Below are 570021 nucleotides of genomic sequence, written 5' to 3' on the forward strand. Positions count from 1 at the left end.
GAATACAAAATAAGAACCACATTTCAATTTTCTAATCTTTTGCTGTTTAACCATTTGTTCTTTTTTTTTTCCCAAAAATTTTTTTTAATTAGTCTCTCCTTATGAAACATGCCATGTTTCATGTCTATTACAAAAAAAAAAGTGGATGCCCTAAATTATACATACAAGCAAAAACAATGGAAATACTTCTATGGGATATAGAAAAATCAGTCATGTAAGGGCCCACACTTATATAAAGCCAATACATCATCATTACATAAAAATGAAAGTATAATTGGTTTTCACATAAGATACTTTTTTTTAACTATTGTGTATAGCAAACAAATACGGAAAAATGTATACTGACAGAATTGTTGCTCTTCAAAGCTACATCAGACTGGGTACACGACAACAGGGCGACGGAATAAAAGATCAAATATGTAATTCTATTCTGTTGATCTATTACCAGGTAAATTTAAATATTTTTTTGGAAATGAGTTAAAAGAACGGTATAAACATAAAATTCGAAAAATCTCGCTTATAATTAAGTTAATTTTTATTGTGTAGAATTACGAATTGTATAGAAGTTATATTGAAACTTCCCATACAAAAAATGAATCAGCTAGTTAATAAATATTTATATTATATATTTCCGATTATCATATATCAAAATTTGTAGGATCATTTAAGAAAGAGATGATCAAAAAGAGTGGTCCAAAAATGATTTAAAAATGAAAAGGTATAATTGCACAATATTAAAATAAAGAAAAAATAATTTTTTTATTAATATTATTTTGTAATTAACAAATATATTTGCACATGTTACATATATGCATAAAACAAAAAAGTATATGAAATTCAAAACAATTTTCTTAAATTCATTAATTCATACTATAGTTATATGCAATACCATGCAAATATTCTATTATATTTTCCCAATCTTAATAACTTTTTTCAAAATTCTTTGGTCAGCTTCATCGTAAAGTCTAGGTTTGTGCTGATGTTGAAAACCAGCTACTGCTCTTTCATAATGAACATCATGTTTTTTTGAATTTTTTGTAGTCCATTTATAAAAATCCATAAATTTGGATGACTTGAGCCGCTGCCAAAGCTCAATTGCAGTTTTCGATGACAGGCTACTGCAAAATTATTTGTCCTATCCATTTATTGAAAGTTTATTTTTCGCTTGATTAGACTATAAAAAATTTAGAGTAATCCTTTATCCAGGCATGAGCAACCAAAGTTTGCGCCTGAAAGTATCTTCAGGACTGGAGTCAGGTAGTACAACACCGGGCAACTCGTAGCAAAGGTGGACCAAGCTAACATCACTCCTATCTCAGTATCTCCCATAATGCAAAACACATCTCCTTGCAGATATGTATAATGTTATGCATTAAGGGAAGGGCCACTAAGCAGACTAGTTTCGACCTTTATTGAGGTCTCTTCAGTGGGAGCCAGGCCCAGACATGGAGATACCAGGCAAAAGCAATAGCGAGGTCATCTTTACCTATAGGAATTGGCAAAAGGTGTATTAAATTAGTTGCCTGGTGTTGTACTACCTGATCCCAGTCCTGAAGATACTTTCAGGCGCAAACTTTGTTTGCTCACACTTGGATAAAGGATTAAACTAAATTTATTATAGTCTAACCAAGTGAAAAATAAACTTTCAACATCTTTCTCTAAATCCAGAGTAATTTAATAAAAAGGTGACACACCTTTTGCAACTCCTATAGGTAAAGATGACCTTGCGATTGCTTCTGCCTGGTATCTCCACGTCTGGGCCTGGCTCCCACTGAAGAGATCTCAACAAAGGTCGAAACTAGTCTGGGTAGTACCTCCCTTAATGCCTAACATTATACATATCCGCAAGGAGATGTGTGTTGCATTCCACCTTTGCTACAAGTTTCCCAGTGTTGTACTACCTGATCCCAGTCCTGAAGATACTTTCAGGTGCAAACTTTGTTTGCTCACACTTGGAGAAAGAATTTAACTAAATTTATTACTATCATTTATTATTCTTTGGTACACAGACCAAATGTTTGCGGGAAAAATCGGTGGAGCACTGGTTCTATTATTCCTTAGACGACCTAACGTATGTGTTTGTAAACCGTTGGTTCAAATTCATTGGATAAATGATTCTCAAGTTCAGAAATAGCGTAAATAATATCTTGTTCTGGAACGAAAGCAAGTGAAGTGATCATTTTTGAATTTAAAGCGAATTGCACATCATAATTATATCTGGTTAAAAGACTGCATGAAGCTAAATGCTTACGAAGATTTTGTACGAGATGAAAAAAGCAACAATTTATGTTAGCTTGTGGAAATACTATATACGCTTGTTGAATGGCAATTTTAAAATCAACATTTATATTTTCGGGATCTAGTAATGGCCCCATTTAATGTAACATATAAAATAATTTTGTGTATGTTTCAAGAGTCTTATTAAGTAGTAAACAATATAAAACAGGGAAAACAGAACCTCCATCCTTTCTAGCCAAAATAACAAAAATTTGAGCAAAAATGTGCCATCCATAAATAATTCATTCATGCCTTGGTTCCACAGTGCATGGCTTTCACAACCAAAAATTAATATTCTCAATGGGTCGACCTGTTCTAATCCAGAATCAGCTAATAAAAAAACATTCAAATTGTGATGGACTGAATTCATAATTTAAGTATTATTCAGGAATGATTATTGTTTCCTTAGAATCAGAATTAATTGGGGCTTTTAACTTTTTTAATCTTCTTTCGAAAAGAAGGAGTAGCCATAGTATTCAACACAAAATACGAGGCTAATCTTCTTGAATGGCAGGTAGTCAAAGGTCACTCTACATCACTCTACTTGAGTGATGTAGAGTGATCAGAATGGGGAATTGGACAATGAGACTTATTTGTGCCTATGGTCCCACAAAAAGTTATACTAAGGTAGAAGTGGAGGAATTTTTTGATGCTTTAGAGAAAAACACACACAATGAAAACAGAAAAGTTGGTCCTTGTTGGAGATCTAAATAGCAGAGTAGGAAACGATTGTAAGACATACAAAAATATTTTGGGAAAATTTGGAGAAAAGAGCAAAGCTAATAATAATGGCAAATACCTGTTGGATTTCTACTCAGGACATGGACTGGTTATTACTAACACCATGTTCCAACATAAAAATGAGCACAAATTCACATGGAGAGAAGAGGCAAGGAATAAGAAAAGTCTCATTGACTATGTTATTGTTGATAGTGATGTTTTCTCCCTGGTGTAGGACACCAGAGTGTACAGAGGATTTGAAATTGGAAGTGATCACTATTTAGTCTTGAGCAGGATAAAATTGAATTTCATATTGAAAAGAATAACATGTAAGAAAGTTTTAAAGCAAATAAAAGTTGAGCAGCTCTCAGATGTGAACTGCAGACAAAAATACACAAAGGTTATTGAAGAAAAAATGAAAGAGTTTCAGAACAGGAACCAAACCTTGAAGATTCAGTGGCAAGCCTTGAAGAAAACCATGATTGATTCAGCCAGAGAGACATGTGGTGAGATTGTGTGCAATCTCACCACATGAAAAATCAGAACTCCATGGTGGACTGGTTATTAGGAATATTAGGACACAGGAAGTTAAAGAGGCAATGAAAGAAAAGAAGAAAGCATATCAAAAGCTCCTGGCAAATAAGTCAGCTTGTGCTCTTAAAGAATACAGAGACAAATGTAAGAAAGCTAAACACGGTGTAAAACTAGCTAAACAAAAGTCATGGGAGGACTTTGGTAAGAATATAGAAAATAAATATCAGGAAGGTGGTAAGATATTCTGGAGATTGTTAAAGAAGCTTAAAAATGGAGGAAAGAGTGTAAAAGGAGTTAGAAATGATAAAGGTGACATGAAAATGGGAGAAAAAGATATCCTTGAAGTGTGGAGCAATTACTTTGAAAAATTGCTAAATGAAACAAGCAGTGATAGCACAGTGGTAAAAAACACTCAACAGGCATACAATCAGGAATACATATCCATACTACTTGAAGTAGCAAAAGCCATCCAAGGCTTGAAATGTGGAAAGGCAGCAGGAGTAGATGATATTCGACCAGAAATGCTGAAGTATGGTGGTATCAAAATCTTACAGTGGCTGCACTGCATAGTTCAGAAGGCCTGGACAGAGGAACGAATTCCTGATGATTGGAGTAGAGCTCTAATAGTACCCATATATAAAAAGGGAAATAAAACTGAATGTGAGAATTACAGAGGTATTTCCCTACTGAGTGTTCCTGGCAAGATCTATACAAGTATACTTGAGAAACAGTAGAGAAGAATTGTGGAAGAAAAGCTCGGTGAAGAACAAGCTGGATTCAGGCCAAATAGAGGCTGTCAGGGTCAGATCTTCACTTTACAACAAACAGTTAAGAAAGCATGGAGATATAACAAAGATCTGTATTTAAGTTTTGTCGATCTGGAAAAGGAATATGACAAGGCGCCAAGAGAGAAGATATTCAATAAGCTACAATTATATGGTGTCAATGGGGCATTATATCAAGCAATACTTTAGTCTTTATTTGAGTTGTACGTCAGCAGTTAGAATTGAAGGAAGTACAGGAAGATGGTTTAATGTTAAATCTGGCATGAGAGAAGGATGTACATTATCCCCTCTGTTATTCATTATCTATATGGATCACATTATGAAGGAAAGTGGTATTAAACATGATATCAGAATTGGAGATGTTAATGTCAGCTCTTTGCTTTATGTGGACGATGTTATACTTCTAAATAAATCTGTTACAAGTTTGCAAGATTTCCTGACTAAATTGAATAACTGTTGTAATAGATATGGCATGAAGGTCAGCAATAAAAGACAATGAAAATAAGTAGAATCGTTGAAAATGTCAACTGTGTTGTGAACGGACAACCTGTGGAACAAGTAAAACATTTCAGCTACATAGGCACGATTTTTAGTGAAGATGGCAAATTAAATATGGAAATCCACAAAAAAATCAACCAAGCTGGTATGATAGGAAGTCAATTGAATAAATTCATATGAAATTAGAGAGAGAATACAGAGAAGACACAGGAAGATAAAGAGACAGTGAAGGAAAAGAAGAAAGCATATCAAAAGTTCCTGGCAAATAAGTCAGTTTTTGCCCTTAAAGAATACAGAGACAAATGTAAGATAGATAAACACTGTGTAAAACTAGCTAAACAAAAGTCATGGGAGGACTTTGGTAAGAATATAGAAAATAAATATCAAGAAGGTGGTAAGATATTCTGGAGGTTGTTGAAGAAGCTTAGAAATGGAGGAAAGAGTGCTGTAAAAGGAGTTAGAGATGATAAAGGTGACATGAAAACAGGAGAAAAAGATATCCTTGAAGTATGGAGTAATTACTTTGATAAACTGCTAAATGAAACAAGCAGTGAGAGCACAGTGGTAAAAAACACTCAACAGGCATACAGTCAGGAATACATATCCATACTTGAAGTAGAAAAAGCCATCAAAGGCTTGAAATGTGGAAAGGCAGCAGGAGTAGATGATATTCGACCAGAAATGCTGAAGTATGGTGGTATAGAAGTCTTACAGTGGCTGCACTGCAGAGTTCAGAAAGCCTGGACAGAGGTACGAATTCCCGATGATTGGAGTGGAGCTCTAATAGTACCCACATATAACAAGGGAAATAAAATTGAATGTGAGAATTACAGAGCTATTTCCCTACTGAGTGTTCCTGCCAAGATCTATACAAGTATACTTGAGAAACAGTTGAGAAGAATTGTGGAAGAAAAGCTCTGTGAAGAACAAGCTGGATTCAGGACAAATAGACGCTGTCAGGATCAGATCTTCCGTTTACAACAAACAGTTAAGAAAGCATGGGGATATAACAAAGATCTGTATTAAAGTTTTGTCGATCTGGAAAAGGAATATGACAAGGTGCCAAGAGAGAAGCTATTCAATAAGCTACAATTATATGGTGTCAATGGGGCATTATATCAAGCAATACTTTAGTCTTTATTTGAGTTGTAAGTCAGCGGTTAGAATTGAAGGAAGCACAGGAAGATGGTTTAATGTTAAATCTGGTGTGAGACAAGGATGTACATTATCCTCTCTGTTATTCATTATCTATATGGATCACATTATGAAGAAAAGCGGTAATAAACATGATATCAGAATTGGAGATGTTAATGTCAGCTCTTTGCTTTATGCTGACGATGTTATACTTCTAAGTAAATCTGCTACAAGTTTGCAAGATTCCCTGACTAAATTGAATAACTGTTGTAATAGTTATGGTATGAGGGTCAACATATAAGAGAGAAATTAGTCAGAACACTAAATTAGCTGTATACAAGACAGTGTTCAAACCAGTTTTAACTTATGGATCTGGGAGCTGGGTCAAAAGAAAAACACTTGACCAAAGATTAGAAACCGCAGATATGAGAGGCCTGAGAAAGATTATAGGTGTGAACAGATGGCATTAGTGGCAACATCATATTAAAAATGAGGATATTAGGAAAGAACTTGACATTGCCAGCATCCAGGAATGCATTAGCAGAGCTAATCTCAGGAGGTATGGTCACTTAAACAGAATGGGCAAGGAAAGATTAGCAAAACAAGTGTTCTCTGCCAGGTTTGCAGGAAAACGACACAAAGGAAGACCAAGATATAGGTTGACTGATATGGTACAAAGTGCCTTAGACGATAGAAATATAAGATCTGATAATGTTGGAGTCTTGACAAGTAATAGACTGATTTGGAGGAAAATTGTAGATAGGAAGTTAGTAATGATGTAAATTTTTCATGTAGTACTATCATATCCTGTACATCCCTTGAGGGTACATGTCAGGAATTTGATGATGATGGAATAAGAGAGAAATTAGTCAGAACACTAAATTAGCTGTATACAAGACAGTGTTCAAACCAGATTTAATTTATGGATCTGAGAGCTGGTCCAGAAGTAAAACACTTGACCAAAGACTAGTGACCGCAGATATGAGAGTCCTGAGAAAGATTAGAGGCGTGAACAGATGGCATCAGTAGCAATATCATATTAAAATAATAATAAATTTAGTTTAAATCCTTTATCCAAGTGAGAACAAACAAAGTGTGCGTCTGAAAGTATCTTCATGACTGGGGTAAGGTAGTACAACATCAGGCAACTTGTTGCCTGGTATCTCCACTTGGGCCTGGCTCTCACTGAAGAGACCTCAATAAAGGTCATAACTAGTCTGGGTAGTGGCCCCTCCCTTAATGCATAACGTTATACATATCCGCAAGGAGATGTGTGTTGCATTATGGGAGATACTGAGATAGGAGTGATGTTAGCTTGCTCCACCTTTGCAACGAGTTGCCCGGTGTTGTACTACCTTACCCCAGTCCTGAAGATACTTTCAGGCACAAACTTTGTTTGCTCACACTTGGATAAAGGATTAAACTAAATTTATTATAGTCTAACCAAGTGAAAAATAAACTTTCTTCATCATATTAAAAACGAGGATATTAGGAAAGAACTAGACATTGTCAGCAATCAGGAATGCGTTAGCAGAGCTAATCTCAGGTGGTATGGTCACTTAAACAGAATGGGCAAGGAAAGATTAGCAAAACAAGTGTTCTCTGCCAGGTTGGCAGGAAAACAACCCAGAGGAAGACCAAGATATAGGTGGATTGATACGGTACAAAGTGCCTTAGACTATAGAAATATAAGATCTGATAATGTTGGAGTCTTGACAAGTAACAGACTGATCTGGAGGAAAATTATAGATAGGAAGTTAGTAATGATGTAAATTTTTCATGTAGTACTATCATATCCTGTACACCCCTTGAGGGTACATGTCAGAAATTTGATGATGACCTTCTTTGAATATTTCTGCGCAGACTGCTATGATTTGGAAGCATTCCTTCTACCGCAGAAGAAACATTTTGTAGAACTTGAGTTTTTTTTTTTGTGATGGGTTGCTCATTGTCGTATCCGCTAATTTTTTGGCTGTTGTACTAACTTCTTGTCAGAAGTTACTCTGGCCAAATTTCCCGAACTGCTACATGTGGGTTCCTGTTTTTCAGAAATTAGTGATCCATCACTGACACTTACACTTGTCCAGATTCTACCTTTGTTTTATTTTCACATCGCCAAAATTGAATTGAACCTTCCTTATCAATCTTGTCTTTAACATAAAGATACCTATTCCAAGCATATTTTTCCTTGTCTCTTTGACTTAATATTCTTGAATTATCCATGTCTGAAGAATAGAAACAAGAAATAAAAATAAAATTAAAAAAAAGTTTCACTATTGATATAATTAAGAATTTTTTCAGTACTATTTTTCACTTGTTGGGACACAAATAAAAGATTCATCATAATAATTATACTTAGCAATTTGTTTCATTTGAGAGATAATCAAGAGTTTGAAATTTATTTAAATTAATTTAGATGTCACATATACAATTTAGCATACGATTAAGATTATAAATTTTTAATACATATCTTTTATTTAGTTAAAGTTGTTCTTTGCACATTGTAACTGTAACGTTGACACAAATATTGGAAACAATATAATAAATAAACAACTACTCTTACTATGTTAACGATGCCAAGCAATTTTATAAGCTAGGTTTTAATCCTTTTTCCCAAGTAAGCAAACAAGTAAGTCAAGTTTGCACCTGAACATAGTTCAAGTCTGAGGCAACTATGTGAACTATATTGAACTATGTTCAGGTGCAAACTAGACTTACTTGTCTGTTTGCTTACTTGGGAAAAAGGATTAAAACCTAGCTTATAAAATTGCTTGGTATCGTAAACATAGTATATACCAAAGCTAAAACAATTTCTACAACTACTCTTACTGCTTAATAGAATTCAAAATATCTTGCGAATGCATATTGAAATAAATAACCGCACACAAAACACACAAATGATAAACTGCCAAAGAAGAGACCTTATGCAGTGAAGCTCAGAAATACTTCCTTACAAAATAATATTAATAAATGAATTAAAAAACTATTTTTTCTTTATCTTAATATTGTGCAATTATACCATTTCATTTTCGGACCACTCCTTTTAACGATCTCTTAAATGATCCTACAAATTTTGATATATGATATAAACAAAAATATATAATATAAATATTTATTAACTAGCTGATTCATTTTTTGTATGGGAAATTTCAATATAATTTTTGTACAATTCATAAATTCTACACAATAAAAATAAACTTAATTATAAGCGAGATTTTTCAAATTTTATGTTTATACCGGTCTTTAAACTCATTGTTACCTGGTAATAGATCAAGAGAATAGAATTGCATATTTGATCTTTTATTCCGTCGCCCAGTTGTCCATGCCCCCATCAGACCATGGAAACAGGTATAAGATAGTTTGTTCTTTAGATGATGAGTTATGCAATTGCTAATGAATATTACAAGCTTGATTGTGGCCTTGAATTTTGTATAGTACGAAGGATGATATCAACAAATTTTACTATTTGCAACAGATGCCTTTTGATGAATGGAGTTGAGTTAGACAGGACATTAGTACTTTCAAGTGTGAGTTACCATCTATGTACTCCCTACATGTTCAAGACAATAGTGGTATTTCATAAATATCTTCTTTTTGTTTCTAGACAAGATGCAAGCACAAAAGATTTTACTTACTAAAAGTTCTTCTAAACACTGAAATCAGCTATTGACTTCTTTTCTTCTTCCTATCATGGATTTTAAGCCAAGTGGTGTTCTGGTCTCATGCCATCATTTTCTTGGTCTTCGAATTCTTTTTCCATTTATTTTATGCATATGGTATTTTGGCAGTTTGCTATTGTCCATTAGATTTAATGTTCTAATAAGTTTTGTCTATATATATATATAGTGGTTAATTGACTTTATATTCAGGGCATGTAAAATTTCTTCATCTGTTTTATGGTCCTACTTGCTATATCCAACAGCTTTCTGAGAAATTTCATTTCTGCTGTTTGAATCCATTTTCATTCTTATTTATTATGGTCCATGTTTCACTTTCAAATAAAGTTGGTATAGACAGAAAATTATCAAGTCTGATTTTGGTGTTTATGTACCAATGGATGGCTGAAATATGTTATGTATTATTCCATTTACTTGAACAAAATTTAATATGTGAATGCCTACTTCTTTTTCATCTTTATAAGATAAGTCACATCCAAAGTATTTACTTGTTCCAACATTTTATTATCTATCACTATTTTGCTTCTTGGTGAATTTCTCCTTTGAAAGCCATTATTTTTTGTCTTTACTTTAGATATTCTGCTCATATTATATTGTTCTGAAATTTCATTTAATGATATTGATCTTTGCAAATAATCTTCTGATGTAGCTAATACAATTGAATTATGCTGTTTCCAGATTATTATAATTGTGTGTGTGTGTGTGTGTATGTATATATATATATATATATATATATATATATATATATATATATATATATATATATATATATATATATATATATATGTAGAAAGTATTTTACCTTGGGTATAATAAATGTTAAGAATACCAAGCAATTTTTAAACCTGGTTTTACTCCATTTCCCAAGTAAGCAAACAGACAAATAAGTCAAGTTTGTGCCTGCAAGTGATGCAAGTCTAGCTGATCCTACAGGTAGTGCAAGACCAAGGCAACTCGTGGTAAAGGTGGCATGAGCTCTGATCACTAATCTTTATATTTACCCTTAATGCCAAAACACATCTCCAAGAAGGAGATGCATGATGTTTTGTATTAAAGGCAAGAGGCCACTACCCAGACCGGTTTCGACCTTTATTGAGGTCTCATCAGTGGGAGCTAGGCTAGAAATACCAAGATTTAGTAATACAGAGCTCATAAGTATTTTACCAGAACAAGTTGCCATAAGGTGTGTTAACCTTATTAAATAAAAATCTCTGGAGGAGATATAAATGTAGAAAGTATTTTACCTTGGGTATAATAAATGTTAAGAATACCAAGCAATTTTTAAACCTGGTTTTACTCCATTTCCCAAGTAAGCAAACAGACAAATAAGTCAAGTTTGCACCTGCAAGTGATGCAAGTCTAGCTGATCCTACAGGTAGTGCAAGACCAAGGCAACTCGTGGTAAAGGTGGCATGAGCTCTGATCACTATCCTCTGATCACCGGTCTGGGTAGTGGCCTCTTGCCTTTAATACAAAACATCATGCATCTCCTTCTTGGAGATGTGTTTTGGCATTAAGGGTAAATATAAAGATTAGTGATCAGAGCTCATGCCACCTTTACCACGAGTTGCCTTGGTCTTGCACTACCTGTAGGATCAGCTAGACTTGCATCACTTGCAGGTGCAAACTTGACTTATTTGTCTGTTTGCTTACTTGGGAAATGGAGTAAAACCAGGTTTAAAAATTGCTTGGTATTCTTAACATATATATGTATGTATATATAGTAAAAAAGTAGAGGTGATAAGGTAAATCCTTGCCATACCCCTCTTGATATGTCTTTCCATTATGATTTGTTCTAATTTGACTATTTTATTTCCTGTGTCTATTTCTTGAGTGGACTGTAAGAGCTGGTTTGGTATGTTTAGATCAGCTAATAATTTAAATAACTTGCCTATTAATTTTATGAAAGGGTTTTCATAAAACCCTTTCTTTCTTCAAAATGAGTTACCCATTTTTTCTAAATCTATTGTTTGTATTTTTATCTTTTATTTTTCTGTTCATGTATTTTATGGGCTTTTGGTTGTGGCCTAGTTATATCCTTTTCTAGTTCAGTTACAAACTTCTTCCATCTCTCTCTATTTTTCCTTATTTTGCAATTGCATTGTTGCTTTTGCACTCTATTTCTACTGCATGCTGTTAACTAAAATCAGTTAAATGTGTATTAAGGCTTGGATCTTGTTTTAGCTCAATCAGGTTTAATGGAATGAAAACAGCATAAAGAAAAACTGTTAAACTTGTGTATAATTACTTCTTTGTGGTGTTTTCATTTCATTAAACCTAACTGTTGTCCATCCATTACTTCTCAAACAGGTTCTGTAATGCAATGTTGCTTTCACAAAATGCTGACAAATAGCAACAGACCTAAAGGGATGGTTATCATCAGCATGAATTCAGACTCAGAGACATGTCATCTTATGGCTGGTTCTGGAATGTTGTGCAAAGACTGAAAACAGGAGGCTATGCACAATCAAAGAGTTTTACAGTTCCTTCAGAAGTTCTGACAAAAGTCCCAGCATTAGGACCTTGATAAATGCTCTTACAAAAAAGTTATAAGACAAAATTAGCTCAATGTAGGTGTCTCTAAAGATGATGTAACTGTAGAGACACTTACCAAGAAAAAGTACAGAAACAGGTAAGTATAAGACGGTTGCTAAAAGCTTATAATATGGCTTGTTAATATATCATCTAACATCAGTATATGCTATCCATTATTTTCCTACTTGATTTTTAAATAAATGACTTTATAATAATTCACTGTAAATTTACATTTTATAATTTAAAATGATAATTACATCACTAGCTTAATGTCCAAATTAATCTGTAATTTGTCAGATCATCAATACTATCTTCTAAGGTATTACCAACTACATTAATTTTGGTCTTCCTCTGGGATGTTTTGCCTTTGCCTATAAGTGCAGCTAGGATTTGTAGACATAATAACGATGCAAATGTTAATGAGTACCATTATGAATCTGCTGAATGGATGAACTACACTGTTGGGAATTTTGAGTGTGTGTGTGGAGGGAAAAGAGAAAGTAGCAGAACTGGGGCAAGTAGAGTGTAGATTTAAGTATAAGAAAAAAATGAGGAGGTAACTTGTTATATCTATACACAAAGGCTAGGATCATTAAAAACAAAGTGGTAGTTTGTTGCTTTGGTGAATACATTGTGGCCTAAAATTGTTAGCATTAGTGAAACCTGACTCTCAGTCAGATATAACTGGAATCAAGTGCAAAGGATATAGCATTTTATAAGAATGAGAAGAGAGGAGGAGTACTACTGATATCAGATGACTGAAGTCCAGTTTAGATAGAAACACATGAAAGTAATAATGTTCTGTGTAGCAGTAAGTTTAAGTCCATATGGTGTGAAGCAGAAGCTAATAGGACGAAATACATAGTATGGTGGGATGTTGCTACAGACCTGTAGGTTTAGGTGCTGTGAATGAAGAAATGCACTGCCAAATTCCCTAATGAGTACTAAATGAGTAATTATTATGGGTGACAAATTATCTGAATATTCATTGGGTAGCAGAAAAAACTCATAAGAATGAAAAGTTTCTGATACTACAATATAAGTTAACTCCATTCAGGACAGAGATATCTCACTGTTTGCAGATATCATAAATAAAATTACAAAATATATAATAATAATAATAATTCAAACATCACAGCAGAATAATGCATTGAAAATAGTCTAACAATAACAGTAAAATAAAACCATGGAAGTGAATAAATGTTATGAGAAAGTAAAAAGGACACTAAAGTAAACTTAAATTTTCATAAGTTGCAGATTTAATACACAGAACTCTTATTCCCACATCAGCACAAAAAAGCCTACTAAAAAAAAAAATTATCTTAATAATGATAATCATATCTTTCTTAGTGCTATCTAATGTGAGTATTCACATTACATAAAAAATAAAAACAAGTAATGAGTTTAAAAAGTATACAATATTCAACCATAAAAGAAATTAAGATATACTAAATGCAAAATAAAGAAGAAGAAAAAAAGACCGGATAGAACACAAACTGAATAACAAATGCTCAATAGCATAAATAAATAATAAATTATAAATCAAATGGAAAAGAGAAGACTAACAAGACCTCAGAGTAAAGTTCATTAAAGAATAAAACCAAGAACAGATCTAAAAAGTCTCTATAATGAGTATTATAATAATATAGTATATGCAATTTAATTGAAGACAAATTAAGCAGTAGTTTAATACTTTGAATATTTCATTTGTCACAGGGCCATCAGTGGAGATACAATAAAAGACTATAGTATGCAAATGATCAACACAAAGAGAAGGGAAATTATTAGGCTATGACCCTAAAATTTTAAGTAAAATGCTTTTCATGAGCACTATTTAGCAAACGCAGCAATAAGTTAAAATTCTTTATGCACAATTTAAGTTAGTTATTATGAGCATCTGCAAATTCCAGAAAATGTTTCTTGTTTATCCTGTGATGTACAATACTTTTTATAGCAGTTGACTTTATGACTGTGGGTAGCTTCCAAGAAATGGATAGTCAGGCCCCACTGTCCTTAGTTATGAGGTTTGCTTTATATATATATATATATATACACATATACACACACACTGGTGCCTACGGCACCCAACCCCCCAAGTTCCAGGCTGGTAAGCAGGTCTCCTTCAATTCTGATGACTCGAGACAACAATGTGTTTGTCTCATGAAGGCAAACACATTGTTGGACATTTCAAAACAATGAGGAGACAAAAAAGGTGACATAAAAACGTTTCAAATTTTGGCTTATCTTTTTATATATACAGAATAGATTATAATGTTCAAGGTAAATACTGATTTTCCTTTTAATCTGTCCATAATAAAACAGCACAGCTTGCAGCTGCAGGAGAAACTCTGTAGAACAGATACGAGTAACTAACATTATGTGAAGTTTGAAAGATATGCAGAGTACGAAAGTGGAAAAGCTAACTTACTAACCAGAGAAATGGAAAGATACAAAATAAAAATACTAGGTCTAAACAAGACAAGATGGAATGGTAGCAGAGAAATCCAACTAACAACAAAGGAATACATTTTATATTCTGGAAACTAGAACGAAGATGACACACATAGCAAAGGTGTAGCTTTCATGCTACAACAGATACTAGAAGAGCACTAACTGAATGGAAATCAGTTTCTGAAAGAATCATCAAAGCTAGATTTAAAACTAAATACAGAAATGTGACTATAATAAACATATATGGACCAACAAACAATGCAAAAACAGAAGAGAAAGAAGACTTCTATGACATGCTGCAAAAAGAAGTAGATGAATCAAAAGTAAAGATATGCTTTTAATTATAAGTGACATGAATGCAAAAGTAGGAAATAGTAACGTGGGATATGAACGAATAATGGGAAAAGAAGGTTTAGGAAACTATAACGAAAATGGGGAAATTCTAAAAGACTTTTGCACTTTCAATGATATGCTCATAGGAGGAACTTTATTTAAACATAAAGACATCCATAAACAGACTTGGATATCACCTGATAAGAAATCTAAAAACCAAATAGACCATATTTTAATAAACAGACCTTGGAGAACCTCTTTGATGAATGCAAGAGTTTGGAGAGATGCAAGATGCCTTTATAGACCACTTATTATTGATTGCAAAAATAAAAATGAAACTAAGAAAAATATTTAAAGGCAAGAACCAAAGAATTAAATACAATATATCTAAACTGAAAAACAAGGATACAAAAGACAAATATAAAGTAACATTAAAGAATAAATATGGAAGTCTTGTAAAACAACATAAGGAAATAGACATTGAAGAGAACTGGGAAAAAATAAAGAATATATTTAATAGTACCGCCGAAGAAGTTCTGGGAAGGCAGAGTAGGAATCACAAACAATGAATCTCTGAAGAAACCATCAAATTATGTGAAGAAAGGAAAACTTTATGGAATACACTAATGCAAAGTACAGAAGAAAACAAAAGAAATAGGATAAATGAAAGATACAGGCTTAAAAACAGACAGGTAAAAAAAAAGTGCAAGGAAAGATAAAAGCGTTTTCCTGGAGGAAATGTATAAAGAGGCTGAAGAAGCAGCAAGTAAATTTGACCGAAAGAAGTTGTTTGAGATAACAAGAAAGCTAGCTGGCAAGAGTTTTAAAAGAGAAGGGTCTGTAAAAAATAAACAAGGAAAGTTACTCACAAATGAAGCAGACATAGAAAAAAGATGAGTAGAACATTTCTAAGAAATTTTAAATGGAGAAATAGAAAACCTAGAAACACCAGAAGAAAAAATACTTAAACTACTTAAAGCAGATATATAAACCCTACTGTTGAAATGCTACACCTGCTATTTAATCAAACTGTGTGAAAAGTAGGAATGCCCAGAAGACTGGAATACAGGATTCCTGGTTAAACTGCCAAAAAAGGGAGATATAACACTTTGGAAAAATTGGAGAGGGATTTCACTTCTAAATGTTGTAAGTATTTACTTACAACATTTAGAATTTTGTTAGAAAGAATGAAACAAGAAATTGAAACTAAACTGAGGAAAGAACAGGCTGGGTTCAGGCCAAACAGATTTTGTATTGATCAGATAATAACATTTAGAATAACTGTTGAACAGTCAATAGTGGCAGAGTAGCCTATATTTGGGATTCATAGAATTCGAACGTGCATTTGATAGCATAGATAGAAAGACTATATGGAAGTTAATGAAGCACTACGGGATTCCTCAGAAAATCATAAATATAACAAAGAAAACTCATGAAAAATACAAAATCCAAATAAATAAATAATGGCAAACTATCAGAACCATTTGCAACACACACAGGAGTAAGACAAGGATGTATATTCTCTCTGACCATCTTTCTGATTGTCATTGACTTGGTGACGAGGAAAACATCTGAAGAAAGAATTGGTATTCAATGGGGATTGTCAAATAAAATCAGTGACCAGGATTTTGCAGACGATATATGCCTTTTGGCAAAGAAACATCAACACCTCCAAAAGAAAATGTTTCTTTTGATAGATAATTTAAACCAGGAAGCAAATAAATGTGAATTGAAAATAAATCATGTAATGAAGATAACCCCAAACAAGAATTAGTCTTTGAAATACTAGGAAAAACACTAGAACAAGTAGATCACTTTATCTACCTGGGATCAGTGATCAGCAGATAAGGAACCAAACAGGACATACAAAATAGAATCCAGAAAGCACAGGTTGTATTCAATATGATGAAGAAAATTTGGGAGTCCAAAGAAATAAAATTAAAAACCAAAATTAGGCTCTTCAACACTAATGTCAAACCAGTTTTACTATACAGAGCTGAGATATGGTCACTAACAAAGGAAAACATAAATAAAATACAGGTCTGCATAAACAAATGCTTGAGGAAGATACTAGGAATATACTGGCCAAATAAAATAACAAACATAGAACTTTGGGAGAGAACAGGTCAAACCAGCATCAGAAATGAAATCACTAAAAGAAAATGAAACTGGATAGCTCACACAATCAGGAACCCAGATAAAGAAATAGCAAAAATTGCACTAGAATGGAATCCCCCAAGGCAAGAGGATAAGAGGCAGACCCAGGATAATATGGAGAAGAGAAATAGAGGCAAGGCAGCTGGGATGTTCCTGGAAAGAGATAAAAAAAAGAAGCACTGAATAGAGTTAGATGGAAGTCAATGGTTGATGCCCCATGCTCTTCAGGGAGCAGAGGATAGGTAAGGGTAAGGAAACATTGTAGCATTCCAGTAATCTATATAGGAGGGAATTCAGTATTTTATTAATTACGTTACTTTTGTAGCCACTGTCTATAAAGATGTGGCCGAATATAGTTGAGTTCAGCTAAAAGAGATGTCTGGTTAGAAAAGACTGCTGGCTTTATCAGGTAACAATCTTCATAATACTGTATTATTTGAAATTTAGTGGGGATAGTGGGGCTGTGAATGTTGTGCCTTGTGAAAGAAAGGCCCACATGTTATTCAAGGAAGGACGTGTTTTCCCCTCCCATAGTAAACTGAATTCTGGGAAGTGTGGCATTGGTCACCTATGCAGTAGTGCCTAAACAAGTATTATATATATATATATATATATATATATATATATATATATATATATGTTATGATTGATATGTAGTATGGCATTTAACTTAAGACGATTAGATATTGCCAACACTAGGCTCAATAGTCAACATCCCTGTGTAAGTCTTGTTTTAAAAGAAAGCTTCATAAGCCAATTCTTCATAAGCCAATCCATAGCAAGATAAAACAGTCATTACTATAGTGCATAAGCAATAACTATTGGCCTTAATTAAATCCAATGAATACAACAGAAAAATGAACATAATTGAGGCTATCAGATTATGACTCTTCCAGCATACAGGAAAATAATGATTAGCTCAAAAAAAAGTAACTTCACAGCTTCCTCTGTTCTGCTGCAATATACATATTACTTAAAATCCATAGCCCAAATAACCCTCTCAGTGAATAGGAAATGATACTAATCCCCCCCCACACACACTTATTTACATTAACCAAACAGCCTGATTGCTTATCCTCCTTCACAGCTAATATCTTCTTATGTCAAAAAGTTTGATTTTGATATGACTTCTTTTTAGATACCCTGTTAGGTATCTACCTGGATGCTGAATGAAAAAGGATGGGCTGGCAATTAGGGATTTAGCCAACCAAGTTGTAATCTTATTGGCTTAAACCAAAACATAAAATGATGGTACAACATGAGAGAATTTCATGCCGGCTGGGATGTTGCCCAGTTAAACAAGGCCCCAGTTGTTTTCGCCGGTGAACCAGGGCAAACAGCAAAAAGTCAGCTACTGGAACAAATCCTACCCCCCCCCCCCCCACCACCACCACCAAGTCAGCATCACCAGAGTTCAAGATTGGTACTATCAACATAAGAAGCCTGAATGGCAAAGAAATGGAGCTTGCTGAGGAAGTGCATAAATACTAGATCGACATAATAGGGGGTGACTGAAACAAAAAAGGCAAAAACTGGTGAGATCTTTCTGAGCAATAAATACAAAATATTATATTCAGGCAATGATAATCAAGGAAAAGGAGTAGCCATAGTATTCAACACAAAATACGAGGCTAACCTTCTTGAACGGAAGGCAGTCTCAAGTAGAGTGATGTGGGCAAATAGAATGGGGAACGGGACAATGAGACTTATTTGTGCCTATGGTCCCACAGAAGGTTCTACTAAGATAGAAGTGGAGGAATTTTTTGATGCTTTAGGAAAAACTGACACAATGAAAAAGGAAAAGTTGGTCCTTGTTGGGGATCTAAATAGCAGAGTAGGAAACGATTGTCAGACATACAAAAATATTTTTGGAAAATTTGGAGAAAGGAGCAAAGCTAATAATAATGGCAAATACCTGTTGGATTTCTGCTCAGGACATGAACTGGTTATTACTAACACAATGTTCCAACATAAAAATGTACACAAATTCACATGGAGAGAAGAGGTAAGGAATAAGAAAAATCTCATTGACTATGTTATTGTTGAAATTAAGAGGATAAAAATCCCTTGTTTTTCAGCCAGTAAGCGAAACTCTAAGACTGAGAACTACGACCTATGAGTTTCATGCAGAAGAACTCCAGTTCTTCGGCATGAAACTCATCAACAAAACCTTGTTTTTCAGCTTTTTATCCCCTTAATTTTAATTAAGGTTGCCAGAAAAATAGCCGTTTGGCTTTTCATCTTAGTTATAATATATAGGCACACCTTTATGGCATTCATATAGTGAAGGTATGCAAGTTCTTTTCACTTAAACCTTGATATCATCCAGGTCTACCTACTCACTGATGAGATCTCAAAAAAGGTTGAAACCGGTCTTGGTTAGTGACCTCTCCTCATAATGTAATGACAGTATTACATCTCTTAGGAGCTGTGTTTTTACATTATGAAAAAATATCAAGGATAGTGAGGAAGCTTGCTCTACCTTTGCTTCGAGTTGCCTTGGGGTTGTACTACCAAGTGGTCACTTACGCTTGGATTCGCTGATAGTTCTTCGGCATGAAACTCATAGATCGTAGTTCTCAATCTTAGAGTTTCGCTTACTGGCTGAAAAACAACAAGGGGTTTTTATATCCTTAATTTTAATTAAGGTCGCCAGAAAAATGGCCGTTTGGCTTTTCATCTTATGTTATTGTTGATCGCTATGTTTTCTCCCTGGTGAAGGACACCAGAGTGCATAGAGGATTTGAAATTGGAAGTGATCACCATTTAGTCTTGAGAAGGATAAAATTGAATTGCATATTGAAAAGATGAACATGTAAGAAAGTTTTAAAGCAAATAAAAGTTGAGCAGCTCTCAGATGTGAACTGTAGACTAAAATAAACAAACATTATTCAAGAAAAAATTAAAGAATTTGAAACATCAACCAAACCTTGGAGATTCAGTGGCAAACACCGATTGATTCAGCCAAGTTTTAAAGTTTTAAAGCGAATAAAAGTTGAGCAGCTCTCAGATGTGAACTGTAGACTAAAATAAACAAACATTATTCAAGAAAAAATTAAAGAATTTGAAACATCAACCAAACCTTGGAGATTCAGTGGCAAACACCGATTGATTCAGCTAGAGAGGCATGTGTTGAGGGTTGTCTGCAAGTATAGAAAAATCCATGGTGGACACAGAAAGTTAAAGTGGCAGTCAAAGAAAAGAAGAAAGCATATCAAAAGTTCTTGGCAAATAAGTCAGCTTGTGCTGTTAGAGAATACAGAGACAAATGTAAGAAAGCTAAACACTGTGCAAAACTAGCTAAACAAAAGTCATGGGAAGACTTTGGTAAGAACATAGAAAATAAATATCAAGAAGGTGGTAAGATATTCTGGAGGTTGTTGAAGAAGCTTAGAAATGGAGGAAAGAATGCTGTAAAAGGAGTTAGAGATGATAAAGGTGACATGAAAACAGGAGAAAAAGATATCCTTGAAGTATGGAGTAATTACAAAAATTGCTAAATGAAACAAGCAGTGAGAGCACAGTGGTAAAAAACACTCAACAGGCATACAGTCAGGAATACATATCCATACTTGAAGTAGAAAAAGTCATCAAAGGCTTGAAATGTGGAAAGGCAGCAGGAGTAGATGATATTCAACCAGAAATGGACAAGTATGGAGGTATAAAGGTTCTCAAGTGGCTGCACTGCATAGTTCAGACGGCCTGAACAGAGGGACGAATTCCAGATGATTGGAGTGAACTCTCATAGTACCCATATATAAAAAAGGAAATAAAACTGAATGTGAGAATTACAGAAGTATTTCTCTACTATGTGTTTCTGGTAAGATATATATGCAAGTATACTTGAGAAGGATTGTGGAAGAGAAGCTTGATGAAGAACAAGCTGGATTCAGGCCAAATAGAGGCTGTCAGGATTGGATTTTTGCTTTACGACAAATAGTTGAGAAATCATGTGAACATAGGAAAGATGTGCATTTAAGTTTTGTAGATCTGGAAAAGGCATATGACAAGGTGCCAAGAGAGAAGCTATTCAAAACGCTACAGTTATACGGTGTCAATGGGACATTATATCAAGTACTCAGTCTTTATTTGAGTTGTAAGTCAGCAGTTAGAATTGAAAGAATGGAAGATGGTTTAATGTTAAATCTCGTGTCAGACAAGGATGCACATTATCCCCTCTGTTATTCATTATTTATATGGATCACATTATGAAGGAAAGTGGCATTCAACCCAATATCAAAATCAGAGATGTTAATCTCAGCTCTTTGCTTTATGCAGATGATGTTATACTTCTAAATAAATCTGCTACAGGTCTGCAAGATTCCCTGACTAAAGTGAATAACTGTTGTAACAGATATGGTATGAAGATCGGCATTAAAAAGACAAAGACAATGAAAATAGGCAGAAACATTGAAAATATCAACTGCATTGTGAACGGAAAACCTATAGAATGAAAAACAGATGGCAGCAATGGCAATATCATATTAAAAACGAGTATATTAGGAAAGAACTTGACATTATCAGCATCCAGGAATGCGTTAGCAGAACTAATCTCAGGTGGTATGGTCACTTAAGCCGAATGGGAGAGGAAAGATTAGCAAAAGAAGTGTTCTATGCCAGGTTGGCAAGAAAAAGACCCAGAGGAAAACCAAGATATAAATGGATTGATACTTTAAAAAGTGACTTAGAAGATAGAAGCTCCGATAACGTTGGAGACTTGACAGGTAACAGACAGATTTGGAGGAAAATTGTATATAGGAAGTTAGTAACGATTTAAATTTTTCATGTAGTACTATCATATTCCTATATACCCCTTGAGGAATTTGATGATGATGACTTTAACACTAATAATAATACGAGTTTACTAGAATTCTGCCATCAATACTGGCTGACATTGATAAGCAAATTATATAAACAAATTGAAGGCACTGCTATAGGATCCACATCTCTATGCCAACATGGAGCATTCTCATTAACTATATAGCTAAGCAAAGAATTCTGTCCTCACTATTTGGCTGTACTTGCCCAAAGAGATCAGACATGTTCCACCACCTTCACAAGCAATATCTAATTTACTGTCTTCATTTTCTGAGTGCTTTAATAACACATTTTCCCAATGACACCATTTCTTTCACAGAGGCAAAGATTTATAAATACCATCACCTTTTCTAACAACCACCTTTCATAGCTAAGCCAACAATAATTGCCAGACTTAATTGGACAATGGCTATAATTCTAACATTATTAACAAAATCTGATTATATTAAGACTATTACCTATATTCACTATTACTATAGTAAGACTATATCTAGGCAAAGAAAAATTAGCCAGGATTTCAAGACCTACAGTCTCTATATAGTTTTCAAATGAAACTAGTTACAATTTTGCCACCCTTAAAAATGAACCACTTCCTGCTCTCAGTTTCAGATATCTACAACATTCCTTGCACCTGCAAGCTGATCTCTTATGGTGAAGAACTGCTATTTAGCAATATCAAAATTTTTTTTAATCTAGCAAAGGCAGATTGTTTACAAAAAAAAAAAAAAAGTAAATATAGGTAATACTTTATTCCTTTTAATTAGTATGTCTTTAGTAATCTTTTGTACAAAAGAAATGTCCTAGTACAAACCGATTCCTAAATTTCTTGGCATCAAGCAAGTAAAAAAGAACTCGCCTCAAATTTTGTTTTATTTCAGGAACTTGACATGGGAAGAAAATATTGAACTTTCTATGCTGCTGAAGAATAAAAACAAAGAACATCTATGTATGAGTACAGAATAGGTTCTGGAATATGAGAAATATAATCTATATATCAATTAAAGTCAGTAGTTAGAATGAAGGAGGCACAGGAAAATGGTTTGATGATAAATCAGGTGTGAGACAAGAGTGTATATTAACTCCTGTTATTCATTATTCATATTATTATTATAATACAGGTATCTCCATAGAGTCAAGACTCATCATGGGAGATCCATTACTCATACAATACCTATCATACCACTCCTGAAACTCATTCACTAAGGAAGCACTCATAACACCTGTGGAAATCCATTCACCACTCTCCAAGCAAAAAAATCTAGTCTTAACACCATTGCTAACTGCATTCTTACACTATTTCCATGAATGATCACTCATTCTATCCCTTCCTGCCATGTACTGAAAAAAAGTCTTCAGTGCCAATCCTATAATACCCCTTTAATCATTTAAATACTTTATCATGTCTCCTCTTTTTTGAAGCCTACAGCTGTTGAGAATAAAGAGCATTCCACAGACCTGCCACAAACTTTTTCACTTGTTTCTGGATTCTCTCTACCACTTCATCATCATCACAAAATCCAGATAAGATATCAGTGCAGTAGCCCAGACATGGACTAATTAACTTCCCTATTCTTGCTTGTCAGTGTGTTCTTCAACAATGATGTAATCTGAGGTGCTGTTCTGGCTACTTTTGCAATATGTCCTATAAACATCAACTCCTTGTCCACAATCACTCCTGGGCACCATCAATTTCCTATTGTTCAGTTCCATCACTATAGTACACAGCATGCAATAAGGTCTTCTTACCAAAGTGCATCACATTATACTTGGCCATGCAAACTGGCAGCCATTTACCTTTTCCCCTACTGCCAGTCTATTTAAGTCACCCTGTAGGGTCTCTATATCACCATTTTATTTTCTTCACAAGACCTCACTTAAAAACAAAAATACACTAGACTACAATAAAACTGTAACCATTCCATACATTAAAGGGATATCAAATCAAATAAACAGAATGCTACAGAAATACAACCTTAAAGCCACCTTTAAACCTCCTGCAACATTAAAGAACTTACTCAAATCATCCAAGGATCCACTTCCTCCTGGCCCACCCTGGAGTATACAGTATTGTTATACCCTGATAACCAAGAAAAAAATTTTCAGTTATCATGGTGTAACAAGAAATAAAAATATAAAGTCCTATGTAAGTTGCTAATACAAAATATTTAAAGACAGAAATTATGCTTGCATCTAAGTAAAATAATTATAGCAGAAATTGTTCATTTAACTAAATAATAAAAAAAGGAATCTTATTACAAAAAAAAAAAAGAATATGAAAAAAAATAGGTTAAGTAAGACAAAGAAGATTAGTGATAAGAATTTGTACGTGAGAGGCTAGTTTAACACTTGAAAAAAGGAGATTAAAATATTCGAGTAAATTCTAAAAAGGGGATTAATTTAGTATAGAGGCTAGCTTAAAACAAATGATGATCGCCCAAGGTCAATTCCTGAAGTGAGACGTCATCACATGAGAGTCGAAGTCGCGTGCAAAGGAACCGTAGCATGTTTTGGGCAGAAAAATGAGACTTTAATTGTTGAGTAGGATCAACTCCAGGGGGGGGGGGGAAGAAATTGAAGGTGTTGCCGATAGGGGCCATAGAGATAAAAGGGTTAGGACCCCCCCACGAGGCTGTTTTTCCCTCAGAGTTTCTTCACGAAATTTTCGGATAGGTAACACGCGGTTTTCCTGAGTGACGGCGTAGGAGTTATCTCCATCCAACACAACAAGGAAACAAAGTGTGTGGGAATTCGATGCTGTATTCCTATTGCAAGAGACGAGGAACGCTGTATAGTTACAAAAAGGAAGAAATTGTCTATGTATTTCATCATCCAGTACTCACAAAAAAAGGGAAAGAAAATCCATACAGAAGTCCGTACCCACGTGATGAGTTCCATAGTGATAATATAGAAGATCCTATGTGTGTCCTTAATTCAAGCACGAAAGGTATAGGTCGTGTAAACAAGGGTTCATCCTAGAAAGGTACTATAAAATCTTGTATCAATTGAAATCGCATATAGTTGTAATCAATGTTAATTACTGGACAGTTGAAGATAAACTAGGACTTTAGTACAAGTCAGAGTAGAATGAGAGTAATCTAGTTTGTATTATTTGATAAGCATTCATGTGCTAGAGATTTATGTATGTGCATGGTATTTCATATGAGAGTGTCTTAAAGGTCAAATGTATGTATGGGCATAGCGAAAGGATAGTTTAACCTATACTGATTTGTTTTGTAAGTTAGATAAGGTAAACTGAATATAAATATAAATGTCCATGGTATTATGGCAATATAGAGCATTCTGAGTAGTATAAGGTTAGCTAAAGTGTAAATTTGTTCCAGGATTATATGTATATATTTATATGTATAAAATCTGTTATGATGGCATGATCGCAAATTCCCATATAGGATTTTGCCTCCAAACTATCCAAATCATCCTGTAAAATTTTGACATCCTGTGCACTCATAATTGCTCTACCCAACTTTGCATCATCAGCAAACAAGTGAACACTTCCTCTCAAATCCTTTCCTATATCATTGATGAACAAATTGAAAAGCAGTGGTCCAAGAACAGAGCCCTGTGGCACTCCACTAGTCACAAGCCATCTTTTAGACTCCACTCCTGAATAAACCACTCCCTGGTATCGCTCCTTCAACCACTCTCCTATCCATCCCACCAACCCTATATCTATCCCCATCTGCTCCAGTTTACTGATTAGGGTTCTATGTTGTTACACCCTGATACCTTAAGAATGTAGAATTCTCAGCTATCATGGTGTAACATGAAGAATAAATAAAATAAATTAAAAACCCTGCATAAAAGATAATAGTTGAATTAATTAAAAGAAAAAGAAAGATTCTTGCATCCAATAAAATATATAAAAAATAAAGGTGTTTGTTAAACTAACTAACAAAAGAAAGAATATATTAATATTGTAATATGATTTAAAAGAGAAAATTTAACTAAATAAGACAGAAAAGGATTAGTCATAAGAGATGGTATGTGAGAGGCTAGAGATTAAAATATTAAGTGAATTCGTAGAAAAAATTTGGAAAGGGGATTAAGTTAGAGGCTAGCGGAAGAAAAACAACAGACTATCGTTCAGGGCCGATTCCCGGATTGAGACATCGTTTGGCTCGCCGACCAAAGGACGTTTGGCAGAAAAACGCCACCCTAAATGGTCGGTGAAGTAAAATCAAGAAGGGGGCGGAGAAAAGAAGTTAAAAAAGGTGCTGTTAGGAGAGCAGGTCTAAAAGGGTTGGAACCCCCCCCCCCACGGGGCTTTTTGGTTTTTGTTTTGGTTCTGTTCCTGAGGAGTTCTCTACGAGCTCCGTGGCAGAGGTTTCACGCGGTTTTCCTGAGTGGAGATTGGGGTTATATCTTCGTCGTCACAACATGGAAACAAAAGTGAGCGAGATTTCGATTCCGGATTTCCTATGTAAGAAGCGAAGAATGCCATAGAGTCAAAGAAAAGGAAACATATTCTTTGTATTTCAACTTCAGTGACAACCACGAGAAAGGGAAAGCTGTAAAGATATCGATATCCACGTCGCGAGTTGTACAGCCGTTATATAGATGATTCAAAGTGTGTCCTAAGTTACGAGAGGTTAAGACCGCGTAAGCAAAGTTCAATTCCAAAAGGAACGTAGGAGAAACAGATTATCGGAGAGGTTATACCAAGCTAGTTCAATCAGAAAAAGGTAAAGGCCCATATGAATAACTCAAGAAAGAAAGGTACTGTAAAATATATCTAATGTTATCTAAAATTTGTCTGTAATAGGTATCATTATTCTAATACGGAACTGCTGAAGTGACCAAGGAAAATTTATACTAGGACTTTAGTATCTGACAGAATATAACGAAAGTAAGCTTGCTAATGAATATTATTAAGTAATTACGTGTCCTGAGAATTTTGTATGTCTATTGCAATGTATAGGAAAGTTGAAATGCCATAGTTGTGTGTTAGTGCAGAAAAAGGTTTAGTTAATCTACTTAAGTTTGAATAATTAAATAGTGTGAATTAATCTTATTTGTCCATGTCAAATGAATTTATGTGTTGAATTGTTATGGCGGCATGATCTTAATACCCATTATAGGATCATAGCCTAATTACTTGTAATAAGCTAATGTTAGTTTGTAAGTACTTAGTTTAGCATTAAATTGAATAATCACAAAAATTGAATTGTACCATGTTAAGGAATTTAATAAACCTTTGTTCAATGATAAAAGAGTTGTCTGAAATTGCTGTCCAATGCACCACTTGAAAAATATGAACCTAATCACGCGGGAAATTAATGTGTTAAGAAACGAGATAAAGTGTCACGACTGGAACACTGTTTCACTTTCAGACATGTTTTAGTTCTTTCTCCTTGTTTTTGTATATAATATCTCAAACTAAAAATCCCAAAAGGCGCAGTATAAATACAAATATTAGGGGTACTAAGGGGAGAAATAACTTAAGTATTAGTAAATTTTTTGGTGATATCTCGTGCGTAGATAATAGTTGAACATAGATAAAGGGGAAATAACTAGATAGAATAAAAATCATAAATTGGGACACAACAATGTGGTATCCTATCAAAAGCCTTGGCAAGGTCCAGTAGTATTACTGTAAACCCATTACCCCTATCCAGTTCAGCCGTCACTCTGTTATAAAACGTGAGCAAGTTACTGAGGCATGATCTACCCTTCACAAAACCATGTTGTCTCCCATACAATATCCCATTTTCATCTATCCAATCCTGTATTCTTTTCTTGACTAATTTCTCTAAGACCTTGACAATGATTCCTGATATGCTAATCGGTCGGTAATTTACAACAGCAGTCTTGGAACCACCTTTATGCAGTGGAACTATTTTCCCCTCTTTCCATCCCCTCGGGACTAACTCAGACCCGAGACTCAAGTTAAACAAAATGGTCAAAGGTACTGACAATTCTTTAGATGCTTCTCGTACAACACGAGCTGGTATACACCATCCAATCCCACAGATGTATTGACATTGAGGTTATGCAATAGACTACTCACCTCCACTTCATTCACCACAATTCCCATATTCTACTGGTATATTCGTTTCTGCAATGTCACCACGTGGATGATATATTCTTGCAAAGTGCTCACTCAGTAACTCAACAATATCAATTGATTCAGTTACCTCCCTACCATCGGCATTCTTTAAAATCATTCTGCCATGTACATTTTTCCTTTTACTTGCTACATATCTAAAAAACTGTTTAGGATTCTCTTTAGCCTGTATGGCCAATGTTCTTTCGTAATCCTTTTTTGCTTTTCTTACCACACTCGTTACCCTTCTGGCCTGCGCTTTATACCGTTCGTGTGCCTGCCGGTCATCTTTCTCCTTAAATTCCCTCCATAGTTGTTTCTTTTTTTGCAGCTGAAGCTTAATGGTGTTATTCATCCATTTAACCCCTAGTTGATTTATTATTTGGACTCTAGGTATAGAGTCAGCCATTGCTTCATGCAAACACTTCTTAACTATCTCCCATGCACTATCGACTTCTAGTCTTTGCAGTTGTACATGCCATGGCACTGAACCAATCAAACTCCTAAGCTTGTCATACTTTCCAGCCCGATAATTCCACATGTACCCTGTCTTAATTGAAAATTGTACACCTTTAGTCAAGACTAAAGTCAAGACCCTATGATCACTCTCACCGATTGGTGGCAATGTGGTCATATTTGTTACAGCCAAATCCTCAGATGCAGTTACTAGGTCAAGCACTCTCTGACCCCTAGTATTTTCCATTACATGCTGTCGCAGATAGTTATCCCTTAATAACCACATAAAATCCAATTCCTTCCTCCCGTGTGTCCTCTCCTCACTCCAATCAATGCGACCATAGTTGAAATCTCCCATAATAATCACCCTCCTTCCACTCATTTCTTCTATTTGCTTGTGCATACTGTCACCACAATCTTTTCCATCACCTTGTCTATAGCACCACCCAATTGTATATTTAGTTCTGCTAGCCACAATCTCACATCAAATGGCCTCAAATGTGCTCTTTTCTCTATCCTGCAATTCAACTTCTATTCTCCTTGGCTGCAGCTCATCAGCTATCATCAACAATACTCCTCCCCCCATTTTATTCTCCCTGTCATTCCTGAACACACTATACCCATCACATCCAATCCCACTAGCTATATCATCTACAGTCAGCCATGTTTCACTAATACCAATAACCTGTGGTCTGGAAGTGCCAACTATAGCCAAAAACTCTTCCTTCTTGTTCCTAATAATCCTAGCATTAGTGTACATGAATTTAAGACCCCCATTAGCCCCAACCCTACCTTGATGCCTTATATTAACTATCCCACTCTGATTTGTTGTCCTTATTTGCTCGGGCATATTATATTCATTCTTACATTCAACTGCCTCCCTAAGGACTGTATATCTACTCCCCCCCCCTAATAAATCTAATTTCCCTGAATTTGCACATCCACTACATTCAGCAACAAATTCCACACCACTCGTCATACATAATCCACGTATAAAGTCATTCACAATTATGGCCCTCCTTTTAAACATTTCACTGTCATACCGTGGCAAAAGACTAATCATTCTAACTCTCTCACTCTTTTCTTTTGCTACCTCAAACAATTCGTTCAGGTCTTCTATATCATTTCCATTTTGTCTCCTTTCAAATCATTCGTACCTGCCACAACAATCATTTCTTTCACCCTTTCCTTTTGCTCTCTAATAGACTCAGTTACATCCTTTATGGTCGCACCAGGTTGGTACGATTTTGTCAAATCCTCTACTATCACACCTCGTACTAATGAGTCTCCATACAGCACTCTATCCTTCATTTTGTTCATGTTCACACTCATACGTCTAATTTTCCTGTCATACTTTTTATTATTGGCTGGTTCATTCAGTCGACTTTTGCTCATACGCTCTAGCTGCTTTGTATCGCTCTAGCCCTTTGTATCGCACCATTTAACAACGCAATCTCACTCATTGCGTCTATCTCATCTTTTTTATTCTCAGTAAAACCATTAATATAATCATTCACACTTTCTACATTCACACTCTCACAATTCTCTGGTACAACCTCGCCGTTTCTTGTCATATCCCTATTTATCATCAAATCATTCCCCATATCACTGATGTACAAATTAAACAGAAGAGGACCAAGTACTGAGCCCTGATCACTTACCTATCCATCAGCCACTCATGAATCTAAATCACCAATTCATATAAATCCCCATTGGCTCCAATTATGCAATAGTTTTATGTAGAATCCTGTCAAATTCCTTTGCAAAGTCCAATAGTATCAGTGAGTAGCCATTTCATTTATCCAACTCCATTGTCATTTTATTATAAAAAATCTAAGCAAATTACTAATGCAAGACCCACCTTTCACAAAACTAGGTTGCTCTTTATAAAGTATCATATGCCTATTCACAGTCTTACCAATTTCTTCAATACCTTAACCACCACCACTCATGATACTGACTGGCCTATAATTTGTTACTTGTCTTGGAACCTCCTTTATGCAGTGAGACTAATTTTGACCTCTTTTCATAACACTGGCACCCTCCCAATACTGAGAATTAAATTAAACAGCTTAGTCAGAAAAGCTGATAATTTGCTTACACATTCTCTTAATACATGGGCCAACATGCCATCTAATCCCTTCCTTACAAGATCACTCTTCTTGTCTGTGCCTTGTACTGCTCATGGGCATGCTGATCACTTCTTTATCCTGTATCCACAACTCCTGCTTAATGATGCTATTCATCTATCCTATCCAATTCCTACCTGAATTTCTCTTGTGACTCAGGGTATAGTCTGATACTGCTTCTAAGTACAATTCTGAGTGAAGATGGTCAATTAAATATGGAAAGAGACAACAGAATTAGTAAAGATGGTATGATAGTAAGTGAAATGAATAAAAGAAACTTTCAATTTATAAATAAAAGAAAAAGACAATAATATCATCAAATTCGTGATAGATAGTACTACATGAAAAACTTACTTCATTACTAAATTTCTATCAACTCGAAATAAATTTTCCTCGAAATAAATTCTGTTACCTGTCAAGCCTCCAATATTATCAGATCTTATATTTCTGTCTTTTAAGACACTTTTTACTGTATCAATTCACCTATATTTTAGTCTTCTTCTGAGTCTTTTGCCTGCCAACCTGGCAGAGAACACTTGTTTTGCAAATCTTTCCTTTCCCATTCTGTTTAAGTGATCATACCATGGTCACTTAAACAGAATGAGAAAATAGCTCTGCTAATCTCAGGTGGTATGTCACTTTGGTCATCAGACAGAAAAATGATTAAAAAATGTGTAATAATAATACTTCACATAATCATGTGACCACATGAAAATAAACACACATATCATCAAAATTCCTGATATATACCCTCAAGGGGTGTACAAGATATGATAGTACTACATGTAAAAAATTGCATCATTACTAACATCTTATCTACAATTTTCTTCCAAATCAGTCTGTTACCTGTCAAGACTCCAACATTATCAGATCTTATATTTCTATCTTCTAAGGCACTTTTTAATATATCAATTCACCTATATCTTGGTCTTCCTTCGGGTCCTTTTCCTGCCAACCTGGCAGAAATAACTTGTTTTGCTAATCTTTCCTCGTCCATTCTGTTTAAGTGACCATACCACCTCAGATTAGCTCTGCTAACGCATTCTGGATGCTGACAATGTCAAGTTCATTCCTAATATCCTTGTTTTTAACATATTGCCATTGATGCCATCTGTTCATGCTCCTAATCTTTCTCAGGAGTCTCATATCTGTGGTCTCTAGTCTTTGGTCAAGTGTTTTATTTCTGACCCAGCTCTCAGATCCATAAATTAAAATTGGCTTCAATACTGTCTTGTATACAGCTAATTTAGTGTTTTGGCTAATTTCTCTCTTATTCCATATAAATTTATTCAGCTGACTTCCTACCATACCAGCTTTGTTGATTCTGTTGTCTATTTCCATATTTAATTTACCATCTTCCCAAAAAATCGTGCCTAAGTAGCTGAAATGTTTTACTTGTTCTATAGGTTCTCTATTCACAATGCAGTTGATATTTTCAATGTTTCTGTCTATTTTCATTGTCTTTGTCTTTTAAATGCTGACCTTCGTACCATATCAATTACAGCAGTTATTCACTTTAGTCAGGGAATCTTGCAGACTTGTAGTAGATTTATTTAGACATATAACATCATCTGCATAAAGAAGAGCCAAGATTAACATCTTCAATTTTGATATCAGGTTTAATACCACTTTCCTTCATAATATGATCCATATAGACAATTAAACAGAGGAGATAACGTACATCCTTGTCTAGCGTTTTGAATAGCTTCTCTCTTGTAGCCTTGTCATATGCCTTTTCCAGATATTTACAAAACTTAAATATAGATCTTTGTTATATTCACATGATTTCTCAACTATCTGTTGTAAAGTGGTTAAAGCAGTTATTCACTTTAGTCAGGGAATCCTGAAGACTTGTAGTAGATTTATTTAGACATATAACATCATCTGCATAAAGAAGAGCCGAGATTAACATCTCCAATTTTGATATCAGGTTTAATACCACTTTCCTTCATAACATGATCCATATAGACAATTAAACAGAGGAGATAACGTACATCCTTGTCTAGCGATTTGAATAGCTTCTCTCTCTCGGCGCCTTGTCATATGCCTTTTCCAGATACTTACAAAACTTAAATATAGATCTTTGTTATATTCACATGATTTCTCAACTATCTATCGTAAAGTGAAAATCTGATCCGATAGCCTTTATTTGGCCTGAATCCAGCTTGTTCTTCACCAAGCTTTTCTTCCACAATTCTTCTCAACTGTTTCTCAAGTATACTTGCATAGATCTTTCCAGGAACACTCAGTAGAGAAATGTCTCTGCAATTCTCACATTCAGTTTTATTTCCCTTTTTATATATGGGTACTATGAGAGTTCACTCCAATCATCTGGAATTCATCCCTCTGTCCAGGCCTTCTGAACTATGCAGTGCAGCTACTGTAGGATTTTTATACCTCCATACTTGAGCATTTCTGGTCAAATGTCATCCACTCCTGCTGCCTTTCCACATTTCATGCTTTTGATGGCTTTTTTTCCACCCCAAGTAGAAAAGTATGTATTCCTGATGAAATGCCTGGTCAGTATTTTTTACCACTGTGCTGTCAAAAACAAGCTGTCATCACTGCTTGTTTCATTTAGCAATTTTTCGAAGTAATTACTCCATACTTCAAGGATCTTTTTTCTCCTGTTTTCATGTCACCTTTTTCATCTCTAATTCCTTTTACAGCATCTTTCCTCCATTTCTGAGCTTCTTCAACAACTTGCAGAATATCTTGCCACCTTCTTGATATTTATTTTCTATATTCTTACCAAAGTCCTCCCATGACGTTTGTTTAGCTAGTTTTACACAGTTTAGCTTTCTTACATTTGTCTCTGTATTCTCTAAGAGCACAAGGTGACTTATTTGCCAGGAATGTTTGATATGCTTTCTTCTTTTCTTTCCATGCCTCTTTTTCACAGACAACCTCACCACATGCCTCTCCTCGCTGAATCAATCAGTGTTTTCTTCAGGGCTAGCCACTGAATCTCCAAGGTTTAGTTCCTGTTCTCCAACTCTCATTTTTTCTTCAATCATGTTTATGTATTTTAGTCTACAGTTCAAATCTGAGAGCTGTTCAACTTTTATTTGCTTTAAAACTTTCTTACATGTTCTTTTCATATGAAATTCAATTTTATCCTGCTCAAGACTAAATGGTGATCACTTCCAATTTCAAATCCTCTGTACACTCTAGTGTCCTGCATCAGAGAGAAAACATCACTATCAACAATAACACAGTCAATGAGACTTCTTAAACCCTGCATCTTCTCTACATGTGAATTTGTGCACAAAAATTTGAAAGTTTCAAAAACTGCCTAGACAGCTTTCGAGAATAGAATCTTTGGCATCGAAATTTGCTCAGCTTGCACTACTTACAGCATAAGGACTGCTGAGGCATCCGTATATTTATCCCTTATTAGTTCTTTTGATGAAGGTTTCACTGGCATGATAGCTGTTTAGAACTGCTAGTTCTCAACGAAGATCAGCCAGAAACATTAGTGAACTCAATGCTTAATAGTAATTAAAAAAGAGAGCCTAAATGTATTCATTTTGCCATTGTAAACAGATCAATCCATACTTTATGCACTACTTAAGAAACTTGGAAAGTTTTTTAAATTAGTGCAAGCTAAGGGAACTCCAATGCTGAGGATTGTATTCTTATAAGCTCTTCTTTATTTGAAACACTCCAAGTTTTTATATGTATATTTCTATGAAATAAATATGTATTTTTAATATCTCCTATTTCTGTTTATTTTACATAGCCTAAAAATGAATATTTTTAGGATTTTCTTTGATAAAAAAGGAAAATAAAACTTTGTTTTATTTAGTCTTTGAGTTGTAAGTCAGCAATTAGAATTCAAGGAAGCACAGGAAGATGGTTTAATGTTAAATCTAGTGTCAGACAAAGATGTTTGTTATTCCCTCAGTTATTCATTATCTATATGGATCACATTATGAAGGAAAGTGGCATTCAACCTGATATCAAAATCAGAGATGTTAATCTTAGCTCTTTGCTTTATGCAGATGTTATACTTCTGAATAAATCCAGTGCAGGTCTGCAAGATTCCCTGATTAAATTGAATAATTGGTGTAATAAAATCGGTATGAAAATCGGCAATAAAAAGACAATGAAAATAGGCAGAAACATTGAAAATGGAAACTGCATCCTGAATGGTGAACCTACAAATGTTTTACTTGTTCTATAGAACAAGTAAAACATTTTAGCTATTTAAGCACAAATGTTGGTGAAGATGGTAAATTAAATATAGAAACAGACAAAAGAATTAGTAAAGCTAGTATGGTAGGAAGTCAACTAAATAAATGTATATGGAATTTTAACTTACAGATCTAAAAGGTGGGTTAGAAATAAAACACTTAATCAAAGACTGGAGACCTCTGATATGAGAGTTCTGAGAAAGATTAGTATAGTCAACAGATGGCATAATAGCAGCATCAAATTAAAAATGAGGATATTTGGAAAGAACTTGCCATTGTTAGCATATGTATTAGTAGAAATAATCTCAGGTGGTATGGTCACTTAAATGAAATGGGAGAGGAAAGATTAGGTGTTCTTTGCCAGGTCAGCAGGTAAAAGACCCAGAGGAAGGTCAAAATGTAGATGGATTGGCACAGTAAAAAGCACCTTAAAAGACAGAAATATAAGCTCTGATAATATTGGAATCTTGACAGATAATAGATTAATTTGGAGGGAAATTGTTGTTGTTGCCTTGTAATATATATTTTTGTATTTCTCTTTTCATGTTATTCACCTGATTAAGTTGTCTAAGAAAACAAAACTAGTTGTGAGTTCAAATAATAAATACATATATTTATTCTATTTCGATATCTATCGCCTTCTAGTCATTAAATTTATTTAATTATGTCATATAGCCATGTAAATCCATTGCATTAAATATATAAAATGGAGAATTAAAAAAAAAAAAAAAAAAATACAGCCTGCTATGGATGATGAGAAAAAGGAGCAAATGTGTGGAATATGAAAATAAAATTAATAACAATTCCTCTGTTTAAACGAATTGTTATTTTAAAAGAACAAATACACGAAATAAAAATTCTTAATTCTGAAAAGAAAAATTTTTTTAATAACTTTTTATCAATTTTGAATCTGTTTCATATTTTCCAAGGCTAAATAAATAATTTAGGAATTCAGAATAACAATTTTAACATCAAGGGAAAAAAAAGCATTACATATTCAAATCTGTATTTACCATTATGTACACAATTTTATCTAACCTTATAAAAAATAATTATCAATTATTCTCCTTGAGCTATTTTTCTGGCTCCATCATTTAAAGTTTCTTGTACAGCTTTAGCAAAGTTCACATGAGCTTTCACTGTACTTAAATACTGACTGTAAGTAAGATTAGTGTCTTGAGCAGGGACTGATGTACCTTCCTTTGGAGATATATGAAGAGGAAGATATTGAATACTGTCCTTTTGTTGAAGTGCACACTCCTGGATTGCTTTCTGAAAACAAATACAAAAACACAATAAATCTTTACATTTAATATTATACTGGGAGAGGTGGGGGGGGGGAAGAAGTAAGTCATGTAACAAATAACAATGTAACAGATTTTTGCTTTATTTATTTTTAGAAAAATGATAATAGTTCCTCAGCAGTGAAATGGTATTTTTGAATAGCTTTCTTGCTAACCACACAAATAATGATCCATATGTAATTGAATACAATCAGATAACTCCACAGTTAATATAGTAAACAATAAAAGCTGGTGACTTTTTTTTCCTCCTTCATTTTTTATGATTTCACACAAAATTATGTGAATCTAAAGACACTATCACAATGAATACGTGCAAGAAGGAAAAAACAATCAGCATCAGATTTGAATATCTATAGTGCAAATTTGATTATTTAAAGTTAACGCCATCAAGGGGAAGGTTGTGCCACGAAATGTATACTTGTGAATGTTAAATGCATCTCTTGAGTTTAGATTGGCTTAGGCACCAGAAATGACAGAGGAGATCGCCTAGTCCAGTTCTGTCAGGAAGAAGATCTAACAATAGCAAATACCTGGTTTAAACTTCCACCCCAGAAGACTGTACACTTGGAAATCGCCTCAAGATAACCAACATAACATTGTCCGAAATCAAATTGATTATATACTGATAAATAAAAGATTCCACAGTAGTATAAAGAGTGCAAAGACTTATCCTGGAGCAGATATCTCATCAGACCACAATCCCATAGTTGCAGAAGTACGTCTTAGATTAAAATCAGCTAAAAAATCACAAAAGAAGAAAAAGAAAATTGATGTAGAAAAACTGAAAGACCCGAACATAAATAAAAGTGCCAAGACACAGCTTAACCTGCGATTACAACAGATTAACATAGAAGAAAATAAAAGTGTGGAATCTCTTTGGAATAGCTTAAAGAATGCCATCGTAACAACAAGCATTGAAGAAGTAGGTTATGTGAATAATATAAAACGGAATGGATGACAGATGAGATTCTTTCTCTTATTGATACAAGAAGAATGTACAAAAACAAAGACCTAGCCAGGTATACAGAAATACATAACATCATCAAGAAAAAAATAAAAGAAGCCAAGGGAAAGAAATTGGATGAAAAATTTATGTACTGAAATTGAACTGCTTCAGAAGAAACATGATAATTTCAATCTGTATAAGAAAATCAACGAAATTTCCGGAAAACTGAGGAAAAAGCAAATAGTGTCTCTAAGAGACGAAAACGGAAAAATAGTTCTAGAAGAAGAGAATAAGGCACAGATTTGGATAAAATATGTAACAGAACTTTTCAATGATACTAGACAGAAGCCTATAAATATAAAAGATAACATTCAAGGACCAGCAATCATGAAATGCGAAATAGAGAATGCTATACGAACAAGTAAAACGGGAAAAGCCAGTGGACCAGATGGTGTGCAAACAGAATTTTTAAAATTAATAGAACCAGATAACATCAAACTTCTTGAAAAACTATTTAATGAAATATATGAAAGTGATGAATTTCCATCAGATTGGCTCAAATCTACATTTATAACTATCCCAAAGAAACCCAAAGCGAATTCCTGTGGTGACTTCCGACTTATTAGTCTAATGAGCCAAACATTAAAAATATTTTTGAAAGTAATTCAGAATCGCATTTATAGAAAAAGTGAAGAAACTCTAAGTGAAACACAATTCGGCTTTCGGAATGGTTTTGGTACTAGAGAGGCACTTTTCTGTACCCAAATATTGATACAAAAATGCATAGAAAAACAGAAATCTGTCTTTATGTGTTTTATAGATTTTGAAAAAGCATTCGACAAAGTCAGACACACTAACTTAACAGAAGTCCTTCAACAAACAAGGCTAGACGAACAAGACATAAGACTAATAACAAATCTGTATTGGAATCAGTCAGCTACCGTTCAATTAGACAACATTACCACCAGTGATATTAACATCAAAAGAGGAGTGAGACAAGGATGTGTGCTCTCACCACTCCTGTTTCAACATATACGCAGAGGTAATCTTTAAAAAAGCATTGGAAGAATGTCCAGAGGGAATCACAATAAATGGAAAGATTGTTAACAACCTACGATATGCAGATGACACCGTGCTAATTGCAGATAACATTATGGATCTCCAAAAACTCATTGACAGAGTATACATAGAAAGCCAAAGAATGAGAATAAATATAAACATCAACAAGACAAAATACATGATCATCAGCAAACATCCAGCCTCATCAATGAAACTGACACTCAATGGGAAAAATATTGATCAAGTGTCAAGATATAAATATCTTGGTTGTTGGCTTAATGAACGGTGGGATCCAGAAATAGATATAAAGACAAGGATTGAAGTTGCACGGCAGTCCTTCATGAAAATGAGAACACTATTCTGCAATAAATACCTAAACATGGAAGTCAGATGCCGAATGCTGAAATGTTACGTGTGGTCTATTCTGCTCATGGAGTTGAAACATGGACATTGAAGGCGACAACCATCAAGAAAATCGAAGCCTTTGAGATGTGGCTATACAGAAGAATGCTAAAGATATCATGGTCAGAAAAAATTACCAATGAAGAGGTCTTAAAATCCATTGGCAAAGCTAAACATCTTGTACAAATAATCAAGAAACGAAAAACATATCTTGGCCACATCATGAGAAACAGCAAATACCAACTTCTACAAACTATTTTGGTAGGAAGAATTGATGGCAAAGGAACTAGAGGAAGAAAAAGAATATCATGGTTTGACAACATCAAGACGTGGACATGAAAGAGCAGTGCACAACTGCTCAGATTAGCACAAGACCGCAGTTTGTTAGCCAAGATGGTCGCTGACCTTCGATAGACGATAGCACAATAAGAAGAAGAGTTTAGATTTCAAAAAGAAAAATCCTGCAACCTATATATGATACAGCTAACTCACCAGTGAATGTGTCCTTATATATCCTGAAAATAACAAAACTGTTCCAAAGAATAAAAACAGGATAAAAAATAGTGTAAATGAATGATCCCTGCTTGTTACTATTTTTTCAGGTTCAGCTAAAGAGTAACTAAAATTATAGTTTTCCATTTAATGAACAATGGATGTGTGATGAAGTAAAATTATGAAGGGTTCATATTATTAACTACATTTTCTGAAAAGAGTCGAGGAATGAGTGACCTGGTTTCTAAGTTCATTGAGATGTGTATAAAGCAATTTGCATTTGTGCTAAAGTAAAGTAATGTCACAAAAAATACTTTTATTTCAAGATTCTGAAATGGCTATTACTTGTTTAATGCTTCTTTTAATAAATTATATTTGATAACTGATCTTTACTGTAGCTAGTGAAGGACAAAATAAAATCTTCATGAGACAACAACAAAGGGGGGGGGGTTAAGAACAGAATACATATAGGAGAGAATTAACTACATTTGTAACCATAACATATAGCTTGTCTAAATTCATTCTCTTTCAGTATAGAAAATAATATGCAAATTATAAATTTATGTTAAGAGAAGAATCTATATATAAAATATGAGGTCTCCTGGTTCTTGACTTTTTAACTGGTTGGGTGAAATTCAACAAAATTATTATAAAAACATCAATTTATGAGTTCTGAATCTCACTAAAATACTGATTATTAGAGTTTCAGTAGATGATAGCAATAATGACTTTTTTTTTAATATGAATTCCACATATGGAAAGATATAAACCTATCTTGTACTAGTATAGTTGGTGGACTAAAGGTTACATAATCAGGAAATCCTGTTCTAGAGACCAAACATGAATTATTAAACCATTTCAGGTCTCAATTAAGTAGTGGTCTCACAGTGGGTGATGAAATTCATTATGACCTAAGCACACTAATGATCTAATGCCACAACGTATTGGTTAAATGGTGGATAACTATTCATTTGGATACCAATCGAGATGATTGGAAAGAGAGATTTCAATCACTTCTAAGATGCAAGAAACAATGATATAGACAGTTAGCAGTAAACGCAGTTTTTCATTGCCCTTAACTTAAATATTTTACCATCCACTGCATGATAAAGTGAATAAATCAGATATATTTGAGTGTGTATGAAGGGGGAAGTCTGATTTGGTTCTAAGGTTTCTTTTAAGGGAGCCATCTCTGTTGAATGAATACAGATATGCCAAAACTGATCATGATATCCTAAAGGATAATGTCTGAGAAACAAGACTTGAAGTGCACAGTTTTTAATGTGTGGAGGTGAGTATGCCCAATAATGAGAAAGAGCACAGGCTAACAGTAGAATAAATTAAATCAAAACATCTCATTGAGTCAACTGATACTCTTGAATTAATTTGTTTTATTTGTGCATTTCTGGAATTAGTTCCCAAATTGCTCGCTTTTAATTTCAGCTGTGACATCCTAAACATAATGCTGACCACCTAGCGCCGTTACATTATGAAGCCTATACTACATTATCATAAAGAAATTCTACAATTTTTCAGGCATACAACTACTTAAAAAAATACTTACAAGATTTAGCTCTATCTGATTGCAAATAGAAAAGAAGTCCTCTAATGTTTTGTCTATTCGAGGGGGTGATTCATCACTAGTTTTTCTAAACATACAAAAAAAGATAACCATTAATTTAATATAAAATATCAATATAGAGTTCATGGTACAGAAGCAAAGAAAGCAATAATTTATTTTGTTAATTCCAATTATGAAAACTTACAAACTTACGATATTTTGATGAAGTGGAAAGACTGTTCTAGAGGTTTTTTTTCAAGCTGCCTGAGGTTTCCAATAAGCAAAGTGTCCCCCCATTCAGCACAGTCATTTTTATCTAAAGACTTTCACAAATATCAATGCTACAAGAGGATTTGAATGTTGAAAGTTTTTCCACTTGGTTATACTTGCCAAGATGCCAATATAATTTCTTGACATCCTTAATTTATAGGATTTGAATGCACAACCATTTATTAAAGAATAGAGATGACATTCACTTGACCAATTTAAACAGAAAATGATCATAATAAGGTCAAATTTTGAGATTTTATAAGATAAACTAAAGTTTTCATTAGTTTTCATTTCGGAGTCCATGGGGGGTACTCATGGACTCCAAAGACTCATTGCAGGAGACCCAATCTATCCACACAATTTCTTACTTCTCCTTGAACCCATTAACAGACAAAGCACTCAACTGACTCTGGCAACCCACTGCACTCATTCACCACTCTCCAAGCAATAAATCTAGTACGCACACCCTACTGGCCACATCTTTATTCAACTTCCAGGGATTACCGCTTATTCTGTTACCTTTAGTGAAGGTGCTGAAACATTTCCCCTGCATCTATCCTATAAAACCATTTAAGCCAGTGGTCTCAAACTGGTGGCCTGTGGGCCGCATCCAGCCCGTGAGGCAATTTTACACGGCCCGCGAATACATATCAATTATGTATTTGTTAAATACATAATATGGTGAATATATAAATATGGTTAAATATATATATAAATATATGGTTAAATGGTTAAATATATAAATATGGTGCTTATAGTTTTAGAGACATAGAGATATGGACTGAGCTTATGTGCGCATAAGCTCAGTCCATATCTACAATTTACAATCAGTAAATTTAGTTTGCCAGCCGACATTTGGTGGCGCTTCAGTATTTTGGTGTTTCCGATGCACAGCTGAGCAGTTCATATTACAATATAGATGGAGACAAACTAACATACAGCTTATAAAACCTGTTTATTTGTGCTTGTTGTTAGATCTACATTATATCAATACCTATCACTTAGAATTGTGCATAACTTTTGAGTGTTACTTTCATACGAAAATTCATCTTTTGAATTAAAATTGTAAATAAAATTATAATAGTGATTTTAATTAAGAGATTAAACTGCAAGCCATGTCTTTAACAAAGAGTAAAAGTAAAGTGGACGAAGAATGATATATTTTTCAAGATAAATGAGAAATTATGTACTTTTGTGGTGTTGTGCACAATAAAATTGTACGTTTTATTTGTAATAAGGGAATATCAGTTCCAAAAGAATACAATTTACGTTGCTGTTACGAAACGAATCATGAAGAAAAATTTGAAATGTTGGAAGGCAAACTGAGGGAAGAAAACTTAGTTTCTGAAATCTGGCTTACAATGACAACAAAATTTTTTTACTGAAGCAAACAAATCCAGTGAAGCAACAGTTCATGCAAGTTTTGCTCTCGCGCACATCATTGCAAAACGATCAAAACCATTTACTGATGGCGAATTCCTTAAAGATTGTTTGATTAAGTCCGCTGAACTTCTTTGTCCTGACAAACAATTATTTAAAAATATTAGTTTGTCAGCCAACACGGTAGTGGAATGTATTAATGAAATCGCTAGTGATTTATGATGTCAGTTAAAAGAAAAAAGTATAGATTTTGCAGCATTCTCAATAGCAGTTGATGAGAGTACTGACATCACAGATACAGCACAACTTGTCATTTTCGTACAAGGTGTTACTGATGAATTTGAAGTAATTGAGGAATTATTGGAAATAATTCCCTATGAAAGGAAAAACTGGAGCACAGGATTTTTTTTTCTGAAATAAAAACTGTAATAGATAAATATAAATTAAGTTGGGTTAAAATGGTTGGATTTGTAAGTGATGGTGCAGCTGCTATGGTTGGTAAAAAAAATGGAGTAGCAGTAAAATTAAGAAATATAGTGAAAGAAGAAAAATTTCAGAATAAATTTTGCACAATACATTGCATTATTCATCAAGAAGCACTTTATGGCAAAAGTTTGCAGATGGATAATGTTATGGAAACAGTAACTAAAACAGTAAACTTTATCCGTGGACGAGCTCCAAATCATCGAGAATTTATTGCATTGCTTGAAGAAATTGAAAGTGAGCAGTACGGAGAAATGATTTATTATAACAAGGTGAGGTGATTAAGTCGAGGAGCTGTATTAAAACGGTTTTTTGATTTAATAAATGAAATCAAAATTTTCATGACACAAAAAAATAAAACCATCGACGAGCTACGTAATGACACATGGATAACAGATTTAGCATTTCTTGTTGACTTAACCGGCCATTTAAATATTCTCAATAAAGAGCTGCAAGGAAAGAATAAACTTATCACTAACATGTATGCTTGTATTAAAGCTTTTAAAGTTAAAATGCAATTATGGGAAACACAACTGGAATCAAAAAATTTCGTACATTTCCTACATCTTAAATCCTGCCCTATTCTTTCAAATGAAAAATCTCAAGAATATGCAAGAAAAATAGCATTATTACGACAAGAATTTGAAGAAAGATTTTAATGATTTGGAGTGCAATTTTACATTATTTTCATTACCATTAAAAACGAATGTGAATAACGCACCAGAAAATCTACAAATGGAGCTAATTAATTTACAGTGTGATATAAATATTATTCAAAGATTTGAAGATACAGATTTGATTAACTTTTATTCGTACTTGTCAAAAGATAAATACCCTCAGTTACGAATTTTTGCAATCAGAATAATAGCTTTGTTTGGGAGTACATTTATATGTGAAGTTTTTTTCGCAGTTGAAAATTAATAAGTCTAAGAAAAGAACCTGATTGACCGATGAGCATCTACAATCCGTAATGAAGATAGTTTCTAGTAATTTTTCTCCAAGACTACAAACTTTATCAGAATCAAAACACCATTAAGTGTCAAGTTGCAGTAAGAAATAAAGAAGTTTATAATTATTTACATATAAATATATGTATTTTTTCTGTGTGTGTCAAAGAAAAATTTAATAAATAAAAGAAAGAGAATAGGTTGTCATTATTTATTCTCAAGTTATAAAGGTTATAAAGGGGTGGTGTTGTGTTGCTTTCTACTGTTACAACTATTCTTTTGTCTTTGTGTTATATCTCCGTTATACTCTCAATCGGGTATCACGTGGTACCTCTGAGGGACAATGGAATTTCCTTGAGATCGAGGCAACACCAGAGTATCAGAGTGTCTGAGATTTACCTCTCGTAAAATGCCAAGAAAATGTATTTGTTTCGCTGCGTCACTTAACGCTATTAGATTAGTAATATTAACAATCAAGAGTTAATCTCAGGACAGTACTTAAATGATGCCTAGCAACTCTGCAGACATGGCCAATCTTTACCTTTTCTAATGTCTCGCATAGGTTCATAATATTTTATAAGAGGTGAATCGGATTCCAGAAATCACAGAAAGTCTTTGTTAGAATCAAAAGCAAGGTTTATTATATATATCAAAAGTTGGTACACTCAATATCATTAGTTTAAATCCCATCTTAAGGGAGTTCCAGACAGAATTTAAAATATTCAAATACTACTGCTATACTTATAACAGATTATGTAGTAGCTTTCTAAAGTAAGAATTATATTAACACTCTCAATTACTTCAGTCATGTATGATTATCACAGTCTTTCTAAAACTCAGTAGTTCTGTCAGACTACCCAAGATAACATTCATATCTTTCACAATCTCTTTATAATTTATCAATTCCTTACTCTAAACATATTCGTAGCTTCTTTCAATATATTAACGAACTTTAACACAGCGATAGACAGTAAGATTAAATTCAACTCACTCTAATCAACACAATCTTATTCTATATCATTAATGTTCCTTTTCCTTAACTTATTAACGTGGCACAAATCTCTCATTTACATTCAGTGAAACACAAATAAAGTCTACTTATCTTCCCCTTTGGTTCTATATTGCATCCTTGGTCTACAGAAAACTGGCCTTCTGTGGACCGCTGGGCTTGTTTCTTCCACGGAGAATACGGCTGCCGAGTCCCGCAACTGCCTTAATCGGGATCCTCCGGTATGGAGGCACTGCCACCCTTCACCACCGCGAGAGACGAACACCAGGAAATCCAGGAACAAAAAGTCCTCTTTCAGGGTTGCATGACCCTTATATTTCCCTCTTTTCTTCTCGGTGTTTCTCTCACTTTTCGATGTCCAGCCAACACTCACGTGCTCTTACATCACGGTGTCCAGCCTTCGTTCGTTATCATACATGCGCTGATGTCATGCTGTTTGCTTGGGGCGAGCTGCTCCCTCGCGTCACGGCTCCGTGACCTTTGGATTTCACTCCCCCCAACTGTTGAATTTGTGCTTACATTCTATAATTCTTTTATACATGTTATTTTATAATGCTCTACTAATGTTTTACACTTTCAATATTAATTTAACCTCATTCGTGAATGGCACAAAATACATACTTATTTAACCTCTCATAACAGAACATGTTTGATATATATATATATATATATACACATAACAATTATTTTACACTCAGAGGCAATTTACTGTATTTATCTCCCTTTTTTGTTTGGAAATGCATGTTAGATTGTGATAAGATAGGAGTTCATAAAATTCCACTCTATCACAATCCAACAGTGGTATCCATACATTAATGGTTAGTACGGTTCAATATATATATATATATATATATATATATTCACTCTCATTTTGTTAAAAAAAAAATTCTGGCCCATCAGCTGCTTTTACATTGTGCATTTGAAGAAAGAGAGGGGATATGTTTCTATCATATCCCCCTTTCTTCTATCAACCAACTTCTGTAATCCACACACCTTCAATCTATCCTCACAGGGAACGTTCCACAGGCCGCTCACCGTCTTGGTCACTTGCCTCTGAATCCTTTCCACCACTTCCTCATCCCCAAGAAACCCAGGAGATGAGGCTTGAGCACAGTAATCCAGATGTGGGCATATCAAGGCCTTATAAAGAGGAATGACTTCCTTATCTCTACTTGTTAATGTGTTCTTTAATAGCCAAGTAACCTTATGAGCTACCTTAGCAACATGTAAATGCCTCAAAACTTTAACTCTGCTCACCACCACTGCCCCTAAATCTCTAGCTTCATCTATTTCCTGGAGTACAGTGCCATCAATGTAATACATGGCTTGTAATCTATTTATCCTAAAATTCATAACTTTACATTTCTCAACATTAAACTGATACCTATTAACTTTTGCCCATACTGACAGCTTATTTAAATCATCCTACAAGCTTCCACATTGCCTTGATTAACTATTACTCTACCTAATTTCATATCATCAGCAAATGGCTGAATATTTCCTTTCAGGTTATTTCCTATATCATTTATGTGCAGCAAATTAAAACAGACAAATTAAACTATATGAGAGAGGTTGCCTTGATTAACTATTACTCTACTTAATTTCATATCATCAGCAAACGGGTGAATATTTCCTTTCAGGTTATTTCCTATATCATTTATGTGCAGCAAATTAAAACAGACAAATTAAACTATATGAGAGAGGAATGAAAATAATTTATTAGCTAAATTAAACATTTACATGCTAATGTTTCACTAGCTGGCATTAGACAAACTAGTATTACCTATGCATTTGAAATGCACACTCAAAGACAAAATGAAATTTTAACATCATCATCATCAAATTCCTGCCATGTACCCTCAAGGGGTGTACAGAATATGATAGCACTATATGAAAAAAATTACATCATTACTAACTTCCTATCTACAAGTTTCCTCCAAATCATGAAAAAAATTAAGGGTCAAAGCTGTATAACTGAGAGGATACCTTCACATAGCCTTTAAAGGAATGCGGAGAACTGACCAGGGCTTCTGACCTAATGTCCAATCCTCACCTTCTCGTGGTGCACCCTGTTGGGAATCTACTTGGATACTGAACGAACGAGGATGGGCTGGCAATTTGGGATTTAGCCGAACAAATTGTATTCTTATTGGTTAAACCAAAATAAAAAATGATGGTACAACATGACAATGAAATTTTAAAAGAACAATTTTATCTTTCAATGATTACAGGTCATCATAAGCAAAGAGAATTCAGTTTTTGGAAGATAAAATTGGTATACCAAAATTTGTTTAGAATCATACCATCAGTTTGTTGCATTGTATTATCAGAGTTATAATGCAACAAACTCTGTTTCGAGTACTATAACTTGAGCTACTTTCAAGAATGGTCTTTATGATCTGAACTGAGATTCAGTAGTTCAAGTTATAGAGAACTGATTGTGTGATTATAAATAAATTTTGACACCACTTTCCTTATCCTCCCATTAGCATTAATTAAAGATTACAATGAAGAATGCAACTCTCAATTGATGCCTCAAGCAAGCACCTGTCTTTGAGGTCATGTGATGGTGAAATGTTGAGCAGGTGAAATGTTGGCATGCAAAGATATCATTTAGTTAATAAATCAGTTTATTTTCATTTTTGTACCACAGTTAATTTTACAAAACACTTCAACATTAGCAAAATGAAAATTTTATAAGTTAATGCTATCCATTCCCATTAGTAGTAATTACAGATCACTGTGACGAATGCAACAGCTCACTTCCTGCACATTACTTATTAAATAGACATCCAGGTAGTCAGGGACTGATCGAGGAAAGCCACATACTACCCACACCAATTCTTGAATTCATTCACACTACATCCATGGCAATCCATTCCAATCATGCATCACTCTATAAGAGAAAAATCTAGCTCTCGCCTCCTTCAGTTCTTGATAGCATTCATTTCCAACTTCCAAGGATGCCCTCTTATCCTTTTCTCACCCTCCATAAAATGAAAAATTCAATCTATTGAAATCCTGTATGAACCTTTCAAAAGTTTGTAAGTCTCAATCGTATCACCCTTCATCCTCCTGTCTGCAGTCTACAAATTCTTAAACTGTCTTCATAATTCCACAGTCCTGATATAATTTTAAACATTTTCCCTTGCACTTTTTCTGCTACATTAGAATCACAACAGAAACCAGGAGACGAGACCTGTGCACAATAGTCCAAGTGAGGTCACATCAAGGCCTTGTAAAAAGGCAAAATGACATCCCTATCTTAACATGACAAGGTTTGTTTCAGCATGCAATTATCCTTTGAGTTGTATTTGCAATCTTTGCTATATGGCCCCTGAACTTCAATTTCCTATCCACTAAAACTCCAAGACCCTCTAGCATGATCAGTTTCTTCCAGCAAATTCTCACCAATATAAGCATTGGATATCACATCACAAAGTGCATGACTTTACATTTACTAACACTATTATCAGAGTAATTTCATTTTTTCTTTGTTAAGTGTCTTTCAAGTGTAAAGATAAGCTTGGCAAAACAGTGTGTACACATTTAATGTAATTAATAAATTTTCATTCACTTCCCATATAGTTATTTTTCCACCCAGAAAACTATGGCATGAGTAAATGCTGCAACTACAGAAACATAAATAAAAAAACAGAAATTTTCACCCTATCCCATCTTTTTTGTTAGGCTCACCTGTCCATCATGGTCATGTAACTTGGCTTCTTAGATACCTGATTACTGCTTATGACAGAGGTTAACCATATCAGCAATTTAGCAAAACTTAACAAAATTGTTTGAAAGGACATTAATTATCAATAGCTGGCTGGAATTGAATAAAATTTGTATTTAAGATCGCATTAAAATTTATAGACATCAATTTTGGTTTATATCTGGCAAAAAGTGGAGCCAAATTATATGGAAATGCTAAAATGGCTCTTAAGTTTATTATGATAATGAATGGCACTATAAAGAATGTTATTATAACAAAACTGCAATTGCGTTTTATGAGGAAGTGAGTCTGCACTTCTTTGTTTTTAACTTACATGTACAGGAGGTCCTTGAGTTACGTCAGAGATCCATTCCTACGGACCAACGTAAGGCGATTTTCGATGCAAGTCGGAATTACCATAGCCTAAGTTACTTACCTAACCTAAAACACCCTGAAGTCATACGTATATATCAAGAAACTGAACTAGACCATAGGAAAATGGAAGGGTGAACATAATTTCTGTATAGTACAGAAAAATGAAAAAAATGAAACTGTAATAAAATTGCCCTGAGCCTTAAACCACATAAACCAACCTTTACTAGCATTAAAGTCTTCACTTGCACTCGTTTCCCCCATTTCACTTTTCAATGTCTCAAACAATCTTTTCGCCTTTTCTTGAATTAACATGAGGCTAATTGGGATATGGCGTTGATGCTGGGTCTTCCAGCCAAAGAACAAGAAGCCTTTCCATCTCAATCATGAGCCTACTACGTTTTTTCGTAATCACAGTCGATTTCATGGGCACCAATCCTTTCACATGTTCAAGGATGCGAACTTCATCCTTGAATAGCCCCGACTGTGGTACAACTTAAGTTCAATGTGTGGCCGATGTTTGTTGCCGTTTCCCCTTTTTTGCCCTTTTAATAATGTCTAATTTCACTTCTAATGGCTTTCCTTTTCTTCAACACATTGCCATCGGAAGAGTCTGCCTTACATTTGGGAGCCATATTGAAGGGTAAAAAGTCACAAAAAAAAAAAAAAAAAAACACAAACACAAAAGTGAGAGAGCTGATGTAAACAAAGCATGTGGTATCCAAGTGACGCCACCTCTCCCAAACAAGTTTGCCGGTGACGTTTGAATTTTATGTCACACTGCTTCAAGTCGATATTTATTTTTAAAATTATTTATGGGATTACCGCTGTAATGTCGAAACGACGCATGTCGAGGACCCCCTGTATATAATTTAAAGGCTAGCAATTTAGTAAGATTTGTTTCGAAGTTTATTTAAAGTATAATCTTTTAAATATTTCTTTCACTCTTTTAGTTATCTAACTGCAAATGATAGTTCTAGAGAATGTGCATTTCAGATGCATGTGTACAACTACTACTAAGTAATCCCAGCAGGTTTTTTGCAATAACCAAAGACTACTGTTTAAATTGCATGAAATATAAAATGTATATGTTTGAAGTATAAAATGTGAAAGTGTGAAGTGATTTCTAATGAAATCACTTCACACTTTCAACTTTCCTTTGCTTTAACAAATGTTAAGTCAAGATCAAGAGATATTTAAGTCCTCAAGTTGCCAGATTATTGAAACTCTTAGAAACAGTAAACAATGATTATAATAACAATTTGTGCTAATCACTCAAAACCTAGTTAATGTCACCTAGTTCCATGGTCACTAGAAAAATAAGATAATCACAACTGCTTTATGTGTATCAAATCTAACGAATTTCATTTTTTTTTTTTTTTGAAAGGGTAACTTTTATTAATAAAAGGACTAAATTGACAAGTGAAGTATAACCCAATTCAAATGGTACTTTTTTTTTTTTTTTAAATTTTTACTTTTGAATAAAACTTTGCAATTCATTTAGGCTTCATATTAAATGCTAGAATTCACTGACAACAGTAATGATTCTTACATATGAGTATCATTATTAGGTTAATATATTTTAAAATGTAGATGTTAGTATAACTGCATATATTATAACATACTTTGAAAAACAAGACTAAAATATAATAAGACTAAATAAAAACAAGACATAAAAGACTGCAATTTATAATTAGCACAACTAATGAGAAATATATGAGAAAATATGTACCAAAAAAAAAAAAAGAAAGAAAGAAAGAAAAAGATTTTATCATTTCTACATATTACCACATTCATTTGATAGCATTTTTACTCCCACTGCCTTTTAGTTCATTGTTATCTTTAAATCTGTTTAGCATCTGTAAACAACTATTAGTTATATTACATAGTAATAGTTTACAACAAAATTCAAATAAGCTACACTTACATTAAAAAAATTAAGTGAGTATTAAGCTACACTCATCTAGAAATGCTTATGCCCAAGTGATTATTTGCATCTCACTGTCCCTTGCACTGCAGATCAAAGCAAAGTTCATACACGATTTCTAAATAAACCACATCTAGTAGATCATAGGGGAGAGCTGGCAAAGCCAGAAATAGTGTTTAAAGTTGCCAATGCAGGCACATCCAACAAAGAAGAAACAAACAAAAAAGTCAGCATTTTTGTGTATGTTTTTTGTACAACTATGTACAATGATTACCTTTTGGATTTCAAGAAAAATTCACACTTTACTAATGAATTCAATCCCTGATCAATCCACAGAACTTTAAAACATATCAAAGTTTGAGTTCTATTTACAGGCAGCCCTTGGTTTACGCCTCAGTTCCGTTCCTGAAAAAACAGGCGTAAACTGATTCTGCGTAAAATGAACCTAATTTTAATGGGAGGTATGGAGTTATGTTCCGCGCAGTCAAAAAATATGCACATGAAGTATGTGTAATATTATTATATTTAAAGCTTTGATAATACATACATATACATTTGTTAAAATAAAATTATTAATAATGAAAACAAAACAAAATTATATACAAAAAATATGAAACTTTGAAAAGATATTACATATTTCTATGTTGAAGTTCCTGGTTTCGGATCACCTGCATTTTTTTAAAAAAAAGTATCCAGTGTTAATTGCCTAGATTTTCTTTTTCTTTCTTTAAGGTAGATGTGATTACACTCCTTTTCACGTTCGCACTCCATTCCCAATCGTGTTCCATTTTGCAGAGTTCATCAGTCAATGTCTCTATGCTTGCAAGGATACGCTGTAAATCGGCCATTTTCATATAGAGGACCTTATTCGTTTTCTTTCTCCTTCTTTGGATGTTGGCTTAATTGTTTGGCTAATTCTTTTAAGTCCTCATTGGAAAGCGGTTTATCATGGCTCTCTAAGACTTCTGTCACATCTTCAGCTGTAATATCGTACAATCCCAACTCTTACGCAGGCTTGGTAACATCTTCAAAAACATTCTCCTCTTGCTCTAATTCCTTGAAGTTGTGCATAAATGCTGGAAGAAGTTTTTTCACCATGCTCCTTTTAAACACTTTGCTTACACGTCGTTCCAAGCTGCCTCGATGTTGTCAATGCCTTTCAAAATATCGAATGACCGCCAATAGTCTTTAATAGTTTTTCCTGAAGTGTCCAAGACTCTTACCATTTCCATAAATGTTATACGGAGGTTAATAGGCTTTGAAGATTGATATAATCCCCTGATCCATCGGTTGCTAAAGCAATGTTGGGTTTGGGGGCATGTAAAAAACCTTGACATCCAATGGTGTTCTTACTTCAGCAAGGTTTTGAGGATGTCCACTGGCATTATCCAAGAGAAGCAATGCCTTGGCTGGCAAATCATTTTCTTTACAGAAGTGAAGCATGGTAGGACAAAAATAATTTGTGTACCGATCTATAAAAACGTCTTGTGTAACCCAAGCCTTCTTGTTCCATTTCCAATAGACTGGCAGCATGGCTTTTAGACCCTTGAAGGCACTTGGTGTCTGTGAATGGTACACCAACATTGGTTTAAGCTTCAAAGTTCTGTAGACATTTGCACCCAACAAAAGCGTAAGTATCTTTTGCAGCTTTAAAACCTGGAGCAGAACGTTCTTCACGGGAAATGAAGGTGTGTGATGGCAATTTTTTCCAGTAGAGCCCAGTCTCATCAACATTAAAAATGAGATCAGGAGGATAACTTCCTTGTTCTGCACAGTCTTGAAATTCTTAGGAAAAGCAGCCACTGCTGCAACATCTGCACTTGCCGCCTCACTACATAATTTGACACTGTGGCAACACTGTGGTTAGTTCATGAGATTTAAGTCTTGAAGTAAACACTTACTTCGAGACTTAAATCTCATGAACTAACCTTTGCTTCCTAAAAATGTTTCTTCGCCTCCATCTGTCTTTTTAAGATCCTGAAAAATTGTTTTTGCTTTCTCAGTTATAGCAGCCTGAATCAGAGGAATGTTTTTCTGATTCAAGTCATCCACCCATAATGATAATAATTTTTCCATTTTTTCATGAAGTTTACCCCTGCTATTAGCGTACATGTTTTGCATTTAGTGCTGCCGTAGATTGTTGAGCAGACTGTTATTCTATCTGCATTTTTCATAATTGTAGTAACAGTCGATGGAGGTAAGTTCATACTTTTCCATAGACATTAGCACGTGTCTGCCCATCTTCCATTCACCTCCATCTTATTTTCAAGTGTGATTGATTTCTGCGCCTTCTTAACACCAAGTTCTGCTAATTTTTGTGCACTTCTATTATCAGACATGGTATGTATTTAAGTACTTTATCAATTTAAATACGTGTATGTACGTAAAAAAAATTAAATAGAACAATTAGGTAGATTCAACATTAAAACTAGGTTTGATACATATACATCATAGCGGCTCGGTAAACACTCAAACACTAGAGTGCCTGCTAGCGTAGTTTCTCAGTCAACCACACTACAGTAAGAAAGCACGCACAGGCAACTGGTGTTATTGTGAATCACCGTAAATTGAACCGGCATAAACCGAGGGCTGCCTGTATTCTGTTTATTGAATTAATGGATCTGCAAAAGCAAATAGATTCCTTTTATTCTTTTAAGGTTAAAGTCTTTTATTCTCAAAGGCCCTTCCATTAAAATGGAACTTAAGATATAGGAAATATGTCCTTTCGATGTGTTTCAATTAGTGTAACACTTCAGTGTTTATCTTCATGTTTATATAGTCAGTAATTTCTTCTGCCCAATGTTTTTGTACGAATAGAATTTGTATAATAAGAATATTTCATGTTAGAGAATGGTTTAAAGACATTTGCTGACCCTTCAGTCAGTAGATACTTGTGACATTTCAATTCAAAAGACTTTTGAAAATTTGAACTTTCACTGAATTAGTGTTATGTATTGGGGATTTCTCAGGATATATGGGATCTGTCCTGTTGCAGGTACCCCATGTAATTATGCGCCTTCTCCTTTCTTCCCCTTCTAAAAAGGTTTGAATTAGGGTTTCTAGAAGAAGAATTCTTTAGTCAACCCTAGCTTATCAAAGAACTCAAATTTCAAATATAGAATGAGTTTGCGCATTACAATCTCGTGCTATGAACTAGGAATTTCTTCTGATCATTATTTAGTTGCATTGTGGATGTTAAATGTAACTGTTGTCTAACTATAGTACATAATGACTGTAAACGAAAGCAGTTGCAAAAAGACAAAAAAGAAACTGAGATTTCCACTCAGCATTTAAGTTTGGTGGCATGGGTTCAGTGCCTGCAATCATTTAACTAATTTGTGAAGCACCTACCATTAGTTTATTTACAGCAGAGAACTGCAGTAAGCTGAAAACAGCTCAAGTTAGTCGCTATGGCATCCATACGAGGTAGCTCTGTACTCAAATAGTATCTTAAATCATATATGATTTCTTTATACTTTGCTATGAAGATTATAGTCCAACCACAGAAGTGAGAGCTCTCGTTGGCAGACTGTCAAGTCAAAGATGAGTGAATTCATGTTGAAGGGGAGAAAGAAATATGGCGATGTACGAATTTATCACCAAGACGCGAATTCACGTGCTTTATACGTAAAATTTTCCAACTGTTATACAAGTAAAATAGTTACCACTTTAAAAACTACAATGATCATAAAAAAGAAGTTAATTTTCCGACATGTAATAATAAACACTCATCCCACAATACAGACTGATTACCCTATAATCGGAATGGATTCTCCTTCTTTTGACATGTGCATAAGTATCGAAGGGTCTCATATCTGTGGGCGTACTATAGAAGAGATAGAAGAGTTTATTTTATAGTTTATATTTGCAGTTTAAATGTTATATTAAGAAAACTTCAAATACAAAACTAAAATAAACTTTCTAATCTTCACAGCAAAGGAATATTCATACATAAAGATGAACCTATATTTGCATGGAGAGAACACATAAGAAATAAGTCTTAATGACTTCCTGATTCAGATCCCCTGTATATGAGTATATAATAGAGGATTTGAAGTAGGAGATAATTGCAATTTAGTTTTCAGCAACATAAAAATAAGTATTATATTAAAAAAAATGTATAAGTTTTAAAAAGAATTCAAATCGAATAGACCTCAAAAGTGAAATGCAGACTTAATTTGGAACAAAAAATTAATTTGAAAACAAAAACCAAACCAACTTATAGGCAAAATCTGAAGAAAACATCCCTATTTTGCCAAGATTATAAAAGATAAATAATAGAAAGATGGCAAAATGTTCTGGAGGTGATTGAAAGTTTAGAAATGGATAAAAGAGCAGTGTAAAAGAAAAGCTAATCAAGATGACTTAAAACTGAAGTATAGGCATATTCTGAATGTCTGCAGCAATTACTTAGAAAGATCATTAATTACAGCAATCCCTTGATTAATGCACCTAAGGCATTCTTTAAAACAGGAGCATTAATCGAAAACACACTAATCGAATATAATACCCTATGGGAAAAAGTATAATTCATTCCTCAAATTTCTTTTTTGACCCTTAATTTTTTTAATAAAAGAATTAGGGTATATCTCAGGGACTAGTTAAAGTAAAACCATGAAGCTAAAAAGACAATAAAATATATTCAGAATATAAATTTATTATTGTACTTTTTAACAAAAATTGAACTAACATAGTTTGGTGGGCTTTCTGTTTCCTTTTTTCACACAACTGACAGTATGGCCCTATTGCCTCTTCTACTACTTCTGCAAATTTCACTGCTTCTCTCTCCATCAGGGTCAGCCTCTGAGCATTGCTGCTCAAAACCTTTGATTGTACGAAAAATATTTTCAAATTGTTTCTGTGAAATCTCTTTGGGCTTATCAGTAATTAATTTTTTTTCACATTCTTCAGGATCTTCCCACCGTGCATTTAAATTTAGCAGGTCAGAATCATTCGATTTCTCAGAATGAGATTTAATTAAATTAGATTCATTTGAAAAGTCTCTAAAATCATTTGCAGAATGTGGAAGAATGCGTTTCCAAATGGCTCGCATACTGGTAGCAGTAATTTCATTCGACTTTGCAAGACTTTATAACCAGGCTGAGATTTCTCTATTTAGCCAGAAAATTTTTGGAAGGCATTCACTTCCAAAAAAAGGCCAGTTTCATCGATCATAGATATTTGTTAGTCACTCAATATCTCTGGATAATTTGCGACCACCTCCTTATCTGCACTTGCAGCTTTGCCTGTAATTAGAACATTATGTAGGTGATTTCTCTTTTCGAAACGCTCAAACCACCTAGCACAGACATGGAATTCTTCTTTTCCATCAATGATAACCCTTTCTTTCAAGGTTGCAAACAGACTTAATGCTTTTGATTTAATAAGATCAGTGCTTAGTGCGATCTGTTTTTGGTTACAATCTATGTAGAAAGAAGTCTGTCTAATTCAATCGTTATGATACTTTGATTTCGAGTGCATGCATGATGAACTTGAAGCAGCCTTACCTTTCTCTTTGTATTCAGCAGCTTTGTTTAAAACTGATCTTATAGTTGATTCACCCCATTTTGTGTTCTTGTCCTATCTTTTCTTCGGACTCGCCTTTTTCATTTTTCTTTATTATTTCAAGTATTTCTTCCAATGAGATTACTTCTCTAATCATTTTCACACCTCCACTTTTTTGTTCAATAATGCTTTTATTCATGATGCAAGGTTGGGAAAATACTTAAAAAAAAAAAAAAAAGAAAAAGAAAAAAAAAAGTAAGGAAAACAATTGCAAAGGAGGCACGAGATATGAACTTCAAATTGTTATGCAATTAGCAGACGACATAAATTTTGGCGGTAAATTTGGAACATAGCATACATGGAAATAGTGTAGTATGCCATTAAAAAATAACTTTGTAAAATGTTTTAAATCAATAATTAAATTATTTCATCCTTGTGAGTGATTTTTTAAAATAGTTAGCTATAAAAATGTATAGATAGAAAATTTTTAAAATCTGTGATATTTATTTTTAAGATGTATATAAGCACACTTGACCAAAGACTAGAGACCACAGATATGAGAGTCCTGAGAAAGATTAGAGGTGTGAACAGATGGCATCAATGGCAATATCAGATTAAAAATGAGGATATTAGGAAAGAACTTGACATTGTCAGCATCCAGGAATGCATTAGCAGAGCTAATCTCAGGTGGCATGGTCACTTAAACAGAATAGGCGAAGAAAGATTAGCAAAACAAGTGTTCTCTGCCAGGTTGGCAGCAAAACGACCCAGAGGAAGACCAACATATAGGTGGATTGATAGGGTACAAAGTGCCTTAGACGATAGAAATATAAGATCTGATAATGTTGGAGTCTTGACAAGTAACAGACTGATTTGGAAGAAAAGTGTAGATAGGAAGTTAGTAATGATGTAATTTTTTTCATGTAGTACTATCATATCCTGTACACCCCTTGAGGATACATGGCAGGAATTTGATATGATATAAGCACACTAATCAAATTTTAGAGGCGCATTAATCGAGGGATTGTTGTAATATGACAAATGGTAACAGATTAGTGATAAATATTCATGATGAATGCAATCCACAATACATTAATATTTGAGGTGGAAAGGGCCATTCAATCAAAAATACTCAAATATGAGGTATAAACGTTTTATGGTAGCTACACTGCACAGTTCAGGGGTCTAGTCAGGAGTAAATTCTAGATGATCCAGAATTGAGAGCAGAGCATGCATAGTGCCAATCTATAAAAATTGAAGCAACTGATTGTAGGAATTAGCAGAATAACAGGGATTGTCAGAATTAGAATTTTTAATTTAAGACAGCTTTTGTAAAAAACTTAAGATGACCAAAGCTGTTCAACACACTACAGTTATATTAGATAAATGGTAAGTTACTGGCAACACACAGCCAATATTTAAGCTCTATTTAAGTTTAATACACCAGAAGTTAGAAGTGAAGGGAGATACAGATAGGCAGTTCCCAGCTTACAGATGTGATGTGGTCTGGAGGGCCTTCCAAAAGTGGAATTGGCCTCTGAAAGTATCTGACAGAAGTTTATCATATAAGCTAGAAATGTTTATGATGTAATGTTAAGCACTAAATATAAAAAAGGGAAATTTAAAATAAATTGTTCATGGTAAATAACAAATCAAGTAAATCATCACTTGAAAACATTATTATTATTATTATTATTATTATTTTCGGGCTACTCCAGGGAGTCCTTAGACTCATTGAGGGAGGCCCTAAACATCATGTCCACACAACCATACGACATTCTCACAGTATCTATCATACATTGCCTTGAACTCGCTCACTGTCATAGACTCCGGCAGCTTATTCCACTCATTTACCACTCTAAAAGTAAAGAACCCAGCTCTAACACCACTGCTAACCACACTCTTGCCCAGCTTCCATAGGTGTCCCCTAGTTCTCCCACCACCAGTCATGATCTCAAAAATATCCTCAATTAATCTTATAGAATCCTTTTAGCAATTTGAATGTCTCAATCATATCTCCCCTTTTCGCCTATCAACCAGTTTCTGCAACCCACAAATCTTCAACCTGTTCTCATATGGTTCATTCCATAGACCTGCTATCGTCTTAGTCATTCACCTCTGGATCCTCTCCACCTCCTCCCCATCAAGAAGGAACCGAGGTGATCAAATCTGGGCACAGTAGTCAAGATGAGGTCTTATCAAGGCTTGGTACAGAGGTACAATAACTTGCTTGTCTCTGCTCGTTAAGGTATTTTTCAACAACCAAGTGAGTTGATGAGCTGATTTAGCTACTTTCGCAATGTGTCCCCTAAACTTCATCTCCCTATCCACCAACACTCCCATGTCCCTGGCCTCATCAATCTCTTGGAGTACAGTTCCACCCATGTGGTATACTGCTGCTAATCTTTTCATCCCAAAATGCATAACCTTACATTTTGTCACATTAAATTGACATCCATTCTCCTTAGCCCAGAACTCCAATCTCTCCAAGTCATCCTGCAAGACTTTGACATCTTCTGCATTCACTATCGCCCTCCCCAACTTTGCATCATCAGCGAACAAATGAACTGTTCCACTTAGACCCTTCCCTATATCGTTAATGAACAGATTAAACAGCAGTGGTCCAAGAACAGAACCCTGCGGCACCCCACTAGTCACAGGCCGTCTTTTGGACTCCACTCCTGAATAAACCACTCTTTGATATCTCTCCATGAACCACCCACCTATCCATCTCACCAACCCTATATCCATTCCCATATGTTGTAGTTTACGGATTAGAATTCCATGTGGTATCCTGTCAAATGCCTTTGCCAGGTCCAGCAGTATCACTGTAAACCCATTTCCCTTATCCAGTTCAGCCGTCACCTTGTTATAAAACTTGAGCAAGTTACTCAGGCATGATCTACACTTTACAAAGCCATGCTGTCCTCTGTACAGTATCTCATTTTCATCAATCCATTCCTGTATTTTCTCCTGACTACTTTCTCCAAGACTTTGACAACAACTCCTGATATGCTGATCGGTCGGTAATTTGCAACCATAGTCTTGGATCCTCCTTTATGCAGTGAAACTATTTTCCCCTCTTTCCACGCCTTCGGGACTAAACCAGACCCGAGACTCAGATTAAACAACATGGTCAAGGGCATTGATAATTCCTTAGCCGCTTCACACAAGATCCGTGCCGGTATACCATCCAATCCCACAGATGTATTCACATTAAGGTTCTGTAATAGACTATTCACCTCCACTTCATTCATCACAATTCCCGTATAAACTAATGGCTCCTTCATTTTTTCAATGTCACCACCTGGATGATATACTTTTGCAAAGTGCGCGCTCAGTAACTCCACTATATCGACTGGCTCAGTGACCTCCTTACCATCGTCATTCCTTAAAATGATTTTGCCATGTACAGTTTTTTTTGCTTGCAGCATATTGAAAGAACTGTTTGGGATTCTCTTTTGCTTGCATAGCTAGTTTCCTTTCATAGTCGGCTTTTGCTGTTTTTACCACACTCGTTACCCTTCTGGCCTGCACTTTATACCGTTTGTGTGCCTGCAGGTCACCCCTTTCTTTAAATTCCCTCCACAGTTGTTTCTTTTTTTGCAGCTCAAACTTAATGGTGTTATTCATCCATTTAACCCCTACTTGTTTTACTATTCGGACCCTAGGTATACAATCAGCCATAACCTCCTGTAAATGCTCCTTGACCACTTCCCATGCTCTATCGACGTCCAGCCCTTGCAGTTGTACATGCCATGGCACTGATCCAAGCAATCTCCTAAGCTTGTCATACTTGCCAGCACGGTAATTCCACATATACTCTGTCTTAATCAAAAATTCCACACCTTTAGCCACCTCCCAGGTCAAGACCTTATGATCACTCTCACCAATAGGTGGCAACATGGTCATATTCATTACAGTCAAATTGTGAGATGCTATTACAGGTCAAGCACTTCTCACCCCTAGTATTTTCAATTACATGCTGTCTCAGATAGTTATCCCTTAATAATTGAATAAAATTAATTTCCTTCTTCACGTGTCCTCTCCTCCTTCCAATCAATGTTACCATAATTAAAATCCCCCATAATAATTACCCTCCTTCCACTCATTTCATCAATTAAAAACATTCATAATAGCAGATTTCAATGACATTTTCAGTTCATTTAAAATGTTCTTTAATGTGAGATCATCATTAACAATTGAATTCACAGCTGATGTCACATGGTGACATCATTCTTAACATTTAATTCCATCTCAAGATCAATCACATTATGTTTATGAGTGGGTGTGCTGCTCATGCATTTGATCTTTTGTTTCCATTATTTAATCCCTGTAAATCATAGTACAATAAAAAAAAATAAAATACCATAGCCATCTACTAAGTGAAAACTACAGCAAACGAACAAGTGTCTTTGGTTGGATGATACAGTGCCAACAAGCTGTCTCTGAAGCATGCAAATATCATTGGAAGTTTCACTTAAATTGTCTGTACATGTAAACTACTGGATGGTGGTAAAGTTTCATCCATCATTAACTCTGTATGAGAGTAATTTGGATCTATGTAAGTTGGGACCTGTATGTGTAAAACAGATGCAAGATGCACTATAACACAAAAAAAATGGAGTTATTCAATTTCAGAAATAAAAAACCAGAGATAATAGTTATGAGAGGTATGGGAAAAAAAAAAGGGGGGGGGGTAGATAGTATTAATGGCAGTTATAAGAAAAATGATGATATTAATAAGCAACTTGAGATGTTAGCAGTCAAGAATGTGTGAGTAAAGGTAATCTTAAGAGGTTTAGTGATTTTAACAGAATGTTTAAATCACAATAGCATACTATCAGAAGGTGTTTGAAGACAGGATGACAGAAATGAGATCTAGAGAAGACTAAAATGCAAGATGCAACAATATTGGAAACTTGATAAACAACAGATTAATTTTAAGAAAATTGTTGACAGGAAGCAGAAGCTAATAATAATAATAATAATGTTAGGTAAATTATGTAGTACTTATGTCTTCTGTACTCCTTGAGAAATGTTAGGAACTGATGAGATATTTTTATTTTTTATTTTCATTAACCTTATTGGTTCTGGAAGAATACGTTTGGAATTAATATTTCTTTGCTTACTAATAAATTATGGTACAATGTTAGTAAATTTTTTTTTTATTTGTTTGAGATGTTTTTTTGTTACACACAACCTTGGGATACTGTAATGGATATTTCTCAGATAGGTCAAAACATGGTAATGTAGCACTCAGGATACAGGATTAAAAAATAAACTTCAAAGTTTATTCGACCAGCAAATGCAAATTATAATTATTATAATTACAGCACTTGCAGAGGATGATGCGACATTTTATTTCAACAAATCAACAAAGAAATAGTTTGTTGGATGTCACTGACTTGATATTATGTAAAGGATCTTGGAAATTTTAACAGACAGTAACATTACTTTATCTGCTGTTCATTCATTCATCAGAAAATGTTCAAATACTCCAAGCTGTAATGCACCAAAGTCAAAGAAAGTTAATGAAAGCAGTTCATGAGTCTGGAAAACCTATGTTCAGCTCCAGGAAAGATTACATGTCTCTTGAAAATATTTTCCTCTATTGCAAAAGTTTTCTGAACTTGATAAATAAGACTTCGGTTTGTCACAAGGGGCAAAGCAGAGAAATACAGTGTTACACAACACTTGGTTTTTTTAAGGAATCTCATTTTCAATTTGGAGGAGACAATGTATGGTTTTGGGCAAGAGAATATTGTACTGACTTCATGGAAGAAAATCATATGGGTGTCAACATCAACTTAATTTTAGGAGAAAGGTTCATGAAAGATAGTGTACAAAAGAAATCTACTAATCTCATAGCAAAAAGAGCCATGACTCTTTAGGTGACAGATTGATAAGGATATGTATCACAAGGTTGTTAAAAACATGAATATGTCACCATAAGATATTTTTTAAAGACCTGGGCACTGGATTCATAAAATTTGCAACATTTGTCAAAAATAAATAATCTATGTTAACATTATATATGCCACTCTGTAGAATGTTCAACACCTTTCCAAATTTTAGCCAAACATTTACCACATGATGCTAGTAGTATTGACTGCATATGCACATCAGTACATGGTGGTATTTATGTTACATACCTCCCCAATCAGTGCAATGATATCAATTTGGAAGATGGTTCATTGCATGGTTGATATATCAAGTCAGTCACAGTGCTTTATTTAATTTAGTGAAACAGGAAGTGCCTTAAAGAAGACATTGCTAGAAAAAATTACAAAAATCTGAAAACTGTGGAATACAGCAGAAAATTATAATAATTATATTATAATTTTTTGTTTAATCTTTAATCCTAGCGTAAGCAAACAAAGTCTTTCCATTAAGTATCTTCATGACTAGGCTACTTGTACATAGTATATGAAGTCAAAAGCCTCTATGTACAAGTAGTCTAGTCATAGAGATACTTTATGGACAGACTTTGTTTATGCTTAGATAGAGGCTTAAACAAAATTATAATTTTTTGTCAAGTATAGTTCATTATGTGTGTATAAAAATTCAACTAAAGACACGAAAGACTTCCAGAACAAGATAAATTTGCAAATTTCATGTTGAGTGAAACTAACAAAGGTTACTTAAAATACTAACATTCATGGGGAAGCATATCTTTTATGCTATCTTTGGTATCTTTCACCTTGGTTAAAATGATTCTACATCCCTTGGAGGTAGACATCCATGGAATGGAGGATGATTTGTTCTAAAGGGACAAAACATATCAAAATTATATCTTCTCTCTCTCTTAGTCCTAAATGGACAGTTGGGTCACTCATGGCTGGTAGATGATGTTCTTTGTTAGCCTCCTCCAATCATCTTAGTCTCTTGTTCTTGATGTCAGTTTAGAAAGGGAGGAATTTGTCCATTTTTTGATGTTATCAGTCCATTTTAATTGAGGTCGGCTAACCCTTGATCCCAGCACTATTCCTTCTAGTACTTGTTTTGGAATGCCATTAGCTCTCTCCACATGTTCAAACCATTTCATCTGTCTTCTTCTGATGACTGTCAGAATATTTTCCCTTTTTTTCCAGTCTATCGAATCAATCAGTTTTAGGACATTTTCGTGAGCAGTATAAGAAATCCTCAAAGTGTTCTGTAAGTTTTCATTTCAAAAAGACAGGAGTCTCCTCTCATCTTCCCTCAATAAAGTCAATCAAAATTACATACATATATTTAAGTAATTCTGTTTTGGCTGGCTGGAATTACCATATCCACATGTTCAATATTAATTATGAACAAAATGATTCAAACTGCTTAATCATTCTGCAAGTGAAATTTAATTTTTTTTTTTTTTTGAGAATCATGCCATAATAACAATCATGCAGTACTTCATACAATATCCTGTAAACCCCTGAAGGGTACATATAAGGAATCTGATGATAAATATTCCACACACAGCTTTAACTATTATGCATTAGTATTCCAAAAACCTGTTCTGAAGATCAAACACAGAACTATTTTCTTTTGTCAAAGATTTAATTTTCCCCTTCAGGCATTCAATTAGCATTCATCTACCATCTAAACACATTCACAAACATCCATGCAAAGTGGGATTCAAGCCCATGATCCCCCCTGATTGAAGAGTGAAATCACTATCCACTCACCCAAACAGGCAAGCATTTAGAATTCAGATGACTTGTCATGGCAAAATTAGACAAAAATTATTATGGTTAGAGTTCATATGCCCAAAATGGGTAGATGTGTTATACACATGCTATAACGTTTTACATATTGGGATTTTCTCTTTCAAATGAAAATCAAATGATTTACTATTTATGTTATCTCAAGTTATTTCAGTTTTACAGGCTTTGGTGTGGTTTAATTTAAGATCAAAGAAATTTGGGCTACAAGGATAGCTTATCACATCTTAACTGCAAGTGTTCTTAAGCTAATCTCCTGAGGAATGAACAATTCTGCCAACCCTGTATGAGGAGACTAACCATCAGTTGAAAAGTCATGATAAAAAATACCTCAAACCACAAGGAAATTTTGAACCCAGATCTTTCCAACTGAAGGGCAAATTATTACACTATTCTTATGACTATGCTCTTGGGGTACTCATTTCATAAGGTCAACTTTGATTTTCCTGGCTAGTAAAGATTTTATTCTTCGTTAAACAAAACTACCAAAAGGACTCTTCAAAATTTCATTCACCATTGCTCATTATGAATAGAATCAGCTACTTAATACTTTACCATGTTAACCTCTTAATCAGTAAGCTAATCAAATTATTGCAATCTAAAACAATTACAAATATCATTGAAGTATATTAGTACAATGTATTATTAGGGTATGCCATACTACTTCACTCACATTCCTGTATCCACTGCAGTATTATGATAGATATTTGCTCCTGCTACTTTCATTACATTCTGAAAGTTTAAGAGGGAAAAAAAATTTACACATTTCAGTAAGATTTAATTAGAAGAAATTTAATAACATCCATTCCTATAACATTAATCATATAATAATTAAATACAGTGGTATCTCACTAATCCAAACAAATAAAAACCGTGCTTGTTCGGATTAGTAAATTTTCCCTCAAGAGACAACAATAACTAGCGTTTAAGACAAAAATAACCAGATTCTAATGGTACAATTTAATTCTGTAAATTAAATTGTACCATTAGAACAGTACAGTAGCTTTTTTAGCTGTACTGTACTGTAAAACTTAAAAATAATACAGTGCACAAGTTTATTTTAGTAAAAAATTTAGTTTGTATGTACCTGTATTGTTGAGGATTCTAATTTAATAAAATTACATAGTTCAGTACATAACTTAATTTGCATAAAAAAATATCACTTTCTTGTACACAATACAAAAAAAAAGTTTTTTATTTCTTTGTAAAAAAGTCATTGATTTTATTTTCCTTCTTGGAAGCTAAATTTTTTTTCGAATGCTTCTTCTCAAAGCTGCATTAGCAATAAAATTTTGTGGAATGGCATATCATTCTACTTAGCCCATTCTATACACACATTAAAACTGTCAACTGCCTCTTCATGTTTTACTTTTTTTTCCTTCATGTTCTTTATCATCATCGTCTTTAATTCCTTCTGTAGCGTCATATTTATAATTTCAGCATCTGATTTGATTTTGAATTCACTTTTGGTTCCCGAGTTAGTGGATCTCTGGCACGGGCAAACGGGTTTTTTCCTCTTGGAAACTCGGGTATTTCATCCCGTAAACTCAAGAAAATCGACCATAGAACCCACATCATTTCATACATTAAATACGAGTGTTAGGGAACACGAGATGGCGGCACTTGTTGAGCCTTAAAAGAGGTAAACCGTGAGTAGACATATTGGTACACAATAAATAACGGAAAAAACTCACGTAGAAAGATTATTTATTAGTATAATTTTTGCCTGTGTGTCACAGGCATCCTCAGTACATTAAGCTCAAAATTAAACACTAACTGACAATTCCAAAAAGCGCCACCTAAGTAGCTGGTGTAAGATAACTAAAAAAGGTCAATAACTTTCCTTAAAAAAAAAAAGTTAGGAAAGATTAGCTGATTTGTAAAGTACTATCCCCCATAAAGGGGACAGACGTAAGCCGTCGGATCTGTTTAAGTTAGGAGAATGAAGTAGAGTTTCACATGTTTCTTTATAAAGGCATTCCATGAGAAACTGACTTTTGTGAAGAACTCTTGTCTTTCTCCAATGAACTCTGTGTCTAGTGAAGATGGCATGTTCAGAAAGTCCAGACTTTTCAGGTTTAAAGTATTCAATATAAGATTGGTGTTCTTCTAGCCGAATAGAGGCAGATCTTCCCGTTTGTCCAAAATAAGATAATCCACAAGAGCATGGAATCTGGTAGACACCTGGATGATTAAGATGTGGAAGCTTGTCCTTAGGAGAAGTGAGAAAGGTGGAGATTTTTCTAAACGGTTGAAAGGTAACAAAAATATTCAGTGGTTCTACAGACGATCTTTTACAGAAAGAACTACAATACATAACTTCTTCCTTTCTATCTAATGGTTATAAGAATTGCTTCATTGAAAGAACTTTGAGTAGTTTTAATATGTCTTCCTCTTCAAACACAGAGGAAATAACGCACATTACTATCCCTTATGTACAAGGCATCAGTGAACGTATAGCAAAAGTTTTAAAACCACTGAATATTTTTGTTGCCTCTCGACCGTTTAGAAAAATCTCCACCTTTCTCACTTCTCCTAAGGACAAGCTTCCACATCTTAATCATCCAGGTGTCTACCAGATTCCGTGCTCTTGTGGATTATCTTATTTCGGACAAACGGGAAGATCTGCCTCTATTCGGCTAGAAGAACACCAATCTTATATTGAATACTTTAAACCTGAAAAGTCTGGACTTTCTGAACATACCTTCTTCACTATACACAGAGTTCATTGGAGAAAGACAAGAGTTCTTCACAAAAGTCAGGTTCTCATGGAACGCCTTTATAAAGAAACATGTGAAACTCTACTTCATTCTCCTAACTTAAACAGATCCGACGGCTTACGTCTGTCCCCTTTATGGGAGATAGTACTTTACAAATCAGCTAATCTTTCCTAACTTTTTATTGTATTATTATTATTATTATTTTTTATTTTTTTAAGGAAAGTTATTGACCTTTTTAGTTATCGTACACCAGCTACTTTGGTGGCGCTTTTTGGAATTGTCAGTGTTTAATTTTGAGCTTAATGTACTGAGGATGCCTGTGACACACAGGTGAAAATTATACTAATAAATAATCTTTCTACGTGAGTTTTTTCCGTTATTTATTGTGTACCGACTTGTTGAGCCGTCTCTCTTCACTGCGTGAATGTTAATTAGTCACAATCAGAGATATTAATTACCCAATCAGAGATAGCTGGCCTTAGGCCAGCTATCTCTGATTGGGTACCAGTGGAGATTGAACTGACCACTCAGTCTCCAAAAATTAGATAGGGTAAAATGGCCTCGCCTACTCCCTGCATACTGGAATAAAAAGACGTTAGCTGATTTTTTTTTTTTTTTTTTTTTTTTCCAGATTACCACTGAAGGTTCTTCCTTTTGAAGGCTTGTCCTTGGATAACCAGATGGCAATCTTCGGATTTCTATATACAAAAAGAAAACCAATGCAGGACAATATCGATGCAAATTCTCATTATTATCGAATCAAAAGTAAGCTATACTATCGAAACAATCCATGTCCACACATTATGTTCACATAAATGTCCTATTACAAAAAATTCATCAAATTCACATTTCTTTACAATATTTATAATATCATTTCATCATTCTCTTTTCTCCAAAAGAAAGCAGGATTTTTATTTCTAGTTGCCTGTCACCTTATATGCAAGAGGGCTTTCTTGCATTTGAAGAAATGCTTGATATATTATCACATGCAGGAGTTTATCAAGAGTGCATTGCTCATGTAAGTTATAACCTGGTTAGACAGGAAGGTCAACATGTCCAGTTAGAAGAATATCAAAACTATTTTAGAATTTTGGGTACCTGAAAGTAGCCTTGCTCAGCCTCTACATTTTGCCACTTAATGGTAAAGAAAACCAAAATGTTTTCCACAAGCCATTTCTTGTTAGGATGACTAAATTATTCCTCAGACAAAATTTAAACAGATTTCTTACAAACCTTTCCAATTTGGGAAGGACATTCAGATCAAACTCCTCACCTGCTACAACTCATGTATCACATTATTGCTGCACACAATTACATTTCCTGATATGCATGCCACTTTAGATATACAGGATACTATTACAGTTCAACACAATCAAGTTTTTGTTATTACTAGCTTCATATAAACAGTTGACCTGACAAATAACATATTAATGTAGAAGGCATCTCCAATATAGTGAAAGTTTGCATATGTTTTCTAAGTAACTTAACTGATGGTGAGTGAGGAGGTGTATAAGGAAGTGAGTCAACTTCTTGTTAACAGGGCTGTAATATTTGATATATCATTGCATGTTTTGAAGAATTGTCCTAGAGAGTTAACAATCTTGGTATACCTTTTTTCAACATGAGGCTTACAATGGGAGGTGATAAAAGATTAATTTTTATGTCTGGAGTTGTTGTTAGTGTTAGAGATTAGTGAGGACAAAAACTTAGAATTGGGTTGACATTCAAAGCAGCATTTTATTTGATGGACAGCATGGACTTGCCAAAGGAAGGTCATGCTTTCACAGTCTACTTATTATAACAAGGTGACAAACACTGGACAAGGGAGATACATATACAGTGGTATATTGAGATTTTGCAAAGGCCTTTGATAAGACTGCCACACAACAAGCTGGTAATTAAACTGGAATGGTGGGGTTGAATAACAGATTAGTGCATTGGACTTAAGGTTGTCTGTGTGGCAGTTTTCAGCAAATTGCATATGATAAAGCAATATCACAGCTGAGGAGTCAGTAGTAGTATGCCCCTAATGATTTAAAATACATTGGGTTAGCTCTCAAACAGGTCAAGTTTAACTCAAAGTTAATACAGAATACAGTAAATAGTTACAAACATGGCTCTAGGAATCACACAGCATGGAGGTTGAAATCAGAAGTATTGAAAATGTGAAGAGGTAAATGCAATAAGCAACATGCAATTAGTTCTGTATTATTTTTATTTATTATTTTTTTTTTTTTCACAAGGGTAGGTACGCATTTAGTTAAATAAAAGTAGAAAGTGCACAATTATTTCCATATTTTTTTTTACAAGGGCATAAAGAAAGATATATGGGCAGAAATTTAGAAGTAATGTAAATTAGAAATTATGTGCTCTGAAAAATATGGAACTAACTACATGTGCCAAGTTATTCATGACACCAAACAGCAAATTTATACCTCTGCATTCCTTCCATAGGATTTCATAGTCAGCGAACATCTAAGAGACTGTGGTTTTTACATTAGATAATCAGGGAATTTACACTCTAGATACTAAACAGAAGTGCAAAACAACTGCTGTCATTTACAAATATCCAAGCCATATGGTACTGGAATTTATTTTGAACTTATTGAATGGAAAGCTGAATGCTTTCCACTCAGCTTATTAGGCTAGCGAGTTGAAAAATGAAAGTCCTAGATGGGATTTAAACTATAGTCTTTCCAAATAAGTGCCTCCATAGCGCAACTGGAAGACCGACAGTACATTGCATCCTTTGATTGGAAAAGGCCCAAGTTCAATTCTCGTCGTGATGGGAGGAATCTTTATATGGACTTTTTCAATTGAAGGTGAGTTAGTCAATCTCATACAGAGGTAGCAGGGTTTTTTCTCCCAGAAACTCAGGTTTTTAATCCCGCATACAGACAAATCGGCCTTTCAGAATACACACAATTTACAGACAAAAATACCAGTTGCTGTGGTGGTGGATGATTGGTAGTAGTGGTTCGGTGTAGTGGTGGAGACTGGGAGTTGTAGAGTAGGTGTCCTCCCGCGATGAGTCTTCGGACTCCTTGGAGGTGTCACGAATAATAATAAATAATGGACAAATGTCATCTTTGCAACTGTGCAAAGGGTTGGTGAGAGAAGTTTCTTGGAGAGACAGACTGCTATCAAATTTGTTAAAGGAATGCCCTCTTAATAAGTTCTGAGTCTTAAGAAATGAAGACCTTAAATAAAAATGTCTTAAATGTTTTATAATAATGTGACAACTATGCTAGACAGGAGGGGAGAAGATTGTACTATATATATTAAATTTCTGAATTTCTCAGAGGTCTGACAAAGTTCACACAATGAGTTAATATCAAAACTGTAGAGAATGAAGTGGGAAAAACATCAGTCAGTTATTTCAAATGGCATTTATTAAGTTGATTATGGTGGGGGAGGTTTGAACCACATCTACAAACTTATAAGTGGAGATGGGGAGATAAGGTTCTGTCCATAGGCCAGTGGTGTTTATAATGTGGTTCGAAAGGGAAAATTCAACTGTTTGCTATTGATACAAATCGAGGAGAGACAGAGAAAAAATAACAATAATAATAACCCTGATTTTGTATTCCTTCATGAAGATTTAGAGAGTTACATCGTTATGGACAAATGAGTGGAAAATTTGCATTCATTATCACCATGTGACAATGAATGCAAATGAAGTGTCAATTTATTGACATCAAATATCAGCTTATTTCCAGTTAATGTTCATTATCCTTGTTATGTGCACATAAGTATGTGCCTGTCATACTTGAACTCATTCACTGTTATTACATTTGATGCTTCCCCAATCTGGCCTCATATTCCGCCTATCATGAGAAAAATCTCAGATTTTCATTCACCTGCCAATTGCCCTATTCAGTTTCTTCACCCTCCTACCCTGTATTTGAAAATCCCTCCCCCCCACCATGTGGTGTAAAATTCCTTTACCAGTTTCCATGCCTGTATGGCATACACTGTAATCCACAATCCTTAAACAATTAATGTTCCACATCATGATAAAATGAAATGAAGATAGTTGTTTTTCCTTTTTCTTTTTTTGTTGCTTTTTCATCTTATTTTTATTTCACATGATGAGTCCTTGGAGGTGTCCCGTAATAGTAATAATCTTCCCAAAGGGAGTAAGTGGAAAAATTTGGCAACCAAATCTACCCACCATAATCTAGATTTGATCAAACATTTTCGTATATAATGGCATTACTACTTTGTCATAACTTTTTAGTGTCTATTTCATAGTTTCTGCAGTCCACTGTTTTATCTTAACCCCCTCCCCTGATCCCTTGCTTTTTTTCTCCTATCACAGTGTATTAACACTTATGATACACTGTATCAATATGATTGTACAGCATACAGCACATCATAAGTTCAAGTATGACGGGCATTGCTTCAGAAATCATCCCTGAAATTTATCATTACTTATGTGCACATAACAAGGATCGTAAATAAGTTAATATTTGGTGTCAATAAATCGACGTTGCATGGACAGAATGAGCTTCAGAAATGAGTCCTGGACTTCCTACAAATACCTAGTACTTGTAATGTAATAAATTTTCAAGTATGCATAAATGAAAGGCGAAAACTGCCAGATGAGTCTTTGACTCCATGGGGGTCTTGGTGATATTAATAAATAGTTGAATGCTAGGCCTACTCACCGAAAGCGCTTCTTTCAATGACCACACAAGAGATTTTGCTTTTGCGACGTAATCATATTTATATTCCGTAGCTGATTGAGCCTGTGTTGGTGCCTGAGGATTTACGTTTACAGGCTGATTAGTTGAGATCTGCTGACCTCCAGGAGCAGCCAACATCTTAATACCACATAAAATAAATCGACAAATTATGTTCTGATATACAACAAAACTAATTACACACGTATTCGAATTAAGAATAGTACTTAGGCGCCCTCTGCATTTATTGACTATGCTCCAGAAATCAAAAACTGCTATTATAGGTAAGTTAAGTGGTTCATAGAATTGAAAAGGTGCGTCTCGCAACTCAACTAATGCATCAAAATGCATAAAACGTGCTGCGAAATGTTTCCAAGTCCGATTTAAACAAATTATTCTCATTTAGTTAATCTATAAATGTCAGTAACTAATTCTTATGCATTTTCGAACTGAACAATCATTAGACGTCCAGCGTTTCGCATTTCTAGCTAACTTGCCGCACCGAGATCATAAAATGTGCAGCCTGGTGAAGAAATTTCCAATAAACTTTACATGCAAATACTACTATTCTCTCCGAAGGTCTCCTTATTGTGGACTATTCAGGTCCTTCAGCTATATCACTATGACAAACGATACTAGTCATTAATGCATATGGATGATAGGATCACATCTTATGCCATATTCCAGAAATTACTACCAAGATATTTCATGTGTTTTCACTCACCCATTTCGAAAATGCAACACCATAAAGTAATGTGGACACGCTGTCATCCACTAATTTTCTTTTAAAACCTTTACGGGTTCTCTTTTTTTTATCTTCTGTTTAGAGTAAACCTTCTATGTTATGTGGAAGCCTGTGTAGTCAGTGGAAGTGGCCTTTAAAACCATAGCGCTAGGCTGCCTAATTTCAATTCCAGCCATCGACTATAACTTTTTCTGAGACTTTCTTCAACCGGATCGAGAGATAGTCGATCTCTGGCAGGATAAGCGAGCATTTAAAGGTTGGTCGATTGGTAGAGCCTCTGCTACTAATGGCTTAGTTAAGTAAGTTTGAGCGCGGTTAGTAGTTGGAAGGGGAAAATCGTTCGATGCTGCTGGCACACTCTCCCTCGATGAGTCTTTGGACTCCCTGGAGGTGTCGAATAATAATAATAATAATAATAATAATAATAATAATAATAATAATTTGGTAGAGTCTCTGCTACTACTGGCTCATGCAAAAAGTTAAGCAAGTTTGAGCGCGGTTAGTAGTTGGAAGGGTTTTAATTGTTCGATGCTGTTGGCACACTCTCCCTCAATGAGTCTTTAGACTCCCTGGACGTGTCATATAATAATAATAATAATAAATTTCCACATAATAAAAAACAGAACGTTTTTTAATAAATTTCCACCCGGAAACTCGGATGTTAGGTCCCATGAATTCAAGTAAATCAACCGCAGAGGCCACACTATTTCAGCCAATAAAGATATAGTGTTCGGAAAACCATACTTATACACAAGTGGCAGCGAAAAACAGAGCCAATTTAAAGGCCCAAACAAAGATGGGACTCAGGATCACTCTAGCGCCACAGGCTCTGCCCGTCTCGGGAAAAGTGTAAGTACGGCCCTGGTTAGGTTTATGGATCATGAGATGACACTTATCAGCCATCTCTCAATCGGATGCAGTGACAATCTTGGACCAGCTATCTCTCATTAGTGGAGACTGAACTTCCCATCAATCTCAAGAAGTTAAATCATTCTAAAATGGTCTCGCCTATGCCCTATAGGAGAATGAACGTATTTAACAGAACGTTTTTTAAAATTCCTGTATTCTCTACAGATTCTCTATTACAGCAAACCTGAAGCCTGAGCAAACTGCCGTGGAAATAGTACGAGTCTGTCTCCATAGCACTAGACAGTCAGAAGAAAGACTATTATAGGCTTAAATCCAGTCTTCAACAAGACGAACGTTTTCTGAACCTTTAAGTAGTTCCATAGTTGAATGTCCAATGTCCGTTCAACAAAAATTATACTGGATTTCATCAAATATCAATTAATTTATACATTTTTTATAATTTGAGTTCGAGGTTTAACTAGTCGAGAAATAATATGCTTTCACCAAAAGAAAACGAAGTGAAGCCAAACTATCCTATAATTGCTAACCAACTAACTGCCTACCTATTCCATTTGGGCACTTCAGCTATGCCACTATGACAAACACTACTCATTAATACATTAGAACGATACAGGATCATACATCCTATTACATCATCTAACAACAACGAACGCCTTTTATTTCCTTATTGGATGTAGGTGAGATCGTTTTAGCCCTATCTAACTTTTGAAGAATGACTGGGTAATTGTTCAATCTTCACTGGTAGATTCTTAGAGATAACTAGCCCAAGTCTATCACTAATTATAAGCCACAACGGATATAGAAACTGACAAACAAATGCTGTCATATTGGGATCTCTAACCATAACAGTGTATGCTATTGTCTGAAATAGTGTGGGTACTACAGTCGATTTTCGTGAGTTTATGGGATCAAAAACCCGAGTTTCCTGAGAAAAATCCCGCTTGCCTGTGATATAGATCGACTAAAGCGGGAACCCGTTGAAGAAAGAAAGGCTTAGAAAAAAGTTCCTCTAGCCGGTGACTAAACTTGAACTTTAGTTTGCAGAGGATGCGAACACCACTTCTAATAAGCTACTCAGGCCACTAATAATAAAAAAAAAAATATTTCATGGCTTATTTATATTATGTAGATATGAACATATGTACATACACATTCCTCACTTGTATCCCATTTTATTTTATTTTATTTTATTTGTTTACAAATTTTGCACTAAAGCATTGTTTATTTTTTATGCATTTACGATACTGTAGTTGCAATAAATTATTTATTATTTAAAATGATTCCGTTTGAGGTGTAATGTATCAACCTGAATCCTCAAAGCTTATGTTATGCTTATCTGAAAATGACACTGGTTAGTTATTGATTATTGGTTTATTGCTGTGTTATAAGTAGACTGACACTTAATAGATTGGTATTTACCACACCACTGCTGTAGGATGACACACAAACGCGGTCGCACGATTCCTAGATATGCCATGATGCAATACTGGACTGAGAGATACTGAAAATCATGGATCCTATTCTAATATTGGTCAAGCGTTACCGTTTCTTGGTGTGTAACAAAATGAAGTTTCTTTTGAGTTAATTGCAGGATTTAATTTCCTCCAGTTGACGACAGGAATGATTATATTAGCATTTTCAATTGAAGATGAGTAGCTGATCTCATATGGGTGTTGCAGGTTTTTTTCTACCAAAAACAGGTTTTTTTTTTTTTTATCGTGAGTACAGGCAAATCGGAGATGAGAGCACATGCAATTTACAGACGGGCAATAGATGGTAGTAGCATTTTGTGCGTTGTATATGGAGAATTAAGTAATAGGAGAAATGGAAAGATGTTTGTAGCAAAGTAGAGAAGAGTTCCCTCCCGTAATGAGTCTTTGAAGGTGTCACACTTTTTTCTTTTTTTTTTCTTTAATTTAAACACTTTATTATGTCTTGCATACATATATAATAATTACATTATAAAATTATAGAAATTACAAAATTTACATACATTACATACATATAATAATAATAATAACATTTTTTTTAATTCGATTTTTTATTATTCGAAATTTCGAATAATAAAAAATTTATTTTATTATTCGAAATTTTTTATTATTCGAAATTTTTATTATTAAAATTATGATTGCATATTATGCATTTACAAAACATGTTCTAGGTTTTTTTTAACAATGAATTTCATACAACTTTTCGTTTTTTATATATAATGTGTTAATAATAGTTACTAAGATGGTAATTTATAGTTTGCAATTGAATAAGATTACATTTTTAACAGCATTTATAGTATAACAATATGTTTTATTTTACAATTTTCGCTTTGTATTTTTATAATAATAGTTTTTTTAATTTTTTTTACTCTTTAATTCCTATATTTTATTATTATATTATTATTATTATAAGAAACCTTTACATCAAAGGTTTAATTAATTAAATATTTTTAACAGCATTCATAGGATAACAATAAGTTATATATACTGTATTTTACAATTTTTGCTTTTAATGTATTTAAGCGCTTTAACTACACCACTTCAATGTAATAAATCTTATTTTTTTCTGTTGATCTCGGTTGAGATGTAATGTTTCTGCTTGCATCCTCGAAGCTTTTTTAATAAGCTTATCTGAGGATGACACTGGTTATATATATATATTATTCATTGATTGATTTGATTGTTTCGGAGGTCAAATGAATGATCTGAAAGGTCTGATCAAAGTGGAATTCCCAATATATTCTGGTGTTATTGCATCTGTCTTGATGGTTCACATTCATTTTTATAGTGGTCTTCTTTTTCAACTAATTAGGAGACTTTTTTTTCACTGTGGCAGCCTTTCTATGTCTTCTGAGCTTTTAATTTGTATCGGATTTGAAGTTTGTGGCTTCCTCAAGAATATCTTGGCATCTCTGATCCACAAAAATTGATAATTTTTTTCTGATTCTGCTTTTCTTGCTTGGTACAACAGATTCTGGTTGAATGGTGTTAAATATTCGTATAGGAAGATTGGTGCATTGTCTTGCAATGCGTTCAAGTCCTTGGCAATTGATTTTTTCTGCCTGCTGGCTTTTATGAGATTGTCTCTTGTGGGCTTGCTTGTAAGACGAACTATGACCGGGGCAGGTCGTGGCAAGCCTTGTTTTTTGCTCTTCCTAGGAATCTGTTTTACGGTCTGAATGTCGTTAAGCTGTAGGGGGATATCAATTGCATGACCTAATTTTAAAACTACGTCTCTGAGGTTTTCTGTTGATGCAGGTTCAGGAAGACCGTTTATGACAAGATCTTTATGTTGTAGCTGATTTAAACGTTCGTATTGTAGTTTTAGAGAATGAACTTCTTGACAGAGTTCGGATGTCTCTCTCATCAAATTGTTTTGCCTGTCATTTAGTGCGTTAATGATGATTTAAATGTCTTTTACCGTTTTCAACACTTCTATCACAGCTAAATTATTATGTTTGACCAAATCTTCGTATTCGTTAATTTTTTTGTTATTTGTTCGTTCTGTATGTCAAAGAGTTCTTGCACAAGATCTACTAAGCTGGCTTTTATAGTCTCTAGACAGCTTTCTATAAGTATATTTATAGAGTTGAAATTATAGGACTCACCTGCGTTTTCTTGTCTGTTCAGTTCGTCATCTGTTTTTGCCTCCGGTATAATAGGCTGCGTCGTAGGTGGCTGCCTTAGGTGCGTTTCTTTGGTCTTCCTGCAGAGTAGGCATTTCCATTCCTGGCGTGTTGCATTGCCAGGTTGTTTGTGAAAAGCAGCACATTTTAACACGTTCATTGCCAATCACGCGATATCGCGCGATGAGAGCTATCACCAAACGGCCGATCACGCGTTATCGCGTGAACGTCGCTAACTAAATTAAAAGATAGAAAAAATTTGGCCGCCACACGAAATTCCAATTTTCAGCTTGGCAATGAAAGCGTTAAGCGTAGAATTCTACTGCATTTCGTACAGGTTATATTATTTCCGTCGGACGATAAATCCTCCAGGCAATTGATACACTTCATGACTCACCTTTCTTTCCTTGAGCAACTGTGGCGTGATCGTAAAGATACCAATGTCCTTTATTCTTCGCTCGTTGTTGACCGCGGTCCTCTCTGTTCACTTTTCAACATTTTAAAATTTGGTTTCTTCTTAGCCGGTTTCGGTGAATTTTATATCACTGTCTTCGGCGTGACAGGTAGAGTTACTTGGAACCACTTTAAAACTATAAAAAACGAGAGCAGCGATATCAAGTTGCACCCGCTCGTATGCCTGCACAGCGTCCTCTGTCAATTAATAATTATAATAATAATAATTTAATATCAGTATCTTCATTATTGTTATATACTTTACTCACTGGTTTGTTACATAATCTGCATTCTTTGATTATAAGGATTACGTGTAGATGACTGAGACAAATTAATCCCACCTACTTCGAAGCTTTGGTTAGCTTTTATGAAGAGAGTGGGATTTAGCCTTCACTATTTATGTTATTGTTACTGTTTATGTATGGGATGTAGGCATTGGATGCTGGTGATTTGTGATGTGTATATTAGTGTTAATGATATATTAACTTTGTTGGTATATTTTCCAGGGTTCGAGTTTTAATGTTCTGTAGTTATCTATGTGTTTTAAATTTCTTGGTAGGTTGTTGAATTGCTTAGGTGTCTGATGTGACCTTACAAAAGAACTATGTGAGTTGTTGAAGGGTGTAGGGATCTAGAGAGTTGTTGTAGGTCGTGTTATACGATATGTGTCTCTTGTTTCGATAGGTGATGTTGAAGTAATTCCTTGTTAATGTTATGCAGTGTTTCAGGTTTTAATGCTCAGGATTCTGTGTGTCGACATGTGCTGGTCAAATATTAGTTGTTGCGTGTAAGGTGTCCAAATGTAATGTTTCTAATTTTGTTAGGCGACTGTTTGATGTGTTTGCATACTGTTATACCGTATCTGAGTAGAGATTCGCAGATACTGTGATATAGGAGTTTTTTTATGTTGGATGGAATGTCATTTACTTGGAAGAGTTTTGCTGCGATGATCCCGAGTTTGGTATGTAGGTATTCTATATGTTTTGTACATTTAAGGTGGCAATCTATGTAGAGACCAAGGTATTTTGCGTGTGCTACAGGTTTGATTTCGGGACATATAATGATAATAATAATAATAGTAATAGTAATAATAATAATAATAATGTAGGGTGCGTATTTCTCGTTTACAGTATTCCCTTAAGGCTCTTTCTGGAATACTAGGGTTTGTAAGGTTTCTGTTTTCAAACGGTAATTTGTTTAACATATTTGTGACATAAAAACTCTAGATTTCTGGAGAAAATCATTCTTTTTAGTGATTGTTGTATTTATATATGCATAGTTATCTGAGGTCATATTATACAGTATGTCGGTATTTATTACCGATTAATAAATGATACAAAGCCATTCAGATTCTACCCCAAAATTTAAGAATAGTCTGTCAGGAAGCGTCGTAAAATATGGACTATTCCAAGTAATGCTGTTTTTGTAGATCATATACAACCAATCGACAAACATTTGCCAGCAAAGGTTGGTCGATTGGTGGAGCCTCTGCTACTAATGGCTCAGCAAAAAGGAAAGCAAGTTTGAACGCGGTTGGAAGCTGTTAATCGTTCGATGCTGTTGGCACACTCTCCCTCGAATGAGTCTTTGAACTCCCTGGAGATGTCACATAATTTTGTATTTATTTATTTTTTTTTTTATTGTTCTCTCAAATATTTACATATGTACAATGATCATCTCTTCAGTATATTATTTTACAAGGTTCAGCACTTTGTGCTACGTATAATGAGATTTGAATAGTAATAGTGATCACATTGTTATCATCATTACCATAAATTATTATGATCATCATAAATAATGAGTTTACAGTGTAAACTCATTATTTACATTTTTAAAAATTTTTTTAATTTATTTTTTATTACGTTACATACATTTGTTACAGTTATTACATACAGTACATTACATACATTTGATTACATATGATGGATGAGAACTAATTTCTCAGCTTTCATCCTCGAAGCTTATATGTAAGCTTATTTAAGGATGACACCAGTTGGTTATTATTTATTGGTTTGTTTGCTGTGTTGGGAAGCTACGAGATCTATGATTAAGAATTTCGCGCGCGCGCGCGCACGCACGCACGCACACACACACACACACACACACACACACACACACACACACACACACACACACACACACACACACACACACACACACACACACACACACACACACACACACACACACACACACGCACGCACGCACGCACGCACGCACGCACGCACGCACGCACGCACGCACGCACGCACGCACGCACGCACGCACGCACGCACGCACACACACACACACACACACACACACACACACACACACACACACACACACACACACACACACACACACACACACACACACAAATAACTTGGACTGTCTTGATGCATCGCTGAACTGGAAGCCTGAACGAATATATTGTGTTTTATTAAGTTTGTATGGTATTTTGGTTGCGCGTGTTTCTTGTTCATTAATCTATGTAGTTTGTAGGGTGCACAGAAAGCATACGTTGTTATAGCGTATCTTAGTATATTTTGGAATAGTGCTTTGTATATTTTAGGTATATTATGTGTTTTTAGGCCTGTGGGAACTATGTCTTTTAACCTGTAGAGCTTGCCAGTTATTGTTCGGAGTTTGTTGTGTAGATGATTTCTGTGGCTATTCCAGTTCATATCTGCATCGAGGTAAATTCCAAGGTATTGTATTGTTTCAATCTGAGTGATTGTGGTGGTTTTCTGTGTGTTTTTTTATGTGGGAGAGTCAACTGGTCGAGTCAGTGGATTTCTGAATTTCATTCATTTTGTCTTATCTGAGTTTAGGTGTATGGAGTTTTTCGTGAGCCACTCTATTATCAAATTTATGTCATGTTGCATATTTGTTTGGACTATGCTTGCGTTATTATGGGTGGATATTATAGCTGTATCGTCTTGGAATTGGAGTATCTTACCTTTGATGGGTAGCTGATTGATATCGTGCGTGTAAATGTTGTATAGAGCTGGGGAGAGTACAACTTCCTGTAGCACTCCACAGGTTACTGGTAGCTCTTTACTTCGGTTTGACCCGATACGTGTGATATGCTTTCTATTTTGGAGGTAGTTTGTAAACCACCTGTGCAGAGGCCCGTCTATTCCAACATGCCTCAACTTTTCTAACAAGGTTTGATGTGTGAGTGTATCGAATGCTTTCGTTAGATCAATAAAGACTACCATGGCAATTTTGTTTTTGTCTAAGGTGGTATTAATTACGTCTGTAAAGTCTTCCAAGAGAGATGTTGTTCCCTTATTTTTCTGAAAACCATATTATATTTTAGGAATAACATGAAAGGTCTCTGTGTATGCTGTGAGTTTCTTCAGTACGATCCGCTCCATAATTTGATTGATAATTGGTGATGTTGCTATGGGTCTGTATTTGCTGATTAAATTTCTTTTTCCATGTTTGTATATGGGTGATTATGGCGGTCTTTAGCATACTTACTATCTGTCCTGTTTTAAATATTTTATTTATTAATTTTAGTAGGATAGGACCTAAGCTAGTTGCATGTTGCTTGATATCCTTAGGTCTTATACCATCAATTCCTGGGCCTTTGTTTGGTTTGATTTGATATATTACAGAGAGAAGTTCTGCTTCTTTTATGGTTCGGAACCATAATGTATGTTTTGATTGTGGTCGAAGGGGAGGGTCACGTTTTGTGCTGTGTAGTTCTTGTATGGAGTCTGCAAAGTATTGGTTAAAGTCATTTGCTAGTTGTTGGATAGGTTTTTGCGTCTTTTATGAAGCTGTGTTTTATGGTTTCGGAGGCGGTGGTGTTGGGAGCACAATCTAGCAGCTCGTTGATCAGATGCCAGGTTTGTTTCAGAGCAGAGGTTTTGTGCAGAGGTTAATTTGTCTCTGTAGTAATTTCTTTTTGCATTTCTTATTTGTGTTGTAAGACAATTCCTTGTTATCTTATATTCAGTTTTTAAAGCTGTGTTATTTGGATATCGCTTTAATTCTTTCAATAGAGCGTCCTTTCTGTGTATTTCTGATTACGTTTTGTGTTATCCAAGGATTTTGGGTTGTTTTTGAGCGAATTCTGATTTTCGTTGCAGCTTTCTTATATATTTCCTCCAGTGTGAGTTTAATGTTGTATAAGATATCTGCTGAATCTGATGCCATATGTTCCCAGTTGGTTTTTCTTCTTTCGTGGTTGACTACTTCTTCGTCTATTATTGTTTTGCGTTACTTTTCTTCTGTGGGGCACTGCATGGATATTGTCTTAGTGTGCAGATTTAGAGCCGTGAAGTAATGATCTGCTACTTTGCATTTCATGACTGATGCGGTGTAACTGTTTGGTGGTGCTCGGAAGTTTATATGATCTAGGTAGGAAATAGTGATAGTATTTCCGAATATTTCTTCTCTAGTACATGATGTTATTGTTGGTATTAGATTATACGTGGATAGCATATCTAGGTATTGAACAGTGTTGTTCTGGTTTTCGTTTGCAATATTTATGTTTATGTCGCCGATTATCATTAAGTATTCGGTTGAGCATATTTCTTGGCGTGAAAGCCAGCAATTGAGTTTAGTTATATCCCATAATACTAAATTGCATTTAGTATTATGGGATACTGTCTATTTGTAGTATTAGTGATTTCGAGACAAAGGGTTCAGCATGCTCAAATTGATAGGCAGTTTCTTTTACTATTAATTTATGTTCGATAAATATTAATATTTCACCCCCTCTTTTTGCTTGGCGGCATGATCTATGTTGTTGGAAGCCTGGAATTTGGAAAGCAGTAGCTTCGTCATTAGTTATGGATCCCTCTGTTATGACCAATATACCAATAACACCGGTGTAATTCCTCAGATAAGGCTTTAATAATAATAATAATAATAATAATAATAATAATAATAATAATAATAATAATAATAATAATAATAATAATAATAATAATAATAATAATAATAATAATATAGGGTCACTTCGTTGATGCTTAATTGCTGTTAATAGTTGGATTGGATAGCTTCTTTGAAACTGCACCAAATGCACTGATAAATATCGGGATAACTTTGGTGTGTAGTCACAGCCGGCCAACTTCGATTGCCAGATCTCGATGTTTAGTAATTTGTTTCCAGTTCTTTGTTGTTAATGTTGTTAATGTTGTTATTACTGGGTACTGCGATATCGATGATCCAAACCTGTTAATGTTCGACAATTCTGATGTCAGATCTATTGTGTTACAAATGCCGATTACTTTGTATTCTAAAGTCCCAAAGAATTTTTGCTGTTTCGTATTTTCAGTATTGTCTCTATTTTATGCTGCCACCAGTTTTCAGAAGTAGGAAAGTCATATTTTTTGCATACATACATGCGAATAAATTATTTTGGCTACTTGATCAGGGCGGTATTTATATTCAATTTGAGCTATCTTGCTGCAGTCACTGATTAGATGTTCTACTGTCTAATCTTTCTGATCGTATAATCTGCAGATGCTGTTATTATTGACGTTCAAAATTTTTGCTTTGATTGCACTAGTTAGTAATGCCTGTTCTTGAGCTGCCAGAATAAATCCTTCTATTTCTTTTTTAATATATCCATACTGTAGTCATTGCCAAATCTTGTTCACGTCAATTTTCTCCTCAGTATCTCTATCTCTAAGAAATTGGCCGTGCAAAGGTTTATTTTTTCAGCGCACATATTGGTTATATTGCTGTTCCTTTTTGTAAACAGATGTTTGTTTACTAAAAGTTTATTTTAGAAAGCCCTTTTTTGTAATTGTCAATGTAATTTTTTAAGCTAATTTCTTCTTCTTCCACAGTCTGTCTCACTTGCAGCAGACCCCGTCCACCTATTCTCCTTGGTAGGTACAACCGATCAACATCACTTTGTGGATGTAATGCATGATGCATAGTCATTCAAGTTCTAGTTTTGCGGTCCAATTTGTCCAGACCTTTTTTTTTGTCCAATCTATTATGACAGCGGTGTATCGGATCATTGGTATAGCCCAAGAATTCATTGCTCTGATTGTGTTTAATCCATTTAGTTTTGTTTTCAGAATATTTCTAACTCTTTTGATGTATTCTGTTGTTTTTCGAGTGTATAATATCACAGAGCTTCTAATATTCCTAGGTATTTATAGACTTCGTGAGCTGAAATTGTTTTTATATATTTCTCTTGACCAAATTAAAATTGACGTTGTCATTAATTTTTCCTCGTTTAATAGATAAAATTGCACATTTATCTAAACCAAATGTCATTTTGATGTCCTAACTGAAAATACGAACTGTATAATAAATTTAGTTTAATCCTTTATCCAAGTGTGAGCAAACAAAGTTTGTGCCTGAAAGTATCTTCAGGACTGGGGTAAGGTGGTACATCACCAGGGCAACTCGTTGCAAAGGTGGAGCAAGCTACCAACACTCCTGTCTCAGTATCTCCCATAATGCAAAACACATCTCCTTGCGGATATGTCTAATTTTATGCATTAAAGGAAGGGCCACTACTCAGACTAGTTTCGACATTTATTGAGGTCTCTTCAGTGGGAGCCGGGCCCAAGCTGAGATACCATGCAGAAGCATTCGCAGGTCATCTCTACCTATAGGAGTTGCCAAATGGTGTGCCACCCATTTTTAATAAATTACTCTGGATTTAGAGAAAGATGTTGAAAGTTTATTTTTCACTTGGTTAGAGTATAATAAATTTAGTTTAATCCTTTATCCAAGTGTGAGCAAACAAAGTTTGCGCCTGAAAGTATCTGCAACTCGTTGCAAAGGTGGAGCAAGCTACCAACACTCCTGTCTCAGTATCTCCCATAATGCAAAACACATCTCCTTGCGGATATGTCTAATGTTATGCATTAAGGGAAGGGCCACTACCCAGACTAGTTTCGACCTTTATTGAGGTCTCTTCAGTGGGAGCCAGGCCCAAGGTGAGATACCATGCAGAAGCATTCGCAGGTCATCTCTGCCTATAGGAGGTAGAGATGCCTGCGAATGGATAAAGGATTAAACTAAATTTATTATACTCTAACCAAGTGAAAAATAAACTTTCAACATCTTTCTCTAAATCCAGAGTAATTTATTAAAAATGGGTGGCACAGCATTTGGCAACTCCTATATGTAGAGATGACCTGCGAATGCTTCTGCATGGTATCTCACCTTGGGCCTGGCTCCCACTGAAGAGACCTCAATAAAGGTCGAAACTAGTCTGGGTAGTGGCCCTTCCCTTAATGCATAACATTAGACATATCCGCAAGGAGATGTGTTTTGCATTATGGGAGATACTGAGACAGGAGTGTTGGTAGCTTGCTCCACCTTTGCAACGAGTTGCAGATACTTTCAGGCGCAAACTTTGTTTGCTCACACTTGGATAAAGGATTAAACTAAATTTATTTACTCTAACCAAGTGAAAAATAAACTTTCAACATCTTTCTCTAAATCCAGAGTAATTTATTAAAAATGGGTGGCACACCATTTGGCAACTCCTATAGGTAGAGATGACCTGCGAATGCTTCTGCATGGTATCTTAGCTTGGGCCCGGCTCCCACTGAAGAGACCTCAATAAATGTCGAAACTAGTCTGAGTAGTGGCCCTTCCCTTAATGCATAACATTAGACATATCCGCAAGGAGATGTGTTTTGCATTATGGGAGATACTGAGACAGGAGTGTTGGTAACTTGCTCCACCTTTGCAACGAGTTGCCCTGGTGATGTACCACCTTACCCCAGTCCTGAAGATACTTTCAGGCGCAAACTTTGTTTGCTCACACTTGGATAAAGGATTAAACTAAATTTATTATACTCTAACCAAGTGAAAAATAAACTTTCAATAAGAACTGTGTTGTTCAGTAAAGAGTGCTGAACAACACTCTATTTGCTGGGCCGATTTTCCATATAACAGAAATATGGAACAGAAATATTTTCATATGAAATATTTTCTATATAACATATACAACAGATGGGAAATTTTAATATTATATTTAGGAATTTCATATCCAAATTTTGTTTTCTTCAAAATCATAGACAAAGGTATCAAAGAAATGTTGAAGAGCAATGGCCAGGAATCACCTTGGAAAATTCCACGTTTAATTCTAATATTTCTGAATCGTTCATTATTGATATTAAAATTGTCTTCCATGATTTCATAGCACCAGCCAGAAATGAACTATTTTTTTTTCCTAATTCCAAATATTTGTAGTAATTTTGGGATCCAGGAATGTGGGAGGGAATCGAAGCCTTCTTATAGTCTATCTATGCCATGTTTAAGTTAGTTTTTTGTCTTTTTGAATTTCTGAGAATCATTTTATTAATAAGGATTTGGTCTTTTGTTCCTCTTGAATTTTGAAAATCGCCTTTTTGTTACTTATCTGATTATCTGATAAGTAGTGGTATATTGAGTTTGCTATGAGTGCAATGAACAGCTTAATCATAGTTGGTAGGTATGTTATTGGACGAAGGTTCTTGGGTATGCACCCTTTTCCTTGTCTTTCATGAAGAGAAATGTGTACCCAGATGTCATCCAGTCTTCCACTGAGCTTGACTGCAAGAAATAATTAAATTGTTCTACCATTCGATGATGTAGACTGGTTATATGCTTTAACCAAAATCCATGTAGTTCGTCTTTGCCAGGTGCACTCCAGTTTTTTAATTTTCTAGCTTGTACACTGACCATTTCTTTAGCGATAATGACATTTTGAATTTATTTTTGTTTCATTTCTGATTCCATTTCTTTAATCCATAACGCATCTTTATTATGTTCAATAAGATTATCCCAGATTGACTTCCAAAATTTGAGTGTTTCTTCTTTTTTTCTGGTGAACGATTGTTTGTATTTGTATTTCTCTGGAAAAACTGAAAGAATTGACGTTAGTTCTGTCGAAATTGCATATTTTGTACATATTGGTTTATTCTTGCTTCATAACTTTTAATTTTCTGTGCAGTCGCTATAATTCTTTTATTTTTAACTTCAGCAATTATTTTGTTGACCAAATTATATATGTTAATCAGTTTGTTTTTGATATTATTTTTCAGCCATCCTTCTGCAAAACTCTTTAAGTTGCTCAGGTCAGTTCGAAGTTTGTTGCCTTTTCGTTCCAACTGGATTTTCCATGGTGCAGATTCTTTTATTCTCGGCTTTTGCTCTTGCAGTTTGCAACCAGGATTCACTGTAATGATATAGACTATGCTGTATAGGAGCTGATTTGTTTCCTTTATACTGTTGATTGTGATGCTTTTAATCACAGCATTTGCGTCTAAGAGGAGCTCTTTTAGCTTAGATTTATATAAAGCTTTTAATAGTGGTAGTCTGATATGGTCATTTATGGAGTTCATATGTTCCAATATCCCTGACTTCATTTTACACTGCTCTTCTGTCAAAACATTCTGAGGTATATCGTCAGCATGATGCTTATTGTTGAATTCCAAAGTTTGATATAGCTACCTCCTGATGATTTGCTGTTATTGGAATTGCTGGTTTATTACGTATCTCTTGCATCTCAAGTTCAGTAAATATTTTGTTATTATTATTATTATTATTATTATTATTATTATTATTATTATTATTATTATTATTATTATTACGTGACACCCCCAAGTGGCCCAAAGACCTATCGAGGAAGGGCATCTACTTCTACAACTCTCTGTCCCCGCTACGATTACTAATCGTAGCGTCTGTCTGTTACTAAACATCATTTTTATCATTTTATACTGCAATGATATTAATCTATTAGTTCGTGCTGTGCAAAATATGCATATATATTGTTATTTCGTATCATAATATGGTTCCGTATTGTGCTTTGTATATTAGTGTTTTATGTGTGTAGGCGCTGTGTTTTATGTGTGTAGGCGCTAAGTGTTTTATGTGTGTAGGCGCTAAGTGTTTTATGTGTGTAGGCGCTAAGTGTTTTATGTGTGTAGGCGCTAAGTGTTTTATGTGTGTAGGCGCTAAGTGTTTTATTTGTAGAGCTTTCATGCTAATGTCAGGAATTTGTTTTGCAGATGATCGTATGTATCTATTACAGTTTATATCTGCATTAAGGTAAATTCCAAGGTATAATGTTATTTCAGCCTGAGTGATGTTAGTGGTTTAACTGTTCTGTGTGTATGTTCTGTAAGTTGGAGAGTGAATGTTAGAGTGTTATATGCTTATTATCAGATCAATGACACAGAGGATTTCTGAAGATCATTAATTTTGTTTTATCAGAGTTTATATGTACAGTGTATTTTGGTGAGCCAGTTAGCGAGCAGATTTATACAAACTGCTTTTTTATTTCGACTATACTCACATTATTATGAATGGATGATACAGCTGTATTGTACGCGTATTGGAAGATCTTGCCTTCGAGAATTTTCTGGAATATCATGCATATACACTGCTGACAAAGAAGTTAACGAACATCACAATGTGAGGTGGTGTTCGTAAACAGGCCTGGTACCCACCTTAATAAGATGTAGGACTTCCTTTCACTGCGATGACTGAAGGATGACTGAAGCAATCCTATGGGGGCATACTTTCCACAAGTACGAAGCGATCAATGGAAATTTTGGACCATTCTTCCTGTAGATATATAACGAGGTCCTAGGCTACTGTGTGGTGGACGTCCCTTGACCTCACCTGATGCTCAAGTTCATCCCACAAATGTTCAGTAAGGTTAAGTAAGGTGGAGGCCAGTCAAGTGTGGTGACGTTCATTTCCATAAACCACGCAGTTACAGAAGCGCAGCCTTATGACATGGTGCATTGGACAGTTATCAAGGAGCATTATCAGAAAGCGACAATGGTTAGTTTTTTAGAAACGCCAAAAAGCAGGAAGCATTGCATTGTCCAGAATGTTTAGATCCCTTTCTGAGTTCAATGTTCTTGGCAGGATAAACAGAGTTCCGGGGGCAAACCAAAAAGAATAGGACCGTACCATCACATCCTCATGTCCGAATTTCACAGTTCAGGTTATGCACTCTGGTAAGAGACATTTACCTGGCATCCGCCACACCCGGATGCCAGATGAACTGCTCAGTAGAGGTGTAGTGTGATTCGCCGCTCCATAACACAGCTTTCCAAGCTTCCATGTCCCACTGTACACGCTCTTTGTACTACTGAAGATGACGCTGCATGTTGGTCTATGTAATGTAGAGCTTGAATATTGCGGTCCTACTATGGAAATCCATATTGTGAGACTAGGTTCTGAATGTTTTGTGCAGATTCGTGTTCCAGTCGATGCCCGGAACTCCGCATTCAACGTGTCGGTCGACGAATGGCGGTTTTTACATATTATCCTTCGTAGTACACTACGTTCAGGTTCGGTGAGTGTAGTGGTTAATCACTGCGTGAAGCACTTGCAGTTGACTCCCTGCACATCCATCTCAGTATGGTATCACTGATTGCTGACCTGGGATGGCTAAATTTGTCAATGCCGAAGAGATAGGCCTGCAAGGTAGCATCCTATCAATATGCCTTTTTCAAACTCTGTTTCAGTTCCTTTCTCGCAGCCATTTCACCCGGTGACGGTTGCACTGACTTGGTAGCATCATATTCCTGAAATTTATACCGGCTACAAACACGTAACTCGTTTCTTGGCACGATGCATCTTGCTTATGGGAATGTCTGTTAACTTCTTTTCAAGGAATGTAGATATTGAAGAGAATTGAAGGGGATCAAAAAGAAACTAACTGGTAACTCTCTACTACCGATTGACCCGATTCGCAGAATTTACGTTCTGGAAGTAATTTCTAAATCATGCATGCAGAGTCTTACCATGTCAACATATCGTAACTTTTTTAATTACGTTTCATGTATGAGTGGGTTGAATACTGTAGTCAAGTCCATAACGAAAACCATGACAGTTTTGTTTTTATTTAAGGCAGAGTTAATCATATCTGTAATATCTTCCAGGAGAGATATTGTCCCCTTATTCTTCTGAAAACCGTTCTGTGTTTTTCGAATGACTTGAAAGTTTTCTGCATATGTTGTGAAATTGTCAAGAATGATCCACTCCATAATTTGGTCGATAATTGGTAGTATAGGTCGGTTTAGGTCTGTAATTCCTGATTAAATTTCTTTTCCCATGTTAATAATAATAATAATAATAATAATAATAATAATAATAATAATAATAATAATAATAATAATATGAAGAAGAAGAATAGGGCAGAGTTCTTTTTTTTTCTTTTTTTCCCCCTTGTTTATTAATATGAAAGCAATACTGAACTGGTGAGCTTGAAATGCGATAGAGGACGTTTTAGCACTTAATGAATAAAATGTTGACATTAGCTAGTAGACTGTAACTATTGTTTCCTTCATCGCATTAAGTGAGTTTAAAGACCTAAATGACTGCTTCAAGTTCAGCATATAAGAATTACTATATCAAGGTTTAACTGGTTTTATATTATTTGGATTAAACTAAAAAAAAAAACTTTTTTTAAGAGCAAGCAAAGGTTTTTCATAAAATGGACACATATTTAAGAGATAACTGAAAGTTTTTCCTAACAAATAAACGAATAGGAATAAATAAAAGTAAATTCCAACGAAGGAATTGCTTTTGTAAATTTGATATATTTTTCCTAGAAACCTAGAGGGCATCGCAGTCACAACTAGCAGACGACTGTAATAATCTTTACTGTTATGGGCTGTATCTTTTATTTCCTTCAGCAAGTGCGGTATAATTTACGTACATAAATTTACGCGTAATATGCAGAATTATGGTATACACGTGCAGTTTAAAAAGTAAATGGAATACTATATCATCATTCAGTTATAAGAATATTGATATATAGGAAAGATGATAATAAATTTTCCTTTTGTGAAAAGGTAATTTATTTTTAATTTTTTTAAAAGAAAATGTTATGTGTGTGTGTGTGTGTGTGTGTGTGTGTGTGTGTGTGTGTGTGTGTGTGTGTGTGTGTGTGTGTGTGTTGTGCGTTTAAATTTTTGAATAAACTATAAATTACTGATATAAGGAACACAAATCACAAATGATATAGAACACTAATATGTAAAACAGATAATGCTATTATTATAGATAATAAAAGTATTATTTATAATAATAATGCGATTTCTATATTTTCATTTCTATAATTGTATATTTTGGATTTATTATTATGATTATTGGTATGATATTAAAGTTTACGAGAAACATAGCAAAAATAATGAAGACGAAAGGGAATTGTTGGAATAATGAAAAGGATATTAGTAAGTTGACAAAGAAGTTGATGTTCCTTCGTTGGACTATGCGTGCACATCTTGTTTCTTGGCTTTAGGAGAGATGAAGAAACATTATAAAGGATTGAAAGACGATGACTGAGATGATTTCAGGACTGTGAATATTGATTACGAGAACAAATTAAGTAACCGTGAGTTGAGTTGCAGTCTGTGAGGTAGGCAGAGGAATCTGTATGAGTTAAATGCATGGATATTTTTCAGTTTTTCAATACATTGTAGAAAGAACAAGACGCTATTCATAGAAGCGGGTGAGGAGCATTTATTTATCATGTCGAGTAAATTGTGTTTCCAGGGAGAGAGAGAGAGAGAAAAGAAAAGAAAAGAATGGTGAGTGCAACATGAGTGAATGGATTTAAGATGATGTAAGATAGACATTTTGTGAATGGCAGATATAACCATGAAAGTTTATATTCTTTTAGTTGCATTAAATGTAAATATGATGACTGTCGTGTCCATAATGAGTCCTGGAATACATTAAGGTGCCATTGCAATAATAATAATAATAATAAATTTATGCGTTGTAGAAAGTATGAATATGTTTCTGTTCAGTCATATACTATTATTTCCGAAAAGTATTATTTTATTCTGTTAAGAGACTTCCTGAGAAATCTTAATTTTAGCTTTAAACCAAGCCTTTATTATTATTATTATTATTATTATTATTATTATCAAAATCAAAAAAAAAAAATCAGCTAACGCCTTTTTATTCCCGTATACGGGGAGTAGGCGAGACCATTTAGCCCTATCTAACTTTATTATTATTATTATTATTATTATTATTATTATTATTATTATTATTATTATTATTATTATTATTATTATTATTATTATTATTATTATTATTATTATTATTATTATTGAATAGTGGAGGGCGCTTTAGCAGCAAGCGGTCGCAAGCACGCTATTTCGATGCTCCCATATTTTAAGTTGCAAAGTAGATCTTTTCTTGTGAATTAAAATTTAAAGTACATCAGTGAAATCTGTTCTTCAAGATGAACATATAGATATAAAAACTGTAAGTATCTGTTAAGTAATTAGTAAAATATAAGTATTCAAAGTTCGAAGTATATGTTGGTCAACTACGCGAGAAGAGAATGAAGGAAGTCGCCATATTAGAAATTACAGCAAGATCGTCAAACAAGAAGTATGAGGTGCTACAAATGCCAAGAAGACTAACGGGGGAAGAAACCACGTAACATGTAGGAACTGCCAGAGAAACATGCATTTCCTATGTTCAGGATTGTCTGAGACTACTTGGCAGCGAAAATCAAACAAGAATCGTGACGAGTGGAAGTGTCCCCATTGCAGAGACAACAAAGGAATGTCGCCTTCGACCGCAAGCGGAAAACATCACATGCAGAAAACAACCACAGGCAGTAAACAGCTATCAACAACAGAGGGAATTAAATACAAAGAAAACAACAACGGAAACCCAGGTGAGCCAACTTTAAATGCTTTACTTGAAAATAGATTACAAAACCTAAAAGACAGTTTAATCGATTTGGTTGGAGAACCATTTAAAAAACATACCGCACAAATTACAGAAAAATTCAACCAGTATGAGGAATTTATTAAATTTAATAATAACTTGGTAGAAGGTGTATTACAGACCGTTAGAGAAATTAAAAACTGCGTCAAAAAGCGAACGGAAAGACAGCATAATTTAATTAAAGAGACAACGGAACTGCGGCAACAACTAAACGCTTTCAAGCAACAGTACGAACTCTCAAACCAACAGCAGCACAAAAATGATCTCCTCATAAATGGTCTCCCAGAAATAGCTACGGAACCTCTGAGAGACACCGTAATACAACTAAGCCAAAAAATAGGCTCTCCCATTGAATCAAGAGACATACAGTCAGTGCATCGGTTACCACAAAAAAGGAAAAGAGAAAATAATACCCGTCCTTCTCCCGTCGTAGTGCGACTCACCAACAGCCCAATAAAAACTACACTTATAAAAGCTAGCAGGATTAAAAAACCAGTAGTCAAGGATCTGAAAGGAGACCACGACAACACCCCAATATACTTGTCCGAATACCTAACGCCATACTATCAGAAAATATTCTACCAAGCAAGGATAGTAAAAATAGAAAACAATTACCAGTTTATATGGATAAGAGACAGCAAAATATTCCTTAGAAAGACACAAGATGCAAAACCAATCGAAATAAAATCCGTAGACGACCTCAACAGGCTGCCACATTGAAAGGAATATTGACAACTCGTAAAGAAGGAACAGCACACCAACCAACATGAATACAGACCATCAAGCAGACGTAATCACCCCGGAACATCATAATTGCCACATTCTGAAATCAATAACGGAATGGAAACAACTGACAATTCCCAAAAAAGGACTATCTATTCTCCACATCAACATCAGGAGCATTCAAAAATACTGGCTGAACCTGCAAGCTTATCTGAAGGAAGATATAGACGAAATAGACATTTTAATTCTGACTGAAGTATCTACGACAAACGAAGAGGCATCCACCTACCAAATGCCACACTTCCAACAACACAAACACTGCAGACAAACAAAACGAGGCGGTGGTATAATAATATTTACCAAACATAAACTAGAAGTAACAGAAATAAACTATAAATTAGAATACGCAGAAAACATATGCATCGAAATTAAAAACATCAAACAAGAAAACTCCCTGATATTAAACGCAATATACAGACCACCCAACTTAAGCACTACAAAATTCCTAGAAGAACTAAACAAATGGCTTTCAGCCACGGAAGTAGGTACCCCAGAAAACTTGATAATAATACGAGACATTAATATAAACATTAAGAACATAAATAACAACACAGAACAATACATAGACCTATTATTGGCATATAACATAACCCCATCCATACAGTCGTATACACGAGAAGAGATAGTCGGAAACACAACAACCTCATCCTGCATTGATCATATAAATATAAGGGCTCCTCCAAACAGCTACACAGCAGCCGTCATAACATGCAAACTGGCAGACCATTATTTCACAGCATTACAGTTACACACTGAACCAGAACCCATAAAAATCACTGAGATTACAAAACAGTATTATAGCATTCTAAACGAAACAATAGTAAACGATGAAATCAGAAAAACAGACTAGATGCAGATAGCATCATTAGACCCTGCTGAAGCTGTATATAATAATCTTAAACTTGCATTTAACAAAATATATAACAAAGCATTAACAAAAATAAAAATACGTCCCCAAACGAAACAAAATCCATGGATAACAGACAACATGCTAACAGACATACAAAGAAAAGATGCCCTATGGAAACAACTTAAGAAATCCCCGAACAATATCGCTTTAAAAGCTGAATACAAAAGAAAACGGAATCTCCTAACAACACAGATTAGAATGGCAAAAAGAAACTATTACAGCAACAAATTAACAACAGCTCAGAATGACGTAAAGGAAACCTGGCACCTGATTAATGAAATGCTGGACAATATACACAGAACCACTGCCTCAGAAACAATAAAACACAGCTTTTCCTGCGACTCCAAATCCTTCAAACAGTTGGCAAACAACTTTAATCAGCATTTTGCGAACACTGTCCAAAAGCTACAAGAAACAACCTTTCCTCACACAAACGAACATTCTCCACTAGGTACACGAGCAACCCAGTCGATGTGGTTCCCCACAGTAACAAAAGAAGAACTAACACTGGCAATTCAACAAATTAATCCTAACAAAGGACCGAGGATAGACGGAATCAGACCAAAAGACATCAAGAAACACTCAACCAACCTACTTCCAGTTATACAAAAACTGTTAAATAAAATCTTCGAAACAGGACACATCCTGAAACACTGAAGACAGCATTAAATTACACCCATACACAAACATGGAAAAAGAAACATTATAAGTAATTACAGACCCATCGCTATGCTGTCTGTAATCAACCAAATCATGGAGCGCATCGTGTATCAGAAACTCTCCACATACGTTGAAAAATTTCAAATCATACCCAAAACACAGTATGGCTTTCAAAAAAATAAAGGAACAGCAACACTCCTGGAAGATTTCACAGATCTAATAAATGCTGCATTGAATAAAAACACAATAACATTAGTGGTATTCATTGACCTAAAAAGCATTCGACACATTAACACACAAAACCTTGTTAACGAAACTAACCCATATCGGAATTGGAGATCGTCTACTCCAGTGGTTTAAAGCATACACGAAAAACAGAAAGCACATCACACGTATAGCATCAGCATACAGCAAAAAGGTACATGTAACCTGTGGGGTACCACAAGGAGCTGTCCTATCTCCCATCCTATTTAACATATACACACACGACATAAGCCAACTCCCCCTAAAAAGTAAAATCTTCCAGTACGCAGACGACACTGCCATAGTATCCATTCACAACAATGCAAATATCGCTTACACAAATATGCAACGCGACATCAATCAAATCACTAACTGGTTAACCGAAAACGGCATATATATAAACCCTGGAAAAACAAAGCTAATGGTATTCAAAAACCCCCAAACCCTGCCCATAGAAACTAAATATCTCACTATCTGACATTCATCCTCCTATACACAAAGCGCAGAACCTAAAATCACAACCATCACACAGGTGAAAACAACACGCTATCTCGGACTTCACTTCGATGCTGATCAAAGTTGGAATAGCCATACAAATTACCTACATACCAAGCTTAGGATAATAGCAAGCAAACTATACAGATTAAAAGCCATTGCCCCAATCCACATAAAAATACTAATCTATAAAGCATTATGTGAAAACATTTTAAGATATGCAATCACATCATACGCATTCTGCGCAGACTACAGACTTAACAGGCTGTAATGGTTGCAAGATAAAATGGTAAAACTGATATTCTGGGAACAACTCACTCTTATGCAGGAAGCACGGACAAAACACAAAATATTTAAGGCGAAACACTTATGCCACTACACAGTAATGTTAAAACATTACTACAGCTCAACATATAGAGAAACCAGAACAACATATCAAATAACAAGACCACAGTCAACAAACTACATAACATATAAGTACAACAATCACCACGGCAAAGCCACCCGAAACTTCTACGTACCTGACATGATAAACAAACTGCCGTTCGACAACAGTAACCTAGGAACATACAGAGAGCTGAAACAGGCACTATATAATTATTATAGCGAGAATGAAAATTAGAGCAATTCCTGTTTCTCTCTCCCCCACCACACATACACACACACACAAACCTACGACAACCCCCCCCTCTCAAAAAACTACCACTACAAGAACACAAAGAAACAAACACACCATGTCTAAATCCAACCCTATTTGCACAAAAAAAAAAAAGTTAAACTGTAATAGCAGACGAAATCTTTCAAGCATGTACCAACAAACAGTAAAATCAACACCTGGCTTGTGACCACTATAGGAACACAACCATGAAACCACCACCCTCTGTCATCTATTATCTTCCTCAGATAAGCTCTGCTAAGCTTCGAGGAAGAAAATTACTAACTTGCAAGTATCTGTTATACACACTTGTAATGCGTTATAAATATTATATACATATAATTACTACAGCAACTATGTATGCAATTCATCTGAGACATAAAAATAAAAAAAAATAAAAATAAAAATAAAATAAATAAAAATTCTGTATAATCCTTATTGTAAATACTGTAAATATTATTATTGTATGTAACTTATACTGAGACATAATAAAATGTAAAAGAAAAAAAAAATTATTATTATTATTGAATTGTGTGTGTATGCTGCATTACTGCATTGTATCGTGAATTGTGTGCACATTGATGCCAATCCATATTTAGCTAGTTTAAAAAAAATGTATATTCATATTTATAAAATGTACTCTGCATTTTGTATATCGAATTTTCGTACTGTACAGAAAAGATAATATGTTTTTCATTGTGTGTGTGCAGATACTCTGTGTGATAGTAAACCTTATCATTTTCATTGTAAAAACCAATAAGTCGTTTATAAAAAAAAAAAATTAAAAAAAAATAATAATAAATTATTAAATTATTATTATTATTATATTCTAAATTCAAAAATTCTGTATAAACCTTATTGCAAATATTGTAAATATTATTATTGTATGTAATTTATGCTGAAACATAATAAAATATGTTTAAAAAAATTGTTATTATTATTATTATTATTATTCCTGATACCTCCAAGGAGTCCGAAGACTCATCGCGGGAGGACACCTACAACTATCTCAACCACTACACCGAACCTCTACTACGAATCATCTCTATCAACGCCATCTACCGCCCACCTCCACCACCACCACACCTAGTAAAATGTCCGAAAAGTTCTCGGCCTCGACCATTGATGACCACACTATCGGCAAGAATTTTTTTCCAAGTTAGTACATCTGTCATAAGCATTCATGTGAAATTGCAAGTCATTCTATCAAGTAGTTTGTTTTATACAGCTGTCTGAAGCAAAAGTATTGTTTGTATCCCTTGAAATGGATAAAATTGAGTATCGTGCGGTTATAAAATTCTTTGTAAAAGAAGGTTTAACGTCAAAAGAAATTCATTCGAAGTTCATAAAAGTTTATCGGCACTCTTCTTCTTCGTTTTCGATATTAAGAAATGGGTTGCCAAGTTTAAACGAGGCCGTACCAGCCTTGAAGATGATCCACGTAAAGGACGTCCAAAAAGTGTAACAACATCAGAAAACATTGATCAAGTGCACAATATGGTATAGGATGACCAGCGAGTGAAAGTGCATGAAATTTCTGAGACCATAGGCATTTCAAAAGAACGTGTAGGACAGGGGTCTTCAGCGCATGGCCCACCTGTGGCCCGCGGAGCTCTTTGCCGTAACCCGCCGGCCAGTTTCAAAAAATAACTACTTAACATTAAAACGCGATTAAATAAAAAATAATTTTAATGAAGCCGCGGGCCACTAAGCTATACTGTGGTATTTAAATTGTAAGATGCTTTCCAGATTCACAAGTAACGCTGTGCATTTGATACTTTACATAAAATCCTATAAAAATGAATAGTAAACAGACATGCTTCTTCAGCCATCTACCAGCGCTAAGCGGTACTTAGTACTAGTACTAACGTCGCAGGTAGATGGCTGAAGCAGTAGTTCGTTCAAGTGCGCTGTCTAGTGCCTTCCAGATACATCTCGAAGGTTCTCGATACTTCGTTATTTTCATATAAATACAAGAAGATCTCATCTACAGTCAGTCAGTCAGTCATGAACAGTGTGATATTCGTGTATAATTTGTACTTTTTTGTGTCGATCGACGATAAGCCAGTGTGTTTAATTTGTCGTGAGTCAGTGTCAGTATCAAAAGAATACAATATAAAACGACACTATGAGACAAAGCATGCATCCAATTTCGATCAATTTCAAGGGCGGTTTCGTGTGGACAAAAACAACCGTCTCCAAATAGATTTAAAATGCCAGCAGGGTACGTTTAAAAGGCAGAGGGAAGAGAGCGAAGCGCGCGTCAAAGTACGTTATGTAATTCTGTGTCCAAATAATAAGGACGTGTTTTAAAAAACCGAGTTTGTCTGAAGTAACTGTAGCACGACGTGTTGAAGAACTTACCAATGACATTGAAGGAACTTTAAAAAAACGATCGTCCGAATTTACGTCATATTCACTTGCTTTAGATGAGAGCACAGATGTGAAGGATACAGCACAACTGGCTATCTTTGTCCGTGGCATTGATCAACAATTCAATGTGACAGAAGAACTGCTAGCTCTCGTACGTATGAAGGGAACAACGAAAGGCACTGATATTCTTGAAGCCGCCAAGAAAACGCTCCAGCGTTTCGACCTCAGCTTAACCAACCTCAAGGGTGGTAACTGATGGTGCCTCTGCTATGGCAAGAAAGAACAAAGGGTTTGTTGCGCTGCTACGGAAAGAACCGGAACTAGAAGATTTCGTCCATTACCACTGTTGAATCCACCAGGAGAATTTGTGCGCGAAAACTATTGGATTTGAGAATGTCATGAAAGTTATTGTGACTGTTGTCAACATTATTAGGACAAGAGGATTGAAACAAGAGTGTGAAGCGGATCACCGCAATGTGGTTTATTATAGTGATGTGCGTTGGTTGAGCAGAGGGAAGGTTCTTAAAAGAGTCGTTGACTTAAGGAGGGAAATACAATTGATGCAATTCATGCAAACCAAGGGGAATCCGATTGCGGAATTTAACGATCCAAACTGGATGAGAGACTTTACCTTTGTGACCGATATCTCGTTGCATATAAATGACCTAATTACGCAGCTACAATCCAAAGATCAACTAGTGCACACTCTGTTTGATCACATCAAAGCTTTAGTGACCAAGCTCACATTTTGGGAGGTACAACTCTCAAAAAAAGACTTAACTCATTTTCAGCTTCTCTCTGAGTCCAACTGTTCGTCTCTTGATGAATACGGTACAAAATTAGCCGTGTCGCGAAGTGAGTTCGAAAATAGATTTAGTGATTTTCGTAACCAACAATTTTCTTTAGATTTATTTTCAATGCCATTCAGTGTCAATGCTGCCGAAATGCCAGACTCAGTACAAATGGAGTGCTTGAACTCAAAAACAACTCTTCTTTGAGAGAAAAATTATTCAATGTGCTCTTGCTTGCATTTTACAAAGACTACATTTCTGAGGACGCATTCCCGAATCTTCGCTTTGAGGACGTGCGCTTTTTTAGGAAGCACATACTTATGTCAACAGTTCTCCAGAATGAAGCATGCGAAGTGCAAGACAAGAACTTAGATTACGGACCAACATCTCGAGAATACTCTGCGCATAGCGACTTCCAACATTGATGCCAACATCGACAAGCTGGTCAAGATAAAGCATTGACAAGTTGCCCATTGGCAATTTAAAAAATGAATGTTTTTTCATTAAATTATCTTTTTTCAAGTATTGATTGTATTTATTTATCATGAATCCGACTCCTACCTACGCTCTTAAATCTGAGTTTGTTTATTTTTATAGGATTCTATGTAAAGTATCAAATGCACAGCGTTCCTTGTGAATCTAGAAAACATCTTACAATTCTGAATACCGCAGTATAGCGCGAGCTTCATTGACATTTTGAATGCTGCCCGCACTGTCTGAAAGGTTGAAGACCCCTGGTGTAGGATATATTTTGCATGAGGAATTGCATATGAAAAAGTTTTGCGCAAGATGGGTGCCGCGCTTGCTCACATCAGATTAAACACGCACTTGCATGAAAATCTCCGAACAATGCTTGGAGCGTTTTAACAAGAATAAAACTGATTTTGCGTCGATTTATTACTATGGATGAGACTTGGATTCATCATTATACACCAGAATCCAAACAGCAGTAAAAACAGTGGACAGAAGCCGGTTGTTCAGCGCCAAAGAAGACAAAGTCGGTTCCATCAGCAGGAAAGGTCATGGCATCGGTGTTTTGGGATGCTAAAGGCATTTTGTTTATTAATTATCTTGAAAAGGGTAAAACAATAACCGGGGAATTTTATTGCGATCTTTTAACCAGAGTAGACAGGAAGTGATTGCAATTGTAGAGGGGTATTTTGCAGATCTTACTGAGAACCACTACAGAGACTGGTTAATGGCGCTAGAGCATCGTTGGAATAAATGTATTGGTCTTAAGGGAGACTATGTTGAAAAATAATTTTGAAATTATAAATTCGTTTTTTCATTGTTAGGCCGATAACTTTTCAGACCACCCATGGTTCAAAACAGTTTTTGAGGGGGGGAGACATTTTCTAATATTGGGTTATTATTATTATTATTATTCATCGGTGCCACCTATAATTAGTGATAATCACGTGTCAGCTATCTCTGATTGACTACCGGTGGAGACTGAACTGCTAGCTTAGTCTCCAAAATCTAGATAGGGTTTAAAGGCCTCTTTAAATCCTAGTTTAAAGGTTTAAAGGCCTATATATATATATATATATATATATATATATATTTCTCTGAGAAGTAATAAAAGATGAAACTAAAGTGATACAAAATTGTTGTATCGAATTGTACCGATGTTTAGTATAGAATAGTAAAGTTTTAAAATTATAAAGTTTCATTGTTCATAAGATTATGATTTAAATACGTGTAACTTATGTGAAAGTACTTGTATGCTGATATGTACACATGTATATTATGTAAATAAGTAATTATGAATAATAAAGTTAATGACTTGGAAAAAAAAATTATTATATGTAGTCACCTCCATAGAGTCAGGGACTGATCGAGAAATGTCCTGGAGAGTGTAATTCCTTAATACTGTCATGTGTTTCTATCTTATCTCCTCTCCTTTACTTCTATTTCTCAAACTTTGAAGGCTACACTCCTTCAGTCTATCATCATCATATGCAAAGTTCCACAAGCCAGAGATATAATTTTAGTCAGCCGGTGCTGAACCTTTTCCGGTGATTGACTGGATTCCACTGTTCCATGGCATCCATGCGACCATATCTGATTACGGTAGTCCAGATTCAGTGCTCAGATATGGTAACCTTGGTTCCATGGAGAAAGGTATTCTCCTACTTTACAAGGCTTTGATAAGACCTTAAAAAGAGAGAGAATAACTTCGATATTCCTACAAGTTGCAATTATCCGATGTGATTTCTTAACCCTAGTAACATTAAACTGACACTTATTAACATTTGCAAAGAATATGTGGAGTCCTGAATGTTCGGCGTATCGGTTTTGCTGAAGTGGGGGAATACGTTACCTACTGCTGTTTTTTTTTTTTTTTTTTTTTTTCAGCTGCTGGGAAGAAAGAAAAAAACCCTCAGAAAACAGCATTAAACTTTGACTGTGGCCAAAGTTTGGTTTCCCTTCGGGCTTTCTGGTTTTCCCCTCACAAACATAAAACCGACTTCGAAGATCTACCGTAAATGTGCGATCATGAGCTGATGCCATTGCCACACTAAATGGACGTAAGTGTCATGGTGGAAGGCCGATAATAATGATAATAATAATAATAGTAATATTTTACTGCAATATTTGCAGTAAAAAATACAGATAGATAGAGGCGTTTTGTTAATTAACTGAAAATTGATTTTTTTTTTTTTTTTTTTTTTTTTCCCCGGTCTATTTCTGAGGGGTGTAATGACCTATCACCCTATTGCATCTTCTCTTAGTAAGCCGTTCGTATATACCGAGTTTCAAATCTCGGAGGAAGGTGGGGTTGAATTCGTACTAGTTGTGTGAATTTAAAACAGAAATAAAAGCAAACATATATTGCATAATATATATCTGGCAAGATTATCTCATCTTTGAAAACATCTGATTATCTTCTTCTTCTGGCTTAACTTAAAAACTAAAAAGATTTATTTTATGTGTATGTTTGTCTGAAAAAAAAAATTAAGTGTGGATCCCAAATATAACACTGGCGTTATTTTATGACTTATTCACTTCCAAGTAACCGAGACAAAAAATATTCGAAGTAACTTTCGTCGATAATATATAATTAATTATTTGACAATTCGCGGAAAAATAATCTCTGAAGGGTGTTTCCATCTTATAAAACTATCATTACGAATAAGAGTAAGCTGCATATTCTTTTTTTATTTTTTAAACTCCATTGGGAAATGTTTATGGCTCATCGCAAGCCTGTATAATTAGATAACGAGTACGGGTTTTTTTTTTTTTTTTCGGTGTCGATCATTTGACTCACAGCAATCAACTTTCTTTATAATGACTTGCACTGCATCGAACGAAGTGAAATAGAACCGTTCCCGCGGCTCTATTAATGCAGTTGTACTGAGATTTTCACGAATGCACCATAGGAAAAAAAAAAAAAAATTCAAGTTCACTCTATTGATCAATGAAGAGAATATTAATAAAATAATATAACACTGATTCATTTTGATTTGCAAGCAGAAGAGGTCAAGAAACTCATAAGTGCTTTTCTTGGATTAAACTAATTCTGAATTGAACTCATTCTGATAGTTCAGAAGTTATAAGTTGTTCTGTGGGAAGTTTTCGGTATTGACACCACATTGTAATATAAGGAGTTTATTAAAAATAAACAATTAAACCCCGACAAGTGCGTCGTAAGGCTTACATTATCAAGGGTCGTGGTACATAAAAGTTTTACAAACAAAAGCCTATTAGCAATTAATTACACATATTAGATGTTTTTACACAATAGGCTTTTGTTGTGTAAAACTTTTATGTGCCACTCTTCCCCGATGATGTAAATCTTACGACGCACGAAACTTGTCGGGTTTTAATTACGGTACTTATTTTTAATAAACCTTATATTATAATCCGGTCTCAATACCGAAAACTGCCCACAGAACTGCTTAATCCCAAAAACCTACGTATAAGTTTCAGTGGTTAAATATGAATACTTATGTATGAATAAACTGTAGAAACTATAACTACAGTTCTGATTTTTGTTGTTATTACGAATGTAACAATTTGTCCATAAAGTACATAACACTTGAAGATGAAAAAAAAAAAATAATAATAAATAAATAAAAAACGTACAGGAAAGTGCGTCAATTTTTTTGATAGTACACTGGCCATTAATATCGTATATGATACGCTTCACTCAAAATAAGGCATTTTTTCAGTTAGACAAGTCACGTGAGATTTAACAATATTTTTTTAAATAAAAATGTAATTGTTTCGAAATATTTATTGCCTTGACAAAAACATGCATGTCATTTTAATAATAAACAGCCATTAAATAAGATTCTAAGATTCCCTAGATGTATTTAAATTTGTTTCTGGATGATCGAAATATTCACTCTAAACACTTGAAGAGATTAACTAAAAAATTAAATAAATAAGTGTCTCGGTTGGTTTCAAAATACTTGCCCAATTACTTATTTTATTTGACATAAGAAAAACAGTAATGTAAAACAAAATTCTCATCTTAATGACTGTAAAGTATGCATATAAATATAATCATTAGATAAAGAACAGTATTTTCCATTTTCCGGTGCCTTAAAAAATATGGAATGGAGAATATGTGCAAGAAGCCATTTCAAATATTTTTGAACATATTTCAGAGTTCGTAGGTGTTGTTTCACACCAGATACCAGATATCCAAATTAGCCAGTTGAGTTTAGTACTATAATCACAACCATAATTATAATTATTAAAAATCTTGAATTTCACATTTACTTTTAGTTAAGGCATATTTTCGCTGATGATGCACTCAGAATAAGTCCACATATCAACATTATCCTGAGAAGAAAGTTTGGAAAAGGATAAAAATTAGTTCACAGGTGAGCTGCTTTTGTAATCAATTTAACATTATATTTTAATATTGTGTTATAATACTGATTTTCTGTGGATATAGCATATAACATCCTAAAGTTAAGTGTGTTAGAAAGGGATTTTGATAAGTGAAAAAAAAAAAAAGTGTGATTCTCGTCGGGCATTCCATTTGTTTCACTATTTCTAGTCATAAACTTTTCTTGAATTGCATTATGGATATCCTTATTAACGATTAGTTCAGTAGAAGTAAAAGAAAGTTTCAGTTTCCTGAATTTGTTTTGGGTAGATTTCTGAGTTATCGATCCTGTATTAAGATTAAACTTCCCTTGCCTATAGAACGCATTATGAAAATTTAGTGACAACAAGCGTACTTTGAAAAACTGAACCCGTTTCGGGCAAAATGTAATTCTACATTTAAAGCACAAACTCATATTCCTAATATATATATATATATAAGGAAAGTTGAATGAATAAATATAGAATATAGAATTCATTCAACTTTACTTTCACTCTTGAAAATAGCCATTATTTTTTAATTACCTTCAAAATCACACTGGACTTTTTGTGCGAATTCCACCCACTTTTCTGTCTTGAGCTCTTCCAGTCCATTCCAGGTTTCTCACCTCCACTAAGTCCTTTTGGCTATTACGCTCTCAGCGTCGTTTTCGCAGTCGTCCTCTAGGTCACTTTTCATTAGGCCTTATCTTGAAAGCTTGTGTAGTCATTCTCTCTTCTCACCCATTCTTTTCATATGTCCAAGCCATCTCAGTCTGCAAGCTCGAATTTCTTTAGTTAGTAGTAGTGGGGATCTGTACAGTTCATATAGTGACTGATTATTTTGTTCTTCTTCATTCACCTGTTTTTATTAATATATATCATGCTCAAAGACTTTTCTTTTGATTTTATTTTCAAAGATCCCCATGGTTTTTACACCAATTTTGTTATGCTGAAGTTTTGCACCATATAAAATAATAGGTCTAATGATTGTCTTGTATATTTCTATTTTAACTCTGTTTGGAAGTTAATAAAAGAGTAGTGAAATATAAGATATATAGGAAACACTTTAATGTGCTTCCGCATGAATTTTATTATATCTTGTAATCTCTTGTGTCTCCTGTAATCACTATTCCACGATATTGAAAGGAAGTGGCATTTTTAAATTTATGGTTATCAAGAGTAAACTAGTCATTTTTCTTGGCTGTTGTTTCCATATACTTTCAAAAATTCGGTTGTATCACAGTTTATTTGTAATCCTACTTCTTCAGCAGAAGTTTTGAGTTTTCTGAATGCTATGCTAATTTCTTCAGCATTTTCTCCAAGTAGGCAGCTATCATCTATATATTCTAATATTACTATTCTATTTGTGTTACAGCTTCTCTAATACATTTTTCGAAAGATAATTACATAGGCATTAGCTAAAAGGATTTCGCTAAATCCTTGCTTCAATCCTGTCTGAATAGTAAAAGGTTCAGATTTAATTCCATTAAATGTGAAATTAACGAATACCAGGATTTCTCTGTTAATACTATCATACGCTTTTCTAAACTCTATAAATAAATTATCGAAAATATAGACAGCCTAATGATATCCCGATTCTTTCTCTAATATTTTCTTAATGTAAAAATCTGATTTATTGTGGGTGTATTCTGATTTATTATTTTGGGGGAAATCCTGCTTGATGCTCACCTATGTTTTCTTCAGCATATGTAAGATTCTTTTGGGCAATATATTAGATAAAATTTAGTAGCCTGATGAGTACTAATATTGAGGGATATTACTCCCTGATGAGGAGTAATATCCCTCAATATTTTTCGGATTAATTTCTGTTTTTCTCTTTTATATATTGGCATGATTAGCGATTCTTTCCATTCTGAGGATATCTCTTCATTTTCCCATATTAAATATACTAGTTTATATTTCCGTAGTTAATTCACTTTCACCATATTTGTTAAGTTCGGCTACCATTCCAATAGTATAGTGCTTTGTTGTTTCTCAGCTGCTATACACTTCTACTTCGTCTAGTGAAGTGTTTCTATATGACAGATATAATAAATTTTCTGTTCAAAAATCTCAGCCTGTACATTGCAGTTTATGAGTTGGCTCAAGTACTCTCCACTTTTGCTATGTCATCTCTAGTAGCTAGTGTTTGTTCATCGCTGTTGTTGTTGATTATTGTGGTTTTTATATGCAGACCTCTCTTTCAGTTTCTAATTTCATAACAGAATTCTCTTGGGTTATTAAACATTATATTTTCTGTATTTTCTCCGAATATTCTGGATGCATTTCCTATCTTCTACTGATTTTGATATGGTCTGTTTGGTTAAATGCATATCAACCAGGGGGCTTCCATGTTTGACTGTGTATATTCTTCCTCATAATATAGTACTGCTCGTTATTAAATTTCTGGATAAAGCCAAATTAATCTTAATATCATATTATATCTTGTGATCTCTTGTATCTCCTGTAATCAGTATTCCACAATATTGAAAGGAAGTGGCATTTTAAAATTTTTGCTTCCATTTGGCTTCCATTTTTTTATTAAAAATATATTTCTTCCTTTTTCAATTTTTATTTAGAAATTTCCTTATATGATAATGCTATTATTTTGTAGAATTTTGTTTTCTAGAATTAGTTCCAATTAATTCATTTTATATCTTCTTTTGGAATTTGTGTGGGTGCATGTACATTAATAAAAGTTACATTGAACCATTTTGCTTGTAATCTACACTTGCTTATTCTTTCATTAAAGGCTTCAAGTTCAGTCACAGACAATTTTTTTCTCCTGATAATGAATCCTGTTCCAGGTTCATGTTCATTAAGTCATGAGTGGGTTCCTAAAATAATCCGAAGCTATACAAAGTTTTCATATTCCATGTTCTTATTCGGAATCCATTATTTCCCAGTCATTATTCCAAGGCTTGGGTCGATATCCATTTAAGTCCGTACAGTGAATATTACTTGAAACTTGTTTGGTGACCAGTGGATCTTTTACAAGATGGATTGTCGGTTCCCATGTTCAACTCCTATAACCTTGAAGACTAGGGTAACTCTCTTTGTCTCTGATCCCTCATTTTTGGCCTATCCGGCTTGGGAAGTCCTGCTGGTAGCAGTGCTACTTCCAGAATAGTTCACAGGATCATAGGAATATGCAACCCCCCCCCCACACACACATACACTGCCACTATGTCAATGAGAAGACTCATTATGCATTATTTTGCAGTCCAACAATTTATTCTCGATGACTAATATCATGTTAATATATCCATTTCAAAACAAAATTCAAAATAAAGCCTGCGTAGAGGTTTAGGACGTCAAGCATTTTGATTTAAGATATACTCGAGAAATTAGAATTTTATCAAGAAAAGCTTACGTCTTATCTTGAATAAATATAATTCTATCAATAATGCATCATCATTATCATCATCATCATCACCATTGGCTCGACAGCTCTGTATGGCCCTGGCCTTTTTCAGAAATTTCTGCCAGCCTTCCTTATTCATTGCTAAGTTCCTCCAATTTTTAACTCCCAAAGTCTTAATATCCTGGATCACTCCGTCTTCCCATCTCAGTTTAGTCTTCCAAATTTCCTTTTTCCTTGCGTAGCGGTGAATATCTTCTTAACAACTCTGTTATTATCCATGCGTATTATATGTCCTGCCAACTCAATCCATTGACTTTAATGTTCTTAATGTCTTGCTCATTAAATAATCTATGCAATTCATAATTGTATATTTTCCTCCACACCCCGTTCGCTTGTAATGCATCAATAGTATGTCTGAGAACCCTTGTTTCAAATAGACCTAACAATCTTTCATTGTTAGATCTATTTGAAATCTGCTATTGATAATACGCATTTTTCAGAGGAATAAGTTAATACTGGCCTTATAAGCACATCGTACATAGTTATTTTTGTTTTTCTTGAGATCAAATGTGACTTTAAGCGTTTCCTAAGTCCGTAGAGGCATCTATTTGCGGAAAGAACGAGTTTCTGGATCTCAACACCGTGCCATTTTTATAATTAACTTCTGATCCCAGCTGTACCAAGCTACCTACGGTTTCAAATTTATAGAAACCAATTCCGATTTGAGAAGGATCATCATCACAAGTTTTTCTTGTTACTGGCGTATATTTTGTTTTATTAAACACCATTTGTTATATGTAATTTGTTATATGTACTGGATCAGACAACATGTTTTGAATTTTAATCTGACATTGAGTGTTTCTCACTCTAGCTTTAACTAAGACAATAAGTTTCTGAGGTATCAATAGTTTCTTTACTGCAATAAATAAATTAGATATGTCTATGCTGTCATATGCAGCTCTAAAATCTATGAAGAAATGGTGTGTTTCGATTTCAAATTCATTGCATTTTTCAAGTATTTGGCGTATAGTAAAAATCTGGTCAATCTCCCTTCACGGAATCCACATTGATAATCACCAATATTATTCTCTTCATAGGAGTAAAGTCTTTGAATAGAATGTTGGAGAAACTTTTATAGGTGGTACATAATAAAGTGATTCCTCTATAGTTAGAGCAGCTAATTACATCGCCTTTCTTATGTAAAGGGCATATTATACTCGTCTAAGATTGTTTCATTAATGCAGAGTTTGGTTATAAGTTGAAACAGCTGCCTGAAATATTTTGTACCTGCATTTTATTTATTAATTCTACTTTATCATATATTCCTGGGACTTTATTGTCCTTAAGTTTTGTAATGGATGCTTCCTCTTCAGCAAATTGTTGGTATTGGTTCAACTTCTAGATCTTCTGTTTGACTCTCTGTTTTATCCTCTCATCCAGCTGATAAGATATATTAGGATTCAACAGTTCATCAAAATGTTCTACCCATCTTTTTCTAGTATCCTTTCTTTCCCACTTAGGATTAAACCCTAAGTGGGAATGAAAGCTAGAAGTCTTTTCAGCTTCCTACTTTCATTCATACTTCGGAGATGTTCTAGATCTTTAATTTCGTCCTCATAGTGCTTCTTCTTTCTATTTCTCATGTACTCTTTTTTCTTCCTTTCTAGCCATACGATATATTCTTCTACAGCTTTACAAGTGTGATTCCTTTACTGCAGCCATCTATATGCCTCATTGTTTGCTAGAGTCACACGTTCACATTCCACGTCGAACCAGTGGAATATATTCAACTCTATCTGCTTTTCCTGATACCATATCTGCTGTCGTCGCTATAACATTCGTAAGAGATTTCCAGTCATCATTAACACTCTCCTATCAGTGTTAGTAGATTGGCTTTCATTAATTTTTTCACTATACCTGGATTTGACTTTTGATTCCTTCAGTCTTCTATTATTAAACTTTCTTGCGTAGGATCCATACATCTTCGTTGCATTTGAGATTCTGCTTGTAATCTTTGGTATAACTAGATAGTGGTCAGAGTCAATATTTGTTCGTCTGTAGGATTTTACATCCATCAAGTCGGACAAGTGTCGTGCATCTGTCAGGAGACTTCCAGGTCATTTTATGAATGTTTCTGTGAGTAAACATTGTACTGCCAGCAACCAAGTTTCTTGAAGAAGCAAAATTGACCAGTCTATTCCCATTATCATTAGATTTCCCAATGGTTGGCCTGTATGTATCCTCAATGCCTATCTTAGCATTCGAATCACAAGTGAAAATTTTAATATACTAAAATTTTTGCTTTATTGGGCATTCCTCATAGATTTTATCTAAATAATCATAAAAGAGATCTTTTTCAGCATCATTGGTTTCTTCAGTTGGAGCATGTGAATAACTACAACTGTAGTTAAAAACTGTGCTTTGATTCGTAATCTATACATTCTAGATTATTTTGCTTTGGAGTCCATGATAAGATGTTTTATTCTCTTGTTTACAATGAAGCCTGTTCCAAATATGTAATCTTTCTTTTGACAGCTATAAAATATGATATGATATGATTCCTTCTCCTGTCCATCTGATTTTTTGTATAGCAGTAAGTAATATGTAAGTTATATTTATCTAACTACTCCAACAGCATTCTTAGGGATCCAGACCGATAAATAGAAAGTACGTTCCATGATCCAGTTCTCAAATCCTTAAAACACTTGGCATTTTGTCGTCGTTTTTAGTCCGTCCGGCAGTTATTGTTTCCTCAAATTTCGTGACAACATAATTTTTCCGGATGGGGTCGTCAACCCTATGCTCAACCCCCATAAATCCTGCAGGACCGATGTTTTCTGTTAGGGTTGTCTCTAGCTAACTGGTCCCAATTTGAGCCACGAGGACATGCATACATCGAACTTGGTAGGAATAAATGGTATTTCCCGAGTTTTATCAATGTAATACGCTATTCAGAATTTGTCTCCTATCCTTTTAATGAAACTGACTGTCTAAAGTTTCACTCACTTAGTGTCAATGCGAATGGGAATGTCTGCATAGCCAAAATAAGAAAGAGAGAGAGAGAGAGAGAGAGAGAGAGAGAGAGAGAGAGAGAATAGAGAAAAAGTACTTTATTTTTTACTCGCAGAAATTTTCGATCGGAATATAAATAATATCAGAACATATTTGTAGACGTCCATCCCCCCCCCCCTCCATTTATGGCTTGTTGCATGCCAATGGGGTGACGAAAAATAGGAGCCTTCCCGGTTACAGTATGTTGAGCTTGAATGTAGAAAGATGAATTTTTACAGTTAATATGCATAACACGGATATGCTATACATATGAGAGTCTCTGTAGCGCAAAGTTGTAGGCTTGTATAATGCTTCTGTACGACTCATCATCTGTACATTATGCTTTGAAAATTTGCGTTGTTTGATCGGAGAGAATGGTATTGATTCGGAGGTATATTCATTTTTATTTTCATACCGAATGAATGCTTTTCAAACACCTTTTATTTACCAACGATGATGACGTCTTCTGACTCCTTCAGCTGCAAGCATACAGAACTAGCTAAAATATTTGCAAATTTATACAAATCTTGAATATTTTAATTCTCAATATATTTTTAATATACAACTGGATTACCAACCAATATGCATATTAAAAAAGTCGTCACCGTAGTCCTTTCAAAAGTGTAAACATGTAGAAAATAAAATTAAATACAAATTCTGTTTAAATTCTCATCAAAAAGGATGCCAAGTCCATGTGAAACAATTTTCAACTTAAAAAAAAAAAATTCCTAGATAAACAACGTTTCTCATTCGAAAGGGCCCATTAATTACCCAGAGTGTTCAGATTCTGCTCAGTAGAACATTTCTACCACCGCTTACTTTTATTGTTATTATTGCTGAGGAAATTATTGTGCCGGTTTTTAGAAAGGAATTATTTTCTTAATTCCTTTCTAAAATTCTTAAAAAAAAACAAAAAAAACTTTAAATAATCGATTTTTACTATCGTAGAATTTGAATTGTATATAAATTTCACATACTTGCTTTAGTTTAAATCTTTAAACACATATCTTCAAATTTTGTGAATTGTGTGAATATTCAGAAATCATTCAAATCGGGATAATTTTATGAAGAGAGAGAGAGAGAGAGAGAGAGAGAGAGAGAGAGAGAGAGAGAGAGAGAGAGAGAGAGAGAGAGTCCAAGTCTCGCGCAAAAAAAGTAGAATATTTTTAAAGAAGGCCAGAATGGTCCATCAGAATTACACATTGTGTATCGGTATATTAGACATTAGACGACATTAGACAGCATGATCTGACCCTTCCGGGTTTCTAAAGATTCTGAATCACCGTTTCGGAATCTTTCGGCTGACATCCATACGTATATATATATGGATGTCAGCCGAATATTTCCTTCTTGTCATTTAACGAAAGCGTGTTTATCCCGATGAACATATAAGAGTGTGTAAACAACATTTCACAACGATTGCTTGTTCTTATAAATTCATAAAAGCTGTACTAAAATGAAGTATGCTTCACCAAAGAGTGTTAATTAGCTACAAAATTCATGCTTTAACAGAGGTATTAATTCACTTCTACAATGAAGCAAGACATTAACTGCTGTTTTAATCACTGGACCCGAAAATTTGTATCCGCATTTCAAAAACACTCTCCATGTTAGCTGTTTCCGCTAACATTCCTCAAAGTGTCCCATAACCTTCATTCTTGTTTCACCAGTAACCTCCTCCTCCTCTTCCTCCCCGAGTCTCTATTTCTTGCTTTCCTGAAGCGATCCACCCTTTCTTCTATATTTAGCTCTTCACAGTCATTAACGCTTGTTTACCTCTCTTTTCCTCGGATAATTTGTTTGAAACTGTCCGCTTTGGTCCACAATGACCTCTGGTTCTGGAAACGTTATTTCTGTGTTTTTCGGCACAGGCTTTCTCTCCGCTAACACGCTCTCGGGCACACCTTGACCTTCGAAAGTCTACTTACTCAAGCTTGGCCAATCCCAGATCCGCCTGCTCAGGTCAACGGCCGTGACGTGTAAGAGGAAGACGGCACCGTGATTTGACAGCTCGGTCCTGTATAAAATGCCCTTTGCCTGCTTCCGCTCCTTGACGCCCGTAACGATTAAGAAGACGACGGCAGGAGAAATTCGACCGCCGACAGTTATCAGGAATTCAGTAAGTACGTAAAGAAATGATTTGAATCCGTAACTAATACAGTTTACATGAAGTCTACACGGCTAGTCGGAGCATTATCCCCCTTTCCTCCGACTCAGGGGGGAAAAAAAAGAAAAAAGAAAAAGAATAAACTTTCTGGATTTAATATTGAAATAATCTTAAAATTAATAATTTCTAAAATTACATTTATGAATTAAATCTGCCTTCTATAATTCATCTGTGAATTTCTATCCTAAGGCACTTTTGAGTCGGCATTGAAAATGTTCTTGCAAGTACTTGTCATTGTTTGCTTATTCCAAAATATGTTTGGAGCTTTATGCAATTTTACAGATCTGTTTTCAGTAATAATAATAATAATAATAATAATAATAATAATAATAATAATAATAATAATAATATATAAGATGACCACATATGTTAGGCTTTGTTTAGTTTAATAATGCATAATCAAATCATCTTAGCGACTCATCACGAAATGTGAAATTGTATTTAGTTGTTGTTTTTTTTTCCCAAATCATTTGATGGGACACATTTAATGAAGATGAAAAAAAAAAGTCATATATAGAATATTGACTGTGAATGAAAATCAGAAGAAGATCCTAAAAGATCCATTCTTCAGGTGGATGAAAAATGCTCATTTTTCACCCACCTGAAGAAGTCAGGGATGAATTAGCATTAAAAATTAGGAGAAGAAAGTAAGTTTGAACGAAAATTTCCGGAATCTAAATTGCAAGGAGTGAACTCACATGTAATTTTGTTTGTAGTTCTTCTGCAGAACTGAACACAGGACTATCGCACTTACGAGGAGGCTATATCGGTCTTGACCTCCAATTTTGCAGGATTATCGATTGTGTTGCAGAAAACGAAGTAATAATAATAATAATATAATGAGCATATTTCATACATGACAAATATGTGATAGAATAAAACGGATTGCTGCTTTTTTATTTATTAAAAAACAAAACAAGAATATTGTATTTAACATCAAAATGTTAATACAGCGGGACAATAATCTAATTTTTTTTCAATGATAATGTTGAGATGCTAACACACGAATCTAATATTAATTTAAGTTCTAAGTGTTAATTTAATACAGATTGGTTTATAAATTGAAAATCGGAACAATAATGAGTGTGTCTAGCCCTGATTCCTCTGTGTGGATAATTACAAGCACAAATTAAGCTGTCAGATCTCTTAATTAGTCTTCTGATACTTATATTAAAGAGCTAGGTAGCTTGATTGTGATTTTGTAAGTGAATAATAATAATAATAATAATAAATAATAATAATTTTAAGTAGGGACAAATAAAAGAAAAAAATGTTATATTTCATTGATTTCTTACTGAAATACTTATCAATAAAATAATTTTGTTAATTATAATGATGTTAAAATGCTGACAGACGAGTCTAATATTTCTAGCGTTTATTTCGCCTTTAATATTTACATTACGGGCTATTAATTGTCGAAATTCACGCTCAGAAAGATAAAATGAGAAAGTGTTATAAGTAGCATTTTCTTAAAGAAAAAAAAAAAAAAAAAAGCTCTGAAATTTTCGATATATTTTTTTTTGTCATACTTCGCAATTCCAACATCATTTTGCTGCTTCTTTCTCTTCTAAGGAAAAACAATTGATTGATTGTTCCCTTACAAGTAGTCAGTAAATATCTTGAAATAAAATTATTATCTACCAAGAAAACAAACAGAAGTTTGTACTGGTAGAGCACGAAGTTTCGTATATTAGGAAATTACTCCTTGAATAATTATGTCTGTTTACTTCCTGCTTGACTAAAATAAAGATTTTTAAAATTAGTTAAATATATCTAGTTTAAATTTGCCAAGTCGGAAACCATTTGTGAATTCATTTCATTTGGATTTTTATTTGGCGATGGGGGGGGGGGGGGCAGAGGAAATGCAGAATATTCAAAGTGGCCGTCAAAGGTATTAGAAAGCGTTTTATTTTCCCGCTAAAATAAAGAAGAGAAAAATCTTTTAAAATAAAAAGAAAGATTCGTAATCACTTTCTTACACGAGATGCCTACGAATACAGAGCAAGACTGCGCAATGTTACGATATATTATGAGAACCAATAGCGAAACTTCTGTTTCAGTAATGAAACTTCATTTACCTTCGTCTCAGTTGAGAGAAATTTTATTAACCTTGATTACAATATGAAATGGTATTATTTCTGTTAAAACATGATATTAGTTCATATTAATTACAGTTTGATTTTCTCTCACAGCTCCGGAGAAAACGAAATCATGCTACCACGTCTATGTTCCGTAGCTTGTCTGTTGCTCCTAGCGCCATCAATAATTGCGCTCGACAAATTGGACGATACTTTCTTCAGGAATGGACTTTCGAATCCAAAACAGTCCAATCATCTAACTTCGTTAAGCGCCAATTCCACTTTCTCGGTAAATGCCTTTGGTGGTATTCCCAGATATTTACCACATGTCTCATCTGATCGAGTTCTGTGGGACACCATCGACAATTTACTGATGTATCTGTATCAGGATCTTTATAGCCAACCATCCAGAAATGGAAGAATCTTAGGAGCACGTCAAAACATTTTGAGTAATGGTCTCGCAGGCATATCCGAATACCTCATGTCCCTTGTGGAGAATTCTTTGGACGATCTACCAAGCTTACCAAGACTTGAACCTCAAGAATGTATGAAAAGATGTGTTTGTGAAGCCCATAACCAGCCAAAGAAATATGGATTAATAGGATTGGTTTTACAGCTTTTGTTTCCGTAAGTAAGCTTTTATCTCTTTTTAAATCTCATTATAGAAGGCACCGAATACAAATTTGTATTCGATAAATCAAAAGCTTATGCATAGTATGAATCCGTTTCCTAATAATTTTAATTTAGATTGAAATGTCTTCTTAAAATTGATATGTTCCAGATTTTTTTGTAGGGGGGAGGCAGACTATAAATTACAGTTAGCAGTTACCTCAGCTACGCTGCACTATTCAAGTTTTTGTTTCTCAATTCTTTATATTTTTCTCCTGGGAATCCCTTAAAACACGAGAACGCATGTTGTCGCCGCAAACCAATCTGGTAATTTGGATAATTCTGTTTTGAATGGCAGTATTATTAAAAAGAGAGAGAGAGAGAGAGAGAGAAAAAAAAAAGCCTATACAGAATAATGTAAATTTAGAAGTTTGTTTGAAATTACGGCAGAAGAAACCTTAAGGCTGTGAGACCAGTCAAACGTCTGTTAGCTGCGTGTGTTCTCCAGCCAGTTCGCTTGTAGGATGAAAATTCCGAGTTTCGAAAGGAAAAATGTTGCTCCCGCGTATGAGACCGGAGAACCTTCAGTTGAAAAACTTTGATAAAAGTTCTCTGCATTCCAGACGGGATAAAGAATTGGTGAAAAGAATTCATGTTTACTGAGTAATATTTCTAATATCTCAATTTCTAATTAAAAATAATAATAATAAACCAGTTGGTTATAAGTTGATTTTAATATTTTATATTTCATTCAAAATTTAATTTAATTAATTTGATTTAATTAATTTTACACCTTGTATATTTTGCCTTAAATAAGAATAAAATTAATTTATCTGTTAATTGTTAACTAACCTTCAAAAAATTAAAAAAAAAAAAAACGGCTACCGGAGAAAATAAAAAGTTGTGTATCTATGCTTTGAAACATTTCTCGACCCACTGTTTCTCAATCATTGCTTTAAAAAACTGAAAACTGTAACGAAGTAGGAAAAAGCCCATCACAGAATGTGCGTGTGTGTGTGTGTGTGTGTGTGTGTGCGCGCGCGTGTGCGGGGGAGTTATGTCTATAAAGCAACTCTTTTTTTCTCACAGACTCTGAGGAACGTCGAGCTGACCATTCGTTGCAAACATCTTAAGCTGCGATTGTTGCACGAAGGATTTGTCATGCTACATGATAATGTCATGCTACACGCTGTGCATTGCTCACGCCAGTGTTTATGGCACTAAAAGTGGGAGGCTCTCGGTGATGGAAATCACTTGATCCCAGTGATTTCTATCTCTTTGGAACAGTGAAGGATCACCTGACTAGCTAGCGATCTGCAACGATAGCAAAGTGAAGCATGCTCTCATTTCCTAGTTAAAGACACCTGATGTGATTTCTTCGGAAGAGAAGCGTCCTTCCGTAGCACCAAGCTGGAATAAATGCATGAACGCTTTGTAAGGCAAGAAAATGAATGACTATATGGAAAAGTGACTTTGTTCTGACCTAAATATATGCATCACGCAAAATCGACATTTGCGTGATACACATGCATTTATGTCGTAATAAAATCCTTCGCATAAGAACTTTTTTTTTAAAAAAAAAAATTAGTAGTTTTCTTGTGTGTGTGCGTGCATATATATTTATTTATTATTTTACTGTTCTGTGAATTCCACCCACAAAAAGTTTAATCCTACCATACATTAGTACCTTGAATATGCTGCGGTTAAATAAAAGATATTTTTAGTTAACAGAAATATCACGACATCGAATTTGCGATCTACTGGAATTCGATCTGTATTGTTTTTCAAAAAATTTGCAAAGAATCACATTCGCGAAAAATCTGTTAAGAAAGGCTGAGTTACTTTCCCTTCTTCTTCGAAAGTTCGTTATTTTTTAAAGTTTATGGAATTTTTAAAAAATGACAGCAAATGTTTTGTGCCAGGAAAACACTTCCCCTTTATTTGTTTAAGTTAATGGATATTACATCCCATATCGTTTCTTAGCCGAATAAGAAACTCAAAGAGTTTCATGCCGAATATAGTAGAAACTATATAAAGTTCGGCGATTCCAAGCGTAAGCAAATACCTGGATACTGCAGCAATTGACCCTTAAGGTAGTGCAAGGGTCAGTTGCGCAGTATCCAGGTATTTGCTTACGCTTGGAATCGCCGAACTTTATATAGTTTCTACTATATTCGGCATGAAACTCTTTGAGTTTCTTATTCAGCTAAGAAACGATATGGGATGTAATGTCCCTTAACTTAAACAAGTCATATGTCGCCGAATTGAAGCCTTTGGCTCTTCATATATCTAATAATTCCCCTTTACTGTTAATTGGGAACTGGTGGAGTGCAAGAATATTCAACCTATTATCCATGGTCTACGATCACCAGTGAAGTATTTCTGTCAGTTACGACAATTCAATACAAATTTGCATTTGGCCATGTAGGAAACTAAGTGCATTTCCTGCAGACCTCACCCTTCCAAATTCTGATAATGATTATTATAATTGTTATAATTAATATCAATAAAGTACGAAAGATGAATTTTTATAGTGTCCATAATTTAATTCAGTTCGCCCACTAATGTACTGTAGATTCTGCAGGCTTTTCATTTATAGGAATAATATGTTTTTAAAAAATATTTGTATTACGTCATTAGAATTATTGTTTTTCGCTTGTGCTTCTGAATATTTCTAGGGGAAAAATATTTCTGTCTTTGGAAATGATTTCCTAATTCTTTTTTTATAAAGAATTTCTCATGCAATTCCTTTTAAAATGAAATGAAGTGATGATATTTTTAAACATTGTGTATTTTATCATTTTACTCTTTCTTTTAGAATAATCTATTAATTGGCAAATTGAACACCGTGAAATTGAAATGCTATTAGTAGAAATAACTGGAAGAATTCTAGTTCATGAAAATATCTCTCCTGGAGTTCCAGCAAATTTCGCTTCTTATTAGTGAACACTTCGTGAGAACAACTTATTGTGTCCATAAAATATACTGTTCCGCAAAATTATTTGGACGTCCATTTGTCGAATACTGCATATTATTTGGCTATAGTAAGGTATAAGGGAAAAGTATTCAGGCTAAACGATTGCAGTAGTGTACATTACTGGAAATGGGGTATAGGTATACGGTTTAGTATTAATAGATTTCCATCGAAGTTTAAATCATTAGTCATCACTCCGTTCGTGGGATTACAGCACGATTATCTGTGCCTTAGGTTTCAGGTTTCAGTTCCTCGTTTCCTGTTTACCAGTTTGCAATCTACACATTCTCACTCTGTCTTCATAATCTATATTCCACCTGATATCATCTTTAACACTTTCCTCGTTTCCTCTCCACTGTACCTGCATCACCTAGGAAAACAGGAGACCAGATATGTGCATGATAGTCCAGGTGCGGATATCTAGCCTTGTAATGAAAAAAAAAAAAAAAAAAACCTCATTATTCTTGCATGGCAGTGTTCGTTTCAACATTGCAGTTATGGCCCATGAACTTGAACTTTCTGTCTACTAAACTTCAAGTTCCCCAGCTTGATTTTTCCGATTTACATTTACCGACATCGAACTGAACCATTTTCACGTGCCCATTATTCTAACTTACTCGATTTATTCTGTTTATCTACTTCTATTAAATCCTTCCCAATGTCATTAATATAAACCTGAATAACAGCGGACCACGAACGGATCCCTGGAACCCCACTAATCACCTTAAATCTTACCAATTCATACAGTATTTTTGATATTTGTCATTCAAGCATTCTCTTATTCATCTAACAGTTTATAATCCAGTCTCTGACATACTCCAACTAATGCAGCAGCCTTCCGCGTTGTATCCTGTCAAAACCCTTAGCAGAGCTAAGGTCTTCCAGTTGTCTTCCAGTATCAAGGTATATCCATTTCCCTTGTCCTCTCGTAGGTCAACCGTCACATTATTATAAAATGTAAGTTAATGAAACTTGACCTTCCCTCAGTAAACCCATGCTACTCATTACAAAGCATAGATTCTCTGTCAGTCCATTTCTGTATACAAACTATTACAACCATTTCCAATTCTCTCACCATCACTCAAGAGATACTGATAGGTCTATAATTAGGCACATCAGTCTTTCCACCCCCCCCCCTTATGCGATGGATTATCATCCATCCGTTCTGCTCCTGTGGAATCTTCTCTGCGCCAGACTCAAATTATATAGTCAGCTAAAAGGTGCAGCCCGTTCATCTGAAAACTCTTTTAACATCTGTGCTGATATTTCATCAATCCCTATTTTCAAATTCTTATCAGTTTATGCAAGAGCTCTAGTACTTACTCTTCATACATCCGAGTTTTTCATTACAGTGTAGAAGTAGAAGAACTCCATGCGGCATACATCAGGGTGATAGTCATCATCATCATCATCGTTCTAAGAGACAGTCCTTGTCGCTATAAAGAGTTCCCTTTTCCATGTCATCATATTCCAGTCGTTCTCCTTTGATTATTAATCTTTTCCTAAGTCTTTGCTTATCTTACGTGTAATAAATGATGTTTATTACATGTAATGAACGTTTTCTTTAATACTTCTTTTGCCATAGTGATTTTCGGCGTATTTCCAAACGACATCTTCCGTCTTCTTGAATAGTACCCTCAAGATATATGAACGATTTTACTTGTTCAATATTCTTACCACTAATCACTATTTTGCCTATCTCATATCTGTCTTATTTTGTTCTTTTGAATCTGCCACCATTATTTTAGTTTTGCTGCATTATCTTAAGTTCATAATCAGATAAAACATCATCCATCCTAGATAATATTTGGTTTTAAATTCATTCTCTGTTAATACACCTATATCACCAGCAGAGCGTATCTTATGTATCTGCACTCCGCCTACAATTATCACCTTCGTTCCTTCTTTTGTTACTTTCATTGCATTCTCTATACACAGATTGAAAAGTAAGGATGACAATGCACAACCTTGTCTTAAACCTTTCTTTACTTTTACAGTTGTTCATTTCCCTGTATTCTTATATATATTAATAGCACAACTAGTTTCAGCTTGTATCTGCTTTCTTAAGGTGCACATTAAAAAAGAAGATATAACTACCAGTAAAACATAGAGGAAATAATGTAAACATCATGGAAAGTTAGTGTGTGTATATATATATATATATATATATATATATATATATATATATATATATATATATATATATATATATATATATATATATATATATATATATATATATATTCAACGTATTCAAAACTGTTCTCTCGTTGGCTTCATTGTTGGGCGTATGCATGCGTATAGCATCTCGCGAACGCCAGTATTTGATCATAGCACAATACAGTCTGAAAGGTTGTAACTTAGGTTTTTGTTGAGATGTGTAGGGGGTTGAGAAGAATTTCTTTTGATTCTATTATTTTTCTTTCTTATTCATCGTGGCAACGGAAAATGTTATTAGACTTGTCCCATAGGACTGTATGGCTAAGGTTTTCTTCATTAGAATCGGCCGAGAACAGAACATGACTCTAGACAAAGCACTGGCTCGTGTTCTCCTGTAACTGATGTCTCTCTTATGTTCTTCAATGAGTAACTCAGTCGATTTCTGTGTTTGGCCAAAGCATGGTATATCACAGTTGCACCAAATCTGGTAAACACCGGGATATTCAAGGTTGTGATGATTCTAGGTTTCAGACGGCTCACTAAGGCCCGTTTTTTGCTAAAGAGGAGTAAATAAAGTTCTTATGTTGTATTTCCTAAAAACCTTGGCCAATTTGGGTGAGACAGAGCTTATGTATGATATAGAAATATTGACAAATTCCTATTAAATCCACCCGCTCGTAATAATGAAGAGACCAATAGGGTGAAGGGTAATATTTCTATAAAGGCAGTGTATGTAGCTTTATTTACTTCAGTTCTTTGGTCTACTATTATTCTTAAAATTACTATTGCTTTTCAGTTCCTTTACCATTCTGGAATCCAAACTGATCTTCATCTAAATAACAATCAGTTTTTGATTTTATCATATACTTTACTATATTTAATATAATCTTTGAGATATTATTGAGTAAACTTCACATTCGATAATTTTTAGTCTGCTGCATTCTCTTTCTTGGATATTGTTACCATCAAACATTCATAGAAATCATTTACTTCCTGTCCCTCTTGATAGATTAACCTAATCACTGTAAATAATGCTTCTTGTGTTGTATCTCCCAAATGTTTTAAAATAAGTAACCTGTATTTCATTTGTTCCTAATTTTTCAGTTAGGTAATTCATTAATAGCTCAAGTAATTTCTTCATCCAGTATCTCTGCTTTAAGACTTTCTTTTTCAACTTCATATTCTGGTTCGATAGTTTCATGTGTTCTCCAGTATATACTGTATTTACGATATTCCTTCTCTCTCTCTCTCTCTCTCTCTCTCTCTCTCTCTCTCTCTCTCTCTCTCTCTCTTATCAGTAATTGTAATTTTCCTTTTTATTTTCTCGTCTCATACTACTTTACTTTTTGTTAGGATTACCGGAGTGCGCAGCAATTATTCGATATGCCTTGTCAGTTCCTCCTCTTTTTAATTTATGTTCGACTTTTTTACATATTTCTTCTACCCAGTTCCCTTTTGCTTTTTTGTCATCTTCTTTAATCTTGTTCCTTAGATATTGTTCCTTGCTTTCTACATTCTTCTTTTTCCTTGTTTTATTTCGTTTTTCTTTTATTAAATTAAGTATCTCATTTATAATCAAAGGTTTCCGCTGTTGTAATTTTGTAAATCCTAATACTTTGTTCGCCGTTCTTTTAGTTATTTAGTTCTTTTAGTTATTGGACGGATGACCGTCCACTCTTTCTCGCTGTTAATTTCAAGCATGAGATTTAAATTCTTTTTTTTTTTTTTTTTTTTGTATCTCAGGTCTTCAGTAGTCCAGTAAAATCCTTCAGTAAAATTTTATTTAATCAGGTTGATAGTTATTAGCAAAATGGGCAATCATTAGTTGAACAATTTCTTCTGCATCTGCTACCCACATAATCTTTTTTACATTCAGTTAAGTTATTATTTCGCATTCATTCTTTCTTTTATTTTCAGCAAAAAAAAAAAATTCTTTTAGATTGTCTTTAGCTTGCAGAATCAGTTTATTTTATACGCAAGATTAGCCATCAATACAATTTATTAGCCTTTATATACATAAAGGCTAATCCTGCGTATATTAATCCTGCGCATACAATTTATTACCAGGATTAGCCATCAATACTTCTATCTCTTCTAGCCTGCGCCTCATTATTTTAATAACTAACATCATTCTGATGCAAACAGTATTCCTTCCATGCACCTGTTTTTTTCTTCTTCTTGAATCTCTTGCTTAATAAGAATGCACTAATATTTTACTCTTACCCTATTTTCTTCGAACTCTAGAGATATATTCCGATGTTTCATCATTTAAGTATTTTTAATGCTTTCAATGCTCTGCCGATGTCATTCCCATCCCGCAACCGATACCATGGGGCCGAACCTAGTATACACTCAATATTCCAGTTAGTATATCTGCCTTTGAGTCTCGATAATGTCTACAGTTGGAAGCCATTGCGTATTCACCAAGGCAACAGTCCCTACTCAGTTTGCTCCTGGTACTCTTTGCTCCCATTTGGACAACTTGCTGATCTTTGTAACTAAGCCTCACTTAGGCAGGGATCCTTGCACATACTTAATAAGCCCGAACTGGAAGAGAACATAAACATCCTTTTATCATAACAAATCGCAGTTATTATTAATCACCATAATTATGAATATTCGTGTCATTAGCAAATTATTATTCGACTAATTTCTTTATCGAATCGATAAATCCTTTTTTTAAGGGGAAATAATGATAGAAAATTATTCACCATTAATGCATATTATGATTTAATAATCGCCGTTGTAAAAAATTCTAAGGACAGAGTGGAAACATTATCGAAATAATGCATAAATCAGCTTTACTTAGAATAATTCATAACGGTTTCTTCTGCTTAACCTTCAGCCAGTCCAGATCAGCCATGAAGTCATCGAACAATCATCATCATTATATTTTCAAGTTATAATAGTTCAAATACTTATATGGCTTTCTGAGAAATTCGAGACGCTGTAATAATCTATAAAGAGTAGGTCATAATTAGCCAAGAGCTATTAAACTATAAGAAGACCAGTATTTGACGCCCTGAGCATTCATCAGGAACCTGGGGCAAGTGGGTCACTAGCTCAGACACGAGGGCACTCGTATAATCACAAATGATCTTCATTTAACTGAAGTAGTTTTTCGGTGTTCATAGTACATTGTTATTTCAAGGTGCGTGTGTTGTGTGTGTGTGCGAGAAAGAGGGAGATAGGATACCAAAAACATTTAAACTTATTTAGTTTAAATATTGTTGGAGTAAAATAGTTTAATAAAAGATTTTAAAAAAATTTTGGTTTTAGAATGGAATTCATATTTATCTCAATCCTGATGGTCCCACAGTACCGAATTTTTTAATGGTGGATCGTCATTGGTCACACTAACCTTTATTGTCCTTTGTCTGGTGGCGATCCACCGAAACAGCCAGCAACCATCATGTTTGCTGTTTGGTTTTCATTAGATTCGTTGCTTGTTTTTTGTATTGGTTTAGCTTGTATTTTTAAATTTCATATTTAATTCCATTGTCTTCCAAATTTTTACGATTTTATTTCTACATTAATATATACACTTTTGATATATTTTGATATATCTTGTTTATTTGGTTTTCACTTCCTACAATGTTTTTCCAATCTCACATAATTTTTCGATTAATTTTTAAAAATGTCATCATCGTGATCACCATAATATCTAGGTCTGAATTATAACTCTTTCCAAATGAAAATTTTAAATTAATAAATAACTCATTAATGTAAAGCTATTTTGTAAAAAAAAAAAAAAAAAGGTAGCTCCATTTCACATAAAGCTTTTATTTATTAGAGATATAATTATTTGTATATCTAATTTCTCTAATTTATATCTCTAATTAGGGATAAAATAAATAATATATTTATTTTGTTTTATTTTTAATGTCCTCCCTCAAGCCTCATATAAGTAAATTACAGGTCTTTCACAAAGCGACGAAAATTATATTCCAATTAAAGCCTCTCATAAATATCCACAGTGAGATTTTTTGAAGTGCATCTCCACTTTGCTATCAGCAAAGTGGAGATGCACTTCAACCTCCCTAATATGTTTTTATGTGCTATTTGGTTTTCAGCCTTTCATGAGTGGAAATGTCATTAAATATAAATGAATACATAAAGCGATAAAGATCTTACAAAGAGAGGTGAAGTCAAAGCCATCAACTTCAGACTGAAGTTGATGGCTTTGACTTTGAAAAAAAAAAGTTACAATAAAGATATCTTAGTTTTCGTTTAACGTAGTAAACGGTTTTTAATGATTTCTTATAACGTTAAACAATGAATGGCATTCGTTATTTTGGCATTTTTATTTCAATACCTTACCTTACCTTATCTATCCTCTTCGCTCCCTGCGGAGCATAGGGCCTCAACCATTGACTTCCATCTGACTCTGTTCAATGCTTCTCTTCTGATCTCTTTCCAGGAACGTCCCAGCCGCCTTGCCTCTATTTCTTGTTCTCTTCTCCATGTTATCCTGGGTCTACCTCTTTTCTTCTTGCCTTGGGAATTCCATTCTAGTGCAATTTTTGCTATTTCTTAATCTGGGTTCCTGATTGTGTGATCTATCCAATTCCATTTTCTTTTAGTGATTTCATTTCTGATGCTGGTTTGACCTGTTCTCTCCCAAAGTTCTATGTTTGTTATTTTATTTGGCCAGCATATTCCTAGTATGTTCCTCAAGCATTTGTTTATGTAGACCTGTATTTTATTTATGTTTTCTTTTGTTAGTGATCATGTCTCAGCTCCGTCTAGTAAAATTAGTTTAACATTAGTGTTGAAGAGCCTAATTTTGGTTTTTAATTTTATTTCTTTGGACCCCAAATTTTCTACATCATACTGAATGCAATCTGTGCTTTCCGGATTCTATTTTGTATGTCCTGTTTGGTTCCTCCTTGTGTGCTGATCACTGATCTCAGGTAGACAAAGTTATCTACCTGTTCCAGTGTTTTCCCTAATATTTCAAAGAATAATTCTTTTTATTTCAATAGCATACACAAAAAAGAAAAGAAAAATACAAAATTTCATACAGAAAGATTTAAGCAAATTTCAACATGTAATTCAGTTTATAATATTACTGCTATTCGGGAATGAAATAGGCGGTGACTCTTGGAAGCACACAACTCTAATGTATAAGTTTAGGGACTGTATTATTTTTTTCTTTTATGTTTTTTTTTTTTTTAGTCTCTGTTAATTAAAAGTTACCAGTTCTTAATTAAGAGCGGTCTTGTTTTAAATGTGACACTGAAATTTAAAATTGTTTTCTTAGTTGATACTAACCACGTCCACATTTCTTACAGGCCTTACACGAAAACAGATGATCCAAGCAACGTAGTGTCCAAGTACCAACTAGCTGCACGTTACGGACGTCAAAACAACGCCAACTGCGCTGCTCAATACGACGGATGCATGCTTAATTTCCTCGATTTAGTCCAAGCAATCGCTAACTTATTTATTCGCCACCGCTAAAACAGAAGAAGAATCCAAGTATGCATTCCTTGGTAAAAGAAAAACTAATCCGAAAGAAAGTTACATGAGGGCATAAGTGGTATGGAAAAGAAACATGAGGAAATGGACAAAGGAAGGAGAAGATAGGAAGGAGGAGATTTTTATGTTGTGAGAGAAAGTATTTGTATATAAGTACATATATCTGTTATTCATTTCATTGTATTACATTAAATTTCTGTAAGCACTCACATTCCATTAATTTATGAGACATAACGTCATTGCACGTGATATAAAATGTATATAGTAAAGATTACAATAAACATCATCATCATTTCGTTTTTTGTTATTTCTGAGTTCTTCGTTGTGTTCTCTTAGTGTAAAACGATCCTTCATCGTCATTGGACAACTACATCGCGTCTGCATGTAGGAAACTGCACTACTCGTATACTTCATTCCATCTTTATTGGCTTAAATTCATATCGAGATTCCTGCCGTGATCTGAGTTCAAGATGTTACCGTTTCTCCAGTGAAGATGTGGTCGAGAGGATGTGTAAATATTCATACGCCCTTCCTGTCATAAATCCACACTGTGTGATCAAAGCGAGGTCATGCTTTAGGTCGCATTTATTCCTTGTCAGTTTGCAATTTGGACTCAAGTACCACACAGCATTTAGTGAGGGTACTGACCTCACATACAAATGTCATTAAATGTATAGGAGCTCTCAAGGGTCAAGTGTATATGCACTTGAGCGGCGTTTGTTAATTTCCGGAGACTGTGTCCTACCGCAATAATAATTTCATTATCCTAGGGTAGTAAAGATATTAATGATGTTCACTGGTGACAGTTTAATTATCGGTATGAATATCAATTTTACAAGGATGGGCCGGGATTTCTTCGTAGTATATAACTTTCACAGTCATATACTACGAAAGTTTACTTCAGAAATGGAACATTTTATTACAGATATATATGACTGTGAATATATAAATAATCGTTAAGTCCGTCTTATCATAAATCCACATTGCTCGAAGCGAGCTCATGTTTTCAATTCGCTTTATATGTTGTCCTTTAAAGAACATCCATTTGCAATCAAAACAGCTAGAGAACTAGTACTGTACTTAATACTAGTTCTCCAGCTATATAAACACCTAGAACAAAAATGATATTATTGTAACTGATATAACCACAAGAAAGAATATACAGTAGTGAACAAATTAATCCGACCAGCCGAATTTTTGTCAAGTTTTTGGTTTTTGTTTCAGTTCACAATAATTTTGTTTTTATTTCGGTTTACTTTATTCGGTTTTGGTTGTAGTTCACTATTTTGGTTGAGTGCTGAGTGTTTTAACTGTCTCTACAATGTTTATTAATAGTGTTGTGCGTTTTTAATTGCGTAAACAAGCGGACATTCGTAGTGGTTTATTCATTTTGTGTAGCTATAAAATGGATATATCTCCAAAAAAGACTTCAAAAATATGTCTCTTTCTCAGCACACATCCATGACTCAAAAGACAAATTGACAATGAGTGTGGTGTTGGTTTGATACTGTCAATGCGATTTTAAAAAGGTTTAGGGAGACAAGTACCTTTTCTCCCGACAGAAAAGGAAAATGTGGGCGAAAAAGGAAAGCTACATTTCAAGATCGTTTACTAGTTAAAAGCAAAATGAATCCAAGATTGTCTGCTGTAGACTTTAATAGAGACTTAGCAGTTAGTGGGATTAATGTTTCTGACATGACAGACTGTCGAAGATTGTCAGAAGCAGAGAGGACTGCCCACAGACCAAAAAAGAAACAACAGTTGACGAAAGCTATGCAGAAAAAGACGCTCCAGTGGGCAAAAGTGTACAAAGATCGGACTATTGCGAAGTAGAAGAAGGTCATATTATCAGATGATAGCCATTTCTTTGTACAAGGAGAGCGAGTATCCTATGTTCGTAAATCAGCGGCTGAGAAGACTTCTCCAGTCCACCTTCAACAAGCTCCTAAACACCCAGCTAAAACGTTGTTCTGGGGTATTTTTACGCATGACGGTCTAACACCATTTGCGCCTTTTGACCGTATGAAAAAGTAAGCAATACATAAAAATATTGGAAAAAGAGTGATCCCACAGTTCCAGAAAGACAACAAACTCATCCTCCAACAGAATCGCTCTCCATGTCACACTTCAAAAAAAAAAAAAAATGAAAGAGTTTCTCAAAAATTACGACATCCAATTGCTTCAGTGGCCAGGTAACTCTCCTGACATTAACCCAATAGAAAATTTGTGTGCTATAGTGAAAAGGAGACTTGGAAAATTAAATTATGATACAAAGGATAACTTAATACAATCCATCATAAAAGTATGGTTTTGCAAAAATAAGAAATAGGTGTTCTATGTTGGTAGAGTCCATGCCTAAGTGAATCAATGAACTTATTAGGAACATAGGAGCACATGTAAATTATTAGGTAAAGTTGAGGTTAATTTTTGTACTTATTTTCTTGAGAAATTAAAATTTTTCTTTAAAATGTCAGTGTTCGGATTAATTTGTTTGCTACTGATAAAAAAAATATAAGAACATAAGTTACTTTCATAACTCTGCTACTAGTATGTTCTTTCTAATCAGTTCTTTCTAAAATATCAGTTGCTTTAATATCATTTTTCTTCTAGGTGTTTATCAAAACTTTCCAGAACCCCACTCGTAATATAGACGGAGCAATAATAACGTTTTATAACTTTATATTGATTGCAACATTATTTTTATTGATTACATGTGCGTGAGTGAATGTAATGAGCAACTTATTAATTAATAATAATCTTCACAAGATGTTGTGAAGTAGTTAATATATATATGTATGTATAAAATAAAAAAAACAACACGAGAAAAATTCAGTGAATATGGAGGCTATGGCTATTCTTATACGTGTAATGTTTTGTTATGTTTATTTTCTTTCAGACACAAAATGGAAACAGACTTTTAAGTTTACATGGTGAAATTATGTTTCCAGTTGTTCATCTTTTAAGTTTTTTGCCCGATAATCAAGTTCATCTTCTTTCCTTGCAATACGACTTGTTTCACCATAAGGTTTAAAAAGCACAAAAATTTCATGTTTACTTTAAAAAAAAAAAAAATATATATATATATATATATATATTTATTTAATTATCCAATAGCTACACATCAGAGCGAAGCAAACTGTTGTGGTCAGGAAATGCTGGGACACGACTAGGAATAACTTACATACCCATACCCCCCTCGTTCTCTAGACTGACATAATAGACAAATATTAGAGAAACCGGTTCACCACGTCTTCCCGGAAATATTCAAGTCTCTTGCGGAAGAACTCGATGTTATTGCTCCCTCCGGGTCACGGGCACTTGGTCGTCGTCGTCGTATCTGACTCATTACACAATAGTGTTTTTGCTGTTTTGGCTCTGTTTAGTTCGAAGGAATATTTCGTTCTTTGTTGTATAGTTTCCGATTCTCTGATGATACTATCATAGATTTCAACACTTTTTTTAATTTCTATTTGAATGAAGGATTTAACCTGTATTGTACCGCAGTACACATAAAAAATAATTAAAGACATTAGAGGAAAATGATGCAACTAGTCCAATTCATAGTAATACTTAGAACTACTGATAATTCTACAGGCATTTTCATGGGCGCTGTTCCACTGAACTGGCCACTATCATTCCTCCACTTTCCCAATCATATGCGAACACGAGCAGCTACTGGTTAACACCCATTAACAGTTAAGCCCCCGACTTATGGAACCAATTTCTCATCAATCCATCTCCTTCAGTCCCTACATTTCTGCTCTTTGGAAGTCTTCCAGATACTGTTTTCTCCAGTGATTACAACTCTCAGGTCTACATGAAAGACATCAACAAATTCCTTTCTTTTAACCACTGTTCCACACGCTGCATTGTCATGTTATAGGTCCTGGGATCTCTCGTGTGTGAAGCTGATAAAATAATAATAATAAACCTCGACGAAGTGTCTAAAATCTTGAAGCCATTAATTATTACGTCACTCGTAACTCGGCATAGCAACTATATCTAAATTGTTCTAATGAAAATGTATATTGTCTATTTTGGTTCACGCCATTACTTCGTCAATAATGCACGAATTGAGTTACAAAGCCGCTATAGCATTGGTACATATTCAGTAATGTGGAAAATGCAGAAGATTATTAGATGCTAATATTCATTTCCAAATCCGGGATACACCCGCTTTCTTTCATAACCCGGTAACATCCATTTAGTTAATTGTTCCCTGACGAACAAAGAGAAAATGCATCTGTTCTGCTTACATCTACTTTTAGATGGATGTCGTTTAGCTATAATCTGTTCACTCTCCAGAACAAAATGAATGACTACGTCAGGTATATGTAATGAAAGTATTTGTAGATTCCAGGAAAAACTTAAATGGATGCAGACAAGCACTGAATTTTATAGACTATATTAACTTCTTCTACATGGAATAATGCTTTCATAATTTGAAGTAATCACTCATTATATTCTACTATAACCAGAAGATATTGTAATGAAGTTTGTTATGCGTCCTCATAAATTTAAACCACTCCGCTAGATTTATTAAAATTTTAGGGGTGGGATGAGTCTCTGGAGTACACACCCAGATGAATACAATAGAAAGCAATTATCACAATGTTTTAATTGACGGATGGCATGAAAAAATAATTCCCCTAAGAAATGGGAAATTAACATTGCCAGATCAAATTTCTATTTAGTTTTTATTATGTGGTATTGTTGTTATCATAATATTGTTCGGATTTCATAGGGAAATTTACATCTGAACAGTTAGAAATCAGAATATTCGTGAAGTAGCTATTTTTTCTATACTTGAATCATGTTTTTACATATGAGATGTTTGCTTTGATTGAGATATTACCTCTTTTAAGATGAATATGAAAGGAAATAGCATGAAAAATAACTGGTCAAAATCGATTAAATGTTGCAACCTGTAGAGGTATCAGAGGAGGAGGAAGAGAGTTTAGCAAGCATCAATTTAACAGGCTGTGCTTGTCAAATATAAGTTTCAAATCAGGAATAATCCAGAGTTAGAGCAGGTTGAATTTGGGTCCTAATAATTCTTGTGATAAGAGCAGTCAGTGATTCGGTGCTGTGATTCTTGATTTTTTCTTGAAGCAACTTCCGAAAACATAACTACTTTTTCTAATTGCCGCCACACTAGGCGAATGGGATCTAAGTTATTTTCCTTAGTATATTTATTTCGTATTAGTTTACATTATGAAATATACTTAACAATAAAGAATTAATTTAATAGGTAAAATCAGTTAATTTGATAACAAATCAGTATGAGTTATATTGTTCCTAGGTGCAAGTTCCAAAACGTATTTTATATGGTAAACCGTTCTGTGAATTTATTTATTTTTATTATGTTCTAAATGTGGTTTATTTTAAACTAAAATTGAAATATACCTGTGAAACATATTTGCAGTTTACGTATCTCTATAACTGGACTGAATTTATTGAAAATATTGAATATTTTATTATCCAAAATTAAATATTTAATATCCTAATATGCTAAATATTAAATTCCGTCAAAATTATTCAGCTATATTTGAGAAATGCATAAAAAAAGAATAGGTTTACTTAATAAAAAAATAGCATGATTTTAGCTTAAATTTTAAAAAAAATAATTTTTTAGTCTCTTTGACGAATACTAGAATGTAGCTTTTAAGCTAGTGTGAAGAGATCTTAAATGGAAAAAAAAAAAGTCAACCTGTAATTATCCCAAGTTTATTGAGGTATGCCAAAGAACTTTTTTTAAAAAAAATATTTTATCATGTAGATACATAACTTGATGTGATGATGTATGCTAATACTGAAATAAAAATTAATGAATGATGATGCAGTGAGAGTTTTTAGCTTCGCTTTTGATTTCACTTCGTATTTTATAAAAACTGGGATTAATAATTTCGTGGAAATATATCCAGTGCATTCTCAAAAAACCTACGATAGTTACAAGTGAAATCTATTAACCCACAAAGGTATCATTCATTTCTGTTTTTTTTTTTTTTTTTAGAAATCACAATACCATCATGTTTAGCATCGGTACTATTAATTTTCTCTTTGATCCAACATTAATTCATGAAAGTATTTTTTTTTATCTTCATTTATTTATTTTCCCTGTTTCTGAACCACTATCATTCATCAATCAATTAGAACCACTATCAATTAGTTTATGACAAACTAATTCGAGTGAAATCTTGATGATTTTGTATTCTCGAAGTACATAACTCTGTTTGAAGGATTCTACTACACTGAAAAACGTGAAAATATTTGTTATAATAATTATCAAATGTGTGTAAAAGGTCTTTTCAATAATGAAAGACGTTTTAGATAACATACATTGAGTTGGGGGAGAATGAAAATCATTCTCTTCCACTTACAAAGTACAGACACACAATGAAGTATACTATACCTTTAATATGTAAAATCAATATTAAAAATGTAGAATGAAAAATATTGAATTAACCTTTACCGATTATATTCCATTTTTGAGTACTCAATTCCAGTTTTTGCAGATGTAAAATATTGCATTAAATTAAGTTTAAGAGAAGTCCGAATTCTTTTCCGGTTTGGTGATGATTATCTTTCTGTATAATGTATAATGCACAAAACTTATTCTAAATAGGATAATTAACTTATAAAACCGCAAATAAAGTAGTTAATTCCCTTAATTTAAAAGCAGTGGTAGGGTGGCCGAGCGGTCTAAGGCGCTGGTTTAAGGCACCAGTCTCTTCGGAGGCGTGGGTTCGAATCCCACCCCTGCCAATGTTTTTTTCCCCTTCTGGAAATTTAAAAAAAAAAAAAGAAGAAACTCTGTATACATGTTTCCTTTAAGATGAAACGTCTGTTAACAGCATATGAGCTAAAATTATATATATACATCGTGTAAAACTAAAGTGTCATGAACCATATTTCACTGAAGACACAACTAGTTAAGCAGCTTGATGAAAAATACTTTATTTTCATTTGAAAGTGCACATTCACTTCAGTATGAAATACACAGCATTACAGTTTAATATATCTGTGTTAAATAAATAAATAATAATAAAAAAACATCTTTCACAGTTCGGTAAGCAGAAAATTTATTCTGAGAAGTGTTACATGTTGCAATAGTACGAATATATTGACGAAGTATTGTCAGTGTGCGTTTTACAAGCAAAAATCCAATTTCTTAGTGTTCATTCATTTATATGCACCAGTAATGATACCGGTTGTGTATTTATTATTTATCCATTTATGTGATAAAGGCATTTGTGAGGAGAGCTAACAATGAGAGAGAGATAACAATACTTGTGTATATATATACTGTATATAATGGTGCCTGAAGTGTGAAAGGCTTGGACTGAGCAATGACACACGTGATATTTAAATATTTAAATATTGTTTGAATGTAATAGCGAACGGTTTATTTTGTGTGTGTGTGTGTGTGTGTGTGTGTGTGTGTGTGTGTGTGTGTGCGTGCGAGTTAATAATGGAAGTAGGTTCATTCTGTATTGCATAGACTGGTAAAAAGTTTAAAACTACTGAAGCATGAACAAGGATAATGAGAAATCGGATGGTCCAAATAGGCAATTAGAAATTACCTGATGGAAGTGTAGCTTCGAAAACCATTATTATTGGTTGATGATGTGGCAGTCGTGTCTGGTCAGTTCATTTATGACAAGTATCTTTTATTAGCTTCACTTTGGATCGTCGATATCATAGTTCTTGAATGTTTACCGCACACCATCCTTGACAAAAGGAAAACCATGTGGGGAAATGGATAATTTTATTACCAGTTCTATTTGACGTTATTGTAATTTTAATATCAAGTGCAGTGGTGCTTGGGTTTACTTATGAATGTGAAGTATCAATGCTATCCAGCTATGCTGACGTTAAGTAGGTTTCAGATTCTAAATGTAACTTTGTCTACCAGTAAATATAAACACACAATATTGTAAAACACAAATGACCCGTATTATAATATTTTGTTGACAGAGCAAGTTGAATAAAATGCCCTTTCATTCTCTGTAACAATTTCCATTAAAATACATTATAAATATGATAATGTAATAGAATCAGCATTTTTATTTGCATGTCGTCCATACAGAAGTGGTGAAAACTCTCCATTGTATCTTCTTTTAAAAAAATGCTTTAAAATTTTAGGGCTCCATTCTACAAGCTTTTCTTCAGAAAGGCTTTTTGAATTGAAGAACCCCACTGGAGTGGAAGGCAATTGACATTGGTTGAAATCCAGCTTTCTTTCGCTCTCTCTCTTTCCACATACTGCTGTTTGTTGTAAACCTTCTCATAAGGTTAACCCAAAAATCTGCAAATGAGATAAATCTCCACTTGACAGATTCTTTTCTCGCTTGAAACAACCACAATCACAAATGGCTGAATTAGCATAGCCATATGTAATTAAGATGCAGTCGAATCATCAAACATTTCCCAAAATCACCTGTCAGTGTGCTCAACAGTAGAATAACAATTCTGATAATTCAACAATATCCAGGACGTTAGCTAGTTTGATTCTCGTGAAAGGTATAAACTGGAAGGTAACGCCCTCTACTGTCTCCTCCTTTTTTCTTTGTCTTAGCATTGGGACCACCACGTCTTCTGACAGCAAAGAGTGTGCTTGCAGCTCCACTTCATATTTTTCTCCTTTGCGAATGAATATTGGTTTTCGTAATCGAACCCGCGTATCTTTCCCTTTGCTTAAGTGGAAGGTGATTTCTGCCTCGTGACGCTCTGCTTTCCCATCTAGCAAACGTCGAGTGATGCGAAACAAACCACCAAACTTTGGTTGACGGACAGAATAATAGGCGCTGTCAAGACGCACTGGAAAGGAGACACCCATCAGGAAAACATCTTTATTAAGAGCTGAGAAACGAACCCCAAAAATACGCAGGGGTCTAGAAGGAGTGGAATAAGATGTTCCTCTGAAACGCTGACAAATGAAGTATTCCGGAGGAGGTTGTCGTTTGATGGCCTCCGTATGCAACCCACTGGGCATTGGAATACACCCAGGAATAGCAAGGTTCATGAAGATGCAATAACACTCGTCCATGGTAAGCAGTCCGCTCTTTGCAGGTCCTTTGCAGAACTCCTCGGCAGACATGGCCAGAAAACGAATGTATGGTAGTGAAGTGTCCAGAATTCCCCTGAGGTTCTCAACATCGTCTGGCAGATTGCGTCTCTTGCATTCCTCTTCTGCCCACTGGTAGAGGGCGCTGTACAACGTGTATTCAGAATACAGATTCATGTAGTTACGTTTGGCCACCATTTCGGCAGTGTTGGCGCTGATCTTGGAAAACGACCCCGATGTAAGAACGTGGAAAGTTTGGCGGTCGATGATGTTCAGACACAGGAACATTAGAATGTGGGCATCAGCGGCGAGAGAGAATTCGAAAATCTGGCAAACGTTCTTCGCTGTGACGTTGGACTCCAGGAAGGTAAAACACTGTTCGAGCAGGTGGGGAAGGGCGTACTTCTTTGCTGCAAATGCAGTCACTATGGCGTCATCCACACTCTGCAAGTTGAGAGTGTCGCTGTAGGCGTAACTACAAGGCAAAAGAAAACACATTTTAATTAAAATTTACAAACTAAACAAAGCATTATATAAAATATGCAGAGAATATTCTTAGGAAGCAAGCTTAATACCAGTTTTAAGAACTAAAGCATGAACTAATTATTCTGTTACTTTGTGTTATTTAGTACCTTGCAGTTAATCACGCAGTGAAGTTAAACAGCCAAACTTGGATTATTTTACTATTCAAATCTAGAAACAAATGACGCAACATATATTCTTGGAGTGAGTTTGATAGTTTTTAAATTTGCAAAAAGTAAAAAAAAAGTATCAGATCTCATTAATAAAACAATTTGAACTAATCAGAATTGTTGCGATTAAATTTTTACAATTTATAGTTGGATTATTGCTATATTCATTAAGTGTGTTTATTGTTGTTGTTAAGATATAAAGCACTAAAATAAATATATTAATTATATATAAAAAAAATCGTATACAGTTCGATTCTCATTTTTATTATTCTTATATTATTTGATATAGATTCTTAAAATTTGTTGAATTGCATTACAGCTACTATTTGAAGAATCATTGAAAATTACACGTGTAAACGAAACCAAACGATGTTACAGAACAATCTACTGCGTAAAAGTTACGATGATTGTCATTACTGCTATTATCATTGTTGTTATTATTATTATTAGAAGACATGATGTGTAACGTAGAAGTCAAGTAGGTAAGATAATATATATACACGTTATTTATTACATAAGATATTTATTATTTAGGAAAATGAATTATCTTAGAAAGTTTAGTTTGTTAATATCGATTACTTGTATTCTTCAGATTAAATATAAAGTCTTCCTTTTAGAAGCGTGTAACTGGATTCATCTATTGAGATTTGATTCACAGAACCATAATTAATTATTATAATGGCTGTACGAAATTTAATACACTTAAATTTATTTTATGTAAAGAGAATCACATTCCACAAAAGAAAGAAAGAAGGACTTGGAGCAAAGAAAAAATAAATAAAAGCAAAGAAGAAGAAAACTTACTCCCTCATGAAAAGGGGACGGCTATGAAGCACTATCAAAGTCAAATTAAAGAATTAAAAAAAAAAAAGAAAAGAAAAAATATAAAAATTTCTTGCATAGGCGCATAGAACTTTCATAAACCTAGACAAACAGATTAAAGATCTTATAGGTTCAATTCTCATCAGCGACTAGAGAACTTCATTTTCTGTCGTTCCGAAGATAGTCGATCTTTAGCATCAGTAAATTAAAGCCATTTCCGGAAATTCAGATTTTTTTTTTTAATTACGTAACTCAATTGTACAACTCACATGACACAGAAAAATTCGTATGATCTACATAATTAATTTAGGATAAGTGATATGAAACAGCAGTCGTTACGTATCCTATCTTCGTGTCACTTTCGTTCATGCGCAAACCACGTTCATTGCCAGAAAATTAGTGCAGTAGCACTAATATTCTGGGCAATGAACGTGGATATGGCTGTAATACATGCAATTAACAGACAATACACCGGCCTTAGTTGCTCTTTGAACGTAATTCAAAATATCTCAAATAACAGAGGAACAAAACTTGCACCTTTGTTCTTCTTCCGAAATATTGTATTTGAATTTGATATTTAAGTAAGATCTTTATTAAAATTTCTTAAATTGTTTTAATTTAACAATTTGTTTTGGAAAAATTAAAAGAAGACGGCTAGTAAGACTGCTTAAAATAATGTTTTTTATTGGCGGAACGATTAGAATGATGATACCTTTTAGGAATGTAGGATTGGGGTATGCCTGAAGTCAAAATAAAGCCTTCAGGATCAATTATTGCGATAATGAATGATGTCACCATACAAGAATGAGATTACGTAATACACATTTTTATGATTGTGTACGATAATTTCCTGATTTATTTTCTTTTTCTTCTTCTCTTCGTCTTCCTCCGCAGTTACAAGTGACACCATTTAATCAATTTTAATCAAACTTAAATGGCTATGCTGTTTCTGATATTGTTTGCGGTCCTCTGAAAAACTTCAGCTTAGTAGGACTAAAATGGATCTGGTTTCAGCACTTTATCATATAAAAGGGTAAGTCGTTGCGCGTTCTCGATATAAGGGAAGGAAGAATAGTGTAGTGTAGCGTCTGCGATAGTTCATGATGACGTCATACAAACGTATCTTAGGCTATGGTTGCCAACTTTTTACAGTCTGTCTTCTAATTCTGCCTATGGAACACGCATTTTCTTCATCAATATTTTCCCCAAATCCCAATCTGCAGTTGTTTAAACAAAAACAATAATCTAGTCCTACTGAGCTGAATTTTTTTGGTTCACTCGCGATGCTAATATACCATACCAGCGTTACAAGGTTTTTAGTTCTTTTGAGTGTGGAATGATGATTTGGCAAAAATCATCGCCGATCCCTGCATGGACATCAGTGTAGTTAAATCACTATTTATTTTATTTATTTGTTTATTTTTGCCGCATATAATTGTTTAGTTTTAACTCTCAGTGACAGACAGGACTTGTATGTTTTCAGTCTTTATAATAATGATATATTTTTATTTATTGTTATCTGTTATTTCATCCTCCCATTCTTAAAGCGCAGTGCATATCATATTATTGGTAGTTCCGGTTTGAAATTATACGAGGACTGGATATAGATAAGCATAAATTTTTCCATTTAGAACAAATGTGAGCACGTGCTTGTTATGATATAGTTTTTTGGCATGCATAACTGCTAAGAGAGAGACAGCAAATAAAGTTCATCGACATATTTACCGTAAGAGATTCTCAAAACCATTCGGAGCAACGTCTGTGACTCGAATCACTTTGGACTTATTAGCCATGTCTCCAGAGAACATCGCCTCAAATACAGGACTTGTCATAGCCAGAATGACACGGTGACCGGTATACTTTTTGGAACGGGCCGGAGGCCCTACGATAAAGGTAACGTCAGTAAAGGTTCGGTTTTTTAAGAAAGAGGAACTCAGTTTTTCAGCAAAGTTATCGTTTTCCACTTGCCATTCTTCCTCATCCACATCCTGAAAAAAAAAAAAAAAAAGTTCTGTTAGATAAGCCATGCATACCAAAATTTACTGTTTGAAATATAAAGCAGAAAATATACTACGTTAAAAAATTTTAAATGTGACGCATGGTTCTTAAAAACAAGTTCCCAAATTAGTCATTTCGTATAAGCAGACAGCATGCTTGAAACAATCATTTCAACAATGATTCATACTAAATATGAATCATTGTTGAAATACCTACAAGTTTGAAAATTTTGTATAATAGCAGCCATCGATAGCCTTAATGCTCTTTTTTCCCCCTCGTTGTCTTTTGTATGCAGAAACATAATCCTGATTTCCTGAGGAACCTGACTACCTTTATGAGATCAGCTAATTCATCTTCAACACGTACTAAACAGAATAAACCTGATATTTCCAATCGAAGGGCACCACCATTCTCTGCACTTCCCCGGATGTGCAGTTAAATCGGAAGTTAGTGGCTATTCTTCCTACTGATCGGAACAGTTGCTAAATCGTGTAATTTAATATTAAAATTTTTTTCATATTCAGTAAAAGAGAGAACCTGCAGTTGTGAGAGAAGGAAAAGACTACAGACTTAAAAGGAAATCCTTATGTCTTACAATAAGTTACAGAAAATCATCATGATTAAAAGTACTCTGTAAAAGTTATTCTTTGCGTCACTATATATTAAATAGGTACATGACAATTATTTTTAAAGAGCCAAGCTGCAAAAAAAATCACAATTTCAGTCATGTGACTGGCTTCAAGCATAATTTATTATTGATATTCACTTGAGCGCACGAACTGTCTGTAAAGGTGGCGTGAAAAATGAAAGGGTGTAACAGACGAAAGTAAATATTACTTTAGTAGACAATTGAGGTTTTCTCTTAATGACTGCGTATGTATGGAGTTTCCTGAAATAGCAACCTAGCATTAAACATAACGAGATGAGCTGTATCGGTATCCAAATGAGTTTGTCTGCGATATGGTACAGATAACCACGGATACACTGTGCGTGCGTGCGTGATTTGGACAATTGGCAAAACAAATTTAATTTCGCATCACAGGTTGTATTGATTTTTTTCTTCGCAAAAGCTGCTTATACCACGAAGAATATTTCTGAAACTCAATCATCACATTATCTTGTCCATTGCACTGAGTTACCTGAAATGTATATTTACACTAGAAACACGCCAGATTTCAAAATGCACCATCCTAATATAATTTATCTAGATGAGATCAACTTAATAATTTATAAGAACTTAATAATTAATAATCATTTATGAGCTATCTGCAGAAATTCAAGCATATTACTAAGGAATCCAAATATTGTCACTTATTATAAAAAAAAACGTTGACTAAAAATGCGTACAAGTAATAAAATATAATAACACTGAACGTGTTCAAGTTAACTAATGAGCGAATCAGTTGTTGCTTACTGCTGTAAAAATCCTGCAGTTCAAGCAAGCAGTCTTCAAGTACACTTGTCATCAATTTTCTCTTCCGTGATAAATTTGGAACGTTATCATTTCAAAGTAAGACAAGAGATGGCATCACTCACGCGCATTTTTATGATGATGATGATGAAAGCGCAATAATAATAACAATAAAATTCTGTATTTATTATGATGAAGGTCTGAGCTCTTTTTTCCGCCAAAGTAATCTGTATTTAAAAGAAGCTGGGGTAAGAAGCAATGTGAGGTCACAGCGTAATCCAGAAAGTAAAGAAATAAATAAAGAAAGAAATAGCTTCTTCACTGATATTTAAATCCTTAACGTCGAAGTTAAACGTGAACTGCCTTATCAAGCAGCTAAAAATTCTATTTGTTTCAGTTTACTGTTTAGATAAGAAAAATTCCTTGCTACAGCTTTAAAGTTACGTAAATACAAAAACAATTGTGTGGAAATTTAGATTAAACCAATAAAAAAATGCGTCATCTGAATTTCAAAAAAATAATAAATAAACTGCGGACCTTGATACATAAATGACGGACGATAAATACACTAGTAACTCCAATTTTTATCGGAAGGTGGCGCCACAGTATGGGCTGTGCTGGTGACATTAAATCTGTGTCTGGTGAATATCTGTGTGTTCTCAGCACGAAACTACCGTGTAAATAGCATTTATTATTAATTCGCATCGTCTTTTATTGCCAATATTTCATTGCTACCTTTTCTATTTTGGTTGTAGGCGTGCACATAGTCGCTATGTGGATGAGTTTCACAACTACCTTTTCCCGCCCTTGCACAGTTCTCTTATCACATTTTGAAATTATCACACTCCTCTTGTACACGATAGTTGGCTATCAAAAAACCAAACTTGGTTAATGGATTTGACTACACAATGACTTGTAAAACTGATGAAAACAGGCTGGTGGCCTAGATAAGAACCTCTCTGTTTGCTGAATAGCACGTTATGAAGAGCGCTTAACGCACACATAAGCTCCAAACAATAACACGTCAGAGAGAGAGACCTTGGTGACTCTTCAGAGGATCCAAGGAGGAGTTAGCCTCCTTGTGCAAAAATATATTAATAGATCTCATTATTTTTGAGTCTTTTTTTTTAAACTTTTACCTACTTAATTTCATTTTAAATATATTTTCATTTTTATGATAATATTGCGTATCTCTAGTTGTTAGCAACGTAAATCATGTAATTTCAATGTTTCACGATCAGCTGATGAGTGTGCACTGAACTCGGTTGCTAGAAAGCTACTCTATCTTTCATGGGTTTATCAGAGAGTGTGAAAGAAATAACGAAATTACTCAAGGTATATTGATAACCTGATGAGTCTCATTACTTTCCTCCCGAAAAAGATGACGAAGCCAGCTATGCCATCGAAACAGTTTGACTGGCTTTGTTATTCACGAAATATGAAGTCAACGGAAGCTAGAATGTAACCGCCTAGCAAGAGAATAACTTGTGGCTTCCACAAGCTATTCTCTTGCTAGGAGGTTACATTCTTTTTTATTTATTAATTATAATTATCAAATTATAATTAATAAATGTTACGTATTAGCGCCTGTTACGTATTAGCTTCATGTCCATTACGAATCCCGAAACCGGAAATTCCACGGAATAGGTTGGTGAATCCTATTCCATGAGTGTCCTATGTCAGTAGATGCTTGTTCAAGGTCCGTTTTGCCTTTTCGGGACGAAAAATCCGAGTTTCCGGGTAAAAAAAAAAACCTACCTCAGTATGAGATCGTCTAACTCATCTTTCGTCGAAAAGAGACTAGACAAAAGTTCCTCACGTCACTGACGGGAATCGATCTTTCCAACTATACGGACTGATCTACGGAGGCTCGACGAACATTTTAACAATACATAATTTAAATAAATACGCACATATCTTTATAAATCTTTAGATTTTTTTTCTGCAATTTTCGAATTAAGTTTTGTTTAAATATTAGATTTAAAATATTTTCCTTGATATTGTATAATTTTAACAACAAATTGCTATTAAAATTACAATAATATTTAATTTTTAATTATTAAAAACTTTAAAAAATGCAAGTTTTTAATAATTCAGAATAAAATTTTTTGATTTCTAATATAATTGAATAAATAAATTACTGAGGGACATATATAGTATAATGCAATAATTTTCGATGCAGCTCCTCTCTAGAAAAGCCGCGTTATTGTACTCCAATCATATTTACAATGTTCTGTCATTTTCTACAGCAGCAAAAATATATTCATATGACATAGCGAACTAAATAACAGTATTCTCTATCATATTGCTTTCTAATTACAGCTGGTTGTTAGTATTCGTTTTAAAATTCGTGGTACGTGTTCAACTTTATCATCGAAAGGGAAGCAGGGACTCATGTGATTTGATGAATCAATTTTGGTCTGAAATTATCCACTTAATTAACAACTATCTGGGTCGTCTGGTAGAACTAATCGTTTCTAAAAGAACGTCTCTCTCTCTCTCCCACTCTTAAAAAACCCTCACTAGCCATCTAAATAATTAACGCAGCCAAATATAGTTATTATATTCAACTGACAGACAGATCACAAATAATCTACAGTAAACGAAAGTATATTTCGGTAATTATAGTTCGTTCTTTACTTCACTGCTTAGCTAGATCATTATGCTAATATAGATTTCAATGAACTGAGAGAATGACTACAGCGCCACCTTAATGAGTGATTATTCAAATCTGCTTCACTTGAGATTATCTTAAACATAACCTTTATCCTTTTGGATCCGAAATGTAAGAATGATTGAGATATTAGGAAGTGATTGAAAAATACTTATTAGGTTTTTAACATTTCGTGCAATATAATTAACTAAAAATCTCAATAATAAGGCCGTATTTTAACATATGTGGGAGGATTTATATATTAAGAATCTGGCACTAGTTTTATATACATATATAGCTAGCTTTTTTAAACTTTTTAAAGGTAAAATTATGATTAGGAAGGAGAGGGTTAAATATTTTGCCTGCAACTCATGTTACTTTTTTATAATGAAAACATCCGCGCGGTTAGTCTAGTGGCTTTGCGCTTCGCAACCATATGCCTGGGGAAGTAGTGTCCTAGGTTCGATTCCCGTCGACAACGCGAGGAACTTAAGGATCTTCCTCAGCCATAGCCAAGTTAGCCGGTCTTGGGCGTGGATAGTAGGGTTTTTTCCGCCAGTTTATCTGGGGTTTTTCATCCCGCAAGCAGGCAGACCGGTCCAGTGAACATACACGGATTACAGTCAGGAATACTAACCCAGTCATAGGCCTGATTCGTCAGCCTATGCCGGTTCCGAAGCCCGGATAAAATTTGGGGGGGACTAGATGGTGCCGTACCGCCCTGTAAAAAGGAGACTCACGGCTACTGTACTATCACACGGAAAGGAAGGATAAGGAAAACGTCGTTGCTCATTATTCTTTCTATAATAAACAAAGTTTAAGTCACCCAAAAACAACTATAAGCTTAAAATAAAATAAAGTACAGAAATATTATAAACAGTGGTTACATAAAATGCAAGATAGTGTTGATTTTAGGATGTGTCCGAGGAGGTAATAGGTTCAAAGCACCTTAGGATATCACAACTTATGATTAGTTTGGTTGCAGTTGAGGTCAAAACTACGAGGCGGCCAGTATATTATGTCTGTTAACTTCGGCCGGTCTGCCTGTTTTGAAGGTGTTGAAAAATCCATGTTTTAAGGAGGAAAATTTCTGCTCTTCCAGTATGTAACTGACTAACTCATCTTCAGTTGAAAAGCCTTTGGATTCCCATCGAGAACAACCGAACAACCTATAAAGGATCATCGGTATATAGACGAAATTCCAATCCAAGGCTTTTCATCAAAGAGTATTGTCAATCCTAATTGAAAAAGCTTGGTCAAAAGTTTAAAAATGAGACTAAATGACTCTTTTGACCTGAAAAAAAATTCTAATATATATTTATATTAATCCTTTACTAAACAGTAGCTGAAATTTTTTGGAAGTGTTAACAACAAGTCGCAGTGGACTGTACCTAAAATGACATTATTGAGATTTGGGAAAGGTTTACCAAGGCAATGCTTTTCTGTTGCTTTTTGCTATCCTCATCCTTTCCTCTACATTACACACACACACACACACACACACACACACACACACACACACACACACACACACACACACACACACACACACACACACACACACACACACACACACAAAGCAAAGTCGAATAAATCCATTAGTTTATCCTGTTAAAGCGTATTTCTGCACAACACAGTTTCTCACTGATAATCCCCTGTTGACAAGTAACGGCGTCATAAAACATTTCTGGATTATCCGAAACTCTATCGATGCGAAATGCATTCTTTGATTGAAAAAATACTTGCATAAGAATTCCATTAGGAGGTAATGATTTCTTCAATGTATGCTAAGTTGGTCTCATAAGAAGATTTTTTTCTTCCAAAACTCGTGTTGTCCTTCCCCCACGCAAAAAAAAATGGGTACAATAGCCAAAGAACGTAAGAAAAAAACAACAAAAAATACTAATGGATTGGATTTGAATGGATTTTAGATCTGGTGTGACTATTTACAATAAGTTCTGAGACTCCATGGAGAAGCCAAGTAGTAGTGGTAGTAGTATTAGTGGTAATAATAATAATAATAATAATAATAATAATAATAATAATAATAATAATAATAATAATAATAATAAATTAGAGAATCGCAAATAAAGCCAAAGATTACATAGCTTTGCAGTTTGATGCAAAACGTGATGGAATGTGTATGTGTGTGTGTGCGTGTGTGTGTGTGTGCGTGAGAGAGAGAGAGAGAGAGAAAGCATAAATCATGAAAAAAAATTGAAATCTATAAAGAAGAATAAAATAACGAAGGAAGATTATTTAAAATAGAAATAGTACGATATAACTTTTTAGTGATATATTTAGAGTTTTTTGTTGTTGTTGTCATTGCAGTTAAATAATTAGTTATCTTTAGGTAAAGAAATCGTATTTTGCTTAAAAAGGATGACAAATATTAGACTTGTCAAGTATATTTACTCTCTACCGGTGTATCTGCCATACAGGAATCATTACAGAATATTTTATTTTATGGTGCAAATATACACTTAATTTATTAAAGAATGAGAATTTATTAAATAGTTAACTAACAGTGGATTTTGTAGCACCCAAGAACATTGAATAGTTTATGGGTGATACAAAATATTTCCCTGATGTCCCTTATGTCCGGCTGGTAGTAACGACGTTTTGCATCTAAGTACTGTTGTATTCGTTATGAGTTAGTTTACTGAGTTTCGCTAACACACTCGTAGCCTGCAGTGTTTTTGAAGATTTCAGTTTCACTTTTCGAAATGAATAGCATGAAAGAATGAAGACTTTGCATCAAGTTGATTTAAAACTGCTTCTTCAGAAAAAGATGAAACTTTGCAAAAAAAACAATCATCACTGACCTCCAAAATAGTCAAGTATATATTGAATATATCAAAGACATGATGACTGTTTTCTTTGATTGTGGGGTTGTGCACATCAGAAATGAAATTTATTCTGTAAGTTCATCTGTCAGTCATCAAATTCCTGCCATGTACCCTCAACAGGTGTACAGGATATGATAGTACTACATGAAATATTTACGAGTACATCATTACTAACTTCCGATCTACAATTTTCCTCCAAATCAGTCAGTTACCCTGTCAGGGCTACAACATTATCAGATCTTATATTTCTATCTTCTAAAGCACTTTTTACCGTATCAATCTACCTATATCTTGGTCTTCCTCTGGGTCTTTTTCCTGCCAACCTGGCAGAGAACACTTGTTTTGCTAATCTTTCCTCGCCCATTCTGTTTAAGTGACCATACCATGAGATTAGCTCTGCTAACGCATTCCTGGATGCCGAAATCTGGAATCTTATTGAATTATAAGAAGTATAACAATGTCAAGTTCTTTCCTAATATCCTCGTTTTTAATATGATATTGCCATTGATGCCATCTGTTCACGCCTATAATCTTTCTTAGGACTCTCATATCTGCGGTCTCTTGTCTTTGGTCAAGTGTTATACTTCTGACCCAGCTCTCAGATCCATAAGTTAAAACTGGTTTGAACACTGTCTTGTACACAGCTAATTTAGTGTTCCGACTAATTTCTCTCTTATTCCATATAAATTTATTCAGTTCACTTCCTACCATACCAGCTTTGTTGATTCTGTTATCTATTTCCATATTTAACTTACCATCTTCACTAAAAATCATGCCTAAGTAGCTGAAATGTTTTACTTGTTCCACAGGTTCTCCATTCACAACACAGTTGACATTTTCAATGCTTCTGCCTATTTTCATTGTCTTTGTCTTTTTATTGCTGACCTTCATACCATATCTATTACAACAGTTATTCAATTTAGTCAGGGAATCTTGCAGACTTGTAACAGATTTATTTAGAAGTATAACATCATCTGCATAAAGCAAAGAGCTGACATTAATATCTCCAAATTTAATATAATGTTTCATGTATTTATTTATTTCATCAAAGAAGATAACGTTCCTTTCAGATATATAAGAAGATTAACAACTGCTCAGATATACCTCACCTGAACGATCAAATTCTTAGTGCTATGGATTCAGCACATGAAACTTGGTAACATCGGGGGGTTGCTTTCATTTTTCTTCATTTCTACTTCTGCAGCAGTAATTTCAGCTGATGTCAAAAAGTGAACAATTATTCTGGACAGTTTTCTCTTAAATATCCGTAAATTATTCGTAAACATTGCATTAAACCATTGAAAACTATTCGAAAAAAAATATCTTCGTAATCTTTGTAAAAAAAAAACATTTTTTTTTTTTAATATCGATAACTTTCCATTCGCCGTTTAATTTTAAGTTGAAGATTGATTAACCTGTATAATTGTTATTTCATCCATATATTACTATATTTATTATGTTCAGTCAAGAATTCTTACCGGAACCATCTTTGGGTTTTTAACTGCCCAATCATAACCCGTTTAGTTTCCCCATTTTGTTGGCTTTTGTTAATTATTGTATTGCGTATATTGATCGAATGCTGCCCTCGTAAACGTGTCACCGCAAGCATGCGTTTGCTTTGCTGAGGCTTGAAGTCGGTCATGTTTGTTACCGTTCGTCTTTGAACAAATGCCTTTTAATTGCAAGTGATAGACAAAATTTGCATCAGTTCTCTTGAGATGTTCAGCATTCATTCCTCATTAAAGTATACCGCGCCATTTCTGATAAAAGAGCGTTCTTTCATCCTATAGATTTAATTCTGCAAACTCTTATCTAGCTTTTGCGTGGTTAAGAAAACTAGGATTTTTATCCGCTTTAACTTTCAAAAGCTGTCTTTGGCTACTCTATTGATACACTTTAACTAGCGTGTTCCTCATTTTTTTTTTTTTTTTCAATTTTAGTGAGCGGTTAAATCGAAAAGTCTTCCTTATCTTTTTTTTTTTTTTTTTTTAATGAAATATTGCAGCATTCCGAATATTTAAATAAAGGATGAATTCTTAATATATTTTTCTTTATTTTTGGTGTACTGACTGTTACGGCATCCCAGGCATTGCTCTTCTCCTGGCCATATCAGCACAAGAACGGCGAAGTGTTGTGCAATTTTGAGATTCCAAAATGGCAATAATTGACAGATGACGCTTGGATAAAAAATAAAAAAGGTTATCACAACCATTAAATTTGTGGTAAAAGTAGTTCAAAAATGGACAGCAATTGTCAATTTTTCTTCTAGGCTAAGAACTTACGAGTACTGCAAGCAAGCGACTGATTTTGGCATGCTTTGGATCACACAAAAGACTGATTTCGGTGGATTTCCATCTGTTGGTCTCGCTGTCAATGCCGAATTATATCACATGTTGCTACTTTGTCGCTAAAGTGCATGTCTTTAGCAACAATTTCTGTCTCTCTCTCTCTCTCTCTCTCTCTCTCTCTCTCTCTCTCTCTCTCACACACACACACACACACACACACACACACAAACACACACAGTCGCTCTGCCTCATCAGTGTCTCGATCACACGGATCGGAAGTTTTATTTCCTATTTATACTCAAGCTGAGTAGATACATATCACATGATGTGTGCGTATTTATGACATATTACATAAATTGCACAACTCCTTGTTCTTCCTCAGAAATGGGCACGGATGGGATGAGAGGACGCCATGTTTAGAGTTTAGAAATTTACAACAACAATCGCCACCAAAAAAAAAAAAAAAATATATATATATAAAATATTATCCTTTCGGCTTTCATTTGTATTTAATTTATATTCGATTTAATATTCCAATGCTTCACATTCTCACGGAGGTTCGTTTGTGGACTATTAAATAGGCTGCTTTTTCGTACACCAAACTAAGAGAGTTGGCGTGCAAAAATGATACACTAGCTGAGCTGACCACACACGCACTTTTATCAAACGCTTAGCGAAAAAAAAAAAGAGCATACTGAATATTATGGCGTATCCGCGACCGTTGTAGTTACTTGCACATACTATAAGATCAAAATTTCCCTTCTTTGTAGAAGGGGGATTATAAAAAATTCACGATTCTAAACTCAATTGGCATCTCAGAGGTATGAGAAATTTCTTTTGAGCATTACACTGATTTCACTTAATTACCAGAGGTTTATTTTCGTTTATTATTATTATTTTGAATGCTACTCGCGATAAAAGAATGAACTAAAACTTTTCCACAACTTAAATTAAATTTATTTACCCTGTCATAAAAAATGTCCATGTTTAGTGCTCGTATTAGAAATTGGGTTTGCTAACCTGAAAGCGAGCTGCAATAGTGTCAGCCATTCCTGACAATAACTAACTTATACCGTTGTTGGGTTGTGGTTTGCGTTTGATTTGAACTTCAGTAGAAGCATATTTGCTTTCAAGGCCTGTAACATGTCTGCTAATTATTTGTGTAATTACTTGCTAATTTGCCTATTTTGCGGAATGAAAAACCCCAAGGAAAAACCACTTTCGTATGGCTGCCTTCGACTGGCTAACTCATCTTAACTCCTTATGAATATTCCTCGCACCCTAGACGACGTTTTTATGATTGCGCTGCTCTTCCATTACATACACAGGTGGATTGACCCATACTATAATAATTTAAAATCAAGGATTGCCAACCATTTACTCGCAAGTTAATATATTTATATTCAGCATTAAACGAATATTACAAGCGAACGTTTTGAGAAATATCATGAATTTTTGCCATTAACTTTTATGACACAAATTATTTAACCAATTTATTTTACGTGTTAAAAGTAATTAAAAACAGCAATTTAAAGTTTAAGATTCAATCGATTTTGATGCAAATAATCTTCTAATCTATTCAGTAAAAAATTATTAAAATTAAAATTATTAAAATATAAAATAATAAAACCAACTGTACTATACATGGCAGATTTATGATTGTTTATGATTATACGGGTTAGGAAAACTTGTAAGGAGCTGAAAAAATTGATTACACAACCACATGCTGCCTGTGGTTCGTCTATTGTTGATTTAAACAACATGAAAAATTATATCCAGTTACAGTTCGTAACCAAAAGCAAAAATGCTTTGCCTAATTACTTCTGAACCTTCGTTCTTTTATGCTTTGATAGTAATACATGAAACATGTACAGGTGTTGTTGTTTTCATATTTACTTTTGGGAATGTCAAAAAAAAGCACAAAAATAAATTTTGTAGAAGAAGAGTAACGAATGAAAAGACAAAGAACGAACGAAAGAAAAATAGTGATACTTATTTTAAGTCCAACAGCTTTGATCCATCACTCTGTCATATGTGATGCACATATCGACTAACGTGTCTCTTTAATTTCATTTAAAACTTAATCCGTAGTGATTTCTCAGTCAATTATTAAACAACTATAACTTTATATTTAATAAAAAGATTCTGAAATCCATTATGCATTGGTTAATTTAGAAATTCATAATTTGTACCTGCTACAAAATTTGTTACAATTTGTGACATTTGTGACACAATTTGTGATATTTGGGTCAATATTTACATACCAACTCAAAAAAAAATTATAAAATGGTGCCACTCAAGTTTCACTTTCCAAATATAACCGCTAAATTAATATGACAAAAAAGTGTCATTTATTTATGATATAACTCGCTTCTCTTTTTTTGTTATTACTTAAAGTCAGTGGCGTAGCTAGGAGGGTGCGGTCCGCTCCGGGCGACACTTTTCATGTGAGACATAATTTTATTTTTTGAAGATTCTTCTATTTATGTTAACTAAGTAATTTTATTACTTAATTAATTTCCCTACGTCATTTTGACTTTTTGTAATATTTTTGGTGTGTAATGAGAGGGACGGCAAACTCAGGGATCGCCCCAGGCGGCAAAAGCTCTAGCTACGCCACTGCTTAAAGTATTCTCAATACTTATATTGTCAATCAAACTGGGCTTTTCTATTGTTCTTGTGTTTTTCATTCATTACAGATTCCTTAAAAGGCACACAACAAAATTCTTTGAACATAAACGACCAGTTGTTGTTGTAACACAGCCACTCCTTAGCGATCCTATGCGCTGTGTTCGACGAATGTGTGTGTGTGTGTGTGTGTGTGTGTGTGTGTGTGTGTGAGAGAGAGAGAGAGAGAGAGAGAGAGAGAGAGAGAGACGGGACGTGGACTTTATGTTACGCTCGATATCATATATAAATTACAGAAATCTTTCATGTTGAATATTCAAATGAATTAGAATTTTGATTAAATCAATCTATGCGCTTAGTTGCATTTATGCAGGAAGAAAAAAATTCTTATTATTAATCTCTTTTGTTTTTAAAAAAGGAAGGAATCCTATATTCAATTAATAACAGTCACTTGCATATGGCAAGGAAATAATAAGCCCATACCAACTGTGAGAAAGAGCTTGGAAATACGATAATAAATAGAGCCAGAGTTTAACCATTTATCATTTTCAGGTGAGTACTGCCTCAGGCGGCAAAATGTCAAATAAAAAGCGTCCCTCTTTAGGAAGATCGGTGACTTTCACAACTGAATGAGGTATTTTTCGCTCCACCTATCTCAGTTAGCCCCTGGTAATAATTATAATGATCAGTGGCGTAGCGAAAATTTCTCGTAACTTGTGGCTCTCATGGGTAAGGAATAACCAACACTAGTATAAATCATATTTGTTAGCTATTCATTCATGGAATTGTTTTTTTTTCTTTTTTTTTTTTGTGTGCGATATTTGCTCTCTCGGTGGTATATTGTAAAATAAATAAATGCAGATCTGGTTGGGCGAGTGGTTAGCATATCTGTTTTGTACCAATAGGCAGTGGTTTCAAATCCCTCGGCGAGCAATCCGAGTTGTTTGAAAATGTTTGAAATTAAGATCTATTTCTTCTTGTTAGCTTGTTATAAAATGGATGAATGCAACGTCAATGGTTGATATTTTTTAATGCTCATTCATTTATGAATACAGTACTGTTAAGCGTCAAAGTCTCCCTATCGTTTTCTTCACATCTGCAGTATCATTATTTTAGAATCCATATAGCTGCATGTGTGTGACATCGTGTAGTTAGTTAAAACATATAATTAAATCTTAAATTGTTTCTATAATTTAATTCAAGTTGTTTCCATATAATCATTTCTATCTGTATCTGACTATTTTTACATAACACAGTATACATGATAGTTCAAATATAATTAATACTTAATCTTAATATCGCACGCGCACGCACGCACACACACACTGGCATCAATACGTTTATAATCTATCACAGTATTCATCCATATAATAAAAGCCTGCATCGAATGTGGAAAGGAGAGAGAGAAAGAGTAGATGAAATCATAATGAACTGGATTTGTAAAAATCCAAAATATGTTGATCAATCATTATTAGCGTACAGGTATGCCTAACTTTCATGCGAAAATCTTTTGCGTCACCAGCAGAAGAGCGGCACAGCATAAAAAAGAGTGGAGTATTTTTCTACCAGTATGCTACGCTAATCGTCGAGAATGTAGACATGAAAAGTACGACGAATAGTGAAGTAATCTTTTCTTTACTTCAAATACTCATTAACACAAAATTAGCGTAAGATTATCACCCTCCATATTCCATAAACGCTGCTTAACAATTTTTAAAACTGTGTAGGAATATTTTAAACTGAAAATAATACTGAATTGTAATGATAATGATCAACCAAGTATTATTCATCATACATACGAGTATTTCCATACGAGTGTGTATATATATCTACCCTATATATATAAAATGATAAGCCTTTTTATGTCACGGTTTTATGTCACGTTTTTTGAAACGTTTTGAAAATCAGGGGCTACCCTGAGTGTTGAGTCTTCAAAATTCGAGTCATCAGAATTCAAGGAGAACCGGCCTACCAGTCCGGAACTCGGGGGATTGGGCGCAGGTGGGAGGAGGCGGATCCTCCCCCTTTCGAGTCTTCAAAATTCGAGTCATCAGAATGCAAGGAGAACCGGCTTACTAGACAGGAACTGTTGGGATGGGGCGCCGTAGGGGCCAGGGGGGGGCGTATCCCCCATTTTGAAGACTCGAGCCCCTCAGTGTCGAGTCTTCAAAATTCGAGTCATCAGAATTCAACACGGGGGATTGGGCGCCGTAGTCCCCTAGTGTATATATATATATATATATATACGCACATACAGGGTGAGCAAAATAAAAGTATCCCTATTTAAGGCCGCACAGTGGTCCAAATGGTGCGAAACTTGCAGGAATATATTGTGCATCATGGGGAAGCAATACCTGAGAAGAAAAAAAAGTAGTTCCAAAATTCACCACCAGGGCGTTGTAAACACTATTCAACAAATTTGTATATCACGCAACTAGGCAGGTGCCAAGAGGGTGTAAGGGTCAAAAGATGGACACGGGATTTTTTTTTCCCTTCGTTCTGGTTGTTAATGCGGTCCACAGTGATGGCAAAGCATCCCAAAGTGCTTTGCTCACGAAGCTATACTACCTAAACAATCGCATTGCTATTGCTGCACTCCGCGAATATTGCCGCCCGAAAAATGTCGACAAGGTCCACTATCCATGTGCTCCCCAACGAATAATTAGTCGTTTTGAAGAAACGGGATCATTGGGAGTTTGACCTGGCAGAGGTCGTAAAAAACCAATCAGTTCACAACAAGTGAATGAAGTTGCTGCTGCCGTTGTGGGGAAAGTAATCCAACAAATTCCACTGTATTTATTGGTACTATCTAGTGTAGGTTTACAGCTTCGTTTATCATTGGACCATTCTTCTTTGAGGACATTTGCCAGTTGGGTCCTATAACCTGCTCAGTTACTACCGAGAGGTATCGCGATATGATAATCGATTTTGCTGTACCAGCTACAGCAACACTTGTGCATGGATTCAGTCATTTTCATGCAGAATTGGGCCCGTCCACACATCGGTCGATCCGTTCAGGAGGTTCTTCGAAAACATTTTACAGAAGCAAGAGTAATCAGCCGTGCTTTTCCCCCTGCATGACTCACTCATTCACCTAATCTGATTCACTGTAACTTCTAGCTCTGTGGATTTCTCAAAGACAGGGTTTATCGGAATCATCCAGCTAACTTTCCAGCACTGAAAGACATCATATCGCAACATGTGCATAACATCAGTCCTGGCCAGCTGCGTTCTGCCGTTGAACACTGTGTAAAGGATACAGTTTTTGGCATACCATGGAAACAGCACATTGAATAGTACAGCCGGTGAATGCATAACGAAGTGAACAGAAAGGTATTATTTATGCTTGTGTTGCTTTTGTTCATCTTACACACACAGAAAAAAATTACTACATCTACATTCGGTACATCATACAGCGCCCTTGATGGCGAATTTTGGAACTACTTTTTTTCCTCTTAAATATCGCTTCCGCATGACGCACAATGTATTCCTGCAGTTTCGCAGCATTTGGATCTCTGGGTGGAAGAGGTACTTTAATTTTGAACATCCTGTGTGAGTACATGAAATTCTAATATCAACTCCCCCCCCACAAAAAAATTTTTTTTTTTCTACTAGGGTATTGCTTAATTTATGTGGGTGTTATAGTTTACTGGTTTTGTTGCTATTTTAGAAATCTCTCTCTCTCTCTCACACACACACAATGCTACTGCGGCAGGATGGGAAACACTCATACAGACACCTTAGGAATGTGATGATGCATTACTGAACTGGAAAGCCTGAGCTACTATGGTGCAACGCATTAAGTCAATAAGATGTATTGAGTTCGTATTTCTCTTCGTATGCCCTTAAGGCCCTTTTTTAGGACAGTGTAGTTTGCAAGGTTTCTCTTTTCAAATGGTAGTTTATTTAACATATCTGGGAAGTAGAAGCTTGGGGTACTTTTCTAGCGGGTGTTGTTGTATTTATATGATATAGTTGTCACGGATCTTTTTATGCAATATATAATAATGACTATTCTGCATTTAGCTTCACAGTAATAGTTTAGCATAATGTGTATAACATAGGTATCTGGCTTTAAATATATTATGATCTGTCATTGTAGTGCGGATAAAACTGATAGCATTTGTTCCCAAAAGTTTCGTTTTATTTTTAAATAAAAGTTTCGTTTTATATAATCTATTTTGTTTATGGTCAGCACAAAACACATAAGTTAATGCTTTCACATAGTGCCTTGTATACTAGTGATTTTATGTAAGTAAGAACTAAGTCCGTTAGTCTGTAGAGCTTTCCTGCTTGCTGCTGTTGTCCGGAGTTTACTTTATAGTTGATTTATGTGGCTCAATCCATATCTGCATCAAAGTACATTTCAAGGCTATGTTTCAACCTGACTTAAGTCGTTTTACTGTTGTATGGTTCTGTATGATGGAGGGTAAAATGCTGGATTATTTATACTTATTATCAAGTGGTTGACTCAGTGGATTTCTGGTTATCTTTAATTTTGTCCTCAGAGTTTATTGTGAGTCAATTAGTTACCAGATTTATGTCATGCTGCGTGTTTGCTTCATCAATGCTTACATTATTATGGATGAATACGCAATTATGGTATCCATAACGTGATCAGCGTATTAGATCTTGCCTCTGAAAGATAGCCAGTTAATATCCATGATATTAACTGGCTAGTTATATTATATAGTATATAATATAAGAAAAAAAAAGAAAAGAATGAGAACCATCTCTGTAGGAATCCGATCACTGGTAATAACGCTATTGAGTGGGTTGATCATATACATGTGGTTTGTTTTTCGCTTTGAAGTTAATTTCTAAACCAAATATGCAGAGGCCCATCTTTTATAAATGAATAATAATAATAATAATTATTATTATTATTATTATTCATTTCTCCATAATAGATGCATATTGCTGATAATGTACGTATGATATATGAGTGTATAATTAAAATATAAATATTGCACATGCTATACGTATTTGAACTGAATAGAGTACACCTATATAAAGATACAACTAAAGTAGCAGATTTCGATGATTTTAAAAACTCGATCTGAATGAAGAAAGACAAGCTGAACGCCCTGTTAGCCATAGCTGTAAGATACTCCATGAATCAGGCAGCCTTTCTGCAGGCATTGATAACAATCCAAAGTCAATTTGAACATATTTGACTACATTGGACGGCTGAGAAAAATTATCAAAGGAAAATAACAAAGGAAGAATTTGAGACAGGTTTCATACTTTTATCAGGACTTTTCAACTGAGAGTGAGTTAGCAGGTGTCATACAGAGGTGGCAGGGATTTTACTCCAGGAAAGTCAGGTTTTCTATCCTGCAATACAGACGAACAGGTCAGAAGAACATACGCAATTTACAGCCATTATATAAAGCCAAGTTAATTGGCTTTATATAACTTCTTTATATAATGGCTTATGGCAGTATCTTTTCCATTGGATGATATAGCAGTAAAGCGATTTCCGCAGGCCGGCCACTAGACAGCACATGGTATCGAATTAGATAGTAAAGCATTTGGAGGCTTTCTGATCAGCTTAGCCAATAATCCTTCTACTACTGCTTGCTCTGCTGGATCGTTCCTAGAGAGAGAGAGAGAGAGGCCGGGATGTATAGCAACGTGCGTTGTCGAACTCTCACTTAAATTAGAGTCTGCACATAACTTCCTGTGTGAGAGTATGTACAAATCCCTCACCTCTCTTACACACCCCTGATCTATAAGTTTCCTGTACAAACTCAGCATTGAATGATAGGCAAACAAACACTAGTCACTGAGGATATCTAAAAAGATCTCTCTCACACAAAATCAACAAAAATAGCAAAAATACAACGAAAAATTACAAAAATAATAAATATGCGTAGGAAAAAAAAAACTAGAATTTCATCCAATTAAAACACCCATTTTTCCAGTATATACGGGACATTTAGTACAAATATTGTCGATACACACCACGACTTAGAAGCATCGAAACCCGATTCCTAATCGAACCACAATTGGGATAGCTGAGACGACTACAGTCCGCCTCAGCTATTCCCAAATACTTCTACATCTTTCATGATGACCTCTGTAAAAGGAAGAAACGCAATCTTTGTCAAATCAGACATTCTTTGTCAAAGGTTATAAGATGCCCAATTTTAAATCTATCCTGGCTGAAGTTTTTCTTATCTCACTTTAGAGCTTTCATGTGCTACCTTTGCCACCCTCCTACAGACAGCCATAGTACCCTCTTGGACTAATTATCTCGAAAATTTGATTTAATACAGTTTAATTATTAAGAATGTGAGAATATCTTTCTGGGAGACTTTCATATGCTCTCACCGTTCATAAAACAAACGGGATCCTCTTCTCTAACTTCACAGATCAAAGGGCTGCCGAATTATTTTCTACCAGTCATGATCTAACCTAAATTATTAAGCACTCAACCAGAATACTATATAATTCTTGTCATTCTTCCAACATTCTGGACCTGTTCATAACCAGCTCTCCTTTCGAATACACTGCAGTTTTTGCTATCCTCTTGGCATCTTTGACCATAATCCTATTCACATTTGCTTTTCTACAGATCGAATTCCTCTGAAAAATCTGAGCCGCGTACTCTGATACTCCAACGTTTCCATTTGGGATTTCGACGCTTCTTTTCCATGGTCAGATTATTGCTTTCTCTCCTGATCCAAACACTAGATCTGAACTAATAGTCAAACTAATCCTTACCGGAAACAGGACCTTCATTTTTCACTCCACTGCAAACCCCAGGCTCTATCCAAGTCTTGGTTCATAATAAATTTAGTTTAATCCTTTATCCAAGTGTCAGCAAACAAAGTTTGTGCCTGAAAATCTCTCCCATAATGCACAGCACATCTCCTTGCGGACATGTACACTGCTATGCATTAAGGGGGGGGGCACTACCTCAGTAGGTAGTCAGTAGGGTCAGTAGGGTCCTTACCTCAGTCCTGAAGATATTTTCAGGCAAACTTTGTTTGCTCACACTTGGATAAAGGATTAAACTAAATTTATTATAGTCTAACCAAGTGAAAAATAAACTTTCAAAATATAGCATATGTTCTGTGGTTTCAACCAAAAACTCTAACTTCCAATTCAGTCTGCCCTACAGCTCTAAATAAGTCTAAGAAAGTCATGAACAAATCTAAATTGAATTAGTAAGTGCTAAATGCAATAAGCTTCCCTCCCTCTCATTTGCAGTCGAGCCTTCTGATCAATCGAATTGGCTGTTGGGTGTAACTTATGCCCTTCCTTGTTTAGCACATTCTGATAATAAAGTGGCCATAGTAACATCACCCAGTGATAAGATAGATCTCTTGCGTCAGTCTTTCTCTTTCAACCCTTGTATATAGATGACCAAGGTGAATCATGCCTTACAACACTACGAACTGCTTTCTCTAATATTTTGTCAGAAGTATGTCAGAAAAATACTCAACAGCCTTGATACTAATTAATATATCCGGCCCAGATGATACCCATTTGTACTAAGACCTTGAGTATTTTCAGTATTTGTGTAAAATTAATGCTTATCCGCTATCACCTTTATGAGCTGTCCCACTTATTTGTCATGTACCCAAGAGTAACATGGAATCAAACTTTATCCAGCCTGTTCCTAACAAGAGAAATAAAAAGTTAGCCAGCAAACTATCGTCCAATTTCCCTAACCTCAATGCTCTCAAAAGTGATAGTGAAAATCATCAGAAAGCAACCAACTTCACTACCTCGTGACCTATCGGTTAATTAGTGAACACCAATATGGATTCCGCCGTAGTTCTACAGCAGATTTCCTTACTAACCCTACCCGCCACTCGACACGAGCCATGGAAAGATTTGGAGAAACTTATGCGGTCGCTCTTAATATTTCCAAAGCATTTGATTGGTCTAACATTAAGATCTTTTTATCTAGCTGAATGAGAGAAATTTGCACACATATGAATTCAGAACGTTTAAAACCTTACAGAGATAGAAGTGTCTTCCCCCCCCCCCTTTGTTAAGACCTTTTCGATCTCTGTAGGATAATATTAAGAGATTGAAATTTAAAATGACTAGAAGAAATTGTACTCGCTATTAACTGTACTAAAATTAGAGAACTTACAAGATAATGAGAAAGTTCACGGACTGGCTGTATCCTCTATGGATAGTAGCTATTTCCTCAATCTACTCGCTATACACTTTTTCTTGTAGAGCACTCATTCGAAAATTTTGGATTTGAGTATTTTCTGCAAGTCTATACGAGTACTTTCATTACAGACTTTCCTAGCTCAGTGTGGTAATACTAAGATGTTGAACTATCTGTAAGGAGAAACTACACTGACTGACATATATTAGTTATAATAGTTAAGCAATTATAGACATCTCTTTTAAGTGACAAGAGTAGAAAGACCTTCTTATCGAGTATGTCCTTTCTGATGGAATCTTTGTCACTGAAGACTAGCAAATGTAAACAGTAAACACTGTTTTCATTTGCTGACGTTGAAAAAATTTTCTCTTCATTGCAGATTTCCAGTAGTGCTCGCCTAACTCTTTCTCTGAACTCTTGAATTCTACGGACTCTTGAAAAGAGTTCGTCTTTATGAAAAGACGAACTTTTTTCATAATTGCAGAATGGAATAATCTGAAGATTTTAAATCATTGGAAGATGTGTATAATGCATATTACATGGATATAACGTATAACTAATTTCTTATCATATTTCTAACTCTTCAGTTGAATAACTATAATGGTTCCTCTCGACCTAGATGTGATACGTAATCTTTCAAACTAAAACGCACACAGACACACAAAACTTCTTTTTTTTTTATCGATCCTGTCTACAAACTTCTACATATAACATGTAAATTATTCTCATTTACTGACATTTCTGAAAATTTAATATTTGGGATAAAAGTTGAGGTGTGTCAACTTAAAATACGTAGCATGTTAGTTTGGGGATAAAGAAATTTATCCAGCTTTTTTTTGTCGAATATATTGAACGTGTGTAATGTAAACTTCGTTGAATTGGACGATAGAAGGAGAACCTTCACAAGGAGAACATTTTTAAAATACTGCTTTGAAATGGAAAATAAAATCACTAATTATACTGAAGATAGCAACCATTTTAATTATAAAATTTATAACCGTGAAAAAATAAGAAGAAACTAGAGAAAAAAAGGAGAGAAAAAAAAAGAGAATTATTGGGACTTACCAAAGAGATAACTGATATAAATTTTCTTATAGGCAGTGCTTAAGAACTTTGGTGAACTACACTGCATTGCTAATTCTTTTACATGAACTAAGAAAGTTTATTTCTTAAAAAAACTAGAACGAAACTGAAGCATATGATTGAACAAGCACCATTAGCTGCAGTTCTGCTATGATAGCTACATTCGGGAACCTTTTAACCACATGAACTGAGCTTTAGTTCTTCGAATAAAAAAAAAAAAATGGATTCTGAATCTGAGCAGTCCTCAAATGGTCTTCTCTTATGATAATGAATAATTCTGTATATATCAGAGTGCACCTATGAAAGAAAAGGAATTTTCCCCATTGTCAGCGTACGAGAGTCTACGTCATTTGTCATACCTCTAGGGTGAAGAGCTATCCACTAAAATTCCATGTCTGTAAGTTCGCGTTCATCTATCCCTAACACACCCTCGTCTGAGAAGCAGTGATTAATGTTCTACTGTATTTGTAGTTTATATAAAACGATCTAACATGCTTTCAAGTTAGTCTCAAATGATGAGTTTTGAACACAGCTATCATTAAAGTAGTCTGCCTGCATTTTCCGTGTAGGTAATGCGGGGAAACCATCTTTATGGGGTTACCGTTTGTCATATGATGGCTGTGTAACTTGTTTACTTTTGTTCCAATGAAGCTTTTATTTCTCCCCCTCGCATCTCCAGTTTATTGTTCTATGCCCGTAGTGTCTAATAGTGCATATATTCAGGTAGTTGGTGAGTTCACTAATTAGTCAGCATATCGCCAGTAATTACTGACTGACGCCGTTAGCTTATATTACTTGCTAGCACCGTTACTTCAAAACGGAGTTCCATAAAGATACCTCGAGTAGTTTCAGTTCTTCTTGTAATTTTTTTTCATGTGGAACCTTATAGCCGTAACAGGATAATGGAAATCAACTTAATATGAAACTACCGCAAGTTGTTTTTATGATAATACTTTCACCAAAAAAAAAGTGTCTCCAAAATGCGTGTTATCATGACGATGTCAGCAAAAAAAAGTTAACTGCGTACGGCACTGAAAATTCTTACCTGTTCGCTCATTGAGGTCACGATATTCCAATGTGTTTAATACAACCAGCACAAAGAGAAAATTGAATTCATACGTCAAGTTATCTTAAACTGAATCCATTGCTGATGACTTGCATAGCTTTATAGCGATGCGAGCGCCCTCACTACTGAGAATGCTTGTAATCCTCGCGTCTCCAACTAAGCGTATCGTCTCCGTAGGGAGCAGTGGGGAAGCAGCCAGCTCGGACATGTAATTAGACGTTTTGATGGAGAGAGAGAGAAATTCTACTGTCTACTATTGTGTTGTTGATGCACTAGCACCATGGTAACGCATTTCAAAGTGATTTAACAGAACATTCTGTATACGTAATCGCCAGTGGAAATATAGTTGTTGTAACCGTTTCTAAGAGGCAAATTGGTCAACACTACCCACAGCTTGATTTCTCTCTAGTGTGGTGTGTAATAATTAATTCTTTGGAAACAGTTTTCAAAAATTTTAATGTCTATTGATGGTATTTCACTTCATAGTCTTTATACTCGTAAAGTAAGTGTATTTCAGCTAGTTCATCTATCGCAATATACAGAAAGATGGAATCATCGAAACTAAAACTATCCGCACATACAGATTTTGAAGGAACTTACAGAAGGATGTTGAACTTGAACTGAAAGATCATTCAACAGTCTTGGCCCATTTCACGATAAAAGTAGATATTATACACTATACTTCAAAAGTATAAGAACATACCCCTTTGAAAAAGAAAAAAAGTATAATGTCAGTTTGTCGTATCCGAAGAAGGAATAGATGTAGAAATTTTCATTAGAAATAATGGCAGCCGGTATCGACAGTGTTACGAAAGGACAGCTATTGTTGTTGCTGCTAATGATGAGGTTTTCTAGAATGAGCCAAAGCAACTAAGGTTATGAGACGAGGATATTATATCTGTTAACAGCGTGTATTCTTGTGGCTAATTTATCCGTTATGGCATCACATGACTAAAATACTTTAGTTATGCGATGCCATATTTCTTAACACTTTCTCTGTGCATGTAGTGAATAGGTGGAAGAAACTATAAGTTAAGCCAATAATCAGTAATCAAAAAAGCACAAACAGAACGATTACATCTACGAACATATTTGGTTCTTCCTCTCTTCACAAAAAAAAAAAAAAAAAAAAAAAATTAAGATTATAAATATTCACTTTCTTCTATTAAAAAAAAAACATCTACTCCCTGCCAATTTTAAAAACATTTACTACTTTTTATTGCAAAATATCAGAATATAAACCTTAGAACCTCCTCATAGTATCACTCAGTAATACTAAGTAATGTTAAATAATATCAATACAAGTAAATAAATAAAATTAAGTTAGTTCAAAAGCCAGCTGACGTAAAAAAAAAAAAAATCGGCGGGATTCTTAAGTTGATGTTTATTGGAAAATTTTTCAGGTAAATGAGAATCTTTATCTTTTTAAATATTCAGTTTTTGTTTGTTTGTAGATAATCGAACTGAAACTTGAATTAGGCTAGGCAAGGCGTTGGGAATAATGATAAGATTATTACGTTTTGGTCTACACGATATTAGACATCCAGTGTGAATTTACTTTTGTGTCAAAGAAGAATATATCTACCTCTGATGAATGTATATTTATGAAATCTTCCTTGCGCTGGTTAAGAAATTGCTCTAGAATGTCGAGTTAATGGACGAGTTAATATATTCACCCAGAGGCAATTGTCAAATTGCTTAATTCAGGATGACAATAGTTTTGGGATGTGTTCAAGCGTTAGATTTCAGAGTAACTTTATCAGATTAATTTAAAAAAAAAAAGAAGAAACAAAATAAAGGCATTTATGTTGTTAAATAGGATAATCAAAGAGTGCAGGCCTTCCTAAAGATGAAACTAAAATAATATCTTAAATTTATAATTGATATGGAGAAAGTAAATGAGAATGTCCTTGTGCAACGCTATTGCAACCCTCTAGAGGGAGCTTTTTCACTACTTAACAAGCCATACGAAACAAATGACATTTTATGCAAGGATATAACACTTTCACTCATAATTGCGTCTCTTTTTAAAGCGGGTTGAAATTCAGCGACCTTCTCCTGTCTACCAATTTAAAAGTATACCTTCAGCTCCACCTGTATATGTATTTGATATGCTAGATTTCCCATAAAAACTACCATTGCCTTGTCCGAAGGCAATCCATTATCCAACATTAAGGCTCTTCTCTCCCACACACACACATATGGAAAAATACACGTGAGTCTAGCACGTGAGACATTATCTGTTATTACGTCTCGAGTGAATAATGACATTCGAAGGGGTTACCTACTGTGTTCCACGCCCTACCTCGACTGCTTCTCTTCTGATGAATCACAGTTTGTAGAAAAGTGCTCTGTGATTATAAGAAACCACGGTAGTGAACGATTTAAATGTAAGGCTTGTCGTCAGTTGTACTCGTACTAAAGTCATTTGATAAATGTGCATAGAACAAGTGGAGATGCCAGAAAACAGTTGGTTGTTATAGCAAGTAGCTGAATGCCGTTTAAAGTGGAGACAGCATAAGCTTTGAAAGACTTCAAAATACGAAGAGCTGAACCAGAATAGTTCTTCAGTTCTGAGTAAATTAATTAATTCACTTGGTTGAAAGTTTCTACAAAATACTTACTGAACTTTGTGTATTTAATGTTACTGAATGTTAATAGTTAATAACTGACGACCTCGATTTAATTAATTATCTTTATCATTTTTAAAAGGGGTCGGATTTAAGCAGTTTTAACGAAAACCAATTATTCATAATTTTGTATTTTTTTATATATATATATATATATATATATATATATATATATATATTTTTTTTTTTTTTTTTTTTTTTTTTTTTTTGTCTGTAACGCTGACGTTATGACTCTCAAATATCAGTGTTTGTTGACTGATATGTCACCACAGCTTAAAGACACGCGGAGAATAAAAGCTGAGAATGAAAACAATTAACATATTCATAATTTCAGTGTGTTTCTCTGCTATCGTAGATAAGCAATAAAAATTACCAGGATTTTCGTGTTGATAAGCTTTTGGAAAACAATATAAATAAAAATTCAATCTTCCAAAACTGTTTGGATAAAATATGCAAGCCTGCTTATATGAGTGACCACTTATTTATTTTTTTATTTCGTATGGTGATTTAACGCCGTGAGTCCCTTTTACAGGGAGGTACGGCACCACCTCAATCCCCCTCCCCCTATTTTTATCCGAGCTCGGGACCGGCATAGCTGACAGTTAGATCTATGGCTGGAGGGATCGTCTTAGGTATTCCTGGGTGTAACCGTGTGTGTTCACGGGGCCGGTTAGCTTTGCGGGATGAAAAACCCCAGCTAAACTGGGGGGTTTCATCCCGCAAATGGGAGAAAAACCCTGCTGTCCACGCCCAAGACCGGCTAACTTGGCTATAGCTGAGGAAAATTCTTAAGCTCCTCTCGTCGCCGATGAGAATCGAATCTAGGATGCTCCTTCCCCAGGCATATGGTTGCTAAGCTCACAGCCACTAGGATAACTGCGCAGACAGTAACCACTAACTCTACTGTTTGATTTAAAAGATATATCTTTTGTGGACAGTTGAGACCATTAATTAGCTTCTTCTTCTTCATTGTATGCTTAAGAGAGAAGACAGAATGAATCATAGAAGATTCATGATTTACTTGTTTAGCTTTGAGCAATATTTTTAAAAGAAGAATTGATTTGAAGATTGTTTATACTTAAGTGGTTCCGCATGCTAAAATTTAAATATCATTACCACTAGACTACGAATACCTATAAGCAGTACAGATAAAATTCCTGTATAACGAATGAAAAACCAAAACTATTCTGGCTATAGTCGATGATAGCTATAACATATGCAATAATTAAAAAATATTTGGTATAACATTAATTTCTTTGAACTATATCAGTATGATTTAAACTTCCTTGTGAATAACAGAAACCATTTACAAATATTTAAATGGTGTTGGTGAAGGTTTGTACAAAACACTTACTGAACTTTACATATTAGTGTTACTGAATGTTCATAAATGACACCCCTTGTTATTTCGTGAGTGTGCTGATTTGGCCTTGAAGTGCCTTTAAATTTATTGGACATTATAGATTGTGACGCTTTTGCCGCCAAGTCAAGATTCTATCTCTCTCAGTCCAATTTCTCAATAGTTTTACTTGTTCACTCTATATTTTTACATTAGCCTAACGTATGCTCTTCAAGTTTTGTAGAAATAATTTAAGACAACTTAAGAATATCCCATATATTTGATTGTAGAATTCTCAACGTAGCGAAAATTGCTCTGCAAGGGCATTAATCTCTCCTGAATAAGCCAGTCATTTGTTTTGAGGGGATGGTTGTAACTTCTTTCATTTTATTAAAATTTCGAATATCTTCTAAATAAAACTGAATGTCAATCTTCTAAATATCTTTGTAAACTGGTATGCTTTGCATGTTTGAGCTAATAGTTGATCATGACAATAATCAGCATACGAGAGAACTGGAAATGGAGGCCAGATGACCAAAGAACGCTTCATCAATGCTATGAAAACGGTGGCGTGCATATTGCACTCGTATTAGAAGCTCTTTGTGTAATATTATTCTTGTTCAGTATATTAATAAAATAATAGACTAGAATGATAATAATGCACTTGTTGTTTCCATATATATATATATATATGTGTGTGTGTGTGTGTGTGTGTGAACCTGTGAAAACAGTTGCGAATGCACCAAGCTACGAGGAAATTCAGTCTACTATGATAGTCTGTGAGTGGATTCCTTTTCAGTTACGCTTCTCTTGAAGCGTTACTTGGCTGGGCAGACCAATGGAACTCTGATTTTGGTAAATATCAGAATTTTATTAATTTATAACATGGAAGTTATTCCTCAGCTTCTCGCTGAGGAATAACTCCCATGTTATAAATTAATAATGAGGAATAGCTTAAGTATTTATTTGAATTTAATTGTGATTCATCAGTAACGTCATATTCCAACAAAATTCAATTTCTGGGGCATAAATCAGTATCTGAGTACTATATATTGATCGTGACAGTGCAGGATGGGAGAAGATTGATTGCGTTCAAGTGCTCAGTGACTAAATTTCAGCCTTATAGAAAACCATTTAATATTTATCCGTTGTGCTTAAGCGACGAAACATACCTTAGATGTCAAAATAAGTTAATTATCTCAATGAAGAAGTGGATATCTAAATCTTTTTTGAAAGGGGGGGGGGGGAGAAATCCTTACAATAAATTCTCGCCAATGAGGAAATTCTCCAAATGTTGTCTATCTTGGTGGATGTTGAGTTCATAGATTAGTAACTTTTTATCTTAATACAGAAGGAATTGTGATAGGAATTTATGTTGAGTGAAAAGAAGGAAATTAAAATATTGGCGATGGAAAATAAAATAAATGTGCGAGTTTCTCGTAATAGATTTGGTGTCAGTAAAACATAAAACGTAAATAACTGACACGTTCATAAAAAGACTTGTAACGTTAACGATTTTCTCATTCCTAGTTGACATTTCATGACTAATGTTCTCATTTTAAAGAATAAAGCTGCGATATGTTGGGAATTTTAAGAAAGCTGGTTTTAGAATAGTTTAGGATCCTAGAATATCCCTATCTTAGAATATCCTTTTCAAATTTGGATGATGTACTAAACAAACTCTAAAAATGTTTGATTCTATTCAGCATAGTGTAATCCAAACTAACTGATAACTCTCCTTCCCATTTCATTTTCGTTCCAATCACTTTTTCATAGGCGTCCTGTTTCTGCCTTATGCGTCTTTTCAATTTATTCTCATCGGGGGTGTTCTGCTGCCCTGACCTCCATCATTCCTTAATTTTTTCTCTAAGCGTGTACGAGCATTTGCAATTGCTCAACACGCTTACAGAGTTTAGTTTCAAATTTAATGACCTCCCCCCAACCTAATTTTTCAATTTATCTATTTCTATTCTTTGGAATAGGGTTCTTCTTATTGCTTTCTCCAAGGACGACATTTAGCTGTGCAAGAAAACGCATCAACAAAAAGGTTCTTTCTTTCTCGAAACGAGAGCGCGCGCGCGCGCACACACACACACACACACGTAGATCTATTATGTTGAAGTTAAAAAAAATATATATATATATTTATTTATTTATTTATTTCCGAATTAATAAAATGAAGAATAATTTGCGAGACAGAATGTTTTATAGAGAAACTACTAACGATTGTTGGATATTTAAAATCGTTTAAAGCCTCGTCCTCCTCCTACTAGAAAAGAAATGTAGATTAAATCAGCAATGAGTGAAATGATACAAACGCAAACATTTTTTTTCCCTTTTGTCGCATTGTAAAATGGACGTGGGGGGAGGTGTCTTGTTGTTGTTGTTGCTCATTTTAAAATATGTCCGAACAGATAACTAAAGCTAGGAGTCCAGCGCATTATATCTGTAAACGGCGTGTACTCTTCTAGTCGGTCAGTTTTGAAGAAGGAAAAAAGAAAAACTCGAGTTTCCCAGAGGATAACCCTTTCATCTGTGTATGACACCACCTAACTTCTTTCTCTGTGGTCTAGGTGGTATTTGAACCCAGATCCTCTCTCTCTTTCTCTCTCTCTCTTCAGTGTGTGTGTGTGTGCGTGCGCGCGCGAGCGCCTTTATTTGTGATAACTTCGAACGAATCTAACATAATTCAGTCCTAAATGCAACGCTGATTGGTTTCTACTGTGATAGTGTTCCATATCACAGGTACCTGAAGAATTCTTAGGTAAGTGCCCTCGTTGTTACTAAATCCACCTAATAGATTTAGATATCTGTGCCTTCTCAGGCTGAAAAGCGCGTGATAGAAAATTTAGGCATAAGAAATACGCCATACGCAATTCTTATCACGGATGCATGTGCGCATGAGAAACTCGCTATAATGGCTGCAGCAGGGGCGAATTCTCCATGCTTGCTGCGCAAGCTCATTAATTGAGAAAGAAGTAATATTTATTTGTTAATAAATGCAAGCATTTATAAGCATTCCATTTAAGCTTTTATTTTTGTAGACAGAAGACATCTACAAAAGCTTGTAGACGTCTTCTGTCTACAAGCTTGCGCGGCAATAATTGAGCTTTGCGTCGTGTATCGAAGGCGATGCTTGTTCGTCTAATCAAAGCTACCTTGGCTTGCTCGGTTGTAGGAGTTTCCAGGTCCTCGCATCAGCACTGTGATTTCATGAGCGCGCATAGCCATTTCCGCTCCCTTCACGTCGTCTTAAACACAGGCCATACGCAGTCAAAGTAGCTCTAGCCAGTGAGTTTAGCAACCCTTACAAGTGTGCGTGTTGCTTGGGAAATTTAAGTTGCTTACTTTTTATGACGCTGTTATTGACCAGTTCTTAAAGAAGACCCGAAGGGTAGAATTTGTATTCAAGTAGCTAAATTGAAAAAGATAGAATATCATTTGTAAAATAAATGTTGTATTTGTATGATTAAATGTACATAAATTTCTAACTATATAGTTTTAAATGGTCAGTAATTCATTATTCCGCTAATCAGACTTCAATCACACCTCTCACTCCCTGAATAACAAGAGCAAGCGTGCATGTCATGACCAGCATTCGGTGGTCATGAAATGCACGTGGTTTATCAAAAGGTTTAATCAGTGGAAAAATAACCCACTTTGATTGCCTAACTGTGGTCCTAAGACAGTCTTCAAGAGCGAGATCGCCGGCTTCCGAGTACTCTTGTACGGACAAACAGAATTTTCTGCGTGCAGCAGTTGACCGAAGTATTTAAAGAAGGCTGTTCCCGACCCATATCTCACCAAACTATGCCCAGGGAATGGAAGAGGATTAGTATTGAAGGTCCAACAAAATAGATTTCCCTTACTTAAATTTAGCATACTCATTCAGGCGCTGAACTAATCAATTTAACCACTAAAAATATAAATTTGCACTGAGTTGGGTTTAAAAAAAGAATTAAAATGAATTTGTTTCTGAAACACGCACGTTATTTTTATGAACGTATCTTGAACTTCGTTAAGGTGAAGTTTAACCCTGAAACGGCGGTGTTTTATGAGATGAAAGGTGAAGTCAGATAAAAAAAAAAAAAAACTGACCCTACCTTTCAACCGATTATTCTCGTCTAGGAAGCGATCAACTTTTATCCGGGCTCTTCATTTGAAAGCGAGCATCATGAGAAGTGGAAGGGTTTTTCATCATGCAAATAGACAAACCAGCCTCGTGAACACACAACATATATCTACAGACATAATTGTTTACTATGTTGCAAGAAAGACCTGGAAAACATCTCGTTCCATAATTATTATTCGTATTACAGTAATATGTTCGCAATACCTCTTAGAGTAATAGGTATTGGAGAACAGTTAATAGGTGACGAAAACTTTCGGTGTTATGAAAACTGCACTGTTTAAAACATTATTATAATATATTATAATATATTAGTGTGACGCGTTCCGTGCAATGGAATAATGCATAATTATTATCCTCTCCCACCACCAATGGTGGTGGGAGAGGATAATAATTATGCATTATTTGTTTACTGCAAGCTCACCAGAAATATTAATTAACTTGCACAGAAAATTTAAAAGGGGTTAAAATGAAACGATGAAATAGCAAAGATTTTTTATTGTCAACTGAACACGAGCTTTTATTTGCAAAAACTGATTTTAAACTATGTACAATGCACAAGTTTTTACTTCATTTTCTCTGCATGCTCTTCTTTGTAATGCTTGCCATACTTTAACGCTTCGTGTAATATTTGAATCGACGTTCATAAGGAAATCAGGAGTATTTAGAAAAAGTCAAAAAGCTCATTTAATGAGAATTCTTTTGTGGGCGCTTCAGCGAAAGCTTCGTCTAATTTATCTTCACCTACTTCATATTTAGTTCTAGTGTCAGCCATTTACGTTTGTTAGTTCCACAAGGTTTGTTGCAATTCCTCTTCCCTCATAAGTGCGTCCACAAGGTTGCTCGTATGGAATAAAAAATAAATATTTCGTCGAGCGACCGCCATTTTGCTGCACCAAAGTTGAAATAATGTTAAGGGCGTTACTGCGATATGTTAAATCACTACAGTGTTGTGTTCGTGGAGTCAGAATGTTAATTCAGTACAGTACCGAACGACTCTCCAAATTTTTTAATTATATAAAAAAAATAATAAATTTTCAAATTGTTAAAAGTTATAAACCGTGATATAGCGAAACCTGCGTTGTTCAAAACCACGATGCAAGGTATTGCTGTTTTCCCTACAGAGTAGAAGCACGCAGCTCAAAGTAGATTCCTGCACATAGACACACGCACGAACGGCCTTCTGATGTGAAAATTAAGGAAACACTTTGGTAGGATATCACCCAACTTGAATGGCAGGTGAATTCAGCGGATATCAACAAATTCGCTGCCGTGGGATGTTCTGCAATGTGCGGTGAGATGCTGAGACACACACACACACACACACACAACGATGAACAATGGATACAAGCCAAACGGAAATAGGATTTATCCCCCCCCCCCCCACCCCCCCCCCCCCCCACCCCCCCCCCCCCCCACCCCCCCCCCCCCCCACCCCCCCCCCCCCCCACCCCCCCCCCCCCCCACCCCCCCCCCCCCCCACCCCCCCCCCCCCCCACCCCCCCCCCCCCCCACCCCCCCCCCCCCCCACCCCCCCCCCCCCCCACCCCCCCCCCCCCCCACCCCCCCCCCCCCCCACCCCCCCCCCCCCCCACCCCCCCCCCCCCCCACCCCCCCCCCCCCCCACCCCCCCCCCCCCCCACCCCCCCCCCCCCCCACCCCCCCCCCCCCCCACCCCCCCCCCCCCCCACCCCCCCCCCCCCCCACCCCCCCCCCCCCCCACCCCCCCCCCCCCCCACCCCCCCCCCCCCCCACCCCCCCCCCCCCCCACCCCCCCCCCCCCCCACCCCCCCCCCCCCCCACCCCCCCCCCCCCCCACCCCCCCCCCCCCCCACCCCCCCCCCCCCCCACCCCCCCCCCCCCCCACCCCCAAACCTCTTGTATTTATTGTTCTGAATGCCACGTTCGATAAGATGAGTAGTTTTATGATGTTGTTAGATACGACACAGAATGTGGCTGAGCTAAATTAACTCGCGAAGTATAAACAGTGCTTAGGAATCATTCTTTCAGTTAATTATATGAAATACGGAAAACAGTACACGAAACTTTCACCTCTGTCTATTAACAATACCCAGTGTGAGAATTTCATGCACACGATTATTTTCCGATTACAATAAGAATAAATGCATTTAATGATATTAGTTTTTCATAATAGAATTTAAAATATCGTGGGAAGATCTTAGGTAGATTCTTTTTCATTTAAAATTTCTTTAATTCTCATTCTATTTCTGTCTAGGGTGAAATCGGTAAGAATTATCATCTCTTTGTAGTCATTTGTAGCCTTCGTCTATCGACTAACCTTCTGCCTTGTTAAAAAGAAAATAAATAGTATTAATCCATGAGCTTTTGGATTTCTCTCGTGAATTCAAGGTAAACTACTCGCTAATTTCCTTTCAAAACAATGGGTAGAATAACGCAGAATCCAATTATCAGTAACTATTTTCTATTATTTTCATCTTTCTTATCCGTGCACGTTCTGCATGAACGAATTCAGTAAAATGACCGATGTAATAAATAATAACGGATCATTTTTTTCTGTTGAACGGAATACTACAATTAACATATCATTACGATATGTTAATCCCTTTAACATACCATAATGTTAAAGTTTCTCTTTATGTAGTCAAATAATCGACGTGAGCGAATACGATTTGTGTAATTTAATACTTATAATAGTTTAGAGATGTTTAAAATCACAAATCAGTAAACTAAAGACGAGTTATTTCATTTAGACTGAAGTAACCATGGTAACTACGCTTAATCAATAAAGTGGAAAATGTATACTATAAAAGTAAATAGTATACGGATCTGTTTTGTGGAACATACGAATTTGATAGATATAACAAGGCTATATGATAACTACCATACATCCAAAATTATGTTTGAAAGATAAATATTTGCAAATAAACAAGTAAATTAGCTCATATGACAGATAGGTAATTCATCCCATGGCCTGTAACACAATCGCGGTTTTGGAAAAAAATGAACGATGTGTTTAATGGCATTTCTTTTCTAAAATAATCTAATAAAGATTTTATTTCTGAAATCTTCATTTTTAATGCCTGTTCACATTTCTACAGAAATGTGCAGCCAAAATTTTAACTACGTTTTGCATGTTAAATTTAAAAAAAAAGAAAGAAAGAAAGAAAGAAAGAAAAATATAAACAAAAGGTCATTAGCCTCCAAACGTAATAATTTTATTCTTTTTTCCTTTTTACAAATAAATAAATAAAAATAAAATAAAAAGGCCTGGTTGGCCGAGTGGTTAACCTCTCCAGCCAAAAGGCTGCGGGCTCGAATCCCGCTGTGGGCATGTATGTTTTTGTGATTGTCTGTGAAAATCTAGTGGTGGTGGTGGTGGTCAGTAGATGGCGTTGGTGTAGAATCTGTAGATGATGATGGTAGCTGCCATTCGATGGAGTTCGTGGATTGTGAATGGTAGAGGTGTGAGGTGCCCTCCCTCGATGAGTCTTTAGCCTCCTTGGAGATGTCACATAATAATAATAATCGTCTTCTTCTTACTTTACATATTAGGCCTAGTGGCCTGTTACGATTCGAAACCAGAAATCCTACGGAATAGGTCGGTCAATCCTTATTCCGGGAGTATCCTATGTCCTATGTAGATGCGTGTGTTCACAGGGCCGGTTTGCCTGTTGTGGGGGACGAAAAACCCGATTTTTCGGGTGAAAAAATAACCCTATATCCATATGAGACCGGCTAACTCATCTTTAGTCAAAAGAGACCAGATAAGAGTTCCCCACGTCATAAACGGGAATCGAACCCAGGTCTTTCCTACCAAAAGATTTCATCTATACCAACTGAGCTACGGAACTCCTATTAATAATAATGATAATTAGTTATAATTAATAATAATAATAATAATTAATGGTTATTCAAAAATGGTTATACCATGGAATATTTTAAAGGCAACAGAATGGAAATAATAGAAAATACAAAATTCAGATCAAGTAGAATAATGAAAGTAACGCAAAAAGTAATTAAAACGAAATAACACAAATGAAATACAAAACAGGCTAAACAAAATTACAAAAAAGAAAAAAATAATCGAATTTTGTTTCCCAAAATTCGATTATTTTTTCGGTTAAAAAAAAATCAGCTAACGCCTTTTTATTCCCGTATACTGGGAGTAGGCGAGGCCGTTTAGCCCTATCTAACTTTTGGAGACTGAATGAGCAGTTCAATCTCCACTGATACCCAGTCAGAGATAGCTGACCCTAGGCTATCACTGATTAAGCGGCATGCAGTGAAGAGAAACGGCTCAACAAGTGCCGCCATCTCGTGGTCCCTAACCCACTATATTTAATGTCGGAAATAATGTGGATTCTACGGTCGATTTTCTGGAGTTTGCGGGACGAAAAACTCGAGTTTCCGGGTGAAAAAATCCGCTTGCCGTGCCAGAGATCGACTAACTCGGGAACCAGTCGAAAAAAGGCTTAGAAAAATGTCTTCTATTCGCCGACTAGATTCGAAACCAAGAAGTCTTTCTTCATGCGGCCAAGCGCCGTGGTGTGCAAACGCCACATCCACTGAGCTACATCGGCTATCAGGCTTTTTTCGGTTATTCGACACAAATTCCGAATTCTCTGCTTATTTTCCAATCGAATTTAATCTCTCTTTTTCGTTTGATCTAAGTCCCATTACATTTGAACATCTTCAGAAGGTAACGATTCGGCTATAAAACTTCCAGTAGATCCATCGGCACAAACATGTTTTCTGTTCCTGGAATCAATTTTCCATCGATGATGCTAAGAGATGGAGCCAAATTTGAAGTAAGTTTAGAATCATTTCACTAATTAAGAGTTACAAAAATGAATTAATTAAAAGCGCCTCTAATAGATGGCGCCACATGTACCTGCTCACAGTTGAATTCCGCTAACGGTGATAACTAAACAAATTGAAATAAATATAAATAAACAAATAAATAAAAGCCTTCAAGTTTATAATTCAACCTCTAGCTATTTTGTGAGCACATGAAGACGTGCCTATAAACAACTCTCAGAGTGGTTACCACATATCGAAACCTACTATATAGCATTTGTTACTTTGATAATAAAATAATAATAATAATAATAATAATAATAATAATAATAATAATAATAAAGCAGCGAAAACACTACAGCGCGGGGGAAATACGATATTTAGATAAAAAACTGGAAAAGAGATACTACTGGAAACTGGGTGACAAAATTCGTAGTTATGCCACTGGAAGCAAAAGAAACTGTCTTTTTTTCATTCTGAGAACGAGTTGGCTCTAGACATCAATAAATTTTATTTATGGCCGATGTCTAGTCTGAAAATCAAAGTACTATGTGCTCTATAGAGCACGTGGTACTTTGATTTTCATGAGATTGGCTAACTCACCTTCAACTGAAGCTGAGTTGGCCAGTCTCATGCGGTGGGAGGGTAGAAGTTTCCTTCCTGAAACTCAGGTTTTCATCTCGCAAAATAGACAAACCGATCAGAATAACACACGCAGTTAGAAGACATGATACAACTGGCTTCATAACCTTAGTTACTTCTATAACTCCCACGATGAGTCTTTGGACTCCAATAATAAAACTCTATATAGCCCATCTCTGTTTTCTGTGACATCCATCCTTTCTTTCACTAAGGCCAGTATTATGTTTCATTAGTTTTTTTATGTTTGTGGCATGACAATATTACGGGTCATTTAATATATTCATTCTTATAATGGAATAATAACACATCGAAAACATTTGAGCCTGGAATTTATTGTTGAGCAAGATTATATACGCGACACGTAGAAACAAGCACGAGATATCATTGTTTACATCACTTTGCTAAATTGGCCTGTGAAAACGACTTTTAAACAATAGAATGGTGTTTATAATTACATAAAGATGATATCAGGTTAGAATTAGGGTAGGTAGAGGGGGGGGGTTGGGTTGGAAAAGCTGAAAAGGAGCCAGAGATGTCTCTTTACAAAGAGACAGCTCATGAAAAGAGAAAGGGACAGCAAAAAGGCTTACTTTTTCTTATCCTGTTTCCATCGCTGACCTGTCCAAGATGATGGAATCGGAATGACGCCGTGTGCTAATCTTCACTACTGGAGTACTGGCCCACGTGACAGCACATTTGTCTGACCACGTGCATTCCTGACCAGTCTAGCGGAATGACATTCTCAGAAAGAACAGGGGAAGGAGGGGGAAAAGAACAATGGAATCGTCAGAGCGCGCTAACAATAGCTGATATCGACCCGCTTCTCTCTATAAGCACGGAGGTCGAGAGAAACTTGTTCGTTCTCAATGAATATCGGTATTTATTAGAAATCGATCAGAATTTTTTTAAATAAAAAAAGTTTCGGTTAAATCTTGAAAACCACAGGAAAAGAAAACGATTCATTCAGGAACGAGGGATTAAAACTTTAAAGTCCAATGTTTTTTTTTTTTTTTTTTTTTTTTTTACTTCGGGTTACTAGGTCACACTGGATGAACAGTTCCAAGAAATCCCTGGGAATTGGTCCCTGTCTTAGCAAGAAATCTGCATTGTCAGCACACAATTTTAACATTTTACTATTTAATAAAGTATTAAAATAGATGAGTAGATATGCCACTCATTGTTGCAATGCAGTGACCTCTGGTGATTGATGCCAGAACTTAACAATGAGTTTTCGTGTGTAGAATTTATACTGAAGCAGAGGAACGTGACTTCATCAAGGGTTACTAGGATAATAAACGAACCACATAGGAAAGATACATGCACTTAGAATGACTGTTTCTACCATCAATATTTGCCTAAAATCTTAAGATATCTTAAGTTTTCAAGTTTGCTATATAACTGCTTTTACACGTTCGAATATTCTAGGTCACGATAGTGTTAGCTCCTCATTCATTTTCTTCTGAAATACAACATTGATACTAATTCAGTTTTCATGAGTCACAAACCATGATCCTAACAGGAAAATCGCGTGCTTTTATTTTATTTACTTATTTATTTTGAATTACCAATAAACAGCATGATCTGTCATATGCTTACTTTTTCCTTATTGCTTTGTCCTTACCGGAGACACGGCATTTGGGATTTTTCTGAATGTAAAGCATTGAATTTCTCCAAGTTACCGTTCCATTGTAAAATGATTAGATCAGTAAGAATCATTTGCGGAGCATCCTGAAGGTGAGAATGGCTATGCACTACAAGATTTGTGAACCGAAGTAGAAGAGTGCAAAACTATGGATAGGATATGTCATTTATGTGCAGGAGGAAGAAGAGCATGGAAGAAAGTGCAGAGCTTAAATATCTATCTCCGGCAATGGCAGGGAAATCTGAAGGGTCATTCACTACATATCATCCATAATGATATGTAATGACCAGGAAGAAAATTGACGATCCAATGTTTGTTTTTTTTTGCTTTTTCTTTTTTTTAAAGCAGGCCATACGATGATCGTTTGGCAATTAAGCCTGTTCAGATATTCTGGAAATATCAAATGGAAACACATGAATTTCTTCAATCCATGGCACGTATCCAAAAGTAAGGTTGGGTTGGCTGTGATCTACTGTAGATTGAAAGTGACGAAATCCTATTGCTGTTACTAATTAGATAGTGAGCCCCAGTTGGTGAAGGAGTTGACTGTTGCTGGTTTTCTTAATGATTTTCGGGAGAACTGGGGTGATAACAACAACAACAACGGACGATAGCTCTTGATGAATATATATTATTATTTTTTTTTAAATTAATTAATTATTAATTAATTTTTTTTTTTTTTTTTTTTTTTTTGCAATGGGCATAGACTTTCATGCAATAGAGAAGATCCCAACTGAGCATGGAAATGAAAGATTGTAAAAACAATATAGTATGGACTGTAATTCTGAAAAAAAAAAAAGAAAATGAAATTTTGGCCACAATTAAGGGGATACTATCAAGAAAATCAGACCCAAATACTTGTTGATATCTATATCTATCTATCTATCTATCTATCTATCTATCTATCTATATCTATCTATCTATATAAAAATAATGAGCACCTCAATAAACCTTCTCTCACTAAACGCTAGAGGATGTGCCACACCACTGCGAAACAGACTGGTCCTGCAGCATATCCTTGCCCACCGGCCAGAAATAGTTATGCTGCAGGAAACAAACTTCCATTGCAATAGCAAAGCTTCATATCAACACTGGAAGACCTGGCCTTATACCATGCACCACTGTCCTGCCATACAACTTCATGGATCGGGAGTCAGCATTGGAATTCACCAAAACAGCGCTCTAAAAGTAGAAATAATCGATACCTTTCCTGGGTGTGCAATATATGCACTCATTACAACTCAGACAGGAAAGAAAATATATATCATTAACATATACATCCCACAAAATGACCAGCTTGCAGTGCAGGTACTGGAGTTTGTGCGAAACCACCTCAGCAAGGTCAATGACCACATCATACTGGCAGGGGATTTCAACTGCACTCTGGATCCTGCAATGGACAGACAGCAATGCCAAGAACATCGACACTCACTAGCTCAGCTTCTCCAGGATGTAATAAATGACTTCGAGCTGACTGACACCTTCAGACACTTGCACCCACATGAGAAAATGTTCTCCTGGAGAGCCAAAGGTGGTCCTACCAGTGTCTTATACCAGGCACGGCTCGACAGATACTACACATCGATGCACACAATACCCTACATCAGGAGAGTCACATACCATCCATCTCATGCATCAGACCATGATTCCATCCTTCTTAACATTTGCTTTCCTGGACACACCAGATACAAAGGAGGAGCATACTGGATATTTAACAACAGCCTACTAAAGGATACAGAATATCTCAGAACCTCTAAAATCTATATCGAAACTCTCATCAGAGATACTGTATACCTACTTCACAATCAATTTCCGAGTGGTAGTCACTTTTTAAATCCAAAGTTAAGGTATTCACCCAAAAATATAGTCACCGAAGAAATTTGAACAAGCATTCAGCCCTTAAAAATTTGCAACAACAACAGCAATTGCATCATCCAGAATCTGAGGAATACCAGTCGCTAGAAGCCACCATACGCTCACACCTAGAGCACTCTGCAAGAGGAGCACTAATAAGAGCACGACGCAAACATATTAACTTCGCAGATGCCCCTACAAAGTATTTCTTTTCACTAGAAAAACGCCAACAAGAGTGCACCACTATATCTGCTATTAAAACAGATAATGGAAACATCATAGAAAATCATGACGAAATCCTCTTATATACCTTGCAGTACTACAAAAATTTGTACCAAGCCAACCCAACATCTATGGAGGCCACGAATAAAATTCTCTCCGATGTGAAAAGACTCTCACCAACAACAAGGAGTAACACAGAACTCCCTATCACGTTACACGATCTGAAAACTGCCTGCACCTCCTTACCTAAAGATAAATCTCCTGGCATAGACGGGCTCACCACTGAATTTTATCAGTCCTTCTGGGAACAGCTTGGACCTATCCTCTACAGAGTATTTGTCGAAGCGAATACCAATAGCTTTCCACTCAATATGACAACATCAGTTATCAAACTCATTCCAAAGAAAGGAGACGCGACGAAACTAGGAAACTGGAGACCCATCTCTATCACAAACACCGACTGCAAAATTATATCCAAAGCCATTGCCAACAAACTTAAACCCGCTCTGAGCGAAATAATAAATAGGCATCAGAGCTATTCCATCCCTGGAAGATCTATCCACGAAAACTTACATCTCATAAGGGATCTCATAAGCATAGCGAACAACAACAGTGAAACAATGGGTCTTGTAACACTAGACCAAGAAAAAGCTTTCGACCGCGTTGAACACCTTTACCTCTTCAACTGCTTGAAAGCATTTGGCTTTGGCTCAGGCATCATTCACTCTATTAAAATGTTGTATGCCAAGGCACAGTTTTGCATGAAAATAAACAACAGGCTTACCATAACTGCACCATACAGCAGAGGTATTAAACAAGGCTGTCCACTCTCCGGTCCTCTTTACACAATTGCCATCGAACCCTTTCTGTGTAGACTCAGCATGCTGCTCAAAGCATGCCGCCCTAAACTTCCCTACCAAACCATAACCCTGACAGCATATGCTGATGATGTTACAATCATAGCCCGCAAAGAAGAGGACTACCATAACATACAAATGGCATACCAACAATATCAGGCAGCCTCAGGAGCCAAACTAAACACACATAAAACCATAGGACTGTGGTGTGGCAAATGGAAAAACCGAACCGATTCCCCAATGTCTGGTACCTGGTCCACAGAGGGAAACAAATACCTGGGGATTTACCTAGGAAACACACCCTCTTATGTGGATAAGAACTGGGAAACACTAAACAAGCGTTTCAAGCAAGTTCTAGGAAAGTGGGCAGCAATACGAGCCTCTGCCTCCACAAGAGGGAGAACAATAATCGTTAACCAAATAGCCACCAGTGTCCTTTGGCATACACTAAAGATTCTTACGCCACCAGTGCAATTCATCAAACAAATAAAGTCAACCATATATCGATTCATATGGAATAAAACAAACTCGCTTTCCTACTCCCAGCTATGTACTTCTCTCAAAGATGGAGGACAAAAGTTGGTCTCCATTGACAACAGGATAACAACGTTCCGCGCTCGTTTTCTCATAAATGCCCTACAACAGGAAATATCACACAAATGCACCACTGAGTATATTTTCACTTCTGCCACTAGAGGTCTCTCTCTCTCTCCACCACCTTAAGAATGACAACAGCTCAAGTGCCTGTAAATTTAACAAACTTCTACAAAGATGCCCTTCGACGATGGAAGAAGCTAAACCTCCAGCACACAGTGAAGACAGCATCCCTACCTGAAATCCTTATGGAACCCATCTTTCACAACACGATGGTAAGAAGCCCGATCACTCAGAAAGAATTTTTCTTTCCTCCATGGAGCTGGCGAAACGTGAGAATCTTGGGTGACATTCTTTCTCCAAGCCTCACTTGGCGCTTTCCAAATTCGCTCGAAAACCTAGAGTATGGGAATGAGTCTGAGCAGATAGACACCGTAAAGGCCGCGTTTCAAGCCGCTATGCCTGATAGCATAACAGAAGTGGGGCTTATCCCTCCAAACTCAGAAGCTTTGGCGCCTATCTTTCTGATAAAAACCAATAACTCATGGGAGAAACTTACACCCAGCAACACCAACAAGATCTACAGCACACTAACACAACAGTCGAACCAAAGCACATTGTTGGAAAATCCTGCATCATCTGATCAAACACTATTTCAATGGGATCTACCATATCGCACAAGAGCCATCAAACCTGACGCAGATATTCAGTGGAGAATGTGGCATAATATATTACCCACTCCTACTATATTACGAAAATTTAACTCAAACGTCTCAGATAACTGCCTCTTCTGCTACCAATTAGGAACGGTCCGGCATATCTACATGGAATGCCCAGTCAACACTAAATTAATCAGTTTGACTCGGGAAACGGCAGCTCTTATCTGTGGTAATCTTCATACAGAAGAGGAATATTTCAATCTCGTCCATGTGGACTCAAATAACCATTCATTCTGCAATTACCTTTTCATCACCGCAAAAGCGGTAATATACAACTTCTACCTCAGACATACAAGACCAGACAGCACAGCAACTTCACAGAGAGAGGCAACTGACCAACTCACTGCAGCCTTCCAACAAAAGGTGAGATGTCGGATCCTACACGAGCATCACCACCATAGGGAAAACAACACCTTAGATCTTTTCCACCAAGAATGGAATCCACGGAATCAACTCCTGGCTGAGCAGGGCGACTGCATTATAATCCACTTTCCAGCATAGAAGTGACACCGTTACTCCCCCCCCCCCAAAAAAAAGAAAGGGGGAAGAAAGAAGGATTGTTGTGCTTAACAGAGCGAAAGTTAATCAGCTGGCACTCTCATGTTAATAGATAATATTGTGCAATAGTAACTTCTATGTTCTTCCACATTTATGTTCTTATGTTAAAATAAGATCTTATGTTATCATGTTAAAATAACTCTTAATGGCTTTAATTTATTTAAAAAAAAAAAAAAATGTAATTAGCCTTATAAGTGACTTCGATGTAACATACCTCAACCAGAGTATGAGCATGTAACCTCTCTGTCTGACTGCAGAGAACCAAAAACCGGTTAATCCTGTATATAAGATTGTTATGTTTACAATTACAATAAAAAAAAAAAAAATATATATATATATATATATATTCATTTTTAATATAAACTGACTATAAACCCGAGAATTATAACAAATTGAGATTTATTTGCAAACGCTCATATTTTATTTGTTATAATTCTCGGGTTTATAGTCAGTTTATATTAAAAATGAACATATCCCAACCCCGAGTTAATAATAGTATTCATATATATATATATATATATATATATATATATATGCTGCCAGTTCGATTCCCGAACCGGTTTGTGATTGTCTATTCCACAGACAATCACGAACATGTGATTGTCTGTGAAAATACGTGGTGGTGGTCGGCGATAGATGACGTTGATGTAGAGTTGGAGTGTAGGTGATGAAGGTAGTTGCGGTTGGTGGAGACGGAGAGTTTTAGAGTAGGTGTCCTCCTTCGATGAGTCTTTGGACTCTCTGGAGGTGTTACATAATAATAATAATAATATTCTGGGCTCTTCTGATTCTTTCTGACCACAGGAGATATGCAGTGAGCTGGTCTTGGTATTACGTATGTATGAAAGAAGTGATTCTTCTGCTACAGGAAGGTCAGTCTTATATTTGTGTGATTTTTACACAATGGCATCATCTGGATGGGGAAGAGAGAGAGAGAGAGAGAGAGAGAGAGGCTGAACGAATGGAAGGTCAAAAGCTGCACAAAATTTCCGGGAGAGAGACCAGAAGGCAAGTTTTCTCATTTGGCAATTTCAAAATTGAACATGTTAATTTTTTTTTTTTTCAGCTGCTGCTGTAAACCGCAGTTTTGGCTAAGTGAGAAATTGCAGCTTTGCGCGGTGTTTGTCACCATTCACTTGTGATAGATACTGTTCTTTTTTTTTGGACTATCTCTGCACATTTGTAGAGAACAATTGCTTGGATAGTTTAATTATTTCTATTATTCGTCAGAATGAGAATTATTTTGAATTTTAATGATTTTACCATCTGCCCAGAACACGTGTTTGGATCAAAAAGATATTTTCCAACATATATTGGAACATAATATGTTCCAATATATGTTGCAAAATACGAGTATATTATACTCGTATTTTCCAACTGAACTTTTTTCATCATTTTATGACAGAAAGTTTAAAAGTGCTTTGTGTAATAACTAAAGATAAAAGTCTCAAAATCTAAAACAATCTCATCTACTTCATAACGTACGGTGCTCAATGGCCTGACATGGCCAACTAACCCGTTTCATATAAACTTAATTCAATGATAGGAACGTTCGTGTTATCTACGTAGTTTGCTGTGTTTGTTGTTTGCGTGTTTTCTCTGGCTGATTTATCTTTGCTAGAAGTTAAACCCGAATTTCCTGGAGGAAAATCCTTGCTACATAGGAGACCTGTTAACTGACGTTTATTTCGAAAGTTGTTATAAACGTTCGCTTCCCAGACAAGACTCGTATCTTTTTCAAAGAGCATCGTCGCTACAGACTGCTCTAATGAAAGTCCTTTATAAAACCATCAAACTTTTTTAAATCTTTGCATTTGTATAATGGAAGAAATGCTTTCTCCCATTATACTAACAAAGAATAAGAAGATAGTGATTTTTGTATCATTTAAAAAGAATAAAAAAAAACTATAAACTGATTAAAAAAACTTTTTAAATAATCACATGTTTTAATTTAAAACTGCTATTTAAAAGTATCGGTTGGTCGATCGGCCTGATTGGCGGAGCGGTTATCGTCTCTAACCAATAGAATATGAGTTCGAATTGCAGGCGTGGATGTTGAAAGCCTCAAGTGGCTTTAAAAAAAAAAATACGTCTGGTAGCTCGTGAAAGAGTTCATAGATTATGTAATCCTTAGATCCCTGCTGTACTAAAATGTGCAAGTAGTCTGTATCTTTTCGCGGGTCTGACCGTCAAAATGAAAGAAAGAAAAATTAGGGAAAACAAAAAAAAACCTTCACAGTGTACTGATACAGTTCCTCGACAGAGATCTGGACCAACAATGTCACGGATTTAGGAACGCCTTTAAATCTCTTAAAATTAAAGTATAACTGCATCGTATTAAATTATTTGGCTCTTCAAATTAAACTATAAAATATTATTACCGACTTTGCGGATGAAATTAGGTAGCGTTATTTATGCGTTAAAAAAAAAAAGACCCTTTAGAGAAACATAAAATGCTCTAAAATACAATAAAAAAAAAACTGTGTAGTTTATGTTTAGTACGCTTTTATGGCCAAACATCACGAAATAATGAAATAATGAGATGGGCGCACGAGCCCATTGTTTAATCGCTTCATCACCGCGTCCATTATTGTCAGCTAAAGTCAAGAATTTTTTTTTTAAATACTGCAAATGCTTTATAAGGTTTTTAAATATTCATTTAAAAACCTGGTAAATTCATTTTAATCCTCCCGTTTTTAATTAATTCGCGACTAGCTCACATCATCATCATACGTTATGCACCAGTTATACGTTAAATCAAACCATAAAACTATCTGAAAGAAGATGAAATAAAGTCTGGAAATGAATAGTTAAGTAACTCGCGTTTCCCAATTGGGAATGCCTTCTAGTGATTTGATTTTGCTACTCTAAGTACATAACATACTTTTATGCTAGCTAGAACTACCCACAAATCCTTTTGCACAGAGTCAGTTATTATTATATGATTAATATACTCTTATTAACCTTAACTCCAGTAAGTTAGAATCGTATAAGTGAAACGAATGCGTAGTTAGTTTTTGTGTTTTATAATCCATTCTCTCAACGAAATGCGGAATATTCTACATCATTTAAACCGAATATATTAATATGCAATAGTTTAATTATGTTTTTATCACTCCCAACGATGAGCAGAAATATGAAAAGAATCTCCATGTTCACTTTGTTTACGTTGATACACTATTCGAGCAATTAAGTAGGTTTTTTTTTTTTCACTCGCATCTGAAATGACCTTCCCAAATGTTAAAAATGCATGCGTTAGTGTCTCATCAGTTTTTTATACTCCTTTCTTAATTACACGCTAGTAAGTTCCATGATTATAATTAAAGGTGTATTTAACATTTATTTATTTTTTTGTAACATTCATTTATAAACTACTGCCCAGTATTTTTAAGTATTCAGTCTGATACAATTATCGACATCTACTAGCAACAATTTTTTCAGTATAATGAATCAAAAAAATTTGTAGTTTTTATCTGACTTCCTAGATGGCGCTAATGTTAGATAATGAGTGTAATTATCGACAATGTAATTGAAAAACCAATCGTCTTCTCACTGATAATGAAAAAAAAGTTTAATCTTCTCTATATTTTTTAAAGGTCACTAATTATTTTAAAAAATGAAAGAGAAAAAAAGACAGATCAAATGGATTGAATTTGTACAGATTTACAGAGCTATTTTTTTATCAATTATCAAGCGCTGCTTATGGCGTACAACTCCAGGGGTACACGAAGAGATCAATTATACTTTATAAAGTGATATGAATAACATAATCTCTAATGATTTATTTTATTATTTTAATTTTAAATCTTACTATCAATGCTTTCATTTTCAATTCAGTAAATAAATTAATATTATGCAGGAAAAATTAAAAAAAAATTAAAAAAAAGTCTTCTCACTGATAATGAGGAAAACATATATATATATATATATTTTTTTTTTTTTTTAATACTGTATATATATATTTTTTTTTCCCTGTAGATAGCAAGGTCAAGGCTAATTCAAGAACGCTATAATAATTACAACAATGTCTTTATTGAGTTTATTTCTTGCTCACAGTATATCATCTCAGCATTTTCTGAGATTGATTAATGACCCTCATCATGACACTCACAAATACAAATAATCCATTTTAATCCTCACATTGAAATCAACAATCTCTGTTTCAATGGAGTCACGAGAATCATTTGTGCTCTAAGAAAGAACCAAATGTCATTGAAAACTTGTTTGCTTCGCTTACGTTATTTTCTAGGCCATGCATTATCCTAAGTGAAGTTCTAGTTCGTCTCTCAGCTTTCTAACTGTATTTGGTAATTCCTAACTGTGTTTGGTAATATATATATTGTTTAATCGTTGGAAACATTCAGTTGAATACTTAATAATAATTAGGTATTCATATATGTCCGTGTTACTGCAAATATCCAATTCGGTATTTATTCGCATATAGTAGTTAGTACTGCGATATCGCTAATATTCCGTCATTAAACTCTGCCGTGCCCTTTTGTTCCAGTTTACCGTACCGCGACCTTACTATCTGACAAGGAATTTATTATGATGTAGCACGCAGAACCCGTAGGTCCACTCCTTTCGCACCCCATCCAAGGGCGCGTCCTTACCTTCATTAGTAGTACAGAAGAATTTTTCATGACGCTCCTATGTCATTGACCCCGAAACCGATGGAATTGCAAGCACGCTCACTACTAGAGTGAGCCATGAAATTGGCACGTCAAACCAGAGTTTGCAACTTACACTTCGGGAGTGGGAAAAAAAAAAGGGAGGGGGAGAGAGAGAGAGAGGTCGCTTGCGGTAAGTCCGTCTTGGTGTTCCTTTTTTTATGGACGAGAAATAATTTCAGTTGAAGATATGAATATAAACATTGGCCAGGTAATAAACGATGGCTAACATAGCAATTATACTGTCTTCTGAAGGACAGTGGCGATAGATGCACCGTTCGAAAGCCGATACCACTTCACATTGACGTTTGTTCTTTTATTCAAAATGAGTTTTTATATCCAGTTGAGTTTGCTTCTTCTTTTCATGCAATCTAAAAGAACATTTTTATTATAATTTATTCAAACGTTATTGCGAACGAACATGAATCTATGAATAGAGGACGCTTATTTCGGTAAGTGAATTATACTTCTTTCACAAAGTTTAATAAGTTTTTAATTGAAAAGGAAAACAAATAATCACTATATTATATAAATTCTTGCCGTGCAAAAAATATCTGGTAATGAAGCTCCTTGAATAATGTATCGTCAAACTTTCAAGAACTCTAAATGTAACACTCAGCAAAAGAGTGAACAAAAAAGTCAAACTTTCGAAAAAAATAAACCAGGTCCCAGTATTAAATCTCCGAGTTCTGATTATTCTCCGTTGAGACTTCCTTTAGCTATTTGTTCCCCTTTCAAGATAACAGCTTTCTAGTACTCGCCTCTTCTCCAGTGTCACGTGATATCCATTCCTTGCCCCTTCTGCACTAGAAACGCAATACTGGTGGAAGGGGATCAATTTCCTTTCTTCAGAATGCCAATTGGAAACCATCCAGACATCTTGACGGGCGCTGGGAGTGATTTATCTCCGAGTACTCATCTCGCGGCCACAAGAAATACCCACACAATGCCAACTCCGAGTTACTCGCTTACTATCTGCGGGACGTGCAGGCAAACCTCCTGACAGCATTAAATCCTCTCACCAGTAGATATCGCTAAGGTGTCCTTCCCGAAAGGTGTCAAAAACGTGTCCCATAATATGGATGGCTCAGTGTGCAAAAGGTTGAAAGAAAATTGTCACAGAGTTTTTTTGGTGCAAACAAAATACTTTATTCTCTCCCCCCGCAAATTGAATATGAATAAAGATTAACACGGTGATAGGAGAGTTATTTCTGATCCATTATCGTTCTGTAACCCCCCCCCCCCGAGTGTTAATCTAGTTTAGTATTTGTTCTAAGATTCAGTTGCACTTCATCCAATTTCGTTTTCTAAGAATATCGACTGTCGAACTGGAAGAGAAGATTTCTCGCTTTTATTGTCCATAGATAACTAGTTAAAAATTCTGACTGGTCAGAATTTTTAACTACTTATCTATTTAACTTTATTTATTTAACTTTTTATCTATTTAACTATTTTAACTACTTATCTACTTAACTACAGAATTTTGATGTCTTCTGCTTTTCTCACTAGTGGGAAAAGCAGAAGACGTCAAGCGTCGCCTTGTTTCATACGCCTCAAATCAAACGTTGTTAAGAATTTCTCATAGGTTTTAAAAGTTTTAAATTTGGAATAAGATCGTTTCTCTACTACTTGACGCACCTTTTGAACAAACTGTAAAATTACTGGCTGCAAGGTGAAAAGAAACTAAAGATCTTTTTCTTCCTGGTGACGATCGAAACTGCACTTTTAAAGTATAGCATTGTCGGGTGTAGGTTCAATCAAACGGTAGACTTCTCCACTTGATGGTGACGTCATGTAGGCAGGGAGGACAATGATTCAAATACACTTGAAATTACTATTAAGTAGATAGTAATTTTAGAATTTTTAAAGGGGTGCATAGCTTAGTCGGTTACGAAGATGCCATTTTGTTTCTAAATTCTTAAGTTAGAATCCTGCAAAGGACACTAGAAGCTTTTTATAAGCGCTTTTAAATAAAGATGAGTTAGCTGTCTTGTACAGAAGAGTCTTTTTTTTAAGCAAATGATAATGCTTTTCACTATCATCGACCGGAATCGATTGTAATTTCGAAACTATTTCAATACTGTAAACTTCTACATTGTTCTCAACTAGGATTTCTGAGTATCGGCTATTTTTCTGTTACTAGGACTTGAGACATTTGTTTCCAAGTCCCGAGAATGTACATTTTGATATATTTAAGTTTTATCACTTCACCGTGCACATTCCTTAAAATAAATGGGCATCAAACTTATTAAACCAACTTCTTAGATGGTTGGATTCGGCTTTAAACTTATCGAACAAGCTTCTGGTCCCGCTCTTTCATTCCGTCTATCTGTTTCTTTGTTCCTTTTCCTTTTTTTTTTTTTTTGGAAAAGCCTTCGCATACTGTTTTCCCTGAGGACTAATATCCAGCTTTTCAAGCAACATATTAACAGATTTCTCCACACAACACTACTATGTTTTACGCTAGCGACCTCTCTCTCTCTCTCTCTCTGTGTGTGTGTGTGTGTGTGTGTGTGTGTGTGTGTGTGTGTGTAGATTGCTCAGTGGGGACTCGGACTTCTCCATTCGATTAGAGAAGATTCTTCCTTAAAATATAATACAAAAGTTTGAATTCTGAACTACGTCAGTGCGGCATTGGATTGAGCTATTTGAGAAATTAACCGAAGTTTAAATTTCGTCTATTATGAAAGTATTTTTTCAAAGGTTTTCCAAGCATTTACACCTTAGCCGATGATAGACGCGATCTCAGAATTTATTTCCCTTGTAGACAGATTTTTTACAAGAAGCACCTTCACAACTGTCGAAAAAAAATATTTGTTCTAACCAGTAATTAGGCTTAATACATAAAAGGAGGAGGAGGAGGAGGAGAGAGAGAGAGAGAGAGAGAGAGAGAGAGAGAGAGAGAGAGAAAGAGACAGGTCAACATTTTAAGTTATTTTGCTAATGCTCCATTGCATTAATTTCTCCGTAGTATTCACGTATGGGGTGTAATGGAAACCAATTACAATTTTAATCTACTATTACCCGTAAATTCACATTTCGATCCCTTTGGGCCTGTTCAAAACTAATTAGTGTCCTATCGCTAAAGCGGAAGAGATTATCTGCACATTCGTAACATGTTCTCTTTAATTTCCCAGAACACTTTACAGGCGAGTGTGGAATTTGTGTTCTAATCCTTAGTTGTTTCCAGTCTGTCACGTTACGATGAGAATGCTTTGCACGAATGTGTTTCATTTCATCGTGGCTTTTCCAGTATCGTTTTCTTCGATTTCTTTCGTTCTTTTAACAGAATCGTGGCCAAATCTAATTTGCATTCAATTACGGTCTGTCTATGACATTGCAGAATTGAAAAATCTTGGAATAAAAGAAACGCTCTTATTCTAACTGAATAATTTAGGGTAATAGGATAGAAGAGTCGACCGATATTGATCCGAAAGGAGGAAAGGAAGATTTGTTATTAGGTGTTGCTACTTAGTCAATAAAAAAAAAGGGTGTTTGGCCTTATGAGAGCTCATTAAAAAAGTAGTACAATGCGAAGTTCATTTATTTTAGCAAAGTTTATGAGCGACGATATTAGAATTAATGAATGTGATGGAAAAAAGAAAGAAAAAAAAAAGATCGCTTCTAAGTATAAAATGAAGAATATTTCGTAATCGTTAAGGTAAATATACAAAAAAAAAATATAATAAACCCTTTCCTGATTGTTCATTTTAATGCAGAACTCAAACCTTTCATTGTTTACATTTTATTTTTCACCTGAAAAGTCGGACTATTATTATTCACAATTTACAAAAGGCGACCAATCATTTTTCGCTTCACGTCAGTGAAAACCAAAACGAAGGGCGATACGAGTTTCTTTTTCATGACCGCCTAATACTTCGTAAAAATATACTGGAATTGTCTCGATCCACAGGGAAAAGAAACACAAAACCTAGATGATAGAAGTTGTTTTTTTTTTCACAAAATAGAAACTCCTAACCATTACTGCTGTGGATGTACAAATAGAAATTTCAATTTCTGATTTATAGGAGGGGGGGGGGGAGAAGGAAGCGAAACATCATAAGGTTGAACCAAATTACGGCCTGTAGATTTAATCTAAATTCTTTCAAATTATAATTAAACTCCGTACAGTTAAGAGTTATCCACCTTACTGCTTTTTTTGTCTATTTAAATCTACTTAAAACATTTTAAATTTACTTCAGCCTTTTTTTATTAATTTAATATTAATATTAATTTATTGGAAGAAAAATTGAATTATTCTATTTAATAGAAACGTTGATTCCCCCCCCCCCCAAGTTAGGATTGACGAATAATCACTGGAAATATTTTTTTACTTCCAAATTAATTTATCGCAGTAGTTTTCATTTTAAATAAAAGCCAAGAAAGGAAGTAGATCGCCCTCTGGTGTTTAATTATAATTTGAAGGCTGTGACATCAGTAAATCATATTTAGTATTAGTTACAATTTAAAAAATAAAACTATATGTGAAAGTAAGTGCAATAGCGAAAAATTATTTTGAATTAATTTAGTGAACTAAATAAAATATTTATTTTATTTTTTAAAAGAAAATGGCCTGTTTAAAGCGTTTCTAAATTCACAATTCATGTTCACAATTTAAAGGATCTATTTAAATTGTAGTTGGCCAAATGGACAGCGTCTCCAATTAAGAAAATATTGGGTTTAGAAACTCCTTTCCTTCTCCCCATGGGCATGCCCCGTTTTTTTTTTTTATTTGGTGTGAAGAACAAGGTTCCCCCGACTATGTAACTTTTACTCAACGCCAGCACTAATATTAATATATTTTGTGTGGTCGTTGCGCGGATAAAATCCATATAAGGGTGATTAAAATTAAAGTATCCCTGTTTAAGACTTGTGGAGCGCCACTCAGTGATCTGAATACTGAGAAACTTTGCAGGGATACATTGTGCGTCATGAGGAAGCGGCGATGTCTGAGGAAAAAAAGGTAGTTCAAAAGTGCACCACCAGAGGGACCTCTATGTTGCACAGAATATAGGTGTAGTAATTTTTGTGTGTGTGTGTGATAAGGAGAAAAGCGAAACAAGCATAAATAACAGATTTGTATTCACTGCCATTATGCATTCATGAGCTGTAATGCTCAATGTGCTACCCTTCCCAGTATGGTACAAACTGCAACCTTTGCACAGTGTTTGTGTGTGTTCAACGGCAGAACGTAGCTGGTCGGAACTGGAGTTGCGCACATGCTGCGTTATGCTGTTTTTCAGCGCCGGAAGTTATCAGGATGATCCCGATAGACCCTGTCTTTGAGAAATCTCCCCCCCCCCCCCCAAGAGCCAGAAATCACGAGGGAGGTCTGATCAGGTGTACGAGGAGGCCATGTAGTGATAAACACATGATCTGACCTTCGTGAAATGTTCTCGAAGAACCTCCTGTACAGATCGACCGATGTGTGGAGAAGGCCCAATTCTGCATGAAAATGACTGAATCCACGCATAGGCACTGCTGTAGCATAACAAAATTGTTTATCATATCGCGATACCACTCGGCAGTAACTGAGCAGGTCACAGAACCCGACTGGCGAATGTCCTCGAAGAAGAATGGTCAATGATAAACAAAACTTCACCAAACAATAACTTTGGGTGAATGCAAAGGAATTTGTTAGATTGCATGCGGGTTTTGAGCAGCCCATACCTACCAATTGTGGGTATTCGCAGCTCCGTTCAGGTGAAAGTGAGCCTCATCTCCCCACCAAAATCATCCACACAGCCACTCAGCATCCAACTCAACTCAAGCAAGGAATGCTAAAGAGAATGTCAGTCGACTTTCAAAGTCCTGCGGACGCAACTCCTTTGTCAGGATTATCTCGAATGGATAGAAATGCAGAATCTTCCGTAGAATTTTCCAAGTTGTGTAAGGCACATCCATGTGTCTTGATACAGCACGTACACTGTAGGAATTAAAGCTGTTATTCATGGCCTGCTCCACAACGGCAGTAGAAACTTCATTTACTTGTGAACGGATTGGTTTCTCCCAACGATCTCTCAAAACAACTAGTCATTCGTCGCAGAGGACCTGGAGATAGTGGACCTGTTCGACATTTGTCAGGCGACGAAATTCGCAGAGTGCAGCAATTGGATTGCACTTGTTTAGGTAGTTCAGCTTCACGAGCAAAGCACGTTGGAGCAAGGTTGGTGCCATCACTGTGGACGGTATTAACGACCAGAAGGAAGGGGGAAATCCCGTGTCTATCTTTTTAACACTTTCATTGCCAAGCTGAAAATTGGAATTTCGTGTGGTGGCCAATTTTTTTTTTCTTTTTTTTTTTTATTTAGTTAGCGACGTCCACGCGATAACGCGTGATCGGCCGTTTGGTGAGCGTTTGCATCGCGCGATATCGCGTGATTGGCAATGAACGTATTAAACTCCCTTAGCACCTACTGAGTTGAGTGATATGTAAATATTATGCATTTGATGTATACAACGCCCCCTAGTGATGACTTTTGAAAACTTTTTTCTCAGCTATTTCTTCCGCATGACGCATAATGTATTCCTGGATCACTGGGTGGAGAGCCACCCAGTGATCCAAAAGTAGTATGTGTGTGTGTGTGAAATATAATTTCGAAACGTTTTGTTCACCTTTTCCCTTGAAAATGGCTTCTGAATTCCATAAATTCCATCCAGTCAGATTCCACGAAAGACTAGGCAGATTAAACAAATCTAATAATTTTTATGCGACCTACACTGTTTAGTGCTGGGGTCGGCTAAAGTTTTTATTTTATTTTATTTTTTTTTTTACGTAATTCGGAAACCCTTCTCTGGAAACGAAACAATAAACTTTTAAAGCCACTGCAGTCCAACAATGAACGGGGGCGGTGGTCTCTCACGAGGAAATAAATTTCACCTTCCACTTAAAGACAATCACAAATATCCGTGCTCGCTGAGGGATTCGAACACACAGCCAGTCAGGTTACGAGTGGAAATTGGCCGAAAAATCAGCCAACCCGGCTATAAGCTGCTGACCAGAAGTTCTAGCAGTAATTTCTTGCAATTCCTTGTAATTTCTTGCAGATTGAAGATTTTTATTTTATTTTATTTTTTGTTTTGATAAAAGGAAAAAAATTCGTCTCAAGCAGCGAATCTCGTATGTTATTATTATTGTTATTATTATAGCTCGGATTGAGCTATTTAGTATTATCGTCGAAACAATGCGGCATCTATGTGTGTTTCGTTACGTGTGTGCTAAGAGTGGTTTATCTATTATGAGGAAGGGACTTCTCCTTCCTCACAAGAGATAACAGGTTTCTTTCCTCGTCACAAACTCAGTTTTCCGGAGAAGAAAGTGTTTCAATTAAAATCACTAACGTCTCGCTAATAATTTTGTCTAGATTGAATAAATGTTAGGTAATGTTCGTCGAGTCCTTGATGGCATATCCGAAGCGAGCACTTTCCTCACAGGGTACAATTAGCGGGAAAAACATCGCTATTTCGACTGTGTCACGTCATGGAGTTCTTACACCAGCAAGATAAAAGTCGCTCATAATAGTAATTAAGTTCTAACATTGGGAATTGCGACAGTAATATCGATTGTGCCTAACAGTGGAACCTTTAAAGTCCAATTATGAGAATATCGCCAAAATTGAGCGTTATATGCCAGAATAATGACATAACACTAAGAAATGAAAATTTCAATATCGTAATATACGTTTATGAGTGTGCTAATAGTAAATCGAAGTGGTTGTTAGTCTTTATTACATTTAAGGTAAGAATGTGGAAAGCATTGATTTTCGTTATAGATATCTGTCTGGGAAGAACCTAAACTGAAGTTGCAAGTCGTCATGCCAATAAAAAAAATAATAATAAAATAAAAAAAAAATAATAATAAATCTCATGCAACTTGTGTCATGGCGAAACTTATTCATTTATACTAGAATATTCTGTAAAGTGATTTAGTAAGTGCAGCGTCGACCTAATTTTTTGTTTACAATACAGAGAAAATTTAAAAAGAAAAATGTTAAAGATGGCAGTGTTTTCTTTTTTGATGATACCTGGCATTTATAGCTACATAACAATGAAGGAGCTTCATTTAAAGGTGATTAGCTAGTTTACGAGTAATGTTTACATAACGTACCGGTTTTATTTGTTGTCATTTATAACATAATTTTGTATAATTTACAATCGTTTGGACAAATTTTATGACAAATAAAGGTCCATTTTAAACTTAAATATCTGTGATGGATATATAAATTATAGTAAATATTAGAAATATTAAATTTCAATCAAATTTTCTTCCAACCAGAATGGATTTGGAGTATGCATACATACACAAATGAACAGGCAACGAAATTAACAGGTACGTGCTTATGCATTCTTCCGAAACCTCCTAAACACGATAATAGTATACTGTGTGAGTTTGATCTCGGTGTCGCGTAATAACTTATGATGACATGGTAAACATACCTTGAGTAGGAAATTATGCATTTTAGGTGGTAGATATTCTTCATTGCCTGGTGTGAAACCATCGTCCTGCTAATTAAATGCCTGAAGTGGCTTGAAATATGTTGGTCTCAAGAATTTCCGGTTTATGTAACACTTAGTAATATGTACGAGATTACTTGCGCTAGCGATTTAAAACCATTAGTGGGTAGGATAATAAACAAGCACACATATGCATGCAGTATTCACACTATTGTTGCAATTTGACACAGGTTAGAATATATATATATATATTCAACTGGGGATTGAATATAAACCCCACAGTTACTTGAATTAAAAAAAGTCAAGAAAATTCCGTTACAGACTGGATTTTTACCTACCAAGACCTTTTTTCACTGTCTGACAAATATCGTCATACACGTATAACGTACATAATATTGTTTCCTATAATTCTTATCAGTACTATCTTCTCCTTGTTCTTGAACAATAGATGTTGTTCCCAAGCTACTGCGGTTTGCATCATTTATCTGAAGTAGTAATTTCTGAATAGGTGGAATAAAATATGATTTCCGGTGAATTGGGATCGATTTTTTTTTTTTTTTTTTTTGCGTCTTTAAGCTATGAATGCTTAGATATTATATAAGTAATAGTCCTATAATATATTAGCATTAGGAGTATTAGCATGCTATGTATATTAATAGTTATAATGTGAGCTCTTCATACAATATGAAACATAACTGTCGACTAGTTCAAATAAGACTCGGGGAATTTTAGATAATCATTTGCTAAACATGGGTCGAACGAATGATACGTCGGAAGCTAAGGACTCTCGTGTGGTGTCTCTACACAAAGAAGACCATACTCAACAGTTTATAGCTAAGGAATTGAAATGTTCTCACGCAAGCGTGAGTAGAGTATTGAGCCAGTATTCTAATAACCGGAGTTTTCAAAATAATTGCTGCAATAGCAGCCGAAGGGTAACAACTACATCAACAGATGAAAGGAGATTGAAGAATATCTTGAAGAAAAACCGCTTCCGAAGTGTAAGGTATTTTCATAGGAGATGGAGAGAACTAGGTGTGAATGTGTCTAATTCTATGACGTTGAGACGATTTCACAAATTGGGTTTTAAATCACGTGAGTGAGCCTAAGAAGAAGCCGCTTGTGACTTCTAAGCAAAAGGCAGCTAGAGTGCGATGGTGTAAGCAAAGACTGTTGTGGGGTCAAGAGGAGTACTAGAAAAAGGCTTTTCAGCGAGGAAAGTATGTTTTGTGTGTTTTCCATCAAGGGATACGTGTTTGACGTCTTAAGCAAGACGCATTTGATAAAGAATGCATGAAACGTTCGGTGAAATTTGCTTCCTCTGTCATATGGGCTTATGTGACCGCATAGTGTCCAGGTAGGCTGTGTATTGTGTACAAAGAGTCAATTCCAAAGTGTACCAATAAATTCTTGAGTACTTTATGTTACTGGCATCGAAAGATTTATGTGATGGTGTTTTCCTTTTCAGCAAGATCAGCTTCTTGTCACACTTCCAAGACAACTACTAGATGGCTCAAAGAAAGGCAAATCAGTGTAACTCCTTGGCTGGAAAACTCACCAGATTTAAACCCCAATGAGAATTTGTGGAAAATTATGAAGAAACGTCTTCTAGAAGTTGCCCCAAGAGACAAAAGCACATTAAAAATAAAAAGGACTGTGAACCCAGTCTTTTTTTTTTTTTTATCAATCATATGCCCAACCTTTTACGAATGGTCACAAAAGCTAAGGGGAATGCAATAAAGCACTAATATTTATCATGTTTCCCTTTGCATTATTCTAATAATTTTAAACGTGTTTTTCAAAATATTAGAGTAATGCAAAGGGAAACATGATAATTATTAGTACTTTGTTGCATTCCCCTTGGCTTTTGTGACCATTCGTAAAAGGTTGGGCATATGATTGATAAAAAAAAAAAAAAAAAGATTGGGTTCACAGTCTTTTTTTTATCAAAACATGAACTTGTTTCTAGTCTGTTTGCAACAGACTAGAAACAAGTTCATTTTTATTTCTTGGGGCAACTTCTTGAAGACGTTTCTTCAAGAAGGCTCACTTCAGCATCAGTGCTTTACACTTAATCGTATAGACTGATTGACGGATGAACATCCATCCTAACAAAAATGTGTGTGCAGCAGTAATGAATCTAAATTATTTTACATTTCGATCATATTTGTAATAAAATTATATATATTTAAGTAATAGCATCGGGACTGAGCGAAATAAATGATTTTGCTAAATGTGTTTACTCTCATCTAATTTGCACTTTACACTGATCTTCGTCAATCAATAGGTCAAATAACCTATTGATTGACGCAACATCCTGAGTGACCTAAATTTGTCATTTAATGAGGTTTCAGATGACTTTAAACTCAATTTCTTTTCAACGAGAAGACACCAAAGAACGCAACACGATTCTTTCTTATTATATGAGAGAATCGTATTACTTTTTTCCCCTTTCTTTCCTTCTTTTCTCAGTAATATTTATGTGTCGAAACTGCAGTGAAGCAATCTCTCAACCTATCTTTGTGAAACCCACTGACAGATCTCCCGCTTAGCGGATTAACCTGGAATAACAACGCGGTAACCTAATAAAGTACCTACAGAGTCTATTATAATTAAAGTATGAACGTTGGAAACCCAACCTAACATTTTTCTTTCTCTGTCTTTCTCTCTTCATATCAAATCCCATGATTTTCATATTCTGATACGTAATTCTGCTTAACTGATTCATATTTGGTCAACAAACTTGCAAAAAAAATAGCAGTTAAGTCCTGAAAGGTGCTAATGGTTTCATAATTTCTACAAATTATTAACAGTGTCTAAACTAAGCTCCCAATTTGTCAGTCACTGGAATGTTGCAGGAAGAAGTGCACTGTACAGCTCTTTTATTCTTCCATTTCCAGACCCAGCAAGTGAGTGTCGTCATCCAGAGGAGAATGTGGAGCAGACAGTGAGATAAAATAAGGGCTGTGGGGTGCTATTCTTAGCAGGTGAATATGATAGTAAGGGTGACAATAGGCAGATGACGTCACAAAAGCGCGTGCACGACCTGTTCGAGGGTGGAGGTGATGGTGGTTACCAAGCTACAAACAGATGTGTCCGGGAAAAAAAAAAAAAAAAAAAAAATTGAATGATCCGAGGCGATGCCGACTGGTTCTCAGCTATCGACATCGGGTCGGGTGAGTCACCTCTAGTCGGCTACCGACAGTGGCTCAAACTGGCGAACGAACGAAGGAAAGAGAGAGAGAGACGGACGGAGAAGTGGCCGTGACCGTCGTAGATACGCTTAACTAGTCCATCCACGTGAGACATGAGTACCCTGCGGCTACAAGTTGCGTGGGAACCTGTTCTCCTGTCTACACGCCCTCGTGGTGCTCGCGCAGGACAGGTTTGCTATGTCAGCATACAAACTAACAGCTTGCAGAGAAGTCTCGTGCACTACGACTCGGATGCAAGTGTCGGGAGGTAGCGTTCGTTCAGGACGTTCGGTTCTTTCGTTCCTTTCTTACTGTCTGTGCCCAGAGGGAGGGGTGGAAAGAAGTACTTCAAACCCCCCTCTCTATCTCTTTCGCAAACACGGCGACATTGCTTGTGTCATCAGGTGTTTTTGACTCTCCTCCATTATTTCCTCCTCCTTTCCCCACCCCCAGGTATTTGAGGAAGCCATATTGATTCGTGCGCTTCAACATCCTCCCTCTTCTCCCCTCCCCGGCTTCCCAGCTTTGCCGGCGCCGATACGAATCTCCTCCGCGCAGCGACAAAGGGAGGAAGTGTTCGGACGGCCACCGAGAGCAACGGTTGTAAGGCTCGTGTTTGAGTTCGTTTTCCATGAAACGCCCGTAAAGCAAATACTCCATCCCGCCTATGAGCGCAGCTACGAGCACAAGAAGCGTGTTCACCACGGAGATGTGTGCCCAGCAATGTGAGGTGCCTCCATCGGTTGATAATGCCATCAGACTCATGTGACGCGGTGTGGTCTTATTATGTTGCGGTCAAGGACACCATCCCCGCACTACGAAAGGTGCTGTAGATAAAGCGCAGCAGTCACTAATATAGGTAGTTAAAGACTGAGGATATACCTACAACATGGTTGACCTCGGCGGTTACGTCATAATTCTCGTGGAGACGACGGACAAGAAAATTAAACTCTACGGTGAGTACTCCAAATATTTCGTTGTAACCTCTGTAATAGGTGTAACCTCTTTGCAATAAGTGGATTGTATAGATCCCTCTACAAGCTGTAATTCCCCCATTTCCAACTCGAGAGGTTAACTGTTGCTCAAATACCGAGGGTTGCGATGTATTTACTTAGTCTACATGGAAAAATGCTGCACTTTCGCCTCCCCTCCCTCGGGCGATCTTCATAGCTATGATTTCTTGTAGTTTAAAGGCAACTCCTAATGTAAGCAAACAGAAAAGAATGGGCATTCACCAGGCCAGGTTAAGTAAATATTGAACGTGCCCTTCACAGAGAGGGGGATCGAGAACATATTTCCATTTAAGCACTTGAGGATTAATAAATATGAGATAGAATTTTTATTTATTATTTTATTTTATTTTATTTTACGATCCTCCTTACCGTAATTAGTGCACTTAATGGGGAAAAACGGTCTTTCCCTGCAGCCTGATCGACTGTTTCCCCTATCGTGGAGGTCACTGAAATCAATGTCTGTAAAATTTGGATGTGATAGTAGATTATAAGTTTAAGACTAAATGCGTTTCGCCTTCCCTCTCTCCCTGTAACTCGTGAAATGTGCCCAGGAAGTAAATATTAGGGAATGTTTCATTATTTTCTCGCCCCTGAACAATATCAAGTAATATTGTCCTATTTCGGGACACAACTTCTTAAGCCCTGCATCATTAGAAGACAAATTTAGAGCAAATTGAAATGGAAATAAAATCATGAAATCTTCTTAATAGTCCTCTTGACAAAATTAATGAATTCTCATAATTCGCTAATTTTGTGTAAATATTGCAGGCCTAAAACACCTTTTGTAAAAGTTTTAAACAACCGCGATTCTATTAGCTACTTTCCCAATGACGTCTTTACAAGCGTTTATTGCATGCATGAATTTTTCTTTTCATCGGAAGTTTTATCAGTAAGTAGGCCTGGCATGTAAACGCCATATTATATCATATACCATTAGATTACAACTTAAGTTTTAAGCATTCAAGGATTGATAAATGTGGGGGAAACGGTCTTTCCCCTTCATCCTGATCAACTGTTTACCCTATAGCGGATGTCACTGAAATCATGTCTGTAAAATGTTGCGTCCTTAAGGTATTTGCATTCGTCAAAAGGATGAAAACCTCAGTAACCTTCTAATGAGAGACTAATTGATTTCATGTGAAAAATTTCAGTCGGGATGAAAGGTACTTTTTATGTTAAGAAAGCATAGCAACGATACCGCTTTAGTTAATGGTTGCGTGGTTAGCAATAGTGCTAGGAAATAAAAAGTGAGTCAAATCGATTTATTTTTTTGTCAAATACCACTTGATCTAAAAGCATCAGCCTGCTTACTACACATGGTTGAAATCGCTAATAACCAAAATTATAAACTTAGCCACTGCATTTTTTTTTTTTTTTAGAACCGTAACCTATATGATACTGCCTAAACAAACAGCAATAGTACCAATTTAGTTGATTGACATCTGGCGTAAAATCTTTTTTCTCATCCCTTTCATTTGTTTTTTCTCTGAATTACTATTGAGTCATTAAACCTAGCAGCAGATCATTACATTAAAAACCAAATATAATATTTTTGTTGCTCACTTCGCATACATACATGCAGCCAGAGTAGCACACACTTTGATATTAATTTTTAGTGTAAACGCCTTATTAGACTAATACCTTCCGCGTTCTAAAACTAACCTGACAAATTTGTCACCATTATAATGAAATAGTACTTCTACTAAACAACTAAAAAAAAAAAAAAAAACATATGCATGATTAAAATTTGCATTTGCTTTCTTCTTAAGTAGGACTACAACAGGCCAGTCTACAATTTTAGCATTTTGATTGGTGTAATTTTCTATTTTTTTTTCTCTCTAATAACATTTAAGTGTTTAATCTGCATCATGATTCAAAAATATATGTTGATGAGGTTTTTAACTGAAAATACAGCATTTTTGTGATTGTATATATATTGAACTAGACAAGGGGAATGGGTACACCATAATACTTTTGGATTTTGCTCAAGATTTTGACAGAACACAGCATGGCAGACTGCTGCATAAATTGGAGAAAATGGGTTTGGGTTATACAATATTAGCATGGATAAGAGGATGGCTTACTGACAGATATCAAAAAGTGGTATACGGGGGATCTGAGTCTGTAAGGTTTAAGGTAACAAGTGGTGTACCACAAGGATCAGTGCTTGGTCCACTGTTATTCAATCTGTACATTAATGATATCGGAAGGATTTGAAAAGCGACATACAGCTATTTGCTGATGATGCAAAGATAGGTAGGGTAATCAGGAATGCTGCTGATATGCAATCTTTGCAGAATGATTTGAATAGGCTGGAATTGTGGGAATGGGAAAATGGGTGTCAGTTCAATATCAGTAAATGTAAAGTCATTCACTTCGGCATGATTAGATATCCAATGTCGTATTATATGGTGGGATTAGGCTAGAAGAAACTGATGAGGCTAGGGATCTTGGAGTATTAATAGATAGGAAGTTGAAGTTTAAGGGCCATGTGGCAAAGATTGCAAATACAACTCAAAAGATAATTGCAATGCTGAAACGAACTTTCAGATGAAAATATAAGGATGTTATTTTGCCTCTTTACAAAGCCTTGATAAGACCTCCGTTGTGATTCTGATATATTGGAGAGAGTACAAAGGAACGTGTTAAAAATGATATCAGGATTGTGGAATACTGAGTATGAAGACAGATTGAGAATTTGTAGACTACAGACACTAGCAAACAGGAGAAAGAGGGGGTGATATCATTTAGACTTACAAACTTTTGAAAGGGTCGTACAGGATTTCAGTTGATGGAATTTTAATTTTTCAATTTATGGAGGGTGGGGAAAGGGCGAGAGGACATCCTTGGAAGCTGAAAATGAAGGCCGCCAAGAAGGGTTTGAGGGCTAGATTTTTCTCTCAGGGGGTGGGGCGTGATTGGAATGGATTGCCATTGGATGCTGTGAGTGCAAGCAGAGTGAATGAATTCAAGAATAAGTATGATAGCTGGTATGTGTCTTGGACTATATTCATAACTAGTGTCTGTTCTCATGACGCTAACCTTAAAACATATAAATCACATATATGCGAAAATAGTTGTCATATAGGTGTCACTGTTAAGCAGTCCTGAAGGTTTGGGCTTTTCCAAACGCTAATGTATTTTTATATACAAACTCCAGTTCATATGAAGATTTTTATATATTATTCCTACACACGGAGGTCGTGAAACCTATAACACAACAGTACCTGAGGGGGGGGGCAAGTGGTTAGGGTGGGTAGATGTAATGATGAGAACTTGATTTGATAACTTCGACATCGAGGAGGGTATGGATAATTATCAGCAGCTGCTTGTGATTTTACGTTTAGAGGAAAGTGGAGGAATATGAATACATGAAAATACCGAAGCAAAAGGCATAACGCAGAAATAGGACATCTGTGCAGGAGATCTGTATGATAATATCATCTATTTAGGTAGAGAGCATTCGTAGAGGGGTTTTGATAATTCATGAAACGTAAAAACAGAATTCTAGGGTGGACAGATTTGGAATTTATGTGGTGTGTTCTCGGTTGTATGATTAGCAGAAATAGCTGAATCTGTAATAGGCTATGGTTGTAAGGTACACTATTTGAAAAACCGACACCTCCATGGGCAAGATGCATCGTACAATATAACGAGTCACGTGTTTGTAGCCGATATAAATGGAGGAATATGATGCTCCCAATTCAGCGCAACTGTGTCCGCCTGAAATGGCTACGAGAAGAGAACTAAGCTTGAAAGAGGCATTGTGATAGGAATGCCATGTTGCAGCCTATGTGTTTGGCAAATTGTTGCAAAATTGAACCATCCCAGGTCAATAATCAGCGATACTATACTGAGATGGAAACGCAGGGAGTCGACTGCGAGTGCTACACGCAGTGGACGACCTATTACATTCAACGAACGTGGCCGTTGGGTGCTAAGAAGGATAACATGTAAAATCCACTATTCGTTAGCCGACTCGTTGGATGCAGAATTCTGGGCATCGCTGGAACACGAATCTGCACAAAAACATTCAGAACCGAGGCTCACAACATGGGTTTCCCTGGTAGGATCGCAATATGCAAGCCCCATATTACCCGAACCAACATGCAGTGGGAAGTGGAAGCTTCCCACAGACACTCGTAGTTACGGTTACACACTAAGAGACTTCACCAGGCATCCACCACACCTACACTTGTCCATCTGCTCGTGTTGGTGTGGTGGATGCCTGGTGAACGTCTCTTAGTGTGTAACCGTAACTACGAGTATGAAATTCGGAGGTAGCTGTGTGGTCCTAGTTTGGCCTCGGACCTCTATTTGTGGTGCCACAAACATTGAACTCAGAGAGGTATCTGGACAATCCTCCTACTTTGTGGCACTTCTACGGAACTGACCGTAAGAGACCATTTGTCTCTTTCAGCAAGACGGTGCGTCGTGTCATAAGGATGCTGTTATAACTGCGCGGTTTGTGGAAATGAATATCACCACACTTGATTGGCCTTCACAAAGCTTTGATCTCAATCTGTGGGATGAACTGGAGCAGTGGGTGAGGTCAAGGGATGTCCATCCCACAACAGTCCAGGACCTCATTACATGCCTACAGGAAGAACAGACCACAATTCCCATTGATCGCTATCGTACGCTTGTGGAAAGTATGCCTCGTAGTCATCGCTTGCTGCAGTCATCGCAGCGAAATCCTACATCATATTAAGGTGGTTGCCATGGGTGTTTGTTCCTCACATTATGGTGTCCGTTTACTTCTTTCCAAGCATGTATTTACTCCAGTAAAGGCCAGAAACGTAAGTTAGTCCATAAATAGAAATCTAATTTTGTGTGTAGATCTGAATATTATCAAAAGTATGGGTGGAGGGAATTCAAATCTTTATGAAAAGACATAATAAGACTGGTATCATAGCCTGAGTTGCTTCGGCCGTAAATCCAAATAAACCAAGCCACATCTTATGAAAAAAAATGGATTGTTTTGGTAGCATTGATGCTCACTGGATTATCCTCGTCTTCAAGATCTTAAGACTGATTATGCGTGAAAAGGCAAAGTTCTTCAATATTTTGAGCATTGTATTGTTTCCAATCAAGAAGGGAAATAGTGCTACAATCGTGAGTAAATCCATTGATAGGATCTGTGGTCAGTGAGAGAAGGTTGTTAATGTATTAGGAGGAAGAGCATGAGTGAAAGTACAGAGCTCTGTGTACTCATGCATGGACAGAGAAATTCAAAGAAGTGAAAACCGTTCACCATAACATGCACTGAAGGCCAGAGAGGAAAGTGAGTCATTCGAAAAAGAAATGAAGACATCGTAAGATGGTGACTTACTAATTGACTTTTATGCCAGATCCGAACAGATGTTCTAGAAATATCAATAGCAATCGCATGACATTTCTTGAATTTTTTTTTTTCAATGGCTTTTATTTAGAAGTGAGTAAAGATGATTAGAATATGTGATGTAGAACTAGAATGGCGAAAGCCACTAATTAATTGGTGAGCCCCAAGCAGTGAAGAAGTTGGCTGTTGATGAGATCCATTGTTTTCATAAGCCCAACGAGACATCTGTGCCCACGGCAGGATTCGAACTTGCATCTGTTAGTTGGAGAATGGGTATGCTAAGCAATCGGTCAACCAGGCCGATTGGCCTTTGGAATGATGTTTCCATGGTGCCATCTGGATGTGAGAAAGATTACTTAAATTGATAAATAAATATAATTGTTATTGTTGAACCATTGTGTATCATTTTGAAGTTTCCATTAAGACATTAAATATATCCAATCGCTTATTCTAACCAAAGCCGGAAAGATATTTTTGCAGCTCACTGGAGAGTTACATACTACGTTGAATAGACCTAAGGCACCAGATATGCAGTTGGTCAGATTAGTCTTTCAAAAAATAGCGTTAAAGTATTTTAATAAGAATTAATGACCAAAAATTGACATGAAAACTTGATATTTTAAAAATATATTTAAAATTAATGGATACGACAGAATGGAAACATCTATACTTTTCATAGCTTTGATATTAGAGATTTTATAATCTAACGTTATCAAAGTTATGATTCTTTCCAATACCACATAATTTGTCTACATATGAAGTGAACAGCAAGTGATGTCATGAACTGTTTAGTTGCACGTCTAAATTTTAGACGGGTTTCTGTAACTAAACAGTATTTGTTTTGGGCATTTCATTCTGAAAGTTAAAGCTGACTATATAGTATTTAAAAGTCGAATTTCAATTTATTCAGTAAATTCTTTTTGTTTCAGTCACGTTATAGAGAATCCTTCTGAATACAGTTTAATTTACAGTTGTGCTCGCTGACAAATACGAGAACAGTTTTTTTTTTTTTTAATGACTTTCGCTAGTAGTGATGGTAGCAGCGCATGGTTAATTCATTAGTCCTGAACAGGGAAAAGAACTATTTTTTAAAGAAATTTCACAATAAAATTGCATAAATCCACATAACTGATCGAGACTGAAAAGGTAGCCTACTGGATGAATATAAAATACAAACAGAAGCTACAAGAGATCTTTTTTGTAACGAGTCGATGCTTATTTTTTTGTAACGAAGTATACCCCATTTTATGTTCGAAATCTGTTGTGCACTAAGAATCGCTGTCCAATTTAAATTTCCAATTAAGTTATTCTCCGCAGATGTCTTTTCTATTCCTACAATAGTGTCTTCCTTGTTGCTTATTCAGTTACTCTAGGAAACTGACAGGAAAGTGAAAACGTTACTATGGAAACTGAACACAGTGCATCGCCTCGATACTTGTAACAGTTCAAAGGTAAGAAACTAAGCAACAGATAAAAAAATAAATTTTTGTTCTGTTAGATACGCATTTGTCTAAAGAAAACCTGACATTTTCAAAAACAAGATAAGTATTCGAATAAAGATTAGCCACATGTTTACCGTACTTTGTCAATATTTCTTGATGGATATCTTGAAATGTAGTTTGTTGAATGTATCGTCGTCATTCATTTCTATTTTTTGTTCATCTTTGGATACACAAGGAGGGAAAGAACCAGTGGGAATATTTTCCAGTTAATTTATTGTAATTTTACGCATTGATCGATAGTAGAAAGCTGAGCTACTAGCTACAGAAACCTCCATGGAATTAAAATGGATGCATCTCCGATGGAAACTCTATTTAAACCGACACATATTATGGAAAAAAGAGAAACTAAAGAATTCTATTACTGCTTGTTATTTTTTTTTTCTTGTGCGAGTCCCGCATCTTTACACGTGTACATACCACGTTTCGTCTTTCAAAAGAGAAGTACTAACGTAGACCTCGTTTCAGTGAAATACTGCGCCAAGACTGTTTTCCCAGGGGATCCTTATTACTTTGGACGTTATTATAAAGACGGAATATTTTTCTCCGATGCATTTCCCATCGTCTCTCTTTCTTCACCGTTACCATAGGAACTAAGGATTTCAATTCCCATGCGCAAAAAATATGTGGTAGGACTCAGGTAGTTGTAGGTTTCTCGCACCCCCCCCCCCCCTATCAATAGAGATCTCTCGTGGCGGTACTGACTATTTTAATTGCATATGTATTGGCACGCAAGTGCAATTTGCAAAGAAATCACGAGTGGATCACAGTTTGGCTTCGAATTGCGTTTGCTACGTGATGGACTTTAGTTAAGTCTTTAATTTAATGAGCATTTCCTCTTGAGCGCGTGCAAGGAGAGCCAATTTTCGATTTATCTACTGTCACATCACGTTTTTTTTAGTATGTCTAGTATTCGGTTCTTGTTCTGGAAGAGTGTTATTGTTGAGATATCTGGCAACATTATGCCAGATATCTCAACATTACCTGGTATAATGTTGCCAGATGTTGAGATGAAGGCCAAATTTATACTCTGTCGATAACAAAAAAAATTTTTTTTTTGAAAAATGTAACACATTTTCTCTTTATAACTTTAGTTCCTGTAAGAATACTTAGAGAAAAGGAGTTGGTAGTTAAAAACTTCCGGTTATATGTGGCTCCCGCCCAAATATTTGTCAGCGTTTTCATGCCATTAATCAATTTGTTACTCCTTACTCTGCTGCTTCACGGACAATTTGTAGTCTAATTAAATCAAGGGGATTTTAAGCACCAGGTATAATTCCTGGTGGGAGCTAACTGAACTAAAATATAACGTAAATAGTAAAGATTTGTTTAAATTTTCTTACATTTTTATTAACCATAGGCAGTGCAAATAGTCCAGGAGAAAATATGAAACAAAATCAGACTGGTTGTCATATCTCGTCTACACGGAACTGGTTTAGACAGCCTAGAGATCGGTAACGCATGAGTCATTCTATGTTTATTGGTGTCAGCATTGTTTACATACAGAGTTTCGATAATGCAGTCATTTTTTATTGCAATCAGAATATTACGTTACAGGAAATCCGAAAATAAACGCAAGTACTTATGGAATCTAAGCCTAGGCGACTTTTTTAAACAATTTCCAATTAGTTGTAGATGGTTAAAAATAACTTGAATTGAACAAACACAATGCAAATATTGATGAAGAGGGAAAGTACAAACTACGAGGCTATATGTTAAGTAAGGTTAGGTTCAAATGAATAATAGATAGATAGATACTATTAAAGCCGTATACTGTATTTATTTCAATTCTGACATTCGACCTTCTGACCGGTTCTTCCGAATTATGCAATGTAGCTATTACAAAACTCTTCTAGTTCAATACTGAAGAATTGTATTCCATATTATGAATATCATTTATTCCTGAAGTCTTTCAACATTTCAAATTTTTAATTAGTTATTTTTACCTCTGATACTAAAATGTACCAATGACGATATTTTCTACTACTCTTCTTTCATTAATTATTTAATAATCGTTCAAAATAAATGAAACGTAATGTCTTCCTGGCTGGTAGTGTGGATTCAACTCCTGCCGTGGGCATGGATGTTGATGAATGTCTTTAGGTGGGTAATACATTTAACCGCCAGATGTGAGACCACCATTTTCTCATTGGAGGACTAAAATGGCCTTGAAAAAGGTTCCATATTTAGTCTCTAGGGCGGGATTTCCGATTACCTAATTATGCTACTAATATACAATAGGTTTACATTTCGTAGATAAGATTCATACACTAAAAAATAAGAAAAAAAAAATAGTTCAGACATCTAGAATATTCTTATGTTTATCCTCATCTCTGATCCTTCTACAGTAATTTTTCCTCCATTAGCCTTCATTAGTTCTTCAATAGCCTTCCCAACATTTTTAAGCGTTCATAATCGTTATCTTCTGTATTCTTGCCATGATTTTTAGTTACATTTATGCCAAAATTTGATCCATGTTCTGAAAAAGCACATGCTGACTTACCTGTGAATTTCAATACGTCAGGTCTTCAATTTCTTGAGTGCACCATGGTGTTCTTGATGCACTCAAGAAGGCAGGTGAACAGTATTTATCAAGGTTATGCGTGTTCCTTACAAATGAATTTTAAGTTTTTATAGTTCGAGTGACATCCTCTGTTTATAATACATGCTTTCGTTTGTAATTTTCTGTCCATTTGAATTTGTGTGCATTTTGATCCTGGAACATAGCGTTTGTAACATGTCTTGAACCGAAATCCAGTAGGTACTTGCCACTGTTATTAGTTTTCTTGTCCTTTCTACCAATTTGTTCAAAAACATTTGTCTGTCTGAGATTAATTTCTTACTTTGATGTGATTTCCAATAAAAACCTTTTTCTTTGTCATGTAATTTGTTCTCTGATACTCATGAAATTCCTATACTTTTTTCTACTTCTACCGTACTAGGACATTCTGTGAAATCCATAGGCACAAATAAGTCTTTTATCCACATCACTCTGCATGAAACTGCCTGTCATTCAAGAAATTTATCTTCTTGTTTAGTATTGAATATTATAGCTGTTCCTTACTCTTCCTTATATCACTGCTTGAATATAATGAAGCATAATTAGATGTATCTCATCTATTTTGGTCGTCTTCGTCTGGGTAGCAGCAGTTATGTTGACATGGTAGTTATATACGATGGCGCCTATCTTCATTTTCGGATAATCAATCCAACAAAACGAGTCATCATTTGTAGTTGTTATTAACATGCCAATTCACGCAACAAGGGAAATTTTTCTAGTGCTAGAAAGAGAGAAATCGCAGTTCACCATCTAAGAATACCATTAGAAACGAAGCAGTTAAGTAACATCACGTGATTTGTGCATACACAGTTAATCTTCATGATCCACTTATTTTAGTTCTATTATATAGACGACATAGCGTTTAGAACATTGTTCGACTCGATCTTCCTTGAGATTAGCAACTAGAAGAACAGCGCCTAGAGTGGGTGTCGTTGTGTAGGTTAAAGTCGGTCAGACATGAGGAGGAATACATTACGTTTACGCTTTTTTTTTTTTTTTTTTTTTCACCAACAAAGTTATATTGACCTGTTTTAGCTAACACAAATGTTGGAGCATTTTCCTTTATCAAAAGACTAAAGAATTATCTGTTCTAAAGACAAATATTTACAAGATATTTTAATTTCCGAAAACTAGTTAATACTGTTGACATTTGATAGGCTTCTTAAAGTTTCAATTTTCTCGAATTTTATTCCTCCCTGAGCGCTCTACTTCGAATTCTCAGAAGAGGTTTCAAATTTTACTCAACACAATTAACTATGTTCAAAAGCAGCGTTAGCTGTGAATAAAATACACATCGATGTAGATTATCGATCGTGCAGACAGAGTTTCTGGGATGATAGCCGACAAGGGAATGTCAGAAGATTCTATTCAATGCTACAGGAAAGATAAGAGCCCCCCCACCTGCACACATCACTAATAATTAACTTCTAATGGGTTCGGGTAATCTGTTTGATTACAGAATACATTACCCTCTGACAACGTGATAAATGTTCCTTATCTAACTACGAAAACGCAGTAAGATGTTATGGTGCTCTTCTGCGTTAACAAGGAGAATGAGAATATCGAAAAAATAAACAAACACGATGCATTGTGAAAATGTTGCATAAGCTTCCACCATCAGCGCCAGATGCATAAATAACTCTGGTATACTATTTTTTTAACTTTAATCATTTAAACTATAACGACTTTGCAGTTCAAGTCTAGCTGCTGCTCTTGCAGTATTTTCGACTAATGATTAAAGCATGTGTTATGTACTGTGCTATAAAGCCAAATTCTGCCTTTAGCCCTGACACAGAAGTTTAAAATATCCACATTTCAGCAATACCCTGAGATTTTATTTTACCAAGGAAGGATGACTCTGAAGAGATTTGTATGTTCATGATCACGATTTAACTGCAGAATCTTAGGCTATTTCTTTTTCAGTCTCATACGCTTAGACACTATTCCTTTTTTTTCCCTCTCTCTTCTCTCCTGTGATCTAGATCTACTAATGTTCATGCTTTCTCGCCTGAAAGAAACAACTCACTTCGCTACAAATAAGGAACGTTGCACTGATACCTGATCTTGTAAATACCTGATTACAGGGACTTTGATAATCTCACGTGACTTAATCAGGTTTATGTATTTGTAGACTACCTCTCAGATATAATTCTTGAGTATACATATTTACATTCCTTAAAGACAACTCGCCCAATTTACATTCCTTAAGGCAGCGTGACGGCTCTCGGCATTCATTGTATTCCTGAGGGGGGTGGTTGGTTTATGGTTTATTGGCGCAAGAAGTATTCCTGGGGACGCCACAGCGATATAATGTGCCACTTTACTGATGTTTAGTGGCTAAAGAAGCTCTTCTATCATTAATTCCCTATCAAGGAGAGAGTGCGTCTTCAATAATTGATGACACAGTTTTAATCTTCGTATCATGCCTTTAAGAAGTTGTTTGAAAAAGCTGTATGTGCATGTTAGGGACTTTAGCAAACTAAAACGGGGAAAATGATCGTCATGTTGTTTTGCCTTCGCATCTAAGAATGGAAAGGAGCAGTTTTGTTTTAATTCCACAGCAGATTTAGTATTGCTTAGCTGTTCTGCAAATATGTGGAATAGTTCGATGCCCTTTCAAAGCATCTTACTCGAGTTCTTAAAGCACAGCTTACTTGTACATTGAAAAGACACAAATCTGTTTAGACGTCATCCAATATAAAAACTGGATGCATCGTAACTCCTGGACCTAACTTTGATTTCACTTTTATTGAGAAAAGACAGAAATCTAGAAACTGTTTTGTCACTTTAAAAAATCGCTCAAATTCGCTCTAAACCCCGGGTATTTAATTTGGCAATGGGGTTCTCCCCACCTTGTGGATAAATTTGAAAAGAAGCTACAGAGGAGTATTATGCATGCTATGTTAAGGCATAGGTATTCAGGGTGGCTCAGAAACTACTCGGTTTGAAAAACTTTCTCATATTATATTTATATAATAACTATTAAATTTGCTATAGAACTAGAAGAGGATAGCTGTATTCTATTCTTGAGTTCTAAAAAAAAAAAAAAACTGAGATTTTTTTCTTTTCGATCTACTGAAAACTTACTGACATAATTTTTACATCCTTGTTCAAACAATTCTTTTAATCACAGTTAGACATCTTAAGAACGTCATAGTAACGTTATGCCAGCTATGAAAGATCCTACCCCGTTTCATAGTAAATTAATAGTAGTAAAAGATCGGCTGTATTTCATATTATGTCGCTTGCGAATATAATACATAATCGTACATACAGAATGTGAGGAAGAATAGCTATCCCACATGAGCAAGTTGCATTAATGATTGGGGATTTACTCAAAGCATACAGGCAATTCTTTATATGCTTTTGTCCATGGTTATAGTGTCTTCTGCGATTACAGAGCCCCCATAATCGTGGATAAAAAGACCCAGACACTTACGAGATCAGATCTTTTTACAACGTACCTTTTGGTTGTACAAACAGGCTGATTCTTTGAAATGAGAAAGGAAGAAAGAACGTTTAGATCAGAGAGAACACAACTGAAAAGAGCGAACAAGTTAGTCAATACATGCGATTGAAAAGAAGACGTATGTATAGTAGCATAAATTCGTAATGGCCTCTTTATGAAGTTGGTCTTGTTGAAATAAACCGCAGGACTGAATTGCAGCGATAATCTTACTTCAACATCTGGACTTGAGCGTTGTGACTCCTCGAGGACAATGAATTTCGCTTTACACACAAAAGTACATATGCAAGATCACTCGGCCAGATATACTGCAAGGGAAGCACTAAAACAGAGTATTTAACAATGAGCTACAAGTCATCTTAGTTTAAACTAGTTGTGTGTAGTCTGCGGGCCGTAAACTGGATACAGCTTACGGCCCGCAGTTAGCGAACTTAACCTTCCTGCAAGAATATGTTAAAAAGATCATCCCAGTTGGAAGTCGAACCATCAAACATATACAAACGTTTGTGCTCATTTAAACATCCCTAGTCAAAAACCGTTTGTACTGGATGGCCTATATGTCACAAAGGGGGAGGGGGGGGTAAAGCGAATAACTCATAAAAAATCTTCAGGTTCTGTATTTCATTATAACAAAAAAGAATGGCAATTAAATTATATAATAAATAAATAAAAACTTATTAAATGATCAAACCTCTTCCTGACTTATGGGCAACTCTGTATAATTACTCAACGTTCACAAAATGTTTAAACACCCTCATCCGTCAGCAACGAATTCAAATAATTAAATTGAATTAACAGTAATGATCCCAATAAAACGAATATGGAACTTTTTTTCCTTAGTATTTCTATTCGGACCATTCTTCATATTATTCAAATCATTCTCAGTCGGTAATGACCATGCCTTTTTTTGGAAGATCTGGATTCGAATCCCGTTCTAGACAGCGAAGAACCTTAATTAGGTTTTTCAATCGCATGCAAGAGGATTTTCCTCTTGGAAACTCAAATTTTTCATCCATCGAAAGACAAACTAGCTAGACATGCAATTAACCGATCTAATAAACTTGCCTTACGGTTTTAGCTGCTCCGCATGTAATCAATCCAAAATAATCAAATTAATTATATAATTATTGGAAGTCGCATTTCTTCTCCTAAGAAGCGTGTTCAATAGCTCATTTCATGTCGGTACCATGTGAGGATCAGTCAAAAAGCCTTTTTTTTTTTTTAATGGTTAGAGTTAAAATATGTGGAAACAATGGTGAATTTGAATGAGAATATCAAGTTTTGTATTAAGCACGGAAGAGGGCGATCAGCAAGAGAATGCCAGAAAATAGGTTAAGAGGGTAAAGGTGTATGAAAATGTTACAGCTGTTTTCAAATTATTTGAGCGTTTGGGAGAGGCAGGAAAAGAAAGCCGCTATCATGATATCAAGAAAGGGGAAAAGTCTGTGATTATACTTTAAAAATTATGTCATTTACGATATGTCATCACATTTGAAATACAGTATTGCATGTTTACATTCTCCGAACCCACTAGGCTTCTCCGTCCTCCCCTCACTTTCTTCCTATTCCCTGAACCTTTTTTCCTTTCCTACTCTTAGAGCTTCTCAGCTATAGAATACAGTCCCGACGTTTGTAAAGGTAACAAAACTCCCATAAAAAAAGTAAAAAAAAAAAAAAATATTCATTCTTATATTATATTTGTGACTGCATCGTCTCACAGTCCAACTTTGAATGCCAAGTAACAGGGAAAAGCGGTTACAATCATTCGAGCACATTTAAGGTGGATCAAGAAAAATGCCAAACTAGTTGTAAGATTGATGCGTGCATGATGGGAGGATGAATTATAGAGAAGGCAGAGGAGAAATGGATAGTTTAACACGCATAGGAAAATTGATGTGGCACTCGGTCAAAATACATTGTGCAAGGAATTGAGCTCGTTTGGTTGAAGGAGAAGTGAACATGTCATTAGCGACTGTCAGTCCAGACTAGACATTCTTATATTTTAAAATATCATTTTAGAAGGCCTCCTTTGGCTCAGATACGTCGACGATATTTTCGCCATTTGGCCCCATGGCAGCGAAGCACTAAATACATTCCTTAGCCACCTGAACAAACAACACAAACGCATCCAATTCACCACTGAAATAGAAAAAAACAACTCTTCCTTTCCTAGACACACTTGTCACACGTCTTCCTTCAGGCTCTCTCTCCTTCTCAGTTTACCGCAAACCTACACACACAGGCCAGTACATACACAAAACTTCTTATCACCACCCAACACAAAAACTAGGGGGTCATAAGCACCCTTAAACAGAGAGCTCAAACTATTTGTTCAAACGAACAAGCTCTTAACCATGAATACGAGACCATCAAACATACCTTTATAAAAAATGGATACAGTATAAAAACCATTCACAAGATCCTCCACAAAGATACCACTAATAACAAAAAAAAGATTTCAAGAATGCTATTGCTATACCATATGTTAGAGGCATTTCCATAAAAAAAGAACACTCCACAAATACAACATGAAAACCACCTTTAAACCCCCGACAAAATTAAGACACCTACTCAGTTCTTTCAAGGATCCTCTGCCACACCTAGCCCACTCAGGGGTTTACAAAATACAATGCACATGTAACATACCATACATAGGGAAAACAACAAGGCGAACCATCCCAATCAGGAAGGATGAACACAAACGACACATAAAATACCTCCATTTTGGTAAAACCGGCCTTTCTGACCACGCACTCCAAACATACCACAGAATTGATTGGAAAGGCACCAAGTCCCTACACCGCACCAAAACCTGGTTCGAGTGTAAATTCAAGGAAGCATGTGAAATGCTCAAACATGATCCGAATCTGAATAAAAATGATGGTATAACCATTCCAAGAATGTGGAGGACTCATCTGCAACCTTCATAGCAACCACAAAGAAAAATCTCAATACAAGAAGACTTGGTGAAGTTTTTTTTTTTTTTTCCCTGAACATTCAATAGCAACCTGTACTATACAAATCCAGAAGATAATCCTAATATAACAATATGAACTGTACAATTCCAGAAGAATCCTAGTACGTGAGGACTTTAGCAGAGTTTATTGTAGTTTTTATTGGTGTTTTTTTTATCACTAGAGGGCAGGCTAAGAAAAAAGATTAGTTAACAAACGTAGATGTAATTTACCTGTATAAAGTGCAACAGCATGTGGCTTGGTTCTTATACATATGTATCCTTCTGATGATGATCTCAATACAGGGTCGAAACGTCAAGTTATTATTTTATTATTAATCAGTAAAATAATCTTTTCAACACGTGTGTTTTGTGTCCCTAAATTCATAAATATGAATGCTAATCACCGTGTAACCTTAAAAGAAGAATCATTTTATAAGTAATTATAATTAAGCATTTGGTTTTAAATATAAGTTATTTTTTGCCAAAGTCGCGAATTAATTGAACTTACCAAGTAAAATTTACCACTGAAGAAGTTCTTCCTCTCCTTTACATCATCTGTGGGGAAAAAAACAAACAAAACTACTTTTTCAAAGTAGTTAAGCTTAAATTGACATCTTTGATTTGTGTGCACGTTAATATTTCGTCCACTGCAATTCGCATCCGATGTGAGGATGTCTTTTTTATTGTTCTTCTGTTGTCATGGCAACACAGGAAACTAATGCTTGCAGTAATTTAACTGCAAATACTAAAAAGGAAAAAAAAAAAAAAAAAAAAGCCATGTGCGAATTTCTTTTCTTTTTTTCCCCACATTCCGAAACACGCACACCCACCTACAACTATACTTACGATAAATCAGAGTACTGGGAATGGCTTTCTTGCTGAGACAAAAGTGTTCTCGTCATAGAATATGAATGCCAGTAGAGCGTATCTAATGATGATGTCTGTATAGCAGATCGATGGACAGAAGCTTATTTTTCAACGACTGTTTCTTAAAGATTTACTGCTTCTTTTATCTTCACCAGAACAGCAAGTCATAGACTGTAGTTTTTTTGTTTTTTTTTTAACCCAAATCATATATTTTTTTTTTCCTGCTGTAGACTGTTAAAGTATATCCAGAGCCGTAATTGCTGGAATGTTTGATACACACAAGGGAGGGGGAAGGGGGGGAAGACTTTTGAATAAATCGACTTTTGTTTGAATATCACACAGCTTTAATTTACATAAAGAGACCTGTACATTTGTACGGTCTCTTTATGTAAATATTCTGAATGAAGACAATTGTAATATTTATATAATTAAAATATGCGTTTCGCACAAACAACGCTCCCCCATAACTACATTCATTATCACGGCAACTTAAACCCAGAGATATTTTTATCTGCGTTTTGAAAAATGCATAAGAACTTAACTATTTTGTTCATTCATATTAAAGTTTTGCTACATTGACCGGATAGAATAAATCAGTAAAATCTAATATTAATAGATTATATTAATAATAAATATTTGATTATTAAATATAATTATTTTTAATAACTGACAGATTTTGTCTATAAAATAGAATGAAATCAAAGAGAACCGTGTGAACAAAATTTAGTGCGCATCCTAAATTCCAAGTTTTATTAAACGCCATCTAGCTAGAGCGGAGTTATTGCTATATAGAATGTAAGAACATTTTGTCCCTATAAAGGGTTCGACTGACCCAAATTTGAGATGGCACGACGAAATTAAATTGCAATGAAATCCGCCCAACTAGATTAAGAATAAATTGTGCATGAAGTGGGTGAAAAAAAAAAAAGGAAATCGAATAGACTGTTCCGTATTTAGCGAAATAATTCAAAACTAGTACTTCGCATCGAAGAGATTATCTGATGTAAATAATAAACGTGTCTCCACAAATTTTGTGGTTATTTTTCATTATTTTATTGATAATCAGATCACTACGACTGACATGAAATCATCGATTATTAATTATGACTGTCGTTATCATACAAGTTTATGGAACCTTAATCTTTAAATTTAAATTAAACCAGGACATCTATATTAAAAAACATCTTTAATATAGATGTCCTGGTTGAACCCATTTGTGGAAATTACATATTCGCATTAAATCTTCGAATAAATGATTATCTACGAGGGTAGTCTGAAAAGTTCTCAGCCTAACAATGAAAAAACGAATTTATAATTTTCAAAATTATATTTATTTTTCAACATAATTTCCCTTAAGACTAATACATTTATTCCAGCGATGCTCCAGCGCCATTACCCCGTCTCTGTTGTGGTTCTCAGTAAGATCTGCAAAATACTACAACTACAATCACTTCTTGATTCGAAGAAAAACGCTGACCAGCGAGTTTTCGTTTTGGGAAGAGACAGAAGTCAGAGGGAGCCAAATCTGGGGAATGGGGATCGTTGTTCCAACAATTCATAAAGCAGATCCCTTAATTTTCCTGTTGCCAATGAAAGATGATTTTTTCTTCTGCAAAAAAAACCGGGTCTTTTCTCACGAATTTTTTCGTCTACTCTGGTTAAAAGATCGGAATAATATTCCTCGGTTATTGTTTTACCCTTTTCAAGATAATTAATAAACAAAATGCCTTCAGCATCCCAAAACACCGATGCCATGACCTGTCCTGCTGATGGAACTGAGTTTGTCTTCTTTGGTGCTGAACAACAAGCTTCTGTACACTGTTTTGATTGCTGTTTGGATTCTAGTATGTAATAATGAATCCAAGTCTCATCCATAGTAATAAATTGACACACGAAATCAGTTTTATTCTTGTTAAAACGCTCCAAGCACTGTTAAGAGATTTTCATACGAGTGAGTTTTTAATCTGCAATGAGCAAGCGCGTCACGCATCTTGCGCAAAGCTTTTTCCTTTGCAATTCTTCATGCAAAATATATCCTACATGTTCTTTTGAAATGCCTATAGTCTCAGTAATTTCATGCATTTTGACTCTCCGGTCATCCAATACCATATCATGCACTTGATCAATGATTTCTGTTACTTTTTTTGGGCGTCCTTCACGTGGATCATCTTCAAGGCTGGTATAGCCACATTTAAATGCGGCAGCATCTTTCTTAATTGTCGAAAATGAAGGAGAAGAGTGCCCATAAACTTTTATGAACTTCGAATGAATTTCTTTTGGCGTTAAACCTTCTTCTTTTATAAAGAATTTCATAATCCGCATTGTACTCAATTTTATCCATTTCAAGGGATACAGACAACACTTTTGTTTCAGACAGTTGCATAAAACAAGCTACTTGTTAGAATGACTTGCAATTTCGCATGGATGCTTATGACAGATGTACCACTTAGAAAAAAAAATCTTGCCAATAGTGTTGCCATCTAAGGTTGATGCTGAGAACTTTTCAGACCACCCTCGTAAATGCGCTTTTACTGATAATTAGCTAAAACACTGTTCTCGAAAACGTTTTTCGAGAACAGTGTTTTAGCTTTTACTTTTTCCCCTCAATTTGCAACTCAAGTGCACGGTGTGAAACATTGTAAGAGGTAATCTTTCCCCCTCCCCTCCGGTGAGGTTTCTCTAGATCGATAATGGTAGAATATCTGTCGTAAATTAGTATACGTTAACGTTTCTCTTCTTCATGGTTATCTGGTAGTTAGCAATGGGCAATACCCTATTCTCTTTCTGAAGGTTACGATATCAAGTAATGGGATCACTACTCCTGAGTATAAACTGTCATCTAGGTAAGTTGCAATACATATAAGTAGTAAGTATCTGGGATGATAGTATCTCTAAATGGGGGGGGGAAATGTTTGTTTGTTTTTGAGGTAATTTATAAGACCATTTGTGACCGCTCATAACACAAACCTCGTTTGACAGCATGAACGACTGCAGAATAAGTAATGAAGAGTATGGAGCAATTCGACTAACACATACACAATAAGGAATATCTGTAACTTAACCTGAACAATATCTCAACGTAATGTTGTAAATGAGTTCACACAGCATGTGTCTTATGTTTTATTAATATACAGTGCAGGAAGAATATATAATTGATTTGGTATTGCACTGAATGAAGTAAATGATGCATTGAGACAGTGTAAAGGTGTGAGCCTGCTACCCTACTTTTCGAAGGTCTGAAGTAGCTTGAAAAGTTGGTTCCATATTTGGTCTCTGTAATAAGGATTCTGGTTTATATTACATTTGCTCCGCCCACGATACTAGTGATGTGCTATAGGTTCACAATCTTTCTTGGACACACACACACACACACACACACACACACACACACACACACATAGCTATGTAAACCGGGATTTCTCAAACTTTTTCTACGATGGAACACTTCACAAATCCTGAAATTTTCACGGAACACCTTGAGGTTATTTTGTAATGTATTAATTAATAATTAATTGGTAATTTAGCTGATTTTTATTAACAAATTGATAATTAATTAATAATTAATTAAACATCAATTAAAACCATCATTAAATTAATTAGTGCTGATTTTCATTGACATATCCTATTCTGATCACCAAATATATTCATAATATTATAAGTACTTCCGAGTGAATGCAGACTTTTTCTCCTGTGTGCTGGCAGTTTTCTCCTCCTTTTATACATCCTGGAGATCGCTTTGTAGGCTTGAGGTGGATGATTCACTATCTGTTCCGTCACAAACACCTTCAATAAGAGATTTCTTAATACCAAAATTAAACAAAGTCTCTTGTTCATATTGGAACTTAAATCTGCAGGCCTATTACTTGTAAAAAAATCAGAGCACTACGGTTTCGAAACTTTCACCCTACAATACGAACTTGCGAAGAAAATATACTAGATTTGAGAACTGGATACAGACCACCTCGATTTTCAATTTTAATGAAAAATTTTTCTTTATCTTTTCCTACGACGGAACACTTCACAAATCCTGAAATTTTAACGGAACATCTTGGTTGTTTTGTAGGGTAGGTAAATATAAATAAAATAAATGAGTACATCTAAGCGTTAAGAAAATGCAAACATTTATTGTCAAATGTTAATTATTAAAAACAAAACACATAAAAATAGTAAAATAAACTGGGGTATATAAACGTACATTGTAAATTAAGTTCTTAATGACTGCGTTTTTTTTTTTTTTTTTGGGGGGGGGGTCTTCGAATTACAAATTCTTTTGATATCAGGCACAATATTAGAAAGTTGAATTCTCATATTTGGTGTAGCGTCGAGTCTGTTCCTGAACTTTGATTTGGTTGCAGCATAATATGAAAATCCTGCCTCGCATAAATATGTCGTTGTAAAAGGAAGTAAAACAAGAATAGGTAGTTTGACACGCTGGGGTACTCTTCTGTTAAATTTGTCCAGAAATCATTTACTGGCAGTCCCTTGTATTTTTGTTTTAAATTAGAGTCACTAATTAAGTCAATTAGATTTTCATAATCACTTGTACTGAAGCCTGCTTGCTTAACTGTCACTGTAAATGGATTCAGAACCCGGGAATTGTCCTCACTAGATTTTGTAAAATATTGCAAAAGGGTTGATTGTAAGTCATGCAAGTGTTCTAAAATTACGTTACAAAACTAATTCATTTACTTTAGAATTTATATCAGTCAAAAATTCATGCAAGGTGGGAAAACAATCAAAATTATTCTGTTCAACTAGAAATCCAGAATCGCAACTTCCTATCAAAAGATGCAATTATATCTCTTGTATTAAAAATTGTAATATTCTTTCCTTGTAATGATAAGTTAATTTCATTGCACTTTGTAAAAATATCTTCCAGATACGCAAGACTCATCAACCATGAAGAATTCCTTAATAATTCAATAAAATTTTGTCTTAATGGTCTTCTTGACGTCATATAATTTAACTCACTACGAAGTTCAAAAAGCCTCAATGATGCTTTTCCTCTGGATAGCCATCTCACTTCAGTATGTAATAAAAGTGCTTTATGTGCACTACCCATTTCATCGCACAAAAGTTTAAATAATCTGGATTGAAGTGGTCGAGATTTTACATAGTTGATTATTTTTACGGCTTCATCCAAAATAGTTTTTAAATATGTAGGAATTATTTTTGTTATTAGTGCTTGTCAATGCAAAACACAATGAGTTTTGGTGGCTCTTGTAGCTACTTGCAGGATACGTGTTACAACTCCCTTCATCTTTCCTATCATTGCTTGAGCACCATCTGTATAAATATCAATACGCTTCTCCCAACCAATTCTCTGTTTTGTAATATAATTATTAATACAGTTGAATATATCTTCTCCTGTAGTTTTTTCTCGTAGATATTCGCACATGAGTAAATCTTCTTCAATACTTTTATCAAATATGTTATGAACAAACACTAGTAATACAGCGAGTCCTGTGACATCTGTAGATTCATCCATTTGCAATGAATATTCACTGCAAAGTCTAAGTCGATGAATTAGCTCTTTCTCTATGTCAGCAGAAAGATCTTTGATGCGGCGTGAAACAGTATCATTTGATAATTGTACTGCATCTATTTTTTTAGCAACCTTCTCGTTTAACATGCATGATACAATGTATTTCACACAAGGCTTAATGAGCATCTCACCAATTGTATGAGCTTCACCATTAAGTGCAATGCGGTAACTCACGAATAAAGATGCCTCTGTTGCATTTTCAATTGTAGCCATTTGAAGTTTAGATTTTTCTAGCGAGTCACGTTGTCTCTTAAAAAAAAATTGTATATCTTTTCCTTTGTAATCAGTGTGTTTCGTTTCGAAGTGCCTACGAAGTTTAGCTGGAGCCAAAGAACTCTTTACTATTATTTTATTACATAAAACACACATTGCATCAAGAGCATGTGTATTGCCAATACACGTAAATCCATAATTTAAATAACTTGCATTACTTCCGTTTTGGTCTGTTCTTAGATGACTCTTGTTCTTTAATATTAGCTTTTGAAGAAACCACAGTTTGTAATTCCATATATTTTCCAATCATACGAGTAGATGTGTCAGCAGAAGTACTTGCTCCTCCTTGTGTTAAAGTTCCTGTCTTTAAACAAGAATCCATGGGTAATTTTTTAATAATATTCAAATTCCAATATTTGTCAGAGCTATAATAAAAACAAATATAATTGCGTTGTAAAGGTAACTTTAGTATGAAAAACAATAAGATTATAAATAAGAAATGTCGAATAATATAAAAGAAAATGAATAATGCAAAATAGTAAAAAAGACTGCAACACACAAAAGTAAATATGAATTGTAACAATACTTGTAAGAAAAGTACTAAACCGTGTCAAATAATGTAAAAGCAATTGTAATAAGAATGATTTGATAAAATGTTCAGTAACGAAAAATTAAACAGTTCGAAATAAATCAGATATATCAATTATAAAATTAGTTAAAAGAGTAAGAAGAATTCTTTTTTTAAAAGATGAGGGCCAGGTCCCAAGAAATTTACTCGTAAATACCTTTCCAAAACTTTTTAACGTTCATACATTAACATAAGTATTAATAATTATTTATGGCGTAATCATAAAGAGTATTAGTACACTTAGGCATTGTGGCATGTTGACAAATATAAAATTGCATTTAAATTAGTTATCAATCACTGGATTAATGAAATCTTGTAGCATGTTGTAGTTTCCTCAGGAAAACATCAATAAATTAATTTGTGCTGATTTTCATTGACATATCCTATTCTGATCACCAAATATATTCATAATATTATAAGTACTTACGAGTGAATGCAGACTTTTTCTCCTGTGTGCTGGCAGTTTTCTCCTCCTTTTGTATATCCTGGAGATCGCTTTGTAGGCTTGAGGTGGATGACTCGCTATCTGTTCCGTCACAAACACCTTCAATAAGAGATTTCTTAATACCAAAATTAAACAAAGTCCCTTTTCTCTTATTCATATTAGAATTTAAATCTGTATTCCTATTAGTTTTGAAAAAAATCACGGCACTCTGGTTTTAAAACAAGCACTTACACATTGCAATACAAACTTGCGAAAAAAGTATTCAGTATTAATAGATTTGAGAACCGGATATAGACTATCTTGCTCTTCAATTTCAGTGGAAAAAATTTTCTTTATACTTTCTTGCTGATTGGTCACTGACATTTGCAACACAGATGTTATTTCGTTCAGTTTTGAGAACACGCCGTCCATTGTTGTAATCGGCTTGCAGGCAATTTTTATGATCGGTCATAAACGGTGGTATTCTCTTTCCCGATTGCTGAAAGATTTCGATGTGTGAAAATTAACGATAATTCATGAATATTTCCATGTTTAAAAATATGCCGCTTGGTCACTGACATTTGCTACACAGATGTCATTTCCTTCAGTTTTGAGAACAGAGGATACGCCGCCCATTGTTATTATCCGCTTGCAAGCAATTTTTATGACCGGTCATAAACAGCGGTATTCCCTTTCCCAAATGTTGAAAGGTTTCGATGTGTGAAAAATAACGATACACAGATGTTAATAAACGTTCTGGGTCTGAGCTTTTCGACATATTCACGAATATTATTCTCCTCAGAATATTTCTACTATAAAATATTTATTCATGAAAAATGCTTAGAAAACTAAAATGACAAATTCCAGATCTTCTCGCGGAACACCTATTCATTTTTCGCGGAACACAGTTTGAAAAACCCTGGTGTAAACTATCCTAATATAAATGATTTGAATGGGATAAAATATCCGACTGATCTGGTCATGTAAGAGACGCATGCCCAGCTCATCCTTCATGCACAAAATATAATAAACACAATGAGCATAACGTTATACAGTATATGAACACATTAGTTCCTTAACACATATTTACATTTCAAATTCGCTGAATAAAAAGAAAATTATATGTTAAGTGCTCGTAAACCGGTTTCCCCCTCTGTCTTCTGCGGAAATTCAAATTAACAAACACGTGTTTCAGTAGCAAGTGTTTATCGCTAGACCCATGTTATTTCCAATCTTCAGTAGCTATATCGTTACCTCCCTCTTTCTTCACAGATGCCCGATTAGCTTCTTCATGGAAAACTGGAAGTTTTCAGATAACATTTCTCTTACCTCTATACAGTAAATTTGCGGCTGTATTACATAGATAAAGTGTGCTGATAAAGAAGCAGTTACCCTTCATTGTCCGACATAAATCATCACTCCCACGAGACCACGTAATTCGTGATGTCTATAATGGAAGATAAGCTAAAGTGTTGGGTCGGTCTTTGCGGCGAAAGGTGCATGGGAATTGAATTTTAATTCTATTCAGGCACTTAGATGATACAACTTAAAAATAAGTTTTGCAAAAAACAATATTTTACAACGTAAGAAATTCCCAGACAGAATACATTACGATCTGAACTCACTTTTACGCCAAACAAACTAACTTAGGAAGCGAGAAAGTAAACATTTTTCATTAAAAAAAAAAAAAAAAATTAAAAAAAATTTTTTTAAATATATATATGATATAAAAATCGCTCTTAGGATTCTCCTACACATGGAAGGTCTCCTAAATCGCTGTAACCCGTCAACTCAACCGTCTCTCAGATATCGGTTCGTTTTGATAGCTATTCTTAATTAAAACGCACTCATCCAAGTATTTTCACGAACCGATTACTAGCATCAATATTAGATATACCGAAACTACGTCAGTAAACTGCATATTAATATTCCGAAAATGATCGATTAAATGTCTGATAACAAGGTTAAAATCTGGCGCGTTCCGTTTATCTCCGTTGTCTCATATGATTAACAATGAATACCACGTATTTGAATGCAGCAAACCTGACGAAAGTTACGTAATAATGTCTCAAGGTTTCTATGGTAACCGTGAATTCTCAGTGTTGTACTGTAATGAATTTTGTGTGTAATTGAGAACAGGTTATAGTAGATATGCTAGAGCGTTTTCAACTTATTCTTTGATGGAGATTAAACTGCAAATTCCTCAAGGGTGGAAATCGACTTTTAAGAATATATCATAAATTTTGCATGCATTCTTGATGGCCTTGATCATTTGTTTCAATAAAACTTTAAAGGGAAAACAAATGCGAGAAAGAGTACAGTTCTTCTAAAAAATGTTTTCCAAAATTGTGATTTCTGGCGATTTTCTAACCCCATCAAAAAATTAAAATAAAATAAAATAAAAAAATTCCAGAGTGTTTATATTTCATGTTTTATTCAATGAAAGCAATTGTCGTTAAAATGCAATATGACTACAAAATATTTAAGTGCTATAATATCAGTGATAAAAAAAAATCGTTATTTTAAAAAGTATATACTACATAAACATTTTTACGATCGAATTTTAACGTCATCATTTTACTGCTTTATTAATATTCGTTTAGTTGAACAAATTAAACACTTTTAATTAAAAGAATACTTTTTTTGTGTGTGTTATAAGATCATCATGACGTATTCGTTTCGAGTCCGATTTTAAGCAGTTAACATCACTATTTTTGATCAACTTTTGAAACTACTAATCACTGTATTTCTTAAGTCAGTTGTTTGAAAGCGTACCTTAATAACTTTAGATACAAATAATCAATATGATGTCTTTAAATCAGATAATGGAAAGTAAGTCCCATCCAGCGGAGGTAATTGATCTGATCTTTCATTCAAGATAGCTACTTTTATATATCATGTTTCAAATGGTGACGCTGGGGACAATTTTATTTAAATTATTTGTTCCTTTATTTCCGGAGTAAGTGTATCTCTTCAACAAAACACTAGTAGTGACCTAGCTACGATGGGAGTAAAAAAAAGTTTAGTTGTGGCGATTAATGAGACACCTTGTGTCAAGAAATGATAAATGGTCTTGTTCCCACATCAGTTGGTATTTACTTGTGCAGCGGTGATCATTACAGAAACTTTCTTTCTTTCTCGTTTATTGTGTCCTGTTATATAGCAAATTCGTTTTGTTGGTTGCTTTTTTTAATAAAGTTATTCCATTTTTTACACGACTGTATTATAGAAGGTTTATTTTAGTTTTTCTTCATCCAATAACATTACAACAGTAGACTTTGTTTCACAACTTGGTGTACAAACGCATCCCTCTGTCTGAAAAGGTTATGTATGTTGAATGACGATTATTTAGCAGTTCATGTTTCTGCATCTTGTAATCAGTAACAACTATAATCACTCTTCAAAAGTCATCGATTCCACTATGTATGCAGGTAATTCTCGACGAGTTAATTCATTCCTAGCGCGTAAAGCGGGAATTTATTTTCCATAGACTTAATGTTAAAAAGAGTAGTTACGTTCCCAACAATGAAATTTGACCATAGTAATGTTAAATAAAGGTCAACAAAGGGATAGTTTTAGTTTATGCTTAAACAATAATAATTTATTTATCCAAAGAAATGAAAAACAGTCTTTAAAATCAATCAAATTATAATAATAAAGAAATTATGTCATGCAAATATCAAAGAATGCTGATTCTTCATAATCATCAATTAATATCTCTTTTCCCCCTAGTAATTCATTTTGGCTCAATGTTAGACGCTCCCGTCTGCCCAAACGCACGTAGAGTAGTACTTGGTTGTATAGCTTTTCGAAACACGCAAGTCGTTTGAAATGCCGTATTTATGAATATTCGTTTATTGCAATTAATGTTCATATTTTTGATAGTTAAAAAAAATCTCGTAAAGCCCATAACCGCCTGTATATTATATTCAGTATACAAGTAAAAGTAATGATATCTTTTTACATTTATTTTCAATAAGCTTAGCTTCTAAAATACATGCAAAATGCCAATTACCAAGCACACCGTAGGAAATCACCGTATTGAAGAAATGCAACATAGCTCTGCATAAATTTCAGGCCAGACAATTCAGTTTTTCATGTCTTAGCTGTCTACATTCGAATGCTGTTCTAGAGTTTTGGCATTCATAAGGGCTTTTTCAGAGTGAGCTAGCTGGTTAAACACGGGGTTAGAAAGGTTTTCAACTCCGGAAACTTGAGTTTTTACCTCAGCAAAAACAGTCCGATTAGTGGGATAATATACAGTTAACGGAAATAATATGGTTTTGTTTTTGTGTCCTTAGTCGATCTGTGCAGTATTTATAACAAATCCTTCTCCCAACATTTCCTTGCTGGTGCATGCTTAGACATCTTCTTTTGTATTTCTTCTGGTCTAAACTCGTTTTTTTTTTTTTAAATTAAGAATGGTAATTCCAACATTAACGAGAAATATATTTTGTATTTATCTACTTCGTTATTTACAACTTAGTTCTGTCTGCCTAGCGTCGGGAAAGAAAAAATAATAATAAAACGCCCAGTTTTGCATTTTTATTTCTAAGTTCTTGTTGAATTCTAAGTGTGCAAATTAATATAGACAATGTGTTCTTACAATAAGAAATGCACTGATCAATAACACAAAAATTATGGGATAAATTTGATAAGAATGTACAACAGTGAAGCGAATAATCATTACCAGTTATTACCATTATGTTGGTTTCTTCTTAAGAACTGCTGTTTTCGAAGTTGACATTAAATGCAGTTTTGATGAGGAAAACGGGTAATCTTGTGCCAAGCAATAAATGCGTTACTCTGTTTTCCTTTTTCTTGTACATTTGAATGAAGTCCTTCTGTATCGTAAAGTCAGAATGTGTTTATCAAAATTCTAGTTGAACTTTTACGCTTTTTCATCCTCTTTAGTCAGTGGCGTATCAAGTGCTTTTGCCGCCCGGGGCGATTCCTGAGTTTGCCGCCCCTCTCAATACACACCAAAAATACTACAAAAAGTCAAAACGACGTATAGGTAAATAAATTAAAACACTATGTTTATTTTAGTTGTAAATATAGTTGTTAAAACTTAGTAATTTTTATTACTTAATTAATAATTAAGTTAACATAAATAAAAGAATCATCGAAAAATAAAATTGTCTCACGTTAAAAGTTCTGCCCAGGGCGTACCGTCCCCTTCCTCGCTACTCCACTGTTTTTAGTTCATATTTAGTAAGAGGCATAAAATATTTTACTCCTTTTTTTTTTTTTTTTTCATTTCTCTGTAATTAGAGAAACTATTACATTGTGTACTAATGTATTACGTTATCATTTCAACAACCAAAATTTCAAACGGTATACTGTTTGTCGGCACTTATAAAGATCAACTCAACTGACTACAATGGTACAGTTCTTAAATTCATTAATAAAGTGTGTGTGGGTGGGCCGGGGCGCGCGCGCGCGCCCCGGCCCACCCACACAAATGCTGCTATTATTAACTCGCACATGATCAACATTATTATTAGTATTATTGCTAATCTGCAGTATTTTGTCCAGGCCCATAATGAGAAGTCCCACAACTTGCCCAGATTGCTTTTGTAACCATAATTTTAGGATAAGGTACTTAGTTATGTTACGCGTATTTATGTGCGTAAATTGCGTGTGTTTTCCTGTGGCCAGTTTTCTTGATTAAAAAAAAGGAAGAAACTCTGATTTCTCTCAGGCAAACAGGTCGCATACGCTTCCAACTCCGTATAAGAGTAATTAACTTATCTTCATTTGAAAATAGGATTCGAATCCAGGTCTTTTCAACCGAAGGGCTTCATAGAAATCGACTGAGCAAAGGATGCTTTATATTAATAGCAATATTGAACGGAAACTATTTTCCGTTAATGTTTTTCTCCCAACTATCTTTAGTCATTAAGTTGTCATGGTCAACAGAGGAAAAATTCATCATTGCTGTATAATGAATTATGGTTAGGTAATTTTTTGGAGAAAAAAGTGTCGCTTTACACTTAGTAAAGTTATTTTCTCTATATTAAAACGTAAAACAAAAGCACTGTAATTAATTCATCAGATAAGGTATGTGTGTGTTTATTGGTAGTTATACCCATCCTCGGGATACTAAGATCCTTCCATCTTTGAAATCTTCCTTTATGTAATTACTAGGTAGACTTTGAAGTAAGTTAATGGCATCAGAAATGAAAAACGAAACGCACATTCCTGAAACTTGCACTACATGGACCTTATCTAGATGCTATTCTGGTTAGGTGCAAATCTTTTTTTTTTAGAATAGAATATTTTTTAATATTCCTCTCGGCATAACATAGGGACTTTTTAATGTTCTGTTCCAGTTAACTAGTTGTATTAGTGAATAACTGATTGCGAACCGTTCTGTGCTGTTGTTTATTATCAATTGAACCAACGTTAAAATTTCCATTTCTGTACTAATTAAAGATCTGATAATTTTAGTGTTAACACAAGAGGTATGCACATGCTCTGATTCGTTCTTGTATTCATAATTTCAGTGTTGTGGTTCTAATCCTTCTGCTTTCTCTCTGAATAGTGCTCATATTACAAGCGAAATTTATCAGAATTTTTAATAAAAATTCTCGCTTCTTTTATGTGTATAACATTATTTAAAATATTATGTCTACCACTTGTGTCCCTGTTAAATGTCTAGTAATGTCAATGCAATATAATTTCTATGCAAATTAATTACTGAAATCTCAGTGTAATTAGAGCGTATATTAAGTGTACAGTAGTTTAGAATTATAAGTTCGATTAAACGGGTCCTACGAGAACCGCACGTATCGCACACGCCCTGGAAGATGAGGAACGTATTGATCTAAAATGAGAATCCTAACATAAGCCTCCATGTTAATGGAAAATTCCTCGTTTAGTAATAGATTTTTGTTAATTAATTTCATTTTAATAATCAAACGAGATTAATTATAAAAAGATAAAATAACATCTCCACTTCTTGATTACTTGTTAGAAACCTTTAACAATCCAGTGCGAGATGTTGTTGACTTCTATCTAAATACGTTTACACTACGCAAAAAACAACAACAAAAAAAAAAAGCTTCTGCCTGACTTGTAAAGCAACATTTACTACAGCGATACTCACAGAATAATACACGCATGGGGATTTATTGTCGACCTACTGTTCTCATTAAATTTTAAAAATAATTCTTCTGTTTAAATTTGAAGAATTTCCAGAGCGTCTATCGATTTCTCAAAGGAATAGAGGTCGCGAAGTTTTCATGCGAGGCTACTTCAAGCAACATCACTAGACATTTCTCCCCAAAAATCATACAAACCAAAATCTACACCATGCTTGCTGCATGTAATGATATATAATTTATATATCATGTCATATATACCATGTTATACAATTTATAGCATGGGAATTTCTCTCATAAACAAGTTGAGGACCTCGTATGAAAAATATAAATTCAGTTTCGACGCTTATTTTTATGCCTGTAGTTATCTTTAAGCCACTGAGATGCTTTAAAATAAAGTAGAATGTCACAAACCAATCTTTTTCGCATCGTAAAAGCCACCAGAATTCCATTTTTATCGTCAAGTTTTTATGTGTGAAATATTTAATTCTTTCGCATTTGCTTCAGATAGATACCATTCGATATACATTAATGCATTTCACGCGTGAATTGACAGTAGCGAAAGTTTGAAAAAACAAAAAAGCAAGGGAAAAAAAAAACAGCTAAGCCGATTGTGGTAATCTGGTTGGCTGAACGTCTGCTGCATTCCGTTTATCAATCTAACAACGCATAAAACGTTGCTTCTGCTCCGAAACGAATTTGGGTTGAGAGATATGATGGCAAATAGGCTTTATATCTTGAGGGATGCGAGCTTGATAAGACTTGACAGAACCAATACACTGGAAACGAATAAAATTTCCATCTGCGCTGCCTAAGATTGGATTTTTTTTTTTTTTTTTTTTTTTTTTTTTTTTGCGAATCTTTACATAGAAAAATTGTGAGTTAAGGACTGAGGATACAATCTCTTAGCAGCTGAAATGCCAGTTGCATAGTTCCTGTTCATATCTGCACTCATTTCAGCGGCAGTTCGATACGTGCAAGTTGTCTTATCTTTTAACCTCGTGATTTCCTAACTTTTATGTAGAAACGTACCTCCCTAAAAGAAATTTTGCATTCCGTGCCCTTCTATTAATTTCCCCTAAATAATCGCCGCAATTGCAGATGGCTTATTTAAATTTAATAAACTAACACTTTATTAATTAGCATTATGGAACAATATGAGAGTTCCGTCCCTGTAGGACTTTTCCCCGGAATTGCTCACGTATAGATACGGAACAAAAACCAAAGAAAAGGTGTCACCTTGAAGGGGAAACTATTAAGCAACAAGATAATAAATATCCCAGAAAGTAGAGACATCTTTATCTGTGATGGATAGCTGAAGAAAATACACACCTTCATGAGTTATTGCAGTACTTAAGACTTGAGCTATGTTCGTCATTTATTACTTCTTTCGATTAAAGATTTCAGTAGAGGTTGCTCCTCACACTTAATTCTTCTTGCATTACGAATAATACGGAAAGAATCTGATTTTTTCATTTAAAACTAGAAAATAATTGTTCGATTTGAACAATTGTTCAAATCGAATAATAGTTAACACTTATAACAGGCGAACATGTGGACACTGGACAGAGTTCGTGTCTCCTGAAGTAATACGATACCAAAGCAACTCCAATTACATAAGGTTGCTATTCTCATAATCATAAGTCATCGGATCCGTTTCGAAACTTTAAGTTTCACATAATTGGCAATGACGTAGCGATGACTTTATAATTTTCTTTATTTCTATAACGAAAAATAATAATATTTAGTGATCAGTGTTTTTAAGTGAACAGTTAAGTCTCCAGCAAATTGAAAATACTCTAAATGCAAAACTATACTAAACCAATCGACGACTGTTTCGTCCTCTTTGTACAATCAAAAGCGCTGAAATGCTAATCGCATGCGAAGACGGCTTGTTTCCTGGAAAATTACTAGTCGTTAAATCTAAAAATAAATCCCAGTACTCTTTTATCAAAGCAATGCAAATAAAAAATATACATAAAAAAAACCTGACTTGTTGCTTTTCCTTAATTCCTCTTTAAGTAAGTGGACTAAAACGTCTGTTAAACGAAAAGTAGGTGCGTCTGGGTGAAATAGTAAATGAATACTTTCGACGTTCTCTTTTGGCTTTGTAAATGCTCTTCGTGTCAATTGCGCTCGGCTGAGCTCGTTACTCCATTCGCGCGAAACAAGGTTTCAAACAGCAAGAGTTTGCTTGGCTCGAGATGTGTTCCACGTGAGCCAAATACCAATTGTAACACGCGTCTGTGAGCTCCAAGCATTTCGCACGGAATTAAATGGCCAAGTGGGTAGAGTTGGAAGTTACGAAACTATCTATGACGTACAGGAAAGTCTCATTAGTTGAAATATTTGCTATTCGGAAATGCCATAATCCCACAGAGCTCGAAATAACTGTGCTACTGAAATTCAAATTGAAATTTAGTTAAACTAGTTTTGTCATCGCATGTAGAAAAATTTTCACAAAAAAAATAAAAACAAACGGACAAAAACTGAACATAAACAATTTGCCTTTTAAAAGGAAGTATTGATAAGGTGTCACTGTTATTAGAAGATACAAGTGCTGGAATGTTTCAAATTGCTTGCGAAGTTCTTGAAGGACAAAGAGCAGTACTGGAACGCTAAATGCATTCTGTCTTTGACAATCGAATTTAAATCCCACTAATCACATGGAAGTAGATTACCGCTTAATATTTCTTTGATTTGAACTACGCAACCCGAATAAAGTTTCATCTGCAAACGCCACATCACAGAGCCTTAACTCTATTTTTTTATTATAAGCCACCTGTGAATGACTATTCCTTGAACTTCTGCAGCTTATGCTCTATCATATTTACAGAGTACAATGCACGCTGTAAATAAACTAAGAAATGGTTTAATAGAAACTTGGAAGAATTAAAAGGAATGTTAAAAAAAAAAAATTTTTTTTTAATTGTGACGTATAGAAGCAGCCGAGTAATGCTAACTGCAGGAGGGAAGATGAAAATGTAACACGTTCTCTCTCGCCAATACACAAGAAGTTCTCGAAATAAACGTCTTGGACACAGTCCAATGTTTAATGACTTTCAGGATGCTGCTCTAGAATATGCACGTTAAATTAAGATGTAGTAAGAGATAGCAACAGTTTTTTTTTTTTTTCCAGAAGTTCATATGAGTCGAAGGTCTTAGCTATTGTTCGTAAATGTACCACGACACCCTAGAATGATGATATAGATGTTCCAAGAATTTTATGTTGAATCGATACTGAGCAAATGATAATATCGCTGAAATAATGATAATGCCTCCATAGTGCAAACATTTAGTGAAGATATCCTTCCGTTGGAAATAGCTTAATTCCTCTAGGACACGAAGAAGTCCCTTTAGAAATTATTTCGAATAGAATGTGAGTTAGCCAGCCTCATGCGGGAGTAGTAGGAGTGTTTAGCTTGCAAGACACATAAAACAGCTAGGGAATACACGCAATCACCAGATATAACAGATAATTCAGACAGTTTATAACGCAAGTTGCTTAGCTGACTGTAAACACTTTAAGCTAAAAATCTTTATTCCAAATGAGGCTCATTTTCGTAGACATTATGAATACGTATCATGTTCTGAGGGAAAATTTAAATTATCGTTTCCACGAAAATGAGCCTCTTTTTCGTGGAAACGAAATAGAGGCTCATTTTAAATACGTTCGGAGTAAACTGTATGAATTTTTGATATTCTAATTTATATTGGTTGCACTGCAAGGTGAAAATATTAACGTCTACGTGAGAAGAATATAATCATAAAATTAATCTCGGATGTACATTTTTCAATCTGTTTATGCCTCATTCTTTAGCAACTTTTTTAAAGTTGCTAAGTCTTCTCTTTCCTTTCGTTGATTTATAATGTAATATATGTTTAGAAAATCGAACTTTTTCTCATTAGGCAGGAAAAATATTTGCGATATATTTGCTGATTTCAACTTCTCGAAGGAAAAAGTAAATAATGCAAACATCACTTTGCTGCTGTAACAATGTCCAAAAATGATTCATAATAAACCATTATTTATATATATATATATATATATATATATATATATATATAAAGAGCTTTTTAAACTAAATCCTGTCTCATTTTTATTTTTTCTGCTAAAAAAATAACTACCTAGTTGACATTATTTTCAGAAAAATTTTATTTATATTGTTTTTCCGAAACGTGTCACTTTCATCTTCACTACATTCTCTATGCAATAAGTCGCAGGTCCGCAGAGCAGTTGGGTAACGTGACACGGTTGGAAAACACTTAGCTTCGAATATCACTGCTGAGGAAGTATTTCTTCAGAATTTTTTTTTTTACCGAAAGCGAATTATCCGATCCAATATGCTTTTTCTCATCCCTCGAAGCATGCAGATTGGCTGAGAACTTAGAACTTACGATGACTCCAGGCAAGAAAGAACATTGGGAAGTATTATAGCGTAGCATAAGGAACTGGGGGATTAAGATCAGTGTTAGGGTTTACTACACTTGAACTAGGGGCATTAGCGTTTAGAATATCGAGACTTGATTAAGGAGGAGAATCGCCATTTCCTTCAAACAGTAACCGGTGATTGGAAGGTACTTGGTAAGATCACAAGCCTATTCAAGGGATGCCTTCAAGACCATACCATCATCCCCTTACCCCTGTACAATTAAGTCGATATCTAGGAACTTTTTTCCATTATTTCATGCGAATAAAATATCACAATAAACCAGTATATGCAAGTTAATTTTATTTGAAACTGACGCATTTCAAATTTCTGAGGCTTTTCTCAAAGATTGGCAAAGGTGAATCATATTTAACCGAAATGCTGCCTAATCTATCTTTATAGATTACGCTGTTGCGTTTGAACCAGAAAAAAAAAAAAAAAAAAAAAAAACATATCGGTCCTCATAAAATATAAAAATTCAGATATGGCATATGAAGTGTCGTCGATAGAGAAAAGTAGCTATAAACGGTGAAAAATAAAATTAAACGGGAGAAATATGCAACTGTGTTTTTCAAGTTTAATAACTTGGGCGCGCATGCAGAGAGAGAGGGGGTGGAGGTGAACCGGAAACGGGTTAAGTGACAAGCTCTGATTAGTTGGGGCCTGTTGCCTAACCGATATCATTAAAAATATCGGATGCGTGTACGCTTGATGGGCGCAAAAATTGATACTGAGAAAAAAAAATGGTCTCCAGGTTATGTATAGTTTAGTAAACGCTGGTGTTAGAGTAGGAGTTTGAAGTCGCTGAACATAATGGGGAAAAGGGAATATATCTGAAACAGTGTGAAGTCGCAAAGCTCTTTACTTAGGAAATTTTGAATTTTTCTAGATTTAGAACATAGAAACTTGAGGTTTTATTTTTATACATGCAAACTAAATCTGGTAGGCAATTTTATCGTATTTCAGTATGATATAAGTGTATTATTCTCTGTAATTATCGGAGCTACAAACTTAATGGTCTTTTTGAACAATGTTTCTTTAATTAAATTAAATTTAATTTATGGCTGCATTCTTCACACAGTGTTCAGTTTCCACTGCATTTCACTTTCACAAATACTCCAGATATTGTGACTGAATAAGCATATAAAATTCTGTCGTTGTTTTCAAACACCGTTAAACTATGAACAGCAACTAACCCTCGCCCAATCATAGTCTTCCTTCAAACTCATTTTCTTTCCGTTTCTTTTAAGTTGAGAAACCTCCACAAGATTTTAAATGATCTCTATGAATTGAAACGTTCAAATGGGAGGACGATTTGTTTTGAGATTATATAATAGGGTAGTCTGATTATCTTAGGCGAAAGCCGGAATAGAATATGGGGATTAAAAATCCTCGCATTTAAAATGAATACTAAACCAAATACCTATCTTAAATACAGCGAGTAGTTTGTTTATTAAATAAACTTATCTAGTAACATTTTGGCCAGTGTGATCCATTTGAACATCCTTTATTATTCGAAGCACGGACTTCGATAACTTTCCCAGTCAAACATGCTGAACGCCTGAAGTTCCACCACATTTCATGCGAGGACGAGTCCGTATTCCATATAGCATCTTTGGGATGCTAAATGGAATTTGCGTTCCATTGAATAAGAGGAACAATCAATTAAGAATATAAGAAAGATAAAACTTAAGAAAATAGCTACAGGAACACGGCAGGTCGGAAGTACATCGATCATGTGCAGAGTACATGGTCAACATGAGTGAGTGGTTGGTGTACTTAGTCTGCAACGAGGTTCAGATACTGGAGAGCCTAAAAATGCTTGGATAAACGCACTCCACATAATTATCCATCCCCCCCTCGCATTGTGTTATTGTGACCAAATATTATTGGTCTATAGCTTCATGTTGTTGCATACTAATCATCACTTTATGCGACCTTTCTCCGGTCCACTGAGTATCCAATACTGATGTTCCTTTATGTATCTTAGCTGTAACTGCAGTCGTTGGACAGGAACGGCATCTTCAGTACTCTCAGCTGTTGTACCCACATCTTGACAGTGTCCGAAACATAGTGTTCAAATACACCCCTTCGCAGTTCTTGGTTGTTTCATGCAGCCAGTTGATCCGATGTAGCACGTCTGATAGATTTTTATGATCCTATTGATTCTCCGTCTTGTCTCGTATCGATCAGACGTTTCCTGCCGCATGTCCGACCTCATGCTCTATGTTTATACACTGTTCTTGAACCCTATATATTGCATATGACCATTCAGGCAAAGCAAAGTTTCGGAGATACTTTTTCCTGACCAGCTGTCTCACACTGTCATCCCCTTCCCCACTGAAATCACATTAGAAAGCGAATGTATTGTCTCTGACACGTGTTCGTTAACTGCATGTTAATACAACCAACTGATGGATTCCATTTAGCATTGGATGCCCTCAAATAATTTAGCCGCTGAGTGCACGCGCGCGCACACACACACACACACATTCTTCGTGTGAATATGTAGGGAGTAAACCTGATCAATACTCGATTTGTGATTAGACTGAGTTGTTAATGCTACATTTATTGTCTTCCTAAAAGGGAGAGTGAGGAGGAGATAAGTGGACGAATTAAATGCCTTCAAGTATCTCGTTTGTTTTATAACTGGTTCTTCCAGCTATAAGAACGTTGTTTTACTGTCAGCAAGGGTGAGCATTAGCCTGCTTGATGATATGTGACGGTTAATGTCTTCAGCTTATGAGGGGTTTCACCACGGCAGTCTCGAAACATACATACTTTTAAAACCCCTTTGTCTCCAGTAAACAGGGGTATTGTGGTCTCTTTTGACTAAATGTGAGTTAGGCGGTCTCATACTGAGGTAGAGGGGTTTTTCTCCCGGAAACTCGGGGTTGTTCATGCCTCAGAACAGGCAAACCGGCCCTGTGAACACGCACGCAAGGATTTACAGTTAAAATACATAAGTCCCTCATTGGAGGACACAACCTCAACCGGTCCTAAGGGGACGGATGGGGAAAATGGGGGGGGGGAACCCCACACGACAAACAACAACAGGGTAGTGGTCTCACGTCGCGTGTGGCAAATCATCTACCACCTAAAGGATGTTCGCAAACATCATACCACAGTGGGATGGGACTGAAGACGCTATTTCCTCTGTCAACAAAGCGTCCAATCAAGGACTAGTGCAACGCTCTGTACATCTTATGTACGGAATCGAGTTCACTGGTCTCCGTGTGAGTGGTCTCTGCGTAGAATTACGGCTGTGGCAACTGAAGTTATAAGGCCAGTCTATCGTTAGCTGCATGTGTTCTCCTGCCCATTTCGTAATATCAGCTAATTCGCCTTCAGATGAAAAGTCCTTTATGTTTCTCGCATCTTAGTTGAGGTTCCAACACTGGTTTTTCCAGCCAAATTGAACTTTCTTTAGAAGAAAACTTTATTTGTGTTTATTTATAAAGAATCAAGCGGCTACTTCCTTAAACCTTGAACTCATTTAGTTTCTCATTCTGGACATAATTTTCTTTTCTTACACAATAACTATATAGAAATCAGATTCTAAACCTGATTTTTGAACACCTTTTTTATTATGATAATTATTATTTAAGAAATGCTTTCTTAAATATTGTTTTATCTCTTCTCTCTGAGATTAAAAAAATTGTATTAAGGTCATTGTAATATGTGAATATAACATATTTATTATTACGTAATTGTATTAATATGAGGATGGAAGAGCATGTTTTTGTCCGCTTTAAGCAATTTTTTCCCTCCCCTTTTGGAGATGAGATTCCACTTTTCTAAAGATTCTTCCTATTCTACAAATTAAAAGTAGTTATATCGCTCATTACGAGATGGGTGGCAGAAAATTTATGATAAACACCTAGAACAAAAAATTATTAAAGCAACTGATATAACCACAAAAAATAAAAAATAAAATAAATAAATAAAAAATCTTAAACCCTTTGACTCAAAGTTTCATCAAATTGTAATAATTTGTTGTTTTTATTTTAGGATATAAGAAGAATTGCTTTGATAGGTGATTATCATAACTTTATCAGCCTTCCCCTAGGGCGAGAGAGAAAAAATGTTCTGGAGGGCATTTGAGCACTGAAAGAGATTATGTTATCACCATAATGATGCAAAGAATTTTTAATTTTAGGAATTCAGCAGCCTCGGTGATTATTATTGAAGTTTGCGAATAAAACGGGTGGGCCTCTATTTCAGCAGCAAAAAATCTTAAGAACACTGAGAAAATTCTTAAGTCACGATGCTCCTAAATTGTTCGAAGTTGGAAAAGAAAAAGCTAAGCTATTTTTGGCTATGGAGCAGTTCCTTTGTAACAACTGGGCTTTAAAAGTTATAATCAAGTGAGATTTAAATCAAAGCACATTAATTTACAATTAAAAAAAAAAAAGTGATGAGCACAAGATATCGACACCTGAATGTACATGTAGTATCAGATAATAAGCGAAAAACGGATAAACCAATAACGTAAAAATGCCGAAAAGATGAAATGTGTAAATTGTGGATTTTGAAAGAACTGAGAATAAAGAAAGGGAACAAAAACCTTTTAATGCAAGCCAGCAAGATACATGACGGGTTGATTTGAGAGTACAGGAGATTAATTTATTTTGTTTAATTGCCATGAGGGGACATGTGTAAATAGGGTCGTCTGTGTTTGACACATTGGAGGGGGGGGGGGATCTTATTGCCAATGATTCTAAACAACATAATTTGGATTCAGTTTCTTGGAAATCGATCGATAAGACTGCAAAGCTAGCGTTCTGGCCCATAGGAGGGCTGAAAATTTGTTCGAAAAATTGTTCATTGTATTTAAAGTTGTTTGATGAGATTATTAGACTTACTTGGAGAGTCTTAACTCCATAGCCATTATAGTGCATGCAAGGGATATCTTGGTAGTGGGATTTTCGTGGTTGCTGGTATGTTTTTTTTTTTTCTCGTAGAAAGTAAGAAATCTGGTATGGAAATATTACAATCTCGATAATGCTCATTTGAGATATTTTTAATAGAACGAATGGTAGAATCAATATAACATATATTGCATCCTGACAGGCAGTTATAAATGACGTTATGAAATATAGTGGTTCTATGTTTTAGTAAATTTTGTAGTTTGTTCTCAGTGGCGAACAAACACAAAATTCTGTAATTTGAATATTTGCAGATTCGCTTTATGAATGTTTTGGGAATTTTAAAACTATGGGCGGTTTTGAGAAGAGGGGACGTAATTTTGGGTGGAGTGAATAGCGAAGTCCGAGTTGTTTCGGATACTGTCGAGCCGATGATCTCTTTCAGACGAGCAATTTCTTGGTTTAAAGGTGGAATTGGAAATGAGTACTTGTAGGCTTTAATAAATTGTGTTAAAATGACAGATTTTTAATGCATTTCACCTCCTATGCCCCTTATTGCAAGTAATTTCTAATGCTTGTAGGTTTGTGGTATACTGATATGATAATTGAATCTAACGAGAGCCAAATTCAAGAAGTTTATAGATTTATTTTCTTATTCAACCAAGAATTTCAATCTGGTTTTAGGTGCTCTCCCAGTTTAAAAGAACGGACTAATTGTTGTATGGCATTCGTATTACTGATGCACAGAACATGAACCACGTATCGACCGCAATGAGCGATGTAAATCGGTAGAGGGTGGAATAAGAATTGTTTCCAACTTCAGCGAGCATACTGCTAATGTTCTGGCCCATAGGAGGACTGAAAATTTATTCGAAAAATTGGTTATTGTATTTAAAGTTGTTTGCTGAGACTGAAAAGAGAGCCTAGAGAGTCTTCACTCCATAGCCAAAAATAGCTTCGCTTTTTCTTTTCAAACTCTAAAGAATATTTCTTTTATATACAGTGCAATGAAGAAACCGTTCTCAAGTATCACCAGCGGTGTTTAAAATTCATTTCATTAAAAATATGTGCGGAGAAGCAACGCATTTTCTTATTGATGACTAGAATAAACTATTTTCTGATCGACTTTCGAGAAATGAGGGAAAAGAATCCTTTAAATAAAAAAGAAAATAATAGAAAAAAGGGAAAAATGTTTTCCTAGGATTTAAATCGCTGCTCAGTGGCTCGCAATATGATGCCTACAGCGATTTATGATTAAAGCTAAATCGCTGTTTTTTTTTTCCTTTTTTACTCCACACCGATGATTCACTGCTATTAATATTCATTCGTGCTGAATGAAACATTCTTGCTGAAGCTTTCGAGACTTAAGAACTACCCATAAAAAGTTGCATTTTCCTCCGTTTATAAAGTAATAAGATATATTTCAACGCAAGGTATTAGCGTTTTTTTTAAGGAATGTATACAAACCCGGTGCATAAATCGCAATTTTTATGACGTATTTCATTAAGCTTCCCAAATACCCGGAAGTCAACTTTACTACAGTACCAAAAATGAAACTAACCATTAAATTAAATGGATGCCAAACACAATCGATTAGCTCTTAAAACAATTGACACGTCAAAGCAAGACTTTTTTTTTATTGTTTTTAATTTAAAATAGTTTTAGTGTTTGTCGGAAGGAGATGTCTTTGAGTCCCACTAAGGACATTAGACACTCTCATAGATCGATCAATTCGTCTCTGGCAATCAACGTAAGATGTGCCGTTCGATTCGTGTACATTATTTTTCGTTAATGCATCGATTCATTTATTTCAAGAGTACCGAACAAGCTTAAAAAAAAGCTTTTACTCTCTATTTTCTGAAAACCTACATCGTAACTCTGAGCTATGGGATAACAGCGACGCCGGATTACGATCGTAAAATGCAGTCAGTCGGTCTCCATATCCTCTGAGGTTAACGAAGCGAAAGAGGAAGCTCGACAAAGCAACAGACGTGCTGTTGTTTGTCACTTGAAGCGTGAAACGTCATTCGACGTGGACACTACATACTGATCGCTATTGCATGCACGGTCACGGAGCCAATCACCTTGAGAGAAACCTTCTTCGGAGATTTCCTTTTTTTTTTTTTTTTCGGGATAGACTAAATCACAATTCACAATTCCATACGAGCAGTTGTATCGAAATGCGATGTTAAATTTCCTCTATATGGTATCGGCGAATTTTTATCTGAACAAGTCTGAAAGAATTTAATCAAAATGCCATGCAACGTTTGTCGATAACTGCCTCATATGATCATTCGTTCTTTTTTTTTTTTTTTCCCTGTGGTGTTAGCTTTGTAGTCATCTGTGCAATGGGTCTCTAGAGCTCAAGTTTAACAAGGCAGGAGAAATATGACTTTCACTTGAAATTACCCCGGGGTACAATTTGAAAAGGCCACCGACAACTTCAGTATTCGTCGTTCAGCGGGAAGTGGTTTCTTGTCATCACGTTTGGTTGCGAATGTGCAAACTTTGCGGTCTCGCAAAGGAAACAAAGGCACAGAAATCAGATACCACGCAGAGTCAATTTAATTATTCATAGGAATTTCTAACAATTGAAGCTTGTAAACACCTCTTGTTTGAAATGCTGTTTACTGTAAACAAACTGATAAAACTTTATCCTATGCAATTAACTAACATGGCCTGGTTCCTCATAAGTTTCTTTTACTTCGTCTGCAATTCAAAATAATGATAATAATTGCAACTTGATCTCATGAAGGAACCATCTTCAACTTAGTTGCAGAAAAGTGCATTTTAATGGTTCTCTACACTTTGAGATACCACATTTACATCTTAATTCAAAGGTTATCTACCCGACCAAAGATATTTTGCTACGTTTTCTCCGGATACCCAGTAATAAGAAATGACAAGGCGCCTATGGAGCAACTAAAGCTACTCCTCAGGTTGTTGTTCAACTGAAATTTAGCACCGAGGCTTCTTACATGTTCTCCTTCCTCTCCGAATCAATAGTTATAAATTTAAATGCTTGGAGAGCGATAAGTGACTCTCCCCGAAGCATATAACTCATGGAACGTAGCATGGACCGAGGAGGTCTCTGCATTCTTATCTCGTGTATAGTTACGTTTACGGCCCCTAATTTAGAGGTCAGCCAATTGGGATTCGTGCTAATAGCCACAATAAATTATACTGGAGGACGCGGATATTCCTTGGAATGGACGGTTGTACGGTTAATCTCTCCTGGAACGTTTGGACTGCTACCTTGTTATGCTTGGACTAGTATCAAATCGCATCCCGGAAACTCGAGAAAATTTGTGTGTTTTTTTTCTCTCTCGAAAAAAACACACAAATCATCCTGATAATTCAATCAATTGATAGGTAAAATATACTGATCTGTCGTTACCGTGACTCTGCCTCGACGATAATTCTAAATAACCCTATCAAATCACATGTTACAGTTCCAGAGGAGCCTAAGATTGGATCTTGTCTGAGCTCGCTCAAAAAAGTAAGTTTTCAAGTGAATTGGGTGTGCTCTAAGGTAAGTAGTGCCTAATGCTTTCCCAGAGGAGAAAGGAACGCTCTTTCTGATCCGAAACCTAATCGTTTAACAGCTGCTCTCGACTCCAGTCACCAAAAATCAATATCTCGTGTTTTGGAAATCTCACGATAGAGAGCGCAACCTGTTCTTCATATGGCAGCTCATTATATATAGAATTGTTAAATCTCTTATGTTTGCTGAGGTGAAATGTGAATTTTATCTGCAGCGAGGTTTCTGGTCCTTCGAAAGCATGGAATGTGTTCTCTGTTTGACAAAGACGGGCTTATTTCAGGCACCTCTAACTCCAGTATGTTCAAACTTCCGAATTTACACAAAACTTCCTTCACGGAACTACGGTAGAGTTGATCTGATGAAGGACAGCATCGTTCCTTCTCTCCCTGTGACTCACAAGGTCATCCGAACAGCGCAGTTTTTTCTGGTTTAGTCAAGGAGACTGGTCCGTTTATTCTCTTCTGTCTGGCTCTGTGTGCTGTTGTTCATTGAAAGATTAGGGAAGTAGGGAATGACACAATTTTTGCTTGGAGTAAGCCCAACCCTAGTCAAGTATAACTGAACTCTGGAAACCGTAATCTACTTCTAACGGATGGGACTGGAAACTTAGATTATAAATCTACAGAATATGAAACTCGGATTCTGTAGATTTATAATCTGCAGAATATCAGTTTCATCAATTACCTCTATAACTGCATAATCATGGCAATCGACTCTAAATAGATGGATGTCCGTAAAAGATCCATTTAATATTGTCAGGTTCTGTTTCAAAAGCAGTATAAGCTTAAATATTAATTCATATTAATCAATAATTGAAAATTTACGAAGGGGGGGGGGGGTGTCTAAGATGAAGAAAAGAAACAAAACATCCCATTTCAACTCTCTTCTCTGCAGAGCACGAAGGCGATTTGGAAAAGTAATTCTCGAGTAGCAGTTTATATGGCTTCAACTTACAGCGATATAATAATTTATAACAATGAGTTGACTGTCTCAATTCAACCTCTTGTTATAATAATCCTATCATTTTGATTATGGAGATGAATCATTTGTACCAAACAGATTCTATTAAATTTTCGTAACCCAAAGTACAGTTTGGAATAGCGCTTTATAAATCTATATTGAATGGATGATTTTTATGATAACACACAGAAGGATACCTGAATTTTAATCAGAAGCACTTCGAAAAATATTTTATTTTTAGATGGCACATACAGCGAAATCTTCAAAGATTAATCGCGTTCTACATTGTGAAATAAGGTTAAATAAAATGTCTTTCTCACGTGAATAGAATTTATATTGAATAAAAGTAGGTCGGCTTGTTTTGAACCTTAGTAAAAAAAAAAAAAAAATGTCATAAACCTAGTTGGACTTAACTACTTGACGAATAACGGTACACATTTTTGCTTATATAACAGAGTAATAGTAGACACAAATTTAGTACACTTATTGTTTAGCGGTCTATTAAAAAATTCCAGGATTCTATTAACAATAATCTCTTATTAAAAGCGCGATAGGCCCTTGAATCTAATATAGTATTACAGACTTTCCTATGTGTGTATTATAGTTTTCAGGAAATTCGCAGAAATCTCTAACTTCGTTCGCATTTCTAACAGGTTGACGTTGAATAATGTGAACAATTCAAGATATCGATACCGATAAAAATAAGGTTTATCAGACGACAGCACGTGACTTCATTTCAATTCCATCCATGAAGGTAGTAAACTTGCAGCTCAAGATAATTCATCAACTTTACTTGAGTGATAAAACTTGGAAATTTCTCAATCCAGTTCAAGTCTCTAATAAGAAAAACCACCATTTTAACACCTAGCGATAAAAAGTAACTGCCACTGTTCACTCGGCCATGATAATAATTTTAAATGATCTTGCATTGATCTTACAACACGAAAGCTATTGAAATAACTTCGGATAAATGAATGTAAGAGAAACCGAATCTAAATGCTAGAGCGCGAAGTGAATCGTCGAGAGAGAGAGATAGAGCAATTAATGACCCCTTCCCATTCATTCCGATATCAAAAATATTTTATGATTGGACAAATTTAGAATTTAAATAGGATAATATGAAAAATTAGATAATGTCTATAGCAAAAAAAGAGGTTTTAACTAATTATCTCAATACTAAAAATTTTAATCAGAAAAATAGGGGCTGCCAAAAGCTTTAATGTGAATGAAGTCGCCATTAGACGAATCTTTCACCAATTTACAGACGAAAATTATTCGTGATTCAAGGAGTAAGAATAAGAGGATAACATCATCTATAAGCTTCTTAATTATACGAAATACATTTTATCATTAATGTATGCATATGAACAAAAATTGTTACGGTGCACTAATCTGAAATTTTAACGGAAGTTTTTGGCAAACATACTAAAAGTGAACTTATGTCTTAAATAATACTAAGAACAAGGGAAAATGTGATTGTTTTTTCATTCAGAATATCTAAACATTGAATCCTGAACGTACTTCAGGACGACATGTACTTCGTGTTGAGACCACTTCCGACAGCATCAACGAACAAAAAAAGTGACCATAACGAGTTATTGTTTTTACCAAATAGTGTTCGTTATATTATTGTTCCGTCACTCACATGTACGATTCGTGGAGCTGATTGTGTCAATCAAAAAGCAGGGCCACTTTTACGGTGAATCATTATTCGATAAGATGAGGGAACGTATACTAACCTAGCTTTAGCTTTATTTCATCCTAAGAATCCCGTTCTTAACATTCAAGGAAATGAATTACGATGAGTGCAGAGAAAAAAACTTTTATCGGATAAATTCTAGTTAGCAAAAGTTGGTATTTGTCTCCTAATCTCCATGAAAGTAAAACATTGTAGAAGTAGCCTTTATTGGAAAGACTTGGAAAGAAAGTTTTAGTGATATCAGAACTATGATATCACTGTGGGTGATATCTTTCAGGATACTCCAGATTTGTCTAAGTGTGTATTAAAGATAGAGGGCGAAAATAATTTTTCTTTTTACCAGAAATAAGACCGTATTGGGCCTTACCCGCGTTAAAGCTACTATATGATCAGTATCATATTGGAAAGTCTTTAAAACTCGGCATTTAAGGAATTGAAGGTGGTCTAGTATTTTCATATAATACGATATCATTTGTCATTTTACAAATTAGTATGGGGATGTTATCGTCAGCAGAATTGGATTAGATTATTGAAAAATGGGGGTTAGAAAAGAAGTTCAAGTTACTTCTACATTACTGGCGAAGTTGGAAGATAAATATTCATCTATCATCACCAGCAGTGAGCTGCCAGATATGGAAGTGACAATCCATTACAAAGAGGGAGATAATTAACTATAACTGTCTTCAAAATGGAAAATCACTTTATGTGTTTTGAATGCTAATCGAATGGGAAAGAAAATTTACAACATACTAAGTTCATTCTTGTAGAAATATGTGTTTTAACACGACAGATTCATCAGTAGAATTCTTCTGAAAGATGCTGTAAAAGAAGTGAGTTCGCTTGCTCTACGTCGATTCTTCTTTGTAAATGGTGTCTGGAAAATGAAAGGTTAAATGTTTGGTGTGAAGAGAAAGGATTTTTTCGGATATTCTAACTCTTAGCCTGCTGTACTATTATACTCTTATATAGGCTTGTAACCTGTCTTGGGTTAATGACATAATTAACTCTGATTATTTTAACTCAGCGTTTTAGTGACTTCATTTGTTTTATGAACGTTTTTTTTTTATTACCTTCTTTTTCATTCCTTAGTAAAGATGTAATTCGTGCATTACTTTAAGTTGACAATTTTATTAGTTTGTTTTGTAAACCTTACAAAAAAAAAATTAACCTTATTTTGTAACGATTCGTAATAGTACGTTATTAAGTAATGACATCATGAAGTTCTTTTTGTCTTATACAACACAGATATAATCCCTTTTGAAATGTTGGTCAATGTTAACACTCACTTTCGTACTATTTAGTATGATAACGAACAATTTGCTGAAGTGGTAGTTTTAATGGCTGACCTTTTTCTTCACCGTAGCCACCAAAAGGATGATTGTACGATTAAAAGCGTGCGTGCCGTGTATTGTGCTCTCCTGGGAAGATTAAGTTACGCGAAGCCGATGTAAGGAAATTGAATAGGCTGCCCGTAAACATGCCTTAAGTGTCATGCACTTGCCATTCACTTTCTTCGAGCAGTGTTCCCTGTCTAGCCAAGTCACTGGTGGCTCTCCGCATCCCCTCGAGTTTAATGGCGAACTGAATGAAAGGTGACACTTTCAGCACACACTAATAATTAAGTTACCTCCGAAAGTGTCTTAAAGATTTCAGAAACGAAAGCCCCACACGTGCAGTAAAATTGATTATCTGAAATGATCGCTTTCAGCACGCATCAAGGCTCAATGAAAGTAATCCTTTGGTTACAAAGATAAATATCCCAGAATCCTCTTAAAAAGAATGTCTGGATTATTTATATATTAAGTAAATAAATGATTTAGGCTTAATGTTATATTATCGATGTATTCCAACTCTAAACGCTTTAGTAAATTCGGGTTTTTAGATACCTGCTTTTTTTTTTTTTTTCAACTGCCACCTTAATCTTTTTTGCATCCTCTACAGATGAAACGTAAATGCAAAGATGAGTGTATTTCAATAATTTGTTAAAGATCTAAAACTAGAGTTTATCAGATATAATCATCAATGAAGATCTGCTCTTATTTATGTCTGAGCAACATTTGACGGATATCACATCTGAGTTTCAACAGCGATTTTATGACAGAATCATTTTTTTTATGACAGGATCATCCACGAAAGCATTGTGTATATGAAATTGTAAGTGAAAATAATCTAGTCATTGTACACTCACGTTATTATGAAGTACATTTCATATATGGATTACGTATTAATAACGGGTTGCATTCTTTGCTTTACTGACCTATTTTGTATTTTTTTTTTTTTTCTTTGCTGAGGCGAAATGTGTTAAACAGTATGTAGCGATCAGTACTACGCACTGGGTGGTACCAAAACTATAGCACTAAAGGAACATTTAAGCTAATGAGAAACAAAAGATAGGTTGGTTTACAAAGCATCCATTTTAAAATGACCATTTTGAAAATATTTCTGAGCGAATTCCTGTTATGCAAGCAAAGAAGAGAATACAACAACCGAAATAAACTGAACACTATTTTAAACCGAAATGAGTAGTCAGAACATTCGCTCGTACGATGATAATAAAACATCCGGTATTTGACGGAAGACGACAGGAAGCATGACACAAAAGCGGTTTCAAGGGCATAGAATTACGGACGGAAGATCCAGTGGAAAAAGTCAGGACAACCTCTGCAAGGGTCACTTGGAATGAATACGGGATGCTCTGTGAAATGTTTGTGACGAGTCGGATGTTGGGTGGTTTTTGTGGCATAGAATAGTAGCTTTCGCGATCGGAAGTAAATGCCTTTTATGTACGTGTACAATCAACATTGTATCCAAATGACTTCCGGTTTATGTGATGCGTTTTTGGTTACTAACAGGAAAACAGTTTCTGTATCATCGAATGTACTGAGGGTGAAATTATGCTCGAATTTAGAAAAGATGGGATCGAGCCGTTCTGATACCGAATCAGCAAACATCATGACTTGAATTCAGTGTACATCTTATAAAGTAATTTACTTTTGATCGAAAACAAATTCAGTTGCTAAATAAGTGGATTTTGAATTAGAAAATAGTCATTTTTGCTGTCGTATTTTAGTGAGAATTAAAGGCGTATACCCGTCTGTTCTTTTATTTATATTTGTATTTTTAAATTATATTCTGGATGGTAGTATTTCACAATTATACAAACTAGAACCTTTTTCTCCAATTTATGATTGGCGACCTCCCTCATGTGTGCTATAAAGAGCGAGATAAAGGAAACAGTTCTCACCAGTAGTGGACTGGCAGTTGTTCCTAATTTGCGGAAAGAAAGACCAAAAGACCTTGCTCGAATCAAGATTAGGATAACTTATCGTAGTGCATGTTAACGAAACAATAAAATGCTAAAATCACTTTAATATACTGCAAAAGACAAGGTAGTTGAACTGCGTGGTTATAGCCTTCAGACAGTTACAGAACAGCTACATGACACATTTAATATTTTCAACGAAAAAGAAACCTCCAGAATGTTCTCAACTATATAAATTCGTGTTATAGTAGTCGAACATCATGAGTTTTCTAAGGTAATCTTCAGATTTTGTTTGTTTTAATTTTTTAAACAAACTTAAAGATTACTATAAAATATCGGAGCATTATTGTTAAAATTTTGCAACTTTTGAAAAGCACTCTTCACCCAGACCTCTTCGTAAATCTCAATGCCACTGTGGGATTCAAATCCACAGTCTACACTTTAGCAGAGTGGAGCGCATTCTCTTTTAAAGTCGGCCTAGGTGTGAACGCTTCATAGTTTTATATTAATTGGTGATGATTATAATAATAATTTTAGTTAGTATTAATTCAAACCAGCAGTTAAATAAACATAGTAAGCTAATATAATAAATATTAGCCTGCCTAGACTCGTGGTGACTTACATGAAACTAGATCGTCGGCAGAAGAAATAATTTTATGTTCTATTGTAGTCGTCAACTACAGGAAATTTGTCTAATTTGAGCAACTTTCCCCTCTCTCCCATGGTAGTAAATACACAATAAATTTAGGCGTTTCTTGAGGCCGGGTCACAAAAAATTAAGCAACCCATCCATCTGTCGTTTGTCTTACTACGAAGTGCAGTAACCAAATCATTTCATTGGTTGGTGAACTGCAATTCAGTGAAGGAGAAAATGTGAAGATAGGAAGACTGGGACGGTTGATCATAATGGCAAAAAAAAAATAAATAAATAAAAATTTGCGTTGGCCATATGTTGTACTATCGGACAACTTACTAGATCTAGCAATCTATGGAGCAGGATCCTTCATATTTCAGTTGTGAAGATCCAGCTAATCCTCATTACTTAAATGTAACCGATTCTTATTGGAGATGACGGGGGTTCCAAAATTGACTTTGGTTGTGCCAGTATTCCGGTCATGGATCAAGCTAGAAAGCCAAATCAGGACGAATTTATATTCCTCAGGTCTTCGCTGTTTCGATAACGATTGCATTGTAATATTTCGCCTGCCAACTGTGGTCAAGTGGTCATAACCATTCCACGATCATTGCGTTCGTTCAGGCCAATGGTATCCCACGTGTTATTCATTTTCTTTCACACTATGCTAGTGTATATTCACTGTGTGTAAATACACACAGTGAATATACTTTCCACTGGTGCACTTTCCACTCAGTAGCGAAACCAACTGCAGAAGGGGGGGGGGGGGAACCAAAATATACGTACATCGAAATAAAGCGGTGTTGCAAAAAAAAAGAAGTCTTGATAACAGGAAGGAAAAGTGCCAACTAATGTTAATGTTTATATTTATTAATCATATATGTGACTGATAATAGTAAATCCAAAATCCTTCACTACTCAGCACGATGTTTTGATCGCAAAAATCTATTCGGCTAAACCAGGAGGAAAAAGAAACAAACGGAAATGAGAATCCACTACAAATTTTATATTTCTTTCTTTCTTTCCCTCGAAGTTGTTCAAAATCAACATCAAAGTGTCAAACTGTACATCTCCTAAATCTCTTTTATCTACAGGTTGTTCGATATTGATCTTTCGGCGACTACCGACCACTTTATTCCATCTGTGCCTTCTGCATCAGCAGTTTCGGCTGCAAACCCAGAGAACGAGTTTCAGTAATGACGTCAGCTTTTCTTCGCACATCGATGTTACTGTCTTTATTATTCTTGACCTATTAGAAGGAAACTTCCAAACAAACGGGACTTTGTCAGCTGAGTTTTGCAAAATGTGTAATACCGATTAGATATGTTTCGTCTCTTCGCGGGTATGTATTAATTTTAATGAAATCCAGCCAGCCAGTCAGCATAGCTGACTGGCTGGATTTCATTAAAATTTGGGATTTTTACTAAAGTTTGTAAAGATTTTTGAAGTGGGTTTATATCTATCGGATATTCTAATTATTATTTTTTTTCTTTTAAGTTTGCAAGTTTCATCATCATATTGGAATGTTCGTTGATTTGTTAAATGAAAACCAAGTTTCTTATACGGCTTAGCTCGTTTTAAAAAAAAAAGGGGGGGGGGGTAAGCCTGCAAACTCATATGCAAATTAGTATCTTTATCACTTAGTGAGAAATCTTCAAGGCATCCAATTTCGGGAATCGCTGCTTATAAACATTGAAGGTAAATTCAAACAGAACTTCACAATATAAATTTTAAATGTTATCACTAGTTCAAGAATAGTACGAAACGCACAGATCTTCGAATTACTTAACAATAAAGGATTATCTATAGTTAGTCATATTTTTAAAAAATGTCATTAGAATAGAAATATCATGTTAAGGTATAATCAGTAACCAAATCTGCGATGGATTTCGGTAGAATAGTGTCTTCAGCCCATGTGTGCTAACTGATTGGAGTTGTTCAAATCCCTCTGCTGCTTCTCAATGTTTTTTTAATAATACCGAGGTCAATAGGTTTCGATAGGCTATCCGTAACAATCACCGACTGTTACAGATAATTAATTTCTTTTACCAGAAAAGGTTGATCATATGTATTGTTATAAATAATATATTAACACTAGCAGAAGAAACCTGATGCAGAGGACGTTATAAGGAGATAGGTATATGAATTGTTATCAGTCTCCTCAGAACAGTTTGACTAAAATACTTGCATCAAGGTTGAATGACTTCGTGATAACATGAGTTTATTCACAACAAAGATCGGTAATGCTTAATTCTCAAAAAACTGAACTTTCAACGACTAAAAACAAGCATTTCGGAGGGAAGAATCTTACTACAGTCCGTTTTCATAGGAATGGAGAACTCTGGGTCTGGCAGCAGTGAGTCTCGTTATGAGCAGGATTTGCGTTGTCCAAATGTAAAGCATGGTGACGGAGATGTGACATTTTAAAGTGGCTTTCGTGCTATAGAATTCCTCTACTGGTTTTCATGAATACTACCATCAACAGAAGAGTGTACCTTCAAAATGCTACATGGAAGAACCATACAGGTTGCTGGAACAACAATGAAGACAGGAAGAAAGAACGACAAGGTTGCATTGCAACAGGTATGAACGACCAAACATATTACAGTGCAATTGTACACAGCAAAATCTAAAGTGAGTTAGTTCGAGAATAACAACGACAACACGCTTGTAATTTGGAATGGCCAGGTTGGAAGCCAATCTAAAATGGCTGAGCACTTGGAAGGAAGGGGATCGGCCTGTGAGAAATCGAGGCGGAAAGTTTAGTCGTATAAATCCTCGACTATGACTCCGGCTGAAGTGAGCCCTTATTAAAAAATATTTTGACTTTCTGAGATTTACCAGTACTTTTGGTAGCATAACGTATACATTTATCTACAAATGCTCTACTAATAACAGCATCCGACCTAAATTGGCAGGAAGAAATATAATCCACCATTATTATGAAAAGAAGTTATTCTCGCCCTTCTTCGAAGTTCATCATTCTGCAGTGTCTTTTGCTTTTTCTTGAGGACACTTCTTTCATATGTATTTTCTCAGCGTTTTTTTAATTAACATAAGATTTTCCTTACTTTTTTCCTCCTCTAGTTATTACTCCCCCTCTCCCCCAACACACACACACACAATACAGAACGATGAAAGGGATTTTTTTCCTCCTAGAAACTTACTTTTTCATTATGCGAAACCGGCACACTGGCCTTCATAACTTCGCTGCTTCTGCTTAATTCAAACATCTCATCCTAATCCAGCTCAACAATCCACACCGCGAATTTAATCTGTATATATATGACATGGTTTTGTGAAATCACTTTTACGAAATAATTTCTTAAATTAATAATTAAAAAGAAAAAAAAGTAGACGAGCTATTTGCGTCTTATTACAAATTTTCGGAAATTTTATATAAACTGCAAAAAAAGTTATCAACCATAAAAAAAAAACAACAAAAAAAGTGGGAATGGGACAATTTGGGCCCATGGGTGTGCACATTTTAAACCTATTGAAAGAAAGTAAAAGTACTAATTGCTAAAAACGCATTGTAATGCACAACGAAGGCATATTGCAAGAGAAATTTAAAGAAATTGGAACATCGGTCTTAATTATATTTCTAACAAAAGGAAGTCTTTTGTACTTTGAAGTAAAAATTTTCTTTCTCATTTGGACAATTTCTTCTTATTTCAAATGAGAACTTATGCATTCATATCCGCAGTGTATTACAGAAGAACTTTACATAATTACTCTTACATAACTAAGACTTTAGATGTTCTAAGCTTCATGCCATATACGGCTTTTTCCTCCAGGTATTGAAAGATACTTGATCTTAAAATAAAAGGCATAGAAAACTTTCAAATGGCTATTGTAAAACTTCCAAAGCCTGATTGTATTGTGAAATAGGAACAAAAAAAAATCATGATCAAAAGCTGATTCGTTGATTTTCTGCTGGATTCAAACACAGTCTTTATCAAGAAAATGTACTTTTTGTCTTCATCTTCATGCTTATTTTACTTGGCTCGTAAATAGAAGTTTGTATGGGACGTAACTTATTAATTTCGTCTTTAGGTATGTTTAAAAACCAATAATCATTTTTTCCATCCGACCAAGTTATTCCCACTGCTCTAACTGAACCGATATCATTGAATTAATTCCCTACGCTAGGATTCTGTTTCACAATTCATTATTCCTTCTTGATACTATCTATTATCAGAACAATTTGCGGGCATTGATTGGCCGAGTGGTTAGTTTTTCTGCTCTCCAACAACAAGAATAAATTAATAAAAAATAGAAGAAATCTTTACCCTACCCACACGATACTAATGTTCTATATATAGGTTCAAAGGTTTGGTGGGTATGAGTTACATCAAAAAAGAAAACCAGTGCTCTTGAATAGTTTCAACCTGCACTGTGAGTAAATAATTACAAGAGTTTTGCGGCCGTGATTTTCGTTTTATCTGGTGAGTATAATCAACGTAGCAATTTCCAAATATTACATCCAGGTCTTAAATTCAAGACTAATCGATTAAAATAACTTTTTTCCCCTCCGTTACAATGTCATATTATTAGCAAAACAATTTGAAATCAGTATGTTACCGTGCAGTAATTTCCGCTATTATATACTAGTGGTTCAAGTCTGAATTATTTTTTTTTTCTTTTAGAATTTTATCATTCTTCTTTTATTAGAAAAGTGTTTTTTTTTTTTTTTTTTTTTTTTTTTTTAGTTAGCGAAACATATCTAAGCAAATCAAAATTATCTACAGCAAAAATGGTAGGTTTGTTTGATAAGTCACAATGGCAACATACTGTACAAGAATGCGATTACGAAACGTCTATAGACAATTGTCAACTGGGAATATTTTGACATCGTCTTGAGTATTTGCTATAATCAGGAAGCGTGAAAGCACTCTTCCAGTTGTAAACTTCGGTCTGAGTATTCTCTTCAAAACTGATGTAGCGATTGTCTCCCAACCTTACAAATATAAAATGTACAAAAGTTCAGTTTTTTGTAAATTCATATAGCAAAGGGTTTTGGTACTTTATTTTCACCATTTAGAATGGTCACTCCACTTAATGCTGTTTAACGTTAATATCAATACATTAATGTTAGGAAAATATTGCACATAATATATTGTAATGAGGCAAACAATGTAAAAATGCGTTGTGATGCATATGATGTGAAGGAAGTCGTAGATATTGCTTAGCGACAGACTTCCTCACTGCCCACTCCCACTGGGGACACTTCCACAGTTTAGCATAATATGATGCTTAATCTGGATGGGGGGGGGGATGAAACTTTCATAATTCTGTAATAAATTAAAGTGCGAAAGCCAGAATATTAAAATCGCAGTCTACGGATTACAGCCATCTTAATTTTCGGCTGTATTTGTTGACGCTTAATAAAATTTTAGAGTTCGTGAATCTACTCGCGCATACGTTCTCAAATTCACAATGCGAGGAACTTTCGTACAGTTTCGAGTAAATTGGTATACTGCTGCTATTAATTGTTTCTTATAGCAGCTACTTAAGATGCATATTGCGATCAAACAGAGTTGATCATAGCAGCCAACTTCAATGAAATTAATTCATGGTTGCGACAGTCAATAATATATTTTTTTTTAGTGCTTTGTGTATTTAGCTTTCTCAGCTGAAGGATACTTTCAGAGGCCATCATCTACGTCACTCCCATTTCAATTTTTAATTTGCGTATTTTCATTTCATTGTGCTTAGTCACCTGTGCCTTCAGCATCTTAATGCATCAGTTACTTTAATTTTTATTTTTTTTTTCAAAAAAGAAAAAAAAGAGTTTTGAGATCTTCTACCATAATCAAGAGTTGAGGTCCTTCAGAATGCATTTCTATTTTCTTTACTTCCTTGTTGCACTTTTTTCCCTACTCGTCACGTTTGTCCTTGTCAACTAATACGTGAAATGATTAGATAGTTCTCCTAATCTTGGCATGTTCTTGGAAAGTGTATTAAAATCTTTCCATATTATCATTTTCCTTTTGGTTTTCCTCAACACCAAAATTGTCTATGCTAAGGACTTCCATAATTTAATTCTTTAATGTGACTGACTTTTTTTCTTTTTTTCTTCAGTTATTCTTACATTTTCTCTTAGTCAGATTCGTTGGCCGAATTGTTAGCATATCCGCTCTCCAACTAAGAGGCTGTACAGCCTATTTTTCTTTAGTTTGTCTTTAGTTGAGAGATGAATCAATGCCCAATGTGAAAACACCTCCGTGCATGAAATGGCTTGAAAATGTTCCATTGTTTGGATTCCAGACAGGATTTCCAGATAATTAAAAAAAAAAAAAAAGTATCAAAAAATATAGATATAGAAAAAAAATCAATTGCGCATAACACAATCGATAAATCGCTTAATTATGGATGATTGTAAATGATTTTTAAATAAAATCCTATGAAAGCTTTTTCATTCTCCAAAGGGAGTAGGTGATATTCTTTTGTCCTTACTACTTTGAAATAGGTAAGCAACTAACCCTCATTTCCCGGCATCGCAGAGGTTGAGTGTGGAGGATGCTTTCAGCGTTGAACATTCACATGAACAGTCCCCGTTTTTTTTTTTTTTTTTTTTCTCTCTCCCGAATGTGTGTGTGCCAAATCACAAACGACGTGATACATCAAGGCATTATTGTAAGAAAATGTAAACTAAGTGACAGGTAGTTTTATACAATAAAGAAGAAAGGAAAAAATAAAATTTTAAAACATAATACTGTTTTATCGTGTGTTTAATACTATTAAATAATACTATTTTAGTATTATTTAATATAATATTATTTTGAAGTTCCATATTTTAGAAAATATATAGAGACCATGATATTTCCATTGCCAGATGTTTCATAAGTTTCAGTCAGTTCGCGAGCATAGCATAAAAGTTTTCGAGATCAGCTAATTGAAGACATTAAAAGATGGAAAAGCGTTAATAAAATGAAAATCAGTCAGGCAGACCACACAAACTGTGACAGAATAGACAAGTGAAAAAGAGTTGCGCGTTCTTAACGTCATGCATAAGTGATTTCTCTCAAACCCTGCTTAAGTTTATGTCGAAGCATTACGTACTGAATTTTATAGCTTTCCATGGAAAACTGCTGGTGAGTCGAACATCATCCCAAGTAGCGCTCGGGTTCGATTTATAGCAGAGATTTATGGATTATACTCATCTTCATTGGACGTTTGACAGTTACACGACTGTAGTATGGAATGACGAATCAAGATCGGCTGTTTCGATAGAAACTGATCTTAACAGATGGGCTGATTCATCATGGTGACGACACTACTTTTATTCAGGCTTTCATTATAGTGCCGGAATAATTTTAAGCCGCACGTTATGTTGACACCCACCTGAATATCAACATGATAATGCAGTAGGTCATCATACGACAAGGACTGTAGGCATGATTTGATGAAACAGGGGGGGGGGGGGCACAAAGATTAATCCAATTATCACAGACACTCAATGTGAAGCCTATCGATCACTTTTGAGAAGTAATTCGGTTAAGGGCAAAATTAACACTCCAATTTCGTTGCAAGAACTGATTACTGATTTTGTGGAGGAATTGAGTCAACATTACCCATGTTCGTTTATCAATATTTAATGGAAAATCTACTAAGCAGAGTAAAATCGTAACAGCTGCCTAAATTGTATTTAGCATCGACAAATTAAAGTATTTGAGAAACTCCAGGTCTTCAGTGTTGTTGAAAACCCTCAATCAAAGAAACGTACTTTCCACCTTGTACATTCTTAAGATAGTCTGATTCACCTAAACAATTCAGTTCTGATAGTCAGCGACTGCTAAAGACTCGATCATTGCATTGATAATTATTTGACAAGTCTAAAGAAACCAACGGAAGCCATTCTCCAGTGATGAAAAGGCGACCAGATTGTATTCGCGGACGATGGTGTTGATTGGCAGGCAACGTCTTTCAGGAGACCTAGATAGAAGCAGTAATTAAAGATAGCATCGTTCACCGGAAATTACCTCAATTTAGGTCTCTCCATAGAGCTTTTCTTTGTCTCCGCGAGAGTTAATCATGCGTTGCTGGTAACTCCACCCTCCAACATACAACAATGAGTAGAGTCGTCTGCCAGATAAAGAGTACAGAGGTCACCCAACCCTCCTTATCCCTGTTTCCTTGGTGATTGTTCCGTTGTGGCAGCAACCCTTATGTCGAATCAGTAACGGGAAGTTACTAGTCTAAAGGTCTCGCAAGTTATCTCGGTCCTGTGAAGTTACGGTAGCTTAAATACGTCCTTAATTAGGTGGAGGGGGTTATTGCGAAGCGCGTGCTGATTTTTTTTTTTTTACTATGTCTACTGACCTTAGCGAAACGTCCTTTTGACGCTGCTTTTAATCTTAGATAATATCTTGATATTGTCGACGAGCATTCTTACCTTTTTAAAGACGAGACAAATGGGAAATTTCCTTAACAATAAAGGAAGTTTAAACACATGTTTTGTCTGCATTAGACTGAAATCGATTCCGCAATATTTTCATTAGCAGCGCTTTTCCAATGTTCACTATATATTCATGTATAGCTTATAATTCTCGATTCGGCTTTATGGTTCGAAGCTAATATATTTACCTGGAGCGATGATGCTGTTCTACTAAACACATTTCTCACAAGGAATCTTGGCACTGAACACACAAAGAAAAGGAGGGGGAAATGTGTTACGTGGGGGGGGGGGGGACATAACTGCATTGAATCCAAAGGACACCGCCGGGGATGTTGGCCAAAGGGACGGCTTTTGACAAGAACGAATATACTTTTGTTTGCGAAAGAATCTCACAGTTTCATAAGATGCACATAACATACAAAACTTTGCATCATCACTGGTTTCCTTAAAAAATAATTTTCTTACTTTGAATGATATAGCGCATTTACTATTATTAGTTTCTTGCAATAATAAGGGAAAGTTTATTCTTCGGAACATTTATTATTTTCATAAGAAAGATTCCGGTAATTGGACTGCATGTTTATTACGATAAATAACAATAAAAAAACAACCCGATAAGTTTCGTAAGTCATATGACTTACATCTTCAGGTGTCAAAGGTAACTAAAAGTTAAAACACACGAAATGAGAAATTACTCAAAATAGTTAATCTATGCAGTTGGCTAACTGTTCATTAAATTAAATATCCGAATGTAGATTCAATGCAATGCTAAGTTTGAACAATGCCGGATGCTGTCACGTTATGTTGTTCACGTTCGCATTGTCCGAGGTCTGACATGGGTATATTTTCTATCAATGCTGACCAAACTTGGTGTGGAATTAGGTCCTGATTTTTTGTTGCATTGCGTTGGAATTCTAAGCATGTTTGTAGCTTCTTTAAATTTCCTTATGAAACAATTTTTTTCAGTGTAAGATATGTTTGTTTTTTTGCCAGAGTACATTATTATTTGATTGTATTGTATATTATAGGGCTCTTTTTTCCCCCCCTCTGATCGCGACGAAAAATCTGATAGTTATTACGTGACTAATAAATGACTGAAGGTTTCTTTTTATAACGACTGCAGTTTCTACAGAGAGAAGGCTGATAAGTCAGGCACGTTATTTGACTTCAATGCATCCTATGATTCCTTTACTTTTATTAAGTCTGTGGCCAAATATAGAATTTCGCTTTTGCATCAGCTTGCAAAGTTCGCATCTTACGATTCAAATTAGGTGTTGAAGTAATATATATTTTTTATTTAACTCACTCATACTGTTTCTTATTTTCATTTTTTTTCTCTCCTTTCCAGGTTCTCCAGCAGATCGAGCTGATCTGGAGGTTGGAGACGAGATATTAGAGGTGAATGGAAGATCTCTGGAGAACTGCAGGAGGACTGAGGTTATTGCCCATATTCATCATGTGAGCATTCTTAACTCCATTAATTTTTTTTAATTGCAAATTTAAAAAGTATTCACTTTTTTTTTTTTTTAATTTTTAACTCTCTTCTAGTACGATATCGTTAAATAGGATGTGCGATCAGTAAAACTCCAAGTATCATTCTTAATTATTTCAGGAACTTCCCATGACCTAATCCTTTATATGTTATTCGAATTTGTGTAAATACTCAGGACATAGCCGGAAATGATCCCGAAAAACATGATATGGTGAATCGAAACGTCATTTCTTCAACACCAGTCGACAAGTATATTATGTCATAAATGTTATTTGATTCCATTGATACTATTATGTATACCAGCAGATGCATAGAGAATAAGCAACATTCAGAGATTAAAAAATATTTAAATATATAATATATTGTTAATTTCATTTATATCCTTGTGTGCATTAGGTATAATAACTATCACCAGATGGAGGAAAAAATACTGACCATTTACAGTATGCCGTATTATAAATTGATTTGCTTGTATTAGTGGTCGGTAGATGGCAGGACGCGCAGTCGAATTTCGCTGTTCCTTTCTTTGGTTACATAGAGTGATTATACTGAAAGCGAACACGTTTTAATAGTTAGTTTCGGGGGGGGGGGGGGACCTCACTAGGATCCCAATACTGTCGTCAAGATTTCGCTTATCCCTGTACGTTAAAACAAATTAAAATATTTGTTACATAATAATTAAATTACAACGCCTTCCCCACTCCTCTCAGTTTTTGGAGGGTCATAGCCCTTGGTTCTGCGTAAAGTTGGGCGCCATCTCGGATGTGATGCACACTTAAGCACGGAAAGTTTTAGGAAACAGAAGCGTAGCTGAAGGGCCTCCAGAGTTCAGTGTGGAACACCTCCGAGAAGTGGCCGGAGAGGGAGAGACGCGCGTCCAAAAATTGAGAACATGCCTCAAAAAAGTATTGCATAAACGTATTGTAATATATTTGTTTCCATTATTCTGTATGTGAGATTTCGCAAAAGAAAACAAATTAGGTTACAATTAACGCACAAGGAAGTCTATATATTTCCTGATTCTAGAAGTATATGGACTTCCTTGTATATCAAAATGCCATTCTGTATCTTTTAAGTTTAAATTTTTCTTTAAATGTAAACTTTCCGAACAAAACAAAGCATCCTTTCCTAAGATCTGAGTTAACAAACAAAATCCTATTTTGAAATTGGTTAATTTTAGGATTAAAGTAATTGTTCATTACTTGCAGTTCAATTATAATTATTTGATGTATTTAATTTTATGACTCCAGTTAAGTATACCAACTGAATCATTATACTAAGACTAAGCATAGATGCATATTACTTGTATCTAATCTGGAAATGTTTAAGTATAATGTATGTATATTTTCCAAAGAGCAATTTTAAATCTTCTGGTCCAAATTAGTTAACAACATAAAAATATCTTCCTTAACTGCATATTTATATCTTGAGGGCGTGGATATGTAACCACTTCGGAGAGGCAATTTTTCCTTCACATCATTACTTGGAAATGCTACGATTGTTCGGGTTAGCTCCACCCTACAACATTTCGATTCAAGTTGATTTTATCATCGTTTGAGTAATGAATAGCATAGAATGAATAGATTAATAAATAGAAATGTTATTGTCGATATGAATATTTCGAGACAACGTGTTCTTCTATAATTTTTCTATAATACCATAATTCTTTCTATTCTCGATAGATGGCAGAACCTGTCTAGAATACACGAAGTGAATTTTCCCAATTTGTCATGGAGAAATTGGAAACGTTTTTCCAATTCAATGTCTTGCTATCTTGGATATGTCTTTGCTGTCTTATCCAGAGAATCTATGAGGTTTAGTCTAGTGTGTGAGAGATATCAGTGTGGAACTTACAATTTTAGTTGTATTCGTAGGTCTCCAGTGTGCATACACGATCGGGACCTAAGACTACACGCCATAAACCAATTCAATAACACTCAGTTTTAAACTGTTCAAGTTGAAACCATGTAAAGTAACTAGAAGCTCTTTATTTTATACCTTACTCGAAAGTAAACGGATCATCAACCTACATATATACAGCGTGCTGAGCACGCAAGAGTGTAAAATCAGGAATTGCAGCTGAAAGCTCACTTGCACCTCACTTCCTGCGGATCTAAAAGTGCTCTCCGCATGACTAGAGGCGCGAAATCATCGTAAGATTGCCCTTCTGAATATGACAGAGAATCCGTCAAGATAAATGGCATTTTTTTTTTGATTCGTTTGAACTAAAATTTTTTCGAGATAAGTAGTAATAGTTTTCTCTGATATTTTTTATACTTTTCTGTCACAAATGCATTTAATTTCTTTAAGCATAGTCTATATTACATCGATTCCTACTTACGACCCAAATGTCGCAGAACTACACGTAGCCTCTATTAAAGAACTTTGTCGCAATGCGCATGCGCTCTATTCTAGGTTTGCTTGCGGTCGCTTAGTTACCATTATGGCCAATTATCAGTGGGTAAAATGTTCGGAGATTTTTGTAATTGCTTCGATCTGTTTATTTACAGTGTATTCGTTCCCGAACAATATGCTTGCGAGTGAAGAGAAAAACGGGGACTAAGCTCGGTAAGTGATAATAAGTGATTGTATTAATACATTCAATTAAGAAACGTTTAATTTTGTAATTCCTGTGGTTACTTTTGTACAGTGCAGATAAATTTAAAGATGTTGACACGTTATGTACAGTATGCTGTCGCTAAGTGTATGGTTCACTAGCGTTTAAAATATTACTGAACGCGATCTACGTAATCGATATAACATGGTAAGGACGGTTACATATTGAATGAATATAAGAAAGTTAGGTAGATTGATGAATTTACCGATCTCTATTCTTGTAACTACTTTTAGGTGTCAAAATTTCTTTCAAACTAATTGTGGGAGAGGATATTTTTAATTTTAAACTGTTTGGATATCTTCAGGATTATATTCCAAAATCTCTACATAGACTCATAAGGAGATGGTGAGGGTTTTCATCCAACAAAATAGGCAAACCGACACATGCAATTAATCTGTCTTATTTGTCTTCTGGGAACATTATTCAACTATGTAACGAGAAGAGTAATTCTCAGTAAAGATACCCACTCGGGAGCACAAATAGCATTACACTCTCAAAAGTCTGAAACAAAAGCTAATTGGATTCCTATTTTATTATTTTTTTTAATGAACCCATTTTTTTATTTGGGGTGAATATCATCTGCTGTGCTCCTCTAACTGCGCAGCCGTACACATCCGTCATCCTCCAAGCGCAGTCAGCGCAAATATATTTTTTCTGTGTTCTGGTTTGTCTGTGACACACACACACACACACACTGCTCATCAACTAGAAGTCAAAAATGAATAAATAAATAAAAAATAGAGGAAACAGATTTCGACCCTGCTCTGTAAGAAAGAAACATTATGAACCTGATCTGTAGAAATAGCAGGTAACTCTGGGAAACCTTAATGCAAAATTAAAAATAGTTGTGAGGAGGTCCAATAGAAGCAGCAATAATAGAATTATTTTTAATAGATCAGCACAGTGTGATCTTCCCATTTCAGAAAAAAAAAAAAAAAAATCAGTTACAGTAGTGCTTATAAAAGGAGGATTGGGAAGAGACCGGGAGCACGAATGCCGAATTCTCCTTTTCCAAACTACTTAAATGGATGGTAGAGCTGAGTTGCACAATTTCAACATGAAGATGTGGATTTTCCCTATTTTGTGAAAACATTTTCATCCAATGGCAGAAGTGTTGTCAATTGGGCTCATCCATAAATTGTTTAGTTCTATTTCTGGATGTTTAGATGCCTCCCTTTTTTATTTTATAAAGTTTAGCACAACTTCCAGTAATCCCCATCACAAACTTCATGACTCCGTCCTCCGTGCTATTTTAATATCGTAGTTTCGTAATACTTCGTAATACCGATTTAACAGTTATTGTTGAATTTACATGAAGAGTTTTTATAAGCCGTAACCCAAGCCTTTACAGAGATGTTTCCACAATATATTTTAAAGCTTATCTCTCCTGATGTTCGGGTGATTTTTCTCTAAAATTCCATAAATGACATAACAAAGACGAGAGCTTTAGCTGCTCATCCACACTTAATGGATGATGCTGCATTCCTACCGGTGAATTTAGGATTAGCGAGCCTGGTATAGCTGTTATAAGGAATAGGAGATAGCAACTTTATTAGTTCGGAATAGCAAAACTGTTTCTAAAATATTCTGCTTGACATTTACTGTGTTCGAAAGGTCTCTATCTGTTAATGGACATTTAATGATATCGGCATTAACCCTCAATCGCATTGTTCGTTTAATACGGAATATAAATAAAGCGACAAAGAAAAAAAAAAAAAACATGGAAAGTGTGTCGTTTCAAGGTAGTGGGATACTTCAGACAAGCGTAGCAAGTTGTTCTCAATGCTGGAAAAATTAAAATAATTTCAGTAATAAATATTAGAGAGAGATCTTTCCGTCCCGAATTGTAAGCCAAGGACAATTATAGAGTAAATTATCACCGACAACGGGCAGTCACTTTGAACTCTCTGAAGCACATGATATCTAAGGTACGATAGGATTAATCACTTTGTGGGTATAGATCACATGAACATGAAAAAAATAGTATTATAATAGCATAACATGGCTGCTTTTGATGCCACAAGTTATATTATGAATTATAATATCATGCTAATATAGTGTAGGTAATAATTTAAATTACGAAATGAATTACTGACCTTCTTATAATGATTAATAATTCTTTAATATTTTTAGTTTATTCTTAGTGATCTGACCAGATAACGTTTAAAATTTTCAGTCACTAAATACAATATTTTTTTGTGAGAATTCCACCTATGAAAGGTGTTGTATATTACCAGGAGTGTGCTAAAAGTTAGATAATCCAGAAACCTAGCTCCAGAAATCAACCCCCCTCCCATCGCCCAAGTCATTCAGAATTTTAAGAAGTAGAATCGGTTGGTTGATTGTTTTAAAGTTTTGGAATCGTCTGATCAACCAAGGCTATGAGGCCAATGTACGTTTCAGTAAATTGCGTGGTTTCTTCAGGGTTATTTGCCTATTTTGCGAGATGAAAAATCTGAATTTCCGGGGGGGGGGGGAAACTGCCATCTCCGTATTAAGTAGGATTACAGTGGACTCAGCACCGACATGGCGGCTTCCGTACCTCAGTCGGTATAAAAAGATCCCTGGTTTGAACCTCATCTAGAATCCGAAGAACTTTTATCAGGGCTTTTCAATTGAAGGTGAGTTAGCTGGAGGTGGCGGAGTTTTTCCTCCCCAAAAATCTGGATTTTTTTTTTTATCTCGAAGAAACAGGCAAACTAATCCGAAGAACGCATGCGATTTACAGCCATAACAGACAATGTAGATAGGATTAATCGTATCCACCTTAAGGTTTTCTAAGATGTCAAGTTACCTGGTCGTGACAGCCGATTAAGTCTAACACGAAAAGGAAGATCATAATGTTAAAAATAAAAAAATAAAAAAATTAAGTAAAAATTTAAAATCGGTAAAGAATCTGCTGAAAAAATAATACTGGATTCATCTCATCATTTTTACTCTTGCAGAATTAAGTAAAGCTTTCTTTTGATACTAATTTCAGAAAAATAAATGTGGCTTCGAAGCAATACAGATAAATGAATGTCTTACATGTTTATTGAATTTCGCGAAAAAAAGTGTGAAGTGTATGCAGATTTGAAAATTTGCGATAAATTTAACACTCCGTGTCAAGATTCAGATTACATTGTAATAACTGAACAATAAAAATAATTATTCATCTGGTAATGTACATCATGCAATGCCCCTCTAAGCGGTAATGTTACATTACCAGATGAATAATTATTTATTTTTATTGTTCCGTTATTACAGTTTAATTTGGATCTTGACACGAGCTGTTAAATTTATCGCAAATTTTCAAATCTGCATACACTTCACACTTTTTCGCGAAATTCAATAAACATGCAAGACATTCATTTATTTGTATTGCTTCGAAGCCACATGCATTTTGTCTTGTCTCCTTTCATATCCATTTATTCGGATTGTATATAAAGGAACAAATGTGAGAGGGAATTTTTTGAAAAACTAGACTTTTCTGTCAAATAACATATTTTTATATCCTTCCCACCCCTTAATGAGCAGCTTCAGTAGCTCAGTCAGTTTCGAATATGCCTTTGGTTGGAAAACCTAGATAAGAATCCCGTCTAGGATATGAAGTTTTCAGTTGTAGGCGAGCCTGTCTCATGCGTGGGTGTCAGGTGTTTCCTTCCGCAAAACTGGCCAAAAGGACACGCAGTTAGACATAATACACTGGTCTGTCTGACTTACTTTCAACCGTAATGCAAAACCTTACCCTCCCGGGTGTTACAGAACTCCTCCCATCCAGCCCCTCCAGCCAAGAACGTTACGTAAATTATGGCTCTATCCTTCACGCAAAAGAGCGAAGCCAGCATAATTATTATCAAATCATTTTAAAATAAGGGTCATTTCTTGGCACTGAACCTTAAATGTCTTTTCTTTGTGAATTTTTAAAAAATATTAAAATATGAAACAAAATGGAGAAAAACTATATTCGAGGTAACCGAATCTTGTATTATGCATGTTGGTGTAATTACAGTAGTCACTATCAATATGACAGTCTGATTTTCCTCCTCCAGAAGTAAATCAGTCGGTTTCAAGCTGTGGTTGTGGAATTTAAAACATATTTTATAGTTGTATTACATACGAGTTAACTGGCAGAGGATAGGATTTGGTTAATTCGTGGAGTTCGTGCCATGTAATTCTAGATCAGTGATGGCGAACCTATGACACGCGTGTCAGCACTGACACACTTGAGAGTTTCAGGTGACACACCTTGGATGTTGAAAGATATTGATATTTGATGAAAAAACTGTGATAAATCGTGTAAGATCTCTCTCAGTTAAGGCGAAAGTAGGTTTCGGTTCATTGAAAGAATTATATTTTGTAGTTAGCCTATTTCTATTTTATTTTGTAACTAACCTATTAAGGAAGGTTACGGCAGGAAACGAAAATTGGTGAGGAGCAGTTTGGATTTATGCCAGGAAGAGGGACAACGGATGCAATATTTGCGCTAAGGCGATTGATGGAGAAATATAGAGAGATGCAAGTGGATCTGCACATGGTGTTTATAGATCTGGAAAAGGCATACGACAGAGTGGCCAGGCAGGAGGTATGGAGGTATATGAGGAAGAAGGGGTGTCGGAGAAGTACGTGAGGTTGGTGAAGGAGATGTATGAGGGAACAGAAACTCAGGTCAGGTCTAGTGTCGGCATGACAGAAGGGTTCCCTATTGTCGTAGGGCTACACCAAGGGTCAGCTCTGAGCCCCTACCTCTTTGACCTGGTCATGGATGTACTAGTGGAGGATGTCAAGAAGGAGGCACCATGGAGCATACTGTTTGCCGATGACATTGTTCTATGCGAATCATCCCGAGAGAAGCTTGAAAATACCCTGGAAGAGTGGAGAAAGGCATTGGAGGAGAGCGGCATGAGAATTAACCGGGTGAAGACTGAATATATGTCAACGGAGAGTGACGAGGATATTGTCATACGACTCCAGGGTGAAAGGCTAATTTCAGGGAAGAAATTCAAGTACCTTGGGTCGGTTGTCGAGAAGAATAGTGACTTGGATGAGGAAATACAGCACCGAATAACATGCGGTTGGATGAATTGGAGGAAGATGAGCGGGGTCCTGTGCGACAAGAGAGTGAGTTGTAAGAGGAAAGGAAAGCTCTATAAGATGGTGGTGAGGCCGGCGATGCTCCATGGTGCGAAGACGTGGCCTATAACCAAGGCACAGGAGAGAAAGATGGAGGTAGCGGAGATGCGGATGTTGAGATGGATGAGTGGTGTGACAAAGAAGGACAGGATAAGGAATGACTACATCAGAGGGACGGTTAAGGTGGGGCCAATTGGCAAGAAGATACAAGAAAGTAGGCTGAGGTGGTTTGGACATGTTGAGAGGAAGGGTGAGGAGTATGTTGGTAAACGAGTGGAGTATATGGAGTTGGAGGGAAGGAGGAAAAGAGGCAGGCCCAAGCTCAGGTGGAGGGATAAGATGACAGAGGATCTTAGGGAGAAAGGAAAGGATGGAGTCCGAAGGATGCCCTGGACCGGAGAACTTGGAAGAGGAAGGTTAAAGATTGGTGCGCCGACCCCGTTTAACATGGGATAAGGCAGAGTGAAAGAAGAAGTTAGCCTATTTCTATTTTATTTTGTAACTAGCCTATAAACAACGAGCGTTTTAAGTTTACGTTTTCTTTCTTAATCATTATAATTTCTGCATAGTCATATGATATTATAAAAACTTATTATTAATATTATATGATACAAACTTATGAATGCGTGCTTTATATATTATAAACTTAAAGTTTTCATTTGACCTCTGTGTGAAATTCGTTCATGCATGCATTCCAAGTCTCTCGACTGAGTAATACGAGTTCTAAACATATTTAAAACCACTTTAACAGAAAATATAATTCGCAGCATTAAATATTGAATTTATCTGAGTAAATAATGAAAACATTTTTATAATTGCAATAAATTCAGTAAATTTTGTTAAATAATGCAAATAGTAACAACTTACGATGACGTCACAACAAAACCTACTAAATAGCTGCTATTTAGTAGCATGATAGAGAGTAAAACGTAACAAGGTTGCTACGAACGATAATAAATCTGGGAACCCTGCTGAAAGAAGTAGTGGTCGTCTTGCATGGTCTGCCACTTAAGTAATTTGAGTTGCTGGTGTATAATTCATTTCCAGTAATTGTTATTTCTTATTAATTATTACTGTTTAATTACCGCTGTATATAATTATGCTCTTTTTTAATTTGTGAACCCTTTTACAATGGCAGCTAACACTAATAAAAAATTAAAATTACCACAGAAAGGAAGTGGAAGAAATTTCCAAGATGCCTGGACTGAACAATATGGTGTTATTGTTAGAGATGATAAAGTTCTCTGTAAATTGTGTTACGAGCTATCTGTGAGTAGAACTTGGAATGTTAGAAGACATTTTGAAACTAAGCACAAATGGCTCCTAGAAAAAAACTTTTGAAGAACGCAAAGAATACATATCACAACATCTAAACTGCCATAATCACAATCAGGGACTTTAATTAAATTTGTTTCAGGACCTTCAAATTTAGTAGCCGCAAGTTACAGTATTTCACATACTATTGCTGAACATGGGAAACCACTTAGTGATGGTGATTATATTAAAGAAGCTTTGGTAAAGTGTGCACCATTTTTATTTGAGGACTTTCATAATAAGGAAGCTATTGTAAAGCACAAAGAGTTACCATTAAGTAGGAATACTATTAAAGACAGAGTTATATCAATGAATGCTAGTATAGAAAATCAAATACAACAAGACTTGAATTCATGCCATTGTTTTTCCATTTGTCTCAACGAAACTACAGATGCAAGGTATGTTCACGGTGATTTTATGCACGAGGAATTGATAAAGTTAGAAAATTTACCCCAAAACACGACAGGTAAAGACATGCAACTGTGTTGTTAAAGTGTTCCGTGAGAAACAGATTTATCGAAAATATTTTCGATTACAACTGATGGCGCGCCTAATATGGTTGGCCTTAATGTCGGTTTTATCAAACAATTCACAGAATATGTTGGTCATCCCCTGGTTTGTTTCCATTGTATTATGCATCAGGAGACGCTGTGTGCGAAATCAGGCTTAAAGGATTTGGATGATGTGATGAGAATTGTGACAAAGGTAACTAATTTTATTGCTGCCAGGGCTTTAGACAAACGAGAATTTAATTCACTTTTAAGCAAAGTTGAATCAGTGTACAATGGTCTATTAATTTACAATAATATTCGATGGTTGAGTCGTGGCCAAGTACTTGAACGGTTTGTTGAATGTTTAAATGAAATTATATTTAAATAGTGTGTACATTTTAATGCGAAGGGCATGGAGCACAAATTTTCTCAGTTCAACGATTCTGCTTGGCTCAGTAAGCTGATGTTTTCACAGATTTTTCATTGCACCTGAATGAACTTAATATATAATTGCAAGGTTTCGGAAAATCTGTCGATGTTATGTTTGGCACGATCAAGAGCTTTGAGAATAAACTCAAAATATTTCAGTGTGATTTAGAAAGTAACAATTTTAAGTATTTCCCAAGCGTGAAAATTTTTTTTAATGAAACCTGCCGCAAAAATCGTGAACAACATATTCATCAATCTATCAAAGTTCTAAAGTCAGTAACTGAGCAGTTTTCTTCTAGATTTGAGCAATTTCGAATGTTGGAACAAACAATCCAATTCATAAAGTATCCTGATGAAACAGAATTCATGGATCTTAAATTAGATGGCTTTGAGTGGTTGGATTTAAAAGATCTAGAAATGCAACTAGCCGACTTCCAGTGTAATCCTATCTGGAAAAGAAAGTTTATTGCTCTTAGAAATGATTAGAAGAACTTGAGCGGGAACGTCTGCATGATTCCTCGTGTAAATATTCAGACTGTGAAATTCTAAGCGTGTGGAATAGCCTTCCCGAAAACTTTCATGCTCTTAAAATCTTTGCTAAAGCTCTTAACAATTTTGTCTTCTACATACTCTTGTGAAACTCTGTTTTCTGCCTTAAATAATATCAAATTGAAAGGGAGAAATAGATTGAGCAATGATTTGAGCGCTGCCTGTGTAGCATTAAAATGTACACACTATAGCCCTTCTATAAAGAAACTTTCTACCAGCAGTCAGCAACAGAAAAGTCATTAAATGTAATGTAAGTTTGTAATTTCACTTTATTAAATTAATTGAATAATATGAATTCATAGATTTTATATCAGTGTCCTATTAAATAAATAGTTTAATATGATATGTATAAGTCACCATCTATGATTATGTAGTTAAATTTATAATACATGTATGCAAGTGGCACATCAACAACGTCAATATTTAAAAAAAAAAAAAAAAGTTTGACACACCTGGGTAAAAAGGTTCGCCATCACTGTTCTAGATGGATTGTCATCATCCGGTGGAAAACCAATAATAATATTGAAAATAAATTTCGTAAACTTTATTGCTTAATGTAATCTAATCATTTCTTAACGCTGAGCTAATCATAATAGTGTATTTCGTATTTCTTTTTGATACCCTATAGTTGTAATATCTTTAGATTAAACTGAAAGAATATCACTTTTAATGCATTGCAGCTTTTAAAGCAGCAGTGCCGAGCACTGTAAGTAAAGAAATCTTTGAGTGCTGTTGCAAAACTTCCATTTTGTGCGCCTTCGAAAACTGAAGTCGTCGAAGTATTTCTAATTAAGGGCAGACGTTCTGTTTGAAAATGTTTACCACTAATTTGTTGAACACGAAGCGCAAAACTTAAATGAATATACGTTTTTGTGTGTTCTCAAATCCAACTTGCAAAAAAAAAAAAAAGTTTTCTTTCAAAAGCAATTATTGTAAACCCACTCGAGACCTAATTGCCAGCATGCGCGCACAGTTCTCATTTCGTAATTCAGCGGAACGGCTGTTTTTAATGATTCACATCTGTACCCTTAGTAACAACCCCATTACCAATCTAATATCAATGAAGGACTACCCTCCCAAGTCTTATAAACATCTTTCGTTAATTTTCATCTCATTAAGTTGCTGTGAGAGAAAACTAAGTAAGACCATTATAAAATTATATGCGCAAATCCAGAACGTGCAAGCGGATAGAAAAATTCTGCACATATGTAATTTGCAATTAATCTTCTCTTGCATTTATCGTGCTTCTTGTCGGCGACCTTTTATTCTATGAAACCTATCAACATAAACGAAATGTGCCTGCAGACGTAATGACGTCATTGGGTTATCCGATGACGTTCGTAGTTTTATGGCTTCAGTTCAGTAGTGTATATCATACAGCCTGTGATTTTGATGCTGCCTTTTACTAATAAATGCAGTAGTTATACACTAGTTCCATAAGTATTGGGTTACCTGAGCAAAATGCGCACATTATGTTCGGGTGATCCAATACCTTTTTGAGAATATCGATACTCTCGCAAATATAGACATCCATAATGACGCAATTCTAATAACATTGGGATTTTCTAATGTTATTCTAATAACATTAGGTAAATTAGTATCAGCGATGGGTGAGGAATCTTTTTTGAAATGTGTTGAATGAAGCTGTTTATTTAAACATACTTTGATTAGTGATCAGTTAAACATATTTCTGTACTTGCTTGTGATATCTTCAATGCAAAATGTTAATATATATTAACATTTTGCATTGAACAGATGACCTGGAGTGAGTTAGCATACCTACCAGCTGTTGTTGTTTTGAACTCGCCTTCATTTAAAAAGGCCTTATAAAAGTTCTTCGCCTCTTAGACTGGATTTGAACTAGCATTTTTTCCCCCAGTCAGAGGCATCATCTTACCGACTGACCTTCGGAGGTTCAAACCGTACGAAGTCCTTACAGCCTGCATTTCACAATGCTGTACTTAACATACTTTGAAAAAGTGGTATTGAAACACACACACACTGCATACTACTTTGTAGATCTGAATGTTTGACATTACCTGTGGCTTTCAAAGATAGCGTATTTTTATCTTAAAAATAAACCGAGTTCAAGAGATGATGGTAGCAGTGGCGTAGCTTGGGGAGGGGGGGGGGAACAGTCCACCCAGGGTGGCACTTTGAACTTTTGCAGTTAATTCTAAAATACAGTCTCGAGAACTCATTTCCAAATATTATAATACTACTGCGAATTTACCTCATAATTGCTGTAAGTGTTGCTAGCTGTGAGAGGAGTTTTTCTAAATAAAATTTATTAAAAATTACCTACATTACTATGAAATAGACTTCGCCATTGTCATCGACGATTTTGCTAACAGAAAAGCAAGAAAAATAACATTTTAGAATGTTGAAATTAAAGATTTGAGGAATAATTAAAAATAAAGTTTTAATTATTTCCCTATACGTCGTTTTGACTTTTTGTAGTATTTTTGGTGTGTGTTGAGATGGGCGGCAAACTCGGGGATCGCCCTAGCAAAAGCTCTAGCTACGCCACTGGATGGTAGCCTGCAATGCCTCCCCCCCCCCCCCACACACACTCGGAAACAATGTGTAGGAGATGGGGTGGCATTGCAGCTTAAGAGTCATAGCAGTGACTCTTAAGCTAATTACTTTGCTGTTTGCTGAGCACTCATTAAAATTAATTTTGACCTTCTGTTTCGGTTCTAAGTTGAATATTACCGGTCCGCCATTTTTATTCTACGAGAGGAAATAGCCTTCCAAATCTGAAGGAGTAATTTCAATTTAAAAATAAAATAAAAATAGAGCGCTTTGAAAATAGCACTTCAAATATAAGGGTTCGCTTTTCTTCTTACCCGTCTTGAATGATGAAATCTGTAGAGATATCTTTGGAGGAGAACACAATAAGAAAAAAAACGACGCTTTTTTTTTTTGTGCATTTTTTCGCTATATTGCCGAAGGTCCCTTGAGAAATCCAACCTAATATGACGGAGGTCAAGGGGATACTTCTGCAGACACCTTGACAGATTCCATCGTTCCACTGTTATCGACGAAATTCGACCAAATTCCCTCACAACTGCCACAATTGGATCAAATTGAAGAGCAAAGAACTGAAAATGCCACAGACATCGCTGCAGGTCGCCTCGTCCAACAGAGAATAACCAGTTATTTATAGCCTGTTTTATCTATTTCATCAAAAAAATAAGTTATGAATCTTCTTGTCTTCGGTACCAGTCATGTTTTTATAAATGAGATATTTTTTCATGAGATACTAGCTGTAGTAGAACATCATCGGGAGCATTTCACGGTCGAACTGCGGTCAGCGAAACATTTAATGGAAAGGCATTCTGAGATGGAGAGATGAATTTCGCTATTTGCCGTTTTAATTAGATGAAAGTCTAGATTAGGTTGATAGCCAGTCATAGTCCTTTTTGAAGAAAAGCATTCTTCTCTTTTTTGTAAATGTCCTTCCGCAAAATTCAAAATTTCACATCAAGTGCAAGCGATCTTGCAAAATTCAGAATTTAAAGAATATAGTTAATTTTAATATAGTTCTGTCTGTGAAATGAAGGACGACGAGAGGGAGAATAAAATAGGTAATGAAAGGCTTCAACCTTTTTGATTCTTCGCTAACAATATCTGTCTTGCTTATAAATCAGTCTCCAGATCATTGAAAAAAAATAATAATAAATTTCTAAAGAGACTAGCAAAAATTCGCTATGTTATTAACCTTGGCAGAAAGTCACAAATATTTCCTTTAAAAAAAAAAAAAATGGCTCTCTCGAAAGTCGAGACAGCTGGAACACGTCCAGTCACGAGATCTATCAAAGTTTCTCGGAAACGAAACTCCGATACACTTAGTTGTTGCTATGGTGATAACATGAGGTCGTAAACCTTTTCTACTTATTAGTGAAAGTGACAATAGTTTTTTTTTTTATTATTATTTATTTACTTTTTTTTTTCTCACTCTCTTTACCAATCGATTGTTCTGCGAAAAGTTTTCCCAAGAACTGAAATCTTCTAGGATGTCATTATTGGTTTCTTGGGAATTGGCGTGCAGAAACATCTCGTTAATAAAGTTAATTGATTTATTTTTCGTTTTCGGGTACCAGCACTCAGATTGCTTATTAGCAATGCACACAGACTGGAATTATAGCAATAACCACATTATCGGCGGGAGGCATGCCTCATTACCAACGACAAACAGGGCAAAATCTCCATATGAATCTGTCTGACAGCAGTGAGTACGTATAAAAGATGAGAGCAAAGGAACCACTTGTCGGTCCGAAGTTCCTTTCTGTCGAATAGTTACCCGATACCTTGGTGTCACCTCTGGGTCACTGTAAACTTTGCTTTTGGAAACGGGATGGGCTATTAAAGACACGTGATGTACTCTGCACTCGTGGTAACATTCTACCATTCGCCGAACAAGCGTGTAAGGGTCAGGACAGTTCAAACGGTCATTCATCCAACGATTGCCTTACCAACCGTCACTCTGAATAGCAGCAAGTTTTCACGCGCGCGGAAACACTTCCGTTGCTATGGAGAACTTGATCTGTGTGGGACACATTCCATGGTTCACGCAATGCTCTCTTCCTCATCCAGGGGAAGAAAGTAGGGGTGAGAGAATTGGAAACAACGTGCACCGTTACGCTGAACGCCACGTTTGATATAATTCTACTGAAATGATTGGGCAGATTATTTCTGCGTCAAAACAAAACCAGAAACTAGCTCAGGAGAGTAGGAGAAAGCTGATCGGTGTCATGCCCAGATAATGTTGGGGTTGACACGTGTCTAGAGCCATGACTATGCTGTATTGTTTTATATCGTGGAATAGGGTTGAACATTGTTCTGCCTTTGCAACATCCCCCAATACAGTGGCAGATTTTCGAATAGGTAAAGAGTGTCTCATTTGGAATCCAGCTCGAAATAATGAATGCCCTCAGTGCAATTATTATAATAAAATATTTAACATTTCTTTCCACTTCCGGCTAGGATCAGTGCGATTATTATCCACGGTTGTTTTATATAAAAATATTAAGTAAATATTAGGAATTATATTTCATTTGGGATGCTACAGGCTCCTATAAAGTATATGACAAAGCGTAAAATAAATGACTGTAGCTCTACAAACTGGCTAGGTAGGAATCGTAGTAATACTGTTAGTTGGATATAACGGCCGTGAGGCCCATGCAGACAGGTAAGGCATGAAACCAGTATAAAGTTATTGGTTAATAATGCATTGTTATGTGTCAGTTGCGTGCGTTCTCCAGGCCTGTTTTCCTAGTTGAGGGACGAAAAGCCCGGGTTTCCGGGAAGGAAAATCCCTGTAACCGCCGCATGAGACCAGCCAACCTTCAGTTGTTAAAGCTCTTCGGGTTCCTAGACGGGATTGGAATCCAGGTCTTGTTAACCAAAGGGCATCGTCGAGACCGACTGAGCCACAGAGACATAGGAATACTGTACTTAGTGGTTTAAGTGGAAGTTAGATATATTCGTAGAGAACTTGTAAGATCACAAATGAAATACATTACACTTATTTATGCCAACATGACATGTTCACTCTGTTATAAAATGTTGGAATTTAACAGTTCAGAAATGCTTCTGAAAACCATATTGAAGATTACATTTTAAAAAAAAAATGGAGTTTAAGTATGGTTTTCCGGGACTTTATCTTGGCTCTTCATAATTCAGATTAAAAAAAAAAAAAAAAAGAAGTTTAATAAGAGTAAATAAATTAACTTAACTGAGGTGAGAATAAAAAAATGCTATGCGGGCGATCAACAGGGTAAGGAATTTTTATTCTTTCCTGGGAGCACGAACGTCGGTGTTCGTGTGATAATTTTCTAATAAGCATGGGATGTTTCACAATATAGTTCCATGATTTTTTTCTAACAGTGATTATTAAATATTATATCACTTCTTACATTCTAGTGTTGAATATTGTCCCGGAAAAAAAAATTATTCCGGGACTCGATTTGTCTCTCGACTTTCCTACTATGATTTCTCTAGTACATGTAGAATAACAGTTTATTTGACATGATTTTATATTTATGCTAATTACGCTCAGTAGTAGAGCCACCGTAGTTCAATCGGTTTCGACGAAGCCCTTCGGTTGGAAAGACCTAGGTTCGAATCCCGTCTAGGACATGAAGAACCTTTTATCAGGACTTTTCAATTAAAGATAAGTTAGCGGGTCTCATATACGGAGGTAGATAGTTTCTTCTTCCGGAAACTATAGTTTTTATCCCCTCAAAAGAGGCAAATCGACCCGACGAACACGCATCATCTATAGGTATAAAATATGCAGCAGGGGAGTGGAAAGCCGGCTACATTAATTGCCTAAAACCTCTAATTAAGGGACACAACCTGTCTCGGATGGACGAAAACTAGATGGTTGCTCTCAGCAGTAAAGTTGTTTTGATGGCGTTTTTTGCTTTTATTGAAATAATATTTGCCACATTTTTCGTACATATCAGTGACGAATTGTGCAGAATATATAACTAATGTAATATTTAGTGAGCCTTGTGGGGAGGGGAGTTGGAATTTTTTTTTAGGAGATATTAATGATAAATGATCTGAAAGACCAGCAACGAGTTTTAACGAGTTTTAAAAGATCTCATATCAATAGAGAAACTGTAAAATTGTTTAACTGGAAAAGTGGGTCTGAAGAAAGCAAAATTAGTTCCAAAAAATCTTTCTAAACTAAAGCTCGCAAAAAAGAATACTGAAGGGATCTTCAGTCCACAGAAGATATGCAGAAAATTAAGAGTCTGACAGACAGGGTCTGATATTTAAGGTTATCATGAACCATACGCTATAATTTTTCAGAGACCTCCCTATACCTCAGTAAATTTTAGATTATCTACACTGAGACAGAGACCCTCTTGTAATGTGAAACCATGAGCTGAAGCTTGTCTATATTATGTATAAATCCATCCCTGCTGACAAAACATAATTTCTATCAGGGTTTCACTGCTTACTACACTGAAGATTGTCTTTTAAGTTGGAGATATAATGGGAATGCAGCTAAGGCTATGAGACCAGGTAGTATGGCTGTTTAATTGCATGCGGTCTTCGGATTGGATTGCCTGTTTATGAAAAAACTTTAGTTCCGGGGTAAAACACTGCCACCTCTGCACGAAACCTGTTAACCCATTTTCAGTTGAAAAGACCTGAAGGTTCTTGGCCTCTCAGACAAGACTCGAACTCGATTTTTTTTTCCTCCAACCAGAGAGCATCGTCGATATCAGCCGAACTGTATAAGCTCGGAAGGTACAGCAGAATGTGTACAAAAATAATTGTACGTATGACAACCTTGGGGGAAAAAAAGTATTGAGATCTGACTATCGAAAATGCATTTAGAGCTTGGAGCTTCTCTGAAATATCTTTGAAAGTTTTCTGAAGGGGGGAGTCGCACGGAGTTATATCTTCATTATATAATTACCGAGAGTATCACGTGATAATAATAAACTACATTTTTATTATTAACCGTAGACAGATGCAGCATATATTGTCATATCTCCATTTCCCCGAGGGCACAGAGGTCCGACATACGTCAGTTTACAGGCCAAAGTTAACCCTGTGAGAACGGCCAGTCCTTAGCAGAGTGCCAACAGCATCGAACGATTGAAGATGCAGCATATATGGTATCGTTTAAGTGTCATAAACGAGATGCAGAGGAGCCTTCATTCTGTTACATAATCTTTCATTAAATCATAAATTATATCATGCGTTTGTTCTTCAATGGTGGCAAGAAAGAAACGAATGTTTATTAATTTATTATTATATTGTTCAGAAAAAAAAAAATGTGTGCCATTGTTGAACACGGATACTAAGCGCGCCTCTACCTCTTTTGGAAATCTACCACTCAATTATTAAGGTTCTAGTAAATCAAGAAAAGTATTTTATATGCAAAACCTTTCATCGAGAAGCAGTAAAAAAACCTTTCATCGAGGTCTTTTTATTGCTTCAGTGTCTACTAGAGCATTAATTTTCAAAGAAATACGGCGATTATTTTTTCTTCCTTGATAATTAAACTTTGACACTTGCTCTTGTTACATGTCAGTCAGAGTTGCCCCAATTATTTGCCGTTTTCTTCTTCGTTGAGATCAGAACGTTTTTAAATGTCACTTGTCACTTTAAAAGTAGGCTGTTTCACTCAGAGTTGAGTTCGAAACTTTTTTTTTTCCTAGTAAGAAACAATTTAAAAAAAAAGTTTTGAACTAAATTTTTCAGATCCAGAAGTGGTGCCAATATGCAGGATTTTGGTTGGTTAAAATTTTGACAGCAGTATTAATACTGTGAGTCTATTTTTGCGGAATGAAAAAACCCAAGTTTTCCAGGAGAAAGAGGGGGGGGGAACTGTCCCCATCGTATGAGGCTATTCAACTCGTTCTAGATTCGAACCTAAGTCATTCTGATGCTTCAGGAATGTTTATCCTGGAGATCATATAGCTACTCCTTTCCACCAACATTCATTGAGATTAACGCGTTGATTATCACCCTATTAAACAGTACATTACATTTACTTTTAGCTAACCACGTTCTTTCTATCTAACAAGCCATTGATCATAAGGTCCAAAATTAGCGATATTGGAGAGAGAGAGGGGGTGAGAGATGCGTTGATGGGAGCATTTAATACATCTTTTGTTCTGTGAAAGTTTGAAATTGGATTTTCGCATGACCGCAATTTAACTATAAAGATCTTTTCAAATACTTCACATTACTAATCATTATCGACATTTTTTAATATTATTTAATATTACATACTTTGTTGATTATACTAAATCATGGGCTCTTCAGAAATGCAGCCAATATAAATATTCATAAGAACTTCTTGCTTCTCTCTCTCTCAAACTAAAGGTGAATTATCCGGTTCGTGCGGAGCTGGTGGGGGTTTTTCTTTTTCCTCTTGTAACAGGCTCAGTTGCTTCAGTGTAATAAAAAAAAAAAAAAAAAAAAAAAAAAAAAAAAAATCAGTTATCTTCATGGAGAAAGTTTTACTTAAGATTGATCTATGTTGGAATTTGGATCCCGTTGTTTTAAAGTGTTTACTTATTTCTTGTCAGTTTTTGAAATTTGATTTTTTTAGCAGTAATTATTGTTCAATTAACTTTCGATGCGTACTTAACTCGATTATGAAAAATTGGAAAGTACCCACGTGGATTGCTGTTCATGTGACGACATTCTTTTCTCGGCATACAGAAATAAAAATAGTAATAAAATGTGCTTGTTGCTTAGCTGGGTCAAGTCAAAGTGTGTATAAAGTGAGAAGGCCGAATTGGTCTTAGAAATGTTCTCCATTTATTAATACTCTCAAAACGAAAATTTACACCGCACACAAAAGATGCATCAAGGTTTTAGCTCTACCAGTGGCCTAAGAGCCCCCCCCCCCCCCCAAAAAAAAGAACAAGGAAAAAACACGAGAAAATTTTACAAAAATCTTTTCCTAATTAAAATTCATATTTTTATTTATGTTGTGTCGTGTCGTGTCTTCTATTTCTATACTACTTATGAATTAGCGGTCACATAATGTGTGAATATCCTATAGCTCTCGGGAATCACGGCCGTTGTGAACGCAAGGCGAACGAAGTAATGCTCGGGCTGACCGAGCGCTACTTCGTTTGCCCCCATGAGTATTGTATTGGCGATCACTGTAGATGCTCAATCATAGGTCGTATGCAATGTATAGTGTGTTCTCAAATCGTCTACTCAACTCTCCCCCCCAAGATTAAATCCTGAGTGCGCCACTGGCTTCTACAGTTTCTGCTTAATCTAACACAACCCCATCTTGCCGACCATTACCCGTAGAGGTGTGGGTTTAAAATGTGAAACACGCCAGTAATGTTGGCTTGTTGTAATTTGTAATGGTGGGATGATTTAATGTCTCGTTAGCTTGACGGTGTTCAGTAATGAACCTCGGACTCGGTATTTAATTGGGCACGTGCCAAGATGATTATACGAATGCTACACTGTCTTAATCAATGAATCCTTAGAGATCCTCTGTCTTAACAATATTATTTTGCAACTGCAAATACTATATCTGCATAGGAATTCTGCGATGACTCTCTGGTAAACTAAATTTCCAGACTGTATTTGTATTCTACAGATTATGGGTATATCTCATTTGATATACCCATTCCAGCTTCCGTTGCATATTTCTCACATTTTATAATGTTGGTAAGTAAATCAGTGCTTGTAAAATCATCTTTCCACAAAATTTTTATCTAGAAAATTAATATTTGTATTCGACATTGAGTTTTATCTATTTTTAAAGGGAAAAAAAGTATTTGTATTAATGAACAACTTTTTGCGCATTTTAACTAAATAATATTAGCAATAAAACGTGGTTGGAAATTATTTCGTTCTAACACAAGATGGCGGTAGCGAACGTCATTGCCTGAAAAGGAAAAGATCTAAAGTGTTTACACAATGTTGCGGATAGCGTTCCATCAGCGTCTCCGCTTCCTAGTGGAGGGCAGTTTTAGCATCTCTTTTGATAAGTGAGAAGAACCTGCGGAAGTGCAAGACTAAGTCAGTTCAACAGCACAGTGGGGTGTTATTTTTGTCCATGCCATGTCATCGCTTGTTTCCCATCTGGAATTCTCTTCCTAAGGGGAAAAAATGGGGAAAAGGGAACTTGACTTCACTTGGAAGTGACACTTCGTTGTATCTATGTGATCTTTGTGCTCTTTATGCTTTGTTACCTTGGCAACTGGGTACGAGGAGAGGATGATAGGAAGTAAACGCTTCTGAACTTAGTGAATTGAGGATATTTTTGTCCATGAATAGTCGTCTCTGTGTAGGACCCTTACGAGGGTGTACCGTCGATTCCGGTTTCATCGTACACGTAGAAAACATTTTTGCGTTTCTTGAATTTGTCACCCACTCTAGTTCTGATGAACTTATTGTAAACTGTTTCCGTGCTGATGTGAAACGAGTGTATAATTTTATTCAGTTGTAATTCGAAGTATCATTTTGAAGTCTGCCTACTATGCTGCTTGCATATTTTGCACGATAGGCTGTAATACGCGTTTCCTTTTATTAATAAATAAGCAAAATGATTCACGAACAGCGCTTATACAATAATTGCAACATTCCATTGTTGACCATTCTCTAATTCTGCTGTTACACACGTGTACTCTTAATTGTGTCACTGACTCAGATGACACGCAGTACAAATAACAATACATAGTTTTAAAGCTAAAGAATTTTTTAAATGTGTTTTGTCATGCTCAGCTAAGCACAAATAAGAATTCTTGTGTGTTTGTGTACGCGCGCGTCTCCTTTTCCCAGTTTTAATCACTTTTCCATGTCTCAGCACACTGTTTATACTCTTCACTATTCACTCACCGGTTTAAACGCATTTCTGGACGATGTTATGTATTTGGAACTTGCATATCTTTCCAGTGAACAAAATTCCTTTGTCAGAATATTGCTCACGATAATGCTGGCCGAGAGTTCAACGATTGAGGAAAAAAATTCACTTACCCATTTCATGATCGCGTTTGATATTTAGCTTAAATGAATTCCGATCGAGAAGGATAGCCTGAAGTTCGCACGAGGCAATTCGCTTATTTCCCCTCCCCTCCCACCCGCTGACTTCCTTCCCCAACAGATGGTAGGTAGGGAAACTGGAAGGTAACAGATACAGGTCTCTTCCTACTGTTCGGGTCGTATAGATTGTCTAACTGTCCCCAATTTCTTCCCTTATAGGCGACCTACAGACACCGATATATCAACAATCCCAGGTGCATTACGAAATGCTTTTTTGTGTTTCCTGTTAACCTGTTAGAACAATAGAACGGCTACTTCGGTTCGCAATAGAACTAAAATTGTTGAGGGAATATTTCATAATGGACCAGCCCATTTAATAACTATTTAAAACCCACTTAATGGTTAAGAAACTTTGTAATATAAACTTCATCCAAGTTATGATACAAGAGATTTTACAAAATAAAGAAACATGTACAAAATACCATATGAAAGCCTGAGCAGTTACTTTTCATTTTTTCTTCATTTAAGATGTGATTATTTTACTGTTGCTTTCTGTGATGCTAATTATGCTATTTTATTGACACCCAAATGTTTTGAAGCAAAACGAGAAAGTAATGCCTTGTTAATGTTGATGACGTGCATTTTTCTTTGACATCCAACTAGTTTACGACATAGAGAATAATAACATTAATAAATGTCTCTCTCTCTCTGTGTGTCTGTCTAGAGGCGAGATTTCCTAACTTGGTTCTGTTTTCCAGTGATCCACTCCACCCACTTTCACAACTAGGATTATAGACTCCTGAATTCAGGTGTCCGATATAAAGGATTAACTCATCTTCTTGTAACTATTTGCTAGCAGTTCATTTATCCTTCTCACTGCTACTCTGACAAGCAAATCCTTGGATCACGTGTCATTCCAGTGTGCAAATTATTGATATGTCAACATGACACACAACTACCTACAGTGTCGCTTTCTTATCTTTGATAAAGCTGAAACTGTTCTGTTTCGTCACCGTTAATACTTGAAGGATTCTATTGATAACTCTTAGATTATTTGCGTAGAATTGAATGATAGAGTAAAGATTAATAAAGCTTAAAATTAAATATTGCTGTAATTGACCTCACTGTTTAAAAGCAATCCTCTTCATATTTTCTTTTTTTTTTTTTTTACCTCATGCAACAAACAAATCTTAACTTTACATTTCACAATGTGTTCAGGTATGAATAAGTTAAGTAATTGGTGTTTAACCCAGAAGTATATCTGAGGAGAAAACTTATCTAGTACTTAAATTACATATTAAAATTAAAAATAGACAGCTTGCATCTCAGCCAGCCTGGACGGACGGACACACACACACAAAAAAAAAAAAAAAAAAAAAAAAAAACCGTCGAAATGCAGATCTCATGGTGAAGTCTCCGTTGCACATTGCGAAGAACATCTTGGGATTCAAATCTCACAGTTAGTTAGAGAGCGGATGTGCTAATCACTAGGCCAACCTGTTTGGCAGTTTGGAAAACTCTGGTTTGAATTCTTCAGAAATGCGATTTACATTTTCTCTTAAGCCAATTTACGAGCTGATGGGACTCCTGGTAATTCACTACGTGGAAAATTTTAATCTGGACCTTGCATTCCAGATTAACAAATTAAATAACTTTTAGTAAATGATTTATGTTAATACTATACTAAACCTATAGTTAAACCACAGGTTTAACTGATAAGTATGGTATTTAGTATAACAGAAGAATTGCATCCTCGACGCTCGCGTAATGCACTAATAGGCCAGGTTCTGTTTTTTTTTTTTTTTTTTTTTTTTTTTCCTGCATATTTCGCACTGAAATGCAGCCTTCAGCTCATGTCGTTTATTCATTTTGTGACGTATTTCACGTAAGAAAATAAATAAATACAGTTATCGGATAGATGACACCAGAAACAGCAATAGAAATATGCGCCATGTCCTGGAAACGTAATGTGGCACGCTTGCGAGAATATTTATTTTTTATGAATATTTTTAAAATTAAAATAACCATCAAAATTTTGTAGCTAAAAAAATCATATTAAAAGAGGCATCAAAATGTCATCGAATCTGACGTCTTGTTATTTTTATTTACACTGTTAAATGAGATGAGTGGTTTTGAAAAGTCGGGCACTTAAAACCAGAAGCCAATACTGTGACTAGAGGATTCCAGAAAGTTGACATTTCAGATAAAATGGATTGCACCGAAGATGATCTGAGATTTAACCGTCTTAATAACGACGTTGAAGATAACTGATAACGTGCAAGATTGCAATACAAAACTGTGGATATTAGAAGAGCTGACACGATTAATACCTCGCTGAGGTTTTGAGTATGTGTCATTGATTCTGAGTAAGTCGGCCTGCGTTGTTAACGTACCCCTCTCCAACCGACAGGTTGTGAGTTCCAATCCTGTCTTGTGCATGGATGTTTGTAATCTTTAGGTGAGAGATGAATTTAATCTCCCGGCGTGAAACGACTTGCTCCGTTTATTGGAGATCTGAAATGGCTTGTAAAAAGTTTTTTTTTTTTATGTGCGTGTAGAGCAGAGTTTCCGGATTATATAAAAAAATAACATCTCTAGTCCACTCATGGTACTAATGTACTATAGATTTAATAAGACCTTTCGTGGGTGAGAATTATATGTATGTTGTTTCGCAGTACCCGTTGACCTTATAACACACTAATATCGCTAATGATGATAACATCATTAGAGATGTTATATCGGCCCATAATTGTTAGAAACTTCGGCGGAGCTCCATTAATAAATCCATTAGTGATATTTCTTGTTTTTCCTTGTTAATTCCTCAGAGGCAGCTGTGGAAGATCACGAAAGAAGACATTCAAACCTTCCCATCGGATCTTCCTTGCTTTTGAGGATTCCCACTTTTCGGTCTTATCTCCCCACCTAACTGATTGACGAGTCGCAGCTCACTTCGTGGAGGCGCCGAGAGACAGTGTGACCCCAGTTCACCCTTAACGGAATGTAACGCTAACCAGGAATACCTATACGGTCGGTTTCGTTTATCTTCGCCCCTTTCGATCACACGCGGCTCCCCCACCTCCTTATCGAGTGTCAAGCTTGAAGTATCAGTTGAGGGGAAGGACGTACTGAGGAAGAGGGTCAGTGGAACGCACGTTGATAAATTAGCACTGCAAATGGCAGAGTGGCATAAGTTTCGTAGGATGGGTGGTGGGTTGCGAGCTTCGGGGACGGTCGGTTAAGATAAATCGTTGGAGTGTAATCGAGAAGTCGCCCCGACGCGTCAGTTCCCTGGTGTGTTTGAGTAGACGACTGGTCTGTAAGAAGACCCATGTGTATAAGTAGCTTGTCGAAGAAGAAGCCGACAAGTTTGCGTATGGTGGTGGTGGGGGGGGGGGGTAGACACTGCTTCGACAGCACGTAGATAAACACATCGGGCATTAGGAAGAGAACTGGACGGGCTGCTTTTCAAGAAACATTGCGCGATAATTTTCCGTTGTTAAGTGACAAGTACTAAAGGGATCCTCAGAAAAGCAATTAAGTTTAGCTGATAAAGGGAAGCATTTCTTTGACTTTGATGTCACTATTTTTTTTTTTTTTAGGAAAAATTGTTCGATAGAAAAACTGAAGATGAGTTTCGAAATGAATTTTATAGCATCCCCCCACCTCCCGTTAGAAATAATTTCCTTCCTTTCTGCCTCAGTCCTTCGTAATTTCCTTACAGTTATGTGCTGTCTGCTAACTTATCGCTCCTTTCTTAAGTCGATAGCAGGGGAGGATCGTCCTGCTATCTATCACTCAGTACTTTCTCTTTCTTGGGGGTTATTTCAGAACATTTACTTGCACGTAGAAAAGAAACTACACGCCGGCTTTGTGGCCTTCCAGGCGAATGTGTTCGAGACATGGTTCGTGTGTCCTGTAGTATTTCAGCTTAAAAATGCATTTCCGTCATCCATACATCATCCTCACTATGATAACACTCAAGCTCATCTTGCCACTCTTTTTCTCGCCTGGATTTCCGTTGTGCACCGTTACAAAGGCGTAAGGAAATGTAAGAACCGGGAGAAAGGTCGAGGGGAAAGGCGATATTTTGATGTGTCATTACATAAAAGGTGTTCAAAACCGTGTGAAGGAGGAATGAATAGTGGTATCGGGGTATGCGATGTCAATAAAGAAATAGATCTTTGTAAGGAAGATAAAACTTTGCTGCAGTATCAGAATAAATCATATCGATAGATAGAGGCACGAAGATTGAAAAGAATTTTCTAGAATATTCTACATCTTTCTTATCGCGAAAGTTATTCCATGAAAAAATTGTTTGGTGGTATTAAAATCGATGATATTATGGATCCATCCATATTTTATAGCCAAATATACAAAGAAATTTAAAATAATTTCGAAATTCACCAAATAGCTTATGAATCTATATTTGGCTATAAAATATGGATTGATCCATAATATCCTCCATTTTAATATCATATTTATATCATTTTCGTTCATACTTTTTTATTTTTTTGTTATATCATTTTTTAGCTGATTTTGATTACTAATATTTTTGCTGATCAATGTACTTGCGAGACCGCACGTAGTAGATGTTGACAAGCGATAATTACTTGGGTTGTGATCTGCTGTTGTATGCACTTCCTGATTACACAAAGTATATCACGTAACTAATAATTAACTTTTTTTGCAAGTACTAAATTCACGTACAGATTTGATTCATTGCTGGAACACCAGTTCACGTATCATTTAGCCGGTTTACTGTCTGTTATGAATGAATCAGGTTTTTCAAAAGCGTGCTAAATTCTTAAAATAATCTTGCTTAGTCAGCTTTCATAGGTAGTGTTTTGCGTACTACTGCCCATTAAGTTAATTCTACACTTTATTGTTTAAGGGAATTTGAGTGGATTTAATATTTGAGAATTATGATCGTTTTGGGTCTGTTTATTACTGATATAGAAGGGATTGCAGCTGTTATGCCACTTCAGGAAATTCAGTACATTGATGACAGCTAATTACGTAATATCAAAAACTGAAAGTAATATTAACTGTTCAGCAGCGGTCATTTCTGTGCTCTTTCACACATCGCACAAAGTTTTAGAACATAGGTTCGAATTTCAAGTGAAAAATGATAGGAGAGGTATGAAAGGGATGTATATCAGAAGAAAACCTGGAAATAAAACGCACACCAAAATAGAAAATATATTAGGAATTGTGCTCCGTAACATTGCAAGGCCATTCGCGATATTCGGATATGATACTTTTTAATACGAATTCCATCCGCAAAATGTAAATGATCGTACATTTAACCCACCTTAATCTATTAAGGGTTAGTTAATCAAAGCCCAAATAGTTAATTTTTTTTCAAGCTGCTTCAGGCCTCCACTAAGCAGCGAGTGTTGGTCTCACCCTGTGCGATGACGTGCGTATATCACCTACATACATAAACAAATTTCCATGCTGGGATTCGAATCCACGACCTACATTTTCTACCTTTCCTCGCATCATTTTTGAAGTTGAATTCAAATTCCAAATCCATCTGAACATGGAATATTGTTTTCACATTTGGGATGGTGCATAAAAAAATCTGCTTTATGCATTTAGAAGAGCTAATTGAGGAATGTGTCTACAATTTTTTTCACCAATGTTCTGTTTTGTCTTTATACCATTTTAAACATTTTCGTAGGTGGTGTTTTGCTGTACTAACTCTAATCATTCTTCAAAACTCTAGGCTTCCCATAAATGGGATCAGATTCTAGTCAACATCCACTCACAATCTAATTTCAAACATCGAGTTAACTTTTTTATTATTCCATCTACTTATTATTTGGAATTTCACACACTCGGGAACGAATGCTGGTCTTGAAATGCACGCTTACTCTTGTTATCATTCAGGGAGTGAGAGGTGTGACTGAAGTCTGATTAACGGAATAATGAATTACTGACCATTTAAAACTATATATTTAGAAATTTATGTACATTTAATCATACAAATACAACATTTATTTTACAAATGATATTCTATCTTTTTCAATTTAGCTACTTGAATACAAATTCTACCCTTCGGTTCTTCTTTATGAACCGGTCAATAACATCGTCATAAAAAGTTAGTTGCAACTTAAATTTAGCAACACGCACACTTATAAGGGTTGCTAAACTCACTGGCTACAGCTACTTTGACTGCGTATGGCCTGTGTTTAAGACGACGTGAAGGGAGCGGAAATGGCTATGCGCGCGCATGAAATCACAGTGCTGATGCGAGGACTTGAAAGCTCCTACAACCGAGCAAGCCAAAGTAGCTTTGATTAGACGAGCAAGCATCGCCTTCGATACACGACGCAAAGCTCAATTATTGCCGCGCAAGCATAAGACGTCTTCTGTCTACAAAAATTAAAGCCTAAATGGAATGCTTATGAATGCATGCATTTATTAACAAATAAATATTACTTCTTTCTCAATTAATGAGAAAGAATTAATATTTGGTGAAGCACAACAGTGATGGAGAAGACAGGAGCAGATCTGAAGGGAGGACGATCATACTATTCTTTAAGAAATCACGCAATATAATATTGAGAACTTTAATTGCTGTAAAAAGAAGAAGAAGAAAGAAAGAAAGAAAGAAAGGAACATTCTGTTAAACATTTTCAAGTTATAATATTAACATGAGGATATCAGTAATGTTTCCTATAATCTTTGTAGGCCCATGTGCGCGATATATAATAATAATACCAGTACTTTTTTTCTTTTTTTTATTAGAGTCCGAATTGTTTACAAATATAATTTTGAATAATAATGATAATGATTACAAAAGAATACTCATAATAATAGCAATGAACAAATAAAAATAAATAAATGATAATAACAACAAAAACTGAAAAATAAAAATTAAATAATATTAATAATAAATAAAACTAATAGCGCTAAAATATCTTATATGTAACATTAATTTAGAAAAAAAAAATAACCCAATAGACGAATTAAATCAATGCGATAAAAATAAGAAGAACCAAAATATTTTCAAATGGCAAAACATAATAAAGAAAGCAAAAAATGAAGGAGAAAAGGAAATAAAGGAATATCAGTATGATTAATATAGAAATCAGGAGAGGGGTAAGTTCACAAAGTTCTATATTTGAATCATCCATATGCAGTTTACCCTTCATTATATTCCGAGCATCAAGATCAACTTCTTTTCCTGCCTCATCAGGAAGTTCTATGCCAGGGATATTAATATCACACAATTCCAGCAAATCGCTGTCAATACATTCTATTTCTGGTAAAAAAGCATCAATAGAAAGTCCCAAATTGTCTTCTTCACATGACTCATTGCGACGTGAGTCGCCAGTAGTTGATTCCATATCATCGCCGCCTTGACCTTTGCTTGTTAACAAAAGAGCATCAGGAAAATATCCCAAATCGTCTTCTTCACATGACTCCTTGTGATGTGAGTCGCCAGTAGTTGATTCCATCTCATCGCCGCCTTGACCTTTGCTTGCTAACAAAAGTGCATCAGGAAAATATTCCAACTTGTCGAATTCATATGATTCCTTGCGACGTGAGTCGTCAGTAGTCGATTCCATCTCATCGCCGCCTTGCCCTTTGCTTGCTAACAAAAGTGCATCAGGAAAATATTCCGATTTGTCTAATTCATATGACTCCTTGCGACGTGAGTCGTCAGTAGTCGATTCCATCTCATCGCCGCATTGACCTTTGCTTGCTAACAAAAGTGCATCAAGAAAATATTCCAACTTGTCTAATTCATATGACTCCTTGCGACGTGAGTCGTCAGTAGTCGTTTCCATCTCATCGCCACCTTGTCCATTGCTTGCTAACAAAGGAGCATCAGGAAAATATTCCAACTTGTCTAATTCATATGACTCCTTGCGACGTGAGTCGCCAGTAGTCGATTCCATCTCATCGCCGCTTTGACCTTTGCTTGTTAACAAAGGAGCATCAGGAAAATATCCCAAATCGTCTTCTTCACATGACTCCTTGTGATGTGAGTCGCCAGTAGTTGATTCTATCTCATCGCCGCCTTGACCTTTGCTTGCTAACAAAAGTGCATCAGGAAATGGTTCCAAATTGTCCTCTTCATATGACTCCTTGAGACGTGAGTCGCCAGTAGTCTTTTCCATCTCATTGACACCTTGTCCATTGCTTGCTAACAAAGGAGCATCAGGAAAATATTCCAATTTGTCTAATTCATATGACTCCTTGTGATGTGAGTCGCCAGTAGTTGATTCCATCTCATCGCCGCCTTGACCTTTGCTTGCTAACAAAAGTGCATCAGGAAAATATTCCAACTTGTCTAATTCATATGACTCCTTGCGACGTGAGTCGCCAGTAGTCGATTCCATCTCATCGCCGCTTTGACCTTTGCTTGTTAACAAAGGAGCATCAGGAAAATATCCCAAATCGTCTTCTTCACATGACTCCTTGTGATGTGAGTCGCCAGTAGTTGATTCTATCTCATCGCCGCCTTGACCTTTGCTTGCTAACAAAAGTGCATCAGGAAATGGTTCCAAATTGTCCTCTTCATGTGACTCCTTGCGACGTGAGTCGTCAGTAGTCGTTTCCATCTCATCGCCACCTTGTCCATTGCTTGCTAACAAAGGAGCATCAGGAAAATATTCCAACTTGTCTAATTCATATGACTCCTTGCGACGTGAGTCGCCAGTAGTCGATTCCATCTCATCGCCGCTTTGACCTTTGCTTGTTAACAAAGGAGCATCAGGAAAATATCCCAAATCGTCTTCTTCACATGACTCCTTGTGATGTGAGTCGCCAGTAGTTGATTCTATCTCATCGCCGCCTTGACCTTTGCTTGCTAACAAAAGTGCATCAGGAAATGGTTCCAAATTGTCCTCTTCATATGACTCCTTGAGACGTGAGTCGCCAGTAGTCTTTTCCATCTCATTGACACCTTGTCCATTGCTTGCTAACAAAGGAGCATCAGGAAAATATTCCAATTTGTCTAATTCATATGACTCCTTGCGACGTGAGTCGTCAGTAGTCGATTCCATCTCATCGCCGCCTTGACCTTTGCTTGCTAATAAAAGTGCATCAGGAAAATATTCCAACTTGTCTAATTCATATGACTCCTTGCGACGTGAGTCGTCAGTAGTCGATTCCATCTCATCGCCGCCTTGACCTTTGCTTGCTAACAAAAGTGCATCAGGAAATGGTTCCAATTTGTCTAATTCATATGACTCCTTGCGACGTGAGTTGTCAGTAGTCGATTCCATCTCATCGCCGCCTTGACCTTTGCTTGCTAACAAAAGTGCATCAGGAAAATATTCCAACTTGTCTAATTCATATGACTCCTTGCGACGTGAGTCGCCAGTAGTCGATTCCATCTCATCGCCGCTTTGACCTTTGCTTGTTAACAAAGGAGCATCAGGAAAATATCCCAAATCGTCTTCTTCACATGACCCCTTGTGATGTGAGTCGCCAGTAGTCGATTCCATCTCATCGCCACCTTGACCTTTGCTTGCTAACAAAAGTGCATCAGGAAATGGTTCCAAATTGTCCTCTTCATGTGACTCCTTGCGACGTGAGTCGTCAGTAGTCGATTCCATCTCATCGCCGCTTTGACCTTTGCTTGTTAACAAAGGAGCATCAGGAAAATATCCCAAATCGTCTTCTTCACATGACTCCTTGTGATGTGAGTCGCCAGTAGTTGATTCTATCTCATCGCCGCCTTGACCTTTGCTTGCTAACAAAAGTGCATCAGGAAATGGTTCCAAATTGTCATCTTCATATGACTCCTTGAGACGTGAGTCGCCAGTAGTCTTTTCCATCTCATTGACACCTTGTCCATTGCTTGCTAACAAAGGAGCATCAGGAAAATATTCCAATTTTTCTAATTCATATGACTCCTTGCGACATGAGTCGTCAGTAGTCGATTCCATCTCATCGCCGCCTTGACCTTTGCTTGCTAATAAAAGTGCATCAGGAAAATATTCCAACTTGTCTAATTCATATGACTCCTTGCGACGTGAGTCGTCAGTAGTCGATTCCATCTCATCGCCGCCTTGACCTTTGCTTGCTAACAAAAGTGCATCAGGAAATGGTTCCAATTTGTCTAATTCATATGACTCCTTGCGACGTGAGTCGTCAGTAGTCGATTCCATCTCATCGCCGCCTTGACCTTTGCTTGCTAACAAAAGTGCATCAGGAAAATATTCCAACTTGTCTAATTCATATGACTCCTTGCGACGTGAGTCGTCAGTAGTCGATTCCATCTCATCGCCACCTTGACCTTTGCTTGCTAACAAAAGTGCATCAGGAAATGGTTCCAATTTGTCTAATTCATATGACTCCTTGCGACGTGAGTCGCCAGTAGTCGATTCCATCTCATCGCCGCCTTGACCTTTGCTTGCTAACAAAAGTGCATCAGGAAAATATTCCAACTTGTCTAATTCACATGACTCCTTGCGACGTGAGTCGCCAGTAGTCGATTCCATCTCATCGCCGCTTTGACCTTTGCTTGTTAAGAAAGGAGCATCAGGAAAATATCCCAAATCGTCTTCTTCACATGACTCCTTGTGATGTGAGTCGCCAGTAGTTGATTCCATCTCATCGCCGCCTAGACCTTTGCTTGCCAACAAAAGTGCATCAGGAAAATATTCCAACTTGTCTAATTCATATGACTCCTTGCGACGTGAGTCGCCAGTAGTCGATTCCATCTCATCGCCGCCTTGATCTTTGCTTGCTCGCAAAGGAGCATCAGGAAAATGTCCCAAATTGTCTACTTCATATGACTCCTTGCGACGTGAGTCGACAGTAGTCGATTCCATCTCATCGCTGCCTTGACCTTTGCTGTCTATCAAAAGGTCAAGAACATAAGGAAAGTATCCCAAATCGTCTTCTTCTTCTTCACATGAATCCTTGTCACCTGACTCGAGTTTAGTCGATTCCATGAAATCCTGCACGTTCGATTCGTCTTTAAAGGGGTCCCCATTTTGTACTTTCAAGGTGTGAGGAGGATGTTCCTCTGTACCTTCGTCCGAGTTTTCAATTTCTGATGGTGACTCACATCTTGAGCAAATGCCTGCATGAAAAATGAAAAGCCTTTATATTATCTCCGTGTAATAAAATCAGTCGCATTTTTTACAAGTAATTTTTTCAGAATGAGAGACTATTACACTGAGCTAAAGAGTAGAAAGTGATTAATAGATGCTGCGTGTATTTTGAAACTTGATATGAAATGTTGGAGAAATCCGAAGATGGTAATTTGTCTGCAATATGTAAACGATTAAACAGAAAGGAGAAGTTTTTATGTGGAAATGACGAATGTGAGTATTGTATGAAAAAGTCCTGCGAGGAATGCAAAATGAGAGCCATTTTAGTGTGCATCATATTGTAAATTTTAAATATCGTATAATGTGAGCTTTACTTTCCAGTTGTGTGTGTGATGAGGGGCGAGGGTGATTTGCATTTATCGAATGGCACAGTCAACTTTTCATATAGTGATATAATCCGGTGGAAGAAGCAATGCGGAACTGCTCATTTGCATAGCCGATAACGCATTTATATTAATCAAACAGTTAACTTTAGTTGGTTCTCTCAGAGGTAAAACAAATCAAAGTTTAGCCTTGATTTGTTAAGTTTAAAGGTTTGTTAGGGTAGATCAATAAAGAATAATTTTCAGGCGTGGGTTAAATAAATTTACACAATACTCTTGAACCATGTTTCATGGCTAAGATTGCACATGAGAAAAAAATAAATATTTCGTTACTAAATACAGCACTTAAAAACCATCAAGTAGTCTGTCAAATACTTACGTCTTAAAAATGTCAACACGGCCCCCATATTACATGATTCTGGGAGCAAATGGCACTGTCTTGATATAAAATCTTCGAAATAATCTCTTGAAAATCGTACGCTTTAGTATAGCTGAAAAAAACACTTCTGTTGCGCATAGAAGTAGTCAAGGAAATGACACTGTGGCATTGTTACAAATGATAAAGTAAACTGCAGACTGACAATAAACATTTGTTTAAACAAACATCGCAACCATTCATTCATTCTATTGTTGCCCCACTGGATTCGAAATCTGTTTGAATATCTTTGTTAGAATAAAATCAGAAATCTGTGTTTTTATCTGAAAAGTATACAGAAATTAATATGGACCTGATAGAAATCTAATGATATTTTGATGGTGCTTTTTATTTATGGAAAAAAAAATAGAGATTTTGATTTGAATTTGTTCATGAAGTTTCAGTCATATTTTAACGAAATAAAATATAATTAATTATATCTATATAACACTGAATTTTAAATCCTATTTCCGTTTGGCTTGTATCCATTGTCCATCGTTGTGTGTGTGTGTGTCAGCATCTCACCGCACATTGCAGGACATCCCACGGCAGCGAATCGGTTGATATCCGCCGAATTCACCTGCCATTCAAGTTCGGTGATATCCTACCGAAGTGTTTCCTTCATTTTCCTCAATTTTCACATCAGAAGGCTGTTCGTGCGTGTGTCTATGTGCAGGTATCTACTTTGAGCTGCGTACTACTACTCTGTAGTAGTACGCAGCTCAAAGTAGCAATACCTTGCATCGTGGTCTTGAACAACGCAGGTTTCGCTATAGCACGATTTATAACTTTTAACCATTTGAAAATTGATTTTGATTTTTTTTAATTAAAAAATTTGGAGAGTCGTTCGGTACTGTACTGAATTAACATTCCGACTCCACGAACACAACACCGTAGTTATTTAACACTACGGTGTTGTGTTAAATCATATGGTTGCGAAGTGCACAGCCACTAGGCTAACCGCACGGTTAGCCTAGTGGCTGTGCACTTCACAACCATATGACTTTGGAAGGAGTGTCACAGGTTCGATTCCCGTCGAAGACGCGATTCCCGGCGATCTCGCTCCTGAAGACTGTCTTAGGACCACAGTTAGGCAATCAAAGTGGGTTATTTTTCCACTGATTAAACCTTTTGATAAACCACGTGCATTTCATGACCACCGAATGCTGGTCTTGAAATGCACGCTTGCTCTTGTTATCATTCAGGGAGTGAGAGGTGTGACTGAAGTCTGATTAGCGGAATAATGAATTACTGATCATTTAAAACTATATATTTAGAAATTTATGTACATTTAATCATACAAATACAACATTTATTTTACAAGTGATATTCTATCTTTTTCAATTTAGCTACTTGAATACAAATTCTACCCTTCGGTTCTTCTTTATGAACCGGTCAATAACATCGTCATAAAAAGTTAGTTGCAACTTAAATTTAGCAACACGCACACTTGTAAGGGTTGCTAAACTCACTGGCTACAGCTACTTTGACTGCGTATGGCCTGTGGTTAAGACGACATGAAGGGAGCGGAAATGGCTATGCGCGCGCATGAAATCACAGTGCTGATGCGAGGACCTGGAAACTCTTACAACCGAGCAAGCCAAGGTAGCTTTGATTAGACGAGCAAGCATCGCCTTCGATACACGACGCAAAGCTCAATTATTGCCGCATAAGCTTAAGACGTCTTCTGCCTACAAAAATTAAAGCCTAAATGGAATACTTATAAATTTAAATGGCAATTTATTAACAAACAAATGTTACATTTTTCTCAATTAATGAGCTTGAGCAGAAAGCATGGAGAATTCGCCCCTGCACACACTGTTACCAGATCTAAGAGCCCTTTCGGCATTTTAAGGAAAACGTGCATTAGTTCCCTCTCTCTCTCTCTCATCTTGCCCGCATGCATACAACATTAACGTGCTATAGGTTTTGCAATATCTCATCGTGAGATTAAGATTAAAAAAATAAATAATAAATGAATAAAACTGTTGTACTGCAAAAAATACACGTTAATAGAGACTGTAAACTGCGGAAAATTTTATGAACTAATTCTGTAGATAGCCGATTCACAATAAAGAGCGAAAGTAATCATCTGGTATCCTATTTCTAGTTTTACGTTTGTTCGGCTTAATGTCCAAAAACGTTTGCCTACAAATAATGTATCAACGTGACAATTAATAATCAGATCATTTTCGTCCCGAAATAACTAGGTGGCAGACAGATACGCGTGGATAGTCATGTGGATGTTAAATAATCACATATAGTTCTTGGCTATAGTATTCCACCGTACTCGTGTGTTTGAGTGTCTTATCTTATATGAACATTTTTAAAGTTATTTCTCGTTACATTCCAGATGGTGAGATTAAATCTCCAGCCAGCAGTATTTAGACATTAGTGTCTTATATAATTAGGTACGTTTTTTTTTTTCAGTGATTGAAGGAAGAGTTCGATACATTAGGGACAGTGTTATGATTTACCTACAAGCTACAGCGTAGAGTCTCACATTACAAGGGGCTTCTGCTTCAGTATAGATAATCTAAATTACTCGGTACAGGAGAGGAGCTCTTAAAAGGCATGACTTAGCTTAGGGCCTTAAATCCGGCTTAATTATGGAATACTTAAACAATATGATGTGAAGTCTTAAACAATATGATGTGATGCAAGTAGCTTGTCGTGAAGATACTTCACACGTAAACCTTCATTTTTCCATGATGTTTTGTTTGTTTTATTTATGACTCACACACGCGAAGAACTATCAACCTGTAGTATATAGTACTTTGGGTGGGCTAAAGATTTAAAAGTAAAAAAAATTATAACTTATTTTATTAATTTTTACCTTATCCAAAAACCGACGGAACTGTTTCAAGTTATTTTTTGCCTCTAATAAAGCAGGGTATTGGGCTCATACCGGGCGATGAAATTCATATACCACCTAAAAACAATCGCATACATCTATGCCTACGGCGGAATTCGAACCCGCAGCTTTCAGAGCGGACGCGATAAATCAATCGGCCAACCAAACTTAGTTAAGGAATTAAAACATGAATTTGTTTATTATAATTGTTTTATTTTACTTTTTAAAAAGCTCTGGAAACAGCATTAAGTGTATATGATGCAAGTTTTGTTATTGTTGTATGTGTCTGTGTATACACGCAGAGACAGACAGACAGAGAGAGATCAGATTTACTATAGAGAAGCAATCCACATAACTGTTTTCAGGTGGTTCGTTCTGTGCAATGCAAACAAAGGTTTTGTGATTTAAATGCACGTCATATTTTCTCCTGAAAACACTAAATATGAAACGGAAGTATTTGAATCGTAGTGAGATGGTATAATAATAATTATATTCTCATTCTCGGCATGTATGAGTGAAGTCTAGGAGTTGATTGTTAAGATGCAAGTCGTAATCAGATAATCCACGTGACACTGTATTGCGCCATTAAAGGAACCTTTCCCTGGGTATGCCAGATCGAGTGCCTTTGATTTATGATTTCAAGCCTAAAGGGTTCCAAAAAAAAAAAATGTAAAAACTGATTACATTTATGTTTTCGTTTTTTTACTTCAGTACTGGACGGCCAGTTTCAATACAAAGATATTCTCCAAATGATATTTTATGAAAACGTGTTCAAAGGATTCCTGCTCTGTTTATTCTTCAAGTGTGTGCTGATCTGTGCCTAGTTACGAAATTCCTTTTGTCTCTCGGACTGGAGCGGTCCATTGACAGATGAGTGCGAAGCAGGCGTGAAGAAACTGGCACCTTCTTTGGATCTTGGGGAGAAACACGCCTCGTTTCTGCTTGGGTGAAAGTGTGAAATGATGTAAGAATAAAAACATTCTTTTGAATTACGTATTCAGAATGTAACACTCCATTTTTCCCCTGTGTTCTAACGCAGTATACTACTGATGGTACTACTGAATCCTATTATTTAAAAACAGAAGTCAGCCAACCAAAGACCTCGCAGGATAAGTCATGAATTATGATTAAGGTGCTGTCAGACAAGCGCAGTGACTCCGGCAACTCGTGATAAAAATTTTTAAGCTATCTACTCACTTTTTTGCAGCTCTGTTGGACAAAAAAATTGCATAATTAATTTAGAAAAACTAGATAAAATAAAATAAATTTTATCCCTTGTTTTCATACTGTATAAAACTATATTGTAAACCCTGAATATATGATGAAATCATATTTGTGGCTAGTGATCCCTACAAATTTATGGCGTGTAGTCTGCACGGTAAAATAAGTACTGAATAGGTATTATTATTTTTTCCCGAATGATTTGTAGACTTCGTACCGTTTGGTGATGTCAGTGTATTTAGTTTGATTGGTATCAAGTTAAACAGCAATTGCCCAAGAAGCATTGTATTTATTGTGCACATATGATAGCAGCTAATAGTTATCAGGATATATGAACAACACCATCTAATCGATGATTGTTCTCATAACAAATAATGTATCGTTATTTATTAAATAGAATGTTATTAGTTACTGTAAAAAAAAAGGGGGGGGATCAAAAGTATTAGTGATAATTGCGCTTTTTTTGCAAGAAAAATAATAAGAATCTTAATGATACAGATAATGAGATGAATCTGTTAGAGATGGAATCGTATTGATTATGGGTGTACTTAATCGCTAGATGAATTAAACATTTTTTTTTTATTTGTGCCAGTTATTTTTACTTTCTTCATATTCTCATCGTTACTTAAAACAAGTAATGAACAGAATAGTAAACTAAATAACATCTTTATTTCAAATTAATTTACTTAAATATAAAAATTTCGTGAATTCGGAGAAAATGTTATGTTTAAATATTTGCTGAACTATAATTCAATACAGATATTAGAAAGATTATATTAAACGAAATTTTGTTAAAAGAAGTACCTACTGATTGTATGAATCACAGGTGCAGTAAAAAAAAAAAAAGTTTTTTTTTTTTAATTTAAAATAAGCTCATGCAAAGTTACATTACCGTAACAAAACAGAGACCTACTGTTTTATTGACAGTCTGACTTAATTTTGCTACTTTCTTTGAGCAGAGAGAGAGACAAAGAAAAAATATTCTGCTTCGTTAGTTTGAAATGGACTGAGACCTTGATACCTCCCTATTAAGCAAGAAGAATCTTATTTGGCAACAAGATGTGACTCAGTGCATGATAGTGTACTACGTTATTTACTCTGAATCAAATCAGTACTTGGTAGAAGATGCTTGCCGTTCTAGATTGTGTGCGAGTCTCAAAAGTTTGTTTTATTACCGTAGGTTGTAACCTATTGGTAGTATATAGGAATCACATCTTTACTGAAGTTAATTTTTTATCTTCCTGGTGTGAGATCTCCATCTTGCATAACAGACGCCTGAAGTGGCATGGAAAAAAAAAATCCGAGTCCTAGATCAGGTTTTCCGAGCTTGCAACGTGCTAGTGTGCTGTGGGTTTTGAACCGTTTTTTTTTTTTTTTTATGAGCGAATGTCATAAACGAAACAGCCCATAATAAACGATGGCTTCTAATTAATAAAGCAACGACTAATTTTTGTGTTAAAAATTACAACAAACACGAATAGTTGTAAGCCTGTCATACATTACTATTATTGGTTGGCGTAAAGATTAGATATTCGAGAAATCTTCTCTAGCAATTAGATATGAGCTTGTTTTTTTTTTTTTTTCACAAGCCGCTTTAGGTTTCCAGACTTATCCTAAATTTGTGGTTACGAAAGCTATGGTCGTAGGTCTTAAGTGCCTTTAAATATAACAGATTATTATTACTATCTACAAGTTCTTTCAATTCATCCACGGTACTAACATAATATAGGATGAACAAACTTTCGCGTGTGGAATTACCATAAAAAAAAAAAAAAACGAAATGAAAACTTACACCGCTAAATTGAAAGACATTTATTTTCGTCTGCTGTAGCTCTCTTTCCCCCTTCCTCCAGTCTGGATGATACGTGATTCATTCCACGCAACTTCAACGAATCATCCCCGTCCTGACTTCCGCTTCCCAGCGGATCTTCGGAATAATAGCTTTCAGACCCCAGTGGTTTTGCTGAGGGGTGGTAGAATTCGAGAATAAAACTAAATCACAGCAATCTCCTGTATCACTAATGATCTTACAGAAACACATCCCAGAGACTTCGTTGACAAAGTTATGGCCTAAGTGAAATGTACTGTTGAGTTCTGTGTGTGTGTGTGGGGGGGGGGGGATTTGAAGTTCATTAGAGAGGAGTTTTGGACTACGAACATAGAAGTCTGCCTTGCTAACAATTGTCTGCATACAACACTGATGTGCTGTAGGTTTTACAAATACAGTATATAATTGTACTGCCACCACCTTCAGCACATATTTAAATGAAAAAAGATACTATGAAATGCGATACAGTTAATATACAGTCCCATACAAAAATCATACTTGGTTTTTGTAATTCTTATAATTCTTATTCACTTAGAATTTCCTATATACTTATATTTATTTAGAAATTGTGGATAAAAATTATAAGCCATCTCTGTTTTTGGTGAACAAGATTTTTTTTTTTTTTTGAAACTTACGTTAGTAGATTAGGCTGCTAGCATAGCTATATAACGAATTTAAAAGCTTCTTATTGCTAATACGGAACGTTTGTTAATCCTAGGGGCTTAGTCTAACAAAAGTCCACCTTGGTGTCGAAACTATTCGTATCGCGGAATTTTTGGCCTTGGGCAACATGAATGCATACCGGTTTGGGAGACTTGTCTTTCTTGCTACTGTCCGTAAAACAAGTAGTGTCAGTGCGTGTCGATGAGTAGTGGAGTCACCAATGCCACGAGCTGTCTTCAAGTGAAGGACGAATAATGAAGCTGAGAGGAAATCAGTCGGTGCTGCATTCATAGCTGAATTATAAATGGATTTTTTTTGTTTTTTTTTGTTTATTATTTTTATTATCTTCCAATTCAAAGATATCATTTGTTTAGTGGGTGACCTGCATACGTAACATGGCAAAAAAATAACAAGGACAGTGGGCAGGTTTTCCGGTAGTTATGTCATAGTTCATTTGCAACGGCACCTGCAATAGCAACATGAGTAACAACAAAACGCAATTTAGATATCTGAAGATATTTTAAAGCGATCATTTTAAAATAATTGCGCAGTATAAACCAAATACTAGGGTTACTTAAGTGTGACGTCACAACTCAAGCTTGACAATTAAACCTAACAACGCAAGTTGAAATGGCGTGATATTAAGTGGAATTTTTCCGTAAGCCTATGGATGTTTATGTGGGCGGAGTTTGATCCCGCTACCTCGGGGTTATGTGCAACCTCAAACAATAAATTTCCCCCACGCACCTTCCCCGTTCAACTCAGCTTGTCTAAGTAGCAATAATCATCTCGATGCCCCCGAGATGTTAGTCACACGCGTTGTTTTCTTGGAAGAAAATAGTGCCCATTTTGGTTTTCTTCATTCCTACCCTCCGACTTTCCTTATTGAACACTAACATCGTGACCTTGGCCTAAAACTGCGCCGGATGAGAGCTATAGCATTGAGCGAAGTATGTAAACATTCAGGCATATTTCTAATGGAATCCCACCGTCTGTTAAAGATGGTGCTCGTCGGATTAAGTGTACTTTAGTTCTTACCCGTGTGATCGCAATCTTCTTTTCCTATTTCTTGTGACTTCTTGGAATTTCTTTAATAAAGAATAGAATGTATTCGTGTGTGGTTGTATATGTCTTGCGTTTGTTATTTATTCATGCAATTCGTTTATTTTAATCATTCATTTCACCGCCTGTAGGAGAGTAAGGAAACATTCTCTCAAGACAGGATGCATAGATTTATTATTTGCATTTAGAAGTGCAACAGAAATTCTGCATTTGAAAATTTGAAGTTAGAGAACTTCAATATTAATGCGAAATTTGACCCAAAATCAAACGCTTATTTGTCACGTTCACGGATGTCCTATCGAACGTGGGTGGCTTGTGTTTCAATCCTTTGTTAAAATTGATTTGGTAGCAAATATTATTGGCAGAATGCAGCTATATTGTGTAGTGATAATAAGAACTGTCTATTTGCGTGGGGGAGACTGTATTTATCCCCGAATTTAAAGTGCTCCAGAAAGTATAAATGTGTGTGTGTTCCAACAATATTTTTATGTTTTTTAGTGTAATAAATGAACATTAACTGGTGCCGTCAACAATTAATTTTTGGCCGAAAAATCTTAAAGGTGGTACCGTGTGGAGCCTCATCCTCGACTCCATTATTTTATTTTATAGTTCTTTTCAACGGAAGCCTAAATCTCAGACGAAGATGGAAATATTTATTTTTCCTGTGTGAAACAGATGCATTAAATCCCCTGACTGTTTTATTTCAAAGCTTGTCTTACTATTATTAAAACAAGTATTTCCAAGCTTTTTTTCAATGAGATGTTAATCCACCATCACCAACGCGGTGAAGGATATTGAAATAAAACTTTCAGTATCTCTTTACCTCAGACTGCAATGTAAAATGTTCTGAATTTTCAGTCGAAATACACACCTGGATTGGTTTGATCATGTTTTAGTGCTTATTATATAGTAATAGTAACAATAGAGATATGATATCAAAACTTATTTCAATTATGATACTATATTGTTATATAGTGTATTTTATGACAATCCTAACATATTGATCAGTGACATCATTACGGTTTTGCCTCTTCCCTCAATCAGTTGTCGATTGTCCTCCAAGCGCTTCAGTTGTGCCCACTAGGTTCTAATTACCCACTAATTAATCTCGAATCCATTATCCAATGAAGATATCGAAACCAGTGGCGTAATTACTATTTAAGATCTTGGAAACAAGATCTCAGCCGGTCCTCTGAAAAGTTTCGTAGGATCCGAACACTTTAATTGGATCTGCTCTCTCGAATTCCAGCATGGATTTATGCCACTGATCAGCACAGGTTATCCTAGGAAATATTTATTTATTATACGCGATAGTTTTGTGATATTTGGAAGCTCAAAAGTTCTTAAGTAGGTAACGTGTCAAACCATTCATTATTCTTTGATTCTATAAAATGAGTTTTGCAGTGGATTCAGTGTTGATGCATATACTAAACAAAATCTTCATTGGACCTTGAACTAAAGACATTCGTTTAACATCTTAAAAGTATTAATTTAACCAATCAATATCTTTCAAATACACACTCGCATTTCGTTATTTTGTTTGTTTATTTTTCTGAGCCTGCAGTTCTCTACTGCTTTGAGCATGAGAATCCTGTAAGACTCGTTCCACTGGAAAGACACCTAATTTCCCAATGAAGTTGCTGAACGAGAAACTGCATTGGTATTAGACAGTTAAATATTCCTTAGGCTTCTGATTATTTTGACCTCTGGACAGGGTCGACCTTCTATCAGTGTTAGTTCATCGTGAAGTCCTTTGATCTGGGAGGAAACAAATAATTTATATATATATATATTTTTTTTATATATTTTTTAAATTTTTTTTTTTTGACAAATTAAAACAAAAACATAAAAGGAATATCTATTACAGGACCATTATTATTAAACTTCCCTTTAGCGTATTGGTTTAAATGGTTTGTTACGGTTAAATAACTTGGTTTCTTAGAAACCTAATTAATACTATGATAAGATGATCCAGGTGCGCATTCTCTGTGGCATGAATGAAGAACCCAAATTTCTTGAAAGAAAAATTCTATAAAATCATTCTAGATGGGATTTGAACCCAGCTTTTCTCGTACCAACTAATACAATATATATATATATATATATATATATATATATTAAAGATACCAAGAAAATTTTATAAACTTGGTTTTAATCCTTTTTTTTTCCCCCAAGTAAGCTAAGTTTGCACCTGAAGTATTTTCAGGTCTGAGGCAACTCGTTGTAAAGGTGGCTAAGTTCTGATCACTTGCCTAAGTATCTCATAATACAAAGCACATCTCCTTACGGACATGTATAATGCTATGTATCTATGGTATGTTTTTCTATATATAAATATAAAAATCTACAACATAATTATCAGCTTTGTAACTTCGGTGTTGTCAAGTTTTAAAATTATAATTTATTAGAAACAATGTAATTGAATTTTTCCAAAAAATCTGATCTGCTAAATCACCAAATTAAAAGCTATGTTGAAATTTAAGAAACCAATACTAGAATTAGAATATTATTTAATAAACTAGATTCATGGTTCTTCAAAACCCCTATGAGGCGGGACCCTACACCCTCTAAAATAGTGAGTTACTTTGAGTATAGTAAGTCAGCAGATTTCTTAAGGTAATTTTTTTTTTTGTGTGTGGTTATTGAGTATTAAATGTGTAGTTTCTTAAAATCTGAGTATCCTGGGAATCAAAGTAACCTTTAGGATGAGGCTAATATTAACATAATTCATCACAGATGACCTAAAATTAGAAAGAAAAGAATATGAACAATCTGGTGTTAAAATTGTGTGCCTTGAGGAGTGCGATTATAACTTTGATATTGCACTTGTTTTCTCTTGATATTTCCTTATAATCACTTCTAGATCATCTCCAAGTAGACGGGATACTTAGGTGTTATCTCTGCAATTTTACAAAAAAGGATTTCTTTTTGTAATATGGACGTAACAAAGTTATCGCAGAATTGTCTGTGCCCCCCACCCCAATTCAATTTGTTGGATATATGAATAATTAAATTCCTAATCCAAGGATCATAGAATACTTCATTCTTTTAATTTTCATTTAAAATGTTCATTTAAAATTTCTTATTGTAATTTTATTTTGGAGTTCAACTTTTTTTTTTTTTTTTAGACAATCGATTGAAGTAATTCTTTTAGTGCATCTCATTTCTTTGTTAAAGTAATAAACAAAATAGGTAAACTAGAAGTTTCAGGGAAAATGACGTGGCAAAAAAAAAAAAAAAATTATCGGAAAAAAGATTTATAACGAATGGTTTTGGTGTATTAATTGGATGGTTAAATCGTATATATAATTATGTTTCCATAAGTAAATAAATGCTTCTAATTAAATTAAGTTGCTGAGGAGACACTTAAATTAAGATACACGTTTCCCTCCGGGTAGTTTTAAGCGCCTTGCTTATATCAGAATATCATCTGCGTTGCGCATGCGGTGTTATCATAATAATGATAAAAAATGTAAATATGATTTTTTCCCTTTAAATTTTCCAGAAAAAAAAATTGTTTGCAATCAAATAATTGGATTCTGCTCATAATTAACAATTTTATTGAATGGTGCTTTGATTCTAATCTAAAGAAATATTTAGAAAATGTTTTTCTACTTTATGACTTAAATCTTTTTAAATTATATTTTAGATATGTTTATATGTTCTGAATTGTATTAAAATGTAGTATTATTTAAGGTTTCCTTTCCCTTCCTAATTTTTGTGGCACTTTTGTGATTTTTTCCCAATGAACCCCCTCCCCTCATTACTGAATTTTTTTTCTCAACATACCTACAGAACGTATTAATGTTTTCATTTTAATTCAACGTCGTGTGAAGACGAAAAAAAAAAAAGTGGAATTCTTGAAGATAACGCATTTCAATCATCTAAAACGCATTAGAGTTAGGAGATATAGTATTCGTTTTACGAACTAGATTTCATAGAATACTTCAACTACAATCGCACCTATTTCCATATATTGGATAGCGAAATATTTTGGTCCCTTCCAAATTTTCCAGACTCCTTCCTTCATTACATCGTTTCGGGCATCTTTTGTTACTTGACCAGAGCAAAGATTTCAACTAGTTTTGATAGAATTTTTTTTTGTGTGTGTGGCTTATTAATAATAATAAGTGGCTTATTTTTTATTGTTATTTCTTAATATTTCCCCTTCATTTTATTTTTAATTGACCATATTTTATTTAATGTTTTAATTATTGATCTGCGATTTTAATTATTGATTTGTAATCAAATAATTGGATTCTGCTCATAATTAACAATTTTATTGAATGGTGCTTTGATTCTAATCTAAAGAAATATTTAGAAAATGTTTTTCTACTTTGACTTAAATCTTTCTAAATTATATTTTAGATATGTTTATATGTTCTAAATTGTATTAAAATGTAGTATTATTTAAGGTTTCCTTTCCCTTCCTAATTTTTGTGGCACTTTTGTGATTTTTTCCCAATGAACCCCCTCCCCTCATTACTGAATTTTTTTTCTCAACATACCTACAGAACGTATTAATATTTTCATTTTAATTCAACGTCGTGTGAAGACGAAAAAAAAAAAAGTGGAATTCTTGAAGATAACGCATTTCAATCATCTAAAACGCATTAGAGTTAGGAGATATAGTATTCGTTTTACGAACTAGATTTCATAGAATACTTCAACTACAATCGCACCTATTTCCATATATTGGATAGCGAAATATTTTGGTCCCTTCCAAATTTTCCAGACTCCTTCCTTCATTACATCGTTTCGGGCATCTTTTGTTACTTGACCAGAGCAAAGATTTCAACTAGTTTTGATAGAATTTTTTTTTGTGTGTGTGGCTTATTAATAATAATAAGTGGCTTATTTTTTATTGTTATTTCTTAATATTTCCCCTTCATTTTATTTTTAATTGACCATATTTTATTTAATGTTTTAATTATTGATCTGCGATTTTAATTATTGATTTGTAATCAAATAATTGGATTCTGCTCATAATTAACAATTTTATTGAATGGTGCTTTGATTCTAATCTAAAGAAATATTTAGAAAATGTTTTTCTACTTTGACTTAAATCTTTCTAAATTATATTTTAGATATGTTTATATGTTCTAAATTGTATTAAAATGTAGTATTATTTAAGGTTTCCTTTCCCTTCCTAATTTTTGTGGCATTTTTTATTTTATTTTTTAAATCGCTGTTATGTTATTCCGTCACATGCTAACTTCGTCCTGCGAAGTATTTTATCTTTATGGGTATATATATCTGCATTTATTGTCATGTATTGAGAGGGGGGGGGGTAAAAAAATAAACAAACCAAGATTGAATTGTTTAAATCAATAAACTTCTCAGCACAATGAAAACTGACTGCCTTCAAAGTGCTTTTAGGCGAAAGAAACGGCGTTTCTTCTATTTGCTTACTATTTCGGTAACGATTACTTTGGCTTGCTATCAAACAAACATACCTAACCGACCCATATATCCCAGCCAAGTGCGCCAAACCTGTTGATCCCCAGTTATCAGCATCGCTAACTTCTGCTCATTTCCCTGCCGACGTAATGGACTCGTCCACGCCACATTCCTGGCGTGGCTGCAGTGGATGAGGTAAGCCGGAACAGGAGAGGTGGGTCACGGCAGAAGTTGCTGTAGCTGTGTGCGTGCCTTGGGGCTGTGTGTGACGTTTCACCTGTCGATACGTGTGCAAGTTCTGATTTTTCTGTATCGTTAGGCTTAAGGAATCTTCCCACGCTCGTGGGCGCGTACAGACAGTACCGATGTTTGAAGGTGTTTTGGTCGTACAGGATTTCAGCCGACTGTCTCTCGGAGAGGGTGATTATCAGTGGCCTGTTCGTCGTTTTCTGACGCTGAGAATACGTTGAGGAAAAGAAACCCCTGTCGTGTCCCGTCTTAGCAACGTAAGTACAATTTGAATGTTTGTTACTAGTGGCCGGGAGAATGCGCTCGTGTGTGTAAGTCCCATTGCCTACTTCTCGGGTTTCCTTTCGACTAACTTCGTTATTGTCACATTTTCCGCTTGCTTCTGTATCGGATTTTGTCTTCAGCTCGTGCTTCTCTTTAGGAACCTGTTTAGATAAGAACTATGGTCTGCAGGGTGGCTTCTAAAGTCTGCTAGAACTCGAGTATTTTTACATGCAAACTTTCCGTACTTATCAGAATTCAACTTAACTTTACTTCGATCTGTTGCAGCTTCATATAAGACTTTTCACATGTTGATCTCTCGCGATTTTTGCCACGCGTTTCAGCAAGGCAGGATGTCTCGTTTCTTCCCAGATCACTCACTAGCATAAAAACGAATCGTACAGTTATGTGTGTACACGCGTTGTTATAAACACAATAACACATCTGCAAAACAGCCAAGTTCTCTTTGCCATCAACATAGTTTAACTTTTCCTTTAGGTCCTGTTTATTGAAATAGGAAGTAAACGTGGGTTGACTTCTGTGTTTATTTTTGTCTTATTTTACAGTCAAGAGTTGATTTCCTTCATTTGCAAGTATGCGTTGATAACCATACCGCAGTAAGGTTGCGCGTAAAGTTCTAAGGAGGATGTCGTTAACTAATGTTTTACTTTATTTTGAAACTTTTGCGTCCTCTTTTCCCTCAGTCATAAAAAAAAGAAAAAATACTGAAAAGTTTGCTTTTAAAATTCGCAAATAAATGTGTTTTATTTAATTTGTATAATTTCACATATAAAAACACCACACCGCTATTTTGAAATCTTGCAAAAAATCAGTAACTGGATTATATTTGCAATGTGCATTAGGGATTCAAAGTAATTTTTTTTTAACTTATAAAAAAAAAAAGATTTTAAAGAGTTCTAAAGTATGCCATCCGTTTTCTAATCAAGAATTGAAGAAAATGCTTTGATTTCTTTGTGACATCACATCGTACATCTCCCCATAACAGTGTTGCATCATATGTATTACCCCTCCCCCTCCCCTCGTCCCAAAAGTCACATTTGTTAGAAGATTCTTAAATCTACACGAACAAAAGGTTATTTAAATACAAATGTATATTTGTATTTAAATGAATTTTATTCATCAATTACGGAAAGCTATTGTTCGGATCATTCCCCCCCCCCCCCTACCAGCATGCGGTAGTTATGCGTTACAGGTTCATCCTTTCATAAGCAGAATTAATATATAAAAAATGACTCGTGGCGTGTTATTAAAAGAGATGAAGGTCATCCTCCGAAAGAGTATCGTCTATAGGCAAACAGTTTTTTGTATTTACGTATTTAAAGTTCATTTAGATTCTAATGGTGTCCTTTTGTGATATATTCACCTTTTACGTAAGGAGATCAGTAGTCTCTAGTGGCACTCAACATTATTCCAGTAAGTTGCTGTTCATTGGTTTTTAGCAATTTGTGGTAGACTTTTATTCTTCTCCATGCATCCTATTTTTTTTTTTTTTCTCCCTCATGAATAGCTGATGTGACCTCTTAACATGAAAGACTATACCATCAATCTTCTATTATACTCACCACAAAAAAAGAAAAAAAAGTGCAGCCTTCCTATTCCTGAGATACTTTTGTCATCTGTCTGAGTTGAGTGAACGCCTTCCCTTCTTCCCTCTATCAACTGTTGCTCGTGTGAATAGACAAGTCAAAGGAGTAAGTTAACGAGCATTCACCTATTGAATTCGGCAGGCTTCTCATCAATCAATATTTTTGTAGAGACGCGTACCATTCATGTCCTTGGTTGCTAATTGCTGACGATACGGGATGGAGTACAAGAAAAATTGTTCAGAAGTCATTCCAGTGTTTGACGTCAATGAAATTAAAGTGGCATTTTTTTTTCGATTTGATTTCGAGAGATGTTAATATGATGAATATTAATAATTTCAACCATTTATAAAATGACAATTAGAGTCTAGGAGATCTCATCACGAATTTGGATCGACAATCGTTTATTTAAAAAAAATATTAATTCAAAATAATATTGGATTCTGAGGATATTACAGATCCATCATTATTTTATAGCCAGACAACATGAAACTTAAATTTCATCTTGTACTCGTATGATGATGAAATATGCAATATCATCAGTATCCGTTATTTTTAAATTTGGTATAATTTTCTTCTGAAAACATATTTTGATTTATTTCAACAAATGAGTTCAGGACACGTTTAAAATCGTCCAGTCAAGAAAATTGCATTAGAGACGGCATCGTTCATTTCATTTTGTGATATATTCTCTACGAATGAAGTCAGAATAAAATGTCGCATCACCTTCTTTCCGTGTTTGCAGATAAAGAAGGTAATCTGAAATAGGTCGATATTTTGAAGTTGATCCGTTTCACACTCAGGCCGTCAATAGAATTGGATTGCTATTTAAGACAGGTTTACGATCAGCTTATTCGATTGCTGTTTATAATCAGCTTTTCTGCCCGTGAAGTAATGGAGTATTTACGGAATGATTTAGTGACCGTTTTAGCGATAGCCCTTGACGTCATGGCAAATGAAACATTAAGGGATTTCGCAGAAAAAAAAGGTTTGCAAACAAAGTTTCAGTGCTCTATTGGAAATGATTCCGATGAAACTTTCCTTAGTCTTCAAGGATGAAGGGGGGGGGGATACCTTGATTACTGATGTAATGAAAATACTGTGCGTGTGTTCTTTGTGCATGTCTGAATGCCAGCAGGATAACTAACAGTCAATCTTATTCAAGGATTCCATGTTTTAGAATTTCATGTTCGTTCGCCTTCCTCGTTGAGAGAGTGAACAGAATAGTTAAACTCGCACCAGAATCAGCATCACTTTTATAATAATAGCAACAGCAGCAGGCGAAGAATACGATAGCGAAATACACCTTGAATGGTATTAAAAGGAAGTCAAATGTTTGAGTTTAGATAAGAGTGTGTTGTACATACCTGGTCAGCTGCTGATTGGCATAAAAGCTTCCAGATAACTTCCTGGTATGCAATGTAGGACAAAAGAAACATTTTAAATGCCAGGCTGTCCTAATTTTGAGGAATTTGGTTGAGCTAGAGGAAGGCTATCGGTCATCGCTCTTGTTCACTTGTGCGTTCATAGCGAACGTGGGCTTTGAATAAAAGTGAATTCCTGAAAGTGCAGATAGCAGAAAAAAGTTTTTTTAATGGAGTTGCCGATTGAGACAGAAAATTGTTATTTTTGTTTTGGTCTTTTAAGTCTTATCTCCGAAACGAATAATTTTTTCTTTATTTGCGTAATTTTCCTTTTCCATCTTTCTTGATTTCAATAACACCTGTCATATACGACTTGAGCCTCTATTTTAAAACCTTCAGAAAAGTAATTTAAAGAGAATCTCTTCGCAGTCGTATGACGTCTACCAGGAAATGATGCGCTTCGTAAACCCCAAATTGCCACTTTAAAACAGCCCTGTTGGATTTAAGAATATTTTGCTTTTTCTGAGAAACTTTTCTAGATACTTCAACAATTGGACATGAAAATTGTTGTGGTAAGGAGAGACCCGATGATGTGTGCGATATTCTAGGAGACTTAACACTAATTGGCTTTCATCGGTTAAGAGGCTTCAGATTGGTAAGAACTTACTGTAGCACTCATAACAAGGCTTTGAATTTGAGAGACAGCAAGAAGCCATTCTCTCACGTCACAATCACGATGTCTGGAATCCCGTCAGAATGAAGCAGATTTTTTTAAATTTATTTTTATTAGTTTTACGTCTTCCAAAATATTCTTTGCCATATTTCATTCTATTTAGCATATTTCGCAGCTTTTATATTTGTGTTTTCTCAGTCTTGTTTTGTCTTGATATTTAGTGATAGAAATCTTTCGATGATGAAATGCATATATTATTTGTTAATGCTCAGCTAAAGGATTTTTTTCCCCTCACACAGCCAGACAGGGTTGTATGTATTTTCCTCATTTAAAGGATATAATATGTTTATTTGGATGGCTGAAAAAAAAAAAAAATCCATATCTCGTCACTACAGAGACTTTTCGTTGTCACGTTAGGGTGAAAATTTCCTTAAATATGTTTTCTCTGAATATTTCAATTCATACAAATTTAATCTCGTGCGCATAGCAAACAGGCAGTGATTGTCCAGATATTTTCCTATGTTATCAACTGCTTACAGTGGAGAGTTAAACAGATGGCTTATGTTCTGCTTTCAGGAGTTCACGAGAAAATTTTGCGTGCTGGTGGGCGTGAAAGTGAACTTCCTGAACGGGTTAGTGGAGCGAAAAAGTTCTTAGCACTACTCGAAGTATAGAAATGAAAGATACTCATTTTCGTTAATTAAGATACTAAAAATTAGTAGTGTAACTACTCTATTATGAAATGTCACAATGTAGAGTTTGAAAGGAAAAGAAGTCAGTGACCCCCAAGGTAGCTTTTGAATGGGGTTCTATAGCCTCCAGTTAAAGGGATTAAAATTTCATATAAATGCCAAGATAACTAAAGCCAACCGAGCGTAAGTAAGTTGGCATTAGTTATCTCCGCATTCATATTAATTTGCGTTTCTAAGAATAGAAAAGTTCAGATTTTAAAGTTTTAAATTTATGAACTTTTTAATTTAAAGAAAACAGAATTAGACGTTTGTAAATAATTATAAACATCATAAATAATTGTAAATAATTATAAACAGCATAAATAAAATATTAAATACACAGTTTATCCTTATTTAATTAATGTGAAAAGAAGTTTAAACTGTTATATTTGGTTACTGAAGTTCTATTCCTTATTTTCTTAAAACTTACGCTTCTCAATTTCTATTTGAATGTGAAACAAACCTCTACAGACCATTTTCCTCTTTCCAGCATTAGACTTAGCCCAGAATGTCAATGTACAAGACGCCTTTGTTATTGCTGTTGAGCAACAAGCCCGCGAGCGCTTGGAACGCCTTTCTGCCCTCAAGAAAGTCAAACCAGTGGATATGACCAAGCTTTCTCAGGAACTTAACCAATATCCTCATAGTAGTAGTCCAGAACTTGGAGGTGTTATAGAAAACAATCCCATCTACGTCACGTCGGTGCCTGATATTCAGAACGCCACTCTCGAGCGAGTGAAGAAATCGAAACGACCTACGGAATTATTACCGAGTGAATTTCGAGCCGAACAGCAGCCGTCGTTCTTAGGAGTGAACGGACATTGTGAAGTTGGTACTCCTGATGTTGATCAAGAACTCGAATTGACGCAAGAAATAGAAGCTGACGGTAAGATAAACGCATGCTATTTGCCGTATGCGTTTTTGTAGTTTTAAGTTTAATAATTTGCACCCACCAGTATTGTATTCATACTAAATATTATCAAATAATAAACATTTAAGGATCTCTAACAATCGGATTTTGAGTGACTGCACTGCATTCACTGCGCACATATTTGTTATTATTAAAAAAAAAAAAAAAACGAGGGGGGGGTAGTTTCTCTTCAGAACTACCTCTGGAGACTGGGTTGTGTAAATAGCTTACGTTAGAAAATACTGAACTGATTGAGGAAAAGCATATTCCGGCATGTCATTAAATATGTTCTGTTATTGGTATCCTTCCTTCCTTCCTCGATAGAAGGAAATCAGTTCTTCTTTAGATAAACTTCAGGCAATTCTCTGTATACGAGAAAAACAAGTTTCAGGAGGCTTTAATTACCAGCTTATTTGTTTTGAATTGTTAGAAATAATGACGAGGCAGTCTAGGACTTTAAGGCACCAGCGTGTGTGTGTGCGCGTTAATTTAATACGTTCTCAGTTTTATTTCCGTCTTAAAAAAAAAAAAATCACCTCGACAAAAAAATGTTCTCAGGAGAAATAGTTCGTTCTATCTTGCCAGGATTTGAATCCGCTCTTAAAATGACTACGTCACGCTTTAGTTGCTCCACTGCGATATTCTTTATTTCTTCTTATGTAAAATATACAAGTATAGTATTTGTCTTTTTCTCAATGGAAAACTGGTACATAATTTTTAATCAACAGCGATTAGTCGTGATCATAAGGTTGTCGGACTACTGCGCTCATTCCTCATACTACTCATTCATAAGAAATACCGACGGGAAAATATAAGTCCTAAACAAGGACATATATGGAATGTAAGGGGTGGAGAGGAAACACAAATAAATATATTTATTTATTTAAAAATTGCATATATATATTTTTGGCAAAAGAAATGTTTAAATGAACAACAAAATCCCTATCCAGGGATATTTTTGTTGTTATTACAAATATATAACTACATTAAATTATGTTACCTTTCAAATGTGCTGTACGAATTCAGTATTTAAATCGATTTTTTAAGAAAAAAATTCATTAATAATTCAAATACAATAGTTTTTTTTTTCTTTTTTCCCTTCGATATAGAGGTTCCATAAACAATAAGGAACCTCAGCATATAAGCCAATCGCCAACTAACTTTTCAGATTTCACAGTATGCCCACTCCTAGTTAAGTAAAACAAAGTTTCATTCGGTATACGGAATTATCTTCTTCCTTTACGTATTAGGTTTCGTGGCCTAAGACGTAAAAACCCGAGTTTCCGGGTGAGAAAAAAAAAAAAAAAAAAAAAAAAAAACCTGCCTCCGTATGAGACCGGTCTAACTCACCTTTCGTCGAAAGAGACCAGATAAAGGTTCCTCGCATCATTGACGGGAATCGAACCCAGGTTTTTCCGACGAAAGGGCTTCGTCAATAATGACTGAGCTACGGAGGCCCAGGTGGAATTATACCGCACGAAATCTTATATCGAAATACAGTAATCTGTTGGTGCAGGTTCTGATCTGTCTTCAAATCACTTCTGCATAACAACAGCATTCTCAACAAATATAACGCATCAGTTATTTCCAGAAGTGTCAGGTAATTTTGTGTAGTAAATCTTAATAATTTAGTCACTACTCCGGCAGAACTATCTTTTGTATATTGCGAAAATAAGGCCGCTACTATCAGAGGCGACACTCATTTTGTATTTTATTACCTTGACTCTGTCACTGTTACAAACTTCAGTTTCTTCTGCAAAAATTAGTTTTGCATTTTTTTAAAAATAACTTTACCGACCAAAAATTATAATATTTAACAAAAAATACTCTTTGCAGGCTTTCTTTTATTCAGATTAAAAACTGAGCGTTAAATGATGTCGACAATGAAGTCTTTCACATCCATTTCTGTATCTTCATTTTTGACAATATTTATAGTCGTCAACAAAAACATAAAAGGAATTAAATAATGGATTATTAATCCAAAAACGATATCTAATATATTGAATTATCATTTATCTGGAGACACCTTAAGTTTCTATTATGAACTTATCAGGTGTGTAACCATGTCAATCCATACATTTTAGCGATAAAGATATATATCAAAGGTACAAAAACTAAACAGCTTCAAATCTGATTTTGAGATTAGTTTTATCTTTATTAAGTTCTATAGGGACAGCCTTATACAAAGAAGTATTTAGAACAAAAGATAACAGAAATCCATTGAAGATAACATTAACGAATTTTATTTAAATTTTTTTATTTTAACCCAGTTCTATTAGTTATCTATAATGTAGGTTTTTCTTTATTTTGCAGGAAATCTTCGCTCTGTTGCTGACATATCCGATTCTAATCGGGATTATTTAGAAGACGAAACATTCGAAGGCCAAAGGTCACTAAACGAAGTTCGGGTAATTTCCCCTTCTCCTATTTCTAGTATTATCAATGATCGGTGTGTGACTGTGCGCGAATCGGTCAGTGATCCCGATATGATGGAACTACAACGACTTCGCCATAGGGAGATGGCAGTGGATGTGCCAGAAACTTTTGTTGCTGTAACAAAAACTCCTCCACGATATCCCCCACCTAAACCACCTGGAGTGAATAGTGAATTTCAAAATGGGCGGAAAAGTGCTCAGGATAGCTATCCCTGTTCAAATAGGAGTGATAAAATTTCCCTTTCAGAGTCGGAAACCAAATTAGCAAACGGACCTCTAGATACACCGCCAACACCCCGGATTACCGATCTTCACCAAGTTAATCACAACTCATCCAACCAAAAACCTCAACTTAATGGCGGATTTTATTCCAAAGTGCCATTAGATGCAGTTAGTGTAGAAAGTAGAGAACTTAATAAAGATATGAGTCTGAGTGAAGAACAACTAGAAAGGATACGAAAATATCAGGTAAGGAAATTAAAGAATCGTATATTAACTATTGCAAGGGGGTTTGCTATAATTTAATGCCAGTGCTGTTTATTACCGAAAGAGGGACAATGTTTATTGATTTAGCTAGTATCTAGTAAATATTTGTCAAAACGATGAATCTGTAGATTGTAGCAGTGGCATTTGCCATATTAATAATATCCTAGCTGTGTAAAACAGTTAATTATTCAAGTTCTTTTACTGAATTGTTTCGTCTAGTCTGTTTCGATTCCTCAAGTGCCCTTTCTGCAAGAACAGAATTTAGCATCATGTCGAGGTTATCTCACTCACTTCTTGCTTTCTTTGCCACCGATCTAAGGTGGAAAACCTTGCAGGAAAGTGAGGGCATGCCTCTTCGTTTTCAGCAACGTATCAAATAAACTCCTAGTGCTATTTGCTTGTTGATTAAACTACCTGGATAAAACATGGAAATAATTTTGAAACATCCTAGATGTGCTTGTTTTGCTAGTGAAATGCTAAAATCGCTATTCAATTGCATGCCTATCGGTGATTCCTAAATATTTTGTCTTAAACTTCTTCTGTTCTAAAATATAGAAAGCACTTGTCATTTTTTTTTTCGAGGATATATCAAAATATCACGATTTAATTAATTAAATAAAATTTAGTCGCCGAGTTCAATTAAAATATTGCAAACATATTAAAAATGGAAAATGTATCGAAAAGCACAATATTACATGTTTTCTTTCACTTTTCGAACTTCTCTTTCACTTTAGTATCCAGTTCTTTACTTCCTTTGCCTATCTGTTATCTGCCTTCCTGTATGATTTTTCCATTCTTCCTGTTTTTGAATACAATCATATTGACCGTGTTTTACAATTTTCTCTGATTTGTGAGTTTCTGATTTTGTTGAATATTTTAACACTTTCAATTTTTTCTTAATCTTTTCATTTAATGGTTCCATTAAATTGTCTTAGTCTGTACGTCTTTCTGCTGCAATGTCAGCACTGATCTAACAGAGATAATGTCATGTAATTTAGAATATCCTTTCTTTACTTATGTTCTTATTCTTCCAGATAAGGCTGTTAAGACATTCTTGTATTCTAATGGCTTTTATTGATTGTCCTTTTTTTTTTCTTTTTCATTTTGTGTAGTGCCATTGTTATTTAGTTATATTCCTAAATGTATCTTACTTAGCCATTCAATTATTTCCCTTTTTGATTTCCAATATTCATCTTATGAGTACTTTAGCAGTTTCAGTTTTTCTGTTTTTCATATTTTCTTTATATCGTGATGTTCTTCTTTGATTAGTTTTTTTTTTACTAATTTTTTTTTCTCCCTAATGCTTCATTTTTTACTTTATGCACAATATCGTTAAAGGCTGTTTTTATTTTATTTTTTCTCGTATATCTGACAATCTATTCCTGGTATAGGTATTTATACTTCCTTCCTGGAGTAATTCTATCCTGTATTTTCTCTCTCTATATTTTGTGTTTTATTCTTTGATGTCTTTACTAGCTCTAGCATAAGCTTGAATATTACTAAATTAGCGAATTGGGAAGGAAAGAAAGAAGTTGAAATGTGTTTCTCGTCTGTTAATGCGAGAGTTTTTTTGTACCAGTTCATTGTCCTGGTTTGATCGTGGAGATAGTGTCAAGTGGTTTTCTATTAGTGTGATGGTAAGTAACAATGCAAAAAACATCTCGTGACGATTATATGCGATATATTGTAATACTTAGCATTAAAGACATTCTACATGTACGCAGTTACTTTTTTAAAAAAAATCCTTTTTTAAATCATTGGCTTTTATTGAACAACGTTTTTCTCTTTCTGTAGATTATCAAAGCCAAAAATAACGACTGAATTACGCAAACATCAGTCTTCAAGGGACAAACCTTTTTGGACCTTTATGATTTTTATAATTTCCTTAGCCCGATTTCGCTGAGCTATAATTAGACAGGATTGTCTGTTTTGTTTAGAAGTGACAGCGAAGCACTGAAGGCCATGAGTTGTCAGTAGAGGACAACCTTTTCACTTCAGTTGAAAACTAGCCGAGCTTCAGTTGAAAGCGCTTAAATTTTTTCGGTCCTAATTAAAGGGAATGTGCTGTTTTCCCACTTGCACCACTGAGGCGTTTATTTGTATACCATTAAAAATTAAACGGATAGCAGTTTTAAAACTGAGGGATTTCGATCAGGAGATTTGGTATGAAGCGTATCATATTCAATACAGCAGTATATTTTATGCATTTGCGTATGCATTTTATTATTTGCTGCATATTTTAAAATTTGCAGCAAATTTAAAATGCGTAAAAGTAAATTTAGTGTTAATAGAAAAGTTTTATCAGCAATAGCCTCATCTTATTTTGAAAGATTCCACAAGAGGTTAACAATTCCTTATTGATAGGTATACAAAAACGTTTGATACAGAATCATTAGATCTAGAGTGGAATCTTCTTCGTTTCACTTTTCCAGAGAAGTTTTTGAAATTCTAGTAGCATACAAATGTATATAGTTGCATAAAGAAATTATTTTATTTATTTGACAACATAATTTTTTTCTGCTTTAGCGATCTTTATTTTACGTAGAACCCTTTTCCTTAATTCCTTTAGCACTTCTGCATTAAAAAGTCAAATGAATAAGTATACTAGTACTACCACCTGATAGCACTAACTCTCCCAGTCTGCCTTTCGCTTCCGATTTCTTTCATGATTCACTCGGTAGTGATTTTGCTACTAGTAATTTCATTATTTTTTTTATGTAGCTTCATACTCTTCTGCATGAAATTTTAGAGATTGTACTATGGAACTTATTATTATTTTTTTTTTAAACAAATTACTACCGTTTTCCCCTTCTGTTTTTTTTTTTTTTTTCTTTTTAAATTAAATGAGCGACATTAAAAGTTGAGGGTCTAAAGAACAAAAGTTGACTTGACGTTGTTCATGGATCCCTTGCAAATATTATTGTTTAATATCAATCTGTTATTAGTACGCAACGATTTATTATTCATTAAAAAAAAAAAAACGATTTAAAAGACATTGTTAAATCCACTTTGAACAAAACTAGCGGTTTTCACTAAATACACAAAAGTTTAAGCACCTGAATGTTAAAAAAGCTAGGTCTTAGTTTTATTGCTGAGATCTAAAATAATTTCATTACTGCTGCGTTGTAGCCGATAATTGAAAGCAAAATACGCGCGACATTTTTAAAATAGGTCAACTAAATATTAATGAACTTCGTTCTGGGTTGCAGAGCACCGATATCTAAGTATTATCTTAATTATTAATTGCGATAGCTGATCCATGAATTTTAAAATGTTCGTGTGATAATTAAACGCCCCAGTGGCGTATTTAGGTATAGGCCCTGGTCTAGAGCGGCAAATTTTGAGGGGCGGCAAAAATTTCGGGCTCTCATTTTTGTAATTATATTTATATTACGAATTTACGATATGCATAAATAGGTTACGCATGTAAATCAACATGTTCATTAAATATGGGGGGGGGGGGTACTTTCTGCGGGCCTAGTGGCGGGAAATACGTAAATACGCCACTGAAACGCCCGTAATGCAAGAATTGTTCGCATGCATTGTGTAGGTTTGAAATTTGTTTGGAACCAAAGGTTGTCAAAAATGCTTTAGTTCGAGTGCTTAGTGTTAAATTAATTTGAAGACGATTGCTCAGTAAAATTTTTGTAAGCAGTCGCCGTTGTTTTTATTAAAAAAAACCCAAACATTCCGATATATTTCTGAATGTTTTTAAAAATTCTTTAAAAAAATAAATATTACAGAATATTTTTTTAAAATTTGCTGAACGTGGAAATTCGACGAAATTACAGGAAAAAAAGAAAATCACTTAGATTTAAATGAAGTGACGCACTTTTTTATAGCCTGTGTAGCTTTCGACTCCTTCAAAAGCGCCCCATGGTTCTTACATTATTTTCTGCCAAAAAAGAGAACACTTCTTAGTTAGGAGCCTTTTGGCCCCCGGCCGTCAATGATAAATGCGAGGACATCATGCAGAGTCAATTATTAAGGTAGGAGACTACAAAAAAGACGGGATTATTATGATCTTTTGCCGGAAGAAAATTAGGAAATGACTCAGTTCTGAAGTAAATGTTGAACAGTTGCATGTCAAAGGTAGCTTCGCAATCGTCTGGCTACCAATAAATATTGTCGGGGGTGATTTGGGAATTTCGTCTGTAAAAGAGAACGATCGTTTGTTCAGGAATTTCGAAACACTTGGCTTTCATGATCTTACGATGGCCTAAATAATAAGTTTTGTTGCAAGATATGCTAACCAGAAGAGGAGCGTTCTTAAGTAAGCTTGAATGAAGAGTATGAATTATGAGAGGGAGTCGCCCATTTAACCACACAATAGGGGAGAAAATGAGGTTCACTTCCCCGACGTTTTTTGTAAGCACTTAAGGAGAGGAGCTTAAAAATTAAGAGGAAAGAAAAAAAAAAAGAAAGAAAAGCGATACATGGAGCAATCTCCCCGCTTGGGAGGGATTTTTTTTTTTTTTTCTTTCTTCTTCTAAGGGAAATGGATGACTATCACTAGGAAAGATGGGAGAAGAAAAAAAAAAAAAGGAACCCCAGAGATTTAAAGAATTGTGCACTCTGTCATCTTTGGATTCTTATTATAAAGTACCTTCCTTGAAAATCCAATGTAGGCGAGGTGCGCAGCAATGTGTAGCTCCCATTAACATCACTATAAGCATACAACTCCCTTTGACCGAAAGGATCTTATAAAAGAAATTACATAAAACCTTCTATTTTGATACCGCTCGTTTCATTCTATTGACCGCTTATCATCACTTGGTACATTATTCACTTCTCATTGAATTTTAATTAGCAGCTGTTAGTTACTTTTCTATTCTTTCAGACTGTATATTACGTATTGATATTGGAATTCATAGTTAACTTGCATTTTCACTGATGATTTGTAATATCAAAATCTATCGTTTTTATCTCCAAGGAGTCAATTGAGTTTCTGATTTATTAATTTATAAAAGCGATATAATTGAGAAAATTATAACTAACCCTTTTATCTGTCTGTGTCAATGTTTCCTTGTTCGCCATACCAATTTGCACTGTGGAACATAAGACCACAAAAGATTTAAGTGTATATTAAGTCGGATCACGTCCAGCACCGTATTTATATCGCTCTTGACATTTCCAAAGCTTTCGATTGGTATCGAAGACTACTGCGTAAATTGCATTCCTGCCGCCCTTTGTAACTGGTCGTTCACTGTGTGTCATAGTGAATGGATCCATCTGTCGAACTTCGCCACAAATGTATGAGTGTTTGAGGGCTCTATTTTTTTTTTCTCTCTCCCTCTAACAAACCAGACATTCTCTTCTACCCAAGATGCTACTGAGCAGCCATTCAGTCACTAACTTTTTTACGTGGAATACTGCTTGTCTTTGGGGTGGTGTGCCTAAAACCATACATTTTTCAATTCTGTCCAGAGAAGAGCCATTCGACTCAGTTTCCCTTCCTCACTAACTCACTTCAACTTCTGTCTCATAGACTCACTACGCTATAGGTCATTGCTTCATTGAACTGGCCACCATCATTTCTCCACTTTCTGTTGGATAGTTTTGCTAATATAAGAACAGCAATTGCAGAACATCTTTCAGTACAGCTGCAAACAAACCAAACCTGCTTTTCCTCTTATTTGGTTCATCTACTTCTCAAGAAGTAGTATTTCTTTTGAAATGTTCCCCAATAACAATCTTCAATTAAAAATGAAGAGTTGGAGATTGTACTTGTTGGAGAACGGCATTACGGTGCTATAGGTTTTTCTGCCTCTCGTGTATGGGACCAATATAAAAGGAAAAAATGAAGGAAATTAGTTCAGACTATAATCTGATTATATCGGTAGTCACGAGCAATGTTTCTCATGAGCCATAAAACAAGTCAGGTTAAAGAGCTATGGTTACATCTGGCGAACATCTCTCTCACACAAACAAAATTACAAGCGAATCTTCTTTACCTCTAAAATTGTTTGCATTACTAAAGGGCATCTGAGGCATAACAGTTCCGTTATAAATACGGCAAGTGATCTTAAGTTGAACGAAATAATGTACTGTCAAATGGCAATTGTGCATGACGGCATCAGTTTACATTTTCTCTTTATTACAAACTAATCAGGATGTGGAATTCTGATTTTAGGATATTTTGTTATATTTTAGTGTATGTTGCAAAAACGACCACATAAATCCAGTTGCTCATAAAATAAGTGTGCAGCGATTTCAATCGCAACACAAATAATTTATTTCTAACAGAATCAACTTTTTTCGAAGTAGTTGAAGGAAAAAAAAAAAAACTTCCAAGCCACTGATTTATGGATGCGATTAAGCTGCATTTAAGTGACACTTCAGAGATGTCAGGAATGTGCAGTAGGACGTCTAAATTATCAGTATTCCAAAGAGAAACTGAAATAATCCAAGGTCGCTGATCTTCATGTGCATCAAACTGTAAAGCTACGCGCATATTTTTTCTCTCTTATCAAAAGTCCCCCCCCCCTTCATTTCTCGCCTTAAATTCCATTTCACTTGTGCACCCTTACTGAAGCTAGATACATGATGTGCAGTAACACCTTTAATAATAATAAAGAAATAAATACTTTACCGAATTAATTGCTGAACAGTTTACAATACAGAATATCAAAAATACTTTCGGTATCTACAGCTTATGCATTCTTAGAATTCTTAAGTGTCTTTTGCAATAAAGTATTAAAAACATTGCTATTTAGTTTTATTTATTAAAGGAAAGTACAAGACATAGGATTTTCTCTGCCACTAACTTTGTTTCGTTTCCTACTAACTTTTTTTTTTTTGTAGGATAATCTGATGCATTAAATTTCTTTCCTTAAACTGTCAGACTTGAAAATCATAATGATATTGGTCTCTCAGAAACTGACATTGCTGTGTCACTATCGATTTGTAAACAAATGACAGAATTCGTTCACTCGGATCGTGATGCAGCGCGTTTCTTGATGAGTGTTACTGAGAATACGTGTAGCAGTTTTTCAGACTTTTGTTTATTTCTGTTTGAGCTCTTGTGTTGTCTGTGGCCTGTGTATAGATTGTCCAACCCACACCAGACATCATAAACTAAGTCCATCTACATTTTGAGATTATCAAAGCAGAGCAAGAGAGCTTTTTTCCTCTCCCGGTTACATTTCGCTAAAATTGTTTAATGTAGTGGGTTATCCTGTCAACGAATTTAAGTTTAACTAATTAAAATGCTCTCTGTCTAAAAGGTACTCGAGGATTTGCATTTAAGAGGACATGTCTGAACTCTCGAAGCAGGTAATTAACTGTGCATATTTTGAAACTCATTTACTCCTAATTTTTCTTTAGAAATTCTTTAAGAGTACACGGCAACTCCTGTATCTCCAGGGGATGATATCCCATTACCGGCAAGAATTCAAAATAGTGAAGTGAGATTGAGATGAGAATGTTTTTATAATACAGTGTTCTTTTAATGCAGTATTTTTTTTTATGTGTTTTGTTTTTTGTCTCCTGTCCGCAAATAGATCATTCATTACAGTCATTTCTTAAATTTTTCAGCAGGCTACCATTCGGTCATCGCTGATATATTGAACGAAGATGGACATGGCTGTTCCTAGATAAGGAAATAAAAAAAAAAAAATCATGTGCTCATCTTAAATCGTTATTTATGTAATGGGGAATACGACTTATTACGCGATTCAGATCTTGCCTCTATCTCTCACATTTTGTGTCTCAAGTAATAAGTCTAACGTCTTTAAACTTTTTTAGAAAATTTTCCATGAAAACATTCAGGTTTAATGTCTACATTGCTTTTGTATTGGTATCTGTACATTTATTGGTATATGTTTAATTTAGTTATAAAATGCGCAAACAGCAGAAATACCTATAAAATGCCTTGTGAAGAATACTTAGTGCGCCATTTTCTGGTGACAGGATTGGCTTATTGAGAGTAGGCTATTCAACATGAAACAAGATTGGATTGTCTAGTTACTGCAGTATATAATTTCAAATGCTGTTCTTTGTAAACAAAACTGATAAGAATATAATTGGTTTGCAGTTCAATTAATAAATAGTTCGCAATATTTTCCTCTACCAAGTTTGGTAATCTTTAAGTCAATTAATTACTCATGTCGCTATACTAAATTTCAACATTAAGGGGCATCGACGCCAAACACTGATCTTTCGAATTATTCCTTTATTAAGCACATATGCCTTACTGTCTTCCATTTTACATGTACTCTGAATCATCTATTACTTATGAGATTGCCAATATATTCAGTGGCCCAACACATCATTATAAGGTTCAACTTGCAGCATTTGAAGTGGACCTTTTGGTTTATCTCCCATGCGTTTTAATGACTAAGCATCTCTACTTGAGTGTTTTGAAAATCCATTTCAATAGTTTCAACCCATCGCACTCTCTTCGTGCAGTGAAGCTAATAATTTTCCTGTCTCCTCACATGACCTCGTTTAGTATTCTTTACAATATATTCCACGTATTTCATTCTATCCAAGAGTATATACTTATGCTAAAAATTAAGACTTAATGATAAGTATAGCCAGAGGCAGGTCAAGCGGGTGTTGGACCTGGCGGCTGCCAGAGGCCCCAGGCTCCAAAACTGGAAAACTATTACTACAACTTTGTCCGACTGAAGAAATTATCAGTCCAATATTGCCATGTTTTGAAATAAAAGTATTAAATCACATATTAAGTGTGTGTTTAATTTTTTGAGGTAGTGAAATAATTCTCTTTGTAGCTTGTTGTTGTTTAGCCTTTCGACTGTTTAGGGGCAGCTATATATACGCCACAATCTAGGGAAATGACCTTGACCAAGGTGGTTTCCCGTTGCCTTCCTTGCCGTACTATATCTTATGATTGTAGCCTGTGTGGTCACGGGGTCGGTTTGCCTGCTTGCGGGATGAAAAACCCCAGATGAACTGGCGGGAAAAAAACCTGTTGTCTACCCCCCTAAGACCGGCTATCTTGGCTATGGCTGAGGAAAATCCTTAAGCTCCTCCACGTCTCCGACGAAAATCGAACCTAGGACACTCCTTCCCCAGGTTGCGAAGCGCATAACCACTTGGCTAACCGCGCGGACCTTTGTAGCATATACATATATAAACTTTTTTAGGTGTTCCCTAATGGGCTTAATCCACCCCTGAGTGTAGCAAATAAGTTTATAAGATATGCTGGCCTGGTTAGCAGAGGATAGCTACTCTCCAATCACCAGACAATGGGGTTTTGAATCCCACCGAGCATGGATGTTTTTTAAACATCTTTAGGTGGTAGTTGAATTTTATTGCGTGGTACGAGATTAATAATGAAAACAACCACGTTGAGTCTTCATAGTAGGGTTAGCTTCACTTCAAAGATTATCCAACCTTTGGATAATCCCCAGCAATTTCGTGTGATAGGTATTTAATCTTTCGTCAGTGAGATTCACAAACAAAAACAATTAGTTTACTTTAAAAGTCAATTCAGTCGTGGTGTACATAGGAATATATTTAAACATTTCTTTATTATCTCAATATTGGTCTCTGTTGAATGGTAGGAAAGCAGTTCAGAAATATCTTAAGCACATTGGGAGTCCATCTTTACTCTTAGAAACAACTGTTAGATTTGGGTTACATATCGTCATATTCTCCTGACTAAAAGAGGACTGTTATTAAAAAAAAAAAAAAAAAATGATATCAGACAAAAAAAAAAAAAAAAAGAAATTAAATGTGGACGTATACTTACTCAATTTACAAATATATATTGAGATTGTAACTTGACAATGGCTGACAGTTACAACTAGTCTAGTTACGTTGATGTGTATAAAAATTTGTGCAGACGCACACAGCCCGATTTTGAGAATGATATTTCCATAGATACAAAATTAATAACGGAAAACTCACGTTTAAAGATTATTTAATAGTAGAATTTTCGCCTGTGTGTCACAGGCATCTTCAGTACATTTTAAGCTCAAAATTAAACAATAACTGACAATTCCAAAAAGCGCCACTTAAGTAGCTGGTGTAAGATAACTAAAAAGGTAAATAAATTTCCTTAAAAAAAAAAAAAAGAAGTGCTATCTCCCATAAAGGGAATAGACATAAGCCGTCGGATCTGTTTACGTTAGGAGAATGAAGTAAAGTTTCACGTTTCTTTATAAAGGCGTTCCATAAGGAACCGACTTTTGTGAAGGACTCTTGTCTTTTTCCAGTGAACTATGTCTAGTGAAGATGGCATGTTCTGTAAGTCCAGACTTTTCAGGTTTAAAGTATTCAATATAAGATTGGTGTTCTTCTAGCCGAATAGAGGCAGATCTACCTGTTTGTCCGAAATAAGATAATCCACAAGAGCACGGAATCTGGTAGACACCTGGATAATTAAGATGTGGAAGCTTGTCCTTAGAAGTGAGAAAGGTGGAGATTTTTCTAAACGGTCGAAAGGCAACAAAAATATCCAATGATTTTAAAACCTTTGCTATACGTTCACATAAGGGATAGGAATGCGCGTTATTTCTTCTGTATTTGAAGAGGAAGACATATTAAAACTACTCAACGTTCTTTTAATGAAGCAATTCTTATAACCATTAGATAGAAAGGAAGAAGTTATATATTGCAGTTCTTTCTGTAAAAGATCGTCTGAAGAACAAAAGGAGTGGGCATGATGAACCAGTGTTTTAATAGTTCCTGACTTTTGACTGGGATGGTGATGAGATTCAGCATGGATATAATGGCCTGCATGAGTCTTCTTTCTATAGACTGAGAAATGTAGGTTACCATCTGGTTGACGAAGAATTAGAAGATCTAAAAAGGCTAATTGCTTATTTGATTCTACTTCTAGGGTAAACTGGATCCTAGGATGAAGTGCGATTAACTTAGTGAGAAACTGTTGAAGTTCATCAGAAGAGCCATTCCATATAGCAAAAATGTCATCGACATATCTGAACCAATGAGTAGGTCTGGGAGAAATGTTGTCAAAGATACGTTGTTCAAAATGTTCCATAAAGAAATTGGAGATAGCAGGAGAAAGAGGATTGCCCATTGCTGTTCCTTCAATTTGTTGGTACAACTTATTTTTAGAGGAAAAATAACCAGAATGTATTACACAATCAAATAATTTTACAATGCCTGAAGGAAATTCCTGTTGCAGTAATTCAATGCTTTCAGAAACCAGGTATTCCGTTGAGACCAGTCGTAGATTGTATAGGTGGCCCCACTTACAAAATCTCAAAATTTTTATAAAATTTACTCTCCTCTTCAACTAGAAGAACTGATACTTATATAAAAAAATACTTCGGATTTCAAGAATAAAATTTCAGATCTTCGTTTGGACGTTTCTGATATAATGATCATTTTAGATGTTGTTTATTTACAAATGTGCCTCTTTCTGAAAGCATTGAATTACTGCAACAGGAATTTCCTTCAGACATTGTAAAATTATTTGATTTTGTAATACATTCTGGTTATTTTTCCTCTAAAAATAAGTTGTATCAACAAATTTTGAAGGAACAGCAATGGGCAATCCTCTTTCTCCTGCTATCTCCAATTTCTTTATGGAACATTTTGAACAACGTATCTTTGACAACATTTCTCCCAGACCTACTCATTGGTTCAGATATGTCGATGACATTTTTGCTGTATGGAATGGCTCTTCTGATGAACTTAAACAGTTTCTCACTAAGTTAATCGCACTTCATCCTAGGATCCAGTTTACCCTAGAAGTAGAACCAAATAAGCAATTAGCCTTTTTAGATCTTCTAATTCTTCGTCAACCAGATGGTAACCTACATTTCTCAGTCTATAGAAAGAAGACTCATGCAGGCCATTATATCCATGCTGAATCTCATCACCATCCCAGTCAAAAGTCAGGAACTATTAAAACACTGGTTCATCATGCCCACTCCTTTTGTTCTTCAGACGATCTTTTACAGAAAGAACTGCAATATATAATTTCTTCCTTTCTATCTAATGGTTATAAGAATTGCTTCATTAAAAGAGCTTTGAGTAGTTTTAATATATCTTCCTCTTCAAATACAGAAAAAATAACGCGCATTCCTATCCCTTATGTGAACGTATAGCAAAAGTTTTAAAATCACTGGATATTTTTGTTGCCTTTCGACCGTTTAGAAAAATCTCCACCTTTCTCACTTCTCCTAAGGACAAGCTTCCACTTCTTAATTATCCAGGTGTCTACCATATTCCATGCTCTTGTGGATTATCTTATTTCGGACAAACAGGAAGATCTACCACTATTCGGCTAGAAGAACACCAATCTTATATTGAATACCTTAAACCTGAAAAGTCTGGACTTGCAGAACATACCATCTTCACTAGACATAGTTCATTGGAGAAAGACAAGAGTCCTTCACAAAAGTCGGCACCTCATGAAACGCCTTTATAAAGAAACATGTGAAATTTTACTTCATTCTCCTAACTTAAACAGATCCGACGGCTTACGTCTGTTCCCTTTATGGGAGATAGTGCTTTATAAATCACCTAATCTTTCCTAACTTTTTATTGTATACAATTTTTTTTTTTTAGGAAATTTATTGACCTCTTTAGTTATCTTACACCAGCTACTTAGGTGGCGCCTTTTGGAATTGTCAGTTATTGTTTAATTTGAGCTTAAAATGTACTGAAGATGCCTGTAACACACAGGTGAAAATTATACTATTAAATAATCTTTGTACGTGAGTTTTCCGTTATTAATTTTGTATCTATATGTCTCCTCATGGTATACCTCTTTTAAAACTGATATTTCCATAGTATTGAACTTTAGAATCCAGATGTAGTATAAGATGGAAATATTTGAAGTGGGCATTACCAAAACTTAACGATTATCACTCATGGTTGTAACTGATATTGTATGATGAGTTTTACAAATGAAAATGTTGACACATCTTATCGTTTTCAAAATGTTTCTTTGGCTTCAGCAAACTTTTACTTTCTAAGGCACAAATTCTGGATACTACCTATAATAGCACGAACATGACCTACTTAAATTGGACTCTAAAGCCTTTAAGTACTCGGAGCCTGCAGACTTTCCTACGAATAACAGTTCTTTTCTGTTAAGTTTTCGCTGGAAGAATTTCCAATTCCCTTCACTCCATCTTATCTTATTTTTCAAGAAATGTTTTTATTATTGGAATAAAAAAAAAAGTGTTCCCAGCTCATCTGAAGAATATTTCCTCTGGAAGTATCTGGAAAGCTCTTTAGTAACATTGAAGAAAGGAAAAGAGATTTGTTAAAACCCATTTTATCTGTAGAAGAAAATCTGTATGTACGGAGAGGAATTTTGAAATGGCAAAGCAGATGATTAAATAGCTTATTCTAAACGTGATGCATCATTTACAATTTTTCATAAGACACTGGCCTTAAAAAAATGCTTTAAGATGAAGTCGAGTGTTCTCTTGGTAATTCGGTTCTTAAATAAGGAAGAGCGAAATCTAGTCTTTTAAGAGTTTTTTTTTTGTTGACGAATGCAGTGAGTTTGATAGTTTTAACTTTCTTCCCAACGTTCCTAGGTGAAAATCTAATCTAACTCCGATCTTTTTTTTTTTTTAAATCCCGGTTGGGATAATTGAGATTTCTGCCATGCAACTTCTTTAAAGTTGCGGGTTCTATTCTACTCCATTACTTACTAAATTGATTTAAAATATTAATAACGGCGAAGTCTTTTTACTTAACTTTTCACTTAAATCAATCCAGTTTTTTCTTACAGAGAAAGAGTGCATTAATAATTCGGCTGATTTCATCTTGCTCAGAATTTGACATCACATCAGAACGATGCTGTGGAGCACGAAGTAGTGAATTGCGGATTTCCCCTTTTCTGAATTTGCACTTAACCTGATAAATTGTTCAGTTTATTTAAGTACTAAATGGAATTATCTATTTATACTTCGTTATTAATATTGAGCAGATGGATTCCTTTGTCGATTATTTTTAATTAACCGTTCAATATTTTAGGTACTTTTTTTTTGTTTTTTAATGCAGTTAGAGACAGTATTGGGAAAGTGTACTTGCTGCAGTCCAGTTTGTTAATGGACATAAATTACTAGTATTTATTAAGCTTAACTTGATTTTTATGTCTTCGTAATGAATTTTAATATTATACTCTCCGAGCCAGATTTTATCGAACTTCTTCGAATGGTTTAGGTCAGAGATAGCCAGTCAGAAGCATTCGAAATGAGACATTTGTGGATGACCAAAAGTCAGTTATGAAAAGGAGCAGTCCAATCCAGCGCATAATTTAATTTCAAATTAAAGACCACCACCACTATTAGGAGAAACAAGAATATTAACGCGAGTGACAAATTGAAATAACTTATAATTGGGGAAAATAATTTTTTTCCCGTAATTATATGAATTAATGTTTCTTGTTCATGTGATGTGCATAACCAAAGTAAAATGTACTAGCTGGACGGTTGCTGACAACAAAATTATGGTAATTAATAATTGATTATACTGAACAAAAAATGGGAACTCGTGGTTTAGTGTATCACAGGCCTACAGGATCCATGTGTTTTGATGGAGTTTAGAGTCTGTCATCCATTTTCATCTTAGTTAGGTCATTTCTTAATGACCTAAAAGCCATGGTCTTTCCACAAGAAGTTCATATTCTCGTATTTAGGGAAAAAAAATTCGTTTTTACTTATCATGTGAATAACACCCAGAAGTATTTGCTTCCATTTAAGTAAAGTATACTAACTAGATAACTTGATTTAGGAGGAGGGAATTGTTCGGGATACTAAAGCGCTTCTTTAAATTCTTCATTTTAGTATACAGGCTGTTTGAAGTCTTTGTGCAGTTTTGAATATTTAATGACTTCATTTTTATATAAGATAGAAATAATATCTGCCGTTTTTAAGTGCCTTCCATGCACCTTTATTTTGAGTTATAGCACTGATCACGTTTGTTATCGTGGCTTGAAGATCGGTTAGAGAGCAAGGTTTCGAGTAGACTTAATTTGTAACATTTCTTTCCTAGAGGAAATAATCAAATGGAGACAACTTCGGAGAGCGAGATTTTGAACATTAATCAAAGTTTGATCATGCAGCAGGATCAATGCTGCATGATCAAACGGATATGCAACATGAAGTACTTTTTGAACATTAATCATCTTCGCTTCAGGTATGACTAACGTTGGTTACATAACTGACATGCTCACACGTAAACGTGAACAAGTTGCATAAAAAAGAAAAAATGGCCAGCATAAATAGAATGCCGAAAAAAAATAATAAAAGTGGAAAACTTCATAACTGTATGCATCAGAAAAACTCATTAGAATTTGACTTTGAATGCTTTTTGCCAAGTTATGGTAAAAAGATTTCCTGATAGCACTTAACTTGTGCTGTTGGTAAGATTTCATTAAAGGAATTTTGAGTACTGTGAAAAGTATGATAAACAAGAAGTTTAAATTTGAGAAATTCTGGAGTTTCAATTGGAAATTCAATTTCACCTGCATCTTTCTTTTTAAAATGTTGCATGGAAGGAGATATACGAATATCAAATCGATTAGTCTAGACCAGTGATGGCGACCCTTTTTACCCAGGTGTGTCAAACTTTTTTTTTTTAAATATTGACGTTGTTGATGTGCCACTTGCATACATGCATTATAAATATAACTACATAATCATAGATGGTGACTTATACATATCATATTAAGCTATTTATTTAATAGGACATTGATATAAAATCTATGAATTCATATTATACAATTAATTTAATAAACTGAAATTACAAACTTAAATTACATTTAATGACTTTTCTGTTGCTGACTGCTGGTAGAAAGTTCAAGTTCTTTCAATGAACAAATCTACCTTCACCTTAACTGAAAGCTATCTTACATGATTTATCGTAGTTTTTTCATCAGAATACCAACATTTTCCAACATTCAAGGTGTGTCACCTGAAACTCTCAAGTGTGTCAGTGCTGACATGCGTGTCATAGATTCGTTATCACTGGTCTAGACCTTTGCATTGTGATAATACATCTTCGCTTAGTGATTGGTATCTGTATAAATTATAGCATATACATAAAAGCAGTGCTAAAATTTTGTGTTTCGGGACTATTTCTTTGTAATACAGGGTGGCACATAAGTCATGGAACATGCCCTAGAAAGAGTCGATCTTTGTGAAGCCGAAAAAATGCAAGTCATTTACGTGATGTGGTTTTTCATAACTAATAAAATAAATCTGGTGATATTAAAAAAACTTATGCAGTTGTTTCACAAAGACGGGCCTTTTTTGCTCGCTGCTTTTTTCTATAATTTATAGGCCATCCTGTATATTAACATAAGGTTCACTGTAATGCATTCTTGTCTTGAAAAAATACGGAAATATAGCTGTACACTAGTAACCTAAATTATTTTTTGTGCTATTTCAGTTCAGTTGAATAAAAGTATTTTTTTTGTGTCACTGTTTAGTTATTGCCAAGGCGTCTAATTCCTTTAAAATAAGTTGTGATCCGAAGTCTTTTTTGGCACAGATATTGGAAAGATGGAGGCATCTAAAAGTAAACACTTAGTGAAATGTTTATGATTTGGAAAATCTGAAATCCAATGTACAAATGCAGCTTTCAGAATAAGTGCATGACAAGTTCGGAGTGGTAAGAAAATATGTTATATGTTAAAACAGACCAAGAAGGGAGGAGGAATTCAGATATTGGTCAGAGAGTTGTATGTCCAATTGATAAAAAGGTGTGTGAACATACAGTGATGGACTAAGCATTAAATAATCCGGAAGCTCTACTCAAGAGACCAGGGCTTCCTAAAACCACCTCAGGATAGTGGGCTCATGTCGTGCGACAGTTTGTTTCTTCCAACTTTAACATAAACAGATCCAGCAATGTAAATATTATACATTGACATTAGGAACTTCGATATGGAAATAATTTGTCATTTAAGCATCATCACTGGGGATCATGTGCAAGTCACGCACTGACACGCATTTTGACGTGCATCCTGTCATTCTGTTCGTCTTGTAATAATGCAGTTCTCTTTTGTGATAGAATTCATTTCTGTTCTGTCACACTTATATTGCCACACATTTTCCTCCTTCTGACGGAGGAGAATTTTAATTGTCCCAAATTTCAAAAGAACTGTGTTCCAAATTGTGGCCATTGTGCTTAACTTTCTAAGCTACTGTATGTTTAAATTTCTATAATGTAGTTTCTGCAGCAGCTAAATTGTTTGCGTGTATACCAGCGACCGAAATATGACATTCTCATCCTAAACAGAATCCATCGCTTAACCACGCTATCGGCCAAGACGTTTATAGACGTTTAATTTATAATGGATGCGAAGTGCATATTAAAATTTTAATACCATTGATATTACATTGAAATATATGATGGATACGAAGCGTATGCAGATGCGTATTTGATCCTTAATGGCCGACTTACGGCACGAAGTAATTATAGACTATAAACATATCCTTGGAGATACTGTAGGTGTGATAACGAGTCAAGGTTGACTTAAGATGTCGGATAAGAGAAAGTTCGATGTGCCTATAAGAGAACTTCAGAAACCCCATTATGATGGCCATAGGCAAATATCTTGGATAAACAGAATAAAATAGTGAACATTGGATATATGGCTAGAAATAGCTGATGTAGAAATATCAACTGGAACGTAAGACCAATAACGTGATAGAATGCCATAATACTTTTAATGACATAGTAATTAAAGTACTATGCCCGTCAAACAAAGATAATGCTGTAGTTGAAGTGGACATAGGAACATCAGCAAGATACCAGACCCAGACGACCCGGAGAAAGGTCGTGTGGAGTGATGCATCCAAGTTCCTGTTATAACATGTGGATGCAATAATAAGCTTATGACATGAACAACATACATCCGCGGACATCACGCTTGGTCATAATTAGCGAAGACTATGGAGCGTGTTGTCTGAGGCATGCTTTTCTGGTCCTAAAACCAATAGAACATGGGCTAAATGATGCAGTTCACCTGAATATTGTTTCCAACCAGGTATATTCATTCATTTTGATCGATTATCTTGATTGTGGTATTTCCAACAGGATAAGTATTACTACATGAACCCTCATGAAATCTGAGGACTCATCACGGAGACAACATAAATACACAGACTATACGATCCCCCGTTCACATTACGCCATCTTCCCACTACGTAATATTTTTGTCTGTTGACCGAGTGTTATCTGACTGATTTTGCCTATTTTGGGGAACGAAAAACCCAAGTGTCTGGGAGGAAAAATCCCTACCGTCCCATACGAGAGCGGTAACTCGCTTTCATTAAAAAAAACAACAACTCATAAACATTCCTGACTATAAACTAAAGAATACTGAATCCGTCGACATTTTCACTCGAAGAGTGCATGTCCCCTTGTGCTTCCAACTGTGCTACGGAGATGTATTGCAAGTCAAAGGATGATGACACTATATAGAGCAAATGGTTACAGGAATGTGATAGTGATTTCATCTTACTGTAGCAGCCTTTTTGATTATTTGGTCTTGTTGAGCAACTTTGGAACGTGGAGAAATGAGATGTTCATGACACAGATTACTGTCACCAATCTAAGATTACTAATATTTATTTTATTTTAGTGTGTGTTATTGTTAAAACCTTACCTTGTGTGTGTTCAATAATTTATCAGCTACTGGATTCTGCTTGTATATATGCATGTAAATAAACACACAAACGGTGGACACGGTGGATATGAAACTTAGGGGTTACGGCGCCGAAACCCTCGAGTTCCGGACTGGTAGGCCGGTTCTCCTTGAATTCTGATGACTCGAATTTTGAGGACTCAACACTTAAAGTTAGCCCCTAAGTTTCAAAACGGGACATAATATAAGGCTTATCAGTTTATTTAGGGTAGATTATTTCCAGCACTTATCGTTAAGCATACAGAAAATGTGCATCGCTATCCTTTTCGATTGTCACATGTATGAAGATATCTTATTATTTATTACATTTCTGTAATGCAGTCGGTACCTACGGGTTCCCTTTGGTTGAAAAGAATTACCCCCCATCTTGGATGCTAGAAGCTTTGACTTTCATTTGAAACTGAGTTAGCTAGTTTCAAAGTTTGGTCTTTCGCAACCCATTATAACACTTCCATAAATGATCCTCATTTTTCATGACTTGCGGGCCTCCAAATGCTGAAATATTTATAAGAATTAATATGGCATGGGTTTATTATGTATTACAATTAAAATTTCAGCACAGATTTTTGAAGGCAAACTTAGCTTTCCAACACATTTAATAATAAAGAATAGAATTTAATAATAAACCATTTCTTTCGAAAATGGGGGGAGCTTTTTTTAATAATCTTGTAGGCCTAAAATTGTACATTATATTTTGAATACAATAAGATTTTGCGATGTTGTCACGTGTTGCTTGTTTTCTACAGGGATTAATGGGTTTCTCCATTTTGCTACAAATGTTTTTTTTTTACTTCCGAACAACTAAATCCTAATCCGCGCATTCTTAGAATGCTATTACATGTAAAGTGTTATTCTAAGGCTTTTTTAAACATCTTTCTATCCGTGAAGAGCAATTAGGTTAATGATTCTTTGCTTGCAGATTCCTTTCTGCAGTCTTGCTCTTATCAATTATCTACAAAAAACCTGATTTTTAATTTCCTCCACTCAAAAATGTACTGAATTGATTTAGGGATAAAATCGGAAGGAAAAATTTGAGGAAACACTCACTTCCTCACTCATTCTTTATAGGGAAGAAAAGTTGGAAAGAGATTATTTTAAAATTCCTACATATTCATCGAGAGGTCCGTGCTGTTGTATTGCGTGCAGTTCGTTTGGGATACTGGACTCAAGCTTCATATGCTACTGCGTTCACGTGAGTAAGAAATCCGTGCTCATTCTTGTCGTTTTGAATTTACTTGGCCTACTACACGAACTGGGTTAACTTCGAAGTTCAGTGACTCGTATCATGTAGTATACTAAAATGAATCCGTAATCGTGTATTGTATTTCTCTACTTTTCTGTTATGTAGTAACATTTACTTCTTTGATGGTGTTGTAAATTGATCGTTCACAGACTACATGTTTTGTCATTTAGTAAATTGGAGACCATTTTTGATCAAATGGCGAAAGAGAGCCACACTAACTAGTTCGCGTGAATGGCTGATTACGGTTAGTAATTTGCTCTTTTCTTTTATATTTAATGAAAGTTGATTTCTGATCTCCTGCATATTTGAGTCCCAAATAATAATATATTGAAGAAATCACGGAAAGTCAATTTATATAGTTTTTCTGGCCATGTTGAAATCCTAATATGCTGTACATTTTCCTAGACTGACAAGCGGAAGTTTGACTTTCTTCCTTCATCTTCTTCTGGTTCCCATCTAACATACGGCCGCGGGAGGGTAGCTATATGCTACCATTCTAGGGAGAGATGATTATAAGCAAGGTGGTTTCCCGTTGCCTTCCTTGCCGTAAGTATTTATGACTGTAACCTGTGTGTTTACGGGGCCGGTTTGCCTGCTTGCGGGATGAAAAACCTCAGATAAACTGGCGGAAAAAACCCTGCTGCCCACGCCCAAGACCGGCTAACTTGGCTATGGCTGAGGAAGATCCTTAAGCTCCTCACGTCGTGGACGGGAATCGAACCTAGGACACTCCTTCCCCAGGCATATGGTTGCGAAGCGCAAAGCCACTAGGCTAACCGCGCGGACTAAATTGTTTAATGTAAATATGCCATCTAAATTGTTTCAGTTGACAACGATTGAAATAATGTTAATTTCCATTAATTACTATTCATTGTTTCACTGAAGAAAATATACTTTCTGAAGCAATATTTTCAATGCACATTTTCCGTAATGCTATCAAACGAAAATATACTCTAATCAGTAAAACATCGTAAAAATGAAGATATTAACCATCATATAAGAATCATTTGAACCATAATTCGACATGTTGCAATTCCTGTTCTGAGTTGAATATTAATGTTCTGCTATTTCATTTCGATAAACGTATTCAACAGGGTACATCTGCCAAATTTAATGCTTTAAATCAAACTGATAAAACCAGAGACATTTGAAAAAAAATATTGAAAATAATTTTTTGATATATAAAATCTATTGCAAAAAGATAAAGCTCTTCCTCAGACATTTACTAGTCGTATTATTCAACCGTTTTCAACCCAATTTGGAATATTGTTTCTAACATTAAGATCCCATGACAATATTTTGGCACAATCAGACCAAAATTGGTTCACTTAAAACAAGAGAGGGAGGAAATGAAGATATAAAGGAAAATAATACAAGCATTGTTTTATCCAAAATCTGTTGCATCACGATACCTATAACAGCCTACTTGGCTGACATTTTTTTAAATCGTTAAAGTAAATTTGCTAACGAAATTCGAGCAATGCTATAGCAGTAATAATGCTGCGATTATTTTTAATAATCGGCGATTAAATCAACTATTTTAGTAATTTTAGATTGATTCACTTTTCTTTTACATGAGATATTACTGAAAATTATATCCTTTGCATCCATATTATACCTTTTTGAAATCTCTTCCCCCAAAACAAAGGAATATTACATGAGCTGCCCAACTTTTGCATGGTCAAACAACAGTAACTTACACCTTTCAAAATTATTAGTGGTATCGTTAATACACAAATTTAATAGCAGTAATCTAAGGATAGAGCAGTATGGTGTTTCACTTTTCGTCTTCATTCTTTCGACTTTGCTTCTCTACATAGTTTTCTTTAATATCTGTCAAACTCTACCATCTTATCAATAGCACCAGTTTATGCAATTATAAAAAAATATGTGGTATTCTCGAAGGCCATGAAAATTCAACATTTTATATTATGAGTAGATTACTGAGGCTCATTCCCTTCCATAAAGTCTCCATAGCTCAGTCTGTTGGAAAGATCCGAGTTCGAAGCGTCTCTAGGACGAGAATAACCTTTATAAGAGATTATCATCTGCTGCTGAATTATTAGTCTGTCTTATACAAGGTCGAAGATTTTTTTTCCTTCGAAAACCCAAGTTTCTCAGCCAACAAAACAGTCTAACGGCCAGAAAAATATCCGCAGTTAACAGGCACAATATTAACTGACCTTAGTCGCTTCGATAGCAATTCCAACATCAGAAAAATGGTGGGATTAAAAATTAAATGCTCAGATGAACATTGCTCGTGGAAGTACGTTTATTAGAAACTAAGAAAAATCACGCAAAGTACACTTTGTGTGCAAAGAAGTAAACCGAATGGGTAATTGTAAAAATTGTAAGGATATTTTTGCGCCTGTCAGTTATTTGAAACAGGTAAAAAAAAGTTGCTTCGGGGGGGGGGAGTCTATTCAACTTCAATGCCAAGGCTTATACTATTATAGATGTGTGATGCATTGATGTCAGGAGATGCTTGAAGTTATTGCTATTCCATTACGGTAAATCTCAAGGGAATTTGGTGCTATTAAAAGTAATGTGATGCGGGACTGAATTCGACTGCTATCCTTTCACCTGTTGGAGAATGATATGGAATTTTAAAGTAGATACGGTTTGGGTAAGTAGATAAAGTTGCAGGCTTGTTTGAAAGAAGTATAGTACTGAAATCAGAAAAGCTATAAGTGCGATTTATTCTTATTTAGCGTTGGCGTACATAGGGAAAAAAATGGGTGGAAGAACTGTCTTTCACATACTCCAAATTTGGAAGGCTGGAAAAAAAATTGAGGATAAAAAAGCTAACCCTCTCGTACAGTAATCATAGAGGGATTGTCAGAGAAACTACAAAATGCAGTCGACTTTATCTAAGACAAAAGCTTTTTAACTTTGCTTCATGTATGGAAGCTTCTGTATGGAAGCTTGTTATACTTTCATTCTAAGAAATCGGCTATAGTTACAGAGGATGTTTCGATAATGCATTTTGGCATTTATACTTCATCCAGTGAGTGAGATTTCTCATTTTCGGGCATGGAATTACTGTAAATGTAAAGTTCATCTATAGTATATTTTAGTAGTGTTGAAATGGATTAAAGTCGTATAGGTTGGCAATCCTACTCTAGAGACTAGACGTCATTTCAAGTCTCCAGTAAGCAGGGAGGCAGTTTAGACGATGAAAATCATCTAACCTGACTTATAGTGGGATTCGAATTCTCCTTGAGATGCTATCTTCTTCGTTACTCAAGCCTACGAAAAAAAGTGCAGACTCCTCCGCAAAATTGATTTAATTATTTTTAAAAATAAAGAATTACGCACCTAACCTTATTTAATAGTTATAAAAAAAAATCTATTTGTGAGGTTCTTGCATTTCAAATATGAATGGCCAAACATGGGTAAACATTAAGGGTTAAACATATTAGTATTCATACATTTTGGGATAGCTTACTTTAGATTGCATGTTTTTTACAATATGTGCAGACCATATTTCATCATAATAAACAAAAATAGCATGCATGCAATGAAATTAGTACATTTTGAAATCCAAAGGCTGCATTTATTTTTATTTTTTTATTTATTTATTTATTTATTTTACTGAGTTTTAAATCCGATTATCTAATGAATTATAGAGATCGGTATTTGAGCGGTTTTGAATCCGCAGTATTCTTTAATCCTAACTGTACTGTCATCATTCGTTGTTACCGAGTCGCATTCTTGTTCTGAAAGCAAGAGCGGTTTGTAGAGCACTGCGATTAATTTACTGACATCGTTATTTCAATAATGCAAAACCCATCGTTCTCGGTTGTCGTCTTGCTTGTTTTTCAGAGACCATGTTGCGATATTCCTTACATGCGAAGTATGTGGCAAACGAGTATCTTAACACAGTCACGATAATTTATCCTGTAGATAAATCGCAGAAGAAGAATGCCAGATAATAAATAGCTTTTGAAATGAAATATCAGAGATAAACAACAATGAAATTGCCAAACCGCGCAATGTTGGGATAGAGGAACTTAAAAAAAAAAATGAAGGTTACAAAGAAGTATTGCCTGTCCAACGATATTAGTTACTTCACTAGAGATAAATGATTCTTATAATTTACTTATTTCCGTGTAAACTTATTTCTTTACGAAACGAGTGTCTGAAGTTTGAAATGGCAGACAATATCTCAACGGGGAGTATTCATCGGTGTAATGCCCTATAAATGGTGAAAAATGGGAGATCGGGTATCAAAGAACCATTTCTGACCATACACAATGGAATGGGAGAAAACTTGAAGACGATTTGAAGCACTGGTCGAGGAAGAAACTGCGTTGAAATAGTTAGATAAAAATTAATCTACAATATGCTCATTACAGAACTGTTTCCCAATGAATTTGAAAAGTAGTAGTGTGGTATATTTAACAAAAATACACTTTTTTTTTTATTGATATGTTATGAGCAATATTTTCCAAAAATGAGTTTCCTATGGCGGCTTGATTGGCCGAGTGGATAGCATATCCGCTCTCCAATCAGCAGGATGCGGTTCGAATCCCGCTATGGGCATGAATGTTTGTGATTGTCTTTAGGTGGGGAGATGAATTTCAATGCCCACTATGAGACCACTGCTCCACTTATTGGAGGCCTGAAGTGGCTGGAAAAAGTTTCGTGTTTTTCCAGCCACTAGAGCAGGGTTTCCGGACTTCCTAAATATATATATATTATAAAATCAGTAAAAATGAAAAAAAAAAAAAATCCTTAGCCTGCCCACGATACGAATGTACTATATGTTTACAAATAACCTTTCGTGAGTGAGATCAGTATAAATGTACTTATGACTTCTTTAGGATGACATATTCAATGATGAGTTTTCCACGTGTGTGAGGTACAGTTGCTCTTTTGACAAACTCGTAGGTGCTTCAGGAGGCAGTCTCTGTGGAAGATATCCCATAGTACATCTTATATATCTACTAAATGTTGGCCTTTCAGTGGATTGAAACCGATCCTGCATAATAGATACACATTCCAAATTGAAAGTTGTCACCTTTTTTTCCCTTCATATGCAAGGCATTTGCTGCTAAAGGGTCCATATCTTTCGTGTGAAAGATACTGGCAACATTGAACTTGAACCTCCCTGTGATGCTTGAGGCACAATTTTGATTTGAGGAGTCAATTTTAGTTAAATACTGAGTTCAGCAGTATTTAAAATTAAATAAACTTTTCCAGCAGTAAAATTTTACTTTAGAAGATAAGAATTTTGTTTGCTTTTAAACCATCAGCAGTTGAATACCATAATTCGCTGTACTAAATAATTTACTTAAAAATTTTATTTATTGATTAAAGGAAGACATAAGTTGGCTAGAACTATTGATAACAGTACTACGATTAGATAACAGTAATAAGTTAGTTTCGAGAAAAAAAAAATGTTTCGGTAGTTCCTGTGTTTGAGATTCTGGGTTCCAGGCACAATTTTTATTTTAGAAATATGCCCAATCATAACATTCAAAATATTTTTTTTAACCAATTAAAATGTGCATTTTCTATTCTGGATGGACGCATGGATATTTTTCGACGTAAATTGAAAAATGAAAAATCTATGTTCACAGGAATATAAATCATGAAATAAAATTTTACAGGTTTGAAGGCAGACTTTAGCGATGGCAAACAAAACTTAATGGCCATGAAGGATAGAATCTCTTCTACGTATAGTAAATGTTCTATTCTATAGATAAAGCTGCCGTTCAGATATCGCTTTTGCATGCTTTTGATAAACCCTATTGTAATTTTGTTAGGGACAGTGAGTAATATTGAGCACATGGAGACATGGCGTGATTAATTCTAAGAAGAGTGATACTTATGAAACATTCGTATGTAATTTATCGCAATATTTTTTAATTAAAACTTATTTTATTTAAAATTTAAAAGTAATTGATCAACTTTTCTTTTCTTCTACTGTTCACGTATACCTAAAGTATAGTCTTCAATTGAGATGTCACTCGCAATTGAAGTAAGTCGGGACGTTTTTTGCCCATGTCCCTGCAAAACATCACTAGAGTGAATGATCTACCATTTCCGATGCCTTATCTCGAAAATCATTTCCTGTTTTTAAAGTTGTTTCAAGGAGTTCAAAGAAGTAATTCTTTCGACGGCATTCTGAATAGAAACTCAAAACAGAAAATGGATTCCATTTTGCATGTCGTTTGGTAATCACTTCTTCGGTCCATTCATCACGCTAACAACCGCTGACGAAACAGCGAATTGCATTATGAGCAGCTTATGTGTGCGTGAAAGCATCTATCAGCTGTATTTGCTACTTGGTTCCAAAATAAATACAAACATAAATGTAATTCTGTTCAGTGAGTCCCAGATATTTACATAATAGCATCAGAGTAAAACTTTTATTACATTTATTATAAATTAACTAGAGTTGGGTGTGATATTAGCAATTCCCCTGATGTAATTACTTCAATCCACTATTTGCTTGTCAGGAATGTCGGGAGGATCTGTGCGGAGAAGAATAAAATGGCGCGATATTGGGGGTTGATTGAAATATCCACAATAGAATTAGTTTGCGAATTCTTGTGACTAGCATGTTATATAAAGCTTCTTATATTTCCAGGAAGACATCAGGAAAAGGAAGGAGGAAGAGGAGCGTCTAGCACAAGAGGAAGAGTTCTTGAGGTCATCTCTAAGGGGATCGAAAAAGCTGCAAGCACTAGAAAATGACCGGCCTTCTACACCTCCTTCAGGAGTAATCAACACAGCTTTTGAGTTAGAGGAAGGTGACTCTGGAACTCTCCCTATTGGTCAGAAAGAATCAAGGGGTCGTTTGGTCGGCGATGTTATTGACGGTGCAGGACCTGAGATTCCCGATCTTAAAAGCATAGTAGGTAAGTTATTAGCTATGTAAAGGCATTTGCTTTTGTTTCTTTGTACATTTAGAGACACTTAATTGAATGCTAGTGGATCATTTTTTCAATTATAGCTGCTACCAACAAGTTTTAATAACGCCTAGTTTTCTATTATACTACGGAGATTTCCTTTTTAGGCGAAATGCTAAAGCAGCTTTAAACTCCATTATAAACTTAAAGGTTTGCATAATTAAAACCCTTCATTTTCCTTCCGAGTATTATACTTATGCTTTTGTTGTATCTAGGTTATTTTAATCTCCAGATGGCTATTTTATCTTTGAAAAGTTGGGTCGTATATTTAATTGAAACGATTAATTAAAAGGCGTATCATTAAGGTTAATGATAGCTAGGTATCCTAATTAAAGACCAGTGATGAAGTTTGCACCGAGCTGCTGTAAGATAGGTAAATACTGCTGCTTATTTTGAAGTGAGCATGGTCATTAACTAATTAAGCATTTCACCGCTATGATTGATTATTATAATCATTTAAAATATTTCTCTTTGAAATGCAAACAAAGCCACTACTTTTTCGGAGGTCCTTAAACACTTAACAGAAATTTTGATGTTCGGATATCGAATGCCAGAGATCGCGTCGATTTGTTGCTGAGATTAATGAGCTCGCTAAAGGTATTATTAGCTCAATAAGTCATTTATCACTGTCAATTTTAATGTGCATGCATTTTGAAAGATTAAGTAAAAGCAAATAATGGAAGCAAACACTTAGTTCTCAGCGTGATTTATTACACGTTGATAGTTGAATTGCAGAAATAACGTACTCAGGGCCGGCGGAAGCGAGCATGCGGACACCGCCGCTGGGGGCAGCGTTCATAAGTTCATTTTTAAGAAACAAAATTTTTATCATGAAAACAAAAAATTCTTAGAATGATCAATATTAAAATAAATAAGGCTGGATACAGCGAATAAAAATTGTATATTGCCGCCTCTTTGATCAGCTGTCTGTTTACAATTTTGCAGCGAGAGCAGGCTAAATGCTTGCCTACAGAATTCTGTGTCTACTGCAGTCTATCTAAAGTGAAATGGTGAACAGTTTTATGTTCAGAAACGAAATTTCGTACAAAACATTTGTTGCGAGTTAACCACTCATATGGTAAGCATCTCAGTAGGCTACTGACAGTAGCGCAGTGCACCCTATTATTTCGTCTCTGTGTCGTGTTGTGTTATAATTTCTTGTGGGTATAAAATAGAAATGGAATCAAAAATTAAAAAAAAAAGTTATCCAGTGCACAAAATCGTAAGCGTCATGCTGCGAAAGAAGCAGATGTTAAGAAACAAACTGGGGCTCTTAATAAATTTGTTAAAATATTAAAATATTCTGATGCATATTGTAACCAACTCGATACATTAGAAATCAGAGTTGAAGAACCGTGCACATCATCCAGTTTGCATGAAAGTACTATTTTAACTATTGAACAAAATAACAAGACACATGATTTAAGTGAAAAACAGAAAATTTAGTTGTAGTTGACCATGAAACTAACACATTGTTAGTCTCTGTAAATTTAGAAGATCCAGGTGAATGGGGAAATATTGATGAAACATTATGAGTTGTTTTAATTGAAATGGGACCTGTTCAACAGAAAAATATAATGTATCTCAGAGATACATATGGTCATAAATTTGGCGACACGTATTATAATAGAAAAATGGAAAAAAAAACAGTGAGCTCGTGCCAAGAACATGGCTCATTTATTCCGAAACTTTAAATTCTGTTTTTTGCTTTTGTTGCAAACCTTTCGCACCTACCGAATCAAGTAGTCTTGTAGAAGGTTATAACGATTGGAGAAATGTAAGTGCAACTTTGCATAGACATGAGACTAGTTTAACTCACATGAAAAATTTCTTAAAATGGAAGGAAGTTGATAAAAATTTAAAAAACAAAACTACTATTGATTGCCAGACTCAGTTGGAAAAGAAACATTGGACGAGTGCTTTAAAACGCTTGATTGAAATGATAAAATTACTTGGTAGCCAAAATTTAGCTTTTCGCGGATAATCTGATAAATTATATGAAAGGAATAACGGCAATTTTTTAAAATTAGTCGAACTGTTTGCGAAGTTTGATCCCGTTATGGAAAATCATGTTGAAAGAGCCCTACAAGGAAACAATAGAATAGAGTACACTATTTGAGTAAAGACAGTCAAAATGAAATATTGGAAACTTTAAGTAACGCAATCAGGGATACAATTTTATTATCAATTCCAAAATCTAAATATTATTCCATAATTTTAGACTGCACACCTGATGCAAGTAAAACAGACCAAATGACCATTATTATTCGCTTTGTTTCCTGTGACAACGGAATTGTCAAGATCAGGGATAACTTTGTAGGTTTTGCAGATATATCAGATTCCACAGGACGTGGTTTATGTGCAACAATAATGGAACAACTGGAAAAATGGAACATTCCCATTGAAGACATGCGAGGTCAAGGATATGACAATGGGGCAAATACGAAAGGGAAAAAATATGGGCTCCAAAATGCTTTTAAACAAAAATCCTGGAGCATTTTACGTGGATGTGCTCATTCTCTAAATGTAATCATTAACGATGCAGCCGAAGTGAATGCAGATACAATTAGTTTCTTTGCAATTATTCAAGAAATATATAATTTCTTTTCATTCTCTTACAAACGTTGGGCAATCCTTTTAAAGTTGTTAAAAAAATTAACATTGAAACAGCCATCAGAAACGTGATGGGAAAGTAAAATTAATGCAATCCTCCCTCTACGATATCAATTAGGAGAAATTTACGATGCACTTTTTGAAATTTTAAATAATGAAAATTTTAATAAAGAAACTCAGCATGAAGCACAAACATTATGTGCTAAAATAAAGGACTACAAATTTATTTGCTCTCTTATAACTGGGCATAATTTACTTAACAGAATAAACCCTGTGAGGAAAATGCTTCAAGACAAAAATATGTACATTACACTTGCTTTAGAATCTATCGAAATCTTAAAAATATTCTTACAAGAGTATCGATGAGATACAAATTTTAAAGAAGTTCTAAAACGGCAAAAAAACTGAGTGAAGAGGTGGACGGAGAACAAGAATTTAAAACTGGTACGGAAGTCCGACGACGAAAGAAGACACGACAATTTGATTACGAGCATCATGACGAAACGCCACAATCGCCAGAAGATAAATTTAGAGTGAACGTGTTTTATTCACTTCTAGACGTTGCAATGTGTTCGTTAATAAAACGTTTTGAACAACTAAAACATATTATGATAATTTCAATTTCTTGTATAGATTACTACAAATTAATAACGAAGATTTACGAAAAAATTATGACGATTTAGAGATTCCCTCGAAGGACGGCGACAATAAAGACGTAAATGCAATAGAATTATATGACGAGTTATGTACTTTCCGGGATATTTTTCGGAAGGATAATTTAAATATTCAAAACCCTTTCGATATTCTTAATTTTATTGTGTCCAATAATTTATCTTTCCCTAACTTTTCAATTTCTTTAAGAATACTATTAACCTTACCTGTTAGTGTAGCCAGTGGTGAACATTCCTTTTCCAAGTTGAAATTGATTAAAACCTACTTAAGAACAAGTATGTGACAAAAAAGGCTTGTTAGTTTGGCGTTAGTAGCTATTGAAAATGATATATGTGCGTAATTAGACGTTAAGACCATTATTTCTAATTTTATGAATATGAAATCAAAAACCCTTAAATTTTAATTTAAAAAATTTCAAGTATATTTATGTAATTTAATTTAATTTTCTGTTATTCTGTAAAGGTGTTATTTTTTGAATACTTATATTAAATGTTCTAATTATTTCTGAATTCTTTTCTTATTTTCTCATCTATCTTGAATTTCTTTTATTTTCCTAAAAGATGGTTCCACTTGTATAAAATTTTTTTAATAATTTTTATAAGTTACTAAATTCTTAACTTGTAAAATGCAAGAATTTTTTAAACTTTAGTGCAAATAAATTTTAACTTTAATTAAAATTCATTTTAATTTTGTTAGCGATTCGTATCGGTGAGAAGGCTATAATACCTGTATTATTATATTCAACGATTAAAGTGAAGTGGCTTTATCAAAATTTGCTTCAACTTTTGAGAATTTTTTGAAAATTCGGGTTTTTAACGATTATTCTGCGTACTCAACACCTCAGGTTCGTTACATTTAGCAAACCCATGTGTGGCGGTTCTGTCAAAATTTATTTAAGAAATTTCAAATAATTAAAATTTTTATTATCGTAAAAGAACCACACACGCCCGGATCGTTACAGGGGCGCTTAGATAGACATTGCATGCGGGCGACAGAGACCCTAGCGCTGATTATGTACTCATATGACTGTTGTCGATATTTGGGATTACGACCGAAGCGACTAAGCCTACGAGGCTTAGTGATATTGTGTCTGTTAATTACGTGCGTTCTTCTGGCTGTTTTTTCTGTTTTGGTGGAAGAAAAACCTGGGATTTGAAGCAAAAACTCTGCAATATATCCGTATGAGACTGGCTAACTTACAGATAAAGCTATTGCAGAATTTTTTTTACGAATCTCGACACTATATCAGTTTATTAATATATAATCACAATGATGTGAACTTTAATTTTAACCATCAGTTCACCCTATATTAATTCTGTAACCTACAAGAGAACCAGGCTAAGTTCCTTAATTGGCTTATTCATATGGTAGTGATCTGAATATTGTATGGTGTAGATATCATCGATTAACTTCCGGTATCGAAATAACTGCACTGCAGTGGAATGTTTTTATTCAAATAGAATGACTGTGACATCGGTACCAGCTGGCCATATGTTGTCAAAACTAACGCCCACATGATAAATGCGCAATCGGGGATTGCTTAGACACTGATAAAGAGGCACTACCAGTGCTTGTTTTACGGAACCACATTATTACCAGACGGAATTCTGATATCCGATATCTGACGTTAGCAGGTGGAAAGCAAGCACAAATGAAATATAGGTTGACTCAAGGGTAACCCTTACTGGCAAGTGATTACTGGTGAAATGCTAATACACATATAGGTTCTGGCTCGTTTACATTTCGTTATTTTTTATTTGAGGGATGGATGTCAAAGCACGTGCTTTTAGTTTGCAATTGCCTTTATCCTGAATATCTAAGTTTTATCGGAACATTCAATCTGTGCGTTTGTTCCGAACTATATATAGATATAATCGACACCATCCATCCAGTCCAAAATAAGTTCTGTTCTTCGTATATTTAAAAAATAGAAATAATCTGATTATTCATGTGTAAGGTCCAGACTCTAAATAACAACATAAATCTGAAGCTTGAGGTCTGTGAGACGAGTGATGAATGTAGAAGCGCCTGTAGTAAAGGTTGATTCATCCTGAACTATCCGCTACTCGTCCCCCCCCCCCGCACACCTATCTCTCAGTGTGATTTACATTTTAAGGTCATTCATAACGACGTGAAAATTACTCCTATTTGGAAGATCTATGCAACGCAGCAAATCTTTCGCCTTTCTTGTGGACTGTTTTCTTTCTGCGCAGCCACTCTTCTTTCTAAAGAAAGCAGCGATGCATCTGGCACTCACTCGGATCCTTGAAACTGTTGATAGCCCATCTTGAGGGATCACAGCCATAATGATGCAAGGGGGGGGGGAAGAGGAGAAATGACGCGATGAGCATAGTTCCGTTGGTTGGTCGCTTGCCAGTTGACCATGCATGCTTTTGATGCGGAAACTAACGATAAGACCACATTTCTAGCGCTAAGTTATTTATTATTATTTTTTATTTTTGTTGTGCCTAACATGCAGAATGGGTGGAAGCAATAGGTTGCTTGGAAGTTTTGGTATCGTAAGCATTTCGTTATCTTACATCGTGCGCTACAAGTATGCGTATCTGTACCTAGGAATTCTCTAAATGCGGGAGGTCTTAATTATCATTTGTGCTGTGTCGGCACGCCTCGGTTTCTGTGAAAAGAATAACACGAAAATGTTGACTTATTCCAGTTTAACTGAGGTAAAAACAAACATTTTCTGCCAAACAAAACACGATTATCCATTGCACATACTATTGAATGCGAAGCTTTAAATTTTGGAAATAAAGTCAGCCTAGACTCGTTGAATTGATTTTAGGATTGTAATAATTTCTTCTGTCACGAACTGCTCTTCAGTGAGATCCCCATCTCTTGAAACCATATGTATCCAAACTTTCTTTATGCCAAAGTTTCCATTTAAATTTCATATTAATTTTTCTTTTAGTTTCTCTCTCATTTTTAATAGTTAAACGCCCGTAGCTTCATATTCGAAAAAAGATGGGTTGTTAAAAAACATACCTACTTCAGAGGGATTAGCTGAAATTTTTATGCCTAATAAACTGCATACGGTAGTAATCCGATGTTTACATATTACTGGATATAGAGCTTACCCAATAATTCTACATTATCGCTATATTATTTACCACTATATTTATCAAATAATTATAATATTATTTGTCTTGTTTATTCATTATTTAAGTTGTACTTGTGTTTTAACCTTGTAGTTTCTACTTAGAGATGTAGAATCAAAGATGAACAGGACGATTTTCCCCAGATCCTGAGTGAGACGGAGGGAAGCGAAGTAGAAAAACATTGCTTGCTTTTACTCTACATGTATAGTAATTTGGGTGCTCGAACATCCGGGTTAGAGTAATCACGCTGCACCATGAATAAAGTTACTGTTATTTGAAATAACGGCCGAAACAATTAACTCAGCGGGGGACCAGTGTATTATATCTGTGAAGTGCTGTTGTGGCCATTCTACCTGTTTTGTTGGAGAGGAAGAAGGGGAAAAAAAAAACTTCTCATTTGATATTCTCATCTCATGGGAATGGCAGGGTTTTTTGGTTCAATGGCTAACTCACCTATAAGAAAAAGAAAATGCTCAGCAGGAATAAAAAAGGGAGGTAGGAGTGTATAAAGAATATTTTGAGGGATTTAAAGCTACAATATAGCTTGTATTTTTTTTTAAACGAAAGTAGGTATTGGACATAAGAATTTTTGTGTAGTACTAATGTTTTATAGATATGAACATGTCTGTCATTGGACCGCAGATTTAAAGATTACCCTTAAGAGAATATAGAGCATAGCACACTGATGATGGTGATTATAATCCTTAAATTTTATCCCTTTTTAATGTATCATATATGAAACTTAGTATGTGATGAAGTACTTCATATATTTCATATTCTTGAAAGAGCCTTAGAAGACTTTCTTCAGTTTTTTTTTTCTTCAAAAAAGCAGGCAGAGTTCTGTGTTTTTTAGAACTTCTAAACAGCAGCCAGCCAGCCACATCTTAAAAATGTTAGCCTGTTTGTTTTGTAAAAGAAAAAAAAATGAAGTTCACGTTCTATAGGAAATTTGGACATGGTTTGTGCAGATGTGTTCCCAAATACTTGGATGGCTTTCAGTTGAAGAATATTTCATGCGGGGGGGGACATTTTAGATCCGTCCTATCACTTCTTTCCATTCCTCCCTCTCCAAAAGAATTCATTCTATCAGAAGAAGGTTACTTCGATTCAGCCTTATTTCCTCCAGCTATCGGTTCTCATATCTTCCGTAACGGAAGGGGAAAGTGCCTGGGCATTCGAATCTCATCCGGGATAATGAGCGTTTGCTTTTCAACTTTCAACCAAACCTAAGTAAGCTAGTGTTAGGCCGAAGGGTGACTTTTTTTTTTACGTATCAAAATTAGCGTTTGCTCACTGGCTTCTGAGCATGCACAGTTGACATGCATAATATACTGTCTCGTATCCTTGACTGCTTCGATTGTGATTCCAGAAAACCATGTATTCCCTAATTTATTTAGTGTCCATTTCTAAGTTTTGGATACAACTTCACCTTTTTCTCCTCGTCTCTCTCTCTCTCTCTCTCTCTCTGAATATTCTTTCATATGGCTGTATTAAACAGACACTAGGAATGAACAAGTGACATGAAACGTAAAGAGTATCAATTTACTGGCTATCAGAAATCTTAGCATTGACCCGAGTATATCAAGCATTTCAGTCATGGGTATGGAGGAAACTACTGTTTCTCTGCATTCATTATTCCTTCATTCGTCGTGTATTGTATAATCAGTGACTCCACTAGAACGTTAGTCATTGCGCCAGGAGAAAGAAAAAAAAATGAATGGATGCGGTCTATATCTGCAGAATTTTTTTTCTTCGTCTTATTTTGCAGCAAGGTTAACATTAAACTCCTAGTGAATGGCACTCGAGATGTTTAATTTCTTTATTTCATTGGATTTCCAATTCAGCAACTCTGTTGCTAGATATTGGCATTTTTGCAAAAGCTGGCGACAAATTTAGCGACTTTCACTTGTAAGGAGAGTCAGTTAGTTATACCGAACTTTTTTTTAACTCAGTTTTTCCTTTACCCAGTTGTTGCCACAGTATGGAAACAAATTTTATACACAGTATAGAATTTTTTTTAGCTTTACATCTGTTTTCCGTCATTACTTAATCTCACTGTTCTGTCTCTCTCGGCGTATTTTTGGTTTTTCCTAAGAATGAGAGCAATGTGAAAGGTTAAAACAAGGCTGGTGACTTGGGCGTCTTGCTTGAAAGGATCGCAGCTTTAGTGAATGCCTACATTTTTGACAGTAGTTTATTTAGATTAGGACTACGTTATAACTCCCACGCTCTTCCGGAATTCTCCTGAATGTTGAGACCTGTAAGTAATTAGAGGGCAGAGCTGCTGAATCGTTAAATTTTGAAAAGTGCCTGATCCAAGTGACTTAAGTCTATAAGGGATCATTTGCATTCAGGAAGGGCAGCGCCGGCACGAGGAAATTTTTGAGTGTGGGCAAGATTATTTTTTCTGCCCTTCGGTCGAAATTGCATATGTATATATAAAAATTATATGTATAGTGAATAAAAAAAATATATTTTTTTTTGTGTTTATTATATAATGAGTACATAATTTTAACACAATTTATAAATATTACATAAATTACATTAAATATGACAAAACAAATATGAAAAAATCTAAATTAAGAATTAACAATTTTAATTATTTTTTTTAAAAAAAGAAACCTTCCTAGCCTTAATTTCGGCAAAAGACTTTACAACTTCTTCTAGATTTAATGTCTCGGCTATGTTACTTTCAGTAGATAAAGTGGCTGAGCCATCTAATCTCTCTTGGGACATTGTGGACGTCAAATAATTTTTAATAAATCTTAATTTAGAAAAACGGCGCGCTGCACTTGCAACTGTAGTTGGGGGTTTTAAAAGAATTCGTAGTGATGTGTACACATTAGGAAAAAAGACTTATGCAGTTATTTGTACAAATATAATTTAGTACTTCTTTTGGAGAATAATTATTTATATCCCCCTAGAGAATGTTTTTAATTCATCTAAAAAATCTATTGCTGAAATATCTTTTTGATCACAATCAGACAGAACAATTTCTAAGTCGAAACAAGTTTTTTTTTTACTGTATCATTATCAAATTTTAAGTTACCAATGTTAAAGAAAAATCCAAAAATTGATTTATATTTATTTAGCTGTTCAAATATCTCAGTAATTGATGTTATTGCTGAATCATGAATTACATTAAAAAATTGATTTGAAAACGTCGCTCAAAATTAGTAATTGTTTCTTCAGGACATACATAATGAAATTGAGTTTTTACCTGTCGAGTTCGTGTGCCGTCGTTAGTTGGGAAATCAGCATTTAACCCAATATTTAGAGAAAAGTTATGGGCTTGGTGTTTAACTTTCAAAAAATTATTTTCGCTTCTGTATGACGTCAAGAATTTTTTCGTGACATCTAATGATTTCAAGGTTTCAATAATATTGCAAGAGATATTTTGCAGTTGTTTGCTAGATGCATTGACTTCACTTAGAATGTCAACAAACAAATGTGCCAAATATAAACTTGAAAGAATAATTTTTTTTTTTTTTGCTAACGAACTAGCTTCCAATTTTGTTTTAATGCCTTGTTGCCCAATTAAGCTGTCATCTTCTGTGATGAAAATTAAAGCTTCATATATTTCTTTTACTTGATTTCGTATTGCTTTTACAGCTTCAACGCGACTTTCCCATCTCGTCGTGCGTAAAGGTTTTAAAGTGAAATTTTGGATGTGGTTTAGAATAATTTCCCATCGATGACTCGATGAAGAAAAGAAATTATAGATTGACTGAATAATGTCAAAAAACAAGACCGTATCTACATTGCAGCTTGCTGCATCGCTCAATACCAAGCTCAAGGAAGGCGTACAACACGGAACAAAAAATGCTCTAGGATTTTTGTTCCTTAAAAGTGCTTGTATCCTTGCATTCTTCCCCCCTTCATATTTGACACGTTCATATCCCTGACCATCGATATTTTGAATATTTAAGATTTTTCTTCAAATAATTTTAAAATCACTTCAGCCGTACCACTTCCTGTTGTATTATTAATTTTAATAAAATCTAGAAATCTTTCCTCTATTTGTATAATATCTCGAGTTTCTTCATCTTTTTCTTGTATAGAAACATATCTTACAATTAAGGACATTTGCTCCTGTCGCGAAATATCAGTGGTGCAATCAACAATTATTGAAAAATACTTAGCATTCATTATTTTAGATACAATTTTTTTTAAAATTTCATTACTGAATATATTAATGATTTCATTTTGTATACATTTCCCTAAATAATGGACGTGAATTTCATTGTTTTTTTATGCGTTCTACATGTTTTTATAATACGCTGTCAAATTCGGCGAATAATTCAATCAGTTTCAAAATTTTTCCATTATTATTTGTATATAGAGTATCTGAACTTACTCTGAACGCTATGTTTTCTTTTGCAAGAAATTTAATAACCGATATTATGCATTTTAAAACATGCATCCAGTGTTCTTGTTTGAGTAATTTTAGCTGATGTTGATCAATTGTAGTTTCATTTTTTAAACGCTTTTCCAAATCAATCCATTTTTGAAAATTATTAAAATGTTCTTGAGATTTTTCGTGTCGCTGAAGAACCTGGGACATATGTTTCCAATCGTTATTTCCTTCCGAAATTAAGTTCATAGTTCGAATATTAGAAATAATTTTCAGCATGAAACAAGATACATTTTTTTGAACTTGAGTAAATTAACCAAGATCTTTCAATGGTTTCTCCGTTACTCAAAATCCTATTATAATGCGATACATGAAAACTTCTATTATGTTTATCGCGTGGAACAAAAAGTCTCTTGATTCAGCAGTAGGACCTCGTTTTACTAATACAGTATATCAATTATTGAATTGGACAAGTTTGGCCATAAAGCTGGATCGTCAAAAAGCTCGTAATTTAGTATTGAGGTATTTGAAGTCGAAGCTATTGGATGTTTCCGAAGAACCTGGTTATCATCTAAACATAAATTCGAATTTTTTTCCAATTTCCGATTATTTTTGTTTCTTAAATAAAAATATTCTATTCATAAGAGAATCAAATTTTCTCAATGAAATTGGATCTAAATGTTTCTGTCCCAGGGATTATCAAAATAAAAATAATTATTTGGAGCTTATATAATTAGAATAAAATATAATTATCTTTATAAATATGTATATATATAAATTTAATATTTTTAAAATATATGATATATCCAATTTAATTAATATTTTTATTTTTTCTGCCTCCAGTATAATTGTAACATAAACTCTGTAAGTTAAAGATACCAAGCAATTTTATAAGCTAGGTTTTAATCCTTTTTCCCAAGTAAGCAAACAGACAAGTAAGTCAAGTTTGCACCTGAACACAGTTCAGGTCTGAGGCAACTCGTAGTAAAGGTGGAGTAAGCTACGAGTTGCCTCAGACTTGAACTATGTTCAGGCGCAAACTTGACTTACTTGTCTGTTTGCTTACTTGGGAAAAGTGATTAAAACCTAGCTTATAAAATTGCTTGGTATCTTTAATATAGTATACACTCAAGGTAAAAAAACTTTCTACATAAACTCTGGTAAGTTTTCCGCCTGCGGCATTCGCCCATTCCGCCCCTGCCTCGCGCCTGGCTTGAGGGAGGGCATACATCTGCGGTCAAGAAATTGGTGCCAATAAGCCTTCTCCATTATTTCGAATATTGTGGAATTTAAGGGGATTATTTTTTATTTTTATTTTTTTTTTACCTTCAGTAAAAATACGGGAAAAAAAAAGATTCTGTACATTCCTGATTTCCAAATACATTTCTAACGGCTGCATGTTAGTACCAAAGTGATTTTGGAACATATCACCTTGTGTATCAGAAAGAGGAACATTCCTTTAGGTTGCTGACGAGCGCATTCAGTCATTCCAGTTTCAAGAAAGATGACGAATTGAGAGTAATTGGTGATTTGAGTAGTATGCGTAATAAAAAAAAAAAATAAAAATAAATAAATAAAAAAACGCTTGGATAGCAAAACTGTAATGGGTCTTAAGCTCGCGGATTTACATAACTGTTAAAATGAATTAGAAACTTAACTTCAGCTTGATCATACCTAACGCACATTTGTTAGGTTTTAATTATATCCTGTCTTGATGTAAACAAGCAATAAATGCTAGGTTTGAACAGATATTTTTGTATTTGAAACTTGTAAATGCATCGGAAATGATCGGTATTAATAAATCTGCAAAGGTTAAAACGTCATGCTACCAGCAAAGAATATCTTCCACGGAACCTCGATTTCCTTATCAAAAGAAAACAAGGTTCTTTCACTTAGTTGTACGATAGGTAGGATATATCATGAACCGTCTATCATTTCTGGCATTTTCTCGCAAAAGAGTATGAGCTGCTGGTTAAAATCAGGATGCTATTGTACTAAGGATTCACAACCTTTCTTAAGCAGAAATCACATAACTGAAAGTCAAATTAAGTTTGCCAGGAATAGGTTCGAAGTTGTTTTACCTTCCATTAGGCAGGGAAGGTAAAACAACTTGTTTCTTAATGAGTATGAATCAGATGATTGATTGCGGATAAATACTGTGATTAGACAAATTAAAGATTCAGCTCAATGTTTTTGTTAGTGTGTTGATTGTTTTTACGGTAGGAAAAGTGTTAGGCAAGTGCCCTCAGCTTCAAGCTGTTATCTTTTCCAAAAACTAAATTAATTTTTTAATTCTTCTTAAAGGTTATAAACTAGTTAGGCATTTTCTTTCACATTTCCAGATGATAGTGAAGGGCATTATTACAACACTAACATCTCCATGGTATTTGAGACTGATTGGAAGAAGATAATAAACATAAAATAGACGTGAACACAGTGGAAGGATATTGAATTAACTGTAACTAATTACACAGATATTTCGTTTTAAGTTATTTAAACCATAATCATTGTAGCAATAGAATTGGGAAGTCCAAACAACAATGTATAGGTGCATGGCGAATGTTTTTTTCATGTGCACCCACTACAGAGCCAGGTAAATATAGGATTTGGGGAATAAGCCTCATTAAGTTATATTCCTGTTCTCCACCTATTTGCTAGACGCTGCAACCCACAGTTACTTAATCTGATCTCATAGTCAATATTCCTGAAATCATCTTAGTTATGAGTCTTTGAACTCCTTCCATTGTTGCTTTAACCCTTCCACTCCCATTTAAAGCTAGGAAACCAGATCTTTGTATTTGCCGAATGGAATCAGGCAATGCCTTACATAATGGCGCAACCGCCTCTTCTTGTCTTCGCTATGTGTTCATTGAAACTACCACCATCCCCCCCCCCCCTCCATACCGTGCTTCCCACTTCTTGCAGTGCATTTCCACTAATATAGTGTACTGCAACACCATCTCCGTTGTGTGAAATGCAAAATCTTACAATTGTTGACATAGCAGACCATTCTTCTGCCCACAGCCCCAGTCTGGCCAACTCCTCCCGAAGCAGTTTTACATCAGTTATTTTTCATAATTCTCCCCAACTTTCTGTCATCTGCAAACAGTCGAATGTCACCTTTTAAACTAGATGCTATATCATCAGTATGTAAATATATAAATCAATGATTCTAGCAGAGAAACCCAAATGCACTCCACTTGTCACACTTTCCCTCTGAGACACCGCTCCTCATACGTTACACGCACGTTGATATATATTACGTAGCCAAACTCCAATCCATGTTACTAATCTTTGACCAGTTCCCATTTCCTTTAGCTTAAAAAATAATTTACAGTGCGGTATTTTATCAAATGCCTTTGATGAAAAAAATCAAGAAATATTACAATATAATCTTCGCCCCTCTCCTGTCAAGTAATGTCGTCACCTGATTGTAATAATGTAATCAAATTATTTTAGCAAGACCTTCAAGTCTGTGTTGACTATCAGAGAGGCGTTTTCATTAATATAGTCTTGTATTCTAGCCTTGACCAACTTCTACAAGACCTTCGCTATGATTCCAGAAACAGACTGGTCCGTAATTTGATACGTCTGTTTTAGAACTACCTTTATTAGCTGTGTACTATCTTACCACTCTTGCGGAACCTTTCTCGTTGCTAGACGTTCGTTAAACATGATCATTCGCCAACTGGAGGCGGCATGGAAATTTCATTCACCATTACATCCTGCGATGTTATCACTAAATATAACACACGGGACCTTTGTATTGACTTGACCACGTGCTGTGTTAAATACGTGTGAGCGACTCATTTTCTCTACTCCTATGTGGATTTCCTACTCTCAATTAATATTAGATAAAGTCACCCAGAGTAACCAATAGGCTCTTACTTGCTAATTTTATTTCTTGACGCATTTCATACTCATCTTATATATCCTAGTTTGTATAAAACATTCTACCAAAAATTCTACCCTATTTACTTCACACCGAAATTGTCAAAGTTTCTGTCACTCCTTCGTTACGGGTTCTCCACTTTCAGCAGATACAACCTCTCTGTTATGATTTAAAATAATAAATAGAACTCCACTTCCCTTTCTATCTCTTCTACATGCTGAAATATATTTTAGCACATTCTACGCTTTCCACAATGTCATTCTCAGTCAGCCTCGTCTCGCATATTCCAAAAATTCCAGGATGCATTAAACCAATTGATTGATGCTATAATTTCAGATTTGTTCGCACGTGGATGCGTACAAAACCTCCCATTGTATATATAGACGTGACCAACTTCTAGATTTTTTTTTCTTTTTCGTAGATCAACAGTAACCTTACTGTTCCAACTAACTTTACTAACACGGGAGAAATCCATTCTTCTTCTTCTGGACAGTCCCCTCTTATACAATTTCCTTTCTGACAAAATTTAATTCAACATGCATTTCGAATTCGACAATTGAAGTTGCTTGGTGACCGGGTTCCCTAGCAACTCCGATTTCCGTTTCTGTCCATTTACTCAGCCCATTATCAATAGATGCTCTAAATGCAAAACGCCTAAAATATTCAAGTGCAAACCATTACTTTTAAAATCCTTTCTTCTTTTTATCAAACTCATTCCAACAATTCATAAAATGAATATTTATTTATTGTATTTCTTAAACAACCTCGACATACCATCTGCAATAATGCATTTCTCTTTCTCACCGCTGTCCAGTACCGTCGACAAGGTGTAGCACAGGGGCAGCCTGCTTCATGGAGCAGCTTAATAAGAGCGCTCGTTCAGCCATATTGCGGTAGGCGCCGTCGCTACGCTAACAATTCAGTGTAGCAAGTGCGGAAAGAAGTTTTTCCAAACTTAAACTGATTAAAAATTATTTGCAAACAGCAATGACCAAGAAAGATTGGTTGGTCTAGCAACTATATCAATAGAGGCGGACATAGCTTATAATTTAAATTTAGAATAGCTTATAAACAGTTTTATTGTGCGATATCCCCATAGAACAAACATTTTATTAATATTATTATGTGATCGTTTTGCATTAATGTTTCTCATGTAATAAAAACGGAATAGCAATTGGAGATTTTCTTATACTGTATTTTTGTGTTATAATCAATCAGGGGTGATATTTAATTGTTAGCATCAGGGCGCGATCTAATCTGGCGACGACCCTGCCACTGTCATTCACTAATTTTAACTGCTACCCAGCACATTCACGCCCGCGCGGTTAACCTGGCTTTGCGCTTCGCAACCATATGCCTGGGGAAGGAGTGTCCTAGGTTCGATTCCCGTCAACGATGTGAGGAACTCAAGGATCTTCCTCAGCCATAGCCAAGTTAGCCGGACTTGGGCGTGGACAGCAGGGTTTTTTCCGCCAGTTTATCTGGTGTTTTTCATCCTGCAAGCAGGCAAACCGGTCCCAGGACACACACAGATTACAGTCAGGAATACTGACCCAGCCATAGGCCTGATTCGTCAGCCTATGCTGGTTCCGGAGCCCGCATAAATTTTTTTTTGGGGGGGACTAGATGGTACCATGAACTCCCGTATAAAGGGGGAACGCTGTATCATCACACGGAATTTATTTATTTAGCACATTCACGATTTTTAATTCTCCCTCTCAGTATTCACTGCTGGCAACATATCTTTTGTCTTAGTGCTTTCAAATTCTGAAAAATCATAATCTAACCACCATCTTTCATCCCCCCCTAATTCCTGGATCCCATATATATATATATATATATATATATATATGTAGAAAGTTTTTTACCTTTGGTATAATATATGTTAAAGATACCAAGTTATTTTAAACCTGTTTTTTTACTCCATTTCCCAAGTAAGCAAACAGACAAATAAGTCAAGTTTGCGCCTGCATGTAATGCAAGTCTAAACTGACCCGTAAAGTAGTACAAGTCCAGGCAACTCGTGGTCAAGTTAGAATAAGCTCTGATCCCTATTCTTAATATTTACCCTTAATGCAAAGCCCATCTCCTTGAGGAGATGTATGATGCTATGCATTAAAGGCAAGGGGCCACTACCCAGATCGGTTTCGACCTTTATTGAGGTCTCATCAGTGGGAGCCAGGCTTAGAAATACCAACTGATTTTTATTATTTTTTTATACAAAATAAGGAAGTTGTATAGGATTGTTGATGATAAAATTAAATATTACAAGCAACTTAATAAATATATTTATATATCGAGAAAAATTGAAGGTGCTGTAGTTCCGCAGTGCCTATGCACGAGTCGCCCCTGATTACACCTGAGTATAGCTGTATAAAAAAGTACATACTTCTTATGAGATTGATTGTCCTTGACAGAGTGACCACATCTAGTACTTTTTATAAATTTTTAGTGTTCTAGTATGTTGACCAACAGATCTAGTACTTCCTTCCTAATAATAATAACAACAACATGAGAGTTAGACATATGAGTTTCATATTTTTCTCTCCTCCCATCTTCCCATATGTCACATTCAGTGACACAAGCATGATTTCTCTTTTTTTCTCCCTTTCTCACTGTTCGCTAACTTTCTTTTCCCCACTCCCGAACCCATACTCACGCAATCCGACAGGTATTAGCTAATAAACATATATTCTTTGCTATTCAAACACCTCTCGCGCGTTATAAGATCACTACAGCAATGAAAACAAGTGGAAAATTAAATATTTTAATATGAGCAATCACCTTTTATTTATGCACAGCGTAAATTGGACCCCCAAAGATACATGAATAAATCCATTATTCATGTATCTATATTTATTCATTATTTATATCCAGTTTTTAGACATAGAAATGTATATCTAGGGACGTTACGAAGAGCTTGATAGATAATGGCAACAGACTAGAAGCATTTGAAAAAAGTTTATTTTGGAATAAAGTTCTTGAAATGAAAAATGCTGTAGGAGAACAAATGTTTCCTAATTTAACAACATTAGTTAAAGCTGTACTGTGCCTCCCTCATTCATCAGCAGCAAATGAAAGAATATTTTCAGCAGTGACAAATAAGATTAAAATAAGAAATCAACTACAAACTCACTTAATGAATGGACTCCTTTTGACAAAAGAAAAATTGAAACTTTCATCAGCTACAGATTTTACTATTTCTGAAGAGTTAATTAATTTAGCAAAATCTGCTAAAAATAATGAATAAATACTTCCGGTGTTTTCTTGTGAATGGGCACCCCTGTGTATGTATATATGTAAATAGCATATTAAATAACTGAAAATTTAACGTTACATTATTTTAAACACTAAAAAAATATGCATTACATTATTTTAAACACTAAAAAAATATGCATTACATTATTTTAAACACTAAAAGTTATATATTAAATTAATACACATATTAAGTGCTAGATTTACAACTGGGACTTCTGCTGTGTATGTATATTTACATATATACATACACAGGGGTGCCCATTCACAAGAAAACACCGGAAGTATTTATTCATTATTTTTAGCAGATTTTGCTAAATTAATTAACTCTTCAGAAATAGTAAAATCTGTAGCTGATGAAAGTTTCAATTTTTCTTTTGTCAAAAGGAGTCCATTCATTAAGTGAGTTTGTAATTGATTTCTTATTTTAATCTTATTTGTCACTGCTGAAAATATTCTTTCATTTGCTGCTGATGAATGAGGGAGGCACAGTACAGCTTTAACTAATGTTGTTAAATTAGGAAACATTTGTTCTCCTACAGCATTTTTCATTTCAAGAACTTTATTCCAAAATAAACTTTTTTTTAAATGCTTCTAGTCTGTTGCCATTATCTATAGTTGCCATTATCTATCAAGCTCTTCGTAACGTCCCTAGATATACATTTCTATGTCTAAAAACTGGATATAAATAATGAATAAATATAGATACATGAATAATGGATTTATCTTTTCAATGGGGGTCCAATTTACGCTGTGCATAAATAAAAGGTGATTACTCATATTAAAATATTTAATTTTCCACTTGTTTTCATTGCTATAGTAATCTTATAACGCGCGAGAGGTGTTTGAATAGCAAAGAATATATGTTTATTAGCTAATACCTGTCGGATTGCGTGAGTATGGGTTCGGGAGTGGGGAAAAGAAAGTTAGCGAACAGTGAGAAAGGGAGAAAAAAAGAGAAATCATGCTTGTGTCACTGAATGTGACATATGGGAAGGTGGGAGGAGAGAAAAATATGAAACTCGTATGTCTAACTCTCATGTTGTTATTATTATTATTAGGAAGGAAGAAAGTACTAGATCTGTTGGTCAACATACTAGAACACTAAAAATTTATAAAAAGTACTAGATGTGGTCACTCTGTCAAGGACAATCAATCTCATAAGAAGTATGTACTTTTTTATACAGCTATACTCAGGTGTAATCAGGGGCGACTCGTGCATAGGCACTGCGGAACTGCAGCACCTACAATTTTTCTCGATATATAAATATATTTATTAAGTTGCTTGTAATATTTAATTTTATCATCAACAATCCTATACAACTTCCTTATTTTGTATAAAAAAATAATAAAAATCAATTGGTATTTCTAAGCCTGGCTCCCACTGATGAGATCTCAATAAAGGTCGAAACCGATCTGGGTAGTGGCCCCTTGCCTTTAATGCATAGCATCATACATCTCCTCAAGGAGATGGGCTTTGCATTAAGGGTAAATATTAAGAATAGGGATCAGAGCTTATTCTAACTTGACCACGAGTTGCCTGGACTTGTACTACTTTACGGGTCAGTTAGACTTGCATTACATGCAGGCGCAAACTTGACTTATTTGTCTGTTTGCTTACTTGGGAAATGGAGTAAAAAAACAGGTTTAAAATAACTTGGTATCTTTAACATATATTATACCAAAGGTAAAAAACTTTCTACATATATATATATATATATATATGGGATCCAGGAATTAGGGGGGGATGAAAGATGGTGGTTAGATTATGATTTTTCAGAATTTGAAAGCACTAAGACAAAAGATATGTTGCCAGCAGTGAATACAGAGAGGGAGAATTAAAAATCGTGAATGTGCTAAATAAATAAATTCCGTGTGATGATACAGCGTTCCCCCTTTATGAATGACAACTGCAGCTCTTGGACTCATAGATGACTACAATGAGATGAGTTTTGACTTTTATCTTTTCATTTTTGTCGTACATGTGTTAATTTAGAGGTTTCACATTGAGTTCATTTATGATGATAAGATAGTGATATCGTAAAATGCCCAAATCAGAGCGTAACGAAAGCAAATAAAAAACTAGTACTTTTTTTTTCAGATTTAGTACATTTTTCTTCCATAAGTTGGTATGAGATATTTTTGCTGAGTGGTCACCCTGGTCCTTGACTGTTAAGTGCTAATACTTTAACTTGAGACAGCAGTCATACAAGGTGTATCACGTAACATCACAGAACTTCGTTGAGTGATGTTGGAGTCTGTATAATTCTTCGTTATAACTATAGGTTCAGATGGCTCGGACTAGGAATTAGACTATCCCCGAGGACCCAAGGTTTGAGTGGAAGGTGAGTGAGCCATCAATAACTGGAAGTAGGAGACTGGAGATTTTATTATTATTATATTTTTTAATTTGTAGCTAAAATGGCCGGCAAAGGTTGGTCGATTGGTAGAGCCTCTGCTACTAATGGCTCAGTTAAGTAAGTTTGAGCCTGGTTAGTAGTTGGAAGGGGCCCCAATCGTTCGCTGCTGTTGGCACACTCTCCCTCGATGAGTCTTTGGACTCCCTGCAGGTGTCAAATAATAATAAAAGAATAATAATAAATACCGATCTCTTCCTTATCATTTGGCTCTTATTACGAAATGCAACTCGTATTTAATTGGTAATAGTTATATTTTAAATTTTATTAAACAATATATAATATTAAAGCAGTACCGTATTTCATGTGGTACTATTTAATGACAGCCAAAAAAAAAAAAAAAAAAAAAAAAAAAAGACTAGTTGGGAAAGTAGAGAATAACAGCAGTGGTTTGTGCTGTAAGAAGAATATATAGGTAGGTAATTGTATACGAAATATGGTCATATTTTATCCTTGCATATTGATAGTTTTATGAAATGAAACATACATACTCACACGTAGTTATTATTATTAAAATATTGCATTATTAAAATGGATATATGAACTTCCCTTTTTAGCACACAAACACCAGCAAAACGATTTGCCGTGCTGCTTTGCGTGAAGCTCGTTAGCGCAGACCTGAAACGGTGTTTGCTTTCATGATATAGAATTACTGGGTAAAAAGTATTTTATTTTGCTAGTTTCATATCAATAAAATACAGAATTTTGTAAGAAACTAGTTCTGGATTATTGCGTAGTTAAGAACAAGTCGTAGTGTTCTGTAAAATTGTTTTGAATCAACAAGACGTTGGATGTATTTAAATAAAAACAGAAGTTCATTGGTGAGGAGATAAATATTATTTACTTTTTGCGCTTGTTTTCGACTGCTTAAACGTTCGTATGTTAAACTACCATTTGAATGTTGATGATTTAGTAATTCATCGTTAAGATAACTATTAAATTTTTATGCAGTGCTTTTTTTATTATTAAAATAGACCGCTGAATTTTGTCTTTCATTCATGCGAAAAAAATACTGCAGTAGAATTAAGACGAAGCAAACGATTATATAAATATATCCCAATTTTGTGACATGATTTAAATTACATATTTTGCTAAAGTTAACAGTTGCAAAGATGATTATTGAGGAATATTTCACACTGCATTAGCTTAAGAAAATAAACAAATGTCAAATATTTTTAAAAAGTTAATCGCACAATGAAATTAAATGATGAATTTGTTGAGCTTGCATATTTGAAAGGCCGGGAAGTAAGATTTGCACCCAGGGTCAAAAAAATAAAATAAATAAAACTTTTTTTTTTTTTTGCGGATCAGTGTACCCATTAAGTTTATTTGCGGAAAAAACACACACCAATTATTTATTTCCAATATATATATATTTTTTTCAAATGAAAAGTAGCTTTCAAATTATTAATGCTTTTATTGAGAGCATGTTTTCAACTCCCCCCCCCCCCATTTTTATGAGGTGTAGTTTTAAAGGGGGGAGGGGCATTGAAAACATGCTCTCAGTAAAAGCATTAGCAATGAAAATAGCTTTCATAATAAAAGGACCACATTTGCTTCATGTGGTCAAAATTGATCTGTAGGATTGGAGACTAGTTTCTTTTTTTGTGGGGGAGGAGAGAATGAGGGAACATAATTATTTGGCAAAGTACTTTAAACGTATTATTTGATGCTTTTTTACGTTCCATCTGTTCAGCAGTGAATTAAATACAGGTTTGGAATAAGATTTTCATTTCTGCTTATATTTAAATTTGATTGCAGATCACATATTACTGTTAATAAAGGATCCAAAGACACATTGCAGGAGGGCCCACAAACATTTACAATATATCTAAAATCTAACTGTGGGAGGCATATTAACATTCTTCACACAATATCATATCTTTTTAAATTGATTCACAAAGTACTGGCAACCACCTCAGACAACCCATTCCACTCATTGCTACCCTTGTAGCAAAAAATCTAAACCTTGTATCCTTGCTTACTGCAACTTGACTCAACTTCTAATGATGTCTTTTTTTCCCATACCACATACTAAAAAAAAAAAAATTTCCCTATATCCATTCTTTAAAACTTGTGTAGCAACTTGTATGTTTCATCATATCCTCTCTCTCTCTCTCTCTCCTGTTTATCTGCCAATTTTTGCAGCCCACAAATCTTCAGTCTCTCTTCATACAGAACATTTCATAGTCCCAAAACCACCTTGGTTACCCATCTTTGAATCTTCTTATCAACCTCCACATCTGAGAAACCTAGGTGATGAAATCTGAGCACAATGGCCCAGATGTGGACATATCGGAGCCTTATGGAGAGGAATAATGCCTTCTTTGTCCCTATTAGTCAGCATATTTTTAAGCATCCAAGTGATCTGTGTAGTCTTGGAAATTTTTGTAATATGACCTGAGTTTTAGTCCTTTATCATCCATAACTCCCAGATCCCTGGCAGTGATACTTCATTAATAAACTACGCAGATTGAAACTTTCTCAATCCAAAGTACATGACTTTATATTTTGCCGTGTTAAAAGAGAAACCTTTCCCCACAATATTAGCTTATGCAATTCATTTTTCAGAATTGCTTCATCACTGTCATTTACTATTGCTCTTCCCAACTTTGCATCATCAGCAAACAACTGGATATCATTTCAGATTATCTCCAATATCATTAATGTACAGATATTAAACAGCAGTAGACCAGAACAGAGCCCTGTGACATACCATTCTGGTCTGTCATTCTGATGACATTCTGATCTTTAACTCTGCTCTACTGTGTATTAATCTTTGATGCATGTTTGACAACAACCCATTTATCCATCTTGCTAATCCAATATCCATCCTCATTTGTTTCAACTTACTAAACAGAATCTCGTGTGGTATCCTGTCATATGATTTTGCAAAGTCCAACAGTATTGCAGTATTGCTTTTATCCAAATCTGTCATTATTTTATTATAGAAACAAAGGTAAACTTCTCCTTAACAAACTCACAGTGTCCTCTTAAAAAGGATGAAAACTATTATCCACCTATTCTTAAATTCTGGCTTTCAACTTTTCTAAAACCTTAACTAACACCACTGTAGAGTTATATAAAACTTCATTATGCTTTCAAACACTAAAGCATACTGACTAAAGTAAAGAATACTGATTATGAAGACAGATCGAAGATTTGTAGACACTAGCAAACAGGAGAAAGAGGGGTTATATGATTGAGACTTACAAACTTCTGAAAGGGTCATACAGGATTTCAGTTGATAGAATTTTTCAATTTATGGAGGGTGGGGAAAGGACACGCATCCTTGGGAGCCGAGAATGAATGCTGCTAAGAAGGGGGGTGAGGGATAGATTTTTCTCTCATAGAGTGATGTGATTGGAATGGATTATCATTGGATGTTGTGAGTGCAAGCAGTGTGAATGAATTCAAGAATAAGTATGATAGCTGGTGCATGTAGTATGTGGCCTCTCTCGATGAGTCCCTGACTCCATGGAGGTCTCTCTTATTAATAATAACAATAAGTCAGTGAGATGTATAATATATTGTGTTCCTCATATAAACACTTATACAATTGTTCTTCAAGATTAATTTTTATATATTGTTTAGGATCCTCAGAATTACTCTTATCACTGCATGCAGTTGAAGGATATCTTCAGAAAAATGGAATGAAAGGGGAAGAATTAAAATTAATCGAAAGTCTAATTCAGTCAGAAGAGTTTCAGAATACACTGAATCTTCATAACAAAATACAGGAAATTTGCTGTTTTAGTTGTCCACCTACCCCATTTTCTAGTGATTCTCAGGGTGCTGCTCAAGAAGTAAGCAACAATTTCAATATATATATTTGTATCTATATATGAAATATAATTCTGTACAATAATTTGTATAATTAAACCTTTATGAAAAATATTTTCAGTACGTAAAATTATCCATCATAAGCTGCTCTCATACTTATTCATTTTAATGTATAAAATATGGAATATATGTTAAGGATCCACAAGATTTGAAGATGTTCATCTATGCAAGGCTAGTCGCATTTCATTCTATATGAATATAATAATTTCAATGTATTGAAATAGACTGGACTTTCAGAATGTGCAACTAAAATGTTTCATTTTGGTAATGAAACTTCGAGTGTTATCAAAGATGACTGAATATAATTATATGCAGATTTGAATAGCATTGTACTAAAGGCATTGTGTATTTTCAGAAATGAGCCAAAGCATGGATTTTTGTCTTCACACTAAGGAATGAGACATTGAAGTTGCTTAACATATTAAGCTTGAAGATTTTTTGATATCCTTTAGATTTTGGAATTCTACAAATGTTACTTTAAAGATTAACATCTTTAAAATTATGTAATAGATGAAGATAAGGTTACCAGCCTTATGATGATAATGCATATCTTTAAGGCTGGCAGTAGTGTAACTGGCTGGATGGCCAGGTGGATAGTGTATTTGCCACCCAGGGTGGTCCCTGAGTTTGCTGCCCCTCTCAGTTCACACCAAAAATACTACAAAAAGTCAAAACGATGTATAGGGCAAGGTTCAAAGTGCTGCCCAGGGGCAGACCTCCCCCCCCCCCAAGCTATACTACTGACTTGTCTCCAATAGGCTGTAGATTAGAATCCCATATAGACATGGATGTTTCTGAATATCTTTAGATGGCAAATAAACTTCATTTCTTGAAAGACTGTTGCACTTCTTATTGAAAGCCAGGAGCAGCTTAATAAAAAAAAATAAAAAAAGCCATGTAATGAATTGACTTTTATTAGCATATAAAATATGAAGAAATATCCTTGGCTTTCTTGTTCAACAGTAATCATGTTTACAATTTTTTATAATTCAGTATAACCCTCATATAATATTAAATCTAGATAGGTGTAATTTCAATCTTATGTTGTTAAACCAGTTTAAATTTATAATCTTCATTATAATATCTATTGAAGTAGAGAATAATAATATTGTTACATGACATTTCCGCAGAATCCCAGAACTTACTGCCATTTCATACTACAATATTCACCCAACTAATTCCATTCCAATGTATTTTTGTTGGAATGCATTGTATGCTTTGGCTAGTTTGTATATCTTGCAAAAAAAAAAAATCGGAGCTTTCACTCATTTTCACTTAAAGTCCTTGTAAAGATTGTTCACATAACAATGAATCAGATCCAAGTCTTTTCCAACCAAAGGGTAGCCATCATATTGTAATACACATCTTTTTTTTTTTTTTTTTTTTTTTTTTTTTTTTTTTTTTTGTCAGTCTCTTACTTTTAAAGATGTGATGCTTTTTAAAAACCTTTAGCCCTGCCATAGTATTAATCTAGAAGCCCTGGAGACAAAATATGAAACCTGTTCAAATCCTCTTCCAGCAAGGTGGTTGATGCATACTCTACATAATATGGCCTGCAAGTTGGAAAGTGGAAATTCTATATGAAAATTCTGTCTGCTTAGCCAATAAGGAGAGCTGGTTGGAAGAATTTTTATCTTATTTAGTATGTATAATGTTTCAAAAATGCCTATTTTAAGGGGAAGATAATCAATATCCATTTATTTTGCAAATAGTGTTGGCATTGTGAAATTCATTTCTGAAAATGATATGTGACATAACTTTTGGCTTTGCATTTTCAGAAATCATACAAGTTCTAAACTGTATGATTTCTGTATTTGCCTTTTATGAGGAACTTTTTGATTAAGGGTTCCACTGACTACTTGACAGACTATTTCAAACTTTCAGCTATCAAGTAAACCAGAATACTTGCAGCATCACATGTGAAACTTTTACTATAAGCGAGAGAAAAATTTTACACAAATTTTTGTAACTGAGTACAGAGGAATCAACCATTTTTTATAGAAAATTCAGGATGTGAAAATTTTTTTATCATTGGGACAAAACAACATGAAAGGTGATAAATCTGATATAAGGATGCCATAAAAGAAATAGTGACTATATACTATCCCAGGAAGTAAAACTAGAAATGACTGCAATTGAGAATAATTCTATATGCACTGCTTGGAAAGAAGTCAACAGACATCATAGTGTGAGGAACAAACAGCCATGGTGCCCAACTTAATAAGATGTATGATCTCCTTTCACTGATCATAGATCAGTGAAAGGAGATCAAACATGGTACTTGTGGAAGTACCATGTTTGATCTATAGAAATTTGGCAACATCAGTGCTCATGGAGGAATTCAAACCTATGGTTTGTTTGGTTGGGAGTAGACACTATCCATCAGCCAGCTGGGACTGGCTGGTCAAACAGAAGTTGATTCATGAATAGACCACCAGCTTATAAGCTATTTGGTAATGAAGTAGAGGCTAACAGTACAAAATATACAGTGAGATATTATTATAGTGAATGTGAAATGTATTAGTGAATTAATTCAGTAGACACCAAGCCAGTAATCATGGGAGAAACCCAGACTGGAAGAAGTAAACACCATATGAGAAGAAAGTGCACTCTCTAATCCTTATCAGAGGATGTGACTGTAAATGAGATAATAATTCTGTCTTCAGTTACAGAGTAATTATTTAGTTATTATATAGGAGGTGGTCGGACTTGGAAGAGGAAGGTTAAAGATCGGTGCGCCGACCCCGTTTAACATGGGATAAGGCATAGTGAAAGAAGAAGATAGGAGGTGGTCGGACATGGAGGTGAAGCTCAGTTGTTGAGAATAGTGAAAGCCAGAGATAAGGCCTCGAAAGACATGACATCAGTCAAGTAGATAAAGGATGCCTCAGGAGTAGTATTATAAGAGGAGGACAAAATCAGAGGAAGATGGAAAGAATATTTCCGTAAACTACTAAATGAGGAGAATCCGAGGGAGAGGTGCGAGGACGGAGAGGCAAACGAGAGACCGGTGCAAGACATAAGTAGAGAGGAAGTAGATTGGGTACTGAGAAAAATGAAGAATGGAAAGGCTGTGGGGGAAGACCAGATACCTGGGGAAGTGTGGAAAAGTTTGGGCAGTGAGGGCGTGGATATGTTATGGGATCTGATGAGGAAAATAGCCCAACAGGAAAAGATACCAGAGGAATGGAAGAAAAGTATTCTTGTCCCAATCTACAAAGGAAGAGGAGATGTTCAAGACTGTGGCAACTATAGAGGGATCAAGCTGATGTCACACACATTGAAGATATGGGAAAGAGTAATTGAAGGGAGGATACGGTAGGAAACGAAAATTGGTGAGGAGCAGTTTGGATTTATGCCAGGAAGAGGGACAACGGATGTGATATTTGAGCTAAGGCGATTGATGGAGAAATATAGAGAGATGGAAGTGGAGCTGCACATGGTGTTTATAGACCTGGAAAAGGCATACAACAGAGTGGCCAGGTAGAAGGTATGGAGGTGTATGAGGAGGAAGGGGATGTCGGAGAAGTATGAGGATGGTGAAGGAGATGTATGAGGGAACAGAAACTCAGGTCAGGTCTAGTGTTGGCATGACAGAAGGGTTCCCCATTGTCATAGGTTACACCAAGAGTCAGTTCTGAGCCCCTACTTCTTTGACCTGGTCATGGATGTACTTGTGGAGGATGTCAAGAAGGAGGCACCATGGAGCATGCTGTTTGCTAACGACATTGTTCTATGCGAATCATCCCGAGAGAAGCTTGAAAATACCCTGGAAGAGTGGAGAAAGGTATTGGAGGAGAGAGGCATGAAAATTAACCGAGAGAAGACTGAATATATGCCAACGGGGAGTGACGAGGATATGATCATACGACTTCAGGGTGAAAGGCTCATTTCAGGGAAGAAATTCAAGTACCTTGGGTCGGTCGTCGAGAGGAATGGTGACCTGGATGAGGAAATACAGCACCGAATAACATGCGGCTGGATGAATTGGAGGAAGATGAGCGGGGTCCTGTGCGACAAGAGAGTGAGTTGTAAGAGGAAAGGAAAGTGATGCTTCATGGCACAGAGACGTGACCTATAACAAAGGCACGTGAGAGGAAGATGGAGGTAGCAGAGATGCGGATGTTGAGATGGATGAGTGGTGTGACAAAGAAGGACAGGATAAGGAATGACTACATCAGAGGGACGGTTAAGGTGGGACCAATTGGCAAGAAGATACAAGAAAGTAGGCTGAGGTGGTTTGGACATGTAGAGAGGAAGGGTGAGGAGTATGTTGGTAAACGAGTGGAGTATGTGGAGTTGGAGGAAAAGAGGCAGGCCCAAGCTCAGGTGGAGGGATAAGGTGACAAAGGATCTTAGGGAGAAAGGATGGAGTCCGAAGGATGCCCTGGACTGGAGAACTTGGAAGAGGAAGGTTAAAGATCAGTGCGCCAACCCCGTTTAACATGGGATAAGGCATAGTGAAAGAAGAAGATAGGAGGTGGTCGGACATGGAGGTTTTTTCTTAAGTAGGGATAATGTTGAACTGCTCTGTATAGTTGAACTACCACTACAGAGCAGCAGTTATGGCCAGCTTAGTAAAAGAAATGGACAGATGGTTTTGGTAAATGCAGACAGCATAAAAGTGATTTGCATTAGAAATAAAATTCTTGAATATCCACAATGTCATTTTATATAAAGGTGGAAATAATGTAATCAATGCTAGGGAAAGGACAGATGAGAGAGGAAGTCTTCAGATAGTGCAACCTTTTGAGGTGAAAACTAGCACTGGGATGACTTTTTCAGCATGTTTTAGGTTGTAATATCAGCATGTTTTAGGGTGCTAATTCCTGCACAAAGAATGTGCAAAGAAACTTAGAAGGTACTCCTGACATGATTTTTATTTTGTATTGTCACTCTTTCATGGCACCAAAGTGGAGTCAAAATAAACACAAAAATTATAAACTAGATAATATTTGAGGAGTGGTTGTTGATTATAAACAGAATTTATGAGTGGACAGGCAGTGATATGAAACTTAGGGAAAACATATGTCTGACATTTTTAGAGAAATGCATGTGTTAGTAACCCACTCACATTTCATTTACCTTTTCCTTGGTAAAACTTTTATCACTTCTCTTGTTCTATGGAAAACACTTCATCATTTTACCAAAGAATGAACATATATGTGTGTGTGTGTGTGCATATGCACACAATTAAGACACATAGTTGATAGATCCACTATAGCAGTGATATCCTTTGGAAAGACCTAGGTTCAAATCTATTTAGGATACAAGGAACCTTTTTTATAAAGTATTTCAACTGCAGGTGAGTTAGATCATTTGATAAGGTGGCAGGTTTTTCATCCTGTAAACTAGTGAGAGAATACACAACTGACAAATATAGCAAAATTGCAGATAGAATTTGACTAACCTAGTCATCTAAGATTCATTTGGTTTATATGGCACTGAAGATTACTTTGGATGCTAGAGGCCATTGCATTTAAACTGTAAAATGGAAGATATATTTTCTTGCCTTGAAGTTGTTTTGGCTATTCTTAATAAACAGCAACCTTCATAGCTTAAGAAATATTTTAAACTGCTAAAATTATTATATATTTCAGTAATTAATTCATGAACGTGGCCTATTAGTATTTCATCCAGAAGGTTATAATTCAATAAAGGTGAAATCAGAACTTAAATCCAAAATGGGAAAGCTTTAGTAAATCAGGAAATACCAAATTTCCTGATTTACAAACAGGACCATTCTTCCTGTAGGTATGTAATGACTACAGGAAGTATTCCTCCCCCCCATGCATTTTCTGTATATTTAGATTCAGCTGATAATCAGGATTATAAACTGTCAAAATCTGGTTGAGTGTCTTTGAGATCTATTGTCTCATTGGTGAAACTTATCTGGAAGGGGGGGGGATTATTATTATTATTCATGATTCTTAGTTTCTTTGGAAGTGCTACACACATTTTTTTTTAGGATATTGTTGCTTTGTTTGGAGTTAACTAAAATTTGCCTGAAGAAATTTCATGTAACAATTACTTTTCCGTTGTAATAGCAACAGCACATTTTTTTTTGTAAATAAAAATAACAAATACTTCATTATGTTCTGATCTGAAAACATAGAGAGAGGGAAGGCTTTGAGAAACAAAGTATACATTAATGAAAAAATAATTGACAAAGTTAGCAAATTTAAGTACTCAAGATACATTGTCAGTGTGAAGAATCGCTGTTTAGAAGAATGTTATGAAAGGCTTAAACAATCAGAAACTATTTTAAAGCTGGAAAGGACAGATCTATCACTTCAGGAATAAAGTTGAAAATTCTGGATGCATGTGTATTTCAGTAGCTACTTATAGATGTGAAACTTGAAACATAAAGTATTATTATTATTATTCAGGCCTCCATGGAGTAAAAAGACTAATCGTGGGAGGTCCTTCTTAGTAGTCTCAGAAAAGGATAGCTGCTCCTGAGATCTTGTGTTACAAGAGAGACTGTTATGAATCTCAAGTATGAGATGGACAAAACAAATGGATGGGTCTCAGAAGCATCAGTAGAACTTTAAGACTTCTTAAGAGTACAGTCATCCCTTGACTTACATCTGGGTTTCATTTCATCTTGCAGGATGCGAGTCGGACGTAAGTCAATACATTAAATCAATAGAGTTATAGGGGTTAGGGACTTAACCATAATAAGCATACTGTCATTTTAATTTTTAAACCTTAATATAAAACTGTACTGTGTGTTACTACCACTATAAAACAGGAGAATAATCACTCAAATCTTCCTCCACAATCACATTTTCATTACCTTTCTTGTGTGAACGATCAGGCTGTGGCTCTTCTGGTGTAACCTTTGTTTGTTTTTTTGATGAAAATGTCTAACGTACTTTGCTTATTCCTTTTCTTCTTTTCATCATAAATTTGTTTATAGCAAGCAAACACATTGTGTACTTTCGTTTCTATTATTAAGTAGCGTCAACATTGGGGTCCGTCTTCAGCCATTTTGAGAACACCGCTAACTTCAGAGAACATTTCTACAAGCCCCTTCACTGTGAAATGTTAAACTACCTCTTCTTGTTTCTCTTTTCACTCTTCCTTTTCTCGTTTTTCTTCTTCTGCAACAGGTTGTTCCTCCAGTTCGATCAGTTCTTCTTGGTCAATTCAGGGGCAATTTCTATGAGTTGAATTATGTCGTCATCACTCCCACATTCAGATTGTTTGCTAGGCCCACTATTACAAACTTCCAAAATCGTGCACAAACCATTTTAATGTCTTTTTCCATATGCCACTCATACATTGAGGTCACTTCGTCTCAAACCACAATAATATTTTTAATAGCATGATAAATATTGAATGATTTCCAGAATTGCATGGAAGTCTGATCATTTCCTTCAGTAGCAGAAATGGCTTGTGAAAAAGTTCTCCATAGATAATAAGCCTTAAACACTGCAAGAACTCCCTGATCCATTGGTTGGATCAATGACGTAGTGTTTGGAGGGAAAAACAAAAACATGAACTTGAAGATCGCCGCTATAAAACGTATGACCTGGAACATTATCTAGAATTAATAAAAGTTTAAATTGTACATTTTCTTTCACACAATAGCTTTCCATTTCACTCGCATAACAGTTGATTAAGGCATCCTCAAACAATTTTTGAGTCATCCATGACTTCTTATTGCTCCAATAATGAACTGGAAGAATATGCTTCCTAATGGTTTTGAAGGCTCGTGAATTCAAACTGTGCCATTTCACAAATGGTTTCAGTTTATATCCAGCCACATTACTCCTAATAGAATCATAATACAGGCTTTAAGAGCTTTGAAACCAGGCATAGATTTTAGCTTTTTGTGAATGAATGTCTATGCCTGGTTTCAAAACTCTTAAAGCCCGTATTATGATTCTATTAGGAGTTTTTCCTTCATAATAATAATTTTATCCAATTTCTCCACAAACTGTTTGGCTGGCTTCTCATCTGCACTTATTCACCATACATTTTCACATTATGCAGCACAAAACGCTGCTTGAATCTTATGAATCAACCTGAAGAAGCGTTCAATTCGAAGTCGCAATTGGGTCCTGCTTTCTCCTTCAACATGCTGAAGAAACTTAGTGGTTATGGTCATAATGCTAAGGAGTATGCCCTTTTGGTTCAGGTCCTCTATGTATGATGCAAGTTTCATATTTTGAAACTTCATTTCAAAATTAACTGCTTGCTTTTTTCTGTGATTCTTCAAAACAAGGGTGGTTGCTGCTGAAAGTGCTGTAGACAATGTATATGCTTTACCTTATGCTTGCTTGCGTCTTGTTCAAAAGCATAGCTAAAAATTTTATTTATTCCTGTATGGGATCACGGACGTATTTTCGAAAGGACATAACTCAAATGGACGTAAGTCGAGGGATGACTGTATTCTCAAAACAGTAAAATTCCTGGTGAAAGGGGGAAGTCTGACAAAATTTAAGATGATTCTGAAATACATGGGGTTTCCTTTTCAAATCAAACAGAATGTAGTCTTTTAATTGAAGATAGTTTTTAAAATCTGTCTACAGTTTTAAAGTAAATTATACTTGCCAAGAAATTTAATCCTTGTTTAATCCTTTAACCAAGTATAAGCAAACAGTGGTACCTGCATATGAAGATTGATGATTTTACATCAATTGCCTTAGTGTCCTGCAAAGCAATATTTCTATATCTGCAATTTTGTTTACAAAATGTAATTTTTAAACCAGGTACCATTTTACCTGAAGGCATGGATATTTCATCTCAAAGTTACTTTCTGCAAACATAATTTCATGATAAAGCAACAATAACAATTTTTGAAACTTGTTTTATTCTTATTTACATACCTTGTTCATTTTCCCATTCTCGTACCTAATGTCATTGAAACTGTTTGGAAAGATCTTGATCCTTAATTCATTTTGCACAACTTGCTATCAAAATCACTTGAACATTGTTAAAATAATTAATAGAGATTGTTATAGGTTATTTGATAGAGCTACATCTGTCAAGTGCACTTAGATATTTTTGCTGTATAGGGTTTTTAGAGTTGAATATAATTTAGGGAACTTCCAGAGTTCTTACTGTTCAAGCATTTGTTATCCTTGAACAGTACACATATTCACGTGTATTTACAGTGTTGTATAAATACAGTGCTGTTTAGACTTATCTAATATGAACCATCTAAGATTATCGAGTGTTAGATCCAGCTGGACTTGCATTTTGTCAGTAGAGTATATTCTGACAAAATTTGTATTTTGCACTTAACTGTGTAGATAACTAAAAAAGGCACAAAAATGGGCTTTACAGGTTTTATTTTGGTAAGCCCATGATTTGTTCTGTGATAGGTAGTCTACTCCACTATGATGGTTTAATACCTGTTGGCATGGAGAACAGGATGTTATCTGTGTGGCTACATACTAGGGGTGTGTTGGTAATTTTTTTTTTTTAACAACTGGCTTGCATAAAAAAAAAAACAGTGCTTTCTCCCTCATGAGAATTACAACCTCTTGTTTAATCAAGGAAGGTTGAATTACTAACCTCCTCCCTTTGCCTAAAGCTTAAACAAATTTTATCATTAGCGAACATCTGCTTGATTGTTTAGGGTAATGATCTTAATAGGTTCACAGCAATTCTAGAAATGTGAATTCTTTGCATTTCTAGATGTTTAAAAGTAAAATTCTGTGGAATTGCTAGTGGAGATGATTCCTACACTAGTTTCTTTATGGGGAGAGCTGGGGAACGAAAGCACAAAAGGTGCTGAAATAAATGCACCTTGGCTAGATTTTCTATGTCTCCATAAATAAGTCTAAATGCTGATAGCCATTATGGATCAAAATGTGTGCCACGCTGCAGTTTGTAGCCCAAATCGGTTTAACTGGCTCACAGAATTCTTGAGATTTGCAAAATAGGCTCATACAAGCTGGCTCCAGCACACAACTGCTACAGACCAACAAGAATCCACCAAAGTTACGTATATACCTGTTCACTGTGACTTTTCCTCATCATTTTAGATTTTGAACTTAGTTAAGCATCTAAAAGTTGAGTGTTCTCTCTTAGGTATCCTGAAGAGAATATCTATAGGCCTTTTTTCTGAATGTCATACTAAGGCTGTTAATTTGCTAACTAATATGTTGAAGAAATAAATTCTACACATCAACTACATTTATTATAAATCTGTTAATGTGTAGAATTTTGAGACACCTGAAACAGCTAGTTGGTATGAGCTGTTAACTTTTAGGGTATAAGTAATTTTGGATGTTCTGAACTCTGAGAAAGTACAGGGTGTTCGGGATAAATTTGACAGTTTCGTAAGGAAAAAGAAAATCTTCTTTGTATCTATTAAATTTAATGAATTGACAAAAAAACATTACAGGCAGAGTTAATTACAATACTATCAACAAGATTTACTCAAAATAACCACCATTAGCATCGATCACAGCTTCAATTCTGCTTCGGAACCTCGAACAAGCTGATGCTACAGTCTCCCTGGGAAGGGCCGCAAAAACTGTTTTAATTTTATCCATTAACTGGGCTTTTGTATTACTGGAAGTGCGATTGGTGTCTTTTTCAACTGCGCCCCATACAAAATAATCCATGGGGTTAAGGTCTGGGGAGTTTGGAGGCCAAACATTTGGACTGGTGAAGTCGTAGAAATTTTCAGACAACCATTTTTGACTTTTCCCAGAGGTGTGGCAAGGGGCCGAATCCTGCTGCCATACATACGGCCTACCATTGGCTACCCTTGTTATCCAGGGCTTGACTACAGTTAGCAACTCCACGAACAAAGCCCGAATTCCAATGCCAGGGTTCTTCAACACCTGTTCCTGCAGATTTGCGAGGAATTCTGCTGTACGAACGCAATCAGATCGTCTGCTAGGGATCTTTCTTCTTGCTACATCCTCGTAGTCACCATTGCAAGTCTCTAGTTCATGCCTGATTGTTTATACTGTATTCAGGGAGCATTGGGCAGCAGTCGTAATATCCTTATTTTGATGGCGGGCACGAATCATCATGATACAAGTTATTCTCTTCCATGATTCAGGTGGGTTCCAGCTATCCATCCTTTCTGACATCTTGTATATGAATGAAGAAGGGTCCAAACTTTTAAATGAAGAGAAGTGTGTGTTAATACATGTAACTTACGGAAAAATATAATTAATTATAAATATGTCAAATTTATCCCGAACACCCTGTATGTCTTGAGCTTAGTTTCTGTTTTTGGGCAGGGATATGAAGGATGTGATATGTAAAGGAAACCACAGAATGAAAAACTTCTGTGTGTGTATTCATACATAAAAAAAAACTAATTTGTAATTTGAACAGGACTTTGGATCAACTTAGGAGCAAATTAAATTTTAAAAATGCAAGATAAGTATTTCCATTGTCTAAAGAAATCTTATGGTAACTTAAATATTAAGGGGAGTTTATGTAGTTATGAGTATTGACAAATATCCTTTGGTTAGAAGGACTTGAATCCTGTTTAGGATACAAAGAAGCTTTGTAAGGATTTTTATAACTGAAGATGAGTTAACTGGTCTCATATGGTTTTTGTTCCATTTTGTTAAATTTGGATTTTTAATGCAACTCAGCCAGGAGACCACACAATTTACATAGTACTCTGGCTCAAGAGCCTTAGTTGCTTTGGTCGCATTCCAAAACAACAACCTAAATATCAATGACCAGTCTGTTAAACTAATTTTAGATTCATTTAAATATTATGATAAATTCATAATACAATTAAATATCAACTATTCTTAAATAGTTTTAAGTGTTTCATTGAGCTTTTCTATGTTTTATGTGAGTGTGTGTGTATAATATCTATATGTATTATTTAATTTTTTTGATTTAGCTAGTAAGCTCCCTACAGGAATATTCCTCAGCTGATGCTGCTGAATTAGTAGATATACTCAATAAATATGACTTTCAAGGCCTTCTTTATAGTCATGACAAAATAGCTGAAAGGCAAGGCCCCTTAGTAGTATCAGTATCTCCAGATGAGGAACTGTTGGATCGGGCTTCACAGTATGCAGAAGAAAGTGTCAAAATAGTACGAATAGATAAAACTAGTGAACCACTGGTATGTTTCATATTTTGATATTTTCTTGAAAATTAAAAACTATATTTTCATTTAACACGGTTTTGATATATTGTATATGGTTGAAATTAGTGAAACTGTTACAAATGTGTATACTTCATGCATTAATTAACCATACAACTTTTCATAAATATCCACTTCCTCATACCACATATGCCACAGATATGGACATCAGTGGTTAAAAATATATTAATTTATTTTAAATATCAAATTGCATTTTATTAAATTCACATCTGCAAGGAGAGTGGAGAACACTCGGAATATTATAAATTAACAAGTTATTAATTGGGTATTTCCAAGTTCTGGACCCATTCTGTCTCATTTATTGCCTGTCATGCTTACCTTTAAATAGAACTTAAAAGTTCAAGAAGTAACAGGTATGAAGCATATTCTGATTCATAAGGATGGTCAGACCAAGAACATTCTCTTTACTTATATATTCAAATCTCCAACTTCAGTAAAAGCAGGATATCTGAATTGTTCTGTTAGGCTGTACATCCCTAATCCACTAAAATGCTTTAAAAGTCAGAAACATGGCTCTACAACTTGTGCCTGATATGGTAATAAACAGCATGACAATAAATCTTGCTCTGCAAAGAAACTTTAATGTGTCAACTGTGTGGGAGCCCATCCAGTCTATCTATTAGATTTAAAAAGCATTTGGAGATGAAAGCATGAGGAATTTTCCAAAGAACAGTTTCTTTATGCATTTTTCACCAAAGGTAAAATCCATTTATTCAAGACACAGATTCTTGCTTTCTCTTTAACTTCTTGCCCATATTCAGCAATACGCTATAGGTTTCAGATATTAATCCTTCTCATTTAGGATTAATATCTAAAAATTTTATTCACTCATGTAAAATAAAGAACTGCAGTGTTTCATATCTCAGTATATTGCACAGTATTTCAGAAGCATTTCAACAGATTCAAAAATACAACATGAAACCTACAGTCTTTTTTGTTTAATGCTCACTTGCTTTTTAAATTTTTATATCAATCCCATAAGAGCCGCTGTAGTCCAGTTGATGTTTACTATGCCTTTGGTTAGAAAAACCTAAGTTTAAATCCTCCTGTCAAGGATGCTATGAACTTTTATCAGGGCTTTTCATTTGATGGCGAGTTAGTTAGTCACTCTCATATAGTTGTGGCAGGGTTTTCTTTCTCGAAAACTTCGGTTCTTCATCTCACAAAACAGGAAATTAGTCAAAACAACATGCAAAATTGATAGTTATAACACACCTTGTGGATTTCATTAAAAATAGCTAGAACTTGAAAGAAATCTCTGTAGTACTTTTCAAACCCCATGTCAAGTTGGTTCCTAAAAAGACCAACTACTTTCCCTCTTGATTCCAGGTATACATAAAATTCAATACATGTCCAAGTTTGCTTCTGGACAGATAGGCAGATCTTCTGTCTGAAAGAACATGTCTGCTGCCACAATTATGGACAGGTAGGTCTAGCAGACCATGCTAGACAAGATTCAGAGAATTCAATAAGAGGAGGAGGAGGAAATAAATTACTGTTCTTTTATTTATTATCTATTTAAAACTACCTTAGCTTAAATAAATGTGGTTGTGTAAAACTCCCAAAAATATGGGAAATCATAATTCTTAGACCTCTGCCAAACAGCAGTCTTCCAGCTAGCACCCAGGAAGAGAGAGAGAGAGAGAGAGAGAATGCCTTTCCTAGGATTTCAGGTATAATGTCTAATCATTTTCATCTTTTTTTGTTATAAGTACATATTAGTTTGCACCCTTCCCTCTAATGGTATTTCTGACAAATGAAATATGGATGCTGTTAAACTGCCAACATGATCGTCAGGTAATATTTAGCAGGTATAATACATCATAGCCTTAGTTGCTCTGATTAATTTCAAAATGCAACCCATTTAAGTTTAAATACACAATTTTTCAACATTGAATTGTCAGACCATTCATGTGCCCACAGCCAATCTTTAAATTTTTCTGGATGCCAGGAGTATGTGAATAAAACTGGTATAACATCTGTTTGCTCATTTTGATATCATGAATTTAATAATTTAAATAATAATGGCTCTAAGGCAAACAAATGGGACACACCAGTACTTTCCTCTTCTGGGATACATACACAACTTGCTGATATCTAACAGCAGTCAATTTGTTATCCATTTCACTAATCTGTTATCCAGTTCTACAGTTAGTTTGAATGCTAACTTGTCATGTGGCAACCTGTGTTGCAAATTCATTTTTTTCCCTTCTCATAGCTAACTAGCTTCTTGTGGTTAGTCAACCTATAGTACATTAGTACCATGGATGGGTAGAGAGTTGGGAATCTTGTTCTTGCTTAATTTGAATTTGTGAAATATTCCTTGTAAGAGGAGGAAGGAAGTGAAATTTGTTCTATGAGTTTGAACTCTGAAGGGGTGTTGGGTGGCAGCTGCATGTGTTGTGATGGATTTAGTGGAGAGTGTAGAAATTATCACTGCTGGCTTATATGGAACAACTATGGAAGTAGTATTATAATATAATATTATATTATTATATTGCTATGGAAGTATTTATAGAAGTTGCATGTTGCAGAAACCAAATGCTTGTGTTGAGGGTGGGTGGAGTGAACTGGTAAGAGAGGTCATTAATCAACTTGATTACCCTCTTCTGTGTTGAGTCAAGTATTTTGAGGGAGCTCTTAGGGGCACCACCCCAATGTGAGAACAATATTTGATAGTTATATGGATTTGTGATTTGTATAAGATTAATAATTGTTCAGAGGTAAAGTAGCACCTTGAGCAAAGAGAAATCTTAGTTTGTTTTTTGGATGTTGAGAGGCAGTGTTTATAATGTTCATGCCAAGAGAGGCTTGATGCCCAGGTAATGCAAAAGAGAGAAATCTTATCTTGTTTGAGGATTTGAGTGTTGTCTAAGGCATTACTAGAGCAAAAACAGTTATTTTTTTCTTTTTTTTATTCTAGCAAGAAATTGACAAGGTTATCTGAGCCCTACTGAAGAATGGCTTGAAGGTCTGAATTGAGGGTTTAGGGTGGAGGTTGATGCTCTGGTGGTTCAATGTTTGTCAAATGAAAAGTGCAATGTGATGCCATCGATGAAACTATATTGGTTATTTCATGTGGCAAAATAAATTTTTGCCTACAAAAAGAAGGTACAGCCATGAGCTCCCCCCCCTCCCCCAATTACCACCCCCAATTGCTAAATTTTATATGGAAGCTTTTGAGCAAATTGTTCTTGATTCCTTTACCCTAAAACCTACAGTGTGGCTTAGATACGCTGACGATGTTTTCGTTATCTGGCCACATGGTCGACAAACTTTAAACACATTCCTTAGCCACCTGAACAAACAACATTAATGCATACAATTTACCGTTGAAATTGAAAATCAGAACTCGCTCCCGTTCCTGGATACACTGGTCACAGGTCTTCCCTCAGGCAGTCCATCCTTCACGGTTTACTGCAATCGACACATACTGGCCAATATATGCATGCTATCACCACCCGTCGCAAAAATTTGGAATCATTAACACCCTTAAGAACAGAGCTATAACAATTTGCTCTAATCAATAAGTTCTTAAACAAGAATTAAAGATTATTAGCAACACATTTATAAATAATGGCTATAACAAAAATACTGTTAATAAAGTTCTTCATTAAACTTCATAAAAAAAAAAAAAAAATAGATTACAGTAAAACCATAGCCATCCAATACATTAAAGGGTTATCAGAAAAAATCAATAGAATCCTACACCATTATAATCTTAATGCCACTTTTAAACCACCTATAACATTAAAAAACATATTCAACTCCTCTAAGGATCCTCTCCTCCCATTGGCACATCCTGGAGTTTATTGCATCTACTATACCTGTAACTTATCTTATACTGGTGAAACTGGACGTACAATCCATATACATAAAAAAAAAAAAAAAAAAAAAAAAAAAAAAAAAAAAAAAAAGAAGACATTAAATGTAACAGTTTTGGTGAAGCAGGCCTCTCAGATCACACTCTCAACACCCTACACCAAATTGATTGGAAAAGTACCTGCTCTTTACATCATACAAAAACCTGGTATGAAAGAAAATTTAAAGAAGCCTGTGAAATTCTGATTAACCACCCTAATCTCAACAATAATGGTGGCATAAAAATTCCAAGAATTTGGACGGCACATATTCAGCATACTTTAGGACTTTCAGCAATTTTCAGCTTTTATTGGAAACTATTCCATACCAATTGGTTGAAATATATGTATAATCACATAGTTTATATATATAAATATGTTGCTCTCCAGCCCAATTTAATTTTGCAACCTAATAGATAATAATAATAGGACTCTAGCTTTGATGTAGTAAAGGTTCCCCCCCCCCCCCACTAGAGGTCAGACCAATAATTGTCGTAACAGTTGGTCAGTAACTTTTGTGAACCATGTAGATTGTAGTGCAGCTTGTTTCTTTGTATATATATATATGTGTGTATGCTCCAGATGATGACTTTGATATGAAGGTCGAAACGTCGAGTGTTCATTTTGGTTTATATTAAAGTTTTGCTCTAACACAGTAGTCGTCTCCATAATTTTTGATAATGTATTCTGATCACTGTGTAAGCATGAAAGAAAGGAAACTATATTGGATTGATTGTCAGCTAGAGTAGGTTGTTGATATCCAAAGAAAGAGTGGGTTAGAGAATAGAGCCTTACAGAAGGCTCTATTCTCTAGCCCACTTAGTTGCATAGCTAGAGAATAAGAGCCATCTATCAGCACATAAGTGTGCGACCTGGTGACCAGTTGCAGAAGCAGTGGGATGGACCAAATGATGGAAACTTACTGTATATTAGTTGATAAGTATTTCTCTTGTCTAATACACTTCAATATGAGTGTCTTGCACACTCTTATAACAAGGAAATTGCTAAACATAATCTCTCCATGAATGTGTACCAATTCCCATGGAGAATTTTACTGTTATGAGTCTAATCCTGGACCTTGGCCCTCTCCATTGCTTTAACAACTCCATATACATAGGTATGTAATCTGAAGTGTCTTTGATTACTCCTGACTTCCTGGAACATTTTCATAAAACACTGATGTCAAGCCTTTAATATTGTAAAATGAAAAATTACTTAAGTACTTTGTTTTAAAATTCCAGGGTGCAACAGTTAAAAATGAAGGAGAAGCTGTTGTTGTTGGGAGGATAGTAAGAGGGGGAGCTGCTGAAAAAAGTGGTAAGAATTTTCTGTCTTTAGTGACTCATTTACTCATTTCTCATTGAATGAGAAAAAAATGTTTAGTTATATTATAAAGTTATCTGTGATTTATACAAATTATTACAATAATTTCTTATTAATGACAGTTTTTTATGTAATTTACTTTGAACTGTATATAATTCAGTTATATACAGTTCAAATGAAAATTTGAACTGTATATAACTTGACTCCATGAAAATATCCATGGATATTTTCATGGAGTCAAGAAGACTCATCATGGGAGATCCATTATTCACACAATACTTTATCACACTTCTCCTTAAACTCATTCGCTGAGAATTCCACCCATTCACCACCCTTCAAGCGGAAAATGTAGTCCTAACACCCTTGCTAACCACACTCTTACACAATTTCCATGGGTGACCCCCCCCCCAGTCTTGATTCCATCCTCCCTGTTCACAATCACCCTTCCAGTCCCTGGCCTCATCAGTTTCTTGCAGTTCAGTTCCGTCAATATATTACACAGCTTCTGATCTCTTCTCAAAGTGCATCACCTTACTCATGGCAACATTAAACACTTTGCTTATAATGCTAGACTATTTAAGTTCTCCTGCAACATCCCTATATCACTTTCGTTTACCATTGCTCTTCCCAGTTGCATCAGCAAACAACTGAATATTTATTGTCATATCATTTCTTATATCATTGTACAAATGAAACAATAAAATACCAAGTGCTGAACCTTATAGTACACCATTAGTCACCTGCCTTCTCCTGGACTCCGATTCTCCATAAACTGCTCTTTGACATCTGTCCATCAGCCATCTCTAATCCAAATCACAAGATACATATCCATCACTATTTGTTCCAATGTATGTAGAGTTCTATGTGGAATCCTGTCAAATGACTTTTGCAAAGTATTGCTGAGTACCCATTTTCCTTATCCAACTCCATTGTCACTTTATTATAAGAAGTAAGCAAATTACTAAGGCAAGATCTACCTTTCACAAAACCATGTTCCATATAGAGTGTCATATTTCTGTCCACCCAGTCCTGAATTCTCTCTTTCACCAATTTTTCCAACACCTTACCCACCACTTCTGATATATCGATTGGCATATAATTTGCTACTTCTGTCTTGGAGCCTCCTTTATGTAGTAGGACTTGCCCTCTTTCCACTCCCAGTACTGAGACTTAAATTAGCAGTGTGGTCAGAGGAGCTGATAATTTCCTTGCACTTCTCATAATATACTGGCTGATAAGCCATCTAATCCCATGGCTGTGTTTGCATTGAGGTTGTGCAATATTTTAAACACCTCTATTTCTTCAACATGTATTCTTCCATTAGTCAGTCACATCTGACATTGCAATGTAATCACTTAGATGGTTATACCTCTGCAAAATGTTCACTCAGTAATTCAACTATTTGGTTTGGTTCTGTTACTTCCCCACATCAGCACTTTTTCAAGTCATCTTTTCATAGTCATATACCTCCTTTTTTTTGCCACCCACTTAACAAAACAACTCTCAGATTTCTTTTGGCATCATCAACTAGCTCTCTGTCCTAATTAACTTTGACCTTCCTCACCATACCCTTCTTGCCTTTGCCTTGTACTGCTTGTGGGCATTCCAATCATCTTTTTGATCGGAATGCTATATACCTCCTGACTCTGGGTATACAGTCTGATGCTACTTCCTTCAAACTCATCTTGACCATCTCTCATGCATCCGAATTCTTATGTCACAGTATTGCTGAAAGCTCATCTTGTCATAATCACCTGCTTTGTAATTTCGCATATATCTCTTCTTAATAGAAACTTCTGCATGTCGGGCAATCTCCCAGGTGAAGACTACATGATCACTTTCTCCAGGCAGAGGCTGTATAGCTAGATTGATTAGTATTAAGTTCTCTGATGCCATGACCATATCCAGCACTCATGAACTTTGTGTCCCCTCCATTATATGCTGCCTCAGGTAATTATCTCTCAGCAGCTGTATAAATTCCATCTCCTTGCACAGTAGTTGAAATCCCCCATAATAATTACCTGACATATACTCATTGTGCTAATTTGCTAATGGATATCATGTCTATTCTTCCTTATACCTCCCCTCCCCCTGGATTATAGCAGCAATGAATTACATATTTCATTTTGTTGGCCTCTTTCTCACACCATCACACCAGATAGATGTGGAACTACCCTCCGCATCCCTGACCTCCTGATGTACTTAAATTCCTCTGTTATTAGCATAATCCCTCTCCCCATCTTGTGCCTTCTGTCCGCTCTGAAGATGCTGTGTTCTGTTCCTATGTTCCTTTGTATTCTGTTCCTATGACTAAAACATCATTGGCCAACCAAGTCTCGCTAATACCTATAACATTTGGCCAAGTTGAGCTAACCAGTGCCAAAAACTCCTTGCCCTTATTCCAAATACTTCTGGAATTAGTATACATAAACTGCAATATTCCCTTCATCTCATAAACAATCTTGCACCTTGTGTTGATTAGCCGACTAAAGTTAAGAACCTGGGGTACTACATTTAGCATCATGCGATCACTCTCCCATTTACTAACCTTTAGGTTGCCTGGACCCAGACTCACCTGCATCCCTCTATAAACATTCTAGTTTCCCTGACTCTGAACTTTCACTGAACAGTATTTTCTCAAGATCCCTAATCAAAAATCAATTCAAATGCAAGCTATCCACTGAAACTGTCATATGGCAGAGTAAGAACTAAAGGTAATAGTGTACAAGAAACTGAAATTCAAAGTGATAACAAAAGATTTGACTATAGTGAGCTATTGCAATAATGAGGAGAACACTGACAAGATCCAACTGCATCTGGGCTACTGTGTTGCAGATAAATTAACCAGGATTGCACAGTTTTGGGGTAGCATAGAAACTCTGGAAAGGATCTGGAATAAAATAAATATATTTCATCAGAACTAGAATATTAGCTGATATCATAGATTGAAGTGTAAAAGTTAGTAGGCAGAAAAAGAATAGCTGATATATAACCATATAAGATTATGGTTGTTTAGGTTTTTAATGGTATGTTTGCAACTTGGTAATACATAAAGTCCAAATGCTTTAAGATTGAAAGGTTAAGGGATAATTCATAGTAAAGACAGAGGAAAGAGATGGATGATCCTCCCTTGGAAGTCAAGAGGAATGAGAAGCATGCATATCCCATTTTTTGTGTTAGAATCATTGGTAGGTTACAGCCAAAAGTAACTCACTTTATTTGAATGCTAATTAATGCTCTTACAGGGCAGTTTATCCTATCTGTATGTTCTGCATGGCTGTCAGCTGCATCTGTTCTTGCTGGTTTGTATGTTTTGTTGATGAAAAACTAGTTCTAGGAAGAAAAACCTTGCCAATTCTAGTATGAGACCAACAGGCTCACATTCAGTTTAAAAGCCCTGATAGGTTCTTCATATCCTAGATGAGATTCAAGCCCAGGTCTTTCCAATTAAAGGGCATTGGCAAAAATTGTATTATGGAGACTGTGTTCATTCACACACACACACAAGCCACATCACACTACATCACAGTAATGCTCAGTGGCGTGACACAGCCAAGGAACTTGGATTCTTAGAAACCTGCTAATCAAATCAAATCTACATAAATTGATAACCATTGTCATTTGTCCACAGTTTCAGCCTATTCAAGTCATTCTTTAAGTGCTGCATATCGGTAGCATCATTAACAAACAATTGAACATCTGTCAGGTTCTTTCATTATTATTAATGCATAAATTAAACAATGGTCCAATGGCTCTGAGGAACACCACTAATCACTTCAGATGTGGCAATCACCCCCCCCCCCCCCCCACACACACACCACTTCCTCATATCTGCCTGTGAGCTACCCTCTTATCCAAGTCAGTGGTTTATATTTCAATCCTTTATCCTCTTAATTTATGTGGCACTTCCATGTGGTATCCTGGCAAATGCCATTATCAAAGTCCAATGGTATTATAATGCATCCATTCCCTTTATCCATCTCAGCCATAACATTATTATAAAATATAAGAAAATTACTCAGACCTGATCTCTGCTGTGTAAACCAATGCTGTTCCTTGCAAAGTATAGTTTGTTTATCAACCTATTTTTGTATATGAGTTTTTACTGCTTTTCTAAAATCTTCACTGCCACTCCAGATACTGATAGGCCAGTAGCTTGGCATCAGGTTTTGACCACCCATCCTTGTACAAATAGAATTAACAATATTGTCACCAGTATGGATGAAATATATTGCTCCTCATGCACTTTGTATTCAATCATACATTTCAATGTAACATCACTGGTACAGTAAAGTCTCGTTTTGATGGACTATTAGAGGCTAAGGGTTGTCCATAAAATCGAAAGTCCGTTAAATCGTGAATCTTAGGAATAGTATTGAAAATAGAACACTTTCAGTGGAACAGTATTAGAACATTTTTATGTAAATGAAATTGTTACTTAATAATTCATGATCGAAATTGCTGAAAATGTTCATAATAAGCAATCACCTCCGGATCTGAAGATTCGCCTATGAATGAGATGACGTTGTCAATGTGTTCTCTAACCACCGATAGTTTCGGACCAGCTGGAAGCGCTTCTTCTTCCTCATTATCAACATCCTTCTTGCCCAGTAGAACATCTTCAGCAATCTCTTTCTGGCTGAGAATTTGGTAGTCTGGGTCGCTCTCGTTGATGTCTAGCAATTGTTCAATGTCATTCTCACTGACATTATCACCAGCTCTCATCAAAGTTTCATGGAAATCAGAGGTTTCAAAATCTCTAAAATCATATTCTGGTTCACTTCTGTTCAGTTAATAACAGTTTAACTAAAGATTACTCTAGGAACAGCCTAAACACCATGTATTTTTCACACTAGCAATGCTACTAATTCTATGCTGAAAGTTTATTTTTCACTTGGTTAGAGTATAATAAATTTAGTTTAATCCTTTATCCAAGTGTGAGCAAACAAAGTTTGCACCTGAAAGTATCTTCAGGACTGGGGTAAGGTGGTACAACACTGGGGCACTCCTTGCAAAGGTGGAGCAAGCTACCAACACTCTTATCTCAGTATCTCCCATAATGCAAAACACATCTCCTCGCGGATATGTCTAATGTTATGCATTAAGGGAAGGGCCACTACCAAGACTAGTTTCGACCTTTATTGAGGTCTCTTCAGTGGGAGCCAGGCCCAAGTGGAGATACCAGGCAGAAGCATTAGCAGGTCATCTCTACCTATAGGAGTTGCCAAATGATGTGCCACCCTTTTTTAATAAATTACTCTGGATTTAGAGAAAGATGTTGAAAGTTTATTTTTCACTTGGTTAGAGTATAATAAATTTAGTTTAATCCTTTATCCAAGTGTGAGCAAACAAAGTTCGCACCTGAAAGTATCTTCAGGACTGGGGTAAGGTGGTACAACATCAGGGCCCTCCTTGCAAAGGTGGAGCAAGATACCAACACTCTTATCTCAGTATCTCCCATAATGCAAAACACATCTCCTTGCGGATATGTCTAATGTTATGCATTAAGGGAAGGGCCACTACCCAGACTAGTTTCGACCTTTATTGAGGTCTCTTCAGTGGGAGCCCTGGTGTTGTACCACCTTACCCCAGTCCTGAAGATACTTTCAGGTGCGAACTTTGTTTGCTCACACTTGGATAAAGGATTAAACTAAATTTATTATAATTCTATGCTACTGAACCAAAGCACATGCACATGCGCAAACTATTAAGAGTACACACGAAATATCACGAATACACATGAACGTATCTGAAGATGCAATTTATAAACTCTGCCAATCACTTCCGATTAACCATCATATTATGTATTTTTTTATTAATTATCTCATTATCCGTATTTATTTGTCAAATTATGCCCGTTAAATCCCAAATCCATTGAATCCGGGTCCGTTAAATCGAGAGTTTACTGTACAGTCATACCCCGAAGTTACACGGTAGGTGGGACCAACAAAAAGCGTGTAAGTTGAATTTGCGTAACTCTAGTATAATTTTGCATACAAACATACAAAATATTAGTTAATTGGGACCAAAGGTTTACAAAAACACCTATATTTTTTAAGAAATATAATTGTAATTGTAGTTTTTCGTACATAAAAAAAAAAGAAAGTTATTTCAATGTCAAGGGTTTCATAAAATCTAATATATTCGTCTGATGGCATAATGTCTTTTTCTTGTCATGCAAAATTTCTTCATAGCAAGCTAATGATTTTTTTTATTCCTTACCTTGTGGCTACAATTCATTCCTCGTTAGAATCTCTGTCTTCCAAAATCTGTAAACCTTTCTTTTATGATTGTTCTTACTGTGGATACCTGTAGATCAAACTTCTTTGCTAGCTCACAAATTTTCATTCCGCCTTCAAAATCCTTAATAATGTTGAGTTTTGTTTCCAAAGTTAATGTTTTTTTTTTCTTGCTAGCTGTAGAAGAATCGGACTTGCTTCCTTTGGATGACATTATTTTTTATGTGATAAAATTTTTATCAAGAACATAACATTAAACAATTGCAAGGTTTTTAGACTATAAAAATCGTGTATGAATGGAGACTGTGTGAAACACGTCAGTGCTTGTTCACAGCATGTGCAACACTGGTGAATGTGGCCAGCGCCAGAAAGATACAACTAGTGGTGAATCCCGAAGCGGGACGGGAATACGTACATATATGAAACAGCGTAACTCCGGATTCGCATAAGTCAGGGTATGACTGTATTACAATTTTAACATGCACTGCATATCCATGGCAACCTTGATGTTGTATACTGTCAAGACCAGTTGGGTTGTTAATCATACATTCTTTCCGTTCCTTCTGAGCTAAGTCTCAGTTATATAACCAGGACAAGGTCCTAACCAGTTGTAACAGTAATATCACATTTGTTCTTTTGCTGATTTTTTGTCCTGGTTATGCAATAGCTCTAGAAGCTCCTCTCATGTATCTCTCTCCATCCATCCAATTTGGTGGAAGCACTGTACTCCATGTTGCATACATCAAGTCAATAGATCTCAGTTAATTGAATGTACAGCATTTGAAAAATTGCATCTGCTTCTGATACAAGCATATACTGTCTGTATTTAGTGAAGTTCTACTTTCATTTCTTCTTTTACTTGCAGCATAACAATTATTTTAGTTGCCCTTTGGCTTGCATAACCAATTTGTTATGCAAGCCAAATTTTCCATATAATGCTAGCAGCTCTTCTGGCCAGTGCTTTATATATTTCAGAATGCCTTCATTCTTATTCCTTCCACATCACATTCTTATGGATCTCTTGCATAACAAGATTGAATTTCCATTTCACTGCACTTGCACCTCAAAATCTAGGGAGACACTAAGGTACTGCATCATTTAAGCATCTTTTCAATACTTTTCATGCACTGCTTTGTAATTCAACTTGGTAATTTGTAAACCAGCTTTGTAATTCTGCATATATCCTTTTTTTATTAGAACATCAGCATACTTAGCTACTTCTCAGGTTAGCAAGAAGGATCACTGTCACTAACTAGAGGCAAAATTATCACATCCGTAACTTAGACCCACTTCTGATGCTATGAAAAATTAACTCTTTGACCTAGAGTTCCTTCTTTTGTATGCTGCAAAAGAAAAAATATGTATAAATATATAATATGAAAAAAAGTGCATATCCTAATAATAAAATAGTGATCAAGGGATATTTTTTAATTCTTTAGAATAACAAAAAAAGCTGAGACTTAAATTAAAGCTTAGTCAAAAGCATCACCAGTTCCCTTGCATATTCTCATAAAGCACGAACTGATATCCCATCTAATCCTACAGTTGTATTTCTGTCACAGTAATATCCTGACTTGGATGATATGCCCTTGCAAAGTGGTCACCCAGTAGCTCAACTATTTCTCCATCACCTCCATACTATCAGCACTCATTAAAGTTATCCTTCTAAAGTCCTTCTTCCTCTTACTTGTCACATAACAAAATAATTCTTTGAGATTTCCTTTGACCTGCTTGGCTAATTTCTTCTCATAGTTTGATTTTGCCTTCCTTACCATGCTGGTTACTTTCTTTCTTTTTTGACCCTCATACCATTCCTGAGATTGCTAAGTCACCTTTCTCCTAATATACTCTGCACAACACTTCTTTTTGTAGCTCATGCTTAATGATACTACTTTACTAACTCCTACCTGATTTAACCTCTTGACCTTGGGCATGCAGTCTGATATTGCTTCTTCCAGATACTTTTGACATTCCCTCATGCACTGTGAATATCCTTCCTTTGCAGGTCTTTATTCCAGATTCACATATAGATTTTCATATATTTCACTCTGTTCTTTAGTGATATAAGGCATCATCCAAATACAAAAATTCTTTTAATCACTATACACATGCATTCTGAATCTGAGATTTTTTTTTGTTCACTCTCCTAGCTTTTGTTCAAACAAACTGCATCAAATAAATTTTAAGTAGTTTTTTATTTTTTGTCTAAAAAAAATGTAATTTATGATCTTACTCTCTTTCCTCACTAGAGGTCAGGCTAGTATAAGTAGTTATGCTGTAGCTTACTAAAGTGTATTGTGATATATGTACTGATGATGATCTTGGTTATAAGCTGAAATGGTGAGGGTTATTTTATCTTGGTTTTAAGTCAAGTAATTGCTCTAACATGAGTGTTTGTCTCTATAATTTCTACACAATGGAAGAAAGTAAGTACAAGATATTTTATGTCTTGTACATGTGTGTAAGCAGAACATGAAAGAATTCATCCTTGTCCAGCACGACTGCATTAAACAAGTTTATATCAAAACATAAAAGAAAGTTATCATACATTATTATTGTTAATATCATTATTGTATGGTCACCTTCATGGAGTCTAAAGAATCCCTGCAGGAGACTCAAACTATCCATACAATCTGTCATACCTCTCCTTGAACCCATTAACAGACAAAGCACTCACAACTGACTTTGGCAACCCATTCCACTCATTCACAACTCTACAAGAGCCTCCACAGCTCAGTCTGTATAGATGAATCCCTTTAGTCAGAAAGACTCGAGTTCGATTCTTGTCCACGATGTTAGGAACCTTTATCCGGTCTTTTTCAACTGTCATAATCAAGGTGAGTCAGCCAGTCTCACACAGAGATAAAGGGTTTTATTCTCCTGGAAACTTGGATTTTTTTTTTTTTCCCTCAGAACAGGCAAACTGGCCAGGGGAACACATGCAATTGACAGACAAACAAACAAACATTATAGCTAACATCTTCATGTTGGTGCTAATTAATTACAACTCGACAAGCTAAAAAAAAATCTAATCATCACACCCCTATTTACCACACCTTTATTCAGCTTCCAAGGATGACCTCTTGTTCTGGTCCCCTGTAGCCAAGTGCTGAGTCATTTTCCCCCTGCATCAATCCTATAAAGCTCTTTAAGTAACTTAAATGTTATTTTCTCATATCCCCTCTTATCAACAAACTTCTGCAATCCACATTCCTCAATCTATCATCATAAGGAACATTCCACAGATTACTTATCATCTTAGTTGCTTGCCTCTTTCTTATGGATTCAAGACTTCAGGAGGAAGTCTTGAATCCATAAGAAAGTGCTTAGAGGACTAATCCCAAGCATTAAATTAAACAGTCATTAAAGGAGAGGAAGAGGGATCTTATCTGGGATTGAATGATTCATGCTGCCCATTGATTGGGTTGGTTTTTGGAATTATAACCAAAGCAAGCCTGTGAGGCTAATGTATTATGTCTGTTAATTACATATGTTCTCGCCCTGGTTTGAGTACACTTGTAGCATGGCCATTAAGATATTGTGGCATTTGTTCTTCAGATGGATATCTAAGAGGTGAGGCACATTTCTAAAGCCTTTTAAAGAATGTCACCTTCATTTGTGATGGTAACAACTGGTCTAACATAGAGGGTGCCAAAATACTTTCTTCTATAAAATAGGCAAACCAAGTGGAGAACATGCACAATTAATGAACATAATATGCTGGCACTCATAAACCTTAGTGCACTTTGCTTATAATTCCAATCTAACTCACTAGCTATATGGGAATATTTAACTTTAAGATTTTCAACTTGAAAATCTCAAATTACCTCGAGTTGAAATGAAAATCTCTTATAAAGGTTCCTCGTCTCTAGAAGAGATGTGACCCTAGGTCTTTCCATCTGAACCTTGATATTCATCCTTCAGATGTTACTTATGAAAGGAGAGACTGAATAAGCAGTAAGTATTTACATTAACTAGCAAGGAATTTTGAAAGACTATTAGGAATAGGAAAGGAATATGCAAAGATGGGAGTGGAGAGGAAAAAGAGGCTTAAGGTTAAGTTAGGTTAGAATTTGAGGACAGGTTGGTAACAAGCACTACATTCTTTTGCTTTGTGTTGTCAGACTTTTGGATAAATGGGGAGGGGGGGGGAGGCTTGGGTTACATCTAACTTGGTAACAAGAGAGGAGAGGGTACTAGATTAAAAGAAGAAAAAAAGTTCAAAGTTATTCTCCTATTTTGAAGATTGATAATGCCACTGTTTCAGTATCTTCAAAGCAGCAGAACAGTAATCTTCCTCCTGCTCTTTCCAAAGGCTTGTCTCTGCTTGTTTAATATAGTGCCCTTTCTCATCTAATTTTGAAGTCACAGGGAATAGACCTCATCTCTTTCTTCCATTTGTCCCTATGTTTGATGACACTACAAAATAAAAGGAAGTATTATTTCTTCTTAGCCTCCCAGTTCCATCTTATTCAACATATTCTCTCCTCCCCTTCTTTTGTCTATTCCTGTCTCTTCAATACTTTGAAGCTAATATAAGCCCATCTCTTACTTATCCCTCCATTTGTTCACCAGCACCATGAACTATCCAATCCAATGTTTCTTCTCTTTCTTCTTTGGTTTAATTTATCTTGAGTTTGGCATTTTGAATAACAGCTAATGCTAGCCTACAAATTGTAACTTATTTAAAATTACTTACTTAAAACAGATTTGTATTTCAGGACTGTTAAGAGAAGGAGATGAAATACTGGAAGTGAATGGTATAGAAATGAGAGGAAAATCTGTAAATGATGTCTGCGATATACTGGTAAGTATGTTTTCAGACTCTCATATTACAAACTATTCAGTGATAATCTTATTTTACAATAAATGAGTGTAATTAATGTTTTCTATTATTATTATATTCAGGATCTCCACAAAGTCACAAGACTTACTGTGGAAAATTAAAAAGTTTCAAAAGAATGGAAATACAGAAAATGCTATTATGAACTTACTCAAAAACAAATTGCCAGAAAGACCCAAATCCTATAGCAATAATGCTATTTTAATGGGAATTTTTTTGTAACAAAGTACCCCTTTAGTGTTCTGAATTAGCTACCATGGCACTCAACAGTGATATGCTACGGTCACTGTGCAGCCAGCCTGGTTTGTTGGTTGAGTGAACAGTCTTCATTCTCTCTCTCTCTCACAATTTGTGGGATTGAATCCTGCTATTTCATAAAGATTTTGAGTTGAATGTCTAAAGGTGATAGTTGATCCATATAAGCTTGCTAATAACTTGTGATGGAGGCTTTGGTTGGGGCTTTAGGTATTTTATCATGTCTTATGATATAGTGAACTGAATGTAGATGAATTTCATTGTGCAGTGTGAGATGCAGACTATTTATTGGCAACCTGTAGTGGCCTGAAAGAATTTAATACTTGCTCTCTAGACAGGGTTTCCAGATTATCTGACCTTTATCTCACCTTCAGTACTAATATACATATAGGTTAAATTAAAAACTGACAAGAAATTATATTCTTGTTTTAACCTTTATCCAAGTGTAAGCAAATAAAGTTTGCCTGTGAGGTACATTCATGACTAGGCTACTTGCATAGAGGTTAAATGACCTCACATTAATTGCCATTTGTATCCCATAATGCAAAGCACACATCCTTTTGAACATATGTAATGCTGTGCATTAAGGGAAAGGTTACTACCTAGACCAATTTAGACCTTTTAGGTCTCATCAATGGAAGTCAGATCCAGAAGAGATACCAAGATACTGATGAGACCTCATTAAAAGTCGAAACTCTTCCAAAAATTTCACACATTCTCATAATAATTCACCTTATCAGAAAGCCAGTTTTATCATTTTATTATATAAAAAATTATGGAGTCAACTACCATTCATGTTGTAGTAATAACTACTTAAATTCTAACATGGAGTAGTTATTTTAAAGTCATTACTTCAACATTGCAGTTTTTTTTCTCTCTCTCTCTCTCTTTTTTAAATAACGAATGGCCCGTCACTGTATAGTAGCAAAAGGAAGACTTATTTTAAACTTGAATTTTCAAATTATTAATTTTGTTAATTTTTAATTCAGTTTCATATTCATTTGCATGTTTGCAATATTACAAGAGGTGAAGCACATTTTCAAAGTTGTTCTTCTATTTTGAAGACTGATAATGTCACTGTTTCAGTATCTTCAAAATGGCAGAACAGTAATCTTCTTCCCTTCCCTCTCTTTCCAAAGGCTTGTCTTTGCTTGTTTAATATAGTGCCATCTCTCATCTAATTTTGAAGTCGCAGGGAATAGACTTCATCTCTTTCTTCCATTTGTTCCTATGTTTGATGACACTACAAAATAAAAGGAAGTATTTCTTCTTACTCCTCCCACTTCCATATAATTCAACATATTCTCTTCTGTCTAGCTCCCCTCTCTTTTGTCTATTCCTGTCTCTTCAATGCTTTGTAGTTAATATAAGCCCATCTCTTTCCTATCCCTTCATTTGTTTACCAGTACCATGAACTATCCTATCCAATGTTTCTTTTCTAGTGAAAGGAAGACTTATTTACATATCTACTTATGTAAAATTTCATACATTATGAATTTTTATTGGATTCATATCCTGTATGATTTTTATTAGAATACAGGTATCCGTAATGAGTCAAGACTCTTTGCACAATGCCTATCATACCTCTACTTAAACTCATTCACTGAAGAACACTCATCCACTACTTTTTTTTTTTGCTTCAAAAGTCATAAATCCCTTGCTAATCACACCTGTACACAACTTCTGTAAGTAACTTCTCTCTCTCCATTTGCCATGTATTGAAAAATTTATGCTGAATCAATAGTATTAAATCTCTTTGGTAACTTATGTTTCTATTTTACCCCCCCCTTTTTTTTTTCTTCTGTTTATTAGCTAATTTTTGCAATCCACAATCCTTTTATTCTACTTCACATGAAATGCTCTTTAGCTGACACCATCTTGGTCACCTTTCCACTGCTTGCTACCAGTCACACTGTCTTCTGACACCCCCAGTTTAGCTTAATATCTATTCTTTTGCTGTATATTACATAAAGTTTCATGCGCTAACCTGTCAAATGTCTTTTGGAAGGGCCAACTGCATCATGGTGTAGTCACTGGACTCGGCTATTACTTTAATATAGAAAGTGAGCAAATTACTAAAGTAAGATACTCTAATATATTGAGTAAGTTCACAAACTGTACCCCCCCCCCACAAAAGAGTGTGACATTTGTAACCACCCATTCTTAAACTCTGTTCTTTAACCAACTTTTCTAGTACCTTAACTGCCACTCAGGAGATACTGATCAGTTTGCCAACTGTGCCTTGCTAGTGTAATGGTACTATTTTGTTCTCTTTTTTTTTTAAAACCCTTCCATTGCTGAGACTTAAAAACAGCCAGATCAGACACTGCCAGTTCCTTCACTTTCTTGTAATATGTGGGGTTTATATCCCATCCCTGTATTCATGCTGAGAGTGTTTAACATTCTAAGTACCTTTAGTTGACTTATTCTGACTTCTTTTCCCAAAACTTTTGCTATATTTTTCACACCTTGATAATGCATTCTAGCAGACTGATCATTCCATAATTAAACTATTTCTTGTGCTTCTGTCACCTTTTTACCATCTGCATTCATTAAGGTTACATTTCCATTCAAATCCCAAAGTGTTATTCTGCTGCATGGAAGAATAACTCTGGGATTTCTAATCATAATTGCTTTTCAATTGAATAAGACTTCATACATAGGAGTAGGGTTTCTTCCTGGAAAGTAAAGTTTTTTATCTTGCAAAATGGGCAAACTACCAAGAGAATGCACACAGTTAACAGTTATAATACACCACTCATTCCTAGTCACTTTTGCTGTAATTCAAAACAGTCCTTTTGTAAATTGATTTTGTCTTTCTTACCATACTTGTCACTCTTCTTGCCTGTATTTTGTTACTGGTTGGGCTTGCAAACCACCTGTCTTTTTATGTGCTATCCAACATTGTGTTGAAAGTTTCTCTTTGTGGTTATATTATAAATTAAAGATGCCAAGAAATTATATTTTTGGTTTCATCCTTTATCCAAGTGCAAATAAACAAGGTTTGCGCATGAAGTAACTTCGTGACAGGGCAACTTGTATATAGAGGCTAATGACCTCACATCAATTGCTTAGTATTTCATAATGCAATACACATATCCTTACAGTTTTGGCTTTATGCACATCTGTAAGGATATGTGTATTGCCAAATATGTGTATATAGCCAAAAGATGTCACACCTTATTAAAATAATAAGACATCTTTTGGCTACTTGTATATGGAATCATGACTTTTGCATTGGTATCATTTCTGGGTCTGGCTCCCACTGATGAGACCTCAATAATGTTTGAAACTGGTCTGGGTAATGGCCCTTCTCATAATGTATAGCATTATACATGTCTGTAAGGATATGTGCATTGCATTATGGGATACTAAGGGCAATTAATATAAAGTCATTAGCATCTATATATACGACCTCCACACAGCCTTTAAAGGAATGCGGAGAACCGACCAGGGCTTCTGACCTAATGTCCAATCCTCACCTTCTCGTGGTGCACCCTGTTGGGTATCTACTTTGATACTGAACGAACGAGGATGGGCTGGCAATTTAGGATTTAGCCGACCAAATTGTATTCTTATTGGTTAAACCAAAATAAAAAATGATGATACAACATGACAAAATTTCATGCCGGCTGGGGCGTCGCTCGGTTAAACAAGGCCCCCGTTGTTTTCGCCAGGGAACCAGGGCGAACAGCGAAAAGTCAGCTACTGGAACAAATATGAAAACAAACCCCAACTCAACATCACCAGAGTTAAAGATCAGTAATATCAACGTAAGAAGCCTGAATGGCAAAGAAATGGAGCTAGCTGAGGAATTAGATAAGTACCAGATCGACATAATAGGGGTGACTGAAACAAAAAAGACCAAAACTGGTGAGATCTTTCTGAGCAATAAATACAAAATGTTATATTCAGGCAATGACAATCAAGGAAAAGAAGGAGTAGCCATAGTATTCAACACAAAATATGAGGCTAATCTTCTTGAATGGCAGTCAGTCTCAAGTAGAGTAATGTGGGCAAATATGAGAATGGGGAACTGGACAATGAGACTTATTTGTGCCTATGGTCCTACAGAAGGTTCTATTAAGGTAGAAGTGGAGGAATTTTTTGATGCTTTAGAAAAAGCAACTGACACAATGAAAAAGGAAACGGTGGTCCTTGTTGGGGATCTAAATAGCAGAGTAGGAAATGATTGTGAGACATACAAAAATATTTTGGGAAAATTTGGAGAAAAGAGCAAAGCTAATAATAATGGCAAATATCTGTTGGATTTCTGCTCAGGACATGGACTGGTTATTACTAACACCATGTTCCAACATAAAAATGTGCACAAATTCACATGGAGAGAAGAGGCTAGGAATAAGAAAAGTCTCATTGACTATGTTATTGTTGATAGTGATGTTTTCTCCCTGGTGCAGGACACCAGAGTGTACAGAGGATTTGAAATCGGAAGCGATCACTATTTAGTCTTGAGCAGGATAAAATTGAATTTCATATTGAAAAGAATAACATGTAAGAAAGTTTTAAAGCGAATCAAAGTTGAGCAGCTCTCAGATGTGAACTGTAGATTAAAATACAGAAAGATTATTGAAAAGAAAATGAAAGAGTTTGAGAACAGGAATCAAACCTTGGAGATTCAGTGGCAAACTCTGAAGAAAACATTGATTGATTCTGCCAGAGAGGCATATGGTGAGGTTGTGTGCAAGGATAAAAAAATCAGAACTCCCTGATGGACACAGGAAGTTAAAGAAGCAGTGAAGGAAAAGAAGAAAGCATATCAAAAGTTCCTGGCAAATAAGTCAGCTTTTACTCTTACAGAATACAGAGACAAATGTAAGACAGCTAAACGGTGTGTAAAACTAGCTAAACAAAAGTCATGGGAGGACTTTGGCAAGAATATAGAAAATAAATATCAAGAAGGTGGCAAAATATTCTGTAGGTTATTGAAGAAGCTTAGGAATCGAGGAAAGAGTGCTGTAAAAGGAGTTAGAGATGATAAAGGTGACATGAAAACAGGAGAAAAAGATATCCTTGAAGTATGGAGTAATTACTTTGAAAAACTGCTAAATGAAACAAGCAGTGATGACAGCACAGTGATAAAAAAAAAAACACTGACCAGGCATGCAGTCAGGAATACATATCCATACTTGAAGTAGAAAAAGCCATCAAAGATTTGAAATGCGGAAAGGCAGCAGGAGTAGATGATATTCGACCAGAGATGCTGAAGTATGGTGGTATAAAAGTCTTACAGTGGCTGCACTGCATAGTTCAGAAAGCCTGGACTGAGGGACGAATTCCCAATGATTGGAGTAGAGCTCTCATAGTACCCATATATAAAAAGGGAAATAAAACTGAATGTGAGAATTACAGAGGTATTTCCCTACTGAGTGTTCCTGGCAAGATCTATGCAAGTATACTTGAGAAACGGTTGAGAAGAATTGTGGAAGAAAAGCTTGGTGAAGAACAAGCTGGATTCAGGCCAAATAGAGGCTGTCAGGATCAGATCTTCACTTTACGACAAATAATTGAGAAAGCATGGGAATATAACAAAGATCTGTATTTAAGTTTTGTCGATTTGGAAAAGGCATATGACAAGGTGCCAAGAGAGAAGCTATTCAATACGCTGCAGTTATATGGTGTCAATGGGGCATTATATCAAGCAATACTTTGTCTTTATTTGAGTTGTAAGTCAGCAGTTAGAATTGAAGGAAGTACAGGAAGATGGTTTAATGTTAAATCTGGTGTGAGACAAGGATGTACATTATCCCCTCTGTTATTCATTATCTATATGGATCACATTATGAAGGAAAGTGGTATTAAACCTGATATCAAAATTGGAGATGTTAATGTCAGCTCTTTGCTTTATGCGGATAATGTTATACTTCTAAATAAATCCGCTACAAGTCTGCAAGATTCTCTGACTAAATTGAATAGCTGTTGTAATAGACATGGTATGAAGGTCAGTAATAAAAAGACAAAGACAATGAAAATAGGTAGAATCATTGAAAATGTCAACTGTGTTGTGAATGGAGAACCTGTGGAACAAGTGAAACATTTCAGCTACTTAGGCACCATTTTTACCGAAGATGGTAAATTAAATATAGAAATAGACAACAGAATCAGCAAAGCTGGTATGGTGGGAAGTCAATTGAATAAATTCATATGGAATAAGAGAGAAATTAGTCGGAACACTAAATTAGCTGTATACAAGACAGTGTTCAAACCAGTTTTAACTTATGGATCTGAGTGCTGGGTCAGAAGTAAAACACTTGACCAAAGACTAGAGACCGCAGATATGAGAGTCCTGAGAAAGATTAGAGGCGTGAACAGATGGCATCAATGGCAATATCATATTAAAAATGAGGATATTAGAAAAGAACTTGACATTGTCAGCATCCAGGAATGCATTAGCAGAGCTAATCTCAGGTGGTATGGTCACTTAAATAGAATGGGAGAGGAAAGATTAGCAAAACAAGTGTTCTCTGCACAGGTTGGCAGGAAAACGACCCAGAGGAAGACCAAGATATAGGTGGATTGATACGGTACAAAGTGCCTTAGACGATATAAATATAAGATCTGATAATGTTGGAGTCTTGACAAGTAACAGACTGATTTGGAGGAAAATTGTAGATAGGAAGTTAGTAATGATGTAAATTTTTCATGTAGTACTGTCATATCCTGTACACCCCTTGAGGGTACATGGCAGGAATTTGATGATGATGATGATGATATACGAGTTGCCCCTGTCATGAAGTTACTTCATGTGCAAACTTTGTTTGCTTGCGCTTGGATAAAGGATGAAACCAAAAATATAATTTCTTGGCTTCTTTAATTTATCCAACATTTTATTTTTTGTTGCTTCTACTTATTAGCTATTCATCCATTAAACTTCTTTGATTTATCCTGATCATAGGTATGCTGTCTCATATGCTTCTTCAAGCATCTCTTGACCAGTTTCCATGTACTGCTAACATTTCTTATGCCATCTCACTGTTTTAAGCTACCTAACAAGTTTGTGTGATCACTCCTTGCTGGAAGGATCACAAACATTTAACAAACAGTGATCACAAATGTGTGATTACTGTTTGTTAGAGGCTAAGGTTATGAAGAAATCTTCTTATCCTATTATTGTCAAACCCTAGGTTCCCTCCATCACATGATGTCGTAGGTAATTATCTGCCTGTTGTATAAATCCCATTTCTTCTCCCATGTCCTTTCCTATTCCATTCCCATTGCTGAAGTCCTCCCATAATTACTCTTCCTATGCTCTTTGAGCTAATTTGCCACTGCATGCCATTGAAGAAAATCCTACGTCGTTGTGAACAGGTTATCCCTCTACCCCCCCCCCAACGACTTGGATCTTTTTCCTCTTATAAAAATTGAGTACTTTCCACACTTGATGTGTGAACAGAAAATGAACTTTGTTTATAATGTTTTCATAAGGTAAGAAATTAATGGAAAGTATTGATTATAATGAACCAATTGTTATGGTATGCCAATATATAGCAAAGAATTATAAAAATTATTTCCTCATTTTACTTGGCTCTGTTCATACCAGTTTTGTTTGTCGATTCAAATTTGTGCAATCCAGTATTTGGCCTTTGTGTGTTCAACTTAATGTTAGGCGAACGTTAAAAAAGAAGCCTGGTAAATAACTGAGTGAGCAGCTGAGCTCAGACCCAATAACAGATTCTCCACATATTGCCTGTATTGTCTTCCTGATCTTCAGCCTCTTTGTCACTTGAAGTGTTCAATATTTATTGTGACTTCATTTTAAATAGTATCTTATAAAAATTAAGAGGCCTATAATTGTCACCTTTTTAATTGTGAATTAATATTATTAGTGTGCTAAAAAAAAAACATTATATGCTGTGTTAACTGCAGCATTGTAAGATTTTTGGACATCAGTGTTTAATTAAATTGTTAAGTACATTTAATAAATTAATAATGGTCCCTTAGTCCGTTATGCACCATTAGAAAAAATTATGGAGAAAAAAAATCAAAGCATCAAATCAGGTACACAGTTAAGTGTTTTTAATTTCACTCACACATCCAATAACATCAAACTCACACATTCAAGAACAAAAGAAAGCAAATTAAAAGAATTTACTGCTAGTTCTGGATGGTTTGAAAAGCTAAGAGTTTGATATGGCTTCAAGAATATGAAGCTTCAAGAGAGACTGCAGGTTCAGAAGAATTAAATGGTCATCAAAGAAGGTGGCTTCATAGCCAAACAAATTTTCAGTTTGTTTACTGGTCTCTTTTGGAAATAAATGCCAAACTGCACCCCATTGCACCAGAAGAAATAATTGTGGCATGTTTCAAACATGCTAAAGATAGCCTAACTCTGTTTTTGGGTGCATTGCAGATGGCAGTTGTAAATTGAAGCCTTTACTGATCTTCCACAAGTACTGAAGGGCTACAACAAAAGTTTCTTGCCATTCTACTGGCATGGCAATATGAAAGGATGGATGACAAGTAGAAACTTTACTACTGTACTGACCATGACATGTATATATGTTCATAATTACGTGGATGTGAAGTGTCTATTGAAGTCAGTGTAACCTTTGTATGTTATAGAAACATGAATACGAAGTGTATATTTTTGATATATTTTATCTGTGTGGCTGCTTGGGTGGTTAAAGAGTTGCATGCAGAAATGAAGTCTTTATTGCATGCATTGGAAGGATTTTCTTTCATAATTCTCTGTGTCCTAGATAATGCTCAGTCATCTGCAGTTGATCAAATATTTGAGTTACACCATCAAAGTTGCTTTTATGCCATCTGTTATGATTTCACTCTGGTATCCATTGGACCAAGAAGTAATTAGAATTAAAGTAGTATTATGTGTGTTCTATTTCTATAATGCTGAAATGGTCAGATGAATATTTTACTTTGTTTTGCAAAAAAATTTAGAAGACATTCACCATTAAAAGCTCTTTTTCATTAATAAAGATTGCATGGGATGAAATAGAATGAAAGGTGTGTGTGTGAAAGAAACTGTGCTGTCAATGTTGACAACACTTTTGGGCCCAACTATAAAGAATGACCTCAAGAACTGTCTGAGATGAAACTGGTTGAAAATTTCTTACAATATCAGATAATAGATTAGAAATCAGAAATGAAGAGCTGAGTTGAAGATCATGGAAAAAGCAGTAGTTTCCACCAGTCAGGAACAACCATTAGGCTGCTAGGTGGTGTTTGCTGACTGGCTTTTAACTTCTCAAATCATATCTCATATTTTTGAAGATGATCCTAACATAGACAGGAACCCTCTTGGTTAGGAGGAAGATATTGGAATGTGCTGCTCTTTCAAGAAATCCTCCTTGAGAGTAACAAACAACTCTGCACTCCTTCATGAAATCATCTGCTTCTGTGTAGCTTGCTTCAAAAGATGAGAAATCTCCAGCCATCAGTCACATTCAGATGATCATGACTCTCTCTCACTCTCTCTCTCTCTCTCTCTCTCTCGTTTCATCATTCATTGAAATTGAAGATGGTGATTCTTTCCTTGTAGTTCTCCAGATTTTGAAAAATTTCCTCTATTTCATTGCTTCCTGCAATCCATAATTATTAATTTACATTGATTATAAGTGCATTTTAATAAAATAACCCAAGAAAGTTTGGTTAGCATTATTTATAGCTTTTCTAAAGTAGTGGAATGCCCCCCCCCTTTCCTATTTGCATGCACTTGATGGGAAAATCCTGTTATGTTTACACAATTTTTGCTTATGAAAAAAGTCAGGAATGTATATATCATGTAAACAAAAAGGACCTACTGTAATAAATTCAACTTAAGAATTTTCTGAAGAAAAATATTTCAGTATTAAAAATAGTTTTATAAACTTACATTTCTTATTAAAGATTTCATCAAAGATATGGTACCAATGGTTGATTAAATTAAAAATCTTTATTTTTTTAACATTTCATATGATGATTGAAACAGAATTAAACAGAATGATGATATGAAACAGAATTAAGTCAAACAGTTACAGATGTAGTTTGTTGTAGAGCTTGTTATAAATTATTAAATTTAAAGCTTTTTTAATAAGTGATTTATGTTAATACAAATATTTAGGTTGAACAGATGAACTTCATCATTCATCTAAAAATCTCTTCCCACCCATTTCTCTCTCTTTCCACTTTCTTATTAAAAGCATTAAATAGACTTGACCAAATGATCTTTTTCATACCACTTCAGGCTTCCAGTAAGCAAGTTCTGCTCTAACAATATGTTCCTTTATTTATTATTTTTTTTGTAATACAGCTCCTGCTTGTAAGGTTTTTATTAAACCTCTAGTGCATTAATCTTGTGCGTAGACTAAATATTTATTTTTCTATTTTTTGTAATTTATATATATTTTACCTAGTCCAAAAACCCTTCTCTAGAGACCAAACATGGAACTTTTTTCAAGCTACTGCAGGACTCTAATTAGCAGGGTGGTAGTCTTACTGGGGAATGAAATTCATCACCATCCTAAAGATAATCACAAACATCCATGTCCACAGCAGGATTCGAGCCTGCAGCCACTCGATTGGAGAGCGGATATGCTAACTATATAACTACTTGGCCAGAATTTGACTGGCCATGAAAAAAGGCCAGTCAAATTCTCTTAGTTGGTATAGTTTTAGATAAATTCATTACTTTCTGTTTGGAGGTTAAATCACCATTTAAAAAAAAAGTACAAAGAGCAGCAGATTAGAAAATTGGTGATTTTTGGTAGTGATTCCAGGTTTTGAAACTGCAATCATTAATAAGTAGTTATAGGGTCAACCACATTGAGCTGCATAAGGTTCATAATTTTAAATATTTTAATGTACAACATTTTTCCAGAACTAAAGCTAGATAACTGAACAAGGCAAGCATTTCTGAAAGGTACAAGTCTGTTAAGGCTCATGCTTTTAAACTACGAAATTAACTACATGTTAAAGAAAGTGGCAGTTTTGTGTATGTTGATCTGAAGTTTTAAAAAAAATTAGCGAATTACTTTCTTTCATAATATCTAATGTGAAAGTGTATCCATTATTTCATAAGTAAAATCTGATCTTTAGCTTTGCACACAAAGGTTAATTCACTGCATATCTATTCTAGGCTTGCAGCATTACCTTTTGTTTAGGAGATGAAAGCATTAAGTTTTGTCATCTCAAAAGGTGAGCTCAAGCCATCTATCTCCATTTCAGTTTTTTTTTGTTTGTTTTTGTTTTGTATTAAAGTTGCATGTTTTCTTGCTTATGATATGTCAATAGTAAGATTCCTATTACTTACTGGAATGCTTTTGAATGGAAAGATCTTTTGTTTAGTATCAGGACAATTCTATCTTGGAATGCATTGTCTAGCTATCTTATGTTTTGTATATTGTTTATGTACAATCGATTTTTGAGATTGGGGGCGAATGTCTTTTTTTCCCCCCTGTACTTGCCAAGAAACAAATTGGAACTCAAATAGGATACACTCTCCAAATTTGAACTATTGACAGACCTATGTTATTGTAGAGATAGTCCTTATTAGCCCTCATAGCTATGTCGCATATTATTTTTTCCAGCAAGTTTAGGATAAACTTATCTTGGTCTTTACTGTTAAAATGTGATTTGGTGAATTGCATAGGAAATGCTATTTATTCATACTAAGTCTGATGCATGTCTTCATCATGGCTCCTGGGAAATGTTTTTTCAGCTAAATTATGCATTTTATGGGTAAAAAAAAAGTGAGTTCCTAACACTTTCAAATTCTGACCATTCAGCTAATGGAGACAACCTTGACAAAAAAAAAAAAAAAAAAAAAAAAAAACCTTGTCCTCTGGATTTCTGGGGGTTGGGTGTGAAGCTGACAACTTAACCTTGGGGAAAAAAAAAACACCTTGTCACTAAATGTGAGGAAACAATGACTGCCTGACGGACTAAATGATGACAAAACAGCAAATGCTTTAAGGATTTAAAAATTGGATCATGGAATTTACTTTCTCTTTGCCAACTTGGAGCCTTAAGAATGCTGCTGGATAAATACAAGCTATATATTACTGCTATACAAGAAATGAGATGGACAGGAGAGATGATGAGAGAAAAGAAGAATCACATATTTTATAGTTGCCAGAAGAAAGATCACATCTTTGGAATAGGCTTCATTAAAAACACCTTATCGTGGATTTCGAAGCAAAATTGCCTACAATGCGTGATTAAAGGACATTTTTTTAAATTTATATAACTAGTTTTATCTATGCACTCCAACTTGAAGAGATTGATGCTGAAAAAGAACTCTTATGGTGATAATGTAGATAAGATCTACAAGGAATGTCCAAGGAAGGATATTAAAATTATTATAGGTGATCTAAATGCCATGATAGGCAAAGATTATGTAAGCTATATCTTCCAGTGGTTAGCCTGTATGTATCCAGAGTCCAATGATATGATTAACTTTGTTTTTCAAGAAATATGGTTACTGGTATTGCAATGCCTGATCATTGCAATACCAGTAACCACAGCAGTAGTACAGCAACAACAACAGCAGTAGTACAAAAGTAGATAGTTGAATATAACCATTGGTCAAGGTAGAATGTAAATATGTGACTGCAGCAAAAAATGAAGCATATAGATGAATTGCAGCAAAGGAACCACACTTGTAAAGCTGTAGAGAAATATTGTATGGCCAGAAAGAAAGAAAAAAAAAAGTGCATAAAAAGAGAAAGAAGATATGAGGATGAACTTAAGGAGTTAGAACATTTCCAAAGTATAAATAAAAGTAGGACCTTCTGTCAAAGGTTAAATAGGAGCTAGAAGGACTTCCAACGTAGAACAACATTATGTAGAGACAAGGAGGGCATAATCTTGAAAAGGGATGAAATGGTATTAGAAAGATGGGTAGAGAATTTGGACCTGTTGAACACACTAATATATCCGATCAATTGAATGTGCCATTGATAACATAGAGCCAAGATTTAGAAGCAGCTATTAGAGAACTTGAGAACAAATAAGGCCTGAGGACCTCTCATGATAGATAACTATCTAATTGCTATTAAACACAATGTTGATTAATCATGCCTTAAATTTGTTCACTGCTTTTGTATTCACCATTTTCTCAGGCATGCATTCTAGTTGCCTACTCTTACCCTCATGCCTTCCCTCCTTATACAACTTACAGGGACAGTCATGTTCCACCCCTGTCTCTTTCAGGCTGTGAAAAAAATATCTTATGCATTAATCTGATAAAAATTTTCATTGATTTGTCTGTCATGTCACTCCTTATTCTCTCCACCAGATTCGTCAGATAGTATTTCCTCAATTTGTTTTCATATCCAACATTCCACAGACCTAACATGATCTTATTCTTTTCTGGTCTCTTCCCAAAATTTCTTCATCTCCTTGAAATATCAAGCGATAGTTTAGAGAAAAAGTACAGTTATTATTATTTTTTTTTTTTTTACTTTTTGCTTAATAAATACAGATTTTTATTTTATTTTTTATTAAAATTGCTGGATATGATGTAAATGATTAGTATAACTGAAAGTGTGTGAATAAGTGGCTTGACTATAATGCTGTGAAAACTTCATAGTGTGGGGTAGGAAATAAGATGAGTTGTGGGAGGGGATAGCATGTTGTGAGGGATAGATGATGCAGATATGTCTACTAGCCATATTTGCATTAACTAAACTCATTCAACAAAACATTTATTTAATAGTTCATTAATATTTAAACAAAATCCTTACTGGATGTCTGAAGGAATTAAAGTGTTATTGTTTTCTTTCTAGGCAAATATGACTGGTACTTTAACATTTCTTATCATACCCAATCGTTATGATCCTCCAAAGTCCCCAGCAAGAGATAGTGTGGTAAGTACAACTAAGCTTTAAGCTTTTGTGAATGAGATTTTTCTTTAGAGGTATTCTTTTATGAGTGGTATTAAGAATTATATTTCTATATAAAAGTTGTAAAACATATGCTGAATTCATTTTTTTGAAAAGAATACTTCTAACTACAGTGAATTTGCTGATTGACTACAGATTTCAAGTGCTCTTGTTGGACTGGAGGCTTCAAGTTTATGCAAGTTAGGTATAATAAATACCTAATATATATACCTAATGTTTTGTATTTTCCCTTTAACCTTATGGTTGGTAGGGTAGCAATATGCTACTAAACTAGGAGATGATTATGAAGCAAAGTGGTGTCTTGTTGCCTTCCTTTCCATTCCATAAGTATTTATGACTGAGCTATGGAGGCTCCATATACTTAATATAAAAGGTATAATAAATAGCATTGACAATTGTACTATACACAATAATTGAAAAGAAAAATGTTTGTTACATTTGTGTTAACTAGTGTAGCTGCCTCTGTGATATTTCCAAAAAGAAAATTTGTTTTATTTCTTCCATTCATCCATGCCAAGATCCACAGAAAGTGTTAATTATCAAGATATCATATCATATTATAGTAACACCACCTGCATTAGGTGAAAGAGTAACAGAAATTATAATTTTGAAGAGTTTGGTAATAATTGGCTGGATGTATATAGCGAGAATTTTTTATATTTTTTTTATTTGAAGGTACTGCCTTATTTATTATTACACAACACCTCTAAGGCTCATTGCAAGAGGGCACTCTTCTCCATGCAACATACTGTCTATTACTCAATTCTCCATCTATACACAATGTCACTACCTCCATCTGTGTACTATGCTATGTACCACCCAATAATAGTATTTTTGTCTGTAAATTGCTTGTGTTCTCGAATTTTCCACATACAATTTATCTGTATGTAGGATGAAAATCAGAGTTTCCTGGAGTTTTCTAATCTAATTCATCTTCATTTAAAAAAGCAAATATAAAGATTCGTCTCATCATGATGAGGATTGAACTCTCACAGTTTCTAGTTGAAGGGCACAATATCCTATCATTCTTTCAGTTATGCTACAAATGCCAGATTTCCATAATGAGGGAATATGAATCATAAGGATTCATTACAGAAGAGGATAGGCCTGATGGAGATGTTCCACATGAGGAATAATACCATCTGATCTGGCACATTTTGTTAACTAATTTTAAATTTCATCTTGCTAGGTGAGGCCTGAGAAGAGGAGGAATCAAGGGATAAAGGCAGATATAGGGAGTTAGTGCTAAATACAATAAAATAAATGCTATATTGGATATATTGCTGAGAATGCATTATTGTTTGGAAGAGTTTGAAAGTTTATTCTTTCAGCATATTTTTTTTTTTTTTTTTAGTTTTCTAATCTGAAGTCATATTTAGGAGAGTTTTTGTTCCTAAGCTTGGTCACGTAGAACAAATAAATGGATAGTTTGATTAAATTAGTTAATGCCTTGTCATCTTCGGTGGCAGACCTAGGCAATAATCCATATCATTCGAGAGGAATTTGATAGGTCAATGTAATTACCCCCTCTTCGTTATGGATAGCTGGAATAAAAGAAGTTGTTTAGTGACTGAATATTTTCAATTTCAAATAGAAATATGTGTTCTGTATATGTGAAAGAGTGGCTGATTTAAATGCATTCATATATTTCATATGCATGCAGAATGTTATGCTTTTTAATAGCGGCATATCTTTTTGACTGTTCTTCAGATTACATTTCTATAATGAGGAGTTGGTTAGTCTAAGTCAAGAAGTGGTAGAGTTCTGATGAAAACTAGGACAAAAATGATATTAAAGCAAGTGATATAACCGCAAGAAAAATTATATCTTAAAACTCTTTACTCCCCCGTTTTATCAAATTGTAATAATTTCGAGGTTTTGAAGAATTTTGAACACAGAGATGAGGGCTGTCAAATTTGTTATGCTGCAAGAAAAGTTTGCAACTGAGACTCACAAACTCTGTGTTAAACTTTAGGGGGACTGTGCCCCAGCATAACCAATAAATGCTAGACGGGTGGCCAAGCTTAAAACTGGACATCCTGGGACAACAGATGCTCCGAGGTCAGGAAGCCCTTCCACAGCGATCACACCTGAAAACATCGATGCAGTGCATGCCACGATCATTAATGAAGACAAATACCAGCCAAAAACATTTCAAGGACTCGCATATATCCAGGGAATGAGTTGGGGTCATTATCCACCAAAATCTGAACATGTAGAAACTCTCGGTGAAATGTATCTCCAAATGTTTGAATGCCGACCAAAAGAGAGAACGTGTGCTGTCATCTCAAGGGATTTTGGGTCATTTTGAGAAACCTGGTGCAAATTTTTTGGCTCATATTATTATTGTTGATGAAATATGGCTTCATCACTATGGCCCAGAGACCAAACAACAGTCAGTGGAGTGGAGATACAAAGGTTCTCCATGGCCAAAGAAGTTCCGAACCCAAAAGTCAGCAGGGAAGGTTGACATCAGTGGCGCACTCAGGATTTAATCTTGGAGGGGGCCGAGCGCTCAGGGGGGGTGAGTTGAGTAGACGTTTTGCGAATACACACTACACATCGCATACGACCTATAACTGAGCATCTGCAGTGATCGTTAATTCATAAGTAGCACACAACATAAATAAATAAAAAAAAAAAAAAATGAATTTTAATTAGGAAAAGATTTTTGGAAATTTTTCTAGTGTTTTTTCCTTTTCTTTGGGGAGTGCCCGGGCCCCATTGCCCCCCCCCCCCCCTGGGTGCGCCACTGCTTTGATTGTCTTTTGTGATATGGATGGTTTAATCCTTACCAATTACCTCAAAAAAGAGTTACAGCAGCAGTTTATTCAACAGCTCTGAAGGAATTGAAGGAGGTACTGAAGGAAAAAATGCTGCAGGAAACTGAGCAGAGGTGTGTTGCTTTTGCATGACAATGCACCTGCTCAGTTTCCTGCAGCATTTTTACCACAGATGATGAAGTCATATCTGCAGATGAGGACTGGTTTATGCTACAAGGAAAGATTTTTCTTTCCCAGAGGATTGCAAATGATGCAGCAGCATTGTAACAAGTGTATAAAACTTCATGGGGGGACATGTAGAATAATGTGTAAATTATGTGGTCTGTGATTCCTCGATTGTGATTATCAACTTTTCAGCACACACACACCTTAGTGGAATCATCCTGAATCATCTGTTTGATCCAAGTGGAAAAAGAGAAAGCATCTTTGTGCTAGAACAGTACTCAATATAATACCTCCATCTCGATATGAGATGGAGGTATTATATTGGTGCTTTTGGAGGGATGACTCCACTTCACCACCACTATACCTATCTACCTACCTACCTGATTTAGTCCTTCCTTCTATATCAAGGTCTGTTCCAGAAACAGAACTTTTCTGCCCATCCTCTTTTAATGAAACCGTCTGTACATCCAGCCACATCATCAACTGCAGGACCAGACAGATATACTGCTATGGAGCTTTGGCAGGACCTCTCTACCTATCTTGAAGATTTGATTGATCTGCTTCTGTTTACCAAAATATGCATACCATCATACCTTTGCCAGTCAAGAACAATCGTCATTCCAAAGGAGGACTATGCATCTGTACTCATTGATTACTGTCCATTTGCATTGTTCTTGTTTTCTTATCTCTCTTTCATAAAGGCTGCGGGTTCGAATTCTGCCTTGGGCATGGATGTTTGTGATTGTCTGTGAAAATACTAGTAGTTGTGGTCGATGGTAGATGGCATTGGTGTAGATGACTAAGGTAATTGCAGCTGGTGGAGTAGTGGAGACGGAGAGTTGTAGAGTAGGTGCCCTCCCTCGATGAGTCTTTGGACTCCCTGGAGGTGTTATGTAATAATAATAATAAAAGCTAGATATCTTCAGCCGTGCATCCAACATGATTTTAGGCAGAGAGCCTGAGAATATAATTTGAGAATTTGGCCACTTAAACAGGAAGAAAGAGATGGTATGATTAAAAGAAAATGCAGAGTCTCATATATAGATGAATATTGCAGGGATATTCCAAATAAGGTAGGAGAGGTGGCAACAAAGACAAGTGGCTATCTCTAGGTATGAGGATGTGGAGAGTAAGGAAGTAGGATCTTTGCATTGGAGGGTGATGACTGAAATGCATTGCCAGAGCACGAGTATAGAGATCATGAATAGATGTTGGATTTCTACAGTAAGTCGTCATCATCAAATTCCTGATATATACCCTCAAGGGGTGTACAGGATATGATAGTACTATGTGAAAAATTTACACCATTACTAACTTCCTATCTACAATTTTCCTCCAAATCAGTCTGTTACCTGTATATCTTTACCTCTATAAGACTAGTTGTAATAATAATAATTTTAACTGTCATATAATATCTTTCATTTCTGTTGCTCTAGATTGCATTGCTATCTTTTGACTATAACTGTTTTCATCAGATTCTAATTATGCACAGTATAAATGAACTTTAAATTGGACATTGAGCAGCCTGTACTGATAATTGATTATTTTAATGCTTTGAGTTGACAGAACATCCCAATTATTTCTGATTGAATTTGTGCAGAGAGTACAACATTAGCAGATGATAGATATAAAAAGTCTTCAGTATTACACAAAAACTAGATTATATTAGTGTAATTTATGAAATAGATTTATGTAATTCTATTATGTGCATTTATTGAAGTGATAACTAGTCAAATTTACCTGTGTAAATATTTTTCAGATGCATGTTAAAACTCATTTTGACTACGATCCAGATGATGATATTTACATCCCTTGTCGTGAACTGGGGATATCTTTCCAGAAAGGAGACATACTTCATGTTATCAGTCAAGAGGATCCAAATTGGTGGCAAGCATTTAGGGAAGGAGAAGATGAGCAAACACTAGCAGGACTTATCCCAAGCAAGAGCTTCCAACAGCAGTAAGTTTTTTTTTTTTTTAAAGTAAGCTGTTGATTTAATAGCTGCAGGCTGATTTGTTAACCTCAACAATGCCTTTGTTTAGAGAGATTTTGGTTTGAATCCTATCTAGGATGTGAAGAACCTTTATCAGGACTTTTCAGCTGAAGGCAAATTAGCCAGTCTCATATAGAAGTGGCAGGGTTTTTTCTTCCAGTAAGGTCAGGTTATTCATTCCACAAAACAGGCAAACCAGCAAGAACAACACCCATACACAGTATATATATATGGGTCTCATAGCCTTAGTTGCTTCAGCTGTAAATCCAAAACAACCAATTAGTTTATGTATTGTCCATTTATCTCAGTTTTTTTAAAATATTATTATTTAATAATATTATTATTATTATTTGATACTACTAGTTTCGCCATGTAAACTGGTGGCTTCATCTGGGTTTGGATGAACATACAAATATAAATAAACAAGTTTTAATTATGAATCAATGCATTCTAAAAAAATCATTTTTTTAGTGATGTATTTAGATTTTTTATTTATTTTTTTTTAGTAATGTATTGATTCATAATCAAAGCTTGTTGTTTAATAATATTATTATTTCATGTCACTTGCAAGGAGTCCCAAGACACATTGAGGGAGGGAGGGCACCTACTCTACAACTGTCTCGACCACTTCCTACACTGATGCCACCTACTGCCCACCACTAGTATTTTTTGTCTGTAAATTGCATGTGTCATGAAGGCCAAATTGCCTGTATGCAGGATGAAAAACCTAAGTTTCTGGGAGAAAAAAACCCTTCTATCCCCGAGATCAGTTAACTCACCTTCAATTGGGAAAAAACCCCATATAAAGATTTCCCCTGTCACGACAAGAATCAAAATTAGGCCTTTCCAATCAAAGGGTGCAACATGCCATTGTTCTTCTAATTGTGCTACGAAAGTATTGTTATTATTGTATTTTCTTGATTCCAATTCTTAGAATGATTCATAATTGCCTTGCAACTTATTTAAGATAGTAGTTATTGGATTAGCTGTTGTTAGCACACATTTCTAAATTAATCTCCCTTTTTATCTTTGCATCAATTCAAAGATGCACCTGAAAGAACAGAGCCTGGAAGAAAAGATTTGGAAAACTTTTTTCACTTCAGCAAAAGATGTAAAAAATTAAGCAGATTTGTTTTTCCTTTCGTTATCCTTGTGAAGTAACGACATATTAAATGAATTGCTATGAAGATCACTAGTTTCTCACAAAATATATGTTGACCCACCATTGAAAAAGATGACTTATAATTCAGATCTTACAGTATGGAGGGAGGCCAAGTTGACCAATTCTTAAATGTTTATTATATAAGTGCAACTGCCAGGATTTAAAAAAAAATCAAGGAAAATGTTAGAAATAAATTATTTGTCATTTGTGTGGTAAATGTATTTCTTAAAGCATGCATATTTATTCATATAATTTTTTCATACTGGTAGCTGCTCAACTTCATTTTTCCTCTAATTCATCCTTCTATTATTTATTATTATTGTGTGACACCCTCCAGGGAGTCCAAAGACTTATCGAGGGAGGGCACCTCTCACTCTCCACCACTCAATCCACCAACTATAACAAACTGCAACTACCTTCATCATCTACACCAACGTCATCTACCGCTGACCACCACAATTAGTATTTTCAGAGACAATCACAAACATTCATGCCCACGGCGGGATTCGAACTCACAGCCTTTTGGCTGGAGAGCGGATACACTAACCACTTGGCCAACCAGGCTGGCAAAAATAAAAAAGTCATCTCCAAAGAGTGATATTATTATTATGTGACACCCCCAGGGAATCCAAAGACTCATTGAGGGAGGATACCTACTCTACGTCTGTCTCCGCCACTAAATCCACCAACTACAACTAACAGCAACTACATCAATGCCATCTATTGCCCACCACCACTAGTATTTCCATGGACAATCACAAACATCCATGCCCACGGTCCGCAGCCTTTTGTCTGGAGAGCGGACTGCTCGACCAACCAGGCCAGCAAAAAAAAAAAAAAAGGTTCTTATCCCTTTTTAGAATTATTAATACATGACACCTCCAGGAAGTCCAAGGGACTCATCGAGGGAGGTTACCTACTCTACATCTGTCTCCACCACTCAATCCACTAACTACAATGAACTGCAACTAGCCATCTGCCCATTTTCATACCCATATTTAAAATCTCTGTAGTAATGAAACAACAAGCATGAAGTAATTCATATTCCTCATAATGTGATTACTATCTCTTGACTGCAGTCACATGAATCACCTATACAACTAGTCATCTGCTATTCTGTTACTTTATTTTGCAAAAATAAAGTAACTATGGGGTACATACAGAAAGAGGAAAACTATCACATTGGTGTAACTGTCAACACTTCAAGAAACTCTATAACTGGTGTCTTAATCCAATGGAAAGAATATTATCAACTTCAGTGCAACCAAAACACAATCCTCTCTCTCTCTCTTTTTGCATTTAAATACTGGTACTTTAAATGAATCATAATAACCAGTATCATAATAACTCCACCTTTTTCATTTATACAAGCATTTATAGTAGACTCTCACTAAAACAAATGTCTTTGCAAACTTTCTCACCATTACAAACTGAAGAGTTTGAACTAAATTCTCATAGGAACAGTAGCAGACTCTCCACTATAACAAACTATACCTGTGGACACATAAGTTTGCTGTAGTTGCCAGCTTCAGTGAGTTTTGAAGTTAGTAATATTCTTTTGTCATTGAATTAAGGCACCAGTCATAGATTTTCTTTAAGTGTTGACTGTTAGATAAATGTGATGTGCTAAATGAAGGAAAGGAATATGTCATCGGCAAATTATGGATAGGATTTACAGCAATGTAGGAGTCATATTAATATATAAACAGGGGAAAGAATATCTAAGAGACTAGAGATCCGAAACACTTATATATGTTAGGAGGGACAGTTTTGAGGAGAGAGAGAGCTATCCACTATAACATGAAGTAAATAGTAGAATAGGAAACTAGCCCAGCAAATTGCAAAAGATAGAAGAAAGGCCATAGGATTGGAGCTTCAATACCAGACCTGGCCACTTAAAATATCATGAGCAATAATTTAAGTTTTTCTGAACCTTTCCTTGACGTGTGCTCAGAAGTGGATGATTTAGAGTTGCAGATTAAGAAAGGTGAAATGGTGATTTTTTTTGACTACACAGTTTGCTTTCACATAAGTTACCTCTTGGACATCTCCATTACTTTTGAAACAACTAAAGTTTGAACGGTGGAAGAATAATTGAATAGTAAAGATTTATTTACTTATTTTTAAAGATAGATGTATATTTAAATTCTTTTTCAATGGAAAAAGAGTGTGTAAAGTGGAAAAACAAGATGAGGGTTACCCAGTGGTGTAACTAGGGGTGCGGAGGGGGCGGTCCGCCCCAGGTGGCACTTTTTTTTGGAGGTTTTCAAGTGAAACAATTTTATTTTTCGATGATTCTTTTATTTATGTTAACTTAATAATTTTTATTACTTAATTAATAATTAGTTTTTAACAACTATACATCATCATCATCATCATCAAATTCCTGCCATGTACCCTCAAGGGGTGTACAGGATATGACAGTACTACATGAAAAAATTACATCATTACTAACTTCCTATCTACAATTTTCCTCCAAATCAGTCTGTTATTTGTCAAGACTCCAACATTATCAGATCTTATATTTCTATCGTCTAAGGCACTTTGTACTGTATCACTCCACCTATATCTTGGTCTTCCTCTGGGTCGTTTTCCTGCCAACCTGTGCAGAGAACACTTGTTTTGCTAATCTTTCCTCTCCCATTCTATTTAAGTGACCATACCATCTGAGATTAGCTCTGCTAACGCATTCTGGATGCTGACAATGTCAAGTTCTTTCCTAATATCCTCATTTTTAATATGATATTGCCATTGATGCCATCTGTTCACGCCTCTAATCTTTCTCAGGACTCTCATATCTGCGGTCTCTAGTCTTTGGTCAAGTGTTTTACTTCTGACCCAGCTCTCAGATCCATAAGTTAAAATTGGTTTGAACACAGTCTTGTATACAGCTAATTTAGTGTTCCGACTAATTTCTTTCTTATTCCATATGAATTTATTCAATTGACTTCCCACGATACCAGCTTTGCTGATTCTGTTGTCTATTTCTATATTTAGTTTACCATCTTCAGTAAAAATTGTGCCTAAGTAGCTGAAATGTTTTACTTGTTCCACAGGTTCTCCATTCACAACACAGTTGACATTTTCAATGATTCTGCCTATTTTCATTGTCTTTGTCTTTTTATTGCTGACCTTCATACCATATCTATTACAACAGCTATTCAATTTAGTCAGAGAATCTTGCAGACTTGTAGCGGATTTATTTAGAAGTATAACATCATCAGCATAAAGCAAAGAGCTGACATTAACATCTCCAATTTTGATATCAGGTTTAATACCACATTCCTTCATAATGTGATCCATATAGATAATGAATAACAGAGGGGATAATGTACATCCTTGTCTCACACCAGATTTAACATTAAACCATCTTCCTGTACTTCCTTCAATTCTAACTGCTGACTCACAACTCAAATAAAGACTAAGTATTGCTTGATATAATGCCCCATTGACACCATATAACTGCAGTGTATTGAATAGCTTCTTTCTTGGCACCTTGTCATATGCCTTTTCCAAATCGACAAAACTTAAATACAGATCTTTGTTATATTCCCATGCTTTCTCGACTATTTGTCGTAAAGTGAAGATCTGATCCTGACAGCCTCTATTTGGCCTGAATCCAGCTTGTTCTTCACCAAGCTTTTCTTCCACAATTCTTCTCAACCGTTTCTCAAGTATACTTGCATAGATCTTGCCAGGAACACTCAGTAGGGAAATACCTCTGTAATTCTCACATTCAGTTTTATTTCCCTTTTTATATATGGGTACTATGAGAGCTCTACTCCAATCATCGGAAATTCGTCCCTCTGTCCAGGCTTTCTGAACTATGCAGTGCAGCCACTGTAAGACTCTTATACCACCATACTTCAGCATTTCTGGTCGAATATCATCTACTCCTGCTGCTTTTCCACATTTCAAGCCTTTGATGGCTTTTTCTACTTCAAGTATGGATATGTATTCCTGACTGCATGCCTGGTCAGTGTTTTTTATCACTGTGCTGTCATCACTGCTTGTTTCATTTAGCAGTTCTTCAAAGTAATTACTCCATACTTCAAGGATATCTTTTTCTCCTGTTTTCATTTCACCTTTATCATCTCTAATTCCTTTTACAGCACTCTTTCCTCCATTCCTAAGCTTCTTCAACAACCTCCAGAATATTTTGCCACCTTCTTGATATTTATTTTCTATATTCTTGCCAAAGTCCTCCCATGACTTTTGTTTAGCTAGTTTTACACACTGTTTAGCTTTCTTACATTTGTCTCTGTATTCTGTAAGAGCAAAAGCTGACTTATTTGCCATGAACTTTTGATATGCTTTCTTCTTTTCCTTCACTGCCTCTTTAACTTCCTGTGTCCACCAGGGAGTTCTGATTTTTTTATCTTTGCACACAACCTCACCACATGCCTCTCTGGCAGAATCAATCAATGTTTCCTTCAGAGTTTGCCACTGAATCTCCAAGGTTTGATTCCTGTTCTCAAACTCTTTCATTTTCTTTTCAATAATATTTCTGTATTTTAGTCTACAGTTTACATCTGAGAGCTGCTCAACTTTTATTCGCTTTAAAACTTTCTTACATGTTATTCTTTTCAATATGAAATTCAATTTTATCCTGCTCAAGACTAAATAGTGATCACTTCCAATTTCAAATCCTCTGTACACTCTGGTGTCCTGCACCAGGGAGAAAACATCACTATCAACAATAACATAGTCAATGAGACTTTTCTTATTCCTAGGCTCTTCTCTCCATGTGAATTTGTGCACATTTGTATGTTGGAACATGGTGTTAGTAATAACCAGTCCATGTCCTGAGCAGAAATCCAACAGATATTTGCCATTATTATTAGCTTTGCTCTTTTCTCCAAATTTTCCCAAAATATTTTTGTATGTCTCACAATCATTTCCTACTCTACTATTTAGATCCCCAACAAGGACCAACTTTTCCTTTTTCATTGTGTCAGTTGCTTTTTCTAAAGCCTCAAAAAATTCCTCCACTTCTACCTTAGTAGAACCTTCTGTGGGACCATAGGCACAAATAAGTCTCATTGTCCAGTTCCCCATTCTCATATTTGCCCACATTACTCTACTTGAGACTGACTGCCATTCAAGAAGATTAGCCTCGTATTTTGTGTTGAATACTATGGCTACTCCTTCTTTTCCTTGATTGTTATTGCCTGAATATAACATTTTGTATTTATTGCTCAGAAAGATCTCACCAGTTTTGGTCTTTTTTGTTTCAGTCACCCCTATTATGTCGATCTGGTACTTATCTAATTCCTCAGCTAGCTCCATTTCTTTGCCATTCAGGCTTCTTACGTTGATAGTACCGATCTTTAACTCTGGTGATGTTGAGTTGGGGTTTGTTTTCAGATTTGTTCCAGTAGCTGACTTTTCGCTGTTCGCCCTGGTTCCCTGGCGAAAACAACGGGGGCCTTGTTTAACCGGGCGACGCCCCAGCCGGCATGAAATTTTGTCATGTTGTACCATCATTTTTTATTTTGGTTTAACCAATAAGAATACAATTTGGTGGGCTAAATCCCAAATTGCCAGCCCATCCTCGTTCGTTCAGTATCAAAGTAGATACCCAACAGGGTGCACCACGAGAAGGTGAGGATTGGACATTAGGTCAGAAGCCCTGGTCGGTTCTACGCATTCCTTTAAAGGCTATGTGGAGGTCTCCTCTCAGTTATACAGCTTTGACCCTTAAGCACCCCCTAACAACTATACTTACAACTAAAATAAATAAAATATAACAAAACCTTATATTTCCCTATCTATAATTCAATAAAACACATGGCATGCCGATTGAGAACTATTCAGGACGAGTTTATAGAAATTTTGGAAGAAAAAGTAAGAAGTAAAGTTATTGAGTAAGTAAAAGAAGCAAAGTATTTTTCTATGACAGTGTTTCTCAAACTTCAGATATCTGCATATCCCTTCTTAAATTTTCATTATTACCAAGTACCCCTTATCAAATAATAAATAAATAAAGTATATTTCATTGTAAATGTCTATTTTATTTGAATTTATATGTTCATGTAAACAAAAAATATGATTTATTTTTAATAGAACAAAATTTGGAATAGGTTCCTCTTCATTTCCCGTCCATGAAAATCCACATTTCAAGTAATTCATATTATACTTACAAAGATTTTTCATCTTCTTCCTAGTTGGTTCTCTAGAGATGTTCAGAAGACACACCTTTATTAATTTCATTTGATCCAGATGCAATATCAACGTTTTCTTGTTGCTTACAGCTGCTTGTATTTGCTATATTGCTCTCTTTTGTGGGTTTTATAAATCCAATCTTTAACCAATGATCCATACTTAAGAATTTAAAAGCTAAAAAAAATTACGTATTTACTTGAATATAACTCGCAATTTTTTCCCAAAATTAAAGCTAAAATATCCTAGTTCGAGAGGTATGCGGGGATTTTCGGAAATAAAGTTTTTCAGAAAAATACTGCAAATGGTATGACTTACTAAGAAGTTCCCACTTGCTATGGCTACTTTTGGCATCGAGAACAGTTTCCTTGTGTACATCATCAAAGTCATCTACCCAAATAGCTTCATCATCTTTCCTATTATTTTAAGCAAAAATTACCAGTAATTTACAAGACTTCAGATACGTAGAGCAGCTATGAAGAAGTGCATATGATTGGTGCGGTATTAACAAAAGATCACATTAGTATTTCAACAGCTGAGTTGAAATGCTAATTCTCTTCAACCCAATTCCATATCTGAAACACATTCACTATATAGGTATATATTTCTTAGTTTTAACACATTCATGACGGAGTGGTGTCAAGCAAAACCTATGTTGCCAGTGCAACATAGGTTTTGCTTGAGTCTATACAGCAGTTTCTGTTGGAGGGGAGAAGTGATTCATTAGTTAGTGCCGTTTTTATCTCAGTTGTCTCTAATTGCAGTATTTGTTAAGAAATATAATGATTTCGTGCGTTAATGGTGCATAGCCGAAAATTGCCAAGTACCCCCTGAAGACCTTTTGCATCCCCCCCCCCCCGGGGTTATGCGTACCGTACTTTGAGAAACACTGTTCTATGATATTCAACAGCCCCCTGATATTTCTCGTAAGGATCAAACGAGCCAAGTTTTACGCTACGTTATGATCGATGGAAATAAAGTGAAGGTTGTGGAATCATTTGTTGACTTCATTGAAACAGAAGGTAAAACCACCGAGAATATTTCAACTATGATTTTGCAAAAATTAGAAAACGACAGAATTGATATTCAGAATTGTAGAGGACAAGCATATAACCATTCGACCAGCCTGGCTGGCCGAATGGTTAGCGTATCCACTCTCCAGCCAAAAGGATTGCAGGTTCAAATCCCGCTGTGGGCATGGATGTTTGTGATTGTCTGTGAAAATACTAGTGGTGGTAGTGGGTGGTAGATGATGTTGGTGTAGATAATCATTGTAGTTGGTGGATTGAGTGGTGGACACAGAGAGTTGTAGAGTATGTGCCCGCTCTCGATGAATCCATGGACTCCGTGGAGGTGTCATGTAATAATAATAATGCTGTGGTGGCTGGCCAACATACTGGCATTCAGAGATGCATCAGGAAATTAATGGAAATACAGAATTTGTTGCATGTACAAATCCCTCGCTGAATTTGGTGGGTATACATGCAGCTTCTGTTGTTGTGAATTCTACTACTTTTTTTGGAACTGTGGAACGTTTGTTCAAGTTTTTTTTTCTTCCTCAACCCATCGCTTAGATATTTCTGAATTCAGTCACCGATCAAAGTGTCAAGCATGTAGTAGTAACTTGGTGGAGTGCACGGGGAGATGCTGTGAGTGTTGTAAAAAAAAAAAAAAAAAAAAATTACTCGAAAAGCTTAGGTGCTGTAGAACATTTAACTGGTGAAGAAGAAAATAGAGTTACTAGGTCAGGTGCTGGCATGCTGCTTATTGCATTACAATCATTTTCCTTCCTGCTTGGCTTGTGGGAATCCGTCCTCCTAGAAATTAACGACACACAAACCAAAGGATTGAATATACAACGATGTGACATAAACCTCGAGGCTTTAAAAGCATTTTTAACTGAAAATAGGGATGAATTAGTTAACAATTCAGTAGCTTATGCCAAAGAAATTTGTGATTATCTGGGAATAGTCATGGATCATCAGTGTAGAAAGAAGAAAATGATGGCAGGTGTAGAATCACGAGATGCTGAAATGTCATACGAAACCGGATTGAGGAGATTAATGTTTTTTCACTGGACAGAGTGATCCAAGAAATCACATCATTTCAACAGCTTCATGTTCTTGCTGAAAAATGTGCCTTCCTTACTCCATCGAATCTTTTGAATGATAAATACAAAAGTCAACTAAATTATGATCACAATGACATTAATAAGGAAGAATTCCTCGTTGAGAGAAAAAGACTTCAGAGTTTTATTTCTGTTGTTGCTATGCAAGACAAAACAGAGACATGGAAGGATGGTCCCCCTTGAACTTTTGCAGTTTACTATAAAATACATTTTCAAGAACTCAGTTCCAAATATTGTAATACTGCTACAAATTTTCCTCACAATTGTGAGGAAAATTCGTAGCAGTATTACAATATTTGATGAAAAACATGTTTTTTATCAAATATTGTATTTGATGAAATATTGTCGAAGTCTGTTTTTCATCTGAGTGATGAAAAACAGGCTTCGACACTGTCATCGACGATTTTGCTAACAGAAAAGCAAGAATGTTGAAATTAAAGTTTTACTTCAAAAATAAACAGTGTTTTAATTTATTTCCCTATATGTCGTTTTGACTTTTTTTTTTGTAGTATTTTTGGTATATATTGAGAGGGGCAGCAAAAGCTCTAGCAATACCACTGGGGTTACCTCTACAGTAAGTATGGGGCATAACTGTCAAGAGGTAGTCAAGATGCCACTGGGACTAGAAGACATGTTTTCAAGTGAGAATGATTAAAAGAAGCATGGAGTCCATTTTTTAGTGAAATAGTTTTGTTTAGATCATCAATGGGCGTTGAGATGAATGATTCCAAGAGGTCAGCTTTTTTCTTTTGCCAATATCTGTAGTATCTGGATGTGAAAGCAGGGTTTCAGAAATGGCAACTTTTAATGGCCTTCAGTGAAAAAATAGAACAGCTTCACATTTTGGTGTTGGCTTCCATATTTTGAATTTTCAGTCACTTAACTTTGTTGATAGCTCTTTTATAGCTGTTGTAAACATTTTGTTGTACTCTAATTTTTGTCTTGAAACACTAATTTTTGTGTTGACGCACTTGCTTTAGAATTGAATCCATTTGGAATAACTTTGTTCAGGCAGAATAATCAATACTACCTACAGAAAATGTGTATAATGGTATACAAATATATATATATATATATTTTTTTTTTTCTGACTACAAATTACCAATGTTTAGTATAGTATAGTGAGAAGTAACTGGAGAATTTGGATGAGAACACAATGAACAGAAAGAAATTTATCATTCCATTCCAAACTAACCCTAGTGCTAAATGATATAAGACATGGAGTGGCAATGGAAAGGGTATTCATGAGGGAGAAGACATTTATATAATCATAGTCTTAACTACTTAGTATATTGCTAAGATCTGCTATGTGCTATTAGTATTCTAGGATAAATCAACTTGGGTCAGATTATTTCTGAAAGCAAATATTTAATCTTTCTCAGCTTGGTCTGCAGCAAGAAAAAAAGACGTTATGTGGGATATGAATCATCAGTGAAAAGTATTTCACTGCTTTGATTGGAAAAAATCAAGATATTTGGATACATAATTGATTTATGGACTTGGGTAGTGAATGCAGTGATTTAATCTCGATTAAGGTTAGAAAATTATTAGCCAAAGAAGGTTAATGTGAGGAAATAGATTAAGTGTGTGCTAATATGGAATGTATGAGTGCAGTACCACTTTTTTGTAAAAAAAAAAAAGTGAATCGAGCAATGGGTTATGTAATTGTTTAGACAAGTTTCTGTGTTAGTATTAGGTAGTCTTGTTTGTATAACTAGATGGTGGTGGTGGTGTATGTCATTTATGTTGATGTCTACACATTCTATGTTGCTGAATGGAGGTTATTCTAGCGTATAGTCAAAGTCATTATAGCAAACACCTTTAGAAAATTGACTCGCTCTCAACAAACCACCAAAAATTTCTGACCAAAGTCCTGTAACATCAATGTTATTATTATTATTGAGTGACATTTCCAAGGAGTCCAAAGACTCATCGAGGGAGGACACCTACTCTACAGCTCTCCGTCTCAGTTCACCAGCCAGAGTGAACTGCATCATCTACACCAACGGCATCCACTGTCCACCACCACTAGTTTCACAGACAATCGCAAACATCCATGCCATGCTGGGATTCGAACCCACAGCCTTTTGGCTGGAGAGTGGATATGCTAATCACTCAGCCAACCAGGCCGTTATGCTAAAATAAATTCACAATAGGTCTTCCCCATTCAATGAACCATTTCTTTGGTCTTTGAGTTTTCTTTGATCTATATATTGTTGAAATTGATATTTGGCAGAGGTTTTGTTCTAGTTTCACACATGTTTATCATTGCTCAATTTTTCTTAATATTAAAATATTAATTATGTATGTTGATATAAATATTGGAGTCATACTAGACTTCAGTATTTATATCAACATAAGAAACATGAAAAATCTACTTCGGATAGTATTGAATGCAAGTTGTGCCTTCACATAGTATGAATTTAGTTTTCCAGCTAGAGATGTTATTGGCATTTTCTTCAAGAGGAAAATACCTCTTTCAGTGTAACTTTTTTTTCTAAAAAAATATCATCATCATCAAATTCCTGCCATGTACCATCAAGGGGTGTACAGGATATGACAGTACTACATGAAAAAATTACATCATTACTAACTTCCTATCTACAATTTTCCTCCAAATCAGTCTGTTACTTGTCAAGACTCCAACATTATCAGATCTTATATTTCTATCGTCTAAGGCACTTTGTACCGTATCAATCCACCTATATCTTGGTCTTCCTCTGGGTCGTTTTCCTGCCAACCTGGCAGAGAAAACTCTCCCATTCTATTTAAGTGACCATACCATCTGAGATTAGCTCTGCTAACGCATTCCTGGATGCTGACAATGTCAAGTTCTTTCCTAATATCCTCATTTTTAATATGATATTATCATTGATGCCATCTGTTCACGCCTCTAATCTTTCTCAGGACTCTCATATCTGCGGTCTCTAGTCTTTGGTCAAGTGTTTTACTTCTGACCCAGCTCTCAGATCCATAAGTTAAAATTGGTTTGAACACAGTCTTGTATACAGCTAATTTAGTGTTCCGACTAATTTCTTTCTTATTCCATATGAATTTATTCAATTGACTTCCCACGATACCAGCTTTGCTGATTCTGTTGTCTATTTCTATATTTAGTTTACCATCTTCAGTAAAAATTGTGCCTAAGTAGCTGAAATGTTTTACTTGTTCCACAGGTTCTCCATTCACAACACAGTTGACATTTTCAATGATTCTACCTATTTTCATTGTCTTTGTCTTTTTATTACTGACCTTCATACCATATCTATTACAACAGCTATTCAATTTAGTCAGAGAATCTTGCAGACTTGTAGCGGATTTATTTAGAAGTATAACATCATCCGCATAAAGCAAAGAGCTGACATTAACATCTCCAATTTTGATATCAGGTTTAATACCACATTCCTTCATAATGTGATCCATATAGATAATGAATAACAGAGGGGATAATGTACATCCTTGTCTCACACCAGATTTAAGATTAAACCATCTTCCTGTACTTCCTTCAATTCTAACTGCTGACTCACAACTCAAATAAAGACTAAGTATTGTCTTTATAAGTAAAGACAAAGTGTCAATAGATAACTGCATATAACTGCAGCGTATTGAATAGCTTCTCTCTTGGCACCTTGTCATATGCCTTTTCCAAATCGACAAAACTTAAATACAGATCTTTGTTATATTCCCATGCTTTCTCGACTATTTGTCGTAAAGTGAAGATCTGATCCTGACAGCCTCTATTTGGCCTGAATCCAGCTTGTTCTTCACCAAGCTTTTCTTCCACAATTCTTCTCAACCATTTCTCAAGTATACTTGCATAGATCTTGCCAGGAACACTCAGTAGGGAAATACCTCTGTAATTCTCACATTCAGTTTTGTTTCCCTTTTTATATATGGGTACTATGAGAGCTCTACTCCAATCATCGGGAATTCGTCCCTCTGTCCAGGCTTTCTGAACTATGCAGTGCAGCCACTGTAAGACTCTTATACCACCATACTTCAGCATTTCTGGTCGAATATCATCTACTCCTGCTGCCTTTCCACATTTCAAGCCTTTGATGGCTTTTTCTACTTCAAGTATGGATATGTATTCCTGACTGCATGCCTGGTCAGTGTTTTTTATCACTGTGCTGTCATCACTGCTTGTATCATTTAGCAGTTTTTCAAAGTAATTACTCCATACTTCAAGGATATCTTTTTCTCCTGTTTTCATTTCACCTTTATCATCTCTAATTCCTTTTACAGCACTCTTTCCTCCATTCCTAAGCTTCTTCAACAACCTCCAGAATATTTTGCCACCTTCTTGATATTTATTTTCTATATTCTTGCCAAAGTCCTCCCATGACTTTTGTTTAGCTAGTTTTACACACTGTTTAGCTTTCTTACATTTGTCTCTGTATTCTGTAAGAGTAAAAGCTGACTTATTTGCCAGGAACTTTTGATATGCTTTCTTCTTTTCCTTCACTGCCTCTTTAACTTCCTGTGTCCACCAGGGAGTTCTGATTTTTTTATCTTTGCACACAACCTCACCACATACCTCTCTGGCAGAATCAATCAATGTTTCCTTCAGAGTTTGCCACTGAATCTCCACGGTTTGATTCCTGTTCTCAAACTCTTTCATTTTCTTTTCAATAATATTTCTGTATTTTAGTCTACAGTTCACATCTGAGAGCTGCTCAACTTTTATTCGCTTTAAAACTTTCTTACATGTTATTCTTTTCAATATGAAATTCAATTTTATCCTGCTCAAGACTAAATAGTGATCACTTCCAATTTCAAATCCTCTGTACACTCTGGTGTCCTGCACCAGGGAGAAAACATCACTATCAACAATAACATAGTCAATGAGACTTTTCTTATTCCTAGCCTCTTCTCTCCATGTGAATTTGTGTACATTTTTATGTTGGAACATGGTGTTAGTAATAACCAGTCCATGTCCTGAGCAGAAATCCAACAGATATTTGCCATTATTATTAGCTTTGCTCTTTTCTCCAAATTTTCCCAAAATATTTTTGTATGTCTCACAATCATTTCCTACTCTACTATTTAGATCCCCAACAAGGACCAACTTTTCCTTTTTCATTGTGTCAGTTGCTTTTTCTAAAGCCTCAAAAAATTCCTCCACTTCTACCTTAGTAGAACCTTCTGTGGGACCATAGGCACAAATAAGTCTCATTGTCCAGTTCCCCATTCTCATATTTGCCCACATTACTCTACTTGAGACTGACTACCATTCAAGAAGATTAGCCTCGTATTTTGTGTTGAATACTATGGCTACTCCTTCTTTTCCTTGATTGTTATTGCCTGAATATAACATTTTGTATTTATTGCTCAGAAAGATCTCACCAGTTTTGGTCTTTTTTGTTTCAGTCACCCCTATTATGTCGATCTGGTACTTATCTAATTCCTCAGCTAGCTCCATTTCTTTGCCATTCAGGCTTCTTACGTTGATAGTACCGATCTTTAACTCTGGTGATGTTGAGTTGGAGTTTGTTTTCAGATTTGTTCCAGTAGCTGACTCTTAGCTGTTCGCCCTGGTTCCCTGGCGAAAACAACGGGGGGGCCTTGTTTAACCGGGCGACGCCCCAGCCGGCATGAAATTTTGTCATGTTGTACCATCATTTTTTATTTTGGTTTAACCAATAAGAATACAATTTGGTCGGCTAAATCCCAAATTGCCAGCCCATCCTCGTTCGTTCAGTATCAAAGTAGATACCCAACAGGGTGCACCACGAGAAGGTGAGGATTGGACATTAGGTCAGAAGCCCTGGTCGGTTCTCCGCATTCCTTTAAAGGCTATGTGGGGGTCTCCTCTCAATATCACATTGTAAATTTTGATAAACTAATATGATTTAGCAAGATGAGACTTACCTTTAGGAAATATAGTTAAATCATCAGCTACAGAAATTTCAGATAGGAACTATTGCATTTTTCATAATACATATATATTGAGGGAAGGGAGAGCAACAAGTATATAGATTTATACACAGACTGTAATTTTTATTGGTGATCAGAGCTTGCATGTATGACTGTAAATCCAAGAATGACCACAGTCTTTCAATTCAAAATTACCTGATTAGCATTTATATTGCAGCAAGAATATAACTAGTGAGAAAAAAAAGTTGAGAAACTTAAATACAGGAATAAATGATGCAAAAACCAGTCTGTGTAATATTTTATATTTGGTCACATGTTATGAAATGTACAAAGTTGTATAATCACACATCAAAGACTATTTGGAGAAAACAGCAGGGGCAGGGTTCTTTTAACTAGACATTGAACATCTTGGAAACTATTTATTCTGAGCATTTTTTAATCTATGATAAAGGTGCATAAATGGACTCTACTACTTTCATGACTATTAAGGTAAGGACATCAGAAAATGAAGGTCAAAACGAGTTGTCAGATACGAGTTATTCAGTCAGGTAAGGCTGTCATCAGTTGCAAGCATCAGTTGGTCTTTACGAAGTATTTTTATCCTTTTTAACTTGATTACTTTCAAAACTGTGGATTGTTCAAAATAGTGTTTAGTAACTTGAATTGCATATCAATGGAAGCAGATATTGGTTTTTATATGTAAGTGGCAAGTTATAGTATCAAGTCAGTGGTGATACAGTGAAAACTACAAATGATAATTGTGATGATAAGTTTGAGTAATCAAAAGTTATGGCCAGCAATAATAAAGAAAGATTTTGGGACCCCTTCTTTTGTTATACAGTAATTTCTCACTAATAGCAAATTCACTAAAAATATGCTGTAGTGCTATTCATTTTGGAATAGCATTGATAATATGGGGCTTCTGCTGGAATTCTCAGCAGTTTGTCGGGGTGAGAAAGTTCATTCACTGTGAGAACTGACTGTAATCAGAAGAGTAAATTTAACTGCAGTTTTTCAGAATTCCTGCTTCACAATCAAACTGTTTCTCAGTTTTTTTGATAAATTTGTTTATTTATTTTTCATTTTACATTATCTATAATTATTCATGTTATATTTCAAAGAATTCTCATTAATATGAGACTAATATTCTGGAAGGTTTATTATTATTAGAAGTTTATAAATTGTAGAATATCTCATAAATAAATCTTATTTCTAGACGGGAAGCTATGAAGCAAACCATTGTTGCTGATATGAACAACAAGGAAAAATCTAGAAAAGGTATACATTTTTTGAAACTAAATAATGAAACTAAAATATTACATATGCAGCTTTGTAATTCAGGACAAGGAGTTCTAAATGTTTAAACTGTTTAATTTACTTTCCTTTTAGATCCTCATTATTCAATATTTACAGAATCTTAAACCTGCTGCTCAGTCCCTTGCTCCTATCTTGCATACAAAATTTCCAGGGATGGCTTCTGTTTTGGAAAATCTTTTTTAATCTAGTGCACACACCTCTCACCAACTTATCTTTCATTCGTATCACTCCCTGTTCACCAGGCTGTGGAGATAGTATAACCTCACTATCTTTTTTACCATATAGTACATTATTAGTATTAGTGGATGAATTAAGAGTTAGATAATCTAGTGACTCTGCTTTGGAGAGACCAAACGTTCAACTTCTCAAGTCATTTCAGGCCTCTGTTGAACAGTGATTGATGGTCTCGCACTGGTTAATGAAATTCATTTGTCACTTATCACTATGATCCTTAAAGATCATAAAACATTCATGCCCATAGTGGGATTCAAACCCACAGCCTGTTGGTTGGAGAATAGCTATTCTAAATAGTTATCCTGGCTGCCAAGACTGACTCAACATCCCAAAGTATTCCTTCAATCTGTTCTTCAACTCTGTCAAAATGTTATCACGTTGAAAACCAGGGGACCAAATTTTTAGACATTTAGTCTGAATGCAGTTTGATCAAGGTTTTGTACAGTAAAACCGTAACATCTTTAATTCTATATGACAATTGTCATATCCATCCGTATCTACTGAATGTAAATCCCTAAATTTCATGTTCTTGTTCATCTTCTTCATCCCCTTTGATAAACTTGCAGCCTTCCACAAGGAACCAGGAGAATTTGAAGAGACTGCAACATCCACTTCACTCCTCCATAGATTTACTCTCCTGTATATCGCTGAAATTAATTGCATATTCCCATGTAACATTATCCGCTACCATTAACTTATAAATTAAACAATAATGGCCATAAATGAATTTTATTGCCTTAATCACCATCCTGCTCTGAAGGCCTGAAATGGCTTACAAAAGTTCATGTTCAGCCCACTAATACTAATAATATGCTGTGGATAGATTCTCACTCTTATGAGTGAGATTCACCAAAAAAAAAAAAGTGAACAGCACACTGCTTTCTAACCAACAGCTTTTGGGTTCAAATCCCACTGTGGCTTGAATGTTTGTGTTTGTGGAATATTTTTTATGTGGGACTGTTTTCATCACCTTATATATGAGACCATCATGCTTGGTCATTACATCAAGATTTCTGGATTATCTAATCCCTTCCACTTACTCACAGTAATAAATGTATAATATGTCTATGGTATTTTTGAGGTGGAATCCATATTAAAAAAAAAAAAAAAAACTATTAGTGACTTTCGTCTTCCAGGACACTGCTTTTTCCTTATACAACATCAATATCTCAGACAGCCAATTTCCTATCCAACCTCATTCATCCCAATTTAAAAATCCTTGTCTATTACATTGTAATATTTCTGTACATTACCTTTGCTTAAATCCACAGCCAAGGATCTTAGCCCTCACTTCTTCAACATCTTTACTATCTTGAGATCCAATTTTTTCTGCCATTTCTTCCACTCTTTGGAGACTTTTCTTGTTGCAAGGCTGTTGTTCTGCTAGGCTACCATAACTGGAATAATATCTTAAAATGCCATGATACCACCACCGCCATATTATTAACAACATGCAGAATTCCTTATAACATTCTATTCATTACTAGCTTATATTATTCCATCCTTATTGAAGCTTCATATGAAATCGCACTTCCCAAATATTTAATGGGCAATTCATTAAGATACTTCAACTATTTTGTTTCACTAGTTATCTGTTTATATAATTAAGCATCCTCCTGTAATAAGTTCTGTCTTCTATGCTATATTTTGGAAGAACTCCATGGAGATTCTCTAGGTAACATTTAATAAGGAAAGAGCATTGGCCTTGATTAAGTATTCCTATCTTATTAAATACTACCTCCCTAGCTCTTCTGTTTTATATTTCTTAGAAAACTGATCATTACTCCCTACACACACTGTCTCCATAATGTTCCCAAGACTACTATAGTTTTAACTGACTCTCCATTATAATAGCACTGCTTATTCTGTTGTCTCCATATTTAATTTCTGTTTTGATTGTAGGACTTCGGATTTTGATACAGAGCGTACTGTGTGACTATTATGTGGATTCATGAAAGGTTTTTATAAACTAATAGTACATTTTGTACCATGGGTGGGCTAAGGATTTTTTTATATTTTTTATCAATTTTATATATATATATACTTGTAATTGTTTTCTTATTTTTACATAGTCCAGAAACCCTACTCTAGAGGCCAAACATGGAACTTTTCAAGCCACTTTAGGCCTGCAATAAGTAGGGTGGTAGCCTCACACCGGGTGATGAAGTTCATTTCGCACTGACTGGAGATAGTGTATGGCCTGACATCACATATGATTTACTGTCACACCATTTTTTGTATATTTACATTGTCCTTCAATTGTAATTAGTGATATACAACTTGAATACAAACTGTTTACTACTCTATAAAGTAACACTTACAAAATTTTACTGTTTTGAATAATGTTTCCCTGTGCATATTTGTGTATCTCCCTTTCAAAATCCTGAGATCCTTATGCTATCATAATTTTTCAAATTTTTTTTTCCCTTAAGCTGATTTTCTTAACAACTTCTATTGACCTGATCTCAGTGTGTTCTCCTTAAGACTGACAATATTCCTGCATAATCTGCACTTGACAAGGAATATAACTCTAATATTGTTTCTTTCTTTTAATTATATTTTGTAAATAGATGATCATAATAAGGAATGTACTCCAGTCATGAGATTAGACTTTCTACAATATCTGAATTATGGGGTGTAGTCACGTTAAATTTTGTACCTTCATATTTCAGGTTATCTACTTCAATTTTTGTTATAAAAGCATGACTTGGTTGTTGTTCTGAGTGAGCAGTCTTCACTGTAACCATATCTCAGTAGCAGACAAAATAGCTACTATTGGCAGTTTTGTTTTGTTTTGTTTAGTTATATGACTGAAAATTTACTATAAGGAAAGGGAATGCAAGTGTTCATATATTTGTATAGTGAGTGGTGCCAGTTAGAATTTTTTTTTGGGTGGGTGGGTGGGGGGAGTTAAGCGAAATTTAATATCTAAGTTTGGCATGAATCTGTTATTATTATCTATTGTTATTAATAGATTCATGCCAAAGAAATAATTAATAATTATTCAGTATTAATTTGAACTGTCATACTGTATTGTTCTAGAACCATCACTTAATTGCACTTATGACCAATATATGCTCAATAAATTACAACATACTTATTTTGAAATATCCATTCAATTCTCTACACTAGATTCTCTATTCTCTGCCACCAGGAAATTTGAAAACTGATTATAATGGGTATTCATTTTATATTTACTGTAATCATCTCCTAGATTTCCAGCCTCAAATCTTATTTTAGTTAATATAGTATCAGCGTAATTTGAGCATACCTTTAGTCCTGTTTTTTTTTGTATATTTGGATTAGACTATCCTCAAAACACATTATTAAAAGGGGTATAAAAAATCTAAGACATAGCTACAAGCCTTGATAGCCTCTATAAGACAAAAGAAAGATATTGACTATACTTAAAGACAAAAAAAAGGAAGGTAATGTAATCTGTGTACCCCCATGCTTCTGTTCTTGGGTTCTTGCTGTTTAGCATGTTAATGATATTTCATGTGGATTAACTGGGAATCTTCATTTTGTTGATGATGCAAAGTTGAGAATTATAATAAGGAGCACTGCTGATGTTAATTCCCTTCAAGAACATTTAAATAGACTTTGGACAAATGTGTGAGCTTGTAGTTTTAATATTAATAAGAGCAAGGTATTGCATTTTTGAGTGCAGAGATAAAGCTGTGTACTGTATTGATGGAACTGCTTCAGAAGGTGGATGAGATTTGAGATCTTGGGATGATGGAAACTGAAGTTTAGAGGCCAGATTGCAAGTATTGTGAAGACTGCATATTGCATTGCTGATTTGTATTGCTCATTGTGCCACTGTATGAGGTACAGGTCAGACTACACCTAGACCACTATGCTCAGATTTGGTTACCTAGTTTGAATGTGATGTGGAAACATTGGAGAAGGTCCAGAGATGAGTGACTAAGGTAATATCAGGACTCTGAAATATTGGTGATGGAGAAAAGTTAAAGGAATATAAATTAAAGAGTTCGGTATATAGGAGGAAGAGAAGTGATAGAGATGTTTAAGCTAGTGAGCAGATTTTATTGGATTAATATGTAGTGATTATAGAAGGTGAGAGGGGAAGAATTAAAGGGCATCCCTGGAAATTGTGTATAAGAGTGTTTATATAAGTAAAGCATATAAATAAGGTTGTTAGGATTAGATTTTTTACATGAAATGTGAAGGATTGTGGGTGTTTGGAACACATTACCAGAATGCATTATGAATGTAAGGAGTGTTGAGGATTTTAAAGTTCAACATGATAAATATGTTGTTGTTAGTTGAGTGAACCTCCCACGATGAGTCTACTAACTTCATTGTGGCTGGCATAATAATACTAATATATATAATACTAATATATATATATATATAATGTGTGTGTGTGAGAGAGAGAGCACAGAAAGCTAGAAACATTCTCGTAGGAAAATTACACACTGGATCCTCATCATAGAAAATTCCTATAGAAACTTGCCTGATCTGATATCAAACACTCACTATAATATTAGAAATAAGTACAATTACTTCCACTTGGTATATTAAATTACACAGTAAACTTCATATCAGGCTTCAGAAACTTTTGTGTTTTAGGATGCTTTCAGTCTGAAAACTGTTTTGCAAGATACATTTTTTTTTTTTATAATCTGTGCAGAAGATTACAGTGGAAGATTTATATAAGTAAAGCATACAAATAATATTAAATTAAAGAAAATCTTTATCAATGACATTCAACCTATAGTTATTGGCTTTTATTATAATAGATTTATTCACTTCCTGATTGTATAGAATATATATATATATATATATGAATATATATATCCACTAATACATAGTAAATTATCTTAGTTCAGAAATCTTGCTTAAATTGAATTTCTTTATTACTTACCAGTGCATTTCTTTTGGTTATAATTTTTTAAACCAAATTATCTAAAATTGGCATTTAATGATGCATTTGTTTGTTTTTCATTGTGATGTTTGTATAAATAACCAAGAATATTATAAGAATGGAATAACTGCTACTGAGCCTGTGAAGTAACAGCAAAAGTATCTTAATGTGATACACAATTTTTGTCATTATATAAAAAAAAAAAAAAAAAGCTTAGAAATTTTGTATCAGAAGCAAGTTAACATGTTTTGAATTATCAGCAGTGTAAAGAGTGCAATAATGTGAGTGTAGGAATTCAGATGCAGGAAGTGAATGGTGTGAATGTTGAAAGAAGATATGAAGTGGTAATAGATGAGAATTCTATGGTCTAGTAGAACCAATGAGTTTTCCATAATTTAAGAAATGTGACCACAGTGAAAAAGGTGAACACTTATATAGATCTTTATATACTTATAAAGACAATACTTAGTCTTTATTTGAGTTGTGAGTCAGCAGTTAGAATTGAAGGAAGTACAGGAAGATGGTTTAATCTTAAATCTGGTGTGAGACAAGGATGTACATTATCCCCTCTGTTATTCATTATCTATATGGATCACATTATGAAGGAAAGTGGTATTAAACATGATATCAAAATTGGAGATGTTAATGTCAGCTCTTTGCTTTATGCGGATGATGTTATACTTCTAAATAAATCCGCTACAAGTCTGCAAGATTCTCTGACTAAATTGAATATCTGTTGTAATAGATATGGTATGAAGGTCAGCAATAAAAAGACAAAGACAATGAAAATAGGTAGAATCATTGAAAATGTCAACTGTGTTGTGAATGGAGAACCTGTGGAACAAGTAAAACATTTCAGCTACTTAGGCATGATTTTTACTGAAGATGGTAAATTAAATATAAAAATAGACAACAGAATCAGCAAAGCTGGTATGGTGGGAAGTCAATTGAATAAATTCATATGGAATAAGGGAGAATTTAGTCAGAACACTAAATTAGCTGTATACAAGACTGTGTTCAAACCAGTTTTAACTTATGGATCTGAGAGCTGGGTTTGACCAAAGACTAGAGGCCGCAGATATGAGAGTCCTGAGAAAGATTATAGGCGTGAGCAGATGGCATCAATGGCAATATCATATTAAAAACGAAAATATTAGGAAAGAACTTGTCAACATCCAGGAATGCGTTAGCAGAGCTAATCTCAGGTGGTATGGTCACTTAAATAGAATGGGAGAGGAAAGATTAGCAAAACAAGTGTTCTCTGCCAGGTTGGCAGCAAAATGACCCAGAGGAAGATCAAGATATAGGTGGATTGATACGGTACAACGTGCCTTAGACGACAGAAATATAAGATCTGATAATGTTGGAGTCTTGACAAGTAACAGACTGATTTGGAGGAAAATTGTATATAGGAAGTTAGTAATGATGTAATTTTTTTCATGTAGTACTATCATATCCTGTACACCCCTTGAGGTTACATGGCAGGAATTTGATGATGATGAAAAATCACCAACTTTACAGGAGCACTAAATTCGCCGACCAACCACTATGTATCCTCGAACCAAAAAGCCATTATGGAGGAAGATGTGTGTGTGTGGAATGCATTAGCAAATTGCTCAATGAGCACAGGATGATTAATTCCTATGGAGACCGATTGAGAAGGAGAAATGAAATTTATACATTAACTTGGGAAGTTAATGTATAAATGGAGGATTTACATGATCACATCTAATCATGCCACATATTAGAAGAAAGGGCAAGAGATGAGAATTGGCAATACCTGTGATAAAGATATTTGTCTTAGCATTGGTAGGATCCTAAAGGGAGCAGAAAGAGGAGACTTCAAGATAAGATATCATGTTATAGACCAGTGTGTCTATGAAATTATGACCAAGACATTGACCTCACTAACAAACTACTGAAAAGCACTGATTGAAGTCTCATAAAACAATGCTATGCTAAAGTAAATTCACTATAGCAAGCTATCCACTTGTAACAAACTTGCCAGTGAGAGGTCTTACTTTAGTAATTTACTCACTTTCTATGATTAACTTGGCAAAGGCATTGATAGGACTCTGTATAGAAATCTTATGTAAATAAAGCAAATAGGGGATGGCTTTGGATACGAATAACAATACAGATATCAGCATAGTATCTGGGCAAAATCAAGAAACCAGATGATCAGTGATATAGACAAGTCTTTGTTTAGACTACTACTGCTGTATAATTTGCTATTAATTGATGCCAGGGATGATTTGAGGGAGAACATCCAATTAACTGATGATGCTAAATTCTGAAGGGAAATAATCAATAATGGTAAGGTAGAACTCTTTCAGAAAGATTTGAATAGAACATTGTTACAAAGGAGTTCAGTATTACAAAGTATGTTGAGTTTGGACTGGTAAGATAACAACCGTATGTTGACTATTGTGCTCAATTTTTTTGCCTGGATTTCACAAAAGATGAAGTGGGGGAGAGGATTCAGAAGCTCATAACAAAGTTGGTGACATTGGTGGGATGCTGCTCCCTATAAGGATAGATGAAAGGGATCAATTTATGCACCCAATGAACTATAATCTGTAATGCTTATGAAGCAGTTTCATTTGAGTTTGACATTAATGAATTAAAATGACACATAATATTAAATTGATAGACATTAATAGTAAAAGGTAATTTTTGTCTGTTCATGGTGCAGCCATATCGTTAATTGTTAAGTCAGCAGGACTTGGCTAAAGGTAACAGAAAAATCATGTTTCATAAGCTCTGAGGAAAATAATTTGAATGCACTTCAGCTTGCATATTGCATTCACAATTTTGAGTATACTCAGTTGATGACACTACAGTTACCAAAGTTCAGTCACTTGTAATCATTGCTACTGCATATAACCATGCAATAATTGATGATAGCAACAATTAATAGAGGGAGAAAATATTCAGATTTTTTGGGGATGGGAGGGGGAAAGACCAGTCATTGATAAATTAGGAGAGTGATTGACCATTATTTTAGATTTTTCACTTTCATTAATAATGTTTCATCAATTGAGTTTTCACAGTATTTCAGTTATTTTTTCCCTGTAGGATACACTTCATGTTATACACTTAGAGTCTTTTGTAGATAAGATCTACAAAATAAAAAATAAATAAATAAACAGGTGGAAACAAACTGTTAATGGATTATATCCAACAGAATCCTCACTGAAAACAATCGCATCTTTACTAATAACATGCTAAAAAATAATAATTATGCCAAATGAAATTTATATATATAATATATATATATAATTATGTGACACCTCCAGTGAGTCCAAGGACTCATCGTAGGAGGGCACACTACTACTTAACTCTCCAACTATGACACTACTGGCATCTATCGCTCATCATTATTATTATTACAGGCAGCTTCAAGGAGTCCTTAGACTCATCGAGGGAGGCCCAACATCATGTCAAGAACAACTATTCAACATTCACACAGTATCTATCATACTTCTCCTTGAACTCATTTACAGTCATGGCACCCATTACAGATTCTGGCAGCTTATTCCACTCATTTACCACTCTCCAAGTAAAAAACCTAGCTCTAACACCCTTGCTAACCACACTCTTACCAAGCTTCCATGGATGGCCCCTAGTTCTCCAACTATGTCCTATTCTCAAAAATATCTTCTGAATTAATCTTATAGAAACCCTTCAGTAATTTGAATGTGTCAATCATATCACCCCTTTTCTGCCTATCAACCAATTTCTGCAGTCCACAAATCTTCAACCTGTTCTCATAAGGTTCATTCCATAGTCCTGCTATTATGTTGGTCACTCGTCTCTGGATCCATCTCCTCCCCATCGAGAAGAAACCCTAGCACCCATATCTGGGCACAGTAGTCTAGATGGGGTCTTATCAAGGCTTGATACAGAGGAACAATAACCTGTTTGTCTCTGCTCATTAAAGTGTTTTTCAGCAACCAAGTGATTTGATGAGCTGATTTTGCCACTTTTGCGATGTGTTCCCTAAACTTCAACTCCCTATCCACCAACACTCCCAAATCCCTGGCCTCGTCAATCTCCTGGAGGTCAGTTCCACCAATGTGATATACTGCTGCTAATCTTTTCACCCCAAAATGTAAAACCTTATATTTTTCCACATTAAATTGACATCCATTCTCCTTAGCCCAGTTCTTCAAACTATCCAAATCCAAATCATCCTGCAAAATTTTGACATCCTGAGCATTCACTATTGCTCTACCTAACTTTGCATCATCTGCAAACAGATGCACAGTTCCTCTCAGATCCTTTCCTATATTGTTAATGAATAAATTAAACAGTAGCGGTCCACGAACAGAACCCTGTGCCACACTGCTAGTCACAGGCAGTGTTTTGGATTCTACTCCTGAATAAACCACTCTCTGATATCTCTCCAATTTCAAATTCTAATCAGTAAATTAATAATCAAGAATTCTAATCAGTAAACTGATTTCTCCAAATCAGTTTACTGATTAGAATTCCATGTGGTATCCTATCTAAGGCTTTAGCAAGGTCCAGTAGAATCACTGTAAATCCGTTACTCTTATCCAGTTCAGCCATCACTGTGTTATAGAACGTGAGCAAGTTACTGAGGCATGATCTACCCTTCACAAAACCATGCTGTCCCCCATAAAGTATTCCATTTTCATCTATCCAATCTTGTATTTTCCTCTTGACTATTTTCTCCAAAACCTTGACAACAATTCCTGATATGCTGATTGGCTGGTAATTTTCAACAGCAGTCTTGGAACCTCCTTTATGCAGTGGAACTATTTTTCCCCTCTTTCCACCCCCTTGGGACTAACCCAGACCCGAAACTCAAATTAAACAAAATGGTCAAAGGCACTGACAATTCTTTAGCCGCTTCTTGTACGACACGAGCTGGTGTACCATCCAATCCCGCAGATGAGTTGACATTGAGGTTTTGTAATAGACTATTCACCTCCACTTCATTCACCACAATTCCTGTATAAGCTATTTGTTCTTCCATTTCTGCAATGTCACCACATGGATGATTTACTCTTGCAAAGTGCTCACTCAGTATTCTACTATATCAACTGATTTGGTTACCTCACTGCCATCAGCATTCTTTAAAAGCAATCTGCCGTATACATTTTTTCTTTTACTTGCAACATATCAAAAAAAACTGTTTGGGATTCTCTTTAGCTTGCATGGCTAATGTTCTTTCATAATCCGCTTTTGCTTTTCTTACCACACTTGTTACTCTTCTGGCCTGGGCCTTTATACCGTTCATGTGCCTGCAGGTCACCTTTCTCCTTAAATTCCCTCCACAGTTGTTTCTTTTTTTTTTTCAGCTCTCAAGCTTAATGGTGTTATTCATCCATTTAATCCATACTTGTATTCGAACTCTAGGTATACAGTCAGCCGTTGCCTCCTGCAAAAACCTCTTAACCACCCCCCATGCACTATCAACCCTTGCAGTTTTACATGCCATGGTACTGAACCAATCAAACTCCTAAGCTTCTCATACTTACCAGCCCGATAATTCCACATGTACCCTTTCTTAATTGTAAATTCCACACCTTTAGCCACCTTCCAAGTCAAGACCCTATGATCACTCTCACCAATTGGTGGCAATGTGGTCATATTCATTACAGCCAAATCCTCAGATGCGATTACTAGGTCAAGCACTCTCTGACCCCTAGTATTTTCCATTACATGCTGTCGCAGATAGTTATCCCTTAATAACCACATAAAACCCAATTCCTTCTCCTCCTGTGTGTCCTCTCCTCCCCCCAATCAATGTACCATTGTTGAAATCTCCCATAATAATTACCCTCCTTCCACTCATTTCTTCTATTTGCTTATGCATCTATCTCCACCATCTTTTCCATCACCTGGTCTATAGCAGCACCCAATTGTATATTTTGTTCTGCTAGCCTCAATCTCACACCAAATGGCCTCAAATGGGCTCTTTTCTCTATCCTGCAATTCAACTTCTATTCTCCTTGGCTGCAGCTCATCAGCTATCATCAACAATACTCCTCCCCCTATTTTATTCTCCTTGTCATTCCTGAACACACTATTCCCATCACATTCAATCCCACTAGCTATATCATCTTCAGTCAGCCACGTTTCACTAATGCCAATAACCTGTGGTCTGGAAGTGCCAACCAAGGCCAAAAATTCTTCCTTCTTGTTCCTAATACTCCTAGCATTAGTATACATGAATTGCAGCAACTGCCTCCCTAAGGTCTGCATATCTACCCCCCCCATCACTAACAGTATTTTTTGTCTGTAAATTGCCTGTGTTCTGAAGGCCGATTTGTCTGTATGCAGGATGAAAAACCTGAATATCCTGGAGAAAAACCCCTGCTACCACCATATGAGATCAGCTAACTCGCCTTCAACTGAAAAAGTCCGTATAAGGATCCCCCTTGTCATGACGAGAATCGAATCCAGGTCTTTTCCAATTGAAGGGCATAATGTTCTGCTATTCTTCCAATTGCGCTATGGCAGCTACACACACATATATACATATATTTTAAGCTCTGATTTAGTGAGATAATAATGACCCATATTTCTTACTCTGGATCAGCAGCCAATCTAGAGGAGACCAATAACAATGTGGTCTGAAAAATTATTTTACCATTAAAATAGTAAATTGTTAAATAGTAAAAAAGAGCAGCATTTTGTAAACAAGATGTTTTTATCATATAATCACTTTTTTTTGCTGAATATGAAAAAAGTTTAAAACTTAATATGGATTTTACTTGTGCAATTTTTTATTTTATTTTATTTTTTATTAGTATTGATTTTTTTTTTGTCCCACTATAATGGATCTAAAGTTATCTTTGCCAGATTGCTTTTGAGAATCCAGTGATTTAGCTGTTTTTGATAGATAAACATGAAGTTTCTTATGTTAGGTATATCTTTTTTTTTATTATTATAATTCATTTCAGCCAAATTTCTGTGTGCTAGAAGACATCATAAAAGGAAAAAGAAGAAAGTTATGTACAATCCAGCTTACAATGATGGTACGTACTTATCTACTACTATATTTGTGCTTCTCATAAGCCAAACTGACCAACTTCGTGAAATAAAAAGTAAAAAAAAATTGATGTTATAAACAGTTTTTTTTTTAAATTTGGCTTGCAATATACAAACAAAAAAAGTGAATTATTTAAATATACATTTTAAATTACAGGATGTAAATTACATAGAAAATAATATATTAAAAAAGTTAATGTTTTTACAAATTTACTATAAATTTATGGAGTTACTTAATTTGGCATTTTTTAGCAAAAATGTGATGAGATAACATGTAAAGAAGTTAGTTCCACTGCAAGGTCTTTATCAAGCTGCATATTGACTACTATATACATTTGGTCCAGAGGTGTAGCTAGGGAGGGGAGGAGGACGCAGTCCACCCCAGGTGGCACTTTGAACCTTTTCTGACCTTTTGCAGTTAATTCTAAAATACAGTCTCGAGAACTCATTTCCAAATATTGTAATACTACTGCGAATTTTCCTCACAATTGCTGTAGTTTTTTTGTTGGATGGCGGAATGAATTTTCATGTATGTATTGACCTGTATGTGTAGGTTTGCGGTAGATAGTGAAGGAGAGGCAGCCTGAGGGAAGACGTGTGGCGAGTGTGTCTAGAAAAGGAAGAGAGTTGTTTTTGATTTCGATGGTGATTTGGATATGTTTGTGTTGTTTGTTCAGGTGACTTAGGAATGTATTTGATGTTTTGCAACCATGGGGCCAAACGTTGAAAATATCATCAACGTATCAGAGCCAGACTTTGGATTTTAGGCTGGCCAAATCTAGAGCTCGTTGCTTGAAGTCTTCCATGTAAAAGTTATCTATTGGGGGGGGGGGAAGTAGTGAGCCTGTGGCTGTACCTTCTTTCTGTAGCTAAAAATTATTTTGCCACAGAAAATGCTCGTAGTGGAGTAAGTGAGCAAATGGGGCCGTGATGTTGAGTAGAAATGTTTTGTAAAAAAAAATAGTAGCATTGATTGGAACATTAGTAAAAAGGGCTATTATGTTAAAGCTGACTAATAAATATTTGTCATTGAGTGTGATATTTCTAATCTTGTTTATGAAGTGTTGTGTATTTTTTATGTAGGAGGGGGAATGATCTACCAACTCCTTGAACATTTCTTGGCTAATCGGTCATAGTGCTGTGTTTGTTTTGTGTATTTTTGGCAGGTCATAAATTCTGGGAGCACAGGCATAATGTGGTCAAGTTTTTTGGTTGGCTATGTGATCATCAATTTGATTAATTCTGTTGCTTTCTTTTTGATGCAGTTTGTAGGGTTGTAATTCACCATTTGGTATGTGTTGTGGTATGATATCAATAGGCTCATTTTTTCCAGGTATGCTGTTTGATCAAGGACAACATTAGCATTACCTTTATCTGTTTTTCTAATCACGATGTGTGGGTTATTTTTTATGGATTTAAGAGCCAATTTTTCTGTTCTGGTTAAGTTGCAACTTAGTTGTTTATTAGAGTTTAATATGTACGATGTTTCCATTAGTATTTTGTCAGCTAAATTGGAGGGGAGATATTTTAGACCTCTTTCAATGTAATAAATAAAATTTAATTTACTAACTGACCTTGGTGCAATGGCATAGTTAATGTTACTTAGCATACTTACTAAGCATGTTACATTATTGTGAAAGGATGGAAGGAAGACTTCTCAAAACAGTAATAGAAGGTAGGTAAAGTTCCTAGAAAACGAGGAAGGGGTGGGGGTATAGACCTTCAATGAAATGGATGGTGTGTCTGAAGAGATTGATCTTCATAGAGCTGAAGCCTCCAGAAGGGCATACAACAGAACCACCTGGCAAGAACTGATGTGGTATATGAAGTGACCATACAGCATCTGATGGTGTCCAATGAATGGATAGGCGGAACGGGAAACCACATGGAATAACTAACTAGCTAACTACACTTAGCTGCAGGTAATTTATTGAGTAAAAAAAACTAAGCTACCTATGGGTAGTACAACACTAGGGCAACTCGTTGCAAAGGTGGAGCAAGCTCTGTCACTATCCTTAATATTTTCTCATAATGTAAAATGCAGCTCCTAGGAGATGCATTACTGTTTTACATTATGAGGAGAGGTCACTACCCAGACCAGCTTCGACCTTTATTGAGGTCTCATCAGCGAGTAGGTAGACCTGGAATACCAAGGTTTAAGTGAACCGAACTTACATATACTCCCACTAACGAATTGACAGAGCAGTGTACCCATATATTATTATTATATGATAAAGAGCCAAGAAGCTCTTAAGCTACCTATGCTTTTTGAGAGCCTACTACCTTTTAATTTAATTATAGGGAAGGATCTAAGTGGAACAGTTCATTTGTTTGCTGATGATGCAAAGTTGGGTAGGGCGATAGTGAATGCAGAAGATGTCAAAGTCTTGCAGGATGACTTAGATAGATTGAGTTCTGGACTAAGGAGAATGGATGTCAATTTAATGTGAGAAAATGTAAGGTTATGCATGTTGGGGTGAAAAGATTGGCAGCAGTATACCACATTGGTTGAACTGTACTCCAAGAGATTGATGAGGCCAGGGAGGTTGGTGGATAGGGAGATGAAGTTTAGGGGGCACATTGCAAAAGTAGCTAAATCAGCTCATCAACTCACTTGGTTGTTGAAAAATACCTTGACGAGCAGAGACAAGCAAGTTATTGTACCTCTGTACCGAGCCCTGATAAGACCTCATCTCGACTACTGTGCCCAGATTTGGTCACCTTGGTTCCTTCTTGATGGGGAGGAGGTGGAGAGGATCCAGAGGCAAGTGACTAAGTTGATAGCAGGTCTATGGAATGAACCATATGAGAACAGATTGAAGATTTGTGGGTTGCAGAAACTAGTTGATAGGTGGAAAAGGGGAGATATGATTGAGACATTCAAATTGCTAAAAGGATTCTATAGGATTAATTCAGAGGATATTTTTGAGATCAGGACTGGTGGTGGGAGAACTAGGGGACACCTATGGAAGCTGGGCAAGAGTGTAGTTAGCAGGGGTGTTAGAGCTGGGTTCTTTACTTTTAGAGTGGTAAATGAGTGGAATAAGCTGCCAGAGTCTGTTGTGGGTGCTATGACAGTGAGCGAGTTCAAGGCAAGGTATGATAGATACTGTGAGAATGTCGAATAGTTGTGTGGGCATGATGTTTAGGGCCTCCTTCGATGAGTCTAAGGACTCCCTGGAGTAGCCCGAAATAATAATAATTCCTGTAGAAATATCAGTTACTGCAGATACAGCCAGCATGTTTGCTGCCTAGTCTTTCATGTTGATCCTTCATCCCACATGGAATGTGGGATGAAGGATCAACATGAAAGACTAGGCAACAAATATAGAGAACAAACTAGGCAACAAATGTAGAGAACCACATTACTTCCTCTTCATATATATAAATAGTCAAAGCTTGCTTCAATGGTAACAGTTCGTGATTATTTATTTCAAATATGGGGGGGGGGGACCTGGAAAGTTCTGATAAATGCCTAGAACAAAAATGATATTAAAGCAACTGATATAACCACAAGAAAGAACATAAGTTACTTTCATAACTCTCCTACTAATATGTCCTTTCTTGTGGTTATATCAGTTGCTTTACTATCATTTTTGTTCTAGGTGTATATTAGAACTTTCCTGACCCCCCCCCCCCTCTTCTCCCTTGTAAACAGCTGGTGTTAATGCTAAAACTATCCAAGTGAATGTGGGATTTTTTTTTTATGAACTTTTGTTTTCATGATCAATTTTCCCCTTCTCCCCCCACCCCTCACAGTGTCACTGTATTTATGATGTCTTTTATAGTTAGCAGTGAGTGGTAAAGACAACTGTAGAGCAGGGACATGGAGGAGTGGAGCTAACTGATTCTTAGCTAACCTAGAAGCTTCCCATAATAAAAATGTGGTCTTGACAATCTGTTCTCTGCAGGCCAGCCTGCAAAGTAGCTGTATTGCTGTACTCTTGAAATGAAAAGTAGTACTGCCTCCTTACAGAGTACATGGTATGTGTTTAACAAATGCGATCTGCATTACTTGTTGGGAGGTTTGATCTCCAGTTTCTCTTGTTAGAGAAAACATAGCAAATAGCCATCTCAGGCTTCTAGTAAGCAAGGTAGTGGGTGTTTCATCAGGTGGGTCAACCTACCACTTAGGAATTTAGCTAGTGAATGACTTTTTCATTCAGTCAATATTCAGAATTTTATCTTATGTGATGGGTGTTTTTTTAAGGTGGCACTTCTTACTTAAGATTAATTATAAAACATCAGGCCTGATACTGTATTTCTTACTAATACTATTCTATAATGAACACTTACATGCATTTTTCTGGTTCCCATTGTAAAATAAAAGGAAAATATGTAAATCAGTGCAATTTTTTTTAAACGCTTCCTTGTGTTCTATAATTGCCTAACAGTAAATGACAAGTAAATTTAACTGCAACATTGGAAGGTCACTTGGAATAAAGTTGGACACTGGAATTGTCACTGTGTGCACTTCGGATATAGTATTCTGTCACTCAAAGTATGATTTATAAATTAGAAATTCATTTTCAATTGCTAGTGTAAAGTCAAAATAAGTGAACTTCACAATGCTAATGGTATATTGGACATCTTTTCTCTCTTCCATCATCTATGTGAATGATGAAGAGGCTGAATGAGCTCTTTCCACTTGTCTGTGCCTGGAGAGCCTGAACAATTCTGTCTAGTTTGGTGTCGCTTGTTGTAATTTGGTTTTCAGGTCCTCGTTTATTTTGTCTATCCATCTGATTCTTGGCTGCCCTTTAGATTTTTTTCCTTCCATCGTATATAGAGCTTTAGTTAGTAAACTTTCTGTGTCCATTCTAGTCACATGGCCAAACCATCGCAGTCTTCTTTCTTGGATTTTGTCTATTATTGTTATTTCTTTTTTAGTCATTTCCTTGCCTTCGTTTCTTAGTCCATCCAGCAGAGATACTCCAAGTAATCTTAGCTAACCCATTTCAGTAGCTAATAATTTTTTCTCTTCAGCTTTTTTGTGATTTCAGCATTCACTTCTATAGAGAACTATTGGGAAAACCATTGTCTAAATTAAAAATACCAAGAAATTATATACTTGGTTTAATCCTTTTATCTAAGTTTAAGCAAACAAAGTTTGCACCTGAACTATTTTCAGCACTGGGGCAATGCATATATAGAAAAAGAAAAAAGAAGCTAATGACTTCACATCACTTCCCATAGATTCTTACTTTTTGTTACTTGTTTGATGTCGCTTGACTTCCATATTTTATTTCGGTGTCCAAAAGTGTGGGACACTTGACTGATTCAACTATTTATATCTTTTGTAATTTTACTGTTGTACTCGATTGCTCCTCCGAGGTAGATGAAGTTTTCTACCTGCTCTAGATTCTTACTATTAATCTCAATTTTCAGATTGGTGGTGTTTCTTTTTTCCTATTTGCATACTTTTTTTTGTCTATATTTAAGTTTAATCCAAATTTTATACATTCTTCCTTTATTTTATCAGAAATTCGTTGTAGATCTTCTTCCGTGCTTGCAAGTAATGCAATATCGTCTGCAAATTTTAAATTTGTTATATTTTCCCCATATATTTTGATTTGAATCTTCTTCGTTTAAGGCCTTACTGGTTGTTTCTTCCAGTATAAGATTGAACAGGTCTGGTGACAGATTACTCCACTCTACTGCACTTTCAGATTTCTCATATAGATGCTTTATTATTCTTATAGTTTTTTTGTTGGGAATTCCAAATTCTTTAATGGTTTCCCATAGTTCTCTTCTACGGAGTGAATCAAATGCCTGATGAAAGTCTATGAAATTTATGTAGCAACTTTGGTTGTACTCTAAGCATCTTTTCTATTAGCTGTCTTAAGGTGAATAATTGATCAATTGTGCTTTATCCTGGTCTGAAACCTTGTTCTTCTCCTAATGCTAGTTCTATATATGGTTTAATTTGTTTTTGGAGTACTTTAGTATTTAGTAAAAACCTTACTTGAAATACTGAGGAGGCTAATACCTCTGTAATTATTGCATTCTGTTTTGTCTCCTTTCTTGTATATAGGAGTCATAACTGATTTGGACCAATCAGTAGGTATTGCTTCATTTTTGTAGATCCTTTCAAATAATGTTTTTGATGGTTCCAAAAGTTGTTCCGTTCTTGCTTTTAAGAATTCTGCATGTATTTGATCAATACCAGGTGTTTTCCTAGTTTTAAGTTTATCTATGCTGTGTACTATTATTTCTTTGGTAAAGATATTTATTTCTTCTTCCATTTCAGTGGTTGGAATAATAATATCCTGAGAGCTGTTTTTATTATATATATCTCTAGAGTATTCTTCCTCTCTGGCCATTCTTTTTGTTTTACTTTCAATTATTTGTCCCTCTTTGTTTTTGATCATTATCATTTTTGTTGTCTGTGTCTTATTAATTTGATCTATTTGTTTATATAATCCATTGAGGTTATTTTCTTTTGATGGCTTCTCTGCCATTTTGCATTTTTCTTCTAACCAGTTATTCTTGTCTCTTTTAACTAGTTTTCTAATGTCTCTGGTTAATCTATTATAGTTCTGTTTTAATTTCATGCTTTTCATTCGCTTTTACTTCATGTGTAGCCTTATTGTATTTTCTGCCAATTTTAATATTATTTCCTTTAATTTGCACTAATGTTCTTCAATGCTTATATTCTTTATTTGGTTCTAGTTGATATTTTCTTAGAATATTATTGTTTTGTAGTTTATTTACATTCAGTCTCCTTTTGACTTTAAAAGTGCTTTCAGATTTTAACTTTATTCTTAGGTTTGTTAGTACTAGTTTATGGTCTGATTCTGCAACAGATCTGCAATTTAGGATACTTGATTTTCATCTTTGGCTTACAATAATATAGTTGATCATATTCTTGGTTTGTCTATCTGGTGATAGACAAACTATGTCCATCTTCTTGGGGTTTTGGTTGTTTAAAGAGAGTGTTGGTTATTGTTAGTCTATTATTTGAGCAGAAGTTTAGAAGGCTTTTGCTATGTTCATTACTTTCTCCATAACCAAACTGTCCGATAACTCTTGGCCAGGTATCCCAGTCTTTTCCTACTTTTATGTTTAAGTCTCCCATTACAATTAGGAGGTCTTGACTTGATGTCTCCTGTACTGCGTTTTGCAGATCTGTATAGAACTCCTCAATGTCGTCTTCTGATAATGAAGTTGGTGAGTATACTTAAATAATAGTCAGTGATCCAATTGATGTTTTAAATCTTGCTTTAATTATCCTAGGTGAGATAGGATTGTAAGACAATAGAGAGTTTTGAGCCTTTGGTTTAATATAAGTGCTCTTCCTGCCTGAAAATTTACATGGACAGTACAAAATTAAAATTTTGTACTGTCCATGGTGAAATTCTCCTTTCTCAGTCCATCTGGTTTCACAGAATCCAATCGCTTCCCATCTGTAGTTGTCTAATTCATAGAGTAGTATTTCCTGTGCTCCTTCCTGGGGAAAGGTTCTTATGTTCCATGTTCTTATGCTTATGCTTTTTGCTGTCTACTAGATGTTTTGTTCTAATAACGTATTTTTCCCCTTCACTATCTTGGTTCCCTAATAGTGAGCACGACCCTTGTTGAACCAGCATGCATCTTTAGGTTGGCTTGAGTTCATTCAGTTCATATTCAGTTTTATTATTTTATTCATTCAGTTCATATGCCTTGACCTGAATTCACCCGCTCCTAACATGGAGTACATATGCTGTTCGCAACTGATTCACTGCTGGAGATCACCATATCTGACCACCCTCACTTAGTTTAGCCTATGGATCAACAGTTTACCTTTGTGTGGCCGCTACCAGTTTACAGTAGCTTCTTGGAGCCATAAGTGAGAGTTAGGTGTTCAGTGAGAATCTATCCATCTGAACCACAATTATGTGTGACCGTCCAAGTGGAGAGGTACATTCTCTCCTCAACACCCCATACATCCCTATATTGGACATAATTTAAATATATATTCTAGATGTGTAGATCTGAAGAATTTGTAATTTATTTTACAAAACTTGTTTATTGAACTTTGTAATCATAAATATTCTTTTCCTTGTATTATTATAGATATTGAACTTTGTAATCTTAAATATTCTTTTCTTTGTATTATTATAGATTTTGATGCTGACCAGATCTTGACATACGAAGAAGTGGCACTTTATTATCCTCGATCTAATCAGAAACGACCAGTTGTTTTAATAGGGCCTCCTAATATTGGCAGGCATGAAATAAGGCAAAAATTAATGGAGAATACAGACAGATTTGCAGCTGCTGTTCCTCGTATGTATTGTTCATCTCTATACATTTTATGTTAATTCAGCTGAATAAGAATAGCATTCTTTATTTCAGAAAAATGGTCACATTTAAGTTTCCAGCAAGTGTTTTTGGTCAGAAAGTGAATTCTTGTGTTCATCATTTACCCAAGTAATGAGTAAACAAGTTTACACATAAAGTATCTTCACAACTAGGCTCCTTGTATGTGGAAGCAGTTGACTTCACATCAGATTTCCCTGTTATCCTATGTACTATGGGAAGAAGTCACTGCCCAGACTAGTTTCAACCTTTACTGAAGGTTGAAACTAGTGATGTGATAACATTGGTTCAGTGTTATTACATCATTGGCCTAAGTATCTAATCATTTTAGTTATTACCTCTTTGGGTTCTTTCCACTTTCCTTATAGACCAGGGGTTGGCAAACATTTTAGACCATTAATCCCTTTAGGGAATCCTTGATCCTTCATCGACATTGGTGTTTATTGACCCCCTTTTGACCCCCTAGACATTTATTGACCACTTGGATAGCCACGTCGACCCAAGGGGTCAATATCGACCTGTTGTAGACCAACTAGATGATAGCTATATCCAAACAGAAGGGAAAAACTCAACTGAGGAATCTGTTGGGCAGTGATCAAGTTTGAACGGAAGTTGTTTAAACTTCATTATTGCCTAAGGGACTTCTTTCTAGATGTTAAAGGAGGAACAAAAAACATGTTCATTTCTAGATGTTTTGCTGTTAGTAGTTGCTCTTCTTTTTCAGACTCTTCATAGGTTATACTTGATTTCACTGATTAAAAAATGCAGATTCTATGTTTATGAGTGGATTGATTTGGAGGTATAAGACTTCTTCCAAGGTAAAGATAGAAACTTGTAGGGCATGGGCTACTTGCAGCTATAGGTAGCGAGCTGAAGAACAGGAATAAAAAAATGTACACAACTGCTTTAAGGCAATTGCATGCATTGCAGAGTGAATTATTGATGTTATATTTTTGACATTTTGCCTAGTTGACTGAGAGGAAATCATGTATGGCTTTCCATGCCAAGTCATGGCATTATGGATATCCCTTGTGGCTGTTTAAATTCTTGATGGTGACTTCAGTTTTTTTTCTTATATCTGTGAAACTTTGATGAAACAGATTAAAGAAGACCCAATGTACCTGTCGAGAATAGATTTATATTACAGATACTTGTGTGTTGAGTAATTATCTGTTGTACAGGTGATCATAATGTGGAGGTATAATTTCTGCAGTCAAGTTTCTATGGCCAGTGATACCAAACAGGAATAAAGAAAAGCCTAGAAAGTACTGCTGAAAATGCAAGTGGATGCTAGGGCTTTCTGGATAACTTAAAGCATGTTAACTAAGTATTTCACTTTAATGATTGGTCAGGCAAATCCTCCTTGAGTTATAGGAGGAAAGAGATCCTTGTCTACTCCCTGTTTTTGAAAATTTCAGTAGTAGAATATAAAAGTACTTTATACAGTACTCCTATGCCATTGACGTTAACCAATACATAATTGAAAGGAGGATAAGTTTTTAGGACTATTATCTCTGCTGCAAAAGGACATGGCTCTTACTCTTCAAGGTTTGAAAGTTGCCCACCTCTCCCAGATGATTTGACTGATTTGCAACTCCACTTTTTCTTTAAAAGGTGTCCCTAAGATTGGGGCATTTCATTGGTAGCACTCTGAAGGACAGGTGTGCATGATCAAATGTTGTCCTTAGTTTGGTCTTTTTGGGTTAACACTTAAGACAACTAATGCTAGTAAAACTGTTAGATTTAAAAAAAAAAAAGCAGTTGAGAGTTTGGGTGCCTTAAGGTTTAAGATGATAACATGCATAAATTATGTTTTTATCTATTGCTGGATTAAAGAAACTGATTTCTCTAAGACCATTCCTAAAGCAAAGTAGAGAAATTAAACAACATCCCTGTCTGAGCACTGGAATGGAGTCAGACAGGAATCCATCGACTGACATTGCATTATTAGTTTTTTTTTTTTTCCCCTCATCCTTAACATCTCATTGAATGCCATATGATTACTTCCATACCTAAAAGGATGTTAGGAGTGAATTTCAACCTAGAAGTGGTGAGATCACAGATGCCCTTTCCACACAGAATTTGTACGAGAGTCGCAAACATTCATGCTCACAGTAGGATTCAAACTGAGAGCAGGTGCTATCTACTCGGCCAACCAGGCCAACTAATTATAGCATTCGTGAGCTTCGTTTTTATTTTGAAAAACATGTATCAGAGATATTCATGCCACACCCTGTCAAAGATTTAAGTCAAATTGACAGTAGTGTACATAATAGTTGACTCTGCTTGATCAGGTATATTAAATCCATAATGAGGAATAGATTAAAATCAACAATTCTCTATGGAGCACCATAATGAATTCTTAATCCTTTTTTGGGGGGGGGGATAAAAACAGTGTAGCTTTAACAAACTATTGTATGTTCCAGTTGGTATGATAAAACTATTCCCAACTCATCAAAACTAGGAGCCTTCCCTCTTTTGAAAGCAAATATAAATTTCCTGGGATGTTATTGGCCTGTCCTGACAACACAAAATAGTGTTTGACTAGAATGTAGATAAGCCATTCTTTCTAGTTCTCATTTTGTAGAGAATTGGAGAAAAGTCATTTATAGTGGATAGAGAAAGTTGTCAAAATGTTTGCCGTATTTGTAAGAACTTGATTATTTATGTGGAGATTCTTATTATTATACTATTTTCTTGTGATTTCATCATTTTCTTGCTGTAGAAGGCAGCAGTAGAGTATCTGCAGATCTAAAGTGCAGGCTAATTTTGAAATTGTACCTTTTTATTTTTTTTCCTGTAATAATTTCCTAATGAGGGCTCTAGCTACTTCCTAGGCATTTGTGATCACATAGCTCTTTGAAGCTGTCACAGTTATTTCTTTGATATAGATGTCCTGATTCTCCCCACTGGGAAACATTGATTTTAAAGGTGAGCCAGTTTTTTTTTCATTTTCAGTTTGTGGAGGTCCATGTTGCATGTAGATGCTCTTGAAATAGCTCAGGAAAGTATCTTGGCATTTGCCATTAGAGGGCATGTTGTGTGTGTTGGACTGTTATTAGCACTGCTGAAATATGTAATTTTTTCATGTTTTAGTTAATAATATAAGGTGAACTCTTTGTAGTTTTTGTTTTATATGGGTATGTGACTGACTGTGTTATTTAGTTTTAAATATGTTACTGTTGTTATGATGCCAGTGCATGACAGAACAACACTGGTAGCAAAGACGTCATTGTTGGTGATTTGAACTTATGTAATTTTGTACAGTGCAGCATGTGTAAGATGTATTTGTTGTGAAAATTAAGTGTTTTGACAGTGAGGGTATGCCAGTTAGGTGGTAAGAACAAAGTGAAACCTTCTCGGGACAAAGTGCAAAATTGAAATGTTGCTGAAGCAAGAGATTAGCAGGGCTAGGATGAGATGAGAAAAGCAGGTGGTCTGAGGTAAAAATCGAGATCATGTAAACAAGTGAGGAAAAACAAGGTAAGGAGAAAATTATGTATAGAGACTGTGTGATCAGAGGAGTACTTAACTTTTAAGTACAGTAAAACCTCGATATAACAGACTAATTCGGGCGAGAGGGAGGTGTCCGTTATATAATGAAGTAGATTTTTCTGAATGCGTATGTTAAAAAAATTGACAAATTAGCTAATTTACATGTTTTTACTTATGTAGAAACTTTTGTATGACTTCTAATTTTTGATTTAACGTTAAATTAACCCTTTTCCCCGTTTGTCCATATTTTAAGGTTAGGGTTACAAAGATGTGTTTTACGTTCATACATATCTAATTTTAAATTTATATTGAATAGGTCTATAAAATGGGTATGTACATAAACCAATCACCTAGTAAACAAATGCACACTACTGGGCGTGGCTTAGCACACATCGGAACATCGGCTGGCACGTGCCGCAGAAAGTCATGCCATGCAACGAAAGAACCAATTACAGCGCGATTGATGTGATCACGTGCTAATCATTCACCGAACATATTTTATGAGCGATGACTCATTTATGTCAGCTAAATTACTACAGTGTTTTGCCAACATGTGATGGCCTATTCGCCAAAATTTGTTAAAAATAACAGGAGATTAATAACAAAAAATAATCTGTTAATTTATTTATAAGCAAATCTTGGTTAAAAGTATTTTAAAATTAACAGGGTGTTAATTTTCACATGTGACATATGGACCAGAAATTTTGTCCATAAAATCAAGGGTTTACTGTACCTCTCATCAGAATGGATGATGTTAGTCATACCATCCGGATGCAAAAAAAGTTAGATGAAAGAACAAATTATATTTGTTGGCACTAATGACATGAGAGGTGATAGGTATTCTCTGAGGAAGGATGTGAAGGATTTATGGGATAAAGAGTGAGAAGATTGTAAGTCTCCTGCTGTGCTATGATAAAGACGAATTAAGGAGGAAGGTGTTGATGGCAAATGAATTGATATGCAATTTGTGCAGAAGCAGTGATGTAGACCTGTGGTCTGAGTTTGACAGAAAGAAGGATTTGTATAATGCTGATGGACTGCACCTAAATGGTTTTGGTGTTAGGTGTCTATAGAAAGCTTTGTTTACTGAGCATGCTGAAGCACAAATTCAGGAAAACTTAAGCAATTAGGGCAGATGCAGGTGAGCGAGTGTGAGAATGACCAAGAAGTGCAGAATTTAATTACTCAAGCAAAAATATTGAATAGGGTAGTCAATTCAGGTAGTAAAAGGTAATTGGGGCCTAAAGGGATGCTGCACTTTTTATGTTCTAATGCCAGAAGTATCAGGAACAAGAGGGAAGAAGTTTTGGCATTGGTTAGTGCAATCTCATCATAAGTTATAGGCATTAGTAAGACTTGGCTAACAACAGATGATGTAGTTACATGGACAGAATGTGAAGGGTTTATCATTTTCAGGGAAGATAGAGAAGATAGGATGCTGGGAGGAGTAATGCTGAAGATAGCAGATGAATTGCAGCCAAAAAGTATAGGAGATAGGTGTGAGGATGGTTGTTCATTTAAGGCAGGCTGGTGTAAGATCAAGGCTAGTAAGACAATATGTTGCTATTGCTTGGGGTAGGTTTCCATGTGATGATCTGGAAGACATGCATAAGCAAATTATTACAATGATTGTAGGTCGAATGATATAATAATCACTTGACCTTACTATGACTTCAACTGTAGAGACATAGATTGGAAGGAAGAGATCGTATGGCAGGAAGGAAATGGAATTTTTACACCTACTGAGAGATAATTATTTGAGGCAGCATGTGATGGAGTGGGACTCGGGGGGTGGGGGTGGAATGCATAAGTGTTGGACTGGTCATAGGATCAGAAGAGCTACTGATAACCAGAGTGGCCACATTGCCTCCAATTAAGCAAAGTGACCATGCAGTCTTGACTTGAGAGATTGTAAAACTTGAGGAATATTCTCTCAAGAAAGAATATATGTTGACTACAAGGCAGATGATTATGACAAGCTTAGGAGGAAGCTTTAAGCTGTGCCATGGCATAAAACCCTACAAGGGAAGGATGTTAGCAGTGTATGGGAGATAGTTAAGGAGCATCTAGAGGAAGCAGTATTAAATTGTATGACTTTTCATTGGATGACTTTTGAAGTAGATAATTAGTCATCCAATGAAATTGTATTTCATTGGATGACTTTTTCTGCAGCTCATTAAGGAAATCCCAAAGAGTACTTTTGTTATGTGGCAATTAAGAGGAAGAAAGACTATTGAAGAATTACCTTAATGAGTGCTGATTGTCACGAGGTGACAGAAACAAATAAAATAGCTGAGTTACTGAGTGACCATTTTGCAAGGGTAAATAATGCAAGGGAGGTTAATGGTGTGACATATGTGACACCTCTGTGGGATTAGATGAGAGATTAGCTTGCATTTTGTGGGAATGTGCAAGGGATGGCAATGTCTCTTATTAGGTTCTTTAATTTATGCCTCAACTCTGGTAGAGTTCCAAGGGAGTGGAAAGAGGACAAAATAATAACCTTGCAATGTTCTAAGACTGCTGTAGCAAATTATAGACTAATTAGTATCTCAGGAGTGGTGGTAAAAGTACTGGAAAGGCAAAAAGAATTTAAGAATGGGCAGATCAGAATATGATACTCTGAGGGGCAACATGGCTTTCTGAAAAGTCATGCCTAATTTACTAACTTTTTATAATACAGGGTGTCTCATAATTCTTAGTGCAGTTTTGATCTTTAACTGCTTCAAAAGTATCACAGTTACAGAGTTGCAATAAATATCATTTGAAAGTATAACTATTAGAATTTTTGATACATAAATATTATTTCATTACATTTTTCTTATTTATTTATTTTTTTAGAGTGGTGTGATTGAAGATAGCAAATGTTGAAGAAAGTCAATTGCATCTTGTGGCTTGCTGAACTCAAGTCCATAACAGCAGTAAGAAGAAAATTCTCTGTCCATTATAACAAGGAGGCTCCCCACAGAAATTTAATAACTGGATGAAAAAATTCAAAGAAACTGAATCAATTCATGACAAACCCAGATCAGGGAGGTGTTCATCAAGGGAAGTTGATACTCTTTAAGAATATGGTCCAAGTCGAAAGGGCATTTGATAAGAGTCCCAAGAAATTCAGTGTGACATGCTGCTGCTGTGCTAAATGTACCAAAAACCACAGTGCACAGAATTCTACCCAGACAACTCCATAAACATGCTTACAAAATTACGATTGTTCAAATGCTACAGATATTATTTACATGTTGACTTTTTCAGATGAAACAACATTCCACATAAGTGGGAAAGTAAACCATCACAATTGCCTCGCATTTGGGGGTACAGAGAAGCCTCAGGAAATGTGGCAACACAAAAGGGACTCACCAAAAGTTAATGTGCAGTTAGGAGGTGTTGCATTATCAGGCTATTCTTTTTCCATGAGCCCACTGTCAAGGATGAATCTTATTTAGCAATGCTTCAGAATTTTTTTATTCCAAATTAGAGAGATTAAATCTTATGAAAACCATTTTCTAACATGATGGGACATCTTGTCACTATGCGACACAGGTATGAAAGTTTATGGATGACACTTTTGCAAGCAGGAGGATCAGTAGAGAAGGTGCTCTTGTGTGATCACCTGACCTGACTCCGTTAGACTTTTTCTTATGGGGGGTCACATCAAAACAGTCATGTATGCCTCAAAACCTGCTTCTCTCAATTACCTTAAGACTAAAATTACAAATGCAATCAATTCAGTCACTACTCAGCAACTACTAAACATTTTCCAGAACTCCAAAAATTGCCTAGTTACATGCATCGCACAAGATGGCGGTCATGTTGATAAGAAACTAATAAGAAACAAATCATTGTAGATAAAACTTAATTACATACTCTTTAAGCTATTATATACTATAAATCTGTGACTTCTATAATGTTGGACCTATTAAAGTTTAAAACTGCACTAAGAATTATGGGACACCCTGTAGAATGACAACTGAGTTAGATAAAGGAAATAGCCATATAATGATTCTGCTGGATTTTCAAAGGCATTTGACATAATATCACCTGGAACTCATATGCAAATTAGAACAAAATGGGGATGAATATGACACTGGATAGGTAGATGGCTGCTGGACAGATCAACAAGTGGTATATATAGAGGAGCAGAATCAAGGCAAAAATTGACTAGTGGTGTGCTGTAAGGTTCAGTGCTGGGATGACTACTGTTTAATTTGTACATAAATGATATAAGAAATAACCTGAAGGGAAACATTTATTTGTTTGCTAATGATGCAAAATTAGGTAGAGTAATAGTAATCAATGGAGAGTTTGCAGGACAGTTTAGTCTTTCAGTATGGGCAAAAGATAATAAGTATCAATTTAATGTGGAGAAGTGGCATTTTGGGATAAATAGATTACAAGCTGTGTGCCACAATGATCGAACTGTATTCCAGGAAATAGATGAGGTAGAGATTTGGGGGGGGGGGTAGGAAAGAGGACGTATTGCCAAGGAGCTCATAAAATTACTTGACTATTGAAGAACACTAACAAGTAGAGATAAGGGAGTTGTTCTTATTCTTCTTCATAAGGCCTTGGATCAGAATATGATACTCCGAGGGACCACATGGCTTTGTCGGAGAGTCAGTCATGCCTAATTTATTGACTTTTTTATAATATAATAGAATGACAGCTGAGTTAGATAAAGGAAACAGCTGCATAATTATTCTGCTGGATTTTGCAAAGGCATCTGACAGAATTCCACATGCAACTCTGTTATGCAAATTAGAACAAATGGGGATGGTATGACACTGGTTATGTGGATAAGAATGGCTGTTGAACAGATATCAAGAAGTGGTATATGGAGCGGCAGAATTGAGGCAAAAACAGGTGACTAGTGGTGTGTGCTGCAACCACTACTGTGCATAAATGATATATAGGAAATAATCAGTTGTTTGCTGCTGATGTGAAATTAGGTAGAGTAATAGTTAATCAAGGTGATGTGGAGAGCAGAACAATTTAAATAGTCTTTCAGTATGGACAAAAGATAATGGATGTCAGTTTAATGTGGAGAAATGAAAAGTTATGCATTTGGGGATAAATAGATTACAAGCCATGTACCACACTGAAACTGTACTCCAGGAAATACAGCTAGAGCTTTAGGGGGGGTGGAATTAAAGTTTCAAGGACATATTTCTAAGGTTGCTAAAGTAGCTCATAAGATTATTTGGCTATTGAAGAACACGCAAGTAGAGATAAGTTGTTATTCCACTTTATGAGGCCTTGATACATACAGATCTGGATTACTGTGCTCAGGTCTGATCTCCTGGGGATGAGGAAGCAGTGGAGAAGATTCAGAGGTGAGCAACCAAGATGGAAAGCGGTGTGTGGAATGATGATAGATTGATGAAAGAGCAGGAGGGGATATGATAGAAACATTTAAGTTACTTAAAGGGTTTTATAGGATTGATGCAGAGGAAATGATTCAGCACTTTGCTACCATACCAAGAGGTCATCCCTGGAAGTTGAATAAAGGTGTGGTTAATAGGGATGTGAGGACTAGATTTTTTTTTGCTTGGAGAGTTGTGAATGAGTGAAATAGGTTGCCAGACAGTTGTGAGTGCTTTGTCTTGTTAATGGATTCAAGGAGAGGTATGATAGATTGTGTATAGTTTGGATCTGCCATGATGAGCCATCAGACTCAATGGAGGTGCCCTTATAATAATAATTCTACACAAATTTTCCTGAGCTAGTTGCCACCTCACTTGAATAACTTCAAGTGAGGTGGCACTTCTTGGTTCAGTAGGCCAAGTTTAATGTTGTGACTAAGTCAGCAATGTTATTTGTCTAGGTTTAAGTTAACATGGTGAATGTAGTTAACATTGCTTTACGTGATAGTTTTGCCTTTACCAGATCTACATAACTACTATGTAACTGAACCAACTCATGTGATTTCCCTAACACTAGGGTTTTTCTTTCCTTCTTCAAATATCCATGAGGTCCATATTTCTGCAATATATTTAGGCTCTCTGATACCAATTCCCAATATGAGGGCTTTCTCCTGGCATAATGCTGAGGCACCATGTAGATAAGGTTCAACAGATTGGTTGGTTGTTTTGGATTTACAAAGCCATTGCATTTAATATTTGCCATATGATACAGATATGCCCCAAGATGACTTAGACAATTTTGTATTGCGGTTATCAAACCCTGTGTTTTGTAATGGGAAATTTAACTGGCACACTCTTTGAGATAGTGCATATACCCATTTAAATCAGAGGGAGTAGAGTATGTGCTTGAGAACAAGCTTTCTCTCTTTCTTAACTACAGGAAGCAATACCTTCATATGCCTATCTGAACATTAGCTAGACTTAAGTGTGCTTCCCCCCCTCCCTCTTTCTACAGTTAAGTTATCATTTTCCTGTGATGTAAAACCATACATTCTAACATGAATATCATGACTGAAAACAGAATAGGCTATATGTTCACTTTTTTTCCCTCCTTAGCAGAAACTTATTCTGTGATATTTACTCAAAGATGCACTGAATCATTTTACAACATGTAAAATACAAGTTGTCACAACTGCAATAACTAATACATCTAGCTGGTTTCTGCCTTTTTCTAAACTAGTGGAATACTGAATGCATAGTTTCCAAGAAATCTCAGGACAATGCTTGGAGTATTATTGCAGATGCCCTCAACAGCAGATCTCGGTGATGTGCTTGTGCATAATCCATTAGTCATCAGAGCCAAAAAACTCCTCAGTCTAATACACATCTATTCACAACTTCAAAACAGTCTGGGATGAACTTCTGAAAACAAAGGGCAAATATACCACCCATCACTTTCAATCTTGGCTACAACAGATATGCATTTGATGCAAAAACATTTGCAGATACTCTTTGGGACATCTTTGTCAAAACATCAACAATATCTTATTCCCCTGAATTCTTTGGTCTAAAAAAGCAAACCAGATAAATGTTAAATTTTGTTCCATTTGAATGGCCTAGAATTTTACAATAGTCTATCCAAGAAACAAGAACTGAAAGCTATTGTGCTGCATTGTCAACCAACAGCATGACATCTATTATGAACTGATGAAACGTCTGTCACCATCTTCTGTTCTGCTTCTTAACAGAATACTCAGAGCAGGAATTACAATTTTTGGACTCCTCCAAAAGGATACCAAAATTTATTGCCTTTCCAAAACTAGGCAAGAAACCAGAATCTCCAACAAGTGCTACAAGTTGTAATTGTTTGGGAATACTTCATGAGGGAGCATGTTCCAGAGGACAGATGGACAGAATAAAAGAGGAAGAGGAGAAGCAAGTTTGGTGTGTTTGTAGTTTCATAGTAAAGGGATGCTGAGCAGCTGCTTCTCTTTTATTAATAGGTACAACTGAAAGTGAAGGAATGATAATTGCCAATTCACTGGAGCAGTGACCATGGAAGTACCTGTAGAAACACGGCATTTGTGAGATAGAGGTTGAAGTGAATCTGTAAAAGAGGGATCATTAATCAGCCTAATTGCTTGCCTCTGGACAACATCAAGGATTTTAAGGGAAGTTTTAGGTACACCACCCCAAAACATGCGAGCAGTATTCTAAGCATGGGTGGATTTGGGATATGTGTATAGTTAGGAGTTCGTTAGGTGTAAAATAGCCTTTTGAATGAAAGTGAATGCCTAGTTTCTTGGATGCTGAGGAGGCTATTGATGTGATGTGTTTATGTCAGGAGAGACTGAAGGTAAACGGTGGTCCAAGCAGAGAGATCTGATCTTGTCTGGTGACGTGCGTTACTTAGGGTAGGTGAAGTGAGATCATTTTTTCAAGAGAAGCAAGACTATTTTCGTGGCATTGAAGGATAGTATGAAGATCAATGTTTAAGACGCTGGTTGTAGATGATTTTGTAGCTTGGGATGTCAGAACATTACATGGTTTGTCGAATGAGTAAGGTGAATGGACAGCACTCTCATCAGCAAAGCTGTGGATAGGATTAGTGGTGAATATGAGTAGGTCATTTATGAAAAAGAGAAAGAAAGTAGATGTTAGGATAGAGCACTGAGGTGAAGCTCAAAGAGAGGGAGCCATGTATCATTATAGAGAGTGGCAGGGAGACCAAAGTATGGCAATTTGTTAAGCAGGCCATGATGCCACACACCGTCGAAGGCTTTGGAAATGTCAAAGGCAACAGTGCAAGTTTCTCTGAACTTTTCCATGGCATGTGTCTAGCAGTGGGTGATGTAAGCTACAATGTCATCTGTGGATCTTGAATGGCAGAATCTGTACTGGTGGTTGCTGATTAATTGGTGGACCTCTAAGTAGTGGAGGAATTGGCTATCGATGACTTTCTCCATTATTTTGGAGAGGACTGAGGTAATCGCAATTAGTCAGTAGTTTGATGGTTGACTTCTATGACTCTTTTTAGGAATAGGATGAATATGAAATTGCTTCCATGCACTGGGATAAGTTCCAGATATGTATAGTAGATTGTAGATGTGATGCAGGACAGGTATTAATTCTGGAGCACAGTGTTTAAGATGCCATCAGGACCAGAAGACTTTCTGGTATCCAAGTTTTTTTTTAACAGCGTGCTAATTTCTTTTTGTTGAAAAACTAAAGGATGCATGGCACATGGATTCTGGTATGGTAGGAAAGGATTTCCCCTGGTCATCTTTGAGACAGCTGATGGCAGGAGGTCAGCTTTTCTTTGAGTAAAGTAACTGTGATGCCATCAGGATGAGAGAAAGAGAGGTGGAAGTGCAGGAGAACATTTGCAAATGAGTTTAAGTTTTCACTGTAGAAGGATCAGTGCCGTGCCGTGGGTTGGAGGTGCCCTTGTACAGAACGTTTTCAGCACCCCCCATAAAATAAGTTTACATGAAAAATTTTACTTTGTTATAAAAGTACTGAACAGTTTATATGCATACATAAAAATAAATTTAATTTAACAACAGTAGAACATTGTAATCACTAAAATTCATTAATAAGGAATTTTTAATAATAAAATTTTTCAAAAATGTTTATTTCATTAATATATATATATATATAAAAACAAAAATTACTTTTATTTTATGCTATGTTATAGTTTCTTACCTTCCAAATTTGTAGAACAATGTCACTGTTTCAGTCACAATCACACATCCACAAAGGGCAAAGCACAGCGTAAGAATGAATTCACAGTCTGTCTTAAATTAATAATTTCCACTAAAAATATAATAAACGATCGAGAACATACAATTTTCGCTGAGTTGATGCTTAATCTGTGGTAATATTGATAATGTTTCACTTCAAACAAATTATAACAAAACTGGTGATGTATTAAGTTAAAAATATTGTTAAAAGTTAAAAAATTAAAAATAAAAAAACACTGATGGTTCAGAATCATATTTTCTAGTGGGAGATGTTGCTGTCTACCCAAATAACATATTTAATCAAATCCTAATCGATTGTAGCAATCAGACTACTGAACTGCATTTATATAGACCTGTATGTGCTACTTTTTTCATGTGAATTTAATGTGGTATAATCAGGATATGCAATTTGACTGTATTCTATTGTTTTTTTTTTGTGCCAGCCCTTACCAGATGAATTAATAGCAATATTAATGAGAGAGCTTCCCATGGAATTTCAGGACTCAACATAGAAGGCTTATTGAAAAGCTTGTATGATTCTCATGCTTCACTTTAAATTCATTGGTAGTCAGTACACTCATTGCTCTGAAGTAATGAATGCACTGATTTCCATTCTGTCCTTGCTTGCTTACTAAACTTCCAGGGAGTGGAGCTCCTTGTTTTTTTTCCTCCATATATTTAAAAACCACTTCTCTGTCAATCCTATAAAATTTCTTAGAAATCCCCTCATGTCTTACTATATTCTGCACCCTTCCCCCAAACTGCAACTCCACTCCTCCTGTCATCTTAGTTACCTTTGTACCTTGTGCCAATTTCTACATTTCCTGAAACTCACATGACAATAGTCTAGATGAGATCAGATCAAGGACTTAAATGAGCAATAAACCCCTAGCTTTGCTTTGGCAGTTTGGTAGATACTTTTAGAAACCGAATGTTTTCCCTTAATAAGTCATTACGAAAAACTGGACACTTGTGCATTCATGGCCAGCAGGATGATATAATAGTTTCAACCTGTGTCATTTGCAAGTAAGACTGTGTAAAAATGGCATTTGCTCTTTCTGGTTCTTGCTCTGTGATAAGACTTCAAAATATTGGTGTTTCACACAAAGTATCTGATCTTATGGAAAGTATTGATGGCAAGTGCTTGCTCACCCCTGTACAGTCCTGACAGGAACTGCCAAATCAATCTTTTCCTGTTGAAAAGAAAGAATATGCATAATTTTAAAAAAGGTTTGATTTACCATATAGGAGTATAGTGTGTAGAACGTTTGTCCTCACACACACACATATATATATATTATAATAAATGTTATCATCTTATTTGGATGTTCTGCCTTATAAACTTTAGTGATATACTCATGAACAGGCAGTCTACATACTTATAGAATTATTTTTATGTTGCATCTACTGCCTCTGATGTCCATTTGTAATTCTACTTGTACCTAAACACTGATTATTTTTCATTTACTACATATCTAATTAATTCAATGTTTTTCCTGACGACTGATCCATTAAAAATAATTACTAAATGAAAGATTGTTTTCTAGATACAAGCCGACCAAGGAAAGATGGTGAGCTTGATGGTATAGATTACCATTTTATTACTCGATCCCAGTTTGAAACTGATATTGTGGCATGCAAGTTTGTGGAACATGGTGAATATGAGAAAAACTACTATGGCACAAGCTTAGATGCTATTCGTGCAGTTGTTAATGCTGGAAAAATATGTGTTCTAAATCTACATCCACAGGTAAGGAATATGAAGCACTTTCTCCTAATCTTATTGTAATCTATTTTTATCTGAGGAGGGAAAAGATGATTACTCATATCAATATAATTTTGCAAACTTTTTTCAGTCCTTTCTTTTGCTTCTACTTTCAACTTTCACTTCTGCTGGAGGTATACATTTCAATTCCTGCTTTAAAGTAGTAGCAAATATTATTAAATACTACTCTTCTTCCTTATGTCGCACTGTAGTTACTTCAAATGTGATATGTCAAAAAATTTTCAGGGAAGAGAAACTATCTTAATTGTAACATACATACTCCCCATTTAAATCACAACTGAAAGAGGGAAGGGAAATTTAGACTGATAATGTTAAAAAAAAATAATGTTGAAGGATTTGGAAAGGGCATTTTAAGGTCTTTTTACCACAACAACAGTGAAAGGCATATTTGGGCATTTAGAGGGACTAAGCATCAACTATCTCTGTGTGTGTGTGTGTTCTTGCCATGCGACTTTTAAACAAGTCTGGTAGAATTAGAAACTCTACTCCATTTCTGTTCTTGTCAAAATATGCAACTCCCTCCAATACACACACCATTTAAATCAATTAAACACCTGAAAAAGAAATTTACTCTTAATGGTTAAAAATTCCCAAAATCAGCCTCAGTTTGGTTGCTTAGGAATGTATGTTGAATTAGGAATTTGGTTGCTTAGCTCAAGCCTGGAATATCATGTCTGTTTTTTTTTCCCACTTGCCAAAGGTGTATTTGTAGGTAGGCTAATGTTTTTTTTTTTCTATTTTTTTATTACATACAGGTGTCCTTCGCTTTACACGATTAATTGGTTCTATGAAATAATCGTGTAACATGAAATCGTCTAAAGTGAGTTGAATTTAGCATGGGTGAGATAGGGATAGGGGTTTCTTCAGAAGGATAAAAAAAAATGTAAACTTTACGCCTGTGTGCAAAAGAAATTTTAATTAAATGAATTATTTAAACTCATAAACAAAACACACAAATTTGAGATTGAACAGTTGCTGAGACAAATAACCATGTTCCTGAATTACACTTAGAAATTTTGCTGGAAAGTTCTCAGCAGCAACAACATCGGCTCCTGCAGCCTTGCCAGTCAGCTTGAGATTATGGAATCCATGTCACACCTTGAAATGTTCAAAAGATTGCACTTTAGGATCAGGATCTATAGCATTCAAATCATTAAACAAACATTTCACTTTAGTCTGGATAATCAAGGTGGATATCAGAACAGCATGTTGATTTTCATGTTCAATCCATTGGGCCAAGATCCTTTCCAATTTCTCCATAATTGGTGCCGTTATCTTAGTTGTCGACATGCTCGTCGCACTTTTACAATTTTCTTTTATTTTCTCTGCTTGATTTCTTATTGTTCTTAAAGTCGATTCTGAAATTCCTGTAACTCTGACTATGTCGACTGTGTGCTCATTATGTTCATATCTCTTTATAACTTCTAATTTTTCCTCCCATGTTAATGCTTTCTCTGTTTTTTAGTTTTGGAAGTATTTTGATCACAATTACCTCTTTTTTTTTCCCACTATGTTTGCATTGCAGAAGACTCCAACAATGGAGCTTACTAGTTCTACACCTTCTGTGAGACTGACATGCAGCACGATGCTGCCTTGTCAAAGCAGTGTGTGCACAGTCATGTGACCAGTTGCCATTTTTTAAATTAACTTTTAAAATCGCGTTATAGCAAAAACGTGTAAAGTGAGATTGCGTATAACGAGGGGTACCTGTATTTTTTTGTATTTTATTCATTTTACCTAGTCTAGAGCCCAAACATTGAACCTTTTCAAGCTACTTCTGACCTTCAATAAGTGGGATGGTGGTCCACCAGGCAGTGAAACTCATTTCCCACTTGTTAACGGCATGTTATCCAGCAAAAATCCTGCTATTTTCATGAGACTCTAGTCAATTTACCATAATTTGAAAACCTTATATATAATATACTGTGTGGGATTCAAAAAGAATCCCATAAAAGAACCCTTTCCTCAATTAACACAAGTGATAAGTAATACTATTTATTTAAGACTATGTATTTTAGCCAGAATATTACAAGCCAACATCAGTGGTGACAATAGTTAATTACAAAGTAGAATGCAAACAATGGATTGATTTAAAAAAAAAAGTAAGAGCCACATGATGTTATACGTAAACAACACAATGGTATAACTGAGGAACATACATCTTCAAGGCACACCTTTCCTAATTGGGTTGTGTTGTGTGCTGCAAGCAGCTGCAAGAGGAACTTCCAATGGTCACGATCCTCCACCACTAAGTTCAGGTGTTCTGGTGGGATTCCCAAACGTATCAACCCAAGGTTTTGAATATAATCTATCCAGCAAGTCCTTGACCTTCCACGTGGCCTCCCACCATCTGGCTTAGCAAAGAGGGCCTGCTGTGGGAGCCTCTCTTGTGGCATTCTGACCAGGTGCCCGTACCAACGTAACTGTGATCTCTCAACACGGAGAAGCAGTGGTTGAGTATTGAGCGTTTCCCAAATTGCAGAGCTTCTGACTCTGTCGAGTCTTGTCAGCTCCTCAAACCCCTTGAAGGAACCTCATTTCAGCTGCTTGGATTCGTGTCATTTATTATTTCGGTCATTACCCAACTCTCATGACCATAGGTCAGGATGGGGACATAGACTGTATTGAAGACAGCTAGCTTTGCCTTCTGGCTTAACTCCCTCTTCAATACTACCAAACGGCCATGCGCCTGCAATATTGTGCTTGCTGAGCCAATTCGAGTATCCAGCTCTATGTCACACTTTCCATCACTCGTGAATACGGACCCAAGGTATTTAAACTTCTCCACCTGTCTCAATGGGACTCCACTCATATGTAGAGTGCACTGAGATGGTTGTCTTGAGACCACAAATGTTTCAGTTTTGGCCACACTGATCTTCATTCTGACTTCTGCACAAATAGCTACAAACCTATCCAGGGTCTGCTAGAGGACATCTGTGGAAGAGCTAAGCAGAACTAGGTCATCTGCAAAAAGCAGACATCCGATGCTACATCTTCCAATTCTGACACACTCACTGCCTTGGCTGCGCCTATCGATCCAGTCCATAAATATTATGAAAAGGCGAGGTGACAGAACACCCTTGGTGGAGGCTAACGGAGACTGTGAAAGGTTCAAACTTTGTGCTGTTTACCCTGACACAAAACTGAGCATTCATACAGGGACTTGATGGCAGCTAATAGTTGGCCATCCACTCCATACTCCTGTACTATTTGCCAAAGCTTATCCTGAGGAACCCAGTCATATGCCTTCTTCAAGTCTACGAAACTTGTAGACATTCTTGGCATATTCCCAAGATTCCTTAAAGTGAAGTTTGGTCAGTTGTGCAAAAGCCACATTATTCTTTCTGGAACTTTGACTCAACTATGCTCCTGCACCTGCTTTCCAAGCACCTAGCATACACTTCCCCAGGCAGGCTGAGCAGAGAGATGCCACGATAGTTGCTGCAATCCCTTTGGTCTCCCTTCTTGAACACGGGTATTATTATGCCTGTCTGCCATTGCTTTGGTGCTCACCCAGATATCCAAGCAGCCTAACACACTTGAGGAACATAACTGAGGAAATATTGCAATATTATAATTCATTAGCTCTTTAAAAAAAAATTGATATATGATTTAAATAAGACTTTCCCATATCTTAGATATTGAGAGGCATTTGTTCTGATTTAAGTTCGGATGGCAAAGTAAAGCTTCAGTGCTTTCTTTGTACAAGCATTCAAGTTTATACCGACACCGATCAAGTGTGTTTCAGACCACGGGATGTGGTCTATCTATTCTGTGCCAAGCCAAAATTTTCAGAGCTAGGGGAGACTTTATCTTTTGAAGATGGAAACTATGTCGATGAAAGAAAAGTAGCACTCAAATGTATTTCTTAAGAATTCTGGAAATGGGAGCTGAGATGCCAAAAATGTAAGGAATTGGAACTTGATGTACTGTTTCTTTGTTATTTGAGCTAGGATTATAGGAATTAAAAAGCTGTTGCATAGACCTTTCTGAGAAACCATTGAGTTTCGTATATCATTTGATGTTTAAGAGTTCCTACTGTAATAGTTGAGATGTAGAACAAATAGTATGAGAATGTCACAGTAAAGTTTCTATAATTTCAGTCTTCTGTTGGGATGGGATTATTGCTGATTGCTGTTGAGCGTAGCAGGCAGTGAAAGTAGGCTTTCGATAAACAGAAGTAATTAATTCACCTGATGGTGAATGAAGGAGTAGAATATCTAAAAAGAACAATTTTTTACCCCATAGTGAATTTAATTCATGAATGTAGGTTTTTTAATAAAATTCAATAAAAAGTAGGCATTGTGTCTCTATTATGGGACCAAATAGCAAAAATGTCATCTATATAATGAACCAAAAATGAAGGCATGAAGGCATATGGACAAGAAAAGGATGTCTTCTAAATGTTCTAAATAAAAGTTAGCAAGTGTGGGGGATAATGGACTTCCCATTGCAGTTTCTTTAACTTGACTGTAAACTTGATTCTTACAAAATATGCAGAGCGCATAAACAAGACAAATAGTTTAACAATATCCTGTGGAATTGCTTCTGAAAGTAGATGTAGTGTATCCTCAAGAGGAATATTTATGAAGGGAGATTCTATATCAAAGCTAGCCATTATAACAATGGGCTGTAGGGAAAAATGTTTTACTTTATATAGAAAATCGAAAGAATTAAGATAACTCAGAAGTTATTTAGCTAGAACCCCTAGGTTTTATGAGCCTCTGTAGCTCACTCGGTATAGACGAAGTCCTTTGGTTGGAAAGACCTGGGTTCGATTCCTGTTGATGTAACCTTCATCTGGTCTCTTTTGACGAAAGGTGAGTTAACCGGTCTCATATGGAGGTGGGGGGGGGGGGGGTTCGTCCCCCAGAACAGGCAAACCAGCCCTGTGTATATACAAATGGATTACAGTCATGAATATGTCCCAACCATATGCTGATCCCGAGTCTGGATAAAATTGGGGGAGTTGGAGAAAGCAATGGTAAATTACCCTGTAAAAATCTCACCAAGAACACTTTGTTGGCAATGCCTACAAAATCACCTATGGTTGGAAATGACTGAAAGGGAAAACCGCCATCACTTAGGTTTTATGATTTGCTCACGATGCATGTGTACTGCATAGATTCACCTACTTATCAAATAACCGTTTTTAGCATGCTTATTGATAGCTCATATTGGCAACTCCCTTTCATTTATAAAAAAAATTCCTCTGATTTTTCTAAATAAAGTAAAAAAATGTTTCCCTACAATCCACTGATATAATAGTTTGCTGTTGAATGTAGATTCTATTTCAAAGCTATCAGCTGACCATCCATCACAGAAGACTGGAATTATAAAAACTTTATTGCGACATGCTCATACTATTTGTTCTATACCTGCTGTAATAAGTATTCCTATACAGCAGGAACTCTTAAACATCAAAAGATACATGAAATTCAATGCCTTCTCAGAGAGAACCATGCAACAGCTTTTTAATTCCTATAATCCTAGCTCGAATAACAAAAAAAATATACATATAGTTCCATTTCCTTAAATTTCTGGCATCTCAGAACCCATTTTTCAGAATTCTTAAGAAATGCAATTTAGTGGCTACTTCTCTTATCATTAAATTATCAGAATGATTTCTTTTGAAGATGGAATTATCTCCTCCAGCTCTCCTAAGTGTCTACCAGGTTTCTTGTGACTGTCAGCATTCTTATTTTGGATCAACTGGATGCTCAATGGAAAAGGGAATAGAAGAGCAACAGTAAATCTGAAAAATCTGGCTTGGCACTGCATGGATACAGACCACAACATCCTATGGTCTGAAATATGCTTATTCATCAGTGTTGGTATAAATTTGGACACGCCAAGACTTTACTTTGCCATCCAAACTTAAATTGGAACCACTGCCTCTCTCTTTAATCACACATCAATAAATTTTTTTTTTTAAGAGCTCATGAATTATTAATATTGCAATATTTCCTCAGTTATACCATTGTGCTGTTTATGTATAACATCATGCAGCTCTTACTTTTTCAAATCAATTCATTTTTTGCATTCTACTATTGTTGCCACTGATGATGGCCTGTAATATTCAGGCTGAAATACATGGCCTTAAATAAATAGTATTACATATCCGTTTTTTGTTTGTTTGTTAATTGAAGAAATCTCTCATGGCACAAGTATCTCTTAAACAACAATCCTTTCAAAAAAGCAGAATGAAGTGTAATATTCCCTTCTCAATATTGTCCTTGCAGAATGAGATGTGTGTGGGGGCAACAAATGGTTCATTTGAAACATGAAGACCAGATCCTAAAATACAAGAGAAGAAAGAAACAGATGGAATAGGGATGGAAGATTTTCTTGCTCAAAGTGGATATTTTTTTCTGCAAATCTCTATAAGATCAGTAGTAGAAGCTATTGAAATTCCCACCTTACTCTATTTTTCCAATCGTCATCATCTTCCTATCCGGGCTCTAGGCCACGTTGTCTGTTCTGGACTCAGTCTATCTTCTTGGTCATCCCCTATTCCTTTCCTAGAAAGGAATCTTGTTCCTCTAGGATTATATGCTGAGATCTTTTTTTGGTAGCTTTTCTCTCTGCATTCTTGCTATATGGTCTAGCAATTTTTCCTATATTTGATCATTGAGTTTGTTATGGGATTGATTTTGAGATTTTTAATTATCTCACCATTTATTTTTTTATCTAATAGAGTAAGGTTTTCTGTTTTCCTAAGGAATTTCATTTCTGCTGCCGAATTCTCTGTATATCTCGATCTCACTTCCATATAATAGTGTAGGTTTGGCTATTGTTTTGTAGACTCTGAGTCTTGTGTGTTTCCGTATGTAGTTAGGTTTAAAGGTTCTGTTAATTATTCCAGTGATTTTTATAAAGTTTGTCATCTTAAAATCAATATCTATTTCATTTATGTAAGGCAGTTTAAGGCCTAGGTATTCGAAATTATTAACATGATCAATTATTTATTTTACTTTTGACAGAGTTATTTCCATAAAAAGCCATGACTTCAGTTTTCTCTGACATTTCTAGGCCATACTGTTGTATAATATAATATTATTTAAATTATAAATTGATTTCTGTAGTTCACCTTCAGTCTTTCCAAAGATGATCTCATCGTCAGCTAAGAGTAGTGTGTCTATTTTTGTATGTCGATCGATTCGGAATCTACATGTATTTACTTCTCTTCATTTTTTGATAATATGGGTGACAAGGACAGCCTTGACGGACTCTATTTATTGGTTTCTAAGTGGATATGATATCAATAAAACGTATAGCTGGTTTGGAATGTGATATTCCTTTAGAGTTTCCCATAGTTTATTTCTCAGAATTTTGCCAAATGTTTTTATATAATTGATGAAAGCTACATGTGTTTGAATATTGTATTCTATACGTTTTTCTATAATTATTTTTAAGATAAAAGTTTAGTCTATACATGATCTTCCTTCACGGAATCCATTCTGTTCTTCTCCCAGTTGTGATTTTACATAGGATATTAATTTGTTTGTTCACATTTTTGCATATATTTTGTATCCTGTATTGAGGAGGCTGATGCCACGATAGTTATTGCAACCTATTTTTAGACCTTTTTTATAAATTGGTATTACTAGAACTCTACCCCCAACTTTTGGGTATTTTCCCTCTTTGTATATTTGGTTTATAAATTTTAGAAATCTCATGTTAAATTCTTTACCTGCAAATTTAATAAGTTTTGTGTTTATATTATCTTCTAGTGACTTTCCTGTTCTACTTTGAGGATATTTTGTAGTTCTTCATATGTAAACTCATCTATATTACAGGGAAGATTCTAACAAGGAGTTATCATGCCATAGCTTCTGGAAATATTCTGCCAAGTTTCTGGTTCAATCATATCAATTTTTGTTCTTTCTTTTAAATCATTATTCATTTGTTTGAAGATTCTATATGTATTAGGTCTTTTTAATGTGCAATCCTATTCTAATTTTGCTATAAAATTAGAATAGGAACAGCATTTTCTAATTTATATATATATATATAATGCTTGACCATTCTTCCTCTACTGTGCTGCTTTCCTGAATTTTGCTCAACCAATCTCTAATTCTTAGCTGAGACAGGCCTCTAATATTCTCATCATTTAAGTGTTTAATTTTATATAGTTCTGTATTTCTATTTTCTTTTGATTTTTTCCTTCCCTCCCATCTTGGTTTTCATTTAATTTTCCCTACCAGTAAGTAGTGGTCTGATTCTATCTCTGCTTCTCTATATATGCTGGTGTCTATGATCATATTAATTATTATATAGTCCATAATGTTTTTTGTATTTCTTGCCCGCCAGGTAAATCTGTGAATATCTTTATGTTTAAAGTAGGTATTCATTATTCTATAATTGTTGTATAGGATGAATGTTCTTAATCTCTTCCCATTATTATTATAAGTTGGTTCACCTATCGGTCCTATGTTAGGTTTATGTGAGGTATTATATTCTTGCAATTTAGGTCACCCATTATTATAATATAATCAGATAGAAGGGTTTATTTGATCTATAATCTTTTGTAGCTCTTGATAAAAATTCTCTGATTCTTCTTCTTTTCCCTCTTCTGAGACATAAATGCCTATTATTGCCAAATATCCACTATATATCCTATCCTATCTATATAATATCTCTATGATTCTATCATTCCAGTAGTTGTAATGTATATTTCTTCTCAAAGATTTATGTATGAACATCATTACACCTGACTTTGCCCTTTCCTCCATCTTTACTCCACTATATAGATATAATTCTCGGTTTCATCTGTTCCGTTTTGTTTTTTCCTTGATTCTGTAATGGTGGCTATCATTATTTTTTGTTTTGCCAAGGCTTGGTCTAATTCTTGTATTTTATGGTGTATACTTCTAATGTTTCATGTTGCTAGCTTCCAAATGTTAGATATTAGATAATTTCTGTGGCCATGTCCCAATCGTATTCATTCTCCGAGCTGGGTCATTTCCAATAGCATCCATCCTTTTTGAATTGTCTTGAGTCTTTAGTGAGTTTCAGTTCAACTGAGGGGATTACTGCCCTCCTGCAGTCTAGCTTGATGGTGGGGCTGCCACCTTAAAGTTATCAAGCTTGCCTCGATTAGTGGTTATTAAAGGAAAATAAAATTTCCCTTAGCTTTTGATTACTCTAATAGCTTCAGGGGAGAGTGGAGGAGCCCCTCCAGAGTTAGAAGTTAGGTATAATAAAAATTATAGCATTGTTTCCTCTTCTATAGATGTTAATAGAGGAGATGAAGAAGAGAACAAGAAGGAAAGAAGTATGGCTAAAAAAAGTGAAGGAGACCATACTTAGTTCATGTACCTCGGGTGTGGCAAGCCCGTATTTACAATTGCAAGCCCCTGGGGAAATTTATCTTATTATTTTTGTACTAAAAATGATAATAATTATGATAATATCTGGGATAGAGCAAGAACAGTTGTAGAAAACAATGTGAAAATAAAATGGATTGTTTTTTTTAAACTGAGATTTTGAACATATTAAAAGCAGATGAAGTTTTTTTTTTGAAGGGGTGGGTGGGGGAATAAAGCATTTAGAAAGAAAAATTCTTACTAGTATAATCATCAATCGAAGTAATGATTTTTTTCTAAACATGAAAGGAGTTTGGGTTGATCAGACATAAAGTTGCTAAGGATAGGGTTATAGTGGAAACTTTTGATTGTACTGAACATGGTAGATGATGATATAGGTTAGCAATTATTGCAGCAGGTTCTGAATAAAATTGGTTCTATATATATTTTAGATATACTCGAGAGTCTTGGTACAGGTTGTCACCTCTGGATTCTTTATGGCGTCATTATATATATACATACATGCATACATTGGGTGATGGGATGTTACAGCTGCATTACACTGTTTCTCACTATACATTTTTTAATCTTTCCCAGAATATTTGGGATTAATTCTATTGATCTTTCCCTTTACCTACTGCTCTCTGTAAATGATACTCTTTATCTCTTTCTACTACTTTCTTTCTCTCTTTTTGTGGTCTTCACCTAAAATTACATCTAACCAACTGAATCTCATAAAGCAATGATACAGCCTCAATAACACATTGTTAATTTTCTCTGAACATCTTGATTTTCTTATCTGTAAAAATCAGGGTGACTAAAATTGAGAGTTGTAATTCAATATTGGTATGATCAAAGACATATGGCATCAAGTGAAGCTGCTTTTAATTGAACATGTTCTGAGTCCTCTAGTTCTAAAATACCTAAATTCCTTATGTTCAGTAGCTCTTTCCATGTAATTTGCATCTATCTTAGTCTCCCACACCCTTTAAGAAAATATCATATTACTGACATTTATCCACAGTATTGTATTTATTTGTCTTCCTGAAGAGAAGTGAGATAATTAACCAGTTCACTACTTTTTGATCTTAACCACAGATTTTACTCTTATCTATACCCAAATGCCCTAGTAAATTACTTTAGTGATGACCAGCCCTCAAGTCACCACAACTTCTGTGAGGAAGGAGTGAAATTATTAAAAACCTCAGGTGTTAGCTTAGAACATACCATGAAATAAGATTTAATTATTTCATTATTAGCATCTGATCTCCATGGAGTCAGAGACGCATCGTGGGAGGTAAAAAAAATATCACACACAAAGCTCATTCAACCATGCTTTAAACTGATTTAATATGACTACATTCACGACACTCAAGCAATGTATTCCACTCACCAACCCCTCTACATGCAATAAAAAATCAAGCTGATGTTGAAAGTTTGCAGGAGGATTTAAATAAGCTGGTAAAATGGGCAAAAGAAAATGGATGTCAGTTCAATGTGGAAAAGTGTAAAGTCTTGCATTTTGGGATTAAAAGATTACCAGCTGTGTACTACATAGATGGAAAGGTACTCCAAGAGATTGATGAGGCTAGGGACTTAGGGGTATTGGTAGATAAGGAGATGAAGTTCAGAGGACACATTGCTAAGGTGTCCAAGATTGCACATAGGATTACTTGGTTGTTGAGGAACACACTGACATCCAGAGATAAAGAGGTTATTATTCCCCTTTATAAAGCATTGATACTTCCACATTTGGATTACTGTGCTCAGGTCTGGTCACCTGGATTCCTTGGAGATGAGGAGGCTGTGGAGAGGGTTCAGAGAGGAGTGACCAAGTTGGTGAGTGATATAAAAAATGCTCCCTACATTGATAGATTGAGAGCTTGTGGATTGCAGAGATTGGCTGATAGGCGAAGAAGAGGGGATATGATAGAAACATTCAAATTACTAAAAGGTTTTTATAGGATTGATGCAGGGGAAATGTTTCAGCTGTGTGATAGTGATGGAAGAACAAGAGGTCATCTCTGGAAATTAAAGAAGAGTGTGGTTAACAAAGGTGTCAGAACAAGGTTTTTTGCCTGGAGGGTGGTGAATGAGTGGAATTCATTGCCTGACTTTGTTGTGAGCTCTTCATCTGTAAATGAATTCAAGAAGAGATATGACAGATATTGTTTTGCTAGTTTGGGTCTCCCGCGATGAGTCTACTGACTCCATGGAGATACCCGTAATAATAATAATAATAATAATCACTCCCAGATCTCTCATCTTCTCAATCTTCTTTAAAGTTTCCTTGCCAAGTGTATATGTTGCATCCCAAATTTCAAAACCTTACACTTTGCAACATTGAACTAATAATTCCACTTACATGCCCATTCATGCAATCTATTGTAGTCCTTTTGTAAGGCCACAACATCTGCTTGACTCTGCATTGCTCTCTCCCAATTTTACATCATCTGCAAACAGTTTCATATCACTTTTGAGTCAGGGACATAGCAGTTTGTGTAGCAACCATTGAAGTAAATTAAGATAAACTGCTACAAAAGCGTACAAAGACTGAAAAAAAAAAAATTATGTTGATGACTGTCTGAGCCATACACAACTGTTTTACTGCTTTTCAACATTTAAAGAGGGGAGGGAGTCCCTGGAGGAGAATTATGCTGCTGGAATTATTCACCAAGGATTTGTTCCTGAAGGGACCACAGTGAATGGTCACTATTATTTAGGAGTAATGCAATGTCAGGAAGAACTGTTCTACAACAGCAATTGGTTTCTGTTGTATGATAACGCACCCACACTGTGCGCTTCTTGTGAAGCACTTTCTGGCTTTGACGATCAAACCATTCCTTCTATTTTCCAAATTTGGCTCCCACAGACTTTTTTCCTCTTCCCAAAGATGAAGTGTGTCTTGAAAGGGGAGCTCTTCAGTGACATTGAGGACATCCACTGCAAACAGTGGATGTCCTCAATGTCAGAAACAGACCCAGACATTGAAGGAGATTCTCCTTCAGGACTTTCATGGTTCCTTCAAACACCTGTATGAGAGATGTAAATGTTTCATGGAGTTGGAGGGAGATTATTTTGAATCTATATAATTGATAATCTCAAATATAGTTCTTTGTTTTGATATAATAATTGTTGCTTCAATTACTGAACAGGCACACTGCATATGTGCATCCTTCCCATCTAGCTATGTTACGTGGCATTCTACAGTTTGCTAACATTGCCAATCAATTTAAAATCAGCCAGAAAGGCCGCTTCACTCTATCAGTCCCCTTTCTGATCCCTTTGCATTATCAGTGAACTGAACCCCCCCCCCCCCCACACCCCCATTATTACTCATTTCTTTTGACACAACTCCTTGATATTTTTTCTTTTGCCCATTCCCCTATTTAGCTCTTCTCCAGTCATTTGACCATATGACCAAGTCTTCTGAATTATACAGTGCATCCACTGTAAAACTTTTATACCTCCATATTTGAGCATTTCTATTCAAATATCATCTACTCCAGCTGCTTTTCCACCTTTCAGGTTTTTGATAGATATGTATATACCTGAAAGAAAGAGTTCTTTCTGTATTGTAAAGCTATAACTAAGGAAAATAATGGTATCAACTAGTTTAATAACCTAACTTCTAAGATGACCAACACTGCTGGCTGAACCAGATGATATAAATAATTGTATAGTAGAGATAATTCTAATCAGTAAACTGCAGCACATGGGGATGGATAGGAGGGTGGTTGATGGAGAGATATCAGAGAGTGGAGTCAAAAAGAAGGCACGTGACTAGTGGTGTGCTGCAGGGTTGATAAAGAGGAACAATAACCTGCTTTTGCTTGAGGACCACTAGAACAGAACCCTGTTCTAGGACCACTACCATTTAATTTGTACATTAACAATATAGAAAAGGATCTGAGAGGAACTGTTCAGTTATTTGCCAATGATGCAAAGTTTGGTAGAGCAATAGTTAATGTCAACAGATGATGTCAGAATTTTGCAGGATGATTTGGATAGATTTGCAGAGACTGGGAAAAGGAGAATGGATGCCAGTTTAATGTGGCAAACTGTAAGGTTAGGTTAGGTTTCATTTTGCAGTGAAAAGATTACCAGCTGTATACTGATGAAGCCAGAGACTTCGGAGTGTTAGTGGATATGGAGTTAAAGTTTAGGGGCCTCAAGCAAAAGTGGCTAAAGCAGATTACTTGGTTACTGAAGAATACTTTGATGAGCAGAGACAAGCAGGTTATTGTTCCTCTTTATCAAGCCTTGATAAGACTATCTTCACTACAGTGTACAGATCTGGGCACCAGGGTTTCTTGGTGATGAGGTGGAAAGGATTCAGAGGCAAGTGACCAAGACAGTAGCAGGTCTATTGAATGAACCTTACAAGAACAGGTTGAAGATTTGTGGGTTACAGAAACTGGTTGTTAGGCAGAAACTGAGGAGTTTTTACAAGATTAATTCAGATGAAATTTTCAGACCAGATCTGGTGGTGGGAGAACTAAGGGCCATCCATGGAAACGGAATAAGAGTGTAGTTAGCAAGGGTGTTAGAACTACGTTTTTTTGCTTGGAGAGTAGTGAATGAGTGGAATAGGTTGCCATAACTGTGAATGAGTTCATACATAGTGTGCAACTGTTGGATAGTTCTTGATATGATGTTTAGAGCCTCCCACATTGAGTCCAAGGACTCCTTGGACTCAATGTGGGAGGCTGTAATAATAATATTAATAATAATTAATATTATTATTACTATATAATTATTATTACAGGCTATTATAATAATAATAGCCTGTAATAATAATATTCGACCAGAAATACAAATAAAGATTGCTGATTTGTTTTAACCAGCATATATATACAATTTGGTGTGCCATTCATCTCATATGTTGAAACTTTTAATGCCATTAAAACTAAAAGTCCATGCTATTTTTCCTTTTTTACAACTTTACAACACAGCCTTCTCTCATTCAAATATGATGCAATTAAATGCTTATGCCTTCAACAAATCCACTGCATTTTTGAGTTCTACACCCCAAGTCCTATGCATTTCAGATGTATCTGAAATATATATGTATAAAAATTACTCCAGAAACAGCCTAAACACCACATGTTTATGCTAGCTATGCTACCGAAGCAAAGCACATGTACATGCGAGAGCTATTAAGAGTACACATGAAATATCACGAATATATCCGAAGATGCAATTTATAAACAGTCACTTGCTTCTGATTAACCATCATATTATTTATTTTTTTATTAATTATTTCATTATCTGTATTTATTTGTCAAATTATGCCCATTAAACTGAATTTTTATTGTATTTAAGAATACATAAATTGCTATGGTCACTTAAAGATGGGAGGTGGAAGATTAGCTAAACAGGTGTTAGATGGAAATAGATCTCGAAAAGATTTCTTTCCAACATAATCATTACTAGAGCTGACAAAGGTAATGCTGCTGTTACCTTATAAATGAAAAATGAATGTGTTACTAAGAGACCACACTAGATTATGATCTCAGTAATTCTCAGAGGAAAAAAGAACATTTGCCTTTCTGAAGTTGTTAAAAAAACTCAAACCTTTCCCTTCCTCCCCTGAATATATACAGAAAAGACAGAAAATTTAATTATCCTCTCCATCCTGTAATAATGCAACTGACCCCCCCCCTTTTTTTTTTTTTTTTAGCCAAATCTTCAATTCCACTTGGTCACACTTCACCTTCAAAGATCACTCGTTTCAAATCTTTAATTCCAAATTTAGTTTTAAACAGTAATATTTGATAAATTTATTTTAAAATGTCCCTCTCCCCACATATTGATCTCTTTAATTTTGTCATTTACTTCTCCAGCCTCTGTTCAAGGGTTATAATGCCAAAAAGATCAATAAATTAGATATTCCATCTTATCACATTCCTCTCAACGTATAGACTACAGTAATGTTATAACTATTTCCAAGTATCATTTGAAGCTGGCTCACTTCTCTGCTCACCTAAGGATCCTTTTCCTTCCCTCTCTGTTCCAGGTGTTCACAAGGTCCCTTGTTCTTGCAAACTTATGTTATGGTCAGACTGAGAGATCTGAGTGAACACTAAATACATCTGCTGCCACAACTGTGGTCGGTCAGGTTAGCTGACCATGCCTTTAATACCTTGCACAGGATGAGATGAAAGAAAATTATGCTTTGTTGCAGCAAACATAAATTTGAAAGACTTTTTAGAATCAGCAGCAGATTTAAAAAACCAGCCTAATCTAAATAAATATGGTTATGTTAAACTTCCCAAGATTTGGAAAAACTAATTCCCAATTTAATTGAAAGGAGGGAATTAGCATTACAAATGCTATATTATATTACAATTCTGTTTTTTAATATATGAATCTAATAATATTTTTTTTTATAATTCTCTTCTAGTCTCTGAAAATACTGAAGAATTCTGATCTCAAACCATATGTTGTGTTTGTAGCACCTCCATCTCTTGAAAAACTACGTCAGAATCGAATAAGGATGGAGCTACCAGTAAAAGATGATGAGTTGAAAGACATCATAGAAAGAGCTCGAGAAATGGAAGAAAACTATGGACATTATTTTGACTTGATTGTTATTAATTCTGATATTGATAAAGCTTACAGTGAGTTACTGCATGAAATTAGCTCAATAGAAAGAGAACCACAGTGGGTGCCAGCTTTGTGGTTGGGAAATAATACAAATTGACATTTTAAAAAAAATGCAGTGAACTGACCAATTTTTAAACTTCTGTTACTTACAGAAAAGCCATTTGTTAGTGTTTGGTGCTATGTGATTTTTGAAACGCCTTTGGTGTGAAATTTTAAACAGAACTGGCCACAGCACTCTTATGGGTGTTAAGTGTTGCGTGAGAAACTGCATGTTGCTTTGTGACTGAAATGGTGACAAAATTTGTAAAAATTGTACATATGTACTTAAGGGTTAAATATAACAATCAGCTGACTTTACTGTTGCAGTTAGTTTGTTAAAGAGGGAAATTATGCATAGTTATCAGACACTCCTGTATAAATGATTTAAAAACTAAGTTGTCCACTTGTTATATGTATAAAAGAGTAATTTTTCACTGGGAATTTGTAACAGTCACATATATACTGTAGCTATAATTACTGATCATTAACATTTGTAAAAATTGAGGATCCTTGTGCAATAATACTTCAGAGAGAATGTTTGTCTATATAAGATATCTATTGTTATGTGTTGGATAATTTGTAAATAGTATTTTCAAAAATGTGTCCATAGGTTCCACTGCATATCTGAGAGCAGTTTCCACAGTTATTACAAAATAAAAATAACAAAAATTGATATTGTGGGGACTTAAGCAAACAAAAATTAAAATTATGGGATTTGGCTTTGGGGTTTTTTTCTTTCCTTCACTGCAGAGCTCAGTGTGCCAATGTGTTGGAGGAATGCTGCTCAGTTGGAAAAAATCAAAGTATTTTATTTTATTTTTTAAAGTGGAACAACTTAACAAAAGATCAGTTGTGTCTGTTGGTTCCAAAATGGATATATTTTTAAAGCAACTAAATATTCTGTATACATACACAAACACACACACATATATATAAAGGCCAAATTTGTTATATGACTTTGTAGAGTTATGTGATAAATAAAACATTTTTATATATTGCATTTATTTAGTAGGCACAGAGATTAACTATTTTATATAAATCTTTCTTAGCAACTAATTTCAAATTTTAAAGGCATCATTTTTTTATCCCATAAAAAAGCAGTAGTTTCATTAAACATATAATTGATAGTATAAATTGCAAAATGGTATATAAGTACCTCAGACCACATCTAAATTCAGTATGTTTTTAGAAATGTAATATATAATTCGGTCAGTCTGAATTATGATACTGCATTTATTTTGAAGAATAAGCGAATATTCAGTGATTAAATATTGTTCAACAGCTAGGCAAATGGATTGCTATTGTTTTGTTTATTCAAGTGGACAGGTGAAATGAAGTATGCAGCCTTTCTCAGCTAGATTTTTAATGCCTTGCACAGACTTTATTCCATATGCTGTCAACATATCAGCTACCATCTAGTCATTCAAATTATAACATTAATGAATCTCATTTCACAAACATCTTGCCTATCTTAGTTAATTCCCCTCTTTGATTATATTTAGTTGTAGAAGTTACCAAATTACTCTGAATTATTTAACTTCCTGCATTAAATTCTGATTTTCTTCTTCCATTGTCAGATTACTTGCACAATGAAATCATTACCTTTCTTTAGTGATAATATAATTGATTAAACAGGAATGACTGTTTAATCAATTATATTTAGTCATTCCCATTTAAGAGGTCATAATGTAACACCACTTCCTTCACTCACACAATTGCCACTCTCTAACAGACCTCTTATATTCTTAGAGATGTCAACCTTATGCTGACATTAGTCTATTTTCTCTTACAGGAGTCATTCCTATTGCATTTGGAATCATAACAATGTAATCCAATGAATATAATTTGTTCTGTTTCCTGTTAACTTGATATAGGTTTTCAAGTACACTAATTCAGTTTAAAAATGCAGCACATTAACTAGTTATGATTCAGTTTTCCCAGGAAATGCTTGTAAAAATTGCTAGAAAAGCCAAAATCAGATTTTAAGGGTCAAAAGCAGAAAAATGTTTTGTGTTCAAGCAGTAATCATGCCTTACTAAAGCCATTAGATCCGCTTCTGCCTGCCTTTGCTTTCGGTGGCATATGGATGGTCTTAGACCTAGATCACCATGCTTCTCCAAGTAGCTGATAATCTATGTAAATCATCTTAGCAAGTCTCTATGCTTCTTTTTAAACAAATTTAAAGTGAATACTTATGTCTTCTAGTTTGGTAACCTTTTCCAGGTATTCAAAATCATTCTTCACAAATAACCCCTACCTACCTACATGTTGTCATCTTTCCCAGCACCATCCACCCTGGATTTTGGAAGTTCGTTCATATCACTAACTGTTTTGAAAATAATGAAATCCATTAACAGCTGCTACTTAGCTGCTTGCTCTTCATTCTATCAGAATTCCTATGCTGATGAATTTTCTTGCTTATCAATTACCTCTCTCAGAAAATTGAAATGATTTTGGCATATCCAGGGCACTAAATTTATATCTGGCATTGTATCATCATCTCTTATACATGATTGTATAACAGACAAAGATACAAATCCAATTTATAGGTTCAGGTTTGCTAGTGACAGTACATGCAACAATTTCTTCTCACTAAACTATGTAGCACTTAATCATCAGTTTTTGAGAACATCTCTATAGATAATGTTAGGATTTTTTTTTTTCCTTAAAAAAAGAAAAAGAAATCCTACTGAAGTCACCCTGTCTTACTTTCATGGACATTATTAAACTGCTATCCATCATCTCTGCACTTCCTTTAATACTAAGATCTTATATATAAAAATAAGAGTGATTTTTTTATTCTGATCACTACAGATCTTAATTTTTCTCTCTACTTCTGTTCTTTATAGCAGACCTTCTTCCTCTAATATTCTAAAGGATTTTCGTGAAAAATGAAAGTTCCTTTTCTGCTACAACATGTAATGTTTAGAATACTAATATGCTATAAATTCTGCAACTACATATGTAGAACTGTTACATAAATATACATCAGACCACATCACTGAATTCAGTATGACCATGATTATATTACATTTCTAAAAAAGGAGTGTGATAAAAGTTACCTAAAAAAACTTGGATGGTTAGCAAGAAATTACAAACTTTTTACCTAGCTGTTGAATGCCCACATCATTAATAAATAGGTAAATGTCAAGATTAAGTCAGTTTTACATAACATAGTCTTTTTAGGGAACAGATGTTCTGCCCTTTTTTTTGTATGAATTCCACTCACAAACAGTTGTAAACCTATTGTCTATTAGTACTGTGGATGGGCTAAGGGTTATGTTACTTGAAAAAATCTTTTCCATTTTTGGTTTTAAAGTTGCATTAGGCTTCCACTAAGCCAGGTGAAGTTCTCACACTTGACAATGACAATCACCTAAAAGACATTCACAAATATCATCATCAAATTCCTGACATATACCCTCAAAGGGTGTACAGGATATGATAATAGCACATGAAAAACTTACATCACCACTAACTTCCTATCTACAATTTCAATCGTCACTAAAAATTGTGCCTAAGTAGCTGAAATGTTTTACTTGTTCTATAGGTTCTCCTATAGAACAAGTAAATGCAGAAGTATTAAAAATATCAATGCAGTTGATATTTTTAATGCTTCTGCCTATTTTCTTTGTCTTGTTATTGCCGACCTTCATACTGTATCTATTACAACAGTTATTCAATTTAGTCGGGCAGACTTGTACCGGATTTATTTAGAAGTATAACATCATCTGCATAAAGTAAAGAGCTGAGATTAGCATCTCCAATTTTGATACCACTTTCCTTCAAATAACAGGAGAGATGATGTGTATCCTTGTCTAATACCAGATTTAACATTAAACCATCTTCCTGTACTTCAATTCCAACTCAAATAAAGACTAAGTATTACTTGATATAATGTCCCATTGACACCATACAACTGTAGCGTTTTGAATAACTTTTCTCTTTGCACCTTATCATATGCCTTTTCCAGATCTACAAAACTTAAATACAAATCTTTGTTATATTCCCATGATTTCTCAACTATTTGTTGTAAAGTGAAAATCTGATCCTGACAGCTTCTATTTGACCTGAATCCAGCTTATTCTTCACCAAGCTTCCCTTCCACAATCCTCCTCAACTGTTTCTCAAGTATACTTGCATAAATCTTGCCAGGAACACTCAGTAGGGAAATCCCTCTGTAATTCTCACATTCAGTTTTATTTCTCTTTTTTTATATGAACTCTACTCCAATCATCTGGAATTCGTCCCTCTGTCCAGTCCTTCTGAACTATGCAGTGCAGCCATTGTAAGACTTTTATACCACCATGCTTCAGCATTTCTGGTAAAATACCATCTACTGCTGCCTTTTCTTTTCTACTTCAAGTATGGATATGTACTCTTGACTGCATGCCTGTTGAGGGTCTTTTACCATTGTGCTGTTACTTATTAACCAATCACATAAGCAAATTTATCTCCATTCGCCTGTGTGGTTAATGGAGGTTAATTTGATTAATAAACAACTCAGAACAAAGTAATTAAAATTCTTCTGTTATAATGGCAGGACACCCTTCGAAATCATCCTGGCAGAGTTCGATATAACATTACATTATATGTGACTACCATCACATGTAATGTTTATTCATTACATTATATGTGAAATGTGTATGAGGTAAATATTAGCATACCTACTAATCCACTATTTATCAATTTTGTTAATGATAATTGGTATCAATGTTTATAAAATAAGACACCTTAGTGCTTCCTATTATCATATCTTCTTTCAAATTCTTGCTGCCGCAAAGTTCCGATCTATGATAATTAGTACTATAATTATCTTTCACTGACCTTAATGTCAACTCTTCTGCTAACAGCTGTTTCATTTTCATTAGTGATATTCTTGATTTTTACAAACTCTCATAATATCATTACTATTTTCAGTATAAATGGTAACACTTCTGTTCTCAGTTGTACGGTCCCTATATTTAATAAAATTTCTAAAAATTTTACCCACTAAAATTTCTTCCTTCACTTTTTCTTGGAATGATCATCTTTTATCCTACTAATCTGTTATCAACAATGCGAACTTATATATTCCCACAACCACTTTTTTTTTTAGTTGTTTTATATGGTGAGGCCAAATAACATCCTATTGAAATATGAGGACTTTATCTTTACTTTCAATCAGGAAATATACCATAAAAGCTATAGTATAATAGCTTTAAATTAAAAATGCTGAGAAAGTATATTCTTGGTGTCCTCCTTTATCCAAGTGTAAGTAAACAAAGTTTGCTTACACTTGGACAAGTAGCCCAGTCATTAAGTCACTTCACAACTGGGCTAATAACTAGTGACTAGCTAGTCATTAGCTAACGACTAACTAATAGGCTAATGACTTCACATCAATTGCCTCATTCCATAATGCAATGCACATATTCTTACGGACATGTATTATGGGAAGGGTCACTACCCAGACTCCTTTCGCCCTTTATTGAGATATGTTAAAGTGCGGGGATATCTCTCCAAAAACTTTGAGTGACCACAAGATCACATCACTCTGAATCTTGCTGAGTGATCCTAAAGGATCACTGTTAACTCATCACTCCAGGACAGGAAACTCAGTGGTGATCCACCCAGTGACAGACAAAAAAACTCCCACCAAGAAGAGCCTCTCTACTCCCCAGGAAACAAGCAAACCCAATGACAAGTTTGATAAATATCATCAGTGGGGGAGTTAGACCCAGAAGTGATACCAAGGTTGAAGTAATGCAGAAGCCATATTTCCCATATAAAAGTAGCCAAAAGGTGTCAACACGTTATCCTAAAATACTCTGGCTTAATGATAGATGTTGCAAGTTTTTCACTTGGTTATATTCTAAATACTTTCACATCAATTGATGTGGTCATCAGCCTTTATATTTATATACATATACAAGTAGCCCAGTCATGAAGTGACTTCATGCACAAACTTTGTTTGCTTACACTTGAATAAAGGATGAAAATAATTTCCTTGCATCTTTAATTTATAGCATAACGAAGTGGAAAAAAACTTTCAAAGTCTAAGAGCTTATTTTTAACTTCCTTGTGCTAGCATCTATTATGAAGGGATATTGTAGAATAATTTCCTTGCACGTATTTAATAAATCTGGTTTGGACTTGTGCAAGATGTATAAGTGAAGTATTAGATATGAGCAGGATTCAGAAAGTTGTCCAACTTGGGTCAAGCATACTACAAAGGGGCAGGGAATACCAAAAAACATGGAAGTAGCTTATGTCAGTACACAAACGAGTTAAGTTTGCTGCTTAAGTGAATAGGTTGTGACCTCAGATTATTGGAAATAGTGAGACCTGGCTGAGAAGCAGATGTACTAACTGGTATTGAGTATAAAGGTAGTATTTTTGAGGAGAGAACACAGGGGAGAGGAGGATGTGGTACTAATGACAGACAGTCTGAGTCCAGTTAGGGTATGAAGCTATGATTGTAATATTAGTAACAGTTTTCCAAAATGGCATATTATAGTGGTGGGATTATGCTAGAAAAAACTCGAACTTGGGATCTTGTAACAGAAGTTGAAGTTTAGGGACCATATAGCAAATACAAATCAGAGGATAATTGTGATGCTGAAAAAATTAACATGTAAGGACAAGGCTTTCATATGACCTCATGTGGATGGCTACAGATATGGCATATCGAAGTGAGGTGATGCTGATACAATGGAGAGTATTAAAGATCAGTGCCGTAACTAGGGCGTGGCGAAAGAGGCGCCTGCCACAGCTGCAAAACGTTAAAAATAAATAAATAAATAGATATATAAAAGTCCGCTATTTTTAAATTTCGGCAATACGCCGCTTTAGACATACAAATTCTGCAACACAGAGGAATTCCGCTACATTTGGTAACACCGGAGAGTTCCGATTCATCTCAAGTTAGATGGCAACGACAACGCCTAATATCACAACTTGAACATAACATTTCTTTGCAATTGTTCTCGTTTTTGTCTCAAGTAAATTGTTCCATCGCACTATTAATGAATGTATTTTTGCATTATATGATTTTGTTATATCCAAATTTCCGTCTAATCCTAAACATTTGCACAGATAATCTAATGCATTCTTTGTTATCCTCCTAATGTGTCTATCTGCCATCCCAAGTTTATTACCTTCCATATTATAATTTTAATCCCTTTATGACCACCTTCGATATCATTCCATCTACTTGAATCTCTCGTTTCATAACCCACCCACAAAAATTATTCGCCAGCCCTTACACCCATCAAACCCAGGATCCAATGAAAATCACAATCTTCCCACCCTCAATATTTCCATTTGTCTCTACTTTTTGTAGATTAGAGAATTTCAAAAATCATGTAATTATTAGTCATGTTGTCATTCATAAGATCAGTTGTGTTGTTGCTGTGTTGTAATCAGTACCGTCTACAGGGTGTAGCATAATGGCAGCCTGCCTTACGGCACTGATTAATAAGGGCGCTCGTTCAGCAGTATTATGACAAGATATTTTACAAAAAAGACAGTGTTTAATTTACCAAATAAAAAAGGTGCCATTTCCCGTTGACAGTTAAATATGTGCTTATATTTTATTAATAAAAAATTATAGTCATGCATACTAAAACTAAACATTTTAGAACCCACTTATTAGATACTTAAGGAAACAACCCATAAAGTATCATACGATGTGAATTTCATAGACGTTTATAGTCTATATATATATTAAATTATATTATACACGAATTCTCCTACTCAAATTGCGAGTCACCCCGACTTTTTACGTTGGAGCGATAACTCGCTCCCTGCAGTAAACAATACGCTTCATAACAGCAATTATACTGCAGAAACACGAAAAACAATTAGTTTTATCATGTCACTGAATAAGGCTCGCAGACATTTGCAGACTGTGTAATATATTTCTCAACAAATAGTGCAATTAGAGACAACTGAGAACATAAGCACTAACTAATAAATCACATCTCACCTCCAACAGAAACTGCTGTATAGACTCAAGCAAACCACATGTTGCAAGTGAAACATATGGTTTTGCTTAACACTACCCCGTCATGAACGTGTTAAAACTAAGAAATATATAGTGAATGTATTTCAGATATGGAAATCGGTTTAAGAGAATTAGCATTTCACAATTGTCAGCTTGTTTTGTTTGGGTCGCGCAATCTTTTGTTAATACCGCACCAATCATATGCACTTCTTAATAGTGGCTTTTTTTCTCTATTATACTGGCCTACAATCGCGCACATCTTTCACTTCTCATTAGTAATTTGTCAAGGATTGTTCATTACATATCTCAAGTCTTAAAGTACTGGGAAAGAAGATGACTCTATTTGGGTAGATAACTTTGATTGCACACAAGGAAACCGCTCTCGAGGACAGAAAAAAGTGATGGAGAATAGAAGCTTGTTGGTAAGTCATACCCATTTTCAATTTTTTTTTTCCTGAAAAAAACTTTAGTTTCCGAAAATCCCCGCATACATATATCTCGCACCACAATTTTTTAGCTTTAATTTTGAGAAAAAAGTGCAAGTTATATTCGAGTAAATACGGTAATTTTTTTAGCTTTGAAATTCTTAAGTATATAGATCATTGGTTAAAGACTGGATTTATAAAATGCACAAAAGAGAGCAATATAGCAGATATATATAGAAATAAGCAATTTCACTCCTCTCATTGATGATAAATTATTTATATTAAGTAAAAATATATAGTATCTCTATAAATTTTGTTCTATTAAAAATAAATCTTTTTTTTTTTTGTTTAAATGTACATCTAAATAAAATAAAACAGACATTTACAATGAAATATATTTTTATTTATTTATTATTATTATTTTGATAAGGTACTTATTTGGTAATAATGAAAATTAAAGACAGGGTACACGGATATCTGAAGTTTCAGAAACAGTGATCTATCCAAATATTTAGTCTGAAACATAGGTATATATTACGCTGTTCGTTTTCTTAAATTCCGCTTCGAATTTGGATAGACGAAACAGCGTTATATGCACTTTACATTTTTTTCAGCGGCATTTCAATTTTGAATGTGAAACATATTGAGTGTATTGTGTAATCTGTGTTTAAGTGACTTTGGACAATTTTTGACTTTGATTTTAATTGTGTACTTATTTTTGGATTTTTGATAGACAAATAAAAATTTAAAGATAAGTAGTTTATAAATTATAAACATATTAATCAGAGGCGCATTTTGCTAAAATGCCAAAATCGCTCGCTGGGCAGCATACTTTACGTCTTAAATTACCCTCAATAATTATCAGTTTACCTTTAATTATCAAATTATTGTATAAATTATTCATAGTAAAAATCCGTAGATGGCCACTGTTTTAAATCGATTTTTTTGTTTTAAAACTCTTAAAAATAATAGATAAATTAACTCAAAATTAGTAGTTAAAAGAAAAAGGATAATTTATCAATATACGAAATTTATTGTCATTTAGATCAGTACTTTGAAAGCGAAAAAGTTATCAGGAGCTGCTTTTCTCAAAAGGAAAAGAGAAAAGGAAGAGCAAGTAAAGAAAGCAATAAGCGATATAAGGAGATTTGGAATTTTAACGAAAGACACCAAAGAGAACAAGTTTTCAACAGAACCAACACCAAAAGTTATAAAAATTTTAGCACCACCAATACAACGATTCCCCGCATCAGCCACTGATACTGACGTAACAACCATTTCTGGTGATTCCAAAAATGATGAGGTAAACAATGATAGCGACAAACGGGAATTAGAAGCGAACAGAGCCTTCTACAAGTAGTCATGTTTCATGTGAAATTGAACATCAAAACCAGGAAATCGAGAAGCAATGTAATAATGATAATTATATGGTGGATGTTAAATTATAAAATACTGATAATGCAAAAATAATAGATTTTAATGATCCCACAACATGGCACATAACCAATAGTAACATACAAATATTTGTTCAACATGGACTCTAGTTGTGCGATAATATAAATGTTTATCCTGATACAGAAAATCGGCATTTTGATAAAAAAAAAAAATGGTTTGTAAAAACCATATCAAACGGAGAACAAGTACTCAGAAATTGGTTGATATATTGCAAGCGAAAAGATGCAATGTTCTGTTTTCCATATATTCTTTTTGGAAAAAATCAGAATGTATGGACCACTGCGGGGTTTCGAGACTGGCAGCATTTGAATTCTATGTTACCACGTCATGAAAATTCGTTATATATCATAAAAAAAAATTACGTCGAATATAAAACTTTCGAAAGGTGGTTTTATAGACATGCAATTTTAAAAGAAAAAGAAAAGTGGAGGCATATTTTAAAATTTATTTTGGATGCCATTCTGCACTGCGTACAAAATAATAATGACGCTTTGAGAGGAACTTCTGAAAAAATTGGTCATCCCGAATGCGGAAAATTTTTGAACACGACAGAATTAATTAGTCATTACGATCCTATTACCGCGCAACATATTGAAAGTCATAAGAAAAATCAAGTTAATTATTTCTCTCCTATAATACAAAATGATGATATAATTAATACAGTTGCTTCTAAAATCAGCCAGTATTATTTCAAATATTCTTCTATTTTATTTGATAGCACACTTGACACTTCTCACCAGGAACAGATAACCCAAATTTTGCGCTATGTTAACATTGATCCTAACACGAATAAATGTAGCATTGAAGAAACCATCATAGATTTTATTGTGACACATGAAAAAAATGGCGAAGCACTTGCGAATGACATCGAAAAAAAGTTAATATCAGACGGATTAAATATTTGAAATATAAGAGGTCAGTCATATGATAATGGAGCGAATATGGCAGGTAAATGCAAGGGGATACAAGCCAGGATATTACTTTCAAACAATATGGCGAAGTTTGTTTCATGCACTGCTCACAGCCTTAGTTTAATAGGCGTTCATGCTGCACAAACATCTGTTCAAATGAAATCATGTTTTGGAACAATAAAACAATTGTTTAACTTTTTAGTAAATTCTACTAGTTGATGGGATCTTTTAAAGGAAAAATTATCTGTTCGTCTTAAAGGTTTAAGTGACACGAGGTGGTCCGCGAAAGCTAACGCGGTAAAAGCCTTACGAAATCAAATGCCTTCAATAATACAACTTCTTAATGAAATGTGTGATGGATAAAGACCAGGTACAGTAGACTCTGTAACAAATGCTCGAATGTTGCTAAAATTACTAACAAAATTTAATTTTGTTGCACTATTAATATTTTGGGATACAATATTAGGAAAGATAAAGAAAGTAAATTTACTTTTACAAGAAAAAAAAAAAAAAAAAAACCACAGTCGAAAATGCTGCAAGTTCTAAAAAATGAAATTCAACAGTACCCAAATGATTTTTTCGATTGCTTCACAATTCGGCAAAAAGTTTAGCCGAAACAATAAATATTGAAACTTACAACCCAGAAAAGAGACCGCGCAAAATAAAAAAATATGCCTGGTGAGAAAGCTACTGATGATTCGTTTGCCATGAATGAAACTGCATTACTAAAAAAAGAAATGTGTGAAGTTTTGGATCTAATACTCATACGACTCAATGATTGATTTACAGCTTTACAGGAGGTCGCAAACGACTTCAGTTTTTTAAATGGACACGCTTTAAAAATTATGCAGCTAGATGATCTCAAACGATGCGCAGCTGACCTGGCAATGAAATATAATAGCGACTTACATGCTCCAGGATTTGCATGTGAAATTGAGAGTTTCAAATATCAAGCCATGGAAGTTTTTGAAAATTTAGGCGATATGGACGCTTTTCAAATCTTGCAAAAAATTTAAGAACTCTCATTACAAAATACGTATCCAAATCTAGACATAGCATTAAGGATTTTCTTAACAATGCCTGTAACAACAGCTTCCTGCGAACGTTCGTTTAGCAAATTGAAAATTGTAAAATCGTACCTTCGTTCTTCTATTGGACAAGAGCGATTGACAAACATGTCTATAATATTAATTGAAAAAGATATTGCAAAAACATTAAATTATGACAATATAATAGATGTGTTTGCAAATGAAAAAGCTAGAAAAATTTCTTTATAAAATATGCTGAACTTTTATGTTTTTATTATATTATACCTATGTCGTGTATTTCTTTAATTTATTTGTCACTGAATATGGAAAAAATTTGTTCTTATTTAATGGATTATTTATTTATACAAATACATAATTGGATTTACAGGCAACTCATTTTAATGGGGGTTAACAGTAAGTATTTAACATATTGCATTTAGTAAAATTTAACTTGTTACATTTAAAATTTTCAAAATTTTTGGGTTGGGGGGGGGCGCAAGTTAGACACTTGCCACAGGCGCTTCATACCCTCGTTACGGCACTGTTAAAGATGATAATTGGACTGTGCAATGTAAATTATGAGGAGTGATTGAGAATCTGTGAATGCTAGCAAACAGGAGAGAGAGAAAGAGGGGGGGGGGTGATAGGATAGACCTACAAATTTCTGAGAGTTATACAGGATACCAGCAGAGGGAATATTTTATTTTATGGAGCGTGAGGACATTCATGGATGCTGAGAATGAATGTATTCAAGAAAGGAGTGAACTAGATTTTTCTGTCATCAATATACAGCATTTAAAATACCAACATTTCTCTCTGGAAATGCTGTATGTATATATATATATATATATTAGGATAACCAAGCAATTTTATATGCTTGGTCATTTTAGCTCCTAATCCCAAGTATGCAAACAATTAAGTTTGCGCCTGAAACAAAGTTCAAGTCTAAAGATGGTACAACACCAGGGCAACTCATTGTAAAGGTGGTTAAAGCTTTGATCACTATTCTTAGTATTTTCCATAATGTAAAGCACATCTCACTAGAAGATGTATACTGCAATGCATTATGGGTGGGGTCACTACCCATTGTTTGCATACTTGGGATTAGGAGCTAAAATGACCAAGCATATAAAATTGCTTGGTTATCCTAATATACAATATACCCAAGTTAAAAATTTATTCCCATATATATATATATATATATATATATATATATATATATATATATATATATGACAGAATGATCATTGACTCGGTTAACATACATAGTTTTATGAAGAATTAAATGACTAGAACCGAGATTTAAGTAAAAAGGTTTTAATATAAACACACTACTAGTTTCGGCCTGTAACAGCCTTCTTCAGGTGACATTATAAAAGAAAAAACACTAAACATTGAGGGTCAAAAGACTATGAACAACACAGACAGACTTTATACATAATTAGCATGAAAACGTTGTAGTTGTATTTGAAGCTGTTCTTTCGTTTGTTGCATTGTTGGGAGAGTGCGTGTTTGCTGCATCACGTGAACGCCAGTACACGATTACAGCTGAATGACTATCTGGGAGGTTGTAGCTTAAGTTGTTATTTAGATGAACAGGATTGAAGATGATTTCTCTAGATTCCACAATTTTTCTCTCTATTTCGTCACTGCAACGGAAGATGTTAGTAGATTTTTCCCAGCAGACTTTGTGACTTTGGTTATCATCATTAGGATTAGCCGAGAAAAGGATATGACTTGATAATGCACTCGCTCGCTGTCTCTTGTAAGTAATGTCTCTCATGTGTTCTTCCATACGCATTTCGACAGATTTGTCTGTCTGCCCGAAATAAGGAATATCGCAGTCACATAATATTTTATATACACCAGGGTATTTGAGTTGATGATGACAAGGTTTTGGGTGGCTAATTAAGGAACGGATCTTTGGAAGTGGAGTGAACAAGGTTCTAATATTGTATTTTCTTAGAACTTTTGCTAATTTGTGTGAAACAGTACTTATGTAAGGAATAGATATATTGCCTTTGAATCTATTTGTTTCTTCTGAGTGATGCTTACAGAAATAAACCATCTGAAAACTTCTTTCGAAGTTAATGGATATTCCAAGAAAATCATTGACAAATTCCTTCTTAATCCTCCTAGACATCACTCAGAAGAAACAGATTCAAAGAGACAGCGAGCGAGTGCATTATCAAGTCATATCCTTTTCTCGGCTAATCCTAATGATGATAACCAAAGTCACAAAGTCTGCTGGGAAAAATCTACTAACATCTTCCGTTGCAGTGACGAAATAGAGAGAAAAATTGTGGAATCTAGAGAAATCATCTTCAATCCTGTTCATCTAAATAACAACTTAAGCTACAACCTCCCAGATAGTCATTCAGCTGTAATCATGTACTGGCGTTCACGTGATGCAGCAAACACGCACTCTCCCAACAATGCAACAAACGAAAGAACAGCTTCAAATACAACTACAACGTTTTCATGCTAATTATGTATAAAGACTGTCTGTGTTGTTCATAGTCTTTTGACCCTCAATGTTTAGTGTTTTTTCTTTTATAATGTCACCTGAAGAAGGCTGTTACAGGCCAAAACTAGTAGTGTGTTTATATTAAAACCGTTTTACTTAAATCTCGGTTCTAGTCATTTAATTCTTCATAAAACTATACAGGGTGTTCGGGATAAATTTGACATATTTATAATTAATTATATTTTTCCGTAAGTTACATGTATTAACACACACTTCTCTTCATTTAAAAGTTTGGACCCTTCTTCATTCATGTACAAGATGTCAGAAAGGATGGATAGCTGGAACCCACCTGAATCATGGAAGAGAATAACTTGTATCATGATGATTCGTGCCCGCCATCAAAATAAGGATATTACGACTGCTGCCCAATGCTCCCTGAATACAGTAAAAACAATCAGGCATGAACTAGAGACTTGCAATGGTGACTACGAGGATGTAGCAAGAAGAAAGATCCCTAGCAGACGATCTGATTGCGTTCGTACAGCAGAATTCCTCGCAAATCTGCAGGAACAGGTGTTGAAGAACCCTGGCATTGGAATTCGGGCTTTGTTCGTGGAGTTGCTAACTGTAGTCAAGCCCTGGATAACAAGGGTAGCCAATGGTAGGCCGTATGTATGGCAGCAGGATTCGGCCCCTTGCCACACCTCTGGGAAAAGTCAAAAATGGTTGTCTGAAAATTTCTACGACTTCACCAGTCCAAATGTTTGGCCTCCAAACTCCCCAGACCTTAACCCCATGGATTATTTTGTATGGGGCGCAGTTGAAAAAGACACCAATCGCACTTCCAGTAATACAAAAGCCCAGTTAATGGATAAAATTAAAACAGTTTTTGCGGCCCTTCCCAGGGAGACTGTAGCATCAGCTTGTTCGAGGTTCCGAAGCAGAATTGAAGCTGTGATCGATGCTAATGGTGGTTATTTTGAGTAAATCTTGTTGATAGTATTGTAATTAACTCTGCCTGTAATGTTTTTTTGTCAATTCATTAAATTTAATAGATACAAAGAAGATTTTCTTTTTCCTTACGAAACTGTCAAATTTATCCCGAACACCCTGTATATATATATATATATATATATATATATATATATATATAACTTTTTCAACTGACTGCATAGTGGAATAGTATTTTTTAACTTCAATACTGATAACACTTTATTCTGCGTTATTTTTTTTTTTTCAAATCGAATATCTACCCCCCCCCCCCCCACAACGTCCTCATCTCTTAAAAGCATGCATCAGCCCATTTCCAAACTTAAAGAACTTTTATTTCACGCCTTATTTTGTAACCATACTGACCAATGAATTAGACACTTTATACAATGAACGTAAACGTCACTTACGCAGCGTATATGCAAAATACTCAAGTGTTATAGGCAACTATTTAGGAATGCTGCAGGGTAGTAATCGTCAACAGTGTGGATCACAATGAGAAAAACAAAGGATCTCTCGTCGTTCGATAGGCATACACATATATTGTGTGTCTATCAGGCTAGAGTCACAATTTTGAAAACAGCAGAGCTGATTGGTTTCTCAAAAGGCGAGATATCCCAGCTGTTAATCAGTGGAAAAATAAACCGCATTGCTTGTATTTATATAAGAGGAGTGACTGTAATCCTAAGTCTTTCAGCAATGAGATCGCCGTCGTCTGAGAAGGCTTGTATGCACAAACGTAATTTCCTGTGCAGCAACTGACCGAAGCATTTGATGAAAGTTGTTACTGACCCATATTTCACTGAACAATGCGCAGGGAAAAGACTCAGTATTGGAGTCGCAATGGGAATCGCTGATTTCTGCGCAGAACCGGAAAGTTCGTCTACAGCGGTGTCCGGAACACTGTTACTGAATACTGAAAAAAAAAAAAAAAAAGTCATTTGGTCCCACCAGTCATGACACATCTTGTTTTGTGCCGACGGTAGGCAGAGAGTTTGACGGAATACCCATGAAGCAATGAACCCAGCTTGCCTTGTAAGCAGAACTCAAGATTCTTGAGGTGGTGTCATGGTGTGGAAAATATGTTGGCGCAGAACTGGTTCCCAGATATTGCTGGAATATCTGAACATTGTTACCAATCAAGTTCATCCCGCAATGTTAACTTTTTATCCAGTAGGTGGCGGTTGTTTCATGGCCGACATTGCTACTGTCTATCGTGCAAGAATTGTTCAGCAGTGGTTCAGTGAATAAGGCAGCAATCTCCGTAATCTTCTCTGGTCACCACAAAGTGCGGATCTGAACCTCATTAGGAATGTATGGCACGTGTTAGAAAAAACATATACGGGAGCAAAGTCCTCTTCCGTCAAATCTATGTCAAACTACATATGTGCTGTAATTCGAGCTAAAGGAGGTACAACACAGTATTAAACACAAGTTTCTAATTCGGTGGCCTGCGTGTATAATACCCTTCCTTCACATGTATTTCCTTCAATACGTATCTACACGTGTTCAAAATCTAATTTTAAGTTTCTTTATTCTTTCTAAAATTCCTCGTTGTCTACAGTTATTTTCAACAATAATCCTATACACGAAGTTGAGAAAACTCTCGTGCTTGGGATTATTTATGAAATAACCTGGATTTCACTAATAAGCTGTCTATTGGCGAAGTTGTCCATAATCAATATGAAGATAAATAAAAACTTCAATTTTTCACGAATGCTGTCATCTTCTCATGGATATCCGTGCGAAAGCGAAGATCATCAGTAATGCCATGAATATCGCACGCTTACCTTATAATGAAAGTCCAGGAAGGCTGTTCCTTAGTCGATGAAGTTCTTGCTCGAACACACCATTCTGTATCGTTAACACTCCATGTCTAAACTGTATTGTGTTATTCTATAACCGTAAAATTTTATTCTCAGTATAATCATTTTTCATCGCATAACAGGGGCCATACGCTGTTAAATGTTTCTTAGTGTGTGTGCAAATGTTGGCCACAAAAGTAGCTGAACAGTTTGTTGTTTTTCTGGTGAACCCGACAACAGAGATTTCATATTTGGAATGCTGACAATTAATGCAGTGTCGTTTCCTATCATAAAATTATAAAACATATTAAGGATTAACCTTTCTGAAATGTTCGAAACACTACAATAGTCCAAATAATAAAATGTTGGCGTTGATTTAACTTCGCAACATAATCGACATTTCTTTAGCAGTGAGAGCTGTTATTTTGCACATCGCCGTCTTTCAGCGGAAATTGTTGCACAATTTATCCCGAAGATTGATTGATTATATAACTTATTGGGAACATTGTGTCGTGACATATCAATTAGTTTATCTAAAAATATGCCAGCACTTTGCATGGATTAATACATAAAAATCGGAATCTATCTGACGAGAGGCCGACTTCATCAGGACTGAATCTGATTCTAATTCTGATTTGTTCAAAAAAAAAAAAAAATCCTGATAAACTCTCATATGCATGCGAGGGGGACCTCAAAGTCTGATCTGGATCTGAACTTAATTTCATGGTGACTCATTGAGATTTATTCACTATATCTTCAGTGACTTTGGCTTCGAGACTTCTTCGGAGGTAAGTACTAGTTAGTTACTAAATTTATTCTATTTCCTCTTCTTTTTTTGTTTTTATTCCTTCTCTTAACTTAGAATTTAGGATTGATTTATGAACTTTATGGAGAACTTAAATGGGCGATCACCAGTGGGAATCCTAGAGTTCGAGCAGGCTTTTTCACAATTCGGAAGTTTTTGTTTCTTGCAAAGAAAATTTCCTGATTGACTGGGAGGCTCATCGACAACAGACCAGAGTCACAGCCTTTGTACTAACAATCTGGCTCATATTTAACCCAGGAAACAGGTGAAGAACAAGGCGAGTTCTTGTTTTTAAAAAACGTCAAAGAACCGGCATCAAATGAAACTGCAACCCCCCATCCCTCCCCCCATGGAAGCAGAAACGAACCAACAAGAGCAAAGAAACAATAGACGGCAATAGCCAAAGCCCTCAAAAACAGTAAAATAAATTTTCACGGACGAGGGGATCCGAATTACAGCCAGAGAGACACTAGCCAACTACTGCGCACTCACCAAATTTTTAGACGATAAAAACACCCAATACCACACATTTGTGTTAAAAAGTGGGTAAAAAAAAAAGACAACTTTCAAGGTAGGTACTGCGCGGTATAACAGAATCCGTTACCACCGAGGAAATCAAAAGAGACCTCCAAAACTGCGGACTAAACCCCCCCTTAAAGTTAGTTGTATGCTCTGAACAGATAAACGGTCAATTCTTCTCGTCCTAGTGGAAATCAGCAAACAGTACCGAAAAATCTACGACCGAAAAACTGTCTGCAACCTTGCTATAAAATAAAATCAAAACTATTACAACGGAATGCATAAATTGGACAATGTTAGCGTTGCCAAAAAATCGGCCACCCGCAACGCTGCTGCAAGGCCGATTTGCACTGCGTTAAATGCAGAGAAACTATGCAACGTCTTCCTATAAAAAATAAAAAACAGAGCCGGCTAAATGTGCCAACTGCGGCGGACCACATCCCTCCAAATACAGAGGGTGCAAGTAATACTAGGCCATCCAAAAATCAAAAGAAATCCTAAGAATCTCATCAACAACTGCACGGACAAAATCCATAGCAAATGCCACTAATCCCATCAATGACGTGCCTTATACGCACAGGTGGTGGCTTCAAAACCTGCAAGAAAAACTGCACCCCAGTGGCAAACCAAATCCAGCAGAGCTGCAGTTGTAGCAGCTACTCGAGGTGAGATGTTAATCGCGCAGCCAAGAGTCAACAAACAAGTGTGACATACAAACAATCCTTACTGTACTAGTCGATGTTTTACAAACGTAAATGGCAAAACTCTCTACACATTGTCTGATGGAATGCCAATGGTCGGGAAAACAAAATGAGCAAACTCTAAAATTTACGCCACGCTATACATAAAAGTAGTGCTGAGGTAATCATTGTAAACGAAACGCACATCGATCAGCCAACAACCCAAACCTCAGGAACTATGTTCTATATCGCAATAAGACCAAACTCCAGGGAAGGGCAGCACAGCCATATTTGTCAAGCTCAATATAGAACACAATGAAATTGTAACAGAGAAATCACGAGGGTGGAGGTCCAAACTGGAAATGTAGGTCCCCTGAAAATATACACTTCGTATATAACTCTCCAAACAGCTACTAGAAACAGACTTGACTGAAATTCTATACACAAATGAAGCAGTGCTAGCAGCAGAGACCTGAATGCTAAGCACATAGCCTGGAACAGCAGAACCCTCAACGACTTGGATGCGCCAGGAACACTTTGACAATGTGATTGGACTTCTTGATGTCCTTGACATAGAAAAACTAAAAATATCGCGCACAATACCAAAGAAGTGCGATGTATAATTCAGCTCTGACTATAACCAAGTTTTACTCCAAATTGGCTCACAACATGAAAATACTTCAGATCGCTTCCCAACCGTCAGTTGGACAAAACTAACAACCGCTCTACACGAATCTGTTGGCCCAGTTCCAGCCATCGATTCAATTTTCCAGCTTAGAAAAGCGGATAACAGCTGCCACGGTGCCACACAAAAACTCCGACCGACTTCCGGATAACATTAAAAATCTGATCCGTGAAAAGAACGAAGCCAGGTGCCAATACCATAGAGCGCTCAATAGGGCTAAAAGGAAATTCGAAAATCAACAGTGGGAGACAAAACTTCAGTCCTTAAACACAGAGGACCAGAAACTCTGGGAAATGACCAAAGCTTTACACACAGACAATAAACCTCTTCCACCAGTCCATGGTGAACGTAGTCTGATTTATCGTGACGTAAACAAAGTTTAAGTTTATGCCGACAGCCTAGAGAAGCAGCGTATTCCAAACAACACTCATGCGGATCTACACATCATCAGTTAAGTACGTTGTACGCTAAAATACACAAAGTACATACCCCCCCCCCCATCCAAATAACATCACCTATTGAGGTTTCTAACAAAATACATAAAGTCGAGATGCACATTGTTGCTATTATTAATACAATATTAAGATATCACTACTTTCCTGCGTGGCTTAAGTAACAGATGTAATCCTAATCCTCAAAATCAAGAAAAGCAGCACGCCTTCCCCGAAACTATCGCCCAACCAGCCTGCTTAGGAAAAAATAGCTGAGAGGGTACTACTAATAAGACTAGAAAGTCACTGTAGAATGAAATCTCGTCCGAGATGAGCAGTTTGGATTCCAGAAGAACTACTTCACAGAACAAGTTCTCAGAGTTGTGGAAAACATCAGCGTAAGATTCAACTAGAAGCAGCACACAGGGGCGATCTTTCTGGACAATTTCCAAAACATTCGACAAAATGAGGCAGAATGGGCTTCTCTTCAAACTTCTGCAAGCTAAATTCCCACTAGAACTGGTCAAAACGTACCTAATCGTAAATCAGCGATTGCAAACTCCGAGTGAAGTTATTGGGAATTAGATCGTCTGAAGCAGACATACCCCAGGATTCCCTGGTTATCACCTAGGCTCTTTGCTGTGGCGACATCCCATGTACAATTGCCACTGCAACTGTACAGTTGCCACTGCAATGGCCCTATACATAGAATGATACTGCAACAATGGTCAGTTCCTTGCAATCTAGATTGGCAACTGAAAAACTATGAAACGCAGTCTTAGAACTAGAACAGTGGTTCAAAAAAAGGCGAATTGATGTTAATGCGAACAAGAGAACTGCAGTGCTATTCACAAGAAGAAGAGTGTCTCTTGAGAGCGAAGTTATCATGTTTTATACCCACATTCCATGGCAACCAGTGGCCAAATATTTATAAAGGGCTTCTCTTTACAACTCATATCGATCATGTCTACTCAAAAGCAGAGCAATGGGCAAGCTATACCCGTTACTGAATCGGCTAAACATAGAACTTAAACTGCTGCTATACAAGATGTTGATCAAGCCATTCCTGATGTAGCCAAAGTCTGAATAATATTCCAAGTCCGTTACGGTCTACCATCTAGCAGTAGACTAAAACAAACAAATGTTTCCCTTCACCCCACACACCAAAAAAAAAAAAAAAACGGCATACCAAACAAGTAGTTTTTTTAAAAAAAAAAACAACTCGATGGCAGTCAATGGCCCATAGTAAGCAAGCCAAGTGTTCAATAATATTTTTAGTCCAGAAATTTCGATGCAAATCCGACAAAGGGATAAAGGACCGCAGGTTCTTTCAATCCATCTTGCCAGAACTGTTAGCATGTAAGGACTTCTCTGAACGATAGCACAATTGTTTCATTAGTGTGGTCTCAAACAATTTCATTGTTATCTTTCAATTTGTCGCACCGTGAAAGAATGATAATCATTTGTTAAGCTTCATCCTGAAATATTCTATCCTACTGCATGAAATCAGCACCTACGCTTTCATCTTCAATGACCGGGAAAGCTCTCCAATTTTACTTAGCACAATCACTAGAATTCATTTGATATGAGTTTAATTGTGCATAAAAGAAATCAAGTTCCTCTACCCAAAAAAAAAAAAAAAGATATAATGCAAGGGCTCATTCTGCAAGGACTTCAAAAATTTTCAAGCATGTCGAGTTCAGTTATACGTTGTCATTAACAGAGTAAAGGACTTTGAAAAAGATATTGCAAAGTTGTATAACTCATCTCTATACGCTGACGCCTTTCCAAGTGTTTGCTGAAGATTTTTAAATTCATATTAGTAACTTAGGTCAAGAACTTCCGTAGTTCCAGGTGGTATAGACGAATCGTTTGGTTGGAAAGACTCGGATTAGAATTCCGCTTATAATGTCAGGAATCTTTATCATGGTGAGTTAATCAGTCTCAGACCGAGATGGAGGGTTTCACCCTCCAGGAAACTCGGGTTTTTTTGTCCATCAAAATAAGCAAACTGATCCCGTGAACATACAGATTTACAGGAATAAATACTTGCCCCTATGGGATGTAAAAGGGTGATGTATCGGTCGCATTAATTCGCTGTGACCATAATAGGGACTCGACTCATCCTAAAGGACAGATGGGTCGAAGAACTTAGGTCAAAAGTCCCTCCCTTCAAAAAAAAAAAAAAAAAAAAAGGAAAAAATACCTACTATTCCTGTTTCATATGTATTTCACAGAATGATAAGCACATGTCGATTCGTTTTATCTTCCAATTCTGTGCCCATTTATTCTATAATTCTGTTTGAATGGATCTTATTTAAATTTTATATTTAAAATTTATCAAAATTTGTCAAGCCAATCCAATTTTGTTACGACCATTTGCAAGGACGAAACATACGAATAATATGTTGCAAATAATTCCGCTCTGGCTGTATAAAATTTAGAATTTAAGATGTACACAATAGAAGATTATTACTACATTAACTCTCCTGGAACCCAAGGCTTATCGAAGGAGACAGAGATTCAACATCACTAATAGCAATTTAAGGGCTATACATATATTACAGAAGTCCACTGACTTATCACAGAAAATTTCTCCTGATGTAAGATATCTATCATACCAAAGCTTATACTCTAAGCATTCGCAGCACATTCAAGCAATGCGTTCCGATCACCCAATATGAAGCACGCAACAAACAGTAACATGAAAATTCACACGCAGTATTCATTTTCATATTACTGCTGGTCGCGTCCTTTTTTATTTTTATTCTTTTTCGTTATGATTTATTTATAAATTGTATCACTTACCATAATAGCAGTTCCCCACAAGAAATTCTGAAGGCGTTTGGACTCACCCCAGCTGCATATCAGATAATTCATTTTCATAAAAGGACTTTAGGAGGAGAAGGATAAATCAGATTCCAGGGTTCAAACTTTTCGTTCCATACAAAATTCCTCTGAATATTTCGCGTATATGAAACAGACAGCATATATCTGTTAAAAAAAAAGTATAAAATCAGGTCATATAGTCTACTTATTGACAACACGAGTGTTAAACATGTTTCAAATGTTAATTCCAATCGAGCCTCGGTAGGTTCGGAAATAACATCTGAAAACTTAATTTTTATATAACTATAAATACAGCAAACACTTATGTGGCTGTTTAAAACGTGGTGTCAATAATGCAATCATATGATTGATGACAAAAAAAAATCATTGTCATCAAGTATAATTCCTTTTATCGATTGCAATGTCCCAAATGAAATTGCGATCCTCAATTTGATGAATTGAGGATCGCAATTCATCAAATCGATTTCGCTACCATAGTAGCGAAAATGTAATCCCAAATGAATTTATATATAAAATATAGATTTTGTATTACAAAAGGAAGCTGATATATTTTTGAGGTAAATAAGAAAGCTAGAGGAATTGGCATAGTTGATAACGCTTTGTATCGGTGTGATTATATGGTTTTAATACTCAGTTTACCACTTGCTAAACAAGTTATCTTTTTACGAAAAAATAGGAAATTTGTTTAGAAAGAAAAACTTTTCCTTGGTTTAATTTAATAAGAGAAATAAAATATTGTCAGTTTTCTTTTCAGTGGTTGACATTAAAAAAAAAATTCAAATAATGGATAAATTATAAGTTTTGCCTGTCATTTTAATACTGCTACAACTAAGGTCTATTTGTGTCCGTTACTTTCTAATTACTTTGAATGCATATGGCGTCATCAATTAGCAACAAAAATCTATCCCATTTTTTATGCCAATTGCTCGCCTACAAAATAAAAAAAACCTTCAACTGAATCGATATTAAATCAGCTTTATGTATTATTAACGTATTATTTTCCTAGAGGTTATTATGGTTATGATTATTCAGGCCTCCATGGAGTCAAAAGACTCATCGCGGGAGGTCCTTCCTAAGAAATACAAAGTCTATCAAGGCTCATCATGAGAGGTCCCTCCTAGGAAACACGATGTCTATCACACCACTCCTTAAACTCATTGACCGTTCTCACTCTCACCAATCTATCAGGCTATGCATTCAATGGTTCAACCACCCCTCCATGCAAAGAAGCCACTCCTCACCCTCTTGCTCACAGTTTCCTTTTGTAACTTCCAGGGATGGCCCATTGTCATCACACCTTCTCGCTGTTCAACCAGGCGAAAGAACTCCCCAGTGTCAACCTTGTAACCACATCTCAACAGTTTAAAAGTCTCAATCATATTACATCTCCTCCTTCTATCCACCAAACTCTGCAGTCCACATTCCCTCAGCCGATCCTCATAACTAACATTGTTATGAGGATCGGCTTTGTACCCTTTCCACAGTTAATTTATCCCTTTCAAATCCTGGGGACCAAATTTATTTATTTATTTATTTTGAAAACATCTTGATAAAAATTTCTTGCCTGTTCCAGATCTAATAGCATAGCACTTCACCTTTGAAATCCAAGAGTGAATAACGTTGTTCTAGACTGAAGTGTTAGTATGGCCTCATTTACTCTTTTGTGCAATTTGTCTTCAAACTCAAATGTCTCGCGTCTGCTCGCTAGTAATCTACATGCTACGGTTTCACATATTATCCGCTGGAGGCTCTGTAACCACTACTTGAAGAAAATAAATCGTCTTTTAGAAAGTGCGTGACTTGAAACACGCAAAATGTGACGTACAGCATGAATATTACTTGCAAAACACGAAAATATCGCTAAAGCTGCTTGTGTACGCATTCGTTACCTTATAGAATGCTCGTTAATATGTGATAAAGTCCATTATTCTGTCATTTCAAGCCACGTTACACTGGCATCTACTATTACATTTTTTTTTTATTTGCATATAATCTGTTATATAATGGAACTGTAAAATATAAAATAGAAATGGATATTCAGCATAGGCAATATCCACACTTGCCTCAGACCCTTAGCTGTTTCTGAAATATTTCAAAGAAAATACTATATTAAGGAATATCCTCCAGATATTTCTAAATGATGTTCACCACTTTGAAATGGACTACCTATTTTTGACAAAAAACAAGCTGCAGCTACAGCAACCACAGTCTACCAATTAAACAACTGACCCTATATGACTCCTTTTTTTCGCCAGCCTTTTGAGATTCAATATCGGTTGCCAAAGAATGCCAAATTTAGACACCTCTGATTTTGACTTCCTCTGGCTTAAGGTTTTCGTGCTGCATTCAGTAACATTCATCAGCTATACCTCTTTCCAAATTCTAAAAACTATTCCGAACTTAACCTCTTATCTCTGAAGCTTAACTTTTGCTAATCCAATCACATAACCGGTAAAATCATCTTTGTAACTTTAATGTTCACTACTCCAAATGGCTACATTTCCACTAACTAATCTGGAAGAGATGTTGAATACATGATAACCCTTTAACCTGTTCTTTCAGGTATACTAGAGAGATCACTTCTCTCGTAACGTAGATAATCTTCTGCGAGTTTCTTTCCCCATAGGATATCACCCTACAGAAGGTTACTTATACTTACATTCTTGTGTTTTCTAGCACTAAAAGGGAGAACTGGGACCACCTCCGGAACTTCTTATCAGACTACGACTTCCACTCTTCTCCAAACATCTGCTCTGGTGAACTGAGTTAGAGAAATTATTCTTATCCCATGAAGAATTCATGTTCAAACCATGGTTTAACAACAGGTGTACCAATTTCCAGGAAAAAATTCATCATATCGCAAGTAGCTTGCGAAAAGGGACTCCAGTTTCATATTCAGCATACGGTGACGCATGCGATAAATGCAAAATAAAAAAAAATTAGCCTATTTTTTCTACCCACTACCGGGTGAAGGCCTCTCCCATTGTGGGAGGTTTTGGGTCTACTGCTCCCATGGTGACCCAGTCCATATTGGGAAAGGACATAACAAACATCCATGCCTACGTGGGATTCGAACCCACAGCCTGTTGGCTGGAAGCGGATATGCTAACCACTCGGTCAGCCAGGCCGGCTAAATGCAAAATAACCACCAGCAAATTCAAACCTGACTGTTAAAAGGAGAACAGCAGAAAAATTTCCTCCTATCCGAATGATAGTCGAACCATCTAGTCCCTTGCAGAGATCATCGGATGTAGCTTCTACTCACCTGTGCTTCACTCTTTCCTCTCTGTCAGATCCAGATGATACCACTGCTACCGCTGATAAAAAATAAATGTCCTCCCAGCATCTTTCCTCTCCTCTAACTCCTGCACAGAGGACGAAGGCAAATCAGCCCTTATCGCACCAGGAACAGCGTACTAGGATCCTGTGATAAAAGACATTAGAAGAATCTTAAATAATCTAGACACCAAAAAAGGGGGGATTCTGAACCTAATGGTACCCCCATTACTTAAAAGTTTAGCTCAAGAATTACACCTGCTGTCTCTATCGCTTTTTATACTCAGCTGACACTTGTCCCAATATATGGAAGCAAGCAGATCTCTTAGTCTACACCACCATCACTGGACACGTGTCATTCATGGAAAATTTTGGAGAAACATGTCCGTTGCTCTTGGCATATCAAATGGTTTGAAAGTGTTAAGCCATCATGTGGTCCGGCTTCTTCTCTCCGTAACTAGATAGCCAGCTATCTCTCTAGTCGTACACTTAATGTCATGGTAGATGGCTTCCTCTTTTCGATAAACCTAGAGATAAACATCCCAAAGCTTCAAGATTTTTTATAGTCTTAAACAATGGTCACCATACCAGTTGAGAAGTCTCAACTCGCCTATCCTTACCTTCAAGTAATGCATAAATCACAAGAGCGGATCAGCTCTCTCTCCACTTAGTCTGGCATTTACCTTCATTCTTTCTTGGAAAACATACACCAACAACTTATAGCTTACTCAGCCTCTAAACATTAGGCATTCATTTCTGTTAAATACGCTATATCTCACTCATCCAACTACTAACCAAACCCTCTCTAAAAATTCTCGATGTGGTCTCCAGAGGAGAGCAGTTGGATTGATAGACGATGACTTTCTCTGATGACTCTCTTCAACTAATGTCTGTTTCAGCTCTAATGATTTTTATATAGTTATTTCCATAGACAGTGGTCCACCGAACTGACATCCATCATTTTCCCGCTTTCAATTGGGCCTGTTTAAACATATCGTGTTTATTTGAAGTTTAGGTCGAAGTAGCGCTAAAGCTATGAGGCCAACGTACAAAGTGCTAACTGTAAATAGCGTGGGTTTTTCCACCAGTCGTGTGTGCGTGTGTGGGGATGGGTGCGATTAATAAATATATATAAAAAAAGAAAACTACGAAAGATTGAAACCCTATAGTACATTAGTGTTGTTTATGGGCTAAGGATTAGACAATCCAACCCTGACCTGGAGCCGTTAGCATAAAACATCGATCTTTTTCTAGCCCATTTCAGGTGGTTTCCAATAGGCACGATGGTGTCGCAACACTTGGCGATGAACATCGTCTACTACTATTGAATTCACAAACATCTATGCCCGTAGAATGAAGATGCTATCTAATCGGCCAACTGCAGGAACAGGGAGAGGAATAAGCCTTTAAACCATTGTTTTATTTAAAAGATAAAAATGTTATCAAATTCGGTTGCAGTTTACGGCACACTTTTCTTATATGGTTTCTCAATAAAATAAGATATGAATCAGTTCAGAGAATGCGCGCGCATGTGTTCCTTCATTCTGGAAATATATTATTCTGGTGTAATTTACAATACTTAAGTGCATATGATTTTCCCTCTTATCAAATTACAGAGTAATATACACTCAAAAGGAAGAAAAAAATATTTCAGTTCAAAGAAACAAACATTACTTTCAATAAAACTAAATTAATACGAGCTACTTCCTGCTAGAACGGAGCTCACACAAAGTTAATGAAACAGTCATGAGAGAGTTTAATGGAAAATGGGTTATTTTGATGATGTCCATGAACGGTAATAAGTAAGATTATGAGATCATGTGTAACCCAGCCATTCAATGACGGTTAGTATTATCTACTTGTGTTACCGAAAAATTCCTTTCGCATTTCGAGAAATCGCCTTCCATTCTAACTAACGTTCCTCGCAGTGTAGATTTAGTGATCGCATTGCATGCCAATGGAGTAACTCTCCAGGGATCCTTTTCTGAGAGCACGTGATCGGTGTTTATAGTAATTCCATCTCTCAAACCTCCAGGGAGATTGCCCTGGCATCTCTTTCTAGTTACCCTCTCAAGAATTCCTTCCGATATTACATTTGTAGCTGCTAAGACTGTTCACTTAATCGAGTGATTATCTCTAAATACCGGTAATACTTCACATGCTTATCTGCTTCCTGACTGAGAACTCAAATCACGCTAATTTATCTTGGCCACTGAGGCTCGCCATTATATTCAGCAGCCTTCACCATCGTTTCCCATTCCTTGTTTTATATATACTCCTCCCGTCTCCCGCAAACAAAAGGTGTGTGTGTGTGCGCTGTGATATTTCACCATTTCTTTCCTTTTAATCATTATTCGATATTCTTAATTTATTCTGTCATTCCATTTTAACTATATTTCAAGAGAATTACTCATAACTTCATTTTCGATACCGCAATGCAGGTTTTGCTTTCCTTCCATTTCTAAATGACTTCGCGTCAGCTTCAGGTGTAGTGTATTATTATTTATTTTCCGGTTTGTTATATTCAGTCGTCGCAACATCGACAAGCCTTTCGTTCTTGTGTGTGAAAACACCCTAGTTTCCTCTACTCTGTAGCTTTGATCAAAATTTCGTGAAATAGTGGACAACACAAAAGCACACTCGTATCCAAGAGGTGAAAAACATTTCATGGTAAGGGGACAATGAAGGGGAAAGGAAGTCGATCGATATCTTTTACAGTATACAAAGTGCCTCATTGAAGGCAGTATCACGTGGCTTGCTCTTTCTGTAAACAAGTCTCTCGAGAGAAGAACTCTATTGTTAGTTAGTGTACCGAGCAACTCCAGATGTGATGAAGTCGATAGGCCATGATAGTGACAGCTGCATACTGTGTGGCACTTGTGATCGTTTCTGTAAAGGGAAGGAGATATACTGAAAAGTCCATTCGATTCTGAGTGACAGCAAAGCACAATTACGATAAATGATCACGGCAGATAATTTTATTCAATTCCAATATTCATAAATACATTCAATGCCTCTGTATCTCAGTCGGTGGCGACGATGCCCTTCGGTTGAAAAGACCTGGGTTCGAATTCAGTCTGGGATGCTAGAAATCCTTGGTTTATGGTCTTTTAAACTGAAGATAGTTAGCTGGTCTCATGAGAAAGTGCTAGGATTCTTCCTGAAAATGCTGACCAGAGAATACACACTTCGACAGACAACAGAAAATACAGATAAGATTAATCTTCCTATCGGGATACTAATTCGATTTTTAAATAGCCAAATAAATTAAGCTGTAACAGTCAATGAGTCTAGAGTCTAAACTCGTAAGTTTAAAATGAAATACTACAAATGATAAGGAGAAAAGTGATAGTGAAAATAAGCAAAACTTTCATTCCTCCCTTTTTCCTTGATCTTTTGTAGATGTATAGAGAATTCCTGTTTATATTCGAGAATGAAAATACTTGAGAATTCAACAGATATGAGAACTGTAGTTATCATATCTGTATTTCATTTTTATATAGTGTGTTATATAGTTTATATAACACAACCTAAAGGGTTTTACAGACGTTCATAATGGAGAATGAAATGCTTCTGGCAATATCTTTTTAATGGGCAAAGTGGGAGCCACTGGAGATCAAATCCAGTCTAATAAATGCAGATACATGTTGACTATGGTGACAGTTATCCTCACAATTAGTTTTTTTCCCTTTTGTCCTCTAATCTTTATGTATAAAGACAAGTGAAACGATTTCAATCTTTTACTAGTTTAAAGAAAAATACTGAATATTCCAACATGTAAACATCGTTAGCAGCTAAAAGCATTTTAACTGCTTAGATGCGAAGAGTACAAGACTGGGGATGTTAATTAAGTATTTCTTCAACACTTCACAACCTCGAGTGTTTTCATCATTCTTTAAGTAACTAACTTAGTTAAGAGAGGTGTTAAGGAGGGAAATTTAGGTTTCCCCAGGAGAGAGATTAACTGGATACTTCGCTAGAAATTGTCTTTTAATGGCGTAGCTCCTTGTGTTATTCGTGTTCTTAATAGGCCGAATAATCAAGTTATAATGTAAGGCGAATTAAGTGCATCACATCACGCGAGCGAGGTCATCTTGCAGGGAATGCGATCACCGGAACTTGCACTTGGATACAGGTAACGGAAGGTGAATCCGAAGGGAGACAATATCGCTACACCCTCCTCTAACGTTTCATTTATCGCCTGTATGAGTGTGATCTTCACGCGTCGGTTGGCTGAAAGAACGAAACAGATGAGCATGGCATGCTATTTCGTCATTTCCGAGGCGGAACAATGCATTTCTTTTCCCCTTTTTAATACAAGAACATTTCCTGCTACAGTAACTGCGTGTTAATACCAAATGACTATTATAAATACTCTATTCCGAATTGTACATTCATGAGATAGAATAACCTATAAAGCAAAGGCCTGGATATTTTATAAGAAAACGACAGTATAAGAAAATTTAAGTGACAGATTGGGTCTGCTGTGTATTATACTTATCACTCAGATATATCAAGGTATGTGGAGTTGGGCAGATGTCCTTACTAATATTTTTAGTTATTATTCTTATTCAATAAGCACGAAACAAACTTCGTTCTTTTTTGGTTTATCAGTAAGTCGAGAGGTCTTACGCAATGCAATCGCTTGTTTATCAGAAACCGTCTGAAAGAGGGTTTTTGTCATTAAATATAATAGCAATCCCGCATTTGCCGACTTGGTTGGCTAGTGGATAGCATACCAAATTGGAGGATAGAATAGCGAGTTAGAATTGGAGGCTAGAAGTTGCTTGAAAATGTTTCGTGTTTTATTTTTAGAGCAGAGCGCCAGGATTATGTAAAAAAAAAAAAGCCCTTAGCCTATCACGGTACTAATATACTATGGATGTATAATCTTTCGTGGATGGATTCGCATAAAAATCCAGTATAAGAAGAATCTATGATTCAGCTGATTGTGTAGCAGATGTGCTCTCTGCTCACAGGGAGGCAGATTTACTAGAACTGTCTATCAGAGTAGCAGTGATTATATATTCGGAAGATTAAGTTACAAATGGAGTTGTCAAGTCACTGTGTATATTTATCATTTTCTGCTGCAAATAAATTCGCAGGTCACGTGCAGCGAAATTCGTACATCGTTTCTTAAAGAACTATTCTGACTATTCCTTAAAATCCCTTTTTAGATGAACGATGTCTCTCCTAAATAGTCCATTTGAGATGACAACATTTATATCGCTAAGTTTTCCACTAAACTGATGCTGCGATGTGCAAATTTTGTATAAAGTGAGGTCACACTTACTCCATCCAAGGCAGACGTTGTAGTTTCAGCATATTCAAAGAGAATTTAGTGAGAATTTTTTTTACATACTTTGAAAACCTAGGAATGCTGCATGATTTCTTGGTAGCTTCATTATGCTACATCAGCGGACGGGTGACTTGCAGTAGAAGTAATCTACAAGATTCTAGTAGTGAAACCGAGTAACATTTCTTAGGCCGTTTTAGCAGCCGATTCCTGAGTGATTATCTTTAGCGCAGGTAAGCAGGATCTGTTTTTCCGACAAACCCAGCAACTTAAATCAGCAGTGGCACACATAAAATACTACTTGAGACTGGAAACATGAAATGGAGACAGTTTACGAGAATATGCATGTGATATGTTATTCTTGTTGTCTTTCACCTATCACACGAACAATAATGCACTCAACTATCGCGATGAAGGGTGAAGACTTGGCAGTTAGAATTCCATAAAGTCAAGATTTAAAGTATGCCGCTTCCTGAAATGCCGTTAAAAGATTTTTTTGTGTCAAAATCCACTCCAGGTGAAGACTTCCAAATATGCACGCATGAAAAATTTCGCATTCACATGTCATTAGGATTCCATTCACATTATTGTCGTTTTGCTGAAAATGAAATCCAACAGCATTCCCCAACTTTTTTTTTTTTTTTGCTGCAACTCGCTTTTAAATTTTCAACACTGGTTACCCAGCATCCTTAACTTCCAATATCTGTTCTTCTTTCTTTATTGTAATTCTAATAAGCGCTCACCATTCCAGGATAAATTTTCTCAACAGAAAGAAAACAATGAGCTCTGGTAGTTGCTCGGTAAAATTCTTTGTTAAATTCACTTACTGCGCCGCAACTACAATAAGTTGTTTTCACTCTTTTTCACACTTCGTTGAGCCCGAGTACTGCCCACGAAGTGGAATCAGAATTATTAGCAGTGCGCTGCGGGACACTTTTGCTTAAAGACGTGCGGAACTTGTTTCTACAGAATAAATGAATTCGTGATGTGTGGAAGGGGGAAAATTATTAGAATTCCCTTGATACACATATTGCCATTTCTCAGAAAAGCAATTTTCATCCCAATTAGGTGCTTTTGTATTCTACGTTTTATGCTTACGGCCTAAGGCGAAAAGTGTTGCCACTAGAAGGTAAAAAGGAATAACAATGGGTTTCAATTTTTGCTTCTTTAAAAGGCAGAACGTGTGCACTGTAATATATCAAAGAAAGGCGCTGCATTGTGACATTACTCCTTGATCTAACGTTACTCGTCATTTAGAGATTTATAGCCCAGTAACTGTCAACATTGTCTCAATTTCTATAGAATCCCGTCTTCTGATATTCTGTATGAACAAATGCATGCCATTTGTTTTATGACTCCTCCGTTCATCCATAAACTTTAATGCCTATAATTTTCGTATTATTATCGTTATTTTATATGAAAACAATAGCATTTTCTTTTGTAATAATAAAAGTTTCAGGCAGGAAATGTTAATATATATTGTAGAAACTATGATTCCTTGCTAAGATGGCTCTGTGCTGCGAATTTAATATACTGGAAGATACCATCTCTTCAATTATTTAGGAACATCATTAATTTCTTGATGGGAATTGGGTATCTACTGAATAACAGCGTACGAAGAACATAAAATCTCACCGGATATTTATTAATAATGCAATAATGATGAGCGCTTTCCCATTCAGATCGACCAATGAAATCTAAAATATGATTACTTCCAAGAACCTTCCATGGAATAATTTTCTATTAACAGTAAATGAGGTGTAGTACAATCGATGCAAAATATAAAGAGCCACTCATTCTTCAATGTGGATACACAATATACTGGTTTATTATAACTGAACTTACATTCGGATTATTTTATCATGATAATCTCCTGTTTGGAGAACTGTATGATTGTTTGCAGCGCCAACAACTAGACGTAATACAACGAAACCTGCCAAGTGTACAGTTTCCAGAACACGCAGAAGAGACTGATTATATGCCCCACATATAGTCAGTCCGAAGTGCATATGTGGGGAAAAGGAGAGTTACATCCAAATAAGGAGGTGCTGATTAAATCCCCTCGTCTTCCTGCACTTCACCTGAATAACAGCGTTCTCAAGGACAGTCTTCAAAATATGACCGGGTAGGGTTGCTTAAGAGAGCCTCCATTGGTATAGATGAAGCCCTTTGGTTGGAAAAACCGAAGTTCGAATCATGTCTAGAAAGGGAAGAAACTTTATCAGGGATTTTCAATTGAAGGTGAGTTAGCCAGTCTCGTACATCAGTGGTAGGGTTTGTTTTTCCACCCACAATCAGCCAAACTGGTCAGCAGAATACACGCAAATTTACTGAGCTAAGAATGTTCATAGGCATAAGGCTAACTACCTTATCCTAGAATTTTGGTTACAAAATCCAAGGATATGTTTGCGGTCGGTTAGCTGTCTGGAATGACCTGGGTTGAAATCCATCTAGGAAGCGAAGAAAAAAAAATTTCAACCGAAAGCAAGTTATTTGATCTCATACGGCGATGGCAGGATTTATTCTCGCGGAAAAGTTTTCCCGCGAGGGTAATTGATATTGGCTAAGTTACCTTCAATTGAGAACCTCTTATGAAGAGTTCTTTGTGAATAGCAAATAAGTGTCGTCCTTGCACATGGTGGACAATGCAAGGAACAACCTCTATCATTCGTGCAAATAATCACACGCATCTAACGAGAATTGACAAATTTGCGTTCACCCTCTGCTAACTCGGTTAATCATGAAACTTACACATGATATTAATGCATCGTATCATTAAGTCATTTCCGCTGAAGGAATCTGAAATGGTTACAGTTGCTAAAATATTTCTATACGACTAGCCAGTAACAGAGGAGTAATATCTCCGAAGCATGGAGTCTCTCTCTCTCTCTCTCTCCCTCCCTCTATCTGAAAACGAACCAACCAATAATAAAGCTTCTGAATTACAAAGTGACCTCAGGCGAACGTGGCAAGGGGGGGGGGGTTAGAAACAACGAAAAGACCAGACAAGGATTAAAGCGAGTTATTTTGTTACCAATGCGGAGGCACATTAGCCAATTTGTCTGTTTTGAGGGAGCAAAAATCTGTATTATGTAGTTGTTACAATGATGAGATTTGTCTGTCATAGTGTTAACCTCGCCATTCAATGGACATTGAATGGGGAGGTTAGCAATGATCTCATTTTCTTCGTTTCCTCTAAAGGATGGTCGCCTACTATTCAACAAGAAAGTAATAGCTCATATCCTATTTAGCGTGTGAATCACTCCAATATCCCAGCTGGAACTTCCAGAAAGCCGACTAGGACACATTTGGTGCCTATCTTGGCAAATATGTCCGTTGGATTCCTCCAACAAGCAATAATTATAAGAGATTCGCGGGAGCTGTTTTGGCTACAGGTAAGAAAACCATACCAATAGGCTTCCGCAAGGAATACTTGCTTCCACAAGTTCCTTCATCCCTGGATGGGACGAAGATAGTAAAAACTTGTATCAAGAATACCTAGAGTGTGGTGACCCTGATATTGCCGATGAACTCATTCACAGCCATGACACTAACCGACAGAACAAATGGACTGAGAAGGTAGAAAAACTTGATTTTCGGTACTCCGATAGAAAAGCATGCAGCCTTCTAAGAAAACTAGGTAGTGGCAACCTGACTGTCCGGGAACAATCAGCTATTTCTCCTAACCAATACGCATCACATATTGTCAGCACATCAAGATATACTGCCAAGGGCAAACAGCACACTTTTCAAATAAAAAGAGAACTTACATATTTAAAGAATAGCAGACCATCAGACCCTTTATATTCACGACCTTTTACTCTTGAAGATATTAACACTGCTTTAATAGATATGAAACCAGGCAAGGCTCCAGGTTTCGATGGAATTCATCCTGATTTCCTGTTGAAGTCATGCCAGAAAGCTCAATAGTAGTTGGCTTGCTTCTTCTCTGACATCCTCCAGACTGGTAGACTTCCGAAAGAGTTTAAGAGGACAAAAATTATCCTCATCTTAAAACCAGGGAAAACCAACAACAAACCAGAAAATTACCGACCAATCGCCCTGCTTAGTGCCTGTTATAAGCTCCTAGAAAGGCTCATCCTCAGTAGAAGTTCTCCTAAGATAATGGAACAAGTCCCAGTGGAGCAGGCCGGATTCAGACATAAACGAAGCTGCTGTGATCAGATTCTGTCACTCACCACACACATAGAGGCAGGTTACCAACAATGTCTGAAAACAGCTGTAGCTTTTGTAGACCTTACTGCAGCTTATGATACAGTCTGGAGGCAAGGCACAATCTGCAAGCTACTCCATGCGGGCCCATGCAGAACAATAGCTAAACTAATTGAAAACATGCTAAGCAACCGCCTGTTCCAAGTGTTTATGGACAAGAACAAAAGTAAACAAATAACACTGGATAATGGATTACCACAAGGGTCAGCTCTGGCTCCCCTCCTTTTTAAACTTATACATCGCAGATTTGCCTACTACAACCTACAAGAAGATTTGCTACGCCGATGACATTGCTCTAGCTAGCAGACACACCAGTTGTCCTAAAATGGAAGATATACTAACAAATGACCTTGCAGTCCTAGATGCACATTTCTGCAAATGAAGATTAGGTCCAAATAGTAACAAAACATAAGTTTCATGCTTCCACCTGAAAAATAGCCAGGCTAATAAAGAATTGATGATCTATTTCAACTACAAACTGCTACGATACAACAGATTCCCGAAATATTTGGGCATCATTTTGGACAGAACTCTATCTTTTAAACCACATCTCATTAACGCATCATCCAAGCTAAAAACACGAAACAATATACTGCAAAAACTCTGCGGAACAACTTAGGGTGCCTTAGCAGTAACGTTTTGCTGCACTGCTCTTGATCTGGTTTACTCTACAGCTAAATACTGTTCACCTGTATGGTTGAAAATGTGCACTTGGTTGATGCTCGGCTTAACACCACAATGCGCCTCATTTCTGGAACTATGAAATCAACTGGCTCCCAGTGCTAAGCAACATCCATCTCCAGAGATCCAACTTCCTTTTACATGAATACAGCAAAATTATGGAAATCCAAGATCTCCATGGTCTGGCAGATGTCTAATATGATTGGGATTCTAGATATATACTAGTTTATAATCCATTACAATTAGACGATTACAATAAAAAATAGAAACTTCACAACTTCACTAAAATGTTTAAAAAATTAACAGCTCAACAAAGCAATGCACTTATCTAACACTGACCGTTCTCTGTCACCACAAACAATCACACGCTGTAATTAATCAAACGATCCACTCTTCTTTCATAGGCATGCCACAAAAAAAAAAAAAGAATTACAAAGTTTGATCAAGCTTGGAATATTTTAAAGAAGTGCAGAAGTTTTTTCTTTTTTTGGGGGGGGGGTTACATGCATGCAACGAAAATGGACAAATTTGCATTCTCCCTATGCTAACTCGGTCATTTTGTTTCTTTTACTAATTATCATAGTGGAGAGCTTCCTTTCTTCACATTTCTACATGAATGAATGAGTACTCCAGAGTTCTATGATTTTCATCCAATCTTTCTATACATTAACGTCCTTCTCTCACTGACCACAGAGCTAAGCCACATTTGCTCATCCGCTACATTCCTCTTCATTCTACAAACCATGCAATGCTCAAATGATTCAAGTTGTGGATTAAGAACTCTCCTGATTCATCATTTCTGCATCGGACTGCCGAAATATCCACTTTTCTCTACAATAAAACCACTTTGAAAGTACAACGTTATCTTCAGTCCATCTGTTTTTTGATAGCAAAAACAGATGGACTGAAGAGTGTCATTTTTGCCTTATATAGCAGTCTAAGCCAAGTGTGACGAGAACATACGAGGGTGGTCTGAAAAGTTCTCCCCCTAACAATGAAAAAACGAATCTATAATTTCAAAATTATTTTTATTTTTCCACATAATCTCCCTTAAGACTAATACATTTATTCCAGCGCCATTATCCCGTCCCTGTAGTGGTTCTCAGTAAGATCTGCAAAATACTCATCTACAGCTGCATTCACCTCTTGATTCGAAGAAGGAAGAATCCATAGTGCAGATCCTTAATTTTCCCATTGCCAAAACACCTTTGAGCAGGTGAATTGTCCTGATGAAAGATGATTTTTTTTCTTCTGCAAACCGGGTCTTTTCTCACGAATGTTTTTCGTCTACTCTGGTTAAAAGATCGGAATAATACTCCCCAGTTATTGTTTTACCCTTTCCAAGATAATTAATAAACAAAAATGCCTTGATCATTCCAAAACACCGATGCGATGACCTTTCCTGCTGATGGAACCGACTTTGTCTTCTTTGGCGCTGAACAACAAGCTTCTGTCCACTGTTTTGACTGCTGTTTGGATTCTGGTGTGTAATGGTAAAACCAAATCTCATCCATAGTAACAAATCGACGCACAAAATCAGCTTTATTCTTGTTAAAACGCTCCAAGCACCGTTCAGAGATTTTCATGCGAGTGTGTTTGATCTGCCTGTGAGCAAGCGCGGCACGCATCTTGCGCAAAGTTTTTTCATTTTCAATTCTTAATGCAAAATATATCCTACACGTTCTTTTGAAATGCCTATAGTCTCAACAATTTCAGCCTATGAAAATGCCTATAGGCCCAGTATGGCTGTACTAGGCTGGCACAGCCACGTTTAACTTCGGCAGCCCATTTCGTAATTATCGAAAACGAAGGAAAAGTATTTCCATAAACTTTTATGAAATTTCGAATGAATTTCATTTGGCGTTAAACCTTCTTTTACGAAGAATTTTATAACCGCACGATACTCAATTTTATTCCTTTCAAGGGATACAGACAACACTTTTGCTTCAGACAGCTGTATAAAACAAACTACTTGATAGAATGACTTGCAATTTCACATGGATGCTTATGACAAATGTACTAACTTTGAAAAACAAACTTGTGGATAGTGTTGCATCTATGGTCGAGGCCGTGAACGTTTCAGACCACCCTCGTACATCAATGTCTCATTCTAAAACAGGAAGTGTTAAAGTACTTTCAACACATATATCTAGGTCAAGTGCACCTCAAAAGTTATGTTTTAACATATGAATTGTACTTCGAGATGGGGATTGTTAGAAACAGGTTTCCACTGCAAGATTGCTATCAATCTTGACAAAATGGAATCTAAGAAACTTGAATTATCTTGTTCCATGCGTTAAATGCGTATTAAGTTTTTTTTCTCTGTCCGTAAAACACAAAGAAATTTTAAAAAATTCCAACTAAAACAAATAATCAAAAATAGCTATCATTTTATTATGCAAACTGGAATGTTTATGGGAGAAAAATTAAATCATGTTTAACTCACTGACAAGATGATTTGTTTTTGCTATTAAAATACGTTAGTTCCCCATAGATACCAATTACGTTTGATTTATTTTCATTATAAAAAGACGCTTTATGACCTAGACTTTCGCATGGTTTTACGACGTTGACCAAGACTTTATTTTTTAATTTATTATTTTGAAGAAGCACCAAAGACCAGCAGAATACGTTTAATTGAATTTATTATACCTCAATAGTTGATATTAATGAAATATTACATTTTTTGTGGTGCTTTTTTCATTACCTGGTAAAAAGACTCGTTTTCATTGGAACCTCAAACTATTTCCTGATGATTTTAGTTAATGACACACAGCATGTTCATAAGCATGCACTGCACCGGTAAGGGCACGTTTATATTATCCAATATCTGTCAAAGTGATTTATTCATCGGTAGAGCAAAAGCTGGAATTAAAGGAAACTGTCATCTTTTCAACGTGGAGGGAAAATTGGTGCCATCACTTTGCCGCTAGATCGATCGGGAAATAAGACTCTACTCTCACCTTTTATTCGTGGTTAAAATCTCAATATATAATATAACTTTTTTATTTTCTCTACTCAATAATGCCATGGTTTCACCTAGAAACAACATTTCGGTATTGGGATGAAAACAATAACGGTCTGAGTCCGTTGTTCAATTTGCAACATCCTTCATTGACTTTTCCTTGCGTCGTTACATTTCGCCTAATTGAACACTAGTAAATTGCCTTTATTTTCAAGTTCTATTGAAAATGCTTTCTACCCATTTCTATTGTATTATTGTAACTAAGCGACGCAGTATTTCATCTCGGTCAAAATTTATTTTGACCGAGATGAAAAGCAGCGTTCAAAATATGTACATTTATAACGAATCTGTCGTACACGTGTGAAATATTCTAGACAGGTGTTTGGAAACAGCAGGACACTTAAGTGTCTCCGTAGAAGAATTTTTGGGTATAGTTCGCCCACCGATTATAGATCCTTCGACACTTCTGCGCATCTCAGAAAAAGGAGAATCCATTCCGATAATAGGGCAATCAGTCCGTATTGTGGGATGAGTTGTTTATTATTACCGGTCGGAAAATTAACTTCTCTTTTATGATTATTGTAGTTAACTATGTTGCTTGTATAACAGTTGGAAATTTTTACCTATAAAGCACGTGATTTCGCGTGTTGGCGACCAATTTGGACGTCCTTCATTTCTTTCTCCCCTTCAGCACGAATCGACTATTCTTGGAAAGACGCGAAGCAGGGACCCACAAACGGTGGGCGAACTATACTTGTTTTGAATTACGGTAAGCAACTAGGACCGTGAAACCAGTGTACTGTTTGTTAACTGAGTTTATTTTTCTGGATCATTTGCCTGTTTTGCATGAAAAACTATAGCTAATGGAAAGAAAAACCTCAAACCTTTCAGTTTTTCTCCAGGTCTCAATCAGGAAATTCTAATACGTAAGCAGTTTAAAGTTTATAGGTTCAGCTCATTACTGACGACTACCATTTGCCTCTTTTTTATAGAAATATTCTCTTCAGGGAAAATAGGAATATTCTGTAAGAGAATATTAAACGATACTGTTCATATATTCTGAAGTTTTATTCAAATGATTTCACCCATACGTGGTGATTTTTGCGATTGTATTTCGCTCAGATATTTCACATTCTTGCGTCTGTTATGGCTGATATTCTGGTGAAATCCTCAATAAGCGAGTGACATTTTATAAAAAAACAAAAAAAAAACACTTATTCATTCTCTAAATACAGCAGATGATTTCTCCTTAGAAGTATTTGTAATTTATTCAGTAATAGTACTAATGAGTTGAACTGTAGCCAACGTTTAGATAATCCTGTTGTTTATAAGAAACTGATACTTGGTACTAAATGTCAATGAAGATTGATATTTAGTACCAAGTAACATTGTTTCTTATAAAAAGACTGCTTTTTATAAGAAACAAAAGTTTGGACATTATGATAATGCGCAGTCGACTTACGACGCCTAACTATAGTACAAAGTGGCCTTCGGCATGTGGTACTATAAGGGAAAGATTCGATAAGGGCTTCAGGAGTTCACATATTGCCTTTCAAACAATATAGAATATTTCAGGATTTCATCAGGCAGATGGCCATTGCCAATATTTAGTAGTTTAGAAAGATTCGTACTGATTAATCTTGTATTCGATTTTTTTCTGAATATAGAAATCTCTAAACAAGACACCTTATTGGTTCAAATTATTTCAAATAAAATGGAAAATGCAAGTTTGCAGTTGACTATGTGAATACCCTTTGGACTCGCAAGTAGTTACTTGTCTTTGTGGTACTGAGCGCACGCATGAAACTTGTCAAGCACACATTAATCTTAACTTTTTTTAATGTTTATTTTCCTGTATGCGTATATTCACTTTCCTTTAGTCATAACAGTTCTTAAGAGAGAGAGAGGACCCTCCCCCGCGCGCGCGCACACACACACACACACATTTCACCGGAATGTTAAAAACGTGCTTTGGTTTCTTTCTAGTCTTATTCCTCAGAGGAGAAAAGCTATCGTCAATAATACCTAAGTTAAAGTTTAGATTTTTATTTTTTAATCCTTTTATTAGAATCCACCCACGAACGTTGGAAAAATTATAGAACTGTAGTTAACGTTTAGATAATCCGGGAATCCTGATTTGGAGACCAAACTGCCACCTAAAGGCACCCACAAATGATAAAGACGCCTTTCATGAGGCCAATCAGATCACAGGGCCTATTTAGATTAACTAAGACAATTCAAGCTAAAATGCGCAAAAGCATTTTATTCTACTTGAAAAAAAAGTTAGGGATGCATATTTTGCGGAATACACCCTCGAGTTTTTATTACATTGAACATGCTTAAAATTAAGATTACCTTAAGGAGTTCACTCATCCGTATTAAGGAGACATAACGTGAGTAGTTATGTCTCCTTAATTTTATTTTATATGTAATTATTCGCTTTAGATTAATGATGGGTTAGGCGCTTAAGATGAATGGATACAATTTTTCCTAGCTTTAAATATTTTTTTTTATTAAATATTAACTTAAAATATTATTACCTACAAACTATGTTCATTAAATAATTAGCTAATGGCTTATTGTTCGCTATTTCCAAGATTTTTAAAACTGTCTTGTATCGTCTTAAACATTTTTTTAGATAATCTTCAACTTTTTCTTTACACGAGCATCCACCAATTTTCTCTACCAACAAGTCTTACATAATTTGTTTCCCAGCAAAAGCAAGAAAAGCTAACAGATTGAAACTTCTCATATTCCTGTCCTGGGATAAAATATTACTCCGCCTGAGCAGGATAATATTTTATCAAGGCATCTTCGAGTATGTTAGTCAAGAAAGCATTTTTCTCATTCAGAAACCGACTCTTGGTGTTCATTGTTGAACACGTCGGTTAATCTTCGTTGACATATCTTCAAAACATCGACAACCTCTCACAAAGAAGGTATAACAGATGGAGAATGTCACCGTTTTTTTTCGAGGGATGTCAAACAATACGTAAGATGCAGTGTTGACAAGGAATCAGGTTCGCTAAAATAGTATTCGGCTTCTAAACCATAAAAATTTTCAGACGATAAGGGCTTCAAATTTTATCAGACCATAACTGTCAACTTTTACGTACTTCTTTTCACAGTAATGAAATTTAGTTCCGTGTTTGACATTCCCGTGCACTCGAGCCTCGTGAAAATGTCTAAGAAGAAATGAATGATACATCTGGACAGACAAACGGATCAATTGGGCTTTCCAGTTTTATTTTATTGCTCTGAAGTGAAAACAAGCGAGTCGTAAGAGGAGTTCTGCTGATCTATTCTCAAACAAACCATACTATCTCATTGTAAATGAAAAGGAAGTAATGTAACTACATCTAAGGAAATAAATTACATCACACAAGAGAATCCATCTAATCAACGACAAACATGTAAATTCGCTGATTTCTGTTTCGAAAAAGAATCTTAACCAGTGATGACTGAGTATTGTTTGAATTCACAGACAAAATTCATTTTGAAACTCGTGCTACACTATCAATATTTCACTGCTATTTCTAATCTTCTGTTTTCCTTCTTTGAATAAGGTGTGTTTCCTGAAGGAATTCATATACGACAGACCCTGCAGTGAATAAAATTTGCTTATCACTACAGTCTTACATTCTCCAAAAATATCAGTCCTTCCGCTAAGATCAAGGAACGAAATAAATCCACAAACAATCGCACTTGCTTCATATCATTACAAAACAGATGTCACCGAACTTTATGGGATAAAAGAGCACGTGCATTAAAACTACATCAGTGTCTGTACCCGATTCTTAATGCAAATAAGCTGTTTTCTTGTATTGTTGAAATGTGAATTTTAACTCGGCGTAGTCTAGCAGAAAGAAAACCCATTGTAACAGTAGCTCTAGTTGTGTACAAATATTAAAGAGCACGCTAAGAATAACCGATATTTCTGAAATGCTTTAATCAACATTAAACTAGCGCGACATGTAATAATCGAACAGATCTTATATAACGATACTGCTTGTTCTGTGTTAGTACGGCTATAAAAATTAGTGCTATATGTATGCGTAAGTGAACACAGAAATTCCATTAGTTTAAGAGAGGGCAGAAGGCGCTGTGAGACCTACTTGTAATGAACGTAAGCAGTTTCTGGCATCAGCTGTTATAAAAGAGTTCCGGTATGTGTCGTACTGTGTCAAGCAATTTTCAATTACTGCAAATATTTAAGGAGAAGAAATCAAGACATTTAGAAATCACTGTTTTTTTTATCGTACCAAGGAGCTACATGAAAGAATGTTACATATTGCTGCAGTTCTTATGGATGTAAACGTATATAGGATTCAAGAATACTGAAAATCCATTTTCTTGTAAAATGGATTTTCAGTCAATAATGATAAAGTCAATAACGATATACCTGTCGATGAAAATATCGGGGTTCAAAAATCAGAACCCCGATATTTTCACCGGCAGGTAGGTCATTAAAGATTTACACTAGTAAATCTTTAATGATCATTCGCTGCTATTTGTCCTACTGCCTGAAAAAACCGAGTTTGGTTCTATCATAGTACGAGAGAGAGAGAGAGAGAGAGAGAGAGAGAGAGAGAGAGAGAGAAACCTTTCTAAAGGGGTTTGTCAACTAAAGGTGACTTAGCTGGTCCTATGAGAAGAGCATGAGGTTTTTCCTCCCAGAAAATCCGAGTTTTCGTCTAGCAGAATAGTCAACGGCATAAGAACACAAGCAAAAAACAGACAACATACTTTCTTCATTGCTTTAGATGCTTTGGCAGGTAGGCATTTTCAACCAATCCTAAACAGGAACCTTCATTAAGTACTACATAAGTCGGTGTGGAGAGAAAAATAAACATATATTTCAGGAAAATAAACACAGGAGGAAAATAAACGTATGGGGTTGCAACTTATACAAATGAAATTCCCATAATTTTATTTATTTATTTTATTATTATTTTTTTTTTTCAGGAAGAGCTCATCCATAATATACTGAACTCAGGACTGCTGTCATAAATTAAAGATCGACTTTCTCTCGCTTCCTACAACATGCAAATATATAAGTGATCCAAAGATTGCTATACTTTTATGTTTCCGAAACGTGAAATGCTTCTCACAAACGAATATCCCAGCAAGGAGATACAAATGTCACACAAGTTTTCAAGAGAAACCAGAAAGATTACACTTTTTAGCATCTGTGCTCATGAGAATATAAAATGTTGGCAGGTGTCACGGTTAGTCTGACCAAACAGTGCCACCTGCCAACGTTTTCTCCCAAGAGCAGTAAAAGTAATAAACCTACAGATTGCAAATTTCCAGGAGACCGATTACAGATTTTCGATCTCCCGGATTTGTGATACCGGTAGCCGGAAGACACGCATCTGGGGTATTCAGTTCCAAGAGAAATGGTAACACTACAATGCACATGACACGGGTTTCATTCGCACTTAATATAAAATATCGAACCAACCAATCAGTCACGCCAGTTAGATCTGAAGTCGGCGACGAGAAAGTCTAGAAATGCATCTATTTTAATGGTATATATGAATAACGAATACGAAGAGGGAACAAACAAGAAAGAGCACGAATGAAAAAAAAAAGTTGGATAGTTAAACCGAAACATAAAAAATGACACCAAAATTACAGAAACAAATGAAAAATGGATTAAATAAGAGGAAGATACACGGTCTGAAGAGAAAGGAGTAAAAGCTCTGAGAACTAAAGAGCATGTCGAATATAAAAATTAGGAACGTGGAGGTAAGAACAGATTGGTTCATTAGTCGAAGCAATAATTTATCGGCACGTGTCGGACAATTAGTGTACACTTACTTAGCCTGTGTGTTACTTTAAAATCTGCATCATATTTTACGCGGTGGTAGTTTACAAGCTCGTTGTTTTCTCATCGCGCGGAATAAAATCCCCCTGTCGTCATTCGTCAAGTTAAGCTGAATCCCTTTCTAAAACATAAAGAAAATTTATTCTCGATTTCCTGGCGGGAAGCCGCCATTAAACTTGAGCAAAGGATAAAGAAAAGTCTGATGTAATTTAAAGTTTGTCTCATAAACGGAGACGTCTCGAAACAGACACTGTGAAAAACAAAAGCAGGAAACAACTTTAGTTGTGACGTATCCGAAATGCATCGCAATTCTTGCAAGGCTTTTCAAATGTCTATATGATGATGCCCGGATATCACATGAACCTGGCGCTTTTCATTGTTATGCCATCGAATAATGGTTCTGTTTCCGGCTTTTCACATGCACGGTGATAAATCTGCTTCTTTATTATGCATATGAGAAAGATGGCATCGGAAGTGGGTTCACGATTAATCTCCAATGCGCGTAATAAAACTATTCTTTTCGAAAATATATAGAATTCGCGATTTTGGAAACAGAGTTGGATCCTGTCGGAAGTTTTTTCACTTGGCCATACTATAAATTAAAAATAACAAGAAATTATATACTTGGTTTAATCCTTTATCCAAGTGTAAGCAAACGAAGTTTGCACCAGAAGTATTTTCAGGACTGGGACAACTCATATATACAGGGTGTTCGGGATAAATTTGACAGTTTCGTAAGGAAAAAGAAAATCTTCTTTGTATCTATTAAATTTAATGAATTGACAAAAAAACATTACAGGCAGAGTTAATTACAATACTATCAACAAGATTTACTCAAAATAACCACCATTAGCATCGATCACAGCTTCAATTCTGCTTCGGAACCTCGAACAAGCTGATGCTACAGTCTCCCTGGGAAGGGCCGCAAAAACTGTTTTAATTTTATCCATTAACTGGGCTTTTGTATTACTGGAAGTGCGATTGGTGTCTTTTTCAACTGCGCCCCATACAAAATAATCCATGGGGTTAAGGTCTGGGGAGTTTGGAGGCCAAACATTTGGACTGGTGAAGTCGTAGAAATTTTCAGACAACCATTTTTGACTTTTCCCAGAGGTGTGGCAAGGGGCCGAATCCTGCTGCCATACATACGGCCTACCATTGGCTACCCTTGTTATCCAGGGCTTGACTACAGTTAGCAACTCCACGAACAAAGCCCGAATTCCAATGCCAGGGTTCTTCAACACCTGTTCCTGCAGATTTGCGAGGAATTCTGCTGTACGAACGCAATCAGATCGTCTGCTAGGGATCTTTCTTCTTGCTACATCCTCGTAGTCACCATTGCAAGTCTCTAGTTCATGCCTGATTGTTTTTACTGTATTCAGGGAGCATTGGGCAGCAGTCGTAATATCCTTATTTTGATGGCGGGCACGAATCATCATGATACAAATTATTCTCTTCCATGATTCAGGTGGGTTCCAGCTATCCATCCTTTCTGACATCTTGTATATGAATGAAGAAGGGTCCAAACTTTTAAATGAAGAGAAGTGTGTGTTAATACATGTAACTTACGGAAAAATATAATTAATTATAAATATGTCAAATTTATCCCGAACACCCTGTACAAGCTAATGACTTCGCACTTGCCTTAATATCCCATAATGCAAAGCACATATCCTTACGGGTATGTATCACTACCCATAATGCATAGCATTATACATACCCGTAAGGATACGTGCTTTGCATTATGGGATACTGAGGCAAGTGATGTGACGTCATTAGCTTCTGTATACGAGTTGCCCTAGTCCTGATTATATTTCAGGCGCAAACTTTGCTTACACTTGGATAAAGGATTAAACCAAGGATATAATTTCTTGGTATCTTTAATTTAGAGTTGGATCCTACAGATCGTTTCTTCAGTTAGTGGAACTAAATGAGAAGATCCACATCATTAAAGTATAGAGCTAAAAGGCTGCAATTTGATATACGATGTTAAAATGGAGAATATTATGGATCCATCCATGATTTATATCCCAAATATAGAAAGGAACTTAAGTAAAGTTTCTTATGAAAATATAATCTTCGGCATCAGAGTTGCCCTGGTTTGTACTACTTAAAAGATAATATCTGCCCAGGAGAAATTATCTTTTAACTGTTTTTTTTTATTAGTGCTTGGAATAGATTTCATTCACAGCTCTTTAGAACTGTTAGTTCTCATCAGAGACCAGGCAAAAACCTCAAGAGAAAAACTCTAACATGCAACAGCAATCCTATGGAAATTAGCAGTCCGCTACGGCTGTCAGTCCATTGAAACTTAATTTAAGCACTAATAAAAAGGCGAACATAACGACTCCTCAGTAGAGCTTATGTCTTAAGTATTGCAAACCAAGGCAACTCCGATGCAGAAGGTTATATCTCATAAGCTAGCTGGTAAATTTTTGAAACCTACGTTTCTTTCTATATTTAGCTATAAAATATGGCTGGATCCATAATATACTCCAGTTTAATATCTTAAAAAGTATTCATTCCTCCCCCCCCCCCCCCAGACAGAGAATGAAAATAATTTCCACAGTACTTTACTGGAAAGGAGACTATTGAAAATTCCTTAATCTTTTAAAGTATTTTACAAAGATAAGAGATTTTAAATAATTTACATAATTGTCCTTTATCAGGGCTTTTCAGTTGAAGGTGAGTGAGCTAATGTTATACGGAAATGGTAGGGATTTTCATCCGCTAAACAGGCATGCTTGCAGAAGAACACACGCAAGTTACAGACAACACAGCTGCTATCTCAATTTAAAATTCGCTTCCTCGAAGAAACTAAAGAACAATATTATAAAATTTCATATTAAATATCTTTTATAAATTAATGATTTGTAAGTTAGTAATTCTAAACAACTGTTTCAATTAAAAAAAATTCTAATGAAACACTCGAGTTAGTTTCTGTGGTTTTACAATGCACTCGCTAAAGTAAGGAGAAAAAAATATACAATCCAATTTCTTTTAGATCTCTCATTAATCAACCAGAATTGACACTTTATCTATCCACTCATTCAATTCTCGTCCTTTCGAGACGGGTTGAATCTCTTAATTATATTATTATTATTATTATTATTATAATTACTACTATTATTTTGCAATTAATGAATCCGACCTGCCACTCTTCTGCTGCAGCTTCTAAGAGTGGGTATTTTATGTCTGTAAATATGTGTATTTGTCTGTTTTTAAAAGGGACGAAACATCCTCCATCTGCGTATGAGACCGACTAACTTGGTTTTAATTGAAACACTCTGATAAAGTTTTTTCATCAGAAACGGGATTCGAACCCAGGTCTTATCAATCAAAGGGCTCCGTCGAAACCATATGAGCCACGAAAGCTCTAATAAAGTGGATACAAAATGCAGAAAATGAGGACTGATAGTGTTACGATTCGCACAGTACACTACAAAAGAAAGATCAATAAAGAAAATGTATTTGCAAAAAAAATGTAAATCCTATTAGGCCAAAAATTTTATTACCACGCTAAGATTTTATACAATGCGAAATATAATTTAATTCGCATTCATTAAATTTCTCCCTAGTTATATATTTCTCGAACGAATAGGGCGGAGAATGGAACTTCTTAGTTATTTTTTTTTTAAATCTGATCACACACACACCATCCTATTGCTTCATATTTAAATATTCGAACCAAACGCCTCTTAGTATGTAATTTATATACACAAATTCATTTCAAATGTTCTCCATATTTGTTCAAAGAAACGAGAGAGAGAGAGATGCTGGGAGTCTACGTGCCTATAAAAAGGATAATACTGCAATCATTTTTTAACGCATGTAAAACATTCTGAATGAATCATTCTGTAATTTGTTACCTAAAATATTGTTCAAACAGTTAATTAATTAGCTTAAGCGAGATAAAGAGAAGGCATTTGCTTCGAATAAAACCAGGAGACTGACAGAAATTAAAGTACAGAAGACGAATGATTCAGGTTAGTGCAACTTCAAGAAAAATGGCTTACAGAGATGAAAATAAACTTCCGTACCATTGGAGAGTGATAGAAGACAAATGAAGTGTGCATTGCTCAAATTCTCCAAAACGGTGAAGAGAAAATGAGAAGTCAGCTAGTTCATTTGTCTTAGTTTCGTCTTCCCACCTTGCTATTTTATCAAAACAATATATAACAATTGTTTTTATTAGTATGTCAACGCTGGATGCGTCACAGAAGATAAACTTCATATGGCTACTTCACTGAAAGAAATACATGCAATGGCAGGAATCATATATTAACGTAATCGATTAGTAATGAAAAAAAAAACAACTGATCAAATAGATCACTACCAATTTACAGAAGCAGCTGAGCTAGTAAGTCATTATTCTGTAGGAACTCGTTTTAGTAAGAAAACGAAGCTGTCTTAAAGTAATCCTTATAGATGTGTGTGAGGTGAATGACGTTGGTATGATGGTCTTACTGATGGCAGAGTGGCCATAATCGTTACAGGGATTTAAATTCGGTGATACGTGCACGTTGTGCAAAATATATTCAAGTGGTTCTGAAATAGTGTTTTTTATGCACGACGGTGGTGCGTGTGCAGTAGCTCTTGGTGCATGTGAGCGTGCACGAGAATTTGTATACTTAACAGAAAACAGTGTCTTAGTGTGAATTTTTTTCCTGACGGGAATGTCAGATGGCAAGTAGTTGTTTGTTCCGTTCTAAGAGTGAACGATTGTGGTGTGTGTGTGTGTATTACTGATCTGATTTGATGAAAGATGTACAGAGTCAGATGGAAAAATGCACCTACGGTAAGACAGTTGAAAACCTATCATCAGTAGCATAAGTTTACAGTTTATTTAATAACGAATAAAGAGAAAACATTAAAGCTCACTTTGTCATCTAAGTTTACGACTTACGTTAAAATATAATAATGTATTTCCCTATAGGAAAGTTTTTATCTCACCCACGAAAGGATTGTAGGTCTATAATACATTATTATTGTGGGTATGATGAAGTAAGATATGTAAATCCTTCCTCTAGAGACCACACATGCTTTTTTTTTTCAGGATATAAAGTCGTTTCAGACATCATATCCTTGAATCAACACTAGTATCTGATTAAAGAATAGTCACTGGCTGCATTCCTTTGTCAGTGGTTTTAAAATTAGGAAAAATCTTGTTTACTGGGTGTATAACTGTCAGTGTGCGCCAAAGATCAAATTCTGGTAAAAAAAAACCCTGAAATCTATGTCAAGGTGATGCTCTTAATTTATTTTCTTACTACGCTCTTGTCATATACTCATTTGTATTAATTAAATCATTCATTATCAAAAGATAATGTTTAATAAGATCGTCAATATATCGGTTCATGAGAACAAAGAAGTAAAAGTAATGACAACCACTACGAAACTATCTGGAATGTATAATACCGTATACGAAACCAGTTTCCTTGAGTGCAAATGAACTAAGGAATATTGCTAGCATTAGGACTTCGTTATAGTGTGATTTTAAAGACTTGAGTGTATCTTAAAGGAAATTAAAAAAAAAACGTGAAGATGAAGTGAGATATAAGGAAATGCAACGAGGGTTCTTAATCTCATTTTGGAGCACATTCAAAACTAGATAATACCGAGGACGAAGGAATTTCTTACATCAGAGGAATGAGAATACGGCAATTAGCTCGAGAAACACCACCTGCTTGCGATTTATGAGGGCCGAGGTTATTTTCTAACGAACAAGCCCTTACTATAGCTAAAAAATAGAAAACAACTCTTTTATACAAAAAAGTTTGACTTATTTCACAATGAGATGGAAGTCAAAGAATATGGGAAATATATTTCTGGACTAAATATTCAAAAATTCAGCGAGGAGCACATATTCACGCCATAATCTGAACCAAAGATAAAAAAAAATGCTGCGCATCAGCGACAAATTGCAGAACAATTAAAAGTAGGGAGATGAACAAGAGATCTTTTCCAATGTGTAAGTTTCGGCAAACATAATCCAAAAATTCCTTATATAAAGAAAGAAGATCAGCAAGTAATGCAATCTAGGTGACTGAGACTTCAACAAAAGAATTTTTTATATACAGTATTTGAATTCCCCCCCCCCAACTAATTTGAAGTCAGCCGTTAAAAAGGTCACTTTTTTGTGCTCTGCCACTCTAAAAAATATTCATCTTTTGTGAAGCACTCCATTGTAAGCATACCTTTCTTCGATGTAATAACTCACTTGGTTAATGCGTTTTTTAAAGCACTGTTATCCGAGCATTAAATTTCCAGATCTAAAAAATACGTTAAACATGGTAAGAGTGTTTCACAATATGCGTTTTTCTCCCGCAGTTCCACCTTAAAATTTCTTTTCCCACCGTTTAAGATGAAGCCAATACCAAGCTAAGGACCACTTCTGAGTCGTGGATTAATTGGTTTATCTCAGAGGGCTCGCGATGTCTTTTATGCTTCATTATCCCCTAATGCAGTTTGCTCTTCACCTGATCCGTTACCAAGGTGATGGTATCAGGGGTTAAATCAGTTAATGGCTTGGTCGTCAGGACAACGCAGTTGCTGTTCACTGCCAACTGGAAGTATAATCCAGTTTTTCAGGATTATTTTCTTTCTCTCTTTTTTTTTTTTTTTACAAAAAAAAAGGGGGGGGAGTAAGACTCATGACGAAAATCAGGAGACACAGTTCACTTTTTCCACTTGAATTATTTATAACATTTTAACAAAATAATCATTATGTGATAGCAAGTCGCTAGTACTTTTTGCATCCGTTGAGAAGTTTTTCTTAAGTTGCCAACGGTGCAGGTGTTTCCCAGACATATACTGAATGAAAATTAGTTAAGCAATTATGAAAACTATCCGAAATATTAAGAGAAAGTTACTTTTTTCAATAGCATTCATGTTCAGTGACATTCATTATTCTGAACCCAGCAACCAAATTAAGAACTGCTTTTAACTTATTTTTGTTTGAAAACCTCGGCTGCGGGGAATGTGCTCCAAAGCGTGCAGGAGATAGACCTGCAAGCTTTGTCCGTTATCCTTCTAGGTCTTATTTCCGAAAAAATCCGAGATTTTCTTCACGAAGTTATGTAGTTGTTAGTTTCAAATATAGTTCAATAATTCCTATTAAAATAACTCGAATAAAATATGTCTTGTTGTGAAGCAAGACGACTATTCCGTATTTTATTTTACATACAACTTAGAAAACCCATGATCCGTTCTCGAGAAAGCTTTTAAATGATATTTATAGTACTTAAATAAAAATGAAAATTTTCATCAGTATCCTTAAATACTCAAAATAGCCTGGCAAAATCACAAAATTCAGCTATATATGTCCGATTTGTATGATGTATGTCCCTCACTTGAATAATATAAATACTGTATTTTCTTCGCTACTGTTATCTTAAAATATATGAGATATGATATAAAGTACTTCGTTTAAGTCCTTTAGGATGACTATATGAGTCAGGAACGTACGAATAAAGCATAGCTGAATAAAGAAGCAGAAGAAAAACACAAAAACTTCAGCTGGTGGGAGAGGGGGGGGGTGCTCCTGTTGGACGATTGCAAAACTAGAATCCAAAATCCCTATTCTAGCAAGTAGCATTTCAACTTCTTCAAACTAATTTTCTTGCAATTGTTCAGAGAGAATTCTTCGGAGAATAGAATACATCCCTCTAAACTTAGCATTTTCATAAAAACACTCAGCATACAATTAACTGACTCAAAACACGTATGGTTCCCTAAGAATGTTTTGTTAAAAATTCTTAATTCATTCAAGAAGTCTGATACTTTATTAGAAGAAAAATATACTGCAAGTAAAAAGTAAGCAACAACTCTTAATTATTAATACCCCGTACTGTGGCAAAAATTCCAAAAAACGGAAGTCACTGATTGTGACTAGGTTTTCATATTTACTTCTCTTCTTCTTCTTCTTCTTCCTAACATGGAATTTAGGCCAAGTGGCCTGTTTCGGTCTCATGCCATATCTTTCTTGGTCTTCCGATTCTTCTTTTTCCATTTATTTTGTATCTGTATAATATTTTTGGTAGTCTGCTATTGTCCATTCTATTTAAATGTTCTAGCCATTTTTGTTTATACTGTCTTATGTAGTAATTAATTGGTTTTATTTTCAGGGATTGTAAGATTTCTTCATTTGTTTTGTGGTCCCACTTGGTATATCCAGCTGTTTTTCTGAGGAACTTCATTTCTGCTGTTTGAATTCATTTTTCATCTTTCCTTTTCATGGTCGATATTTCACTTCCGTATAGTAGAGTTGGTTTTACCGCGCGGTTAGCCTAGTGGCTTTGCGCTTCGCAACCATATGCCTGGGGAAGGAGTGTCCCAGGTTCGATTCCCGTCGGAGACGTGAGGAGCTGAAGGATCTTCCTCAGCCATAGCCAAGTTAGCCGGTCTTGGGCGCGGTCAGTAGGGTTTTTCCGCCAGTTTATCTGGCGTTTTTCATCCCGCAAGCAGACAAACCGTCCCCGTGAACATACGCCTCTACAGTCAAAAATATATCCACCCCAGCGGCAGACCAGGCGAAAGGTCGGTTGGGAGTAGTACTAACAAGAAGTCGCATCTAAATAAGACGCAGACCCTGCATAGGAAGCGGGAATAACGCGTAGAAGAAGAAGATAGTAGAGTTGGTTTTGACAAGACATTACATAGTCTGATTCTAGTGTGTTTTTGTACTAGGGATGGCTTAAATATATTATTTATTATGCCATTTACTTTGACAAAGTTTGATATTTTAGTGTCTATGTCTTTTTCTTCTTCGTATGATAGATCACATCCCAAGTATCTGAAAGTATTTACTTGTTCTAATATTTTATCATCTATCACTATTTTACTTCTAAAATAGTGAAGAAATTGGGTTTTCTTCTTTGAATGCCATTATTTTTGTTTTTTCTTTAGATATTGTCATATTATATTGCTGTGAGATGTCATTTAATGATTTTAATGATCTTTGTAAGTCATCTTCTGATGTAGCTAATACTATTTGATCATCTGCAAATAATAGTGTATCTATCTTAATTTGCGGGGTTATTTGTATACTAAATGGGTTATGCTGTTTCCAGATTGTTATAATTTTATTTATATATATATTGAAAAGCAGAAGTGAGAGGGTACATCATTGTCGTACTCCTCTTGATATTCTTTCCATTCTGAGATGTGTTCTAATTTAACTGCTATTTTATTTCCTGTATATATTTCTTGAATAAATTGTAAAAGTTGGTTTGGTATGTTTAAATCGGTTAATATTTTAAACAATTTTTGTCTACTAATTTTTTCAAAGGCTTTTTCATAATCAATAAAGGCCACGTGTGTTTCTTTTGGAAATTCTCTTCTCTATTAATAATTTTAAAGTAAAAATTGGATCTATGCAGGATCGGCCTTTTCGGAAACCATTTTGTTCTTCTAGTAATTTGTTTTCTACAATGCTGCTTAGTTTCTCTTTTAATATTCCTGCATATATTTTATATCCTGTATTCAGCAGGCTAATTCCCCTATAATTATTGCAATTGTTTTTATTTCCTTTTTTTTATAGATTGGGATAACCAGTGCTTTTTTCCAAGAGTTAAGGGTTTTTCCGGACATCCAATCCATATTAAAATTTTTCAGAAGTCTTTCATTAAATTTTTCACCTGCATTTTTGTATAGTTCTATATTTATATTGTCTTCTCCCTCCTGGTGTTTTCCTATTTTTCATCTTCTTTATTATATTTTTCAGTTCTATCATTGTGATATTTTCTATTAGGTCATTCTTTGTCTTATAAAATTTTATTTCATTGTTCTCATCTATCCAGAGATTTTGGAAATAGCTCACCCATTTTTCTAAATCTATTGTTTGTATTTTTATCTTTTCTTTTATTTCTTTATTCATGTATTTTATTACTTTATAGATTTTGGGTTGTGACTTAAATAAATCCTTTTCTAGTTCTGTTACGAAATTGTTCCATCTTTCTCTATGTTTTTTCCTTCTCGTCTTGCAATTGCACTGTTTATTTTATACTCTATTTCTGCTTCTATTGTTTTGGAATTTAGCCATTTCTGGTAACTGTTCTTTTTGGTTTTTATTATATTTTCTATTTCTTTGTTCCAGTCTCGTAGTCCTCTTTTTCTAATCTATTTGTGCTTTATTCCTAAGGTTTCTGATGCTGCTTTTGTGAGAATTTGTTTCAAATTTTCCCATTCATCTTCTATGTCACTTGATTATGTGTGGTTTCTGTGTTTAAGTTTGTGCATTTTTGATATTGTTGTCTAATTTGAGGATCCTGTAATGAAGAAATTTTGTAGCTTGGCTGGTAAGAATTTACAATTTTATGTGTTTTTAGCCACTTTGGTTTAAATCGAATTTTTGCTGATACCATATAATGATCAGAGTTTAATTCAAAGCTTCGATATGCTCTTACGTCTAAAATTAACTTCTCCGCTAATTTAAAATTTGTGATAACGTAGTCAATTACTGATTTGTATCCTCTAGCTCAGTGCTTCCCAAACTTCTGGATGTCAGAATAACCACCATTAGCATCGATCACAGCTTCAATTCTGCTTCGGAACCTCGAACAAGCTGATGCTACAGTCTCCCTGGGAAGGGCCGCAAAAACTGTTTTAATTTTATCCATTAACTGGGCTTTTGTATTACTGGAAGTGCGATTGGTGTCTTTTTCAACTGCGCCCCATACAAAATAATCCATGGGGTTAAGGTCTGGGGAGTTTGGAGGCCAAACATTTGGACTGGTGAAGTCGTAGAAATTTTCAGACAACCATTTTTGACTTTTCCCAGAGGTGTGGCAAGGGGCCGAATCCTGCTGCCATACATACGGCCTACCATTGGCTACCCTTGTTATCCAGGGCTTGACTACAGTTAGTAACTCCACGAACAAAGCCCGAATTCCAATGCCAGGGTTCTTCAACACCTGTTCCTGCAGATTTGCGAGGAATTCTGCTGTACGAACGCAATCAGATCGTCTGCTAGGGATCTTTCTTCTTGCTACATCCTCATAGTCACCATTGCAAGTCTCTAGTTCATGCCTGATTGTTTTTACTGTATTCAGGGAGCATTGGGCAGCAGTCGTAATATCCTTATTTTGATGGCTGGCACGAATCATCATGATACAAGTTATTCTCTTCCATGATTCAGGTGGGTTCCAGCTATCCATCCTTCCTGACATCTTGTATATGAATGAAGAAGGGTCCAAACTTTTAAATGAAGAGAAGTGTGTGTTAATACATGTAACTTACGGAAAAATATAATTAATTATAAATATGTCAAATTTATCCCGAACACCCTGTATATATATATATATATATATTACTTAGTTTTAATACTTTTACGAATTTTAACACGTTCGGTTGAATTTTATTGCTGCCTTGGGAAACCGAACTCTCATACATCTAATTAATAACAATAGTTTTTAGTTAGATGCTGTGTTTTGCCCATTAAACATATGGTTTTGTTTCAGTCTATACAGCATAGTTTTCTGTATGAGGGGACATGTGATTCATTAATTGTGTGTTTTTATCCCAGTTGTCTCTACTTGCACTATTTGTTGAGAAATATATTACACAGACTCCTCATACCTTATTCACTGGCATAATAAAAGTACTTGTATTTATTGCCTCTGCAGTATAGTGGCTGTTAGGGACGTGTGTTGTTTACCACTGCAAGCGAGTTACTATCTCACCACATGAACTTTTTTAAGCTTTTTTTGATGTGTGAAGTATATGCGAAACTTTTATTGGTAACAGAAAACTAGCTCGGATGACAGTGATAATATAAAACGAGTTTTGATATGTATATAAAGTCAATATCAACAGTCCCTGATTACGAACGCATGATGAAAGGGATGCAAGATTTGGAGCTTCCCTGGAGAGCATTCGAAGTAAATACAATTAACCACTGCTTTGAAATGAAACATCTGAATAAACAATATTTACTAATATTCATTAAGCGCCGAAATACGCAGGAAGCAAAGTTTGTGAACCAACACCAATGTGTGAATTTTTCCATTAAAATATAAAAAATAACAAAAAAGAAATAATAAAAGTTAAATACGTTTCTTTTAAAATAAAAAAATCTACTTAGTCTTAAAACATTTTAAATTTGTTTTCATTATTTCACGGCCCACCTCAACAAAACCTACGGCCCACAGTTTGGGAAGCGCTGCTCTAGCTGACCAAGTATATTTATGTATTTCCTTGTGTTTAAACATTGAATTCATTATTCTCATATTATTATAAATGACAAAATCGCGCAATCTGCGACCATTTTGATTACATGAATCTTCGCCAAATTTACCTATGTTTGTTTTGTATTTTTTGTTTCCTATTCTGGCATTTAAATCTCTTGCTAGCAGTAAATAGTCAGTTTTGTTTGTTTTATCTATGACATTCTGTAATTCTTTATAAAATATATTGCAGTCTTCTTCTTTTCCCTCTCCCTCTTATTGTTATGTGGCCTCTTAATGTCTTGAGTCTAATTTCTATTCGTCTTTCATTCAAATAGCTGTAATATACAATATTTTTCTTTAGGGATTTATGTACCATAATCATTATACCTGCTTTTGCTCTTTCTTCTTTTTTTACCCCACTGTAGATTTGTATAGAGTTGTTTGTTTCTTTTGTACCTTTTTGCTTTTTCTTTGTTTCTGTTACTATACATATCTTTATGTTAGCTTGGTTTAGTTGTTTATCAAGTTCTTCTTCTTTGTGTGCAATGATTCTCACATTCCATGTTGCAATCTTCATTATGTGTTCCTTTTTCCAATTTCGTTTACCGTTTCCTGGGTTGTGGTCTTTTCCCTAACAGTCCATCCGGCTTTTCTTTGTATGAAACTTGGAAGTATTTTGAATTTCCCCAGGGCAGATTACTAACCTGTCACTGGGTAAGTCCAGTGGTAGGGCTGTTAACGCCTCTGGACAGGCAGATCTAACAGCATTTACTCTGTTAGGGTGTTAAGGTTATACCGCCCATACTCGGTCGCCAGTGCCTCGTTTGTACTTTTAGAACAGGATGGACCACGGGAAGGTGAGGTTGACATTTGAGTAGGAGAGGCTATGTATTGCGCTTCACCACCCCTTAAGTGCACAAATTGATTGATATTAATTGATGAGTTCATGGAAGTTTACGGTAAGATCAGTTCGCTTCCGGTTTAATTTTTAAACAATTTATATTTCTTTGGTCTGCAATTTATTGTGGTATTTTGTCCATGGTTTTACAGTGCAGATTTAGATTTTAAAATCAATTGTTAATACTTTTGCTCTGTGTTATATCACGTTATAAACGCGAATTGGTTGATACATTTTTTTTAGTTTACTTGAATCCTATCCGGGCTGGAAACCTACGGTACAGCGTAAAATCTAAGATAATCCGGAAACCCAGCTTTAAAGGCAAAACGTTTTCAAGCCACTTCAACCCTCCATAAAGCAGGGTTGTGATCTCACTGCGAGAGGCGAAATTCATCTACCACTTAGACATTTTCAAACATCCATGCTAACGAGGAATACGAAAGATCGTATCCCTCGTTAGCATGGATGCACTAAATGAATGCAATTTTGCAATATTTGATGAAAGTAAAAGATTTATGTAGTTAGGATGAATATACCTCACAGGTTAATTTTTGCCACTATTAAAAACACCCATATTTTAATGGGTCATTTAATGTGAATCAAGCAGGCAAACTGAACACACAGGCTACAGTCATAGGATATAGTACGGCAAGGAAGGCAACGGGAAACCACCTTGCTCATAGTCATTTCCCTAGATGGCGAGGTATATATAGCTACCCCTAAACAGCCGAAAGGCTATAACCACAAACAAAAATGTGAATCACTATCGAACTTCACAGACTCGTTTGCTTACCTTGGACTACTAACTTTTTGTCGCTAAAGTGCTTAATACTAAACATATAGCCACGGTCCAACTTTCGAAACTGCAACACACACACACACACACACACACATACACACACAGCTCCTAGTAACATATGCCAAGGGAAACTAAACCGACCTCGATGAATGGTCAGCATATCCGCTCTTCAAGCAACAGGCTATAGATTCGAATTCCACACCGTGGCAGCGAATGATTGTGAATGTCTTTAGGTGGTAAATGACTCATCTCTAAGTGTGAAACCATCTCCTTGATACTGTAGGCCTGAAGTGGTTTGGAAAAAGTTCCATACTTGATCTCTACAGCAGGATTTAGGATTATTTAACAATTATCCTATGATATATTATAAATCAACAGCCTTTCATGGGTAGGATTTACATAAAAAAAAACTCACCCTCTTCCTACTCATTTTAATCATAAATGAAGAACTAAAAGGAATTCCGAAAGTGATGAATTTATTGGGTAAGAGGCCAAAACTAACTTTCATTGCAGGTTCCCTTTAGTTTCTACACTCTATCAACAAGAACGTTAAGAAGAAATAGATAAAATATACAATACGATATCATTAATGCGATATAGTATCTTTTGATTCAAAATTTGTGATCAGGTGTTTAAAAATACTGAAAATAGCAGAACTCTTTCCAAGTAGAGGACTCAGTGCAGAAATGGGATGCGGCAGTTTACTGATCAGAGAGCGGCAGAAAATTACAGTTTTATTCCACTGAATCTGTTGTGTGGCAGGTTGTAGATATCCTGATATGTGCTGGCATGAAACTAATTAGCCTGCCTGAATCGCCTCTCACCCATCGCGAAAGGCGGTTCAGACAGTACAATACGGTACAGTAAAGCAGCATTTAAAAGACTGTTAACGAAAGCGATTTCTTCCCAACTATATTTCAATATAGTTGGGAAGAAATCATTCTTGCTTGACTGTTCTGGAAAGCTCAACATGTCGGGGTAGGAGCTTAACTGCTAGCAACAGAATTCATATGATGAATCTTTTTTCTGACTGGGATGCTAGACAGGCATTGGCGATGTATAAGAGCTAGAATCTCATTCAAGTAACACCAAGTAAATGACGATTACTATCTATGTACCCAGTTGGCTAATCAGGATTCCAAGAAATAATTATATTATAAAAGTCTGCATCAGGCAAAAATAGATCCAAATCAAGTATAGCGCATTTGTAAGTAGAAGAAAGGAATGTAATGCTTATACCTTCGCCACGTGGTAGTTCAGTTAAACACATGAAAAATATCTTACAAGTGAAATTTTAACCACCTAAGAGACTACCCTATCATTATAGAGAAAAAGAAAGTACATGCGAAAAGACAAGAGCGCAAATAATATTGGCAATAGAAGAAGCAATCTATTTATCCATAAGGATAGCTTTCACTTCCCTCTCCCCCCCACCAAAAATATAGATATATAAAACAGACACGTGTGTGCTTTGTGCCTGTTAGCATAATGCTGGAAGACCCAAGTGTATGGTTAACATTTCTAACAGTTACTGCATGGCTTGGCATTTTGCCAGAAACATCGAAAACTCGTAGATTTTATTGCTTGAAGGCAGCTTTAGTCCAAGCAAACACATAACTCATAGGGATGAGTTGCTTTCTTCGTTGTATGGGCTCTTACGGATTACTCATAGTCGCCTGCCATTGGGTGGTATACAGAAGGTTTGTTCTTACACCTCCAATGCTGTCTGAAAGTTTAAATAAAGTATTAAAGCCATAGCTTATCTCCAGTTCCTAACATTCAATATAGAGAATTGAAGTGACTGTGTGAGTAATGTATCTTTACAAGCGAATGTAAAAAGCCTTTTGTCTATTGTACCAAAATGTTGTTCAGTACATTTTATGTGTATGAGGTAAGTGCAATCGTTTATTGTAATTTTCCGAAATTTTATGAGAAATTTTCCTAGCGACTTTAACAGATACTTGCCTTTATTGAATTAGAGATGCTCAAATTTAATAGCTGTGAGAAGTTTAATATCTGTGTGTTTAATATCACTGAACATGCATTTTATGTTATCGCTCTGGGAATTCTTGTTGTTAATAGTTTTGCAACATTTGGACAAACTCGAATAGACTGAAAGAATTGCATTTCATAAGAATGATAACGTTGTAACAACAAGAAAGCTAAGCATGCTCCCTAAATCAACAGCACTTTCAAAAGTGTTTTTTAATATAGAGAAAAATTATACAAGTAACGTGCTATTTAACATGAGATTCAGCTGCAGTATTTTTAGTTACGTGGCAAAAACTTTTCACTGACAGTCCAATTACACCTAGAAATACGTTACTAATAAAGAAGAGCGATAAATTATTACAGACATCAAAATGGTTCATATTACACAGAAACAAGTTTTCAATGTAATCAAAATCTTAATAAAATTTACCTACGAAGTAAGTATGGCTTTCTCGAATGTTGTTTTAATATTTCTTTCCAGTTTCCTCTGGTCTCTGTGGACCCCCCCCCCCCTCACATCCTCTCACTCTTTTAGTTTCTCCTTGAAAGATGATACTGGATGTATTTTTTTTTTCAGAAGCTTCCTAGCATTATCTGAGTTTCATCGCCAGACTGTTTATATCTTTACTCGTCTCTACAACATCTGTTTATCAGATGTGACGCTGAAGCAGTACGTCCAGAAAATTTAAAACTTATTAGCTACTAAAAGCTGTTCGATGTTTAGACGATATGAAAATGGTTGTTATCCATTTATTGTTTGCTATCTTGGTGATGAAATCTTGCGTGTTCATGGCCGAAACTGATTGACTGACTGAGAAGATTATTTTCATTATTAAATGCTAAGTAAACATACTGTTACAATGTCATTAAAAGCCCCCATTAATCACTCACAGGCAGCGATAACACTTCCATGAATAATTGCATAATGTGCAGTACAATCATTTAAATTTTAACTTCATTATAGCAGTACAAGATGCATGATATTTATTCTGATGAGAATCAGGTCCATTTCACCCTATATCAATGAATGTTTTTTTGAATATGGCTATCGAGTACAATCTTCAGTACAGTATATGTAAAATGGCAGCTCTGGATGTAATTTTTTTATATTTGGAGTCTGATTTAATATTTGATTATTGTCTTCAAAATATCCTCTTCAGGGTGTTTTAAAAGGGGAAACAGCGACACGATTGACATACAATTAAGTCGATAACGAGCTTTCTGTTGATATCAACATCACTGATGTAATGCTTAATAAATTAAACTGGAAATTCATAACTTAAAATGCAAGGAAATGGTTATAGACCATCATAAAAAAAGTGTATCATAATGGCATTCTTATATAGTGATACTGTTCATTATCACATGACGAACTTTGAGCCTTGAGTTTTGGATTATATACTGTAGACATTTGTTTGGTTTGTTTTAAATTTGCCATTAAAATGGACAGTTGAAACAATCGATACGTGCCTCAATTGGAAGAAAGACGGGAGACATTACAAATTTCCATTGGAAAAGACCCCAACTCTCTTCTCGTGATGAGAGAAATCTTTATATGGAATTTTACAACTGAATGAAGAACCTCCGTAGCTCAGTCGGTATAGAAGAAGCCCTTGGGTCAGAAAGACCTGGGTTCGATTCCTATCAGTGAATGTTAATCTGGTCTCTTTCGACTAAAGGTGAGTTAACCGATCTCATATGAAGGTAGGGGGGATGCCCCCGGTAACTCGGGTTTTTCATCTCCCGAAACAGGTTAACCGGTCCCGTGAACACACACGGCTACAGTCATAAAAAATATACTACGGCAAGGAAAGCAACAGGAAACCACTTTGATCATAATCATTTCCCTAGTATGGTAGCATACAGCTGTCTCCCCCACCAGCCGTATGGATGAGGGAATAGGATAGGACAACTGATTGTGAATTGCCTGTTCCGCTGATGGTAATAAGGTTTTTCTTCCGAAAACTCTGGTTTTTCATCATGCAAATCGACCCAGTACACACACACACATTTTATACACAAACATACTATTAGTGGTGATAGCACTGCATGCGGATGTTGACAGATGGATTGCGGGTAGTTTATAGATGAAGGCTTAAGTAGTGTAGACGGGTAAGTTGCGTAGAGTGTATTTTCAACCCACGATGAGTCTTTGGATTCCTCGGAAACTTGTATAATAATACATTTTAATACTGATCCTAAACACCAAATTTCATCAAGTAAGAGAGAACTTATTAATATCAGGTTCATATTATTTCGCTTATAAATATGATGAACCTCATGGACAGGGGTGGCTCGCGCATAGGCACTGCGGTACCCCCCCCCCCCAATTTTTCTCGATATATAAATATATTTATTAATTTATTTATATTTGCTTGTAATATTTGATAGTATCATCAACAATCCTATAAAATTCTCTTATTTTGCATAAAAAATAAAAAAAATCCATCTTGTAGCACTTAGGAGGGCGGAGGACGCTAGCAGCACTGTGTTTACCACAGTGTCATATTGCTAGTATTTGCTAGGCGCTCAAGCATAACATGTCAAAGTGAGATGCGAGCTATTAGCGTAATGCGGCACTGTCCGTCGCACAGTTCCACTGTTGTTTACATGCAGTTTGCGCCAGTAGTAGAGTGTTCGTAGTGCTTAACGTGTTTACTCCGTCTCTTTAAATATTTGGACATTACAATTAAAGACAAAACATTTGTTATAGTTTTTATTTTAGAACATTATTGGAGTTATGATAATGAATTTTATTTTAAAGTAATTTTGGATTATACCAAACTGCATAATTTTATCGATAATAAACAATATTTTTTCATGTTTATTTATTTTTTTTAAATTTTTACCATAATTTTAATATTTTATCCAAACATGTACACACTGTACTTACGGTGTGGTGTATATTTCGAAAGTTCTAGCACCCACGATTTCAAGCCACGAGCAGCCGCTGTTTATGAACATCGTATTATCCAAAATTTTATTAAATTCCATTATACAGCGGTTTACAAAATACACAACTATAGCATCTTTCCCTTTGTGTGTTTGCAAATGTTAAAACTACAAAAAATCATTTTTTTTTAAATAATTCCAAATATCAGGTGTGAAAAATAGGTCAGAGTTCTCGATAGTATGCCTACTGACAAAACGAATCTAATAGATGTTTATGCCTTTTACGAATTGTACGTAATAACCAATGTTGTACAACATAAAAATCAACTAGCAACACAGAACTACATTAATTTTCAATTTTAAATAAATTCTATACTTAACATTGTACTTTTGCTTAAAAATTTTATTATTCTTAATAGTTAATTTTTAATCAGAGATGAAAATTTGAAAAAACGCACAGACCGTATTTGCATGCACAATAATTTAATTTACCAGGTTTTTGCTAATTTATTTTTCATATAATAGTGGAAAAACATTAGAATGTCTGCAAGAAGTTTGTTTTAACTGGAGTGTCACAAGTTCAAAAAAAGAACAACTGATTTAAAGGTTATAACGTAACGCGACTCGCACGATCAGGAGAATTCTTCTCCTTAAACAGTGCACATTATATGGGAGCAAAACGTAGGGTCAATGTTCGGACGTTCTTGTTAACTTCTTATTACTTTTCGCTCAGCAGAATACCAAAACTACAAGGTCTCTTTATGTAAACAAAAATACAACGCTTTATTCTCGAGAGTGTTCTAATGCATAATTCATAATAAGCATCACAGCCAGGAATGAAAAGAAGTTTTGCATTAAGTTTATACTCAGGCCTTTGATAAAACTGTTGTCCATCTCGCTGAAGAAGTGCGTGCTACTCAGGAATGCCATTTAATTACAGTGCTTCTGGAAAGAAGTGAATTTTCGTAAAAGATTACTCTTTGCGATTTCTAATCAACGACCACTGATTAAAAACAGAAATTCCTTCGCAATGTAGACTGAAAGTCCAAAATAGGGTATGGTTGGGTAGGAGTAGTCACGAAAGAAAACGTTAATCGTATTTATACAAAACATACCTCAAACGGCATTAATAACTCTATTTAAAAGTCAGCACGCAAACTAACGTGTGTGACCACACACACCAAAAAACGGGGAGGGGAAAACAAAATGAGACAAAGTGAGCAAATTGGAAGCCAAATTTCTATGTCACTCAGGATGCCAAGAAGTTTTCCTTTGTTGCGTCACTTTTCCATCTGCTCTTCGCTCACAAGACACGTGATGACATCAAAGCTGCATCGATTGGTCGAAGCACACACACTTTGCTACCGACAACTGCACGATGACGACTTCAGTTGAGCATGTGGCACCGTGACGACAGGACCGTACTATTCCTGTCATATATTCAGCGGCTTTGCAAATAAAACATACGTGGATTTCTAATATAGCGGATGCATGATTCTGTGAATTTATCTACTGACTTGAATTGCAGTTTTCTATCCATTCATCCCTCGCATCAGCAAAAATCAAAGAGGCAAGTACTGTACACTTTCATGCATTTCAAATTTTCATGCTTACTGGCACTGAAACTCTTCGGAGTGTTTGATTCATAGCGATATATGATCACTAAGCACACTGCTTCTTTCTGAAAATTTCTTTGATTTCATAATACATCCTTACTTATTTTTAGTTTATTTTTATAGCCAAAGAGATGCTCTTTAAGAGTTAATATCCTGGCACAAATTTGTGAATGGATTTTTATCCTTAGTTGTAAATGTGCTTAGCTTAATAGAATTAATATAAGTATGTTAAAATGAATAACAATATTTTGGAATAATTATGTACATCGTAATAATTACATTCTTGCAATGTAATCTTTTAGTTAAAACATTATTATTACTATGATGAAATAAGTCAGACGTAAATTTCATAATGCATTCTCGCGTCTGTTAATAACGAGTAACAATTTTTGGGGAAAATAATATGTATTTACTAGTTTGCAAAAGCAGACGTGCGGGACATATATATGTCAACAACTGGAATAAATAACGCGAACAGCGCATAATTAAATTCTAGTAAGAATGCATAAAATATATGAAAATAAGTCTACATATAAGAAGTGTCATATACGACTGAGTATACCTATTATTGTATGGCTCAAATATTTTAATCATTCTTACTATGGCCTGACTGTGATCCTGTTGCAATAACAAGATTGCATACTATTCAGGATATGTCAATATAACAATTTAAGTAACACCTGACAGTTATGCATACATCGTGAATAAAAAGGAAGGCAGCCATTTTATGTTACTAAAATAATGACCCCCTTTAATTACAATTAGGTTGATTAAACAGCCATGCGGTTACCAAAACTGGTATAATTCTGGTCACAAATCTTGTTGACGGATACAAGCGTAAGTGCTATCAACAATTATTTGCCGAATAATAGATATGCTTACTGTAGCGTATAATATATACTAGCATCATATAGAAAATAATAATTGTCGATGCAATATATATACCAGAAACATCTTTTTACTGGTTACTATGACTCCTTGTGAAGTAAACACCACTACGGATATGTAACATTTCTGGGAAGTGAGTTCATGTCAACATGAATAGCATATACACTAAGCGCTTCCGTTCTTTAACCATTGAGCTATGGGTTGGAGTTTGGCATACGTGTTTATGCATTTTCTTTTGATGGTAGATTTTCACCGCTCCGTACGCAACATCCTGCTTACTGAAGAAGTTCCATATTTAGTCCCCAGAACAGAGCTTTCTTGGTCCTTAGTTCACACACTGTACTAATCTACAACGAATAAACTTTTGCAGATAAAAATATCTTATGTGAATTCGACAATGCAGTAACAAACTGGAAGTCATGTGTTTCTGTCAGCCCGATTCTTAGCATTAATTAAGAACTTCAGATAGAAATAATGCAACTGAATCTTTATTATATTTCGACACTAATTTAGAAGTTGTATGTCAGTTTCTCTTTACTCAATAATCTGATTAACTCGTGTTAAAAAGTTTTAATATTATACAATGTGAAAAATAATGCAAGTGCAATTCAGACGTTATAAAAACAAAGGAAATATGCTTCTCTACCTAAAATTGTAAAATGCAAAAACAAGAAAACCAACTCGACACAGTTTACTTTTCGAAATTTTTATTCATTTAGTCTTTTTTGTAACGATGACGATATGACTAACAAGAAGCAATCGTTAAAGAGATGATCAGGTAAGAAGACATTATCAAAACAATAACAGGTAATTACAAATTTAATTTGCCATAGTTTATAAGGCACTTAGTGTTATTTAGACAAACTGAAACTGAATAAATTAAAGAATTGTCAGTTCCTCCTCTACAGCCATTTTAATCATGTTTTCAATAGGTTCTTAGATTGTAAAACATTACTTAAGCTTGAGCTGAAAGATTTATTTACATAAATTTAATTGACCTTGCGTAAAGATCTCGTTTAAAAATGACTTTGAGAATCTTTTCACATCTGTTTATCAAGCAAAGCTCGTTTTAAAGTTTTTATATATATATATAATTTTTAATGAGACAAGCAACACTGGGAATGAAGAATGCCAAATGATCATTAAAAGAGATCCCACAGTGTCATATTAAGCTAGTGATTTCGGAAGCAACTTCATTTTCTAGTTGGTGAGCATTGTAATTAAATTAAGAGAGCAGTTAGAATTCAAGGAGAGTGGAAATATAAATGAATCTGGCAATTAAAATACAGGTAAGCAAACGCGAGTGTTCACTCATTAAACTTCTTAATCTTATACTCAAGATATTACATTTTTGTTCATCCTAATTATGGTACAGAATTCTCCCAACACAGTGATCTAAAAACATCACTGTGAAACTGGCTGTGAACAGTGGGATCATTCCATGATACCACCACTGTGACAAAACTTAGTTCTAACCACCATGGATCTACTCTTAGAGTATCTGAAGAACTAGAAGTGGGAAAGGGTTCTTCACTAAACCTGGAGCATTCAAGAATACTCAATATTAGTTCAGCTAGACCACACTGTGCCAACTTCAGATCTACTGGGCAACAGGCAAATCCACCACTCTGGCAGAACTTTGATAGATTCCTACTTGTCAGCGATTAAAAGGAACCTACTCCACTCTTAAAGCAAGTCCTTGAACAGTGGAAGCTGGGCCAGTAGACATACTAGGAACAACTCATGACAAATTTTTTGTGCTGCAAGAAAAGTAAATTATATTCTTGTTTTCATCATCCTTTTACCCGAGTGTGAGGAAATGAGGCTTTACACGTGAAATATCTTCACGACTATGCTTACTTATCTTTCGTAGTCAGAAAAAAACCGTGCTATCTGTAATCAGGAGTACTGCAATGATATGGTGATACACCATTTTGCTACTTATATATGAGAGTATCTTCATGAGTCTAGCTTCTTCTCATGATACTTCAATAAAAGGTCAAAACCTGTCTGGATAGTAACCCATTCCATGATGTGTGAATATATGCGAAAAAGGGAGTGGCTATGCATAACGGAACGTATGGGCAACTTGACGGGAAGTCAACCCCTTCAACAAGTAGCTTAGTGAAGGCATTTTACGTGCAAATTTCTGTTTGCTTATAATTGAGTATAAGGTGGATGAAACGAGAATTTCTTGTTAAATATATTTTATTTTCTTTCCAAGCCAAAAAAAAAAAAAACGTGCTATCGGAAAATGCTTACTATTTTATGACGAACTACAATATCGAATTCGTAATGTCCCGGCCGTAAAGAATGTAATGATTTCAGATTTTTTTTTCAGAATTTCGTCATTTGGTTTGCTATTTGAAAAAAAGGAAGAAGAAAAAGAGACATAATAATGCTCAAAAAAAATATATTTCGAAGTATCGATACTTTCCAGGAAAATATCGAGTCTTGAAATACTTCTTTTTGGCATTAAAAATTATTTTTTTAAAGGTTAGAATTCTTCATTCGTTAGATGCAAGTTAATGTTCGAATTATGAAATTTCAAAACGAGTTTCAGAGATACCTTAGAATGGTCTATTTAAAAGAATTTGAAGCGAGTTCCAGAAACTCACCGATAGCAAATCCATATGAATCTTAAATACCACTGACAATGCTCGTTAAGTCATCTGCTATTTTCACATTTCACGTTTTACTGCTTTTGAAATAAACATAATGGATCCAAGAGAAACCTCGTGTAAAATGGTCTTGAAAGCCCGTATTACCACAAATCAACCCCTATGGTGGCAAAATAGTAATGTAAATAGACTAACATGATGAAGCTTAAGCTTGCGTGGCAACAAAGAAAGGTGCTAGTTTTCGATGAAGCTAGCAGTTGATCGTCTCTATAACACGACGCACGAAAAGCCGTTCCAAATGTTTATATCTTAATGTGCCGACAGAGGCTGACATCAAGGTGATAACTTCAAGAAACTTCCTAACATGTCGAAGGAAGAGACCGTTTTTGATCAATTCCAGGTGTGGAAACTGATGTGGGAAATGTATACGAAAACCTTACCAATGACGTGTGTACACCGCTCTTCAATTTTGTTTCTGTCAGTTAGCTGCGCTTAGCAACACAGAGTTAAGATATAACTAGCAACTTTATTGCCATTAAAAACAAACAAACAAACGATATCTATACAATAGCAATATTAGAATCAGAAATATGAGAAGAGAAGAAAAAGAAAACAACTAAGATCCACATGTCCGTTTTATTAACCCATCTTAATAATCACCGTACATTAAATGCAAAGTTGCTATTTTTGTACAGATCAATTAACAAATGGAAATAAGTTTTGACTACAGTTACACTTATTCAAACGATTCAATAAATAACAAGCATAGTAATTGCAATTTCATGTAAAAGCACTCATTGAAGAAAATCCATATTCTTATTTTAACATTCTTTTTTGTTCTGGTTAATCCACGGTGCATTTTATCCAAGACAAAATGGTGTATTGATTAATCTCTCTCCCTCCATTCTTTTCACGTTCATTACACCAATAGACTTCCTACTGGAATCATTCCCCTACTGCTTCGTCGTTTCTTTAATTTCCAGTCTTATGAGATCTCTAAAGTAAGCATCCGATAACCTCACTAAGTATTTCACCTACTTTCCCATTGGCCAGTTGCATGCAACCAGCACCTCTACTTCAATACCTCTACCATATGACAAGACAGATGAATGACCCATTCTGAAAACGTCTGTCACAAATGATACATGCACGAGACATCACGCGATCTCATCACTCTATCGATCGTCAAGCCATCAAGAAACCTTGCTTTCTCTAGAAGAAGTATTTGGATTCACAAAGGGTCTGCTATCAAGTCCATTTATTAAATCCAAGTTTAATCTTCCTTTTCTCGAAACTCCTCTAAGAAAATTTCTGTCTTATTCTCTTCACAAAGCAATTGCGTTTCCTCATTTAGTGTAATTACTGCCCATGCACCTTGGGGAAATATGTTTAACATTAACCAAAAAACGGAAACTAGAAGTGTGGATTAATGTCCAACGCGGACAGTTTTATGTGTCCTGTGCAAATAGTGTTGCGTTCTGTTAATGTTCGGAACTTAATTTACTTTTCAGGAGAGAGAGGTGTACGAAAAGTCATCTTTTGTATAGCGTCGTCTTGTCTCCTTGACCTCAAATCTATAATACAAACGAATTTCGTTCGAAGGCATTTTATCATCTGATATAAATTTAGAAAAATCAGGCATTTAAATCACTTCTTTTTTCGAGTACCGAAAGAAAATTTGATCTGAAAGGTTAGAAAAAAGCGCTTTCTCATGACTTCCTATAAAGACGTATGCTGGTATATTCTGCAACCTTCTAGAACGAAATTCTTGTTATGACACCTGTCGTAGTTTTCAGTAAACAAAGGAACCGATGATTCTATTTTCAAAACAGCATTACTTTCAAAATCACAGTTCAGCAATTAAAATCGTGTTGTACAACGTTATAGTTCAAGATTACGAATCTTTCCATTGGTATGCGGAGCTGTAATTTTATTCTCTCAGTCGGGGGTCTTAAACTTTTCTAATTATCTCCGAAGTGTGGAGCACGTCCAAAACATTTTCCCCACTTGTTTATTATAAAGACAAACATTACGTTTTCTGGGTAACTTTAGAGGTTAATGTTTATAGCCATGTTTTATTAAGCATGACGGTCGACACTACACTGAAGAACCCAAAGTCAATTAAAATACTTCACCGAGGACGCCCGAGAGAACCTCAAAAGATCCCTGGAGTCTCCTTTCAATGATAAGTTTAATACATACCGAAATAAACGACTTCAAGTTAATATTCTTAGTGCGCACAGTACATGGTTAGGCGGATTCAGACACTAATGGATGGCCTCTTGAGTTACGAAAATAAAATAAAAAAAAGCCGTTACTTTTGCGAGTGCGGATTAAAATAACCAGATCATCTTTTTAGATGAAAGTAATTGTTATTTAAGGGTGAAAGATAATTAAAAGGTGCAACATTCTTTCATTTCTCATTGTTTGTAGAAATAATCCAGAATAAATGGTTATTATTACATCTTTACAAAGGGAAAGAGGAACTAAAATAGCATTGAATTAAGACATGCATCCTTATGCTTTACCATATGGAATGTGAACGCATGCGAATATATTAAAAGGGGTGAGAGAGAGAAACTGCTTTAGAAAACTTAAACGTCTTTCGCTGTTCTTAGAGAGAAAAACAGATAAGTTCAATAACTTTGTAATGTTCTTTGCGCTATGTGACCAGAATGTCTGACCAATGGAGGCCTTGTTTTGTGTGTTCTTATTTTTAACATTTGCGTGGTGTCTACCAACACACGCAAAGGTTAAAAATAGACTAAAGAGAAAGTTCTAAAGCGACTGCATATTATGTGTTTTGTGGCTCTCTCTCAGAAATGCAGAAAACAGACAATCTGTCTGAGTATATAAGTTTAGAGGTGATATTTTGTATGTTCTCTTCCACTGTCATTACTTTATAAAATGTAAAATCTTTTGTATCACCTACAGATTCTTTCCCTGCTGTACTACCAATGAATGCAGGGAAACAACCTATTTTCACCATTGAAATTAGTAACTAGGGCAGTAATGCGATGACTTTTTATGATATCTGATGACAAAAAGAGGTTAATGAACTTACGTCATTCCTAGTAGCCTGGTGTGGTGAAAAGAAAGAATCCTTAAACGCATTAAGAATTAGAAATTTCTATTTGGTTGGTATTTGTTCGGGATAATTCGATAGGAAGCCTCCATAACTCAGTTAGCATATACGAGCCGTTTGATCAGAAGGACTCGGGTTCGACGTAACGGACGGATGAGTGAAGAAAAGTGAATAGTGGATTGAATTGAAAATTGGATATAAAATAAGTTACTTTGCCATTAGTCATATGCCTTCTTTCAGATAGAATGAATGGAGAATGTAGAACAGAGGCAACCAATGCAATGAAGCCAGTATTATGCCTGGTTTGCTTGCTTTCTTACGTGAGGGAGGCAAAGAAAACAATCTTTCCACTCCCTCTCCCATTATGAGACCAGTTAACTCACTTTCAGTTGAAAAAAAAGTCATGATAAAAAGATTCCTCACGCCCAAGGTGGGATTTCCAAATGAAAGGCAAATGTCACCTTGTACTTGCAGTTGCACTATAGAAGCACATGTGTATATATACATATACTCCTGCTTTGTAAACCCTTGCTAGGTTTATAAGGCAGAAAAATAAGTTATAAATTTTGATTAGTTCTAGTTATGAATGACTTTATACCAAGAAGTTCAACGGATTTGTTGAGAATAATCATTTTACTCTTGAGAGAGACACTTATGACAGTATAATTGGGAATTATAGACACGTTAACACAAGAATATTTTAATATTTGCCACATATTTCAGTCTGAAACTAACAGACTATCTTCAGGGGCTACATAGGAACAATTTTTAACAAGGTGGAATACCAACAATTGATCATTCAAAAGGAGAACGAGCCGCGTGATGTTACATTGCTAAGCATTAAAGAGAGGAAAAGTTTAATCAGAGTGATGACTATATTATAGGTTATTATCATATTAAGATTATTATAGGAAATTATGAATTAATACCTATAATGTAGTCATCATTCTGATTAAATGTTTCCTATCTTTAATGCTTTAATGCTTAGCAATGTAACGCGCCTCTTTCTCCTTTTGAATGATCCATTGTTGGTATTCCACCTTGTTAGAAACTGATCCTATGTAGCCACTGAAGATAGTCTGTTAGTTTCAGACTGAAATATTTGGCAAATATTAAAATATTCTTATGTTAACGTGTCTATAATTCCTAATGGGAATGATTATGTTTTATGTAGCTTATAGGAACATGAGAAATTAAGATTTTCAGTACATGGTTTAACCTAAATTTAGAAAAAGGAACAAGAATATTTGAACAAGCAAACAATGAAAACATGGACCATTTAAAAGTAACTATGGGATACGTGCATCATCATCTGTCAATTAAATGTATTCACTGATCAGTTTTTCTCTTCTTTGAAAAGTAAAGCAATCTATCTTTGTTTGAAACGAGGAAAGGAGGAATAGAAATCAGAAATCATGTTGATCACATCAAATAACACAACGATAGTGGATGATTGCGGCGGAGCGATTTCCACAAGAAAGATATTTATATTAACAGGTAAAGAGGGAATTTCGTAAAATGATTGGAGAAGAAAATCATTGATCTCTTTCAACTCACTCTTTCTTATTTAACTAGGTCCAGCCAAATAAAGTGATCCAATTTGTATTATAAAATGGGTAACCAAGAAACATAGCTTCACTGTAAAGCAAATTAGTTGTAAGAAAATATTTAATGAAAACAAAATGGAGGTTCAGGATAATTTACAGAGGAGAGGAAAATTTTACAGACTAGAGCAAAGAGATTTTGAACAAAATAAAAGGTAATTCTTGGCTAGGCGGTCATTGATGAAATATCGGAGCATATGTATGCATGAATATATATAACATAAATACATAAAACAGGGGATTTTTTATGACAGTAATATCCGCGTGAAGTTTTCAACCTTACGTCGGTAGGCGAAATTACATTTTGTCCACAATCAACCTTATTTACTGCATCGACACTTTATGATTTCTAAGATCGGAGAGGGCAACTTTTCGATGCATTTCCTTCAATGGAAAAAATACAAACCATTATTTAGCAGCGCATTTCATATACATTACTGAATCACGTTGTGCGAAATTGGTACGTTATTGAACTGATGTCATAAGTTTTTTTAACTTATGACAATTACAATATTAATTACAATAATAAGCAACATTCATTTTCTATAACTATCACGTGTCGAATGCATCATATCTTTCGATGTTTTGGATCCAATAAAAACGATCGTTTGTTTTCCAAAACATAAATCCTAAAAAACTCTGAGAAATAATAGCATGTTTATTAGTTAACCGACCTGGAAGACAAGTAGTCTTCCAGTTAATAAAGACAATAGTCCAACAGTAGCTTTGCCAATAGATTCAATTTGACAGTGGCATGATTCATTTTAATGTTGCATGCTCGAAAAAGATGCGAGTTTTATCTTGATGACTGTTTTATTCCCGTCTGATTTGGTGAGTGGACAGCATACACCTCTTCAACCAAGAGATTACAGGTTCGAATTCCGCCGTGGTTTGTGAATGTCGAATGGCAGGAGGTGAAATTCATTACCCTGTGCTAAATAGTTGCCATGCATACTGGAGGCCTGAAGCGGCTTGCAAAAAATTCCATTTGGTTTTTTAGGTAAGGTTTTCGAATTATGTAACCCTTAACCTATCCAAGGTATTAACGTACGACAGGTTTACAGCCTTTCTTACTATAAAAAGGATAGACCGAAGCTTTTTTCCCTATTATCCAAACATGGTATGAGCTACTTGAAAGTTCAATTGAGCAAGGATGGCACCAAATTTACCGATGACTTGCCACAAAACCTCTTCCTTGAGGACAGACATCAGCCTTGATCTTTTCAATTTAGTTGAGTGACACCAGATATTTACAGCATAATGTATTCTTTTCGGCGGACAAACAGAGGCCGAGGATCACTGCACAAGCTGAACGATTTGGGTGAAATATTGAGTAAAAAATAAATATGTAGTTCGAATATCAACTCCATCAGAACTACATATTCATGATGCATCAAAGCGGGCTTTCAAACCTTTCCCTCGAACTACATCTACAACTCCTTGAGGTCAGAAAGTTTCATTTTGATTGCACACCAAACATTATCAACTGAAATAGAAAAGAACCAAAACAGCTGCATAATGTCGTACATGTAATGACATTCAGAGGTTTTACCTACTGGCAAATTGCCAAGTGAAATAAACGGCCCAGAAATTAGCAATCATGATATCACCGTTTGATACGATTACTTTTGAATAATGACTCTTTCGAAGTGTACTATATGGCACTTTCATATTTGGCAAAAGGAATTATCATGCTTTTAAAAATCAACTGGTATTTCGTGAATCCCACCCATTAAAAGTTCTTAACGTATAATATAGTAGTATCGTAGACTAAGGGTTTAGATAATCAGGAAATTTTGCTCTAGAAAACAAGCACGAAAACATTTTCAAACCTGAGATGGTCTTACATCGAACAACAAAGTTCATTTCGAACCTAAGGAAATTCAGAAACATTCGTGTCCACTACAGGACTCGAATCTACAGCTTATTAACTGGAGAGCGGTGATTTTATCGACAAGGAAACCAAATCAGATACTAATTAAATAATTTTGTTTTCTTTACTGGCTGTGGATCCAAGAACGGCAGTAATATCGAACGATCGCTCAATAAACTTGTTAATTGATCAAATGAAAATACCGCGATATGCTCCTGTTACAAAATGAGGGAGCAGCAGCCAACGAAATTAACTTATCCTCCCAACTCCTTGTATTGGAGTACAAAATAAAATATCGGAAGGTTTAAATTTGGTATCCAAATATTGCTTTTGATCTTCCTAGATGAAAAGATCGTGAAAAGTTTGGTTACACTAGTCTTGCTGATTCCATGTACATAAAGGAGCAGAAATTGTATTCCAATAAATGTAAACTTCTGGTCAAGACTTCATTTTTGATTGTTCTGAGGATTTCAAGAGATTAGGAACAGCGAGATATGGTATACCTGTAAAATATCAGGATATATTCGTACACAAAAATTATAATTTACTCCCTTTCCAATATAAAAGTATTACTTCATTGAATGGAAGATCGACCTTTTTTGATGTGGCATATACTAACAGAAATAAAACAACTTCAGCCAACACAACCCCAAAACACTAGTTATCTATCAGAATCGCGTTGTACTATATTTCAATCATTTTTAAATGTGACCAAAATCACATCACTATTCTCAAAAGCAAAAGAATATGTTTAAAATTTAAAATATTACGCTTGTTATTCTTGATTTAGTTTAATATATTAGAAAAGTCATGGGGTTCTTTAGTTTCGAAGAAAAACGGACTTATTGTAAAACGTTTCTACAGACAAGCAATGAGAATAGAGTTCCTTAATCAACAGATTTTTCCAGCGATGTTTTAAATCGATGAACAAGAAACATCTGCAATGTACCAATTACTTTGCACTCTTCGATTCTTCTGTTTATCCTTTTCCAGCGAGAAAACATTTTACAACACCAAAATATCATTAAACTGTTTCTATCCGATGATATCTAAGTTCCTCAAAACGTGTGTTCCCGAGGGAAGTACATATGGGATCGTTTCACACTTATTGCACTGGCGGTTAATCCCTAACTGCAAAATTAGGGAATATTTAAGCTCTCTAAAAAGAGGGCAGATTGGATATGAACTAATTTCCAGAAATTCATAAAGAGACGTGAACGTTTCAGAGAAGATCAGGATAGCTCAGGAATTTCCAGCATATATTTAAGTCTGGTATAAAGCCTTCTGAACAACTCCCCATCATATGATCTCTCTGCGCATTTTGGAAATATGGGTTTGTATTTTCCCCTTTGGTAAGTAAGTTAGCAAGAGGAATATCCTCACCTTTTCTGTCAGAGTAGCTGAAGGTTATTTTCTTCTCAAAACACGATGTACTTTTAATGGATATGGAAATTTCTTTCATACGCATGTCTATCGTGTAGCTGACGATACTCTTCTTCCTCGTTTCGGAATCCTTGCACAATACATAAATAAAGAATACAGCTACGCTGTTCCTTAGATCTCTACAAGACTCTTCATTACGGAAAGCAACTGTCAACGCTGTTACTTCCAAAACACAACTCTCTAAAAAAAACCTCTTTGTAATCTTATATTTATTATAAAATCCAGTCTTTAAAGAACGAGAATTCTTTCTCCGAATAATGATAATTTCAAATGCATTATAAGGCTGGATATTTCCTTTCCTTCCTTGAGTGCTTTACTTCTGAAAATCTTCATATTTACAAATTTCAGATATGGAATACTTCTCCAGCATATAAACTCACTCGGTTCCCTATCAAACGCAGCTGTTTCTTTTTGTTACTGTTCTATAAATATTTTAATACTAATTGAAATTAAATCTTAGTAATTCCTCCTTACTAATAAGGAAATAGCGGTAACTACTCTGCTGTTGGAAATTTGTTGCAACAACCAGTCACTATAGATTCCCAGTTGAATTCCAAATTCAACGTACCAACACTCTTAATTCGTCTTCGCTAACCCTGACAGTGGAACCAACTTCCTCCATCAGCATTTCCAAAATTACATTCTGCAGCTGCTTAACATAAACGTAGAAAATACCTCTGTAAATTATCCATGGCATTTAAAGTTTTCAACCTTTAATTGTAAATTTTATCGGTCTCTTACCCAACAAACACTTTGCGCAAACAAATCATTCCACCAGGCATAAAAATATTTGATTCTATCTAGAAATGTTTCTAGTTATATAGAAATACTTTCATAATATTAATACAGCCCGTGTATAGTACAGCATAAGCACGGACTATATAGGTAAAACTTTATGTCGATAGAATACAAGCTTTGTGCTTTACTTGGAATTAAACAAAATGTATTTAAGCATTAATTGAATGATAAGACCTATGGGGGAGTGGAATACATCACATTTCTAATGTTCCGACTGGAGATATATTTTTTAAGTGTTTCTATTGAAGTCAGAATTACTGAAAAACATTGTACTCTAGCAAAATAAAAACAGAAAAGTAGTAGTTTGTAAATCGTCATGAAAATGATTAACTAATGAGTTTAATAAACAGAGTGAAGGGAAAATATGTTTAATTAGGGTAACAACTGAGTGTTTTCTGATTGACGTGTCCTTCATCCTCAAGAAACCAGTTAACTCCCCTTCAGTGGAATACCTTATAAAAATATTTTGCATCATAAACGGCATTCGAATCTAGGTCTTTCCAAACAAAAGCATTATCGTTACCGACTGAGGCACGAAGGCTCCTAAAAGAAGAAAGTATGGTATGCTCGCTATAGTAGCTAGAACTGTTCATAATCACACGAACTTTTGGAGATTTTTCAGCCTGTGCAAAGCTAGTCTTCTCACAACCAGGCTAAATGTTGACATTATTCTGGTTGAATAATTATTCTAATTTATCCCGCTTAAACACTAATTTGAAGCCTACTAAATCTGCGTGTTTGTCAAAATCTTTACATAAAAGTAAGGTAGGCCACAAGTTATGTACAAAACAGAAAGAGATAGTATGCGAATCGCCTTCTTGGAGCGTAGCATTTCTAGACTATTGTTTTATATGCCGATGATGAACAGCATAAAACAATAAATTATTGGCGAATAAATAAATAATGATCTACGGAATCAATTATCTTCTAAATAGTAGTAGGTTAAAGTTAACGGTTACAAGACATCATGTACAATGAAATGTAGTGCCCGCCATGAATATTCAAAAACATGAAAATCGATCACACGTTTAGGTTGTGTTCAGGAGACCGATACTGCTATGCGCATAGCATGTGAATTATACTGTCCCATCTTAGTAAAGAGATTAATCTTATTTATCCATTTATTCAGCATAATGCTTTCATGTATTCCATCGTTCTTAGGTTGAATGGAATGAGGATCCTTGCAAACTTTTATTGAATAGCTATCGCAAGGTTCAGCCATGAATTCTTACTTTCCCATACAGATCTCTCTCTCTCTCTCTCTCTCTCTCTGGTATAAAATAAAAAAAATCCTCTGAAATGTAAGATAATATTTCTCAATTAGATAATAGAAAATAAAAACTTTTACAAATATTATAATAGTGATTCCGTCAACATCCAGTCAACAACCAAAATGTTATTATTTTTTTATGCAAACGAACATTATGAATGCACCATTTCTCATGCTGATAAATAACGAAATGTTGTAAATCCAGAGCAACTAACATTTGTTAACATATTTTCGTAGATCAAGAGCCTCTTTGCCTCATTTGGCGAATTTTCCTTATAATATATTGACTTAAAGAGTCAAAGTTTTTCACCGAGTTTTAAATCACTATGCAAATACTGTGGTACAGTATTTGTACAACAGCAATGAAGTTGTGCTGTATTTTATAAATAAAAAAACGCAACTTCGTTATTGAGAATATTAGAAGCCTTTAGTGCCTTGTAAAAGTTTTATACAGAGGATTTCCGGATCATTTAACTCTTAGCTCACCAATAGCACTAGTGTGACATTAGGTTTGCTACCTTTCGTGGATAGGATTACAATAAGAATAATAATAAAAGCTAATAAAAGCAAGTGTACAAAACTCAAACGTTTTACGACATACTGACAGACAGATCGAAAGAGAACATTGTGTGTGTGTGTGTGTGGGGGGGTTGTTTCTCTTAATTCGTGGCGTATCATAAAACCATTTATACCCGCAAGTATTAGTATTACAGAACGTTAATGACATAAATGGAAAATCAATGGATCATCCGAAAACACACTTTTCTGCTGACAGCCTTCTATGTTATTATACTCTGTGCAAACAAGGTGATTTTATTTGGAAATATTCCTCTTCCCATTTAATCCTTAAATCACATAAAGTGACCACTGAGTGCAAACAATAATTTAAAAAGAATTTTTCTTGTTGCAAACCAAACTGGAAAGTTCCCAAGAATCGAATGATAATAAAATAGTGCCACTGCATAGGAGCGGTAATAAAAGGGCCATCAAATTACAGACCGATTTGAATTTCTGGAACGGTAGCAAGATTTCGGTTAAAAAATGAAAAGATACAGGATTATCTATTGTGACGCCAACATGGATTCGTAAAAAAGAAGGAAGGCCTTGATTTAGAAATTGATCTCATTTAGTAAGGTAATGATAACTGTATACAAGAAGACATATGCTGTAATATTTTGAGGTCAGCGAATATTTTCACTATTTAAATTAAACAAACTTGGAATACATAACTCAATCTAATCGAAAAATTCAATCTTATGTAATTTTCAGTTTACTCCAATTTAGTATCATGGGGTCCTATATGGAGGAGCAGTCCTTCAGAGAAGTGAGAAGAAATGTAGTCCTCCTCCTTCTTGAGCTGTTACAGTAGTGTATTTATTATATTTACAGGAGAGACATTTGTTTTCGATTGAGAAAAAAGGTAGCAAAGGCTGGTGATGGTGGTGATATGTGTCCCTGCAGGAGGATTTGAATAAACGTGGCCTATATGTATGATGAGGTGATGGAAGTTCACCTTCCTCTCCAGGGTTAGGCGGTTGTACATACAAAGGAGTGAAAGGAAAATGTGGGATTTCGGTAAAAAGGAAAAATAGTTTATGTTCACAGGACATGCTGTTAATTTTTTGTCGTTAAATTTTGCAATGTTAAACACATTAAATAATCACAAGGAGTAGATTGTTGCATTGTATAACCAGACCATATATTTCGACTATTGCTACAGGTTTGATCACCTCTTGGATTTCGGAGCAATGTGGATATTCTGGTCATCGTGTTGAGACAAATAAAGTAATATCCGACGACTAACGTTAAATATGAGGAATTATGAAATGCCAAGCTGGTAGACGGAAGTGCCATATTTGAAGACCAGTTGATGAGAGGAATTTTCCAAATTGATATAAAGGAGATAATTCACAGAGAAAAACGGGGGAAAACGTGCGGAGGAATGAAGACATGAATAGTTATTTTTTATATGCATGAAGATGAGGTGGGTATAAAGATAATAAATTAAGGTTGAGATATGAGAGGCATTGTGTATTTGTGAATGGCACATCCATGACAAGTGATTATATTGAGTGGCTTGAGCTGATCTGAATGTTTCAAGGTTTTGGTCGCTAGCCACGTGTTTGAGACTCCATTGGGAATATACTGCAGAGTAAAAATATTTTGAAAAGTGAAAACAAAATTAGAATTTCGTATTCGTGAGAAAAATACATTAAGAATTTGGATTTTAAAAAAATTTGCGGGGGACATTTTGAAGATTCATTTTTTTTCTCAATGATAATTTTCCCCCTAAATACACATACGCGCTCTGTCTTCAATTTTCATTAGAAAACTACATTCTATATAGTAATTACTTTGAGTTTTAATTCATCGTCAAAGAAAGGATTAAAAAAAAACGGTAAATAAAAATTTACTTACCAGAATCATCGACATATGAATCTTCACTATACAGAGGAACCTTTAATCTAGCTTTTCCCTAAGAAAATGAACAAATAATTCAGATAGGAGATGCAAAACTTAACCAAGTTGAATTAAAATAGAAAGTAGTCATTCATACTTAAATGAAATCAAGTTACAAAGGATTGATTGTTTACAGCTAACAGATTAGGAAACGATGACCACAAAGAAGTTTTAATGCTCTTAATTTCAAAAACTTTGCAAGTAATACATTTTGTCTAATAAACTCCTGTAATCTGAATAGCAGGATTATCGTATAACTCGTAATATGGCTTAAGAGTAATGTTTTTGATATAAGGAAGCATCGAACTTTCGACGTGTACTCTAACCTGCACTAAGCCACTTAAAAAGAATAAGATCTAAATTCTAGAACTGATCTAGAATTATATGACTGTTTTGCTAAACTGTAAATGTTGAGTGCAGAGAACTTTTTTTAATGAAAACAGTTATTCTGGAAATACTCTCCAATTTTACACAGGCTTTTTAACTCAGCCTCGCTTCAAAATGCTTGGGGACTTTCAAATATATTACGCCAACAAAACACCTTTTATACTATTTACTATTCACAGTCGTTAGTAAAAGACGCATGCAAATTGTTTTGTAGAATAAACGATTTGAAAATTTTTATGCATAATATTTCAAGTTAATAAATTTAAGGCCATGTAAAGGGAAATTTTCTAGATAATTTAAGAACGCACTTAAGAAAAAAGTTTCTTAAGTACATTAAAAAAAACACTTCTCTTAATGCACACTGAAGCTCTTAGTTCTATTCTTTTCATATGTACAAGCATCTTAAAGTCAATGATTTCTTCTGGTAGTTGTTAATAAATATCGCGGGGTCAGCTAAGATCTTGAGACACATGTTGTCTGGCCGGTGTGTCTATTATTGGAAGGAAAGCATCCTATCTTCATTGTGATACTGGCTCTAGCCTTTAGATGAAAAATTCCAATTAATGTTTTTTTGCATTCTAGTGGATCAAAATGAGTCTTACAAGAAAAAAAATCCGTCAGCAGAAGAAAATTAAAATTTCTCCTCAAGAAACTATTTGGAAAAGCAACTCACTGGCATATTTATTCTGACTGATGTAACAATAAAATGGCATTTGTCAATAACATATTTCTAATTGCAATCCAAAATACCCTATTTGCTTTTAAGAAAATGACTCCTGTTGTTCATTTGAAAATAAGTTTCTCAACTTTTCGTTACACCGGTTTAAGGTATTGAACTAACGTGTGGAACAGAGTCAGAACTATTGTTTTCTGACAAGAAAAAGAATTGCTTCCTATCAATTTCCATACTCTTCATGAAGGAAAGAGTATGGAAACAGCGCCACTCGAAATGCGTTAGGAGAAATAGAAGGTAAAGAAAAGTCAGATGCAGCGAACGCGTTTCTGATCAGTTCGTTGCCTGGGAAACGATGAAAAGCTAAGGAAATTCATGTCTTCAAGACAAAAAGAGAGTGCATGAAGTTCCATTAAGATTTTCATTAAAGAAAACTGTGCAGTGGAAAACACGTAAGATCAACCGATAGCCAAAACAAGAAAAACAGGATATTCAGGCTATTCCCACCACAAGCATCTCATTTCCAAGAGCGATATTAATACCTCAAGTGAGCTATTTCCACAGGCTTCTTGAAATTTTTTTCGGACTCTTTAATTAGATTTCAAGAAGGAGATTAGGAAGCAATATTACGATGTAGCTGGCAGCACTTGGTATAGAACAGTTTTAATATTCGCTATTTTACAGGCTTCGTTCCATCAATTCATATGGTTAAAATTGCTTTTTCAAAGTGTTTTATTTTCCTGCCAAGTTCTTGGTATGTGTTTTATAGAATGCATTCTTTATTAATGTTTTTTTATTGACTTCGCGACGTTGTTTCGAGAAAGCAATGAATCCTACAGTAGCTAAGCAGATAATACTTGGGCTTCTGCCAAGGTTTGTGCCAAATCCGGCTCTTTCGCGCCTGAAAAGCTCTTTGACTGTCTTATTTTCTTAAAGATATGTATTTTCTTTTTGTGACAAAACTAGTTTGTCGTTTATCAGAATTCATATGTATGTTTAACAGTGGTGATTGGGTTATTCCCATGCTGCTTTATTTGGTTTGGTGAGGAAAAATTCAACTAGCTGTCGCATTGATATTACAAAGTATTATATTACACGTGGAACCAAGAAGAAAATTAAAACTCGAGATGTTCAGAATTTAACTATATTCTTTTGTATGATAGCAGATAATGGAATAGCCACACCCTATTACACGATTTATCTAGGGATATTTCCCGCCTGAAACTGGTATATTGTCATAGGTAAACCTGTCCATTCATCTTTAAGAAAGCTTTGGCTGACTGATGAAATGGTTTCCGGGGCAGCAGCCTCCACTTAAGAAGCATGGCAAATACTTTTTTTTTGGAAATTGATCAGTTGAAAGATACTGCCTTTCTGAGAAACTACCATTAGTGTAATGGTAAACAGTCTGTTTATTCATTCACTACACATTAAGATTTAACAACAATCGATCGAAATATATCTGAGAAAGTTTAAAGTGGGAAACTAAATATAATCACGAGAAAATTATAATCTCTATGCGCCATATGCTAAATTTTCTAGAGCTTAACAGCTATAGAAACTTAATTTCATCACATCAAAATTAACATCTTACAATAAAAGTAATAGCTATATTTCAACATGTGAAAAATTAATGTATCGGATATAACAGTGTTGATTACCGGTTTAATGTGAACATTAATAAAAGAATACCAACGTTTTCTATTTTATTATTGTTGGTTTTTACTTGAGGTATTATTACAAAGAGAAAAACATTTTATTCAATCTACTTAACAGCAGATAATACCCAGTTTTATTATGTTTTATTCCTGACATTTAAAGGAATAAAGCGTGAGTCGATTCAAACCAACAGTTCAGAAGTCCACTTTTCAAAAGGTTTTTCTTTCCCATCCTAGCTACTGTGTTTGGAATCCTAATAAAGAGTTAAAGCAAGAAAGTGTTATCAGCCTCCTCCTTCTTGGAGAAATAAATAGAATATCGGGAGTGGTTTTGCTAATTCGAGAAGAAAAATATCTCGCGGCTATTCTCTGAGTGGTTTTCACCGACGTTCCTTTGTAAGAGACCTAGGTTGTGGCGACTTCCGGAATATTTTTGTTTTATTTATTTATTTATTTTTGTGGATGTGTGCTTGTGTGTGTGCCGGATACCAAACAGAGGACATAAATTTAAAGCATATAGGAAAAGTATCCTTTGTAGTATGATGCCATTTCATCTTCTCAACAGGAAAGCTGCAATTTCATCTGAGATGCATCGGAAATGAATATTGCTAGTTCAACCAAAGGAGAAACAATTGAACAATGCACAACAGGACATACTCATTGAAGTAATTTGGATTGAAGGTGAATCATTTTTGTTCTTAAAACTATAATCAACAGTCTGAATTGTTTTCATGCTACTCATTAACGTAGATTCGGTCAGAGTGAGAAGACCGCTGAAAAATTTGTCCCAACCGACATATTCAACATAACACCGGTTAGATTTTATATAAAAATTACAATATGTTATGACAGAATAACAGCTGTTGAAAAAAAAGGCACACATGCATTACAGGTGATTCAAGAAAAAGAACATATATTGTCCCATCTTCAAAAATTTGGCTAGTTTCAACTCACTTCACAATGATAAGGTTACACTTACAACAATTAATTACTATAAATTACAGTCTATTCAACTAAGGTTACAAAGCTAGTGCATTATACCTGTTAATTTTACAGCAGCGTTTCGTATTGTGAGAAGAATAACTAGTTTCCAGGAAGATAAATCCTGCCACCTCCATGTGAGACTGGTTAACTCATTTTGGCTAAAAAGCTCTTTATAAAAAATGTTCTTCGTGTCCTAAACAGACTTTTTGAATCTAGATCTTTCTAACCAAAGGGAATTGTCAATAACGACTAAGTTACGGATGCTTCAAATTGTATGTACATATATTAAGAATTCTGTTCTGAATAAATGTCTGCACATGGAAGGAAAAATTTTAACATGTGTTTAAATTGAATATCTGCAACCATTTGTCTCCGATCGGTCATAACGATGAAGAGAGATTAATTAAGAACACAGATGCTTCAGACTATGGAATATAACAGCAATGGCAAATAACACATTCATTTTCTAAAAATATATTAAGCATATCAGTTTTCGATATTAAAGAGGATGCTAAAGCGAAAGCACGAACAAAGTTTTGGCAATACAGAGCGCAGTTAATTAGATACCCTGTGACATATGAAAAAACATACTAATAGTGAATTAGCTCAACTTATATGCAAGACTAGTGGTTTCAGAGATGCAGACTGCGAATATAATAGATTAGCAGGCAACAAGTCACTCTGGTGGCAGACTAAGGATCTCAAACTTAAAATCGATTGAGAAGTGGCTATGGATTTTTACATCGGAAATTTTTTCCAGTTTACATGGAATATGGAAGAACTGTGACATTCACAAATAATGAGATGAACAGAGGACTGCAATATATCTGAAGGACGTGAGGAAGACGCAAAGCTTAGTAATGATTCACAAACAATAGCTCATGTGGTCTGAGTTTGAGGCAATATGGAAATACCAGTAAGAGCTTTCTCATTCTCTCTCTAAAATTAAGCTGAAACTTTCAATTAAGTTTTAATGAAATCTTTCCGAAGAATGATGAGTATGAATTACACAAGATGAAAGAAAGAAGTCACCGATTGAAAAACAGAAGTATACTAGTGATGTGGTAATTAGAAGTTTTGCAAATAATAAAACTTGAATATGGAAAAAAATAAAGAACAATATTACTTTGGTGATGCAGAATTGAGATAATTGATACGAGGCTGCAAAATACCGTATATTACGAATCTAAGAAGCTACTTGTTCAGGGTAGGTGAAGTTTATTGTATGCAGTCTTCTATGTCCTAAGGAGCAAGATTTCTGTTCTGATCTAAATGACAACAGGAAGGATGTAATTAGTTATTTATCATCAGATGAGCCTAGGACATCAACATCTTTGATGTGCAATGACTAATGTTGTTTTGGTAGTAGCCTTAATGAAATAGTGCATCCACACGTTGTTTAGAAATAATTCTTTAGGTGCTCCGACTTATGTCAAGGCACCTAATGAGGCTAATGTATTATTTATAACACTCGTTGGTTCACCGGTTTCTTTGTTTGTTTTGATGGAGAAGATAAAAATCATTTTAAGTTACTTTGAGACAGAATAACGTAGCTTCGATTGAACACAGCCCTATCGATAAGCTTCTAAGTTTTTCGTTTTGTTCTATTGATAATGGATAGATATTTTATGCAAGAGAAAACCAAGTAAACAGCATATGTTATATTTGTATTGCTTAAAGCTGCTTAACTAGCAGCTTCTTTTTTTTAGCAGTTAATTCAGAAACATATTTTAAGGCTCAGTGCTAAATAAGTAGCCCTGGATGACTTTCTGCGAAATAACTTAAATCTCTCAAACTATAGGTTTTCAGTGTTACTTTAAAATTTCATCTAATTAAGCACGTCCTTTTACTTGCTTTTGAAAAGATAAGAAATAGGGCTCTTCATAAATATTCCAAAGAAGGAAACGTTCACTGGAAGCTTTTGTGGCCTATATAGCGAAATAAAAGTGAAGAATTAGAAAATTCTTTTCCTTTAAAGAAGTCTTGGTGATTAATCATTTTCTTGAATTTTCTACTGGCAGGAAGATTATAGGGAATTAGAATAACAGATGAGATATACTTTTCCGTTTAGGTATACTCGAACAGAAATTATAAGCAACGGACTGAGCATTTATTGGACTTATGGGAAGAAAGATACTCTTTTCCATAGTAAAATTCACCCTGAAACAAGAAGCATGTTAGAAGAAAAAAACTCATTCACACGAGTTAAATATCACCGTGAAGTCAAGAATATAAAGCTAATTTATACGTTATATATACACAAAATTTCGTTGGAAATACGCAAGTTCAAATCCTGTCAAGGAGGTGATGAAATTTTTGTGTCTGCAGCTGTGGTCGACTGATCCAACTTCAGATAAGAGGCGAAATTGTTAGAGGAAACATCAAGTTTTTAATTTGTCAATTAAAGCTTATTATGTTTTTTTTCGAGATAAATGCGTCTTTGAATAATATTAGAAATGCATTTAAGTTCTCGATAAAAAAACTTTCGTGAGCAATGACTGATAGAAGAAAACTAGAGTGGAGTTCTTGCTTTCATTGAGAACCTATCTCTTCGTTTCTAAATGAAAGTGAATTTATTATTATTGTATAATAATAAACGTGCTTTCATTCAAAATATTCCATAAGTCTATTTCATTAACATTTCTCTAAAAACATAACATAAAGAGGACACGATGCTTACTGTTACTATAAGAGAAAAAACATTCATAATAGACAAACCGTTGTGAATTATTCAAAAAAGAGATAAATTCGTAAATATTACTATTCTGATTGAACATTTTGGAAACCTCTGGTATTCAATATGAAGAGTCGGATCCTTTTTTAATATAATGCTGATTCTTTTGACACTCTCAGTGCAAACAAACCATACACGAAAAATTAGCGAAGATGAGTTGGATAGCTGCCAAAGAAACAATAAGTCTCATGAATTTGTTCTTGCTTTCAAATTCAGTTGAAAAGAGCAAACGCCGCGAAATGTTTTAAAACATGACGATGTATACTGTAGTCAATATTTGGGATAACCGCAAAAATGAAATGCAATCAGGTTTACATAACCTGATTGCATTTCAAAAAAAACCAGGTTATGTTTAATGTTACCTGGTTATACGTTGGGAATAATAAGCTGTAATTTTATTTTATGAACATGGCATTATCATCACGTAAGCGATAAAGGCTATACCGATGTTACTACTGAGAAAAATTTCAAATATTCATAGCACGCTAGATACAGAGCATTTGATATCAAGGGAACCGCAGAAGAAATAAAAATAATGAAATCCATTATGCTTGCATTACTGATAAACTTGAATAGTAGATTACATTTTTGTAATCTACGATTACAAAAATGAATGTAGAACATTCATTTACTGGATAACATTCCTTAAACAAGGTATTTAAGTTTCTGTCTTTGTGCAAAAGAATGCTTGTAAATAGCGACAAATTGCAAAATTAAATTTCTTCCAGAGATATGACATTTTTGTGTGCGACTGAAAGAAAAGTTGGAGAAATGCCAGATGGATCACTAGATGCTTGAAAGCATTAAGCATCGAGTTGTCAGTGTGTTCCATATTAGCGTAGATCAAGTTGTCAGCGAAGTGGTCGTGATGATGTGCAACTGATGAGACAGCTTTGTGTGCATATCAAACACGCATATTGTCACAACAAATGATAAATTTCATATTTAGACAAAAATATAGTCTTGCTAACAGTATTTCCTAACTAAACATTCAAAACAGATCACGTGACCATAGATGCGAGATCATTGTAATCAGTTGTTTCCATCTAGTAGATGGTCATTACGTTGCAGTTAACGAACGAAACGAAATAGAATAGTCATGAAGGCCACCTGTCAAATCGAGAATGGCTCAACTTGGCGGATGATTAACAGCTGGATGGCGTGACATTGCAACATTAGATGGGTGAGGATTATATTCATAGAAAGCGCAAAACTGCTAACAAAAGAGACATGGCAACTTTCCCACTAGTACTGAAAAAAAGAGTAATAAAGAGCTGTTGCCAGTTGTTAAACAGCTTTCCTGCGGAGCTCTTGGATTTCCAGGATTATTTCTGTCTTTTTTTCCCATCTCACTTCAACTTATGAAATTTAACTGAAGCAAACGATAAAGCAAATTAAGAAACGTTACTTAATATTCAAAAACATCTTCTTTAAACATTTCTTACTCTCTTTGGAATCCCAAGACGGTCACTTTATATATCTATACAAGTCAATGTTTGTCTGGTACACGGCATAGAACCCTCTAGCCTAGTGTTACCTCCAAAAGAATCTGACTATGGTGGGGAAAATTAGGCTGTGTTTGGACAAAGAAAATATTTTAATCTCTAGGATGCCTAACAATTCATGCCCTATTGTCTTATACGGTTTTTGACTATATTATGAAAGCCATGCAAGTAATATTTTATTTTCGTTGTCTCTTTTTTCAATAGACAAAAGGACAGCAAGCTGAAAATAGTAATTATATAAAAAATAATCGACCTCATTTTGGACTGCAAGTATTTGTTCTGAAAGTCTTATTCTAAAAAAAGTATTCTCTTTTTTGTAAAATTCGAAAATTAGACTAATGCAGATGACTTTCGATGAAAAAAGATTCCATTTAGATACGTTGTCTGAAATTTTAAAAATCAAGTAAAAAATCAAGAATCGTCAGTTGTTTTATATATTGTACTAGCACCCAACAGATAGTTGCAAGTACAATATAAAGTAATTTAATTAGAAAGAAGCAATATAAATGAAATAAGTGAAGAGGCGAAATAAATAACAGTTAATTGACAAAAATATGGAGGTTAAAAAAACAAACACTTAATTGAAAGAATGAATATGTTCAGCCCAAATTATTTTTAAGTTAAGTAGGCAAGGTGATGGGAAAAACACGATAGAGAATGTTCGTCACAGGTAAAAGAAAAACGCTCCACCCACGATAAACAGCTAATATTACCACAACTATTTTTATCTTAATAATATCGCATTATGTGACGTCAAACTTCATTGAAGTAATTAGTTTCGCAAACAGGTACACAAGGGAGTTTCGCAGGTAGTGACGAGTAAAATATTGAAACAGAAATTAAGTTTAATGCAACGTTCAGCATCAAGAATGGGAGCGAGAGTAACCAGCACTAATGGACAGACTGTACTTGTTGATTACAGTAGTTTCACTGAGCCAAGCGGCTATTATTCACGAAAATATCCACTCCCTTTCTGTGTGGCATGCAGTATACGACTGTTGATATATTGCAACCAAGTATAACGGTAAAGCATGACTTGTTAGCAGAGCTCAGTACCTATCCTACCCTTTCTCTGGATGAATAATATAAAGATATATGCTCGGGTATGTAAACGATTCAGTTTACCCACACAGAGAGAATTAAATATTTTGTACAAAATTAGGAAGCTGTTGTTGAATTAATTATATCAGAATCATGCAACAGGTTGGAATTTCGTATTCATTTATTCGTATTCGTATTCAGAAATAAGATTTCAAAGACTGATCTACTGTAGACTACCATGGAGTTAATTTTGGTGATTTATTCTTATTCTTAAAAATTAATCGATTATAATTGCAATAAACTTTTCAAATAATAACCTTGATTTCACAAGCATGTTTTTGACAATTACAGTATAATTAAACACGGTGTTTATGACAGTTTGACTGAATTTAGGATAAATAGTGATACAGAGATGAAGGATTTACAATAAGCCTTAAAACAATAAAATTAATGCTCAAAATCAAGTCATACAAGAAAGCAAGTCTATAATTAAAATAATGATATCGTCAAGAGTTCTAATTTGTGTTAATTACAATATCTGTAGCCAATAAAACATTTTTAATAGTTTCAACAGCATTTCATCTGTCTATTCGAGTAGTCAAAACAGACAATTCTCGACCGACTGTCCAACATTCTTTGTCGACGACTTGGCTGGAAAATGACCATACTTAACTTGTCATGCGATCAACTTAATGAGCCTACGGTGGTGGCGGCAGGTGTTATTCTCTACAAAAGTTTTTCTTAAAGATTTTAGAGTCCACAAGTAATGGATATGCGCTGATGCATTGTGGCCTCGACACTGATTGTCCTAAAACAATTATTTCTTTTTGAAAAAACTATTGT

At 35.3% G+C, this 570021-nt stretch overlaps 4 protein-coding genes and 1 non-coding gene across 6 annotated transcripts; 3 read left to right on the forward strand and 2 right to left on the reverse strand.

Moving 5' to 3' along the window:
• Positions 1-35625: 35625 nt before the first annotated feature.
• On the reverse strand, positions 35626-71463 carry ix (mediator complex subunit intersex). Its single transcript, XM_090395845.1, has 4 exons — positions 71224-71463; positions 64507-64565; positions 40529-40613; positions 35626-36033 (listed from the first exon to the last, which is right to left on the reverse strand). Exons 1-4 carry the CDS (start codon positions 71377-71379, stop codon positions 35821-35823), a joined length of 513 nt encoding a protein of 170 aa, XP_090251971.1. The 5' UTR covers positions 71380-71463; the 3' UTR covers positions 35626-35820.
• Positions 71464-114106: 42643 nt separating this feature from the next.
• Positions 114107-125520, forward strand: LOC150104651 (uncharacterized). The gene is made up of 2 exons (XM_090395846.1): positions 114107-114616; positions 125027-125520. Exons 1-2 carry the CDS (start codon positions 114123-114125, stop codon positions 125193-125195), a joined length of 663 nt encoding a protein of 220 aa, XP_090251972.1. The 5' UTR covers positions 114107-114122; the 3' UTR covers positions 125196-125520.
• Positions 125521-131896: 6376 nt separating this feature from the next.
• TRNAL-AAG (transfer RNA leucine (anticodon AAG)) lies at positions 131897-131978 on the forward strand. The gene has a single exon. It is a non-coding gene; the product is annotated as a tRNA-Leu (tRNA).
• A 1687-nt stretch (positions 131979-133665) lies between these two features.
• Positions 133666-187776, reverse strand: LOC150104653 (BTB/POZ domain-containing protein 6-like). Its single transcript, XM_090395603.1, has 4 exons — positions 187567-187776; positions 157735-157770; positions 137520-137782; positions 133666-134755 (listed from the first exon to the last, which is right to left on the reverse strand). Exons 1-4 carry the CDS (start codon positions 187774-187776, stop codon positions 133666-133668), a joined length of 1599 nt encoding a protein of 532 aa, XP_090251729.1.
• Positions 187777-196477: 8701 nt separating this feature from the next.
• Positions 196478-479471, forward strand: LOC150104654 (protein PALS1-like). Of its 2 annotated transcripts, XM_090395246.1 has the most exons (17): positions 196478-197146; positions 256955-257064; positions 259609-259666; positions 309323-309718; positions 312056-312645; positions 339121-339391; positions 363353-363564; positions 375441-375668; positions 380812-380887; positions 391854-391939; positions 405973-406053; positions 410797-410996; positions 427576-427637; positions 439740-439814; positions 447931-448095; positions 462277-462479; positions 478230-479471. In XM_090395246.1, exons 1-17 carry the CDS (start codon positions 197080-197082, stop codon positions 478527-478529), a joined length of 3180 nt encoding a protein of 1059 aa, XP_090251372.1. In that variant the 5' UTR covers positions 196478-197079; the 3' UTR covers positions 478530-479471. The 2 variants fall into 2 exon arrangements, with proteins under 2 accessions (XP_090251372.1, XP_090251373.1); XM_090395247.1 differs by lacking the exons at positions 196478-197146; positions 256955-257064; positions 259609-259666 and adding an exon at positions 304141-304456.
• Positions 479472-570021: the final 90550 nt, after the last annotated feature.

The sequence above is a fragment of the Typopeltis vanoorti genome, chromosome 7 (genome assembly GCF_054136105.1).
Source record: "Typopeltis vanoorti isolate ZY-2024b chromosome 7, IOZ_Tvanoo_1.0, whole genome shotgun sequence".
In the NCBI taxonomy this organism is placed as follows: domain Eukaryota; kingdom Metazoa; phylum Arthropoda; class Arachnida; order Uropygi; family Thelyphonidae; genus Typopeltis; species Typopeltis vanoorti.

Coding starts and splice junctions, on each gene's coding strand:
- LOC150104654 (XM_090395246.1), top strand. CDS start 197,080: ATGGTTGACCTCGGCGGTTACGTCATAATTCTCGTGGAGACGACGGAC. Junction 197,147..256,954: donor CAAGAAAATTAAACTCTACG/GTGAGTACTCCA, acceptor TCTCCTTTCCAG/GTTCTCCAGCAGATCGAGCT. Junction 406,054..410,796: donor CCCCAGCAAGAGATAGTGTG/GTAAGTACAACT, acceptor AATATTTTTCAG/ATGCATGTTAAAACTCATTT.
- LOC150104653 (XM_090395603.1), bottom strand. CDS start 187,776: ATGAAACACATTCGTGCAAAGCATTCTCATCGTAACGTGACAGACTGG. Junction 157,771..187,566: donor ATCGAAATGTGAATTTACGG/GTAATAGTAGAT, acceptor TACTATCCATAG/AGGATACAGCCAGTCCGTGA. Junction 134,756..137,519: donor GGTTTTGAGAATCTCTTACG/GTAAATATGTCG, acceptor TTTGCCTTGTAG/TTACGCCTACAGCGACACTC.
- LOC150104651 (XM_090395846.1), top strand. CDS start 114,123: ATGCTACCACGTCTATGTTCCGTAGCTTGTCTGTTGCTCCTAGCGCCA. Junction 114,617..125,026: donor GTTTTACAGCTTTTGTTTCC/GTAAGTAAGCTT, acceptor CATTTCTTACAG/GCCTTACACGAAAACAGATG.
- ix (XM_090395845.1), bottom strand. CDS start 71,379: ATGTTGGCTGCTCCTGGAGGTCAGCAGATCTCAACTAATCAGCCTGTA. Junction 64,566..71,223: donor CATTGAAAGAAGCGCTTTCG/GTGAGTAGGCCT, acceptor TTAAACTTTCAG/AATGTAATGAAAGTAGCAGG. Junction 40,614..64,506: donor ACTGCAGTGGATACAGGAAT/GTGAGTGAAGTA, acceptor TTGTATGTTTAG/AAAAACTAGTGATGAATCAC.